At 46.8% G+C, this 576,716-nt stretch overlaps 1 protein-coding gene, 1 long non-coding RNA gene and 1 pseudogene across 2 annotated transcripts; 1 reads left to right on the top strand and 2 right to left on the bottom strand.

Moving 5' to 3' along the window:
- Positions 1-97,981: 97,981 nt before the first annotated feature.
- On the bottom strand, positions 97,982-112,497 carry LOC146863423 (uncharacterized). Its single transcript, XR_014978255.1, has 3 exons — positions 112,429-112,497; positions 103,700-103,915; positions 97,982-100,979 (listed from the first exon to the last, which is right to left on the bottom strand). It is a non-coding gene; the product is annotated as an uncharacterized LOC146863423 (long non-coding RNA).
- A 91,998-nt stretch (positions 112,498-204,495) lies between these two features.
- On the top strand, positions 204,496-511,856 carry LOC146863421 (histone H3-like centromeric protein A). The gene is made up of 5 exons (XM_085642847.1): positions 204,496-204,671; positions 302,675-302,925; positions 364,448-364,569; positions 426,279-426,356; positions 509,707-511,856. The coding sequence occupies exons 2-5, from the start codon at positions 302,718-302,720 to the stop codon at positions 509,839-509,841; spliced, it is 543 nt and encodes a 180-aa protein (XP_085498973.1). The 5' UTR covers positions 204,496-204,671; positions 302,675-302,717; the 3' UTR covers positions 509,842-511,856.
- On the bottom strand, positions 495,639-496,223 carry LOC146863422 (exosome complex component CSL4 pseudogene; annotated as a pseudogene).
- Positions 511,857-576,716: the final 64,860 nt, after the last annotated feature.

Here is a 576,716-nt window from a genome sequence, read left to right as displayed (position 1 = left end):
TAAGAGGTGCTATTCCTGCAAGTGGGAAGACCTGGATATCCCCAATTGCGAGGCAGGGAGTTTTAGATTGCTATTATCCCCGACGTTTACATTGTCCGGCGCCCTTCTGTATCGTCCGCCAGGTGCAGCCAGCGCATGGGCAGCTGCCCTTCCTGAGTTTATTGCTCCCCTATTGTTGGAATCTAATAATTTTTTGTTACTAGGTGACCTGAATATCCATTTTAACGATACCCTTTGCTCTATTAGCACTCATCTCATACAGGACTTTGCCGCCCTTAACTTAAGTCTTCTTAACTCAGGTCCAACTCATAAAGGCGGCAATTTATTAGACCCTATCTTTGCTAATTTGGCCAATATGACCTGTCCTCCTTCCAGACCCATCACCTGGTCTGATCACTTTGTTGTAGAGTTTCACATCAAGATACCGGGTGCCTCCTGCCTCTCTGCTGATTCAAATTCTTTTAGAATCAGTAGAAATTGGCAAAGACTCAATTTGGAGCATCTCAATAGTCTCCTTGAAAAGACCATGCCTTCTTTCTTGAATATTTCTACGAATGATGCTGGGACAATTAGTACTTGGCTCACCTCTGCAATTGATTCCTGCCTACCGGCACGTAAATGTAAGCACAACTTCCGGCACCCTCCTGCTCCCTGGTTTAATGAACAATTAAAAACTGAGAAATCCTGCTGCAAAAGACTAGAGCGCATTTGGAGGTCCAACTATTCTCCAGCTGATAAAGAGAATTATAAACTCGCATTACATAAATACCACGCTTCATGTAATACTGCCAGGGCCAATCACGTTAATAACGTGATACTGAAAGCTCAGAATCGTCCTAAAGCTCTCTTTAAGGCTGTTCAAGAACTATCTGGTATGTCCTGTGCTCCTAAAGCCCCCTGTTTGGATAATATCCAATGTAATTCCTTGGCGGACTTCTTCACGAAGAAAATTGATAACATCTATGCGGGTTTCGATGTTCTATCGGCTGCCTCATCCAGTCCCGCTACACTGAACCATGTCCTACCACCTCATCAGAATAACCCTGCACGGTCTTCATTTCCTCCACTAGTTAAGTGGGAACTTATTTCTATGCCCGCTTTTCAGAAATTGCTGGCAGAGATTAAATCTGGCTCCCCTTTGGATCCTATGCCTCCGCAGATCCTGCGCACCCTTGCCAACACTTCACTTGACTGTATCCTGGCTCTTCTGAATGCCTCTCTCATGGAGGCAATTGTTCCCAATGCCTGGAAACATGCTATGGTGGTTCCGCTCCTTAAGAAAGCTAACGCGGATCCCAGCAACCCAGCTAATTTTCGCCCGATCTCCCTGCTTCCCTGTCTCTCTAAGATATTGGAGAAGCACGTTAACCGCTACCTAACCACTCACATTGAATCAGCTAATGTTCTTCATTCCTCCCAATCTGGTTTTCTGGCGGGCTTTTCCACGGAGTCCACCCTCCTAGGAGTTTCCGAGACAGTCAGACGTCATGTAGACAGAGGGGAGACAGTGGCACTCATCCTTTTGGATTTGAGTGCCGCGTTTGACACCGTCTCCCATACCATCCTCCTCTCTGCTTTGAGGTCTGTCGGGATTGACGGTCCCGCACTTGCCTGGATTGCTAACTTTCTTTCTGACCGTACTTTTCAAGTCTTTTCTTCTTCTGCGGTGTCCACTGTTCATAACTCCCCTTATGGTGTCCCCCAAGGTTCGATTCTTAGCCCTTTGTTTTTTAACCTTTATGTAAGACCTCTTGCTTTTCTTGCTGAACAGTCGGGACTATCTATTTTTTCGTATGCAGATGACACCCAGATTATTTTCTCCCTTTCTTCGAATCAGCACTCCTCTTCTTCTTCTCTATGTTCTGGCCTTGCTGATATTGCCAACTGGATGCTGACTAACAAACTCAAATTGAACGGCGACAAAACGGAACTGCTCTTGTTCGGTCCGGATTCCGCTCTATGGGGCCCACAACATTGGCCCCAGCAAATGGGACCTTTACCGGTGCCAACAACTGCAGCACGTAATCTTGGGGTCCTTTTTGATAATCAGTTATCCATGAGGCAACATGTGGTTAAAGTAGCAGCCACCTGTACCACCATCATCAGGTGGCTGAGGAAGATCACATGGATGCTTCCCCCCGACACCCAGAAGTCAGTCGTCCAGGCCTTGGTGACATCGCGCCTGGACTACGGTAACGTTCTACTTCTGGGTGCCTGCAAGGAGGTTTCCCGTAAGCTTCAAGTGGTCCAGAACATGGCTGTCCGCTTACTCTGCAACTTGCCTAGAATTGCCTCTGTTTCCTCCTCCCTGCGCAGCCTGCACTGGCTGCGCATAGAATCTAGGTCTAAATTCAAAGCTTTATGCTTCATGCACCGTATTAAAGCTGGTAAAGCCCCTCACTATCTATCCACCCTAGTTCATCAATACTGTCCCTCTCGCATTCTCAGATCTTCCACTCAATGTAAATTTTCTGTTCCCCGTTTTAAACGTGTTAGAGCTGGTGGTCGCTCTTTTTCTTACCTGGCGCCCTCGCTCTGGAATTCGCTTCCCATTTCCTTACGGTCTGAAACGTGTTATCTTAAATTCCGGAAAGGAGTAAAGACCTGGCTGTTTTCTCTGTAATTGGACTCTTAACACGTCTGTCTGACCTCCTTACTCCTTACCTGTGTCTCTAGCGCCGGGAAACCCAAGGGTAGCTGCGCGCTTAATAAATTCATATATAATAATAATAATAATAATAATCTGACTTTGCCCAAGAGGAAGACAAGACAGAGAAGGGAGAAAGAAGGAAGAGATAAGTCGAGAAAGAACTTGCTAGAGTCAGAGACAAAGTCTTGGGACGTGGAAGAAAAATCAAGACTAGGCAGACTTGGTAGTACCCCAGCATTAAGCAGCAGCTGTGGACTCTTAAGCAAAACGTTTGGTTCCTGCAGATAGTAGTATTCATTTAAATTAAATACTTGGGGCCTGATTTAGATCTTGGCCGCTGGGTTACTCCGTCACAACGGGGAAGGATATCCTGTCCGCGAAATATAAATCCCGTTATATCCTATGAGATTAATATTTCGGTGGATGGGATATCCGTCCCCGTTGCGACAGAGTAACCCGACCTCCAAGATCTAAATTGAGCACTTAGTGTAAACAAACAGAAGAATGAATGAATTAGGAATTCATAAAGTGCAACTGTCACTCAAAAGAGAATGCTGGTTTTTAGGGGCGATGCTTGAACAACGGCTAAATCAAACCTCCCACAATACACATGACAATATTTTTTAACTTTTCCATATGCTTGTTTCTGCCTCAGTGGTGGGAAGATCAGGGATAAGTGAGTTTCAAATTGTATAGTTCAGTAAAGTAACAGAGTGGCCTCCTATGCAAGTATGCTTGACCTTAGCAATGCCATTCTGTTCTTGAGTGACCTGGAGAGGAGGGGACACCAAGATTTCTGGTGGAAGAGAAGAGATTGGGAAGGTCTGTCCCAAGTGAGTGGGCTACTGCTGATTGGCACGGACTGAAGAGTGCTTTCGGTAAAGCAAGATCTTTCATTTGGACGTTTCAAATGCAATTTTTGCCCATCCTGTTGGCCATCAACAACATGCAAGGATGTAAAGATGCTGTACGTGAAGGGCAATATCTCTGGAATAGCTGCGATGAGCGGAGTTTCCTCAGCATAAGTTATATTACTTGCAAAAACCTCATTCAGAGAGAGGAGCTGTAAATATCTTAAGAAGAGTGGGGCTTAAGGAAGAGGGATGCCCTGATTTATTTGAGAAGGTACTGAATTATAATGGACGAGAGATGTGCACTATGAACAGTCTGATCAGAATGAGTGAAACCATTTTAGTTTCTTATTGTAGTCATAAAAATTATTTCATCCGTGTGTTGAATGGTGCTGAAGGGTCTAACTCTATCCGGGCAGCAGACTATCCTTGGTCTAATATCACTCTTAAAATCCTACGTTATGGCTACTAAGGCAGATTCAATTTCTAAATTGGATCCAAAACCTGATTGTGTGAGTTACAGGAGGTCATTTATCTCAAGGTACTTTGCGAGTTGTGAATTTCAGGTGGTAAAGGAAGTAAGGGAGATGGATAGGTAGATCACACGAGTTGACGTTGGATTTAAAAAAAAAACAAATTATGTAAAGAACAGTAAGCACTGTGACTCGTTTTTAAGCATTAGGGACGTCGCAGAGGGCAAACTGGTTAAGCAACGATGTTGCCGTGGGACTAGTATTCTTTGCAGCTAGAACCAGGATGTGTGGGGACCTTCTGGTGAGCCTTATTTATTGGTACGGATGGACTTAAGTATGTCTGGATTTGTTAGGAGGATGAGCTCTGCTTGAGAGGTTCCTGATGGATAGAATGAGGTAGAGTTAAAAAGTAGTCAGTGGTGGGGGAAGAGATGGTGGCAGCTGCTGTTGAAACTGTGAGCAGATATATGGATACTTATACCTGCAGATTCCTAACCTGTAGAACATACTCCAGGCGTGGAGGAACATAGGAGGATCATCGAAATTTTGGGGAGGGATGGATCATTCAATTGACTGCAGTAGGATTGAGAAGTCTTTTAAAGAGTTTGAAAAAGTTCATGTGATAAACTATACAACAATTCTATCTTTTCTGCAAAGTATATGGAACGTGCAGAGCGTAAGAGTGCGTTAGTTTCTTAGGGCACATTGGTAAACTGGTTAGGAGTGGTTACCATTATCTATGTGGATCCCAGGAGTGTCGGGAGCCTAATGCTGGGTTAAACCAGGTCATGACATTATCCTAAACATTATTAATAACGAGATATCTCAAATTTTCTCCCCAAAAGTGAACTTTGGATCAGGTTCTAGTGTGGTTTCAGCATGAGCAAAAGTGGTTAGGGGTAAGTGAGAGAGAATGGCAAAAGGTATAATTATGGGATCTGACCGGACACTGGAGTGAGAGCGCCAACAAGGAGGGAGTGGAGTTAAAAACAGAAGGGTCTAGAATGTAGCCCCCGTTATTTGTACCTTTTCTTCTGGGACAAGAGCGCTCAAGGCATAAGTGAGTGCTTTAGAGGCCTCGAGGGAGAGCTGGTCGAGGTAGATATTCAATTCACCTAGGTGAGTAAAGTCCATGAGTGTAGGAGCAAAGGAAGCCATAACTTATGAAAGAGCATTTACAAAATCTCCTAGTGGGCCGAAAATATGAATACTCTTTACCAAACAACGCTTTCTTAAGCCTGCAAATAATACGAAGGAACAAACCGAAATGTATCACAAGTGCAAGTCACAGTGCCTTTGGGATCTTTTTTAAACTTGTTGGGAAAAAAAATGAATTTTCAGCAACAGGTAACTTTCATCTTTGACTATCATCTACCTCCTCAAGCACTCTGACCTTCCATCCTCCAAATCACCAGTTGGCTGACACATGCCCACACCTCAGTCACGGTAAACAACGTTTACCACAAAACTTTTTACCCGCAGGGAATCACAACGCGGTCGTTATAACAGTGTTGTGATTCCGCATACCTCCGCAAGTCGGAACAATGACTTGTTGGATTTAAAATCCAACACCTTCCCTGGTGTCCGCACAGACTGGAGTTGGAATAGTAAATTATACTATTCCAACATCCAGCGCCCCCCCCTCCGCAATGTCGTTGTTCCGACTTGCGGAGTTATGGTATGCGGGATCACAACGCGGTCGTTGTAACAACTGCGTTGTGATTCCCTGCGGGGGAAAAAGACGGCGGGATGATGACATACATTCCTCAGTCAAAAACCAGCAAGGACCTCTATCTAGACCTATATTACTTTCAATAAGACCTATTCAGGTTCTTTCCTGCCAGAAACTAAGCAATAACACTAAATACATTAGAATAAGTACAAGGAACAACTTTAAACTCATATTTATTGTTCATATCTTTAATGAGGTAGCCCCCTTTTATGAAAATATAGAGGTCTGGCATTGATTCATTGATATTTTTTTCATATGGTCAGGTGATGAACAAGATCTCTTGCAGTTCAGTGACAGCAATTTGAAGTTTACTGCAAAATATTCATCACAGAAAGTAGAGTTCCTAGACATTTGGATTATTAATGGAAATGGCAATAACGAAGTGAGCCTATATAGAAAACCTACGGCCAAAAATACAATCCTACAGCATAGCAGCTTTCATCCGATATGCCAAAAAGACTCTATCCCCTTTGGGGAATTTGTAAGAATTCGGCGTAATTGTACTAAATATGCAAGAGTTTAACACACATGCGGAACAACTCCACAAGAGACTCCTTTTGAGAGGTTACCCCAAACGGTTGGTCAGACAATCTATGAAGCGCACCAAATATGACAACAGAGATCCCTTGATTGCTGGGAGAGACAAACAACCATTGGAGAAAATAGTTTGTGTAGTAAATCATCTAGTTTGAATAATAAAATTCAACAGGAGCTTCACAAAAATTGGAAAATCCTCAATGTTAACGTGTGAATTAGAACTGTAGTGAAGTCAGCGATTTACATACATACATTGCTATGTTAGCAGAAGCGCGTTAGATGTTAGAAAAGCCATCTTGTCACTTTTGCTGCTTTTGCACACGATACTGCAGAGACATGTTATTATTTGAAAACTGCTTGCTTGCCTTTTCTTCACATGAGAACTGTCTGTTGTTCACATCCCTAGACGTGCACTGCGACCTTGGTCTGAACATTGTGTGCAAAACACTCTGAGCCGCCAGAAAATGTATGTTTTTGAGTTCAGGTTGATCGGCCCACTCTCTAGCCATAATACGCACACAGCTGCAAATACCTGGATGTCGAGAGCCTTTAATATTACTGTTTGCATGCATTAGAAACACATTCTGGAGAAGAACATTTCCAGGCGCAGAGCAAAGCTGATCCTGTGATGTGATTCACCTAAGCTGATCTTTACGGTATGGGGTTCCCCATTCAGCCCTAGAGACCTTCTCTTAGTATAATAATACCAGCCTACTAGCGAAGGGAAGGTGGCTGTATTCCACTGTCATTTGTAATATGATTTCTCCCTTCATTTTCTATGGTATTGTAACAATGCTGATGGTTTTAATTATAATCATTTGTCTGCTTATGTTAGCCAAAGTACTGCATCTTAGGACTCGTAGTTTATAAAATAAACCTTTTAAACTTTACCGTGTCTCTGATTACTCTTGTTGTGGACTGATATGAGAATAATAACGAACAGGTATTTCTGATTCCCACCATTCCTAAGAGTACTCTAAGTCGCTTGTTCTGGGTTGTCTATACATTGGGACCTCCGAGTAAATACGGATAACGAATGGGACACTGATGCTGGTCGGATAGGGGTTCTGGGTACTGAGGTGAGTTTTTGGTACATCACAATTCACTGAGGTCCTGGTTTCCTGCGCATAGTTCTGTGCATGAGCAGAATTCCTGCAACATGGCGCACCTAACGTTTGGTCTTTTGATTTGAAACGCCTTAGTAGTGCTTATATTAGTCCACAACACCCTCACTCTTGTTTCCGGATAACGGGAGTGACGAATTTCACCTACCTGTTAGTATCCTAATAGGTTCTCACAAGCTTGTTAAGTAAAAAGGTTTTTATATTTCTGAACCCTGGTGCTACTGTAAAATCCATTGTTCTGTGTCCTTATGGCGGTCGATATTGCAGCGCATAACCGTACGCCTCTGCGGAGTCATTTGACGCAGTATGGGGTACCGGACGATGGGATGGCTGTTATTTTTGTGGTGGGTGCCGATGCATCACACCCCTACGAGTTGTTTTACTCTTGGGTAACGCTGCCGGCTGTGAATGCGGATGATAAAACGTTTCACTCATATACTCACACGCGGGTCCCAGCAAATTATACACCACATAGGACGCAAGAGATTCTCCTTTCAGCCTGGCAGCATAGCATTTGGTTTAATGGCGCCCTTCCCCATGGGGTTGCACCGGCTAGAATGGGCCCTTTGTCGATTCCAGGGGCCACATGGCCGGTGCTGGCCGGATTTACGCCTCACCCCCGCTATTTGACTGTTGCGGTGGATGAATTGCGTACACTCCATACAGCCCTTATTGCAGTATATAGGGCTTTAGTGCAATACGGTTCACGCAACGTGCAGGTGGGGGCACCTACTGTTGCGGGACTTCTGGCTGGTCATCCCGCGGTTGTTATTAGCCCCGTCATTGTTAATTCGGTGATGGGCAAGCGCCCCCAGAATAAGGACTATTTGCCTTATTGGCTTGCCGAGAAATTTGACCAACTGGAAGCAGTATTTCCGCACTCTACTCCTGTTGAGAAACACAGGATCCTCACCATTAGTTTGCCGAAAGATTTGATCCCAGAAGTGTCCGATTGTGACAACTGGGGTAAGGTTTTTGCCGCGGTCTACTCGAAGTGCTTTGGCACTCCGTCTATGGCTGTGCTTCCCTCCGTCATTAAACGTGTTCAAGATAACCACGGTCCGGAGGCGGCTGTTGAGTTGGGAATGCGGCTGGTCGGGGTGTTCGATGTAGTTGCCTCTCTCGTCCTTGGTAACCTCAAGGGAGATGCGGTACAGTTCCAAGTGGCTAATGGCTTAGCCCACGTCGATGAGCTCGATAAGCCCAAAGAGTTGCCTAAAATGATTGCGGAAGCATATAGAACTATTGGCCGCAGTAGTTTAGGGGTTAAACCAACTATAGTCATTCCTGACTTAATACAACACACTAAGGTGAGTTCTTCTGTGAAGGACGATCGTCCAACTTTTCCAAAGCAAAATTGGCGAAAAAAGAAACAGGGAAAGCAGCAACAGAAACAGGGGTCTCGTCCTGTGTCTCCTGTACAGCCGACTAGTGAACGCACATACGATTTGCGCGATCGCACTAGGATTAGGTCACCTGATAGATTTCAGGTTACTGAACAACGCTCTCCTCGTTCTTCACAGGAAACATCGGCCTCACAGTCCAGTGGCGGAGAACGTGGCAAGGGTCGGGGTGCCCAACAAGGACGTGAGCAACCCCGTCAGGATGACGGTAAAGGCAAGCAAGACTAGTTTGCACGTCAACGTCCCCCGTTTCAGAAGAAGGTGGTTGCTGCGCTAACAGCAAGGTATGCCACAGATAGTGCGGTCGCAGCTTCGGAACCTGATATGGGCACTAACGCTGCTCGACAGCGCAGTGGAGATTACAGTAGTGCGGCAAGCACTGCGTCTATTTCTGGAGGAGACAGCAACTGACACGTTCATTACTGTAGAAACTGCTGACACTAGAGTGGCTCCCCCTGACAGACTATATGACATAGTACTCTTAATTGAAGATGACGTACAACGCACAATACAAGGGATTTTTTGGGATAATCTGACCTCTTCCTATGACATTCTCTTGGCAGAGGCAGACTGGCCCCCGGGTTTCATTTTAGATGTTCCTAGAGGGGAGGAGGTAATCCTCCCGTCCTTTGTGCACACAGTGCCAAGGGAGCACGCTGAAAGGTTTGCCGAATAGTGGGCTCAGGTGCTTGCACCGGCTTTGTATCGTACTCAGGTAGGCTGGGATAAATTGTCCCCCAGCCATGAGATTCCCTTGCGGTCTATGCCTCAACCACAACCCTAATATCCCATGCGTCGCGAAGCTAGATCTCACGTCGCGGACATCCTTGAGCAATTGGAATATCAGGGAGTTAGTGAAACATGTGTGTCACCAATGAATAATCCTTTATTCACTGTAACGAAACCTGATGGGTCGTATCGCCTAGTTTTGGATTACCGGCATTTAAACTCTCATTGCCGGACGTGCGCGGTACAGAATACCCACAGTTCAGCCCTCGTTGATAGTCTTGTGCGTAAAAGGTTTAAAACCACACTTGACATATCCAATGGCTTTTACAGCCATAACCTGTCCTCTATTAGTAGTCGGTGGACAGCGTTTACTTCTGGCGGCAAGCAAAAACAATTTAAAAGATTTGGCCATGGGCTATAAAAACAGCCCTGGCATCTTTGCCGCACGTGTAGTCTCTCTGTTAGAGAGCATTGACCCAGATGTGTACTCGTATGTTGATGATATCTATCTCACGGACGACGAGTTGTGGCCGCATCTGTGTCGCGTTGATCGTATTATTATGTTTGCAGACTTCGGTTACAAATTCAATTTTGCGAAGTCTCACATTGCTGAGTATACAGTGTTGTTTTTGAGCTACGAGCTCAACAATGAGGGTCGAGGATTAGCTCCTCACTTTCTGGAGAAGTGCGCATGTCTGTGTGCTCCAACTGCACTGAAAAAATTACAATCTTTGCTGGGCTTTCTGAATTTCGGTCGTACGTACATTCCCGATTATGCCCAGCGTATCAAGCTGCTATATGCCTTGGTACAACCAACTTTTTCCAAAGCGAGCTGGCTGCCAGAACATTCAGCTATTTTGCAATCTTTGCAGGCTGATCTTCTTGCTTCAAAATACTTACTGACATGTGATAACCACACTAACCTGGTGATAAGAATAGTACCAGGCGCAGTGGGTTTCACATACTTAACGTTCAATGAGGGCGACACAGTCCCCATTGCCTACAAATCACACTTGTACACTTCGGCTGAACTGCGCTTTTCCTCAGTCGAGAAAGTTTTGACTGCAGTGCAGATGGCGATTCTTAAAGAACGAGCGCTGTTGCAAGGAAAACGCATGTTGATGGTCACACCGTATCCTGCCCTAGAGGCAGTGAAGAAAGCCAGTGTACCCAATTAAAACGCTTTGCATCCAGGTTGGATACAATGGGCAACTTCTCTGACATCGCCAGATGTCACTTATATCTTTGATGCCTCATTACAGACGCAGGAGTACTTGCAATATGAATTCGTTCATCCGGCTCCTCTGTCTTTGCGCCCGCTCGAAGATTACCATTGTGTCATTTATACTGACGGTTCGGCGCAACCGGCGACGGGATCGAAGCACGCCTATTCAGCAGCTTGCGCAATTGTTGCAGGTACTTTCGAGAATGGAGAATTCAAGTCTGATGTCGTGCATACGCAGTCATTGGGTGATTGTATCGCACAATTGGCGGAGCTTCGTGCTCTGGTGCTTGCACTGGAGTTTGCTGATCCTCGGGTTACTACTCTTATAGTGAGTGACTCGTTTTACTGTGTTCAGTCTTTCCACGACAATCTATTCTTTTGGTCTCAAAATGAATATCGTGATTCCAAAGGTAGAACAATTAATCATAAAATGCTTTGAGTTCGAGTGGCAGAACTTTAAGAACATCTGCCTCTCGTGAATGTAATTCACACTCTTGGTCATCCACGAGTTGGTGTCCATGCTGTCGGCAACAGCTTGGCTGACGAGGCAGCGAAAACAGCAGTGGCGACATATCTAGTAGCAGCAGTTACAAGATCCAAAAGTAAGATCGATGATGACATTTTGGCAGCTATCGCTGCAACAGAGAGGTTTCCCACTATTATATTCCACTGTCATTTGTAATATGATTTCTCCCTTCATCTTCTATGGTATTGTAACAATGCTGATGGTTTTAATTATAATCATTTGTCTGCTTATGTTAGCCAAAGTACTGCATCTTAGGACACGTAGTTTATAAAATAAACCTTTTAAACTTTACCGTGTCTCTGATTACTCTTGTTGTGGACTGATATGAGAATAATAACGAACAGGTATTTCTGATTCCCACCATTACTGAGAGTACTCCAAGTCGCTTGTTCTGGGTTGTCTATACATAGGGACCTCCGAGTAAATACGGATAACGAATGGGGCACTGATGCTGGTCGGATAAGGGGTTCTGGGTACTGAGGTGAGTTTTTGGTACACCACAATTCACTGAGGGCCTGGGTTCCTGCGCATAGTTCTGTGCATGAGCAGAATCCCTGCAACAGGAATCCCTGCAACAGAACTACATAAGGAGGACCAAATGACAATTGACCATTGACCAAATGACAATTGATGGACTCCCTTCCCCCCCCCCCTATTTTAGGCAACCATAGATGTGGGAATTGCCATGCCTGCTCTTCAGCAGTTACTACTCAGACTGGGACCTACGGTACCAAAACAAGCAAATTGAAAAACCATACCAACTGCAGAAGTAGCAATATAGTCTATCTAATATATTGCCCTTACGGATGGGGGTATATAGGAGAGACAGGGAGAGAGTTTAAATTCAGACTGTCAGAACACAAATCAGCTATTAGGACTGGCAAAATACAGGCCCCTATGGTAAGACACTTTGTGGACATGAAACACAGTGAAAATGAGGTTAAACGGCTCATTTTAGAGAAAGTTGTTCCTAAAGCAGGACTGGACACAGATAAAGTCAGGAAAGACAGAGAAACTTTTTGGATTTTTCACTGCAAAACAGTCCGTAGATGTCTCAACGAAGAAATAGTATGGATAGTGACATAATTGCCACTATGCGGAAGAAGTATGTAAGCTCACTATACTTCTTGACAACATCATACTATCTGAGATTCTAACATTTGAGTTAAAAGTCTAAGGTGACTTGCCTGTCCTTAAATTGAGTATCTAGTACATCTCTAAGAGGAGCACTTTTGTACAATGATACGACAATAGAAGATGGGAATTGTCCTATTATGAGCTCTTATTTCATCTTCCCATACTTTGTGATCTTTAGGGTCGATTTGGATAATTAATCAATGTTTTGTTTTTGGCATGCTATTCTCTGTCTAGCATATCTTTTTGATGCAGACCTTGCGCTATCATATGCGTATATACTTCTTTTATGGATTAATATCTGCAAGAATGAAATATATTTTGGATGTCTTTTAGAACATCAGGGATCAAATAGCTGACAAGATTACTCTGATCTTTTACAAATTAATTTGATGTTTTCATCTATTTCGCGTATTAGCGGCATTAGAATAGTAATTTTAAAAGTTATTCTGGTCTTTGCGCCATATATATACATTCCAATATGGCGTCTGCACTTACCAAGCGTTGATCATGTCATTGTAATCGTACTAGGAAGCTCTTCCGTACCATCGCGATCTTTTCTGCGCCCAATTAGATCTTACTGTTTGTTTTAAAACCAGCCGAAGCTTGAGTTTCTCCGACTGTCATCCCATATTTATTTAACGCGGTGCGGAGATTTTGTTTGATTGCTAGACGCAGGTTAGCACATCTGAGGACCTTATGAGCAGCCATTCTTTAACTCTCGGTCTCTGAATATTTATTCAGAGTTATTCTTTAACATAGTAATGGCGCTGATTATTAACTTCGCTTTTTCGCTAACAGTGAGGGTTGTATTAGAATGGCACTGTTTTTTTCTTCTAGGATTGCAATATTCGTAAATTACGCCTTGTGTTTGAGAGGGCCAATTAGGGAGATAGTAACATGAGAAACATTATACACTTTTTTAAAAACTTTATTTATGCTTTTATGGCAGTATAGAGTAATACATATTCTCAATAGGCACAGTAATACATCAATCATTAATCGTAGTCTGTTCTCAACGCATGGATCATAATTAGCAGCTCTAAAACATTAATATGATTATACAGCTAGGAATAGTACACATGAACCAATAATACCAACACAATGCTCTTCTCGAGCCGTCAGACATATAATCAACAGTAAATCTTCCCCATTTTGCTAGTGAACAATGAGATCCTTTGGGCTAGTATCTATGCCGCAAACCGCAGCCAAGTGACAATAGTTAAAAAAAGAACGAAGATCCATCATCTACTCTGCTCCTCCATCAATTCTGTGCCGATGTGGTAAGGCAGCCCCATCCTCGAGGCCATGTGAAAGGAGGTATCTCGCTAACGGCCCCCATATGTCCTTGGGTTGAGAGGCCTGTGGCAGTAACTCAGCATAGATAGCGGTCTGCTCTTGACAATATACGAGGTCCGCCATCAATTCCTTACATTTTGGTGCTCGGCCTCTCCCCCATCTACAGGCCACCTTTCTCTTTGCTAATACGAGCAATATAGCTACCAACTTCCTGTATTTTTTGGGTATCTATGCTGTGTGCCCTAGAAGCGCAAGGAGTGGGTCCCTTTCCAGTTGACCACCCACCATTTCCTCCAGCGCTACAAAGACCTGCTCCCAATATTCCTGTACTCTCCTGCATTCCCAAGCCAAGTGTATGAAACCCGCCCCTGGCTTTCTACATCGTTCACATCTGTCATTGTCAGCTAATTTGAAGCGCAGCTTTTTTATCGGTGTATAGTATAGACGATGCAAATACTAATAATGTATAACCCGTAACCTATTGCTGGCCGATATTTCCGCGGTCTGAAGACAGTAATATTGCCACTGGTCATCAGTGATGTCTCGTCCCAGCTCCTCTCCCCAATGCATTCTGGACGGGCTATCAATCCCCACTCTGTGCATTCGTATTGTAGTGTATAGGCCAGATACCAGATGCTTTCCATCACTGGATCTTAACATGTGGTGCAAGGGCTTGAGGCACTCCGGCTCCTGAGGAAAAGCTGGGAGGATCGACCGCATACCTTGCCGCAGTCTCACATACAAAAAAACATCTAGAGGCGTGCGCTCCACATCCTGCATGAAGTGTTCTAATGTACGGAACATTCCCTCATGAAAGCGACCCCCCCCCCACGTATTAATTTTTGCCCGTTTACACAGGTCTTTGAACCCCTTTTCCGGCAATAGTGAGAGATTTGGGTGATAAGTAACCTAGGGGAGTAGAGATGTGATGCACCTAGAAGAGCTGCAATCTGATGCCATGCATCGACCGTGCCAGTGACAGTGGTGGGGGGTACCGCCCGCGTGCGTGTAGGCCCATAGAGCATACCATTGAGCGGTATTGGATCCGCAAGCCAGTCTTCCACCGCCACTTGGGGCATATAGTGAGGAGGATATACCCAATAATAGTCGTAGTGTGCCTGAGCGCTTAAAAAGACTGGTCTGGAAGTACAAGTTTGTCCAGCAGAAGGGACAGGCGATTAGCCAGCACCTTTGCTAATATCTTTGTGTCACAATTTATCAATGACAACGGTCGATATGAGTCGCATGATTCAGGGGGTTTCCCTGGCTTCAGCAGGGATGTGGCTATGGCTTCTCTCATTGAGGGCGGGAGTATCCCCACTTCGTGAGATTCCTCATACACTTCTTTTAGTACTGGTGCCATCACATCAATGTAGCTTTTATAAAATTCAGCAGGCAGACTGTCTGACCCAGGCGCCTTCCCGTTTTTTTAACTGCATAATTGCTTCTCTAATTTCATCTAACTCGAATGGATGACACAAGAATTCGCGCTGTGCATCTCCAAGCCACCCGAGCGCCACCTCCCCCAGGAACCCCTCCCGATCCAGCAACCCCCGTCCCTGGGACGTATATAATATGCTATAGTGTGTGCTAAACGTTTCTAATATATCGAGCGAATCCCGTTGCAATGTGTCATTAGGGCCCCGAACCTCTAATACTTGTGTAGTGAACCGTGGACGTCGCGTCACCTCCGCCAAAGCCTTCCTGGGTCTTTCCCCTTCCCCATATCTACGGGCTACCCAATAGCGTCCCCGGAATTTCAATTGTCTCTGAGCAGTTTCCTCACACTCCATCAACTTTTCTCGGAATGTACTGTGCACTGGTCCCATCTCTCCCTGCCCCATCTGCCTTTCTAGCCCTTTCAGTTCCCGCTCTAGACGTTGTAACGTATGCCGTATGTCCTGCAATACCCCAAAGCTTTTAGAGAGGCAGATTCCCCTTATAGTTACTTTAAAAGCCTCTCAGATCACCTCAACACTGTCCATCGATCCCTTATTTCTAATAAAGAACTCTCAGATCTCCTCCCCTAGTTCCGCGTGGAAAACAGCATCCAACAAGGCCGTGGGTTGCAGCCTCCAACTTGGCCTAGTGCTATCTTACCCTGGTGGGGCGAGCGATACCTTAACCGGACAATGGTCCGAGAATGTTCTAGCCAAGTGTGTCACACCACGTATGTTGGAGCCCAGTCCCCTAGACAGTAAACAATAGTCTAGTCGTGCCCAAGTCCCCCTGTGGGATGTGAAGTGCGTACCCTCTCACGCCTGTGGATGAAGGTGCCTCCAGCAGTCAATTAGCCCTCCTTCCTCTATGATGCCCTGCAGTGCCTCCTGTAACTTGGTATAGTGGTGCATGGCCACGTTAGATCTGTCCTGATGTGGTTGCAGGGCGACATTGAAATCCCCCCCCCCCATATTATGTGAGTGGAACCAACAGTTAGTATTTTACCCCACAAGTCAGTAAAGAATTCTGGGTTATCCGTGTTAGGACCATAACAATTCGCTATCGTTACCGAGTCCCTACCCAGCCTCCCCCATACAATAACATATCTGCCTTGTGTATCTTCGATCACCCCAGCCTGTTCAAATCGAACCTGCCATTTGAGGAGGATTGCCGTCCCTCGGGCATAGGAGGAATAGGAGGAGAACAGTCGATACCCCACCCACCTACACGCAAAATGATTTAGGGCCCTGGGATCTAAATGGGTTTCTTGTAATAGGGCCACCTGTATCTGTTGCCGGTCTAGATACGCCAGAATTTGTCTCCGCTTTCTCGAATTACCTAGTCCTCTGACATTCCAATACAGCACCCTAAGCATAGCCCTATCCTTCTGCGCCATCACCTCCTTTCAACTCCAGTTGCCCCATGTTTCATGAGCTCGTGCAGTTCAACATGTACAGACTCAATACGTCCCATAAACAACACATTTAAAACACTCTGTGCCTGTGATTCATTATACTTCTGAAACTCCCAGCCATTCACCTCCCCCACCCACTGAAGCATCCCAAACATGCCAGAATTAAACATTCCCTCCCCCACCCCAGCATTCAACAACTTCTCCCATCTAGATATTATGCCAACTTCTTCCCATTTCAAACTTGAGAAGTGCATATGGACAGTCGAAAACAGTGGAGAACAAGAATAGGGTATTCCCCGGTGGGGCTATACATCTAGGTGGCTCACAAATACCTCCAATCTGTCCAGATCAAGCAACTGTCTCCGGTAGTCCCTGGATAGATTCTGAGGGTGGCCGGCTGCAACATTGTGTAATACTCCTCACTCGATACGTTACCTTGGTAAGTCCTCATTCTACTGCCGCAGCGATGTTCGCCCCTTCCCACAATGTTCCGAGCGATGCCATATCCATGTGCCTGAATGCAAGCCACCATCACCCTTCGACTCCGTTTGCGGCAACAATCAGTCCATTTCTGGTGACTGTGACCGCGTCGAGTCGTCCCGCTGCGCCGACGCTCTGCTCTGCCTGCGAAGCTGCTTCAAGTAGTCTTCCACCTGTTGAGGATTGGTGAAGAATTTTTGTGTTCCTTGATGAGTCACTCAGAGACGAGCCGGGTACATCAGAGCATAATCAATTCCAGCCTGCCTGAGTTTCTGTTTCACCGCCAGGAAGCGGCGACGCTCCTCCTGCACATGTAGCGTAAAATCCGGGTACATGGTGAAAGTTATCCCCTCGTAATTCAGCTGTTTCTTCTACCTGGCTACACGTAACGCGACATCTCTTTCTCTATAATTTAGCAGACGAGCTGTGATAGGTCTAGGGGCGCTGCCAGGAGGTGGTCGAGGCCCAAGGCAACGATGCGCTCGCTCGCTCCACTATAAATTTAGAAGAGAGGGAGTCCTTTCCAACTACAGCTGCTAGAAGTTTTTTGATATAATCCTCCAGTTTGCCTATGTTTGTGCTCTCCGGTATTCCCAAAACGCGTATGTTATTTCTTCGACTACGCGCCTCTGTGTCCTCATTCTTAGCAGCTATCACTTTGAGCAATTTGTCCAGCTGTGCAGTTGTTTTTTGCACTTGATCAGTGGTGTCTTCCACCGTGGAAATACGTTGCTCCGCTTCCTTCAATCGCGCCTCATGACCCTCGATCTTCTGGGCTATCGCATCCATGCGCGTTATCGTGTCCATTTTACCTGCCATGACTGCGAATTCCTGCCGCATCTCCAACAAAATAGTTTTCAGGTCCTCCCCTGGAGCGGTCTCTTGTTCTTGTTGTGAGGGCTCCCCTCCTGACCCCATCTCCATCTGCTGCTGCCATGCAGGTTTCCGGGCGTCAAAGGTCAGTTTTTGTTGACGAGCGTCCGCCTTCCCCATCTTTGGGCTGTGCATTTGGATATGGGGTCAGTGTCCACTCCGATCTTTGAGCCCACTAGGCCGCGCTGAGGATATATTGTAGCACCGTTCTGAGGGGGGCCGCAGAGTGTGCAACTCACCCCGCCGCATGCTTTAATGATAGCAGTGACCCTTTACTCTCCTCCCGGCACTTGGCAAAATCATCCGCTATATCACTACCCCTGGCTGCAGAGACCACGATGCCCCTACGCCAGCAGCACCTACAGCCGTCATTCCGCAGTAGCAGCCTCCGATGGGTAGTCCGCGCCCTTGGCGTAGTAAGCGGCAAGCGCTTCACTCACTACCTTATGTTCTCATCATGAGCGCCTTCCAGCGCAATGCTTCCTACACCAGGCCTGTGTCTTTTCAGAGGATCCCCGCAGTCCCCTAGTCCAGCGCACAGGGGCCCCTCTCTCACATCCGTACTCCCCTCGACTGGAAGGCCCCGGAGGGTCTCGTCACAGGCCTCAAACGATCCGGGGGGGGGGGCACTCGCTGATTCAGCTGCCGTGTGCGCAGGTTATCACATCCGCGCTGCCCAGAAGGCACCGAGTTGGTGTACGCTCCCCTGCTGCACGCCGCCTGCCACCGGTCCGCCAACAACGAGCAGCGCTCCACAGCCACTCCGCTTCTCACCATATAATTAGTAGGGGTGGGCGGAATTTGCTAAATTAACTTTTCGCAAATTATCGCGAAAATGCTGAAAATCTCCGCAAACACGCCGGAAATATCGCGAAGACGCGGAAGTTTTTTTCCCGCCTGTTCGCGGTATTTTTTGCGTGATCGCGGGTCGCCAACTTACCCATGTGGTTGCTCACGGGCGCGGCCATCTTGTTTTCACTTGTCCCGCCCTCTTGCGATGCTTACTTCCTGTTCCGGGTCGCGCAATGCATGTTCGCGCCCGTTCGCGGTCGATATTTCTTGTTCGCGGCCGCTTTTACTTGATCGCGTTGCTGTTTGCTTGCTCGGGGAGAAAATATTGCGCGAACTTGCGCACGTGGTCGCAATGGGCACGGCCATCTTGTTTTTCACTCTATTGCATGGTTCTGGGGCCTGATTTTCAATCCTCCCCAAATCTTTTCAATCCTTTGTTTATAGCCACTTTTTTTGGATCTTTATTACTTATTATTTCTCTAACTATTTTCCTGCTTCTATATTTTTGGTTTTTGTCTACTTTTTTTTTGTTTTTTAGCTACTTTTTCTCTTTCTATTGCCTGCTATTTATTTCCTTAACTCCTTTATTTATTTTACCTTTTCTTTCCCGCCCCGTCCCCAGAACCATGTCCAAGGGTAGGGCTGTTCGCCGGCACAGCCAGAGCCGCGACCGCCTTCCTTGCGGAAGGCGGCGCCCACAAGGGGTGCAGGCACGGGCCTTATTTGGGGAGGAGGAGTTGGCTGCACTAATTTTCTTTGTGCAGCGCCACCTCCCCTCAACCCTGGCAGCAGGTGGCAGGCCTGGGTCCGGGTACGGCCTCCGGGAGCGTCGGCAGCGGTGGGGGAAGGTGCACCGGGCAGTGTCGCGCATCTCTGGGGTCCGGCGCACCCAGGCACAGCTGACGCACCGGTGGTCCGACATCCTGGACCGTGAGCAGGACCTGCTGGACCTGCTAGGAGTGGAGGTCCCGGGGCTTGGTGAGTACATATTTAATTACTACAACTTTGTGTCTGTTCTTCTGCTCTGTGTTATATATTGCGAATATTTTTTTTCCTTCCAACCAGCTAGAATGTTGCTGCTTACAATACATTCCAGGTTAATAACGTTTAAAAGTCTTCTGTGATTATGGTGCTCTTCTGCGCTACTACTAATCTTACTTGTTTGCAGCTTTGCGTTTGCGCTTGCTTAGCGTGATTCTATACGAGTTTATTTTAGAGAAATGAAGTTACGTAATGCTACAGTGACTTTAGTCCACTCCTTACTTTGTCCCGTGACTAATAGATAGGGGCGGTTTGATGTTTAGGTACACTACTTTGTATGAGCTTCTAATTTGTTAGTGGTATGCGTGATGCCCCCTCACTCACTTACGTGACGTGCTGCTAGTACGGCAGTCTTTAGAACCTTTTCTAGTTTGTTCAATGAGTGGTGGTAGGAATAGCAGTTACTTAGCAGTAGCAGATCAGCATCAATCAAACCAAAATTTGGTGTATACAAAAAATGTAGTCATGTTCATGTGTCCTCCATGATTTGACCATACGCATTGTTGAGGAATACAGTGGAAATGCATACTTAATGTACAATTGGCATGCCTGGAATAGGTGGGCTAGGTTGGGTGGTACGTTGTACTTAGGCTTAGTTGTAACTTAGTTTTCTGGAATCAGAATGGAAGACTGGATTACTGTTGATAAATAGTAACTTAAGTAGTCGAACTGCGAATCCCCCGATATTACATGTTGACCAGATGAGATCGGTCAATGTAGTTATTGCAATTGTTGTTTACATAAGTGTTTTTTGACCGTTGTTGAAAAATATTGTATTTGTTTGACACCATCCATCAATGTTTGTCTCTTTCTTATATCTTTCCTGTTCATCAGCACCCAGGGGCAGACCGACAGGGACTGGGCAGTCGGCGGGACAGTAAGAACACCACCAGGAGGACACCGCTGAGGGCTCCTCTGCTGGCCCCAGTAAGTCTTCTTGTTTTTAATAATATTTCTTATTCCATAACTTTTACTGCCCCATATTTTTCCCGAACTATTGTTTGTTTCCAAATGCTATTTTTTTACCACCAATTATCCTTCGATCTGTACGGTTTCAAAAATCTTATCCCTGCCTCCGCTATGATGACTCTGAGTACTACTACTACTACATACTATCAGTCTGTCTGTACTGTAGTAGCTAGTCTTGCCCAGTTGGCCAGTGCCACTCTTTGTGAAAGGTTGTAATATAAAACTCATATTCACCAGTAGCTGGAGCCATTGAGTCCAATCCGTTGGGTCGTCGTCTTGTACTACTTTTACTCTTATTGATCTTGAGGCTTTGAAAATTCACAGCAACAACAGTCCTACCAGATTTATTACTATTTTGATATGATACCCTATAGGACATACTACTGTTGTAGGGATCTTGCACATACATTTGCACCAGAAAATAGGATGTTGGTGATGGTAGGTTGGACCTTCCTTGCACACCTCAATCAGAAATTCCGCACCCACCACAATTCCACTGCTTGACTATAGTACTGTCTTGTCATAACTATTAGGTCTCGGAACCCTCCCCCAAGATACCCAACAAGTAGACAACCCAGAACATAACACACCCAACCTCTCAGTCGTGGAAGCAATTCACATGCACACCGTTACTTTAATTTGCTCACTCGTGTAAGTTAGTCCACACCAAATACCACCAAGTCTATGTAAGTTAAAAATGTTTATTTCAATTTGAGAAGGTCTGTACACTGTTTTCTTAGCAGCACCAACCGGAAAATCAATAACATTAAAACAATATACATTGTTACACTTATACAGTTGGGAATTAAATCATGATAACTGAACAGTGGTGGAAGGCAGCACCACCATCCCATAGCAATTTAGTTTATATAAATTTATAAAAGAAGATGTGAGTGAAGGGACCCCTCACCTTAGAAGAACCTAGTACTGGTAGTTGTTGCATCATTCAGAAGCTCTGGTTCGTAGAAGGGAATCTTGCGTCTGTAATGCGAAAAAAGAAATGGTGTGCGTTAGTATATTGCAACTTGCAAGCATTTCTCAGCCGTGCCAAAAAGTGTAGCATCTATGGATAAGCAATATGGACTAACAGTAACAGTAGTACACCAGTACTTCCTAAAAAAGTGGCTTGTTAATGTTTGTTGACCGCTTGTACGCAGCGCGTAGACTAGACAGTAGCAGTGTGAGGCAGGTCATGTGGGCTCAAAGGTGTCTTAAGAAGCTGCAAGGTAAAGGTAACGTCACATGTGCAAAAATAAAAGCCACAAAGGTAAAATGGTAGCATGGCTAGGGCTAATTAAGCAAAGGCTACAATGATCATATATAACTATTAGTGTCTACTCTACTACTACCTGATTTGTACTAGTGATGTATGTTAGTATTAACTCATTTTTCAACCTTGCAACTGATTAATAGCGGGGAGGTGTATATGACGCCTAATAAATGTGTAATGTTTTCTAGGCGCACTACCGACCACCAGTGCCGGGGCCAGCGAACAAGGCGACGCGGAGGGCGAGGATGCGGCAGTTGCTGCCGATACCGACGATGGAGCGGTAGGGGGAATGTCAGCACCAGTGGCAGGCGGTGGTAAGTTAGATTCATAATCCTTAACTATTGTTGAACTTGACAGCACACTCACTGCAAGGGTGTACTGTATGTATATGTATACTGTACAGTTGTGACTTAGGGCCCCTTTAGGATGGTGGGCGTATTGCCCCCGCCGGGCCAGCTGGAATTCACTGCCGACACCGCAGGGGCAAACCTCCGCCATCCCTGTAGAAATTATTCAGACCCCCCACATGTCGACCAGGTGGAAAAGGGTTCAATATGCCGGTGGTGTCTCTCTGACCACACCGCCAGCCATATAATCTGCATTTTGGAATGCCTTTGCGTGGCGGCATTGCCGTCCGCCACGGAAAGGCATGCAGACATTGCAGAGTGTGCTTGGGTGCCCCCATGGAGGGTACCTACCTATGCTATGGTACCCCCCCGCCTTTCCAAGCAAAACGTGAGAGGCTCCGTGCGGGCCCGTCATGTTGTGCTTGGAAAAGCAGCACAACATGTATTTTTAGCATTGCTTTCGGCACCGCCAACCAGAATGTAAAAAAAACAGGATGCGCCAGCCACTGTGCCGGGCGCATCATCCTAATTGATTGCCCCCACGGGACCCCCCCCTTTTTAGCGTGAGGATGGCGGGCGGACAAAGTCCGCCCGCCATACGATGTCGTAAGTAGTAAGTAGGAGTTGTGAACGTTTGAAGTGTGAACTATAAGACTAGAATCCCTTTAATTGGCATAGGAGCGGGAGTATTGAGTAACCAATGGCCTCATCTATCTAATTTCAACTCCGCTTTGAAAGTTTTATGGAGAAGAGCACCTGGTGCACTGTTCAACTAAAAAGTGAAAGACGGGTGGAAGGAAGAAGGACGGGCGCGATTTAAAATGTTATGTACTACTGTGCTTTATAGTGCTACTCTACCATGCCACTATGTGTATAAATAATTAACTTGTCTTACTGTTTTTCTAAGAGTATATTTTACAATTGTCTTGTTTTTTTCTTTTTGATACACAGCTACTCCTAAACTAAATCGAAGGGAGTTGGCCGCCAAGGCACGGCGCCGGAAGCTGGAGGCAATCCAGCGAGAATACCGGCGGCTGGTGGTCTTAGCCGAGGAGGAGGAGGAGACTGCGGCTGCAATTGTGGAAGCCTCCTCCCGTGGCCCGGGCCCCAGCCAGCACCCTCCAGCGGTACGGCACCACCGTCTGGCGGCTGCCCGCCACCACCGTGCCATCTTCAGTGCCCCCCCCACTGTGGCTGCAACTGCCGCACCCTTAGACGCCGCGTCGCCCGTTTAGAGGGCGAGATGCGCCAGATGCGTGTCCTCCTAGAGTCCCCCCCCCACCAGTTAGTCCCTGTCATCCTGTTCTGCCCCTTTTTTAATTCATGTTCTTAACTCGTTTGGGCGTTACAGACTTTTTTCTACTATGGACAGTGGTTGGGGTTAGGGAGGGGGGTGGGTCAGCTTTTGTGGGTTTAGTTTATTTTTGTTAGGGTAAATTAAATATATTTTTCTATGTTACATGCAATGTTGTTAATGTTTAGTAGGTGGGGTAACTGTTTAACATCACACTGTTTCCTTGCTGGTGCATGGCCGCCCATAGCCTGTGTTTGATTTCAATAATTGGCTGACTGTATAAGACACAAAGAGATAGATGAGAGACACACCTCACTCATTGACTGGTCCTTCTAGTACTTTCAGTCTGTCCTCTAGTCTATGCATTCTTTGTACTGGTGTGTGAAAACGAAATCATTGACATGTCCATTATTAATTCTGCCTACCCCAAACTTGTCTCTTACCGGTGCTTGATGTTTATGTCCAACTGTGTCACAGCACTGGCTGGATGGTGAAGATTGTTTCCTTTTTCATACATGCCATGATTGGGGTGGTGGTGGTGGTGGTGGTGGTAGTATAGTAGTAGTGACAGGGCGGCAGCATTTCCAAAAAAAGAAAAGGAGACAGTCAATCGCCTTTGAGAGACTGTTAGAGGAGTAGTTGAATGAAGTACAGTACAGAACTTACCGAGCACCAATAATATGCTCAAATATTTGACAAAAAAACGGAATGGTGGTTAGGAGGATAGCCTACTAGACAGAGTTACAAACTATAGTTGTGTCGAGTCACTTGACTATGCCTACAGTCTAACAGTTAGTGCTGTATATGAGGAATGACAACAAACAAATCCAATCAATGCCGGCAACTTATGCTGAGGTATATGTTCCTTTGTTAAATAAAATAACCTCTGAAATATCCTACTCATGGGTGGCCAAGCAGAAGAAGATCATCGCTCTGCCTTGAAATTGAAGTAGTGTTGCTTTCACCACATCCGCCCCAGCAAGTGTGTGATTAAGTATTAGTGAACATTTAATTTAGTTACACCTCGACAATAACTCACACAGCCCGGGGGAAGAGGGTTAGGGTTTGTTGAATGGATGGGAAGGGGGTTTTTGGGAAAGGTTTGACATAGAAAAACAGTATGCATACATAGACAAACAAACGACAATCATTGAAGACTACCATATCCATATGTTAAGGGAGAAAAAGGCAATGCATGCATGATGATGAGAGACCCGGATTACATACACTTCTAGTTCTGTTGTTCCGGCCTTAATACTTTAACACATAGCAAATAGAAATTTTAAATATTGGTAGGGAAGAAACGTAAACACAGAGCAAACCTAATGATAACAACTCCAAGAGCACACTGTTGTAAAGATCGTATACACAATATTAATCAAATTATTTAAAAGAAGATAAAAGTGGATACTGTTACTGTCTTATCCTGGTCAAAAATGTGGACTGGATTTGCATCTCGGCATTCCTCTTGCTCCTCTCGTCCATCAATCTTGGGTGTGTCGCCTCGCCACTGCCCGGCTGGAAAAAAAAGGTGATGGATTGGTAAGGTAATTAATATGCATTGTAATGTTTTACAAAGTTTAGGGCAAGGCCCGGCCTGTAATTGTAGATGGAAAACCAAAGGGGAAATTGAGAAAGAAAGTTAAAACAAATGCACAAGTGATGGTGTAGTGCAACAAGAACACTTTCCGAGGTGGCATGTATGCATCATCTCTACTCTAGTCTGTTTCCAGCATTGACCTTCAACAGTAACAGGAGAGAGCAGGCCCACAGTGCTTAGCATTAGCACATCCTACGTTAAGAATTTAGAGTCCTTTTTTTTTTCTCTCAAAGAGTTGGACAAACGCAAAGCACATTATCCATTCCAAACATAGCATTTTACAGTTTAAGTTAGTAAAATCAATGCACTGCAGTCATCCCACCGCTACACTCTATTCAACTTCTACACAGACATTTGGGTCTGCTGTGGTTGTTGTTGACGTGTTTACCTTTAGGCTTTTCCGTTTTATGCCACTCCTGAAACATCCTCCTGACTTCATCATCATCTCTGATACGTTTACTGACTGACTGTGAAGATCGGCCTGCAGTATAAGTAAAAATTTTATGACACAACAAGAGTAGAAATATAAATATTACTGACTTGAGTCATTCTTTATTGTGTACAGAAAGATAGATTACTACTAGTACACTTTGACATCACTTTGTGCACAACAAACAAACAACGCAAACACAAAGATCAATAGCTCAGAGTCAGGTGTCCAATGCATGCCATTAATTGTCATCATTCATTACCTGTTCCTTCTCATCTTAAGTTAACGGGCCATCTCTTTCGCCATCATCATGATGGACGGTGCTGTTGTGTCACAGTCATTTGCATTGCGCAGATTGAGTGAGTCCCCTTCCTGTATTGAATTAAAAGCAATGTATCACCAAGATTCAGGAGAAGTACAAATTTCTTATTTGCAAGAAGGGGAAAATTGAATTCACCTTGAGTTAAGTTTAGTGTGTTCTGTAAAGTTGATTAGTGGCAGTGCACAATTACATAAATTCATGCGCAACAAACACAACAAAATCTACATCATTCAGTCTGCGACTCTGCGGCCAATGCATGGCATCAATCATTACCTGTTCCTTCTAATCTTAAGTTAACGGGCCGTCTATTTCGCCATCATCATCATGGATGGTGCTGTTGTGTCACAGTCATACGCATTGCGCAGATTGAGTGAGTCCCCTTCCTGTATTGAATTAAAAGCAATGTATCACCAAGCTGCAGGAGAAGTACAAATTTCTTATTTGCAAGAAGGGGAAAATTAGTGTGTTCTGTAGGAAGTTGATTAGTGGCAGTGCACAATTACATAAATTCATGCACAACAAACACAACAAAATCTAAATCATTCAGTCTGCGACTCTGCGTCCAATGCATGGCATCAATCATTACCTGTTCCATCTTATTTTCAGTTAATGGCCAGTCTCTCTCGGCTCTGAAAGGAGGATAGCTATAGTAGTCATCTGATTCATGGTCCACTTGTTTTGGAAGGACGAGGAAAGTTTGAATTTGTTGTTACCATCATCCAATCATCATTCATGAGGGAAATGGAATTGAGCAGGAGATTCAGTATGATGGAGTGGAGGAGCTGGATTCTGAGGACTGTGCTGTCAAATAGCAGACACCTGAAACTTGTATATTAAATTAGAAGAGTAGAAGACGGTGATAATGGATTTGTTGCGATTCACAAGTTTATAACCGGAACGACAGACACATAAACAAAGGGGGAAAAAAGGGAGGAAGACAGTAAGTGCGAGCCTAATTGTCAGGGAAGTATAGCTCGTCCTCAAACTCTGGGGTTCTTCCAGTAGTAGGTAATCATCTGACAAAATACTTCCGTCACCTGAGCCGCTGTCCTCATCTTCCTCTGTTGATTCATGTATTGTGTAATTCGGTGGTATGAAGTGCTGATTCATTTTGATCATTGTTAACCTCTCCACGTTTTTTGGAGATAGACTGGTCCTTCTCAATGTTACAATGGAACCAGCAGCACTGAAAACACGTTCGGAAGAGACACTTGCGACAGGGCAAGCCAGATAGCTTATCGCCAGCCTGCTGAGCTGTGGCCATTCAGACCTTTTCCTATACCAATGCTGCAATGGGTTTTGATCAACGTACACCTCTGTTGGGTCGTCCAGATAGGCCTGGACCATTCGCTCAATGTTCAGGGTTGCTGCTGGTAAGCTTTTGTGCTGTTTTTTCTGTGCATCAGCACTGTGCTTACAAAGGCCCGTCTTTACATACCAATCCTGTAATGATTGTACTCGGCCTAATGATCCAGTTATTGTTTCTGTAGTCGATAGTGATGGTGAGTGTTGCGATTGTGACTCTGAGCCAACCGCACTGCCCTCAGCCGACGAAGTTGCACTTGATTCTGCATGGCCTGCTTCAGTATCAGTACTTGTTGTGGGTTGATGTGGCGGGCTTTTAATTAGCAGCCCTTCGTTTTCAAACTTAATGGCTGCTTCAGCTATACAACTTTTGTAGCGGGCAACATCATTGTCGGAAAAAGCAAGGAATGTCTTCACTAGTCCTAATTTTGCACGTGGATCCAGAATTGTGGCACAAATGTAATGTTCTTGTGACAAAATTTTATTTTGTATCCTTACATTTTCAGTTAAGTGCCTGGATAAGCTCTCCACCAAGTCATGGGCTTGCCTTCTGTCCTCTACACCTTTGTAGGATTCAGACACATTATTCAGCTCATGCTCTAGCATTTGCAACAATGGGATAGCTTGGCCCATTGTACAGTCCTCCTTGCTGACTTCACGTGTGAAGACCTCAAAAGGAGACAGCATCTCAGTCAGGCATTTAATTAGGGTCCATTGCTCCCTCTCAAGGGTCTTGCCTTTAACACTAGCATCCCTGCTTCTGTACCAGACATATTCATGGAGTGACCTGTGCTGTTCGTACAGACGATCAAGCATGTAATACGTTGAGTTCCAACGTGTTGCCACCTCCTGGATGAGTGCCTTGACTGGCATCCTAAATTCACGTTGGATAATCCTCAGCTGCTTCCGAGCTTTAAAAGAATGGCTGAAATTAGTGCATATTCTTCGGCAGATGGCCAGTAAATTGCTGACTATGGGTTCTTTTTTCAGAAAGTCTTGCACTATAATGTTTATGCAGTGTGCCAAACACGGAACCCTGAAATAGGAACCAAGTTCCATGGCCTTAAGTACATTACTGCCATTGTCTGTGGCAACAAAACCAATACCAAGCCCTCTGGGCCGCAGCCATTCCAAAACCTTGGTGCGAAACTCTTCTAAAATGTTTTCAGCCGTATGAGATTTCTCCATGGCGAACATGGCTACAGTTGCATGTTTCCGAGTACCTTCAAAAATCGCAGCTGTGTCAACAACACCTCGTGCAGATAGTTTATCTCTAACCCCCACAAAAGAGATCCAGTGTGCAGTGATGCACATGTAATCTGTGGCTTGGCAACTGATCCACATGTCTGTTGTCAGGTGGATATTGTGCACAGCACTCTGCTGCAAACCTTGACCAACCAATTCCAGCACATCATGATGTAGTGCCGGAACAGCAATTCTTGCGAAATAGGACCGGCTGGGAACTTTCCATTTCGGGCAGATGGCAGACACAAATTCAAGGAAACCCACCCCTTCCACAAATGAAAAAGGAAGAAGGTCCAGCGCTAATATTTTAGCCAGCTTCGCATTGTACAATCGTGCCGTTGGGTGGTTGCGTTGGAATTGCCCCTCCAACCTAAACATGCTCTCAATGGTAGGCTGGCTTACTTTCCTTAGTGGTGCTGTTTTCATTAACCCACTAAGGCTCAACGACACAGATTGTCTCATTGAGGTACTCGCCGGTCGCCTTGGTGTCTCACCCAGACTCTGAGTATGGCTCTTACTGCGGTGCCACTCTGATGTTACTGAGGAGGATGTGGGCGTTACCACTGCAGTGACTGCACTACTGGAGACAGGGCTAGAAATGCCTCCCTGTTCTTCACCTGCCACCACAATAATATCGCTCCCTGATTCCTGACCAACTTCAATGGGTTTAGTTTTTCTACTTTCTTTTAACTTAAGTAGGTGATCCTCCCACACGATAGTGTGGTGTATTTTTAGATGACTTGCTTGTCCTCCGGTACCATAGTTTGTACCAAGCTTACCACGCCGAACACCTTGCCGACAAATTGAGCATATCGCAACGTTCTCCTCCTTGGCGCTAACAGAAAAGAAGTCCCAAACTGGGGAGGAGCACTTTCAACACCAGATGAACTTGAGGGGGTGCTTGAAAATATGTGACCCTGTCCACCTACTCTGTGACTTTTACTACCACTACCTACTGAGATGGTTGAGCTGGATGTAGGTCCCTGCCGGGCCTTCGAAAATATGGCAGCTGGAGGTAGTGGTGGTGTAACCTGTGTTGGTGAGATCCGTGCTACATCCCGCTCAGTAGCAGCCTTTCTGGATAGGGTGAGAATGTCGGTCTCCAATCCCTTTGGGGCGGGAGTAATGTGCGTGAGGACTGGCTCATCTTCATCAACATCATCACCCCCCTCTTCAACATCTACCTCCATAACTCTAAGTTTTTCTGGGACCTTCCTTTTCAGAACCATTGTCTTGTGGCGTATATCACTCTCAGACCGAGCTGGTGGGACCCAAGTGTCATCACGATCATCAGAAGCGGGGCTTGAAGAAGAAGATGATGGACTCAGCCTCCTTTTCCTTGCTGGTGGTCTGGAAGACAATAGATCTTCTGAAACAGTGGTTTGACTTTGCTCCACTTTGTCTGCAGGAAACTTGATTTCCTGAAATGCCCCTACGTCAGGAGCAACAACTACTATGGTGGGTTGTTGCGGCGGCTGCTGCTGTTCTTGTTGAGGCGGCTGCTGCTGTTCTTGTTGCGGCGGCTGCTGCTGTTCCTGTTGCGGCGGCTGCTGCTGTTCCTGTTGCGGCGGCTGCTGCTGTTCCTCTTGCGGCGGCTGCTGCTGTTCCTCTTGCGGCGGCTGCTGCTGTTCCTCTTGCGGCGGCTGCTGCTGTTCCTGTTGCGGCGGCTGCTGCTGTTCTTGTTGCGGCGGCTGCTGCTGTTCTTGTTGCGGCGGCTGCTGCTGTTCTTGTTGCGGCGGCTTGACACTGATCTGCTGAGTTTGCGCCTGCGTTGAACTTGATTGTGTACTACTTTGCGGTAATGACATTTCTTCAACATCGCTGCTCGTTAGTAGACTGGCTACCTCTGCGACACTAAAGCCCTTGAGCCTAGGTTGGTGGGGTTGGACCGCTGTGCTGCTCCCAGCTTGGTTCCCGGACAACGCTTTGGTGCCAAAAAAAACATTGGCCGGCACACCACCAGTCGTGGTTAATGGCACTTCCTTTTTCTGTTACTTCTTCTCACCGGCAACTTTCTTGGTACTGGACCTGGTACCTTTCTTTGGGGCCATCTTCTTCAGATGTCAGGCAGGATGCAGATGCACAACAAGTTCTGGTCACACGTGGACGTGATGCGCAGCAGGACTTCTGTCTGGCTGGCAGTACAACGGGTAGCCGGGTGATGCTGATGACACCTCCTACTCTGTCTTTTGTGCACCTAAAAGCAAATAAGACAGGAGAAGAACATCAGTGAAATGTTGCATTTGTTGTTGTGGTTCAGTTACTTAGTACTGTACTAGTGCAAACAAAAGATAGTCTAGCCATTTATGACTTTTTTTTTAACTAGAGCTATGTTATACTACTAGTACTGTGTACAGCCACACACTACACTGTCAGGAAGGATAGGAAAGTTAATAATAAACAACAAAAAAATTTTTCATGGAAGTGGGGTGGACCATTTCAGCCTCCATGGAGCTGCTGCTGGCAAAGGGGGTGGATGGATGGAAGCAGTAAGCCAAAGAGCCAATAGGAAAACCATGCAGGCCTATGGCAAAAACAGGACACTAATATCTCACAGTCCAAACACCAAAAAAGGCCACCACCCACATAAATCACAAACAAGCCGGGGGCCTGGGAAACACCAGGAGCTGACAAAAGGCCTATAAAAGCCAGGTAAAGGATGCCTGCTAAAGCACACTGCTCTGCCTTTTTAATGCAACAAAATGTAAATACGAACATTCACAGGCCCCAAAAAGCTCTGCAGGGTGCATGCATTGCACACCAACACACCAGTGACCAGACACATAAAAAAAAGCATGTCTTTAAGACAACCAACATCAGAAAGGCCACCCCCAAAAAGCACACATCCCCAACTCAATCCAATGCCATCCATGCCCTAAATGAAGTCTAAATTCAACAGACCACACAGAAAACAGTAGATTAATAAAGCTGTGGCTACCTGCTCTGGTCCTAGTGGATGAAAGCAGGCCTGTTGGCGGACAAGGCCAGGCAAGCTTGCAGGCCTAGGCTTCAAAATGGCCACCAGCCACATGGCCAGGCCCAACAACATCAGAAAGGCCACCCCCAAAAAGCACACTTCCCCAACTCAATCCAATGCCATCCATGCCCTAAATGAAGTCTAAATTCAACAGACCACACAGAAAACAGTAGATTAATAAAGCTGTGGCTACCTGCTCTGGTCCTAGTGGATGAAAGCAGGCCTGTTGCCAGACAAGGCCAGGCAAGCCTGCAGGCCTAGGCTTCAAAATGGCCACCAGCCACATGGCCAGGCCCAACAACAACCGAAAAGGCCACCCCCAAAAAGCACACTTCCCCAATTCAATCCAATGCCATCCATGCCCTAAATGAAGTCTAAATTCAACAGACCACACAGAAAACAGTAGACTAATAAAGCTGTGGCTACCTGCTCTGGTCCTAGTGGATGAAAGCAGGCCTGTTGGCGGACAAGGCCAGGCAAGCTTGCAGGCCTAGGCTTCAAAATGGCCACCAGCCACATGGCCAGGCCCAACAACATCAGAAAGGCCACCCCCAAAAAGCACACTTCCCCAACTCAATCCTATGCCATCCATGCCCTAAATGTGCTTGAAATTGAAATACATTCAAAAAACTACAAAAGGAACAGTTGCTTCATCATGCACACACCCATGAGGCCATGCCCATGGCTAGCTCGGGCCTACTACTACTACCCACAAAATAAAAAAAAGGAATGATGATAATAATTATCAAAAATAAATTGTAGTTAGAACAACTGCAATGCCCACAATCAAACAGACACAACAACCACTTACTTGTAAAATATCCTATTCCAAAATCCTCAAATCCAATTGCAATGATGCAGCAGACAAAAAGAGTGATCTTTCCAGCTCCAAATCCAAAGGCAGAATGAGCAGGAGATGGACAAAGCACTGGGAGGAGCCTGCTGGACAGGAACAGGAAGTTGGAGATTCTGTGTCACTTCCTCCCTCTCTCCACCTTTTAAAAAATAGGACTCCTTGTACAAAAAAGGACAGCCAAATGTCAATGTAAGGAGTGGTTTTCATCCAAAATCAGCATTTGCAGAAGGTTTCATGCTGCTAGAGCTGATATTCCTCTCCAAATTGAAAATTTTACATGTTCGAAATCGCGAGCTTCACATTACTTCCGCCGGCGTGTCGAAAATGACATGATCGCGTTCTCTTTGTCCCTGTCGCGTTGGATATGACGTGTTCGGGGTCTCTTTCTCCTGTTCGCGTTCGATTAGACGTGCCCGCGTCCTCACCTTCTCGCTCGCGCTGTAGAATGACGTGTTCGAGATCTCAATCTTCTCATACTCGCGCGGTGCAAGATCGCGAGAAGAAAGACGTGATGACGTTAATGCGGCCGCGAACTGTCGCGAGACAGCGCAAAATGGCTACCAACAATCCAACATCTCGTGGAGAAAGCGACTGGGTCTGGAAAACTTGTTGGCGAACGCGGGGATTCAGGTAAGGCGATCGTGCGCACGCAAGAATGTATTTTTTTTACAGCGCGAGCAAGAAACAAATTATCGCTAAGCTGCGGAATGCGGAAATTTTGACATTTTCGCGCTTTCCGCGGAACGCGAAAATGCCAAAATATCGCAATTTCCGCGAACGGAACGGAATTTTGGCCCAGGCCTAATAATTAGTCACAATTGCATAGTACTCAGCGATCTCCGCAACGTCCGTTGGGGGGTCCAGCGTGCCTTCTATGGTTCTTGTTGCACTCGGGCAGCACAGTTCCACTGCAGGAGTCCCAGCAGAATCTCCCACACCGCCACAGGGCGCAGGCAAACACAGGCTCTCCACCGTCACTCCGGCCAGGTTCAGCTCCTCTCTCGGTCTCGGTCTCTGAATATTTATTCAGAGTTATTCTTTAACATAGTAATGGCGCTGATTATTAACGTCGCTTTTCCGCTATTAGTGAGGGTTGTATTAGTATGGCACTGTTTTTTTCTTCTAGGATTGCAATATTCACAAATGAGGCCTTGTGTTTGAGAGGGCCAATTAGGGAGATAGTAACATGAGAAACTTTATACACTTTTGTTCGATTGGTAAGGTAGTGTTTGCGTGGATAATTAGTTTGAATAGGTTTAGGTTTTACCATTAACATTTTAATTTGGTGCCCTCTCCTTGTGTTTTAGTCTCAGCAGTTTGGCTTTTCTATATAATTGGGTCTTGCACCCTTGTGTGCGCCCTATGCTCTGGGATGTTTAACAGTAAGACAGTAGTGTATTTAATATTAGTTTGAGTCTCAGCACCCCTGAATACTGTCCTTGCATTATCATTTGTGATACAGAGACTTTATTGCAAACTGCCATATGCAGGCGAGGTCGGTGGTAGTTCGTTTTTTTTAGTTAGAGTTTTCCCTCTTGTAATTTTGAGGGAGATCATAAGAGAGTAATAGCACTGCGTACGATGGGTGCTATGGTTTTTGCAACCTCATAGCTTGCAACATCATAAGAACTTAACAATTACAACCTGTGTTCCAGATGGTACAATCGTGAGTTATGACTGTGTTATTTTCAATAATGTAGCTTTATATCTTAAGGGACATAAACATGCGATTGCCATCAATGCAGTATCAGCTATTTGTCTTGAGATAATTAAATGATTTTCTGTGTGCGATATGAGCGACGACTAAATAAAGATACAATTTGTTTGCGCATTTTTATCCCATAGGCCTTATAATTACAATCTTAAAGCTAAACAGATATCGTGAAGGTCATCATTTTACAAATCACTAACAGCCACTTTTTTAAGAGTAGATTTACAAGGGACAATCTTTGTTTTGTAGTAGAATTATAACATGGGTTTGCGCTGAGTTACAAGCCGCTTTGTTTGCTTTTTCCTTAGCTGGCAGCTTAACTGACTTATCTTGCATAATAGAGTTTTTATCTACCCTTGGACAATAAAATCGAAATAGACTATTTACGATCTGATGTGTCGACCTTGGACTTATCTAAATTGACTCATCTTAAAAGGGTAAGCAGTATCTGCATGCTACTTGCATAAGGGATATATCATTGGTATATTATGGGGGATAATTATGCATATCTGCCTTTTCTTTTAGAGGCGTATGTGAGGTTGTCCGGTTTCTATAAAATGTCCTTTCTTTGCCATTCGAACTGCAAGGACGACTAAACTATCTGTCCATGAAGTTGGCTGTCTAAATCATGGTAGAATATCTATAGTATTAGTATGACAGCTAGTGATACTTTTGGGTTATAGACTATCACCTCTTTTTCATCAATTCTTTGTGTGGCTGCACAAATTGTTCACTATGCTCACATGAAGGTGATGGCTTTTCTGTAAATCTTTTCTATTAATTTTTTCTTCTGATAAATCACATCTGATGTGGAGGTTCCTACTGAAAAAATATTTCTTCTTAGATAAATGAACACGGGATCCACCGCTAACATTTTGAAGTCAGAAATATTTCGAAATCATCTGTTTCCTGCCTTTATAATTTATTAAAACAATGTTCCCATGTTCTCTAATTTTTAATCCGTTCTGGGCACCTATTATTAAAATTGAAATAAGGATTTCCCGGGATCAGTTTTATATCACTGTTTATCACTGGTTCTGCACCTTTATCTCACTTTTGGTTCCATTCACATTGTGTGTTGTATTGTCTTCCCCTCCCTTATTGCTCCACCTCCAGCGTTTGGGTGGCGCGGAGGTGTAGTAGCAGCCCTATGATGAAGCATGACACAGCTTGCTGTGTGTGAGGGCAGTTTTACTAAATTGATGGATTTTCCCCTCCCTTCCTTTTACACACAATTGGCTCTTCACGTAATTTCGTTTTAACCCTCTTCTTTTTGTGATATTGAGTTAACAAGCGGGAGGTCGAAGAGGGTTTTCCTCTCACCCCTCTGTTCTTCGTGTGTTTTCATCAGATACAGTCCCTTGATCTGTTCTGCCTCCAACCACCAATTTTTTGGACCCCCTAAAGGATCGAATCTTATATTGTTGTTTTTAATAAGTACCAGGATGTATGAAGAACGGTTGGAGTAGTGAATATGGTGAGAATGAACTATGGCTGGTAGTTGTGGGGTTGGTTCATTCAATTAATGATCACTTTGTCTATGATGTGTTATGTGAATTTTTGATTAATTATTAATTGTCATTTGAATGTGTATATATATTTGTATTTTCTCAATTGAATCTATCTAAATAATATAAAATGATACAATTGTGTTCTTTGATAATTTAAAAGTAAATCCCCCAAAAAATTAACAATAAATATGAGTTTAAAGTAGTTCCTTGTACTTATTCTAATGCATTTAGTGTTATTGATTAGTTGCTGGCACGAAAGAACCTGAATAGGTCTTATTGAAAGTAATATAGGTCTAGATAGAGGTCCTTGCTGGTTTTCCTCTTGTTCTTTCCCCCTTCCTCTTAGACCTTAAAGTTTTTTTAGGGGGAGCCTTTTTCTTTATAATACATTCCTCAGTCACCAGTCCATCCACCAAACCACCCGTCCACTTACTCGTGTATCCATCAAATGACAATCTGACACTCGCTTATCCATCCATGTAGGCATCTTCCCACTCATCCTTTAATTGAAACAGACACTCATTGAGTAACTGCCCATCCAAATACATGCTCATTCACTCACTCATCCATTCATTCCTTAATGGCTCATCAATCAAATTTTATTTATTCAAAAAGTTTTATATAATGCAAACATGACCCCTTGGAGTATCGGAGCACTTTACAATTTAGCAATCACAAAAGGTACAGGAAGAAGTAACAATAAACCATCAGATCAACATACAATCGTAACAGTCATACAGAAAAAAAGCGTGTCCTAGAGTGCCTGGGGAGCTGGGGTTATAGGCCAGAAATGTCTTCATCAGTTTCGCTTTAACTTCCCTATTGAAAGAAGCAGTCATGGGATTCACTCTGTTTTCAGGGGGCAGGGAATTCAATATTCTGTGAGCGATACCTGAGAATGTTTGATTGTATGTTTACTTTTTATGGAATTTTGGTGGCTTGAGCGGTAAGGTGCTGGCACCTCTAGAGGATCTATAACCACCAGAGAGCTCAAGTTTTTTTGCGAGGTATATCGGGATGTTGAAATGTAAGACTTTGGGGGTCATGCATGCAATTTTTAGTTGTATGCTTCCTTCATATGGGAGCCAATTTAGGGATTTCTTCTCAGGCGTGATATGATTGTTTCGTTTAGAACCTGTGATAAGCCTTGCAGCGGAGTTGAGAGAGGCCCTTAGTGGGTGGAGCCGTCTTAGATCTAGGAAGGTCTCAGAGGGTTGTGCTTCCATAATCCATCTTAGAAATCAATAGGGCTTGCACGCAGCCTTGAAGTGGTTGTGGGGGAAGAGGGGAAGGAACGCTTTTATTTTCCTTAAGATGCTCAATTGGATGTTTGCTCCTTCGGTGCGAGCACTGATATGCTTCTGCATGTTCAAACTCATATCCAGCATTATTCCCAATGAGCCTGTAGAATCACTGATGTGTGGCATGCAAATAGGAGCTGTTAGTTAAGTCATCCATTCTTCGATGGCTGGTGACTCTTTGAACGGGGTGATTAAGAGGAATTCTGTTTTAAGAGCTTTTAATTTCAGGTGATTAAGAGTCAGCCAACTTTGGGTTTTCTGTAACGCTTAGTTGAGGGACCTGATGTCCGTGAGGAGGAGACTTTCAGGTACAGTTTGGTGTCATCGACATACACGTGATAGTGGATGCTGGATAGTTTCAGTATTTCTGTTAAACTCTCCATGAACAAGTTGAAGAGAGTGGGTGAAAGAGTGGACCCCTGTGGTACCCCCAGAGTGAGCGGTGAGGTATTAGACAGAGACTGGTTCACCTTGAATCTTTGGGTTCTATTGTGGAGAAATGAGGAGACCCACTTTAGTACGGGCCCAGAAAGGCCCATCCTGTGTTCCAATAGGTCGATTAGGCTGTCATGTTTAACTGTATCAAAAGCTGACGATCAGTCAAGAAGGATCAAAAGGCAGGATTCATTCTGATCAAGCATTCTTAGCGCATCGTCTACAATGTGAGCTAGAACAGATTCAGTGCTTTGAGCCTGACGGAAGCTGGACTGGAATTGGTCTAGCAGGCAGGATTGTTATATGTGGTTACATAGATGGACGTGGACACATTTCTCGAGGAGCTTTGCCAGAGTGGGAATGTTGGAAATTGAATGGAAATTATGTAGGTCAGTGTGATCTGCAGTCAGTTTTTTTTAGGAAAGGGGTGACCTGCCCAGACCTGCCCAGACTTTAGGTAGTCAGGAATAGAGCCTTGAAGATGTGCAACCTTGACTGTCTTAGTCCAAAGTGGGAGTGTGGATGATCTGATCTTGCTAGAGCAGAGTTTTCAGTTTGAAAATAACTGGGTTTTGAAGCTCTGGCATGTCTATTTGTTATATTAATTTACTAATTATTAATTATTAATTATTTGTCTTGTGTAAGTGTTTATACTTACTAATCAACTCGTTTGTTTTAACAAGAGAGAATTACACGTGGGAATGCATAAGTGTGCTATTTAACAATAATGTGCATGTTTTCATGTTTAAACGTTGCTGAGTGCTGTTTATTTTTAAGCACGAAACGCTTTTCGAATTAATGCTTTTCTATGTTGCAAGAGCTAGATAATTGCATACACATAAGGGTATTAGTGGGGTTAACACTGTTCAATCACTATGCTGTGGTAACGTTGTTTTTGTCTCTTTTAATTAAGATGGTCTATTGTGGCCTATTGTGGCCTAAACAAAGATGGCCGATACGTAAAGCCTGGCCTCGAGTAGAATTTGTGACGAGAGAGAGCCTTGCTGAATATGGTCCTGAAGTCAGCTGACCACAGTCCTTGCTTTGCCTGATTGAAATTTTCCGTGAGGACAGCAGCAGTTTTGGGCGATCTCCAAATGAAATGAAGCGTCCTTGGCAGCTTTGGGAAACAAAGGAGCTTTAAAGAAAGACTCTGAACTGTGATCTCATTGCCGAGGAGACGTGGAAGTTACAAGATACAAATGTATTTTTTGGTTCCTGTTCCGTTATGTTTATTTTGTGATTTTTCCTGAGCGGAGATTTTCAAATGTAGCGATGCTACATCCTTTCCTTCTCACTTTGCTCAGAGGTTTGACGGAAGAAGTTAATACAAATTATGTTTTTCTTTGTTCAACTTGCTATAAGAATTGTTAGCCTAGAGAGGGCTTTGCCACTTGCCATTTGCCTTTTGCCGCATTCCGAATCTGCGTTGGTGAGGATCGTTGCTGAGAGGACTTCGTCTTGAGAGACTTTACCGAGAAACTTGTCCTGACCCGTTCTGACATTTAGCTAGAATAGGTAACTATGAGAAAAATGGGAGGAGCCAAGATGGCGACCGAGACGGCAGCGTAGATTCCCGGCTCCGTGAGCCTCCGCACCCCGCACGGATATCCTGCAAGAGATCCTTATTCTGCGCCACGAGATTGTGTTCGTAAGCGAAAGTGGCAACCGATCGTGTGACTCCGAGGTTTCTGACTGCCATACAACCGGAGAAATCAGCGATCGAACTTTGCGGCCCGTGCGGTCCCGAAGCCGGGACCTCGAGTGGGCACCTTGGCCGGGTGGCAGTTGAACAACAGCGGCCTGTGGTGACTGGGTGGAGCCGGTCCACCGGAGTGGAGCTCCCCTCGGCCTGCATTTTGCCGTGGCCGCTCCCCCCTACTGAGCGCTGCGGACTGAGGACATGCCCGGGTGTGCGATTTCCGGATTCTGTGGCGTTTGCCCCTGCCTTTGATGGTGAGCTGCCTGGGCGCCGTCCCTGGCCCGCCTTGATCCTTGCGGGCTGCTCCCGGCTTTTCGCGGGAGATGGTCCGTGGCGGAGACGACTGTTGCCTGTGACCGCGCAACGGCTGGATCTGTGTCTGTCCCGGGATCCCTGTCTTCAGCGACGTGGCCCTTGAGGCGTTGTTCCCTGGGTCCTGGCCCCTATACGAGTCGGGCCGTCCCAGCGGCCATTTTGTCATCATGCAGCCGGCCATCCTGTCCGCTGGGACGCAGCGGGACTGGGGATGTGTGACTTTCGGGAGTGTGGCGGAGCGATCGGAGAGAGCCGCTCTGGGGTATGGCGACCTCCTGGAGGCCCTGGGTGCCCTTCATTACTCCTTTGTTCATGGCGCCGGGGTCCTGGGGGGGAAGCTAGATGGTGTGGTAACAGCGTTGGGACAGTGGCGGCATGCTGGTCCACAGGTACGCAGTGGCTTTCCACACTGCACACGAGAGGAAGATGTTGCGGCCCCCCCCGCGATTAGTGTACAGCCGGACACTTCGGACAATATGCTACCGCGTGGTCGGCTAACTGTGAACTTAATCTGTTCCGGAGGTATTGGACCTGTGCGGAAGATGGTGGCCTTGTCCCGTGCGCGGTCTCCGGCGGCCCAGGGACACTTCCAGCAACGTATATCTCATTTGGCTGCTCCAGCCTATCTGGTCCTTGTGGGCAGTGCAGATCCTGGGGCAGCACTGGAAAAGACGCCCCTCCATGAAGCGGTCCGTGCGGCTGCTCAGAGACTTCCACCCCACCTGTGTGCGGCGTTTCCCGACTGTTTTTGGACACTCCTGTACCTTGGGACATTGGACATGGTGCTGGGTCAAGGGGCAGGTATGGGCAGAATCGCAAAAAGCGGTCAAGGCTGAGGCGGCTCCTTCGAGGGTGGTCACTTCATGGATAGGCGGACTCATGGTTGTGCGCTCCCGGGGTCATTCGAACAGTTGGTGTGTAATGCTTCCCATTCCCCCCCCCCTCCCCTATGTTTGTTGATATGATCGGCTTGGTACCGCGAATTGTTTGTTGGGGGGAGACCTCACCGTGCGGGAGGGAGAAGCCGGGGGTATGTTTTGATGGCCCTCCTCCAATTTATTACATTCTCTCCGCTCACCCGTCTGGGGGGGCCCTTTCTTACTCTCTTTTTCCCTGTCTCTTCTATATTTCGGGTCTAGTTCCAGGGCGACAGGCACACTGCTGGGGGGTGGGGCCATACTCATTCGCAGAGGTGCAGGGTGGGGGGATGGGGGAGGGGACTCTTTCGTCTTTATCTTTTTTCCATGGCCTCTTCTTTCTTCACTGTTTCCTTTTGCTTTCTTTTTCTGGGATCAGTGCGATACACCACCCTGATTGTGAATCGTTTGCTTTTCATGTGTGCCACAGTTTCTGGGGGGTTCGCTGGGCTTTAGGTACGGGGACCAGTAGGCGCAACTATCTTTGATGTTTCTCCCCATCCGTACTTTCTCGCGCCTGCGCCATCGCCTCACTGTATTGCTGCTTATTGTTTGTCTCTTATCCTGGCCCTTCTTGCTGTTGGCAAATTGTCTGGCACCTGATCCTATTCTTTCGTTTCATCATAAAATGAAAAACCCTTTCTCTCCTGGTGTCCTACCTGCGCGGCATATTGGCCGGACTATATTGGATTGCAGACTTCGCTCTCCGAGGTGCCGCCTGTATTGACATTCGCTTTTATTATCCTGATTATTTAGCGGCTGGCCCCGGGGGGTTGTAGGCCCATACGTGTAAATGATTGAAACATCAATAAAGGTTTTTCAAAAAAAAAAAAAAAAAAAAAACTATGAGAAAAATGATTTATTCTGATTGATTTTCTTTGACTAATTTTAGATAAAGCAATATAACTTTGAATATGGTGTTGGTTATTATTTCTTGTCAATTATTGAGTATCCTATTTTGATTATTATTGTATGGATTGTTTAGATTATGTTTAAGGGCAGTCTCAATAACCAGATCTTATCGACCCCGATATAGATGCAGGGTGTTTAGGAGTTTTTCTTTCCACAGGTTATTGCTGGTAGAGTATTTGAGTGTATGTTAGTGAAATGGGCCCTAGTGTATGAAGAATGTATGTGCGTGTAACTGTGAGATTACTCTATCTGTGGAAGTAGGGATATTATATACACCCTGATCTCTATCAATTTCCTGGTAGCAGAGTAGGATGGTTACTGATGATTGTCTTGATCTGATTAGATTACATATTGATTATTGATTATTGATGTTGGTATATGTACTAATACTATATGTTGGAGTTGTCATGTTGAGTTATATGTAGTGCTTCTGGAATTTGGAAGCTGGTAGCAGTTCCGTAGTAGGGCAGAGGGAAGTATATGCTGCTCTCGGGAAAGACGGGATTGTTGGTCCTGTATGTATGCAGGAAAATTCACATTGTCTGGGTTCGGAATCAGTGACATTATTATATGTTACTATTAGAATATATTTCTGGTATATAAGGAGTGTGTATGGTAGTGAAGGTTATCTGTGAAACTCTGGTCTTAAGTCCCAGGGATCCGTAAGGTTTACCGTTAAAGCTTATCGCGGGAGGAGTAATAGGTATTCTCTGAGCTTGTTTGAGGAACTGGGCAGGGTAAACTGCTTGGTTAACGTGTGTTATAATTCTGTAGTGGAGCAGATTGTTCGCTGTTCTCGGGAAGCAGGATTCTGTGTGTATGTACTATATTTTCTTGTATGAATGTGCGTGAATGCATATACATTTAGTTGATTGTAAGACTCTTTGGATAAGTCCTAGAGGAAACAGTTAATGAATGTATGTTAGAAGGGCAGAGTAGAGGGAAGTGCTACTGTGTCAACGAGAGGTTCTTGTGAAATAGATTTCTTTTACTATTCTGTGGTTAGCGAAGCAGACAATGGAGATGTTTATATGTCGTAACTAATAGATTTTGTAGAAATTTTGACACGAAGTCTACTGAAAAGATTTTGTAAAGGAGGGGTAGACGAGTGACAGGAGACAGGAGACAAGCGACTGCAGCGACTGCTGACGTCAGGAAGACCGCGCTCTGATTGGATAATAGATCAGAATAGTGTTCGCGCTGGGATTGGTGCGTTGGTGTGAGCCGCGCAAGGATTGGAAGAGCTATTCTAGTGACGTAGACGCTCCAGGATTGGTGCGTTAGTGTGAGTCGCGCTATTATTGGTTGAAAATCTGTATTGTATATTTATAATACGGAAAAGAGTAGAGAGCTTTGGTAAAAACTAAAATGTATTACCAAGAAGAGAAAAAGAAGAAAACATTCTTTGGAAAAATTAAAAAGTGGTTTAACAAGGATAAAGATGTTAAGACGAGAGAGGGTGAATTGTTACCTCCACCGAAAACACCTGCATCCTACATGGCTGCAAGATATGGGTATCATACCTGTATATGGTTGGAGAATTGGGTTAGGTATACTAAAGAGGATGGTGTTCTAGCATTTCCAGAACATGGTTCATTTAATTTGGCCGTGTTGAGAAATTTACGGGAAAAGATGTTATGTCTTGACCCGAAACCAAGACCTACACAGTTTGAGGCTTTAGTGGAATGGGAAGAGGAAGTACATGAGCGAGAAAAACAGAGATCTGGAGGACAGTACAGGTACATGTTTGGGAGGAGACATGATCGTGAGACTCATCATGATCGAATGAAAAGGTGGCGAGATGCTAGTATGTCAGAGGGATTATATCCAATGAGAACAGTTGAAGAAGGAGCAGAGAGGGTTCCTGAGTCAGAAATGAGAAGATATGGAGTTAATGAATATGAGGATGAAGTCTTGAATGACATGATTTACAAAAGACCACCTCCATATAGACCAGAACCAGAAGAGAGTACACCAGTTGTTTCTCCAATAAGAGATACAGTTTGTATCATTGAGACAGAAAATGTGACACCTGAATCAAGAAATGGTAATTCTTTCAGGGAGAAAGTAAATCGAAGTGGTGACGAAAATGCAAGAGAGTTAGCTAGAACTACAACAGAGCTGACTGAAAAGATTAGGGAGTTAACGAAAAATCTAGAAGCTGTTACGGTGCCTGTAACAATAGGTCCGGTTATGCCTGTGTTTGACAAGCAGAGAATAGGTGAAAATGGTTTGGTGATTCCATATGTTGGGAATAATTTGATAAGTTCAGTTGGTCCTTCAGGAGATTCAGGAAAAAGGGCAGAAAGTAGTGACCTGAGACAGTCCAGACATGATACATGTAGTGAAATATTAGATGCTAGTGAAGCTAGTTGTTCAGGGATGCCAATTTTAGAACCGCAAAAGAGAGTGGTTCCAGTGAGAAAAACTACTGCAATAACAGCTGAAGATTTGAATGATTGGATGAAAGTTCTTCAGAAAAAGGATAAAGATTCGCAAGCAATTGATGTGGCTAGGTTACGGGTAGAATTAGAAGAGCTTGTTACGGGGACAGTTCCAACAGAAATTCTTAAAAGTCATCATGATGGTGAACTAATGTTTATGTGTAAAAACATTACCTGGAGAGCGAGAAATACACATGACAGGTTAAGAGCAATAGCGAATGAGCAGGGAGTTGACATTGATAAGGTTAAAGCTTTGCAAAAAACCTACAGGATGGATTTTTCAGAAAAGGACATTGAAAATTTGAATGCAACTGGTAGAACAGGACAGATTAAAGAAATGGTTGCATTATTGCGAAGATGGGGAGATGTAGAAAAATGGAAGGATAGGTGGTATAAGAAAAGAGAGGAATCTGAAGATAGAACAACTTATTCAGCTTTTCCAGTGAGAGAAAAAGAGAAATCAGTGGATAATTATCCTATGAGAGAAATACCTGGAGGAGGATATGTACATGTTCCATGGACCAGACAGGATATTTTATCATTTACGAATGATTTCCCTCGATTGAGAGAAAAGCCCGTCGAGTGGTATAGGCAGGTAGATAGGTTTGTGAAATTGTCAAAAGTGCTGTGGATTGACCTGAATAGTCTGTTTGATATAATTGTTCCAGCAGATTTGTGGACTGAGTGTAAAATAGTTGTGAGTTAGCCTACTGAGGAATATCCAAGAGATCCAAGAACAGGAGCACCAGATCCAGAGGTAATGAGAAAGTATGATCAGGTGATGGTATACCTGAAGAGTAAAGTACCTGCAAAAGAGACAGATTGGGTAAAAATAGATAGAACACAACAGGAAGCAAAAGAATCAGTTCATGCTTTTTACGAGAGGCTGATACTGGTGTTTAAACAATTCAGTGGAGATGAACACCTGGGTGACAAAGATTTGAGTCATTTTGTATACAGATTTGTATATGGCCTGAGACCTGAAATTGGTGAGAGAATTCGTGAGCATACAGTGGATTGGCAGAGTAAGAAAATAGATGAGATTCTGAGACATGCTAAATACTTCAGTGATGAAATTGAAGCAAAACAAAGAAAGCTGAAAGAGAAAGCAATGTGGGCACAAGTGAAAGTTGCAGAAAGACAGGAAGCACAGTTGATGGAACAGGCGAATAATCCAGGAAATAATGCAGGGAATAGACCTAGATATGCAGGGAAAGGAAAGGGGAATCTTGAGGAAGCGAAAAAAAAGTTTCCTTGTCACAACTGTGGCCAATTGGGACATTGGAGGAATGATTGTACGAATCCACCATTAGTGAATAATGAGGGTAAAACCTTAAATCAACAGGTGCAGAACGAGGGGAATAATCAACAGCAGCAACAGCAGAAAGTTGTGAGACAGCAGAGTCAAGAGCCAAAACCTCCCTTGCCGCAGAATAGAGGAGCACAAAAGTATAATCAGGATTCGGGATTCTACAATGATGAGCAGGTAAACAAACCAAGGCGTTCTAATCAGGTACAACAGTACTTGTTAAAGAATGAAGGGAGTGAATCTGAGGGTGATTATTGACGGTGCCGAAGAGAGGAGGAAGAGTGCATACTTGGTGCAACTCTAGAAATAGACCAGGCAGGACCATTTGTGGATGGGAAAATAAATGAAGAAGGTGTTACTTTTTTAGTAGACACAGGTGCGACAAGATCAACTGTCAGGTCAACAGATATTAGAAATCTTCCTCTCTCGGATGAAGCAATCCAAGTAGTTGGTGTAGCCAATACACAAATCAGAACACGTCTTACGGAACCAGTAAGAGTACAGATAGGGAAATTTTCAGACATGCACAGATTTATTGTCTGTGACACGAGTCCAGTGAACCTGTTAGGTAGGGATCTGTTATGCAAGATGAATTGCACAATTTTCTGTACACCGGATGGAATAGCTTTTGAAACACCAGATGAGGATGTTTTGTACCGAGTGACTCTAGAAAACAGGGAAAGTGAGTTAATTGGTGCATTTGCTGTGTTTGATCCAGAGGATTTGCCTCGAGAGCTGAGGGACACAGTGAAAAGGACAGTTTGGGATTTTACTGGAGAGGATGTGGGATTGATGAATAATGTAGATCCAGTGAAAATTGCAGTGAAAGAGGGAATTACATATCCTAACATTCCTCAGTACAAAATGACACCAGAAATAATTGAGGGAATAACTCCTATAATTGAGAAAATGATTCAGCAGGGAGTCCTGAGAGAACTACTGAGTAGTCCGTGTAATTCACCGATAATGGGGCTAAAGAAGCCTAATGGGAAATTCAGGATCGTAAAGGATCTGAGAAAAGTTAATCAAATTGTGGTGGCATGTTGTCCTATTGTGCCAAATCCATCAGTGATCCTGTATCAGATTCCACATGATGCTGAGTGGTATACAGTGATTGATTTGTGTCATGCGTTCTTTTCAATTCCATTGCATCATGACAGCCAGCCGATTTTTGCATTTAGGTTTGGCCAGCGTATTTTAGCATGGTGTCGAATCCCACAGGGGTATACAGAGAGTCCTTCGATATTTAATCAGTTGTTAAAAAAATCGTTGGAGAGTTTGATCATGCCTGAAAGTTCAGTACTAGTACAATATATTGATGACATACTTGTGGCATCAAAGACACGAGAAGCTTGTGAAGTAGATACCATAGCTTTACTGAATCATTTGGCAGATGGAGGGTTAAAGGTATCTCCAGACAAATTGCAATTTTGCAAGAAAGAGGTGCATTATCTTGGACATAATATTGAAAAAGGTCTGAGAAAAGTGACTGATGACAGAATCAGAATCATCAGGGAAATGAAAGCTCCAAAGACCCAGAGAGAAGTGAGGATGTTTCTGGGGATGGTGGGTTATTGTCGTCAGTGGATAATTAATTTTTCGCTGATAGCAAAGCCACTGATTAAACTGACAAAAAGTGAGATGACAGACCCATTGGAACTAGATGGGGAACAAATGGCAGCATTTGAAGAGCTTAAAAATAAAATGTGTGAGGCTCCAGCTTTGGGTATGCCTGATTACGAAAAGGAGTTTGAATTGTACTGCAGTGAGAGACATGGATGTGCACTTTCAGTGTTAATTCAGAAGCATGGATTACTGAGAAGGCCTATTGCGTACTTCTCATCGACACTTGACCCTGTAGCTGTGGGTTTACCAGGTTGTCTAAAATCTGTGGCTGCAACATGCAGTAGTTTGGAACAGAGTGAGGGAATCATAATGGGATATCCTGTAAGGGTATTTGTACCTCATAATGTGGCAATTCTTTTGACAAGAAGCAGAACTCAGTATATGTCACATAGTCGGTTGACTAAATATGAGAAAGTGATTCTAGGAGCATCAAATGTGACTCTTGAGAGATGTGTAAATGTGAATCCAGCGACACTTTTGCCGGATATTGAAAATGTGGGTGTGAAAACAGAAGATGATCATGATTGTTTGGATGTGCTTGAGTACTGTACAAAACCGAGACCAGACATAAGGGATCTTCCCTTACATGAGAGTGATCATGTGTTGTTTGTGGATGGTTCATGCCTGAGAAATGATGATGGTGTGCTATGTGCAGCATATGCGGTGTGCAAAGTTTCAGAGGTTATGGAAGCATCACCATTGAAAGGAGTGAAATCTGCACAGGTTGCTGAATTGGTGGCATTGACAAGAGCTTGTGAAATTGGGAAAGATTTGAGGACGACTGTGATGACTGATAGTCAGTATGGATTTGGAGTGGTGCATGATTTTGGCCAGCTTTGGCTACAAAGAGGTTTCTTGACATCGAGTGGAACTCCAATAAAGAATGCTGAAGCAATTGGGAAATTACTTGAGGCGATACAGCTGCCTAAGGACTTAGCAGTTGTAAAGTGTGCTGCCCATGGACAAGGGGAGGATTTTATCACGGTTGGAAACCGGTATGCAAATGACATTGCTCAATACTGTGCAAAATCGAATCAGTCAATTAATAGGGAACGAGAGGGGGAAATGTCTTTTTGCTCTGTGATGTTTACTAATGCCTTAGAGACATGGGATGAAGTGAAGCAGTTGCAGGATGAGGCAGGAGAGGAAGAGAAAAAAGATTGGATTAAGGCAGGATGTGCCCCAAGAGAAAAAGACCATGTTTGGGTCTATAGGGATGGCAGACCAGTAATGCCCAACTCCATTTTGTAGTCAATGGCAAGGATGTATCATGGCCAGGGACATTTGGGGAGGGATGCGATGATAAGGTCGTTCAAGCAGACCTGGTACAATGCAAAGTTCAGGACAATTGCAGAGAGCATCTGTCAAAGGTGTTTGATTTGTCAGCAATTTAACACTGGAAAAAAGACAGTGGTGAGTCTGGGAACAATAGGCAGAGAAGGAGGTCCTTTTACAAGAATGCAGATTGATTTCATTGAAATGCCCCAAGTGAACAGACTGAGATATGTACTAGTTGTAGTCTGTTTGTTTTCAAGATGGGTTGAGGCCTATCCGACTAGGAGAAATGATGGAGTGACAGTGGCAAAATTACTGTTAAGGGAGTTGATTCCTAGGTACGGGTTTCCAGTGACGATTGAGTCTGATAGAGGTGGACACTTCTATAATGAACTCATGAGTTTGATTTGTGAAGCATTAAGCATACAGCAGAAGCTACATTGTGCATACAGACCAGAGGCTTCTGGTGTGGTTGAGCAGATAAACGGCACAATCAAGAACAGGATTGGTAAAATGTGCTTAGCCACTGGCATGAAATGGCCGGACGTCTTGCCTCTAGTGCTAATGACTATTAGATCTACTCCAGATAGAACTACTGGTTTAAGTCCGCACGAGATAATCATGGGACGTGCAATGCGCCATGCATTTGTACCTGTCAATAAGTTGATGACAATAACTGATGACATGATTTTGGATTACTGTAAAGGCCTGGCTGACGCAGTTCATTCTGTGTTTCACCAGGTTGGAGAAGAAGCTACCACACTTGAGAAGAAGCAAGCTCATGATCTGAGTCCAGGAGACTGGGTGAGGATTAAGGTGCACAGAAGAAGAAATTGCTTATTTCCAAGATGGGGAAGACCGAGACAAGTCATTCTAACAACGACAACTGCAGTGAAGTGTGCTGGTGTGAAAAACTGGGTGCATGCGAGTCATACTCTGAGAGTTCCAAACCCAAAAGAGGGAACTGGTAAAGAGTATTTTGAAGAATCAGATTCCAGTGATGATGAAGACCCAGAACCAGTGAGAAAAGAAGCAGAAAAAACTCCAAGAGAACCATTGGGAGTCTCAGAAAGGAGATCAGATTCTGTAAGAGAGCCTGAAATTTCAAAAAGCAGTGAAGGAAAAAGAAAAGAAAAGAGCAATTCCACAGAGATTACTCCTGAATCAGAAGAGGAGGAGACTGAAGAACCACTTGAGATTATACTTGAAGAAGTAGGGTTAGAAGAAGATAGAGAGGGACAGATTGCGGAAGACCCCCGAGGAGGTGTAGGGAACTCTTCTAATAAGCTAGGTGAAGGGACAAGTAGACAGCAAGAAGATTGCGTGTCGGAGACCCGAGGAGGGACAGGAGTAGGGAAGTCTCAAATAGTGGTGAAAGAAACTGTGGAGGAAAAGAAAACTGCTAGAAAACGAAAACAGAAGGCACTTGAAACAGAATTGGATGAGAGTGAGAATGAACAAACAGAGGGTCGAGTTCTGAGAAAGAGAACTTGGATTGGAGAAAGAAACAATAAAGAAATTAGGCCGAAGAAGGTGATAAAAGGAGATCGTTGGCCTAACAACAGAGTAAAGAGATTGAGATACAGAGTAATAAGAACAAATACATCAAATGCTGAACAAGTGAATGAAGTATCGAGTCAAAATGAAGTAAAAAGAAAGGAGCAAGAAGAATCAGGAGAACCTGAGGAAATAAAAAGAATAAGAAAACCCAACCAAAAGTACAGATCACCGGAATGGTCTTATGTGGCACTGTCTGAAGAAGGAGAAGAAGAAACAGTGACTCGAGATAATCCGGAGGGGATCTTGAGAAAAGTGGTTGAGGAAAAAGAAGGAATCTTAAAAGTTAAAAAGTTATTCTGACTGACATTGGAGAAGAGTCAGATGCACAAGATGTTGTTGATGATCTGATACAATTTGATGTTGCTGAAGAAGAAGGAGTGAAAACTGATGAATATCCAAATTGAGTGAACTGAAAAATTACTTGGAGGAAAAGTGAAAAGAGAAAGTCTGAAATTCAGTTGTCTGAAGTAATCCAAAATATAATAGTAGTGGAGTAGTAGAGGCTAAGTCAAAAGACAAGGTCAAAGTAATAAAATGGCTAACATAGAGGATAATCAAAGTAGATGTGCCTTCTTTAAAAGATGGTGTAGAATGTGCTGCTGCTGTACTGGATTATTAATGCTACTATGGGGAGTTTTAGTTTTATTAGTTACTTTTAAAGTTACATTTGAGATGCATACAGAAAATATGACAGATATAGAGAAGAATTCGCAAAAAGTAGTTTTGAATAGAATTAGTAATACTTACATACACAAAGATAGGTCAATAAATAATTTTTCTAGTAATGTTTTTTCGAAGTTGTTGTACGAATATGTGAAAACAATGGAAGTAAGGGATTGCTACGTTTGTATGCAATTACCTGCATCCGTTTCAGAGGGTGTTACTTATCATCATTTGCCAGCTACATATGGTATTTCATGTAGTATATTAAGTAGTGTTTTTTATTTGTTAGGGAAAGTAGATTATAAGATGTCTAACAGAGATAGTATTTTTGGGCATTTGCCAATGAACAAAGAGCTGAATCCAGCTAAAGAAGCTAACACTTTTGGTGAAATTTTTATTGAAGAAAAAGGATTAACATTAGATTACATTTTTAAGAATAATTTAACTTGCAGTCTGAAAGAAGAGGAGAAAGCTTTCCTGGATATGGTAGAGGAAAGGAGATTGAACATGCATGAGAAAGCAGGGAAATATGAAGTGAGTGAAACAATTTGGGACATTGAGATGGGAAAAGAATTGAGAAATGGGGCTAGTCCAACTTTAGCTCTAGATGTACCACAAAAGGGTAAACTATGCATTACAAGAAGGAAATCCCAATATGATACATATTTTGTTGGGACTAGTGAGTGCCATGATACATACTTCATTGCAACAGGTTGGGGTTTCAGAGGTGGAGAAGATACAGTTTTCCCAGGAGTGTATTATGTTTGTGGGAACAAGGCTTATTACAAGTTGCCTGACCATTGGTATGGCACGTGTTATGTGGGTTTGGTCTTTCCAAAGATTTTTCATATAGATAAAATAAGGGATGTAGAACATATTAATTTACTAATGCGTTTCAAGAGAGAAACCTGGTCTGAAATTGTGGGTGATATTTTTGGGGTTTTAATTCCAGCAGTGGGAATTTCTTTAAATGCTTATGGAATTCGGAAACTGTCAACAGTGGTGGATCGCTTATCGACAAATACCGCTGGGGGGTTTCTTTTAGTGAATACGGAATTAAGTGCCGTACGTGCCATGTCAGTGCAAAATCGACTTGCCCTTGATATTTTATTGGCCAAGGAGGGTGGAGTTTGCGGAATGCTGAAAGTTCAACATTGTTGCACTTACATTCCAGACGAAAGCAAAGACCTGAAGGTCTATATCAAAAATATTACTGATTTGCATGAAGAATTAGTACCACTTGAAGCTGAGAGTTTATGGACTAAAAAAGCTAATAAAGTGATAGCTGTTAAAGATTTTATTGCAAAAATAGGTAGTACTATTATAGGTAGAATATTGTTTCCTTTAACTTGCATAATTATTGCTTTATTGATACTGAGATTAGTGTGTGTGTGTTGTAAAAACAGGGGAGGGAAGAAATTGAATAAAGAGAAGAAAAACAAAAGGTTGAAAAGAGAACCACAAGAAATTGAATTAGAAGAATTGAGGGAGAGTGTTTATTTGGAAACAAAGAGGGATGATGAAAGAGTGACTGGTGTGTAGTGTTGTGTAATGAGGAAAAGACATTTCCGATTTCTCCTAAAGTGGGACTAAATTTTCACTAATTCTTTTTTTTTGGGTTTATTTGGTGATAAAATCACCAAAGGGGGGATTGCTAGAGCAGAGTTTTCAGTTTGAAAATAACTGGGTTTTGAAGCTCTGGCATGTCTATTTGTTATATTAATTTACTAATTATTAATTATTAATTATTTGTCTTGTGTAAGTGTTTATACTTACTAATCAACTCGTTTGTTTTAACAAGAGAGAATTACACGTGGGAATGCATAAGTGTGCTATTTAACAATAATGTGCATGTTTTCATGTTTAAACGTTGCTGAGTGCTGTTTATTTTTAAGCACGAAACGCTTTTCGAATTAATGCTTTTCTATGTTGCAAGAGCTAGATAATTGCATACACATAAGGGTATTAGTGGGGTTAACACTGTTCAATCACTATGCTGTGGTAACGTTGTTTTTGTCTCTTTTAATTAAGATGGTCTATTGTGGCCTATTGTGGCCTAAACAAAGATGGCCGATACGTAAAGCCTGGCCTCGAGTAGAATTTGTGACGAGAGAGAGCCTTGCTGAATATGGTCCTGAAGTCAGCTGACCACAGTCCTTGCTTTGCCTGATTGAAATTTTCCGTGAGGACAGCAGCAGTTTTGGGCGATCTCCCAATGAAATGAAGCGTCCTTGGCAGCTTTGGGAAACAAAGGAGCTTTAAAGAAAGACTCTGAACTGTGATCTCATTGCCGAGGAGACGTGGAAGTTACAAGATACAAATGTATTTTTTGGTTCCTGTTCCGTTATGTTTATTTTGTGATTTTTCCTGAGCGGAGATTTTCAAATGTAGCGATGCTACATCCTTTCCTTCTCGCTTTGCTCAGAGGTTTGACGGAAGAAGTTAATACAAATTATGTTTTTCTTTGTTCAACTTGCTATAAGAATTGTTAGCCTAGAGAGGGCTTTGCCACTTACCATTTGCCTTTTGCCGCGTTCCGAATCTGCGTTGGTGAGGATCGTTGCTGAGAGGACTTCGTCTTGAGAGACTTTACCGAGAGACTTGTCCTGACCCGTTCTGACATTTAGCTAGAATAGGTAACTATGAGAAAAATGATTTATTCTGATTGATTTTCTTTGACTAATTTTAGATAAAGCAATATAACTTTGAATATGGTGTTGGTTATTATTTCTTGTCAATTATTGAGTATCCTATTTTGATTATTATTGTATGGATTGTTTAGATTATGTTTAAGGGCAGTCTCAATAACCAGATCTTATCGACCCCGATATAGATGCAGGGTGTTTAGGAGTTTTTCTTTCCACAGGTGATTGCTGGTAGAGTATTTGAGTGTATGTTAGTGAAATGGGCCCTAGTGTATGAAGAATGTATGTGCGTGTAACTGTGAGATTACTCTATCTGTGGAAGTAGGGATATTATATACACCCTGATCTCTATCAATCTCACTTAAGAAGTTCGATGGCAAGGGGTCACCAAAGTGTTTGAGGGGTTTCAGTGCAGCAAGAGTTTTGAGATTAGTGTTTTCATCCAAGGTTTTGAATAGGCTCCAAGAAGCGTTGTTTTTGGGGGTGAGAACCGGAGCAGGCGGGGCGCACCAAACCGAGGAGGAGGACGGTGATAGGCGGTGTGATCGGTAGGTGCTCAAAAGTTAACCGCAAATCAGATTCGATCTTTGTTGCCTTTTCATTGAAGAAGGCGGCAAATTCCTCGCAGTCAGGCTGCGGACAGGGTCCCACTGAGGGAAGATTAGCTTGATTGAAGGTTTAGGAGTCCAAACTATTTTTTCAGTTGGTTTTTGGTTTGCTCTAGTTGCTTTCTGGAGTAACTAGCGTTAGAGCATCTAATGTGTTTGTTACAGATATTTCTCAATGATCTCAGCTGATTGAGATGAAGGAGGGAGAGGATCTCCACCATCGTTCTGCTAGTCTCAGATTTAGTTTTTCTGTGTTTGGATTACCATTGTACCAAGATTTGGAGACCTTGGAGGACATTCTTTTTAGCTGTAGAGGCACCATTGAGTCCACAATGTTTGTCGTGGGGTGGTTAAAGTGGTCTGTAAGGTCATGAACATCAGACATGCCCACTGAAGGGGGCAAGATGTTATCACTGAGGGAAGTCAGAGCATTCAAGTATGCTTTGCAGACTTCGATGCCAGTGTCTGGGTTTCTTTCGCTGAACTTTATTAGCTCTCACAGATTCTGTGATGAGGAAGGTGATGCAATGGTGGTCCGTCCAGGCACAAGGGGCGATAGATTCAAGTTGGATGGAGTTGGTCTTACCGATGACCAGATCTAAGGTAGCTCCCTTGATGTGAGTAGGGCTGTTGCATGTTTAGATTAGGTTGAGGTGTACTAAGAAGGATTTGAGGCTATTGATTGCTGAGTCAGAATATCTGGGTGCGGTGAAGCTTTGCATTAGTTGCGATGATTTTTATGATTTGTTCTATGAAGGGAAGGTTGTCTCGTAGAGGGTGGTAGAGCATGTGGAGTTTGCATACATGCCTGTTGCTACATGCAACCTTGATGCACAGGTATTCACACAACGACAGGGGGCAGATAGTGATTGTTTGACTCACAGGTTGTTAGGATGTATACAGGCGATGCCTCCACCTTCTCCACTAAATCTATCTAGCCTAATGATGTCGTAGCTAGGAGGCCTTAGTATGTTGAGGATGGGTGCAGATGAGTCTTTTAACCTGGTTTCCGTCAGCATTAAGAGGTCAGGATCACATGCAAGGAGGGCAGCAGTGTCAGCAGCATGTCTTACTGCTGATCTGCAGTTGAGAAGCATGCATTTAAGCTGTGGTTTGGAATCATCCGAGGCAGGCATAGTGGTGGGGACTTAAGTGAGCTTGTTCTTATTTAAGGATCTGGAGTTTGCCCTTAGTTCTCTGAATGGGTCAGAGTGGATTGCCTCGATTTGGCACATGTTATCTGTGTTAGCAGCGTATGTTGGATCATATGAGAGTAGGAGGGATTGAATATCCTTGTCAGACAGTGGATCCTTTAATCTGAAGGCCTGAGAGGGATTATTAGGGTGGGGTGAGGTTTTCCATCTTGCGTAGAAGCCAAAATTGGTGAGGTCCCAGTGGATGGGGGCGTGCTGAAAGCCTGGTGCAACAGTTAAAGGGATGTGTGTGGTTCTGGCACTTAGTATTCAGAGACCATCTTAACCTCCAATTATCGGACACCTGGGAGGTGAGATGTGTTAGGCTGTGAACATCCACCTTGAGTTGTTGGAGGAAAAGTGAGATCTTGTCAAGTCTGGATTTGAATGAGGTGTGGGAGCAAGTTTCCGAGACTTGGGGATAGGGGCTAGGAGGTGGGTGTGAGTTTGGGGATGAAGGGTTAGAAAAATACAGGCCTGGAAGAACCTGCAGAAGTAAGGTAGTATTGTGAAGTAATTTAGGAGATGAGAAAAAGCACCGGGGTCGTAGGAATCAAGCTGCTAGCCTAGTTAGTGAGTTCAGATTTCGGGCGTGACAACAATGTGGCTAGAGGGAGAGTCTTAAGCACACCAGTAGTATCTGCAGTAGTGTGCTTGGAGGTCAAGGGTATAGACGGGGTGATGGTGTGACTTGTGGAGGTTAGTAAATCTGAGCTAGCTGCTATAGAGGAGTGGTGAGCGTGCAGACTAGTTTGGTAATTGCAAGAGAGGGAGTCAGTCCCACCTGGTGTAGTTGAAGCGCTGCTATTATGTATGAAGGTCCCTATGCAGGAGCAAGGAATGGAAAGGGTAGGGTCAAAAGAGATGTCGAGTCTGTTAGAGGACACACCTTGAGGATTTTGAGGGGTCACCTGAGGAACTGGAGTGTCTTTAGGAGGGGAAGGATTCAGTGCTAGTCACTGTTTTCTTGAAGAGGGGGAAAATATTGTCAAAAAAGTCCAGGTTGTGTTCCGATGATTGGATAAGGATAGTCCCACTGTTGTAAAGGCAGATGGTTGCTTCTACTCTGAATGTAGGTGAGGGGGCAACCGTAAGTCTAAGTCCATGAGGAGTCTCCTGGATGTGGTGATTTGGAGCAGTGATTAAAGTGCCTTCCTCCATTGAGTACGTTTGTGTTTGAAGCTTTTGTACCATTTTTTTGTTAGGTTAGGGGGACATTTGATTATATTAGCATTATGGCCGGATGGCTCCAAATTCGTAAAGATAGGTCTTGAGGATTTTGGATCCACATCAGAGCTCATTACAACTGCTGTCCGAAAAACGGAAAGTGTAAACAGATACGGTCACAGATCCGTTTGATAATGAGAGACATTTGTATTCCATATACCTGTTAAAGGTGCGTCTCTGAGTGGTGTGGCTGTGGTGGCGTTGCAGGAGTTCAAGGGAGCAGGCTACGTTCTGGGCAGGAAGGTAGCGGCAAGGTTCCAGGAGGGGAAACTTGGTGGGCAATGTCCGCCTCTAAGCACTCAGTCCTCTTACTAACTTTCCAATTACAGCTCCATCAATCTTAAGCCATTAGGATAAGAAGATAAGCAGCCTCTGCCGACATTAGGCATTTCTTATAATCAAAGAGAGCATGGCATTTTATTGACATCAATCAATCAATCACATAATTTGTAAAGCGCACTACATACCCGTGAGGGTTTCAAGGTGCTGGGGGGTGGCGGGGGTGCTGCTGCTTTTGGTCGAAGAGCCAGGTCTTGAGTTGTCTCCTGAAGCAGTACATTTTTAAGAAAAACATTGTTTTCTAGTGTATATGATTTAGTGAAACTGACCTATCCAAGATGGCCACCACTCGGGGAAGATAAACCATTCCTCTTTCTGTTTCAATGGCACTCAGTGAGAGATGCAGGGCAAAGAGGAGCAGCAAGTACCACTTCTATTTCTGTTGATTGCCTGTAGAGGAAAATGGGGTGACTGTGCATGTGGTGTGCTCAGCACATCAGGGTGACTGTGTGAGCAGCCGCGACCCGTGCAGGTAAGAGCGTTGGGTCCCGGTGAGGATGGGGGAAATTTTTGAGGGACGATGACAAAGAAAAATTATCTATTTATTTAATTTGCTCTCGTCATTGTCCGTCGAAATCCCCCCCCCCCCCACCGGCCCCCAACGCTCTTACCTGCACTGGCTGCGGCTGCACACACAGTCACCCCTATGTGTTGAGGATGCCGCATGCACAGTCTCGCACAGTCTCACACAGTCACCCCTATGTGCTGAGAATGCCACATGCACAGCCTGACAGTCACCCCATCTTCTGAGCATGCCACATGCACAGTCTCACACAGTCACCTCTATGTGCTGAGCACGCCACATGCAGTCTCACAGCCACGCCTATGTGCTAAGGATGCCTCATGCAGTCTCACAGTCACGCCTATGATTTGAGCATGCCACATGCACAGTCACCCCTATGTGCGAAGCATGCCACATGCACGGTCTCAGTCACCCCTATGTGCTAAGCATGCCTCATGCACAGTCATACCTATATGCTGAGCATGTCACATGCACAGTCACTCGTATGTGCTGAGCATGCCACATGCACAGTCACCCCTATGTGCTGAGCATGCTACATGCACGGTCACCCCTACGTGCTAAGCATATCACATGCACGGTCTCACAGTCACACCTATGTGCTTAGCATGCCATATGCACAGTCACCCCTATGTGCGAAGCATGCCACATGCACGGTCTCAAGTCACCCCTATGTGCTGAGCATGGCACATGCACAGTAATCCGTATGTGCTAAGCATGCCTCATGCACAGTCTCAGTCATACCTATATGCTGAGCATGCCACATGCACAGTCACTCGTATGTGCTGAGCATGCCACATGCACAGTCACCCCTATGTGCTGAGCATGCTACATGCACGGTCACCCCTACGTGCTAAGCATGTCACATGCACGGTCTCAGTCACACCTATGTGCTAAGCATGCCACATGCACAGTCACCCCTATGTGCTAAGCATGCCACATGCACAGCCACCCCTATGTGCTAAGCATGCCACATGCACAGTCACCCCTATGTGCCAAGCATTCCGCATGCACGGTCTCACAGTCACTCCTATGTGCTCAGCATGCCATATGCACGGTTTCACAGTCACCCCTATGTGCTGAGCGTGCCACATGCAGTCTCCCTGGCACACCTATGTGTTGAGCATGACACATGCACAGTCACCCCATCATGCTAAGCATGCCACATGCACGGTTTCACAGTTACAGCTATGTGCTAAGCATGCCACATGCGTAGTTTCACACAGTCACCCCCACACATTCCAGCTAGCAAAATCCCATGTATTGCCTGATTTCAAGTGTGGTCGTTTCTGAGAATGGTGCGGTTTCTGGGGCAGATGCAAACTAAAAAGTAACAGCTACAATTTCCTCCCCAATATTATGCCTGTGATGGAGGAGATTTGGCTGATGTATTTTCCCACCAAACTCTAAATTGAAACCTTGAAACTTACCCAGGGACAAAGCTAGAAAGGGTGCCTCAGGCAGTGAGTCACACTTGCTGTTTAACACCATCATAGGGCCATGTGTCTCAATCAGTCTCACAAAGGCAGAAAGTCTCACAGACTAGGACATCTAGGGGAACTCGAGTACACATGGATGGTCTCATATAGGCTCCAAGGTGGTCTCATGCTCAGGTAGTAGCACACAATCTGAGATGTCATAGGGCATGGACTTGAGTCTTGTCTCACACTCAGTCTTGGATGCAGATTCTCAGAGTCTCACCCAGCACCGCTCTGGTTCTGCTGCATGCAGTCTCACCCTGCACCACTCCAGTACTGCTGCACAGAGCCTCACCCAGCGCCACTCCAGTTCTGCTGCATGCAGCCTCATCCTGCACCACTCCAATACTGCTGCACACCGCCTCACCCAGCGTCACTCCAGTTCTGCTGCACCCAGCCTCACCCTGCACCACTCCAGTACTGCTGCACGCAGCCTCACCCAGCGCCAATCCAGTTCTGCTGCACACAGCCTCACCCTGCACCACTCCAGTACTGCTGCTCGCAGCCTCACCCAGCGCCACTCCAGTTCTGCTGCATACAGCCTCACCCAGCACCACTGTGGTTCTGCTGCACGCAGCCTCATTCTGCACCGCTCCAGTTCTGCTGCTTGCAGCCTCACCCTGCGGCAATACAGTTCTGCTGTACGCCGCCTCACCGAGCGCCAGTCCGGTTCTGCTGCATGCAGCCTGACCCTGCACCACTTCAGTTCTGATGCACGCCCCCTCACACAGCGCCACTCCAGTACTGCTGCATGCAGCCTCACCCAGCTATCAATCAATCAATCACAAGATTTGTAAAGCGCACTACTTACCCGCGAGGGTCTCAAGACCCTGAGGGAGAGGAGGGGGGGGGGTTGCCGCTGCTGGTCGAATAGCCAGGTCTTGAGCCGTCTCCTGAAGGTCAGCAGATCTTGGGTCTGTCGTAGGTTAAGGGGAAGGGTGTTCCAGATCTTAGCGGCGCGGTGGGAGAAGGATCTGCCTCCGGTGGTGGTTCTCCGGATACGCGGGACGGTGGCCAGGGAGAGGTCGGCGGAGCGGAGGTGACGGTTGGGAACGTAGAAGGAGAGTCGACTGTTGAGGTAGGCTGGGCCAGTCTTGTGGAGTGCCTTGTGTGCGTGGATCAGGAGTTTGAAGGAGATTCTCTTGTCGATGGGGAGCCAGTGCAGGTTTTTCAGGTGGGGTGTGATGTGGCTGTGGCGTGGAATGTCGAGGATCAGGCGTGCAGAGGCGTTTTGGATTCTTTGCAGTCGTTTGATGAGCTTGGTCGGGGCTCCTGCGTAGAGGGCTGCAGTACTGCTGCATGCAGCCTCACCCAGCGCCACTCCAATTCTGCAGCAAGCAGTCTCACCCAGCGCCACTCCAGTTCTGCTGCAAGCAGCCTCACCCAGCGCCACTCCAGTTCTGCTTCATGCAGCCTCACTCAGCACTGCTCCAGTACTGCTGCATGCAGCCTCACCCAGCGCCACTTTGGTTCTGCTACTTGCAGTCTCACCCAGCACTGCTCCAGTTCTGCTGCAAGCAGCCTCACCCAGCGCCACTCCAGTTCTGCTGCAAGCAGCCTCACCCAGCGCCACTCCACTTCTGCTGCAAGCAGCCTCACCCAGCGCCACTCCAGTTCTGCTGCATGCAGCCTCACCCAGCGCCACTTCAGTTCTGCTGCAAGCAGCCTCACCCAGCGCCACTCTGGTTCTGCTGAATGCAGCCTCACCCAGCACCACTCCGGTTCTGCTACTTGCAGTCTCACCCAGAGCCACTCCAGTTCTGCTGCATGCAGCCTCACCCAGCACCACTCCGGTTCTGCTGCATGCAGCCTCACCCAGCGCCACTTTGGTTCTGCTACTTGCAGTCTCACCCAGCACTGCTCCAGTTCTGCTGCAAGCAGCCTCACCCAGCGCCACTCCAGTTCTGCTGCAAGCAGCCTCACCCAGCGCCACTCCACTTCTGCTGCAAGCAGCCTCACCCAGCGCCACTCTGGTTCTGCTGAATGCAGCCTCACCCAGCACCACTCCGGTTCTGCTACTTGCAGTCTCACCCAGAGCCACTCCAGTTCTGCTGCATGCAGCCTCACCCAGCACCACTCCGGTTCTGCTGCATGCAGCCTCACCCAGCACCACTCCGGTTCTGCTGCAAGCAGCCTCACCCAGCGCCACTCCAGTTCTGCTGCATGCAGCCTCACCCAGCACCACTCCGGTTCTGCTGCATGCAGCCTCACCCAGCACCACTCCGGTTCTGCTGCATGCAGTCTCACCCAGCACCACTCCAGTTCTGCTGAATGCTTTCCCACCCAGTGCCACTCCAGTTCTGCTGCATGCAGTCTCACCCAGCATCACTCCAGTTCTGCTGCATGCAGCCTCACCCAGCACCACTGCCGTTCTGGTGCTTGCAGTCTCACCCGTTGCTGCTCCAGTTCTGCTGCATGCAGTCTCACCCAGGTAGCTTTGCACAGGGGTTCTCGGTCGAACAGAGGTGGTCTCACACAAGCAGGGAGTCTCCAGGTGCAGATCCTATCACACCATAAGGCAGGGAGCTCGCACAGGTAGGGTCCCTCAAACAGCCACCTTGTCTTCAATCCATGCTTGTGACCATTTATAAGGTAGCACGTACTGCACAGGCTTCTGGGAGAGATGTGTTTTATAGGAGGTGTCAATAGTAACGTTAAGTCGAACGCTCCGGCTAAGAGACCGGATTCCATTTGTTTTAGGCGGAAACAGTTGAAATAACCATTGTCATCAAGGCCACGTGTGACCTCTAAAGTCCTACAAAGTAGAATGGATGATCATCCCAGCAAATAATGTGAGACAATATAATGCAAATCTAAAGCAGGTGCGAAAATGTGTGAGCCATTTAAGAGGGTGTAAGGTTCAAACAAAGACTGCAACTGGCCTTAGCTGATGCCCCGAATTGGACAGGGCGAGGGCTACATCTGTAATCTGAGGATCCATTACGTCCTCTCTTCACCGTAGCCGTAAATTTCATGCAATAGCAGCGCGCTGTGCATCACTCCTGGTGCTGTCCCTCCCGGCGTCCTGTTCCGTCCAGCACATGTGCAATGGGGTTAGGATATGACCGTGGTTCCTGTTACAGTATATTTTGTCCCTGATCGCTGTAATAACAGCAGGTATGCAACAGGGTACTTTAATGGAAGCAACTCATTCATGCATTGATGAAAGACAGCATGTTCCGATTCTGCAACAACAACTATTGAAAAGGGAAAATAGGTGCTCAACTCATTCACGAACGAAATAATCGAAATTATAGAATTAAGAAATTGTGAAAGCGGCTACAGCCATGTGACCCAGATGTCATTTGGGTGTGTATCTCAGTAGATGAATGATTTCAACAAAAACAAGAATCATTGAATAAAGGGTCCACTTGGATGCACTTAACGACGTTTCAACCCCACTGGATAGCAGGGTCTTCATCAGGAAAAAAGCTTCTGAAGACCTGAGAAGATGAGTGGGGGTGCGGGGGCAATTTCTTAGTGTGTTCTAGCGGAATAGCCAAGGAATAATTGAGGTGCCTTAAATCTGTCCACGAGGTGTCAATGAGCGTTCAGTTAGAATTAGCTCTGCAGAAATGAAATGAGCACCCGTGCAAAAAGCAGTCATGCCGGGTGAATTTAAACAGCTGTAAGACCCACTACACAAATACTAAATTACAGGAGACTAAAGGACGCCTAACAACTCATCAGAGACGTGTCCTTGGGTTGACCCACCCAGGACTCTGTGTGAAAGGGCAAGATGGTGAGAGCCTGTCCAAACAAACAATGAAATCATCCAGCACCATACCTGGCTGAGAGTTTTTCTGTCTGGGATCAGGTAGGCTGTTTGTGCAAGACTCCATGTAGGGTTCTGAAGGCTGACAGCAGTGCAATTTAGCATCCATGGTGCGAGGCACCAGAAATTGAGTTTAGTTAAAGATATCCAGGCACCAAAGGTGTACCATAGCAAGCATCAGTTCAAGGCAACATGTGCAATTTGTACTCATTCTGCTATCGTAAGTGTTGGAAATGTCTCTTTCTGCAGGGTTACCCCCAAACTTTTTGCTCCCCCTCTCCTTTTTGCTGAATTAGTTTTTGTTGGCTTTCGGACTCTGGGCACTTTACCACTACTTATCAGTGCTAACGTGCATATGCTCTCTGCTTAAAACGTGGTATCACTGGTATATCCACAATTGCCATATTAAATTAATTTATAAGACCCTAGTAATGTGCACTACTTGTGCCCAGGGCCTGTAAATTAAATGCTACTAGTAGGCCTGCTGCACTGAATGTGCTACCCAGTTAAGTAGCCCTGTTCAGGCCTGCTATTGCAGAGCCTGTGTGCAGTCTTAATCTGCCATGTTGACCTGGCCAGATAACCCTCTTGCCAGGCCCAAACATTCCTTTTTAATACATACAAGTCACACCAAAGGTAGGCCCTAGCCATCCCAAAGGGCAGGGTGTTATGTATTTAAAAAGCAGGACTTGTACTTTTAAGTTTGACATGTCCTGGAAGTGAAAAACCATTACATTTGTTTTTCACTGCTGCAAGGCCTAGTTTTCACATAGGATAATGTTGGGATTACCTTATTATATCTTATAAGTATAATTTCAAAATGGGAAGATATGACTAGTTCATGTATGGTGTCTCTGGAATCCTAATTTAAAATCCTAATTTATAGTGAAGCCGGATTTTAAATTACAATGCTGAAAATGCCACTTTTAGAAAGATGCAATAATGATGGGCAGAATGCTGAAAAATGTCAAACATTCACCCCCAGTACATCAATCTGGGCCTAAATCCATTGTTTATTTGCTCACCATGCCATTACAGTTTGGACTTAGCCATATGCAAATCAGTCTTTACCCTGGTCCCCATGGGAACACTCTTACCTGAACTACCAGGACCGGTTGTGCCTGAACTGGAAACACGCATCCTAGGACCGCTATCAGTGGTATCACCCCTCATCAGCCAGAGTGGCTTGAATCCAGTAGTATGGTGAGCACGGGACCCATGTATGGGCATTCCCGTCCGACTCGGGGTGACAAATGCAAAATGAACAATTGATGGACGGAATGCTGATGAATGTCAAACATTCACACCCATTACAGTGATCTGAACCTAAATCCATAGTTTTTTTGCTCATAATGGTATTCCAGTTAGAACCCAGCCATATGCAAATCAGTCTTTACTCTGCTCCCCATGGGAACAGTCCAACCCGAACTTCCAGGTTAGGTCCTCCCTGGACAGGAAACAAGCATCCTAGGACCGGTTTCGGGGTATCGCACCTCATCAGCCAGGATAGGTTGAATCCAGTGGTATAGTGAGCACGGGACACAGGTCTGGCCATACCCTTTCCACTTAGGGCAACAAATCAAATAAAAAAAATAAACACACACAAATGATGGACGGAATGCAGAACAAATCAAATATTCACCCCAGTCACACATCTGGGTTAAATGCATTGTTTTTTTGCTCACCGTGCCACCACATTTTGGACCCAGCCACGTCTGGCCATACCCATCCCACTTGGAGTGACAAATGCTCACTAAACCACTGGATTCAAGCTAGCCTGGATGATGAGGGGTGATACCACGAAACCAGTCCCAGGATGCTTGTTTTCCAGCCCAGGGAGGACCTGGCCTGGCAGTTCGGGCCTGGTTGTTCCAATGGGGAGCCTGGGTCAAGACTGATTTGAATATGGCTGGGTCCAAAATGTGGTGGTGTGATCAGCAAAAAAACGATAGCTTTAACACAGATCTGTGAAGGGTGTGAATGTTTGATTTGTTCTGCATTCTGTGCATGTGTGTTGTTTTCGCTTTTAGAAAGGAATTTTCTTGCCTTAGCCATTTGATACCTGCAGCCTGTCTCTGGTCATATGACTTGGTGTAGTTGGAGTTGGGCTTTGTGTATTCCACCTAGATAGCCACACACAATGGGAGTTTAGGTGTGACTAAGTGGTCTATCCTGACAGGATGGGAGGAAGGAGCTGGACTCAGGCTCACTTACACCTGAATAGTTTGTGTTTTGTCCCCACACAAAAGGCTGCCTAACCTCTGTGGTAAGCAGGGCTGGCAGGGCATCTGTGCGCTTCTAATGCATGTCTCTAGACGTTTCTCCCCACTTCTAAGGCACAACTCTGTATAAAAGAAGGACTTCAGACATTAACTCTTCAGTGCACTTCTGGACCAGTGGGCACTCTGCCAGGAAGAAGGACTGCTGTGCTGCTGAAAGTACTGTCTCTCTGCTGGACTGCTACTCTGCTGGACTCCTGCTTTGCTGTGCTGACTTGCTACCCTCTAGCCTGGGTGAGAAGGACAAGACCTGCATCTCTTGAACCCAGAACCCAGAGTGACTCCAAAAGCTAGTTGGCTGGCCTCCTTATCTGAAGCCTCAGGGACATAACGGGCTTCCAACAACCTTGCATCTGCACCTGGGCTCTACCATCTGTGAGTCTACCCTATCTAGTGGTGCCACCCCAGTCCAGGACCCATGGAAGTGGGTCTAAGGTGCTTACCAGTGGAACCGACACGTCTTCTCTGCTGGGCGATGCATCCTCGAGCCAACCAATGTATTACCTCAGCTGAGCAGCACATCAAGCAGAACCGTGAGGCGCTCACTGAGGCTACTGCCACGCCGGAGCGCAGGTTGCGTTTGGGAGGGGATCTCAATCTCATCCTTAACAATGAGCTAGACAGATCGGTGCAGTGCTTCGGCCAGGTGGGTGCCCTTTCTCGCGCTGGTCTTGCTAGGCTGGGAGACCTAGGCTTGATAGATTTGTGGAGGGACCTCCATCCGAGTGCTAGAGAATACTCTTATTACTCGAGCGCCCACAAGACATACGCCCGGTTAGACTACTTTATGGGCCCCATGATAATTAGGGACAACATTCCGATATTCTCATGGCCGCCCTATCGGATCATGCTCCGGTAGTAATTACTTTGGCTCTGCCCCCCGTCCGGCCCCCTACTCGACAGTGGTGCTTCCGTGACACCCTCTTACACCGTGCAGACACGGTTGCCCAGATCCAACACGCGCTCAATGATTCTCTCTCTCACAACGACAATGCTGACACCCCCATCTTCACTCGATGGGAATCCCTGAAAGCGGTGGTCAAGGGTACAATCATCACTGTCTCATCGGCAGACAATGCAGAATGGAAGCGCAAGAGAGAGGACCTCACACAGAAAGTGCACGAGTTAGAGCTGATCCATCAATGGACTGGAGCACCGCATATTTGGCTTCAGCTGAAAGCAGCTAGAATGCAGTTAGCTGCCATAGATCGTGATAAAGCAAAATATGCGGCTCTCCGCCTACGCCATTCCTTTTATGTTGTCGGTGACAAATGCGGCCGGCTCCTAGCATACAAATTACGGGAGTCACGACTGGGTACAAGAGATTGCTGACCAGACAGGCCATGTGCAGACTTACGACGCCGACATAGCCGAGACTTTCCACGACTTTTACGATCATCTGTACGATGCACAACATCTGGGGTCATCGGATATAGGCATCTGAATCAGGTTATGCTCCCCTGCCTGTCTCAGGTGCAAGCTGACGACATAGAGCAGGAGATTTGCCCGGAAGAAGTAATCTCTGCCATCTCGCGCCTAAAAGAGGGCCCAGATGGCTACACGGCACCCTTTTATAAACAGTTCTGCCCCACACTAACTCCTCTTCTCACGTGCCTTTTTAACTCATTCACATCTTTGGGGGGTCATCCTCTTTCCATGCTTCAGGCGGATATAGTGGTTATCCACAAGCTCTGTAAGGATAAGAAGCTTTGCCCTGCATATCGGCCTATCTCTCTTTTAAATATCGACCTGAAGCTCTACACTAGCATCCTTGCCTGGGTTAATCGACTCTGACCAAGCCGGGTTTATACCCCAAACACAGACCAGTGACAACACGAAGCCGGTGCTTCATCTCATCGAAAAAGCCTCCCGAATCCCAGGTGACTATATACTTCTGGCCATCGATGCTGAAAAGGCATTTGATCGCGTGCACTGTCCCTACCTGGAGCAGGTGCTGCTCCGTTTTGGTTTGGGGGAAAATATGAGGACCCGTAGCCTTAACTGTTACCGGAGTCCTGTGGCTGTGGTGTGAGAGAACCGACATTCGTCCACCCCCTTTCACATTCATAGAGGCACTAGACAGGGGGTGCCCTCTGTCGCCCCTGCTCTTTGCCTTATATATGGAACCCCTGGCGCAACGAGTCCGTGAGCACCCTGGGATTCCGGGAATAAGCTTTGGCAGTGACACCCACATCATTAGTTTGTATGCGGATGACGTTCTGGTCACCCTGACGGAACCTGCAACGGCCTTGGGCACCTTCTTGGAGGAGCTGGACTCCTTCGGGGGGCGTCCGGGTTAAAAGTTAATATCACCAAGTCCACTGCTCTAAACCTTTCCATGCCACCCCAGATGCTGGCGGACCTACAGACCCGCCATCCCCTTCAGTGGCCTGTCCATACGGTCCTTTATTTGGGGATCCAGCTAGCTCCCACACTACAGGCGACGAGAGTGGCCAACTATACCATCCTGCAGTCTCGCATTCGTGCGGACCTGCAACGCTGGACACACTACCCAATCTCTTGGCTTGGCCGTGTTGCCGCAGTCAAGATGACGATCCTCCCCACACTTCTTCATTTCAAACGCTCCATCTGCAACCCCCCACCGTCTGGCTCCAGCGAGTGCAGATGGAACTCTCTCAATTTATCTGGCAAGGTCGCAAACTGAGGATGAAGTGGCTGGTCAGTTTCCTCCCCCTGGACGACGGGGGCATAGGGATTCCCGATCTTGTGTTGTACTATAGGGCCACGCAACTCCGGCACTTGGTGGAGTGGAGCCGGGCCGAGTCCGAAAAGCACTGGCTCTTTCAGGACCGGGCTAGAGCGGGCACTTCCTTGATGAAGATCTCTTTCCTTCGGAAGGCCCAACGCCCCCCAAACCTCTACGTTTCTCATATAACCCGCACAACCCTGTTGGTCTGGGATGAACAGGCAACACGGACTGACAACCTTCCCACTCACTCCTCTTTTTGGCAACTCAAACTTCGGACCAGGGATGGGTGAGACCTCCTTCCCTCTTTGGAGAACCACTGGCTGCCGTGAGCTAGGTCTCCTTTATGACGCCGAAGGAATTGTACCCTTCGCACAGCTACGTACGGATTGCGGTCTCCCGGAATCTGAGCGCTTGCACTATTTGCAGCTATGGCATTGGGCTTTACATCCAGACATTAGATCACAGGCCCATAGACACCTCACCCAGTATGAGAGATGGCTGATCACACGTACCTCAGACAAGAAGCTCATCTTGGTCCAGTATAGGATGCTCCTACCTCGCTACTCACACCTTCCATGCAGGGCGGGCCCAATGGGAGAGGGACCTGGGTCGTGATCTCACTAGCAAAGAAAGGGAGGGGATCTGCTACAGGGCGTGACATACTGTGACTCACGTAGGCCTCACCGAAACCTTCACGAAACTTGCATACTATTGGTATTATACTCCTGAGTGCATGAACCGCATCGACAGCGCACATAGTCTGGTCTGATGGAGAGGATGCAGGAAGGTGGGGACACTCGTCCATCTCCTATGGGAATGCGAACACCTGACACACTACTAGACTCAGGTGCTCGACGACCTCGACAAGTGTTTAGATACAGAGATCCCCCGACTCCCAGCGTACGTGCTTCTGGGGGTCCCCAACCCGCTTACCTACCCGCTGAAATCCACGAGGGGGAAACAAATGGCCCTTGCGTTGGGCTCTGCCACACAAAACATTCTCACACATTGGAAACCTACATGTACTCCAACACTCACAGGGTAGCCCCACCGCTTATGGCACATATTGGGCATGGAGAAGATTTCGCTCACCGCGGCTGGCAAGGGTTCAGGCTTTAATGATCTATGGCAGCCCTTCCTGACCCTCCTGGCACAGGACTTTAGGGAGCTGACATGCCCAAGATACTTGCGCCTTCTGCGCTTGACACTACAGGACTACCCCGCGCCCGAGGCGAACCCTGCAGATTAGTTGCCACCTGTCTCTGGATGGGCAGGGTTGCCTGATGTGGGTGAGGAGGGGGGAGCGCGCTTCTTTATTCTTCTTCTCTTTTTCTATCTCTGGGTTAGGGTGGGGGGGTTATCTTTTTTGATTTTACCTTATTGTTTAATTTTCTGATAAATTTACATGTCATTTGTTTGCATTGGAGCCCTGCATGGCCCAATTGATCGCACTGCTGTTTTGCAGGTTTGCAGTACATGGCATTTACTACAATAAGAAGAATTAAACCACAAAAGGTGTCCTGAGGACCGGAAGGAGACCGAGACTTACCTGCTCGTTGATCTGTCCAATGTACATCACCGGGCAGCCTGAAAGTATGGTAACAGCAGATACAAGCCAAACATGTCCAGGGACAGTGTTGAGTAAGTGACAGGAAGCAGATTCAGCATTACATATTCTTTAAGAAATCTCAAGAAGTATTCAGTAATTGAACAGGAGTCAGCTTCATGTGTTTGGGCTATGAACAAGGTCAAACCATTACATTCTTATGTGTGGAGGCAGTGAACAGGTGCCATCACAAGTTGCCAAGATCACATCCAAGTAACATGAGTTTACTCTTTGAAGAATGTATACCACGCAAATGAATCTAGTGGCTGATAACTTGTCATATGCACCTCTGGAGAACAGAGGGGATGATGAAGTGGATAATGAAGGCACTCGTGCGGCAGCCTTGGTGATGGAGAGCTGAATAGAAAGCTATTGATAAGAGAGATTGGGCCTGTGCCATGGAAGCAATCCTAAGTACAAACAAAACATATTGATTTGTAGTAAGTTGACTTAACGAAAGGGCCCAGAGCGTTTAACTGCATTCTTGCTGGAAGATAACCTTGGAATACAGACAGGGATGTCTTTGTAGCACTGGTCATATTAAGGTGTTAATTAGTTGAGTTGGTACACGAAGCATGTACCAGCGTGGCAGACCCGAAGACAGGAGAATGAGTTGTTGGTGGACAGCCATTGATTAGGATGTGGAAACGCATTTCAAAGAATGTTGTGAGTGGTTCTATATACAGGTCTTTGAAGATTTGTTTGTTCTTTTAAGTTGTGTTGCCTCATGTGTAGTTACTAAAAGTTGCTGTTGAGTTACAGCCACCAGTACTTACTTGGAGCTGGTGGTTGAAGGTGGGGCCCACATGCACTGTAATGGGGATGGGAACTTATTTTCAATCATCAGTCTTTAACTCAGAACAAGAGAGACAGAAAAGGCGAAAGAAGGAGGAAAATAAATATGGAAAACAGTGTAAAAGGGAATAAGCAGAGATGAACAAGAACCTGCCCAAGCCAGAGAAAGGTGTGGGACTGTATGTCGGTGGATGAAAGAGGCAGGAGGAAAAATCAAAACTAGACAGGATTGATATTCCTGAACCTCAACATTTAGAAGTGGCACTGTCAGGATTCTGAAAACATTTGGGCCCTGTAATTTTTTTTTTACAAATTAAGCACTGGCTTGGACCTACACATAATCTACCCATTGAGTTATTATTTGCCAGTGTATTGATAGCTTATTATTGTAAATGGGCAGAAGTGAAGTTTTTAGCTATGGAAGTCAGGGTGAGCAATAATCACATCCCTCAAACAGGTGTTTCCTTCATCTTCTTTTTTTGTCCTCTACCTGGAGCATGGTGTCATTACTTGTGTCCTTCGACTATTTGGTTTTTAAACACTACTTTTTAGGTCAAAGTACTTTTTGCCCCTTCATTGAATGTTTCCTTTATACGGTTTGATTCACTGAGCAGACTGAAAGCCATGCTTTTTCAGAAGGGTGTGGCCTTGACCTCACCCAGAGAAACCTTTGATCTCCAGGTTACAAGATCTTCATCTGAGATACAGGTACTAGTCCCGCTCCATTTCAGGGAAATGGTTCATCGTATCTTTAACATGTCTGATACGAGGGATATCGTGCACCTATTTAAATGCATAGGCTCTTGGCTATTGAGCACCTTTCAGGCAATTTTCTGAGTTATTCTATCATTCATACACTTTGTACTGTGAAGCGTTTCTGGAGAGCTTTCGCTGGTCCTGCAACATATGTTGGGTATCCTGTTCCTGGATTTAATTTTCCTGCTACACAATGGATGCCCCTGTTCATTGAGAGATGGAAAAAACACTGCTGGTTCGACGTTGTCGTGAATGCATTGTACTCCCTCTCGGCACTCCTCAGCTTCCGGAGCTAAGCGAGCATTGGTTTCTATCATTCAGACCAGTCTTGATGGCCTGAATCTTGCCTGTCTTCGGCTGCCTGTTTAGCGGATATGAAGGCGTGTCGAACCTGTGTCTGACACTTCCATCGGGTGTGCCACCGGACATCGCCGTACTATTGTACCCTTTAAAGGCCCATGTGTATCAGTGCCCTCAGCGTATTCCCAAGTTTATGACGGCATATTTAGAGCCGCCACTGGATGCTTCAACTCCTGTCCAAACGGACCACGGCTCTGCAACAGGCTCACAGGTATCGAGTGTTTACTCAGCAGATGCTTTGGGAACTGAAGACATTCACTCTTGCTCCATTGACCCGATACATGAGGTGTTAGAGGGACCGTCATCTGCAAAGGCGAGCGACAGTGATGTGGCATCTTCCACACAGGACATATAAACATTTGGCTCTCCGTGTGATGGGAACAATGCAGCTTTTTTTCAAAACAAGCGAAATTGGAATGAAAACATCAATTTTGTATTTTTCTGCTCTCACTGAGTATCCTGCTTTCGATGTGCTCAGTTAGTCTGATCATATATTGATTTTTAGTGGACTTTTTAAAGCTTTCTTAAATTTTATCAGCATCATGACGTGTTTTTAGAGACAGATTTCAGACAATGTTTTTATGCTTTTTAAACTGGCATATTTTAGTATTTATGACCTTATCGACCTTCGGATGTGCCCCAAACTAGGTCTAAGTAGAGAATAACCTTTCACCTACATTTGTCCTACCTTGCTCTGCATAATGGTTCTACCGCTGACCTTTTACCCAGTTATGTGCGGTATAAATGCTGTGTGGTTTACTTTGAAAACTAGCCTCATTTATTATGCATGAGGATTTTTAGCATCACATATTAATGCCCTGTAAATGACGTACATAGCAGGATTAACATATTCTGTATAATAAATCTGTACAAAAGTAATCGCTATCCTCATCATTCGACGACAGGCCTACTGTGCATAATTGCAACCATATCAGATCGATCTAGGTAGAACCCTTTAGGGTACCTTTTTGGGTATAAAAGAACCACATCGTCACTGGGTAACCAGAGGAGACACTTTCCAGGATGACACCGGGTCCAGAATGCAGAAGCTTCAGCACGCAGCGATCTAACATTCCTTGCGGTGTGTCCAACTCAGGACCAAGAGGGGGTCCTTCATTCTCTCCCATCAGGTAATGGGGTTTGCTCTTTCCTAGGGGATTCTTGGCTTTACACCCACATACATGCTAGGTGCATTGAGGTACACTTAGATAGGGTCTGCATAGTAGCAGTACTCTTGATTACTGTCATGATATTATATGCCTGCATATATTCACTGTTTTAGCACCATGGTAGAATTATACCTTCTATTTATTCTGTTGGTGCTTGTAATCTCTTCTGTTAGCTTCTCTCTATTGATTGTTGAGACACAATTGTTTTACACTAGAATTATGCTGGATTAATAAATGCTTATTGAAAACGTCCCCAACGTTTATTCTGCGTATTTCTCTGAGACTAAGTGAGCATGAGTGGCTGAGCGAAAAGTACTGTACTGTTTCCAAATCCCTGACTGATCAAGGGTGGTATTTTTCGATGGTTGGCAGAGACTATTCACTCCTTGGTACGGTTAGGGGGCTTTATGGTGCCACTGTGAGCTAGCTGATCTAATAGACCGTCATATCCTTTAGGGGTGCCCGGAACCAGTCTTGGCACCAAGCCCTTAGTTTATGTTACCTATAAACGTGCAGATCGTATGCATTATTAGGGACTCCACGACATGGCGCAGTCAATGTTGGTATGGTTCTTATTTAACGGTCAAATCTGAGTAGTTCAGTCGTGCTTTCTCAGAGACCCCTACTAACATTTACCCAGAGACGTCTGGAGTGGGGAGGGAAAATCCGCCGAAGTTGAGTAGGCATATCCAATGTATTGGCTACAAGTTTGCTTAAGCTTGAAGGATTATAGTTTCCCACATTGTGCAAAACTTGATCTCTTTTCCTTGCAACTTACTTCCACATTATCTGTCCAAAACAGCGTTGTAAACGCAGGGAAGAAGACCTTGAAGGTGCTCTTAACATTATGTAAAATTGCAGCCATGCAGTTACTATGAAATTATTAGAACACTGCCTCCCAGCAATGCGTGGTAAAGTTATATTCGTGATTGAGGCACACGAGGCATTCAAAACAGAGGTATTCTATAAATGGGTTAAATTCCCACCTGCAGATGCACGCACACAGTTATTTCATACTTACACTGAAGACGAGACACCTGGAGAATACTTTCCATACATGGTCATTGAAGTCCCGTTACCCTACCAAGAACATATTAATTGGTTTAAAGGCGCCCTCCCCCACACCACAGAAAATGTGAGACTCGGTCTGCTCAGCAGAGAAGGAGCAACTTGGGGCCGGTCATAGCTGCTTACACACCGCATCCAGACATTGATACATTGTCAGCAGCAGACTTACGTACACTTTACAATGACATAGTAAAACTATACAGAAACCTTACACAGTTCCTAATGTGAACACTTGCAATCCAACCTACAAGAGTTACTCAAGCTGGTCAACCTCAAGTGACTACCACAAAGATCAGCCCATAAATACTGAACGCGATTATGGGAAGAATGCCCACTAAACATGAGCAAATGACTTTCTGGGTAGCACAGAAATTAGCACAGCTTGAAGCAGTATTTCCCCATACGGGCCAGCAGGAAAAACACAGAATACTGACAATTTGCTTGTCTTGGGGATAGCTCTCCTGTTAGAGGATTGTGCCACTTGGGGTTAAGTTTTTGCTTCTATTTATACCAAAACTCACAGTAACCCTCTCAATAGCAGTTATTCCAGATGTATTGAAACAAATACAGAATTGAGTACAGGACAGAACCTGCTTTGGACTTGGGTATGAAACTGATAGATAATTTTTCCCAGGTATCAGCAATTAGGTTTGGTAACATAAAAGGGGATGCAGCAGCGGTGGCTATACGCCAACGCCTGAGGGAAGACACTCCTGCACAATAGGAGCGAGAATTACCCAAGATTATCGGAGACACTTATGCTTCGCTGAGTAGAGATAACTTGGGAGCCTAACCTGTAAAACCACAAGTAACGGGTAATCCTGAAAAGGATAACACAAATTGTTTAAATACAAAATGGTATAACATGTAATCAAAAAATAATAAAACGAATACATCACGATCAAGGGGTGGGTCTCCTTAACAGGAGCCCTCTGAGAGAAAATATAATCCTAAGAACAGTGATAATATTAAAAAACCTGCCAGGTATCAGGATACTAATACACGTTCCTCTTGTTCCTTTCAGGGTTCATCAAAAACTCAGAGAGGGAAGGATGGCCAGAACACAGATCAGAAGAGCGAGTCAAGCCAAAAGACTCACTTCGCACTTCAGACTACATTATCAAACAAGAAGATAAATCCAAAACTAAACCACAATTTAAAAAGAAGAAGGTAGCTGGCCTAAAAATAAGAAATGCCATGCACTCCACGCATATCTCCTCAATGCACTTCCTTCGAGGTAAGCTGAACAGAAGCCACACCAGTGTACAACATGGCTAAAACACATTGACGAAACCTTGCATAAGCGAGATCTATTGGCTTTGCCATCGTTTGTTTTCCTTTTTGTTTAAGCACTGCATGAGAGTGCATGTGTTTTCCAGTTATCTCCCTTGTGCACTTGTCTCCCTCCTCTGCATGCTCCCTGTTGCTTGTGTGCTTCTACGCCACTCCCCAACACTGCTTTCTTGCCCTGCCAGTCCAAGTTGCTCTCTTCCGCCCATTTGCTTCCCCCAGCGCTCCATTGTGGTTGCTTTCTGTGTCTTTTACTTCCCTCACCTGCACACTCCTGTGTTGCTTAAAAAAAAATGCTTTCAGGCAATGTATTTTTTTTAGTTAGTTTTTCATCTCTGATTGGTAACTAAAAAGAAAAAAAAGCAGAGTATATGGTGCGCGCTCCTTCAAAATGATGCAGGCTTTTTCTTTTTAATTGCAATGCAGCTTGCCTAAAAAAACATTGGCAAAGCCAATAGGTCTGAAAGGTGAGAGCTATTGTCTTTGCCTGTGCTTATTAGTTTTCCAGCTCTCACTCTCAAGAATATGTTTACAAAGGTTGAGTATATCAGTACCTGGGCATAATGTCATAAAGTCAGGTAGGAATAATGTATTCCCGGAGCTCTGTATAAAGTAAGGTCATCCCTGCAGCATCACCCTGAATCTGCGGCAGCGCACCCTCGTTTACTAATCAGGAGGAGGTGAGATTAGGGGGTCACAATCAGTTCAGGCCATTCCATATTCTTGCCCTCCGCGGGTAGTTGTGCTGTTCGAAGAACCATCCTTGGGCGGACCCCTCTCTTCACATCAAGTGAGAGTCAGAATATTAAGTGTCAATGAAGAGCTTGGTGCCAGAATCACATCACACACATTGAAGCACGTTACTGGTTTTGCGGGTATTGACGAAAACATTTAATTTAATGCGTGTAGGAACAACTAAAGCCATCATAGTCATGAATAATTCACAGGAAATAAATGCTTGCCAATTTTATGATTCAGGAAGTGACCTGAACAATTTTAGAATCCAAAAATGGAGGCCAAGCACTTGCCTTCTTCAATTATGCAATATTTCATTTTACCACACGGTGTCACTGTTGTTATAGTTATCAGTTGGCGATACACTTTGGTTAGAAAGGTAACTACCAATGAATTATGGAAATATACTGCACAACGTCACCCTTCATAATAAAGCCAACTGACAGGAAAGACCAAAACACGAACTAAAATCTGACTTTATCAACGGCTTTAACAGAGTTCGTTGTCCTTTTCCCGACTCCAAATATCCCCTGCTGCATAACCAGCAGTCTGGCGCGTCTTGAATGGTGATGACGCCGGATTCTTATCTATCTTACCATCATCAAGAATCCCCTCAGGTCGCCAGGATCTTTCTACCTGCTAAATAGTGTAAATGGAAGAAAATCCAATTTCATCGTATACTCAAGAAAGTCAAATTTGATGCTCTAAATGACTGCTGACTCCGAAGTTCAAATCTTTAGGATTTATTACAAAGCCAAAAATACCTGCACATACAGGCACCTCATCACGAGGTTAAGGAAGTAAATGGGCACTAATACAAAAAGATCCTACGCAGCGGTCTCATTCGACTCAAAATAAGAAGAATAGTCAGCTCCAGAAGCATTAGGCAACCAATAACTGCTCCAATATCTATGTTAAAAGTCATTAACCTAAAAGAAAAAGAAATTAACCTGTCCCTACACTAACTCTAGGATGACATCCCTACTTAGCAATTTTCCCCAGGCAGGAGAATAAGGTGTCAGTAGTGAAGACTTCTCTAGAAGTCTACACTTTGTGTAGGTAAGTAGCCAAAGCTACAGAGCTCGTTCTAAGATGCGCCTTCTAGCTCCTCAACTAATCCTCGACTCTCTTACCCTCGGGGCACTATCCCTAATTCAAAACCACAAAAGCATAGAACACGCCTTTGTCACACCTCTCCAACCAGGTCTTCCTCCTGTATTTTTCCATCGAAACCGTTACTTCATCCAAAGACGGTTGGAGCAACCTTGGGTCCCAGGCACCTTCTTCGCAGAAAGTATCATATTTGCATTCCAGTGTACTCCCATGCCTGCTTCTCCTACCATCCTAACTCCTAAAACAAAGGGTTTGTCTTCCTAACAAGCTAGGTGCCCTTGCACCTGAAACAGAAAAAATGGGAACGAGAAAGTTTCCACTCACTAAGATTTTCTGACTTTTTCTGAAACATGGGCCTTTCCAAGGGAAACAATTTTCGGCCTACAATATTCAGCTAACATAAGAACGAATAGGCCTTTCTCTTAAACGTATATGCGATCAGGCATTTACACATTTAAACACACATTTCTAAAACCACAAAATAAGCATTGATTTCATTACTCTTCTTACATATATAAACAAAATTACACGGGCTGACTTTAATATGGTGCACGTTTAAACCTAATGCATCACGTTATACAAAACCAACTCATTATCTAAAATACATTTTCGATTACACACTACATTGAACATCATAAATGAAATGCTTACAGTTCTATTCACAGGATTATATGCTATTTTAATACTGCATTTCCAATTCTACACATTAATGGTTTGCAAATATGTCAGTGCGGACTATCGGTGATTATGATGTACCCCTACAAATTCAGAACAACATGGCGCTCTATCAATGGTGCACAAGGAAACTAAACTATATTTATGCAACAGAGTGGAATATTCTTGCGTGCATTAGCCACAAGGCGATTAAAGGAAACTATTGATTCTGCCTGATTCAACCCGGCATATTTGTAGGGTTCCCTAAACACATTTGTGTGAAAGTAGTGACTTTTGCAACAATTTATTTTGCTTAACAGTAACAAAATGCTCACGCCAGTGTTGGAAAGGGGTATAATAGCAGGTACCTCATAAATTGGGGTTATGACGTGTTCGTAGAAAGGGGATACAGTCACGAGGAGCGGACTCTGACATTTACATGCTCATTTGGGGCAGATTTACTAACAAACGTGATGTGAACCATCACAAAGTGTTGAATTGTTCGAGTTTATTTGTATAGTTTCTAAAAAACATTGTGATAAAACACCAGAGAATAAAACATTAATTGCATACTGAAGACCATTTTCCACACGTAAAAAACAGGGGCCAGCTAAGGTTATTAAAAGGCCATTGCAGGGACAAGTACCAGATATAAAACATTAAATGTCTGCAGGAACATATTACACAAATATGAAAATAAGTAATTCTCAAAAGCAAACTGGGGCATTAAACTTAGGGAATTATTAACCCCTTCAGTGCCCCGCCCTTTCCCCGCCCTGTGCCGGGCGTTACATTAGCGGGCGGGGTTCATGACGAGATAGTCTCGTCATGGGCACAGCGCAACCGTGCTCCATGACGAGACTATCTCGTCATGGGCATAGAAGAGTGTAGTATCTTGCATTTCTGCTTAGCCATTCTAGTTATCCTGTGGAATGTTATCATTCATGTGATGTCTTGGAATGTTGGGATACTGGACTCTAGGAGTCAGTTGAGAGCTGGGCTGAGCAAGTAACATACTGCTCCTGGTGGGGTCTCTGCATAAGCTTCCATCTTCTACTTGGAATAAACTTCTAAATATACTACCTCGTCCGATTCCTGATTCATACACCATCACTACAATTTTGGCGACGATTTGACTGAACTTCCGCCTGCTACTTCAAGGATTTCTAAGATTAATGAAACTTCAAGGTAATGGACTTCCTTTTCTTCTAACCACTAATTCAAAAGCATACTGGCACCCTGCGAGCCCCACCAGTGACCTTTCTACCGGTCTCCCACATCCCTTAAGTGCCAGTCCCTGCTGTAATTTACCTACATGCTTCTCCTAAAATCCATGGAGAATTATTCTGCCTTGCTGTAACCTCCTGCCTGCTTGCCTTATTCCAAAGCTACTAATCGTTCCTGCCTACTTGCTGTTTGACATCCTTTCTGTAAACTACATGACTACAGCACTGCTTACTTCCTTTTGTTCTGCCCTGAAACGAGCGTTTTCTAACAGATGCCTGTTCCTTCAAAAGAATTTCCACAAGGTCTTCGTCGTGATGTTGCTCGGCAGAGTTTCGGCCCTAATGTGCAGAGTTACTTCTTCTTTCATTCATGATTTCAACCATGAGTCGTATGGGAGAAGACTTTTGTTAATGACATGTTATCGTGATGAATTCAACGTTGAGGGAGAAATGATTGTCGTGTGCAAAAAGAACTTGAAGTGTTTTCTACTAAATCGGCAATTTATGCCCGGATGTCTTAAAGGTCTTAACGGAAACCTTCCATTCAAGCGACTTCCATTTCTGCTTTGAATTTTTAACCTTGTTTCCCAGACGTTTTGTAAAGGTTAAATCTCCAATGAACAGTCATGCATTATAAAGAGGCCCGTCACCTGATTCGGGACATTGGTGGTGAGTTTGAACTTATTTTTATTATTTTTCAATATGGCACAGTGCGCACCTTCCTTTGGCAGTTTAACTGCCTTGACTGACATTATAGTTTTTTTTTTTTTAAACGTCGCATGAGCCTTCGACAGCACGCTCTCACACAGCGCGAGCACTCTCACCTCTAGCTCCGATGCCGTTCTGTCTTCATGACGTCTCTTCATTAAAAAATGCTTCTGGTCATTATTGACGTTTAGAGTACGATGATGCCGGGAGCCACCCGGCGCAGCGTAAAATACGTGCCGCCATTTTATGCATAAGGCACAGTTTTCACGTTACATTGCCTTCTACTGCTTGTTGCCAACCATCCTGCCAACCACGTTTCCACTTGGCAATGTCAACTCCCTCTTCATGCAGCATGTACTGTATATTATGATTTACGATGCCTTCTCCTCACAATTCATTTTTAAGTTTTTGAGACAAACTTTAAGAGCAAGGAACTTAACTTCAAGGTCAGCATTTGATGATTTACTTATTTCATGTTTCACTCGGTATTTTCTTCCACCACTTTGACTTACTACATGAGCTGAATTAATTCAACAGCACCATCTACTGGTTTTTATTTGAATATTAAATTTGATATTAATCTTGGATTCACCATATTAGATCTTTATTTTCGCCAATGGACAACGGTGACTACCTTATTTATTTTATCTTATTATTTTGGGGACATTTACTGTGTGATACATGGTTAATTTAATTTATTCAAGTTTCCACTCCACCTTAATTTTTATGTTTTGGCATGATTTCCTTCTACATTCCCACTTATTGGTTGAGAATTCGCTCACCTGTAAGTATTATGAAGCTGTTGAAATTTTCTAATGGATATTTAATGATTCTATTGTTGTATTCCAAATTTTGTTCTACAAGCTTTCATTGTTTTTACTCATTTCTGCTTATTTCTTACAATTGTTTATTCGCAATTCCAGCTTTGTAACTTTCAATTGTTTTGCAAATTTGTGATAATTGACATTGGTTGCTATCTGCATTTTTCGTGCTTCACATTTCATTTTCTCATGATCTGTGCAATTTCTTGTGTGTAGACGTACATCACTTGAAATTGATTTTTCACATTCTTCTGATTAATGATTATTAATGATACTCATTATTTTCTTCGCAGGTTAGACCCTTCAAACTATATTAGAATTTTTTCGCAAATTCTTCTTGATGTTCGTCACCTGCATTTTCATTATTCTGTATTTATTATGTACTCATGAGTTTTCTTGGTTTTGTGCACGAAACCTCTTCCTGTGATTCTTCTTCAAAAGTTCTGTATGATTTTTCTACAAACAGTTCTGTATGATTCTTCTTCAAATGTTTTGCGAGTTTCTGTTTTACCTTGTGTAAGGGTTTCTTTCTAGAAATTTTTCTGGCAATTGTGGTTTTTCCATTTTTTAGATGGTTTGTACTCCTGTTAGGTGTAGTTTTCTCACCTTTCTTCTTTCTTTCTTTCTGGGAGATTCTTGTTGTTTTCTCCTGTTAGGAGTACTTTTCTTGTTTTTTTTGTGTTTCTCTTCTTTGCCTTCCGTTCGTCGGTTCTCGCCTTCATACCAGTCTGGCCAATTGGTGTGTTTTGCAGTACCTTGAACGTATGGTTTAATTCTCTTTTGTCTTTGAAAGAGAAGATGTTGTGTCTTCTTTCTTTCATCCTTGTTTTATTTTTCTTACCTTTGCTATGTTTTTCGTATTGTGTGTCACATCTTATTCACATTTTGTAATTATTCACCTCATGTAATTAGTGTTCTCTTCCCTTCTTATTCTTGCTGTACTCGTTTATTGCTCTTCCTATTCATTTAATTATATTCTATGTATTTAGTGTTGTCTTATCATTTTATTCTTCGTGTTCCTGCTTTGTAGTTTTTCTTAATGCTTTGTAGTTTTTCTTAATGTTCTTTCCTCATCGTCCACTCTATGTTTCTATTGTTATGGTTATACTTTGCATTTTTAATGTTTTTATAAAGGGGAAGATGTGTAGTATCTTGCATTTCTGCTTAGCCATTCTAGTTATCCTGTGGAATGTTATCATTCATGTGATGTCTTGGAATGTTGGGATACTGGACTCTAGGAGTCAGTTGAGAGCTGGGCTGAGCAAGTAACATACTGCTCCTGGTGGGGTCTCTGCATAAGCTTCCATCTTCTACTTGGAATAAACTTCTAAATATACTACCTCGTCTGATTCCTGATTCATACACCATCACTACAAAGAGGTTAAAACCAGTATCATTGTTGTTGTATCCTGCTCTTCCTGGTCTCTTCTTAGTGTCTTGTACTCTGGTGCTCAGCCAGTCTCTGTGAGGTCATCCACTATTCTATTTGTGTATGTTTAAGTGCACTGTCAGTTATTCCTGAGGCTGAGCAGCAGGGTGGCTGCTCCCGGTGGGGCCTTTACTGAAGCCTCTACTAGAACTTACCATCTATATTTACATGCTGTACCTCTCCACTTTGTAATTTCATTTAAATCAATAAGTCTACAACTTGGACACAGCAACAAAGGATTCATCTTTATTTTATTGCATGTTACAATTGTCCAACCCCTATTCCCTCTAAGGTCCAAATGCTGAACGCAAGGTTTAATCAACATCTGTGATTGAAATAGCAACACAAAACAGTAAAACCATAAATATATTTTAAAATATGTTGAACGCTTGCAATATTAGGACTGTCTCAATGGCAGATTTAGCCGCAAGCAAAATTAATGAAGCCCTGAACATTGATAAAACACCATCATGTTCCAAACCTGTGCAGGACCACGCTAGAATCAAGGTCTGATCGCCATTCAAGTTCATAGATCCTGGGTACAGATGTGTGAGAAGGTGGTTCTGACCATCTGAGCCGCCCGGATTTTTCACTTTTTGGTTATCTGATTCTTTTTTTTGTAATAAGATTTTTATTGGTAATATTACAATCGGCACTTACTTTGTGATATACAGTTCGTATTTTGAAGGAGAAAAATGCTGTACTATATGCCACAACACAATCAGGTATTACAGTCCAGTGATTCGTCTTTGTGACATTTCAAGTTCCACAGTTGACGAGATGCATAGTTCCCCTCGATAGGCATTCCAGGCTCCCCACTTTTTGTCCCACTTCTTAGGGCATCCTCTAGTTTTGTAGACTTCTTTTTTGGCTACCATACAATTGTCCATTTCCGCCACCCATCCAATTAGTAACAGCTTGTCTGCGGTCCCCCATTTCTTAGCCATTGCTCTCTTAACCAGGGTGTACCCTAGGGTGGTGAATTGTTCTATGTCTGTGAGATCAGTTGCCTCCCAAATGTTCAGGATTCCCAGTGGGGGTGTCAGCACAAGTGGTTTTCCCAGTGCTTCTTGTATCTGATCCGTAGCTCGCTCCCAAAGGTACCGTATGTAGGGGCAATCCCATAGTATAGGATAAAATGTGGCAACTTGGTTACATCCACGCAAGCAAAGCGCATCTTGCTGAGTCCCTATCTTAGCCAACGTCACCCCGGTGTGGTATGTTCTATGGAGGACCTTCAGTTGAATCAGTCGAAAGCGTTGGTTAATGGCAGCCTCTCTAGGGGACATCAAGGTGGTCTGCCAGTCCTCATCATCGAGTTGTCCTAGATCTAATTGCCATCTGTCTCTGAGAGTAAGAAAGGGGTCTGGTAGGTTACACAGCTTACGATATGTAAGGGAAATGGCCTTAGTCAGGAGGGGCTCAGACAGAAGTCGATCTTCGAGAGCGGACGTGTCCGGGATAGTCGTCAGGTCTGTTAGGGCTGTATTAAGCGCATGTCGGATTTGTAAATATCGGAAAATCTCTTTGGGTGCCAGTTCATGTTTCACTTGTAATTCTTTAAATGTGAATAATTTCCCTTTCTGCAGAAGGTCTCCAACAGTGGAGATCCCTATCGTATCCCACCTGTCAAACCCTGCTTGATAACATAATAATCCCAGTTGCCTTTGTCAACCTCCCCTGCCAACCCAAGCGTTTGTTAGCTAACTGCCAAATGGAGGTCGTGTGAGCCATTGGACCTAGGTATCTCCCTTTGCGGGGTTTGGTGTATAGGACTCCTAGGTATCCCTCACGTCCAGTCTGATATCTCGCTAGTCGGTACGCCGGGTTTGATGGGGTCTGTAAAACCAGTGGTTTGTTGCCACTAAATGTGATGCCCAATAATAAAGGCGTAGGTCTGGGAGTGCGATGCCTCCGTCGTACCAGCTCTTCATCAGTTTCCCTAGGGTGATACATGGCATCCCTCCATCCCGCAACAGTGTCCGAACCTCCGCCTCCACACTGACAAAATACGAGTCGGGGATAGGGTATGGGCAATTTTGGAGTGAATAGAGGAACCTTGGCAGTGCTAGCATTTTAAACAACCTAATAACGACAATGGCAGCGATCTCCAATGTCTGACGTCTTCTTTAAATCTTTGCAAGGGGGCGTCGAGGTTTTTGTCAAAAAAGGTTTTGGGGTCTGGGGTGATGAAGATCCCTAGGTATCTAAAGCCATCCCTGGTCACTTCTTCGTTACATCCTTTAGGTAGTCTAGGCGTGGGGCCATGAAGAACAAAAAGTATTGATTTTGCCCAATTGATGGCAGTTATCTGATTTTTGACCTTTTACTGAGGGAGATCCTCATAACCTGGGACTCACCCACTGTAAACTCATGGTAAAATGGAATGCACATGTTTTCCACCTTGTTATGTAAGGCTAGTGTGGCACAGCCAGGATAAGGGGCACTGTGCTGGTTGCAGATGAACATGTGTAAGGGCTGCACGCGGAGATTCCTGTAGAGCACAGCCCAGGAGCTGTGTACAAAAAGCCTGGCACAGTAGGGACTATGCAGAGTGAAGTTGGGACCTGGATTAGGCCTTATAATGGGGGTGGACACAGGTAGAGGATAGTCAGTGTGCTTTACCGTTTGGCTGTAGGAACACTCCCTTCTACTGCTATGGGAACGGGTGCTTCATGGCGCAGCTTCTGTTCCCTTGGTCCTACAACCTCCATACATGCACGAAAGTACACTGTATACCATGTGAAAAACCCAAATCTGCTATGCCCAAAAGCATATCTGTACTGCTTATGGGTCACCCAGAAATGTCATATTCCTCTGTCTCAGCTCATAACCCGAGTCCTGGCCTTGGGTGACCCTGCCAGGATGTATTAATTACCTTCCTCCCGAAGCTGTAGCATCAGAGGCCTATCCCTTCACAGAAAGCCTTCCACAGGGCTCATGTCAACTCTCCAGGAGGGAGGGACGGGTAAAGCTGCTCACCATCAATCAGCAGCTGTTACCCAGTGCCAGGCACTAGAACTGTGCCAGGCACTGGCTGTAATGGCCGTGATGTCAATGAATAGGGGAAGGGTGCTTTTCAGAGGCCATGTGGCATGGGATCCCTGGACCACAACATATTGAAGTATCCCAGAAGCCTGTGCAGGAAGGTGGGATAAGGGGCCGAGAGGCGATGTGGTACTCGAGGATAGGCCTGAGGTGCATTACTGCCAGCACCCTCCACCTCCCCCTTCACCCCCCTAAAAGGACTTGCACGAGAAGGAGAGCTCTCTCTGTGATGTGCTTTTGCTGAGGAACACTGGAACTGGAGGCTGACACCATAGACAGTTGGAAGGAGGAACCTCCTGACTGTCCCCCGGGCTAAAGACTTTGAGTGACCCCAGAGCCAGTGAGAGAAAGCCTGGTCTTTTGCAGCAAGTAGAGAAGCTTAGAGGGTAAACCAAATGAAAGGCTGTCTGGTGCAGGGAGCCATTAAAACCAGCCACGTGCAGAGCGAGCCCTCCTGGAGGGCGGAGAAAAGTGCTCCAGATGGCTAGGGCTGGCCACCAGGAGCAAAAGGACAAAGATCACAGAAATTGGCACAACGGGACCTGAGATATGCCCCTGGAAGGCAGGCGATCTTTGAGAGGACCGATGACTAACTGAGTGGGGCTCTGCCGCCAGTCCTTGATGCGCCTCAGGGTATGCCTGGACCAGGGGCCATGTCAAAAAGAAGCAAAGTCGGGGAGCACGACTGTGCCCAGAGGGCCCAGGACCCCATCTCTGGGCCCTGATGAGGGGGAAGCCAGGGAGCACTGTTGAGCCCCCTGCGAAGAAGTAAGAGGTACGGGGTACGGGGCCCAGGTCCCCATCCATGAGCCCCGATGCCAAGAAGTCAGGGAGTGATGTTGCACTCCCTGTGAAGGTGCCCAGGGGGCCCAGGACCCCCATCCCTGGGCCCCAAAAAACACATAGGCGGGGACGCGATGCCCTGGACTGGAAAAAAGCATCCTGGGATCTGTTCACCCTAAGTTGGCAGGGTATGCTCAGACGTGGGCCCTGTGCTTACTTTTCCACTGGATTCAAGCTAGCCTGGCTAATGAGGGGTTACCCCGAAACCGGTCTCAGGATTTTTCTGGTCCAGCGAAGACCTGGCTTGGCAGTTCGGGCTGTACTGTTCCCATGAGGGACAGGGTCAAGACTTATTTGCATATGGCTGGGTCTGAACTGTGGTGGCATGGTGAGCAAAAGAACGATGATGGATTCAACCCAGATCGGTGACGGGGGTGATTGTCTGAAAAGTGTCAGTGCTCCGGCCATCATCTCCTTGTGTTTGCTTGTTTCCCATAATTGAGTCAAGCCTGTCCTGGTCAGGGATTCCGTGAAGAAAGTTATGGTGGGTGATGTATCCCTTTGTTGGAACTCCTGCTATAAGTACCAGTTAAGAGTGCCGGGGCACCTTTCCTGATTTTACCCCATAGGATTATGAAGGCTCAATGCCTTGCCAGAGATTGCTTTTGCAAACCAAATTCCAGCCTGAGCTGTGCTAGTGAGGTATGCTTTCGTAGACTAAAGATGATTCCATATGCTTTCACTAGGTTATTTTCCAGTATTTTAGCATCACTGCCTCTCTGCCATATGTTATTGTTGGGAAACATTTGTCTTGCACTACCCGGAGGAGCGGGGATAGCAATGGCCCATTTAGTTTTGATTTTTTATTCTTTAGTCACACTGCCAGTGGTAGCCTGTTAGAAATGGAGGGCTCTAGTTGGCAGAGGTAGGTACCTTTGCCCAAGTAGGGACCTGTGGGAGGGCGGGTCGGATATACAGACGCGGAGGCTGAATATATTTTCCAAGTGAGAATGATTTATTGTCAGACAGGCCACTCTTTACTATGGGGTTTGGAAAGGTATCGGTTCTCGTTCCCGAAGAGGTACTGGGGTAACGCTGGTCGTCGTCTTCTTCTTCAGAGTTGGACCTCAAAGGTGTCTGCTTCGTTTCTTCGGCCGTGGTTGGTTCCTCCTCCACAGCCTCCTCCGGGGGACACCACCAGTCCTCGCTCCAGAACTCCTCCGGCTCCTCTGCCTCGATCTCGTCCTGGTCCGGTTCGCGGTCGGTCTGCTCCTCTTCTCTCTGCTCCACTCGCGTCGTCCTTCGGCTTCCTCCTGCTCCGCTCTGAGAGAGCACGTCCTGGTTCAGGTCTCCTATGAGTGGTGGAGCCGGACCGCTTCCGGGGTTAGCCCCTCCCTCATGCCGCGTCAGGTCTGTCTGTAGGAAGAGAGGAGAGGGGGGTGTGGTAGACGGACGTTTCGGAACTGCGTCCCTAGACCTCCGCTGTCCCTCTGGCGCTTGTATTCCCTGTAAACCAGGTGAGAAAGGGGTTGGACATCGTGGCCCCGGCCCCACCTCCTCACATCCCCTTTCCCTTGCTGTCTTACTACTAGGTCCTGAGTCTTGGGGATATCTTGACAGAAAGTCCGCATTCCCTTGTTCTGCCCCCTTACGATGTTTCGTTTGGAACCTATAGGGTTGCAAGGCAAGGAACCATCTCATGACCCTTTCGTTGTTGCCTTTGTTTCGGGATAACCATTCTAAGGGGGCGTGATCTGTATAGAGGGTGAAGTCTCTCCCTTCGAGATAATAACGTAAAGTCTCAATTGCCCATTTAATCGCCAGTGCTTCTTTCTCTACCACGGCGTATCTGCTCTCTCGTGGGAATAGTTTTCTGCTAATGTAGGTTATGGGTCTTTCTTCTCCCTGTTTAGTGACCTGGGATAACACAGCTCCTAAACCCTGGTCCGACGCATCCGTTTGTAGGACGAATGGGAGGGAATAATCTGGACTGACTAGGACTGTGTCAGAAGTAAGGGAGGTTTTTAACGTTTCGAATGCATGCACGATGTCAGGGCCGGGGTTTTTCAGGATGAGTTCTGTGTTTCGGTCTTTTTGCAGCAGGTTAGTGAGGGGGGCTGCTATGTGGGAAAAATTGGGGATAAAGCGCCGGTAATAACCGAGTAACCCTAAAAATGCCCGGAGGGCCCTTTTGTTTCGGGGTAAAGGAATCCGTGAGATGGCCGACAATTTGGAGTCCTGGGGTCTGATGACGCCCTCTCCCAATAGAAACCCCAGATACTTCACCGTCTGAGCCGCCAAATGACTTTTTGCTGGATTTATTTTGAGGCCATATGTTTCCAATGCTTGTATCACTCGTTGTAGGTGAGACAAGTGTTGGGTCCAGGAATCGCTATAGATGACTATATCATCGATGTATGCTCCGGCATACTCTTCATGGGGACGTAGGATTAAATCCATGGCTCTTTGGAAAGTGGCCGGAGCGCCATGTAACCCGAAGGGTAACACTTTAAATTGGAACAGGCCATCGGGTGTGGAAAAGGCGGTTTTCTCCCTGTCTTGGGGTCGCAGGGGTATTTGCCAGTACCCTTTACAGAGATCAAGTGTACTGATATATTGAGCGCGTCCAATCCTTTCTACCATCTCGTCTACTCGGGGAAGTGGATACGTGTCGAATTCAGATATTTTGTTCACTTCCCGGAAGTCAATACAAAATCGTACCGACCCATCGGGTTTTGGCACTAATACAATTGGGGAATTCCATTCACTTATGGACGGTTCAATTATGTCCATCTGTAACATTTTATGGATTTCCTCCTTAATTGTCTGTCGACGGGCCTCGGGTATCCGATACGGCCGGAGTCGTACCCTTTTCCCTGGAGCGGTCTTGATAGCATGTTCTACGAGGGATGTTCTCCCGGGGGATGTGGAGAAGTTATGATTAAGAGGAGAGAGGATGGAGATCAATTCTTCTCTCAATTCTGGGTTTAAGGTGGCTTCTATGCACTGGACGAATATCGGGGACGGGTCTTCTACTCGGGTCATACATACTGGTACCGGGCCTTCCCATTTCTTCAGTAAATTAATATGGAAGACTTGGGACACGCCCCTTGTCGGATCGAGGTCTATCCGATAGGTTACTGGGGTTACTTGTGCAATCACCTTGTACGGGCCTTGCCATTGGCCTAGTAGTTTGTGATCTGAGGAAGGCATTAAGAGCAGTACTGAATCCCCCATCTTAAAGGATCTCTCTTTCGCTTTTTTATCGTACTGTTTCTTTTGATTCACCTGAGATAGCTCTAGATTGTTGTGGACTATAGTTCGGATTTGGCCAAGGCGGGTTCTCAGAGCGGACACGTAGTCCACTAATGGTCTGCTATTCTCCGCTTCATTCTCCCATTTTTCTTGGGCCATCTCCAGCAAGGTTCTTGGCTGGCGTCCATAGAGAAGCTCAAACGGAGAATAACCCGTGCTTTTCTGCACTTTACATCGAATCGCGAATAAGGCTAGGGGCAGCATCTCCTCCCATTTTCGCGATTCCAAATCGAATAATTTTTTCAGGGTGGACTTGAGGGTGGCATTGTATCGCTCCACTAACCCGTCTGTTTGCGGGTGGTAGGCTGCGGTTCGAATTTGGTTAATCCCTAGTTGGACACATACTTGTTTCAGGACCTTGGACACAAAGGGGGTCCCTTGATCCGTAAGGATCTCTTTCGGGAACCCTACTTGGGAGAACACCTTAATCATGGCACTAGCGATATTGGTAGCGTTAGGGCGGCGTAGGGCAATTGCTTCTGGGAAACGGGTGGCATAGTCGACAATGACTAGCACGTATCGACACCCGCTCTTGGAGGGCAATAAGGGACCAATAATATCCATCCCTACTCTACTGAATGGTTCGTCTATGATGGGCAAAGGACGAAGGGGAACAGGGGGGGGTCTGTATCTGCTGGTTTTTTGGCATATCGGACATTCCTTACAGTATTTTCTGATTTGTTGGTATATGCCAGGCCAGTAAAAGCGTTCCATGATCTGTTTTTCTGTTTTGTCGGCCCCAAAGTGACCCCCCAACAAATGACTGTGTGCCAGGAACAGTACTTTCTCTCGGAATGGTCCTGGTATTAACAACTGTGGTTGCTGGGTAGGAGTTCCTTTTCTATACAGTAATCCTTTTTTGATGAAAAAGTAGGGACCTAGTCGTTGGGGTTCCTCGCTGTCTATAGCGGAGTTCCAGGCTTCTTGCAGTGCTGGGTCCTCTCTTTGTGCAGCATGGAAGTTCCGATCTGCTTCCCACGGGTTCTCGACCGGAACGGTGGTTAAAGCCATGGTGGGTTTCTTTTTTTCTGCTCTCTTTTGTTTCCTGGTTTTCCTTGGCTTTGAGGGTGGCCACTCCGGTTCCTCCTCCTTCGAGAACGGGGCTGTGCTCCACCAATCCTTTTCCGACTTCGTGGAGTTGTGCAACATTTGGGGTAGGTTCGGATAATCGCTTCCCAGAATGATTCGTTCCGGCAAAGTGGGTATGAGACCCACCTTCAGGGAAGTACCTACGTCGTTTTGGTGTTGTATCTGAACGTTAGCAGTGGGATACTGTTTCGTGTCTCCATGCACACAGCGGATAGCCACGATGTCCCCACTTGGTTGTATGCTGGGTTCCCAATCTTGTGGCCTAACCACACTCTGGCGACAGCCCGTATCCGCCAAGGCCATAGCAGCTTGTCCGTTTACTTTTACCTGGCAGTGATAGGGTGGCACTTCTTCTGTGGCGTACGAACAGTAATAGTTACGAGCTACTCCAATTTCCATCGGCTCTTCCTTTTGGGGGCAGAACCTCGCAATATGACCCATTCCACCACAGTGGAAACACTGGGGTCCAGGGGCGGGAGGTCGTAGAACTGGGGTACCGGGTACGAGGGTGATGTGTACGGGTTTTTTTTATAGGAGGTCGAGGGGGTCTATGGGTAGCGTGTCCTCCAGGCCTCCACGATTGGGCTTCTCTCCCCTTTTGTACTTCTTGTGCCCGGCTGTAGGCACTGGCTATTTCCACGGCGGTCTCTAATGTGAGATGGGCCTGCTGACGTACCCATTTTTGGATGGGCGGATGCAGAGAGGATAGGTACTGTTCTAAATAGATCTTTGCCATTATCCCGTCTTTATCGGTGGTGGCGGGTTTTATCCAGCGATCGGCCATATCCTTCACCCGAAAATACAGTGCCCTAGGAGTTTCCTGAGGACCTTCTTTGATGTGCCGTAATTTGATGCGATACGACTCGTCGTCTATTCCTAAACGCTCCATGATACATTGTTTGATATCCGCATAGGGCACGGTTCCTTGAACGGTGGCAGCTTGGTATGCTGCCTGGAGATCGCCGGAAAGGAGGGGGCCCAGATACTGACCCCACTTGTCCGCCGGGCAGGCCGCTGCCGTGGCTAGGCGCTCCAAATTGTTAAAAAAGAAATCAGGGTCTTCCCCGGGCACATAGCGCTGGAGAACCATAGATGGAAGAGTGGTAGGCCCTCGCTGATGTCCCAACACTTCTGTGAGTTTATCCATGGTGGCTCCATGGGACTGGCTTTGTCCGGTAAGAGCCTGTTGGATCTTTCCTCGATCTTCCTCCACCACAGTAAGGAACCTTTCCATGACTTTCCCGAGATGTTCCTGGTTCTCAGCCATCTTTGCCAAAGCCGCCTCCATGTCTCCTTTGGATCCCACTTCTGACACCACCTGTGGGAGGGCGGGTCGGATATACAGACGCGGAGGCTGAATATATTTTCCAAGTGAGAATGATTTATTGTCAGACAGGCCACTCTTTACTATGGGGTTTGGAAAGGTATCGGTTCTCGTTCCCGAAGAGGTACTGGGGTAACGTTGGTCGTCGTCTTCTTCTTCAGAGTTGGACCTCAAAGGTGTCTGCTTCGTTTCTTCAGCCGTGGTTGGTTCCTCCCGAAGGTCGGCCCCGCCGCAACTCTCCAGAGCTGCGGCCACTCCACAGCCTCCTCCGGGGGACACCACCAGTCCTCGCTCCAGAACTCCTCCGGCTCCTCTGCCTCGATCTCGTCCTGGTCCGGTTCGCGGTCGGTCTGCTCCTCTTCTCTCTGCTCCACTCGCGTCGTCCTTCGGCTTCCTCCTGCTCCGCTCCGAGAGAGCACGTCCTGGTTCAGGTCTCCTATGAGTGGTGGAGCCGAACCGCTTCCGGGGTTAGCCCCTCCCTCATGCCACGTCATGTCTGTCTGTAGGAAGAGAGGAGAGGGGGGTGTGGTAGACGGATGTTTCGGAACTGCGTCCCCAGACCTCCGCTGTCCCTCTGGCGCTTGTATTCCCCGTTAACCAGGTGAGAAAGGGGTTGGACATCGTGGCCCCGGCCCCACCTCCTCACAGGACCCTAGTAAGGGTAAGGGGGATAAACTTCTAAAATAACCCCTGCTCACTCCCTTGGGAGCTTGGCACGAGCAGTCAGGCTTATCTCAGAGGCAGTGTGTAAAGCATTTGTGAACAAATACAGTAACACAGTGAAAACACTACAATTGGACACCACACCAGTTTAGAAAAATAAGAAAAACTTTATCTAAACCAACAAGACCAAATATGACATAAAATACCAGCATACAATACTGTAAAAATACTTACTCTGCAAGATAAGCTTTCAAGTTCAAAAATAGCTGTAAAACACAATTCTTCCGAGTCAGTAGCCCCGTCTAACAGTTCCAGCCGACCACGTTGGTACGGGCTAGCTAAAGCGTCAACAGACTCGTAGACAGTACCTTTCTTGTTGTGGCCGACACATTGGTACGTACTGCTCGTGGCAACCGTAGTCGTTGCATTGCAAAGATGGTAGGGTGTGGCGCCCTCACGATGCGGTGCAGGCAGCGGCTTGGTGACGATTGTCCAGACGGCATCAGTGAGACCAATGCTTATGGTGAGGGGTGTGGCGGTGCTCGATGTGGCGCTGCCAGGCTGCGGTGCATGCGACTGAGCCGGTCGATGTTCGTGTCGGGCAACGATGGTGTCGGTGATGTCCGGCAGAATTAAGTGAGGCAGTGCGGAGTGCGGGGTGCAAGCAACGGCTCAGTGTTGGTCGCCCAGTGGCGTCGGTGAGACCAAGGATGTGGTGTGAAGGGCGGTGGTGCATTCTGCGGGCCTTCAGGACACAGAATGCTATGACAGACTCGGTGACAGAGTCGGTTGCCCTTTTCTTCTGAGGCGACTGAAACCATCGGTTCCAGAGACGGTGCCCAGAAGGATGGTGAGGAGTTTGCTGTTCCTGAGACCTCTTGAACAGGGGGTAAGCTCCACTTATAAGCCCTTGGAGAAACCTTCTCAAGCTGGATACACACATAGTCCCTCTCCTTGGCAGAAACAGCTACTGCAGGCCAACCCCAGACAGCACACAACAAAGGGGCAGTACTTCTCCAGTTTCTTCCAGCACTTCCCCTTGGCAGAGGTTCCTCTTAAAGTCCAAAAGTGATTTAAAAGTCTGGTCTGCCCCTCTTTTTATAATGCAAAATCATTTGTTCTCTGGGGCAGAGAAGCTCTTTGCCCAGCCAAAACCAGTTCTCTCCTCTCTGGTGCAGCTTCCTGGCAGGAGGTGGAGACAACATTGTCCAGGGAAGACCAGGTCCATTCAGGTGCAATAGAAATCTCCTCCCCCTACTCTGAATGCAGCCGATGTCCATTCAGCCGCGCCCTGACTCACCCTGGAAAGGCAGGACACACCTAACTCCCAATGTGGCTGTCTGAACAGAATGCACATCCTCAGCCCCTGTCACTCCAAAGCCAGACAGTCAATACACAACCCAGCAGAGGCACATTGGATGGTTAGGCAAGAAAATACTTTCCAAAAGTGGCATTTTCACACCCAGAATGTACAAAATCACCCTCACTAAAAGAGGCATCATAACATTCTGAGGTCAGGCATATCAAACTGTATTTTCCTATCTTGTTCCCCTGGGCAGTAATACTCATAGATGTCATGAGCAATCTCCCCATTCTTTCATATGGGGACAGGTAGCCTTACAATAGTGAAAAACAAACTTGGCAGTATTTCTCAATCAGGACGTGCCACACACATCAGGGCATGGCTTTCACCTACCCTGCACCCTGCCCACGGGGGTACCCAGGGCCTTCCTTAGTGGTGACTCACATGTAAGAAAAAAGGGAAGGTTGGGGCCTGGCAAGTGGGTGCACTTGCCAGGTCAAATTGGCAGTACTAAACTGCACACAGGCACTGTAATGGCAGGCCTGACACCTTAGTTCAAAGCTGCTTGTGGGGGTGGCACCATCAGTGCTGCAAGCCCACTAGCAGCATTTGGGTTACAGGCCCTGGGCACACACCGTGCACTGTACTAGGGACTTAATAGTAGACCAAATAAATCAATCATGGAAACACCAATCCATAATAACAATTTACACAGGGAGCACATGCATTTTGGCACTGAACAGCAGTGACAAAGTGCCCAAAGCATCTCGACCAGCAAAAACTAAAACTTTGCGGTCTGTTGCTGACTGAATTTGTGTCTTTCCCCAGGAACCTATGCCAATGGCTTTCTCCTGTTGTTGCTAATCGTCATAGTGCGTGTCTCATCGAAGTTGATGTTCAATCCATTTTTGTCAGAGTATTCCTGTACTGTATTAAGAAGGAGCTGTAAGCCTGCCTGAGTTTGGTTGACTAAGACTAGGTCATCTGCATACAGGAAGCTCAACAGTGCCAAACCCCCTTATTTCTGGGCGTGGGAGTTACAGGCATTGAGTGCCGGCGTCAGGTCGGCCAAGGGGAGATTGAACAAAGTGAGAGCAAGGACGCACCCCTGCTTCAACCCTTTGCTAGTTGGAATTCATCTTGAGTGATGTGTTCCTTCCCCCAACTTCACCTGCACCCATATATCCGTGTGAAGAGCGATTAGCAAGTTCAGCAAGGTTTGGGGAATCCCCCAGCATACCACTTTGTTGCAGAGCCTGGTCTTCTCCACATGGGCGAAAGCTGCCCTGAAGTCGATGAAGCATAGATACAGTGGCTGTGTTAAGGCTTTTGCCTTATCTATAAGAAGTGATATAGCCATGATATTAGTTGTCGTGCCGAAGGTTTTTGAGAACCCAGTTTGATTTAGGAGTATTATTGCTTTTTTCATTGCCCATGTCGAGAGTTCCTCCAAAAGTGCCCCTCCAAAATATTTTGCCCGGTTGTCGATGAGGCAACTAGTTTTTGGGCAGAGACCTGTTCTCGCTTTTATATATTGGAGATGTTAGCGAACCACTCTAGGAGGCCGGGATTATGCCGCAGAGCTCATTTCGGGGAAGAGTGGCTCCAGAGCTTCTGCTCAAAATTCCGCATTATGTTTAAAGATGGCTGGGGGAATGCCATTAAGACCCGGGCCCCTTCTCGGCTACCTTTGCTGATTCGGCGTCTAATTACTTCAGTTTGGGGTGAACTTGGGGAGTGCTATGGTCCGTTGATTGACAGAGGAGATGGTACTGGAGGGCTGCCGTTTATTGAAGAGGTGTTTAGATCCATGCTTGTTGGTATCATACTAACTGCCATGCCAGTAGATTCTGCAGGGCAGTGCTGGTGAAAGCGGTTCCCTAGATACGTTCACCAGATGTCTTCGGGTATGTGGAGGTGATTCCCACATGCAATGGGTGCATTAGCTTTTTGATCGTACCCCAGAATCATACGCTTTCATTATGCTTGATGTCTGCGAACAGCTTTATCCAGACCTCGTCCTCAGGTGCTCTGTTGGCCGCCCACTCCAGCTCTTCAGTGCTGTTTTTGCTGTTGAAATGGTGTTTGCAGAGCAATGCCCTCTCGGGGGCACCCGATGGACCTTAGTCTGCTATTTATTTCTCTTTTGAGTTGCCTACATTGGATTCATTGGACTCCATCTCATTAGATGTTTGAAGAGGGTTAGTGGTACAGCAAAAGATTCCCCAGACTGGTTGTGAAGGACTCCCACCCGACTATTTCACTTTCTGTGGGGACTCTATATGCCCGTAGGAGCGCCATTGTGGACTGAAATAGGTGCCCCTGAGACCCTTCGATTAAGATGTTCTGGATCATCCAGTAGGTCTATGCCAATTTTGGTCAAGCGACCCTGGTTATTTCTCCCATGCACCAGTATATCCCAGATTGCAGTTTGAGTTATCACAGCATCGTCTGATGAAGCGCCCAGCAGATATCAGTTCAAATCCCATGTAAGGACAATGTTCGCAGTTTCTCTTTTGCTTTTATATACTATGAGCGGATGTACTAGCTGTTGTGCGGCTTTTGGCTTTGCATTTCGGGTGAATACAAGTGTTGATGATTGTTATCTCAGTTGCCATATTTTGGAATGAGGAGGAGATTTTAACTGCATTTATGTTTGTCGTACTGGAGGGTAAAAGGCAAGCTGAAGCTGTACGGGCTATTGAAACGTGAGTTACAAGGCCACACTTTAATTGGCCATACTTTGCCCCCTTAAATCGCATTTTGCAATTCCCTAAATAGGAAATCGCAAATAGGGTTTTCCTCTTTGTGATTTCCAAAGCACAGATACAAAGCATTTCCTAAATGCAAAATGGTCGTTTACGAAACACTATTACCATCGACTCCAAGTCGATGTAATCATGTGCAATTTGAAACACGCATTTGCAATGCAATAAGTCTTGCATGACAGAAAGTTTGAGCTATTGGCGTTGCAAATAATTGCACCGCCAATAGCTCAAACTTTCAGTAATGTGCGACCTATTGCATTGCAAATGCTTGTTTAGCAATTGCTTGGGTAACGCGGCATCGCATTCCCACTTCTGCCATTTCTAAGCAGTGTAAATAACTTAGGGGCATATCAACAACAACCGGCGATAATTATCTCTAAGCGCACTTAGCGCTAGGATAATTAGCGCCGGCTAGCGTTGATTTTTATCGCTGAGATAGCGTGCTATTAGCAACGCTTATCTCAATAGCGATAAAAATCGTCACGCTAAGTGGCTAACGTGAGATTATCGCTGGAAACCCAGCGATAATCTCACGTTACCTTGTTGATAGGGACAGACAAACTTAGCCATGATATCCTCCTTCCATAGGATATCATGGCTAAGTCAGAAAAATACCAGACATAAAAAAGCAGCGTTAACCGAGGTTAGCGCTGCTTTTTTTGTCTCTAACAGGGTTAGCGACATTCTTGATAATAGGAGAAATGTCGCTTAACGACATTTCTCCTATTATTTTACTCTGGAACGCCCCCTTTGCATCTCATTAGAGATGCAAGGGAAAGCGTAGAGTAAAAGGGTGCTAACATGCCAATTTGCATGTTAGCACCCTGTTGTTGATAGGGCGCTAGTTTTATCTCTGCTTTTGAAAAGCAGAGATAAAACCCTTGTTGATATGCCCCTAAGTCCGAATAGGTTTGCTCTCATTCAGACTGATCACCGTATATCACACAGACGTCAGCAGAGGGCATTGGACTTTTGTGAGCTATGTGTTGGCATTATGGTCTGAATGAAGGTGCCTGATGCCTCAAAAAATGAAATCATAAATTACGGCGCAAGTGGTGGACTGTAAGATATTAAATAACTCAAGCTCCCTCCTAAAAACAGGGAACAGAACTAAAAGAAAGAAAAATTAACAACAGACTGAAAAAGCAGAACACAGACAGCGTAACAAACAAATGCACATACTTACTGTATCTTAACACTTTATTATTTTGAAATATTTACAAACGTTCTGGGATCACTTTTTAATGAACATGTACAATCAATCCTAAAGGTACAACGATATTTATAGATTTCGATGTAAAGCTCTTTCTGTTCATGCATCTGCTGAAATCACCCCCGAAAACACTGGACGCTCACACAAATGCAAATTAAAGCTCAGACTTTCACCCCGAACCAATTTAAAGCTCGGACTTTCACCCGAACCTAGTAATAGCTTTGCCTTCGTCCACACTCCTGTTTAACTGGGTCGGGGATACTCGCAGTGTGCTTGGATTCTACATGGACGAGGGAACGATGTGAGAGCGAGGATACACTGGCACTGAGGGAGGACATGAATAAGCCTCCTCTAAAGGTCAGGCAAAAGTGCGAGGCCCATCGTGATATTTGCTGCACAGACAAGCACTGTGCTGTGGCTTTAGCACCCATACACACAACCTCTAGTAATGCTGCCAGACTTTCAGTTTCATGCACAGGACTACATCAATCACCCCTGCAGTGCTTCTTAAAATAGACCAGTTAAACAGGGGCGTTGCCTGGTCAGTAAGATTGTGGGGTGGGGGTGGGGGAGGGGGCTTCAGATTTCCCAACAGTCACACTGGGACATCTTGTTAAAACACAATATATGAGAAGCAGGACAAGAGGGGTCTTAAGGGGCAGAGAGGAGGGTGGATTGATAGGGGCACTTAAGACACAACATTTCCCCAACTAATCAGCATCAGTAGGACCAGGATCCAGCAGTGCGACTGCTTAAAGAGTGGGGGTGCCCTCCTGAGACTAAACACTTTGCAGCTGCGAGGAGCGGGAGGAAAAAGGAAGCAGAGGGGAGAGGGATACGATTTCGGAGTTAGGTGAGCCAAACAGACTACACGTGTCTCTACATCACCTGAAATACTGTTGGACTTTTGTATGATGACTGCATAAAGTTGATCAATTTCATTGTACGGGATCATACTACTTATCAACGTAACAGATAACATAAGATAACCAATATGGCTATCAATGAAATTGAACTACTTATATGTTGTTTGAAAATGACTATAAAAAGTGTAGTTCATTTTACAGCACGAGATCCTCAGTGATTGCATTAGCCCACTAGGCTATGTTATCAAATGGTTAAAACAGGAGTCTCCAACATTTTCTGTAATAAAAGTTACTTATGTTTAATGAAAATCATCCTGAGTCACAAATAGTACATTTGTTATAATAACCACATCAGACAAGGTTACATTAGTGGGCATCATATGCACGATTACCTGCAGTGATCACCTCAGTGCATCAGGCACGGTTCCCAGCAGTAATGTAAAAAAAAAAAAAGTTCATAATATTAGTAGTAAGTCTCATCACATGATGTATCACTCAAATATTAGCTGTAAATATATTTTGAAAATTCAGTCATTTTTCCTCCAATCAGCAGCTTATTATTTCTAAAAAGACACATATTTGCATCTCAGCCACACTTATTTCAGTCATTTAACCCATCAAAATCCTCTAATTTAGAAAGACGGGCTGCTAATAAGAGAGCTACTTACAGGTAGCTGCAGAACTACTTGTAGCTCACAAACAACTCGCTGGAGAAGCTTGGGCTAAAACAACAGAACACATGATACATAAACCAAAAACTGACAACACTAAAAATATTCTAACAGATATAACATCAAGACACTTCTAATCAAATATCGGGAGCCTTTAACCACCAGGAAACAAACACAGAATCACAAGCAACATTCACAGGAGACTGATACCACACCAGGAGACTCAAAGCTTTAAACTTTGTACAGCTTCTGAGTACTCATAGCCTGCACACACCTACAGTGAGAAATCACTTGTTGTGTCCCGTCATCACAACGCTCACAAACTGAAGACACCTACAATTGGAGGCTACTCACAACACATTTGACATGGAGATCACTTGCAATGTTCACTGCATCTGAAGGACAGTAGAGAATACAAACCAAGTATATTTTATTTAGGTACACTCGAGCGGAGTCAGGTCTGACCAGCCTCCTAGGATTGCTGCAGAGGGACTGACTTCAGCAAGCATGGTGATACATTATGTACAATTCAGAACCAGCAAAGACACACCCTGACTGCAAATTTTCAGTTGGTAGCAGTTGAACAAAGGAGATACAGAAGGATGAGTTTCGATCCTGAGACCGGGCACATGCTATCTCAGTGCCAATGTCATTTTGCCTACGCCTGCCCCTCTAAAGGTGGGATCAGGCCTATCTAGCAGGAAAGGTATGTGTTAATAAGATGGGGCATTCATTAGTACAGTGAGGCCCAACCTTTGAGAAACAAAAACTATTGCAGCTGCTTTCAGCTGTGGCAGAGAGACAGAAGTTAGTTTCGATCATGGCACAAAATGGTGGCTGAATATAAAACGGTATCGCAAATGCTAACTTAAGACAGACAATGCATGAACAACAGAGCTAAAACATTTTTATTCGAACAGGCCCTCCTCTTAGCATTCGCTAAACCTTTATATTACTGCCTAGAAACAGATAACATATTGCAGGAATAAGAGCTACCACTACAAGTTGATGTGTGCATAGTCAATATTCAAAGATACCCTCATCAATCAGCATAATGTTGTTAATATTTTTCTGCAACATGAATCGCAGCATTAGTGTCATGGACTGTTATCTTTGGCTTAGATGTCAAAGCACTTACACAATAAGCGCAACCAGCCGGGAGGCAGTGTATGCCAAGGCAACATGTAAAGATAATACCAGCAACTGCAACCAAAAAGATAAGGATCTTCCAACCCCAAATTGTTAGCATATTCCAGAACCACCCTGATACTGTCCAAGTACCAGTCTCTTGATGTAGGTCTGATGATAGTCTGTGCAATGTTTGTATAGCCTTATACACACTGGGAGCATTGTCTGGTATGTAAACACAACAGCTACTGCCAATAACGCGACAGGCCCCTCCCCGATCGGCAAGGATGGCGTCTAACACCATCCTGTTTTGTAATGTGACGAGCCTCGTAGCCAGGAGCTCAGCAGTAATGTTTGTCAATATCCCAGCTGTTGTAATAATAACCCCTTCCACAACTCGCGTGAGCTGTCGAAGCTGGACACTATTAGCCATGGGGCCCCAGAAGGGTAGAGGACCCCTGCAGCATCATCAAACTGTTGCCAAGCATTAGCTGTCTGATCTATGTCCTCAGTGTCTACAATCCTCCGGGGCAAGTGTATGCTCCTACGTTGCAACCGATGATCTTTATGGTAATTGGATAGGGCAATATACACAGGGAGAAGAAGAAGGAAAGAAAGATAACATCTGCCAGACCATCCCCTCGGAAGCCAGAAATAAGCTTGGGATCCACAGACAAAATAGACATTCTGATGTAGGACCAAGGGCGGACTATTAAGCGTTGTCAGTTCATAAGTAAAATTGAATTTACTCCCCCCCCCCCCCACCTTTACCTCCCTGGTCCCCTGGCCATAGACACTAGATGTAGTGTTAACTATGGACACTGGCATGGGTTTGTCCTTGGTAACATTACGATCTTGGAAAGATTGGAAGTACTGGGATGTGTTGAAACTTGGAAAATCTGCAATTTCCATCCTAAGCCATGTTTTGTTCTGTATTTTATCATATATGCTCATACAAGATGTTGGGGATAGGGTACCAGACGTCCCATTTTCTTCTCGACCCAGGGGAGTAAACCTGTGATGAAACGTTATATACTGTACCACAGGCGAGAATCAACAGATGTCATAAACTGTGTAGATGATTGGAAATGATAGTGCACCATGACGAACAATTGAAACCACCCTTCACAACTCCCAATATATGACAATGGCAGAGACAACAAGTTATTGCTCTTATGAGTAACTGAGGGAAGCAATCCACAAACCCAACAATTTGTTGTGTTGGACACATCATGAACTTGATGTAACATTTGCATGAACACATTTTCTGTGTAAGTCTTTCTGTGTTCCCCTTTGTGAGGGGCCAAAGAAACAAACATATGCTCAGGGGAAGTGGGTGTTGCACCAATCAAGGAATGTACAGGGTGTTTCTCCTACAGGAACCACGCTATTCCAAGTACTGTTATCAATGCAATCGCAACTAACAGTCCGAAGACTATTTTACTCTTTGTGGATCAGTCATGCGCTAGTCGAAGTGATGCAAATGGCTGTTCTTCCTCCTCAATAGGCTGACCAAATGGATACATTATGAAAGAAGGAAAAAGAAATGCAATAAAACGGATGGCAATGGCAAGTGTTCCCAGTGTCCGTCAGAGCCTCACTGGTAGACTATTGTTCATCAACGTTGGCGCTCTTGAGCACTGGCGGTGGAGCTGCTCAGTCCTCGCTCTCGAGGAATCCCATGTCGTCCTGGTTAATGTAACCCCCCCCCCCAGCGGGAGCACATTCGATTTATCCTGTCCAATGTCAGAACAGTGCACCAATCTCGCCTCACTCTAAGCTAACACCGTTCGTACTACAGCAAAGTACACCCTGACTTGAACAGTCCATCCCTGACTAGTCTGACTTCTCCCTTGGTGTAGTGTCCTTCACCCATGGACGCACATTGTACCTGGTGATGCCAAGAACAGAGGGATCAACGAAGAGGGGCTCTTTAATGGCTCTGATTTCAGGGGGGACCTCTGCATTTAGTGCGTCGTGGTTCTCAGCATATGTTTGGGTTCATATAAGCTGAGCGTCACTGAAGGGGACAAACTGAGGTATCTTTTCTCCCTCAGCTTCCCCAATACTATCCCTCACCCATTGGTCATAGGGTAAGAGTAAGGGTACTCGGCGGCTGTGACTGGAATGTATCCAATTCTTTCGGTCAGCAACTTTCACTGCAGTCCTGGTAGTGAGGAGCACTTGCTCGGGCCCCTTCCAACGGGGCTCCAAGCACTTCTTCCGCTGAAAGTGTCACAGAAGCACCCATGCCCCTCCGGTACAGGCGTAAGCGATTCCTTTATCTGTTGGTGAAAAGAATGCACATTTTCAGTTAACTGGTACAGGTAATCTGTCAATAAAAGATACTCAATCTCTAAATACCTACGCAGGCTCGGGATGCCCCAGGCATTTGAAGGGCGTCGGAACACGACCTCGTAGGGTGACAATACTGTCCTAGAATGTGCTGTCGTTCTTGTGGACAAAAGGGCTTATGGTAAAGCATCTGGCCCCTGCAACCCTGTGATCTTTTGAATCTTAGCCAACTTCGGCTTGAGAGTACCTGCTGACTGGGGGTGATTTGCAGCATGAAACTTCTGTCTGATGGGTAGTCGTTCACAAACTAATTGGATAAGCTTGGCATTGAAATGACTTCCGTTGTCACTCCAGATCAAACGGGGCAAGCCAAAACGAGGAAAGAACTCCAGGAGTATCTTAGCAGTCGCAATGGCTGTATTTTCTTTAGTGGGGTAAGCCTCGACCCATTTACTAAACCCACAACCACCAACACATATTTCAAATTATTGGCCCTGTCCATTTCAATAAATTTCATTAGAAGGACCTCAATGGGAAAGTGGGTGGTGCAAAATTACCGGGTGGAGTAGGAATACCTTTGCCATGATTGTGCATCATGCACACCATGCAATATTTCACTAAATGTGTACCTGTCTTGGAGATGTTGTCATTTTGCCATACGGGGTTTAACAGCTTGGAAATACCCTTAGCACTGATATGGGCTGGGCCGTGGGCCATTTTCACAACAGGAAGAACATATGCATCTGGCAACATCCATCTCTGTTTCCCTGACTTGTCAAGCCAACATCCCTCATCATTCAATTTTACTGTACTTTCTTGCCATACTGCTAACTCCTCCATCATGGCCTCACTCTGTATCTCCTTCACATTTTCTAGTGTGTCCTCAAACATAGTGACCTCGGGGACCCACATTGCGGGACCTGCTACAAACATTCTTTTCATTTTAGTTTGGGCTGTCTCCTTAGCTGTCTGATCTGCAAATGCGTTCCCTTTGCCCACATTGTCAGTAATCTTTCTAGGAGTGCTGAACTTCATTATGGCCAATTTCCAAGGAAGTGTCAAAGCGGACAGAAGCCTATATATAAGAGGACCATGCTGAATGCGTGTTCCATGGGCAGTAAGGAACCCTCTCTCTGCCCAGAGCCGCCCAATTATGGCCTCCCCGAAGGCTTACTTGCTGTCAGTATAAATATTAACAACCAGTCCCTTGCTCAATTCACAAGCACAAATAAGGACGATTAACTCAGCTGCCTGGGCGGACTGATAAGGAAATCGTGATGTTTCAAGTACCGTTTGCAGTGTAGTAATTGTGTATGCTGCAGTGGTGGTGCCATCTGGTAATTAGAAACAAGAGCCATTGACATATAGATCCCCTTGGGGGTCATATAAGGAAACATTAGTCAGGTCTACCCGTCCTTTCGTCTCTTCTTCCGTTCGGAAGATACAATCATGTATGTCAATCTCCTCATTCTCAGAAGGGAGGGGTAGTAAGGTTGCTGGATGCAGATTGGCACAGCGTTTGATGCTCTTAGCCTGTCAGATGGGCACTGGTGAGGTGCTGTGTCCTTGTCTTATTCAAAAGTGTATCCACAGCATGGGGTACCATAACTGTGGGGTGAGTATCGAGTACGAGTCCCGCCAATTGTCTTATTGAGATGGCCACAGCCACGACCACTCTTAGACAGCTCGGAAGGCTCAGGTGACAGGGTCAAGTACAGCAGAGAAATAAGCACAAGGTCGTTGCTTACCCCTGAACTTTTGTGTTAAAACAAAAAGCGCACAACCACCCAGCTCATGGACGTACAACAAAAAGCATTTGGCATAATTTGTGGTACCAACTACTGGAGCCAAGCAAAGCGCAGTTTTCAATTGCTCAAAAGACTGCTGACACTCTGGCGTCCAAGGCAGAGGTTCATGCACATCTTTTAGTGATAGCGCAAGCATGGGCTTAATAAGCAACGAGTAGCCAGGTATCCACTTCCTGCAATAGGAAGTGATACCTTTGAAAGCACGCACATCTTTTTGAGTTTGCGGGACAGGCATTTTAACAATGGTACTGATGCATTCAGGTGTTAATCTCCTACCCTCCTATGACAGTAGGTGACCTAAATAGGTGATCTCCTGTCGACAATACTGAAATTTGAAAAGAGATACCTTATGAACTTGGTCAGCTAAATGGAGTAACAATTTAACCATACTATCTTGCAACCTTGTTCTGTGTCTGAGGTGATGAGCAGGTCGTCGACATATTGGAGCAAAACATTACCTGTAGGGAGTGACAAGTAATCCAGCTTACCTTTCAATGCCTGACTATAAATACTCTGACTCTCTGTATAGCCTTGGAGAGCGCAATAGAATCTAAAATTTCTACCAGCTAGGGTGAACCGGAACAGATACCTGCTGTCAGGATAAATGAGGATGCTGGAGAAGGCATTTTTCAAGTCTATGACATAAAAGAATTTAGCAGGAAAAGGAATCATTGTCAAGAGTGTTGTAATGTCAGGGAGCACTGGAAACTAGGGAATCACTATTTTGTTAACTTCACACAAGTCAATCACAAAACGATAAACATCTGAATGATAATCAGAGGAACCCGAAGGTGTCCTTTTGAGGATAGGAAGAATAGGGCTATTAAAAACATTAACATTCATCTCCTCAACCACTCCTTTCTCAATCAAATCCTATACAATTTTTACCAAAGTTCACTCACCTGTCTGTGGTATCTTATACTGAGGAATACGGGGTAAAATAGCACCTTCCTGGGCACGAAGCGAAACAGGCGATATCTGAAACAAATCCACATCTGTGTAGCACGTTGCCCACAGTATGGTTGGCACATCGTTAAATTCGGCAGGGAGCGGCGCATCTTTGGACAGACACTGCTTAGCGCATACCACACTAGGACCTGTCATCATATAGACACCTGCTGGGGATTAATAAATCGTAACATGCAATTATTTCAACAACTCCAAACCCATTACATTTTCTCCACAATTAGATGTCAACAAAAATAGCGAATCCACAGTGAAAGGCCCAATAGTCAATGCAAAAGGCTTTGAAAAGGGGCTCACAATTGGTACACCAGAAAATCCCACCAAAACATTATTATGGCTAGACAGAGCCACCCCAGGGACAAAGGAACGAGCAATAGAGCTATTTGTTGCACCGGTATCCACCAATTACTCCTTAGTTGAACCATGCACATCCACAGTAATGTATGGACCTTGTTGGTCTACAGGTATTAAAACTGGTCCCTCACCCTGCCCCTGGCTGTCCTAGCTGTAAGACATTGTGGTCATCTCATCCGTATCATAGTCATAATGATAATATTCTTTGCCCCGAGGGTCGCCAAAGTAGTTCTAAAGTTCTAATCAGTATGACCCTGAGATGCTACAGCGTTCTGAGCCCTGTCCTGGCCAACATCTTCACGACCCCGTCCCCGTGACCCTTGCCTTCTTGGGACCGCCACCTTCTGGAGAAGCACCGGACACTCACCCCACCAGTGTCCCTCCTCTTTACAGTATGCACACTGATTCGCTTCCAATGGTGCAGTATTAATGGGTCAGCTAGTGCGTGGAAGCTGCTGGGACATACCACCTCGTCCTCTACCATTCCCTCTAGAAGCCTGCTATAACAACAACTTTTTCTTCAAATCTTTGTGCTTTTTTTCCATCTTCTACTTCTCCTCATTTTCCATGTGCTCATAATACAGAGCCATATTCAAAATAACGGAAGGGGAGGAAGTGGACCAGGTGCCCTCAGACGCCTGCAATTGAGTCAAAATCTCAGGAAGCAAATTGGAAATGAAGCTATTAACAAACAGCTGCAAACCATCTTCGACTGCCATATCCTGCACACTATAGTCTAAGAACACCCCCTCAAACTGAGTGAAAAAGTCTGACACACTCTCATGCTTCTCTGGCGGCAAGCCGATAGTTTGTCTCAATCAACTATCCTGGGAGGGATGATACAATGCATATACGTGATAATGCGGCCAGGCAAAGCAAGTATCTCGGCCCTAGGCTTATCACCTGGCTTCCATTCCTGATCCCAGGCTTTAATTTGATCCCAGGTACCACCCAATTCCTCAACATGGTCCTGCGTATGTACTTGTCTCCAAATATCAACCGGAACTAATAAACCAAAGAACATTTCAATATCAGCAAACGCCATCACTGTCAAAGAGGCAGCTTCAGTCAGCTCTTTATAATAAGTGGTGGGATTTTTCCCAGGGTCAGGTAACTGAGTCTTAAGGGACAAAACTTTGCTCCTTTTCCATGGGGTATAAACCCACTATTCTTGGAAACGGGCCCCTACCCTCGGCCTAGTAACATGATCTTGTTGATCCCTTACCTCCGGTATCTCTGGATGATAGATGGGATGAACCTCTCGCATCGGAAACTGGGTTACCGGGGTGGGGCTCTTCTCGAGCAGTCTCTTCCGGTAAGCAACCAACGTCGCAACATTAGCAAAAACACGAGCAGGCTCCATATCAGTAACATACACATGGTCCCTAATATCGTACATGATCTGTGGCGCTGTACACTTGAAATGCTGCTCCCACAGACCGATCAAAGTAGCCGACATATGCTTAAGGGCATGTTGTTGTACAAAAGGCTCATAATCGTTCATGACACTCCACACATCTTTCACACCATAAATGGGGTTACGAGCCCACTGCATGGCCTGATTAGCCATCACCTCTTTCTCTGCATCTCCCACATCAGTTTGAACCAACGTCCGTCCCATACGTTTCTTAAATGTCGTTCAATCTCCATCCTCAGGGCCGCATACCAGTGTCCCACTACTCACTGATGTCGGGGAATGAAGGAACACAGTGGGAGCAACAACAGAGGAAGCGGGCACTAACGTCGTTGTCGGCTGCGTCGTGGGTGTAAGAGCCGGAGAGAGAGAAACCGAAGCAATAGGTGTAGCAGGAGCACAAACAGTCACAGTCGCCACAGACTGCAAAGGCAAAGAAAGGACAGGAGGTGCTGTAGCCAAGGCAGTCTGATCGACAATAACAGAGGCAGAAACAGCAGAGACAGAAGAACCAGGCAGCTGGGCCTGGGAGGGAAGAGGGGGATATATCCTCTGCGGGGCATATGGTGGCGGGTATCTAACAATTGCTCCACAAACAAATCATTTTCTTCTTGGGCCACACAGGATTTATCAATTTGCAGTCGCAATCTCCTAACTGCACGTTCAATCCCTTGCTTTTCTCGATCATGAGCTACAGCTTACTGAGTCAATGTTTGCATTCTCCCCTTCCAGGCCTCTTTCTCTGCTTTCATTCACCTCTGTTTAGCCTCTTTTTTCATGTCCTGAGGGATTCAAACATAGACTGCCTACTCCATTTTGTAAATAATTTCTCCCGTAAAAAGGCAATTTTCTCTTCATCAAAAGTGCCCGTCAGCAGCCACTGCAGCTCGGCATTGTCCCTTGTATATTTGTGCCATAACATATTAAACATAATAGGGCCAAGGTCATGCTTCTCATACAGATCAAAATTCCAGAGTCGCTGGCTGACTTTCTTCCAGTCGGGCATCAGCAGAACAACAACGACAACAAGAAACCGAAAAACGACTAAACACCGGCATTTTCAAAAGCAAGCAAAATGTATGTTGCCGGGCAAAGTGTTCACAAACACTTTGTATCCAAACTGATCCTCAGACCATACCCAATGCAAACCAAAATCGGTCCTCAGACCGTACCAAAGAAAAATCAAAATATTCACAAAGAACGAAAACAAACTCAGCTGGTGCAACCAAGTCAAACGATTTTATTCTCCACTGCTGACTCTTCGGACCAAACGGTCAGATCCAAGGGTTTCACCATTCAGGACCCCAGTCGGGATGACCACTGGGCGAGGCACCGACTGGTCAGACAGACGGGGCAGCTACAAGTTCAGGAAATCTGTCGTGCAGGGATCCCTGGTCCATCCGTCTGACTGAACGATGGCCCCGACCTCCTCACCCGTCCGGGGGCGAGGATGGGTCACCCGATGGGGTCCCTGTTCATGCGCCAACTGATGGAAGTGACCCAACTAGGGCCACCTGGGTTATTCGCGACCATCTCTCAGGCTTCCATACAAATGAAGAGTCGGTCAAACAGTAGAGAATACAAACCAAGTATATTTTATTCTGGTTCACTCAAGCGGAGTCCGGTCTGACCAGCCTCCTAGGATTGCTGCAGAGGGACTGACTTCAGCAAGCATGGTGATACATTATGTACAATTCAGAACCAGCAAAGACACACCCTGACTGCAAATTTCCAGTTGGTAGCAGTTGAACAAAGGGGATACAGAAGGATGAGTTTTAATCCTGAGACGGCACATGCTATCTCAGTGCCAATGTCATTCTGCCTGAGCCTGCCGCCCTAAGGGTGGGATCAGGCCTATCTAGTGGGAAAGGTATGCGTTAATAAGATGAGGCATTCATTTGTACAGCGAGGCCCAACCTTGGAGAAACTAAAATTATTGCAGCTACTTTCAGCTGGGGCAGAGAGAAAGAAGTTAGTTTTGATAATGGCACAAAATGGCGGCTGAATATAAAATGTTGCCGCGAATGCTAACTTAAGACATACAATTAATGAACAACACAGCTAAAACATTTTTATTCCAACACATCACAGCAGTCACATCCAGCAATCAATCAATCAATCAAACAATTTGTAAAGCACACTACATACCCGCAAGGGTTTCAAGTCGCTGAGGGTGGGGAGAAGGTGGTGCTGTTGCTACTGGTCGAACAGCTATGTCTTGAGTTCTCTCCTGAAGGTTAGAAGGTCTTTGGTTTGTCGTAGGATGAGGGGGAGGGTGTTCTAGGTCTTGGTGGCGCGGTGGGAAAAGGATTTGCCTCCGGCTGTGGTTCTACAGAAGCGTGGGAGAGGTCTGCAGAGCGGAGTTTCCTGTTGGGTACGTAGAAGGAGAGTCGACTGTTGAGATAGGCTGGGCCGGTCTTGTGGAGTGCCTTGTGTGCGTGGATCAGGAGCTTGAAGGAGATTCTTTTGTCGACAGGGAGCCAGTGCATGTTCCTCAGGTGGGGGGTGATGTGGTCGCGGCGCGGGATGTCGAGGATCAGGCGTGCAGAGGCATTCTGGATTCTTTGCAGTCTGTTGATGAGCTTGGTCGGGGCTCCGGCGTAGAGGGCGTTTGCGTAGTGGAGTCTGCTGCTGACTAGGGCCTGGTTGACTGTTTTCCTTGTGTCTGTTGGGATCCATCTGTAGATCTTGCGGAGCATACGGAGGGTGTTGAAGCAGGTGGAGGAGACAGCGTTGACTTGTTTGGTCATGGTGAGTTTCGAGTCGAGGATGACTCCCAGGTTGCGTGCGTGGTTGGTGGGTGCGGGGGGTGTCCCCAGCGATGCGGGCCACCAGGAGTCGTCCCATGCTGAGGGGTTGGGCCCGAGGATGAGGATCTCCGTCTTGTCTGTGTTCAGCTTAAGGCGGTTATCCTCCATCCAGTCAGCGATGGCCTTTATTCCCTGGTGGAGTTAGGATTTGGCGGTGAGGTGGTCCTTGGTGAGGGAGAGGATCAGTTGCGTGTTGTCGGCGTAGGAGATTATGTTGAGCTCGTGATGTCGGGCGATGCGTGCGAGAGGCGCCATGTAGATGTTGAACTGCGTCGGGCTGAGGGAGGATCCCTGTGGGACGCGGCAGATGATCTCGGAGGCTTCGGATCAGAACAGGGGGCGGCGGACTGTGCCGGAGAGGAAGGAAGAGGTCCAGGGCCTTGTCTTGGATCCCTGCGCCGTGGAGTCGTGTGCGTAGTGCGCGGTGGCAGACGGTGTCGAAGGCGGCGGAGAGGTCCAGAAGGATGAGGGCCGCCGTCTCGCCGTTGTCCAGTAGGATCCTGATGTCGTCTGTGGCGGCGATGAGGGCGGTCTCGGTGCTGTGGTTGCTGCGGAATCCTGACTGGGAGGGGTCCAGGATGCTGTTGTCTTCGAAGTAGCGGGTGAGCTGGATGTTGACTATCTTCTCGATGACCTTAGCTGGGAATGGAAGCAGGGAAATGGGCCGGATGTTTTTCAGTTCGCTCGGGTCCGCCTTGGGTTTCTTCAGTAGGGCGTTGATCTCGGCGTGTTTCCAGCTTTCAGTGAAGGTCGTGGTCTCGAAGGAGAGGTTGATGATGTTGCGTAGGTGGGGTGCGTTGGAGCTGCCGGCTTTGTTGAAGATGTGGTGTGGAAAAGGGTCAGACGGTGAGCCGGAGTGGATTGTGCCCATGGTCTTGATTGTGTCTTCGATGCTCACGTTGGTCCAGGTTGTCAGGGAGTCGTAGTCGGTGGGGTGTGGTGGTTCCGGCGTGTTGGGGCCTGTTAGGGTCGTCCGGGGGTTGAAGCTCTCGTGGATGTCGGCGATCTTGCGGTAGAAGAAGGTGGCAAGGGAGTCGCACAGGGCTTGCAACGGCAGGATGTCGTTGGCGTTGGAGCTGGGGTTGGAGAGTTCCTTCACGACGTTGAAGAGCTCCTTGCTGTTGTGTGCGTTGTTGTCGAGGCGGTCTTTGAAGGAGGTCCTCTTGGCGGTCCTGATGAGGTGGTGGTGGTTGCGGATGGCGTCTTTGTGGGCTGCACGGCTGCCCGGCGACTTCTCGCTGTGCCATATGTTCTCCAACTTCCGGCAGGTGCGCTTTGATGCTAGGAGTTCGGGGTGAACCAGTTGGCTCTCTTGCTGGTGTCTTTGAAGGTCTGTTTTGTCAGCGGGGCTAAGGTGTTGGCGCAGTCGTCCATCCATCGTCTGAGGGTGCGCGCACCATCGTCGGGGTTGGAGGGGTTGGTCGGTGGGTTGAGTGCGAGGTTTGTCTGTAGTTGTACTTCGGTGATTTTGCCCCAGCAGCGACGGGGGATCTGTAGGGTGCGGTGATGTGCGACGGGTTTCCGGAAGGTGAAGTGGATGCAGTGGTGGTTGGTTCAGGTGGGTTCGGAAACGTGGCTGAAGGAGACATGTGGGCTTGAGGAGAAGATGGCGTCGAGCGTGTGTCCAGCGATGTGGGTCGGCGACGTGACGAGCTGTTCCAGTCCGAGGTTGGCGAGGTTGTCTATCAGGGTGGAGGAGTTGCTGTCATTGTTGTTCTCCAGATGGAAGTTCAGGTCTCTGAGGAGGATGTAGTCGGTGGAGGTCAGTGCGTGCGTGCTGATGAAGTCGGCGATGGCGTCGCAGAATTGTGGTCAGGGTCCGGGTGGTCTGTAGACGAGGGTGCATCTTAGGGTGGTCTTGGGGTCCGTGTGGATCTGGAAGTGCATGTGTTCAGCGGTGCTGAGAGTGTCATCGGTGTTTGTTGAGACCCTGATGGTCTTCTTGTGGACGATGGCGATTCCTCCTCCGACTCCGTTGGTGCGGTCTCTGCGGGCGATCTTGTATCCGTCATGGATGGCTATGGCGATGTCTGGAGAGGAGGCTTCATTCATCCAGGTCTCGGTCAGGAAGGTGACGACTGGAGATGCGGTGTCGAGTAGGTCACAGAGCTCGACGGCGTGTTTGCGTGCGGAGCGGGTGTTGATCAGGATGCATCGGAGCTGGTTGTGTTTTGTCGTGGCCGGTGTATCTTGGTCTTCGATGCAGGAGAAGCTGCAGTTCTGGCAGGCGAAGTGACCGTGGGTGCGCTTCGGGGTGGCCCTGCAGCAGGTGGGGGTTCATCCTGGGTTGAGAGCGATGAGGGTACTGGCGTCGTATCGGAGGCGGTCTTCACAGCTGGTGTGGGGGCCAGGGGTTCTGGCACTGGGCGCGGTCCAGGCGTGGACAGGCGCAGACGGGCTTGCCTTAGGCGTGCCAGAGGCGCGGCCGCCATTTTAAGGGGAGTTGGGAGGGAGGAGCAGCTAGGTGGCAGGGGGCAGCGAATGGGCGTGGGGGTGCGGGGCTGCAAGGGATGCAGCGGCGGGAACGGGAGCGGCGCGAGCAGGCACAACAGAGGGCACAGAAGGCAAAGTGGGCAGCGGGGCACAGAGGAGCAAAGGGGCACACAAGGACGGGGCACAGAAGGCAAGTGGGCAGCGGGGCACAGAGGAGCAAAAAGGCACACAAGAATGGGGCACAGAAGGCAAGTGGGCAGCAGGGCACAGAGGCGCAAAGGGGCACACAAGAACGGGGCACAGAAGGCAAGTGGGCAGCGGGGCACAGAGGAGCAAAAAGACACACAAGAACGGGGCACAGAAGGCAAGTGGGCAGCGGGGCACAGAGGAGCAAAAAGGCACACAAGAACGGGGCACAGAAGGCAAGTGGGCAGCGGGGCACAGAGGAGCAAAAAGGCACACAAGAACGAGGCACAGAAGGCAAGTGGGCAGCAGGGCACAGAGGAGCAAAAGGGCACGGAGACACTCAGAGAGCGTAGGTGGAGCTGCAGCGGGGGGAGTGACCTACCTGGCAAGGTCAAGGGTCGCAGCAGAAACCTACTACAGCAAGGCTATCTCAGGACTCAAAGTATCACAGCATCACTACACCCTGCAGGCATTTACAAGACCATGACACCCACTTAAGCCATGCGGACACTTACAAGACTATGACACCCTCTTAAAACATGCAGACTCTTACAGAGCCAAGAAAGTCACAACATCAAAACAGTCACAACCTGCAGACATCTACAACTCCAGGATACTCACAGTATCACGGAATCCCACACCTTGGGGGCACTTAAAATCCATAACACCCTCATAAAACATGCAGACTGTGGAGTTATCTTCATGTCATGGAACTCTCAGCATGTTGCTAGGTTAGAATGTTATGCTTTGTTAGTTACTGGATTTCCTATGAGCTGTGAAGCAGAGCTGGAGGTACCTGCTGTTGCTCTTCAATAAAGATACCCTGTCTTCACCAATTGCGTGGAAAGTGGATTTTTACATTGGTGATTAGTTAATCTGAGCAGGGGGCATATAATCTGTACCTCCACCCCTGCATAAATATACTACTAAGGAACCAATACAATTACTTCAATGTGAGTACTTTACCTTCCTCTACTGCCTACTTGTTGTCACCTCTACAATTTTAATGGAACAACAATTTGAATAACTCTTTCTGGACCGGCTTCATAGCGTGTGCTGTGCCTTATTGGAGTTGTGATTACTGTGGAATATTGAACTCTGTGCCACTTTAAGCACTACAGTGTGGAGATTGCAGATTGGAAATTTCCCGAAAACTTTAGCGATGCAGCAGTTCTATTTTTGAGACTGTATCTAAGACATGGCACTCTCACAGTGCATACTACGCTAACTTGCCTTACATGAGTCATTCTTTATCAACGTTCACCCGTTGTTCTGTTTGCTGAGTGACCTTGCATGTGCCTGGCTGTTTGCTTTGAGGATTATAAGGATTCATTACTGTGACAGACGGAGTTAACAGTCTGTCAACGGTCTAATTGAAAGTAAACAGCTTCAACTCTCGAGTCCACTGCTGCGACAGACACAGTTGAAACGCACTAATTGAAGGTAAACAGTTTCAAAAAACGCTTACTGCTGTTCTTGACTCGTGGTGCCTTCACATTCCTCGCCTACGCTCCCACTGCTGTTGTTTGCTCATCATGTCTCTGTGCACGTTTTTCAGGGTCAATTTCCCTGAGAAAATCGACGTAAACTTCACATTCTGGCGGCCATTTTGAAACCTTGGGAAGATTTCCCTAATTTGACATTGAGGCACGTCGTTCTTCTTTCATTCAACGGAGCCGTAAGCAATTCAAAATAATTAAGTTTTATTTTCAAACAACACATCGCATTGACAACACGGGACTGAACTATTATAGCAACGTATTAAATTAACAATGATTTTAATAAGAACTGGATTAAACATCTCTTCAAGCAAGTCTCAAAGAATAACTTGGTTTGTTATTTTATGGTTCTTATTTTGATTTGTTATCTTAGTTTGTTATTTCATATAACATTTATATTTTACAGGTGGGACTATTCAGTTGTTTTTAATTGTACTATATTACATGTATCAATATTTGACATGGCAGGGTTATCTGCACCACCTACTTTTCTTCCGACTCCAGGTGAAATCTGCTGTTCTCTGGAAAGATTGGAAGAAGTTATTCTTAACTTACATTCTCGCCACAGGTGCAGATAAGTATGGTCCTGTGCGTAGGCAAGCGATTCTACTTCACCACTTAGGGGTTGAAGGGCGGCGCTTATACAAGGATCTTCCTGAAATTTCCTTAGGAATGAGGGATGGTCAACCTAACAATGTGTATGAAATGACTATGCAAATGCTGGATTTGAGATTCACTACTAAAGTCAATGTTGTATTGGAAAGACATTAGTTCTTTTGTCGTAAACAAAAAATTGATGAAGATATTGCAACTTATGTTGCTGCGTTACGTGGTCTTTCATTGACTTGTCGCTTTGAGGGTTTGGCGGATTCACTCATATGTGACCAAATTATGAGGTGTACTAATAATAAAAGAGTGCGAGAGAAATTGCTTATTAAAGACCCAACTTTAGAGGAGGCAATTCAAATAGCTAAGGGTCTAGAGCATACTGATTTATGGATAAAGGAGATGGAAAATTGTAGCAATCACACAATGTCTAAAGAACAGGTTGTCAAGGGTGCAGAAACTCAAGCAGGATGCGTAGATGAAACAAAAGTAACAAGTTCATCTACAAAATATACCAATAAGGTCCCTAACAAATTTAGCGATATTGCTCGCGCAAATAATGCTGCTTCCAATAAACTCCCTAGCAAGTTTAATGGTACTGCTCATGCTAACATTGCTGTTTCAGGAACTGGTTGGAGAAATATGAAATGTTATTGTTGTGGTGCTCCTTGGCACATAGCTTCTAGTCCTAGATGTATGGGCAGGAATGCGTTGTGTAGAGCTTGTGGGAAGAGAGAACACCTTGCCAAAGTGTGTAGGACGAAAAATCAAATACGAGAAGTGGATGACATATGTGAGAATGTTCAGGAGCTTATGTTATGTGTTGATGGATTAGATCTTGGATTAGATCATGATCATACCATTTTAGAATGTGATATAGTTAAAGAAAGCACATCGTTGTTAAGTAAGCCTCATTGTATCATAAATTTAGATGGACATAACGTTACTATGTTAGTAGATTCAGGTAGTCTATACACATTGTTGGCTATGGAGATGTACTCTAAGATCTGGGAACATGAGGCAGATGTCAAATGTTGGGACAAGCCTGACATTAAAGCTGTGGGATATGGTGGAAAAACGATTGATATTTTAGGATTGAAATGGATGGTGATTTCGTTTTCTGGGAAAAGAGTGTATGGACGAGTGTATTTGACTAATCAAGGATCCACCTTGCTAGGGTGGCGACACCAAAAAGATCTTAATATAATTCGAAATCCTAATGCAAAAGAGCCTATTATTTCCACAGTGAAACATGATGTCGAGACAACGTATCAGTCGAGTCTGATAGAAAAGTACCCACAAGTCTTTTCTGAGGAACTAGGAAAACTTAAAAACTTTTCTCACAAGATTATTTTTTTTTAAATGCAACTCCAGTTGTGGATAAGGTGAGGAGTTTGCCATTTTTGATGAGAGATCCCTTACAAAATGAACTTGAGAAATTGCTTGCACAAAACATCATAGAACCTATTGAGGCCTCAGAGTGGTTGGCCCCCATTGTGGTCGCACCCAAGGATGGATAAGAACATTTGTTTGTGTGTGGACTTACGCAACTTAAATGAAAATATTTGGGTAGACAGGCAACCCTTGCCCAACATCTCTGAGATGCTTACAGCAATGGGCGGGGGTACTATCTTTAGCATAATGGATATGTCTGCAGCATATCATCAGATTGATTTGGATGTAACTTCAAGACACCTCACTTAGTTTGTCACGACGCTGGGTGCATTTCGCTATTGCAGAATTCCTTTTGGTTTGGCATCTGCCTCAGCGGTGTTTCAAAGGGTGATGCAGCAAATATTTGGGGACATGTAAAACGTCTTGTGTTTTCTAGATGATGTCTTAATCGTCGAGAAAGACAATGAACATCATGATTTGATAATGGATGAAGTTCATGCAAGATTGCAAATAAATGGGCTTACTATAAAAAAAAATATTGTCAACTAAAGAAAAGTCATGTAATGTATCTAGGACACGAGATATGTAAAGATGGCATCAAACCCAAGAAAAGTATCATTTCAGCTATCAAGGATGCGCCCGCCCCACAGGTTAAAGACCAATTAAAGTCATGTTTAGCTCAGGCTGAGTACTGCTCGAAGTTTGTAAAGGGATTCAGTGAAATAGTGGAACCCTTAAGAGTGCAAATGAAAAAAGGGATCATATTTGAATGGAATGCTAATTGCGATCATGCATTTCGAATTATAAAAAACAGTGTTATGAATGCTCCTACTCTTGGACATTTTATTATTAAGGCTAAAACTATTGTTACTACTGATGCAAGTGCAATTAGGATTGGTGCAGTTTTAACGCAGATGAATGATGGTGTGGAAAAAGTTATTGGGTTTGCATCGAGGAGGTTATGTGATGCCGAACTCACTTACTTCATAATAGAGAAGGAAGCCTTAGCGTGTTGTTGGGGTATAAAGCACTTTAAATATTTTCTGTGGGGATTACCATTCAAGGTTCGTACAGATCACAAACCCTTAATTCACTTATTCACAGTGGGAAGAGGGCTTGAAGGTAGTGTCACTCCAGGAATTTTCCAGGTGGATGTTGTCAGTACTCGAATACAACTTTGTTGTTGAATATGTTAAAGGATTAAAAAATGTAGTGGCAGATTATTTATCAAGTATGCCAATTGATGGAGTTCCTTCAGATGTAGATGATGTAGTTGAGGAAGTGTTTAACACTAATTGAAATGGTGAGGAAGCTGCCTTCTCCAAGCAAGAATGGATGGACACCATGTCTAATGATGAGACTTTGCAGTGTGTAGTTAGGTGTGTCTCCATGGGATGGAGTGAAAATGACACACAGGATATTCGTTTTAGAAGTTACTGCTCCAGCGGAAAAGGTCAAATTTACATATCCTCCCTGCGTCACAGACCCGTCATCACTCTTACTCATTTACGCACGCATTCATTATTGGGGCCCATAACTCGTACGTCTCACTCGGATATGCACACAGGAGGAAGAGAAGCGCTGGACATGTGGGGGGGTACCTTATTACCTATAGGAAGAAATATTTACAGTATTTACATATTATACATCTCCACTTAGAGAATCCTAACTTCAAACATCAAGGCAGTACACCACTTGGTAGATGGACCAATTATTTGGACTGGTTGATGGTGATTTAGAACCAGCTAAAACACATATAAAGTCTCAGAATCTCTAATCAATACCTTTTAAAGAATCACAAACTCGTTTTCTGTTAATAAATGTTTAGTTTATCTAATTAAATTCACCCTCATTGGCATAATCAGCGTTATAGTCAGTCAGAATTTTAATAACATTGGCATAAATTAGTATGACAATTATATTTACCTAATTTCTGATTTTTGGCGACTATTCTTCCCCAATCTATCGTCCTGCATAAATCAAATCCCTTCCGGTGTGACCCTCCAATTTAATGCAGGCTACGACCCAAATCAGTCCGGAGAAAAGTTATTTTCGCTCGGCACGACACAGTCCCAAAGATCTCTGGGGACCCGACAATCGTGCAAGCAAATCGGTCAACGGGGATTCGGATCACACTCCTGGTACACCAAGCTCCCACTCCCTTTTATAATACATTTTTGGGTAACATGCTACATTTGCTGAATTGGGAATGACTGTGATTGGCTAAGCCATCAAAATTTGCAATATCGGACATTATTCCCATAGTTCTCTGATTCTCATGAAACCGAAGATGTCATGTCCTGGTTTGGGCAGTTCTCATGCAAAAGGGTCCAAAGAATCAATATACAGGTTTCTAAGAACAGGTGTCCTTTGTCTTCTCTGTCAGTCACACTAGTTGAGTTTTGGCAGTCCTCCATGTTCCTATCCTTGACGAGGAACACTGTGACCCGGTCGGAGGACGCCTGGAGATCTTCAGAGCCATCCGAGTCTGCGCAGTAGACATCGCGCTCACACGGCGGTGGCCTCTTCCGAACTCCATTTTGAATATTGCGGCCTAGTAGGCCCGAATGCCAACTTAAGCAAAACAAACATAAAGAGTAATTAATATACGACAATGAAGATTCTAATGTTTAAACCCACACTAATCCGTTTATATATTAGTATTTTCCTAGCTTATAGCAACATTTAAAGCAATAATACTCACCATTTCGTCCCACCAGGAACGCAAAACATTACAAAAGCAACATAAATCATGCGATTTCTATCACAACATTCTCTATAGTTAATATGCGCACCACAGTTAGTCATTAGAATTGTGCATTTAGTCCCGCGTGTAATTCGTGTTTATCAAGATGCAAAGTTGGTTAGCATTAACACTCCAATCAATTAATACAGGTTAATGTTTAGAAAGTTAGGTAATTAGTATTTTATGATGCAAAATAGAGAAGGTATACAAAATTTTGTTTTACCTGCTCCACCAATTCCCCCTTTGGTGATTTTTAATATCACCACAAATCCCACTAAATTTCAATTTAAGTTTTTATGGAAATGATTTCTCAGTTCCCTTACAACATGTTACGTTACATTATTGTTTACCCATCTCATTCTCCTTTGTTTTCGAATACATACTTTCTTTCCATTCTTCCAGTTCTATATCTCCCATTTCTCTTTCCTTTCTTTCTTTCTCTCTTTTCTTGGCAACTTCTCTTTTTATTTTATTTTGTAACTTTCTTCTTTTTATACATACACACCCTAATCTCAGAATTAATACTAATATCATCACACAAGTTACTGGAATTAGAATCTTACCTACAAATGTACTACCTCATTTAATTAAGAAGTTTTTAATAGTAGAAAACCCTTTACCAATCTTCTCCCAAACACTTTCAACCTCCAATGGAACAATCTTCTCATGGAAGTCCGTTATATTCTTAATATATTTCTTTAAATCTTGACTCTCGTCAGGAATATAAGTACAGCAATGTTGCACTTTCAGCATTCCACAGACTCCTTTCTCTTTTGCCAAAATAATATCAAAGGCAAGTCGATTTTCCATCACCATGGCTCTCATGGCTACCATTTCAGTGTTTACCAGTAAGAACCCTCCAGCAGTGCTTGTCGATAAGCGATCCACTTCTGTAGACAATTTTCTAATTTTATGTGCATTCAGAGATATTCCAACGGCTGGTATCAGTGCTCCAAAAATATCCCCTTCAATTTCTGACCAACTTTCCCTCCTTCTACGTGTTAGTTGTCTACCTATCTCATGCGCACCATCCTTTCCCCTTCCCACATGAAACATCTTTGGGAAGACCAGGCCTAGGTAACATGTACCATACCAATGGTCCTGCAACCGATAATAAGCTTTGTTCCCACAGATAAAATATAACCCAGGGAATTTCAGATCGTTTCCTCCTTTAAATCCCCATCCTCCCATGATTCTATATGTATCATGGCATTTGCTTGCACCTATAAAATAGTTATCATACACAGTTTCATTCCTCCTGATACACAATTTCCCTCTCTGATGCCAATCTAAAGCCATAGCTGGACTGGTTTCTCCCTTTAAATGTTTTTCTCTTTCTACGTCCCAAACTGTCTCCTCTCTTTTTCCCTCAGGTTTCTTTCTTTGCATCTTGATTCTGCTCTCTTTCACCATATCCAAGAAAGTATTTTCTTCCTTCTTCAGACTACAAGTAGGATTACTCTTAAACACTGCCTCTAAAATCAAATTCTCTAGTTTCTAAGAAATATTCACCTAAAACTTTACCAGGTTTTATCTTATTCAATTCTGGAACTACAGGTACTTGTGAAAAAACGTTATCTACGTCAGAGAAATAGTATTCTAATTTCCCTGTTTTGAAAAACAAACTTTCTAACACACTACATGTTATTCCATAGGTCACAGGAAGGTGGTGATATGTAACAACTTCTGACACGGAAGCAGGTAATTGCATACGAACATAACAATCTCTAACGTCCATGGTTTTTACATATTCATACAATAACTTTGAGAAAACGTTGTTAGAAAAATCTGTTATAGACCTATCCTGGTGTAAGTCAAGTCTGTCTATCAATCTAGTTCTGTGAGTATCATGAATCTTTTCTACATTAGCCTTATTCTCAGTATGACCCTCTATCGTTTTGAACGTTACTTTAAATGAAACTATTAAAGCTAATACGCTCCACAGAATCCTGTACAACACAACACACCTTGCACCATCTTCGAAGGAACACACACGTAGATTTTCTACCTTCTGCGTTTGCCATTTCGGAAATGATCAGTGTCTTTTGGTTTAGCCTCGTCTACTCACACTAGCTTTCGTCTAAACCCAAGGCTTTGAGCGCCTACTTGGTTCCTTTGATTATATGTCTTTATCCTGTAATTCAATCTCTCTGCAACCTCTTCTTGTCGCTTCAGTCTGGCATTTGATCGTCTTTCACTTTGCTTTCACAATCTTGGTTCAGAATTTCCTGAACATCCGTCTCTTCTCCGATATCGGACAATATAACTCTCAGGATTTCCGAATCTTCTTCCTCCTCAACCACTTCCAGTATAGTCACCCCTAGACTTTTTTGGCTGTCTGCTTCCTCTTGTACTTCAGGAAGTGCCACATACCCCCATTCCGGTGACTTATACTTCTGGTTGGGTTTCTTAATTCGTTTTTCCTTCGTCAAGTGTGTCTGGTCAGTGTCTTCAGGTTTTTCTTGGCTAGACGCCTCATTCACTTGTTCTGCTTTAGATGACTTCACTCGTGTTAATCGATACCTCAGTCTTTTTACTTTGTTTGGCCAAATTTCCTCCTTTGCTGGCCTTTTCAACTTATTTCCCTTTTCACCTCTCTCGGCTTTTCAAGCTCTCTTTCTCAATACTTGTCTCTCTTGTACTTCTCCTTCACTGTCCTCAGATTCGGTCTCAGTGTGACCTCTACCTTCCACAACTTCCTGTTCCCTATCTATAGTTGTCCCTCCTCGTGTTTCTTCCACGCAATCTTCCTGCTGACTGTCCCTTCTTCTACCTGGATGTGTGGTTTCCCTACAACTCCTCGGGTGTCTTCCGCAACAATCTTACCCTCTCTCTCTGTATCTAACTCCTCACCTTCTACTTCCTCGACCTCCGGTGGAATTTCCCTTGCACTTGCATGTGGAGCCTTTTTATCAAGAATTTCCTTGGCAGTCTCTTCAATATTCTCCTTTACATTTTCCTGTATTTTCTCTTGTTCAGGATCTGACTCTGAGCTAGTATCAGAAATCTCCAATCGCCTTCTTAATGGCAAATTCTCTGGTTTTGTAACATGACTTGGTTCCAACTCTTCCCTTCTCGGAGTTGGTCTTGCACTTGTTTCTTCTGAGTCCGACTCATCGGATTCTCCAAAATATTCTTCTTCAGGTCTACTCACTGGACTAGGGATTCGCAGAGTATGACTCGCATGAATCTAATTCTTTACCCTGGCACATTTCACAGCCGTCGTCGTGGTCAAAATCACTTGACGTGGTTTTCCCCAATGTGGGGACCAGACAATTCCTTCTTCTATGTACTTTGATTCTTACCCAGTCTCCTGGACTCAAATCATGAGCTGGCTTCTTTTGAAGAGTGGTTGCATCCGATCCAACCTGATGAAACACAGAATGAACTGAATCAGCCAACCCCTTGCAATAATACAACACGAAGTCATTAGATATAGGCAGTAGTTTGTTGACAGGAATGAAAACATGTCTCATTGCCCTACCCATAATAATCTCATGAGGACTCAGTCCAGTATTCCTATCAAGGATAGAGCTAACAGTCATGAGCACTAGAGGCAAGACATCAGGCCATTTCAACTCTGTGGCCAAACACATCATTCCCAATCTGTTTTTAATGGTGCCATTTACTTGTTCCACTACTCCAGAAGCCTCTGGACGCTAGACACAATGTAGTTTCTGTTGTACATTCAATGCTTCACAAATCAATGTTATGATTTTATTCTTAAAATGCTTTCCTCTATCTGACTCGATCTTAACTGGGAAACCGAATCTAGGATAAACTCTCTCAATAGGAGTTTGGCTTCTGTAACCCCATCACTCCTTCTGGTTGTGTACGCCTCAACCCACTGTGAAAACAGACAAACCACCACTAAGACATATCTTAGCCGATTACATGGGGGCATTTCAATGAAATCAATCTGCATTCTGGTGAAAGGACCTTCTTCCCGTCCTATCATTCCCAAACTCACCACTGTCTTTCTTCCTGGATTGTACTGCTGACATGTGAGACATCTCTGACAAAGGCTCTCCGCTACAAGCTGAAACTTGGCATTATACCATGTCTGTTTGAAAAGTCTGATCATAGCATCCCTGCCTTCATGTGCCTGTCCATGGTACATCCGTGCCATGGTAGAGATCATGCTATCAGGCATAACTGGTCTTCCATCCCGATAAACCCAAACTCGATCTGACTCTCGGGGTGCGCATCCTGATTTTATCCACTGTTTCTTTTCCTCATCTCCTGCCTCTTCCTGCAACTGCCTCACCTCTTCCCACATATTTACAGTGTTAGAAAAAGTAAGGGACATGAGTTCATTTCCTTTTCCCTGTTGACCGAATTTTGATTGCGCGCACAATATTACACTATGTCGTTTGCGAATTCGTTTCCCGCTGACACATAGTCAGCAGTCTTCGAATGGGCAGCACACTTTACTACTGCTAATTGCTTAGGCAGCTGTATCGCCTCAAGCAACTTCCCAACCACTTCAGCATTCCTTATAGGATTCCCACTCAACGTCAAGAACCCCCTTTGGGACCATATTTGCCCAAAGTCATGTACCACTCCGAAGCCATACTGACTATCGGTAATCACAGTAACTCTTAGATTCTTTCCCAATTTGCATGCTCTCGTTAACGCAAACAGTTCAGCAACTTGAGCTGATCTCACTCCTTTCAAACAAGATGCTTCCAATACAGCCGCTACATCACACACTGCGTATGCTGCACTCAAGATCCCTTCATCTGTTCTCAAACATGACCCATCCACAAACATCACATAGGCAATTTCTTTCAGAGGCACATCTTTTATGTCCGGACGTGGCTTGGTGCAATAGTCAAGCACTTCCAAACAATCATGATCTACGTCATCTTTTACTTCCACATTCTCAGCATCGGGCAACAACGTTGAGAGGTTTATATTGAGACACCTAACAAGGCTCACATTCGTTGCTCCCAAAAAGACTTTCTCATACTTAGTTAGACGACTATGCGTCATAAATTGGGTGTGGCTCCTTGTCAAAAGGATCGCCACATCATGTGGTACAAACACTCTCACAGGATATCCCATCACAATTCCTTCGCTCTGTTCCAAGCTCTTACATAGCAGCCACTGCTTTCAAACAACCAGGCAATGCCACAGCTACAGGATCTAATACAGCCGAAAAATATGCAATTGGTCGTCTCAATTTTCCATGTTTCTGTACTAACACAGAAAGTGCACATCCATCTCTCTCACTGCAATAGAGCTCAAACTCCTTCTCATAGTCAGGCATCCCATGAGCTGGGGCTTCACACAAACTGTCTCTTAATTGTTTAAAAGCCTTCAACTCTTCCTTGTTCAATTCAAGGGGGTCTTTTACATCACTCTTCGTCAATCGCACCAAAGGTTTTGCAATCAGTGAGAAGTTGCTGATCCACTGACGGCAATATCCAACCATTTCAAGAAACATTCTCACTTCTCTTTGAGTCATTGGTGCTCTCATTCATTTTATTATTCTGATCCTGTCCGTAGTCACTTTCCTCAAACCTTTCTCAATTTTATGGCCTAAATATTGTACTTCCTTTTTGCAAAATTGTAATTTCGATGGAGATACTTTAAGTCCTCCATCTGCCAAATGATTTAACAATGAAACTGTATCTACCACACAGGCTTCTCGGGTTCTCGATGCCACCAGTAGGTCATCGATGTACTGCACAAATACTGAGCTTTCGGGCATTTTTAGATCTTCCAGGGATTTCTTTAAAATCTGATTAAATATCAATGGACTTTCTGTATATCCCTGTGGAATTTGGCACCATGCCAAGGTACGTTCGCCGAATCGAAACGCAAAAATCTGTTGGCTATCAGGGTGCAATGGTATGGGAAAAAAAGCATGACACAGGTCGATGACCGTGTACCATTCTGCATCATGAGGAATCTGGTATAGGATCACTGAAGGATTTGGTACTATGGGATAACATGGTACAACAATTTTATACACTTTTCTCAGGTCTTTCACTATTCTGAAGGTTCCGTTCGGTTTCTTCAAACCCATGATTGGTAAATTACATGGACTGCTCATTATCTCTCTCAGAATACCCTGTTCAATTATTTTGTCTATGATGGGGGTCACTCCTGCAATTATTTCGGGTGTCAATTTATACTGGGGAATATTCGGGTAACTTATTCCTTCCTTTACAGTTACCTTTACAGGGTCTACGTTTCTCATCAACCCCATAACTTCTCCTGTAAAATCCCATACTTCGGATTTCACTGCTTTCTTCAATTCCTGGGGCAATTCTTCTGGGTCGAATACAACAAATGCCTCAGTAATCTCAGGTTCCATATTGGCCATGGTCATTTTGTACAGTACATCCACATCAGGAGTTTCAAAAGCTATGCCATCAGGAGTACAGAAAATCGTGCAATTCATTTTACACAACAAATCTCTCCCTAACAAATTTACAGGAGTGGTATCGTACACAACAAAGCGGTGCATGTCAGAAAAGTTTCCTATTTTAACTTTAACTTGTTCAGTAAGATATGTTTTTATCTGTCGGTTTGAGACTCCAACTACTTGTATTGTGTCATCCGAGAGAGGAAGATTTTTAATGTCAGCTGATCTAGCAGTTGAACGAGTAGCACTAGTATCTACTAGGAAAGTAATATTTTCATAATTTATCTTTCCGTCTACAAAAGGGCCTGTCTGGTCTACTTCTAGAGTTGCGCCAAGTACGCACTCTTCTTCCTCTCCTCGGCACTGTCAATAACTCTCTTCCAGCTCACTCTCATCGCGTTGCAGCCAATACTGCGAAACAGCATTAGCGCGGGGTAGCTTTGTTACCTGTTCCTCGGTGTAGAATCCTGTCTCATTACTGTATCTCTGAGGGTTTACACTCTGAGGAAAAGGTGGCTTTGGTACCTGACACTGTTGGGCAACAACCTGCTGCTGTCGCGGTGGTTGACAACTCACCTCATTCTCCACTTGTGGATTCAATGATGCTTTATCGCCATTAGCACTTGGGGGCAAGTTACACTCGGATTTCCAATGCCCTACCTTTCTGCAGTTATGACATGGCCACTTCTTTTTGGCTTCTTCTAAACTAATCTGTCCCTTTCCTTTTCCAATATTAGGTTTTAGTTTTACATGGCCCATGCCATTTGCTTGTTCATTCAGTTGGGCTACCTGTCTTTCCACTACCTTAACCTGAGCCCACATGGCCTTCTCTTTTAGTTTGCGTTGCTTGGCTTCAATTTTGTCACTAAAATATTTTGCATGTCTCAGTACTTCATCTATCTTTTTATTTTGCCAATCTACTGTATGTTGTTTAATCATTTCGCTTACCTCAGGTCTTAACCCATACACAAATCGATATACAAAATGACTTAAATGCTTCTCACTCAGTTTTTCATCACCACTGTATTGCTTAAACCCCAATGGTAATCTCTCATAATAGGCATGTACTGATTATTTTACTTCCTGGTGAGTTCTATCAATCTTCACCCAATCAGTTTCTATCGGAGTCACTTTGGGCCCGATTCACAGAACTAACTTAAGACAAAATCCTAAACTTACTACCATTTTGGTATTCACAGAATGCACTTACTGCTTTTGGTATTCACAGAATGCACTTACTACTTTTGGTATTCACAGAATGGATTTACGACTACTAACTTTACGTCCGCACTCGGGCCGGAAATTCTACCCTATATGGTTTCTGTAGTGTTCTTATTTTTTCAAAATCAATACCCATTTCGCTTGCTGTCTCTTCTAGTTTCTCGTGCAATCGCTTACACAGAAATATCAATTCCCCGTCCTTTTATGCTTTTAATTTTTCGGTTGGAATAGTCCCTACTATTAATTCTTCCAGTGTTATTTTTATTTTTGCCACATCTAAAGGTTGAGGTTCTGTATCTTTTCGCTGTAAACTCTTAACCAGTCACTCAATTCGTCAGACGTGGGACCTACAGGAATTGTTTAATTTCTTATTCGCTCTATACTTCTCTCTGGGGTCTCTGGTGCTGATTCTGTTGTCATCAGCGATTTACTTGCTGGACTTTGATTCATTGTCAGATTTTTAAGAGTACTTAATCCTGAGGTTCCTACTAATTTTCCCCATGGATTTTCTCCCGAATTTCTTGCTTCTGTCTCAATTGGTTTATTACTATGGTATGGAACGGTCAAACAATACTCGCTATCATTCTGTTTATCAAAGACAGGCATCACTGGTCCTATAGTTACAGGCACAGTTACAGCTTCCATATTTTTGGTTAGTTCCCTAATTTTTTCAGTTAGTATCAAAGTAGTCCTAGACAATTCTGCTGAATTTTCATTTACCATCCTAACGGGTTGTGATATGTCAGACTCTCTAAAGGGATTATTTTTCCCTAAATCAGGGGGCGTTTGCTCAAAAGTTTTATTTTGTGGTACTTCTTTTACTGGCGCACTTGGCGTTAGCAACGAGGAGTTTGGTTGATTTAGGGTAGGATTTTTATAAAACATGTCTTCCAGCACATCATCATCCGACTCATTCACACCATACTTGTAGCCTTCTGACCCTGTATTGTTTCTCTTCTCTGTACATTTTCTACCACTGGTCTCTTCAGCGTTTCTCAACGGGAACATTCCATCAGCCATGGTTGCACTCCCCCATCTCCTCATCCTGTCATCATGACTTTCCTGTCCACACGGTCTACCAAACATGTAATTATACCTTCTGCCACTCCGCTGTCGTTCTCTTTCGTACGTCTCATCTTCCCATTCCGATAAAGCTTCAAACTGAGTAGGTCTAGGTCTCGGTTCTAACCTCATCATCCTTTCTCTTAAATTCCTTAATACCGCTAAATTAAATGAACCATTTTCTGGAAACGCTAAAACTCCATCGTCTTTGGTATACTTTGCCCAATTATCTGGCCAGATGCATGTATGGTACCCATATTTGCTACCATGAAGGATGCAGGTGATTTCGGTGGAGGAAGTAACTGTCCCTCTCTAGTCACAATCGGCTTATCCTTTTTAAATAAACTCTTGAGCTTCCCAAACCATGACTTTTTCTCTTTCTCGGATGGATCATAGAACATCATTTTCTTATTCTGTAATCTCGACTTGCTAGACTTCTTGAATCGCTCTTCTACGACTATTCTGTATGCTGTCCAATCGCAGCGCGACTCACACTAACGCACCAATCAGGAGTGTCTTCTACGTTACTCCGTAATTCTCCAATCCCAGCCCGACTCACACTAGCGCACCAATCAGGAGTGTCTTCTACGTCACTCCGTAATTCTCCAATCCCAGCGCGACGCATACTAACGCACCAATCAGGAGCGTCTACGTCACACTGGAATTCTTCAATCCTAGTGCGGCATACACCAACGCACTAATCCGTGAAAGCTTCGCCTTTCTGTGCCTGACCAATCCCAGCACTGTCTTACTGACGTCATCTTTTCTCGCTACTCCAGTTTCTGCTGACCCCTCCTTTAAAACAAATTATCAGCAATCTTTCTCTTACGTTCTTTTCAATCAAACATCTGTTAGTAACAACATAAAAACACCACCATTGCCTGTTCCGCTAAACCAAAGAGATAGTTTTGTCCAATTACACAAGAATTCCGTATTTCTCGAAAGCAGCGCTTACCTCTGCCCTTCCACGGAATTATTCAGTTTCTTCGATAAAGTAGCACTTCCCTCTACCTTACCCTTTTAACAAGGAAAAAGGCTAACCGTTTCTCTGGGGATAAAACATGTGGAGACTACACTGCTCCTGAGAATTAAGGCCAGAGTTTCACGAGAGAACCTGTTGCTATTTCAATCACGCACTCTCACAGAGAAATGTCCCTAACGATAACACACAACGATGTTACCAATTCGAAACCAGACAATGCGTCGTGCGACTCCAATCGCCACACGTTTTCCCCGTGTACCTACAGGGCAACCAGACAATACACCGTGCAACTTCACTTGCCACACGTTTTCCCCATGTACCTACAAGGCATCCAACTTCCTACATCCCGGAAGTCTTCAAGACAACATAGAACACAACGTGACTCAACATAGAATGTTAGAACATAAATCATCAATCAATCAATCAATCAATAATTAATAATCAATAATCACCACACCAATGCAATAAAACCATAACTCTGCTACCAGAAAACTGCTCCAGCGGAAACGGTCAAATTGACATGTCCTCCCTGCGTCACAGACCCGTCATCACTCTTACTTATTTACGCTCGCATTCATTGGTGGGGCCCATAACACCAACACTCATACGTCTCACTCGGATCTGCACACAGAAGGAAGAGAAACGCTGGACATGTGGGGGGGTACATTATTACCTATAGGAAGAAATATTTACAGTATTTACATATTATACATCTCCACTTAGAGAATCCTAACTTCAAACATCAAGGCACTCCACCACTTGGTCGATGGACCAATTAGTTGGACTGGTTGATGGTGATTTAGAACCAGCTAAAACACATATAACGTCTCAGAATCTCTAATCAATACCTTTTAAAGAATCACAAACTCGTTTTCTGTTAATAAATGTTTAGTTTATATAATTAAATTCACCCTCATTGGCATAATCAGCGTTATAGTCAATCAGAATTTTAATAACATTGGCATAAATCAGTATGACAATTATATTTACCTAATTTCTGATTTTTGACGACTATTCTTCCCCAATCTATCGTCCTGCATAAATCAAATCCCTTCCGGTGTGACCCTCCAATTTAATGCAGGGTATGACCCAAATCAGTCCGGAGAAAAGTTATTTTCGCTCAGCACGACACAGTCCCAAGGGATCTCCGGGGACCCGACAATCGTGCAAGCAAATCGGTCAACGGGGATTCGGATCACACTCCTTGTACGGCAAGCTCCCACACCCTTCTACTAACCCCCCTTTTATAATAAATTTTTGGGTAACATGCTACATTTGCCGAATTGGGAATGACTGTGATTGGCTAAGCCATCAAAATTTGCAATATCGGACATTATTCTCATAGTTCTCTGATTCTCATTAACCGAAGATGTCATGTCTTGGTTTGGGCAGTTCTCATGCGAAAGGGTCCAAAGTATCAATATACAGGCTTCTAAGGACAGGTGTCCTTTGTCTTCTCTGTCAGTCACACTAGTTGAGTTTTGGCAGTCCTCCACGTTCCTATCCTTGACGAGGAACACTGTGACCTCGTCGGAGGACGCCTGGAGATCTTCAGAGCCATCTGAATCTGCGCAGTAGACATCGCGCTCACGCGACGGTGGCCTCTTCCAAACTCCATTTTGAATATTACGGCCTAGTAGGCCCGAATGCCAACTTAATTAATATACGAAAATGAAGATTCTAATGTTTAAACCCTCACTAATCCCTTTATATATTTGTATTGTCCTAGCTTATAGCAACGTTTAAAGCAATAATACTCACCATTTCGTCCCACCAGGAAAGCAAAACATTACAAAAGCAACATAAATCATGCGATTTCTATCACAACACTCTCTATAGTTAATATGCGCACCATAGTTAGTCATTAGAATCATTTGCCATGCAATGTGCATTTAGTCCCGCGTGTAATTCGTGTTTATCAAGATGCAAAGTTGGTTAGCATTAACACTCCTATCAATGAATACAGGTTAATGTTTAGAAAGTTACGTAATTAGTATTTTATCATGCAAAATAGAGAAGGTACACAAAATTTTGTTTTACCTGCTCCACCATTACCATCATGTAGAAAGTGAGTTGAGTGTATGTGATGGAACATTAATGAGAAGGTGTCAGTTTGTACCACCGGTTGGATTGAGGGGGAAAATTGTGAACATCGTTCACGAGGGGCACTTGGGAAGGAACATGACCAAAAGGAGAGTCCGACAAATGTATTGGTGGCCTGGCTTGGATGGTGACATTGAGGATGCTGTGAAAGAATGTCATGCATGTGCACAGGCTGACAAATCTAAAGTTGTTAGACAACCTCCATTAGCGTGTGTGTTATTTCCCAAGCGCCTGTGGGAAAGAGTTGCAATTGATTTTTTAGGACCAATATCTAAACTTGGGTCACGTGATAAATTTATGATGGTTTTAGTTGACTACCATTCCGAATGGTTTGTCGTTGAGACCACAGACTGTGTGAACACGTAGAAGGTAATTGCGTTTATGGAAAGAGTTTTCTTGAATGAAGGGATTCCGAAGGTTTTGGTGTCGGACAATGGAATTCAACTAGTATCTAAAGAAATGCAAAGTTTTTTATGCAAATTGGGAGTCAATCATGAGAGAGTTGCCATGGCCAGGCCCCAAGCAAACGGTTTAGTTGAGAGAATCAATTGTTTGATTATGGAAAATATACAGTTGTCACTTTCGAATGGTTTACCAGGCATGAGGAGCTCAAGAAACTTGTGTGGTCATACAGTGTGACACCGCATTCTACGACTGGTGTTTCACCGTTTATTTCTCTTAAAGGACGTGAACCTGGAGTTAAGGAGGTACCTGGGTGGTTGAAAGACAAAGATTGTGTGTGGGTTGATTGTAATGCTGTAGAAAGAGGAGTAGCCCAACTGTTACAAAGGACACTGGATCATTGGTTAAGTAGTAATCCTTTATTCAAGTCGAGGAGCTGAACCGGCATCTGTACAGCTTCAGCTGCAAACAGCAACTGCCTCATTTCAATCAATACATTCTAAGTGACACCAACAATTCTGACTGACATAGGATAATTCTGAAACAACATTACATCACCTGGAATGCATTAAAGGGTGAGAACACAACACATTCCCATTCATCGGAAACAATAAACAAAAAGGAAAAAGAAAACCAAATGATGAAGAAAAGAAAAAAAATAACATAGGTAGACCTTAAAATTATTTATCACAGAAAGCGTAAGTTATTTGTTACCGACAATATAATCCTTCAACCACAATGGAACCATCTTCTTCCTCAATGAATGACGAGGAGTTCCAGACTGTTGAAGGAATAGTAGCATCATTATCAGTCACCTCATTAAAGAAGGTGGTTGTTTCAAGATTGACTGAAGTACTTCCAGGAAGAACATCATTAGAAACACTACTTTCCAGATCGTCAGGCATCCAGTTATGATTAATCAGGAGTTCCAAAAGGTGTGGTTCACTTTTAGCTAATCTATTCAAATTCCAAACTCTACCATCACTAACCCTTACAGCATTAAGTAACACTTCAATCACCTGAATAGGTTCAGAATACTGGGTTTCACCTTTGGGAAAACCTGGTTTTTTAACACGTACCCAATCACCAATATTTATAACAACTTTTTTGTACCATGTTTAACATCAAAGTATTCCTTGCCTTTATCATGCATAAGTTCCATGCGTGTGCAAACTTGATTTTTGGACCAAGGTTGCGTATCACTAGAAAATAAGAATGTAGGAATGGATTTAGAACGAGGATTACTACCTCTCATGAGTACGAAAGGAGAGAATCCTGTGGAATCATTAACTGTAATAGTCCACACAGTCTTCCCTACTTGAGTGGGCCAATCAAGATTACTATTGAGAGATAACTGAATGGTGTTTTTTAAAACTCTATTGAATCTTTCCACCATTCCATTACCGCTCGGGTTATAAAGAGAAGTGGTTTTGTGTGTGATGCCCAATTTCTTGAAATACGTTTTAGCTTTAGATGATAGGAATTGTACTCCATTGTCCGTGAGGACACATGAAGGAATACCTTCAGTAACAAATGTTTCATCTAATAATTGTAGAACAGAGTCTGTATCTGCATTTTTGACAATCTTAACAACTGGCCATCTAGAGATTAAATCAATGAGATAGCAATGAGATCTATCGGATCCACTGATGGGTCCCATAATGTCAACTGCAATGGCTTCCCAAGGATTTTTAGGTAAAAATCCTTTAGACATAGGTGGGCGCAAAGTTTGTAATGACTTATCAGAAGAGGAACAAGAAATACAATCCCTTACAACTTTCTCAATTTGAGAATCCATGCCCGGCCACCAAAACAGTCTCTTAATAAGGGCTTTGGTTCTGACAATTCCAGGGTGGCCTTCGTGACAAAGATCAATGATACATTTATGTAAACTTTCAAGAGGAATTATTCTTTCACCTCTTAGAAGGGTATTGTGTGATATCGTCAACTCCGACCTAAAGGTCTGTTAGAAGGGTTCAAAAGTTCTCTTTTTTGGGAGCAGCCATTAATGACATAAGAATTAACAGATTGAAGGGTACTATCATCATTATATTCTTTATCCCATTCTTCTCTGTGAATGGCATGGACTAATGCTACCTGTAACTCATTCCATTCATTGTTTTCACATTGCTCAAGCATAACCGGCATTCTTGATAGGAAATCGGCAACCACATTGTTTTTGCCAGGAACATAAATTATTTTGTAAATAAAAATTTGCATTCTCATAGATATCCTTGCCAGTCTCGCAAACGCAGTAATAGCACCTTCTGTGGTTAAAATTTTCACTAATGGCTTGTGGTCACAACGAAGAGTGCAGGCCTTGCCCCAAATGAAAGATTTAAAATGTTCCAACGCCCACGCGCACGGTAGCGCCTCTCTCTCAATAATGGGATATTTCTCCTCACACGGAGACAAAGATCTTGATGCATAGGCAATAATGTTTTCCTGACCATGGTTGTCTGTCTGTGACAATACAGCACCAAGACCTTTATTGCTGGTGTCCGTGGTGATTGAACTGTCAAGCAAAGGGTTGAAACTGTGAAGAGCAGTGACTTGGGCTATGGCTTGTTTGATAACTGTAAAATCATTGTCACAAGCTGGTAACAAAACAAATGTCCATTTTTTTTTTAAAGTTGACGAATATTAAAAGTTTTAGCTGCAAAGTTGGGTACATATTTAGAACAAAATTCAGCCATACCTAAGAAGGATCGGGCATCATCCCTACTGGAGGGTACAGGGGCATCAGAAATGGCAGAAACTAATGTAGGTTTTGGTCTCACACCATTCTCATCTATAACGTGACCTAAATAAGTGACACTTATTTGTGCAAATTTGCACTTGGAATGTTCTACAGTGAGGCCCTTCTCTTTTAAAATACTAAAAACTTTTTCCTATCTGGATAAATGTTCCTTCTCATCAGACCCAAAGACAAGAATGTTGTCTAGGAAAAAAACGACACCTTGTTCCCCTCTGAAAAGCTGGAACATCAAACACTGAAAAACAGCGGCAGCCGAACCTAAACCGAAAGGCATGCATCTATACTGAAAACACCCAAATGGGGTGATGAAGGATGTGAATTTCATTGACTCGGGAGACAAGGAGATCTGGTGATAAGTGGACGACAGATCTATGGTGGAAAACCATTTAGCATTGCTCAAGCTTAAAACCATCTCATAAATTTTTGGTAACGGGAACTTCTCAACAACAATGTTATTATTTAAATGCCTCAAATCCACGCAGAGCCGAATCTTACCATTGCTCCGTCTTGCTACCATGATCGGAGAAACCCAATCAGAGGCTTCAATAGGCTCAATGATATCGGCAGAAACTAGCTTATCTAATTCCTTACAAACCTCATCCCTCACCAAAATGGGAATATTACGGCATTTATGTACTTTGGGAGATGAGTCTTGCTTGAGGATGATTTTATGTTCGAAACCCCTAAGATTTCCTAAGGCATTGCTTTTCAAATTTCTTTACCAACATCATTGCTTTCATCAACAACCAACACTTGTTCTTCACTGTTGGGGTCTAATATGATGTGAAATTGTTTTTGATCAAACCACCCCAAAACTGGTGGTCCCTTTTTAGCGATGTACAGTTTACCTCTTCACTCTCTCCCTTTGAACTTAAAGACAAACCAGCGATAGCCAAGAAGATCGATATTTTCACCACCATATCCTTCAGGGTGAATGTCAGGTTCTAATAACTGTCTACCAACTCTTTGTACAAAGGAAGATTGCCAAAGTTCATGATTAATAATAGTGTAAGGTGAACCCGATTCAGCATAAATTTTGACTTTTACTCCTCTTATTTCCATTAAACATACAGGTTTGGGGGGCGTGGCCAAGCAGCGATGAATGGCGGCTGCTGGCTAGACTAGCTCCGTCCTAAAGCCCCTTCACCACATCGATCCGCCACATTTATCCTGTCTCCAAGCTCTATATCTGGAATTGGAGCCCCCGCTGCCTCCGCCGCTTCTTTAATTGCGGCCGTGCACTCCTGCAATCCGGAGATCCGGCATCAGCAAATTGTGGCCTCCACACGCACTGAGACCGGGCGATGGAGTTGTGGGAGCGGCCGATGACGTGACGACGCATGGCAGCGCCGGCCGGGCGCCGTCAAGGGACTTTGACCATCGGGTCGGGCCGACATCGCAATCTGAAGCTCCACACATGGAGAGGGCGCTTGATTCCCCTCTCATAAGTGAGTGTTGCCCACTGCAGCATAGCGCCATCCTGCACCCCGAGGCGCCCACACCTCCGCCAGGCTCGCCCGGCCCATATAGACCCATCCAGGCACGTCTCCCTGACCTGACACCCGGTATAGGTGATCGATCCGGACAGCAGCCCTACTCCCACCTGAACTAACAGAATCCTGATGCACCAAAGCGTGCCAATCACTGATGGTGAACTAGCAGAATCCTGATGCACCAAAGCGTGTCAATCACTGATGGTGAACAAGCAGAATCCAGATGTACCAAAGCGTACCAATTACTGATGGTGAACTAACAGAATCCCAGATGCACATAAGCGAAGTAAACGAAAAACATGATATACACCAGGTGTGCCTATCGCTGATGATGCAAAACCAAAATACACACTTTCACCATCGAGCAATGATTCCATCACAGACCGAATGGGGGTAAAAGGTTGCTTTATTTGCAACAGTCCAAAGCATTAACAATAATTTATGCAAGGCCTAACTACTATAACTCAAATCTAACACCCCCGCTGCCCCTACTTGATTCCCCATGAACTTTTCCCCATATTGAACCTCGTCCCCAACCCCTAGTTTCGCCATCGGCCTGCCTCATTCCTCTGTCCTCTGTTTTCCCTCTGCCCTAAGCTATTCTTACTGCCCCAACCCTTCCTGCCTGCCTCAATCTTGTCCAAATCTGCCACCAGGAAAAACCCTGGACAGGCGTTTTTCCTGTATCCCCCCAAAAAAGCTTTGAATTTTGATAAAAAGCCATTTGTTGAGTAGTATTCAGCATTTCAAACCGACTCAGTAGCATAAACTCATTTAATTTGAACCACATAACATAATAATCTGTTCACACTGTCCCTTAACAGTTAAATCAAATATAACATCAGGCTAATTGACCTTAGTTTTGAAAAAGAAATCTGAGTAAAAAACTGTCGATGAAACAGCCCTTTAGCACCAAGTATTCAACCCCAGCATATCGGATAACCTCTCCTTAATATTCAATAAATATAATGTATTCGCTATAAATTAAAGATGAACCCCATCAGGGTGTAAAAATTGGAAATTGTCTTTGAAAGTATATACGTGACCCAGCCAACTTACTCCATTGATACCTGAGAGTTCTCTGTTAACTGTCCTTCTGGCTCTGTCCACTGCAGTGAATTTTTCAGCGACCCTCAAAACCATTTTCGGTACAAGAGCCGTTAAAATCAGTCTTGAGTTCGGCCAAGATGTAATTATCTGCTCTAAATTAGTTTTCATTGCAATTAGCAACCCAAGACCTGAAAACTGTACCAAATCATTTTCTCCTAAATGAATAAGTAAGATATATGGACATTTCTTCTATAAACGTAATTCATGTAAAAAAGGCATCAATTGAACCCATCTCATACAACCTTTGCCCCACCAATAGATCTTAATATCTTCAAAACTAAAGGCCAGGTTCTGTCTATAATGATTTCTTTCAGCCTATTTGTCTGCCCACTTAATAAATGAGTGTCCAAGGATCCAGACGCTTGCCATGGACGCAAGTCAAAGAATTACCTAAAAAGAAAAAATAGTTTAAAACGCCATAAAAGTTCTATAAATCATCTAAATCTCTAACATATTTCAGACAACAATTTGACGTCCAGTGGCCTAAACTTTTTAGTTGCCCCAATCCGAAACCCCCTCTTACTGCTTCTAAAGCAGTGTCTATTCTGAATGAAAGGGTACCAAACGCATTAGGATTGTAACCTAAGAGGCTTAATGCTTTTCTCAAGACTGATAAGATCTGTGAAGCTCTTAAAGCAGATCCATTCTGATGTTTAAACACAAAAGTTTCCAAAGAAGTGCTTGCTGATTTAAATTCTAACCAAGCTTTCATTGGGCAAAGCGGGCCGCTTAGCTTCCGCAATACCACTGTGACCCCTTTACCTTTCTGATCCATTTTGAGTATTCCAACAAAATATGTAGACAGTCTGGTTGTCGGAATAATTGACACTTTTAGCCCCCCTGATTCTGTTTTACCAAATAACTCCGATATTCTGAAGGCTCCAAAAAATAACTAAACCATACAAAGTTTGAATAATAAAAATTCGAAATATGAGTAGCAAATTTGAGATAAAACTTTAATGATTTTGTCCAGTAATTTAAGAGATATATGTTTTCTCAAGGCAGTATGGCGCTTTTTCATTTTAGCCCAGCCTTGCAAAATCCTCCTTCCTAGCTCCCCTGATGATGGTTTGTAGCCCCAAAAACATTTTCCATAATAAGCTATACCGGCAAGTTTGCTTGCAATTGTTGTTGGTCGGATATTTCTATCAATATTGTCCATTATAAAACGGTAAACATCACTATTACGATTTACCCAACCTATTTTGTTGTTGGTCCTGAAAGAAGCTCCTAGTTGTATAAATTCAGCCCATGTCCTTTTGTAGGCTAATCTTGTACTAGAAGCAAGAGAGTTTTCAACCAGATGTTGTATTTTTAGTCTGCTAGCTCCCATACCTCCTGTGGAATCTGAGTTTTCTCTGGCTCTGCTCTGGGCACCAAAACACGGAATCTCTGCCACTGGGAACGAGATAACGCATCTGCTATATTATTATCTTTTCCTGGCACAGGTTTTACTGTAAAAGTTATATTGAACATCAGGCAACCTAGTATGAATCTTTGCAATAGTTTAAGCAGACGTCTGTCTCTGGCCTTCTGACCCTTTACCAGGTCAACCACAGTTCTTTTGTCAACATTACAAAGAACAGTTTTGTTTAGTAATTTTTTGCCCCAAACCGCGAATTCTACAATCAGAGGAAAAAAATCAAAAAAGGCTATATTTCTTTTTTCAGCAATCCACTTCAAAGGCCAGATTTCAGCACACAATTTTCCCTCCCAAAAGAGACCAAAGCCATAGGCTCCTGACGCGTCAGAAAAAATTTGAATTGACCTTAAAAAATATGGCATCTAGGGACCAAATTGTAACTCAATTGAAAGCCTTTAAAAACATAATCCAGACTTAAAAATCAGCGCTCATGGCGACTGACACTCTAACTCTGTGATGAGGTAAGGTAATCCCTGACATTGCAAAACCCAGCTTCCTACAGAAAGATCTACCAGCTTTCACTACCCTGCAAGCAAAGATTAAATGACCCAATAAGCATTGCATTTCATGAAGGGTCAACTTCTGTGATAACCTGCCATTTATTTTCAAGCATCTCTAAAATCTCTCTCACTTTTGAAAATGGTAGTCTGGCCTCCATTTTGATTGTGCCCATTTCAATACCGCGAAAGATGAGACATTTTGCAGGGCCTTCTGTCTTCTCATGCGCAAGTGGAACACCTAAGTCTTTTGTTAATAACTTTAAAAACTGAAGAGCTCTGTTACACTGTTGAGTTTTTGCTACACCAACAAACAGAAAGTCATCCAAATAATGTGTTACTTGAACAAGACCTGATCTGAAAGTGAATACCCATTGAAGAAACGAGCTAAAATCCTCGAAAAGCTGGCAAGAGACTGCAATCCCCATGGGTAAAACTTTACCCACAAAGTTTTTTTCTTCAAAATGGATGCCTAACAAAGCAAATCCATTGGGTGTACAGGTAATAACCTGAATGCAGATTTAATGTCACATTTTGCTAATTTAGCCTGTGAGCCTGCTTTCCTAACCAGTTCGAGAGCTACATCAATGGATGTAAATTGTACAATGGTATCTCCTTATCTATGAAATCATTGACTGATAAACCTTAAGGCCATGACAAATGCTGAATCATGCAAAATTCACTTGGTGTCTTTTTAGGAACAACTCCCATGGGTGATATGATAAGATCGGGAAGTGGCCAAGTAGAAAATGGACCTTCCATTCTGCCTTCTGCAATTTCAGATCGCAGTTTATTACCAATAACTTGTGGGAATTGGTTAGCTGATTTCAAATCTTTGGCACATCTACGGCAACAGGGACCCCCATTCCAATTTAGATGCCTTGTCTCTTAAAGGCTAGAATTGAAGCCAGAAACATAGCTTATGAATGTCAATTGGGGAACCTCCCATGTAGTTAGGCTGGAATTAATTGCCCCGCCCTCTGCCTTGTCCAAAATAATTCCAGTTTGACTGTTCACCAAAACATTGCAGAATGGCGTGCTTGCTACCACATTTGGAACATTCATGCTTGCATCTACAGGGATTCTTCTGGCACTACCCCCTGTTAAAATTCCAGCATGCTCCTGCAACAACTGATTGTGGTTTAGCCCAATTACCCACCCCTCCCGAGGTGGATCTGCTAAGAAAAGGCCAGTGTAAAACTGCAAGCCCGCTCGCAGTATGCATGGTAGGAGGAGGCCTCTGGGGGTACATCCACTTGACCCATAACTCATTATCGACTTTTCCCCAGGGTTTATCGGGAATAAGGACTAACCTCGCTCTAAATTCCTCATCGTAATGGAGCCAGGCAAAACTCCCAAACTCAGTCTGAGCCTTTCTGATTGTATCCAAGTATTTAAAAAATAGATACTTCTCCCCTGGAACCCTCCTTGGACTGGATTTCCCTGTGAAGCAGTTTAAAAATATCAACGAACTTCCCTTTCCAATTTCTTTTTTGTGTACTCTTACTTAAATGGGAGCCAAGAGGCATAGATAAGCCCATGTAGGGAAGCCTTTTTAACCCTTCAACTTTTGATTTTGACTTTTTCATTACTCCCAGCTTCTTCATTAGGATTAACTTTATTTGATTCAGATAGAACGCCCTTCTTTTTACTATTACCTGATGATAATATTCTTCCCTGTAGATTTAAAGATTTTTCAAAATGAGAACAGACATCAGCACCTAAACCCTTATACTCAACAGATATCTCATCTGTTTTTCACTTCTTAAAATTTTAATTACTGCAAATATCATTAACAGGCTTCTCATCTGTCCGTAAGGGTTTGTCCAAAATGTAAGCTTTCTTTCCTCTATCACCTTCTTTGTATCCTTTGCATTTCTCACAGCCCCTCCAGTTATTTTCTGTGTCTTTCATCTGAAAAATATGAGCTTTGAACATCCTCTTAGAGATCCCCCCTTACCCTACTGGAAAACGCCAGAGATGATTTCATCATCGTCATCCCCAATTTCTCCTTCTTCTAACTCAGTTGAGTCATCATCCCCACAATCATATTTCAATTGTATGTCCTTGCTTTTTCCACTACAGCTTGGCTGGCCCCCACCTCCCACCCCACCATCATAATTCCTCCAATTTACAGCCTTTTTGACATGTTAGATTTTTTTGGTCGTCCAGAGGTGTCGGGAAAATCGTGTCAAAATTTTCCATTTCTTGAACTGAAAATGAACAGGACGTTTTAGACCTGTTCGGGAGTTTTTACTGCACTTCTTGCCCTTTTGCAGCATCGTCCCTGCGTTGGCCTGCACGTCGCCAAAACTTGCTGACGCCGGATCCTCTGCAACTAATGTTGATGACTTGTGAACTGTTCCCCTTCTTCCCATTGATAGAGATCTGGGTATCTAAAATATCCCCACTACCACGGATAGAGTAATCTCACAGTTACACGCACATACATTCATCATACGCTAGGGCCCATTTCACTAACATACATTCAAATACTCTACCAGCAATAAACCTGTGGGAAGAAAACCTCCTGATCACCCAGCATCTATATCGAGGTCGATAAGACCTGGTTTTTGTAACTATCCTAACACAATCTATACAACATATACAATAATGACCAAAAATATAAACCCAATAATTGACAAGAAAGAATATACAACACCATGTTTAAAATTATATTGCTTTATCTAAATTAGTCAAGTAAATCAATCAGAATAAATCATTTCTCATAGTTACCTATTCTAACTAAGTGTCAGAACGGGTCAGGACAAGTCTCTCGGTAAAGTCTCTCAAGACGAAGTCCCTCAGCATCGATCCTCAGCAACGCAGATTCACGCGGCAAAGGTAAAATGGCAAGTGGCAAGAAACCCTCCCTAGGCTAACATTCTTATAGTAAAAACTACAATGGAAACACACATTACAGTTTGCAGTATCCGCTGAATCACTGAGCAAAGCGAGAAGGAAGGAATGTAACATTGCTACATCTGAAAATCTTCGCTCAGGAAAAGTTCACAAAATATAAAACTACGGAACATGAACCAAAAATTATAATGTTTCTAAATAGTTCCGTCTCTCCTCGGCAATCGAGCCACAATTCATGAATTTTCTCCAAGGCTCCTTTGTTTCTCAAGATCACCAAGGACGTTCCATTTCTTTTGGAGATCCTCTAAAACTGCTGATGTCCTCATGGAAAATTTCATAAGCAAGGACTATGGTCAGTTGACTTCAGAACCATTTCCAGCAGAGGTCTCCCTCGTCTCAGTTTTCACAGAATATGCCACAGCCAGGCTTCAAAATCCAGCCATCTTATATAGGCCTCCATAGGCCGCAATAGACCATCTTAATTAAAGAGACAAAATAAACGTTACTACAGCATAATGATTAAACAGTGTTAACCCCACTAATACCCTTATGTGTATGTATTTATCTAACTTTGCGACATAAAAAGCATTAATTCGAAAAGCGTTTTGTGCTCAAAAATAAACAGCACACAGCAACGTTTAAACATGAAAACTTGCACGTTATTTTTTAGAAAACAGAAACAGCACACACATGCTAACCCTTGTGTAACTTTCTCTTTTTGTTAAGACAAACGGATTTATTAATGTAAAACACACTTGCACAAGACAAATAATTAATTGTTAATTATTAATAAATTAATAAAACACATAGACATGCTAGAGCTTCAAAAGCCCCTGAATTTTCTAAATGAAAACTCTGCTCCAGCACCATCACTAACCCACACCCATTTTCCATGTCCTTCTTGACCCTAAAAGACATATCTGTATCATTACCAACGTCAGGCATAGAAACAAAAACCTCCTCATGCTGTTTCACAGGAAAGACTTGACTCCTCTTTGCTGCTTGCACACTTGAATTCGACTTATTGAAATCCATGGAGGCTTCACCATTTGATATTATATCATTACACAAAATCATATCACCTCCCTCACCAGAAACCATAGGTGACAGTGACCTTTCACCTGGCAAAGATATTACATTTTCTGATAAATGCAACCTCTTCCCAAAAATAGGAATGTTCCTCTTTTTATTATAACCTGAGAAAACCGTCTCATGGTTAATACTAAAACTTTCCATATGAAAATCGCCACTAGATGGTGCTAACACCTCATTTTCAACAAAATTCACTTCATCTTTACTACCAAAGTCCCCTTTAAGAGAATTCCCTTTCCCTGGGAGTTTGCCTCTAACTGAGCGTGTGCGAGTTCTGCCCCTCCCTCTCTTCAATACTGAGGAAGCAGGCAGCTGAGCAGACCTAAGAGAGGATTTCTCCCTCAAACCTTTTTACCCTACGCAGTTTAATAGAAGCTTTCTCTGGGGAGCTATCAGAAGAGGAACATGCTAGGATAGCAGCAGAAACACCGTCAGAGGACGCCCGTCTCCAAGCCTGTCCAAGCTTACCTCAGCACCCCTGGAACTAATAAATCCTCTCTCCCTGCTTGACATAAAAGCCTCAAAGCCTCCCTAATATTAGCCGAAGACTTGGCCATGATTTAAATTGAAAGAGGCCAAGTCTAAATATTAGAAAAACCAATGACTGGCAGCGAAGAAAAAGCGCTCTACCTACCTTCTCAGAGACCCTCCAACTGACTGGGATAGAACGTTGTAAAGATGAGGCTTACGATTATTATCTTTTCAGAAGTTTATTTCATCAAAGGACGACACACTCAACCGGAGGCTGGATGCGTCGCTCACATATGGCCACCCAACCAACTGTCAACTGTAACCCTAGAACGTCCAGCTGTCAACATTCCAGCTGGAGAATGCCGCGCGCAGAAAGGGAGGGGCGCGTGGTGGGAGCAGGCAAGTCTGATGCAGGAGCTCTAAGTAAACAACCTAACACATCTCCTTCTCTTTGGAAGATAAGAACTGAGGAAGAGGTAAACACAAACAACAGTGGAATGCATTACAACTGTTTGCAATAAAATTCTTGTACTAGCCAGGTTAAACCCCGCTGCGCCCAACACTATTAGTGAAGGCAGACTATTACAAAATGTCTTTATCCGGCCCCAGTTCTTGGTTTATGTATTTACTATAACTAGCCTCCAAGGTACCACCTGTGGCACTGGTAACAGAATATAATTTTACTCCGCCAGGCTAAGGAGCCTACAGTTCCAACTAAAATCCTGTGTCAATACCATTACCAATGGATGCTTCAGATTCGCTTGTACTCAGTTCGGTGTTGACTCCTATGGTTTCGATAACCTTTTGTCTCAAACTTCTCCCTCCATTTTGACTCCGATTTTGTTGTTTCACGTAAACACCTTCTTCCTCCGAATCCGATGATTCAAGTTGTATCCAGTCCTGTTTGTCGTGTCCCCTGCGGACCACATCCATTTTCTCCTTTTCATGTTCAGATATGTCTCTTTGTTTTCTCATACTCCCAGTGGTTTCGATATTCTCACTATCTTCTCTATATCCATTTTTTTTTTTTTTACTCCATTAGTTTGTGCTCGGAAGCCAATGCCCACCCTCTTCCATGCCAAGTCCGGACACTTCAGGGGTAGGAGAGGAAGTCTCCTGCTTGTTAGTGATTTGTCAGATTTCTCACATTGCATGCAGTTTCTCATTCTTCTTACGATTTTTATCTCGTACCAAGGCCTCCTTTGTTTCGTTTTATTTATGTCCAAATGTCCCTCACAGTATAGTTCAATAAGATTCTCTCTTATAGTGGTTGTAGGTATACACTTCCCTTGTCTTAAAACCAGTTTTTTTTCTATGGGCAGTTCACTCCACATTTCGCCGAAGGTCCGCAACTCATCTCTCAGAGATTTCTTTTTGGACCATTCTTCCACAATACGCTCCCTCATTTCTTTTAAGCTTCCATCACTTCCGTTCTCTTTGTTCCTCACTACTTCTTTAATGCCCGGGAACTCTTCTTTGATGTTTGCCACACATAGTTCATCTTCCTCTACCTCATTTTGTGTAACCTGGACCTGTTCCACTCTGTTTGGGTTTAGAGTTATACCAAGTTTTCCCTGGTCCTTCCAACCAAGTACAGATGGACCTTTGACAGCAACGTACATCTTGCTGTAGGTTTTTCTTCCCTTAAATTCAAATTAAATTTTTTTGTAACCCACTAGTTCTATCGGTTCTCCTGTGAATGTTTTTAGTGAAATGTCAGGTTTTTCCAATTGTCTTCCTCCCTTACTCCAAAATTTCTCCTTCCAAACTACACGGTTGACAATGGTGCATGGTGAACCCGAATCAGCTGCTATATCAATAAGCACTCCTTCCATTTCCACCACGCACCTCGGTTTATTTTTCCTTCTCTTCTCGTCATTCTCTTTATCCGTTGTCTCAGTTACACACATTACACATAAGTTATACTCCGAATCGTCAGATGAGTCATTCTCTAATTCTTCTTCTTCCTCATCCTCTATATATTTTACCTTTTCTTTCATCTTCCTCTTGCATGCCTTCTGAAAATGGCCAATGATCCCACATTGGGTGCACCTGTTGTTCCTCGCTGGGCATTCCCAGTCATTTGCCAAATGCTTACTGCTGCCACACCTGTAACACTTCAATTGCTCGTATGAACTAGCATTCTCTTTGAATTTTGTTGTGTCCTTCTCTCTATACCCGGTACTTTTTTTATACCCACTTATTTTTGCCACTACATTTGCATCCTCAGTTTTACTTTTTCCCTCTTTGATGACTTCCTTTGCGCATCTACCTGTCAACTCCGCTTTCTTTACAATTTCAATGACCTGTTGTAAGGGTTTTTCCCCTTTGGCCCATAAAGCATCTTGTATGTTTGAATTTGCGGCACACATCACAATCTGGTCTCTAATTAAATCGTCATGCATATTTTCAAACTTGCACGAAAGTGCCAAGTTCTTTAATGCCGACACGTAATCGTCGATGCACTCCTCTTTTCCTTGTTTCCTTCTGTAGAACTTATACCTGTGTACTGCTACACATACTGTGGGTTTGTAGTATGCATCTAAGTCCTCTATTGCCTCATCATATACTTTTCTCTCACCTCCTGCTCTTACTTTCTTAGTTATATTATTATACACTGTCAAACCTCCTGCCCCCAAACAATGTAACAACATTTTTTTCTTTTCTTCCTGTTTGAGAGGCTCATCCTCCTTATCAAATGTCGAAATATAATTGCAAAAGTATTCTTTCCAATTTTCCCATTTTACACTTGGTACATCTGTTCCCTTCAAAAATGCTTCTGGTGGCTGTAGGTTATACATGTTGCCTGTTGCCATGCTTAAATCTATTAATGTCTCTTATTTCTGATATCTCTGTACTCTCTCTCTTAATTTCTCTATATTTTTTTTTTCCAAATTATTCTCACCTGCCGATTCGTAAGAATCACCTTCCGATTTATGCTTCATGCGCATGGGTCGCGCTGGTTGAATTCCTTGTAGTTCACAGCTCCAATAGAACTTATAAGAATTTGCGTTGTATTTTCCACTTACTTCCTCATTAAAATGGCGGCACGCTGACTTTCTGTGCGTGACTATGCGCTGGAGCTAGACTGCTAACTCACTTCCTGTCTAGTCCCCATGCACACGCCAGCAAACGCCAACGTTCTATGTTGAACGCCCGCTTCTGAGGCGATTTTCACCGTCCACTCTGATTTCCAAAATTGGTTCCACTGTGATTCGGAACGCAGCACAGCTTTGAGTGAGTACAGCAGTTAAATTTTCTAAGTCTTACCTCACTCGTTATTCACCTTTTTTTTTTCCGTTCCAGTTGTCTTATTGAATTCTGCTTCTCTTTTGCGCAAAAATGCCTTTATTTTTTTTTTTCTTTCAGCTCCCTCATATATTTTCCGATGCGCATACCTCATTCTAATGTTCTCATTCTTATATCGTTCACGTTGTGCCAGCCCTCTTCGCGTAACCTTTTGTACTCTACTCAAGTACTCTTACTCACGTTATTTCTTTTCAAAGTTCCTTGTCTTCATTAAACTTTTACTCATCTTCCGTAAAATTTTATATCAATATACTCTGCACTTGAAGGACCTCAGAGGAATTAATTTGACTGCGTAACCAGGGAGAGCCTTATAGTATTCCTTCCGATTCCTCGTAGTTCCTCACAGGTTTGTTTTACTTAAATTCTCACCAGGTTGCGAATTTTCTTTCCTGCTCTGCCTGAACGGTTGTTCTTTGCTCAGTTACTTGCTCATAAATACTGGCTTTAATGAACATACCATATCGGCATTCACTTCGTAAAATTTTCGCTTTGCACAAAGTCCTTACTAGCGTTTGTAAAATTCCTTTACAGTTTCAGGTATTTTCTTAGTCCTTCGTAAATTTATATTCAATTAAGTCTCACTTTTATTTTCATATATCCGCTACGCATCTTCAACTTCCGTTACTTCTTGTGCTTAATATATTCCTTTTAAATCACTTTCCTTCAATTCAGTTCAGTTCATCACCTTATGGGTCCGTCTGTGCGTCGTCCATCCCATCCTCGTCGCCAAATTGTAAAGATGAGGCTTACGATTATTATCTTTTCAGAAGTTTATTTCATCAAAGGACGACACACTCAACCGGAGGCTGGATGCGTCGCTCACATATGGCCACCCAACCAACTGTCAACTGTAACCCTAGAACGTCCAGCTGTCAACATTCCAGCTGGAGAATGCCGCGCGCAGAAAGGGAGGGGCGCGTGGTGGGAGCAGGCAAGTCTGATGCAGGAGCTCTAAGTAAACAACCTAACAAACGTGGCATTCAAATTTGCCGCGTTCTACAGCAGGTGCCTCACCGGCTCGAGCGATGTCACTCTGGGCCGTACCATTGGCGCAAAGCTACCCGGCGGTGGACATTCTTCGAATGCCACCCCCAGGAGCCCCCACTGTGACAAAATACCTTAAGGTGATGGAATACTGTTGTAGTCTAGGAAACAATGATAGGCAGTGTATCCATCACAGAGTACAGAATCCACATAGCATGTATATCACAGATGCTTAGCTGTCGCTTTTCGCAGCTCTCACCACTTGCCGCGATGAGATGAAACAGTGTACTCCCGGAATTTTCCCTGATCCAAACTGGAGTTGCCAAGACGCAGCAGTGTGATCATTGGAATGAAGTCATCCACTCCAACTGATCTTACGGAGCTTCCTCTTGTGATACGCCTTCACCTCACCAACCTCTTACCCAAGGTCACGCGTCAGCACTGCATCACTAGAAACAAGCATTTTCAATGCAACAGGTCTCGCATTTGCGAGAGTTTGAGCTATTGGCATTATAAATGACAATGCCTTTTATTTATGTGTTTACAAAACCTGCAAGCGGTGCATGAACACGCACTATGGGGTAGATTTATAATAACTGGCGCATCCCTGCATATCAGCAGGGATGCGCCAGTTATTGTGCGCCACAGCTCCGCCACCATGGATGCGCCACATTTACAATGCGGCGCACCATGGGGCAAAAGTGGCACATTGCTGGAGTTGTGTAGCAAGTGCGACGCAGCTCCAGCAATGCTTTGGGGGGACCTATCTTCACAATGCTGTGTCAATCCTTACGCCTGCTTCAAGCAGGCGCAGGGTTTTGACGCAGCATGGGCTCAAAAGTGACTGAGTGAAATCTTGTAGATTTCACTCAGCCACTTTTAGGAGGCGTTCCTGCGACGGACCGACCCCCTGCACAGGTATGCCTACTGCTGGCGCAGGGCTTTACAACGTGATGCATCTCCCAGATGCGTCACGTTGTAAATACCCCGCAGCATGGTGCAGCATTTGCGCCGCCGCTGCGTCACAAAAGTGACGCACCGGCGGCGTAAATGAGGCGCAAGGGCCTCATAAATCTGCCCCTTTGTACTTATGGTCTTTGCTTACAAGAAGCAAGGCAGTAAAAGAGATGCCGTTACTGCCAGCCTTGCTTCTCATAAGTAACCACTATAAGTACAATGTACAGGTTTACGCAGCACTTGCAGGTTTTCCAAACACTTACATTTACAATGCCAATAGCTCAAACTCTCGCAAATGCGAGACCTATTGCATTGCAAGTGCTTGCTTTAATGGCCACTAGGTGGCCTGAAATGCAGCAAACTGGTGTTCAAACATGGCTCTGTTTTCTTCGGTCCAATGCTATGTTTGGATCCGGAAGAATGATGAGTCTATGATGGAGAAATCAAAAAGCTCCTGCGAGCGAGTCAAACACAGAAAGGGAGGAAAGCCACAGCTAATAGCAAGACAATTGAAATTGACTTGAAAGCGATCTGATCTTGATTAAGTAAATGGCTCTACGGAGTACTGTGTGCACTCCTGGCTGCGACAGACCACTGGAGATGTCTGTACTGAGACCACAAACGAGCACTTTTCGGAGAAACCCACACTGCTGGGGTCTTCTAGTAGTGCAACAGCCCTGATGGAATCCTCATGCACTTGGCCTCATGTATGTTTGACCACACATGCAGTAATTATGTTTTGTCAATTGTCCGCTCATACGGAGTTAAACGAACATTTGTTGTATTAAAAATTTAAAGCAAACTGCATATTTTCTAAAAGATTCACTTCCCAGGCAGGTTTGTGTCCTGTACATTGCCGCGAAGAGTTGGGGGGTGGGAGTGTTCAGCAACTACTGATGTGTTTAAGTATTCAGTTTGTTACTGTTGGTGTTTGTTTTGTGCATTTATTCATTCGAGCTTGCCTTTGTGAGTTTTGTCAGCTGTCTGTACGCGTGCCTGCATGCGTGCCTGCTTACCTGTGGATTGGGCTCCCTACAACACTTGTTGTAGCAGTGAGTGGAGGTGGAGGTAATCTGGACCGGACAGGCCTCTGCCCCCAAACAGCCCACCCCCACTGCAAATGATGAATCGGCGCTGCTGATGGGATCGATGGCTGGTCAGTCCTGGCTCCACTCTCCCCCACATCACAGGGGAAATAATTGAGGCCTGTCCCCACATACGTTACTGGCACATATCGGTGCATATTACTGCTAATGGGCTGGTTATCACTTTAAACAGCCCACACCTCCACTCACCTCGGGCTAGTAAGCGGCTGGATATGTGCACATTGGCAGGAGCCGGGCTGTGAAGTGTAGTCGGTCAGTACCTCCTGTCCGGCAGCCCCGGGGAAAAGAAAGAATACTTTTTAGAATGCAGCCATTTTACACCTCCATCCAAGCAGCATTTTAATGTTTGCAGCTGCCATTCTGCAAGTGCCTCATGCAAGCATACATGGGAGGTAAGAGAAACAAGCTGAACAACGGAGGCGACATCACAGGGCACTCCCTGCCTCCGGTGCAGATGGCGGTGAAACCGGAAGTCAGGCAGCCTTCGTTGGGACGTGGCGGGGCCTGCCAAAGAAACAGGAAGGGACCGCCGGAAAGGACGTCCGGAACCCTGCAGGCTCCATGCTGACGTCCCGGCCCCATCAGAGGGACCGGGCAAAGAGCGAGGCAGGCTGCATGGCACCAGAGGCAAGATGGGGCTCCCGATTGGTGAGGAGAGCCCCGCGGCGTACCAAGAGACGGCCAGGGAACCTGCAGACCGAGCCGGTGAGTGAGAGCTTGGCTGGGTGCATTGCTGGCGCCCATTCTCTTAGCGGACCCATGTCTGTAAGGTACACGCGGAAGGACACACCATGAGCATGCACATAGGCTGTCTGAAAGAGACGCCGTGAGCGTGCACATGGCATGTCCGGGCGCAGTGGGATGTGCACGCGTATGGTGCGAGCAGGCGTTGTGATAATGACGCGAGCCGAGCCGAGCCATACGCGTGCCCATCTCCTGTCTTGCCATACGCGTGCACAGGTCCTGTCCCCCTTCCGAGCCAAGTCGGTAACAATAGATCTCGCCGAAAGCGAGCAGCGCTTTGTGCTGCATCGCTAGGCGAGACCTAAAAATGATTCCGGGCATGGGCCAAAGATAGCGGTCTTCAAAATCCAAATGACGCCGCCTCTCAGCTTTCACTTCAACACAGTCAGATAGCGAAAAAAAGAAAAAACGCATTTGACCAAAATGTGTGCACAATCCGTGGTCCCAGCTGCGCATAGAACAAGCTTCCCTCACGTAGTACTGGGTTAGCACCTCAGACAGTAAGCAGCTACAAAGAAACAAGTAAAGGAAAAATCGATAGCAAGCTCCGTATCCTCCACAGCTCCATGAATAAATCCTTAAAAACACAGCTCCACAATAACTAGAGACCCTAATTCAATAGAGATTCTGTTAAAACTTGCTGCACAGTCATCGTATCACCGACACGATGTTCCCCAAAAAATTATTTACCACGTAGCATCCTGCCCATTCTTGATGAAAGATCCCATCCTGCGTCGCCACTTTTAAGTGTACAGGATACAGTGATATATAGAAATGGTCTTCTTAATTAGGTTTCAAGGAATGTCCCCTGGTCTGTGCCTGATCTTTTTTACAGCCTACCTCCAAGGTCTCTAAATCCACACCACTGGATTCCATAAAACATGAGACCAACAGGTAAAATTAAGCAGTCATGGGCCGGTAAAACCACAGATTGTAAGCTAGAAAGCCCACAAACCAACAGGTACATTTAGGCAATCATGGGCAGAGGAAAATCACTTTCAAAGTTTGCGGAATCACAGCACAAAGTCTTTCTTCTTACCACCTTCAGGTTTGTTTAGTGGGATGGTGGGCATTGAGAAGCTGTGGTCAAGGAAGGAAAGGCAATTTCAGGCTGAAGACTGCATTTTTTGGGGTTTTAAAAAATCGTGAGTCGCCCGCCTTTATTGTGTTTATTGGCATGTATGGAGAAGGGAGGGATCATCTAAAACAGAGCGAATTTGGGGTGCAGTTCAGACAGATGGAGGGAGGAAGGTCTGTGAGTAAGACCCAGTCCTGCCAAGTACCATGCATCAGGCGTTAGACTAATGCATTTCAGTGTGGTGATCCGGATCAACGAACTGAAATGCATTATCATGCATTCACATAGTATGTCAGCCTCGCTGGCGCTGCCTAAACTATATCATGGACTGACAATGTCGCAGCTGGCAGCATGCTACCCGTGGCATGCGCCCGCTGCAGGCTTAGGCAGTTTTCCAGATTGGGCTATTTCCTGCACAAAAGGGTGAAGGTTTTCCCATTTGTGCGGGGGAAAATCTCTCCTAGCTGGGTGCTGAAACTTGGGCTTTTATATGCCCTGTGTGCTCAAAGTTTAGAATGCTGTGCTGCCGCCAATCAAATGATTGGCTCCCTAATTCAGGAGAGCAGGGCTGTCAATCATCCATACCGCAAAAGTGCTACCTAGACAGCCCTGCTGAATGCTGCTGCCCTGGCCCCAATAGAGTCTGGACCAGTGTGGTCACCAGGAACAGCGACAAGCAAAGCCAGTCCAAACGTTATAGAGTACTCACAACCAATCACGTAGGGGAAAATTAGGAACCGGTGGAGGCTAAGGGCCTGGGTTGCTCATAATTAGGGGACGTCTGGCTGGCCCTGTTTTATAGTCCGAGGAGCAAAGGATCTACAGGCTGAGCAGTGAGGTACACAGGACCTGCACCAGTATGGTGATATTTGTTTTGTGAATTGTGCAGCACATAACGAGGACTGCCACCTCCTGTTTGTATGAGGCTGCACCAGCACTTTCTGAGCGGAATCCTCATGAGTCAGCCTTTTAACCAGACCGCCCAGGAGTTGGCAGCTTTGGGTTGGGGTTGCAAATTTCACAGCCAAAAAAAGCAACATTTGCAAGTCCAAAACCCCAAAATTCGCTGTATTTTTGCGGTGGGCCACAAAAAAACTGCAGACTTATGCATTCAAATGGCCTGCAGGGCCCACAGGGGGCACACAAAGGTGTCAGGAGACCTGCAGGCTAATTGATTAGGAGGGGGCGAGTTGCATTACAAAGGCAGGTGAAAGAGGAATTTGTCACTTCTGCTGCCTGCCTGTTGCTTACCCTCCCTTTAATGGCTCAGTGGCAGCACAGAGCCAGTAAAGAGAGGGTGAACGCCAGTTTTTTCCTAAAACATATTTTGTGGGCAATGTAAAAATTGTGGCATTTTTACAAAAGTGCCGATTTTGCAATTTGTATGCAAATCGCGAAATCCTAGGGGGTCTGTTTAATCGTTCTGACACTTTTCTATCATCGAGTTCTAAAGCAAATCACAACTAGCAAAACACTCTGGAGATTATGTGAATTTAAGATAATAATTAAGATTAAGAATAATTAAATTTAAGGCAATCACTGATAATTCTGTGATTTATTTGTGTTTTTGTCTAGGACGAACATGGCCGGAGGGCGATAGAGGAAGTTACGATTGAAAAGATACTTATGGAATTAACTGCTAAACGCATGCTTCAAAATAGACCCGATGTGTGGGTGTGCGCGTGAGTGTGTGCGTGTGTGTATCCACCCTGTTTGGGTTCCAGAGTAGCGTGCAACACACCGAAGAGCTCTTCAACACCTCAACAGGGGTAACAATCACTATCTAAATGCAAACCTTTTCCCTCTTCTATCCCTCCACTATCCTTCTCAATCCAAATAACTGACTAATATTAACCACTCAAATCACTTTCATATTTCACTATGCTAATTCACCACTAATCCTTTATGGGTACCGGAGTAACATACTACTCATCGAAAAAGCACTTTGACGCTTTGTCAGGTAGTAAGAGCTATACAAATGCAATTGCAATACAATATCACGGAGCAGAGGTCTGACCTCTCATCAATACATACTCTCAGTAAGGTAAGGACTGTTTGGGGTACGATCAGTGCTTTAAATGGGCTGGTATTGCGTACTGGCACTTTTTTATTTTGAGAGGGAGAGTACCCGCACTTCTCAAGAGCGAGATAATAGCTTTAATTGGAAAGTACCAACACTTCTCTGAAACAAACAGGTACTCCGGTACAGGGTACCTGCACTTCTATTTTTCCATTTCAAGCACTGGAGTCTGTTAACTGGACGTTGATGGGGGTTCCGCTCACTGATAATCTAACTCTCACTTGTGAAAGTGGTTTTTTTGCTACAAAATCAATGAATGTCTGTCACTAAAGGTGAAGGAAGTAGAGGCACTATTAACGAAAAAGCTGGTGCTCCTGAAATTGAAGGAGTGTAACTGTGATACTCAAGGGCTGGGTTTGTCTGTGAACGAGATAGGTTATGTTGACACTGCTACATGGTGATGTTTCTGTCAGTGAAGGAGAGTGTACTTCTCATTGAATTAAGAGTGGCTCGGTTATTGAAGTGGGGTCTCTGTCACTAGAGGAGAAGGGCCTGGCTGAAACATGTGACGGGTATGTTACTAGAGATGGGTGTTTGCTTCGGTAACTGGAGAAAGTGTTTGGTCTCTGTTGGCTGGCAAGAAGTGATTCCTGCTGGTATGCAGAGAGCCCGTGTGTGGCAAAAGAAACAGTCAGATAATTCAGTTGGTTAAGAATTTGGCCAGAGAAGCTTTGTTTTAAGTTTAGAAAGCTTTATTGAAGTAATAAACATAGTAAAACATCAATACAAGTTATATGATGAGGGGTGGCATTCCCAGAATAAATATAACAATAAGATAAAAAGAAAACAAAAAATGAATCACACCTCAGATGAAAAAGAAACTATACAAAGTCAAATGCTTTTTAAGATTTTAAGTAGAAAGAGAAGGAAGGAAGAGAGGAGGAGAGAGGGAAAAGAGGAGAAGTGAGAGAAAAAAAAAGGTCTAACACGAGAAGAAAAGTAAGATATGTAACAGTAAGTAGATACTGAACAAGAAAAACCAATAAAGAGGAGAAGCTTTGTTTTTACTATTCACAGTTTCGCCTCTTTATAAAGTAGCGCAGAGGGTCAATGTGGCTGCAGTAAAGCATCACTTTCCACCTTTCCCGAGGAAAAATATTGACATATTTTCACGTCTGAAGATTCTGTAAAGGCCTGGCTATCATACTTAAATAAGGCTTTAAATAAAAACCCTCAGCATTCCTTTTGATCAGTCAGGTATCCTTAAGGCAGCTCTAGAACACATTTTAAACTGCTTTCTTGTTATAATTACTGTTTAAAGTATGTAGTGATGAAGGGTAAAATACTAGCTTTTGGCGATTTTGGTAATTTTTCTATTGACTTAGCTCTTAAACCACTGGTAATGCTGGAGCAAATCCAACAGGGCGGCAACCCTACGTGTAAGATGCCAATCCCAGATTTGTATTGTATACAGATCGCTTTTTGTCACAGGGATCCTTTAGTTACTAGCAGTTAATAAGTTGAAATCCTTCTAACGTAACAGTGAACAAAGAACGGGCATCAAGGAGCTGTATACAAACTGAAAGGCATAGCTTTAGACCTCCCCCCCTTACCGTTTGTTATTCCAACATTGCTAAAAAGGGCTCATTTAGATAATAATAAAGTCGTATCAGCACAAGCAACCACTGCATTATGTTGTAAATCCCGACTTTGTGTTTCTTCAGACCAAGTACTCTTACATCTAATGCTTACCAGTATGGATGATATGTGGCTCCTACACCTGTAGCGCTGATTGACTGAAGTAAAAATCCCAGGTACATTGTTTTACACACTTGTATGTTTCATTGTTTCTGTATCATATGTTTGCGTGTTGGAAAGCACTCTGACACCATACATTAGGGTTAATAGTGCTATAAATGAAATTGAATACAAAACTAAATTAGCAAGAGGTATTTATACATTAGTCGTATTACTCATACAGACAGACATCTGACATTCTTACAGTGTATGCATATCTCTCACATACATGTGATGAACATAGTCACAAACCTGCCTCCAAATCATAGTGTTGTTTAAGAACTTATGTAGGGATACCAGGCTGAGTTTCTTTGTTTCCCTTCATTACATAGATATCTTCGTGTTAGGCTCCAGATAGCACTCAGCCAGGATGGGACTCTGACAACAGGTGGGCTGATGGCCCTCTAACTGACGACTTTGTTTTGGGCTCAGATGGAAATGAGAATAAGAAGCAGTGGCGGCTAGTGAAGTCGTGAGGCGTAAACTTTGCGGTGGAGTGGATAGCGGCGAGCGAGCGGACTACTTAAAGGGGTTCGGCGGGGTTCTCCCCCCGAGAATTTTTTTTTTTAAAAGAGCGGGCAAATGGTGCATTTTCAAGCAAATTTGACAAAGCCAGAAGGTTAATAAAGCAATTCAACTGTTCGTCTGCATTAGGAGCCACAAAGCTTTAAAAGTTTACTTATTTTACAAAAGTATTTATTCTCTTTTTTTTCAAAAGCACTAGGTAGAATAAGGAGCACATTAACATGAACAAATACTTATACACAAAAAACTAAAACAATCAATAGAAAGTAAAGGACAAAGCAGCGTATTCTGCTTTGCATAGCCACAGCCTATGTATGGCACATGAATTGTTTATCTACCATCGCAGCATTTCGTAAAGTTTTCCCTGCTCTTTGACTCAGAGCTACTCCGCTCTGGCGCAGTATACTGCTTAGTGTCTTTGCTGCAGATCAGGGCCTGATCTGCAGCAAAGACACTAAGACAGTATGCAATTTGCGTTCAAAACTGACCCCTGATGCTCACCCAGCTTTCAACAGCACCTCCCTCCTGAGGTGTTGGTAATCTGTGTAAATGAATCACCGCCGACTCGCACAGTCAGCATCTTGCTAAACAAAAGCTCACAGCCGACAGGGGAATGTAGATGTTTGCAAAGTTACCACACGCTTGACGTTTGCTTGATCGGAAGCACCGAAGTGGGAAAACTCATGCCTACTTGATTTTTTAACCGCCGTGTATGCATGTATGTGTGTTCATACGCACATCTTGTAAGAAACTAGTACATTTGTTCTGTGACAACGTATTGGACATCAGTCAGCCATTTTCTCTGTGATGTCAAGAAATTCCTTGGTGTATTAACTCAACACATTAAAGAAATAAAACAGCAGAACAAATTTTGTTTCGCCAAGTGGCCTAACAAAACATGGTGCTCGCTCATAATATCAGAACTGCTGTATACTCCACCGGAGTGCCTGAAGCTGATTTCTTTGGGCAAAATATACTCGGCATCCACTGATGAGTATTAGAGATGCTGTGCACGGACAGACCACCGCTTACCTTCAGCTCCGGGGAAGGGACGAGGTGCAAGCACGGTGCCCCTTTCACCTTCACCTCCAGTGGAAGGGACGAGGTGCAAGCGCGGTGCCCCTTTCACCTTCACCTCCAGTGGAAGGGACGAGGTGCAAGCGTGGTGCCCCTTTCACCTTCAGCTCCGGGGGAAGGGACGAGGTGCAAGCACGGTGCCCCTTTCACCTTCACCTCCAGTGGAAGGGACGAGGTGCAAGCACGGTGCCCCTTTCACCTTCACCTCCAGTGGAAGGGACGTGGTGCAAGCGCGGTGCTCTTTTGCCCTTCAGCTCCAATCGCAGGCTTGCTGTGCTGGCAGGAAGCTAGCCTCTCTTACCATCGGCTACAGGGGTTGGCATCAGGGCCGGAGTGGCTATCGGGCATTTCTAAGTAAACAATGGAAAATCAAATGTTTTTAAAATATGCTTTAAAACCATTTGTTTTGCATTGTTTATTTAGAAGCACATGCAGGTGCCCGACTACAAAATCAGCTCCCACCGCAGTGAAATCAGCCGCAGGCTTGGCAGCACAACAAAAAGCCCAGTAGCCAGTCCGGCCCTGGTTGGCATGATGTGCAAGCAGAGTGAAACTGTCCCTTTTCTGTTGCTCGGTTGCAACTGGCCCTAGGAGGCCGCCGTCCTTTATTTCCTAGCGATGTGTACCGCTGCAGTTTACCCCCACCGGTTGCTCCTCTGAAAGTAAATAGTTCATAAGATGTACTATAATGGAGCCATATGTTGCATGTAAGTAAAACAACAGAAACCCAACATCTAGAAAAAGCAAACATTCTTGGGAATGAAGTAAATCACGTGAATCGTAAACAGGTTTGTTGACATGGATTGCCTTGGGGTTTTTACAGTCATTGCTAAAAAATCGATAAGTGCTTTTGCCTTTAAAATTAAATATATGAATATAGGTAGGCATTTCAAAGTAATTTTGAGGACCCACCCCAAGTAAAGTTAATTGTGGGTGATCGGCATAAAACAGCTGCCTAGACTCTGCAAGGCTGCCCCGGGGGTTGCGCAGCAGCCCCCTAACCGGGCAGCTGCCTTAGTGTCGCATGAAGGCACTGGGGGCAGCCGGTCTAGTCCCTGGGCTCAGCCAGGGAAGACGTCCGGCGAATGGATACTTCCGGCGGAGGGGGAGGGGGCAGGGGTATTTAGGCTGACCCCGCCCATTCCTCGCCCTCTTGTCCCGCTCGTCTCGCCTTGACGCCGTTCGCTCTTCTGGGTCTTGCGGCGGGTTGTCTCGTGATCTCGTTTCTCCCGGTGAGTGTTGGTGGTTGTTCAGAGACAGAGTCTTTGTGGAGCGGCGGATGCTGCGTTTCTTTTCGCGGCAATTACAAGGCCTCACATAAATGTCAAGATAACTCGTGTGATTCATTATCTTCCTGGAGAGAGAGCAGGATTTTGTATAGTTGAGGTTTTGACTTCGGTGAAGTTCGTGCAGAGGGTTAATATGCCTGCTGCAAAGAACGTGTGCCAAGTAGATTGCAGAGTGCCTATGATGTAAGTAGGTCAGCGGGTTACTGTTTTCAAAAGAGGCATCCTTTTGTTACTTGCAATTTATAACTTGGAGTCCTGATATTCTACAGTGAGCTACAAACGGTCATCTAGAACTGCATGCACACCGCAAAGCATACATTATTAGAACATTGATTAATGTTGCAAAAAGGGTTAATTTGGCTAGAAATCGACTCTGAGTTTGTGGTTCTTCACACCAAGCAACCTTAAACTATACTGCCTACCAGTGGGGCAGACATGAGACTCCTACACTCTGCGTCTTTTGGGCTTTGGTAGCATTTCTGATACACTGATTCACACGCATATGATTGATTTGCTCTGCGTAAGTTGTGTGCGATGCGGAGTGTTCGGACGCCCTACACTGGTAGGAGTGGCGCTGTATACTAATTCACTTTTGAAGGGGGCTAGTGAGAGAATCCGTGGTGGAGGTGAGGGGTGGGACCTTCGCCTGGCTTGGGTCAATTATTGTTGGGACCCTGGTCCAGACTTCCTGGTGTTGCGGCACCCGGGACTTGTAAGGGCAACTGAATGTTTACGGTCGGAGGGGAGAGAAAGGTACACGATGGCCGGAACTGCCTACGTTGGAGCGGGAAATCATGTTCAAGTCTCGTTGTCGGCTCGTCACCTGTGATTCTGGGCATATCACGGCCTCTGCCTTTGTGAAGGGGGGGGGGGCAGTGTGTTGGCAGCGTGGGTTGTGCCGCATTACGTAACGCAGAATTGGGGCCATGCCGCCCCGGTGGCTACAGTTGTCGGACCATTGTACCGTCCGAGGGATCTGGGTTAATTCCAGATATTGTGGCCTGACGGCAAAAGTTGCGGATTTGAGCGCTCGGGAAGCAGGGAATAGTATGTGGAATCGGATGGTGGTGTTGCCTGCGGGTCCATTGCAATGATGGTTGGGGGTATTAATGGTGGAGCACGTCGCGTGGGAACAATAACTTGGAAGTGTGACGCGGTGGCATAATCAGAGCAGCACAGGCTTATTTGGGTTTGGGATTAGGCAACGCAAATATTTCCCCGCGCTGACGGTGGTGTGGCATATTGCAGAGGATGTCCTCAACCTCGCTGAGTGAGTGTGGGTGTTTTTCAGCGTGAACGTGGGGAGCCTGCGTGGTGCGCAAGTTTGTGGTTCGTCGGGCTTCCGATTGAAGTCCAGCCAATCCGGTATCGAGATACGCAGATAGTTATAGAGTGGGATCTTGGGTTCAGTACTGAAACATGAACACATTTTCGCCATGGGTGAGCCAAAACAAAGTAGGTTCTGAGCCAGTGCCTTGCTAGTCACTCAGCTGTGTTTCTGCACATTGTGCCTACTCGGGAGGCATGAGAAGGACCTGCATACATGCAGTGTGCGCCACAGCAGCCTGCTAGGTACGAGCCTAGAAGACTCCTTATCCTCTTCAGCTGTGAATCCCTGGCTTCAAGAGTGATTACTTTCGCAGTTTGTATTTATGAAAGATATGGAAATTGATGGTGGGTTTTTAATGGAATTTTAGGGGCGTGCTGAATTACATTAATCCTAACCAGCATAGCGCAGGATACAAATCAAATTATTTCCGGCAACTAATAATAATTTTCTAGGGATACCCAATGAAACTTGTTTATCGGGCGGAAAATAACAGAGTTCAATCATTTACCTACTGAAACTTATGCTTTCCATGCACAACTAGCTAGTGCATGGCCCATTACGATATGCTGGAGAGAACCAGGCCCGAAGTCTCAGCGCCTTCTCAATATGCAGGGATTCTGGGCAAATCACTTAATCTCCCCGTGCCTAAAAAGAAATGAGTGTGTCCTTGGTGTAGCGTTATTTGGTGCGCAGGTAAAGCGCGCAAACACTCGATACCTTTCTGGTCGTGCAGCACTACCATAAACTGAAAAATATAAATGGTACCAAATAGTCTAGCATGAAGGTGTGTTGCAGACATATTAGGGTAATCGCCAGCTCACTAGTTACTTTTTAACAAGATAAGCTGTTTACATAGTGTGGACGTCAGTGATCTGGCATTGTCATTCGAAATCTGCAGCATGCGCTTTACCTATTTTCTGATATTTGGGGTCCGTAACAAGAAATTACTCACACATATTTTCAGTATGAGCATCCCCCCTGTGCCAGCCAGTTAGTTGAAAGCCCTAGCCTGGACTGACACAGCTAGATCTCTACAGCAGCCGCCTGTGTCTCCAAAATATCGTAAAATAAGTTCTGTTTGACACCATAGGTGTTTGGCGGCAGTATTGTATTTTCGGTGACTTTCTGTGCTGGCAGAAATGTGCGGGGGTAGCGAGCCTGGTTCTTACTATATCAAAGTTGGAGACGGGTGTGTCAGGGAGGGCCTTCCGTCTCGCCGCAGCTGTTGTCGGAAACTGTATATTAATCCATGAGGGCTTTCTCTCATCAGGCGCTTACGGTCTTCACTTAAGATTTGCCTTTGCTTAACGCTGGGTGTCCTTTTATGGCCTGGCGGTGCCGTGGCTATGTCCCAACATGGGAGCTGTTCCTTTATCATCCCCTGTTACATATACAGCATTGAGAACTATCTGCTTTGGGGAGGGTATACGCGCAGGATGTGTTGGTCATCGCCGCAATGGGGACCAGAGGGGTATATCGCCCGATGGAAGCTGGTTCGCGGCTCCCTCGGTGCTGTCTTAGGGTGTGGTCCGGCGTTTCCACAGGCCCCCGCCCTCCCCTCCTTTTTTCCTGGGTAGGCAAGTTGTGGTTTGGCACTTCCCACTCCGGTACTTTGGTGTCCTTGGGTTACGTTCTCCTCTCCATTCGGTACGGGGTGTGCTTGAGCTGGCACTTACCTCTCTGCTTACGGGTGGGACCCTGGGCCTGGACCTGCCCTTTCTTGAACACGGATCGTGTGACAATGTGTATCTGGGGGCGTTGAGGCGGGGTCGTAGGCATGTAGCAGGAGAGGAGGATGTCTAGGGTATATGGAATCTTTCCGAGCTTCCCAGGGGGGATGGGGGACACAGCTCTGGGAATGGTGAATGGGGCATAAGATCCTCGTGGTGCACTCCGGGGGTGCGTGCAACTCACTGCACCTATGCATCAGTTAATTGTCAGGCTCAGTCCCTATTGCCTGCATTGGGCAGGCAGGCTGACCTTTGTGTGAGTTCTGTGTGTGGCCACGGGAAACCTCTTTCAGTGTTCACTGCTTTACCAGCCTTTTGTGTAAGTCGTTCATCGCCACTGGCCCAACATACGTATTCTGGGGGCTATGCATTGCGGATGTCCTTAACGCACGATGTATCTCAGCAAATGTTTTAAATAGTCCTGGGGAAGCAATGATCTGCCTGACTTTGCCTGGGCTCACCAGTAATGACCGCGGCTCTCACTGTTGGTAATGCACATCCTTCTTCGGGATGGGCACGGGGCCCTGAGGTAGCCCATGTGCATTTTGACTCACGAATATTTGACTCTGAAAAGGCTTTGGAGTGTAAAATGTTAGTAAGTTTGGCTAGTAGTGTTTGGTGACCCGGCCTCACCGTGCCTGAACCGAGGCATTTTCCAAATGATATGCCTGCTTGCCACAATTATAACTCATTTATCTTATGCAACAAAGAGGCATGGTCAAGCCAGCACTATTAGAACAATTGCCTAAAATTAAATGGAGACAAAAGTGAAGTTATGCTGTTGGGCACCGGTACTGACACCTGGTCCCATGAATGGTGGCCGTCCAACCTAGGCCACCCCCCACAACCAGTAAATAAAGTGAAAAATCTAGGTTTTATTTTAGACAATAAACTAACACTTGAAGCTCAATCCAATAAATTGGCATCAACTATGTGGTACATCTTGAAAATGATTAGGAAGCTCGTGCCTTACATTCCATTTGACTCTCGTAAAACAGTAGTGACGGCCCTTGCCTTATCCAGACTGGACTACGGAAATGCTCTGTATGCAGGGATACAGGCTCAACATTTAGCCAAATTACGCAGCAGCAAGATTGGTTCTGGATATCCCAAGATTTGAGCCAATCACACATAAGTTAAGATCATTACACTGGCTTCCAATAGACAAAAGAATAAAGTTCAAATCTGTCTGTCTGGCTTTTAAGGCACTTCACGGGATGGGACCTCAGTTTCTTAAAACTCATCTAAAATTGTATGTGCCTTCCCGGAACCTCCGCTCTAGCCAAGCAACACTGATCCAGATCCCAAGATTCAAACAGGTTAGATGGGGAGGAAGAAGTTTTCTGCTCCACGCAGCACAGACCTGGAATCTTCTCCCAACCTCAATCAAAAATATCCCCTCTATTCTGGCCTTCAGGAAAGAGGTAAAAACGTGGATGTTTTCTACCATTTAGACCTAGCCTGACACTCTCCGGTAGTATCTGTTTATGTTACAGCGCCATGACGCCTATGGGCATGCGTGCGCTCTATACATTTTTATCAAATCAAATCAAATCAAAAAACAAAATAGCTTTGTGGTATGTGCAGCGTCGAGGGAGTACAGATCGGGCTGCCAAGATGGAGAGCTGGGGAGAGGAGTTAGCCTGTCGGCTAGGGCGCTTGGCCTCAGACATGGGGAACTGGGTTGGAATCTCGGTAATGACGCTAAAACACCCTGTGATTCTGGGCAAATCACTTAATCTCCCTTGTGTGTGGGCACAGCTGGGATCTGCATAGGTCAACCATAGTGGGGTATGTTGCAGGTCCTCTCCTGCCCAGGTCTCATAACAAGGGCAAGTTACTTGGGCATGCTCCTTGCTGTATTTCAGCTCACAAATCTAATGCATGTGTAGGTAAGGGCAGGGTATCCCAAGGAGGGCAAATTACATACATCCTCCAGTACCTCCTAGATACAGGCAGGCCCATTTCCACACTCTTCCGGTGGGAGGCTAGCAACTCCAGGGGATACTAAGCAAACCAGGGCATAGTTTGTTCAGCACCAAGAGTCACTGTGGGTCAGCAGGTAAGGTTACCTGGGATAGGACTCAGCAAGTAAGCAGGATGGGCGGGGTATGGGTCAACCCACATGGGGTGCAGGGACTGCAATATTGGCCACATCACGATCCTTCCATCAATACATCTTGTCTACATGCATGAGTTTTTCATGTTACAGGATGCTTCGAGTAAACAACTTTCCCTGCCATGCGGGATGGTGGTTTTGGGCACAGCCACCTGGTGGGTCTTTCTGTGTCTGACTGGGGTTAGCCTTCCTTTAATCTCCCTGTTTGTCTCACACGGTTGTAAGACGGGGGGGGGGCAACTAGCCCTGTGCTGATTGAGTTGTTACTACAGTTATTAGTATTAAACACATCAGGTACTCGTGGTACTGATATTTTCACCCAAACAATAGGTACTCTAGGACGCATGTCCTCCATTACACACATCTCCAGACAGGACTGCCCCTCCTCCCCCCTCCAATTCTTGGAGCAATAGGGGTCCAAATACTTGTGGGGTTGGCAGGCTTGGACAGAGGTTGGTGGCGAGCTCCCACATCATTCGGTAGGAGGATTTCGTAAAGTCTTGGGGCAGGGCACAGGCCGCTTCCTCTCGCGTGTTTGTTCTTCTAGGTGTGGTCGGGTCAAGTGACGGAGGAGAGCAATCATCGCATGGTATATCTGGGCAGGAAGGAACGCCAGGCTAGATTGTAGCGTTAGCAGATAGTCGTACTTATCGAGGACTGGATGTTGGTCTCAATGGCAGGCCGCCATGCAAGGGGACCATGTACCTAGGTCACGTACATCAGGCAGTGACAGGTGAACTGGGACCATTTGTACTAGAATATACAGGAGTGGTTCCCACCACGGTTGGTCAGATGGGAAGCTGTCATCTTTATTCTCACTGGATACCCTTACTCCATCACTCTTATTGTAAGCTGAGGATGCCGGTTGACGCTGTTAGACCTGCTATTAGTTATTACACTGACCTGTGTGCCTTGGCATGGTTTGTCTCGCATCAGGGCCAGTTTGGGGTTGCTGGCGAATTGTTTGCTCTAGGGCTGAAGCGGGCGCTTCTAGAACAGGGCAAGATTGATTAGGCCAGGCAGCATGACAAAGGTCTTTTCGGCACTGGCAGAATGGTGCAGGCTGCGAAGTAGTGCCATTGCAGAACATAGATTTGTCAACATTCTGCTAGGAAATGATTAGCAGCAGGAAGGTATTGAACCATGGTGAGCAATTGGTTGTGGGTTCGTGCTCAACAGGAGCAAGGGAATTGCATTCTGTTCCATCAGGCTACGGGTACCGTCTATAGCACCAGAAACTGTAAAGCTGCTATTTCCGCCTGGGACTGGGCTGCCAATGTCATCCAACTTTGCAGCCAGACACTGAGTAGGCAAAGACATACTTGCAATGGTGCAACGGGCACTCCGCATTAGAGTTAGATGAGTGTCATCATACCACGATATAACGTCAGTGATAAAACGTAAGGTTGTGGCTACACACGACCAGGCACTCTAGGGCAGCTGGGGCGGGAGTGTACCAGTGCCAAGAGGGTGCGGGTTGCCTGGTTAGGGCTGCTGGTTTGGAGGGAGCACTAATACGGATCGCCACAAGCGCACAATTTGCATTCATAGAAGGCTGAATTGATACTTTTATGGCATGGTGCTAGTTGCTTTAGTTATGCGCATGTTTCTTGGCAGTGTCAGGAACATTCAGAATGCAATGCTGGTGGTTTGCCTGTTGTCATGCTGTTCAGAGGTGTTTTAGCTCAGGAATGGCCAAGCATGGGTTATAGGCCGGTGGTCTGCCCAGGGATTCGTGTTAACAGGCAGGTGAAGCAGCAGAACTTAGAGGGGCTTGGTTTGACCTCTGGATATTAGGGCGGAGCCTGGTTGCTCACTTAGTAGCCCGTCCTTGAGTTCGACGAAACAGGTACCATTGATGTGAGTATCGGTACCGGGTAACTTCTCCCGCCCTCCAGCACTGGCTGGCAGCTATGCAGGTTGTGGAAGTGGCCTTCCAACAGGGGCGATTTCGTCCATATGATTGGGGGAAACTCCTGGGAAACATATTTGGGCAACAAAGTAACAGGAGAACTATTGGCATTCCCAGTATTCAACATAGAGAGGTATTTATGCTTTGGTTTCCCCCTGGGTCACGCTGTCCTGTCTGCTCCCTGGTATGCGGGCAGAAGTTTGGGAGGGCAAGGCTTCACATAGGGTGGTGACTGTCGGAAGGTGATGGTCATACTCCGACTAGTGCTAGACTCAGATAACTGAGGAAAGAGGAAGTAGAGCGGGCTTGTCAACTCTTAACTACACTCGCATTGGCACTTCCTAGCAGGAGTGGCTTGGCATAGGTTTTGTTCTTCAGCCAGGCAAAGGTATCATTGGACCATCACCTATTTTTAGGCAGGTCAATTCAGTCATAAATCCATGGGGAGTTTAGAATGGATGGGGGCACCTGTCCTGAGGGGGCATGCTGGCCTCCGGTCCTGTATTGGTTAAGACTTATTTTGGCTGGACCTGGGAGAAGCCCGGCAATAAGAGGTTTTGGCTTCATCAGGCATGGTCTTATACACGCCGAGTCCACAGGGTGCCTGGAGGGAGATGGGGTGCACCTCTCTAGTTTAGGCATGGATCTTTTCCTACTGGACCTAGGGAAGCTTTGGCTGCAGCAGGTTGTAAGTAAGGTCTATCTTGGTGGGGGGCCCTGGTAGTGACGGTGGCCACTCCCAAGGCTGTGGAGGAGTTACAGGGCGATCCAGAGTCTGCAGATACCAAGGGGTACTTCATGTAGCAGCACTGCGTGGTGCTAAGCCAGGATATCCAGGGATGTCTTAGCGTTGTCCCCTGGAAGAACGACGGCGCCCTGTTAGTCCTACGGGCGGTTGTGGGTCTGAGCAACCGGGGGCTGCCAGCATACGCTCCGCCCACCTCTTTCGGGGGGGGGGCGTGAGTAAGCACGTGGACTGGTGGTCCACGGATGGAAGGGGTGGCCCCTCCCAAGATTTGGTATGCACCAACCGGCGACTGCCATGGTGTAATTTAGGCTTATCAGACGGGCAGGCTGCTAGGGGTTGGCCTGCCCTGGGATCGGATCGCCTGTAAGATAACCCACCATGTTTGCATATTGGTTATGCTAATAAACCTGCAGCAATATTTCTCCACTTACAAAAAGTGTTGTGTGGTTTATTTATGTATTTACTATGTGTTATGTGACAACAGTTGCCGATATTGGCACTATGCAAGGCTGCCCCGGGGGTTGCGCAGCAGCCCCCTAACAGGGCGGCCGCCTTAGTGCCGCATGAAGGCACTGGGGGCAGCCGGTCTAGTCCCTGGGCTCAGCCAGGGAAGACATCCGGCGAATGGATACTTCTGGCGGAGGGGGAGGGGGCAGGGGTATTTAGGCTGACCCCACCCCTTCCTCGCCCTCTTGTCCCGCTCGTCTCGCCTTGCCCGCCCCTCCGCTTACCCAGCAGACAGAGGTACAAGGAGGGGGGGTTAGGCTTTCTAACATGTTATTTTGTGTTGCAGGAGGAGTTACAGGGCGATCCAGAGTCTGCAGATACCAAGGGGTACTTCATGTAGCAGCACAGCGTGGTGCTAAGCCAGGATATCCAGGGATGTCTTATCGTTGTCCCCTGGAAGAACGACGGCGCCCTGTTAGTCCTACGGGCGGTTGTGGGTCTGAGCAACCGGGGGCTGCCAGCATACGCTCCGCCCACCTCTTTCGGGAGGGGGCGTGAGTAAGCACGTGGACTGGTGGTCCACGGATGGGAGGGGTGGCCCCTCCCAAGATTTGGTATGCACCAACCGGCGACTGCCATGGTGTAATTTAGGCTTATCAGACGGGCAGGCTGCTAGGGGTTGGCCTGCCCTGGGATCGGATCGCCTGTAAGATAACCCACCATATTTGCATATTGGTTATGCTAATAAACCTGCAGCAATATTTCTCCACTTACAAAAAGTGTTGTGTGGTTTATTTATGTATTTACTATGTGTTATGTGACAACAGTTGCCGATATTGGCACTATGCAAGGCTGCCCCGGGGGTTGCGCAGCAGCCCCCTAACAGGGCGGCCGCCTTAGTGCCGCATGAAGGCACTGGGGGCAGCCGGTCTAGTCCCTGGGCTCAGCCAGGGAAGACATCCGGCGAATGGATACTTCTGGCGGAGGGGGAGGGGGCAGGGGTATTTAGGCTGACCCCACCCCTTCCTCGCCCTCTTGTCCCGCTCGTCTCGCCTTGCCCGCCCCTCCGCTTACCCAGCAGACAGAGGTACAAGGAGGGGGGGTTAGGCTTTCTAACATGTTATTTTGTGTTGCAGGAGGAGTTACAGGGCGATCCAGAGTCTGCAGATACCAAGGGGTACTTCATGTAGCAGCACAGCGTGGTGCTAAGCCAGGATATCCAGGGATGTCTTAGCGTTGTCCCCTGGAAGAACGACGGCGCCCTGTTAGTCCTACGGGCGGTTGTGGGTCTGAGCAACCGGGGGCTGCCAGCATACGCTCCGCCCACCTCTTTCGGGAGGGGGCGTGAGTAAGCACGTGGACTGGTGGTCCACGGATGGGAGGGGTGGCCCCTCCCAAGATTTGGTATGCACCAACCGGCGACTGCCATGGTGTAATTTAGGCTTATCAGACGGGCAGGCTGCTAGGGGTTGGCCTGCTCTGGGATCGGATCGCCCGTAAGATAACCCACCATGTTTGCATATTGGTTATGCTAATAAACCTGCAGCAATATTTCTCCACTTACAAAAAGTGTTGTGTGGTTTATTTATGTATTTACTATGTGACCTGAGAGAGCATCAGTGTTCAAATGTCAAGGGAAAGGTGTGGCCAAACTTTCTGGGAAAAGGGATCTTTTGGACCAGAAATTAACACATCAGCTTCATGCCAAGACCAGGAGCTTTTGTCTAGTTTGTGCTACAACATGTAGGCAACAGCACAGGTACAGTACACTGAGGAGGACAAGCCACAACCCTCCTCAAAGATTCTGCAACAAGCGGACAACGTTTGAAACAAAGCTCAGCACAACCTCAATCTCCAAAACTCAGAAAAAGAGTGGTGGACCAGAAAAGGACGAGTCGGTCCAGGCTTACGGCAAGAGAGGCTTCCATTCAGATTGGAATGACGAAGAGGGAAAGGCTTGGTGTTTGATTTAGTTGACAAAACCATGCATGCTGAATCAGGCAATATAAGGAAGAAGGGGGCACTCACTAGGCAGCAGTGGGCACGGCAAAGGGCAAGCTTCTACCAACCATACTGCGGCTGGCCCACCCGTAGAGAGCCAACCGCGCTCTCCCATACATTGTTTCATGCATGCACTCCTCAGGGCGAACTCGACCCGAGGAGATAAAATAAACGGCCAGCCAGTAATTACAGTGTGGACGAGTATTATTTCAAGCACTGCATAGGCCTTACCCCCATGGCCCCATGTGAGAAGTTGGCCTGGTATATGATGCTCACTAGTTAAAGTGACCACCTTGTACCATGCCAAGCAACCCTTAAGGTGTGGTTGTAAGTCAACCTTTTCGGACCAGCTGCCCTAGTGGTAGCATAGGCTAAGCAGTCTTTCAGGCTAAACTCGTTTAGGCATGTAAAGGAAGCTGTTTTACCATATGTAACCCCCCTTTATACCAATGAAAGGACACCACACAGATATATATTCAAAATATATATGTATTTATTACTCAAAGTATCCCCTAGACTCTTTATGAGCACAAATCGTTAAACAAGAAAGTATCACAATATACAGAAGTTGCACTTTATATGGATAGGCCCTGGTGGCCGCTCAAACCATATACTAAAATAGTGGTATAAGTACCACGACTAGGAAAGGTAGAAGGCCTAGGGCCTCTAGAATCGCTGGGCCTACAAGGAGCTAACTTCAGTTAGCGACCAGGAGGTCCACGGGTCGCGTGTGCAGTGAGGAAAGCCACACGCGGGCCCCCATAGGTTTTCAATGGGTGCGTAAAAGTTCAAAAGTTACTGCTAGAAGGGTCTTCTGGTTGGACTACGAAATCAAGACTTCAAACCTAGACATTAGAGATGTTACTCTACACTTGTGCACCGGAGTGCCAGCTTTACCTCACCCACAGGAAGCGGGTGCATAGGGCTCGAAGTGCATCGGGTTTCGTCTATCTGTTCAATGGAGCCTGACGACAAAGATGCTGCAGGCGGTCGGTCCAGAAGAGATGCGGTGGATCCAAGGGTGGATCGGAAGTGTAGAAGACCTGTAAGCAGAGGGGACAGTGTTCACAGTCACTAGCCAGTGACCGGCGTGGCACCAGGTAGGTACCAGGCGATGTCGGGTGCAAACAGGTGAAGAGGTGTAGCTTGTCTCTGCAGCCACGTGGTCGCAGAAGGTCGACGACGTCCAGGAGTCTGTTCACGAGCTGTCCCACGCAGGCTCTCGCTGTCGGCGGTGTCGGCGACTCAGAAGAAGCAAACAAGCCTTGACAAAAGCAGGAGTCGCAGGAATCGAAGAAAGCTTGTAGTTCTGACCAGCAAGGTCAGAGGGGCTGCTCCTTTGGAGGGCAGCAGGGGCCAGTCTGGAGCAACCAGACCAGCATCGTAGTTTTTCAAGATGGTCGCCAAGATGGCCACTAGCCAATGGGCCAGGGACCGGGCAGGCGCGTCGAGTTGCAAAGTGCAGAGGGGCCCCACGCAGATCGTGGAGATGCTGGAGGGCTCACCTTTGGTGCAGATGCTGCTCGGATGTTGGGCTTCTCAGGAGCCAAAGCACAACTTGGAGGGAGCCTCTGTTGTCGCGCTTGCAGCTTGTCGAGTGTCTTCCAAGATGGCTGGCTCCACGTGTCTCGGTGCCTCCACGGGTTCCTTCTTTGCAGGGACTGTGGATCGGGCTGTGAGAGGTCTGGAGGTCCAGTTCTTGTCGGTCTCTGGGCTCGGGCTCCGGCGGGAGGCGGCGGCAAAGCAGACGTCGATTCGCTCGTTGGTGCTTGCGTTAGCAAGATGGTCACTCCCTGACCATAGGGGAGAATTCCTTCAGTCTTCTGTGCAGCAGAACGTCGAAGTTCCCGTCTTCTTCTTAGTTTCAAGTTGATTCCAGGATGTCTGAAGTCTTAGGACACAGCTCCTACCTTTAAGCGGATTCTAGAGGCCGGACTACCTGCTAGGTCCCTCCCTAAGGGTGGGACCAGGAAGGGGGGTGGTTACACCCCCAATCCTTTGTCCAGCTCGCCCCAGGTCCGGGGCTGGTGTGCCCCAGGACCGGTTTGAACTGGCATATGCACCGAGGCTCCTTGTGAGCCTCAGGCATGTCTGATTCTATTCAAGCCCTATCTGACCAATACACAAAATCCTGTCTGGGGTGGTGCTTGCACCTCCCCTGGCAGGAAACCCTGTCCACGTCTCCCAAGCTGGAAGGACTCCCAGCAGCAGGAGGGCAGACTTGTGTCTGTGGTGGCAGCGTTCATTTTGTGGAGCTGAGGCTATGTCTGATTTTACCCGGGTTTCATGTTCTGTACATGTCGTGTCCCTCTAGAAGGGTGGAATGCTAACCCCGTCGCCAGAACTGGCGAGGGGTTAGTATTCCAATTCGTATGACACCTTACTCGACATGTTTTGATAAAGCCAAACCAAAGATAGCATTTAACCGCGAGGTTCATAATGCACTGCAGAGTATATGGTATGGCGATATCTGGAAACGGTAGAAGGAAGTTGTTCCGACCACTGCAGACAGGCTCAGCTCATGCCAGAGCACCATCTCACATGAAACCAAGCACTCTGCCTTCAGGATTGTTTAAGGCCTGCCATAGGAGTGACTTATAGGTTAACATGTGTCCCATTTAAGGTTAGGTATAGGTATACTACACCTAAGTAAGAGGTGGTTACACCAACTTACCCCAGCTGAGTGATCAGCCAGTTGTGTCAAATTGTTAGGCCAGGCCAGGGGTGGCACAATACATGCTTCAGCCCCTGGTAGGCCTTAGATACACCAATGCCCTGGGTACCTAGTGTACACTGGTACAGGGGCTCACGGGGTGATCCAGTTCCAATTGGTTATGCACCTAAAGTGCATAGTGTCAATTTAGTAGAGAGAACAGCAGGCTGGGGGTCCGATTAGCTGGCCCACAGCCTCAATATGTCCAAAACCAGTGAAGCAAAAAGCAAAAATTTGGGGTGACCATAGGATAGCAGACCCTACTCTCCTACACAACCCCCCCCCCCCAAACGCAGGGACATTAAACTAGCCTTGACCAGTCTCGTCTTCATGTCCTAATTGGAAGTACCTGGAGAGACCATCTGCATTCCTATGGTCTGTACCTGGCCAGTGCTCCACTGTAAAGTCCATCCCCTGTAGGGAAATGGACCACCTAAGCAGTTTGGGGTTTTCACCCTTCATCTGATTTAGCCATAAGAGGGGCTTATGGTCAGTCTGAATCTTGAAGTGAGTGCCAAACAAGTATGGCCTCAGCTTCTTCAGGGCCCACACCACAGCAAAGGCCTCCCTCTCAATAGCTGACCAATTCTTCTCTCTGGGGGTCAACCTTCTGCTAATCAAAGCAATGGGTTGGTCTTGACCATCTACATTGAGTTGTGACAGCACAGCTCCCACACCCAACGCAGAAGCATCTGTTTGGACAATAAACTCTTTGGAGTAGTCAGGACTTTTCAGGATAGGTGCAGAGCACATGGCCTTCTTCAGGTCATCAAATGCCTTTTGACAGCTTACTGTCCACTGAACCTTTTTGGGCATCTTTTTGGATGTCAGATCATTAAGGGGAGTCACAATGGACCCATAGTTCTTAACAAACTTCCTGTAGTACCCAGTCAAGCCCAAGAAAGCTCAGACTTGAGTCTGGGTGGTTGGAGGAGACCAGTCCTTGATGGATTGTATCTTACTCTCCAGTGGTTGAACTTGACCCCCACCTACAAGGTGGCCCAAGTACACAACCTTACTCTGCCCTATCTGGCACTTAGTAGCCTTGATAGTGAGGCCTGCCTTTTGCAGAGCCTCAAGTACCTTCTTCAGGTGGATCAGGTGATCCTCCCAGGTGGAGCTAAAGACAGCAATGTCATCAAGATATGCTGCGCAAAAGTCATCCAACCCAGTAAGGACTTGATTCACCAACCTTTGGAAGATGCATTCCTCAGACCAAAGGGCATCACCAAAAATTGGTAGTGTCCTCCTGGGGTTGAAAATGCTGTTTTGGACTTAGACTCCTCAGCTAACCTGATTTGCCAATAGCCAGCTGTCAAATCAAATGTGCTCAAAAACTTAGCAGAAGCCAGTTTATCTATGAGCTCATCTGCCCTTGGAATAGGATGTGCGTCTGTCCTAGTGACAGCATTGAGTCCTCTGTAATCCACACAGAACCTCATCTCTCTCTTGCCATCTTTGGTGTGAGGTTTGGGGACCAGAACCACTGGGCTAGCCCAGGGGCTCTCTGAGGGCTCAATGACACCCAGTTCCAGCATTTTGTGTATCTCAGCCTTTATACAGTCCCTGACATGGTCAGGTTGCCTGTAAAGTTTGTTCTTCACAGGAAGACTGTCACCAGTGTCCACCACATGGGTACACCAATCAGTTTGACTAGGTATCAGTGAGAACATATGCTGAAATGATTGTAGAACTTGTCTACATTCAATCTGCTGATGCTCAGTGAGGTTGCCTCCAAGGGTCACTCCTTCAACTGAACCATCTTCAGGGTTCTGAGACAACAGGTCTGGGAGAGGGTCAATCTCTTCCTCCTGTCCCTCATCTGTAGCCATGAGCAAGCCCATGTCTGCCCTGTCAACATATGCTTTTAACCTGTTAACATGGAGTACCCTGTGGGGACTCCTGGGAGTGCCTAGGTCCACCAAGTAGGTAACCTCTCCCTTCTTTTCCAGGATTGTATGGGGTCCAGACCATTTGTCTTGGAGTGCTGCTGGGGCCACTGGCTCCAACACCCATACCTTCTGTCCTGGCTGAAACTCAACCAAGACAGCCTTTTGGTCATGCCAAGCTTTCTGTAAGGCCTGGCTTGCCTCAAGGTTTTTGGATGCCTTCTCCATGTACTCAGCCATCCTGGAGCGGAGACCAAGTACATAGTCCACTATGTCTTGCTTAGGCTTTTTGAGAGGTAACTCCCATCCTTCCCTCACCAGACATAGGGGGCCTCTTACAGGGTGCCCAAACAACAATTCAAAGGGGCTGTAGCCAACTCCTTTTTGTGGGACCTCTCTGTAAGCAAACAGAAGGCAGGGTAGAAGGATGTCCCATCTTCGCCTGAGCTTTTCAGGTAATCCTTTGATCATACCCTTTAGGGTCTTGTTGAATCTCTCAACAAGCCCATTGCATTGTGGGTGATAAGGGGTGGTGAACTTGTAGTTGACACCACATTCCTTCCACATAGCTGTCAAGTATCCTGACATGAAGTTGGTACCTCTGTCAGAAACTACCTCCTTAGGAAACCCCACTCTGGAGAATACTCCCAGTAGGGCCCTGGCCACAACAGGAGCTGCTGTGGTCCTAAGGGGAATTGCCTCTGGATACCTGGTGGCATGATCCACTACCACCAGTATAAATCTGTGCCCAGATGCAGTGGGGGGATCCATGGGACCCACTATATCTATTCCCACTCTTTCAAAGGGGACCCCCACCACAGGTAGTGGTATTAGGGGGGCCTTTGTTGTGCCACCTGATTTGCCACTGGCTTGGCAGGTCACACAGGAGCGACAAAACTCATTGGTATCTTCATTCATGTGAGGCCAGTGAAAGTGAGGGACAAGCCTGTCCCAAGTCTTGTTCTGGCCTAAGTGTCCTGCTAGAGGAATATCATGGGCCAAGGTAAGAAGGAAGCCCCTAAATTGCAGAGGTATAACCAACCTCCTGGTTGCACCAGGTTTCGGGTCTCTAGCCTCTGAATAAAGGAGCCCATCATCCCAATACACTTTATGGGTACCTTGAGCATTCCCAGCAGCCTCAGCAGCAGCCAGCTGTCTGAGGGGTTCAAGAGATGGACAGGATAACTGAGCCTGCCCCAAGTCAGCCCTGGAAGGTCCCCCTGTCCCCAGAAACTCAACCTGGTCAGGTTCAAGCTCTTCAGGGACAGTTCCTTCAGGGTTCTCGAGATCATCCTCCTGGGAAGACTGATCATCACTTGGAGGCAGGGGGGAAGGCACAGCCTTAACCCTCCTGTTCTTCTTCTTGGTAGGTGCTTGGTCCATTGTTCCAGGATCCAAGACCTGAGGTTCAGTAAGGCACTTTTTGGCCTGTGACCTGGTCACAGCAAGGACATGTGGTGATATACCTAACATCTCTGCATGTTGTGGTAAATAAAAATATACCGGACTGAATTTCATACGGGATCTTAAATAAAGTAAAATAGCTCAAAATAACAAGAGGCAGAATCCGTGGTATAAGAGGTTTTCTAATGGGCTTTATTCCATTCAAAATGGCCGACTCGAGTCGCGGCCTTCAGGTTCCGTCACCACGAGGGTTCAGGAAGTGAAGTACAATAATTCTTTGACAGACATGTATTTTTATAATAAGTGCATTACAATGAAACGAATGTAGAAGGCGTAACATTTGATAAGAAAAAATGACGTGACAGTGACATAATCGAAACTAGGCGTAATAAGGAATAAAAGAAACATGATTGGTTAGGATTATCAGACATAGGTGGATCTATAAGATAATACTTGGCATAGATGCGCGCGCGGCAGCATGACGTGTGATTGACGTGCAACTAAGGGGTGAAGGGGACTTGACATTTAGCTCTACATGTGGAGACGAGAAGTCTGGGGGGTCAAGTCAACCTAATCCCAAATCATATCTACCATCCTATGTTTGGAGAACTATGTTATCCACAAGGAAGGACTCTCGGACAGAATCTATTCTATACTAACTGTGTGTGCGTGTACAAGCGTCTAAGTGTCTATATGAGATGCGAGGGGCAGAAAACTTTCCATGGCAGCAGGGCTATGAATCACTTGCAGGAGGACGGAAAGGCTGAGTCCTTGCTTGTGAGCTAAAGGAAATGTTTACCTAAATCACTGGACAGGAATGCATCGGCTGAAGAGCAAAATAGATAATTCGAAGGTGAAATACAACTTCTTGGCAGACAGGCGAAAACTGGCCGAGGCAGGCACCGTTAGCTGCACAGGGAGTAGGACAAAGTTCATGGATACAGATGCGAGCTCAAGCTGAAGCTGTCAAAGACAGAGAGCAGGGAAAGGCTTTGAGGACAGAATCGGGCCTACTTGCCTGAACTGTAAAAATGGAGTAACTTAGCCATATAAAGTCGGTGGCCTTTCATGCTTAGGAATCGAATATCCAGCCCATTGATGGCGGATCTGACAGAGAACATATCGACGGTAGACACACATATGTTTGCGTCTTAGAAACTGGAACTGGAGGGAACATACATGTACTTGTAACATGCATATAGAACCGTTGGGGTCCAAGATAGGGGACATAACTGATCAGGAAAATCCACATTTCCACATTCCCTCCTTGTCCCCTTCTTGCCCTTCAAGAGACATCAATCTTCATCATTCCATCGATTTGCTCATGGAGCATCATTTCTTCTTCCTTCTTCTTCCGGTATTTTGAACGAGACCTTGGTGGTGGAATACACGATGTGGCCCACAGACCACAAATCGCTGGTCCACATTGTAGACATAGACAGCAACTGAATAGTATGAGAAGGCCAATACCTAGGAAGGATAGAACTCTCCATCCCCAGGCTGATATCACACTCCAAAACCACCCGGACCACGTCCAAGTGCCTGGATTCTCGTGTATCTGGCTTACAATCTTATGAAGGCGTGTTATAGCTTTATATACAGATGGCGAATTTTCTGGTATGAATATGCAGCAGCTGGATCCGATGACCCTGCAAGCTCCGCCCCTATCGGCCAGGATGACGTCAAGGACAAGACGATTCTGGAGAACAACAATTCTCATCACTGATTGTTCCTCTGTCAGATTGCCTAGGGCGGCTATAGTCTCGTTTACTACAGCTTCAAGAGTCTTGGTGAGTCTGCGTATCAGCTTACTATTTGATATAGTACCTATATAGGGAAAGATACCTTTATTGAAATCTACATACTTGTCCCATGCCGTCTCAGTATAATCGACAACTGGGAGATCTCTTCGCTCTCTATTGTGTACTAAATGAACATTTCGATAATAATCAGGGGGAGCTAGGAAAACAGGTGGCAGAAGGAATGCTATGTAACAGGTACCATCCCAATCTAGAGGCAGGCGCATATATGCCGTCTGACCACATATAAAGTAAGAATGGCGAGAAGCTCTAAATGAAGATTTACCTTGATCACGATATTCTACTATAGTAACGCATTGGCTATGGCCCATATGTATGGAACCAACTTTTCTTACACATAATTCACCCTTAACTGGAAATACTGACATAGTGGGCAGAATTAGTTCAACTTCGGATTTGACATTCAAAATCATAAGATTAGGCGTAAAATTACCTAATTTATACACTTCATTTTCTAAATCAGTTCCTGTTCTACTGGGGTGACCCTCCTTATTAGGGTGACAGACTTTGAATAAAACTATATTCAGATTTCCCCATATCCAGTGTTGTTGATAAACTGCTGTGTCTGGGTCTATGGAATTTAATAAACTAAACCATGCTCCACAGGAGCCATTGTGTGTGAACGGATGTGGAAAGAAAGGCAGAACTCCTTTGGTATTCTGATAGGGAGGGAGTCGGCCACACACCCAACAATTGGTGGCATTACTAGTCTGATGGGAATGATGTAACATACTAATGAATGTGTTATTACGCAGCGCAAGTCTATAGGACAACTCATGTGGGGGTAATTCACTAAAAGAATGTTCATCAGTTATATTGAAAGCACGTTTAGAAACAGGATAATACATATGCAACAATATACTTGCAGTAACTATTAAAAAACTCAAGAAAAACAAAATTAATAAAGTCACAATACAGTGGCTACGCAGTGATTTACAATAAGCATGTCGTTTCATTATGATTCTGGACTCTACATGATTCAGACCTAAGGGACACATGTCGGGACAGATTCAACCGCTTCACCTTGGAGAGGACTTAAACAATCAAATCGTCCAACAGTTTAGATCTGGACCTGAGTTTCTGTTTATAGAGTTCAGTGCTACTGGCCTCAGCCAAAGGTAGCTTTGAGTCAATGGGGGAAGACACACGGGAAGTACTGTCTGTGTCAGGAGGAAGTCCATGAAATTTTTTGAGATGGCTGGAATGCACCCATCCTTTCCTCCCTTCGATCTTCACAGCTGTTCTGGTCGTCAGCAGGACCAACTTAGGAAGCCTCCACCTTGGCTCCAGTTGGGTTTTCCGATCAAAGTTTCTGATGAGAACATAATCACCGGGAATTACGTCATGGGGTTTCACCTCGGTGTTGTCAGGAAAAGCTGCGACTACCTGTGAACGACAAGATTGTAGTGCAGACATCAAGGAAGCCAGGTAATCTGTCAGCATATTACAGTCAACATCAGTTATTTTACGGGGTATAGGCGTCCCCCACATATTCGGTGGTCTACCAAAGATCACTTCATAAGGGGATAGCCCTGTTCGAGAGTGTGCTACCATTCTCATGTAGAATAGCGCAACTGGTAAGGCTACTATCCAGTCCACACCTTTTTCCCGACATATTTTAGACAATCTGATTTTTAAAAGTTGATTATGTCGTTCCACGAGACCTGCTGCCTCGGGGTGTCGGACACAGTGGAATTTCCACTGATATCCCAACAAAAGTGAGACATGTTTCATTAATTCGGATGAGAAAGGCTGACCGTTATCTGAATATACAACACGTGGTAAACCGTACCGTGGGAAGAATTCTCGAACTAGCTGCTTGGCAGTAGTCGGGGCAGTGTAATCTGATACGGGATACGCCTCTGTCCAACGGGAGAGAGCGCAGACAACTACGAGAACATATTTGAATCCTCGACAACGTTCCATCTGAATATAATCCATCTGGAGGACTTCAAAAGGATGGTCAGGAGGCTGAAATCCACCCTGCTCTACGGGAACACTCTTTCCTGGATTAAACTGACAACATATCATACAGGTACGAACTTGTTGTTTAGCTGCTGCTCGTAAATGTTTGTTGAACCAAATGTGCTGAATGCTGTCTAGCATAGCCTTCTCTCCTAAATGTGCTGGACTGTGAACTGTAGCTATAATGGCTTGAACCATGGAATCAGGGAGAAACCATACAGATTTCTCCTTCGTCATCCATCCTTGATCTGTCTGGATCCCTCCTAGTTCAGTCCACTTCTTTATTTCTTCTGCTGTGGCATGTGTCTGTATGTCAATTACGTCAAGTGCGGGATCCTTAATTGTCATACACTGTGTTGGTGTCTGAACTATTGGCTTTGTCATGTCTAATGTGCGATTCTGAGCAGTCTGTTTAGCTGTTCTGTCAGCTAAATCATTGCCTTGAGAAATGGTATCAGTAACCTTCGTGTGTGCTTTACATTTCATAATCGATATAGCAGTGGGTAAATGTATTGCGTCTAACAAAGCATGAATGAGGGGTCCGTGCTGAATGTGGGCACCATGGGACGTTAAATAACCTCTCTCTCGCCACAGCACGCCGAAGTCGTGTACAACTCCGAATGCATAACGTGAGTCAGTGTATACATTAACTTTCTTATTTGTGGCTTGAATACAGGCTTGTGTTAGAGCAATAAGTTCTGCTGCTTGGGCTGACAAAATATCTATACAATTTGTTTCAATAACTTCAGTGTCTGTTGTGACTGCATACGCGGCCACTAAATCTCCTGTACTTGTTCTCATGCACGATCCGTCTACATACAACGTCAGGTCCGGATCTAACAATGGAACGTCTGTCAAGTCTTGTCTAGGTTTCGTCTTTATTTCAATGATTTCAACACAATCATGAGCTAGTGGGTCTGTTCCAATTACAGGTAATAGTGTAGCAGGATTCAATGTATTACACCGTCGGATCTCTATGTGTGGTTGAAACAATGTTAGTTCATAACCGGTAAGTCTTGCTATGGTCAAGTGTTGTGTTTGTGTTCGGTTCACAAGAACCTCTACTGCATGTGGTACTTGTACTGTCAATGGATGTCCTAACACTATGGCATCGCTTTGTCTGATTGCTAAAGCTGTCGCTGCCACTGATTTCAGGCATGCAGGCAAAGCCTGAGCTACGGGATCTAATGTACTGGAAAAATAAGCACATGGCTTGCGTGATCCTGCTTGATCCTGAGTGAGTACTGACAAGGCAGTACCTTCGCGTTCTGTAACAAAGAGTGTAAAATGTTTGCTATAACATGGTGTTGCTAAAACAGGTGCTTGACATAAAGCTTCCTTTAGGCTTTCAAAAGCTTGTGTATGTTCCTGAGTCCAAGGGAGAACAGTCGATGTGGCTGCCTCCTGTGTGGTTAACTGAATGAGTGGTTTTGCTAGAAAGGCGTACTGAGGGATCCATTGCCTACAATATGAAGTGAGGCCTATGAAAGCCCGCACCTCCTTCTGTGTCTGGGGTATTGACATGTTAGCAATTAACTGGATGCGATCTGGTGTAAGCTGCCTTCCCTCCTTGGACAGCGAGTGACCAAGATAAATAACTCGCTGAACACAGAATTGCAGCTTAGAAGGAGACACCTTGTGCCCCTTGTCGGCTAGGAAATGTAAAACTGTCAGAGAAGCTTTTTCACATTCTGGCTCGCTTCTTGCGGTGATCAGCAGATCATCGACATATTGAAGCAGTGCAGTATTGACTGGCATGTGGATACTGTCAAGTTCTCGTTTCAGTGCTTGGCTGTAGATGCTGGGGCTTTCTGTAAATCCTTGGGGAGCGCGTGAGAATTTAAAGCTGCGCCCATTTAAACTGAATCCGAACAAGTATTGGCTTTCCGGATCTATTGGGACGCTGAAAAAAGCATTCTTGAGATCGATTACAGTAAAGAATGTTGCTTCGGAATCAATTGCTGTCAACAATGATGATATATCAGGGACCACAGGGAATTGTGGTACAATACACTTGTTTAGTTCACGCAAATCAATAACCAATCGGTATACTGGTGCGGCAGTAGGGTCAGTTCGTTTAAGAATCGGAATTATCGGTGAATTACATATATTGGAGTCTGTTTCTATAACTACTCCCTGGGCAATCAGCTCATCAATGATTTTCAGCAAAGCCACTACAGCATCATGCGGTAACTTGTATTGTCGCATTCGTGGTAGTACCACTCCTGCTTTCAATGTAACTCGATAGGGTGTAATGTTCATGCAGCCAACATCCGTAGGGCCTTGTGCCCATAGATGTACTGGTAAAGTCTGTAGTCGGGGATCCATGTCTCTAGACACATAGTGACCTTTAAAATCACGTAAAAACAACCTTACTCCTTCTGGAGAACAACATATTATGGCTCCTAGTGCTTTCAGAGTTTTAATTCCTAACAGATTTTCTGGGCATGATTTAGTAAGCAATAAATCTGTAGTTCGTGTCAAAGGTCCTATCGTAAGTGGTAGAGGTTGTGATACTTCATTGACAATAGGTTTTCCCGAAAAACCAAGGGAAACATTTTGAGAGCCTGAGAGGGGTGCCCCTGGAACTTCACTACGTTTTATGGTTGTTCGACTTGCCCCTGTATCGAGTAAGAATTTTCTATCTTGACCTAATAATTCACTATGTACATAAGGTCCTTCTTGATCTACAGGAATCTCGATAAGCGGTAAGTCAACTTCCCTCTCTAGGCTGGTTCATGCGTAATGCTGATATTCAGGGTATTCGTACTGTGCAGTCTGATACATTTGTCGTGTTGTTGTTTGTGTGGCAGTAGCAGGCAACGGTGGTGCAGCTGGCACAAACTGTATGGGTTGCTGTGAGGCTGGCATGGACTGTTGCTGAACTGGCATGGACTGTCCATGCTGCATAGTTCCTTGTTCATTCTGATCTTGTCTAACTAATCGTGGTCTCTCCTTTGCAATACCTGTCGCTATATTACGTTTCAGGACTGGACAATCGTGTACATAATGGCCTAGTTGTTTACAGTAATTGCAGGTTCCTTTTACAGGAACTGCAGAATCACCAGAATGTGTCACACCCTTTTTGTGACCATCTGCTGGTACTGTCTGAGAAACTAGCATTTTCATTTTTGTATCCTTCATGCGTCTATGCTCGTGTTCTTGTTCATCCCTAATTCTATTGTGATGATACTGTAACATTTGTAGCATTTGCGACGGAGTGTTACTTTGCCAGGTACTCTCGAATTTCAATATTCTATTCTTTACTGGAGGCAATGCATTTTCCACTAATTTTGTCACAAATAGATGTGGATATGAGTCACTACTTGCTTTTATACCACTATTTATACCAAAACATTTTTCAAATCGAGCATAATAATCGCTTGTGTCTTCATCTTGCTTTTGTTTGCAGGCTGTGATTGCACCCCAATCTTCCTTTTTTGTAGTTAATAAACGTGGCAGTACCTGTACTAGTAAACCTGGTAATAGTTTAACTTTATCCCCGAGCCCCGAACCTGCAGTTCGGCCCCTTTCTTCCTCTGCTAATGCTGTCCAGTCTATCTTTTGGTCACCCACTTCCCACTCTTTTTCTTTCAGTTTTTCATAAATGCCAGCAGGCAAAAGCACCTTTAATATCGTCATAATATCAGGAAAGGTGTACTCTCCCATCAGTAACATGTCTTTAATTTCTCGGTGGAAACCCGCTGGGTCTTTGTCATGACTAGGTACTACTTTCTTCATTTCTAATAATTCCATTTTTGATATGGGTGTGTAAACAAATACACGGTGAAACTCATTGTCTTCGCCTTTTATTGGGTGCACTTCTCGTAAAGGATTTTGTCTATCCATATAGTACGGTGCTCTTTCTCTGTGGGGCAGCGAGAGAGAATCCGGACTTACAAAAAGGACATACTGCTTACGTGACACTAATATCTCTTTAATTAGCTTGTTACTAGAACCTCTCCATCTGTTCGTGAGTAGTTCCGTTAATATATCAGGTAAAGGACCAGGGTCAGCATGTTGGCTCTTATATAATATGAGGAGTTGCTGAATCATATAGATTCCAGCTAAACGTTGTTCATCTGTACTGAGGTTGAGAAACGTGTGTGCTACGGTCTCATCACCGTATTTTTCAGGACTAACAATCCAGTGAACGGCTGATCTAGCTAATTCTTGCTCATCCATGGAATCGAGGAGGTGGTAACCCCTTCGTTCTCGTAGTATCTTATCTGCGGCTTGAAACGAATGTTCAGGAGACTTCAGATTTATTATAGGCGTCGGATACGTTCTGCTATTATTTGGGCATACAGAATGTATTGGATCAGGAAAACATCTAGTATTTTCACAGGATCTTCCTCTGCCTACATAGGCTATGGTCTCTGACTGTCTTGCGGAATTCCCTGATTCGGACACTTCATCTTGCTCAAACTCGTCTGTTCCCAATCTTTCTTCATGAATACGCTCTATTTCTTTACGTATTTTTCGGCACATGGCTATTATACAATTTTGCTTATCGTGTCTCCCTTCTGATATATTCTGACTCCATCTTGTAAGAATAAGCATTGTATTCGGGTCTACCCCCGGACGATCTTGATTTCTGATCACACAGTTTATGAGGAAACGTAACAGTTCCCCCTGTATCTCTACCTTCTGGAATTCCATAGCTCTGTTAATACATCCTGGATCTCGTCCTGTTTGAACAAAATGATATATGTTGTCTAGATGCGTAGTCATCCCTGGTAACCTTGCTAAATACTCTGCGGCTCGCCTGATACGTAATGATGCCAGGACCATTTCGTCCTCTTTACCAACCACCGGGTCATATCTACAATTTACAAGGAGTTCTTTAAGCGTACGTTCACTTACGAATTTAGGTGTACGTGAATGTGCTGACTCTTGAAAGACAAGTTTATTTATTCTAGGTGGTGTAAAAGTACTGCTAGCACCTCCCGTGGCCCTATCTGGGGCGTCGGGTGTGAATGGGTTCGTTGAACGTGACACAGCAACTATGGGTGTCGATACCTCTATAGAATCGACTGCGGAGACAGATGCGGAACCAGATGTGCTTGCCGACGCTTGTGTCGGAACTTGCTGTTGCACGGGGACAGATACCTGATCCTGACGTTGAACCCCTCCGCCAGACGGTCTATGTGGTGCGGCGTTAGCATACTCGGGAGCTGCGTCATCTAGATATGAGGAAAGAAAAACATCTTCTGCGGTTCTGGGAAGCCCTTTTGGATGTACCTTAATTGGAAATAATGGGGGTGGCAAATCTTTTGGCATCTCTGGAGCAGCCTTAGGTAGTCCTTCGGCTAGAAGGGGATACATACCATTCATAAGAGCATTTCTTTGTCTATTTACTTGTTCTGATCTCACTCGGATACCTTCCTCAATTAATAGATTTTCTTGAACTTTATTTGAACTTTCTTTACTCCTCTCTTCTTGTCTACGTGCTTTTTCTGTTCGTCTATGAGATTCTTTACGCCATAACTCAACAGCGTCTTTCTGTGACTGTCTGACCTTTCTTTTCCATAACTCTTCCTCCACTTTCATGATGCACTCTGCATCCCAGGTTCCCGCTGCGGGCCACCTTTGACTTTCCGGTAATCCCTTGGTATAATCTACCCATAGATCAAGAAACAATATGGCATCTAAGCCATGTTTATGGTACATAAAATGCCCTGGAGTGTCCCTAGGAGGAATAGGAACTGCTTCTTCAAGCACCCCTTTTCTGGTAGTAATCTGTCTTAACTTCGAGAAGAGCGGCATATTTACAACTGATCTGATACTTACTCTTGAATTTTCTTAATACGAAAAACACAATAAATGAACAGTGAACAATGAACAGTCATTCATACTACAATACTTGAACGCTTTAAACATTAAACATTAAACATTTTAACAATGATCGACAATGATGACAGTCTGCCTAACTAATCACCACGCTGAATTCTTGACAATAACTGAATTCTTCGGAATACTTGCTATACTGCTAAACAGTACATATACACTGCTAAACAGTGCAGACCGGATTTGTGTACCCAAATCCGTCTTGACCGGCACAACCTATGTGCGCGTCAACACGCCTCCCCGGCGATGGTACTCACCGAGTAGCTCCTTGAAACGGAAGGCCTCAGAGAATAGACAGGACTCGATGACTGCGGACAGCGGACCCTCGGGACATCGGGATTTCGGAAAACCTGGTGGGCCTCTGTATACCTCGGATCTTGCTCTCTCAGCTAGGCTCTGGTCGGGATACTTCGCACTTCTCACCGCCTCGTCTGGGTTGATCGCAGCCTCAGTCGCCCCCGCTTGACCGGAGGGAGCTTACAGGAAATCCTGCTGGTACGCGTTTATGGTCCGTCCAGCTGTGGCAGGAGACCGGGCCTGCAACGCACCGCCGGCGCGTGAGATGAGAAAGTGTCCCTGTTCGGGCGCCATTCTGTGGTAAATAAAAATATACCGGACTGAATTTCATACGGGATCTTAAATAAAGTAAAATAGCTCAAAATAACAAGAGGCAGAATCCGTGGTATAAGAGGTTTTCTAATGGGCTTTATTCCATTCAAAATGGCCGACTCGAGTCGCGGCCTTCAGGTTCCGTCACCACGAGGGTTCAGGAAGTGAAGTACAATAATTCTTTGACAGACATGTATTTTTATAATAAGTGCATTACAATGAAACGAATGTAGAAGGCGTAACATTTGATAAGAAAAAATGACGTGACAGTGACATAATCGAAACTAGGCGTAATAAGGAATAAAAGAAACATGATTGGTTAGGATTATCAGACATAGGTGGATCTATAAGATAATACTTGGCATAGATGCGCGCGCGGCAGCATGACGTGTGATTGACGTGCAACTAAGGGGTGAAGGGGACTTGACATTTAGCTCTACATGTGGAGACGAGAAGTCTGGGGGGTCAAGTCAACCTAATCCCAAATCATATCTACCATCCTATGTTTGGAGAACTATGTTATCCACAAGGAAGGACTCTCGGACAGAATCTATTCTATACTAACTGTGTGTGCGTGTACAAGCGTCTAAGTGTCTATATGAGATGCGAGGGGCAGAAAACTTTCCATGGCAGCAGGGCTATGAATCACTTGCAGGAGGACGGAAAGGCTGAGTCCTTGCTTGTGAGCTAAAGGAAATGTTTACCTAAATCACTGGACAGGAATGCATCGGCTGAAGAGCAAAATAGATAATTCGAAGGTGAAATACAACTTCTTGGCAGACAGGCGAAAACTGGCCGAGGCAGGCACCGTTAGCTGCACAGGGAGTAGGACAAAGTTCATGGATACAGATGCGAGCTCAAGCTGAAGCTGTCAAAGACAGAGAGCAGGGAAAGGCTTTGAGGACAGAATCGGGCCTACTTGCCTGAACTGTAAAAATGGAGTAACTTAGCCATATAAAGTCGGTGGCCTTTCATGCTTAGGAATCGAATATCCAGCCCATTGATGGCGGATCTGACAGAGAACATATCGACGGTAGACACACATATGTTTGCGTCTTAGAAACTGGAACTGGAGGGAACATACATGTACTTGTAACATGCATATAGAACCGTTGGGGTCCAAGATAGGGGACATAACTGATCAGGAAAATCCACATTTCCACAATGTGTCCTGTACTCCACTTCTGACCATAGAGAACTCTCTAGGTCATTGCCCAACAAACATTCTACTGGGAGGTCTGCACTAACCACAACCCTTTTGAGGCCAGTTACCCCTCCCCATGAGAAGTTAACAATAGCCACACTATGGGAAGTAGTGGTATTGCTGGCATTGGTCACCGGGTAATTCTCACCTGGTATGTACTGTCCAGGATCCACAAAGCCTGGTGTCACCATAGTGACACTGGCACATGTGTCCCTGTAGGCTTGAGCCACTTTTGTATTTATCAATGGAGTCTGTCTGTACTTGCCCAGATTACTGGGGCTCACAGTCAGGGACAAATCCATGTCCCCATCACAGATCAAGACTGCCTGTGTAAGGGTTCTGTCTAAGTCAGAATCTCCTTCAGTTCCCATAGTGATTCCCACTACACCCTTTGTCTGGGGACCAACACTGCTAACAGTACTACTGGGAGCAGGTGCCTTAGAGGCAACAGTGTTGGGGGCTCCACCCTTCTTACAATCACTAGTCCAGTGAGTTGTATTCTTGCAAGATTTGCACCAGGGTTTCTTTGGACCTTCTTTCTTCTTTCCTTTAGATTGTTGGGACCCACCCTCATTAGTACTAGTTTGGGGCCCTGTTGAAGACTTCTGGTCTTTGGATTTCTGATCACCACCCTTTTGGTCTGTTTTCTTCTGATCACCCCCTTGGCCCTGGTTCTGGTTCTTTTGCTTAACCCTGGTTCTGACCCATTTGTCTGCCTTCTTTCCCAATTCTTGGGGAGAGGTCAGATCCGAGTCAACCAAGTGTTGATGCAGTTGCTGGTTTTGACAATTATTTAAAATTTGTTCTCTCATCATCAAATTGTACAATCCTGTATAATCTGAAACCTTACTTCCCAGCAACCAACCCTCCAAAGCCTTAGTGGCACATTCAATGTATTCAGACCAGTCCTGAGTCTGTGTCTTCTGGGTATCTCTGAACATTAACCTGTACTGTTCAGTGGTTAAGCCTAACCCATCAACCAGGACACTCTTCAGGGCTCTGTAGTTTCTGACATCCTCCTCTCTAACAGTGAGGAGTCTATCTCTTCCTCTACCTTCAAAGGAGAGCCATAAGATTGCTGCCCACTGGTCTTCAGGAACCTGCTGCACTTTGCAGGCTCTCTCAAGAGCAGTCATCCACTTGTGGATATCATCCCCACTTTTGTAGGGGGGCACAACCTTGGACAGGCTCCTATTATCAAAGACCCTATCTTTGTCCCTCGGGACAATGCTGCCACCAGTGGGTATAGACCCACGCTCTCTAGGTTGCCTAGCCTTGTTCAGTTTCTCTTCCATCAGGGCTACTTCTAGCTCCTGTTTCCTGATCCTCAGCTGAGCTTCCTGCATTCTGGCCTCATGCTCCCTCCTCTGAGGGCTGGTCATCCTTCTTCTGGAGTGACCCTGAGAGCCTCTAGAGGCATGAGAGGCATTAGAGTCACCTGAGTGATTCCTCTGTCTCCCAAACCCCTGGTTAAGTCCACTAGGGAGATTCAATGGGGGGAACCCATTGTCATTCCCAAATAGTCTTAAGTTAGCTGAGCGAAGTATAGCACCTGGCACTGGGCTATTTCTCCCATCTGAACCACTACTACTATCAGACTCATCCCCCTTATCATTCTTGTCCCTATGCTGATCCTCATCATCTGTAGTCTGATTCTCACCTAAGGGGCGACTGTTAGGAAGGGGTGCTTCAGTAGCATCTTCAGAAGGAGGGCCTCCTGTTCCAGTCCCTAAGGGGCCTAACTGGGAGGCTTTCTTGAGAGCTCTCTGATCTTCATCAGTTTGCAAGAGTTCTCTGAGTTCAGCAGAGGTAGGGTTCCTGGGCTGTTTAAGGCCCCTGGAATTAGCCAACTGCCTGAGCTCATTCTGGTTTAGGGTAGCAAAGGTGGATGGTGCCCTCTGGGGGTCACTCTCGACAGAGATGGGTACGTTGGACCCCTCTGCCCCAGCCATTGCTCTTAAGTGTGGGTGGATGTGTTGCAACTACCTACACTTGGGTTTTCCTACTAAACCTATCTAGTAGTTGTAGTCAGGGTGTGCTACTCCCTTTGCTCTACAACAACTAAGTTCAGTAGAACTTAAGTATATAACTAACTTGTTTTATATGTACCTAAAGGTACCTGTATGATCTTTCAATTGGTAACAAAGAGATTACAGAGGTAAAACAACAGCAAGCTCAAATCCCAACCGCTGCTCACCAATGTGAGAAGTTAGCCTGGTATATGATGTTCACTAGTTAAAGTGACCACCCTGTACCATTTTTTTTGTGGGTGTATCTGGGCTAGAGTATAAATTTCCGTTGATTGGAATAAAAATCCAATTGATGCAAATAGATCAGATGATGAGAATCAGATATTTGTATTTTTTATTAGTAGCTACAAAAGAAGAAAGGATGGCACAGCCAACACGTGTTTCGCCCCCTAATTGGCCATCAGGCCTGGGGCTTCCTCAGGGCAGGTATTCAGGTAAAGTGGTATTTTTGAACGAGGGTTTGTGAACCCGAAGATTTCTCTGGTCTCGGCTAATGCCAGGTGCTGCTGGTGTCCGTGTTTTTGTTTTGTACCATGTCAAGCAACCCTTATGGTGTGGTTGTAAGTCAACCTTTTCGGACCAGCTGCCCTAGTGGTAGCGTAGGCTAAGCAGTCTTTCAGGCTAAACTCGTTTAGGCATGTAAAGCAAGCTGTTTTACCATATGTAACCCCCCTTTATACCAATGAAAGGACACCACACAGATATATATTCAAAATATATATGTATTTATTACTCAAAGTATCCCCTAGACTCTTTATGAGCACAGAAGCACAAATCGTTAAACAAGAAAGTATCACAATATACAGAAGTTGCACTTTATATGGATAGGCCCTGGTGGCCGCTCAAACCATATACTAAAATAGTGGTATAAGTACCACGACTAGGAAAGGTAGAAGGCCTAGGGCCTCTAGAATCACTGGGCCTACAAGAAGCTAACTTCAGTTAGTGACCAGGAGGTCCACGGGTCGCGTGTGCAGTGAGGAAAGTTACACGCGGGCCCCCATAGGTTTTCAATGGGTGCGTAAAAGTTCAAAAGTTACTGCTAGAAGGGTCTTCTGGTTGGACTACGAAATCAAGACTTCAAACCTAGACATTAGAGATGTTACTCTACACTTGTGCACCGGAGTGCCAGCTTTACCTCACCCACAGGAAGCGGGTGCATAGGGCTCGAAGTGCGTCGGGTTTCGTCTATCTGTTCAATGGAGCCTGACGACAAAGATGCTGCAGGCGGTCGGTCCAGAAGAGATGCGGTGGATCCAAGGGTGGATCGGAAGTGTAGAAGACTTGTAAGCAGAGGGGACAGTCTTTACAGGCACTAGCCAGTGACCGGCGTGGCACCAGGTAGGTACCAGGTGATGTCGGGTGCAAACAGGTGAAGAGGTGTAGCTTGTCTCTGCAGCCACGTGGTCGCAGAAGGGCGACGACGTCCAGGAGTTTGTTCACGAGCTGTCCCACGCAGGCTCTCGCTGTTTGCCACTGGATTCAAGCAAGCCTGGCTGAAGACGGCTGAAATGCCAGAAACCGGTCCTAGGAAGCTTGTTTCCGGTCCAGGGAAGGCATGGCTTGGCAGTTCGGGCTGGACTGTTCCCATGAGGCACAGGGCCAGACTGATTTGCATATGGCCATGTCTGAACTGGGGTGGCAGAGTGGGCTAAAGAACCGTGATGGATCAAACCCAGATCTGTTGACTGGGTGTGAGTGTTTGATTGGTTCTGATGCTCCGTCCATTACCACCCCCTTTTGTACCGCTGGGTCAGAGAAGGCATCTGCACTGTCATCCATCAGGCAGCAGGTGTCTGTGCGTGGCCGTCGCCACCGCGCATTAGCTGCAGCCCGCTGGGAGCCCACCCCTGCACGGGCACCACATTCCCGCAGTGAAGACCTGTGCGTGGCCGTCGTCACCGTGCGAGTGCTGCGGCCCGCAGGATGCCCAACCCTGCACAAGCACTGCGGCCTAGCCTACTGAGAGGCCTCGACTGCCTGTATCTGCCGCTGGCCAGCACGCCCCGGTGCTTCCTGAAGAGACACGCGCTGAGGAAAACAGCATGCGCCGTAGCGGTTGGAACCCGAGTGCTCCCATCAAAGACTGCCTGCGGGTGAATGCCTGTATCCCCCGGGGGCCGTTTCATTAACGCACTGCCACGTGCGCACGACCTGCTGCTCGGCCAGCCAGCACACACCCACTGAGGGGAACATAAGGTTGTACAAGCACCACACAGCTTGGACAGAGAAAAAAGAAAAGAACAAAGACAGGCAAGACCACTTTGGCACGCCAGGCACCAAGCTGCCTTCCCCACCTGCAAGGGATCACAGCATACCTGCAAATAGCCTGCAGGCCAATGCTGCGAGTAATATCTCCATGCCCGACATGGACACATTTTGCCTAGACTGCGTCAGGCCCCCAACGTTGCGCACAAGTCACTGCAAGCTACGACCACGCAAGCCGGCCAGTCACGTGCCGCACCGCCCACCCGCAAATAGGTGACACCCCCAAGAGGAAGAGGTGGGAGAAAACAAGTAGGGGACCGGTACGCCGCACCTGTGCACATACACGCCACCAACATGAGCACGCAGCCGCACGCAGGTGCCGTTGGTCCGCCGGCCGATGCTGGCGATCAACAAAGGGGCGCCAACGTCCCGCCCCCAAGCTACGGCCACGCGGTTGTGGTCCCGCTGCAGCCCTTCAGCTAAATTGCTGACCCAGCCACAGCAGCCCCACGGTAGAAAGCGTGGATTGGGTGATTAAACCACTACTTCAGGGGTACCAGAGAGACAGACGGCGCAGTGAGAAGATCGCTGCTCATATACTATGGCGGCGCAGAGATCCACCATCTTTTCGAAACACTGCCCAACACAGGAAACAATGACGACTATGAGGCAGCGGTCGCTGCGCTCGATAGACATTTTGACCCTCAGCTGAACCCGGACTTCGATCGTTTCAAGTTCAGACAAGCGTCACAGTCCGACACGGAATCTGTGGACATGTTCTATGCGCGGCTGCGCAGGTTGGCAAGCTCGTGCGCTTTCGCAAACCAAAGGAAAGAAATACGCGGCCAGGTCATCCAAGGGTGCCGCTCGGCGCTGCTGCGCAAACTAATCCTTCGGCAACCAGGGATCTCCCTGGACGAGATTCTCATCCTCGCCAGGTCTCACGAACTTTCAGATGCCCGGGCGGGCAAAATGGAAGCTGCCCTGCAGAGGACAGCCGCTGCGCCAGCACCACTGAAATATACGACCATCAAGGAAAAGAGAGTCGAGGCCATACAATACCCGCCCTGCACCGCAGCCGCCTACAAGTGGGGCGTGCGGTAACTGCGGAGTAGAACACCCGTCAACGGCAGTGTGCGCAGCTATGGGGAAAACGTGCTCCCACTGCGGGAAGCTAAACCACTTTGCCAAAGTGTGTAGAAGTGGGCGGTCTAGGCAGACCTTCCCCAGGCCTCGAGGAATGATGCAACGTCTACGCCAGGTATCCCTTGACGATGTGCAGTCACAGGATGACGGAGCGACGCGTGGGCGCTGCCTCGCGCTCGAAGAAGATGACGATGAGGTGTTTGTCATATCCTTCGTCAGCAGGTCAGACAAACACCGAAGGCTGCCACCGATGTGCTCTGTCCTGGTCGGAGGGTCCCCTGTTCAGGTGCTCATCGATACGTGTGCATCAGTCAATGTTATGGACTCCGAGTAATACAAATGGTTGTCACCACGACCCCCTCTCGCACCGACCAAGGCCAGGATCTACACCTATGGAGGTACACACCCTCTACCCCTCAGAGTGGTCATCGAGGCTGAAGTCACGAGTGATGAACACGTCAGGAGGGCCTGCTTCCACATCACAGAAGGGAGGAAAGGCACACTTCTCAGTTGCCACACTGCAGAAGACCTTGGGCTGGTTTTATTTGCTCGTCAAGTCAACGACTCTCACACTGATGCCATCTTGCACGACTTCCCGGCACTTTTCACAGGGCTCGGAAAACTGAAAGGGAAGCAGTTCAAGCTCCACATTGACCCCACCGTGAGGCCTATGGCCCTAAGAAACCGGAGGGTGCCATTTAACCTCCGCCCGCAGGTAGAGGCGGAACTAAAGAAACTCAAGCCCCTCGACGTCATCAAAACTTTATCTGGCCCCACCCCATGGGTATCTCCGTTGGTCGTGGCCCCCAAACCGAAACAGGGTGCCATACGGCTGTGCGTGGACATGAGGCTCCAAACTGTGGCAGTCAAAAAGGAACGTCATCTCACCCCCACCATGGATGACATTGTGGTGGACATGAACGGGGCTAAGTGGTTCTCCAATCTGGACCTGAATGCGGGGTACCATCAACTGGAACTTGAGCCTGAGATCAGGTACATCACCACGTTCTCAACCCATGTCAGCCTTCGGAGAAACAAAAGACTGAGTTTCGGGGTGTCGTCGGCAGCCGAGGTCTTCCTGAATGCCATCCAGGAAGCACTGTCCGGTCTGCAGGGAGTCATAAATCGGAGTGACGACATCCTGGTGTTCTCGAACACCCTGGAAGAACATCACACCCACCTCTGTGCCACCCTCCAGCGGCTAGAAGACTGCAGACTGACCCTCCACAGTGCCCAGTGCTCCTTTTACCAATAGTAAGTCGAATTATTTGGCTACATCTTCACCAGAGTAGGGCTGAGAGTGGACCCCAAGAAGGCGATGGCCATCCGGGCGGCAAGCACCCCGAAATCCCCCCACAGAGGTCCAGAGCTTCCTCGGTATAGCCACCTACTGTGGCAGGTTCATTACAAAACTGGCCTCTTTGTCTGAGCCACTCTGCGTCCTCACCTGCAGTGACCGCCAGTGGCAGTGGAACACGGCTGCCAACACGGCGTTCAATACCATCAAGACAGCCCTCATGGACAAGACGGTCATGGCCTACTTCCATCCAGATCGACGCACGGAATTGGTGGTGGACGCAAGCCCAGTAGGTCTAGGAGCTGTCCTATAGCATGACCAAGAGACTTGGAGGCCAGTCGCATATGCTAGCCGGGCGCTGTCTGACACCGAAACCAGATACGCCCAGATCGAGAGGGAAGCCCTGACTATAAAGTGGGCGTGTCAGCATTTTGACCTCTATCTGTACAGCCAGGAATTCCAGGTAGTGACGGACCACAAGCCACCCGGGCTGGAAATTCAGAACGCCGTATATTTTTTTTTACACCCTCCCCCAACCTCCGCCCCCCTTTTTTAGGTCTCGCATAGCGTTGCAGCGCAACGCGCTGTTCGCTTTGCGAGACATGCAGTATACACTATAGTGGGGGGAAGCTCCGCCTACTTTCCGGCCTTATTTTTGATTGGCTTCAATCAGAAATTCAGCATTATGATTGGTTTTTGGCCTGTTAGTCCCGCCTCCTGACGGCCATGTCTTCATTTTTGTTCTTCCGAGGCTATCAGCCCCTTTACTTTAAAAACCCTTTTGTTACCCTGCCTCTCCCTGTACCCTGCCACAGTCTGTAACTTTTTGGAGCACAATTACCTCCCCTCCCCCTCGTGCCTTCTCTGATGCCCGCACTTCCGTTGAAAATGCAATTGGACTCCCGTAAATACGAGTCCTATTGCATTTTCAATGCTTGTTTGTCCTGTCATTGGTGGGTGACTTTGCACTATATTTTGCCTGACCTGTCCTAATCACATGCGCAATAGAAACGGTTCTCTTACGCATGCGTGGGGATGTCTTTCTGTGTGCACTGCTCACAAAGCGTTAAAGCCCTAACGCTTCGTGAACACACAGGAAGACATCCCCACGCATGCGTAAGAAAGCCGTTTCTATTGCGCATTTGATTAGGACAGGGTTAGAGACACTGGTTTCAGGCTGGCGTCATCGAGTGTGTGTCCAATGACTGTCTGCCACTGGACGGCCCCGCCTGAGCGTGTGCGCACGTGACCACAAACAGCACCGAACAGCTCACAGCCTCTGGACACCTGAGCGGGTGCAGCAGAGTTGTTTGTGGAAGATTGTGCCCTGCTGACAGCAGCGGTGCAGGCTCCGGATAGCGTAGGAGAGCAACTTCACTTCCTGCTTTCAAGCAGTGTCAAAGCCAATGAGTCTAACTTCGTAACCCTGTGCTAAGTGCTTTTTAAGGCACACTGGACTGCATCGCTGCATGTATCCACAGGGCATTTATGAGCTTTGATGAGGGGCATCATGCGAGTGTATAAAGATTAATGCATCCACCATCTGCAAGAGAGAAACTGGTGCAGTGGCTTACTGCATTGTTTTTTATCTCCATGCCTACCTAGTTCTGGATGTGAGCAGAGAGGCCGTATATTGTATGGGTAACAAGCTGAGGCGTCCTTTCGTTGCTCCTGAGATCGGAATGGCTAGATCGCAGTGCTATTTTTACTGTGTATTTTTTAACTTTACATTTTGTAAGCACAAAGTTTGGCGTTTCAAATATTCTTGAGCATACCAGACCCTGCCCCGCCCACCCCCACACACAAACACAGTGTGTCACGGCTCCTACAAGTACCCAGTAGATTCCACACTGCCTGGTCCGGGCAGCGAGTTCCAACCAGTGAGTAGGGCTTTGATACCATCTCTGCCAATCACTTGGGAAAGGACGAGTGATGGCTCGATTTACCTTCTCCAGCTGCAAATAAGGTATACACCAAGGGAACACGTCTTAACGCAGCCTCATTTAGATGGTGTTATGCCCCATGAACTCATTCATCTCCGCCCTCTTAACAAGCTAGCCGAGCCATTAGACTTCAAAGGGGTCCCCTGCTCTGAGAGCCTCCGGGGTGGATCTGGGACAGAGAGTAGACCCGAGAACCACAATAAGTGTCCCGCATTAGTGAATTAGATAGGTAAAAAAAATGTCCCATGTTCGCAAACTGGGCTATCATGAACCTGTAAAAACCTGCTGTATACGTGTTTTAAAGGGTATGGAAGATTGATTTGAGCTTCCTGCAGTCAATGTATATTTTATAGTGAGGAAAATCAACGGTAAAACCAGACACAGCAGACCACAAAACAGGCACACAAATAACCCCCAAAACGAGCTCATACACTGACCTGTGACGCCAGACAGACAGTTCTTCGGGCACTGCTCGACTACTTTCCTCACACTACAAACATGTTTTCCACTCCCTTGATTTCAGTGGGCGCCCCACAATCTCACCCTCCTTTGGGAATCAGACCCCAAAGGTCAGGCAGAGCCTGTGCGATGAGACGGGACCTCTCTGAGCTCTTGCTGGGCTAGCCTTGCCTCTTTGGTCATGTCTGTCATATCTGCTTTGCCTCATTAACAGTGGTGAGGTGAAAGTTTGCATTGCGTGCATTGCCTCCTTGTTGTTAGCACGTGAAGGGCGAGGGACCTCTTCACCCCGGGGCAGGTTTACCACGGCATTAATGCCAGTTAACTTCAGCCTGCATTTCTCCTCAGGGGCTTGTTTGTAACCGTGTCAGGGCAGCTTATGCCCCGGGCCTTCTTTGAGGTCTCCCCTGACCGGCACCCACAGCAGGAGCCTGACAGAGGTGCACTGTGCATGGGCTGAGCAGAGTCCAGGCTCCTGGGCAGACCCCCCTATTCTCTGCCTCTCATCTCTGACCGTCTCTTCTGTCCTCTGCCTCTCTCCTGCCCTCTGCCTCTCACGCCAGCCTCTCACAGGCTCCCTCTTCAGCCCTCTTTGGACCACTCTTTCCCAGTCAGGGTAACCTTCTGTCTCTAGTCCTCAATCTCGTTCTCTCTCAAGCTGCCACTCCATTCTTCTGCCTCCTCTGCTAGCGGTCCGACCCCTCTCTATTTTGTCACCCATCCTGACTCTTTATCTGTCCCAGTCCCTCCCTCGGTGTCTCTTCTCTTCTTACCGCCCAACTCTTCTCTCTTCATCTCACTTAATGTCTGTTTCGTTTCTCTCTCTCAATTTTTGCTCTCTTTGAGGTTAGCCATATGATCAATAGTTCTGGTTGTCTGGAGAGCATGAATGAAGTTTTGTGGGACCCTAATGAGTTTCTTAATCTCATTTTTTTCCTCGTCGGTGAAGGAGTTAACAGCACAGAAATTGGTGCTTTGTATATTTTTAACTCTGGCAGCAAAAATGGCTCTGCTGGGTGTGTTTAAGTAGATTAACCTGGGCATATTGCAATGCCAAAAGGTACTACTATTACCTTCTGTTTTTTCACTGTATGCTGCTTCATTGTTCCTGGATGTTAGAAGGGCGATCTCCGGGGGGGGGGGACAGATAGTGTCGGACTGACCACCCCGAGAGCCACCGTTCCGTAGGAAAGTAGCCGAGCGCCGCTGAGAAGCCTCCTAGGCGAGGTCCTTCTCCTATTATCGTACCAGCCAAGCAACCCCACCACCTCAAAGGGACACAACCAGAGTATCAATTCTCACAAGGCTTTATCGGTATGAAAGGCAGGTTTCCGTGGCAATATTTACAGGCGGATCGAGGGATCCAAAAGAGTCTCAGGGTCTTAGGGACGGGGTAGCGGGACAGTCTCAGTACCAGCTTGGTACGGGAACACCCTGCACCCAGCTCTCAATCCTCGAGCTGGGGGAGGTTCCAGGAGCCGGGACGTCGTCCTCAGGGCTCGGAGGGTTGCTTCGATGAGGTCTAGCCGCGACGAGGTCAGCAGGGCTCCGGTGGTTACTTCAGCGAGGTCGAGCCACGATGAGGTCAGCAGGGCTCCGGTGGTCGCTTCAGCGAGGGCGAGCCGCGACGGTGTCAGCAGGGCTCCGATGTTCCGTGAGGGTCTTCTTCTCAGCAAGGGGGAGCCGCGACGCAGTCAGCAGGGCTCGCGTTCCCAGTTCCAGGCGATGAGTCTCTCTCCGTAGGGTCAGCCGCTATCCGATCAGCAGGGCTCTTGACTCCAGGATACAACTGCTGTCCTGGTTTTGGGCTGCCCCAGATATATGGCTGGAGCCCTTTGATGTCCGGACCCTCGCGCCTGGGGGAGTCGGAGGGGCCAGGATGAGAGAACCCAGACACCCAGCGGGGGGGGGGGAGCCAGCGCCCAGGGAGGCCGGAGGTTGATCGGAGCCAGGCGTCGGGGGACGGCAGGAGGCCCCATCGGGACTCTCCTCCTCCGGGATCTGTGGAGTGGCCACTCGACCCCCCTTGGTCGGATCTGGCGCCTCGATGTCGGGGCTTCGCGGGGAACGAGGCCGGGGCAGGCCGCGTCGCGAAGGCTGGTGCGGGTAGCGGGGTACAATCCAGGGGGACCCCGAAGGGTTGGGGCTGCCCCCGTCGGGTAGGAGGGTTCGGGACCACGCCACGAGGCCGGGTCCAACAGGCCTCCCCCCCAGCTGAAGGCAGGGAGAGTCACCCATCGTCTTGGGGGTTCTCCTCGCCGAGGCGGAAGAAGCGGGACAGGCCGTCGGCGTTGGCGTGGTCGTTGCCGGGCCGATGGTCTACAGTGAAGTCCATCCCCTGCAGAGAGATGGACCATCGCAACAACTTCGGGTTCTCGCCTCTCATCTGCATTAACCACCGCAAGGGCCGGTGGTCGGTTTGGACCCGGAAGTGGGTGCCGAAAAGGTAGGGCCGGAGCTTCTTGAGGGCCCACACCACGGCGAAGGCCTCCCGTTCAATGGTGCTCCATCTCTGCTCTCGGGGCAGTAGGCGCCGGCCGATGAAGGCCACCGGCTGGTCAACCCCCTCAGAGTTCACTTGGGACAAGACAGCCCCGATTCCGTACTCCGAGGAATCAGTCTGTACCACGAACTCTTTGCTGTAGTCGGGGGCTTGTAGCACGGGGGCGGTACACATCGCTGTTTTGAGGGTCTCGAAGGCCGCCTGACAGAGGGGCGTCCAGTGCACCTTCTTGGGTTGCTTCTTTGACGTGAGCTCCGTGAGGGGGCCCACAATGCTTCCATAGTTCTGAATGAACCGCCGGTAATAGCCCGTGAGACCCAGGAAGGCCCTCACAGCGGTTTGGGTGGTTGGGGGCTCCCAGGCCACGATGGCGTCGATCTTTGGCTGGAGGGGAGCTACATGGCCGCTCCCCACTTGATGTCCCAGATAGGTTACGGATCCTTGGCCTATCTGACAATTGCTGGCTTTTACTGTGAGTCCGGCCCTTTGGAGGGCGGTCAGGACCTCCCAGAGGTGCCTCAGGTGCTCAGCCCAGTGGCTGCTGAACACCGCAATATCGTCCAGGTAGGCGGCGCTGAACGCTTCTAGACCGGCCAGTACCTTATTCACCAGTCTTTGGAAGGTCGCCGGGGCATTTTTCATGCTGAAGGGCATCACTCGGAAGTGGTAGTGGCCATCGGGGGTGGAAAAAGCAGAACGCTCTTGGGCGCCTGGGGTGAGCCCGATCTGCCAGTATCCGGCGGTGAGGTCAAAGGTGCTAAGGTAGCGGGCTGCTCCTAGGCAGTCGATCAGTTCATCTGCCCGAGGAATGGGATGGGCATCGGTTTTGGTGACGGCATTCAATCCCCAATAGTCCACGCAAAACCGGAGCTCCAGGGTGGTGCCCGGGGTGGCAGCTTTCGGCACCAGGACCACAGGGCTGGCCCAGGGACTGTCGGAGGGTTCGACGACCCCCAGGGCACAACATCTTGGAGACCTCGGCGTGGATGCAGGCCCGCACCCGGTCGGGGACCCGGTAGGCTCGGTGTCGCACGGGGGGGCTGTCCCCGGTGTCGACGTCGTGGACGCACCATCGGGTGACTCCGGGAGTGAGGGAGAAGAGAGCAGCGAAGTGATGCAGCAGTCCATGACAATCTTGGCGCTGCTCTGGAGTCAGGGTGGCGGAGAGGATGACTCCCTCTACGGAGCCGTCCTTTTCGGAGGTTTTCAGGAGGTCGGGTAGGGGCTCGGAGTCGTCTTCGGCCCCATCGTCCGTAGCCATCAGCAGGCTAAGTTCCGTTCGGGCAAAGTGGGGTTTGAGCCTGTTGGCGTGGAGAACCCGGAGGGGGTTCCTGGGGGACTCCATGTCGACCAGGTAGGTGACAGGGCTCTTCTTCTCTACCACCTTGAAGGGCCCGGTCCATTTGTCCTGGAGAGCACAGGGGTCAACGGGCGACATGACCCAGACCTGCTGGCCTGGCTCGAACTCGATTGAGGAGGCGTTCTGGTCATACCAGCGTTTCATTTCCTCCTGGCTGGCCTCGAGGTTGGTTTCGGCCAGTTCCCTGAATTTCCGGGTTTGATTCCGCAGGGTCAGGAGGTACCGGTAGACATCGGGAGGAGCATTTTGGACGGTAGTCTCCCAGCCTTCTTTGACCAGGCTGAGGGGGCCTCGGACAGGGTGTCCGTACAACCGTTCGAAGGGGCTGAACCCCAGAGACTTTTGCGGGACCTCCCGATAGGCAAACAGGAGGCAGGGCAGCAGGACGTCCCATTTGCGTCTCAGGGGCTCCTCCAGGCCTTTGATCATTCCTTTCAATGTCCGGTTAAATCGTTCGACTAGTCCGTTCCCCTGGGGTGGTGAACTTGTAGGGGACCGCATTGTTGCCACAGGGACCGCATATACTTTGAGATAAAGTTCGTGCCTCGGTCGCTCACCACCTCCCGGGGGAAACCCACTCTGGAGAAGATTCCCATCAAGGCCCGGCCCACCACGGGGGCAGTCACTGTTCGGAGAGGGATGGCCTCAGGGTATCGGGCGGCGTGGTCGACCAGGACGAGAATGAAGCGATGTCCTTGGGAGGTTCGGGGGTCCAGGGGCCCCACGATGTCGATCCCCACTCGCTCGAACGGGGTGTTTACTATTGGAAAGGGCTGGAGAGGGGCTTTGACCCTTCCCCCACTCTTCCCGCTGGCTTGGCATGTCGGGCAGGTTCGGCAATGATTGTCCACGTCCTTCCGCATTCGGGGCCAGTAGAAGTGGGTCACCAGGCGGCTGTAGGTTTTGTCTTGCCCCAGGTGCCCGGCGAGGGGCACAGCATGCGCCAGATTGAAGAGGAAGTCCCGGAATCGGAGGGGGACCACCAGCACTCGGCTGGCCCCAGTTCTGCGGTCTTCTGCTCGCTGTAGAGGAGGTCATTGTCCCAATAGACCCAGTGGTTCCCCGTTTGATCTCCGGTGGCCTGGGCGGCTGCTTGCTGTCGGGTCCTTTCGAGGGAGGGGCAGGTCTTCTGTTCTTGGCGGAACTGCTCCCTTGTGGGGCCACCTTCTTGGCGCCATTGGGCGAGTTCAGGGAGGTCGCCGAGCGCGGCGACCTCGTCCGGGGTGAGTCCTGGCGGCCCGGACTCAGCGTCGGCTTCTTCTTCGACGGAGGGAGGTGGTGGTTCAGGCCACTCTGGCTCTTCGGGGGGAGCAGCTACGCTCGGCCGGATGGCCCGGGCGGTCGTGGACCGGGTGGTTGCGCAGACCCACTCGGGCAGTCCCAGCATTCCCAGATGCTCTCGGCGCTCGACGTGGGCCCAGGGGGAACTTTCCAGGTCGTTCCCAAGGAGGCAGTCTACGGGGGCGTCGTCGCGGACGGTCACCTTCAGCATGCCCTACACTCCCCCCTACTCGAAGGGAATCCGGGCCATCTGGCACAAGCTCTCGGTGTTGTCTGCCGACCGGACGGGGCACAGTACATTAGGCATGATCTGTTCGGGGGTCACCAAGTGGCAGCGGACGGCTGTCACGCTGGCTGCGGTGTCACGGAGGGCTTCGGCCCGGCGTCCATTAATGGTGACCCACTGTTGGTACTTCTGGGTGTTGCTCGGGATGGGAGCCCGGGGCACCATTTCCCGGCTGCCCAGGCATACCAAGGTCATGGCGGCGGGTTCCCACTCGGTTGGCCCGGCGTCGTCGTTCTTTTCCTCTTCTTTCCCTTCCCCCAGGGCAGCGGCCGCCAACTGGCGGGGGGGTGGCCCGGTGGTCCCGGCTCGTCGGTTCATGGGGCAGGTCGGGTCACTGGCGTAGTGCCCGGGCTGTTGGCAGTTGTAGCACGTTACCGTCGGCCGGGGCCCTGGTCGGGCTAGGGGGACCCCTCTTCGGGCAAGGGACGGGGACGTGCGGGTCGGGGGCGGTCCCCAGGGCGGACTCCGGGGCGGCTGGAAAGTCTCTGTCCTGTTTGATCCCCCTCCTCCGCCACGCTGGCGGGGGGGCCCCGGGGTGTTCCGTTGATATTCCCCCATCGAGTTCCGAGGGACCCGGGTGTTCACCTATCGATCGGCCTCGGCGGCGAGTTTCGGCGGCTCAGTCAGCTTGCTGTCGAGGAGGTGCTGTCTCAGCTCGATGAAGCAGTTGTTGGAGAGGTGCTCCCATACAATGAGGTCAAACAGCTGTTCGTAGGAGGTGACTTTGCTGCCCTTGATCCACCCTTCCAGGGCTCTGCTGAAAAAGTCTACGTATTCCACCGAGGTGGTACCTGGGAGCTTCTTGCAGTCTCGGAAGCGCTGGCGGTTCATTTCCGAGGTGAGACCATAGCGGGTGAGCAGGGCCTCCTTCATATGGTCATAAGAGGTCATCACCTCGTCTGGGATCTGTAGCAGGGTGTCTCTGCCTTCGCTGAGGAACCGTCCCCATAGGCCGGCACCCCAATCTTTTCGCGGTACCCGATGGGCGGTCATGGCTACCTCGTAGGCCTTGAACCATTGTTGGATGTCGTCGTTCTTGTAGTACTCTTTGACGGCATCCTTGGGGATATGTACCTTCGCCTCGGCCGGCGGAGGGGTGTCCCTGTTTCCGGGGGTGCCGGTCTCTCCATTTTTGGACTTAAGTTCAAGTTCTTTGAGGCCCCGCTCATGCTCGAGGGTTAGCCTCCTCTCTTCCAGTTCTCGGTGCCGCTTTTTCTCCTCTATTTCTTCTTGTAACCGCAGTTGCTCTAGGGCCAATTTCTTCTCGGCTAGTAGGAGTTCGCCGTCCAGGCAGAGTCGGGCGAGCTCTAACTCGTGGGTCCGGACCCTCTCCCGTTCTCGTATCTCTTCCGGGGAGAGGCCGGTCTCCATGCTGGTACTTCTCCCATCCGCTGGAGCTGCGGTTGGTTGCCGGTGCACGTTTGACACCGGGTTTTCTTCGATTTGGAGGGACGCCGCTTCGGACTCTCCCCAGGCCCTTAGGGCTTTTTGCAGGTCCTCTTTTGTGTTTAATCCAGTGGTCGTGATGCCTTTGTCTTTACAAAACTTTTTCAGTTCCTTATGGGTATATTCCTCCAACCGTTCTTGTTGGAACTCCGCGGTTGGGGTGGTCTCTTGGTTGCTCATGGTTACTCTGTGTCTGGGTAGGTAGTGGGTGAGTTACTCGCTGTACGATTTGCGTCGGGCTCGGATCGCACCGCTGGCCACCAATGTTAGAAGGGCGATCTCCGGGGGGGGGGGGACAGATAGTGTCGGACTGACCACCCCGAGAGCCACCGTTCCGTAGGAAAGTAGCCGAGCGCCGCTGAGAAACCTCCTAGGCGAGGTCCTTCTCCTATTATCGTACCAGCCAAGCAACCCCACCACCACAAAGGGACACAACCAGAGTATCAATTCTCACAAGGCTTTATCGGTATGAAAGGCAGGTTTCCGTGGCAATATTTACAGGCGGATCGAGGGATCCGAAAGAGTCTCAGGGTCTTTTAGGGACGGGGTAGCGGGACAGTCTCAGTACCAGCTTGGTATGGGAACACCCTGCGCCCAGCTCTCAATCCTCGAGCTGGGGGAGGTTCCGGGAGCCGGGACGTCGTCCTCAGGGCTCGGAGGGTTGCTTCGATGAGGTTGAACCGCGACGAGGTCAGCAGGGCTCCGGTGGTTACTTCAGCGAGGTCGAGCCGCGACGAGGTCAGCAGGGCTCCGGTGGTTACTTCAGCGAGGGCGAGCCGCGACGGTGTCAGCAGGGCTCCGATGTTCCGTGAGGGTCTTCTTCTCAGCAAGGAGGAGCCGCGACGCAGTCAGCAGGGCTCGCGTTCCCAGTTCCAGGCGATGAGTCTCTCTCCGTAGGGTCAGCCGCGATCTGATCAGCAGGGCTCTTGACTCCAGGATACAACTGCTGTCCTGGTTTTGGGCTGCCCCAGATATATGGCTGGAGCCCTTTGATGTCCGGACCCTCGCGCCTGGGGGAGTCGGAGGGGCCGGGATGAGAGAGTCCAGACACCCAGCGGGGGGGGGGGGAGCCAGCGCCCAGGGAGGCCGGAGGGTGATCGGAGCCAGGCATCGGGGGACGGCGGGAGGCCCCATCGGGACTCTCCTCCTCCGGGATCTGTGGAGTGGCCACTCGACCCCCCTTGGTCGGATCTGCGCCTCGATGTCGGGGCTTCGCGGGGACCGAGGCCGGGGCGGGCCGCGACGCGAAGGTTGGTGCGGGTAGCGGGGTACAATCCAGGGGGACCCCGAAGGGTTGGGGCTGCCCCCGTCGGGTCGGGTAGGAGGGTTCGGGACCACGCCACGAGGCCGGGTCCAACACTGGATATCTTTGCATTGTAGCGTAAGCAACAGAAGTATTCTTATCACTCACACTACCTGAGGGTTTCTCTCCACTAGTGATATCACAAATGCTGTCTCCCACTTGCCTGCCTTGAGATCTCAGTCAGGGAAGCATTAACATGTTGGAATACAAAGTCTATAATTGATAGTGTTGCTTCAAGGCACCGGTTTTTATGTTGTTGTTCACGAACATCTGTCTTGTACACAAGAACAATAGCCTTGGATTGTGACAGCCATTTTGTGGTAGGTATACATTGTACTGAGTCTATGTTAGAGCCTGAAGGGGTGGGGTGGAGGGAGGCACAACAGATGTTTTCCTGCTCAAATATTGTGTTGTTATTAACCTTGTCAGTATTGGTGCTGTGCTTATGAAAATACCAATAAAAACTTACACTTAAGAAAAAATCTTGTGAACGAACCCCAATGCAATGTTTGTGTTATTAGATTTCATTTTTCTTTAAAGAGAATGTGCCTATGCTTCCTTTATCTTGTGCCGATGTATTTTGTCACGGTACGTTATGTACATGTATACAATATCCCTGGACTCGTCCCTTCCCCGTGGCGCCCTGTCAATCACACGCCTGCAGGCTGGTCTCGAGCCACAAGGCAGTCGGTTCATAGTTTCTCATTAGCATGTTCCTGTTTCACATGTTGGTTTAGCATTGTAAAACACTTCACTGGCCGCGGATTGTCTCACGGATTTATTTTGTCGATCGTGAGGCCGAGAGCTATTTCAGTGTCTAGTTTACAGGTGGATTTATTTTCAGTTTGCTGTTTTATGGATGCATGCAGTCAGTGCTGCAACTGGAACACAATGACTGTGGGAAACCTAAAATAGGGACACTGCGGAGGTGGAGTTAAAGGAGGCGGACCAGGCAAGGAAGAGTCAGAAGAGATGCATTCTGGGGTGGGCAACCAAACGTCTAATGTCTGCAAGTAGATATGAATTATTTTTATGAACTCTGCTCCAAAGGAAACTGACAATTAGAAAAGTAATATTAAACTGTACTGGCATATTTGACTCTCTCATATAGACCACATTTTACAAAACCCATCACTTTGCTTAACATAAATACTCATACCGGATATAAATAAACTTAAATACAGATGTGCACAACCAAAAGTATATACAAGAAACACTACACTAATACATGAACGTATACCTCAGCAGATTGACTGACCAACTGCCTCATAGTACCTTTTATCCGCTGCGCCATCTGGGGATGAGATGTGAAATTCCTTACCTGTGCCAAGCCCAAAAACAACCTATTGAAAATGAATTAAGTACCTGTCAACTATGCAAATATACAGAGCCCGGCGCAGTCCATATTGAAAGGAAAGTAATCATGTGTCAATGTGCAGCACACCACACAAAGAGAAGGAAATGGCACCATCAACCCCCTGCTTCCAGCCAGCTGCCCAGTAAAATGCACACAATGCATGTGAGGTACTGCAGCGCTTGCCGAGGGCAGCCTGTGTCTGTCTGTCTCGGGGACAGTTGCGGGGGAAGCTGCTGGCACCAGCCAAGAACGTGGGGTCCAGAACGGGCGATAACATTATCGCTGCTTTAGCGGCAGGAAACGGCTGCTAAAGCAACGATAAGGCGCTAGATAATATTCCCTATAGAATTCCAATAGAAGCCCAGGTTCTGGTGTGCAGGGCATCAAACCTGGGCTTCTTTGGGAATTCTCTGTGGCATATTATCAAGCCCCTTATCGCCGCTTTAGCGTCAGTTTTCTGCCGCTAAACCGGCGATAATGTATCGCTCGTACTTGTTAATATGGCCCGTGATTCCCAAGCAATAATACCTACCGGAACGGGAAGCCGGCGCGTTCCCACAGCATTCTAGCGCTGGATTTGTGTCCGTTTAAGTCTGATTCACACACGGTCAGCGAGTTTAGGAAAAGGAGATGTTATCATTTTATTGTGAATTTTCCAAGTGACAGGTGCACTCTAGAGGAAATTACGACTTTCATAGTGAGGAGGGACTATGCACCACCCCCTGTGTGAGACTGACAGCCTTAACTCTCAGATATCAGACTGTCTCTGAGGAGAACTTTCTTTTTCTACATGTCTGCAAACATTGCAGTGTTTAAGACGGCTTTTCATTGACATTTCACTCTGTACATTTATCTGAGGAAGGTTTAACTGTACACGGGCAATTCTTATGAGAAATGACTTGCCATAGTTTATGAGTATTCAGGAAGTCACACCTTATTTTCCTTCCTTCCACCCACCCCTACGCCTGTTGAAAAGCCACTCAGTCGACACCATCTCCACCCTTAACTCGCATAATAAAATAAATCTGGATTCTGTAATTTGCACCCTTTGATGATGACACTTTTTGCCTACCAACGTTTCACTTTTGTGGGGAAACAGTTTCAATAAGCGTGATAGATTTTTAAGGTCGTAATTTTTTTTACGTCGAGCCTAGACAGTGCAAGCGCTGTCTGGATGATCTGTTGTAGGTACTTTGTGGGATCTGGAGATCAGCCCTAGGACTTGCCTCCTTCTGACTTTGCTTGGGGACTTTTTTCTGTTCAACTGCTTCTATTTAACTGTCTTGATAGAAAGCGCACAGTAGAGGTCAGTAAAATACCAGAATTGCTTTCTCCTTATTCAACTGCCTCTAATTAACTGTCTTAATGGAAAACGACCAGTAGAGGTCAGTAAAATACCAGCATTGCTTTCTACTTAGGGACTTTCTTTTTGTATTTTTCTGGCAACTGCCTCTATTTAACTTTCTTGATAGAAAACCACCAGCAGAGGTCAGTAAAATACCAGAATCACTTTAGCATTCCCTCTATTCCAGGCAATAGAAACTTGTATTCAAAGAGCACCCATAGACGATAATATTTTTTTCAAATCTTGTACTTTCAGTGATATGACCACGGAAGGGGCTGATTCTCTATTAAAAACAGAGCTTTGGACAATACAATTTTCCACTGATAGGCAGTTTTTCTCTCCATGTGTTCCCATACCTCGCATATTCTACAGTTTGGTGCTTACTTTCCCTCCATGGTAAATAACAGTAGATGTTTCAGCACCCCGGCTAATGTGCTGCACAGCTAAATGCATATGAGGTCCCAAAGGCGAGACGGGACCGATTGCATTGCAAATGCTTGTTAATATAATTTCGCCGAAGTAGTGTTTTGCGGAAAGACTATATGCAAATATGGGCCACTTTTTTTTGCGTGCCCGGGCCGATTTTTAATCCCAATCCAACCCTGACAGCCGCATTGTAGAATGCACACTGCTGTCTAAAACCTGCATTTACATAAATCATGAGCAACCAATCGGTTGGCAGTCCATCGGAGGAGGCACGGGTAAAGTCCAAATAAGGACGAAGGGGGCGCGTCCTTAGGTCAGTCGAAACATAACATCCGTTTTCACACTGTTGTTTAGGCTCAAGCTTCATGACGTATTGTAATGGGAGGGCCCAACTCGTGTATGGGCGTCACCCCGCAGTCCATTTGAAGGGTTTAACCCTTCGAGTCCCACTCCCCGGGCATTGGGCAAACGTGACAGCGCCTGCTGCCCCTCACCGCGCCGCCGCGGCTGTGACCCTCGGCATGCAAGCGCCTACCTCCAGCTCGGGCTGTACGTGTGCGTAGCCCGGCTCCTCACCTCTCGCTCGTCCGACATCGGTAAGTGTACGGGGGGTGGGAGCCGGGGTCCCAGCATTATCTGTGGGCTGCGGGGTGAAGACTCACTTTAGACAGAGTTACAAGTGCAGTAGGAGAAGGAGTTTGGAGTGGAGACATTATCAGATCTCGTATCCTGTTCCTGCACCGCTGTTTCTGCCACCCCTCAACTTCTTCTGCTTACCACTTGTGGTTAGTGCCCTATTTTCCGAAACATTCACAATAACAGGAACATTATTCACTCCTTGTGTACATAAATGTGTTTTCATTCAGCCCTCTTCATTGATGTGTGCTGGAAGGCTTCACTCCCCTCCAACAACTACACATTGTATGGCGCCTGCAAAAACTACAATCCCCATCGGCCCCTTTCTGGGCTAGGAGGCGGCCCGTGTGGGTGCTCCCCTCGCTGAGTGACGTCCCTACCCAGCCTGCCTCGGGTGTGAGTGACGCCCCACAGCCTGCACGAATTCTGCTGAAGCCCAACTGCTCGAGTCACTGCTGGGGGTGCACACCGGAGTAGGGGCGAGGACACATCTGGGGGCTGTGCAATCATGGTCGCGAGGGTGGAGGGGGCTCGGCAACGGACGGCTCTGTATCCCTCGCTCATTATGGAGTGCACTTCTTTAGGTCTTGACTGCGCATGTAGCTGCATAGGAAACACGCATTTGCAATGCAATAGGTCTCGCATTATTAAAAGTTGGTTTCACTCCAAAATTGCGGTGCAGCATCTGTGACTTCTAGGTACCTGGGCTCTGCAGTACGGAAGGTCACAGAACAGGGCCTGCAACAGGAGCATCCAGAGAGGGGGAGAGGACGGGCGTCCCAGCTGTACAGCAGTAGAAATTGGCCTGGAAATGCCTCCTGTCGCTTGAAAACAAGCTACGGAGGAGGCATTCAGCCATGCTAGGAAAGCAGTGAATTCAAACCAGGGCCCACTTCTGCAAGAACACATAGGGGCAGATTATGTTGCACTTGCGGCACTTTTGCGCTGCCGTTGCGTCACTTTTGTGACGCAGCAGCGGCGCAAATCCTGCGCCATGGTGCGGGGCATTTACAAACGTGACGCATCTCCCAGATGCGTCACGTTGTAAAGCCCTGCGCCACATGTAGGCGTTCCAGGGCAGGTGGGGGCGTTCCGGCGCAGGAACGCCTCCTAAAAGTGGCTGAGTGAAATCTACAAGATTTCACTCAGTCACTTTTAGGCCCATGCTGCGTCAAAACCCTGCGCCTGCTTGAAGCAGGCGTAAGGATTGACGCAGCATTGTACAGATAGGGCCCCCCAGATCATTGCTGGAGCTGCGTCGCGCTTGCGACGCAACTCCAGCAATGCGCCACTTTTCGGCACAGATGCGTCACGCATCTGTGCCGTTTTTGCCCCATGGTGCGCCGCATTATAAATGCGGCGCATCCATGGTGGCGCAGCTGTGGCGCATAATAACTGGCGCATCCCTGCTGATATGCAGGGATGCGCCAGTCGTCATAAATCTGCCCCATAGGGTTGAAGGCTCTGAAAATACAGCACCTCCAACCTACCAATAGAACTCGCGTTGCCCTCACGTTTTTTGTGTGCATATTTTTATAGCGCAAACTCGACCCGAAGGTATTGGGGCGCTTTACATAGCACCGTATTTACATGACGCATTCAGGCACGGGGAGATTAAGTGATTTGCCCGGAATCACAGGATGTGGACGCGACCTCGAGGCTCGAACCCTTGATTCCTGCACCAGGGGCGGCAGCGCAGCCGATGGACCACATCCTCTCCCCGTTCGCAGGCTACTTGCGTTCTCTTCCTGCTCCCTTATGTACAACGGCTGCGCTGAAACGCTCTTCTTGCTGTTAGGATCTTCAACTCGACTGGCAAATCTAGCATTTCTCTCACTGTGTGCCCCCACAGGTCATTGCCCTTAGGTAAACCCTCTCATTCCCCAATCTGCACTCATCTGAAGAAGCTCTGCTCACCTATTAAGAGTAGTTTCTGCTTTACCAGCTCTGACATTGTGGGTGGCTGGTCCATGGGGACGGGGGAAATTGGAAATGGCAGGCACATTCAAATTTCTTGATCCTTTGCACGTGGACATTTTTAAGCACTTCTTCTGTGTGCTGGGGCCTGCAAATAGGTGTCTTGAACTGCAGTGGCAGCAGCTGACTCCATTTAGTCCTGTGTCAGTTATCAGTAAGGGAACGTGTACACGATAAAATGTTGTCAGATTCTCGGTACCATTTTTTTCGGGCAGTTTTATCTGCACGGACTCGACCTGAATAGTATTGGAGTGCTTTACATGAGCACCAATTACATTACACAAGGTCATATTATCAGCGCAGGGAAGTTAAATGATGTGCCCAGAATCACAGGATGCTGGGAGATGGCCGGGATTCGAACCTGGATCCCCAGTGCCAAAATGAGCAGCTCTTTTTATGAATGACCTGCTGCTGCAATGTGGTGCCTTTTTAAATTTTGTGCATTGGAAGTTTTAACAAAAGATGAAGAGCATGGAGTTCCCCCACCGCCTCTCGGGTCCTAATAAGAATGAAAGCTACACCGCCTCCTCTTCCCTCCACTTTGTGCACAATCCTGAGTCACCCCGCTCCTCTACGGTATACACTACAATAATCCCTTGTTTACCACCTTGGTTTAGGGTATACAATACATGCACATATAGAATGTTGCATTAGGCGCTTGCATGCAGGATGACAGTGGTGTCCTATCTGCATCAGTGGAATAGGCAGGATGCAAAAATTAATTACGAAGAGAAAACGGAAAAGAAAAAACGCTTAAGGCACATATTGCACTGTTCAGCTAGGTCACCTATTAGCAGTAGTGATGCTGTTTAATACTCGAACAACAACAACTGCATCTATTCTAAAATTACCTGGCCGACTCCAGGACTGGGGCTGCAGGGCACTGCAGGATATTGAGCGAAGTTAGCTTGTTCATTCAGACCAACACACATGCAACCTGCAGTGGGCAACGTCGTTGCACAAGTCTTAAGGCAGTGGAACTGGAACACAGGAGCAGAATGGCATCTCACTGTAGATATCTCACAGTCAAATACAGGAAGATGATATAAGGAATAACAGCGTCCCACAAACACATGTAAATGCAAACCGTTATAAAATGCAAAATGTATAGTGCGTCCGTAAGTAAAACTACAAAGGCTATGTGGTGTGTGGATGCCCATAAAACACACCTGTCCACTCCTGAAAAGCCCACATTTGTGCAAGTCCAGTGACTCCCAAAAGATGGTCGCACAATTAGGAATGCCACCGGGCTCCTTCCTAGAAATGTAAAGACCCTCTGATGGCAAACATTGACCTGCTGTCCAAACTCTTTTCTGCAGCGCTGTCTAGATGTGCACAGACGCAGCGTGTGCGTGTCCATCTCTACATGTGCACGTGCCAATCTACGTTCTGCATAACAGAATTTTTACCCATTTGCACACAGTCGTGCATGGAATATAGATTCTATGGTCCTTTCTGAATTTGCAAAGGGTCGGGAGTGCGGTGCATATTCTTGGGATGCACCAGGGATGAGGCGCAGGTAAAACCTGCGGGTGGAGGAGGGCTTCAAACACCAATACTCGAGAGTGCAGGGGCTCAGAGGAAGGCCTCACTTAATGGTGGAGCTGCGAGGGGGGAGAGCAATTTCACTGACGATGAGTCAGTGGTCTTGCTCCTGGAGAAGGAAAGAGACAAATAAAATAGACTGGACAGTGGGTGCAAGCACGCGCCCAGCAGGTGCAGAGCTTAAAAGGAATAAAAAGAATAAAACCGGCTGTATGTGGGCAGTACTAAGAGGGGGATTCTAAAAGCTGAATACCTGGTGTAACGCTAGGCCATACCGAGTGAGAGAAAAGGACATGCTGTGCAGCCCGTGTCCCTCATGTGGCAGTACTAAGTGAGGGATTCTCAAAGCCGAGTATGTAATGTGATGATAGGCCAAACCGAGTAAGAGAGAAACGGACGTGCTGTGCATCCCGTGTCCCTCCTGGAGTCAAGAGTCAAACGATACGGTAGTAAGTAGAAAGTGCGCTGTCGGCGCTGCAAGTGACCCTCTCCGGGTGTCAATGAATTTCCCAAAAAGAACTAAAATGAAAATCAGAGCATGGTATCAAAGGTAGGGCCAGATAATGAGAAGCAGGAGGATGTGCTCAAACGCAGCGTGCGTCCCTCGCCGGTGACCGAGAAAGAGTCAGCAGAGAGGTCACTCGGTTAGGGAGAGATCAACAGATGAGTTATAGTGGTTAGAAACAGAAAAGTAAAAACGGGAGGCTAAACGTGATTCGTCCCTAATTAAAAGTTACCTTGTGCTTCGCTTGGCGCTGGCGTTCCTGTTATGACTGACGACCTGGCTGGGTGCTCCGGGCGCCTCCTAAATAGTCACCGAAGTTGCAGGAAAGATTGGGAAGGGAGACGGGTGGCAGGCAGAAATCGGGGTGAATCCATTACTCTACCAAGGCAGGTCTGCCGGTTGGAAGTGTCCCTCTCGGACTCGTGCATGCATGGATGGCCGCTTTTCTCACCTGCTGCTGCAGTGGGCGGTGCTGCTGTCCTCGGAACTGCTGCTGCAGAGACAGCATCTCCTCGCTCTCAGCACTGTACCGCAGAGAGTAAATCTTGCTGAGTTAAAGGGGAGCAGGAAGGTACAGAACAAGAAGGAAGGCGGTTCTCTATCAATTAAAACAAGCAGCCCACCTCTCTTAGTTGCTTCGCTGTAAAATGGATAAAAAAAAATGCAGAAGCCCGCGAGTGGTGCGCGTGCCACAGCGAGCCGTGGTTTCGGTTCCAATTATCGCCAATGGGGTAGCTGAAAAGGAAACGCACACGCACAAGCGTGTGCAATTTCTAGGTCAGCTTAGATTCCCCGTTTTTCACCTACAAAATGTCTCGCGCTGTGCGAGCACTGTTGTGCAGTCCACCGCTAGACCTAAAAAGACCTTTTGAAATCGATTGAGTTTGTGTTCCAAAAACGTGCACGCGTTGCATTGCTTTGAATGGCAACGCGTGCACGTTTGGCGATTCCCTTGCGGGAGAGAGCTTTCAAACCATATGTTTGTAATTAACATATGGTTTCTGCTCGCTCCCGCAATGTAAACAGGCGCAGGCCCCCTCCTCTCTCCCCTCCCCCTGCTGCCAGCGCGACGCTCTCGCGCTTGTTTTTTTCTTCTAGTCAGTGACCAGTACCGACGCTGCACATGTGATTTTAAATTGTGCCCTTCTAGATGACCAGATCCGCACAGGCGGCTTTCCCTCGCGTGCTTCAGTTCCCATAACTGAGAGTGTCTAGAAACAGGCTTAACACTATCCAACGCTTTATTTAATGCGTGAAGATTCACATTTAATCTACCCTCTTCATGCCAAGCAGCCGCTAGGATGCAACACATTATGATACAACCTTTCCTACTCTTCTAAAAGCATTCGCAAACAAATGCTAAAACCAGATAGTAGTTTGAATTCATTCATTCATTATTTATTTCCTTCTTTTACTCTTCCTTTTTCCTTTTCCATCCTTATTTCCTTCTTTTCTTTCTTCGTTTGTACCTGCTTTCTCTTAAATTTCCATATTTGCACTTTTCTTTTCTTCTTGTAAGCATTTATCTCTAACTTATATTGTCTTTGTCATTAAAAACATATTTTTCTCTCTGCTACAGTTTTAAGCTTCTTTAGCACCTTGCCCCCCCCATCCTACTCTTCCAGTGTTTTTCCTTCTCTCTTGCAATGACCAGTGAGGCAAGGATGAAAGTTAAGTAGGCCCATAAAACAGCTTAATCTATTGCAGGTGATGCAGCGCAAGGGGCAAATTTACATATTCTCCCTATGTCACAGATTCGTTATCACAACAACTCATCCATACACTCATTCATTGGTGGGGCCCATAACGCCAACACGCACTTGTCTCAATCAAATCCGTACACAGGAGAAAAAGCGCTGGACATGTGGGTGCCTGATTACATTTCTTTACATTATATACACGTGCACCTATCGAATCCTGACCTTAACATCAAGGCACTCCACCACTTGGTCAATGAACCATTTAGTTGAACTGGTTGATGGTGAATTAGAACCAGCTAAAAGACAATTCAAGCCTAGGAAACATTTGATTATTTTCTGTAATCTATTAAAGAATCACAAACTCATTTCTTATTAATTCAAATTTGGTTTATCTAATAATCATTTTCTCTGCATTCGCATTTATGCACTACAGGTCATAATATAAATTCAGGTTATTTCAAGGAGAAATCGAACATCTGGTAAATAAGCATAGATTTAGAAAGCACATTTAATAATTACCAAATATCAAACGTTGGCGACCCTCTGAGCAAATCAGAGAATTATCCGCATTCTCTGGTACAATCTCCGGGATAAATGTCCGACCCACAGCAAAGATGAAACCATCAGACGAAATAACTTCCCGAAAATCAAAGAAACCCAAGGCAAACCATGGAAATATTCACCAGCTCAATGCCGGCCCAACGCCATGAAAGATCAGCCCGAGAACAACCCCCCTTTGGCGGATCAGGGCATTTTATACCCTTTTTCCCTCTTACTTCATTCTAACACGCAACATTTTAGGGGTAGAAAAATGTTCTGATTGGACAGTCCGGGGTTATCTGTAATTTTATAAAAGTTTCCCAGGGTAAACTGGTTCTCCATGGGACTTGGCATAGAAAAGCTCACATTTTATACTATTCATTCGCGGCTCCCAGGCGAAAATTTCGAAAGTAACGTTTGGAGGAAGAGAAGACATTTCAGTACAGGTTCTGTATTGTCCCCTTTGCTGTTCACACCGTCCGTCAGTTGGCAGGCAACCACGCTTAGATCCTTGAAAAGGAACATGGTGTCACAGAGCTGAGGTCACTTGGAGATCTCCAGAGCCATCCAATTCTGCGCAAAAGTCATCGCGATCACATGGCGGCGGCTTTGTAGGGACTCCATCTTGGGTACTGCGGCCTAGTAGGCCTGAATGCCAACTTAAGCAAAAGCAGACATTACAGTAATTAAAATATAGAAATGGAGATTTGTTAGACCTGGCATCATTGGCGTAGGTCTCCCTTCTATTTTTTTGTCTTCTTCGTGGTTGCTGGCATTAGACGCTCTGGGCACTGTGCCATTGCCATTCAGTGACACCGCGCAAACGCTCCTTATTATAAATTAACTGTATGAACTAGGATAGTCTTAGCAGTGCCAAGGAACATGTTAGGAGAGTCGAACTTGGTATGCTTGAGCTTCAAATATTAACGTGCATCTGGTAGTGGTGATTGTCTTTATATTCTGAGTGTGCAACTACCGCTTTTGGAAAGCAGGTATCTTTTTGTCTAAACCTTCCCGTGTGTTTTCTTGGTATGTGGATTGGCCGTCTGGTTTAGAGGGCCAGGGCAGGCTGAGACCGACCTGGGTCGAATGGAGGAATCTGCCGTTGAAGTGTGGGGAGGGGTGACCCCTTTGATCTGAGCAGGGCTGTACCTGGCAAGGTGAATGATGGGTCCACCTCCCACTGGGCGTCGGATGGTGGGCCGCCTCTCCCTGAAAGGGAGGATGCCGCCTCGTAAATAAAGTGACCCAAGTCGACACCAAACTGGTTCTGGCCGGGTCGAGTGATTTGTGACTTTCTCAAGAACAAAGACTTTTGGAGAATAAAGATCTGGGCTGAAACCCCTTCGTGGTGTGTAACTTTGGGATGCGAAGACGAACCTCTGTCCGCGTAACAAGAGGAAAAGGAGTTTGAAACTATCATCCATGTACTGAAGCAACTACCCAAGGGCCTGATGTGAGCTTGCCTCCTGCCGAAGTCTCAGGGTCATTAGACTTCATTCGTCAGCAGCCCGGATTCCTCTTGAGGGGAATCCTACTTGCAGGTGAGGCCTGTGTCGAGAAATCCAGGGTCTCTAGTTCTACTGTGGGGAACGCCGCAATTGACTTGCCACGGAAACTGTTGCTATCGCCATTGTGGGCCGCTGCAGCTGAGGAGCTGTGCCGCTGAGTGCCCGCATTCGACTTGCTGCGGAAACTGTTGCTATCCCCATTGTGGGCCGCTGCAGCTGAGGAGCTGTGCCGCTGAGTGCCCGCCTTGGCCTTACTAGGAAAACCATTGATATCGCTATTGTGGGCCGCTGCAGCTGAGGAGCTGTGCCGCTGAGTGCCCGCATCTGACTTGCTACGCAAACTATTGCTATCGCCATTGTGGGCCACTGCAGCTGAGGAGCTGTGCCGCTGAGTGCCCACCCTTGTTTTGCTACAGAAACCATCGCTATCGTGGGCCACTGCAGCTGAAGAGCTGCACCGCTGAGTGCCCACGCTAGCCCCTACGTCACAAACCTTGCCATCTTCTGCGTGTGCCGCTGGGCGCCGCCTTCCAACCCCGTCCTAGGATTAGTATGAGTGCACGCCGCGGTCTGCTGCAGCCGAGGAGCTGTGGCCGCCGTTAGTCCGCCTGTTATCCCACACCCTCCCTGCGGAGCTGTGCGCTGTGCCCCCTTTATATCCACGGTCCATTGTGCATCATCGAGCCGCCTAGGCCCCAATCTCGAACTAAGCTCTTTCCACCCGCACGCACAAGTGCTTACATCGCCCTGAATGAATCTGTAATTATGTACATTGTGGTTCTTTGAGCATTTCTCCATTTCATGCCTAACGTATATAAAGATAACTATTTTTCTATACTTGTTTGCGGTGTCCGTTTTGTAGCGTCTTTCCAGTGTTATTGTGTATGATCATAAATGTTTCACACACTGCCTCTGAGATAGGCCTGTCTGCTCGTGCTACGTTACCACAGGGTTGAGCAGGGGTTATCAAAGTGTGTAGCCCCCTTACTCTGACTTAGGAAGAAGGGTCACTATTTGACACCGGCGCCAGCCGCTACCACCTGGAGGCCCCCATTTCTAACAAGATTCGAATGTTTAAACCCACACTAATCCCAATGTCTATTAGTATTTACCTAGCTTGTAGCAACATTTAAAGCAATAATACTCACCATTTTGTAGTACTGGAAGCAAAAACCATCACAAAAGCAACCTAAATCATGCAATTTTCTATTTCACCACAATCTAAAGTTAGTTTGCGTACCATAGTTAATTAATTGTTCTGCCATACAACTAGCATTTTAGTTCCACGTGTATCTCGTGTTTATCAAGGTGTAAATGTTGATTAGTAATATTTCACTTCAAAACAATTAGTACGAGTTAAATTTAGAATGATTACGTAATTAATTTCATGCAAATTAGAGGAGATATACAAAATTTTGTTTTACCTGCTCCATCACAGGCATCGCTGCTTTTACTAGTGTAGGGAGCGCTTCACTATCCCCACGTGTCTGAGCACAAGTTCTAAGAAATCAGTGGGGGGCGGAGGTAATTAATATTTGCAGTGACGCCACATGCAGTGACGTCACAAGAAGTGAGGCCTCACTCCTGTAATAGCCCTCATGTAAACGGGATTGCCCTACTTTACATACAGAGCTGAGAGTGTACATATAACAATGTAAATAAATGTCTTTAATCTTTGTGTTCATGTCTGGTCGCAACGGAGACGTAAATTAGATTGTCTGAACGTAAAGCCGTGGTTGTGTTAGACAATAAGTGAGTCCACATTTAACGCATGATTTGTGCATTTCTAAACATTTCATCCTTTCCTTGGGATGAAATGATGGACTCCTGGATGATAAAATACAAATATCACCGACGAGTTCAGACATTGACAAGGCGCGCGCACCTTTACTGGTCACGTGACTTGGAGCCAATGACGTTTGTAACGGGGTGACGTATGAGGTAAAAGCCAGTTATTTGGGACACACCTTCAATGTGACGGTGGGTGACGCTTGTGACCGGAGGTGGCACCCTGAGAGCGTGTGCACTTTACACAAACACCTTAACACAGGGGCACAAGGACGTCTTTGAAGTCCCTTTTTTAACTTTTTTAAATCACTTATACGATTCCCATATATAAATGTATAATCCACCTTAGAAATGGCTGAAACGGTCCAAATTTTTAGATAGGTGTGTGGGACTTTGTAATTACATGTGCTCACATTTTACACACTAAAATGGGCTGGGTGTATTTTTTTTGAACGGCTTGCCCCTTGCAGGTTCTGCCCTTCATTGGCCCCTCTTTACGCCTTGGAAGTGGGGCTTTAAGTGGGCCGGGTCCCTCTGGGCCTCAGAACTGGAGGCATTGAAATGGGTGACAATTGTCAACTGGAGAGTGTAAGAGATAAAGCTGCTGAGGGAGGCACCCAAGCTACCTTTTTTTTTTGGTGGGGGGCGTTCTACTCTTTGACTGTTAAGGGGTGCCTGCGTTGGAGGGATGAGCTGCAGCACCAGAGGGGTCGTGCACAGCCCACTTCAGGACACATTCACCGTAGTGATGCCAGGAGGGATAGTGGACAGCCACAGTTAAACAGCCCTGAATGTGTGAATGAAGCCCCCTCCCGCCCCCCCCAGTGCGCCTGTCCTAGGAGTGAGCCCTTGAAGTTTATTTCTTCCATTCATCATGAGTGAAAGTGCTCACTTGTCGTCAGATAAGGGCACAAGAGACTAGGATGTGTCCAAGATCAAACATTGTGGTCAAATACAAGAACCAAGACTGCAACGCAGTTCCGCCTGCTCGAAAGCGCACACCATTACCACCATGTTACATTTGGTAAATTCATTTTAGTGAAAGGCCCCCACCCCCAGGTAGCATCCAGGTCATTCCTTTGTGTAACCAGACACTTTTGTTGAAGCTTTTAAACAAATTCTCAGAACTCCCTGTTGCCGAACACACCCACCTCTGTTGAGTGTGAGCTTCTGATCCACAGGAGCGACGAGAATATCCCCACACTACCTACACCTATCTACAGAAGAGCGAGTTAACAACACCCTTTCTGCAAAAAGGTGAGGGGAGATGTGGGGACCCAAAACGGAGAAGGATAAGTTTCAGATCCCCCAGCTGACTTCCTTCGAATGGGTAGGAGAGAGGAATGACCTATAGAGGAGACAAAGTAGACACCATTAAAGATCAACCTCCCCTCCCTCTCCTTCGCCTACTCTCACACTATCTCACAGTGGAACGTTACTCTAGCACTCTTCTTGTCTTACCAGCTGGACATCTCAGGGGAGTTCCAAAGGAATGACTCGGATGCAGCAGGGTATGGGTTCCGTACAAGAGGTGGCATACAATCTGGTACAGCTCAATCACAACCTCCTCGAGGATTGAAGGTGACTTGACTCCTATATAAGGGGATGTGGCCCAATTAAGTGTGTGGTGAAAGGGATAGGGGAACCATTCCACTAGGAAGGCAAGAAACTAAAACGTAGCCAACACCCTTCAGTAAAGAACAGATGACACTTGGGAAATACCCAAAAAGGTCAGCCTGAAAGTATAAACAAACATAGAAATAGGAAGTCTCAGAACCTCCAACGCGCACCGCGCGTGTCAAGACGAACTCCAGAAAGCAAACGGCTATAAATTAATCTCTGACTCACCAACGCGTACTGCGCGTGGCAAGACCATTTCCAAAAAGCAAACTATTACAAAATAATCTCAAACGATAACGCGCACCGCGCATAGCCGGACAGTTCTATAATGCGAACTGTTACAAAGTACTCTTTCACAACAACTCAGACAATTGCTCCACGTAGCAATACCAGTCAGGCAACAAAGAATCCGCTGGGTAAGACCCTGGAGGCGGGAGGGGACTAATGAGACGGTAGCAGCCTCGACAATTTCTAAAGAGCACAGAAAGGAGGGAGTAGAGGTCTTATAACCACTTGAGGAGGAGGAGAATGGCGGGAAACTACCAGCACTGCAGCGGCATAATTATTTCTTACCGTGCGGCTGAGAGGATGATAGCAGTGCGTTGGAGAGCGGAGCAATCCTCTCGCTAAGCGTAGCGAACAAACACCACCAGGGACTCTCAACAACGTCAAAACCAGCAATCATAAGAGGGGGTTATCAGGAACAGGGAAGGACTCGAGAAGCAAGGGAACAGGATCCGAGGAACCGAAAGCCAAGAACTGGCTTCTCGGCGACGCCCACTATTTAAAGGAGGGAGCGTATACAAACTCCACCTCCATAGTCCTCGAGCAGGGAGCGTCCCCAAAGAGCATGCCATCTCGTTTCCAACTTTATTGTTCCCACGAAGCCCATTTGAGCAGACAAGAGGGCCGATGTGTAACAGTTCTCCCTCCCAAAGGCCTATTTACCAGGCGGGGTTTGTTGGGGTTTAGCGCATGAAACCTGCGCACTAGAACAGGAGCATGTACATTTTCAGCGGGTTCCCATGAACGATCTTTGGGTGCGAACCCTAGCCAATCAATTAAATATTGCAATTTACCCCTATATCTACGAGAATCAAGAATTCTCTTCACTGTATATTCCATGTCCTCACCTACTAAAACAGTGGGTGGAGGTACTTCAGGGTCTTGTGAGGGTTGGGATTCTTTCAATAAAGACACATGGAAAACTGGGTGTATTTGCATTTCTGCAGGTAATTCTAACTTCATGGACACAGGTGAGACTATCTTGGTTATTTGGTATGGTCCTATGTACCTAGGATGCAATTTACGAGGACCTTCTAATCGTAAATGTCTGGTAGATAACCACACCTTATCCCCTATCTTATAATCAGGGGCAAGCCGACGGTGTTTATCCACTTGTTTCTTCATAGTTTCTTGTGTTTTTTGTAACTCTCTAGAGGCCTCTTCCCATATCTGTACCAGGTAATCATGATGTTGGTGGACTGCAGGTATCTGATCTAATAGACCGGGTACTGGGAGAGGAAGGAATCTAGGATGGTGAGCCTGTGCAAAAAAGAAAGGAGATACACCTGTGGATGAATGAGTAGCATTATTATACGCAAATTCAGCCAACGGTAATGCCTGTACCCAATTGGAGGTGACGGTGGAGAGTAAACATCTCAAGAATTGTTCCAAAGTCTGATTTGTTCTCTCAGTTTGCCCGTCTGTCTGTGGATGATAGGCTGTGGACAACCTATGATCTATCCTTAAGGCGGTACACAGCCCCTGCCAGAACCGTGAGACGAACTGAGCGCCTCTGTCCGTTATAATCACTGAAGGAACGCCGTGTAATCGAATGACTTGCTCTATGAACACCTGAGCTAGTTCCTTGGAGGTGGGCAATTTGTTCAAAGGGATGAAATGTGCCATCTTGGTAAATAAATCAACCACCACTAGGATAGTATTGTAGCCCTGCACTGGAGGTAGGTCTGTAATGAAGTCCATGCTGACAGTGTGCCAAGGAATGGAAGGTATGTTGATAGGACGCAATAACCCTGCAGGAGTAGTATGTTGAGATTTTTATCTAGCACACACACCACATCTTGAGACATAAAACAAAACATCCTTACTAAGTCCTTTCCACCAAAACCATCGTTTGCACAACTGCACTGTCTTTTCTCCCCCTGGGTGTCCGGTTAAGGAAGTGTCATGACACCATTTTATTATCTGTTGTTGGAGGTTTACCAGAGGAATATAGATTTTACCATCGTGTAGATATAACCCATCTTTAATGGTGCATAAAGCAGTATTTACCCATTCAAGAGGAGAGATATCACCATATGCTTTCATTAATTGAAATAGAAAAGACTCTGTTGTTTGTCCTTTTTCACTACCCCCAACAATCTTATGACCCGGAATGAGGGGAGGAGGTTCTGGTATTAGGGCTTTATGTTCAGATCCCAATCTGGACAGGGCGTCAGCTTTCCCCTGTTGGGCTCCAGGACGATAGGTAATGATGTAATCATACTCACTAAAAAACAGTACCCATCTCATCTGTCTAGGGGTCAAAGCCTTAGCTGACTTAAACTGTAAATTGTGATGATCAGTGTAAATGGTAATATTATGTGGAGACCCTAATAAATAGTGTTTCCATTCTTGGAAAGCAAGCTTAATAGCCAATAACTCTCTTTCACCGATGGTATAATTCTGTTCTGCTGGAAGTAGGGTTTTCGAGAAATATGCAACAGGATGCAAACACGCCGTAGTAGGATTACGTTGCGATAACACCCCACCAACCGCATATTGGGAGGCATCCGCTTCCACATAATACGCTTGTGTGTTCTCCGCGTGACGCACAATGGGTGCCGTAGTGAACTTGTCCTTGAGCAAAGAGAAGGCTTTTTCAGCATCCTCCGACCAAACAAAAGCGTTCCCTTTCCGTAAAAGCCTAGTAATGGGAGTAATCTGATCAGAAAAATGATGTATAAAACGTCGATAAAAATTGGCGAATCCTAAAAAAGATTGCACCTCCTTCACAGAAGTTGGACTAGGCCAGTTGACTAACGCATCTATTTTCTTAGGATCCATGAGTATACCATCAGGTGATATTACAAATCCCAAAAAATCCACCTTATTCGTGTGGAAGCAACTTTTATCAAGTTTAGCAAAAAGGTGATTTTCCCTTAATCTCTTTAGGATCTTCTTGACGTGCTCTATATGTTCTGATTCTGTCTTGGAGAAAATTAATATGTCATCAATGTATACCATCACAAAATGATCTAAATATTCCCGTAAAATGTCATTGATAAAATATTGAAATGCCGCAGGGGCGTTGCATAGTCCGAAGGGCATAACCCAATATTCGAATAAACCGAATTTCGTGCGAAAGGCGGTTTTCCACTCATCGCCTTCCTTGACTCTTATTAGATGATATGCTCCTCTAAGGTCTAATTTGGTGAAGATTGAGGCTCCACGCACTTGATCCAGTAACACAGGTATGAGAGGCAAGGGATATTTGTTTTTGATGGCTGCCTTATTTAAGGCGCGATAATCAAGACATGCTCTTAGACCCCCTTCACGTTTAGGAATGAAGAGGGGAGAGGATACAGGTTACGTAGAGTGACATATGAACCCTTTGTCTAACATGTCCGTAAGGTATTGTTGGAGGTATGTTGTTTCCGGTTCTGTCAATGCATATACTCGACTCACAGGCAATTCAGCCCCAGGAATCAGGTCTATTCTGCAATCATAACTCCTGTGAGGGGGCAAGGCAGAGGCTTTTTCTTCATCAAACACTTCCTTAAACTCAGTATACATAGAAGGGAGAGTCGGCTCTGGTTGATCCATGGCACAACAAACTGGAGATTCCCATTCATGCGCCTCCTTATAGCAATGCAACATACAATGAGCAGCTTTTAAAGTGACTGTGCGACCAATCCAGTCAATAAGAGGGTTGTGTACCTGCAACCACGGCACTCCAAGAATAGCCCCAAAACTAGGGGTGTCAATGGGATCGAACACTATTTATTCGGAATGGCCATTGCTACACACCATGGTCAATGCAGGGGTATGATAAGTTATCAAACCGGAAGATAATTCTGTTCCATCCACTGCTCTAATGGGTTCCGGTTTCGCCTTAGGCAAAAACGGAATATTCAGGGTACGTGCCAAATGAATATCTAAAAAATTCCCTGTCGCACCTGAATCCAACAGGATGGATACATTCTTGCGACATTGAAGGGATAAGATGAGAACTACCGCTATTGTGAATTGACGGGCCACAGGAGTAGGCATACTAGCCACATCTATGGAGACCTTACCAACCGAGAAACTTGAAGAAACGGTCTCTTCTTTCCTCAAGTTCTCTCGTTTCCCGCTGAGAAAGTAGTCTCCTGACACACCGCCGCTGTCTTGGGAATGTCCCCTGTTTTGGCAGGACAACTTCGAGCATAATGTCCTCCTTTGCCGCAATACAGACAAAGGTTCTGTTTTCTACATCTGTCTTTCTCTTCTATCGTTAATGGATTTCTCATACCTCCAATCTGCATGGGTTCGCTGGTGTCTTTATGATCCTTACTGTCTCTTTTGTCGCTTTTAACTACCATGAATCGGGTGAGATTTCCCCAAGACTTTTCTCCTCTTCTTTCAGTTAACTGGTGACTGAGTTTTACTGCTAAGTCTATGAAGGCATGACAATCATCGGGGGGGTCCACTATGTGAGAGAACAGATCTTTCAATTCATCATTTAATCCCCTGTAAAACAATGAGGTTTGTTTTTTCCTCAGGCCACTGAGTCTCGACTATTAATCGATTGAACTCTGTCACATTGTTGAGAATGTCTTCATTTCCTTGTTTCAAACTCAACAACTCACTATCACTGGCTTGTATATAAGTGTGACGTGAAAACAAACTCTTCAGTTTCTCTTTAAAGAGAACAAAGGTGTACAGAAGGGGATCATTGCTTTCCACTAAAGGTACGGCCCAATTTGCCGCATTACCTCCTAAATATGAAATAACAAAGGCCACCTTTGCAGCGTCGTCTGGAAAGGCGGCAGCCTTACACAGGAAATGTAATTGGCATTGGTTGAGAAAAACACTAAATTTAGTACTATCTCCGTAAAACCTTTCAGGAACTGCCAACGGGACAGGGGCGGGGGTATGCACTGAGACCTGTAGAGGCTGAGGAGTTGAAGGACTAGCAGTAGCAGATTTCCCCGACGGCGAAGGTGCCATAAAACGGGCAGGCTGAATATAAGTCGTCAACTGTGGGAGTGGTGAGCGGGCTCTCTATTACAGCGCTTGCTCCTTCGAGATTCATCGTCTCTCGGGTGGATCTAACTCGTGAGCTTGGCTTTCTGTTGCCGAACACACCCTCCTCTGTTGAGTGTGAGCTTCTGATCCACAGGAGCGACGAGAATATCCCCATACTACCTACACCTATCCACAGAAGAGCGAGTTAACAACATCCTTTCTGCAAAAAGATATGGGGAGATGTGGGGACCCAAAACGTAGAAGGATAAGTTTCAGATCCCCCAGCTGACTTCCTTCGAATGGGTAGCGGAGAGGTATGACCTATAGAGGAGACAAAGTAGACACCATTAAAGATCAACCTCCCCTCCCTCTCCTTCGCCTACTCTCACACTATCTCACAGTGGAACGTTACTCTAGCACTCTTCTTGTCTTACCAGCTGGACATCTCAGGGGAGTTCCAAAGGAATGACGCGGATGCAGCAGGGTATGGGTTCCGTACAAGAGGTGGCATACAATCTGGTACAGCTCAATCACAACCTCCTCGAGGATTGAAGGTGACTTGACTCCTATATAAGGGGATGTGGCCCAATTAAGTGTGTGGTGAAAGGGATAGGGGAACCATTCCACTAGGAGGGCAAGAAACTAAAACGTAGCCAACACCCTTCAGTACAGAACAGATGACACTTGGGAAATACCCAAAAAGGTCAGCCTGAAAGTATACACAAACGTAGAAATAGGAAGTCTCAGAACCTCCAACGCGCACCGCGCGTGTCAAGACGAACTCCAGAAGGCAAACTGCTATAAATTAATCTCTGACTCACCAACGCGTACTGCGCGTGGCAAGACCATTTCCAAAAAGCAAACTATTACAAAATCATCTCAAACGATAACGCGCACCGCGCATAGCCGGACAGTTCTATAATGCGAACTGTTACAAAGTACTCTTTCACAACAACTCAGACAATTGCTCCACGTAGCAATACCAGTCAGGCAACAAAGAATCCGCTGGGTAAGACCCTGGAGGCGGGAGGGGACTAATGAGACGGTAGCAGCCTCGACAATTTCTAAAGAGCACAGAAAGGAGGGAGTAGAGGTCTTATAACCACTTGAGGAGGAGGAGAATGGCGGGAAACTACCAGCGCTGCAGCGGCATAATTATTTCTTACCGCGCGGCTGAGAGGAAGATAGCAGTGCGTTCGAGAGCGGAGCAATCCTCTTGCTAAGCGTAGCGAACAAACACCACCAGGGACTCTCAACAACGTCAAAACCAGCAATCATAAGAGGGGGTTATCAGGAAGAGGGAAGGAGTCGAGAAGCAAGGGAACAGGATCCGAGGAACCGAAAGCCAAGCACTGGCTTCTCGGCGACGCCCACTATTTAAAGGAGGGAGCGTATACAAACTCCACCTCCATAGTCCTCGAGCAGGGAGTGTCCCCAAAGAGCATGCCATCTCGTTTCCAACTATATTGTTCCCACGAAGCCCATTTGAGCAGACGAGGCCCGATGTGTAACACTCCCATGCTTAGCATAAAACGAGAGCCGCGGAATACATCCAAAGAGTGATTGCCAAAGTGCACACAGTTTGGTGAAATTGGAAGCCGCGATTAAAAACCATGTGCTCTCGTCCACAGTTTCCGAGGAGGCGCTGGGCCACTAATTGGGTGGCAGTGATCCTGCTTAAACATTTCTTTATTGGCATTTAGTGAGTCTATAAACCTTTCTAATGACACTCAGATGGCATGAAGACGAGAGAACAGGTTATCATGATGTACACCCGGGCCCCCACAGGCCACGCCCACAGTGAGGGCGGGGTGTCATCCCTGGATATGTACAGTCCATCTCTGGATAGAAGAAGTAACAGGTGATGTAAGGATAGTCACTGCAGGCCACATTGACCAGAGGGTGGGAAAAGATAGGCATCCTGTGGTCACTTTTCCATCGAATCGTGGGTGTGACCGTGGTGTCCCAGTCCCACAGCCCCGGGTGACTCGAGTGTACTGCAAAGTGCTAGGCGCCGGATTAATTAATACCCATTTTTCAGATTAGAAAAAAAACAAAAAAACTCTCCAAGCCTCTTTAAATTGATTAATTCGATCATCCAGTTGGTGAATCGACCTCTCATGTGCTACTGTATGACATGTGACTTGCAGCCATGTCGTACTGGGTGGTGTTTTTGTTCGTCTACCATTGTGTTAGGGTGGAAATCTTAGCTACTGTTAATATGTGGTCGACTGTCTTTGAGATGAGTGTGTAATCTCGACAGGTGGTGCCGTAAAGCTGTTTGGCCCAATAATGGACCCTTATTTCTAGTGTTTCTTTTAAAATGTTCCAAATATTGCACATGTAGTGCCTCAGGGTGTGGTATTTCATACAATAGGCGCTATATCACTCTCAGAAGGCAGACAAGTCCAGCAGATGTCTGACTTACTCAGTCCTTCTGCTGTCAAGCGTTTAAGGACCCGTGCCCCTATGAAGAGTTTTATCACAGCTGGCCTTCAGCCTGGCTTCCCCTAGCGTTTGTTGTGTGATCCTTGGAGCTCAGTCCAGTCATAGTCTGAGTTTTCTACTTGTAGTCTATGGTCCACCAGGTCTGCAAGTCCCGTCTACTGGTATCGAGAATATATATGGGCGACAGCGGACCTACACAGCCCGATGCCCCTCCTTTGTGCGTGCCCAATGTCTTCAGTTGTTTAGGGGGCTGGGTCCGGCAGTGCACTGTTTTATTCAGTGTTTTACTTGATGTCAATTTCCAAATTGGGAATGTGTTGATCTAAATTCTTGCTGCATTTCTGCAAAGGTGTTTTTCTTGAAGGTGGCCCATTGATTATTAATTCTTCTACAAAGAAACACCCTTATTCTCAGAATCGGGGGCTGAGAGTACAATCGCTCCAATGCGTACCCTATGGTTAAACCATAGTTGGCCTGATTGCGATGTCGGTCAGAAAGCATTTCGATTGACTCGGTGTCGGAATGGTTTCAGACCGACTCGGGTTCCGGGAGTCCAACCGACCAATTACGATGGTTCTGAACACAATTCAGTCGGACTTCCATTGACTTCAATAAGAGCCTGTGTTCCGACCGACAACACTGGCTACCATTGAAACAAGCATTGGCATAGCCAATAGGTCTCGCCTTTGAAACCTTATAAGTATTTAGTTATGCAGTACAATATCCTTGGTGCAACAACATCAACTGTTGCATGGCTCAACACTTATAAGGTCCCAAAGGCAAGACCTATTGGCTATGCCAATGCTTGTTTTATTAAGTCTTGCATAGGAGAGACCTTTAGTAATCGGTTCGGTTTTTCGCCCCAAAACATGCACGCATTGCTTTGCTTTAAATGGCAACGCGTGCACGTTTGTCGATTACCTTGCGGGAGCGAGCTTTGGCGACATATGTTTGTAGTTATCTGGTGCCCCTGCTCGCTCCCGCAAGGGAAACGCTGTGTGTGTGTGTGTGTGTGCGCACGCGCACCACTCGCAGGACGCTGCAGCTTGCATTGTCAGCCGCGCTTGTTTTTCTTCTTCTGCATGTTTCACTTTCTGTTCTTTGAAACAAAAAGTGATTTGCCTTTGAAACACCGTCGCTTTAATAGACAGCAAGCTGTGGGGTCAGGGCAGAGGCACAGCAAATGACTTTACAGGCACCTCTCTGGAGGGCTTGAAATCGTTTCATAGAGCAGTAACAGGACTTCTGAATTGTGCTGCTATACCTTTAATGAATCGACCCCAACATTCTCAGCAGTGCTGGTGTGCGTTATGTGCACCCGTACTGATCTTTTCAGCAAGCCTGTTATCATTCGAAGGGACAGTACTTCGGCACGTGACGTTGTCCGGTGCCGCCCACTGTGACTGCCAGCCCCGGGAAGGGAGGGGGGGGAAGCGCAGGGTCGGAAGCCGCCATTTGCGCTAGTACAACTGTAGCCTCGTTCCCGCCATCACCTTAGCAGGATGTATGTCGTTACAACGCACACTTTTACAACGCATGCACTTACAACGCGTTTTTTACAACGCAAAATCCACTACAACGCATTCCATTACATCGCATGACACTACAACGCATTTTTAAAAACTACCTTTACAACGCATTCCATTACATCGCATACTACCTTTACAACGCATACCATTACAACGCATAATATTAAATTGCATTTAAGGTAAGTATTAGATAGTATAGGGTTAAAAATTACTATTCTAACTCCAGGGGGTGCAACAGTAGGGTAAGTGTTGGATAGTATAGGGGTAAAAATTACTACTCTAACTTCAGGGGGTGCAACAGTAGGGTAAGTGTTAGATAGTATAGGGGTAAAAATTACTATTCTAACTCCAGGGGGTGCAACAGTAGGGTAAGTGTTGGATAGTGTAGTGTAATATTATGCGTTGTAATGGTATGCGTTGTAAAGGTAGTATGCGATGTAATGGAATGCGCTGTAAAGGTAGTTTTTAAAAATGCGTTGTAGTGTCATGCGATGTAATGGAATGCGTTGTAGTGGATGTTGCGTTGTAAAAAATGCGTTGTAAGTGTAGTGCGTTGTAAAAGTTGCGTTGTAAAGGTTGTTCCCCCCCCCTTAGCAACCGGCAGCGTCAGCATTGGTCCGCGTCGTAGTGAGACTGTTCGGAAACAGTGTCCTTAGACTTCTGGCACTTAAGGAGTTTTTTAAGGAGATTATTTTTCTTCTTTTACTTGCAGCACGCCATTGAATGCATGTCTTTGCAGCCGCACACTTTTCTGCCCATCATAACTGCCAATATTTCTGATTGCTACGTATTAGCGTGACCAGATTCTCAAAACAACAAGCATTGGCATAGCCAATAGGTCTCTCCTTTGGGACCTTATAAGTGTTTAGCCAAAGGCGAGACCTATTGGCTATGCCAATGCATTTTTTTTTTAAATCGATAAAGTAACATATATTCCAGGGTCAGGTTTACCAACTTTCAGGACTCAGAATGGGGCTCTTGATCGGCTTACTGATGTTTGAGTATGCTTGAGAGAGCCATCTAGTTCCTGGACTAAACTGTGTAGCCCAACATTGCAGTGTGAATGTGTGCATGTGTCCTGAGTGCTTCAGAGGAGGTGTTTCAGGAGGAGAGGGGGGGTGTCAGTGTGCCTTACTAACTTTTGAGATATGTCCAAGCTACTGTCAAATATACGGCAAATCAAAGACAGAGTATTTTGTTAGCTGTAGACATCGAAATACTTTAGGTAATTGACCAAATGAGTGTTCGAGTTGTGTAGTTTATGACTTTAAGAACACACAAATCCCTTTTGTTGGTATAACTGTCATTTAAAGTCATCTCTTTAAAAAAAATGCCACCAGTCTCGTGTGGAAGTTGCTCCTCGCCAACCTCCCTTACTTTTTGAACTACAATTCCCTATGTAGCTGGTAACAACAGTTTCATGTGTCACTGGGACACATCCTCCAGGTCACACCCAATAGATGTGTCCCCAGTAAAAGCAATAGAATAAGGATTTTGCATGCGGATATCAGTGTGTTTGCACGGATGCATGCTATTCACCACTGTACAGAGGATCAGCGTGTAATCCTGCTGGTAATACGGGGAGCCTCTATTCCAGAGAGCCCTGGCATCTGTAATACCAAGTGAGGTACAATCAGGGCCACCAGAATTATGCAATTCTGCGTCTTTGGCTTTTTTTTTTTTTGCATAATTATGGATTTGCTACTGTTGCCACAATCGGTCATCTGCTGCATAATCTTTAGATGTTAACAAAAAAAATGCTTCTAGCTCAGACGTATCAAAAGTGACTAACAAGCACTTGCAGTGCCATAGGTCTCGCATTTGCCAAAGTTAGATCTATTGGCGTTGTAAATGATAATACCTTTTATTTATGTGTTTACAAAACCTGTAAGCGGTGCTTAAACACCGCCTGCAGGTTTTATAAACACATAAATAAAAGGCATTATCATTAACAATGCTCACACTCTCGCAAACGCGAGACCTATGGCACTGCAAGTGCTTATTTTTAGGGCTTCTGCCCTGACCCACACACTCTCGCTCTTTTAGTTCGGCTCAGTGGGGCCCACATTGAAAGGTAAACAGAGGGGCGTGCTCTCAGTGTGAGAGAGCGTGAGAGAGCATTCAGAGCATGCAGAGACCGCCCTGTTTCTGCAGCTGCAGCCTCTAGGAGCAGTGATAATCTGTGACAGCTGGAACTTTGTTGCTGCTGCGATTATAACGCAAAATCCTCCCTCCCGGAAAACCCCTCAGAAGCAGTCTGCTAGTGTTAGTGTGTCCCTGTAATCCACGCCTTGGGCCAGGCAAAGCACAGGGCGCTGGGCCTCACCTCCGATGGGATGCGGTTGCCTGACCTCAAAAGGGCCGTGCCTCAGGACGTAGGTCATCAGCTGTCGTCTGGCCAACATTCCAGAACGCTCAGCTGATGGCAGGGGAGAAGGGCGAACGGGAGGTGAGTAGGGATAAAAGGGTTACAAAGAAAACACAAGTCGCGTGACCAGATTTTGCCACGTGACCAAATTTTGCCAGTGTTCAGAGGCAGCTTGGCCAGTGCATGCACTGCAGGATGAGGCGCTGCTCCTGCTTCCGGGTCTGCTGAGGCCGCCTGCTAGCCCTGGCTGCCTCTCGGGGCGCCATGTGTAGTGTCACTCCCTCGAGGGCTGGACACACTTGCACCCCCACACCCATCCATCACGGGCGTCACGAGTGACGTGGCCCGCCAATAAAAGGGCCAGGGTGCACATGCTCATGGCCAGTTACTGCACCATAACACCTAGTGTCTGTGTCCATCATTTCAGGTCATGCGGGCTTGAGGCCCGACACCACACTGGCGACGAGGCGGGTAACTGACCCCCGCATGCCTACTGGTCTACGCGTCGTCATTCCTCGTGGGGGAGGAAGGGAGCCCGACAGGCGGCACCCCTGGCACGCTGTCTACGGCCACCCATGTCCGCAGGGTGGACCGTGCCCCTCGCCTCCTCAGCTCCGGAGGGTCTCGACAACCTGCCAGGAAGCTCACTAGTGCCAATTGCTGGCACGATGGCCGAGGCCGTGCTGAAGGGAAAGGGGGCCACCCAGCATGGGGACTGGTGTCCCGAGAAACGTCCAGGCAGACACCCACACACAGCCGTTGCTGCAACCCTGATGCCGACCAGCCTGACAATGGAAGGTCAGTGGTCCAGAAGCAAGCAGCCAAGAAAAGGATTGCTGCTACCGGCGCTGCGCAAGAAACGCCTGTGCCTCCAACCCGAGGCGTCCACAGGCTGCCCCACACGCCGGTTCTGCACCCGAGGCACGAAGAAAAAGGGAACACAGCGCGATATAATTGCCCCAGCAAACACCCAAGTCCAGGGAGGGCGCCTATCCCCCCTGCAATGCCGGACATGTGCCAGCAGCTGCGCCCAGGTGGCCGCCTCCGCAGCCAATCATCCCTGTGACCCACAACGCAGCAGCAAGCTTCACCGTCAACCGGAATTAGCAAGAGAGCCGCGGCGCACTCCACAAATCAAGCTGCGCCCCTACCTGCCGGTGAATGAGTCTTCCGCCAACGCTGCCGGCGGCCACCAGTTCCCCACAAAGGTCCCGGGCCTCCCACCTTCACTCGCAAGGCAAGCTCCTGCCCACATCGTCAACCCAGTGTGGCCTGCCTTCGGAGGGGAAGCTGCTGCACTGCACATTGCAGGCAGCGACACCTAGCACCTGCTGGTCGAACCACATCCAGACTCCATTAAGGCCCGCGTGAATGAGTAACAAACCTCGGCGGAACCACACCGGCATCTTCAACCCGTTGTACTGATAGTCTCTTCGGCGCCTGCAGCGCCACCTGTCCGCCAGGAGCAGCAGCCTGTCTGCTCCAGGAAGAAGTACAGAGCAAGAGTTGCCCCCCATGCACCCTCATCCCTGGATGCCTGCCACTTATTGGGGTACAGGCGTAACTGCAACAACACCACAGGCACACCAAGCGACAGAAGAAAGCGCCCAAGAAGACAATGGAGTGCAACAAGTCAGAGGCGCGCAGAAGGCCGTGCCAGTGAACCTGACCGCACAAGCAGGCGCCCGGGAGATAGAGATATCTCCGTAAAGAATCTGCTGAACGCAGCACAGAGAGCATCTACGTCTCTACTGCACCAGCAAAGTGGGCTGAAGATAAGTGTCCTCCCTCGCACTGCCTCAAGATGGAGTCGGTGGTGACCCAAGCCAGGCAAGGGAGGAGTCGCACACTCCACGTGGCAGGGCACCACAGCAACAGGTGTTCGGGCGACACGTGACCGGACGCCACGTCGCACAGCAAGCAAGGAGCACGTCACACAAAGTGACCAGTCCGGACAAGCACGCTGGAGCGAAGGCAGAAGCCGGCGCAACAACCGCGCCGCCTTGAGGTCCAAACGCAACGCCATCAAAGAAAGAAGAGAATGACAGCCCTGTCACCCCGAAAACAAAATGAACACAGATGTGCTGAACAGACCGACAAGGGGAGAAGACCGAGGACTCTCACAGCAAGCCAAGAGCACTCCCTGACATACCAGACAGCCACCAAGGCGGACCGACGTCCCTGGATACAGCCACCCAGGAGAACCGAACATAAGCTGTAGCAAGCGCAAACCGCGTCTCATCCCAACGCTCCCCCAGGCGACCACCAACCGGCGTCCCTGGATACAGCCTCACGGGAGAACCGAACATAAGCCGCAACAAGCGCAAACCGCGTCTCATCCCAACGCTTCCCCAGATGACCGTCCATCCCAGAGTGTCGGCTGTCTACATCAAAACAGCATCTCTGCTCCTGACCGCAGATGCCATGGGTGAAGATCAGCACAGAGCGTCTTTTCTCACACCGCCTCAACATGGAGTGAGTCAGCAGTGGCCCTAAGCCAGGCAAGGGAGGAGTTGCGCACACTATGTGTCAAGCCGCCACCGAAGATCAACCTCAGCAAGGTGGAGACACATGGCTGCTAAGTCCCTCCGGACATCCAACTCTCCCAGCAAGTCACCACCACCTGTCATTCCGACTCACCACATGGCTGGCGACCGCCATCGTGCCAGCCCTCAACACCTGCGTCAAACAACACCACTCTCAGAGTAGCGATGGACTGGAGTCCTACACTGTTGGCGCACCAGCCGACAAAAGAAACCAGAGGCTACCTGTGAACCTGGCCTACACCTGAACCGCGGCAGCGAGTACAAGTCTTGGCCAAGACTCGTCCACCCTCGAGGGTTGTGTGTGCAACTAAGTAACTGCTCCTCGGTGGTCCTGCAGCTGCCTCCAGTAGGCACACAAGCGGCCCCAGCGCAGCCCTCCTGCAGTCTCGCAGCAACCCCGACAACGGGTCTCCCCAGGCGGGAGAGTGAGAAGAGACATTGCCCCACCGACAGGTTATCGGTTACAGCCAAGCGGTTCATGAGAGACATTTGATCAGGCAACACTTCCGTGAACTCTCACCCGGGACTCCATCCATGTTCATGATGCAACCCACTATAAGGAACTGTTAGAACTCACCACAGACCATCACCGACGTCGGCAAAGTGGAAGCCATGCAAGACATGTCATCATCCGTGAACTGACGGTATGTAGCGGACGTCTCCAAGCCAGCGGTCGTGTCCTGAACCCCTCGGGTTAAACTACGGGTGCGAGCCGAGATGGGCCTGCTGTAAGCAAAGTTACCAGCTCATGTCGGATGTCTTCCTGCCACCTGACTCAGTAGACTGATGGACCCTGTGGTATTTAGTTAACTTTGTTTTGTCCCCACAGGGTGGACTAATGTTTTGTTTGTTATTCAATAAAGTTGGGGAGGATTGCAGTGTCCTGCCGGACACGTTCTAGTGTTTGGCAGGAAGTTGTCCTCCCAGCCACTCCCTTGAGGGCTGGCCACACTTGCACCCATCCATCACGGGCGTCATGAGTGACGTGGCCCAGCCAATAAAAGGGCCCGGGTGCACGTGCTTGTGGCCAGTTACTGCACCATAACACCTAGTGTCTGTGTCCATCATTTCAGGTCATGCGGGCCTGAGGCCCGACACCACACCATGCATCCAGGAGCCTGCCTCCTGCTACTCCTGTGCGTACCCCGGATCCTCGCTTCTCCTGCAGCCGTCAGCAGTGAGTGTGCAGCGGCCGGGTCCAGCAGACTATTGCTGGGGCGATGGCTCGTTCTGTTCATAGACCGATATAATTTAATTTTTTTTTGTTGTTGTTTTATATAGCGCGAACTCGGCCCGCAGGTATTGTAGCTCTTCATATAAGCACCAGTAACGTCACACAAAGGGGCAGACAGTTTTATAGGAACGGGGGAGAGTAGGCGATTCGCCCAGAATCGCAGGATGTTGAGTTCACGCCGGGATTCGAACCTGGGCCCGAAGTGGGCAGCATTGGCTGTCACGTCTCATACTCTCCTTAACCGGGATCACAGGAGGCGTGAGTAGGAGCCGGGAGTGTAGTGTCTGCCTCGCCTCTCAGCCACTCTACAGTTGTTGTGTAATACCTGGCATCCCCTGCTCTTCAGAGAGTAAACTCCGCCCAGCCAGGGTCGGGCAGAAGCTATAGAGCTCTCCTGACCCTCAGAAGGAGATGCATCGGCCTTGGTGCCAAAGTCGGCTCGGGCTGTACATTTCAGAAACTTATCTAATACTGTACTGCAGGCAGGAAAGCGTCCATTACATTAATGCAAGGAAAATTTTAATGGAGGCAATAGAATCAGCCCTTTATTAAACAGTCAATTTTGTGAGCAATCGACACCCCCCCCCCAATGGCAGCTTCACGACCACCGTGGGTAAGCACCACAGCAATATACCATCATTTTATTTTGGTCTTTTTATTCAACATCAGTCAATTGCAGGATAGAGTGTCACATCCACAAGTGCATTTGTGTTACATTGCATGTTTTACATTTCACTTATGCATTCTTCTATTACATATTTTACTCTGGGCCCTAAATTAAGCAACCGTTTGATGACAGATAACGTTAATATTCCACCGATATCATTCTAGTTATACTTTTTTTTTTTTTTAAACTTTATTTATATATTTTGTTCCGTACAACATGTACAAGTTTTGCATAGGTTGATGTCACATGGTACAGTAGCATCATTCATCATATCACAAGTTGACAGTGCATCAGAGTCACAATCTTTAACCCATAATTGCCGAAGAAGGGGTGAGAGAGAATTCACAATCCTACAGTTTGCTAGCAATATCTGAGGAGGGCCTCAACAACAGCTGGGCGAACCCACCCCACACGGTTCCAGGACTCACGGACGGCCACAGAGATCCCCAGTGGGGACAACCTTGTAAATCATGTCAAACAGTAACTTAGGCGTGTTAGAAGGAGTGTGATGGTATAACAACTCCCACCCAGTCCAGACATGACGTCCGCCAAATCACGCAGCAGCACCCATGGCGCCCCCAACGGGAGCAGTGTTGTGGATACTGAACAAACATCTACAGGAAAGGCATGCTACGATGTGGGATGTGACAACAGATAAGTCTTTAGAGGACCCCAGATATCCACCGGTCTGGAAGCGGTGGGCAGAAGCTCAGCGTATTGAAGCAGCGTGTCTTGACAATGTACCATGTCTCGGATCCATTCCTTGAACTTAGGGGCCCTGCCCCTCCCCCATCTGCATGCCACTAGTCTCTTCGCTATGAGAAAGGCAACTGTGGCAAATCTACGGTAGGGTCTCCTAATGGTTTTCGTGTATCCCAAAAGTGCCTGTGTTGGAGACGGTGTCAATGGGATGTCTATCATCTCTGAAAGGCCAGAATATACTTGTCGCCAGTAGTTGGCAATCTCCTGGCATCCCCAGGCTATATGCAAAAAGTCCGTCGTCGGCGTGCGGCAGCGCCAACAGAGGTCATTTCCTCGAAGACCTATCTTGCACATTTGGGCTGGAGTACAGTAAAGTCTGTGTAGGAACTTATAGTGAATTACCCTAAATCTACTACTGGAGGAGATTTGCTCAGTATGTAGACAGCAAAAGCTCCAGAGCTCATCTTCAATGGGTGTACCCAACTCCACCTCCCATCTGGTGCGCCCTTTACAGAGTTCTGGACCTAGTGTGGTGCGCAGTGAGTGATATAGTTTAGAGACCGCATGTGCAGGGGTGTCAGCTTTGAGCAACTGATGTAGTTGGTCCAAAGTAGGTGGTTCGTCAGGGAACCCCTCCGTCAACGCCCGAACCCCACTACGAAGCCGAATGTACAGAAACGTGTCCATGGGAGTAGGTGTCAGGTCAGCGAACATGTGTGTCTGTGAGCGAAAGCTTCCTCCCTGATAAAGATCTCCCCACGTCTTAATGTTAAGTTTGGCCATTAAGTTTTTAAATAATTGTTCCTGCAGAATGGGTAGTAGTGGGTGATACGCCAAGGGAAGCAATGGAGAATTTACCAAGGTCGTTTGGGCCTTTTTTGCAATATGTCGCCACGCTAGGACTGAGCTGGAGACAGTGGTTTGATATGCAACACGTGTCTCCGGTACACTAAATAAGGCCCCTTCCAGCGGAATGGGATCTGCCAACCAATGTTCTACCGCTATCTGAGGCATGAAAGGAGTGGGACGGATCCAATAATGAACATAGTGGTCCTGAGCGCTGTAATAGTAAAGTTCAAACTCCGGTAACCCAAAGCCACCCTGGGCGAATGGACGAGTCAAGATGTCCCAGCTCAGACGTGGTTGCTTCCCCCCCCAAACCAGTCGAATAAGCTCAGAGCGCAAGAGTTTAAAAAAGGACTTGCCCGGGTAATACGGGATATTTAAGAAAAGGTAAAGGAGCTTTGGAAGAACGACCATCTTAATGAGGGACGCTCGGCCTGCCAGGGAGAGAGGTAGTGTAATCCATCTGGTCATGCAGGTTTGAATATGGTCAAATGCACAGCCATAATTCAGCCGCATTAATTCTTCGCGATCCCGAGAAAGAATTATACCCAAATATCTAACCTCATCTGCGCACCATCGCAGAGGGTAATCAGGGGGAAGGGTTGAGCCGCTGCAGTAAGCGGAAAAATAGTGGATTTTCCCAGTTGATGTGAATACCGGACATACCGGCAGAGCGGATGAATTCCCTCAAGATAGGATTAAGGTTAACGGAGGGATCGCGAATATAAAGTGTAATGTCATCCGCGTACAGGGATATAAGAACTTTCCGCTGGAGGCAGCGCAGAGCTTTGTCTCGGTGGTGCTGCCGGAGCCTGGCTGCCAACGGTTCCATAGCTATGGCAAATAACGGAGATAGGGGGCACCCCTGGCGAGTGCCCCTCGATATACCAAAGGCCTCAGATATCTGACCATTCACCCCAACTCTAGCTACAGGATGATAATAAAGGAGATCAATCCATTGCGTAAAGCCTATTGGCATCCCCATGTTTCGTAGGATGCAAAGGAGATAGTCCCATTCCAAAGAGTCAAAGGCTTTAGTGGCGTCTAAAAAAACTGCCACCATCGGCAAGTCCGGGTCTACATTTTGCAATATGGAAAAAAGGGTACGAAGGTTGTGTGAGGTAGCCCTGCCGGGAATGAATCCCGCCTGATCTGACAACACCAGTCCTTCCAGCAACAACTGCAAACGATTAGCCAGTATCTTAGCATCGCAGTTGATTAGTGAGAGGGGACGATAGGAATCGCAATATTGAGGCGGTTTTCCGGGTTTCAGTAGGGAGGTGATTAGAGCCTCCTGCATTGACGGAGGGAGCGTCCCGGACTCATGTGCCTCCAGATAAACCTCTCGAAGCACCGGCGCCAGTATGTCTACATAAGCCTTATAAAAATCCATGGGCAGACCATCTAACCCAGGAGCTTTTCCGGGTGCCATCTGACTAATTGCGTCCCTAATCTCATCCAGTCCTATGGGCTCCGCCAGGAATTCTCTTTGATAGTCTGGAAGCCATCCCAAGGTGAGCTCCCTCAGGTAGTCATCCATGTCCAATGCACCCACTCTAGTAGTGGTGTAGAGTGTGTAATAGTGTGTAGTGAAGGCAGCCAAGATCGAGTGTGTGTCTCTCAGGAGTACTCCTCTGTCTCCTTCCAGTTCCAAAACGAAGTTTGAGCGGCGAGGGGGTCGAACTACTCCCGCCAAGAACCTCCCGGGTCGCTCTCCCTCCCCATATGCCCTAGCCCTGAAGTATTTACCTCGGAAGTTAACCTCCCTTTCAGCAGTGGAAGTATAATCAGACAGAGCCGCCCGGTATTGTGCCTGTGCATCCAAGTTAGTAGCATAGTCTGGCCGAGTTTCTAGTGTGTGCAGTGTGCATTCCAGTGTGTGTAATGTGTTGCGCAATGCCCGCAGCACGCCAGAGCTCTTAGAGATACAAATGCCTCGCACTGTGACCTTCAACGCCTCCCACAGGGTAGCCACCCGCTCCACCAAACCTTTATTTTGTAAAAGAAAATCTTCAATGTCATGACTCAGTTCGTTACGAAAGAGTTCGTCGAGTTAGATGTTGGGTTGCAGTCGCCAGGAGGGTGGTTTCCCTATTATGTCTGGTAAGCAGAACTTGGCCACCACCGGGGAGTGATCAGAGAACGTGCGACCCACATGTTGTACCGCAGCCAGGGAGGGGGCCAGCCCCCGAGATATTAAAATGTAGTCCAATCTAGCCCATGAGGCGTGTGCTGTATTCCAATGTGTGCCCTCTGTCAGAGTCGGGTGTAAGTGTCGCCATGCATCTACGACATCCTGAGTGTCGCATATGTCCCGCAGATATCTGTGCGTGTTTGTGTAGTGTTGTGCAGAGGGGTTGGACCTATCCAAGACTGGGTTGAGCACAGCGTTGAAATCTCCTCCCCCATATTAGGTATGTCGATCCTATGTCCCTGATCTTGATCCAGAGGGCAATGAAGCTGCTCGGATCATCACAATTAGGGCCATAAGAGCAGGCCAATGTGATTGTTTCAATGCCAATTCTTTGCCAAGTTATACAATACCGGCCCTCCCGGTCGGCTGCATCGCCCAAAGGGGTATAGGGGCCATTTCTTTTTATCAGGATAGCAGTACCTCTCGCATATGACGAGTATGGCACAAAGACCGAGTGAGCCGCCCATCTGGCGGCAAAGCTGCCTCTGCGTTGGGGGTCCATATGGGTCTCCTGCAAGAATACTATATGTACATTCAGTCTATCCAACGAACCCAAAATCTGTCTGCGCTTCCTCGGGTCACCCAGTCCTCTAACGTTCCAAGTGATAGCGGAGATCAATCCCCCCATGTTAGTATCGAAGTTTCCGGCATGACTCATAGCTCCAGACAGGAGAATAAGTGGTCAAGGTGTGCCCTGTCTGATACCTTGCCTGGAGTTACTGTGTACCAAAAGGTGTCAAAAGGTATGTCAGCACTATGCATTTTGACGGTATCCATACTAAATTCAAACAAAACATAAACAACCCTTTGAGAGCCTCCCCACCCACCCACTCCGACATCCCAATCATGCCGGGCATCTCCCCCACCCCGTACAAACCCACAATACCAACTCATTACCCTGTTGGTGAACACCCAATTGGGGGGCACACGGGGTCCAGACCCGCCGTCCAACTCCCCCGATATTACACCCGCTGTCCGCTTGGGTCTGTAGCCAGCGGAAGGCGCGGGAAGGGGAGGGAGGTGCCAGGCCGAAATTGTGTTAAACATCATCAAGGAAACCCTGAAAGCAATAGAGCCCATCGATTAGTAGGTCAGCAAACCAAGACCAGGGCGCAGATCAGCATATGTTACGAACATTAAGGCATATCGTAAGGTGAGATTAAGGAAAGGCTAAACAGGAAGAGCATAATAAGGAACAAGAATAGCAGCAATGAAGTCCCCCATCAGTCCAGAGCAGAGGTGGGCGAGCGGGAGCCGGCTCTCCCCGAAGGGGACCGAGCGGCCTCATGAGGTCGTTTGTTGTCCTTTAGAAAGTGTTCCACCTGAGATGGGTGTTGGAATATGTGCGGCTTACCACAGTGGACCACTCGTAGCCTAGCCGGATACAGCATAGAGTATTGAATGCCATTCTGGAGTAGTCTTTTCTTAACTGACCTAAATTTACGGCGCGCATCTTGCACCGACTGCGTGAAGTCAGGAAAGAAGGAGAGCGTGGTGTTCTCAAAGTGGACAGGTTGTTTCTCCCGGGCAAGGCGCAGCAGGGTATCCCGGTCTCTGTAATTCAGGATGCGGATGATGACAGGTCTTGGGGGGGGCTCCGGGTATGGGGCGAGGGCCCAGGGCGCGATGGGCTCGCTCCACCACCAGCTGGGGAGAGAAGGCATCCGCGCCAAAAAGGTCAGACAGTAGCTTTTCGATGAAAAGTTCCATTTTGCCCATGGTGGTGGATTCCGCAAGACCAATAAGGCGCACGTTGTTGCGGCGCGACCGCGCTTCTAAATCTTCGTTTTTGTCGGCGATCACCTTCAACAGTCTCTCCATTTGTGATACTTTGGCTGCAGCGGCCGTGGCCTATCATCTAGCCCAGAAATCCTCTGCTCCGATTCCTTAACTCTTTCCTCCTGTTAATCAAGGCGATGTACCACAGAGTTCAGGCGTTTAGACATGTTATCGATCTTAGAGTCCATGGAGGTAAGGCTAGTTTGCATATTAAGCAGGAGTGCCTTCCAGTCCACCTCCTCGACCTCACCACCATCCGAGTCGCCATCCCCCGGCGGCGGAGCACGGGTTTTTTTCTTTTGGGTTTTAAAGGGGAGCCGGGATTGCTTAGCATCTGTCTTCCCCATTATGGCAGGGTATGCGAGTCGGACTGTAGCGCAGGAACACCAGTACGGAGCACCCCTGCAGCCCAAGCTCCCTGCTGGATCGGCAAGAGCCTTAACGTGAGGTATGATAAGGGACTAGTCCTGCACCTCTGTCCACTCCCCACGGACGCTGTTCCTCGTTATTGGCGAGACGGAAGGCCTCGGCAATCGGAGGGGGGCGACTCCAGGGAAAGTATAGAGACAATGTCCTCTCCCCAAGCGAGACCGTCACTTACGGCCGCGGCCCCTGCGGCGCCCAAGCCCAGAGACCAGACGGAGTTCAATGACAATGGCCCATCCAGCGCAGAGGGGGGGATCACCCCTTGCTCGCTCTGTGTGTCTCACACCCCCTCGTATGCAGCGCTGTGTATTGGCAGCGCGGGGGCCCTCCTACTATCTCCGAGGATGCCCCAGGTATGAGCCAGCAACGCTCTTCACGCAGGCCTCCCAGTCACAAGCAGCGGGCTGGCAGCTGCCGGTGAGCTCCGGGCGCAGTACTCAGCAATGCGGGCCTCTATCTAACTAAGTCGTCTCCTCCCGGCAGATCCCCAGCAGGCCAAGCGTGCCGTATCCCAAGGGTGGGCACCGCACTGCCACGAACCAGAGGAGGAGCGGGACCCAGCGACCACCGCCTGCGTCTATGGGGAATCACCACTTCTCGTCCCCCCCCCAGAGGCCGTGTACGGCGATGAAGTGTGCGGGGACCTTCCTTTCCGCCCACGTGGGTTTTTGGTGTCCGTTTACTGTCTTCTCTGCGATCTGGACCCGCCGATGCCTCTCACGCCCGCCTCCACCTCACCTGCACTCAGGGTGAATCCCAGCAGCCTCGCCATGTCCGGATAGACTTGCATCCGCTACCAGTCCGCGCCGCCATCGGCTTTATCCCGCGGCCTGCCGACCGCGACAAGTCCTCGGTGTCGCGTGCACACGCACGCCGGCTGCGTCGCACTGGAGGGGCTGCGGCTCCGTCCGCGGGAGGAAACAGTGCCTCTATCTCCCGAGCCACCGGGCAGAACGGCCCAAAAGTTGCAGCGAGTGTGCTCTGGCCCCAACCGAACAACAGGTACGGGTCAGGTGCGAGTTTCCATGAATACGGATGGGCTGAAGGAGCAATGAATCGCCCGGCTGGCGAGAGCCTCACGGGTGTGCGGCCATGTTGGTCTGGCGCCCTCTAGTGCCCCGCATCATTCTAGTTCTACTTCTCATTCCCATGTCCTTTAAATCCCCTGAATTCCACCCAATAGCTCCATTTTTGAGGGCAACCTCTACTCTCATAAACCACCTTTTCGGCTGCGCTGCACCAGTCTAAGTCGGACTTCCATTGCTCAACCCTCTGGGGTGGGAGGCGTGTTCCCCGAGCCCTGGCGATATTTCTCTGCGCTACCATTGCCGCCACCATTAGCCACAACTTCTGATACTTTTGCCATATTTGTTTACCCGTTGTACACAGGATGTGTCATATGGCCTCCAGGGTTATTTCTTCCCCTAGTACCTCCGACATAATTTGTGTCACTTTTTCCTAGTATTTCTGTATGAGCAGGCATCCCCATATGATATGGAAGAAAGTACTTTTTACTTTGCAACCCCTTGTACACAGGTTTGAGGGGCAACGTCCTAGCTTGTGCATCAGTACTGTCGTTGTGTAAGACCTATGTAGGATCTGAAGATGAACCAGTCGAATTCTCGCTCTGATCGCTTCTTCTTTTGCACTTTGTATTGCTTCCGTCCAGTCGTACTCCTCGAACAGCCCGATGTTTGCTTTCCGTAGGGCCTTCATCGGATCAGGGAACTTGTTAATTATTTTCTAATATATACAAAGTATGTGGCTTTGTCACAGATCAGGTCCATTAATAGCCTATCTTCTAAGGGGGTATAGTCTGGTAGTTGCTTCCCTTCTCGGTTATACCTATGTAGTGCATGCCCTAGTTGCATATATCTATATCCTTCTGTGTCCGCCAGCTGCTATTCCTTCTGCAGATCTTCAAATTAGATTATTGCCAAAACTCTCCATGCATCCCTTAGGTGAGTTATGTCCAGTAGTTTCTATCTGCTAAACGCCTGTAGTTCGCCTACTTCCTGCACCATGTCACTGTCCCAAAGTGGGGCTCGGTCTGTTAACCTATTGTCCCAGCCTAGGAATTTAGTGGCTCCCTTCCATGCTCGAACTACTGCTTGTGTATGCGGGGCATTTGTTTTTTGTAGCTTTCCTATATAACACTCCTGGGTATCCCCTCAGTCCCATCACTAAGTGATCCACCCTACATGCTGTCTCGTCTCTGTCCGCAAAGAGCCAATTGTTAATTGTTACCATCTGTGAGGCCCAATAATATTTTTTGAATGTCTGGAACTGCCAGGCCTCCTTCATAAACACTTCTTAAGAGTTTAGTTGAGTCTATCCTTGAGCCTCCCCCATTCCAGAGGAGCCTCCTCAGCTCACTAGCCACTTCTCTAAAGAACCTGTCTGGCATCTTGTATGGGGTATTTTGTAGGACATATAACATACGTGGCAGTGTCATCATTTTAAAGAGGACAGCTCTTCCCATCAAGGAGATCGGTAGGCTCCTCCAATGCGCCACATTTCTTTTCAGGCGCTCCAGTTGAGTCATCACGTTTTCCACTGGAAATTCCGATTTCGTTCGCGTGATAGTAATGCCTAAATATTTTAATTTATCTTAAGCTTGGAATTTGACCTTCCTAGTTGGCAATGGTAGAACCACGGCCGTGAGTCCTAAAAAGGAGAGATTTATCCCAATTAATTTGATAGCCTAAATAGATGCAGAATAGTTGGAATATCTGCAGCAGTCTATCGTGAAGCGGGGCTAGTGGCGTAAAGTGGGACGTCATTGCGTATTAGGATATTCGTTCCTCCCAGTTTCCTTCGCCCACTATATCAGTCACCAAAGAATCTCCTCATACTCAGGGCGCTAGCGGCTCCGGGGCCAACTCAAATAGCATAGGGGACAGTGGACATCTGTGAGAAGTTGGCCTGGTATATGCTGTCCACTAATTAAAGTGGGCACTTTGTACCAGTCCAAACAACCCTTATTGATGATTAGGTTAAAGACAACATGTATTGAAAGCTATCCTAGTGGTAGCTATGGGGAGCAGCCTTCAGGCTAAGTCTTGAAGGAATGTAATGCAGCTTGTTTTACCAGATTATAACCTTTTGAATGACCAAATGAAAGGAGAACCACACAAGAGATATATAAAATATATGTATTTATTACTAAACACTCTCTACTTACCTCTTTATGAGATTAGAGCACAAAGCACACAATATTAAATCACTAGAACGACAGTAAATGGCACAATACACAGCGGGCTCCAGGGGGAGACCGGACCATGTACCAAGAAAGTGGTATAACAACCACGACTTAACTAGACACAGTGCCTAGAGCACTTAGAATCGCTGGGACCCCATAGAACCACCCATAGTAGTGACACCGGGGACCCACGGAGGACGGGTGCAGTGTGAGAACACAGGCGCGAGCTCCGTGCAACCCTATGGGAAAGTTGCAGTTGGAAAATTACAGTTTAAGGACACTTTGGAGAGGACTTCAAGCAAACCCTTTGGAACATAGAAGGTTCTAAGCCCAGCACCCTTGTGAGTACTGAGGTACCCGTGTTACCTATCCCAGGGGTGCCAGGTGCATAGGGGTCAAGTGGTGTCAGAAACCTTCGTCGTTTTCAATGGCGTGATGCGCGAAAGTGCTGCTGCCGGTGTAGGAGAGTAGGGTCTGCTTTCTATGTTCACCCCCACTTTTTGCTTTTGCTTTACTGGTTTTCGACTTAGATGTGGCTGTGGGCCTGCTAATCAGACCCACAGCCCTGCTGTTCTCTCTCTAAATTAATACTATGTACTTTAGGTGCATAACCCAATTGGATAGGATCACCTTATTGGCCCCTGTACAGTGTACCTTAGGTACCCAGGGCATAGGTGTACCCTAGGCCTACCAGGGGCTGCAGCATGTATTATGCCACCCCTGGCCTGGCCTTCCATTATGACACAACTGGCTGATCACTCAGCTGGGGCAAGGTCGTGTAATCACCTCTTGCTTAGGTGTAGTAGTCCTATACCTGACTTACATATAGACACATGTGTACCTATCAGCCACTCCTATGGCAGGCCTTAACAATCCTGGAGGCAGAGTGCTTGGTAACATGTGGGATGGTGCTCTAGCATGAGCTGAGCCTGTCTGCAGCTTTCGGAACCATGTCCTTATAGCTGTTCTATGATATAGCCTACCATATACTCCTAAAGTGCCTTATAATCTTAAACGGTTATGGTAACTATGGTTTGGCTTTATCAAAACATGTCGTGTAAGGTGTCTAACACTTTGGAATAATACCCCCATCCCATTTCTGGGGATGAGGATATTATCCCTCCCTTCTAGAGGGAGAAGACATGTTGTAACCTACTTACCCGGTTAAAGTTAACCAGAGCCCCAGCATCACAAAATGGATGCTGCTGCCACAGACACGAGTCTGACCTCCTGCTGCTGGGAGTGATCCCGGCAAGGGAGGCTTGGACAATAGGTTTCCTGCCTTGGGAGGTGCTAGCACCACCCCAGACAGGCCTTAGTGTATTGGGGCAGGGAGGGATGAATAGAATGAGACATGCCTGGGGCACACAAGGTGTCCCGTGCATAGTCCAGTTCAAACCGGTGCTGGGGCACTCCAGCCCCAGTCCTGGCGCGAAACTGGACAAAGGGAAGGGGGTGTAACCACCCCCCTCCCAGGTCCCACCCACAAGGCGTGACCTAGCAGGTATCCCAGCCCCCCAGATTAGTATAAGAGTGGGAGTTGGGCCTCAAGACTTTAGATTATCCTGAACCTGCAACTTGAACAGAAACTCTGGACATTCGACGAAAGAAGAAGACTGAAGAATCTCCCTTGTGGCCAAGGAGTGGCTACCCTGTGCAAACAGGCACCATCAAGAGACTACCCTTTGCTTTGCTCCAGTTCTACGAGGGACCGACTGCAGAGCCCGACCAGAGCCTTGACTTCCAGACTTCTCCTACCCTGATCCACATCCACAGCCGTGCTGAGATCCGTGGAGGCGACGAGAGACGTGGGACCGGCTACCTGGGAAAAGTGGCTAGTATCTTCAAGTGCAGCTTCTGAGGCACCCTCGAAGTTGTGCACCGGGGATTGAGAAGCCCCAACCCCAAGCACCATCTGCACCGAAGATCAGCCCCCCACACTCCACGAGTCCTGCGTGGGGCCCTTCTGCATTTTCCTGCTTGCCGCGTCTGTCCGGTTGCTTGCCCGCTGGCTAGTGGCCTTTGAGACGACGCACCCTGAAATCTTCAGCGCTGGTTTGGCTCCTCCAGACTGGCTCCCGCTTCTCTGCAAAGAAGAAGCACCCCAGACCTTCCTGGTCTGCACCAGAAGCAAGTCCTCCATTCTTCGTGGGTTCCGCTTGCCAAGGCTTGGTGAGTCCTAGTCCAACTTCGACGCCGCCGACAGCAAGAGCCTTCGTGGGACAGCTCGCCTCCTGGTCCTGGTCGTCCTCGACGTTCCCTGGTCCTCGTGGCTGCAGCGACAAGCTTCACCTTCACCTGCAATCTTCACGACATCGCCTGGTTCCTTCCTGGTTCCACGTGGTCACTGGCTAGTGACCTTGACTCTGTCCCCTCTGCTTGCAGGTATCCTTTCTTCCTGATCCCAGCCTTGGGATCCACCGGACACTCTTCACTGACTGCCTGTCAGCATCTTTCTTCAGGCATCCATAGGAGTCGACGACGAAACCCGACGCAACTTCACCCCTATTCCCCCTCAGCCTGTGGGCTAGGTAACTTGGGTGCTCCGGTGCTCATCAGGGTAGTGACTATCCTAGTGTCTAGTTTTCCAGTCTCGACTTCCTAGCTACTCCGGAAGTGTCCTAAATCTATTTAATTCAAAACTGTACTATTTCTATCGATTATACGCATTACGCGTGAGTGTTTCCACTCTGCACCTGAATCCCGTGGGCCTCCCACTTCCTAACCTTTGGTAGTATAGTGTAGCCCCAGCGATTCCCTAGGCCTAGGCCTATCCTATTTCCGTGACAGTGGTCCTTATACCACTTACTTAGTATATGGTTTGCGTGGCCCCTAGGGCCTAACTGTATTACTTACCTGTGTGACTTAATGTATGCATAAATAAGACTGTGTTGTACTTACCTCTAATCTCATAAAGAGTGCTGAGGGTTTGTCTAGAATAAATACACTTTATTTTATATATATATCTGTTGTGGTGTCCTTTCATTTGGTATTCAAGGGATTATATATGGTATCACAGCTGGCTTCACATGCCATTCAGAGTTTAGCCTAAGACTGCTCTTGTCCATGCTACCACTAGGATAGCTGGTCTATAAGGTTGACTTTACAACCAATCACCATAAGGGTATTTGGACTGATATAAGGTGTACACTAGAACTAGTGACATCATACATCAGGCCAACTTCTCACAGCCAGGAAGAAGAAAAGTGTCCGGTGGAATCCAAGCCTGCATCCGAGGTGAGAAGAACCTGAAAGCAGAGGGGAGAGAGTCTGGGTCACTTCAGGGTGACCAGGGGCTCAGTAGACGAATACCCATCGATGTCGGGATGCTTCAGGTGAGATCGGATGCTTGACTCTGCAGCCACGGGGACCAGGAGACGTCAACGACGACCAAAGTCCAGAGGTGAGCTGTCCCACGAAGGATGTTGAGTGCTGGGGAGGGGGGGTCAGTGTCTGGATCGAACACCAACAAGCCTTGGCAACTGCAACCCATGCGGGCAGTGGAAACAAGCTACGGTGAGGACCAGCAAGGTCCTGCGGACTCTCCAAGCAATGGAGAGTCAGGACATCTGGAGCAACCAGGAAAGCCCAAGGAAAGTCAAAGTTACCTTCACAGGGACCCACAGGCTTACGGACCAGGGATCGTGAAGGGACCTCGAGCTGAATCACGAAATACCAGCCCACTGAACACTCGTGGAGTGTAGGCCGGAAATCTTAAGTGGAAATACTGCTAGGGGTCAGGACTACACGTAGCCCAAAGCACAACCTCAGGGATCGCCAAAAAGCATATGCTGCTGCAAAAGTACACGGTGCTCAGGGGTTCGGGTTGCACGATCCCCATGAGGTATACTGGTCTCAGAATCGCTGAGAGGTCAGATCAACCTCAGGGACGCTCGAGAACCCACCTCCTGTGTTGCAGAAATCTTCGGAGTCCTCAGGAGCTCGGGAGATACAAACCAGTCAGATGCGTTTTAGGTGCCTGCTGCTGCAGGGGAGTAACTCCTTTACTCCAAGGGAGATTCTTCAGTCTTCCAGCGGAGTGTAAATCGTCGAAGTACTTGGTTTCTGTAGCAGACTTTAGTCCAGGGAAAATCTAAAGTCCTGTAGTCAGGGTTCCTACTTTATACCCAAGGAAGGGGTGGGACAAACTCTGGGGACCCACCTATTGGAGGGTCAGGACAGAAGGGTGGCTACACCCATGTCCTTTGTCCAGTTTCGTGCCAGAATAGGAGCAAATGGCTCCTGCAAACCGGTTTGAACTGGACTATGCACAGGGACACCAAATGTGTCCCCGGTGCAGACTTTCAAACACTCTCAAGGTGCACCCACCCAGCCCCAATACACTAAATCCTGTCTGGGAGGTGGTCACAACTCCCTGTGACAGGAAACCTATTGTTAAGCCTTCCCCCTGCCCGAACTTGGCTCAGCAGCAGGAGGGCAGACTCGTGTCTGTGGCTGGCAGCATCCATTTTGTGATGCCCAGGTCGAGAAAGCTGGTACCGGGTGTACCGGTGTTTCAGATAAGTCCCTCTAAAAGGGTGGAATCGTACGCCCCCTCTGCCAGTTACTGGTGGGGAGGTATGATTCCTAGGTGTTTCACACCAAACACGACATGTTTCTAAGCAGCCGTTTTAAAGTTAGCATTTACAGCGAGGTTATAATGCACTTAAATATATATGGTTGGCTGCATCACAAACAACCCTGGAAAATAGGTTCCGAAGGCTGCAGAGGGGCTCTGCTCATGCAGGGGCACCATCTCACATAAAACCCAGCACCCTGCCTTCAGGATTGATGAGGCCTGCCATAGGGGCGACTGATCTGTTTATATGTGCAGTGATTTATAATAGATATAGTGAACCTATATCTAAGTAAGGGGTGCATGCACCACCTTACACGGGCAGCAGTAGCAGACCTGTGGTGTCAGTTTGAATGGTCTCTCAGGGGTGACATAAACAGGCTGCAGCCCAAGGGGGACCTATGCCCTGTTTGTAAATGAGTGATGGGGTCCCCATTTGAGCCGCTACATAGCTGTCCTTTGAGGTTGTTGTACTTTAAGGTGGTCTTTCTTGTAGCCATAACCTCAGCAAGGAGGGTGAGTGAGCTCCAAGCTCTTAGTTCTAAACCCCCTTTTCTTACATTACATGCTGAAAGGATGGTTCTGAGGACCAGGGCTGGATTCCTGCCAAAAGTTGTTACTCCGTTCCATTTGGGGCAGTCTGTTACTCTCCCTGTTTTTTATCCTCCTCCACATCCTTCCAAAGAGGAGGAAAGACTCCATCGCCTGGACCCGAAGAGGGCTGTGAGTTTCTATCTGGACAGGACTAAAGACTTTCATCTTGATGGTCAACTCTTCATTGGCTACGTTGGTCATTCAAAGGGTAAAACGGTGCACAAGCGCACGCTATCGAGATGGATCATCCTTGCCATCAAGATCTGCTATGCCCTGGCTGGTAAGACTCCTCCTGAGGGCATTAGAGCTCATTCGACTAGAGCTAAGTCATCTACATCTGCTTTGGCCCGGGGTGTTCCTGTGGCAGATATTTGTAAGGCCGCGACTTGGGCCTCCCTCCATACTTTCGCAAAGCATTATTGCTTGGACTCGGAGATGAGGAGGGAGGGCCACTTCGCGCGCTCTGTCTTGCAAGACTTTCTGGTATAGGAAGGTGGACACCCTCCTCCGGGAGTGGGGACTGCTGTGGGAATCTATTCACAAGGTGAGGAATCCACTGGCAGATGTATCCATCAGAAGAACAAGTTACTTACCTTCGGTAACGCTTTTTCTGGTGGATACAGTATCTGCCTGTGGATTGCTCACTGACCCACCGCCTCCCCGTTGTCCACCTTTGTATACCATGAAAGAGGTCTTGTTGGAATGTTTTTTAACTTTCTTGTACATTTGTAGGAAATACTTGTTTATTTAGCATTCCTTTTCTTTGTATGCTATGTATGTGTGTTGGTATACTGTGTGTTCGAGGCATGTGGGCTGCTGAATTCACATCTGTGCATAGATCGCCGCCTAGTGTTGGGTCCGGATGTTTGCACGTTGTTGTCCTGGAAGAGTCTTCGAAGTATCCTGGGATAGGTGACTCCTCCCCTGGACTACAGTGCGCATGGGCATCCTCTCCATCCTCAGATTGTTTTTTTCCGCCATTGGGTTCGGATGTGCTTATCTTGACTCAAGTTAGGAAAAACTTTTTCCAGGCCAAAAGGCCTTTAGTTCGCGTCGGTACTGTTCCCGATCGGTATCGATAGTATCTTTGTTAGTTTACTAACTTCAAGAACGACTTTTTCGCATCTTACCCGACCATCGACCCGACATCGACGATGGAATCGAGGACACCATTCAAGCGGTGCCCTGTATGCAATGCGAAATATCCCCATGTCGATGTCCACCCGGTGTGCAACAAATTCCTTTCACCGGATCACGACGAGTCCACATGTATGGCCTGTGCCCGATTCCGATCCAAGAAGACTCTCCGGAATCGACGAGCAGCGAGACTCGAAGCGCAGCAAGCGGCACCGGCCCCAACCAACATCTTCAGCGCCGAGGACGAAGATGTCGAGGACGTGGAGAACCTACCCTCCAGCCCCGCTTCCGAACACCACTCCGGATCGGAAGACATCGAACTCTTTCACAGAGATGAAGCCGACACCGAGGTAGGAGACTACGATGAGGCCTTAGGGGCCGAAGAGAGTAGCTCCGGTGACGAGCACGGCCTACCCGTACAGACTGAGGATATCCCATTGCGCCAGTCTATGGCTCCGGTCGAGGGATCGCCTTCGGGCCTTACCCAAGACCTATCCCGCAGTTCTTCGGCCCCGCCCTCTGGCCCGGCCTCGGACATTCAGCGGCAGCCATTACTACCCAAAACGGCTGGTTTCCCTTCTTCGAAACCGAAACCGAAAGCTCTATTGGTTCATCAAAAACCGAAACCGAAAGTGACGCTGGTCGAATCGAAGCCCACCACACCTTCGACGCCAGCCAAACCAGTCTGCACCGACCGCACCAAACGAGACTTCGGTGCCGAGCTTGCAGCAGCCAACGTCGGCGCCGACACACGGAAAAAGACCTTCGGTGCCGCCAAACCTACTCGGCTCCCGGCACCGAAACAATCGGCTCCGGCCACAAAGGTCAAACTGGCTGCTGCGTCTCACACCGCTTCGACAGCACCACCGAAGGCACAATCATCGACCACGTCGACTGCTACTACCGCTCCTCGACTCGATGACCCAGTGGCGCCGAAGAAGTCCACGCCCGCCTCTACAGAACCGGTCGGTGCCAAAGAACCTATGGCGCTCCAGGTGCGGCCAGTTGCTGCGTCCTTGCAACGCGTCAAACACAAGGCAGTCCTCCAGGACACGTCAGGCTCCGAGCCGATAAAAGCTCCAACAGCCTCTCCAGCACCGGCCAACATCACTTTTGGCCTGCCGCCATCCACGGCCCCAAAACTGTTCCAAATCAGAACACGTGTCACCCACACCACGATCACGCCTGCCGAACGCTCTCCTGCAGAGACGTCACCATCACACATCATCGACGCCGACACCGGCAGAATGATGCTCCACAAGAGGAGAATAACCTCCGAGCCAGCTTTGGACTCCTACCGGATCCCGCTTAAGAAAAAGCTGCCAGTGGCTTCGGAACCAGTTCTTTACGAACCTCTCCATTCCTCTTACCAGGATCCACAGTCCTTCTCTCCCACACACTCCGAAACAGACGTTTTGGAGGACTACATAAGTGACCACGTCCCCTACCCCGGAGAGATGGACCGTGAAGGCCAACAGGACCCTGACCAAGCTTGGGATGACCCTGTGGACCCGGGTGCACCTATGGATACACAGGACCCGCAACTATATGGAGCGAAAACGTCTCCCACAGAGGACACTGCCGCATTCAACGCCCTCATTGAACTTGCTGCGGCCAATCATGGTGTGCAACTCCACTCTGACACCGTCGAGGACGACTTTCTCATGGACACTTTCGCATCCTCAGAAAGGAATATAAAAACTCTACCCATGTTGAAAGGTGTCCTCAAACCAGCAAAGGACATCTTCAAAGAACCCACCAGGGCAAGAGTAATAAACCCAAGGATCGACAAGAAATACAGGTCGGCGCCTGGGGACCCTACCTACATTAGAGGCCAGTTACCTCTGGATTCCATAGTAGTTGCGAATGCTCGCAAACGGGCACACTCGCAAACGACAGGTGATGCTCCTCCCCCGGACAAAGAGTCCAAGGTGCTAGAGACCTCCGGCAAACGGGTTGCGGCCCAAGCAGCTAACATATGGCGTATTGCCAATACTCAGGCGCTCCTCGCTCGCTACGATCGAGCACACTACGACACATTAGAAACATTACTCCAACATCTCCCCGAACAATTCAAAGAGGGAGCAGAGATCCTCATCAGGGAGGGACAACTCCTCACAAACGCATCCATTAAGTGTGCACTGGATGCCGCAGATACAGCTGCCAGAGCCATAAACACTAGCGTCATGTTGCGACGACACGCCTGGTTACGAATCTCCGGATTCAAACCTGAGGTACAAAATAACATCCTCAACCAGCCTGTCAACCCTGACTACTTATTCGGGCCAGAGGTTGACACCACCCTAGAGAAAATAAAAAAGGACACAGACACTGCAAGGTCCATGGGGGCTCTCCAAACGCAGTCCTTTCGGAGCGGCTCCTTTCGTCGCCCCGGAAATAGAGGAGCAGGTAGAGGACAGGGGTCACAGCAAACCTACAACAAGGGAAACACACAAGGTTCCTACGATAAAAACACCCGGGGTGGATATCGTGGCTCAAGCACAAAGGGCAGAGGACGCGGATACGGCAACACCAGGTCCTCCCCCAAGAGCAAACAGTGACGGCCTCTCCCTTCCTCCCGACCACATAACACCTGTCGGGGGAAGGCTACAAAGGTTCCTGTCCACGTGGAACTCCATCACCACGGACAGGTGGGTCAAAGATATTGTCAAACACGGTTACTGCCTAGAATTAACCTCAACTCCACCCACAATACCTCCAAAACACCGTCCTATGTCCTCAGAGCACTTAACGCTCTTACAGCAGGAAGTGCTAAGTATGCTACTAAAAGGCGCAATAGAGGTCGTACCCGTCCACGAGCAAGGTACGGGGGTGTACTCCCTGTACTTTTTAATACCGAAAAAGGACGGGTCACTCAGACCTATACTAGACCTGAGACCCCTCAACCGCTACATTCTCTCCGAGCATTTCCACATGGTCACCCTACAGCAAGTCCTCCCGCTGCTCAAGCAGGGAGACTTCCTGGCCACACTGGACCTCAAAGATGCGTATTTCCACATACCCATTCACCCCTCACACAGAAAATACCTCAGGTTCACTGTTCAGGGGCAGCACTACCAATTCAAAGTCCTTCCCTTCGGCGTGACAACAGCACCCAGAGTTTTCACAAAGTGCCTAGCTACTGTGGCTGCACATCTACGGAGGCAGCACATACACGTCTACCCTTACCTGGACGACTGGCTTGTTCAAACAATGTCAGCCCAGCAATGTGCCAGCTACATGTCCCGCACCATTCACCTCCTGCACAGTCTGGGGTTCTCACTAAATTACCCAAAATCACATCTCCAACCCGCACACGTACAACAGTACCTAGGTGCGACCATAGACACACTGGCGGCCACAGCTCAGCCAAATTTAGTGAGAATCAACAGCATGCAAATGCTGATTTCCAAGTTCAAACCACAACACTCCCTTCCCGCGCGAGTGTTCATGCAGTTGATAAGCATGATGGCCTCCTGCATTTTCATAGTCCCACACGCGAGACTACATATGCGCCCGCTTCAGGAGTGCTTAGCACGTCAATGGAATCAGGCTCACGGACAACTAAAAGACCTAGTGTTGGTGAGCGGTCGGGCATACAACTCTCTGCATTGGTGGAATCCACAAAACCTTTGCAAAGGCCGACCGTTCCAAGAGCCTGTTCCACAGATAATACTGACAGCGGACGCGTCTCTCCAGGGATGGGGAGCTCATGTACTCAACTACACAGTGCAGGGACTATGGACAACACAACAAAAGAAGATGCACATCAACCTGCTAGAACTGATGGCAATCTTCCTGGCTATAAAAGCATTCAAAGTACACTTGTGCAACAAAGTCGTGTTGATCCTGACGGACAACATGACCGCCATGTACTACATACAGAAGCAGGGAGGAACACACTCTCCACAGTTGTCTCATCTGGCTCAGAGCATGTGGAAGTGGGCCATTCAGAGGAACATGTTCCTCATGGCGGAACACCTCCACGGCAAGGACAACCAGATGGCGGATCTGCTCAGCAGACACAGCCACCAGATGCACGAGTGGGAGTTACACTCATCAGTACTCCAACCGTACTTCCAGCAATGGGGTCATCCAGAGATAGACCTATTCGCCACAAGCGAAAACGCAAAATGCCAAAGCTTTGCCGCCAGGTTCCCACATCCACAGTCGCAGGGCAATGCGATATGGATGAACTGGTCCGGCAGATTTGCGTACGCTTTTCCCCCAGCACCGTTGATACCGCTGGTGGCTCGCAAACTCAGACAACACTCTCTGACACTCGTCCTGGTTGCTCCAACGTGGGCACGCCAGCCATGGTACACCACTTTTCTAGAACTTTCCGTGGTGCCGCATCAAAGGCTGCGGATCAAACCCGCGCATTTGACGCAGAACCATGGAGAGATTCAGCACCCAGATCCGCAACAGCTGAACCTGGCAATCTGGCTCCTGAAGTCCTAGAGTTTGGCTACCTAAACCTGCCACCTGACTGTATGGACATCATTAAGGAGGCCAGGAGACCCACTACCAGAGCTTGCTATGCAGCCAAATGGAAAAGGTTCGTCATTTATTGCAATAATAATGACATTAACCCGCTAGACGCATCCATCCAAAACATAATTTGTTACCTCTTACACCTATACCGATGCAATCTGGCGTACACCTCTATACGTGTCCATTTGACCGCAATATCAGCCTATCTCCAGAACAGGCAGCACCTCTCTTTATTCAGAGTGCCTGCCATCAAAGCATTCTTGGAAGGACTCAAACGAGTAATTCCTCCAAACCACCCACCGGCTCCAATGTGGAACCTCAACTTGGTCCTCACACGCCTGATGGGTCCACCCTTTGAACCTCTACACTCATGCGAGATTCAATTCCTTACTTGGAAGTAGCTTTCTTAGTAGCGATCACTTCTTTAAGAAGAGTTAGTGAACTCCAGGCACTAACCGTTCAAGAGCCATTTATACAGGTTCACGCCAACAGGGTCGTACTACGTACCAACCCCAAATTCATGCCCAAGGTCATATCGCAGTTCCACATTAATCAAACTATTGAACTGCCTGTTTGCTTTCAAAACCCATAAACTGTCGCAGAAAGAGCACTCCATACACTAGATGTGAAGAGAGCCCTCATGTACTATATCGACAGGACTAAGATCTTTAGGAAGACTAAACAACTTTTCATTGCCTTTGCCCCACACCACAAAGGTAACGCTATCTCCAAAGCAGGTATAGCCAGATGGATCGTTAAATGTATTCAAATTTGCTATCAAAAGGCTTAACGCACATTAACGATTCCCCCACGAGCCCACTCAACACGTAAGTTAGGGGCCTCCATGGCTTTCCTGGAAAACATCCCTTTGCATGATATATGTAGAGCAGCCACCTGGTCCACTACACACACATTTACCAAACACTATTGTGTAGATGTGCAATCAAAACAGCAGGCAGCTGTAGGACAGGCTGTTCTCAAAACTCTTTTTCAGACCGCTGCAGCTGGCACTGGTAGCCGCCGCTAATAGGAGGTACTGCTATGTATTCTATGCACAGATGTGAATTCAGCAGCCCACATGCCTCGAACTGAATATGCTACTTACCAGTATGCATCTGTTCTTGGCATGTAGGGCTGCTGACATTCATATCGCCCTCCCTCCTCCCCGGCGCCTGTAGCAGCTGCAGCTCTCAGAATTACTGTAAGCATGGTCATCACTTTCTGTATCTACTCTATCACTGCCACAATGGCGAAAAACAATCTGAGGATGGAGAGGATGCCCATGCGCACTGTAGTCCAGGGGAGGAGTCACCTATCCCAGGATACTTCGAAGACTCTTCCAGGACAACAACGTGCAAACATCCGGACCCAACACTAGGCGGCGATCTATGCACAGATATGAATGTCAGCAGCCCTACATGCCAAGAACAGATGCATACTGGTAAGTAGCATATTCAATACTTGGAGTTGTCATTGGTTCGCCTGTTCGCCTCGAAGGCTCGGAAAAAATGGGTGGAACTGACGTCATCACGCCGACGTGGGCTTCTTATGGCTCCGGTGACGTCGTACGGAGTCGCGAGCGGAGCCGATGCATTATGACGTCGCCCACGTCGACGTGGAGTGCTGTGAAAGAAAAGTTCCGTGGAATGCTGGCGCAGGGGGAAGGTGAGGAATCCACAGGCAGATACTGTATCCACCAGAAAAAGCATTACCGAAGGTAAGTAACTTGTTCTTTAGGACTATCGTGTGTTCCAGACAGAACATCCAAAGTTTTTTGGCTAAGTTTGATAGGTCTGAAGATTTCGTGCCACCTAAGTGATTTATGTATGCAAGAGCAGATATGTTGCCCATTTTTAGAATGACCGATCTGCCTTGAAGGGATTGTTTAAAGCTCATCAGAGCGTAAAGCCCAGCGGTTAATTCAAGGTAGTTTGTAGTGTGAGCTCTCTGTATAGGACCATAGACCTCCCGTTTTCTGATTCTGTAAGCACACACCCCAGCCAGATGAATTCTGGGGAGTTTCCAAAAATTGCTTTGCCGTTCCAGGTATCTAGATTTTTTTTAGCCACCAGCTCAGGTCTGATTTGGCTTCGTGGTCTAGGGATACTTGGTCTCTGTACCACAGACCGGTATGGAGAGCTTTTACCATTATCCTTTGGAGGGCTCGATAATGTAAAGGACCCGGAAAGATAGCTTGGATAGAGGAAAATAGGAGGTCGAGGACTCTCGCTAGTTCTCTTGGGGATAAGAGTTCTCGCTTTAATACCAGTCTAATTTATTTTTGTGATCTTCTTGTTGGGTAGAATAAAAGTGATTTTACTGTGTCTACTGTGAATCCCACGGATTCCAGGGATTTCGAGGGAGTCATAATAGAATTTTCACGGTTTATTATGAAGCCAAGGTTCTCTGAGATTTACTGCTGTATTCAGGTCTTGAAGGATCTGTGAGTGGTGTTGTGACATAATGAGAATGTCGTTGAGATAGACAATACGTCGTATCCCCTCTTTCTCTTAAGAAGGATGCTATAGCTCTCATTACCTTGGTGAAGCACCAGGGAGCAGAGGAGACCCCGAAGGGGAGGGCCTGGAATTCGAATAGACAATGGTTCCATGTGAATTGGAGGTAAGGTTGAGATTCTAAGGCCATAGGGATTGTGAAGTAGGCATCTTTTAAGTCTAGCTTCACTAGCCAGTCCTTCTCTACAAGCATGTCCCTGAGGAGGTGGATACCCTCCATTTTGAAGTGTCTGTAGATGAGATACTTGTTCAGTTCTCTCAGATTTATGACCGGTCTCCAACCCATGTCTTTTTTTTTTTTCTCAACCGGAAACAAATGGCTTACAAAGTTCATACATTCCCAAGTTACTTCTACAATTGCTCCATTCTCTATCAGGGAAATTACCTCTTCCTTTACTATTTTCTGTTGTTCTATTGTCAGTGTTGGGTTTCTCGGGGGTGAGGGTTGTGTCAGTGTTTTTGTAAATTTTATTTTGAAGCCTTGAATGGTTTTTAAAACCCAGGGGTCTTGAGTAACTGTTTTCCATGTGTGTAAAAGAATTTGAGTCGACCTCCCACTTTTCCCTGCAAAAAAGGAGAAGGAGGGGTGTTGAAACTCACTTTGGAAGTTAATGTAGTCAAGTCCTCGTGCTTTAAATTCTTTACAGTGGTAGGTTCTTCCTCTTTGGGGGTAGAATGGTGGGGGGGATATTCCATTCCTCGTTGTCTGTATTAGGGTCTTTGGTAAGCATGGCCGGTAGGGCGACCCCCTTCTGCTGGCCCTGGCAAAAACACTAGGGTTAAATACTTGATGCATGCTGTTTTGAGCCTTGTCTAGGGCTGTGAAGGTTGCAACATATTTGCCTAGGCTCTTAATCATGTCCTCACTGAATAGGAGTCCTTTGGGGTTAGCTGAGGGTTCTTTGTCAGCCATGTCTCAGTTTGGGGGTTAATTTTGGTCTTGACTACTCTACGCCTCTCTGCATTTATCCCTGCGTTCGCATTCCCTAGTACGATCAAGGTTCTTTTACTCCATCTTCTTAGTAGTTCTAGGTTTAGTGGAGTACAGTTAGTGTGGCTCTCCTTAGCCACATCGATTATTCTGCTCAGAGGTCCTAAAATATCAAGCATGCGATCTTGGCAGGCCTTCAGAGGCCTTTGCATGCCATTTCTCGAGACCCTACCCAGTTTAAATAGGAACTTGATTGGCTCTGGATCCAGATTGGGTGGGAGGTATACTTTTTCTTGGACCACTGGTCTAGGACATTCTGCCCTTAGGATGTTTCGTGTTTCCGTTTCTAGAGGGTTCCTAATATGTCTTTTGTTTAATTTAGCTACGTGATTTTGGGGCCACCATTCTGAACTCCTAGGGTGTCTGATGTTGTATGGAGAAAACATCTCCTTACCCAATGGGTTGGTTACAATTTGTTTAGAGCAAGAAGGTAGTTCTTCCTCTGATCGGGGGAACTCGAGGTTCGTTTTGTCCTGGTCTACGTCAAGGATGTATTCATCATGTGTAGTTCCCCTTGTGGTTCAGATTCAAATTCTTGTGTATCAGGATGAGCACTTAGATATTTTGTGTCGCTTGGGACACCTTCTTAGAATGTGTGGCTTAGGACACCTGATACCTTTGAGGTGCTTAGACCTCCCTTATATGATGAGGTGCGTATATCTCCCAATGTGCTCTTGGGGCTTGTTCTTTCAATGTTGTTGTTTTTCTTTGATCTTTTGCCCTTTTTTTAGGTCTTGCCTGGCGAAAGCGGCGCATGCGCTGCTCTCGCCATTGCGAGTACCTTTTGGAATCAATTCTGATGAGGGCTTTCATGCACGCGTTTGCATGGACAAAGATGGCTGCTCTCGCCGTTTGTCCAAAGCAAATAGCATGTGCGTGTCCGTGGGACTGTGGACAGTGACGCCATCTTGCGATGCTTTTGTTGTCATGGCAACGGAAATGCCGCTTCGTTTAAGCAGCTTGCCGTGGAGAGTCCGCGGCCATCTTGCGAAGCTTTTTCTATTTTGCTTTTCCCGACGCGCTTGTTTTATCCAACTGCTGCGATATGGGACTGTTTTGGACATTAAAGTAAATGTAACCAGCAAAAATTGTGAAATGTTACTAGCCAAATAAAAATATTTATTGAAACCAGGAGACATAATAAGACCCCAATTAAGAACACCTAATGGCATTTTGAAAACTAGCTCCAAGATGCAAAAGGAATACTGCATGGAGACTGAAAGAATACGTATGCTTTTCAATGGTCTTGAATCGTGAGGAGTGTTTGTCCTTTCCTTGTCCAGGAGAACGTACAGGGCAAATCGCTTTTACTGGAAAACAGCGTGACAGCAGCTGGTTGCTAACCCCTTGATCGCCCCAAATGGAATGGGTTGTGCTTGGAGGATATTTAGGGATTGGACATTTTTCAAAAATAATAAGTTCGGTAATGGATCAGTTTTACCCTTTCACTGCGCATTTGCCAAGTCAATCTTATGTCCTTCTTTAGGACTCTATGCTGCCCCCTCGCTCCCACTTGACGGTGGTTACCGCTCATTTTACCCTCATGCTGGTCTACTGTATACCTCTGACCTTTGATGCTTGTTTTATTTTTCTGCTCTTGTTTACTGTGTGCTGCGCATAGAACCTGGACCCCAGTTGCTGGTTCCGCATTACAAGCCCTAAACAATCATGTGAATTATTGAAGACTGCCGGGACGCCACAGGTGCCCTGTCCACACGGCGCAGCAGAAGGTGTCCGTGCTCTTGCACAGGAAACAGAACCTGTGCGCTCGGCCAACCGAGAAGCGTCACAACTAGAAATTGTAGTGCACGTCGCCGTTACGGTTTCTGTCAACACCGCCAGCGACGCTCGGGTCTGCAGTGTCTCCCAATACATCAACTCGCTACTGCCTTCGAGGCGCTTAAAAATAGGTAACCAGGAGTTCAACAATATGCCGGCGCTGCTAGAGTTCTACAAGATCCACTACCTGGAAACCACCACATTAACCAAGCCGGCCCCCAGGTAATGCCCGGGCTGGGAGAGGGAGTGGGCAGGTAGAGTTTGGGTGCTAGGAAGGGCTGACATGGGTCCGCAGCAGGGGCAGCCGGCGGTAATTGTAATGGTAATGCTCAGGACATTCGTTGCTGTCAATGTGCGCATTCGCAACACCGGTGGCTGTGTCTGCAGCACCAACACACTCCCTCCCCCCTTCCTCCCAGAGCATCACCAGCAGCTCCAAAAGATGGAATCTCCATGCTGTTTTCTTCAGCGCATGGAGGACTGCCCCAGAGCTATGTGCAATGTCCTGCTCAAGTGCTGGGCCCATCAACCCAAAAAACGGCCATCCTTCGGCACCCTGAAATCACTGCTGTCGGAGGTGAGGCTCACTGCGAGGCAAGCTTCTACTGTCTGCCATCCTTCCCAATCCCATACAGGACTTCACAGCCAGCGCTCCGGCCCTACTCACTACTGACCCTCCCAGAGCCAGCGCTTCTGCACTACTCACTACTGACCCTCCGAGAGCCAGCGCTCTTGCACTACTGATCCTCCCCTGGCCAGCGCATCTTTACTATTCACTTCTCACCTTCCCAAAGTCAGCGAATGTTTACTATTAACTACTGTCCCTCCCAGTGTCGGCGCTTCTGCATTATTCACCACTTACCCTCCCATCGTTGGCACTCCTACACTGTGCACTACCAGTTCTCGCATGGCCAGCACTTTTGCACCACAGCCTGTTTACCGAGGTGCTCCAGCCAATGTGTGTGCACCACTCAGTACACAGTTTGTACAGCCGGCTCCTCGCACCCTTTACCACCATCAGCACTCCCGCACCATCTCTACGGACTTTCTCTACTCTCTGCAGCCTTGGACACTTTTAATACCCTTCTCTGCTCTTCTTTACCACAGGCCCGGCCCCAAGAGGTGAAATCCACTGATAGTAGCCAGGCATGTTGTAGGAATAATAAACAAATACTTTCTTCCTTTGATTTTCTCTGCACCCGTCTCCCATTGGCAAAACGTGAATGTCTCACCTGTGACGCTGTTTGGCATATTAATGTATATTACAGGTTTTAATGCTTGTATTTCCCAAAGTCGAGGGTAATATGCTGCATGGGCTAACCACTTATAAGGTCCCAAAGGCGAGACCTATTGGCTATGCCAATGCTTGTTTGAATTATATTCCCCGTTATGACCTTTATGGGGTTTGGTAGTGCCATCTTATTTCTCAATTAGAGGTCTTTTGCTTCTAAGTGGCTGCTTGGAGTTAGCCTTAAAAGAAATAAGCAAAATGGCAGCCTCCAGTCTTGTAATGATATCCACCAGCTAACTATCCTGCCTTGCTTAGAGTTTGATTAATGTGATTGACCTTTGACACCCATCATGGCCAATCATGGAGTTTATATAGGCTCTAAGTACCAGTGCGCAAGCTGGCCAGTAATTTATGGATTACTATTATTTCACAAATGGCAAAGAGGGGAAACATGGAAGGCTACAACGCATTCCCTTAGAATTACCAAAAACTATGTACTGAGATCCAATGATGGACTCAAGCATTTTGTGTTAGCAGGTGTAAAGTGTGTGCAAGGATCTGCTCAGCAGTGCATGGACAGGGCATGAGTATATAGGCACAGGGTGGCTAAGTGTAAAGTCAGTGGCTGCAGAGCAGCTAATCAGGATTTGCTAAAAGACAAAGATGGTGAATTTGTTTAAACTGAAGTAAATGGCCAATAAGGAAATCATTCACACTGAATGAAATTTACAAGAATTAATCAGAAATCTGATATTATGGATTCATGTAACAAACATTAAATGAAGGAGCGGAATACAAAGACAATCGGATGGTATGTATTTGAACAAGAGGTTTCAAGGGGTTCTTTTAACAACAAAGTATAGACCTCTATCTAGCGTATTGGTTGTACAAATTTGCATATGGCGTTTTGCTGAGATAGAAGTGTGCGATCCACTCTTGATGCAAGGAACATTCCTGAAAAGCCATATCTCTGTGGTGTAGGAAATGTCCTAGTAATGATAAATCGATGTGAAAGTAGTGGAATGTACTTCAAAGTTTCAGTGTCCTATTGTACAAATACGCAAGACCATCCTCCGGACTAAAAGTATTAGGTAGGTAATGTAGTGGACCCCGGAAAAAAGTTCTTCCAGTAGGATGAAAGGAATACACTTAATTGCACTGGCACACAAAGGTGGGCCAGCTCCTTCCTCACAACGCATTGCAGCGGTGGGACCAGAGATTAGGCCACTGCAGTGAATACATGCAATGTAGAGGGGCAACAATATGGCAAACCCAAGAAAGAGAGAGAACACAACTGCTTGTTTACAGAAAATAAGTAAATCACCATTTGACAGCGAGACACCTAAATAACAGTATACCCCACCCAAAAACACTAGGATTTTAATCAAGTAGAAAATGCAGAAAACTGGAAAACCTACTATGGCTGTGTACTGTTGGTGTCTTGCGAGTTAGAAATGAGGGAACCCTTTTGGCTTCTGATGGACTCGGTGAAGGTATGACCTAGGGGTTAAAGCGGAATGCAATGAAGGCTGATTTAGAATATTGAGTTCGCAATTACACGCAGAAGAATAAAGACGTGCAGTACTAAATTTCCATGTGTGGCGTAATCAATATCACATTTTTATTTGGAATTGACAAAATCCTTAAAAGAATAACTGTGTAAAATACAGTTCATTTGTTACAAAAACCTTATCTCTCAATATTAAAATCCGCATCTTATTAAACATTCATAAAAACCTTTCAGTGCAACATATCTTGTGTGTAAGCAGTCGCAGAGAATGAAAATTAATTTCATGTCATGAATTGAAGATAACACACGATCTTATAATATAGACTATCTGATATACAAACAGTCACCACCGGGTTAATGAGGCAGGACGCATAGTGAAAAAGTGGGTAATTGTACAAACCTTATGTGCAGACAATCACAAAAGGTAAGTATTGGATCCATATCTAAAAATAACACTCCATCTTCTAGTATTTACAATCACAGCCAGTTGGCCTGGAGCGGAACCCATATTTACTTTGGTTATGGAGTACTATCGGATACCTTTTTTCTTATTCTTAGGATAATCTCTCTAAATGAGTAATAGAGTTCCGTCTCTTAATCTCGGATTTGATACATGACAGAATTACATAGCATATATAGACATCATCCAATTTACATAAAAATGTAAAAGCTTCTTGGTAATTTCTTTAATTAAAAACAGTGGGTGCAAATCACATGTTCTAATGTCCTTATACAACTTGCAAAATAACATGGAATGAATTGTATATTGTCTAGTTTTCCCATCATGTGCATTTAGGTAGCTTTTCTGCTCATTCCTCCCTTTTGGGAAATTAAACTTGATAATGGGGCATATCTAAACGCAATCTAGTTAAATGAAATCTATCCTGGGTATTTATTACAGTATTCTGATACCATTTGTATTCCCTGTTGCATGAATCCTGAACAGTATCTGCCTACAGCAGATTTTACACTCTCTTGATGCTTTTTCAATCTCACTTTTTCCCATAAAAATTGTTTTCAATTCTCTTTTACTGTGTTGCAAGACACTGATGGGAACTTTGTTTCTAATGGTGTCATCTATTTCTTGTAATAACTTATTCACGTGTGCCAACCATGGGATTTGTCACAGTGCTCTAGGTTCAGACAATTATTTATCATGTCCTTGGTGAAATGTGTACCCGTCTTGCTCCTGATACTGTGCCAGTTAACTACTGAGTTTAACTGAATTGGGTCTTCAAGATGGGGAACATCGAATTCTGTTAATAATAAATGCTGATTTGGAGTTTAGGACTGCCAAAAGCTTACATAAAAAGGCATTTTCCTTGGTCTGCAAGGTCATGCTGTTACTCATACCCCAAAGTGTTGCCCCGTAGGTGACAGCTGGTAGGCATTTGTTATTATAAAATTGCAAGATTTCTTTAATGGGTTTAGTGCCTAACTTTTTTGCACATCTGAGCACCGCTCCAAGACTTCTTATAAATTTGAATTTTGTAGTTTTCATGTTGGGTGGGCCATTGACCTCCCTGTGAAAATAATATACCCAAGTAACTAAAGGTTTATGCTTGTGCTAATTTGTGACCCCCCACATGATGTATTTTTTTCCCCTTGTTTTCTCCCTTCCACATACCATTGTGTAGGTTTTCGTTTAGTTTTAAAGCTTTCTTCTCCATGTATGCCACAAAATTGTCAATCGGATGTTGCAGGACATTGGTGCTCCTGGACAGCAACATCGCATCATCTGCATGGAGGAAAATGGTGGTGGGTGGGTACCAATTCTTGGTGCATCGGCCTTTAACTTTTGCAAGAGACTGTCCACCCCATTTATGTATAGTGAGAATAAAAAGGGGGCAAGAACGCCGTGCTGCCTAATTCCTCATCACTCTAAATCTCGCTGTACATTCCCTGTTTGTGCCATGACATGTTCTTGCTGTAAGAACGTACTCTAGCTGTAAGAGTTTCATACATCTTTGACAGGTATGAGACTATGTCAACAGGGGCTCCCATTTAAACTGAGGTCTGCCACAATTTTGCGTAATTTACACAATCACACTACTCAAATCAGCAAAGCAGAGGTGAATATGCTCTTGTCTTGATATAGTGTATTTACTAATTAAAAGATTGAGATTAATACATTGCTCCACTGTGCAATGTATTAATTAAACCCATATTGTGCATCAGTGAGCACCAGTTTTCATAAGGCCCACATTTCTAGCCTCTCTAGTGTTCTGTTTATTAATTTGGCAGATAAATCCAATAAGGATATTGGACCTTAACATTTTGCATCCCCTCTGTCCACCTTTTTTAGGTTTCGCCTGCAACGCGCTTGCACTGTGCTTGTGAAATCTATTGTTTTTAATATAGATCTTAAAAGGGGCTTACATTCATTGGTTCCTGTGCTTTTCACTTAATTTTCCTCCATTTCGATTGGCAGTGGCATATTATCAAACTGACCTAGTTCAACGATCTATCAGACTCTTTTCTTTATCAGCGCCAAGATGCCAGCTGGGTGATAGCTGCGCTCTATAAAGGATTAATGATATTTTCCTGCATTTACCAATGCTTGTTCCTCATTTGCTTCTCTTATCAGTTTCCTGTAGCTGAAATACTGTTAATATCCGCTTTGGTAGAACAATGGTTTCATAAAATGTTGCCTCTTTCTGCTTTTGTCTTGCCCGATGCTTTAAATTAAATTAGCAGATTTATATAGTGCAATTTAGCATCCGGCGAGATTAAGTGATTTGCCCAGAATTGCAGGATATTACGGCGCTTGAACTCGAACCGGGATCCCCAGCTCCCAAGTCAGCAGCTCTGGCTGCTACGCCACATTCTCTCCTCTTCCGTGATTCTTGTCCCGGAGCTCTTTTCTTCGTCCTAACATATGTTTTGTAAAGTTTTGCCTCCTTCTATATTTTCAGCTTGCGTTATACTTTTAATTAAATTAGCAGATTACACAGGTGAAACCAATGAATTATCAATGCTTGTTAAATATTGCCACTATTATGCTGTCATGAAATACCCTTGCACTGCTGCATTACAAACTTGAGTCAAGATTGGCACCCATAATGTGGTTTGAGATTTAAAAGCATCTATCGGGACCCCATCTTGGCCTGGCGCTTTCCCATTTGTGCAATTTTCAATGGCAGAGGTTACTTCTAAAACTATTGGGTTTAATGGTATGGGTACAGGTCGTCCAGGTGGGTTACTGTAATCACATTATTTGGATTAAAACTCCCTTCTAAGTGGGCAATCCGATAAGCTGGGTTGACGAGCGCCTCCACCTTTGGTGAAAGATTGTCCTTGAGGAACAGAGTGTTTTAATGATTTTGAAAAACAAGGAAGAACCACCAGTTTCCGCTACCTATTCCAGGATAGCACATGCCTGATTTTTAAGTTATTTTTTTCCTTGAGGCTACCACTTGCTTGTAGATCATTCTTAACGTTTTGACTTGCTCTCTGTTTCTAGGTGTTGTCCTGTAATGCTTTCCTTAAATTTTGGTTTGCCCTCGAGTAATGATGATCATATCAATCTAAAATCTTTTTATTTTTATTTGGGTCCTTATTTGGGGCTCTTAATTTGTTGGCTATTATAGCTGCTATATTGCCAAAAGCTGCCAGCAGCCTACCGGGAGTAACTTCCCATTCAGTCCAAATAATAAAAGCTTCAACATATTTTCTTTTAGTATAGTTTCCATCAGGATGATTTTGTTTCTCTGCCCACTTCAGGCTAAGACCATTTTTACCTACTGTTTCAATGTGTGCTGCTAATTTACACCCCTCCCTTTGGTTAGTAATAATCGCATCTGAAAAAAACACGTTATTGATAACTTCCTTACCTTAGAATAATCCCCAGGCATCAGACTGGATCCGGAAAATTTTGCTAGCAGTACCCCTGCGTGTCAGTAGGTGGCGTCGTGCGGCTCCGTATCTGTCACTGGCGTCGTAAGCGCGGAGATGACGACACGGAGACTACTTAAGCGCCACCCATGCGCGCTGACGTCAGTTCTTTCTTTTTCCGCGCCAGACAAGCGCAGATCCGGTTATAGCGCGCACCTTAGTCACTTTTTGACTACACTTTTGAGACTTTTGTCTCCCCTTTTTCTCCTTGGTGCATGTAGGGATGCCTGGATTTAAGTCTTGTGGGGCCTGCTGTCGCAATATGTCGGTGGCGGACCCCCACGATGTTTGCTTTTACTGCCTGGAGACCGACCACGACTCCCGGTCTTGCCGGGACTGTCGGGCCATGGCCCGAAGGCCTTGCGGGAGCGGCGCCGGAAGCTGCTGGAGGTCCGGCACTCGTCCCAATGCTGTTCCAGGTCCAGGGACCGTTCCCGGTAACGCTCGCGGGGCCGCAGTCGTCGCTCCTCTGGCTCCAAGTCTTCGCCCTCGGATTCCGGTAAGCGACGACATAAAAAAAAGTCGAAGAAGTGTGTTCGCTCTCTGATGTCCCCCCGTTGGTCCTCGGATGCAGACGAGGGAGATAGGGGTTCTGCCTCTGCGGCTCCTTTGGAGCCTGGGAGTCCCGTGGTCTACCCGCCTTACCCGGGTCAGTCGGCGACTCCCGAACAGGTGCAAGAATTTCTTGCCACCATGGACCGCCTTTTTAGTCCTCGGGCTCCTGCTGGCGTGCCTTCGGGCCCCGTGTCCAGATCCTGTTGGTCCGTCGGCGGATCCAGCTTCAGCGCCACAGGATCCTGCACTGTTGGCTCTGGCCCCGGCGCCACGAGGTCCAGCGCTGCCGGCCCCAGCGCCACCCTCTGCTCCGCCTCCGACGCCGCAGTGGGTGCCGTTTGTCCCGCCCTTACCCCGGTTCCAGGACCATTTAGTTCCTACCTGGGATCCGCATTGGGACGCGGCGCAGGCTCGGCCCCGGCCAGTGCAGTTCACGGCGCTGTTTTCGACGCCCTATGTCCCTTCTCCGGCTCCAGCTCTGCTGCCGCGGTCTGTTCCCCCTGCAACAGAGGTGGAGGATGACTGGGAGGGGTCCGAGGACCTTCTTGCCCGTCAGTGTGACTCCGAGCAGGACTGGGTGGACGACTCGGAGAACGCCGGCGACCTCGATGTCTCTTCTGACGCGGGGTTTGCCTCTCCCCACCTACTATGGAGGAGGGTGCCTCCTACACGATGGTGCTCCGTCGGGCCACTGAGGTCCTTAACGTCTATCTTCCTACAGTGGCCCTCAAGACTAATCTCCTCACTGAGGTGCTCCAGACGGTGTTCCTTTTAACGACGCCCTCACTGATGTCTTGTTGGGCACTTGGTTGAGGCCGGCCACAGGGGCCCCTGTGGATAAGAATGTCGCCAGGCGTCACCGCCCGGCACCTAGTGATCCTGCGTTTCTGACCACTCATCCTACGCCTGAGAGCCTGGTCATCCAGGCCTTGACGTCGCAGAGTGCCTTTCCCACGGCTCCGCAGGATAAGGACTTGTAAGAAGCTGGAACAGTTCAGAAAGCGGTTGTTCTCTTCGGCCCGCTTGGGGCTGCGGTCGGTGAACACTGCCTGCTTATTAGGCCGCTATTCCCACACGGTGTGGGATATGGTTGCTCAGGTGTTGCCTCAGTGTTCTGAGAAGGTCCATGCTGTGCTTTCCCATGCAGTTGCTGAGGGTAAGGATGCGGCTAAGTTCGCCATTCGGTGTGGTTTGGACACCGCTGACTCACTGGGCAGGGTGATTTCTACGACTGTGGCGCTGCGTCGCCACGCCTGATTGCAATCTACTGGGTTCTCGCCCGAAGTCCAGAGTTTGCTCATGGACATGCCCTTTGATGGCAGTCGCCTGTTTGGCGATGAGGCCGGCAGTGCACTGGAGCGTTTTAAGGACTCGTGAGCCATGGCCAAGCCCTTGGGTCTTTCTGCAAAGAGCCCGGCCACTCCTGGTTTTCGTTCCTTTCGTGGCCACGGCAGAGGCGCCCAGGCACGTTCCTTCAGCAAGCCTGTGCAAAACCAGCCTCAGCGTGGCCGCGGACGCAGCTTCCGCAGGGGCGGGTCTGGGAATCAGCGTGAGGGTCAGTCCACCTCCGCCCCTGCTGCTTCTACCTCCAAACCTTCCTAATCCGAGCTTTGTGGAGCACCCCACGCCGATGGGTGGCAGGATCCGCCACCACCTTCCCCACTGGCACGATATCACATCGGACAAGTGGGTGTTGCAGATCATCCACAGTGGTTACTCCCTTCCCTTTCAGTCCTCCCCTCCAGCCATGCCACCTCGGTGCCACCGCATGTCGGGGGATCACTTTGTACTTCTCCAGCAGGAAGTCACTGCCCTCTTGGCCAAGGGGGCCATAGAGTGTGTTCCTGGGCCGGAAGTAGGGAGTGGTTGTTATTCCCACTACTTTCTGGTACCTAAGAAGGACAAGGGGGGCCTGCGCCCCATCTTGTACCTCCGGAACGTCAGTCGCTTCCTCCGGAAGGAGAAATTCAAAATGCTGACTCTGGCTCAGGTCCTGGCTGCCCTCGACCCTGGAGACTGGATGGTAGCGTTGGACTTGCAGGACGCATATTTTCACATCCCCGTCCTGCCGGCCCAACGGCGTTACCTGCGGTTCACGGTAGGCCAGGAGCATTTTCAGTTTGCCGTGCTCCCCTTCGGCCTTACCAGCACCCCTTGAGTGTTCACAAAGGTGATGGCGGTGGTCGCAGCTCACCTGCGCTGGTCGGGGGTGTCAGTCATCCCTTACCTCGACGACTGGTTGTTGAAGGCGGGCTCGCCCCAGCAGTCGTCAACCACCTTCAGACTACGACCGGCCGACCTGCATTTGCTGGGGTTCTCCATCAACATGCCGAAGTCGCACCTGAGTCCCTCTCAGAAGCTCCCCTTCATCGGAGCAGTTTAGGATTCAACGCTGTTTCGGGTTTATTCTCCTGAGCAGCGAGTCCGGGATATTCTGGCTATGATTCCGATCTTTCAGCCTCTGTCCCAGGTTTGTCAGGATGACCCTCTGGCTTCTGGGCCTGATGGCTGTAGGAGAGTAGGGTCTGCTTTCTATGTTCACCCCCACTTTTTGCTTTTGCTTTACTGGTTTTCGACTTAGATGTGGCTGTGGGCCTGCTAATCAGACCCACAGCCCTGCTGTTCTCTCTCTAAATTAATACTATGTACTTTAGGTACCTTATTGGCCCCTGTACAGTGTACCCTAGGTACCCAGGGCATAGGTGTACCCTAGGCCTACCAGGGGCTGCAGCATGTATTATGCCACCCCTGGCCTGGCCTTCCATTTTGACACAACTGGCTGATCACTCAGCTGGGGCAAGGTCGTGTAATCACCCCTTGCTTAGGTGTAGTATTCCTATACCTAACTTACATATAGACACATGTGTACCTATCAGTCACTCCTATGGCAGGCCTTGACAATCCTGGAGGCAGAGTGCTTGGTAACATGTGAGCTGGTGCTCTAGCATGAGCTGAGCCTGTCTGCAGCTTTCGGAACCTTGTCCTTATTGCTGTTCTATGATATAGCCTACCATATACTCTTAAAGTGCCTTATAATCTTAAACGGTTATGGTAACTATGGTTTGGCTTTATCAAAACATGTCGTGTAAGGTGTCTAACACTAGGGAATAATACCCCCATGCCATTTCTGGACATGAGAATATTATTCCCCCCTTCTAGAGGGAAAGACATGTTAAAATCATACTTCAACTGTTAGCCTCTGACCAAAGCCTCAGCATCACAAAATGGATGCTGCTGCCACGACACAAGTCTGACCTCCTGCAGCTGGGAGTGATCCCAGCCAGGGAGGCCTGGACAATAGGTTTCCTGCTTGGGGAGGTGCTAGCACCTCCCCAGACAGCCTTTAGTGTATTGGGGCAGGGTGGGCTGAAAGGAATGAGACATGCCTGGGGCACACAAGGTGTTCCTTGCATAGTCCAGTTCAAACCGGCGCTGGGGCACTCCAGCCCCAGCTCTGGCGCGAAAATGGACAAAGGGAAGTGGGTGTAACCACCCCCTCCCAGGTCCCACCCATAAGGCGTGACCTAGCAGGTATCCCAGCCCCCCAGATTAGTATAAGAGTGGGAGTTGGGCCTCAAGACTTTAGATTATCCTGAACCTGCAAAACTGAACAGAAACTCTGGACCTTCGACATTCGACGAAAGAAGAAGACTGAAGAATCTCCCTTGTGGCCAAGGAGTGGCTACCCTGTGCAAACAGGCACCATCAAGAGACTACCCTTTGCTTTGCGACCGTTCTACGAGGAACCGACTGCAGAGCCCGACCAGAGCCTTGACTTCCAGACTTCTCCGACCCTCATCCACATCTGCAGCAGAGCTGAGATCCGTGGAGGCGACGAGCGACGTGGGACCGGCTACCTGGGAAAAGTGGCTAGTAACTTACAGCGCAGCTTCTGAGGTACCCTCGAAGTTGTGCACCGGGGATTGAGAAGCCCCAACCCCAAGCACCATCTGCACCGAAGATCAGCCCCCCACACTCCACGAGTCCTGCGTGGGGCCCTTCAGCATTTTCCTGCTTGCCGCGTCTGTCCGGTTGCTTGCCCGCTGGCTAGTGGCCTCTGTGACGACGCACCCTGAAATCTTCTGCGCTGGTTTGGCTCCTCCAGACTGGCTCCCGCTTCTCTGCAAAGAAGAAGCACCCCAGACCTTCCTGGTCTGCACCAGAAGCAAGTCCTTTGTTCTTCGTGGGTTCCGCTTGCCAAGGCTTGGTGAGTCCTAGTCCAACTTCGACGCCGCCGACAGCAAGAGCCTTCGTGGGACAGCTCGCCTCCTGGTCCTGGTCGTCCTCGACGCTTCCTGGTCCTCCTGGCTGCAGCGACAAGCTTCACCTTCACCTGCAACTCTTCACGACATCGCCTGGTTCCTTCCTGGTTCCACGTGGTCACTGGCTAGTGACCTTGACTCTGTCCCTTCTGCTTGCAGGTTTCTTCTCTTCTTGATCCCAGCCTTGGGATCCACCGGACACTCTCCCCTGACTGCCTGTCAGCATTTTCTTCAGGCATCCATAGGAGTCGACGACGAAAACGACGCATCTTCACCCCTATGCACCCGCAGCCTGTGGGCTAGGTAACTTGGGTACTCCGGTGCTCATCAGGATAGTGACTGTCCTAGTGTCTAGTTTTCAAGTCTCAACTTCCTAGCTACTCCGGAAGTGTCCTAAATCTACCGTTTTCTAAACTGTACTATTGCTATTGACTTTTACGCATTACGCGTGAGTGTTTCCACTCTGCACACGAATCCCGTGGGCCTCCCACGTCCTAACTAACGCTAGTGTAGTGTAGCCCCAGCGATTCCCTAGGCCTAGGCCTATTCTATTTCCGTGACAGTGGTTCTTATACCACTTACTTAGTATATGGTTTGCGTGGCCCCTAGGGCCTAACTGTATTACTTACCTGTGTGACTTACTGTATGCATTAATAAGACTGTGTTGTACTTACCTCTAATCTCATAAAGAGTGCTGAGGGTTTGCTTAGAATAAATACACTTTATTTTATATATATATCTGTTGTGGTGTCCTTTCATTTGGTATTCAAGGGATTATATATGGTATCACAGCTGGCTTCACATGCCATTCAGAGTTTAGCCTAAGACTGCTCTTGTCCATGCTACCACTAGGATAGCTGGTCTATAAGGTTGACATTACAACCAATCACCATAAGGGTATTTGGACTGATATAAGGTGTACACTATAACTAGTGACATCATACATCAGGCCAACTTCTCACAATGGCCTCCTGCATTCTGCTGGTAACACATGCCAGATGGCATATGCGGACTCTGCAGTGGGACCTGCAGTTCCAGTGGGCTCAGCATCAGGACAACCTGTCCGATCATATCCACATCTCGGAGGGCACTGCACAACAATTGCAGTGGTGGCTCACGAATCGCGATTGGGTCAATGGCAGATTCCTCTCCCTTCCCCAACTGGAGCACACAGTGGTGACTGATGCATCCCTCCTGGGATGGGGAGGCCACTTGGGAGAGGCGGAGATCAGAGGACTCTGGTCTCCGGCGGAGTCCCGGCTCCATATCAACCGTTTTTAGCTTCGGGCGATCCGATTTGCACTGAAGGCATTCCTTCCCTCTGTTCGGGGGAAGTGTGGTGCAGGTGTTCATGGACAACACCACCGCCATGTGGTATTGCAACAAACAGGGCGGGGTGGGGTCCTGGACCCTATGTCAGGAGGCTCTGCGCCTCTGGACATGGCTGGAACATCAAGGCATTACCTTGGTGGTTCAACACCTGGTGGGTTCTTTGAACGCTAGGGCGTACGAATTCAGCCGCCGGTGCTTGATGGATCACAAATGGCGTCTGACCTCGGACGTGGTGCGAGGTCTCTTTCAGCAGTGGGGATCTATTCGCCACTGAAGAAAACACGCAATGTCATCAGTTCTGCGCGTTGGAAATTCCAATGCGGCACTCGCTAGGCGACGCTTTTCATCGCGAGTGGAGTTGCGGTCTATTGTACGCCTTTCCGCCTATACCACTTCTGCCTAGAGTACTGAAGAAGATTCGGCGCGATAGGGCCCAAGTCATCCTTGTGGCTCCGGATTGGTCACGAAGTTTCTGGTATCCCGAGTTTCTCAGCATGACGATCGATCCCCCGATCCGACTGCCTCTTCGAGCACCAGGGGACGGTCCTCCACCCGAACCTGTCCAGCCTCCACCTCCATGTGTGGAGATTGAGCGGCGACAGTTGACAGCTTTCAATCTTCGTCCCGAAGTCTGTGATGTCATTCTGGCAGCCAGGCGTCCCTCCACTAAGCCGGTATACGCCTGCCGGTGGAACAGGTTTGTGGCATGGTGCACAGCAAAGTCTGTGGATCCCCTTTCTGCCCCTTCTTTCTGATGTCCTTCTGTTCCTGCTATCCTTGGCCCAGCATGGCTCTGCTCTGGGCAGTCTCAAAGGTTATCTTTCGGCCATCTCCGCCTTTCTCAGCCTTCCAGATCAGCCTTCTCTCTGTAAGTCCCCAGTTGTTAACCGTTTCCTGAAAGGCATTACACACACGTTTCCTCCCGTGCCATTCATAATGCCTCAGTGGGACTTAAATCTTGTCTTGACCTATCTGGTGTGCGCTCCTTTTGAGCCCGTTCATAACTGTCCTTTACGTCTTCTCACTCTCAAGACTGGTTTCCTGGTAGCTATCACCTCTGCCAGAAGGGTGAGTGAGCTCGATGCTCTTTCTTCCAAACCTCATTTCCTTTCTGTTCATCTGGACAAGATTGTGTTAAGGACCCGTCCTTCTTTTTTGCCAAAGGTTGTCACGCCCTTCCTCATTGGGCAGACAATCACTTTGCCCACCTTCTTTCCGCCTCCGCATCCTTCAAGAGAGGAGGTGAGGCTCCACCGTCTGGACCCAAAACGTGCGCTCGCATTCTATCTGAAGTGTACACAGCAGTTCCGGGTGGATGACCAGCTCTTTGTTGGCTACGTGGGCGCCAAAAAACGTCGGGCCGTGCACAAACGAACCATCTCGTGGTGGGTCGTTCTGTGCATCAAAGCATGTTACTCCTTGGCTAAGGAAGAGCCTCCTGTGGGGCTGCGTGCCCATTCTACCAGGGCAACTGCAGCCACTACTGCCTTGGGACGCGGCGTTCCCTTGCAGGACATTTGTCAGGCAGCTACGTGGGCCTCGCTGCACACGTTTACCAAGCATTACTGCCTTGACAGTAAAGTCCGGAGAGGCGGCTTCTTTGGCCGTTCTGTTCTGTGTGACTTTCTGGTGTAATCTGTTCTCAGACCCACCACCGGGGTTGGTATTGCTGGGGTATCTATTCTAAGGTAAGGAACCTATCACTAACGTGTCTCTTTCAGATGCACAAGTTACTACTTGTGTAACGATATATCTGTAATAGACATTAGTTAGTGATAGATTCCTTACCGCCCCACCCATCCTCCCCGTTCTGCGAACTGATTTCTAGGGTTAAGGTCATCCCTTTCAGGGCCCTAGTTTTTTGGCACCAGTGGTCAGTTTCTTGCATGGCTCTGCGTTCCTGGCGCAGAAAGTCGTGTACAGAACTGACGTCCGCGCACATGGGTGGCGCCTAAGTAGTCTCCGTGACGTCATCTCGGCGCTTACGACGCCAGCGACGGACGCGGAGCCACACGACGTCACCTACTGACGCGCTGGGGTACTGCTAGCAAAACTTTCCTGATCCAGTCTGACGCCTGAGGATTATTCTAAGGTAAGGAATCTATCACTAACTAATGTCTCTTACAGATATATCGTTACACAAGTAGTAACTTGTGCTTTAGCAGAGAATGGTCATTGAAAAAGGAGGATTCTACAACAAGTGATTTGAACATCTCCATCCCATAAGCTGAAATTAATATGTGGTCAATAGCCGAGCAATTACTGTTTTCTTGGAAGGTAGGCAATTGGGGTGTGTTGTCCTCCATACACTGCTCCAGCAGTTGTAGGCTAAGTTTGAATATAACTTATTTTAAAGACTCGCCATATATGTCATGAAGAAAATGTGTCTGCCCTCTCCCCAGGCAACCAGTATAACCACAAACCACACTGGATATAGGTTGACACTTACAGATGTTAAAATCCTCCTCCCAAATATAGACAGTGTGTTTCTTTACTCCTAACTAATTTTTCCAGCATATTTTCAAGATCCACAAGTACTGTTTATTGTATTAAACATTATTATAAAAGTTGATCAGAATAACATGGTTCAACTTTTTGTAAAAATATGAACTGGAAATAAGGAAAATTGGTGTATTTTTTCTTCATAATGACAGATGTTAAGGTTGATCTAAACAGCGCCAAACCTCCCTTCCGAAACCCTCCAGTCGAGGGGATGGCAGGGGTGATTATGGAAACATAGCCTTCAATGTTGAAACTTTCCATTTGCCAGGTGTCCTGTAGGCATATCAGCTGTGCAGTGTTTATAAGACTCAGCCTTTCCAAATTTTCTAATTTGTTTTTTTTTCAGGCCACATTCCAGGTTTTAATGTCCAAACTATTCACAGCATTGTCAATTTTTTATTTCTTGCCCCTTTCATGTTGTTGATAATTCTTGGCCACCATATCCCTGTGTACCTCTTCCATTTCTATGGGCTCATTCAGTTACTCCTGTTCATTAAGGTTAGACAGCGGAGCAAATCTAGTGGCAGTTTTCAGAGGAGTAATGTGACAATAGTATGGCGTAGTCATAGGTGGTTACCCAGGCTGGGGAAGAAGCTACAAATGGCGATGAGATGGGGGATAAGTAACCTGAAGGTCGACAGTGCTCTCCCAGAGAGTTTATTGTGGTCCAAGCAAACTGCTTGTGCGTGCCACGTGTGCTGTTGTCGAAGTACGAAATCAATGCTTTATACATGTGGAGTCCAAGCGCAGCTCCAGCCGATGTAAAGCAGTTGAAGATGAGGAAAGTATTGCAGAGAATCTAAGTCGTTGGTCGAGAACCTGCTGGTCAGGCCATAAATAAAGGTACCACGCTGGCACATAAAATAAAGTCATACATTATATGGCGTGCCTTCGCTGGAAGCGGATATGGCCAGGTTTTCAAAAAGCACTCATTGATAATTGGAAATTGCAAAACAACGCAGTGAACAGATGCAGCTCATGGGGACGTGCCAAGGGTTGTGCTTACCAAGCAGTCAGTATCCGAAGTGGGCAGCCACCAAAACTGCTGATGGTTCTCGGAACAATTGCACAGGTCTTCGAAGAATAACAACTTCATAGGTCTTCGAAGAATAAAGAGATGAGAGAGACTCTTGGATTGGTGCTGTTTTTCAGATGGCAGCAAAAAGTCACGTTGCCAGCTATCATTAAAGATTATCCTGAGGCCAGCAAGTCGCAGGGGCCAGGGCAGCTGACTCCGGAGCACGTGGCTCACGGTTCGATCCCTGGCGGCAGCTCAGCTCAGCACCATGTGACTTCGGGCAATAGCTTGCTTAATCTCTAAGACTGCTTCCCCCAGGGCCTTGAGATCCTTAGGGGTGATCAGTTTGTGATTTACACATACAAGTTATTATAGAAGGTTCCTTATATCTGAGGTCACTGCACGTAAAACCTAAGGCAGACCTTTCAACCCTGAAGGCAGGGTGATAGGTTATTAGTGTAAGGGTGCCCTGCATGAGCAGGACACCCCCTACAGATCCCGGAGTTGATTCTCCAGGCTTTCTAAGTGCTGTTAGCCTTTTAATACATATAGTGGACATCGTCAATTATTAGATGTCTATCTATTGGTTGCACCAAAGCCGGTCATGTTGGATATCAAACATGTTGGAATCCTACCCCAACACAGATTCCAGTGTTGGACGTAGGATCCCATGTACTGGGGGGCTCCCCTAAGGATCCCCACTGTATTCCAGGTACCATCCTTTCTGGGTCTAATAGCAAGCTAGTGCAGCTGCTGACCACAAACACTATTCTGCTCTCCTCCTCCTGCAGCAGAGCTGAGCTGCGTTCGAGCAGGAAAAGGTAGAACAATAGATTTCCTGTCACAGGGAGGTTTAACCACCTCCCAGACAGGACTTGGTGTACTGGGCTAGGGGTGGGGGCGCTTGCCAGCGCCACCAGACTGCTTTGAAGGGCACATTTGGTGCCCTACTTGCCTACTCCATTTGGAACCAGTTTAATGAGTAGTTGACTCCCGTGCTGGTGCGTAACTGGACAAAGGACATGGGAATATCTTCCCCTCTGTCTAGCTCCTTCTTTGGTCTCATCGTCCTGTCAGTCTTCTATGTTGTCTGTTCCTGTGCTTTGTCCAGATTCTTCTCTAGGCTTTTGGGCATCAAAGACACCCAGCGGAATCTCCCTTGTAGTGAAGGAGTCCCTCCCCTGCATCTGCAGGCACAGCAACTAGGCTGACCGGTCTGCTGCCCCTGATGTCCCACGGACTCTGAAAGGCTCAGCAACACAGGTGGTAGTTCTGCAACCACCTGAAGGCCTGCACTGTCTTCTGAGCAGGTTTGAGGCCAGTATCCCTTGTCGGAACTGCTGGAACAGCACCCCTATGCACTGCGTTGACTTGCTGTTGCCAATGCTTGTTGACTCTGTCCTCCAGAGATCTTCTGGCTACAAGAAGCTCCAGCCTCCATCTCCTCCAACCAAGGTCTTTGTCCTCAGTGCATGCTCTGTACCGTGGGCCTGCATCCTTGGTGAGCTGCTCAAGGTCCTCTTGCGACGCCTGTTCCTTCGGCCTATGGGTCCTCTTTGGCTTCATTGGGCTTACCTGTTCGCTCGGGCCTGCTCTGACTTTTCTGCACTTAGTGAGTCCCTTGGACCTTGCTGGACCCAACGTTGCAACTTTTTATTATCTGCCACGTCTGTTGCTGCTGCCAATGACTGTAACCGACCCCCAGATTCTCGACTTCCGACATGGGACAGCTTGTGAACAGCTCCTGGTCTTCCCCAGCGTTGCCTGGTCCTCACAGCTGCAGCGACAAGGTCCCCATCCACTCCTGCATCTTCAGTCATCTGTGGTGATTGGTCTTCCATGCCTTCTGGTCACTCCCGAGTGGCATAGACTCTGTCCCCTCTGCTTGCAGGTACTCCTCTTCAAGAATCCTTCTTTGGATTCCACCAGACTCCTTCCTCTTTGCTAGCGGCATCTTTGCTGAAGTCCTCCATTTTGGTCTACAGCGGTTCCTGACGCCACTTCGCACTTATGCACCCAGTTTCCCTGATGTAGGCATCCTGGTTCCTGGAATAACCATGGGTGCAGTGACTCTCCAACCTTCCTTCTTCCACAGGGTTTCTTCCGGACCCCCTGGGAAGGGTCCTTCTTGAAAACTGCAACCACAACTTTCCCATTGCCTTGCATGGAGTACGTGGCTGTGTTTCCAGTATTTTGTGTATTGTGGTTATATGTCTGGGTAGGAGATATACCGATTTGTTAACGAGTGTGTTTAATGAATATACTTAATTTTATAGTTACACTGTGGTTCTTTTTCGTTTAATCTACACTATATGATTTAGTTCTGGTAAAACAAGCTGCTTGACACTCCTTCTGGACTAAGCCTGAAGGCTTCTATCAACAGCTACCACTTAGAGAACTTTCTATGGTTGAGTTAAGACCACTAAAAGCACCAAAAGGGATGTCTGGATTAGCGCAAGGTGCTTCACTTAAATAAGTGTGCATCATATAATAATCCAGCCTCCTACATTGGTGTGCAGCGGTTGGAATTTAAGCCTGCACTGTTTTACCTGCTAATCCAGATGTGGATTAAATGAAAACCATCACTAGCATTAGGCACATATAAACCTATTTCTGTAAACCAGTAAGTTCTACTGAACATTTAGATTGCTTGTTAAGGTGCCCAGCACAACCCTTTCTCCAATCTTTGGAAGTTTCGTTTTCACCAGGGTAGGTAAGTTCAACACCACGCTACACCCAGTCATAATGTCTTTAGTTATGGAACCCAGTGGGTCCCAACCATCTAGGTACAGTAGTCTTAAGTTCCAAGAACAAAGGGCAATGAGTACCTCTGGAAAGTTAAAGATGGGTAGTAACCCGAACACTAAGCAACTCCTAGAGCTGCTTATACTAGATGACCTTCAGAATCCTGATAGTTCAGAAGGGCAGGACAAAGTGGGTGGGGATGCTCCAGAAGATGGGTCAGGAGGGGTTGCCCCTAGTGACCTTAATTCTGAGTATGACCTGGAGGAGTCTGATCACTCTCCCCTGGTGAACTCTGATTCCCCCCACATCCCCCCCCCTCCGACACCACTCCCCAGGTAATAATACTGATAGTACAGAAGGTGTCCTTAGAGGTAGATCCACCTTTGTTCCTCCTGGGAGGGTGCATAGACTGCAGGGGAGGTCGAGGTTCACCTCAGTCAATTCCAATGCTTCTATCTCCATAGGGCCCTCCATCTCTAGCAAAAGGTAGGACTCCTTAGATAGGGAATACCACCGGTTCAAACTTGTGAAGAGTTGGACTGAAGTTCAAGCAAGAGCAGTTGGCCCCTGATAAGGAGACCCTGGAAGTCCAGAGGGCTAGGAAGACTTTAGGTACACTAGTGCTGCCACCATGGGACTCTAGTCCTAAAGTCAGGGAACCATCCTTTGATATTAGGAACCTGAGCATGATAGTCCCTCCTTACAAGCGGGGGGATGCTATCCATAAATGGATCACTGCTTTGGAGAGGGCCTGCAAAGTTCAGAAGGTCACTCAAGGGCAGATGTCCGCTATACTGTGGCTCTCCTTTGGTAACAAAGGTAGAGACAAGCTCCTCACTGTTAGAGAAGAGGATGCTGATAATTACTCAGTCTTGAAGCATGCTCTCATAGATGAGTTTGGTTTAACTACTGAACAGTACAGAGTTAAGTTCAGAGACACACAGAAGGGACACACCCAAGACTGGGTAGATTTCGTAGACAATGCTATAAAGACTCTAGAAGGCTGGCTTCATGGAAACATGGTACGGGACTATGAGGGATTATGCAGTTTGTTGATGAAGGAGCACATCCTTAATAATTTTCAGACTCAACAACTGCACCAGTACCTGGTGGACTCTGATCTGACCTCTCCACAAGAATTGGGAAATAAGGCAGACAAATGGGTCTGTACCAGGGTTAAGCAGAAAAATAATGGCGGTGGAGGTGACCAGAACGAGCAATATTTTTCTAAGTCCCAAGAGAAGGGTGGGGAGAAGGGTAAAGACAAAAAGGAGTGTTCACAAGGTCTCCAAAAATCTGCCTCTGGGAGTGAGTCCCCAAACTCTCAAAATAATCCTTATTGCTACCTGTGTATGGAAAAATCCATAGCCCAAGGGATGCTAATTGTCCTGAGGCAAGCACCAAGGAAGCTACGACTACTGCCCCTAACGCAACTAGACCCTTCTAACACCAGTACAAGTGGTAGTACAGCTCCTAACGGATTAGTAGAGTTAACCTTGGGTTTTGAAGTGGGTTTTGGCCTAGTCAGAACATTCACCAAGACTGTCCTTGTCTGTGACCGTGGCATGGATCTTGCCACTTTAATTTTAAAGTGCCGCTAACTTGGGCAAGTACAGACAACAGCCTTTGATTAATGGTCAGGAAGCTATGGCTTAGAGGGACACGGGGGCCAATGTCACCATGGTGACAGACACTTGTGTCCCCTGAAGAGATCATACTTGGTCAACTGTACCAAGTGACCAGCGCCAGCAATGTCGGGACTGATCACTCCTTGGCAGTTGTTAATCTCATTTGGGGAGGCCCTAAAAAAGTTGGGGTTTCTCCTGATCTAACTGTAGATTGTCTGTTGGGCAGTGATTTAGAAACTTGAGCCTGGTTTGAAGTGGAGTTCATGACACACACACAGATTATGGGAATCTCTGCCAGTGCATTTGCTGTCACCAAGGCTTGGGCCAAACAGCTAGGTGCTGAGGGAGCACTAGATCCTGGAAAAAAATGAACCAGCTGTCTCCCTAAAACAAGGAGGAGGAAGTTGAGGAATTATCCTACTCCCAGTGAGAATCAGTCTCCTGAGAGAGATGACCTCCGCCCCTGTGAAGGAACTGTCCCAGAGGAACTTGGGCCTCACCAGGCAGAGAGTTCTTGGGGGGTCCTTCCAGGGCAGACTTGAGTTTGGGGCAGAAATCCTGCCCTTCTCTTGAACAGCTCAGACAGCAAGCTCCTGCTGAGGAGGCAGGGAGTGTCAGTGGGTCCCATAGGATCTATTGGGAACATGCACTTCTGTTCTTTGAGTGCAGAGACCCCAAGCCTGGTGCCACCAGGAGGTTGGTAATACCTCAGAAGTTCAGAGGTTTTCTTCTGTCCGTGGCACTTGACATTCCCCTTGCAGGGCATCTTGGGCAAAGCAAGACTTTGACAGGCGTGTCCCTCATTTTCATTGGACCCACATGTCTGAAGACACCAAGGAGTTGAGTCACTCCTGTGTTACTTGCCAAGCCAGTGGTAAGTCAGATGACTCTACAAAGGACCCCTTAATTCCACTCCCAGTGGTTTGGGCTTCCTTTGAGAGGGCAGGGATAGACAATGTTGGTCACTTAAAGCCTCCAACAGTATCTGGACACAGTTCTATCCTAGTGGTAGTGGACCATGCCACTGGGTATCCAGCGGCTATTCCCCTTAGGACCACTACAGCTCCTGTGGTGGCTAGGGCCCTTCTGGGAGTCTTTTTCAGGGTGGGGTTTCCTAAAGAGGTATTAACAGACAGAGGTACAAACTTCATGTTGAGTTACATTACTGCCAGGTGGAAAGAATGTGGAGTAAACTACAAGTTCACCACACCCTACCATCCACAGTGCATTGGACTTGTTGAAAGGTTCATCAAGATCCTCAAGGATATGATCATGGGGCTCCCAGAAAAGCTCAGGCACAAATCGGATGTCTTACTACCCTGCCTTCTCTTTGCCTACAGAGAGGTTCCTCAGAAGGGGTGGGCTACAGCTCATTTGAACTTGTGTTTGGACATCCTGTTTGGGGTTCATGGTTTCTGGTTAAGGAGGGCTGAGAGTAGCCTCTCCAACCTCCCTAACAGGATATTGTGGATTATGTCCTCGGCCTGCGTTCCCGTGTGACTGAGCACATTAAAAAGGCCAGCAAAAACCTTAAGGCCAGCCAGGAGCTTGAGAAAGCTTGGCATGACCAAAAGGCTATACTGACTGTTTACTAGCCAGAACAGAAAGTGTGTGTGTTGGAGCCTGTAGCTCTAGCAGTCCTCCAGGGCAAATGGAGTGGCCCTCCACACCTTACTTGAAAATAAAGGTGAGGCCCCCTATTTGGTGGACCTAGGTACTCCTAGAGGTTCCCACAGGGTACTTCATGTGAACCGCCTAAAGCCTTTTATGGACCGGGCTGACGAGCTTGCTCATGGCTACTGATGGGGGACAGGAGGAAGAGAGCGACCCTCTCCCTGATCTCCTCTTTTAGTACCCTGTTGATGGGTCAGTTGGAGTAGCCTTGGCAGGCAGCCTCACTGACCAGCAGCAAGCTGATTGCTGTAAAGTCCTAATTTCTCTTACTCCCAGTCAACCCACCTGGTGTACCCATGAAGTGGACACAGGTGACCGTCTACCTGTAAAGAATACACATTATAGACAGCCTGACCATGTCAGAGACTGCATCAGGACTGAGGTCCAAAAGATGGAGTTGGGGGTCATCAAGCCTTCAGCTAGCACTTGGGCTAGTCCAGTTGTCCTTGTGCCAAAACCTCACACTTAAGATGGTCAGAGAGAGATAAGGTTGTGTGTGTGGACCACAGAGGCGAGAGAATGTGGCCTAATGGCTAGGGCGGTCGACCTCGGAGCTGGGAAACCGGGTTCAAATCCCTGCAGGGACACTCAACATCCTGTGAAACTGGGCAAATCACTTAATCTCCTCTTGCTTAACAAAAAAATGAATGTGTCCGTCTGTAACGTAACAGGTGCTAATGTAAAGCGCTCTGATACCTTTGGGTCTAGTTTGTGCTATATAAAACTCTACAGAAAAAAAAGTCCTCCATGCAGTCACCAGGACTGATGTCCATCCAATCCCAAGGGCAGATGAGCAGATTGATATTTCGGTCAAATGTACTAAGATACTTGGCTGAGGCCAGACTGCTGGCTACTGGCAAATCAGACTCTGGGGATGCCAAGCAAAAAACTGCATTTTCAACCCCTAGTGGGCATTATCAATATATTGTAATGCCCTATGGCTTGAAGAATGCACTCGACACATTTTAGACTGTAGTGCAGCATATCTAGATAGTATTGCTGTCTTTAGTTCCACCTGGGAGGATCACTTGGTCCCCCTCTTGAATGTTCTAGGGGCCCTGCAAAAGGCAAGCCTCGCCTCTCTATCAAGGCCACAAAATGCCAGATAGGACAGAGCACGGTTGTGTACTTGGGTCATCTGGTAGGTGGAGGCCAAGTTCAACCATTGGGAGCAAAATACAGACCATAATGGATTGGGTTGCTCCCACTACCCAGACTCTGATCTGAGCTTTCTTGGGCCTGACTGGGTACTACAGGAGGTTTGTTAAGGGATATGGGTCCATTGTGACTCCCCTTAATGATCTTACATCCAAGAAAATTCCAAAGAAAGTTCAGTGGACAGTTAGCTGCCAAAAGGCATTTGATGAACTGAAGAAGGCCATGTGCTATGCTCCCGTTCGGCAAAGTCCTGATTACTCCAAAACCTTCACTGTTCAGACAGATGCTACTGAGATGGAGGTAGGAGCTGTTTTGTCACAACATAATGCAGAGAGCCAGGACCAACCAGTAACGTTTATAAGCAGGTTGACACCCAGGGAGAAACGTTGGTCACCTATTGAGAGGGAGGCCTTTGCTGTGGTCTGGGCCTTGAAGAAGTTGAGGCCATACCTGTTCGGTACTCACTTCATTGTTTAGACAGATCATAAGCCCTCTTATGGCTTAAACAGATGAAGGGTGAAAATCTCAAACTTTTGAGGTGGTCCATTTCCCTACAGGGGATGGACTTGTATGTGCAACATAGACCTGGGAGTAACCATGCCAGCACAGATGGACTCTCCAGTTATTTTTACTTTGAAAATGAAGACTCACCTGGGCAAGGTTAGTCTCATCTCCTTCGTTTGGGGGAGGAAGGGTGGGTTGTGTAGGAAAGTAGGATCTGCTTTCATGGTTACCCCCACTTTTTGCTGCTGTTCTGTTTTCTGAATAGTCTTACTGGGATCCTTCTAATCAGGATCCCAGTCACTGTGCTTCCTCCCTAGATTTGTTATGGTAAGTACTTTGGTACCTTCCCAATTGGTCACTGGTGTACCCTTCGAAGTCCCTATTATATGGTACTAAGGTACCTAGGGCATAGGTACTCCAGGGGCCTTCCATGGGCTGCAGCATGTATTATGCCACTCATGAGAGACCACTCCAGCTGTGACTGTAGGCCTGCCTTTGGAGCCTGTGAACAGATGTTTCCTTATATCTGAGGTCACTGCACTTAAAACCTATAAGTCACCCCCGAGGCAGGCCTTTCAATCCTGAAAGCAGGGTGCTCGGTTCCAAGTGTGAGGGTGCCCTGCATGAGCCAGACACCCCCTACAAACCTTGGCGTTGATTCTCCAGGCTTTGTAAGTGTTGTCAGCCATTTAATACATATAGTGGACTTCAAGTCAATTAGGAGATGTCCAACTATATATTGGCAGCACCGAAACTGGTTATGTTTGCTATCAAACATGTTGCAATCCTACACCGATTTGTTTGTTAATGTAGGATCTCATGTACTAGGTGCTCCCCTAGGGTGCCCCCAGTATTCCTGGTACCAGCTGGGAGCCCCCCAGTATTCCTGGTACCAGCTTATCAGGGTCTAACAGCAAGCTAGTGCTGCTGACCACAGACCCGATTCAACCCTCCTGCTGCTGAGCTAGAGCAGGGGAAGGTAGAACAATACTTTTCCTGTCACAGAGTGGTGTATCCACCTCCCAGACAAGACTTGGTGTATTGGGCCGGGGTGCCTGCCAGCACCACCAGACTGCTTTGAAGGGCACATTGGGTGCCTTCCTTGTATACTCCAGTTGGAACCAGTTCAGCAAGTCGTTGGCTCCCCCTCTGGCACGGAACTGGACAAAGGACATGGGAGTATTCTTCCCTCTGTCCAGCCCCTCCATTGGGAGGGAAACCTGAATCGTCCCAACCCTTTCCCTAGGGTCCTTAAGGGCTTACCTCTGAGTGGCTCTTCAGATTCGTCATGGGACAAAATCCAGATCTGAAACCACTTCAACTTCTACCGTCTAGGCACTTTAGACTTTGCTCTAGAAATCGAGACTGCATCAAGGAAGACCCCGACTGCTCCTGGTCTCCTCGCTCTGCCAGTCTACTGTGTCGTCAGTGCCTGTGCTTCCTCCAGGTTCTTCTCCAAGCTTGTGGGCATCAAAGACACGCAAAGGAATCTCCCTTGGAGTGAAAGAGTCACTCCCCTGCATCTGCAGGCGCCGCAACTAAGCTGACCGGTCTGCTGCTCCTGATGTCCCACCGACTCTGAAATCCTCTGCAACACAGGTGGTGGTTCTGCAACCCCCTAGCAGCCTGCACTGTCTTTTCAGTAAGTTTGAGGCCAGTATCCCTCGTCTGAACTGCTGGAAATCACACCTGTGCAACGCTTCGACTTGCAGTTGCCAGGGCTTGGTGACTCTGTCCTCCAGAGATCTTCAGGCTACAAGAAGTTCCAGGATCTCCTCCTACCAATGGCTTTGTTCTCACCACATCCTCTGCACCGTGGGCCTGCATCATTGGTCAGCTGCTAGAGGTCCTCTTGTGACTCCTGTGCCTTAGGCCTCCGGGTCCTCTTGAGGGTCTTCTTTGGCTTTAGTGGGCTCCCCTATTTGCTCGTGGCTCTCCTGTGCTTGGTGAATCCCTTGGATCTTGCTGGTCCCAACTTTGCACCTTTTTCGCCTGCCATGTCTGTTGCTGCTGCCAAGGCTTGTTGCTGCTTCCGCTGGACACTGACCCCCTGGTTCTCGACGTCCAACGTGGGACAGCTCGTGAATAGTCCTGGTCTTCCACAGCGTTGCCAGGTCCTCACAGCTGCAGCGACAAAGTCACCATCCACTCTTCTGCATCTTCTGTCATTTGTGGTCATTGGTATTCCATGCCTCCTGGTCACTCCCGAGTGGCATAGACTCTGTCCCCTCTGCTTGCAGCTACTCCTCTTCAAGAATACACCTTTGGATTCCACCGGACTCATTCCCCCTCGTCTTCTTAGCCAGCGGCATCTTTGCTGAAGTCCTCCATTGTGGTCTACAGCATTTTCCGACGTCACTTCGCACCTATGCACCCAGCTTCCCTGGTGTAGGTGTCCTGGTTCCTGGGGTATCCACGAGTGCGGTGACTCTACAACCTTCCATTGTGCACAGGGTTTCTTCAGGGCCAACTGGGAAGGGTCCGTCTTGAAACCTGTAACCGTGACTTTCCCATTGACTTGCATTGAGTACACGGCTGTGTTTCCAGTATTGTGTGTATTGTGTTTATAAGTCTGGGTAGGAGATATACCGATGTGTTAGTGACTGTGTACAATGAATATACTTATTTTTATAACTACACTGGGTGGTTCTTCTTTTGTTTAACCTACACTATATAATTAGTTCTGGTAAAACAAGCTGCTTGAAACTCCTTCTGGACTAAGCCTGAAGGCTGCTATCAACAGCTACCATTTAGAGAGCTTTCTATGTTTGTCTAAGACCACTAAATCACCATAAGGGTTGTCTTGATTAGTGCAAAGTGTTTCACTTAAATAAGTGTGCACCATATACTAAGCCAGATTCCTACAAATGATCACTATGAAATAGTAAGTCAGTTCCCTTCATTGTTTCATGGTTTAGGAAAGCTTATGACTATGAAAGTAAAGCTGCATATCAACAAGGTCTTTGTTACTCAAAGACCTAGACAAATTACTTTTCAATTACAAGATGCTGTTGAGAAAGAAATTGAATAGTCACTTCAGCATGATATATTTTATTTTATTGACAGCAAGTAAAATAGGATCATCGTACATACTATGACTCAAAACACCAGTAGCTGGGATCTCCCTGTTGGGGGACCACTTATACAATTCTTCTAGTACAAAGTGACTATTTGCAGACTTATTGCATATACAGAACTTTTTTACTACCTTGGAGTCAAACAGTACTCCAAGGTTCTTAACCTTGTCAGCCAGTGTTTGGGTGGGGGGGGAGGGGATGCCCATGTGACTGGGCTAACAGCTGTCAGACCAGACAATAGAAGTATTAACAAAGTATGACTTCGGTTTTCGAGGTGTTCAATGTGAGGCAGCTTGTCTGCATCTAATTCCCTTTGTGACTCATACAGTTTTTGAACCGGGACGCCGTATCTGAGGAAGGACTGTTGACAGACACCATAATTTGAGTGTCGTCTGCATAAGACACCAGGGAGAACCCAAACGTTCTAATCAGTTTGGCCAGTAGGGTAGCATACACGTTAAAAAGAGTGGGGCTCGCGCTCCCTGCCGGCACTTTGTCCGCGGCGGCCACCGGTGCTGGTCAGTGACTGCCCCCATTCACGTCCCTGCTTTCCCATTGGACAGTGCCTGCCACTACTTCTAAAGTGGCGACGTCATCTCCATTAGTTTTACGGTCTTTGTGGTGCCTTTTCCGTGCTGCACAGACTTAGGCTTGTATATGATTGTATTATCATTCTGGCTATGATGTTTTGTTAATGACCTGCTGTGTACGATGTTTTGATCTGATACTGAAGTGCGAATTGTATATGTGGAAATTGTCAATAATGGTTTTTTATTTATTTATTTATTTTTTAAAGTGGGGCTCAATGAAGAGCCCTGAGGCACTCCACAAGGGAGTGTGAAATCAGGGGAGTCAAAAGGGTCAAGTGCTACTGATGTTGTCCTATTAGATAGGAAAGATCTAAGTAGCAAAAGTGCTTTATCTCCGATTCCCAGCGACACAAGAAGTTCGACCAGCACATCATGGTTGACCGTGTCGAATGCCGCCAAGAGATCCAGAAGGATAAGAGCAGCACTTCCACCTTTTATCCAGGGTCTGTCCCAATTCCTCCGTGGCTGTGATTAAGGCCAACTTGGTACTGTGATTGGCCCAGAAACCAAATTGCGAGTAATCGAGAATGTCGCCTTCTGCAAGGAAGGCAGATAATTCCTCATTTAAATATCTTTCAATAATTTTGGCTGGAAATGGTAGGCTGGAGATCGGTCTGTAACTAGAGGGATCCCCAGGGTCCAGGTTAGGCTTTTTGAGAAGAGGTAGTATAGAGGCTTTTTTCCAATCAATGGGAAAAGTCCCCGATGAAGTCATCAGGTTAAAAATGGGCCAAAGAGCAGACGCTGCGATTTCAGGGACCATATGTAAGATTCTGGGAGGGCAAGGATCTGAGGGGGATCCGGACTTGACCAAAGAAATTAGCTCGATCGTCCGGCCGAGTGAGATTGAAGAGAAAATGGGCAGTGTGACAGTGGGACGACAGTCCCTGTTTACTGAGGAAGTTGGACTAACACTAGGGTTTATATCTGTGTGACCAGATGTGTTGGTTTGGGAAACAAACGTGTCAAAAACTTGGTTAACTTTTAATTGGAAAGCATTAGCCAGTTTATTGCAAAATTGCTGGCTGATATCCTGATTTGGAATATCCGGAAGCTTGGAAAGTTTTTTTACTGTTGCAAACAGTTTTTTAGTACAGCCATTGGACGCTTCAATTTTTCCCTTAATGTTGTCCGATTTGGCTTTCAAAATAAGCTGTTTATAGGTTTTCATGGCTTATCTATATTCTAATTTAGTTAGGTCATCATTAGCTAACCTCCAGCGTCACTCCCTCTAGTTTGGCCTGTCCCATGTGTACTCTCCAGCATTATTCCCCAAGTCTCTAGGTCTCTGTCGGCGTTCTCGTCTGTGCAGACAGCGTGTAGATAGCATTCTTCCGCCACCTTCCATTTGCTCAGGTCTGCCCTCCACTTCTCCGGAATGGGGGCTGTGGCTTGCTTCCAGTGGATAGCTATGCGGAAGCATGATATCTTTCAGCAATCTACTGGTCCCACACCATGGGTTTCTCCCATAGTGATAATACCCAAAAAGGACAGTGAAGGAGCTGTATGCATATGCGTTGACATGCATCAGACAAACGAGGTAATTGAATGAGAGCGACATCCCAGTCCACACGTTGCTGACATAACACAATTAAACGGTGCAAATGTTTTCTCTCGCCTTGGTTCAAATAAAGGTTATCATCAGTTGGAAAATTGCAGGTCCATTACAACCTTTTCTACACATTAGTCTTTTGTATCGAGACACCAAAACGTAAGTCTGTTATCGGCTGCAGAACTTTTTTCAAGACTTCATTTGACGTTTCAAATAGCCTGTCATGAATGCATTCAACTATAGTGATGACCTATTAGTTTTCAGAGCTGTGCAAAAAGAGCATGATAAGGCTCTCACACAAGTATGTTGTTTACTTGCAGATGTAGGTTTGAATTTAGATGTGGATAAATGTGAGTTCCACAAGACCAAGTTAAAATTCTTTGTGCATATCTTTTCTATTGGTTGTATGACCCCTGATCCTGCTACGGTACAAGCGCTGTCAAATGCTGGTCCTCCACAAGATGTTTCCATGTGTTCATTTTTGGCATGGCCAGCCACTGTTCCAGATATATATGAGACTTTGCTATTGTAAGTACTCCATTGAGAGAGCTGACGAAGAATTTTTCATTTCATTGGTCACATGAATATGAGAACCATTTTAAGAAAATCAAGCCATTGAGAATGCTACTGAAATGGCATTTTAGCTTCCATACCTTGGTGGATGAGAAAAGAAAATATGCAAGTCGGAATTCCTTTTCATCAATCTCCGCCTGCTCAGACGCTGATCACAGACGCCTCACTACAGGGTTGGAGGGCCCACATGGGTCCTCCCCAGACTCAAGGTCTATGGTCTCCAAAAGACCGATCCAATCACATCAACATGCTAGAGCTGAGAGCAGTTCACCTAGCCCTCAAAGCTTTCCTTCCCTCGATTCAGGCAAGCTCAGTATTAGTACAGACGGACAATACAACCACAATGTACTACCTGAACAAACAGGGGGGTGTGGGGGGCGGGGTGGGTGGACTCGCTCACGCATATTTTCACTGGAGGCTCAAACACTCTGGCATTGGCTCCTGGCACGGAATCTGTCAGTCACAGCAGTCCACCTGCCAGGAGAACAGAACGTGAGAGCGGATGCTCTCAGTCGTCATTTCGAAGACAGAGAAGACTAGGTTCTTAACGACTAGGTCGTCGAAGACATCTTCCAGTCATGGGGTCCTCCCACCATCGACCTCTTCGCGGACGACTTAAATTCGAAATGCCGAGACTTCGCCTCAAGGTTCTACCGACCAGGATCGAAAGGGAATGCCCTTTTGATAAACTAGTCAGAGGCATTTGCGTACGCCTTTCCACCTCTTCCGCTAATTCCGGAGGTGGTGACCAAGCTGTCTCATTCGTGCACGAGGATGATACTGATTGCCCCGGACTGACCGAGGCAATGGTGGCACCCGGACCTTCTGCACCTATCAGAATGCCCTCACAGGAAGCTGCCGTGCAGACCGGACCTGCTGTCCCAAGTTGAACGGGAGGATTCATCACCCCAACCTCCCCTCACTGAACTTGGCAGCATGGCTCCTGAGGTCCTCCAGTATGGCCACCTAGGACTAACTCAGGACTGCATGTCCATTTTGAAGAAAGCAAGAAGACCGTCTACGAGGCATTCGTATGCATGCAAGTGGAAGCGGTTTTATATGTGGTGTGTGCAAAACAATTGTAATCCAACCAAGGGTCAGGAAGAGGTCATCCTTCCTTACCTACTTTATCTGGCGAAAGCAGGGTTAAAGTTTTCTTCCATTAAGGTGCACTTAGCAGCGATAACTGCATATAGATGCTCACCTTCTCAACCTTCTTTATTTCAGTTGCAGGCTGTTAAGGATTTCTTACAGGGTTTAAAGAAGGTCTATCCTCTGGTCAGGCCTCCTTCACCACCCTGGGAGCTAAACCTGGTGCTATCAAAATTGATGGGTCCGCCTTTCGAACCCATACACAAAGCAACCTTGCAACATCTTTCTTGGAAGGGGGCTTTCTTGGTAACGATCACATCGGCTCACAGAGTGAGCGAAATACAGGCTCTCTGCTCTAAAGAACCTTATACAGTTTTCCATCTTAATAGGGTCATGTTGAGAACGCACCCCTCTTTCCTTCCTAAAGTGGTGTCAGATTTTCATGTGAATCAGACCATATCTCTACCCACCTTTTTTTCCAATCCCTCCACTCCAGCTGAGAGGGCCTTACACTCTCTGGACCCGAAAAGGGTTTAAAATTCTATCTGGATAGGTCCAGATCTATGAGAAAATCTGATCAACGTTTTGTTAACTATGGGTCGATCAGAACTGGTTTGGCAGCTTCAAAGCGGTCCATCTCCAGATGGATGATTTCATGTATCAAACTTGCTTATCAATTAGCACAGAAGCCCCTTGGGTTTACTCCCAAAGAACACTCTACCAGAGGAAAAGCAGCTACTACTGCTTTTCTTCATAACGTGCCCATGTCTGAAATTTGTAAGGCGGCAACTTGGAGGTCCCGTCCATACATTTACGAGGCACTGCTGTCTGGATTCAGACACCAGAACAGACACTCAAGTAGGCCATGCCTCCTTGAGGAATTTGTTCAACAGCTGATTTCGGCTGTTATTATATGTTGGGTCATTTTTACTCTAATTTGCCTGCAGGTGGTTGATGGGCTTGCTATTCTATTCAGTGCTTAGGACTATTGATGAGGATCCCCTGGAAGAGAAGGATAAGTTACTTACCTGTAATCCTAGTTCTCTTCCAGGGGTATCCTCATCAAAGTCATACGCAACCCAGCCGCCTCCCCAGGTAAATGAGATGTTTTCTAAAGTGTTAAAGGATCTCTTTGTGCCCTGACCTTCAGGGTTATGCAAAGAACTGACCTAACTGTCACCCCTGAGGCATGATGGGAAGCTAGGGGTCATGGCTGCCTTAAAGGCACGGTGCCAGTTGTTGGTGAAAATGCTTTCATTTTATATGCTATTGGTTTACAATGCAACCTGTAGGCGAACAATGTCTACTTTATTTGCAGTTTGCTATTTATGAGTACTTTGCTCATTAAAAAACAGAGTTCAAGTGCTACTTGCCCTCTTGTGGTTTTATGTATATTGGCAAATACAGTCTTTATGTGTGTAATTACACTGTTTAGCCTCCTAGATGGGAGCTGCATTGATATGAGAGAAAAAAGTATATTTGTTTTTCATATATAATTTTTAATATTTCTGGGGTCCTCGCACATGGGCGGGAATAGTCAGTGCTTATGACTATTGATGAGGATCCCCTGGAAGAGAAAACATGTTACACAGCATTCCCCATTCAGTCCTGTGGGCAAGATAGCCTTTCAATAGTGAAAAACGAAATTGGCAGTAGTTCACTATCAGGACATGGTACACACACCAGTACATGTCTTACCTTTTACATACACTGCACCCTGCTCAGGGGGGTACCTTGGGCCTACCATAGGGGCGTCCTATGTGTAAGGGAAGGGTAAAGCCTGGTGTTGAAATGTACAGTCTTCAGAAATTAAGGCAGGAAAAGTAGTAAGGATTGCTGTGTTTATTAGAAGTAAGTCAGGTTGAACAGCTCCGCCACCCAAGGGAGTCCAACTCTTCGCCCGTTTGAAAGCATACATTCTAATACAACATCATCAGAATCATTGTCACAACCGAACCTCCTTCTCGTGTACACAACAACTCTGCCAAGATTCCAAACTCTGTGGTCCGAAGTCTTGACAGCATTGCGAAACCATTTAATAACCTTTAAGGGTTTTGTACACTTGAAACCAGTGGTACACCAACCAGGTTTTTTTATTACCACATAATCACCCACAGCAACCTTTGTGTTCTTGACAGCATGCCTTAAATCATAATGTATCTTGCTTTTCAAACATTTCTCGTCTTCCCTTACCTTCCACTCCTGAAAATGCGAGTCTGCACTCCTGCAGGAAAGAAACTTATTCACCCATGGAGGTTCTAGGAAGGTATCGGGTTGCCTTCCACGAAAAAGAAGAAAAGGAGTTTTACTTGTGGTCGTGTGGGGAGTAAATCTGTAAGTTCCAACCTTTTTTTAACACCTCATCTTTCCAATTGAGACAATTATTCTTTGCCAACGAAATTGTCTCTTTCAAGACACGATTAAACCTTTCAACAGTTCCATTTGATTCGGGATGGTAAAGAGCACATTTCTTATGGGTAACCCCACACCCCAAAAGAAATTCCTCCATTTCTTTCGAAAGAAGCTGTACACCATTATCGGTAAGCAGAGACTCGGGTAAGCCTTTCATGCTGAATAAATCTCTAAGGAAATAATTACAGCTTTGGTGTCTACCACTCTAGAGAAACAAATCTCAGGCCACCTGGAGTAAAGATCCATGTCAACTATGACATAAGTAGCAAGACCACCACCTTGAATGGGGCCTAGAATGTCTAATGCAATGTCCTTCCATGGACCACTTGGGTGAGTGCGAGCTACCATGGGTTGTGTTCTAGTTTTCATGCTTTTCTCACTGAGAGAACATTGTACACACACTCTCACAAGTTGTTTAATCTGTAAATCCATACCAGGCCACCAATAATTAGATCGCAACCTTTCCTTGGTTTTCGAAATACCCAAATGAGATTTGTGCATCAGTTCCATTAATTCTCCACGTAATGTGACTGGAGGTACAAGCCAATGACCTCAACAATAGCCCTTCAGTAGAGAAAAGTTGATCTTTTACGCACCAAAACTCATTACAGGATAGTCCACCATGATCCCTATTGGACCAACCAGAGCAAATGAAATTCATTACATTCTGAAGAACTTCATCCTCGCAACAAGCTTTTTGCCAACGCTCACGAGAGATGGTTTCATACACAATTTCACAAACAAAATCAGATGACCCATTAAGAGAAAAATCATTCTGTTCAGCAACAGTAAGAGGAACACCATTAGTAATGGGAACTAGTCTAGATAGTGTATCTGTGACCACATTTTCAGAACCAGGAATGTGATTCACACAAAAGTCATAAGCTTGTAGACTTGCCACCCATTTTGAAATCCTAGGTGAAATGATATCAATTCCCTTGCTCGAAAAAAAAAAACCTCACATAGGGGCTTGTGTTCAGTTTTAATCAAAGTGGTTCCCCACAAAATCGTTCTCAACTTTGTAATCGCCCAATGAACAGCGAGGGCTTCTCTCTCGATGACTGAATAGTGTGTTTCCGTCCCTCTCAGACTCCTAAAAATAAACATTATGGTGTTCTCTGGACCAAAATCCCTTTGGTACAATACACCACCCAATCCTTTCAGACTGACATCAGTGGCAATGATCGAAGGTTTGGGTGGAGTCCAACTCCTCGCCCGTTTGAAAGCATACATTCTAATCCCAACACAGGCTGATAAACATTCTGGAACTAGCACAAATGATGTCATTAAAAGGAGAAGTGGAGGCACATTACCACACCTGGCAAGTGGGTACACTGGCCAGGTCAGTATGGCAGTTAGCAAACTGCGCGCAGGGACTGCGGTGGCAGGCCTGAGACATCTCTTTGGGGCTACTCATGTGGGTTGCACAATCAGTGCTGCAGGCCCACTAGTAGCATTTGATTTACCAGCCCTGGCACATGTAGTGCTTTGCTAGGGACCTACTGGTAAACAAATATGCCAACCATGGATAACCAATCACAATCTACACAGAGAGCATATGCACTTTAGCACTGATCAGCAGTGGTAAAGTGCCCAGAGTCCTAAAGCCAACAACCACCGGTCAGGAAAACATAGGAGGAAGAAGCAAAAAGTTTGGGGCTAACCCTGCAAAAAGGGCCATTTCCAACAGTTGGGATGTAGGCAGTAAATATAGTCTTTATGAGAGTCATCTGTATAAAGCCTTTTCTTCTAGCAGGTAGCACAGGCTCTAAAAAGACCCTTTATTTCCTTTTCTGACATATTTATGCTAGTATGTTGTCAAACCAGCACTGAAGATGGATCCTGTAGATGTAGAATGTTGAAATGAAGCCAAGAACTCTTTCTAAATTCACTAAGAATAAGAGAAAACTGAGCAGAGCTCAGAGGGGACTCCCTAGCACAACGAGCTGTAGAAAATCGGAGGGTCTAAGCAGGAGTGTTCTAGAGGGTGAAGGGTCCTGATTGGTTCAAGAATTTCTTTTGGTCTCTTTTACAAAACGAGAGACATGGGTTACAAAACTGAAATAGACCTGGGCCGGGTTTCTGCTTTGTATTTGTTTAGTATTGCTATTTTGCTGTACCAGGGACTCCCATCTCAACAACGGGGAATGATTCCAGCATGTGAATCTATGAAAGTTACATTACTGGAGTAATACTGGAGCAATCCTGATTCCAGAGAGTCTGAGACAGAAGATGATTGAAGTGGCCACGAAGGACATTATGGAATCGTTGCTAAAAAACAAGCTCTCAGACAGAATTTGGTTTCCGTATCTCGATGAGCGGGTTGAGAAGGAACTAGCGGCATGTCATCTGTGCAACTTGCTTTCTGCTAAAGCGGCTGAACACCCTTTAAACATGGTTTTTGAATTGGATGCATAAGGTTTCAGGCGCCCGTATAGAAATCACAGATCAGTATCTAGCAATCAAAAATTATTATTAGTGTTGCATTCTGAATGGGAAGATACACCCTACTTCCCCATTATCAATAAGGGATTGAACAAGACCATTTACAAAGTTTGAAGCACACTTCACTCAAATCAGTTACAGTGTAGTACACTCAGAGAATATAATAACACAATAGAGTTCCGTATCTTCTTGTATGTTACTTTTATTCCATCCACTACTTTTAGCCTTAGCCAACAAGTCGCTTGGAAGGATTACTCCTATGACTTTGTCAGAGCTAAAAGCAATACAAATGCCAATGTTGTTATACCAGAATAAGATGCACAATACAATTAAGAAGTATAAAGCATGCTGTCATTATTTGAATACCCTGTGCGGTCTCCAACATTTGGTGGGTTGTGAAATAAAATGTGGTGCTGAAATATATCCCAAACCTTTGAGTTTCATTTGATCTGATCAACAAAAGGTTGTAATGCCCTTATTGCAGAGTGGTCCTTAACTCGAACCAAATCTCGTGATCAAGAAATTCTAGAATCCAAAACAGTTAAAACTGATTTGAGTGGTGTGTGCTTCAAACTTTATAAATCACCCTTTAAACATGGTTGAACATCCGAAGAACGGCTGGGAGATGGTAGTTGTCTTTTTCGGTCCACTTGACAATGGACATCACATGCTTGTGACTGGAGGAATACTCAAGATTTCCCTTAATTGAGGATCTTTTGTCTACCACCCAAGACCAAGTAATTGAGAGACTGGATGGCATCTTTGTGACACGGGGTTTTCCAGCCATGTTGAAATCTGACAAAGGCACGCTATTTATTAGTCGTGAGTTCAAAGATTTCTTAGAGCATCTGAGTATAAAACATCAGAAGAGTACACCTCTGTGGCTATAGGCCAACGGACTACTTAAGCGTTTTAGGAGTACGGTAATAAAAGCAGTGCAGCGTGCTATTCTTGAAAAGCTCATTTTACAGACTGTTAAATTCTACCTTGAGAGCTTATTGTTAAACCCCTCACTCAACCACAGGTGAAAGTCCTGCAGCATTAATGTTCGGGAGAGCAATGACCCCCAAGATACCTCAGTGGATCAACCCTATAGAGAAAAACAAGAATGCAACTCTTAACAAGGACTTGGTTCTGAAACAAAAGATGAAAGAGTATGCTGACAAAAGACCACATGCAAAGACCATAGTCTTTAGGAGAGGAGATCGAGCGCTCGCACGCTAGATGTGGAAAAGAAAATCTGATGCTCCATTTGATGAAGAACCTTTTCAAGTGGGTTCTAGAAAGGGACACATAGTGACTGCCCAGCACCCTGGGAAGTCTTATTACCAGAAACTTTACTCATTTTTTGTCATTTTGCCCATCATTCATCAGATCTACATGTTGATGATGATACTGGATCTGATGCACCAGTGACTAGTATTGCCTTTCCATCATCAACGCAGGTCTTGGACAGTGATGGTGACAGTTCCCAGTTGCAAGATTGGGTCGAACAATTAAAGCACCGAACAGATTGACTGAAGAGATTTAATTGCATATATGTTTTGAAATTTTTCATTTAACAGAGGGGGAGATGTATTGTCTTGTGCCTTAGAACTGACAAAACCCTTTTTGACTCCTGATGGACTCCGTGGAGTTATGATGTAGGGGTCAGAGCGGAATGCAATGAAAGCTGATTTAGAATGCTGAGTTCGCAGTTACACGCTGAAGAATGAAGACATGTAATACGAAGCTCCATGTATGGCGTTGTCATTTGCGGGTACCCAGGCTGGGGAAGACGCTACAGGTACCACACTGGTATTGAAGATATTACTTTTAAAAAGGATCCATCTTGTGGATGGGGGTGCCAAAAAGGTGTGCAAGAGAGGGTTTGGATTTTATTTCAAATATACCTGTCTGAGTATGGGAGAAAGCGCTTGGGCCTGGGCTGATATAAGGCAAGTTGAGACCACGCACAGCCTGATGACGTCAGTCATTTGCAAATGATTTCTTCTGTGAAAGATGCTGTGTTGGATGGTTGTCATGGTTGGATTCTTTTTTGGGGAATAGGGGACCGGGAGTCTGAGCCCCACCCCCCTTTTCTCTTCTGGCACCAAAGACTTAACAGTAGAGCTCCTCAGGGCTTGACTCTTAGCCCCACATTGTTTAACATTTTAACATCTACCTCACTCTGCTGATATACCTGGCGGAATCCTTTGGTTCCAAAATAATCTCCTATGCGGACGACACGCAGATTTTCTTCTTCTTCAATATTGCACCAGTCTCCATCAAACCTTGCCTAGCTGCTGTCTTCTGCTGAATGCGCCTTAACCAACTGAAGTGCAATGTAGATAAGACCAAAGTTCTCTTCTTCGGCCGCAATTCACCTTCAGGTTGGCAGGCTTTTTGGCCTGATGACGCTCCCCTTAAGACCTACAATCTGATGTGGTTATAAACTTTAGTGCCAAGTTTGATAAATCAGAACCGTGGTCGGGACCCGTTGTGTAGTTCCTATAAAAAATATACAGGATCTGCGTGTTTAGACAACATACACTGTAGGATTGGTGTCAGACGAACTCCTATCACTCCCACCGGGTATGTTGGCCTTCTTGTACCAACTAGCTCACAGTGCCACTAGAATCTCTTCTTACCAAGGAGAGAATAGTTCCTGGCAACCTTTAAACATGACAACCCTGATCCCTCAGGACCGCGGAAACAATATACTACTTTGCGCTCAGCCTCTCGTGCTTACTTAGTCTGTCTCAGAAGACTACACAGAATAAACAAGCTGGGCAATTTCAATAAGAATGTATTGAACAGTTGTTATTCTGGTGTAGAATAGATGAGCTACAATAACTGTTATGCAGTATAAGATATAAATGATTAGCAGTACGATAAAGGGAAATGGATGGTATAGCTCTACCATCATACTACAGACATGAATACATATGAATATATAAAAGACATGATAAAAGATGCATACTCCTACGATGCCTCCCTATCTAGATGTACCTAAGTGTACCTAGCATGTATGTAGGTGTTAAGCCAAGAATCCCTCTAGGATTTAGTCAACCCCACTACATGACGTGAGAGACTGTCGGACCCCGTCCTAGTCTCAACTTGGACACCCCGCTGCGAGCTGGAGTGTCTGCATGCAGGAACCTCAGCGTGTCTGGTCAGTGTGTCAGCCAGGAAGTCTTGGTCTCCTCTGTCTTATCTTATCAAGATGTGATGTATATATACCCATAGGTCTCCCCAGGGGTCCTATATGCGCGTACAACAAGGACCCCCTGTTAGTTCCCCAGGGGTCCTACTTTCCTGTATTACTGTGTCGGTCTAAGGATGAAGTTGGGCATGAACTTTGTACATAGATTTTATACAGGAGATGGTAGTCCTGCTATGCTTCCAAGAATCCTCATGCATAATGTATGAGATTTTGAACTAGGGAAAATCCGCGTTCTGACTGCAGTGTAGCATCTAGGTAAAAGGTCAGTCCCTGTAAACCGTGACCAGTGTAATGTAGGGAGAGAATATAGGTGGCGGTAATGAGATTACTTTGGCCTATGTTATGATACATATATGGTATATAACAGACCTGTTTTGGTTTGCTTTACACATTGAAAAAGTTTCTTCTTTTCCTGTCCCTTCCTGCCCGGAAAATTGCTATTCAAGCTCTCATCACGGCAAAGCTGGATTACGCAAACGCATTATACCTAGGTCTTATCGATTATTTAGTCAATAGGCTACAAGTGGTACAGAAGGCAGCAGCTCGTTTGCACCTCAAACTTCCTTTTAGAAGTAAGATCTCATCTCCGTTCTTTGCACTGGTTGGGAAACCGGTTTTGCTTAAAGCACTTTTACTCACCCATATAGTCCTACACATTACAGGTCACATATCTTATGTCCAGAATTTTTGTTTATTTCTCGGCTAGGTTGCATTCTACTAACGCAGTGTTTGCCCAGCATACGAGGCCGAGAACCGAGAGGAGACACGCCACTTCAGTCACTGAGACTATGTCCGGTCCCTACAAAAGCACATTAACCAGACCACTCTCACGGTTCCGGTGAGAGGCAAAGAGACATCAACAAGGAGAGCAGACCGACTAGCCTGTATAAGTTTCTGACCCAATGTATGTGAAATGTGATGCCGTACGATATGCTCCTGTACTACAACCTAAACTTAATAAAAATAGATTTGCAAAAAAAAACCAAGGAGAGCAGACCGACTGCGCTACACTTTCCCTACAGGCCTTTGTGAAAGTGGCTGCGATATCGGTAGAGAAGAGGCAGTGACATAAATAAAGTTAGATATTAACTTTGGGCTATGCACTAAAGTAAAACGAGCTTCCAGGACACTGCAGGAAGGGATGTTACTTAAACTTTGCCAGTTACTTTATAGGTGGCATCATGAAATCAACATGAAAACCAATGAAGTAACGGGTGACTGGACGGAGGCAATTTGGTGAGAAAGCAAAACGAAAACACAGAAGCAACAAGTGTGGGATGAACTTGAAATCATTACTGGGGATTAGAGCTGGGGTGGGCATGAGTGCAACACGGGGTGGCAGGAGGGACAGATGAGAAATACAGACTGCGCAGGTGGGGGAAGGCAATGGGAAGAGGTACAGGGACAACCGAGCAACAAGGGGAAAGAGAGCTAAAATCATTCAACAAGGAGACTGATCAAAAACTCACACACTCATGAAGTGCTTCACAAAAAGAAGAAAATATTGCTTGAAAGGCAAGCAATGGAAGCAGCGATGCCTGTCACAGCAATGGTAAAGAGGCAATGTTCTATGGGAGGGAAAAACACAAGATTGATAAGCTAGGGTACCAATAGGAAGCGGCAAATGAGTGGCAATGAAAGTTAATCCATTGGTGGGCTCCAAGCTTCTCTGTGTTGTTGCTAAGCAGGTTTGAAAAATCTACTCGCCCACTTGCTATTGTATAGTAAGTTAGATTTTATCCGGGCAAGCTATTTTTAGGGCCTTCTCGTCCCTTCTGGCAAAGAACAGGTGTACTGTTCCTGCAGAAAGCGAATGATCAGTAAAGGTGCATTTAAATCCATGCCTTCATCTTGTCACATTTGTTGTGCATGCAAAGACAGAGGTCCAATGTAGGTTTGTCTTCTCACAAACTGCTGCTGGAGATTGGTGTTTACCTCTCTTTTCTCGGACTGCAAAGTTAGAGGGTTTTGTAAAGTGAACTGTTTGAAAAGTGAGTGTGAAATGAAAGGCTATGGAATGTCAGGTTTTTTTTCTAGCATACAACATTTAAATAGTTTGTAAATGAACTGTACAAATATTTTTTTAAAGATAGGAGACCAGTTTTTGGTAACTCAACACAATGATGGAAACAATGATTTTAATAAGATTAAAAGATATCAGAACGCTTTATGATACATATTTGCTGAAGCCCGATTTCCACACACTATCGTCTGTACACTATAACGTTTTACCAGTAAAACTGCAAGTCATTGGGAAAGTTTATGGCCATTGCAATGGAAAATGTGTTGTCTGTAAATGACCGTGCACTACCACAGCATGTTTAAGTAAATATATTGATTGAAAGTGAGGGTTTTTAGAAATTAACTGACAAACATTCCTGCCCCGCCCTGATGGCAATGCTGTTGGTGAACTAAGAGGTAATTTAGGGGTCATAGGTACTCTGTGTACTAGGCTCTCATTCTACATGGAGCAAACGTTTAGTCTATAAAATGAAAATGGTGTAATTTTTTGTACAGCAGACCTGCTGAGCTCGAGTATTTGAAGGTGCTCTCGTGATAATGAAGGAAAAGACGATTGTAAAATAAAATGTTTACCTAGGATGACACAGTTTATGGGTCTAGCGCATTATAGCTAGGTCGAGTAGATTATTCAAGTCACTAGACCTGCAAGCCTGGTAAAAAAATTATGATTTTTCAAGTCCTCCTAAGCCAAAATACATTTCACAACAGTCAGCGCATGCGCTATCTAGAGACTCGATCTGAAAATCAGAATTCTCAACCTGTCCAAATCACAAATGCCCGATGTTAAGCCAATCTTGCTTACCAGCTTAAGCCACTGTGCATAGTGGTTCATGTAGTTCTTTACAGAACCTGATGTGGACTTTAAAAGATCTTACCTTTTGCACCTAAAAAGTGTGGGTTCCTGCCTCAAAGGAAAGTCTCAAACACTTTGCTTTTTTCCTAGACTCTTTACTACGTGTTTTTGTTTTCATTTCTCTACTTCCAATTTCTTAGTGGCTAAGTCGATGAACAAGCACTTTATAAATCCCTACAATTTCTACTGTGGTAGTAAAATATATATATTTTTTAGACCGATTTTATTGGGTTTTTACAACAGTCATCGCATACAAAAGGCATCTGATTCCAATTATAATAAATATAAATTATTTGACTGTGGTAGTAAAATAATGTACAAAATGACAACCTGTGTATGACATTTATTAGAAGACCATTAGTATAGCCCATGGGCTGTAGCATTGCTGTTTGCTATTTACTTTGAGCTTTTCCAACATTTGAGTTCTTTTTCTGGGTGATGTATGCATGTTGTATTTGATTAGCCCAAACATAGCTGAAAAGCAGTGAAGTATCAAAGCCAAAGATGCTGTCAACATGCGATTGGAGAGAGATTCATTGATCTCTAATGAGGTGTATTTTTAGGTCTTTCAATCAATGGTTTACTTTGACCAGCTACTTTCAATCATTAGCCTGACTCTCTATTGCATCTTAGCTATGCCAGTGGAGCTTCCATATCTCACCTACTGCTTACTGGCTATATTTTTTCACATCCACTCGACACACTGAACTGCATGGCAGATCTGTAGCCATCCTTGTCTGCTCCTCCGAGGTCCTTTCCTTGTTTCTCCACCCTGCCTGCCACCCCCTCCAACTCATATCTTCCTTCCTTCCCCTCTTCATCTTTGGTACCTCACCCAAACGAGTGAGGTACCATTTTTATCAGGAGACCTGGGGGGACGTTGGGTAGTAGGAAATTTGTGTCAGCCTGAGGTTTGCAGGGGATTCTGGGTAGGAAAACTTTGGGGGATCCACGCAAGCCATACCTCACTGGACTCTCCCGGGTGTATAGTTTTCAGAAATGTGTGGGTTTGATAGGTTTACCTAGATGGCCGCCGATCCTGGGGCCACAAACCTCGGTGACCCCCCCCTTGCAAAACCAAGTCCTTTTTTGATGGGTAATGTTGATGTCTCCACAGTATATTTTGGGGCTTTGCCTGTCGCGGGTACTTGGTCCACCCACACGAGTGAGGTACCATTGTTATCGGAAGACTTTTGGAACTGCAGGGTGGGTGGAATTTTGTGGATCCATGCAGATTCCAGAACTTTCCATCACAGAAATATGAGAATGTTTTTCTAACTAAGCTTGAGGTTTGCAAGGGATTCTGGGTAACAGAACATGGTGAGAGGCCCCTCAGTCACCCCATCCTGTATTTCCCTTGGTGTCTAGTTTTCAAAAATGTGCAGGTTTGCGAGGTTTCCCTAGGTGCTGGCTGCACTAGGGCCCAAAATCCACTGGTAGGCACATAGCGAAAAAAAAGTCAGTGCCTAGTGGGCTTTTTACAGTCCGGGGGAGGGGTTGGGGGGGGGTGGGGGTTGTTGCCCTGATATGCCCCGACAGCATCCAACGGGGGCAGAGAGACTTTTTTGCCCATTCTAGGCAACCCCTACGTAAACATTTTTTTTTAAAAAGCCAGCGTAATCGCTGGCGCCTAGTGGGCTCTCTGCCGCCCCGGGGGGGGGGGGGAGGGGGGCAGATCAGGGGCTACTGCCCCCATTTGCTCCCTGGGGGGGCAGAAAGACAGGCAAATTTTGAGGGGTGTTGAGGCATTGGCATGCCCATCTTGGGCAGCCCCCAACCCCTAAATCAAATTTAAAAACATTCCTGGCTTCTAGTAGACTTCCTGCCCCGGGCAGATTAGGGGATACTGCCTCATCTGCCCCCCAGGGAGGGCAGAAAGACTGGAGTTTTGCTTAAGGGGGGCATTGGCATGCCCATCTTGGGCAGCCCCCACCCCTAAATCAAACTTAAAACAAAAACCCTGGCTTCCTTTGGGCTTTCTGCCTGCCCGGGAGTCAGATTGGGGGCTACTGCCCCCATATGCCTCCTCCCCAAGGGGGCAGAAGGAGTGGAATTTTGCTAGGGGCATTAACATGCCCATCTTGGACAGACCCTCCCCTGTAGCAATACAAACAAAAATCCCTGGATCTAGTGGACTTTCTGCCACACCCCCCTCCCCCCCTGGGGGGCAGATTAGGGCCTACTGCCCTTATCTTCTCCCCAGGGAGGGCAGAAAGACTGGTATTTTGCTGAGGGGGGGGGGGGGAGGTGGGGGCATTGGCAGCCCCAACCCCTATTGCAATATGATTAAAAATATTCCTGGATCTAGTGGGCTCTCTGCCCCCACCCGGGGGGGGCAGATTGGGGGCTTCTGAACTGCTCCCAAAAGAAAATTGGGGTGCAAAGACCCTTGCCCAAAGAGCCGTGCCCCCTCCCTGGTAGTCTAGTGGGTGGATACCTGCTTGGGGATCGCCCTCCTGGGTACCATTCTCCCCTTTCCAATGATACATATACTGACTTTCTACGTGCTCGGTGGGGCTGAGATAGCCCTACCGGCTCATTTCAGTTTTGGTTTCTGTGCAATGAAGTCAGCCCGACGTGCGCGCTGATCATCCTTGCACAGAAACAAGACAGACCGCCTCAGGAGCTGGGGAACCTCTTCCCCAGCTGCCGGGGCTGTGTGAAAACTGGGGGTGCCAGCGATGCTGTTCACAGTATTTTCAAGTGTCTATACCACTCCCAGAGCACAGATTTATCCCAGAGCTTGCAAGTCCAACATCTCAACATGGAGCCAATCACAAAACTGGTAAGGAGCACACTGCTTGGCTGTCCCACCAATGGTAAAAACTAAAGACTTTTACTGAAGTGTTACCATGCACTGAATTTACAATAATGCATCTGAGCGAACTGAGTCCTGGGGTGTGAGGCAGTGCACTCCCTTCTTCCTTTCGATAGGGCTCTCTTGAGCTTATGAGCTGGCTAGTTCTTGTTGATTACAGTGAGTGGGACAGAGACTTGAGAAGACGGAGAGCAGCATTTCAAGCACCTTTTAATAACTTATTACTCTCTACTGAAGGACAACAATCCTAAAACACTTGTCTAGGGATATGCAGTACTGGAGTGTTACCGTACACCAAATTACCATAATGCATGTGAACGAACTGAAAGCTGTGGTGTGAAGCAGTGTGCCCCTTTGTGTGATATGGCTTCTGCTGTTATGCCATTAACTCTGCAGGTTTCCCATCCGCTCTGATTGATTTATCTGTGCAGACTCAATCAGCAGCCAATGATAAAAACTATCCCACCAGGAGCCACCTATGGTACAAACTATCGCTGGGCTAAGTGAAGATGTGGACTAGTGACTGCCAGTTGTTTTTTTCTGAGTATGGATTCCCCTTTCCTGTTTATTTCCATTTTGGGTAGTTATGTGCTCTCTCTTTGGGCCACAAAAGTTAAACTGTTTCCCATAAAACACTGACTGGTTCCAGTGACCTGCCTAGACTTCGGTCTTCTTTTATTTCCATTTTCAGTAATTTGGGGGATACACTACACAGGTTTGTGTGTTCCAAACGTAGGGTTAGATCATTGACAAAAATATGGCCTCTCGAAATCTCGGCAAGATCGAACGTTTTCTGACACCTTGTAGGTGATTGAAAAGGGGGTCATGGCTCTGATCCTGATGATAGTCTGTTTTTCCTCTTCAGGTGCTTGCTGCTCGCTGGGAAGGCCTGCAAACCCTGAAAAGCTATGCGGCACACTGCAACTCCTCCTAGCACATCTGGCTCGAAGCGCAAGGCTAAGACGCCAAAGAAGGTGGTAGACCCCAGACGACCTCCTTCACCACAGCCCGGGCCTTCCCCACAGCGCCGGGCTCCGCCTTCCCCACAGCGCCGGGCTCAGCCTTCCCCACAGCGCCAGGTTCAGACTCCCCCGCGAAGACGTCCATCTCAAGCAGGTAAGAATTTAGGAGGCAATGGATGTCAGTGAGATGGTAGATTGAAGGCTGAGTTGTGATATTCATATGAAGTACAATTGTGACCTATATATTCACAAGTCCAACAAAGAGGTATGCAGTTCATAAGGAAGGGGATGGGTGGGTCTAAGGACACTCCGCTATTTTTAACACACTCACTACATCCACACTACTCACCACTCGTCTGCCCCACCACCTCATCACATAGGGCCTCCCGGGGTACAACACAGAAGACCTCTGGCAAAGAGCCCTCTGCGGGGATGTTGGGCATTGCAGGGTCGGCCCAACAAGGAGCTGCCCTGTGATGAAGCATGACACCTCGGTGTCATCTCTGGGTATGTGTGGGCTCTTGCTCCTTATTGCTTATTGGAGCACTCCTCCCCCCCACCCCTCCTTCATGATCCTTCTCTAGCCTGGTCTTCTGGCCACCTGCCCCCCCCCCCCCCCCCCCCTCCGACCCACCCATCCCCTTCCTTAGGAACTGCATACCTCTTTGTTTGACTTGTATAGTTTAGGGCATGAATGCCGGACATAGATCTTAAAAGCCCATGTCCCTCCGATTATGTGTACTATATATTCACAAGCCTGCAGTTGCTTCACCAGTGCGCAAAAACACTGAGTTCAAGGAGTCTCAAGCAAGACAATGGGTTCAATATTTAAAATATTGCATAAAATATGCTACTTACATATTTGGTTGGGTTGACCGTATCAAGAGACTACACGGAGGCACCTTAGCCTGCTCTAAGAAAGGGAACATTGTCACATGCCCCATGAAGAAGTCATTGTTCATCTAAGAGGGCTTAGTGGGCTCCTCATTCATCTCTTGTGGATGTGTGAGCCATCTGAACTGATAAACATGAGATTAATAGGTGTAAAGCACTGAGATTCTAGTTGTCGGAGGAGATTCCCCATAAGTATGTGCGCTGTGCAGTTGCGCAGTGGGCACATGGCTGGCGTGCCTTAGGCAAGCCCGTCTGCACCCGGATGCGGCCAGCGCCAGCCACGCTGCCCGATCCTGCTCCACCTTGAGTATCCTCGGACATACAGTTGCAACAAACTGGTTATGCTTCGCCCATGCTCTTGCTTTCCTTCATACAGGTGGGAGGTTTTATTTCAATCTTCCACGGTCTGCCAGAAATGCGATTACTGCCTTGGGTCAGGCTTGGATGGCTTTCCCTGGCTCAGTACCGCGTTTAATGATAGTAAGAAGGGGCCCATCATTTGTGCAGCAATGATTAATACCGGCTCATTAGGGAAACCTCATCAGGACATCTTTGACCTTCTCTCTGTTAAACCGGTTGATCTCTTTCATTACCGAGACCTGGCTGAATGAATTTTCCAACCCTATAGTGGAGATGGCCATCCCAGAGGGATATAAGATCTCCTGTGCTGACTGTAAAAGCGGTAGAGGTGGTGGTGCAGCAGTTATCTATTGGGTGTAATTGGGCTTTTCATTGCGGCGAGGCCTTGCTGTTGGGACTTCAGTATTAGCATGTCTCCTCAATCCTCGCTGGGTGGAACCCTGGTCTACTGGCCCCCTGGGCCGGCAGGGGCTTTCCTCAAAGCCTTGGAGGACGTTATCGTCCCCCGCGCTCTACGGTTCAACCACTATCTCCTTCTTGGGGACCTTAATATTCATCTAGACCAGACTGATGTAGGGGCTACCCTGGAATTTTGGGATTCATTAAGCCTTGCTCAGCTTACCCAGTGGGATAGATTACCGACTCATTGTGGTGGTCACATTCAGGACCCCATTTGCTCCAACTTCTCCATTATGGTCGAACATCCTCTTCCGATGCCCTGGTTTTGACCATCTCCTGTCTTATTTGTCCTGGGCCTCAAAGGACAATAATCCACCGGGACAGGTTGGACATGGCCCTGCCTCCACCAAAATCGACCCTCTGACTTTCAGCCATGCTCTGGCAGAGTCAAGTCCAATTCTTTCCACTGACCTAGTGGGAGTGCTGGCTAGATTCTCTGGTTGGATCACGTGGGTGGTAGATCTTCTCTCTCCTCCTTCCCTTCATAGGCGGGCCAGGGAGTCCCCCTCAAAACCTTGGTTCTCATCTGAACTTAAAGCTTTGAAGCAGCAATGCAAACAATTGGAACATTGCAGGTGGAAAGATTACTGCACGGTAGCGAAGCTGACACTTAGGAAAGCCCAGAAAATTCATTACACTACCATAACGCATGCTAAAAGCCTTTACTATGCGGGTCGCATTGATTCAGCCAGAAATAACTCTAAGAAAATGTTCTCCATCGTCCAGAGCTTTCTGGCTCCAAGAGTTGAGTCTCTTAGGCTCCCTGCTTCGGACGCCTGGGGCGAGAAACTTTCAGACTCCTTCATTAACAAGATTCGCTCTATCCAGACGTCGTTTACTATTCGGAATCAGGCTATGGCTGTATCCTCACCTCAGGAGGCTCCACCTGTTTTATTTCCTTCCCTGGTGGCTTTTAAACCCATTGATTTGCCGGACTCACTTAGGATTCTCATGGCCTTGAAATCAGGTTCTCCATCTGACCCCTGGCAGCTAGGCTTCTGGCTTCAGTAGCAGAGACCGTCAACCCTGAAGTCAATAGGCTCATTAATTTGTCCCTCCAGGAGGCTCTTGGTCCGGTGGCATGGAAACAGGCTAAGATTCTGCCACTCTTTAAAAAAACGTTGCTGGACCCTGTGAGCTATCGTCCAATCTCCCTTCTGCCTAGTGTGGCTAAAATATGTGAGAAGGTCGTCAATAAGCAACTTACAGAATACATCGAAAGCTCTGGCTTACTTCATCCAGCCCAATCCGGGGTCAGAGCCTCGTATAGTACAGAGTCTGCTTTAGTTGAAGTCTCTGAAGCAATTCGGGATTGCTTGGCTGCTAGCGAGAAGGCAACCCTGATTTTGCTGGACCTTTCGGCACCATTTGATACTGTTCCCATTCTTTGCTACTGGCTCGTCTGGTGGACATAGGTATTTCGGGTACTGCCTAGTGCTGGTTGAAATCTTTTCTGGAAGGTCGTACGCAACAGGTTTCGCTCGCCCCCCCCCCCCCTGTTCGCATCCCCACCACAGTAGGTGACCACTGGAGTGCCGCAGGGGTCTTCTTTGAGCCCCCTTCTATTTAACATTTACGTCACTCCCTTGGTTTGGCTGGCAGAGGATCTTGGAGCCAAAATTATTGCATACGCTGCTGATACTCTGTTTTTGTTCACTTGGGGCAAATCTGAGTACTCTACCTTAGAGGCGAAAAACTGTCAGTTTTTCATTCACTTTACTTAGCGCGGCTGAAGTACAATGAAGACAAATTGGAAATCCTCCTTTATGGGAATTTCCTTCCCCAGTTTAGAGAAACACTCTGGCCACCCGACTATCCCTTGCCTTCTTCTACAGGACAACTCGCTAAGAACCTGTGAGTCTGGTTTGAAGAGAACTTGTCCTTTTCGATCCAGATCAAGAAGCTTGCTGGGAACTGCTTTGGGATACTTAAATCTCGTAGGAAATTTCTCCCGCTTCTTTACAGGACTGCCAAGGTAATGGTCACTCGGGCTCTGATACTGTCGCGTATCGACTATGCCAATGCTTTGTACATTGGCTTACCGGGCTACATTCTCAGCAGATTGCAGGTAGTCCAGAATGCTGAGGCCAGGATTCTTTTTAATATCCCAATTAGAAGCAGCATTAAACCACATCTGCACATACTTCACTGGCAGCCTGTTGCCGAACGCGTTCAGTTTAAAGCCCTGGTCTTGGCGCACCGCGCCCTACACGCTTCCGGCCCAATTTAATTAAGGAAACGTTTTATGTTTTATATTCCAGCTAGACAGCTTCGATCAGCTACTCACCCAGATACCTCGCTTTTGCCTCCAAAAAATGGGTGGCAGCTTTCTTGCTTTTAGGGCTGCCACTGCCTGGAACTCTCTTCCATTTGCTCTTCGCAAAATCCAGGACCATACTCCTTTTAAAAAAAATCGCTCAAAACGTTTCTCTTTAACTAAACCGGTCCGTCTTCACTTCTCAAGGCTCACACCGGGACAGTCTTGGAGTATCTGTGCGCGCTACAATCAATCAATCAAAACATTTGTAAAGTGCACTACATACCCGAAAGGGTCTCTAGGCGCTGGGGGGGGGCTGCTACTGATCGAAAAGCCAGGTCTTGAGTGTTCTCCTGAAGGTCAGCAGCTCTTGGGTCTGTCGTAGGCTCAGTGGTTGGGTGTTTCATGTTTTGGCGGCGAGGTGGGAGAAGGATCTCTGTGAAAAAGTGCCATCTTTCTTGCATGGTATGCCCCCACTTTTTGCTGAATGTACTTTGACTGAGTGTGCCCTGGACTCCTGCCAATCAGGTGCCCAGGGCCTATGTTCCTTCCCTAAAACACAAAACACAAATTGGCAAACCCTGGCCACATGTCAGCCCCTGGTAAATGGTACCCTAGGTACCCAGGGCCTTGTGACCAGGGAAGGCCTCTAAGGGCTGCAGCACTCATTGTGCCACCCTTAGAGGCCCTGTGCCCTTACACACACACACTGCCCATGCAGGCTGGGTGTCTGGGTACAAGACAAAGAGTCGACATGGCACACATCCCTGTGTGCCATGCCCACCACCTACACTGCCATGTCTTACATCAGCCACCCCTCTAGCTGGGTGCCCTATGCCAGTGAGGTGGGCACAGGAGCAGGAGCCCTGTGCCCCTACAGTACGCAGGTCCATTCCTGGGCACTGTACGTGCAGTGCTGCCATTTAAGAGCACATGGTGCTGAGAGCTCATCAAACACGAACTCCACAGCACCATAATGGCAACACTGAAGACTGAGAAGTTTGGTATCAAACTTCTCAGCACATTAAACCCGCACTGATGCCAGTGTGGGATTTAATGTACCAAGCACCCCAGAGGGCATCTTAAGAGATGCCCCCTAAAACCTAACCTTCAATCCACGTCTTTTCTGAGGCTGCCTAGGCTGCCACACAGCAGACATGTTGCTGGACCCCTGGGTAGGAGAGCCCCTGCTCTCCTGGGCCTGCAACAATGCACATCCTGGGCGAGGTGCTAAATCTCCTCCCCCAGGATGGGCAGGGGGAAGCTTCAAAGGCATGCCGCCTCTGTGAGCTTCCCCAGGCCACTGCAACCCCCCACTCTGGCGGGAAGCTTGGCCGGAAACCCCAAATAAGGACAGGGGATGTGCCAGCCTGCCAACCCTCCCACTCAGGTGGGGGAGGTGAGGTGAAGCACATCTCCGGGCTCTCGCCATCTTGAAGATGGGAAGCCCTGCCCAATCAGGATTAGGCTACTGCCCCCCCTCCCACAGGAGAGAGGCAGGATAGGGGGTGTGCCCACCCCAGGACAGGGAACCATTGGTCCCTGCCCTTCACCTACCTGTAACGCCCCTAAATCTAGTATTTAGGGGCACCCTGAACCTTCCTTCCCCAGATTCCAGATCCCGAAATCCGAAGAAGAGCTAGAAGAAAGAAGACCTGCCCTGCAGCTGCTGAGAAGAGGAAGACACCAACTGCTTTGACCCCAGCCCTACCGGCCGGTCGACCCTCGAACCTGCTCCTGCTCCAACCCGGCATCTCTTGTGGCCAGCAACCTCACAAACCCCGGAGGACCTGGCTACCTTTTGACTCTAAGCCCCTGGGACTCCCATGAGTAGAGGCTCTACTCAAAATCTACTTCTAATCCCTGGCATCAGCCCGGAACCGCGAACCCTTCACACTCTGCACCCGCCAAGCCTGGCCTGTGCCGGAGTGAACAAAGACCACGAGGACGACCCCACGGCGACTGTGACCCCCGAGTCCGGCACCCAAGGACTTCCCTCAACGCACCTGAAGAAGCCTGCAGCTTCAGAACCAGGTGCGCCCCCCCCCAACCGCGATCAACTGAGGGTAAGCTTTCCTGACACCAAAAGGCTCCCCTGCACCCGGTGCCCCGCGGTCCCCTGTGCCCAATCCCGCGATACCTACCTATCCTCCAACTACCCAATTTACCTCTCGAAGTGGTGGTGGCACCTGAAGAATCTTCGTCCCCGAGCTTGCAGTCTTTTTCTAAACCGGAGCTTTCCTATTGAAACCAATTGAGCGCCCGAAGGCTCAAAAGCACCCTGCACCCAGCCGCCCGAGTGACCCTGGCAGTGCAACCTCTACACCTATCTACTTCCCTACTTGCCCTGAGTAAGTGACCAGGAGCCCAGCTCCCACAGCCGCGTGGCCTGCTAGTCAGCAGCCACCAACCAAGGCCCCCCTACCTCTCATAGGATAACATTGGGCCTAACTCTCTCTGCACCCGGCCGCCCTTGTGCCGCTGAGGGTGAACCAACTGTACCTACCTGACCCTTGGAGACCCCGGAGTCTATGCCCAGAACCTTAACTCTGCCAGTAGAGTACTTACCTTTAAACCGATAACTCAATTTTCTCCATAGGGTAACATTGACTGACTTTTCCTGAAATTTCTTCTAAGTGTGGACTTTTCAAATCTTAAACTATTCACCAAAAATCAGCCGAGTAACGAAAACAAAATTACTCACCTGCTATTAGGTTAGCTCCCAGTGCTGGATCTTGGTGCCCAGCACTGACTCTAAAAAATACTTACAACTGTACTTACCAGTAACCCAATTTTCTCCCATAGGAAATCATTGACTGTTTTTCTGTGAAATTTCTTCTGTCAATTTCTGAAAACTTTAAATATTCTTTAAAAATCTTATAACTTCTGAAAACGTAATTACTTACCTGTTTTGGATAAAGGTCCCAGTACTGAGTCTAGGCACCCAGTACTGGATTACAAAAGTAACGAGAACATACTATACCTGCAACGTGAAATTACTGCCATAGGGAATCATTGACTATTTTCTATTAAATATTTTCTAACTGTCAACTTTTAAAATAGCTAAATATTATCTAAAAATCACCACAGTAATTAAGTCGACTTTTATCACTTGTTTCGAAGTACTGTCCCAGGACTGAATCTAGGATCCAGTCCTGGAATTCCAAAAGTAATCTAAAAGTAATCTATTGCAAATAACTTGAAACTTCTGTAGTAGGGGATCTCTGTGTATAGTCATAATCTAGTGAATAGTCCCGCCCATTTGCGGGGACCCCGGAGCAATAAAAATAATCTCTTAAGTTGTCAAGCCATGCAGACCTGCATCTACACTTAAGAGAGAATTTCAAAGACAAATAATGCAGCCTATATCCACAGGCTACACTGTCCAGTACTTCATCTAGAAAATTCCACCAACATCCACAAACAGCACTGCCTGCTCAGCTTTTTCTACAGAGAAAAACCTGCCTCTACCAGCAAAAACCTCTGGAATGATAGAGAGGGAGGAATGGACAGACAAGCCCCATAGGCTGCCATTATGTGGCTCAGAACAGGATACTGTGCCTTTAAGAAAACTTTCCAGAACTTTTCCAGTATCCCAGAATGCACAGCAGGTCCCTTTTACTTTCAGTTCTTTTTTCCGGTCCTGCTAGCAGGACCCTGGAGCATTGAGCTCTCCCTTTTCAAGGGTTTATTTGGATTTGTTCACTTTTCAAGTGATATATTTAGTACCTTGTTGCCTTCCTTCTTGTGTGTGCTCTGTGTGGTCAACATGCCTGGCTTGATTGACAGGTGCCCAGAGTGCGAGAGAAAGAAGGCCAAGTCGGACCCACACAGGGTGTGCATCGTCTGCCTTCCCCAGTCCCATGTCCCAGAAGAGTGTGACATTTGCCAATCTTTCTCAGCCAGGACCCTGAAGGAAAGGATGAAGATCAGGCTCCTTGGACTGGAGGACAGAGGGCTGAGGGCACAAGGCGGGTCAGGACAGGCTGATTCTGCCCATGCTGAGGCCCCTGGGGGGCTCCCCAGGGGTAGGAAGCCCAGCAAACGTCCCCATTCTCCGTCGACGTCGACTACGGCGTCGAGGGGGATGGCTGCAGTCTGCTCACCGTCTCCCCAGGGCTCTGGGGAGAAACGGCGTCGACGCTCACCGAGGGAGCTGAGCAGCCCGACGTCGACGACATCAGCATCTTCGCCGACGCCGTCGACTTCTCCGTCGAGTCATCGGCGTCGAACAGCTCCGGCGTAGGCGCTCGCCGTCGAGGCGAGGTCGCCGTTCGCCGTCGGCGAAGAGGAGACGGTCGCCGTCGAGGGGATCCCCGACGTCGAGGACCGGTCCCAGGCGTTCACCGTCGAGGAGGCGTTCGCCGTCGAGGAGGCAGGAGGCGGTCGCCGTGGAAGAGGCGGTCGCCGTCGAAGAGGCGGTCGCCATCGAAGAGGCGTTCATCGACACCGAGGCAGCGCAGGAGGAGTCCTGACGCCGGAAGTTCCTTGGGGTCACGAGGGGAGAGAACGGAGTCACCGGGCTCGGTGTACTCAGTGGTGTATACCCCTCCTAAGCCGAGGTCGCCACCATTTCCTCCTTTGCCAAGGGAGCCCTCACCCCCGCCTCCGCCACCACCACCACCACCACCACCACCACCACCACCTCCTCCTCCTCCTCCACTGCATAACATTCCGCCTCGCGCCCCGCCGGGCCCACCTGTGGCCCCGCCACGGTCGGTGTCGTTGCCTCGGTATCCGACGTGCCGAAGAGGACTCAGAAGCGGCCGCAGCCAAGCAGATCGCGCTCCCGCTCCGGACGGAGAGGAAGGTCACGGAGCCGTGGACGGGCATCGTCGACATCTGGGCGACGCCGCAGGAGACGCAGCACCAGATCCTGCACCCAATCGTCTCGGGGACTACTCGCCGACGCTGTCGGACTCACCAAGGACGGGAGTATCGCCTGTCGACGATATAGTCTCCTTCCAGGAGGTGTTGCTGAGGGGTGCGGCCAAACTAGGGATCACGGTGACGGTGCCAACACCTACGACGTCCGTGATTTTCGAGACGCTGCACCAGAAGCACCTGTCTCGCCCCCTACTGCCACTAGTGCCGGGATTGGTGGAGCCCGCTACGGAGTTGTTCCTCACTCCGGCGGTAACGAAACCAGCCCCCTCTAGGCTCCTGAAGAAGTATCGGGCGCCAGAATCGGACCCGTCCTTTCTGAGGATGGACCCGAAACCGGACTCGGTCATTGTGACGGCGGCAAGGAAGCAGCATGCGACCACTCCTTCCTCGACAGTGCCGCCTGATAAAGATAGCCGTTGGCTAGATTCGGCGGGCAGAAAGGTCTGTGGGACGGCTTCTACCACCATGAAGGCGGCAAGTGCCGGGGCTCTGTTGGGGCGCTACGACCGTGCCCTGTGGGAGTCTCTCCAGCATTACGCGGAGCTGCTGCCTCGCGACAAAGAGGACTTTCTGGAGACTTTGCGTGAGGGGATGCTGGTGTCGAATCAGATTATCAGCGCGTCGGCCGATGTGTCCCTGTTAGCGGCACATGGCTATTGTCATGGCATCAACCAACGGCGTCACGCTTGGCTTCGCCTTACCTCACTCAAACCGGAGGCACAGCAAAGAGTGGCCAACCTGCCTTTCTCGGGGGAGACCCTGTTCGGCAAGCATGCGGACGACGAAATGGCCCGCATGAAGACGGAGGCAGAGACCCTGACGGCTGTCGGGTTTGAGAGGCCTGAGAGGAAAAAGCGCCCGTTCCAGAGATGGTTCGGGGCGGCAGGAAGAGGGCGTGGGCAGGCCTCGGGACAGCAGCAGCAGCAGCAGTTCCGGAAACCCTTCCAGAAGCGCCCGAAGGGTAGAGGAGGCCAGCAGTCCGCTACAGCGACCAAGGGCCCGGCTGGGTCTCGGCCCTGAGCGATTACTTCCCCTGCAACCGTTACCCACTCCAGTGGGGGGAAGCGTTCAATTTTTTCTGGCAGAGTGGAGAAAAATTACTCCAGACAAGTGGGTGCTGAATATTGTTTGCAATAGATACAGTCTTCGGTTCATCAGCCCGCCTCCAGTGATTCCGCCGGTAAGCTCACAGTATCAACTGCGAGAGCTCCAGGCGGAGGCAGATATCCTGTTGAGGAAAAAGGCGGTGTAAGACGTACCTCTGTCTCAAAGGGGAAGAGGTCTGTACTCTCGGTTCTTCCTGGTTCGCAAGAAGGACAAGAACGAGTTCAGGCCCATTCTGGATTTGCGGCAAGCAAACAAATGGATTCGCAGAGAGAAATTCCGCATGCTATCGTTGCATCAGATTTACCCTCAGCTGCAACGGGGAGACTGGCTCTGTGCCATAGACCTACAGGATGCGTACTTCCATGTGCCCATTGCTCGGAAGCACAGGAAGTTCCTGCGGTTCCAAGTCGGCGCCAATCATTATCAATACACAGTACTGCCATTCGGGCTAAAGTCTGCGCCCAGGACCTTCTCGAAGTGCATGGCGGTGGTAGCTGCACACCTGCGGAGGAACAAGGTGTTTGTCTACCCGTACCTGGACGATTGGTTGATCAAGGCCTCCTCCTTCTCGGAAGCACAAGCGCACTTCCAGAAGACGTGCGTTCTCTTGAACAAGCTGGGGTTGCACGTCAACATGTCCAAGTCTGTCCCGACTCCGGTCCAGTGCATACAGTACTTGGGGGGCCTCCATCAATACGCTGTCAGCAAGCGTGTCTCCTTCGGAGGAGAGACGGTTATCACTCCTTCGGAAGGCTCAGGCTCTTATGACCGCCCCATCGACGACAGTGAGGAAGGTGTCTTCGCTGCTGGGATCGATGGCCTCATGTATCTTCCTCACTCCTCACGCACGGCTGCACATGAGACTACTGCAGGAGTGCTTGGAGGATCAGTGGGATCAGAGGACAGGTTCTTGGGACCACAAGATACGGCTGTCTCTGCATGCTCTTCAGTCGCTGAAGTGGTGGTGTTCGGCAGAAAATCGCCTCAGGGGGGTTCCCTTCCACAAGGACATTCCCACGAAGAGGATCGTGACGGATGCGTCTCTCCAAGGCTGGGGAGTGCATTCCGGAGACTTACAGATACAAGGAAAGTGGTCCCCGTTGGAGTCGACGTACCACATCAATTTCTTGGAACTCAGAGCCGTTTACTTGGCATTGAAGGCCTTCCATCCGTCCTTCCAGACCAACTCGCTGTTGGTACAGACGGACAATACAACCACGATGTATTACCTCAACAAGCAGGGGGGGGTCGAGATCACGCACCCTGTCGCAGGAGGCGCAGTCGATCTGGCACTGGCTTCTGGCCCGAGGACTGACGATTACGGCCACGCATCTGCCAGGTGTGCAGAATGTTCAGGCGGACACACTGAGCAGACTGATTCAGGAAAACCACGAATGGGTCATAAACGACGAAGTACTAGGGGACGTCTTCGCAAGGTGGGGGACTCCAGACATAGATCTGTTCGCCACCGCCGAAAACAGCAAATGCCAAGACTTCGCATCCAGGTACTACCAGCGGGGGACGCTGGGGAATGCACTATGGATCGAATGGTGGAACAGCTTTCTGTACGCTTTTCCACCCATTCCCCTGATTCCGGCGGTGCTCATCAAGCTGTCCCAGTCCGGGGCACGGATGATCTTGATTGCCCCGGAATGGCCCAGACAGTGGTGGTTCACGGACCTGCTTCACCGGTCTCTCCTTCCTCACATACGGCTGCCGTGCAGGCCGGACCTTCTCACGAAGTTCGGGGGGCTGTTGGTGCACCCCAACCTCTCGTCTTTGAGTTTGGCGGCATGGCTCCTGAGATAGTGCAATATGGCCATTTGAATCTACCAGCAGATTGTATGGATATACTGAAGGAGGCTAAGCGACCTTCCACTAGGACGTCCTATGCTTACAAGTGGAAGAGATTCTGCATCTGGTGCAAGTCCAAGAACTTTGACCCGACGACATGTAAGGAAGATGTCATCCTTCCGTACCTTTTGCTTCTGATGGATACATCTGCCAGTGGATTCCGCACCTTGTGAATATCCCCTGCGCCAGCATTCCACTGAACTTTTCTTTCCCAGCACTCCACGTCGACGTGGGCGACGTCATAGTGTATCGGCTCCGCTGGCGACTCCGTACGACGTCACCGGAGCCATAACAAGCCCACGTCGGCGTGATGACGTCGGTTCCCTTTTTTTCACGGCGTCGACGCGGAACGGCTTTTTCCAGTGCTCTCTAGCTACTTTGTAGTTTGGCTGTGTTAATGTTGAAAATTTGGTATGTCTTCGACGAGGAAGTCGGGCTTTAAGCCCTGTAGGGAATGTGGAGGTCTAATGTCCATGACTGATCCGCATCAAGACTGCTTGTGGTGCCTTTCTTCGGACCACGATGAGGAAGATTGTGCGTGCTGTAGAAGGATGAATCCTAAAGCGCTGAAGGAGAGGAAGACTAAACTCTTTATGAAGAAGATCGGTGAGGAGAAGAGAGGGAGGAAGAAGAAGTGGAGGCGGCAGTCGCCGACTTCGAGGTCGTCGAAGAAGCATCCTAAAAAGAGAAAGCATTCTTCTCGACGTCGGTCCTCGAAGAGCAGGAAGTAGAGGTCGGCTTCACCCCGTCCGCGTCGAAGCAAGGACTTGTCACCTTCTCCTTTGAAGTCTCCGAGAGGATCTCCTTCGCCGAAGCGGGCTCCAGCGCGTTCTTCGGCGCAGTCACCGGCTCCGTCAAAGGCGTTGACTCCGGTTCGAGTGGAGTCGGAGGTTTCTATGGATGAGCAGGAACAGGAGGAGCCTGCTCTGGTGCCTGATTAATCTGCGTCTCCGGTAGAAGACACTGCGGAGCCGACGCCGGAGACTCCACAAAGGGATACAGGGTCTGTTCCTTATCCTCAATTCCCGGCTCCAGGTACCGACTCAACGCAATTTCTGAATGCCATGTATGGTATGTTTAATAGGGCGGCCTTCCCATCCGGAGCACCAACTGGCCCCGTGGGTCCAATGGCATATACGCTAGGGGTGCCGCAGCATTATGCTGAGCCGACGCCGGAGACTCCACAAAGGGATACAGGGTCTGTTCCTTATCCTCAATTCCCGGCTCCAGGTACCGACTCAACGCAATTTCTGAATGCCATGTATGGTATGTTTAATAGGGCGGCCTTCCCATCCGGAGCACCAACTGGCCCCGTGGGTCCAATGGCATATACGCTAGGGGTGCCGCAGCATTATGCTCAGGCCCCCTTTTTGCCCTTTATGCCGATGGCGCCTTCGGTGCAGTTTCCGGTGCTGATTGGTGATCCGTCGAGGCTTCGGATGGATCATCCTGGTTCGGAGCCTTCTTCGACGCCGTTGCCGATGCCGCCGACTCCTGTGGCTCCGCCGACTCTGGTACCTCTGGCTACACAGACGCCGCGTACAACGTCGACGACGCCAGCTCCCCGGATTCGATCAAGAAGGGAGGCCCAGAGGGTATTGGAGGAAGGAAGGTATAGAGCAGAGGTGGAAGAAGGTGAAGTTGACACTTCTTTGGATGAGTTTGAGGGAATAGAAGAAGCAAGTGGTTTGGATACGACCCCAGAGTGGGAGCATACTTCTGCAAGATCTTCTCCACTACAGGAATTGGCACCCTACCATGTGGTAATTAAGAAGGCCGCAGATCTGTTAGATTTGCAGCTGCCCTCTGTGGAGTACAAGTCTAACTTGCTTACGGAGGTGTTGCACTCTCCGACATATACTTCGGAGCCTTTGTTGCCTTTCAATGAGGCCATCTTGGAGCCGGTTTTGGAGGTATGGAGGAAACCTCTTTCTTCTCTGGCGGTTTCCAGACAGGTGGCAAGAAGGTACAGGGTTGCACCTGGGGATCCTGATTTTTTTTTTTTGTCAATGCACCCATCTCCGGAGAGCCTAGTTGTGCAGGCTTCTTGTTCGAAACATGCTTCGGGTGCTTTCCCTCAGTCTCCAGCAGATAGGGAGTCCAAGAAAATTGATCAGGCGGCTAAAAAGTCTTTCTCATCAGGAAGTATGGCAATGAAGTCATCTAATGCCACATGTCTGCTGGGGCGTTATGTTCATGCCTTGATGGACTCTATAAAATCATTAGCCCCTAAATTGCCTGAGGGTGATAAGTCGTCCTTCTTGGAGGTAGTTGCGGACACTCAGGCAGCTGCCAGACAGGTGATCCAGTCAGGGCTGGATACGGCGGACTCGGTGGCAAGAATTATTGGGTCCTCTATAGCCACGAGAAGACAGGTGTGGCTCCGTTCCTCTGGATTCTCTGCGGATGTTCAGGCCACTTTGGTGGATCTGCCATTCGACGGACAGAAGCTGTTTGGGGAGAAGGAAGACTCTGCCCTTCAACGATTTAAGGACAGCAGACTGACGGCAAAATCCTTGGGTCTGCAGGCACCTTCTAGGGGTTCAGCCTTTCGGAAGTTTAGGGGTTTCGGAAGATCATCCTTTCGCTCCTTCTGACAGCCTCAAGCAACAGCAGCAGCAGCAGCAACAACAACAGAATCCCCTCTATAGGTCCTATAGAGGGAAGCAAAGGGGTCGGAGGGGTTCTGGTCGCAACCCCTCTTCTTCGTCCTCCTCCTCTGCTCCCAATGAGGCTTCAGGAAAGCAGCCCTAGATCCCCCATCCCGGATCATGTAAGTCCTGTGGGGGGTCGGGTGTCCTACTTTCTACGGGGTTGGAAATCTGTTACAACAGATCTTTGGGTTTTGAACCTCGTAGAGACTGGGTACGCCCTTCCCTTTCGGGAGTTTCCTCCCCCTTACCCTCCTTGCCAAGGTTATTGCTAGGAAGACCATCTGATTCTCCTGCAGAAAGAGGTTCTAGCCTTGCTCCAGAAGGGTGCAATAGAGGTGGTTCCGGAGCAGGAAATGGGTCAGGGGTGCTACTCCCGGTATTTTCTGATTCCCAAGAAGGACGGCAGATTGCGTCTGATTTTGGACCTCAGAATCTCGAAGTTTTACCTGAAACAGGAGAAATTCAAGATGCTGACCCTTGTGCAGGTTCTTCAAGCGTTGCAGCAAGGAGACTGGATGGTGTCACTCGACTTTCATGTCCCAATCCTGAAGTCGCACAGGAAGTATCTCCGTTTTACGGTTGGGTCGCAACACTACCAGTTTGCGGTCCTCCCGTTTGGTCTTACTACCGCACCTAGAGTCTTCACAAAGGTGATGGCAGTGGTGGCTGCTCATCTCAGGAGGTCAGGGATTCCGGTTTTCCCCTACCTGGACGACTGGCTTCTGAAGGCAGAGTCCCCAGAGATGGTGCAACATCATCTGCAGGTAACATCTCAGCTGTTATTCGACTTGGGTTTCTCGATCAATGTGCCCAAATCTCACCTGGTGCCCTCTCAACGCAGCCTGTTCATAGGGGCGGTACTGGACACTACTGTGTGTCGGGCATTCCCTTCTCCTCAAAGGATTCTCGACATTCAGGAAATCGTCCCTTTATTCCACAATGGAGCGGTTGTTCCAGTTCTGAAGGTCCTTCGCCTGCTCGGTCTGTTCGCCTCCTGCATTCTGTTGGTCAACCATGCACGCTGGCACATGAGGGCGCTCCAGTGGTGCCTCCGCAGGCAGTGGTATCAGCACAATGGAGATCTCAGGGAGTCGATCAGGATCTCCGGAGAAGCTGCAGCGGATCTATCTTGGTGGAGCGTGGAGGGCAATTTGTCCCAAGGAAAGCCCTTCCATCTTCCTCCATCGGTGGCCACAGTGATAACTGATGCATCCACCCTAGGGTGGGGTGCTCATCTGGGGGATCTGGAGATCAAGGGTCTTTGGTCTCCAGAGGAGAGGTTGCTTCACATCAACCTTCTGGAATTGCGGGCGATTCGTTTGGCACTCAAGGCCTTCCTCCCTTCCCTTCGCGGTCAGTCTGTTCAAGTCCTGACGGACAACACTACCGCGATGTGGTATGTCAACAAGCAGGGAGGAGTGGGGTCTCTTTGTCTCTGCAGAGAGGCCCTGCCTATGGTCCTGGGCTCAGGACCATCAGATTTGTCTGATGGCAAATCATCTGGCCGGTGTGTTGAACGTACGTGCAGCCAGTCTCAGTCGGCAGTTCTCTGCCGACCACGAGTGGAGGCTCCATCCGGAGGTGGTTCGTCCCGTCTTTCGAACGTGGGGAACCCCTTGGGTGGACCTGTTCGCCACTTGCGAGAACGCGCACTGCCCGTCATTTTGCAGTCTCCAGTATCCGATGCAGGGGGCGTTGGGGGACGCGTTTCAGTTGAGTTGGGGCTCACAACTCCTTTACGCGTTTCCTCCCATACCCTTGATTCCTCGGGTTCTGAGGAAGATTCGCCAAGACCGGGCCCAAGTTATATTGGTCGCCCCGGATTGGCCAAGAAGGGTGTTGTATACAGATCTTCTCCACCTCTCCTCGTGCCCTCCGCTCTGAGGGCAGACCTCCTCTCTCAGTCGGAGGGGCAGGTTTTACACCCCCACCTCCAGAGCTTACACCTTCATGCCTGGAGATTGAACGGGGCAACCTGAATTCCTTCTCTCTCCCGCCTGATGTGGTGGATGTTATTTTATCGGCCAGGCGACACTCCACCAAGTCCATTTACTCGTATAGGTGGTCTAAGTTTGTTAAATGGTGTGGAGAGAGATCCATTGACCCTTTAAAAGCCCATCTTTCTGAGGTGCTCCAGTCTGCCCTTTCCTTGGCTCAGCAGGGCTGTGCTGTGGCCACGGTCAAGGGCTATCTTTCGGCCTTATCGGCTTTTCTATGTCTACCTGATCAACCGTCCTTATTTAAATCTCCGGTTGTTCTGAGGTTTATCAAGGGCCTTACAAACATGTTTCCTCCCACTTCTTTTGTAATGCCACAGTGGGACCTTGATCTTGTTTTAAGCTTTCTGATGGGGTCCCATTTGAGCCGCTACATAGCTGTCCTTTGAGGTTGTTGTACTTTAAGGTGGTCTTTCTTGTAGCCATAACCTCAGCAAGGAGGGTGAGTGAGCTCCAAGCTCTTAGTTCTAAACCCCCTTTTCTTACATTACATGCTGAAAGGATGGTTCTGAGGACCAGGGCTGGATTCCTGCCAAAAGTTGTTACTCCGTTCCATTTGGGGCAGTCTATTACTCTCCCTGTTTTTTATCCTCCTCCACATCCTTCCAAAGAGGAGGAAAGACTCCATCGCCTGGACCCGAAGAGGGCTGTGAGTTTCTATCTGGACAGGACTAAAGACTTTCGTCTTGATGATCAACTCTTCATTGGCTACGTTGGTCATTCAAAGGGTAAAGCGGTGCACAAGCGCACACTATCGAGATGGATCATCCTTGCCATCAAGATCTGCTACGCCCTGGCTGGTAAGACTCCTCCTGAGGGCATTAGAGCTCATTCGACTAGAGCTAAGTCATCTACATCTGCTTTGGCCCGGGGTGTTCCTGTGGCAGATATTTGTAAGGCCGCGACTTGGGCCTCCCTCCATACTTTCGCAAAGCATTATTGCTTGGACTCCGAGATGAGGAGGGAGGGCCACTTCGCGCGCTCTGTCTTGCAAGACTTTCTGGTATAGGAAGGTGGACACCCTCCTCCGGGAGTGGGGACTGCTGTGGGAATCTATTCACAAGGTGAGGAATCCACTGGCAGATGTATCCATCAGAAGAACAAGTTACTTACCTTCGGTAACGCTTTTTCTGGTGGATACAGTATCTGCCTGTGGATTCCTCACTGACCCACCGCCTCCCCGTTGTCCACCTTTGTATACCATGAAAGAGGTCTTGTTGGAATGTTTTTTAACTTTCTTGTACATTTGTAGGAAATGCTTGTTTATTTAGCATTCCTCTTCTTTGTATGCTATGTATATGTGTTGGTATACTGTGTATACTTGGAGTTGTCATTGGTTCGCCTGTTCGCCTCGAAGGCTCGGAAAAAATGGGTGGAACTGACGTCATCACGCCGACGTGGGCTTCTTATGGCTCCGGTGACGTCGTACGGAGTCGCGAGCGGAGCCGATGCATTATGACATCGCCCACGTCGACGTGGAGTGCTGGGAAAGAAAAGTTCTGTGGAATGCTGGCGCAGGGGATATTCACAAGGTGAGGAATCCACAGGCAGATACTGTATCCACCAGAAAAAGCGTTACCGAAGGTAAGTAACTTGGTCATTTGGCGCAGTCTGGCCTTAATTTCCATTCCATTAAGGTTCATCTCGCTGCTCTGACTGCTTACAGGAAATGCCCTTCACAGACTTCCTATTTTCAGATCCCTGTGATCAAGGATTTTTTGGAAGGCTTGAAGAAAGTGTTCCCTCCTGTCAGACTTCCCGCGCCTTCCTGGGAATTGAATGTGGTGCTGTCCAGATTGATGAGGGAGCCTTTTGAACCTATTCACAAGTCTTTGTTGCAGCACCTGTCTTGGAAGGCGGCGTTCCTAGTGGCCATTACATCAGCCCGCAGGGTGAGTGAACTTCAGGCGTTGTGTTGCCAAGAACCTTATACGGTATTTCATGCTGCTAATGTTGTTATGCGTACTCACCCTAAATTTCTTCCTAAGGTTATATCTGATTTTCATGTCAACCAGACCATAACTTTACCTACGTTTTTTCAGAATCCCTCTTCTCCAGCGGAAAGGTCTCTACATTCCCTGGACGTTAGGAGGGTGTTGAAGTTTTATCTTGATAAGACCAAAGATATTCGTAGGTCAGACCAATTGTTTATCAATTATGGATCAGTCAAGACTGGTCTTGCTACCTCCAAACAGTCCATCTCTCGGTGGATTGTGTCCTGTATACAATTATGTTACCAAAAGGCTAATGAGACCTTAGGGGTTAATCCTAAGGCTCATTCCACCAGGGGCAAAGCGGCCACGACTGCTTTGCTGCGTAATGTTCTGATTGCAGAAATCTGCAAGGCGGCCACTTGGAAGTCGGTCCATACCTTTGCTGAGCATTACTGTCTGGACACGGATGCCAGGGCAGATGCTCAGGTTGGGCAGGCTTCGCTGCGAAATTTGTTCGCACAGTAGTGGTATTATTTTGTAGTCTTCTCCACCGCCGTTTTGGTGTGGGGATGGGCTTGCCATTCTATTCACTAGATTATGACTATACACAGAGATCCCCTACTACAGAAGGAGTAGTTTCTTTTCTGTAACTCCAGTTCTGTAGTAGGGGTATCTCTGTTATAGACCAAAGCGCCCGCCCTCCGCCCCGGTGGAGAGATAAATGTTAATGTAAGGAATGCTACAGGTCTGGCGTGCTACGCCTTCAAAATGAACTGAAAGTAAAAGGGACCTGCTGTGCATTCTGGGATACTGGAAAGGTTCTGGAAAGTTTTCTTAAAGGCACAGTATCCTGTTCTGAGCCACATAATGGCAGCCTATGGGGCTTGTCTGTCCATTCCTCCCTCTCTATCTTTCCAGAGGCTTTTGCTGGTAGAAGCAGGTTTTTCTCTGTGGAAAAAGCTGGGCAGGCAGTGCTGTTTGTGGATGTTGGTGGAATTTTCTAGTTGAAGTACTGGACAGTGTAGCCTGTGGATATAGGCTGCATTATCTGTCTTTGAAATTCTCTCTTAAGTGTAGATGCAGGTCTGCATGGCTTGACAATTTAAGAGATTATTTTTATTGCTCCGGGGTCCCCGCACATGGGCGGGACTATTCACTAGATTGACTATACACAGAGATCCCTACTACAGAACTGGAGTTACAGAAAAGAAACTACTCCTTCCATTGAACTCAATGCATCATTGTGTTTAGAATTGTGTTGCCTACTGCAAAAGTATTTACCTACAGCATCTCATTCTGAGAAAGTATATTTTAATATCTATTGTTGGTTCTAAAATAAAACAAGCATATTTTTTTTATATATAAACCATTGGCCTAGAGTTCAGTTATTGAGTGCGTAAAACCATTTGCTGGCTATGTACATCAAAATGCTTTACACTGTCCTCTGAGACTGCCTTTCTGCTCGACCAAGCTACCTCTTTTGAGAGTAAGGTTGTATCTAACTTTAGCCTCTGCCAAACCTCTGGGGACTGTGGACTCTGTACACACTGTACCTATTTGGGAACAGTATATACAGAGCCACTTTCTCACAATCTCCCGCCGGTGGTAGTTCTTCGTATGTGCGGAATGGTGGCAAGTGCGAGGTCGGCGGATCGTAGCTGGCGGTTGGGGATGTAGAAACCGAGTCGACTGTTGAGGTAGGCAGGGCCGGTCTTGTGGAGTGCCTTGTGTGCGTGGATGAGGAGCTTGAAGGATATCCTCTTGTTGATGGGGAGCCAGTGCAGGTTTCTCAGGTGGGGGGTGATGTGGCTGTGGCGTGGTATGTCGAGGATCAGTCGTGCTGAGGCGTTTTGGATGCGTTGTAGTAGTTTGATCTTGGTCGGGGCTCCCGAGTAGAGGGCGTTTCCGTAGTAGTCTGCTGCTGACGAGGGCCTGGGTGACTGTCTTTCTTGTGTCTGTTGGGATCCATTTGTAGATTTTCCGGAGCATGCGGAGGGTGTTGAAGCAGGAGGAGGAGACGGCGTTGTCTTGCTTGGTCATTGAGAGCGTTGAGTCTAGGATGATTTCCAGGTTACGTGCGTGGTCTGTGGGTGTCGGGGCTGTCCCCAGTGCTGCTACAAACTTCAATAACATAACATTCCACACTGTGACATGTAGAGCACGGGACCCATGTCTGGGCATACCCGTCCCACTCGGGGTGCCCTAAGTGTGCCGGGTATGCCCAGACGTGGGTCCTGGGCTCACTGTGCCACTGGAATCAAGCTATCCTGACTGAAGAGGGGTGTAACACCGAAACCTGTCCTAGGATGCTTGTTTCCTGTCCAGAGAGGACCTGGCTTGGCAGTTCGGGCTGGACTGTTCCCATGAGGCACAGGGTCAAGACTGATTTGCATATGGCCAGGTCTAAACTGGGGTGGCAGAGTGGGCAAAAGAATTATGGATTTAACCCAGATCTCTTGACTGGGGGTGAATGTTTTGATTTGTTCTGCATTCCGTCCATCAATTGTGTCTTTTGCTTGTTTGAGTTTCAGCATTAGTCATTCACAGTCATTAAACACAGCACGGCCGCATATTTCTTTTTCTTTCATTTCCCCCCCCTCACTCACTCTCTCTTTCGCTCGCACTCTGTCTCTCGCGCTCTCTCTCTTTCTTGTCGCAGGTCACACAGAGACAGCAAGTCTTCTTACAATTTTCTTTGTAACGACTGTGAGAAGTTGGCCTGATGTATGATGTCACTAGTTCTAGTGTACACCTTATATCAGTCCAAATACCCTTATGGTGATTGGTTGTAAAGTCAACCTTATAGACCAGCTATCCTAGTGGTAGCATGGACAAGAGCAGTCTTAGGCTAAACTCTGAATGGCATGTGAAGCCAGCTGTGATACCATATATAATCCCTTGAATACCAAATGAAAGGACACCACAACAGATATATATATATAAAATAAAGTGTATTTATTCTAGTCAAACCCTCAGCAATCTTTATGAGATTAGAGGTAAGTACAACAGTCTTATTTAAGCATACATTAAGTCACACAGGTAAGTAATACAGTTAAGCCCTAGGGGCCACGCAAACCATATACTAAAGAAGTGGTATAAGGACCACTGTCGCGGAAATAGGATAGGCCTAGGCCTAGGGAATCGCTGGGGCTACACTACACTAGCAACAGTTAGGAAGTGGGAGGCCCACGGGATTCAGGGGCAGAGTGGAAACACTCACGCGTAATGCGTAAAAGTCGATAGAATTACTAGCAGTTAGAAATTAACAGTTTAAGGACACTTCTGAAGCAGCTAGAGAGTCGAGACTCGGAAACTAGACCCTAGGATAGTCACTACCCTTGTGAGCACCGAAGTACCCAAGTTACCTAGCCCACGGGCTGCGGGTGCATAGGTGTGAACTTGCGTCGGGTTTCGTCGTGGACTTCTATGGATGCCTGAAGGAAAGTTGCTGACAGGCAGTCAGTGTAGAGTGTCCGGTGGATCCCAAGGCTGGGATCAAGAAGAGAGGATACCTGCAAGCAGAAGGGACAGAGTCAAGGTCACTAGCCAGTGACCACGTGGAACCAGGAAGGAACCAGGCGATGTCGTGAAGATTGCAGGTGAAAGGTGAAGCTTGTCGCTGCAGCCACGGGTACCAGGAGACGTCTAGGACGAGCAGGACCAGGAGGCGAGCTGTCCCACGAAGGCTCTTGCTGTCGGCGGCGTCGAAGTCGAACTAGGACTCACCAAGCCTTGGCAAGCGGAACCCACGGAGGACTTGCTTTTGGTGCAGACCAGGAAGGTCTGGGGTGCTTCTCTTTTGCAGGGAAGCGGGAGCCAGTCTGGAGGAGCCAAACCAGCAGTGAAGATTTCAGGGTGCGTCGTCACAAAGGCCACTAGCCAACGGGCAAGCAACCGGACAGACGCGGCAAGCAGACAAACGCAGAAGGGCCCCACGCAGGACTCGTGGAGTGTGGGGGGCTGATCTTCGGTGCAGATGGTGCTTGGGGTTGGGGCTTCTCAATCCCCGGTGCACAACTTCGAGGGTGACTCAGATGCTGCGCTGGAAGATACTCGCCACTTTTCCCAGGTAGCCGGTCCCACGTCTCTCGTCGCCTCCACGGATCTCAGCTCGGCTGTGGATGTGGATCAGGGTCGGAGAAGTCTGGAAGTCAAGGCTCTGGTCAGGCTCTGCAGTCGGTCCCTCGTAGAACTTCAGCAAAGCAAATGGTAGTCTCTTGATGGTGCCTGTTTGCACAGGGTAGCCACTCCTTGGCCACAAGGGAGATTCTTCAGTCTTCTTCTTTCGTCGAATGTCGAAGGTCCAGAGTTTCTGTTCAAGTTGCAGGTTCAGGATAATCAATCTCCTGGGGCCCAGCTACCACTCTTATACTAATCTGGGGGGCTGAGTTACCTGCTAGGTCACGCCTTATGGGTGTGACCTGGGAGGGGGGTGGTTACACCCCCTTCCCTTTGTCCAGTTTCGCGCCAGGACTGGGGCTGGAGTGCCCTAGCACCGGTTTGAACTGGACTATGCATGGGACACCTTGTGTGCCCCAGGCATGTCTCATTCCTTTCAGCCCTCCCTGCCCCAATACACTAAAGTCTGTCTGGGGAGGTGCTAGCACCTCCCCAAGCAGGAAACCTATTGTCCAAGCCTCCCTTGCCGGGATCACTCCCAGCAGCAGGAGGTCTGACTCGTGTCTGTGGCAGCAGCATCCATTTTGTGATGCTGAGGCTTTGGTCAGAGGCTAACAGTTGAAGTATGATTTTAACATGTCTTTCCCTCTAGAAGGGGGGAATAATATTCTCATGTCCAGAAATGGCATGGGGGTATTATTCCCTAGTGTTAGACACCTTACACGACATGTTTTGATAAAGCCAAACCATAGTTACCATAACTGTTTAAGATTATAAGGCACTTTAAGAGTATATGGTAGGCTATATCATAGAACAGCTATAAGGACATGGTTCCGAAAGCTGCAGACAGGCTCCGCTCATGCTAGAGCACCATCTCACATGTTACCAAGCACTCTGCCTCCAGGATTGTTAAGGCCTGCCATAGGAGTGGCCGAAAGGTACACATGTGTCTATTTTAAGGGTAGATATAGGTATACTATATCTAAGCAAGGGGTGATTACACGACCTTGCCCCAGCTGAGTGATCAGCCAGTTGTGTTTGATTGGAAGGCCAGACCAGGGGTGGCATAATACATGCTGCAGCCCCTGGGAGGCCTAGGGTACACCTATGCCCTGGGTACCTAGGGTACACTGTACAGGGTCCAATAAGGTGATCCTTACCAATTGGGAATGTACCTAGGGTACATGGAGTCCTTTTTAAAGAGAGAGCAGACAGCCTGAGACCCTGAATGGCAGGATCTCAGGCCAACTAAGTCGAAAAACCAGCTAGACACTAGGCAAAAAGTTGGGGGTAACCATAGTCGGATATTCACCTTCCTACAGTCCTCACTACTGATGCTTCCATGGAAGGATGGGGAGGTCATCTCCAAGATTTACAGATACAGGGGAAGTGGTCTCCAGAGTACAAGAACAAACACATCAACAGTCTGGAATTGCGAGCAATTTTCCTGTCTCTACAAGCTTTCCTTCCGAGGATTGCAGGATCTTCGGTTCTGGTTCGAACCGACAATACCACCAGCATGTTTTACGTGAACAAACAAGGAGGAACAAGATCAGCAACTCTGTCCACGGAAGCTCAGGAGTTGTGGGAATGGGTCACACTCCACAACATAACCCTCAGAGCAAAACATGTCAGAGGTCTCTGCAATACATTAGCGGACACACTCAGCAGATCCCAATCAGATTGCCACGAATGGGAGCTAGAGCAGGCTCAAGTGCTCAGAGTATTCAGAGCTTGGGGAATACCACCGCTGGATTTGTTCGCCACAAAGGAGAACAAGAAATGCCGCTTCTATGCCAGCAGATACCCTCAACAGGGCTCAAGGGGGAATGCCATGTCCATGCGATGGTCAGGGATTTGTGCTTACGCTTTTCCCCCGATACCCCTAATACCGAGGGTCATACGCAAGATGAAGTTGGAGGGCTTTCGTCTCATCTTGATTGCACCCAGATGGCCACGCCAATACTGGTTTCAGGAGCTCCTATTGCTATCACAGGACGAGCCGATCCGTCTTCTCCCGACGCCCACGATGCTGTCAAGGAACAGAGGTCAGGTTCTCCACCCGGACCCTCAGTCCCTACATTTACACGCATGGCTCCTGACTTCTTAGAGTTTAAGGACTTGGATATCCCTCAAGACTGTAGGGATATATTAACGAAATCACGAGCCCACAGCACGATAAAAACTTACCGTCTAAAATGGAAACGGTTTTGCTGCTGGTGTGAAGCAAACCAAGTGCATCCGGTGGACGCTCCTGCAGAACAGATCCTCCCTTATTTGTTGCACCTGGCAAGATCTGGACTTTCTTTCCCTTCAGTCAAAGTCCACTTAGCTGCACTTTCCAGATTCAGAAGGGGTGCTCATGGCCCTTCTCTTTGTTCATCCTCTTCAATTAAGCAGTTTATGAAAGGACTATTCCAAGAGTTTCCTCCGGTCAGACTTCCGCTACCGGAATGGGAACTCAACACAGTCTTAATGCAATTAATGAAGCATCCATTCGAACCCATTCACAAGGCTGACCTCAAATTCCTTACCTGGAAGGTTGCTTTACTTCTGGCTTTAACATCAGCTCGACGAGTGAGTGAAATTCAGGCGTTTACTGTAAAGAAACCTTTTCTACACTTCACTCAAGACTACGTGCACCTCCGAACTAATCCAACATTTATCCCTAAGGTGCCTTCACAGTTTCATCTTAATGAACCAGTGACGTTAAAAACTTTCTTTTCTAATCCATCTACTCCAGTGGAACGAGCCTTACATTCTCTCGATATCAAGAGATGTCTTAAATTCTATCTTCTAAAAACAAAGAACCTTAGAAAGTCCGATCAATTGTTCGTGGCTTATGGCCAGACTACCCTGGGAAAGGCGGTTACAAATTCCACCATTGCCAGATGGATAGCATCTACAATACTTTTCTGCCATGACAAGGCTCGCAGGCCTTTGTTGAGGAAACCCAAGGCCCATTCCACGAGAACAGTAGCAGCGTCTACAGCATTGTTTGCTGGTGTGACTCTAGAAAATATCTGCCGTGCTGCGACATTGAAGAATGTCCACACTTTTACAAGACATTACTGCCTCCAATCTACGCATCGTGATGATGCAGCAGTTGGGCAAGCTGTACTACGACATCTGTTTCTTTGAGATCTTCAGGTACCCTTTTCATATTTTAAGATGTAAGATGTGGATATCTTTGGTATAACAATGCAATGTGTTACAATAATGATTTGCTTTCATTTTCAATGTTATTGCATTACATGCTGTTTCCTCTTTATGGCTTGCATGTTTAGAATTTGAAGATTCTTTTTTATACCTCTTATTAATAAGCTGTGGATGCAACTTGGGAGTATCAGCACTAGTCTCCCACCATCCGCAAACGACTGTATACTTGGTATACTGCTCGCTATTCTGATTCAGGCATGTGAATCTATGAAAGATACCCCAATACTGGATAAGAAAACAAGTTACTCACCTGTAACTACAGTTATCCAGTATTGGTATCTTTCATAGATTCACATGCACCCACCCTCCTCCCCGTAGCGTCAGTTCTATATTTTGGGACGTTCACTTCCCACTTGTGCTACGAAAATCTGAGGAGAACTGGCTCTGCTGAGAGGGTTCTAGAAGGGTGCTGGTGTCGGATTGGTTGTTACCAAATTCTTGGTTCCTTTTGCATAAGGAGGTAGATAGGCTGCTAAGATATAGGCTTTTTGGCCTTTTCTGTGGGCCTACTACTACTACTAACATTTTGGCACTACTTTTTTATTTACCGGGGACTCCCGCCTCGGCGACGGGGAATGATTCAGGCATGTGAATCTATGAAAGATACCAATACTGGATAACTGTAGTTACAGGTAAGTAACTTGTTTTCTTATCCCAAAAAGATTTATTTATGGAAAAAAGGCACTTGTTAAAAACAATGTGGCGGATGTATAAGACTAGTTTAATTGACCAGTTACATCCTAGTGTGAAGTGGGTATGGTCAACATGTTTCTGCCTCTGATCGCCCTTAGCGAGGCATTCCTCAGGACCCGATACCATGGTGGTATGCGCATGCTAAGGCACATCCTAATCTGTGGTAGTAAGACGTACTGATTCAACTTACGGTTATGGTGGTGCCTTCAGAATTGCCAAAAGCCAGGCCCCAAGGTCTTCAGGACAGGAGTCTCCAGGTGCCAAATGGACGCTTGGCTTTGACGGCTGTGTGACTACAAGCCACAGCCCCCCACTAAGACCCATGGTGTAAGGTTCTCCTACACTCTGTAGTTGTTTAACAATGGACCATGAAAGAAGAGTCACAATTGTACCTTGAGCTGTAACCGGGGTTGAAAAATAGAAGCATCACTATTTTACGGTGACAAAATGTGCTAGTAGCTCAAGAGGATTGTCACAGTCAGCCTTACTCGGCCAATCACGAGTGGCGGCTTCATCTGGAGGTGATCCATCACATCTTCGAGATGTGGGGATCCCTTCGGTTGGACCTGTTTGCCACTCACGAGAACGTGCACTGCCAGTTGTTCTACAGTCTCCAGTATTCGATGCAGGGAGCACTGGGGGACGTGTTTCAATTGGATTGGAGCTCGCAACTCCTTTACGCGTTTCCTCCCATACACTTGATTCCTCGGGTTCTGAGGAAGATTCGCCAAGACCGTGCCCAAGATATATTGATCGCTCCGGATTGGCCAAGAATCGTGTGGTACACAGATCTTCTTTACCTCTCATCGCACCCACCGCTCTGTCTGTCTTTCAGGGCAGACCTCCTCTCGCAATCGCAGGGGTAGGTTCTACACCTCCACCTCCAGAGCCTGCACCTTCATGCCTGGAGATTGAATGGGGCAACCTGAGTGCCTTCTCTCTCCCACCGGATGTCATTTTATCACCCAGGAGGCACTCCACCAAATCTTTGTATTCCTCCAGGTGGTCCAACTTTGTAAAGTGGTGTGGAGAGAGGACCATTGATCCGTTAAAGGCTCGTTTGTCTGACGTACTGAGTTTCTCTCTTTCCTTGGCCCAGCCGGGTTGTGCTGTGGCGACAGTTAAAGGTTATTTGTCGGCTTGTCAGCTTTTGTTTGCCAGGTCAGCCGTCTTTATTCAAATCTCCTGTAGTTATGAGGTTCATTAAGGGCCTTACAAATACATTTCCTCCCACTCCTTTCATTATGCCTCAGTGGGATTTAAATCTGGTTCTTACCTTTTTAATGGGTTCTCCATTTGAGCATCTTCATAGTTGTCCTTTGAGGCTTCTCTCTTTTAAAACGGTTTTCTTGATTGCCCTTACCTCGGTCAGGAGGGTAAGTGAGCTTCAGGCTCTTAGTTCTGAACCTCCGTTCTTGACCATTCATGCAGATAAGTTGGTTTATAGGACCAGGGCTGCTTTCCTTCCTAAGGTGAGTACTCCTTTCCATTTGGGGCAGTCAATTACCTTTTCTACCTTCTATCCTCCCCCTCACCCTTCCAAGGAGGAGGAGAGACTTCATCGTTTGGATCCTAAAAGAGCTGTCAGCTTTTATTTGGACAGAACAAAGGATCTGAGACTGGACGATCAGCTGTTTGTGGACTACGTTGGGTGAATGAAAGGCACAAGTGGACTCTTTCCAGGTGGATCATCTTGTGCATCAAAGATCTGCTACGCCTTGGCCAAGAAGGACCCGCCTGAAGGTATCGGAGCTCATTCTACCAGAGCCAAGTCATCTTCATCTGCTTTGGCTAGAGGTGTTCCTGTTATTGATATTTGTAAAGCAGCAACTTGGGCCTCTCCATACCTTTGCATACTTTTGCAAAGCAAGGATTGAGAGGTTAGGAGGGACGGCCATTTTGCTTGTTCTGTTCTGCTAGATTTTTTGGTCTAGTCAGGTGGACACTCCTCCGGGAGAGGTACGTCTGTGGGATTTTATTCAAAAGCTGAGGAATCCAGAGACAGATGTATCCATCAGAAGAACAAGTCACTTAACTTCGGTAACGCTTTTTCTGGTGCATACAGTATTTGTCTGTGGATTCCTCACTGTCCCACCCGCCTCCCCGTTGTCCACCTGTTCCTACCAACAATGCTTTGATTGTTTGACATGAATGTTTTTAATATTTCTTTTTCATGCTTCTACTTTAACAGTGGAAAGTGCTTGGTCTGTTGCCCTTTTTCCATGCTTTTATTGATTATGCATTTGTATATATATTTGGTATACTGTGTATACTTGTGAAAATGTGTCGGTCCACCCGTTTGCCTCGAAAGCACAGAAAAAATGGGTGGAACTGACTTCAGCACACCGAGGAGGTCTTCTTATGGCTCCGAGGACGTCATACGGAGTTGCGAGCGGAGCCGTGCTTTTATGACATCCTCGTCGACGCGGGAGAGCTAGGAAAGAATTTCCGCGGAATGCTGGCGCAGGGGGTATTCAAAAGGGTGAGGAATCCACAGGCAGAAACTGTATCCACCAGAAAAAGCGTTACCGAAGGTAAGTAACTTGTTTGTTTGCAGCATGGAAGAACTGTCGCAACTTTGCAAGCCCAGGTTGAAGAGGAAACGCAGTTGCAACAGACTGGACTGGGAAGTTCATTGATGCATTCCCTCAATACATTTGATAGAGTTCTTTGCAAGGTGAGAAGGGAACAATGCAAGATGATCCTAATAGCATCTGCATGGGCTCATCATCATTGGCACGTAGAGCTATCGAAAAAGTCTGTATAAACACTGATCCAGTTGAAATCAGATCCCCACCTGCTGACAAGAAAGAGAAAAATATTGCATCACAATAGTCTGTCTCTAAAATTAACAGCATGGCTCATCAGGGCATGAAATTTGGTCATTTGCTTATCCCAAAAAATTGTAGACAAGTACTGATGCTGAAAAAGCATGATTTACGGTCAAAACGTATAATTGAAACATTTTGTGATTTGGGCCAACAAGCAAAAGCTGGACCTTTTACGGATAAACTCTCTCAAATTCTTGCTGTACTTTTTAAGCCTGGCTAAGAACTGGCTGCCTCATTAATCTATTAAAGTGCATCTGGCTTCAATATCTAGATTATTTAAGAAAGCCAAATAAATTATCCTTTTACTCCCGGACCATAAATAGTTTATGAAATGTGTCTTCCGGATGTTTTCGCCATCGCCAAGGTTGGCTCTGGAAAAATAGTTAAATATGGTTTTGGAAGTTCTAATGTGTCCGCCATTTGAGCAGATTCTTAAAGCTACTATCCAACATAACTCTTAGAAAACCACTTTTATACTATCCATCTCCTCAACTAGAAGAGAACTACAAGCTCTCTCATACAAAACACGTTCTTATATTTTGCAAAACGTAAGGTCATTTTATCAGCCAATCCTAAATCCCTTATGCTTATTGTTTAAAGCAAGGAATCATTCTGCCAACAATAAGATCTCTACATTCTTTGGATTTGACTAGATGCCTTACATTTTATTTAAATTCTACTGAAGATTCCTGCAAATCAGACCAGTTATTTGTTGTCTTCAGACCACCAAACAAAGGAAGCCTGACAACGAAACCGACTCTAGCAAGATGGATTGTTTTTGCATTACACAATACAAGCACATTGGAATGTTGAGCGCTCCATTGAAAACAATGGAGTGCTCCGGGCGTATAATGGCCAGTAGAAGCCCAAAGCATCAACACTCCTATGAGCCCAAGGGGATTTCAACCCCCTTGGGCTCCGTGAGGCCTTTGTTTTACAAATTAGAACATTCGGCCCTCTAGGGGCAGAATGTTCTAATAGCCTCCTAGCGGCTCTACTGGCCATTAAAGGCCCGCTCTCTTGTTATGCTGGAGCGGACCTTTAAAGGATGGTTGAGCCTGCCATGGCGAGCTTTATGGCTACAGTACAAGCTTGTGAATAAGATGCTAACAAGATGAGTAAGAGCACACTCTACAAGAGCGATGGCAGCTACAAAAGCTCTTTGTGCTAGACTATTTTTGAAAGAAGCTATTTCCAAAGCCACGACATGGAAGACAAAGCATGCATTCTCCAAGCATTACTCAATTAATGTTGATGTCACCAGTGATGCAGCAGAGGGAAGGGCAGTGCTCAAAAGCCTTTTTACATAAGGTAATCCTCAGGCCCTCTGTATTGTGAACTGCTATGATAATCTTAATCTAAGCATGTGAATCAATTAAAGATCCAAGTCTGAAGAAATAAAGTTACCTACCTGTAAATCTGGTTCTCCAGCATTGCATTCACATGCAACCCACCATACTACTCTGGTCTTGAGGGTTGGGGTAATTGTCATAAAGACATGTTAGGAGCTAGAGAGTCTGACAGTTGGAAGCCTGTAGCAAGGGAACAGCTGGGGGTGCTGGTCTCTGATTGGCTGTAGTTTGATCATCTATAAGGATGTGGCTAGGTTACTCCAGTTATTGGAAAGGTTATTGAGTGTAAGGCCTAAACTGCTATACTATCATTGTTAACAGGGCGTCCCAGTGATAATTGAATCTATGAAAGATGGCAGTGCTGGAGAACCGGAGTTGCAGGTAAGTAACTTTTTTACTTCTTATCCAAACTTTATCTCCTAATAGCCCAATGAAGTATACAGGCATTGGTCTGTTGGAAGGTGAGTGGCGAAACACAGATGCAGAGTAATGTAGAAACATTGAACTTTTGATCCAACTTAACATGTGTGCGTGAAATGTGGTATTTAGGGGACTTGGAAATAAAGATATATGGTGTATTTGAAGAAACAAAGCTGTTTAAGTGAAGACAGATTCAAGGGTGACAGCCTTCTTGATCTCCACTGATGATAAATTGACTGCCCCAGCTCTGTCGCTGAGTGGAACTACGATATAGGTTGTGTTGACCAGTAGTGAGGAAAAAGGACAACAGAATACAGTTCCTGTTATCCGTACTACTTGCTACCAATACAATCAAAGATGGGCATTTTTTTTCCTTTGTCTTCTTTGCAATGGTCCTCAACAAACATGTCCTTGAGTTCAAATTGTAATGGCAAAGATTTTAAACTATAATGTATTGTACCAAGAATAGTATGAAGCCTCCTTTTGATACATGTTACCTGACTCTGTCTAGGACCTTTCAGAAGCAATATTAATCAAACAAACTACAAATGCTAGAGGCAAGTTTCTGTGCGAAAATCTTAGCTATACATTTTGAGCAATTAAATGACTGGTGTCCTTCAGGTTCCCCAGCTTATCTTACACTTCTCAGGAAATGACACTAACAACGTGGTAGGCTACATCCTAGTACAAGGGCAACACTTTGAACTTTGCATCAACTTTGCTGTGTTGGAACCTTTTGTGAATGATCACTTACGACCATTTTGTAACCTACAAGGCTTTGACATACTGATGGAGACAAAAAGATTAATTAGAAACTTTAAAGTTGCAGTCTCAAAGGTTTAAGGCATTAATATATCTAATGGTCCGAATACCTGTTCCAGACACTGCATCTGTTCCCCATGGAAACTGAGAGGTAATTGGCTTTGATTAGCCTGTTCTGACCTTTGAAAGGCATTCTGGGAAACAAAAAAAACCAAGCTGCAATCCAGGCAGTCAATACCTTAGTGAATTCTCTTTAATCTTCAGAAATGCCAGGGTTTGGTAGGAGTTTCTAGGTGTCTGATGACTCCAGCTTCAAATAATGCAGCAATCCCTGCCCACACACTTGTTCAGTCCACATTGACTTCCCCAGTCCTGCCAAGTACCGCAAGTCGTGGTTTACACTAATACATTTTAGTGCTGGTGCCTGCATCACTGCACTAAATAGATATGTCACACAAGGAAGTAAATTCTTGATAATGTGCAAGGAGATGCTACAGTTGATTGAATTATAGTGGTCGATGGTAGTTTTTAGAATCTGAGTTTGCCAGACCTAGGTTGAAGAGAGGTGGGTTGTCATGGGATGCTATGGAGAGCTCAGCCTTGGCCTGGCTAAGAAATCCAACGGGCCATTGACAGGCTCCTCATAAAAGACAATGACAACCAGAAGGCATCTGTTCTCCTGCCAGACCACTAGAAGGCATCGGTTCTCTCTGCCAGTGAGAGGACACATTCAAACATTTCTAACATGGTGGGATGTAGCGACTAACAAAAGGTTTCTGGACATTGTGCATTAGGGTCACACACTGGAATTCATCAAACTCCGGGCACATCTTCAAAAAGTTGAACATAAACAACTACAGCAGCTCAGAAAACCAATTGCAATTCTTCTATCCAAAAAGTGATAGAAAAGGTGCTGAAGCCTCACAAAAACAAAGGGTGCTATTCCAGATTCTTCCTCATCCTGAAGAATTGAAAATGGAGACCAATCCAGGACCTACAGAGAATTCAACAAGTATCTTAAGAAAAAACAGTGTGTTCGAGGCATATGAGCTGCAGATTACACACTTTTGCATAGATCGGCATCTGGTGTTGGGCCCGGATGTTTGCAGTTTGTTTTTCCTCTTGGAAAGTGTTTGGAAGTCACGAGGTCGGTGACTCCTACTTTGGATCGTATTGCGCATGGGCTTCGGCTCCATCCTCAGATTGTTTTTTTCCGCCATCGGGCTCGGATGTGATCTTCGCGCTCCGGTTCCGAACAGCTTCCATTTCGACGATCGACGCGCAATCCTCACCCCAATCGCTGGATTGTTTCGATCACGATCTCTTCAATCAACGAGCTTTCTCATCGACGCAAACCTTCGGTTCCAGTCGACGGCGGCCTTCGGGCCTACCCAGGCTCCGGTCCCGGCTCATGGAAAGATCTCCATTCAAAAATGTGGGTCCAAATTTCCCCACACCGATCTTCATGAGGTATGCAACCTTTGCCTCTCCCCGGAACACGAGGCTCGAGACTGTCCGGCCTGTAAGTCTTTCCGATCCAAAAAGACTATTCGGGACCGAAGAGCCAGAAGGAACATGGCACACTCCTCGACGTCAATTCCAGTCGACATCTTCGGAGAAGACATCGACGATCCGGAACATCATCGTACCGAAGAGGACCTCGTCAGCGCTTCCGAGGCCGACGAGTCAGATGTGGAGGACATCATCCCGGCGCAGAGGGTCGTGAGTACCAATCTACCCCCTCCCACACCCGTGCCGACACCCAAAAAGGCTTCGGTCACGCCTTCGCCTCCGGGCCTAGGCAAGACCAGAGACACTGCTTCACACACCCCACCTTTGGGCCCTGTGAAGAAGCCAAGTAAGCCTTCCGGCGGCTCGGGCTCGAGCCAGCCTGCCAGCGGTGCCGAGAAACACACTTCGGCACCAAAAAAGAAGACGGCCTCCACCTTGACACAGAGCTCCGCATCGAAGCCCTCTGGGTCGAAACCCAGCTCTTCGGGACCGACGCCATTTTCGGTGCCGACCAAACCACACAAGGCCACCGACACTTCCAAGCTGAAGCACATCTCGGCGCCGACCAAGAGACCGGAGGGTCCCAAGCCGGGTTCTAAACAAACCGGCACGGAAAAACCTAAAAAATCATCGGCCCCGACGCCTTCGACGCCGACGGACCAAATTACTTCACCAGAGTTATTTACACCGGATCTCTTGCAAAAAACTCTTACCAAGGATCCAAAAACTGGACATTTGACACTCTCTACTAAGAAGAGACATTTAGAGAAGCCTGCTCCACCTCCAAAGAGGAAGGACTCTGCTACCTCTCCATTCAGAATACCTTCCCCTCCTCCACCACCTCCTCCTCCTTCCCCACCTCCTCCACCCTCTCCACCCCCACCTCATCGTTCTCCTACTCCATCTTCAGACGATGATGATCATGGGGACCCATATTATGATACAGGGGATGTGCCACAAGACCCCACCCCTACAGGATCTCCAGATCCATGGGACGATTACCATATACCAGATATCCCCAATGTCCCACAAGACGATATTTACCCCTCTAGACCATCTCCACGTGAAGATTCACTAGGGTTTAACCATCTTCTGCAAAGAGCAGCACATTATCATGGGGTGGACATGCATAATGACCCTGTGGAGGAAGATTTCCTCCTAGACACATTCGATACTACACAGAGGTCCACCTCCATACTGCCCATGCTCAAAAGGGTGGTAAAGCATGCGTCCGAAGTTTTTAAAGACCCAGTGAGAGCCAGGGTCCTTAACCCATGTGTCGAAAATAATTACAAACCTGCTCCCTCAGATCCCTCTTACATCAGAGGACCAGCGCCACTAGATTCCTTAGTGGTCTCTACGGCACGTAAAAGGGCAAACTCACAAGCGTCAGGTGATGCACCACCACCTGACAAGGAATCAAAATTGCTAGATGCTTCAGGCAAACGCACAGCATCCCAGGCCGCCAACATATGGCGTATAGCAAACACTCAGGCACTGCTGGCCAGATATGACAGGGCTCATTAGGACGAATTAGAGAGCATAATGCAACATCTCCCTGAAAAATATAAAAGTAAAGCCAACGAGTTGATTCAAGAGGGTAAAACAATCACAAACACCTCTATACGTTGTGCCCTAGATGCAGCAGACACAGCCTCCAGGGCCATTAACGCCAGCGTCCTTCTCCTTCGTCATGCTTAGTTAAGAGTATCTGGGTTTAAACCAGAAGTACAAGCCTCTATCCTTAACCATCCCTTTGACCAGGAACATCTATTCGGGCCAAAGGTGGATGAGGCCTTAGAAAAGATGAAAAAGGACACGGATACAGCAAAATCCATGGGGGCCTTACAGTCTCACCCGCCCAGACGCTCCTTTCGCCGCTCATCCTTTCGGAGTGCATCCAGAGGCTACTCCTCAGACACAGCGTCCACATTGTACAAGCCCCAAACTCAGACCACCTTTACAAAAGGTTACCAAAGAGGCGGCTACAGGGGTAACAACAACAAGGGCAGAGGCAAAACAAACCGCCCGTTCTGCCACACCTACTACCCAATGACTTCCCCCAGACCATTCCACTCCAGTCGGGGACAGACTCACAAATTTCCTTCATGTCTGAGAGACCATCACCTCAGACAAATGGGTGACCCAAATAATTCAGTCAGGATACTGCCTGGAATTAACATCTACCCCCCCAAACATTCCACCCAAGCAACGCCCAATGTCACAAGAACATTCCACATTAAGGTAATCTCCCTCCTACAAAAACACGCAATAGAACACGTTCCTGTCGATCAACAACATTTGGAGGTTTACTCCCTATATTTTCTAATACCAAAAAGGGACGAGACTCTACGACCTATTCTAGATCTCCGGCCCCTAAACACATACATACACTCAGACCATTTTCACATGGTAACGCTTCAGCAGGTACTTCCGCTTCTCTCCCAGAACGACTTTCTCACCACACTGGACTTAAAAGACGCATACTTCCACATTCCAATACATCATGCTCACAGAAAGTACCTCAGATTTGTAGTGGACGGACAACACTACCAATTCAAAGTGCTCCCGTTCGGAGACACAACAGCACCACGGGTATTCACCAAGTGCCTAGCAGTGGTGGTGGCACACCTCAGAAGACAGCACATTTACGTCTTTCCATACTTGGACGATTGGCTGATAAAAGCCACTTCATACAACCAATGTGTACACCACACCGCCACCACAATCCAACTACTTCACCAACTAGGCTTCACGGTGAACCACAAAGTCCCAGCTAACACCATCCCACATAAAACAATACCTCGGTGCCACCATAGACACCTCAAAAGCCATAGCCTACCCCAATCCGGCCAGGATTGCAAGCATTCAGGCTTTACGACAAAAATTGGTACTTCAACACTCCCTTCCAGCACGAGTGTTTATGCAACTGATAGGGATGATGGACTCTTGCATTTTCATAGTGCTTCACGCAAGACTCCAGATGCGTCCACTCCAAGAGTGCTTTGCGCGCCAATGGAACCAGGCCCAGGGGCAACTGACAGATCTGGTGTTGGTAGACGGTCGCACCCATCGCTCTGTGCAGTGGTGGAACACCACAAACCTTTCCAAAGGTCGACCGTTCCTGGACCCGGTTCCCCAAATAATACTAACAATGGACGCATCGCTCTCCGGCTGGGGAGCTCATCTATTACACCTCACAGTGCAGGGCACATAGACGCCGCAACAAAAGTTACTCCATATCAACCATCTGGAGTTACTAGCTATCTTTCTAGCCCTGAAATCCTTTCAACCACGGATTTCAGGCAAGGCAGTCCTCATTCGCTCAGACAACATGACGGCCATGTATTGTATTCAAAAATAAAGCGGCACACACTCTCCACAGCTCTCTCAATTAGCACAGAGCATATGGAGATGGGCAATTCCCCACAAAATCTTTCTCCTAGCTCAACATGTCCCAGGAGTCCAAAACACCGTGGCAGATCTGCTCAGCAGACAGACACAACAGATCCACGAGTGGGAACTTCACCCACAGGTTCTTCATCCGTTCTTTCAAATGTGGGGGCATCCACAGATAGACCTCTTCGCCACCCACGAAAACACAAAATGCCCAATCTTCGCCGCCAGATACCCACACCCATTGTCCAATGGAAATGCGATATGGATGAACTGGTCAGGCAAATTTGCGTACGCTTTTCCGCCTCTCCCACTCATTCCATTAGTGGTACAAAAGCTACAACAGCACTCCCTCACACTGATCCTAGTAGCTCCAACGTGGGCCAGACAACCGTGGTACACCACGCTGCTGGAACTCTCGGTAGTACCACACCAAAAGCTACACCTCTCACCATGCCTCCTAACCCAGAACCATGGAGAGATCAGGCACCCGGACCCAGCGCAGCTCAACCTTGCGATCTGGCTCCTGAAATCCTAGAATTCCGGTACCTAAACCTTCCCCCTGACTGTATGAACGTCATCAAAGAAGCTAGACGCCCTACCACTAAAGCCTGCTACGCTGCCAAGTTGAAAAGATTTGTTGTTTATTGCCATAACAACACAATCAATCCTCTAGACGTGTCTATACAACACGTCATATGCTACTTACTCCACCTACAAAGGTGTAATCTAGCCTATCCCTCCATTCGGCTACACCTCGCAAAAATTGCAGCTTACTTACAAAACAGGCAGCACCTATCACTTTTCAGAGTACCTGCCAGTAAAGCCTTCATGGAAGGCCTCAAAAGAATAATTCCCCCCAGAGTACCACCGTCACCTGTGTGGAACTTAAATATCATGCTCACAAGGCTGATGGGGCCTCCCTTCGAACCTTTGCATAAATGCGAACTGCAATTCCTCACATGGAAAACAGCTTTCCTTGTAGTCATCACTTCCCGTAGAAGGGTCAGTGAGATACAAGCACTTACCATACAAAAACCTTTTCTTCAAATGCACCAGAACAAGGTTGTTCTCCGTACCAACCCAAAATTCCTACCTAAAGTCATTTCCCCTTTTCACCTAAACCAATCTGTAGAATTACCAGTATTTTTCTCGCAACCTCAGACCGTTGCAGAAAGGGCTCTGCACACGCTAGATGTCAAACAAGCCTTACTTTACTATATCCAAAGAACACAACCTTTCAGAAAGACCAAACAACTGTTTGTCTCTTTCTCTCCACCACACAAGGGCAACCCCATCTCAAAATCAGGGATAGCTAGGTGGATTGTAAAATGCATCCAGATTTGCTACCACAAAGCAAAACTAACGCTTTCCGTTCCCCCTAAAGCCCATTCTACACGGAAGATAGGGGCTTCCATGGCTTTTCTAGGAACATCCCACGAGATGATATCTGCAAAGCAGCTACATGGTCAACACCGCACACTTTCACTAAACACTATTGTGTAGATGTGCAAACCAAGCAACAAGCTAGTGTGGGCCAGGCTGTACTAAAAACACTATTTCAAACCACTGCAACAGATACCGGTGGTCGCCGCTAAGGTTGGGAACTGCTATATAGTCTATGCAAAAGTGTGTAATCTGCAGCTCATATGCCTCGAACGGAATATGCTACTTACCAGTATGCATCTGTTCTTCGCATGTAGAGCTGCAGATCTACACACGCCCACCCGCCTACCTGTATCTGTTCCAGTCTTATTTAGGTACAACACACATGGGTTTCTTCACAGTTATTACTACGCTCCATCTTTCACTGCTGGTGAAAAACAATCTGAGGATGGAGCCGAAGCCCATGCGCAATACGATCCAAAGGAGGAGTCACTGACCTCGTGACTTCCAAAGAATTTCCAAGAGGAAAAACAAACTGCAAACATCCGGGCCCAACACCAGATGGCGATCTATGCAAAAGTGTGTAGATCTACAGCTCTACATGCCAAGAACAGATGCATACTGGTAAGTAGCATATTCCTACCGATTGGTAACTCCTTCCTTTAATTCAAAAACATGATTTGCTTGCCTCAACAGATCTAGACGATGCATATTTTATATAACCATACTTTGTGCCCATTGCCAGTTTCTAAGATTTGAAGACTGCCAACACTATCAATTCAGAGCATTTCTATTTGGCCTCTTTTCGGCCCCATCAGTGTTCATAAAATGTATGGTACTGGTTGTTGTCGATCTATGGCAAAAGAAATGCATAGCCTATTCGTATCTGTTACTGGATGATTAATAGCACCGTCATACAATCACACACAAAAGGAGATACAGTTCACATTGTCCACCTTCACAAAGCTAGGTTTAGCAGTAAACATCAGAAAATCCAAGCTAGAGGGTGAAAAAGAGATAACCTGGAAGGTACGTACATCTCAGAATATGGGAAGAAAATTAAGACTGGGCATTCCTTACACAATACCGAAAAATAGTACCAGTAAGGTTCATGAAGACACTTGTCTCATGTCTTCATACACCTAGCTCCTTCCACATTGTCGCCTATGCATGAAGCCAGTGCAGGAGGAATTCAGCGAGCAATGGATTCAGGCAGAAGGCAAATGGGAGGACACAATCCATATAACGCAGCATAACGAAAGTAGCTTCACATGGTGGATGATAGAATTTTTTTTACAGGCTTGCCATAATGCGATCAGATCCCCAAGTTAAAATAATTACAGATGCCTCCTTTACAGGATGGGTAGCAAATCTTTAGGGACAGCTTATGAGCGGTCAGTAGAACAAATCGAAAAAATCAATGCACATCAATCTTCTGTAGTTAAAAGCAATGAGACTTGCTCTAAAAGCAGTCTATAATAAGAAGTGTTAATATGCATGTACAGTACAACTATGTACTATATAACAAAGAAAGGGGGCACAAAATATTTTTCACTGTCCCAAAGAGACAACATCTGTTGATGTGGGCACTCGAAAATGAAGTGGTCATTTCAGTGGCGCATGTACGATGGCGAACAACGTATGCAGAAAAACTCAGCAGGCTTCGATCAGTAAACCATGATTGGGAGATCAACCAACATCTTCTGGAACTATTGTTCAGGTCATGGGGATAGTCACAGATAGACTTCTATGTGATAAACACCAACCAAATGTAGTGTAGTTCCTATATCCCTGATAGGCTCTGCACATTGGAATAACATACACTATAGATTTGACGTAGGATTAAGGTCAGTATGTCTCTATTGAGTATATTAAACTTAATTACTTGTGTATGCCAGCTAACTTAGAGGTCACTAGAAACTTCTTGATTATACAAGAAGGGATTAGTCTCTGACAACCGAATAAACATGACAACTTTGTTTCCCTTTAGAATCGGAACAGTCTCAGAATCGTGGAAACAATAGGTACAGTTTCACTCAGTCAATCGTGCATGCTTCGTTTCTGCAGAGTTGCACAGAAATAGAGAGACTGGCGTTTCAATAAAAGGGTTTATTGAACAGTCTTATTCCTCATGCAAGAGATATGAATTGCTACAATCGTAAGACAGACTGCGAGGTACAATATGTACGAGGTTAGTAGTAAGATAAAATACTGCAATAGCATGGTTTGTAGCTATGACATATTAATCAAAATACATACATAAATAACATAAGCTAAAATGTGATACTCATCTGATGCTTCTTAATTGTTCTACCCCAGTGTACCCAACCTAAGTGCAGTACGAGGTTTGAAGTAGGTATTCCCAGACGTGGGACCCGTGCTCACTACGCCACTGGAGTCAAGCTATCCTGGCTGATGACGGCTGATAGCCAGAAACCGGTCCTAGGATGCTTGATTCCGGTCCAGGGAAGACATGGCTTGGCAGTTCGGGCTGGACTGTTCCCATGAGGCACAGGGTCAAGACTGAATTGCATATGGCCATGTCTAAACTGGGGTGGTGTAGTGGGCAAAAGAACGATGGATTTAACTCAGATCTCTTGACTGGGGGAGAATGTCTGCATTGTCAGCATTCCGTCCATCATTTGTTTGTTGTAACGCTTTTCGCCCTAAGTGGGATGGGTATTCCCAGACGTGGGAACCGTGCTCACTACGCCACTGGAGTCAAGCTATCCTGGCTGATGACGGCTGATAGCCAGAAACCGGTCCTAGGATGCTTGATTCCGGTCCAGGGAAGACATGGCTTGGCAGTTCGGGCTGGACTGTTCCCATGAGGCACAGGGTCAAGACTGAATTGCATATGGCCATGTCTAAACTGGGGTGGTGTAGTGGGCAAAAGAACGATGGATTTAACTCAGATCTCTTGACTGGGGGAGAATGTCTGCATTGTCAGCATTCCGTCCATCATTTGTTTGTTGTAATGGTTTGTAGCTATGACATATTAATCAAAATACATACATAAATAACATAAGCTAAAATGTGATGCTCATCTGATGCTTCTTAATTGTTCGACCCCAGTGTACCTAACCTAAGTGCAGTACGAGGTTTGAAGTAGGTGCTGTTTCCAAAGTATAGCGAGCTATATTTTAGTTTAGCCAAGAGTTGCCAAAAGTTTCTGTAAGTTCTAGTCCGCTCCATACCTGAGAATGAGAGCGGTTGGAATCTCTTTTCTGGACTAGATAGTCTAACCCCCGCAAGGGAAGTCAGAGAGCACTGGAGCTGGATTCTCTGCGAGGAGGATGGCAGCGTCAGGTCTGTGCATCAGGCTGGAACTCGATCTCCTTCTGAACTTGCCGTGGCAAACCGCGTAGTCTGGGTTAGATCGAATCCTCCGGGAACCGCAATTTGCCAAGGCAAGTGCTGGTATATTTATACCTTGAAGGTGTCTAGGAATGCCAGTATTGATGTAAAAGTCGGGCAGAGGAACGTCATGAATGAACTTCTAAGGAATAGATGTTCATGCATACTTAATGAGTTCTTGGAGAAATCAATATTCAAGCAGAGGGAAATTCCTAAAGGCTTAAGGGTCTGGTTTTCTATGAAGTCGTTGTGACGTGGATGGACGGATGTAGGTGGCCATGCCTGTATTTGGTTTGTACGGACAATGTCTAAATAAGGGCTGGATTTCTATGTCCAAATAAGGGCAATGTAAATTGTACCTATATAAGGGCATAAATCGGGAAACCTATATACGGAATCTAAATCTGCACACAACACCCACTCCAGTTTCGTATGAACGACGTTACTAAGTCCTAAACTATCTTAAAACAGAGCATCGCATGGGTTTGCTAATATAAGCTAATAACGTATCTAAAACATATGTTCTAAAAATACATTACAAAACCATTGCTATGCATAAAGTGTTGTACATATTAAAGGCAATGTTTCATTCTAAGCATAGGATTACATTGGAATGCTAAATGAATGAACCAAAATATATACATGTGATGAAATGGCTTGTAAATACAGAAGAAAAAGGGCCAAAACCATTTCATATCAGGTTACATAAGTCAAATTGTTATTCATGACAAGGTGGCATACTGTCCTTGGTAGTGTTATCAAAGAATTCTGTTCTCTATGAATAGTTCTACTATAAGCAGATTAATGTGCCCAAAAATGCAAAAAAATACAAATTTGGAAAAAAAATGAATCATAGGAAAAAAAGTTCCAAAGTCAGTAGCATGTTTGAAAAGGAATAAAGGCCAAATTCAGAGTCTCTACAGAACACTGTGTGCTTGATTCAAAAGTCAGTGTGTGGAGATTGAGAAAACATAACATTTTGTAAACTTGTAGACAACAAGTCGTCTGCCGTTGTGGGAGAGAGTAGAAATACCTCGTGTAGAAGATCAACAGCACAGAGATGCGAACTATCGTCTTCAGCATGGGAAGCAATGTCCAGATTGGATGTTACCTGCGCGCCGGGTGTCTCCTCTTGTACCTCAGCAGTAGCATGTTGCGTCTGTGAGATCTCATTGAATGCCGGCATCAGGATTGGTAGCCGCTGGGGACAACTCATAGCATGGGCTGTTATCGGGTCCAGCAGAGTATCGATATCCGTAGGCATGACTGATGGGAGTGTCAGACAAATGTCCAGCACGCATTCTTCACTGCATAGCAGGCAGCGTAGAACAGGTAAGATGCAATCTTGCCAAATTGGTCTGAATGACAGGAACCAAGTGGTGTTTAATTCTCGTAGACGAGGTAAACCCAGAATTTGGACGATGCGCTCACGACACTTCATCTCCAATAGAGTTTTTTCCATGGTGAACTGGGTGTCGCTGGTGATTTGGCTTGCCATATCGTAGCAGTAGGAGCAAAAATAGTATCCCTGCAACGAGTGCAAAAAGGAGCGGCAGTCCGCCAAACACAGAGTGCACAAAGTTTGAAAAAATTTCGAGGACTGCTTGAAAAGGTGCTGACAGTCCTGCACACACGTTCTTAAATACATTTACAATACCGCTCGTATCAGACATGTTTAAGATACGACCTAACATTTCTGAGAAATGCACAGGGCAGTTTGTATACAAAAGGGTATGTATCTCCGCCGAAGTCCTTGCGACTTGGAGATCATAAGTTTCCTTGCCAGAAGTCAAAGGCACAGTTTTTATAAAAGAATGGCTTTCGTTCTGCTTAGAGTATCAATTCGTATAGAAGAGATATTCAGTGAAGGCCATAAAGGCGACTCCCTGACTGTCTATTTGTGGAAACAAGACTTGCATATAGCAAGTGCCCCTGGATGTAACCGTTACTAGATATGGGATACCTGGCCGCATGCCACAGCAGCTGTGATCATTCAACCTAATGTAACTCCCATTTGAAAGTTGACCAAAGATTGGATTAATCACTGCTGCCGGTGAACCGTGCAGGTGGCAGGATAAGTTTGTAGTGGAACCGTCGCAGGCCCCCGTGTAAGTTAATACCCTGACAAAGGAGAGAACCGCTTAGTGTGTGTTCACAGTTTTCACCGCTAAGAAACACTTCACGTCCCCCACTCCAACATCTGTGTGTGTGTAAGGTAAATCCCAGGATGTCTTGATGTATTCTTTACCCAACCTTTCATATTTGCCTGGTGGTATATTTTTTTAGGCAATACTGAAAATGGAATGTCGGGGGGGGGCACGGCATTTGACCGGCAAAGATGGCCGCAGCCTAAGAGAGCTCCGGCTACCGCCTAGCGTACCCAGACAATCCTGACACTTATCCGGCATCTGCACCATTAAGAACAGACGGCGGGGGCACAGCAGAACTTTCAGCGGCAGCTGCCGAAGTTTTGGCCGGAAAACCGCTCCCGGAGCCACCGGAGACCTGTGGGTGGAGCTGAGGCCTAGACCTAGAAGCGAAGCCAGGGCCTCAAGTGATTGAGGTAGCTGCCCACGGAGGAGGCGTGATCGACGGATTGCGCGAGGGCCTTGGGCGAAGTCTGGAGGCGTGGTGCAGGGGCAGCAGGAATGACATTGCAGCCGCCCGGAACACCAACAGTGCTGAGGCGGAGAGTGAATAATTGCCCGCATCACTGCGGGACTAGAACAAGTGCAGGGAGACGGCGGAACTGCGCAAGTGCCCAGGGGGGGCCAAATACACCGGCACAAAGCAGCGCGCATGAAGTAGCACACTGTAGCAGAAGGCATACACATACTACCCACAGCAATCCAGTAGAGGCGGCCCGCGAGGAATAGTATCGGCCGCAAAGTTGGTAAAGCAACGCACAGCTGCAGCGCCTGGCAGTCGTGAAAGCGGAGTGGCCATAGAGATGCTGAAAGGCGGAGATGCAGCGAGGGCGCCCCGGCAGCACTGTATCTCCTTAAGACGAAGTGGCATGACGATCAGTGGCTACACAAGACCTTCACCGGCGGTGAGGGAAAACCGGCTGGCTAGACGAAGAATTGACGGTGAGGCCATAGGGACATTTCGCTGACATAAACTGACCGGGCCAGCCCACTAAGAATTATTAACCCCCTCCAACCTTTGCAGGCTGCATCCCAGCAAAAGGGAAGTAAACTCTGGACCGAGCAATACTAAAGCATATGAATACAGCGCCACATCTTATTTGTTTAGGAGCATAGATAGATGCCAACTATCAGAAGTAGAAGACCATCACCCCCAATATTAGTCCAACACAGACAGAAAGCCACAGGCGCTGCCCCCCTCCCTGGACTAGGAGCACCATGAGCGGCAGAGGACAGAGATCGGTGCAGAGTAACCGAATAGACAAGTATGCTATTACCAAAGAGCAACAGGACACACCTGGCGCGACCCCGAGCGTTGCCAACAGCCAGTGCAACAAAAAGAGATCACCTTACACGATGTGATGGCCACTCTTCAACAAATGCAAACCTCCATTGGCACTATATCTTGCGACATAACGCTGCTCAGAGCGGAAATTTCCAAAATGAACACAAGAATGGCAGAGGTTGAAACGACCACGACAGCCCTTTCGACGGAGACGGCAACCCTGCAACGACAGGTCGCCACCTAGAGCTTATGACCAAGCTGATGGCGGAGAAACCGTACGATCAAGAAGGGCGCTCGCGACGCAACAACGTTCGCTTGGTAGGAGTGCCGGAAAGCGTCAAGGGGCCAGCACTTGATCTCTTCGTGGACGTACTGATCCAAACACAACTACAACCTCGCGGACTCTCAAAATTGTTTTCGGTGGAAAGAGCCCACTGTGTACCGGGCGGGCGAACCAAGCCTGGAGCTCCCCCACGACCTATTCTGGCGCGGGTATTCAACTTCAGAGATCGGGATGCGATCCTGCAGGCGGCCCGAGTCGCACCCCCCCTGCGGATCGATAACAGCGACGTGACCTTATACCCGGACTACACAGCGGCAGTCACTAAGCAACGACGGAATTTTATGGATGTCAAACGAGAGCTACGTAATAGAGAACTCAAATACGCAATGCTCTTTCCGACAAAGCTGAGAGTCGAAGCAGAAGGTAAGAGCTGGTTCTTCACGTCGCCGGAAGAGGCGCAAGACTGGCTGGAGGGATGGCGCCCAGCCAAGGGAAGCAACAGACTAGGGGCAAGACGAAGACAACAACCCTCACAAACTGCTCGGCCCGAGGAGATGGAGATCTCGACAGGAATAAACACTGGTGCAGGGAACGGGAGTGATGTTGAATGACCTTCTGGACGACGCGCTTTGAGCCACGAGACATAACCCGAGTAATGCTACCGCGCTTGGGTACACCTTTGCATCATGCCGAGGCAACAACGACCTACGGACAGGCTGCCAGGTCGACAGAAGGGTCTATGAACCTACAGACTGAAAGACAAACACTCTAAAGACCATGAGGAGATGCATGAACACTGCACCCCAGAATGGAAAGAAGTAAGGTGCAGATCGCACACCGCAGACTGCAAGGACGCTCTCGGGGGTCACGGAGCGACTCTCCCCCTTACGCAAGTACACAGTTATGGGATTGAAGCGCTCTGCTGAGTTGGGGTGGCGGGTAGTTTTAAATCCGTGATGCAGGGAGGGGGGTGGAGGGTTGGGATCAGTTAATTGAAGGTTTCTTAGTTAAAAATGCAGCTTTTGTGTGTGTAGGAGAGTAGGGTCTGCTATCCTATGGTCACCCCAAATTTTTGCTTTTTGCTTCACTGGTTTTTGACATATTGAGGCTGTGGGCCTGCTAATCAGACCCCCAGCCTGCTGTTCTCTCTACTAAATTTACACTATGCACCCTAGGTGCATAACCAATTGGAAGTGGATCACCCTGTGAGCCCCTGTACCAGTGTACACTAGGTACCCAGGGCATTGGTGTATCTAAGGCCTACCAGGGGCTGAAGCATGTATTGTGCCACCTCTGGCCTGGCCTAACAAATTTGACACAACTGGCTGATCACTCAGCTGGGGTAAGTTGGTGTAACCACCTCTTACTTAGGTGTAGTATACCTATACCTAACCTTAAATGGGACACATGTTAACCTATAAGTCACTCCTATGGCAGGCCTTGACAATCCTGAAGGCAGAGTGCTTGGTTCCATGTGAGATGGTGCTCTGGCATGAGCTGAGCCTGTCTGCAGTGGTTGGAACAACTTCCTTCTACTGTTTCCAGATATCGTCATACCATATACTCTTAAGTGCATTATGAACCTCGCGGTTAAATGCTATCTTTGGTTTGGCTTTATCAAAACATGTCGAGTAAGGTGTCATACGAATTGGAATACTAACCCCTCGCCAATTCTGGCGACGGGGTTAGCATTCCACCCTTCTAGAGGGACACGACATGTACAGTACCTGAAACCCGGGTAAAATCCGACATAGCCTCAGCTCCACAAAATGGATGCTGCCACCACAGACACAAGTCTGCCCTCCTGCTGCTGGGAGTCCTTCCAGCTTGGGAGGTGTGGACAAAGGGTTTCCTGCCAGGGGAGGTGCGAGCACCACCCCAGACAGGATTTTGTGTATTGGTCAGGTAGGGCTTGAAAGAAACCAGACATGCCTGAGGCTCACAAGGAGCCTCGGTGCATATGCCAGTTCAAACCGGTCCTGGGGCACACCAGCCCCGGACCTGGGGCGAGCTGGACAAAGGATTGGGGGTGTAACCACCCCCCTTCCTGGTCCCACCCTTAGGGAGGGACCTAGCAGGTAGTCCGGCCCCTAGAATCCGCTTAAAGGTAGGAGCTGTGTCCTAAGACTTCAGACATCTTGGAATCAACTTAACAACAAGAAGAAGATGGGAGTGACCATCTTGCTAACGCAAGCACCAACCAGCTATTGAACGTCTGCTTTGCCGCCGCCTCCTGCCGGAGCCCGAGCCCAGAGCCCGACAAGACCTGGACCTCCAGACCTCTCACCGCCCGATCCACAGTCCCTGCAAAGAAGGAACCCGTGGAGGCACCGAGACACGTGGAGCCAGCCATCTTGGAAGACCGACGACAAGCTGCAAGCGCAACGACAGAGGCTCCCTCCAAGTTGTGCTTTGGGTCCTGAGAAGCCCAACCATCGAGCAGCATCTGCACCAAAGGTGAGCCCTCCAGCATCTCCACGATCTGCGTGGGGCCCCTCTGCACTTTGCATCTCGACGCGCCTGCCCATCCCTGGCCCGTTAGCTAGTGGCAATTTTTGGTGACGAAACTTGAAATCAACGACGCTGGTCTGGTTGCTCCAGACTGGCCCTAGCTGCTCTCCAAAAAAACAGCCCCTCTGACCTTGCTGGTCAGAACAATCAGCTTTCCTCTCTTTCCACGACTCCTGCCTTTGCCAAGGCTTGTTTGCTTCTTTCGAGTCGCCGACACCGCTGACAGCGAGAGCCTGCGTGGGACAGCTCGTGACTCGACTCCTGGACATCGTCGACCTTCAGGGACCACGTGGCTGCGGAGACAAGCTACACCTCTTTGCCTGTTTGCACCCGACATCGCCTGGTACCTACCTGGTGCCATGCCGGTCACTGGCTAGTGACTGTGAACACTGTCCCCTCTGCTTTCAGGTCTATTACAACTCCGATCCACCCTTGGATCCAACGCAGCTCTTCTGGACCGACTGCCTGCAGCATCTTTGTCATCAGGCTCCATTGAATCGATAGAAGAAACCCGACGCACTTCGAGACCTATGCACCCGCTTCCTGTGGGTGAGGTAAAGCTGGCACTCTGGTGCCCAAGTGTAGAGAATCATCTCTAGTGTCTGTGTTTCGAATCTTGAGATCGCAGTCCATCCAGAAGACCCTTTCTGCAGTAACTGTTTAACTTTTACGCACCCATTGAAAACCTATGGGTGCACGCGTGTGACTTTCCGCACTGCACACGCGACCCGTGGACCTCCTGGTCACTAACTGAAGTTAGCTCCTTGTAGGCCCAGCGATTCTAGAGGCCCTAGGCCTTCTCCCTTTCCTGTTCGTGGTACTTATACCACTATTTTAGTATATGGTTTGAGTGGCCACCAGGGCCCATCTATATAAAGTGCAACTTCTGTATATTATAACATTGTCTTGTTTAACGATTTGTGCTCCTGTGCTCATAAAGAGTCTAGGGGATACTTTGAGAAATAAATACATATATATTTTGAATATATATCTGTGTGGTGTCCTTTCATTGGTATAAAGGGGGGGTTACATTTGGTAAAACAGCCTGCTTAACACGCTTTAACGAGTTTAGCCTCAAAGACTGCTTAGCCTACGCTACCACTAGGGCAGCTAGTCCGAAAAGTTTGACTTACAACCACACCATAAGGGTTGCTTGGCATGGTACAGGGTGGTCACTTTAACTAGTGAACATCATATACCAGGCCAACTTCTCACAGTGTGGTGTTACAGCAAGGATCAATATAGGCGACCACATAGGAGACAAGTTCCAAACGGTCCAAGATAGACTGACTATAAAGGATAGTTATGACACACATGAACCAAGATGATGATGAAACTGTTTTACAGACACAGACCGGCCAGAGACACGGCCCTACACTGACTGTGATCTCGTGGAATGTGAACGGATTGGGGGACAAAATTAAACGTGGGTTAGTGTTGCACTACCTTAGACGGAAAAATCCGGCGGTAGCACTCCTCCAGGAGTCTCACCTGCAGGGAATGACGATTAAGGCCTTGGACCGATAGGAATGATAGTCCACTCTGATTTCACCTCCGGTTCCAGAGGGGTGGGGATCCTCATAAACGGGCGTTTCCCTTTGATAGTAACTGGGTCACACAAAGACGATCCGGGGAGATTTGCGGCAGTAACATGCCAATGGGACGGTAGGCTGTACAACATCGTGTCAGTATACATACCGCCGACACTACACCAGACTGCCTTTTCAGACCTAGGGAAATTCCTACTCTCACTTCCCTATGGAGAATTATTTATAGGAGGTGACTTCAGTGCTACCATGAATGCATCTGTGGACCGGCAGCCCCCTAGAGACCCAAGCGGGTCCACCCACAGGTTACTAGAATTTGTGGACGCTCTCGGATTTTTGGATGTGTGGAGGACCAGGTACCCGGAGGAACGACAATACACATTTCATTCTGGAGTACAGAATAGCCTTTCCAGACTCGACTATATCTTCACTCTGGCCACAGGGATGCTAGGCATGACAGAGATCAGGCATCTGCCCAGAGGTATATCGGACCACTCCCCAGTGCTCATCGCATATGCACCATTTGCCCCACCAAACCGAAGATTGTTTCCAATTCGCCCAGGGTATCTCAACAATCGTAAAATAAGTAAAGGTCTCATTAAGGCGACAAGGTGTTATTTCGATGAAAATCAACACTCAGGCCCCTCTCCAACAACCTTTTGGGAGGCATATAAGACAGTACTTAGTGGGCACGCAATCTCCTTAATTGTGGGACAGAAGAGGGAACGACAAAAACACATTGATAAGCTTGAATTGGAGGTCTCTTTGGCGGAGGCGGCCCAGGTGGCGGACACTACTGAAGAGACGACGCACAGACTGCACCCGACACAGCAGGAGTATAGAGCATTCACGCGTGAAGAGGTCACTAGCAGGCTTACCAAAACACAGCACACGGTTTACGAACAGGGAGATAAAGCAGGCCGCCTGTTAGCCTGGTTGGGAAAGAAGGAAAGAGCAAATAACTGGGTAACTCCGATTAGATTAAATGACGGACGTTTAGTAACTGCACCACAGCAAATCACTGAAGCGCTGGTGCTACATTACAAGACAGTGTACACACCAATAGCCACCGCAACGGTGGAAGAGAACCTTGCATTTCTCCACGATGTACACATGCCTGCCTTAGGTGCAGATGCAACAGCAGCTCTAGATGAGCATATCACACCGGCGGAGCTTACACAGGCAATTAGAGCGTTGCACATGGGAAAGGCGTTGGGACCCAACGGGATCCCAGTTGAATTCTATAAACGAGCAGCACCTCAACTGGTACCACACCTATTGGTCATGTACGCAGATAGCTTAGACAAAGGGATCCTGCCTAGGGACCAGCGCCTAGCCACCATAGTTGCGATACATAAACCTGGCAAGCCGGCTCATGAGTCTACATCCTACAGACCGATCTCCCTCCTTAACGCGGAGGCAAAAATACTTGCCAAGACGCTAGCAACTAGGCTGCACCACACTTATCAGCGGTGATCCATCCTGATCAATCCGGATTTATGCCCCACTGCAACACCGCGCTTAATCTCAGAAGGCTACATGGCGTGATGGAGCGTAGATCGACTATAGCAGAAGACGCAGCCATACTCTCGCTGGATGCACAAATGGCATTCGACTTAGTGAAATGGCCCTTCCTTTTCGCAGTCCTTAAACATCTGGGATTCGGGCCAAAATTCTGTGCATGGATTCAATTATTATACACTCGGCCAATTGCGCAGGTAGTAGCGGCCATCTATCAACTGAATTCCCACTGGGTAGGGGGACAAGGCAAGGCTGTCCGTTATCACCACTCTTATTCACAATAGTACTTGAACCTCTGGCGGCTTGGATTAGGCAGGACCCGGTGATACGGGGGTTGCGATGGGCACGTGACTCGGAAGACCGTATTTCGCTCTATGCGGATGATATATTATTATACTTAACATCCCCAGCACGATCCATTAACTGCCTCTTGGACATATGTGCGGCCTATGGACGAGTATCAGGGTACACCATAAACTGGGAAAAGTCTCTTCTTTATGTCCTACACGGCTCCCTACCCTGACTCCCGCGTGGCTCTGCACTTCAGATAGTAACGGATGGCTTTAAGTACCTTGGGATATTCGTAACGCATGACCATGCGCTGTTCACTGTAAAAAACTTGACACAGCCCCTGACAAGATTAAAAAAATACGTCAAGTATTGGCGCACACTACCATTGACACTACTGGGAAAAGCTGCCCTCTTTAAAATGATGGCACTTCCCAGGTTTCTTTATGCGCTGCAGAATACACCGTTCCCTGTGCCCTCTACATACTTCCAAAGCAATGCCGTCACTTCCGCATTTATCGCTTTGGACGGGAAGACTCCCCGTATAGCAATGCATAAACTCACTAGAAGCTGGTACGACAGCGGGATTGCTCTTCCTGATATCAGAGTATACTATTGGGCTTCCCAGCTAGTGGCTATTAACCAATGGTTCCATGTCACCCGGGAGGATCCAGCATTTCGGATGGATAGGCACCTCCTAGCCCCGTCTGGGATCATGGGGGCACTCTACAACAAAAAGAGACAACACAATCTCACAGGTCCAATGGCGCACACGATACGCATATGGTTTGAGGCGCAACAAACATTAGGCTGGGAAGGGGTGGTCACACAAGCAATGCCTTTATAGGATACAAAGCGACTCGGGATGCTGTGCAACACCAAGGGCTTTCATAGCTGGGATTTGATCGGAATATCGAAAGTTGGAGATATGTGGCAGAAGGGGGGGGGGGTGGTCACATTTGCACATCTGCAGGCCACCTATGGCTTGGCGCAGACAGAACTATTTCGGTACATGCAGATCAGACATGCACTTCAGCCCCTGCTACCACCGGGTACGCGACCCGAAGAATCCTCCCCGCTAGAGGATAGGCATTTAACAGACCATCTCCACAAAAAGGCAATTTCACTGACCTACCGTAAAATAGTCAATAACCGCTCAGATCCCACGGTAACATTGAAGACCACATGGGAACTAGAAGTGGGGGACATTGATGAGGCGGACTGGCAGGAGGCACTTGCGTCCCCTAGAGAGGCTGCAATACCGTCGACTTAGATTAGTGCAATTAAAAATCTTACACCGCACGTACTACACTAGGGCACTCTTACATAAAATACACCACGTAGATACGCCGCTTTGTCTCAGGCTATGCGGAGAAACCGGTACAATACTATATGGCTCTGCCCGGAGATGGTGTCCTACTGGATAGCGGTGATGCGCACACTCTCCCAGGTCGCACGTGTCACAATTCTGCCAGACCCGAGGCGCTGTCTCCTCAACATCTGGGAACCCACAGATTTAAGCACGATTGCTCTGGATTGGGTAACTCTAGGAATGACGGTAGCAAAACTAAACAACATTGGGGATCCAGACTTAGCCCTACTCTTAATCAATGGTGCAAAGATATGGACATGGCGATGATGGCAGAAAAGTCAGTGTATATCCACCGAGGGTGCCCCAAAAAATGGACAAAGGTCTGGGGAGGTTGGAACGCCTATCAGGGCAATATATGCAACCCCTCCCCCCATTAGAGGAGTCCGAGTCTGATACCAGTGAATGAGCTCACTCTACTAAATGATATTTCTTGACCGTACTCTGGAGGATCACTTGGGCACATGAGATTGGACTGATAAGTCGCTACTTTGGAAAACAGAAGAATTAATATCTGTACACCAGGTGAACTATACTGTCAATGTAACGCTACGCGAAATGTTAATAAAAATTGTTTTAACGAAAATGGAAAGTCGTAACAGGCAGAGTAATTTTACCATGTATGATCCACTCAGTAGCTGTTTTTTCTGCCACTGTGAATGGTAATTTCTCCAGTTTCTCAATGCTCAGCACCGTATAGTCTGCTCCCCTTTGTGCCAATTTGATCAGTTTATCAGTGAGATTGAATTCTGCAAACAGTGACGTAGTATTGATTAAACACTAAGGCACATAGCCAGAACGCAGGTTTTGAAGCGTCCAGCTTAATAGCATGATAGAACGTAGCTATGACTATTCCATGATGTCTATGACAGAGGATACAATGCTGTCCAAAGAATATATCCTGGACGACAGAGTCGTTAACCCATTGTCTACTACAAAGAGAGATTTCTCTAAATTAACACGATCAATTTCTCGTATTCGTTCTGCAGTCTCTGCTTGGGTGACCTTCCATGCTTCATTATAAGCAGCGTAGATACCGGCATATATGAAACGTTTTTGACGCGGTTTTCTTGGTCCTCACAAGAATTCCCTAAGGTCTGTGTCGTCTTGAAGTAAAGTTAAGTGTTTTACATCCTCTAGTGTAGCTCTCTGTAGCCAATCAAGGCAAAGTTTCCCTTCACTGTAAGTTGTTACTAACCCCGGATGCTGTATTTGGACATAACGTGGGTCTGGCCTATGAAAGATAAAACTGTGTGTTTTGTTCAGGAATCTATCTTGACATTTGTTTGTGTCTAAGGGCCTGAGCAACCATTTTTCCCATTCAGGATCTGTTCTGTTGTGATGCCAAATATTATGTACGTCGACCTCCCCCTGTGTAGTGCTTTCACTTGTAGGTGCAGGTATAGATGGAGTGTTCATGTCTTTTATCTTGGTTATACCAAGGCATGATGTTTGTTGGACAGTGTCGTTCAAAAACATAATTTGCTCAGGGATGATACAGGCTCTAAACAAAGCTTCTATTCCCTGTACTTGCCAATCTTTAGTACCCCAGACAGTTTTTGTCTCAATGTTGTCTTTCCAAAAGTCGTAACCCTGTTTAGACAGTTGGGCAATAAAGGCTGCAGAATAAATCTGTTTGGTATTCGTTAACATAGTTTTAATTCCTGTCTTATTGACATTCTTAAAGTAAAATGTCTCTGCATTCGAGATATTAAACCCTGAAAATTATGGAAATTTCATTGCAAATGTTTTTGAGCTACCCTTTGATGGCGTAGGACAATGTTCCCATTGATTATACATAAGTACATTTCTAGGAGTGGCAGATGTATGCAATAAATGATGACCATAGTGGTTATAACAATACAGTTGTTCATAGTCTGATGAACCTTGTAAATATTCATTATTAATAAATGCAGTTAACATCTCTAGATCAGACATCATATTATTAACAGTCTCGAAGTCCCAATTATCAGAAAAGGTACTGGAGATAATAAAGTCACCTAATGAAATTTTAAATAAATGTGGAATCTTCAAAAGCTCCGACGGACCAAAAATGTCATATTTTGTTTTGTCCCAAACTATACCATCAGGTATAGGAATCGCAGTGATGTTCACTGCTGACAAGTCTCTTGCTTCACGATGGGATGATTTGTGTGGCTGGAGAAGTAAGTTCACTGTTTTACTTGCTGTGTCCATTTGAATATATCTTCCATTAATCAGTATACCCAGAGTGAATACCAGAGCTAACCAAAGTAGAAAGAATAATATTCCCAAAACAATCCATAGTTCAATCCAAGGTGAACCCAGATAAGTCTTTTTCAGGAGTTGAAAAAAGTCTTTTGCTTGTTCATTTAAAATTCTTAGCACAGGCGTCGTTTCAGGCTCGCTGGGATCCTCAGAAAACGTATCAGTTCTGTCAATGGTTGGAATTGCATCAGGATTTGTTGAACTCACTGGAACCAGTTGATCACTTGTTACTTCGTTGTAGACATGTGTATCAGGATGAACTGTTATTTGGGTCTCAAGAGGTACAAGGTCCATAGCATTGTTGCTTAGTCCTCTATTTCTTACTGTCGAATCTTCAAAGGTGATGAGTCTCTCAGTTTGAACCTCTTGGATTGTAGCTAGAGGAGTGCGTCTGCTACATTGGCGGAGTCCACTTGGCCTACTGTTCAGTATCGGCCACATGGCGTGGTTTGATCAGGTCGATGGACACAAATCTTTTCTCCTTTTTACCAGCAAGGGGCCGCCGTACTACTGTTCTCGATCCGTGGATTGTTAGGACAGGTAGTGGTTGTCTGTAAGAAGGCCCAAATTTCTTCTTGTCCGCAATCTTTTCTCTGACTAGATCCCCAAGCTTTGGGATCCAGACAGGCCTTGCTGGGACGGCCAGATTTTCTTAAGTGGTGGTTGGCTTCAGGATCACGTTGCTTTGTTACTTTCTTAAATCATTTAAGTCCTGTAAAACAGCCAAACGATCTTTGATATCAAACTGTTTGTTTTCCACTACTGTGCCTTTCATATCTAAGTCCGGAACCAACATTCTAGTCCCAAACAGGACCTCATATGGAGTGACACCCCCTAGAGAACCTCTTGGCAAGTTAAGTGCGCGCTGGACCCCATATAAATGTTTGACCCCCCCCTTCACCCAATACCCTAGCTGTAATAGACTGCTTTATGTCCCAGTTTTTTCTTTCCACAACAGAATTTCCCTCAGGATGAAACGGAAAAGAATACCACAATGCTACGCCCAGACTGGCCATGGCTTCTTTGTAAGCCCTAGAGCTAAATGCAGGACCCTGGTCAGAATGTAGTGTGCCTATTGCTTATGTGCCGATAAAGACTCGCAAATCTGTTTTAACAGTTGGAGCGTCAGCAGAGCGCTGAGGCCACATCCTTAGGAACCTAGAGCATGAATCCACTGCGACCATGATATATTTATAGTTCCCATCCCTTTGTAAGGGACCGCAGTGGTCCAGGTAAACACAAGCTAATGGTTGATCTGAAATTGACAGGGGCGTCTGCGCAGGACGTTTCACAGTAGAGACTTTCATCTTCTGGCATATCTCACAGTCCAAAACATAATTTCTAGTCTGTTTCCTAATGCCGGGCCACCAGTATCTTTGTTTTAATAATGCTACTGTGGCTGAAACACCTGCATGGGCAGAGGCAAGCCCTTTATGTGCTGCTAGGATTAGCCCTAGTCTATGTTCTATGTTTGGAATTACTCTGTCCCCCACTCCAGGGATTTGAGCAAACTGAATTTTTCGCATCAATTATATATGAGTATTTGAGTGGAAACTTTTTAGGTAATGCCGCACCACTGCCTTTCCTTGATGCATTGACAGCCAGCATTATTTCGCTGTCTATTTTCGTTTTTGAACGAGTGATTGCAGCTACGGGAGCCGTTTGCTTTATCAGCCAATTAACTCCCTTCAACGTGAACGCCATCACGTTGGTGACTCGGCGTGTGTATCACGTGAGTGTTCTGTAGTCCGTTTCACAACTGAACTACTTGTTCCCAGAGCAACTTGTGCTTGATTGTGCCACCTTTTGCATCTTTGAAACCATTTTGAATCCAATTCTGTAAATATTCATTGTAAGCTTGAACACAGTAAAAAGAATCGCACACTATGAGTGTGGGGAATTCGCGATCCGTGTTTTCAAGTGCCTTCTTAAATGCTTGTAGTTAAGCTCGATGAGCTGTACAATCCCCTAGAGATTGGTTTTTGTGACCATTGTTCTGAATTTGCCATCTCGCATACGACCTTTAACGATAGCACACGCTGCACTGTAAGCTTGTTTACTCTCCGTAGCGGGCTGTGCAGATCCGTCAGTATAAATTATAAATTCGTACTGGTCAAGAGGGAGAATTTCAGTAGGCAGAGGACATTCGTGTTCATATTGCAGGGATGCTTGTGTTTTTAGATATGGATCAAAAACGTATTCAACATCAGTTTCAGCAAGAGAATTAACCCATTGTATCCATCTCGGATGTAAAGCTTTTGCATTTGGAATGCTAACCTTTGTAACTGCCTCTAGGGCTGGTACAGGAGTCACAACCATAATGTTTCCCCTGTGCTAGGGCTCTTTCTTTTGCTACAGCGGGTTGAACTGCTGTCAGAATTTTTTCTGTAGAAGTTCTTCCAAAATTCAGGAAACCTAAAATCAACTGTAAATTTTTCAGCGTTTTTGGCGTTTGGAGCAGCGCACACTTTTCTAAAAAGTTGGCTGCCAGGCTTTTGCCTTCACTTGATAGTTCATATTCTAGGAAAAGGACGTTGAGGTGGGCAATTCTTGACTTTTTTAAGTTGAATTTGTAACCCTCTGAGGCGAAGCCCAATATTATGGTGCTCACCCTGTTCAAGTGCCTATCCAGGTCATCGTCTGTCAGATAGATATCATCGAAATATGACAATGCCTCGTCATCATAAGTTTGTAGTAACTCTGTTACCCTTGCTGAGAATAACCCCAGGCTGTTCTTGAATCACTGGGGCAGTCGACAAAATTGACGCTGGGTCCCCATTATTGAGAAAGCGGTCCAATATCTGCTTTCTGGTGCATCATTTTGACAAAAGAAACCATTTGAAATGTCTAATGTGGTTTTATATTTTTTACGCACAATGTTATTCATTAATGCTGTACTATGTGCATTTTGCACTGCAAATGTTTTGCAACAAGAATTTAAGTGTCTGTAATCTAAAACTAGACGATATGTATTGTCTGGTTTGGAGACAGGAAACAAAGGATTGTTCCTTGATGAGGTGCATGTTTCAATCACCCCCTGATATTCAAGTTGATCTAAAATCTCCCTGACCTGTTTTTTAGCTTCTTGCTTAACTGGGTACTGCCTTTGTGCAGTCGGTTGATTTTTTTTTTTTTTTTACCTGGATTTTATGGTGAGGTGAGTCCTCATCCCATCCTACATGATTTTTATACAGTGCTGGGGCTTGGGCTACTGCCCATTTCCTGGCTAATGTATATTTTAAATGAATTGGAGCATGGTTGGAGAAGGCAGGCATAATGATGTCCTCGCCATGTAGGCACTCCCTGACAAACTCTGGTGGCTAGCCCTGTTCTGCTAGAAGTATATCATAACCCTTTGAAAGATGCTCCTAAAAGAGTGCTTTCACTTTTCTTGGTATGTCTCCCTCCATCCGTAGTGTTATTTCATATAACCTATGTGGAGAACTAACCCTGGTGTCTACAGTCTCAACTTGTATGTCTTCATTCAGGTCCACTGTCTCCAGAAGTCCCTTCAGGTTCTGGCGAGCTATTGTAACTTCTGCTGCACTGTCCACATGGTCTGGTCCCACTCTCAGTTCCCGAGTTGGGTTCTCAGTATTCTCGGCATGTCTGATCTTTAGACCTGCTACCTTTTTCTTGGAGAATTGAGGTTTTGCCTTATTCTTCTGAACGTGTTGATCGTCTTTGGACTTCACACGTTCTTCTTTGTTTTCTGACCGCCCTCTTCTTTTGGATGTCTGTGACGATATCTGAAAGGTACGAGAGGAACTTGTATCATTATCTTTATCTGTCAGGTTTTCTCAAACTATCCCTACTCCTGAGGTTGTACCTCCTTTCAGAGGGCTCCTTCTGTGGAGGAGACCTGGCTCGGGAATGAGAACGCTTCTCTTTGAAATCCTGTTTGCTATATTCCCACTTCTTTTTAGAAGAGGTAGGAGTGTTTTTTGTAAAGACCTTATCAGGACTTTCAGACAATTTTGGTTTAACTGGTTTCCCTCCCAAACAGTCTCTGCCTAATTCATATGATTTTTCAATTATTCTGGCTAGTTCTTGAGGTTGTTCTGTTACATCAAATTCCCTTCGTTTCTGGTGGATCGCCACTGATGCTGCTTCTCCTTTAATATTAGATAATATTATTGTTGAGACCTGGTCGAAATTTTTAAGTAATTTCATACTTCAATTCAGAGCAGGCTCTGCCCCGTATTCGTTTTGAATCTGTTTCAGGACATCTGGTATTACCGCCATGGACGGAACACCATGTGTTTTTGTGTAGATTGCAGCAAAGACGGTGCCCCAAGTGGTGCAGTCTTCCAGATGTGGTGTGATCCCCATTGGTAAACAGATTGTTAGAATTCTATGTTTCTCATAAGGGCTAGTATTAGGAAATACTGCTTCGATTTGAGTAAGTTTTTGAGCTATCCAGAATGGAATTTGTTCACGTTTTGTGGACATTTTTCCCATGACTGCGTGTAAAGTCTGTGGAGTGATTTTTAGTGTATTCCCCTGATGAGGGGCTGGATTTTGAATGGTTAATGGTGGTTGGACTGTAAAAGTCCGCATGACATATTGAACCAATTGTCTATAAATTTTGATTAGCTCCTTGAGTTGAGCTAGTAGATTCACATCTGACATTTCTTCAATGTCAGGATGAAGTGTATAGCCGGCTAAAATCTGCCATGTTGCTCCTGGTCTACCTAGTGGACCGAGCCTGGTAATGTGATTGTAAGGTTTTAGGGCGCCTTTAAACCAGAGCTCATGCTCCTGGTATGTGAGTGGAACTTCAATATCCTCGAAAGGAATATATTCCTTAGGTGGTTCTTCTTTGTAGAAGTGAAACAAGTGTATTACTGGATTTGATTCTGGGAATACTATCCATGAGTAGAATACCTCTGTCTGGTGAGATTCATGTGCCTCTATCATAAAAACTACTCTACCACCTCTTGGTGTTAGGCCATGTTTTATAAGTCTTAGAGCGATGGCTCTCCTTAAATTTTGATGGATGTTTATAGCATCCTCGTCGGTTTCTTGAAAACCAGTACGATTAAAAGCTGCTGCGACTTGGTCAGCCGCAGCTCCACCAGTATCGGTGTTTGTGCCGTTTTCGGACATGTTGAAATGAAAAATGCAGAGCAAGTTTCAAGGGAACAAAGATAAGGTGCACAACATTTTGGAACACTATCGTTTCAACGTTGAACAAATCAAACAGCTAATACATAGGACTTTCGTCCTACTCAGCTATGGCGGATATTATCCCTACCCACTCCAGACGTCTTATGGAGTTTTAGGAGTAGAGGGTCTCTGAGAAAAGCACGACTGAGTTACTTCAGTATCTAGCGTTAAATTAGTGCCTTACCAAACCGTTGGGCGCCATGTAGTGTAGTTCCTATATCCCTGATAGGCTCTGCGCATTGGAATAACATACACTTAAGATTTGACATAGGACTAAGGTCAGTATGTCTCTATCGAGTATATTAAACTTAATTACTTGTGTATGCCAGCTAACTCCGAGGTCACTAGAAACTTCTCGATTATACAAAAAGGGATTGGTCTCTGACAACCGAATTAACATGACAACTTTGTTTCCCTTTAGAATCGGAACAGTCTCAGAATCGTGGAAACAATAGGTAACAGTTTCACTCAGTCAATCGTGCATGCTTCGTTTCTGCAGTTGCACAGAAATAGAGAGACTGGCGTTTCAATAAAAGGGTTTATTGAACAGTCTTATTCTTCATGCAAGAGATATGAATTGCTACAATCGTAAGACAGACTGCGAGGTACAATATGTACGAGGTTAGCAGTAAGATAAAATAATATTGCAATAGCATGGTTTGTAGCTATGACATATTAATCAAAATACATACATAAATAACATAAGCTAAAATGTGATACTCATCTGATGCTTCTTAATTGTTCTACCCCAGTGTACCCAACCTAAGTGCAGTACGAGGTTTGAAGTAGGTGCTGTTTCTAAAGTATAGCAAGCTATATTTCAGTTTAGCCAAGAGTTGCCAAAAGTTTCTCTAAGTTCTAGTCAGCTCCATACCAGAGAATGAGAGCGGTTGGAATCTTTTCTGGACTCGGTAGTCTAACCCCCCGCAAGGGAAGTCGGAGTGCACTGGAGCTGGATTCTCTGCGAGGAGGATGGCAGCGTCAGGTCAGTGCATCAGGCTGGAACTCGATCTCCTTCTGAACTTGCCGTGGCAATCCGTATAGTCTGGGTTAGATCGAATCCTCCGGGAACCGCAATTTGCCAAGGCAAGTGCTGGTATATTTATACCTTGAAGGTGTCTAGGAATGCCAGTATTGACGTAAAAGTCGGGCAGCGGAATGTCATGAATGAACCCCTAAGGAATAGATGTTCATGCATACTTAATGAGTTCTTAGAGAAATCCATATTCAAGCAGAGGGAAATTCCTAAAGACTTAAGGGTCTGGTTTTGGGATAAATCGGGAAACCTATATACGGAATCTAAATCTGCACACAACACAAAAAGGTTGAAATTCTCAAGTTGATGGCCTTGGCTGGGGTCCCAAGGGCTAGCATTCAGCACAAGTTAGAGTGCTTTATGCCTTCCCTCCACTTCCTTTAAACCCAGTACCACCATGGAAGATGAGCAGATAATTCTCATGATGCGGATAGCTCAGGCTTGCCCCAGGCAGCATTGGTTTCCTGAACTGTGGACAGACCCATTTAGTACAGTGCAGCTGCTGTATATATAATTACTCTCCAGGGTTCAAACACAAATTTTCTACACAAACCCATAGTTTTTGCACTTGACAGGTTGGCTGCTGAAGAGCTGCAGTTCCGAGGTATAGGAATTTCAGCAGGCTGCATAGCAGCATTTAAAGAGCTTCAAGTCCTGATCTTGCGTTTATCTACGTAACCTAGCACGCAATAAAATGTTACAGACATTGCTGTGGTACAGGTACTAAATGCTGGTGTTGTGCTGTCACCTAGTGTAAATGGAGCGGATTGCTGTAATAGAATGATATACTAATGAAAGACCATCCTGTATTCTTTCCCTGTAGGTGCTGAACAAGGGTCTCCTCTGAGAAGAAGATATCGGCCAGGCACGCGGGCATTGATGGAGATCCGACAATACCAGAAGAGCACACAGCTGCTCATTCACAAGCTTCCCTTCTCCAGGCTGGTACTTGAGCCTCTTTTTTTCACCTGTGGTCGAGAGTTCAGGATTCATAGTAGTTCACATGTTATAGCTAGATTGAAGTTCTAGATGCCAAACTAAACAACTACTTTGTGCCGCTGTGTTGAACCTGTTGCAGTACCTCTCGTCCCTTCAGATTTCTCCTCGTTTACTGAGCCATAATGGGTACTATAGGGATGTGTTTTCTTTTCGCCGCTTTAATGGAAGAGTCTGGTCTGGTCCTTGATTTTGGTGAACACCACAATGCCTAGCATCAGCACATTGCAAGCACATAGGTTGTGCAGTAACGTGAACTGCTTGTGCCAGATTCAAGTTTCTGGTTGTGTCTTGATAGTTCTGCTTTGAGCTTCCCCTACAATGGATGAGGAAGTGCTGCAGGTGGAGTGGGTGCTGAACAGGAACACATAGGGTTTCGGAGTATTTGTGATGCTGCTTGTTGCAAGCAGCTCACTACATGCAGCTCACTAGGATTGCTTTCTTCAAGCTTTACGAAAACTGCCTAAATCCCTAGATGTGAGTTAACCTCTATTATGGTTCTGCTGGTTTGGTTCTCTTATTGTTGGTTCACTAGTTGACAGGTTAAGGTCTGACAGGGACCCTTTTGGATCTCTGACTTGAAATCCAGAACAAGCAGCACCGGGGAATGCTGCTTTAACCTTTTATAATGGGCTTCACCCCCAGCTACCCACCACGTCTCACAGGACTGGATTTCTTGTGCATCGTCCTGCGAGAGGCTCTGTGCTAATACTCCAGCCCTGTGTTCACACCCTGGGCAGGCAACTTGTGAAAATAAGCAGACTACACACAATGAAGCTATATGCACCGTTTAGAGAATTCCTTTTTTGGTAGATGTCCCTTACAGCCATCCTAATGGGATATAGGTGCTTAATAAGATTTTCCACACAAGTGCCCTATGGAACTGACCACAAGGGGTAGGAGGACAAGTGCCGGGGGTGCCGCCCTCTCCTTTCAATCCTCCACAGCCGTCTTCCTTGCATGACTAATCTAAAGGTCCGCACATAGGTTTGGAATTTACATTGAGTATACAGAAGACTTCAAGGTCCACCTTCTTTTAATCAGAATTGGTTAGGGCGAGTAAGCCTTCTGGATTTGCTGGGACAGTCGGTAACAGCAAACTTTGATTCATTCAGTACATGCTTGGGCTTTCAGAAAGGGCTGAGTGAGCACACACCATTGCAAACTTCCAGGTGTTTCAATGTACAAGTTAACAGCCCCTAGCACAGACATCCTATGGCTCTGAAGCAACATGCTGCTCACTATACCCGCAAACGTTGCTCCTCAGATGATCTAACCCTTTTGATATTTATGTTTATCAGTCCTATAATGCACACTTATTATTTTTCTTTTGAAAGGGAGGACGAGGAGGCTTTTCTGATTTGGTGACCACTTCTCAAACACTTGTACCTCAGAGGCGCTGACAAAAGCACAAAGGTTTGATGATCCTTAGATAGATCGGAGGCAGTGAATGGTGTGGTATCTCAGAAAGAGTGCGACAAAGAGTCAAGAGCAGGAGGCATCAAGTACCTTTCAATGAATAGAGCATCTTTAAAAAACAGAGGCAGAATGCGTCTGCCACTTCTGCCCTCCTGCTCGTCGGCCTGGGATACTATCTCTGCTCTGCCCTCGCTAATGCATTCTCATTTTGAGACAACCCAGACAGTGTAATGTATAGGCCGAAAAAGGATCCATCAACACCAGGGAGAGTCTCACCTCTGCACACTCTGAAGAAAATGGACTCATGCCGTACTACCCAGAGTGTGTGTGGAACTTGCGTTGCGCTAACCAGAGTATTATAAATGTGTGAAGTGTGTGATCTAGGACATTATGGAAACTTGGTGAGAGAGTTTGGTAGGTATTTATGGTACATTAAAAAGGGAAAACTAGGTGTATGGAATTGGCCAATAAACTGCACTGTTAGCCTTGTAGAAGCTTTCAAAGTAATCTATTGCACAATATATGTATATATAGATATACGTAAATATTCACTGAAAAAACAAAGGTTAAAGTGATGTCATAGTTAGTAGGTATTGAAATAAGATAAAATAAGGGGAAAAAAGGCAGATTGAAATCATTTGCGGTGCATGAATTCCTAGGAGCGAATTTGGCAGCCTGCAGCGTGGGGGAGCAAGGAGCCTGTCGACGTCTCAATGATGCCCGAGCTCCTTGCGTGGTTGAAGGGTTGGGTGTCTGGCCAGGGAGACAATACACTGTGATAGCAGTGTGGACTGACCCGGAGTGCTTACACATGTGCCTTCTCTTTGGCTCTACACAGAGGGGGCCCTTTTTAGAGCACTTGTGGCTTCCTGATCGGGCATCTCTGAGGGGCCTGGGGCCAGAGATGCTCTACAAGATACATCATGGGGGAAGGTGTGTCCTAATAGCTGAAGCGGTCGCCCTCGAAGCTGGGGAACCGGTTCGCAGGAAGCAGACTTGTATTCTGTTTCTCTACCCTCACTTATGTGGCAGGGAAAGGCAACAAGATATTGCTCCCACACAGAGAGCAGCATAAATAGCTGCTCCATCCGAACGGGAGCAATGCCGGCTCCTGCACCATGCGGGGAGTCAGCTGGGGCTGCAGGGGCCCTAGGGCTCACCCCATGGCCGGCAATGTGTTGGCTGTGGGTGCCCCGGATGGGCACTCACTTAAGTTGAAGACCGGCCCTGCGGGATGGGATCCCTTGGGGGTTATAATAGGCTTGGAGAGGGTGGCTGCGCGCCCCCTCCCCTTTAAAATTAAAAAAAGCCCTGGGGCTGGAGTCCCCAGGGCGTAATGAGGCCAGGGGAGAGGGGGAGGATCCGGCCTCCCTCCCCTTTTATTTAAATTTCAGCACCAGGGAATGGGCGTCTTTGCGGCCTAATTAGGCTCAGAGAGAGGGCCCACATGTCCCTCCTCCCTTTATTCGGGGAGGATGCCCCCTCTACTTTTAAAACAGCGGACGGCCCTGGGGCCACCATCCCCTTCGGGGGCGTGGCCTGTGCACAATGTGGGGTTAGCAGCCTGCTGGGGGCTTGGCCACAGGCCCTGGAGGCAGGCCAGGCCTTGGGGACAACACCCTGCTGCGCATGGCCAAAGGCTGTGTGCAGCCTGGGGTTGGCTGCCTGCGGGGAGTTGGAAGCAGAACCTGACCAATACAGGGCCTGTGGCTAACCCGACTCCACGCACGACCAAGGTTGTATGCAGGGTGGGGTTGGCTACCTCAGAGTCTCCCTGTGGGGAGCTGGACGCAGGGCCGGGATGCAAGCAAGGCCCTGTGGCCAGCCACACTCCATGCACAAAGAAAGGCCGTGAGCTGCTTGGGGTACAATGCCTCCGGGTGGGTTGCCACAGGCCAGGCCCAGTTGTTAATGCTTTGCTGTGCTCGGTCAAATGCCGTGCATTGAATGGGGTTGGCTGTCTGTAGGGGGTTTGCTTCAGGGCCCACCCCCCCGCTGCGTACGACCAAAGGCTGTGCACGGCAACGGGTTGATTTCACGTAGTGTAATAAAATTTTACATTGTTAAAAAAAAAAAAGCCCTAGAAATTCACATAAAAAACACAAAGGTTAAAGTAAGGTTATAGTTGGGTTTCATAAAAGGATCTGTTTTTGTTTATAAAAAAAAAAAAAAAAAAAAACACCACCTCAACAATTCAGTGAAAGGTTACAGTTAGTTGAATGTCAGTGACAACATTAATGTTTTGAACTAAAAAAAAACACAAATTCACCAGTTATAGTTAGCAGAGCAACTTGCGCCCACCATGCACTGCTTATGACCTCACATATTACATCATTCATTACAAGTTCTATGACATAATTTATGACATCACTGATGACACCTCATATGACATCATCCAATGAGTGTGTTAGTTTGTTTTATAGTTGGCATAGTGGCAGGTAGCTACCATATTACTTTCTGCCTAATTTTGTACAGCGTGTGTCCAGCTAATGGGTGTAAGCTTTTACAAAACACGTGCTGCAAATGCTTCATAAGTGAGTGGAAGTATTGAACATGTTATAAATCTTTGTATTGAAAAGTGGCTCTGTCTGCAGGTGAAAGTTGACGACTTGTGTCCATTATGTTCCACACAAGTTTTTTTGGCTCTGCAGAAAACGGTTCTGGCAGGGCAAAGATTCTACATAGTAGATACTAAGTAGTGTAAGCAGCCTTGAGTTATTAGACAGAATCAACTCAGTGTGACAATTGTTACATAATATAAAAGCCTGTGTACACCAGGTACTAACATATATACATGCGCTTCTTTTGCTTCAGAAGATGGGTCTGTCTAAAACACGGGTACTCGTACTACGGCCTGCGGGCCTCCAGCGGCCTGGCAAGCCTTTATTGGCGGCCCGCGGACCTTGCCTTACATTTTGCATTTCCTAACCTGCAAGTAAACATACAAGATGACCGCAGGAGCATATGTAGTGAATACGTGCTCAAACGTATTCACTACGTATGCTCATGCGGCCAGCTTCTCTGTTTACTGCTGGCCTCTGATTGTGCCTGCTTCTGTGATGTCACGCACGGCACCAGCGGGAAGCACAGGCCCTTTAAAAGTCAGCTGTAAGCGCAGCGCTTTTACAGCTGACTTTTAAAGGGCCTTTTGGGAAGCTTCCTATGTCCGTGGTGCAGACGACGTTCTTTCTGCCCGCAGCCTCTTCTCTTCGGTCTGCAGCCTCTTCACTTCGGCCCGCATCCTCTTCTCGCCCCTCCACTGCCTCAGGGCGACCTCTCCTCTCCGCCGGGACGCAGCAGCCTCTTCTCGCCCAGGTCAGGGTGTGTGTCCCCAGAGTTGATTTTGCTTTTGTTTGACAATGTTATCTAGGACTCTGGCAGTGACCGATATCATTTGAAATATATAAATATGTTAAATCTTTAATGTATTTACACACTAAATTGTTAAATACATTAACAAGATGTCGTAATCCTTTTGTGTGTGCACAATGGGGTTATAAAATGATTAACTAAAATATACATATTTATTATAAATGTAATTCCTAAAAGTATTAGTGTTTTCTTTGAAGATGTGCTGCTGTTACTACACGTTGCCCTCTATGCACCATTTTCTGCCCCACGCGTGCAACTAAACTAAAATTGCTTTATGATTTGATCTTCTTATTTTGATTAGTGTTTCTTTATTTTTAATTTTCAGTAAACAATTCTTCATTGCAGCATACAAGACCGAACAAGCAGTCTGGTGCCAAGAAGTCACATGGCCCCAGAGTGCTGCCAGATTATGGCCAGTCTGTGCTGTTGTCTCTTTCAGCTACCAGTGAATCTGTTATCATCCCATTTGTGTGTTGCAGAATGCAGATACTAGGAGTAGGACGCTCACGTTCTTTGGGGACGCCTGCCTCTGGAGAGGCGACTCTACGTTTCCCTTTTTATTAATATATAATTTGCAAGTAATCTGTAGTGCATCTCTGTAACGAGTCTTTTAGAAAGTCTGATATTTTGTAGGTGACAGGAGACGTCAACGAGCATAGGTTCTCAACCGTAGGCCACCATATGGCTCAAGGTTAAATGATGTGCCATAGTTGTGTGAACCCTTATTTTGCCATTTTTTTCTCCTTGACAGAGGTGTGATGGTGTTGAGTGTTCTGTCCACCGATTATTTTGTCCTCTGCCTTTTCCTGCTATCACGTGGCTGTGTATTGCAGGAGGGGAAGGATCCGAAGGATCCGTATCTTGGGAAATCAGAGTCCCTCTCTTCATTCTAAATAGGATCGCTGCCTGCGATTTCCCTGTGGGTGCACTGAGATGTGCCAACATACCCTCCCATTTTGTGGCAAAGTAAATTAGAATAGTTTGCATGTTAATTTGGCAACCTGCATGAGTTTCTTCAACATGTGCTTGTAGTGTCCCATTGTACTGCAGATGTTATCAAATGTTTGAAAAATAGGTTTAGAACTGGCATTGCAAAATGATCTGAGATGCTACATTAAGGCATACCTCGAAGGAAATGTATATTAGTCCTTAACATAGATAAGATATAGTTTTGTCCCAGGGGACTCAAAAAGTCTATATTTACTACTTTTGAATGACTTTGGGTGTGTCTCTTGTTGTAGTGGCTTGCCCTCATTTCACACCTGGCTCTTCTATTCCTGCATCTTGGTTCTCCACTCCAACTCGCCTTGCGGTTTTCCAAAGCTCTTAGGGCTGATTTTGGGTTTTGTAACTCATTTGGTCTTACTATTTTTTCATGGATGATGGGTTATATTCCTGCTTAGCTGTTTTTTCCTTTTAATTTTTATGTGCTTGCATGCATGTGTTCCATTGCCATCCTCACATAATAAACTGTAAACATTTTATAACCCAAGTCTAGCTTTTCTCCAGGCCATTTATTAGGGTTTAATAAACTGAAGTGGAAAGGTATATAATTCCCATATATATCAAACACTCTAATTTTCCTAGAAACAATATGGACTATGCTGTCAGTAATGAATTTCCTAAGAAACCCTCCTCAAACAAATAACTCCTTTAAAAAAATCAATGATTCTATATATTTTGACTTGCATCTCAAACTTTATCTGGCCGACAGGAATAATAAAGTGCAACAACATCGCACTAGGGACCACCCTACAGTGCCATATTTTCCAGAAATGTCTAAAGCGATATTCTTCCATGGTAGTTGGATCCCCTTGACATTATTGATGGAATACACTATTATCTTTCGTGCTTCATCACTGTAAGATGTTGAAATGAAGGTTCTCACATTGTTTTTTCCATGCTACAATCTAGTCCAGGTTCCAAAAATAAAATCTTATTTAATTCTCCTTCTTGTCACACTCATTTCTGGTTGACCTACATGTGCAAGCACTAATATTCTCTCCATTGGCCCATCTGCCACCACCACTACTTATTTTCTGTAGAACAGGCCACTGTGGACAGATAAATCATTGGCTATCCCATAAAATTAAAGAAAGATGCACACAGTTCTTTCCTGTTTCTCATAAATGTTGCCACAATTCCCTGCATTTTATCCTCTTGGCTGGCCTTAGCCATCTCCTCTTTGGAAATACTAGCCCTGTGCATTCATTTACACTTGCCACCACAATTCCATACTCTTCGGAAATACTAGGCCTGCGCCATCGTTTACACTTTTCACCACCCTTCCATACTCTTCCTAGTCATAAGCAGGCACTTACATTGACAGCCTGGATAAAACAATCAGCAGTTCCTCACATCCAAAACTCCCACTTAAGATTGCTATTGTCTGATAGTAAAAAGTTTTCTGATGGATACATCTGCCAGTGGATTCCTCACCTTGTAAATATCCCCTGCGCCAGCAACATTCGGAAACTTTTGTAGCAGTCCACGCCGATGAGGTCGAAGACGACGTCACAGACACGGCTGCGCTCGCGACTCTGCTGACGTCACCGGCTCCATAAGAAGACCTCGTCGGCGTGATAACGTCAGTTCCCTTTTTTCCGCGCCGTCGACGCCAACGGATTTCAGGAATCTCTATCTGTAGCTTCACTGTTACTTTGTTTGTGAAAATGTCGACAAAGAAGTCAGGATTCAAACCCTGTCGTGAATGTGGGAAGCATATGTCCATTACGGATCCACATGACGACTGCGTATGGTGCCTGTCATCGGCCCATGATGTAGAGGGATGTTCTTGCTGCCGCAAGATGAATTCCAAGGCTCTCAAGAAGAGGGAAGCAAAGCTCTTCATCGCGAGGATGAAGAAAGTGGAGAGAGGCCGGAGAAAGTAGAGGACGAGGTCGAAATCGAGGTCGGCGTCGAAATCGACTTCGGGGCATGCTTCACAATCCAGGAAGCACAAGAAGAGGAGGAGGCATTCCTCTCGGCGTCACTCGGATAAGAGTACGGCTCCGAGATCACAAGGCCCTGGACTGGACCACCTCCTTCCTCTCCGGCAGAACGCAGAGAGTCCGCCTCCCCCCGTTCCGATCTGAGGCCTCCAAGATCTGTGGCGTCCCTCAAGGATCCTCCCTCAGCCCGACACTGTTCAACGTCTACATGGCACCACTAGCACGCAACGCCCGACAGCACAACCTCAACATAATCTCATACGCCGACTACACTCAGCTGATCCTCTCCCTCACAAAGGACCCCCTCACCGCCAAATCCAACCTTCACCAGGGAATGAAGGCCGTCGCCGACTGGATGGAGGACAGCCGCCTCAAACTGAACACAGACAAGACGGAAATCCTCATCCTCGGATCCAACCCCTCCGCATGGAACGACTCCTGGTGGCCCACTTCACTGGGGTCCCCCCCCCCTCTGACCACGCACGCAACCTGGGAGTCATCCTCGACTCGAAACTCTCCATGACCAAACAAGTCAACGCAGTTTCCTTCACCTGTTTCAACACCCTCCGCATGCTCCGCAAGATCTACAGATGGATCCCGAACAACACGAGGAAAACAGTCACCCAGGCCCTAGTCAGCAGCAGACTAGACTACGGAAATGCCCTCTATGCCGGAGCCCCGTCCAAGCTCATCAGCAGACTACAGAGAATCCAGAATGCCTCTGCACGCCTGATCCTCGACGTCCCGCGCCGCGACCACATCACCCCCCACCTGAGGAACCTGCACTGGCTCCCCGTCGACAAAAGAATCTCCTTCAAACTCCTGATCCACGCACACAAAGCACTCCACAAAACCGGCCCAGCCTATCTCAACAGTCGACTCTCCTTCTACGTACCCAACAGGAACCTCCGCTCCGCTGACCACGCCCTGGCCACGACCCCACGCATCCGGAGAACCACTTCCAGAGGCAAGTCCTTCTCCCATCGCGCCGCCAAGACCTGGAGCACCCTCCCCCTCGCCTGCGACAAACCGAAGACTTGCTATCTTTCAGGAGACAACTCAATACCTGGCTCTTCGACCAGTAACAGCACATCCCCTCCCCCCACCCAGCGCGTTGAAACCCTACCGGGTACGCAGTGCGCTTTACAAATTATGTGATTGATTGATTGATTGATCGAAGTCGCCCACTCGACGCCGTAAGGACTTTGTATTTCCCTCTCCCGTTCCGGATTCACCTGTTGGCCTGTCTTCACCTGTGGCTTCACCAGAAAAAGCGCCGGCTCCATCTCCGGCTTCGTCCCCGGCTCCGGTTGAGGAGCTTCCAGTTCCGGGTGAACCTTCGGCCCCGCAGATTCCACCGTCGGCGCCGGTTGGCCCGAGTCCGGTGATACCTGAACAGTATCCTGCTTTCCCTGGACCAGGTCAGGACCCCACGCATTATTTTAATGCAATGTACGGGGTATTCTCCAGAGCCATGTACACCTCTGGTGCACCTTTGGGTCCTATGGCCTTCAGTTTGGGGGTTCCTCAAGCCTATCCTCAGGCCCCCTTCATGCCATTTTTTCCGGCGACGCCGTCTTGGCATCTACCGGCGCCGAGGACGTCGACGCCGCTCCCTTCTTCACAGGCGCAATCTCTACCTCGCTCGACGCTGGCTGCTCCTGTGGATCCTCGTTCGCCGCCGGCGCCGTCTGATTAGATCAAGGCGCCACCGACGCCGGTTGTAAGAATCAGGTCTAGGAGGGAGGCTCAGAGAGTGTTGGATGAGCAAAGATATCTAATGGAGGCGGTAGAAGAAGGGGAGCTCATGGAGTCAGATGATGTTTTTGAGAAATTGAAGGAGGCTAGTGGCCTGGACTTGTCTCCTGAATGGGAGATTACTCCTCCTTCTGATGCACCTTCAAAGGATGTGGCACCATACCATGCGGTCATAAGAAAAGCAGCTGAACTTTTAGATCTGCAGTTGCCTTCAGCTGAATTCAAGCCGAACATTTTAACGGAGGTGCTGCACTCTCCCACTACTGTTTCTGAGCCTTTACTTCCCTTAAACGAAGCCATCATAGAGACAATGATGGAGGTGTGGCGTAAGCCCTTTTCTGCTCCGGCAGTTTCGAAAACCATTGCCAGGAGGTATAGGGCAGCAACGGGGGACCCAGAATTTTTAACTTCTCACCCGTCTCCTGAGAGTCTGGTGGTTCAGCCTGCATGTTCAAGGAAATCTACAGGTTCGTTTCCCCAGGTCCCGAGTGACAGGGAGGCTAAAAAACTGGATCAGTCGGCCAAGAAGGTCTTTTCTTCGGCCAGCATGGCCCTTAAATCTACGACTGCCACTTGCCTCTTGGGACGCTATATTCATGCGCTCATGGATTCAGCGAAGCACCTAGCCCCAAAACTATCAGAGGAGGATAGGGTTGGTTTTAATGAGGTCCTTTCGGATGCCCAAGCGGCAGCGCGTCAGGTGATACAGAGTGGATTGGACACAGCTGACTCGGTAGCAAGAGTCATGGGATCTTCTGTTGCCACTAGGAGGAGCGCGTGGCTTAAGTCATCGGAGTTTTCCCCTGATGTTCAATCAACGCTGTTGGACTTGCCTTTTGATGGCTCCGGACTCTTTGGCAAGAAGGCGGATGCTGCACTTGAACGTTTTAAAGAAAGTAAGGCTACGGCTAAATCTTTGGGCCTTCAATACCAGTCAAGGGGTTCGTTCAAGAGGTACAGGGGCTTTGGGAGGTCTACCTTTCGTACTTGCAGGCAGCCCCAGCAGCCGCAGCAGCAGCAACAGCAACAAGGCACTCTGTATAAGGGCTACAGAGGCAGACTCAGGGGTCGCTCTCTAGGTAGTCAGCTCTCCTCCTCCTCTTCCTCCTCTTCCTCCTCAGCCCCTCCCACCACCGCAAAGCAGCCCCAGATCCACCATTCTGGATCGTGTTGGTCCTGTGGGGGGCCGGCTTACCCATTTTCTACAAGATTGGGAATTGGTTACTACAGACCTTTTGGGTTCTGGATCTTGTAGAAAATGGGTATGCCCTTCCCTTTCGGGAATTTCCTCCAAATTACCCTCCTTGTCAAGGTGCTTGCTCGGAGGACCACCGTCTTCTCCTGCAGGAGGAAGTCCTGACGTTACAAAAAAAAAAAGGCGCGATAGAGGTGGTTCCAGAGCAGGCGAGGGGTCAGGTGTGCTACTCCCGGTATTTCCTGATTCCGAAAAAGGACGGCAGGTTGCGTCCGATATTGGACCTCAGGATCTTGAATCTTTATCTGAAGCAAGAGAAGTTCAAGATGCTCACCCTTGCGCAGGTTCTTCAGGTGCTGAATCAGGAGGACTGAATGGTGTCGATCGACTTACAGGATGCGTATTTCCACATCCCCATCCTGAAGTGTCACAGGAAGTATCTCCGGTTTACAGTAGGGTCGCAACATTATCAGTTTGCGGTCCTTCCATTTGGTCTTACTACTGCACCTCGAGTCTTCACCAAGGTGATGGCAGTGGTGGCAGCCCATCTCAGAAGGTCGGGGATTTCAGTCTTCCCCTATCTGGATGACTGGCTGATCAAAGCGGAGTCGCCAGAGAAGGTGCTTCATCATCTGCAGGTTACAACTCAGCTGTTATACAAATTGGGTTTTTCAATATACGTGCCCAAATCTCACCTTGTGCCCTCTCAGCGCAACCTGTTCATAGGGGCAATACTGGACACTACTGTGTGTCGCGCATTCCCACCTCCACAAAGGATTCTCGACATACAGGAAATGATTCCTTTGTTTTACAATGGGGCGGTCGTTCCAGTCCTGAAGGTCCTTCGCCTGCTCGGTCTGTTTGCTTCCTGCATTCTGTTGGTCAACCATGCACGCTGGCACATGAGGGCGCTCCAGTGGTGCCTCCGCAGGCAGTGTTATCAGCACAAAGGAGATCTCAGGGAGTCTGTGAGAATCTCCAGAGAAGCTGCGGCGGATCTGTCTTGGTGGAGTGTGGGGGCAATCTGTCTCAAGGAAAGCCCTTCCATCTACCTCCATCGGTGGCCACAGTAATAACGGATGCATCCACTTTAGGGTGGGGTGCTCATCTGGGGGATCTGGAGATCAAGGGTCTTTGGTCTCCAGAGGAAAGGTTGCTTCACATCCACCTTCTTGAATTGCGGGCGATACGTTTGGCACTCAAGGCCTTCCTCCCTTCCCTTCGCGGTCAGTCGGTTCAAGTCCTGACGGACAACACTACCGCGATGTGGTATGTCAACAAGCAGGGAGGAGTGGGGTCTCTTTGTCTCTGCAGAGAGGCCCTGCCTATGGTCCTGGGCTCAGGACCATCAGATTTGTCTGATGGCAAACCTGGCCGGAGTTCTGAACGTGCAGACAGTCTCAGTCGGCAGTTCTCCGCCGACTACGAGTGGAGGCTTCATCCAGAGGTGGTTCGTCACGTTTTCCGGATGTGGGGAACTCCTCGGGTGGACCTGTTTGCCACTCACGAGAACGCTCACTGCCCGTCTTTCTGCAGTCTCCAGTATCCGATGCAGGGAGCAGTGGGGGACGCGTTTCAGTTGAGTTGGGACTCGCAACTCCTTTACGCGTTTTGTCCCATACCCTTGATTCCTCTGGTTATGAGGAAGATTCGCCAAGACCGGGCCCAAGTCTTATTGATCGCCCCGGATTGGCCAAGGAGGGTGTGGAATGCGGATCTTCTCCACCTCTCCTCGTGCCCTCCGCTCCGTCTCCCTCTCAGGGCAGACCTCCTCTCTTTCAGATGGAGGGGCAGGTTCTACACCCCCACCTCCAGAGCTTACACCTTCATGCCTAGAGATTGAACGGGGCAACCTGAATTCTTTTTCTCTCCCACCTGACGTAGTAGACGTAATTTTGCCTGCCAGACGTCATTCCACCAAATCTATCTATTCCTATAGGTGGTCTAAATTTGTGCTCTGGTGCGGGGAGAAATCTATTGATCCATTGAGGGCTTGTTTATCTGACATTCTTAAGTTTGCCCTTTCTCTTGCTCAGCAAGGTTTTGCTGTAGCCACTGTAAAGGGGTATCTTTCAGCCTTGTCAGCATTCCTTTGTTTGCCGGATCATCCATCACTGTTCAAATCGCCTATTGTTTTACGATTTCTAAAGGGCCTTACAAATAAGTTTCCTCCTACTCCTTTTATTGTGCATCAATGGGACTTAAATATGGTCTTAACTTATCTGATGGGTTCTCCCTTCGAGCCCTTACACAAGTGTCCCTTGAGACTGTTGTCTTTCAAGACGGTTTTTCTTATTGCAATTACCTCGGCAAGGAGGGTAAGTGAGCTTCAAGCTCTTAGTTCAAAACCCCCGTTCTTGACCGTTCATGCTGAAAGGATGGTACTCAGGACCAGGGCTGCTTTTCTGCCTAAGGTGGTAACTCCCTTCCATCTGGGGCAGTCCATTACCCTCCCTACCTTCTATCCTCCCCCCTCACCCTTCCAGGGAGGAGGAGCGGCTGCACCATCTGGATCCTAAGAGGGCGGTGAGCTTCTACCTTGACAGGACAAAAGACTTTCAAGTTGATGACCAGCTCTTCGTGATCTTTGCTGGCTGCAGGAAAGGCAGAGCGGTGCACAAGCGCACCCTTTCCAGAAGGATTGTCTTGTGCATCAAGATATGCTACTCTTTGGCTGGTAAGGAACCGAACCCCCAGAGGGTTTAAGGGCTTATTCTACTAGAGCTAAGTCTTCCACTTCCGCTTTGTCTAGAGGTGTTCCTGTGGAGGACATTTGTAGGGCGGCAACTTGGGCCTCCCTTCACACTTTCGCAAAGCATTACTGCTTAGACACCAAGGTAAGGAGGGACGGACATTTTGCTCGTTCCGTCCTTCAGTGGAACGAGCCTTACATTCTCTCGATATCAAGAGATGTCTTAAATTCTATCTTCTGAAAACAAAGAACCTTAGAAAGTCCGATCAATTATTTGTGGCTTATGGCCAGACTACCCTGGGAAAGGCGGTTACAAAGTCCACCATTGCCAGATGGATAGCATCTACAATACTTTTCTGCCATGACAAGGCTCGCAGGCCTTTGTTGAGGAAACCCAAGGCCCATTCCACGAGAACAGTAGCAGCGTCTACAGCATTGTTTGCTGGTGTGACTCTAGAAAATATCTGCCGTGCTGCGACATGGAAAAATGTCCACACTTTTACAAGACATTACTGCCTCCAATCTACGCATCGTGATGATGCAGCAGTTGGGCAAGCTGTACTACGACATCTGTTTCTTTGAGATATCTTCAGGTACCCTTTTCATATTTTAAGATGTAAGATGTGGATATCTTTGGTATAACAATGCAATGTGTTACAATAAGGATTTGCTTTCATTTTCAATGTTATTGCATTACATGCTGTTTCCTCTTTATGGCTTGCATGTTTAGAATTTGAAGATTCTTTCTTATACCTCTTATTAATAAGCTGTGGATGCAACTTGGGAGTATCAGCACTAGTCTCCCACCATCCGCAAACGACTGTATACTTGGTATACTGCTCGCTATTCTGATTCAGGCATGTGAATCTATGAAAGATACCCCAATACTGGATAAGAAAACAAGTTACTTACCTGTAACTACAGTTATCCAGTATTGGTATCTTTCATAGATTCACATGCACCCACCCTCCTCCCCGTAGAGTCAGTTCTATATTTTGGGACGTTCACTTCCCACTTGTGCTACGAAAATCTGAGGAGAACTGGCTCTGCTGAGAGGGTTCTAGAAGGGTGCTGGTGTCTGATTGGTTGTTACCAAATTCTTGGTTCCTTTTGCATAAGGCGGTAGATAGACTGCTAAGATATAGGCTTTTTGGCCTTTTCTTTGGGCCTACTACTACTACTAACATTTTGGCACTACTTTTTTATTTACCGGGGACTCCCGCCTCGGCTACGGGGAATGATTCAGGCATGTGAATCTATGAAAGATACCAATACTGGATAACTGTAGTTACAGGTAAGTAACTTGTTTTCTTATCCTATGGGAGGAAATTCACTTTGCAGGAAAGTCACTGTTTAGTTACTTTTCTTACTCAGTGCTGGACACCTGGGTTCAGCACTGGGACCTTTCCTTCAAACAGTTGAGAAAATTCAGTTAGGTTATTTGTGCGATTTTTATGGAATATTCTTAGTTTTCAAAAGTCGACACTTGTTGGGAGAAAAAGTGTCCATGTTATCCTATGCGGAAAAACAGGTTATCGGCTTCGAGGTAAGTATTCAGTCTTTGAAGTTAGGGTTCTGGGGCAAGACTCGGGGGTCTCCCAGGGTCAGTGATGCACTGTTGTTGCACCCCCAGTGGCACTGGGGTGGCCGGGTGCAGAGTGTTGAGGCCCATTGTTATCCTATGGATGATAGGGGGACTCCGGTTGGTGGCTGCTGGCAAGCAGGCCACGGGGTTGTGGGAGCAGAGCTCCTAGGCTTAAGCTCATGGGAAGGTGAGGACCAAGTTAGCACCAAAGGGTCACCCTCAGCTGCACTAGGGCGGCCTGGTGCAGGGTGCTGTTTTGAGGTCGGGTGCCCTGTTGATTTCAATGGGGATTCTCCGGGGCAAAGAAACACTGCAGGCTCGGGACGAGGATCTTCCAGGAGTGACCACCACTTCGAGGGGTAAGTAGAGATGTAGAGGGTTGGTTAGGCACCGCTGGGTTGGGCACACAAGGCCGAGGGGCGTCCGGTGCAGGGGTCCCCTGGGACGTAAGATTTTCTTACCCGCTCTGGTCGCGGTAGGGGGGGTCCTCTGGATTGAGGCTGCAGGCGTCGTCAGGAGGCTGGAGGCAGGTATGGGGTCGCCGGATCTCGGGTCAGGATCGCCGGGGGGACCTCCTCGTGGTATTTGTCCACTTGAGCTCGGGCCGGATTCGGCGGGTGCAGAGTGTGTGGGATTCACGGTTCCTGGCTGGCACCAGAAGCTGCAGTTCGAACACGTCCGGTGTTCACGGGAGAAACAGCTTGGAAAGTGAAGGCAGGCAGGTCCTCTGTGGTTTTTGAGGTTGCTGGCTGCTGGACACGCCAGGATTTCGCAGGAGCAGGTTCGAGGGGAGACAGGCCTGTAGGGCTGTAGCCAAGTCAGTGGGCGTTGTCCTCTTGTTAGCTCTGCACAGCTTTTCGTCCTTATTCTCTTCTTTTCTTGTTGTTGCTGGATATGAGGAAGGAAGGTTCAGGGTGCAAATAAATACTAAATTTAGGGACATTACAGGTAGGTAAAGGGCAGGGACCAATGGGTCCATTCCCTGTGGTGGGTACACCCCCTATTCTGCCACTCTCCAGTGGGAGGGGGCAGGACGATGTCCCTGGTTGGCTGGGTCCCCCATCCTCAAGATGGTAGGGACTCGAGGTTGTGCTTCACCTCGCCTCCTCCACCTTAGGGATGGAGTTGGCAGAGTTGGGCACACCTCTCTTCCTCACTTGTTTTTCCCGCCGGTTCTCCCGCTCTAAGTGGGGAGTAGATCCAGTGGGGACCAGTTGCTGAGTACAGCAAGTGGTCTGGAGAAGTCCACAAAGGCGGCAGGCCTTTGAAGCTTCTCCTGCCCATCCTGGGGGAGGGGACCTAGAACTTCGTCCCAGGATGTCGATTGTTGCCGGCCCAGGGGTCCAGCAAAATGTCTGGTGGGTGGCAGCCTAAGCAGCCACTCAGTCGGGACACTGGTTGTGGGTCGGGTTCAGGGGGCATTTCTAAAATGCCCTCTGTCGTGTGTTTTACATTGAAACCCACACTGGCATCAGTATGGGTACAATGTGCTGAGAAGTTTGATACCAAACTTCCCAGACTTCAGTGTATCCATCATGGTACTGTGGAGTTCGTAATGACAACCTCCCAGCACCATATACTCTTTAATGGTGCACTGCACTTACAATGTCTGAGAATGGACTCAGACACTGTAGGGGCACAGGGCTCATGCATCTGTGCCCTCACCACTGTCATAGTGCACCCAGCTAGAGGGGTGACTGACCTAGGCCATGGCAGTGGTTTGTAGGCATGGCACACAGGGAAGTGTGCCATATCGACTTTTCACTTTTGATCTGCACCAAGACACGCTGCCTGCAAGGCAGTGTGCTTGTGAAAAGGTACAGGTTTGTGAAAAGGTACAGGGCTCCTAAGGGTGGCACAATTGGTGCTGCAGCCTCAGGAGCCTTCTCTGGTCACAGTGCCCGGGGTACATGGGGTACCATTTACCAGGGACCTTCCTGTGGCCAGAGTTGCCAATTGAGTTTTGTTTTGGGGAAAGAACACAGGCCCTGGGGCACATCAAGTAAAAGAGCATCAGTAGTCTGGCAACAAAAAAAAAGGGGGGGAGGGGGTTTACTGCAACAGAAACCCACTTTCTCACACAGAGTAGGATAAAATATAAATCACTCTGCATCGCCCGTAAGGCATTTCTTGATAAAGGGCCATTAATCTCTGTCTCTACTCTTCCCTTACAGAACAGGCAGATCCCTACGGTCCTTTAATGCCCATTTAGCTACAGCACCAATCATCAGGGGAGAAAAGTGTGGAGGGAGTCGTTTCCTTTAATGCTGCGAAACTGTGGAATAGCCCCCCCTCACTTCGTTCAGTTTCCGCAAATCACAAAAAACCTGTCTCTTCCAGAATATAAGTAAGAGAGAGACAGAGAAGGGCGAACCACACCATGCAGGGGCAGGGGCCACCTCCTTTGCTCCGAGACTTGGGCCTCTCCAGTGGCGAGGAAGACAACATCGCAGAGGGACCAGAAGACTGCACGGTCGTCGAGGTCCAGAAAAAGACATCGAAGGAGGTAAGGGAGTCATCGACCCCCAGACTCGCGAGCGACACTCGAAAGGGTGAAGCTAAAGCCCCGAGCGACACTCGTAGGAGTGAAGCAAAGCCCTCGAAGGGAGCATTGCCACTGAAACACTCGGCAAAAGCAACAGCACCCATGGACAAACAGCCCAGCGGATTCTTCAAAAAGGACTCCCAGACGGTGAAGCCCACGAAATATCTAGGTCGTCGAAGGATGCCCTTGAAAAGGACACCTCGGTGCTGAGAAAAAAAGGGCCAACAACTACTTTGACGTTGACGACCTCAAAGCAAATCGCTCCAAACCTCAACGCCGAACAGGCTGCCGAGATGGGAAGGAAGAAGAGGAGACTCAAGGCCGAAATGGTGAGCATCCTGCAGAGGAAAAGGGACTTTGGCGAAAGGATGAGCCAATACACCATCCCGCCGAAACCCACGCTCGAAGTTGAAGGAGACGACTAAGACACCGAACCTCTGAAAACACCTGAACCGGTCGAGGAACAGGAGGAAGAAGCCCTGTACTATTTCGAGGGCGAGGACAATGAGGATCAGCAGACCTACCAGGACTCTACGTCCTCGGAGGCACAAGACTTGGAGTGGCAGGACCTCGACGCCGCATTGCCAGAAGAAGGGGTAGACACATACCCTTCGAGGCCTTCACCGCCAGACGACATAGGGATCTACAATATGGTCGTCCAAAAGGCTGCACATGCATATGGGGTAAAATTGGAGGAGGAGAAGCCTAAGGCATGGTTTCTCCTGGAAACACTACTGCCTCAGCAAACTAAGAGCCAGTTCCTGCTCATGCTTCCTAGTGTGCAGGACCAAGGAAGGGATGCCTTCAAAGAACCAGCAGTAGGCAAAGCAGTGACTCCAAGAACGGAGAAAAAGTATAAGCATTCCTCAAAGAACCCTGCATACATTCAGGGGTCCGTGACCGCTAATTCTATAATTACAGCAACAGCTAGGAAAAGGGCCAATGTACCCACAAACGTCGGACCACCTCCAGACAAGGAGAGTAAAAGGATGGACCTCACGGGGAGGAAGGTGGAGCGGAGTGCGGCAATCCAATGGAGCATCGCAAACTCAAACGCCCTGATCAACAGGCACGCATACCAGCACTGGGAGGAAGTGGGGCAACTCCTAAAGCATCTACCAGACCAGTACTAACAAAGAGCGGCTCACCTGGTAGAGGAGGGCAAAAGCATGGCGAATACATGTTTGAAATCGGCCTTGGATGCTGAGGAGATGTCCAGCAGACAAATGATAATCGGAGTGACCGAGAGAAGGCATGCATGGCTTAGAATTTCGGGATTTTAGCCAGAGGTACAAAACAACATCCTGAACACGCCTTTTAACGGAGAGCAACTGTTTGGCACACCAGTTGACGACAAGTTAACCCAGCTCAAAAAGGACACAAGACAGCGAGGTCAATGGGAGCACTGTAGTTCAGAGGGATGAGAAGGGGTACACCCGCAAGAAGGCCAGGTGGTAGGGGAGACAACGTGCCTACCACATTGCACCAAACGTTCCAACAAGGCTATTAAGGGAACAACCAAGGCCAGCAGCAGCAGGGACAGCAGCAGCAGAGCTGGCAGTACCAGCCCCGGGGCCAGTCCTTTTGAGGGCGCGCAAACGGACGAGGACAGACACGAAGAGGAGGCCAACAGCCTTCCTCCTAGTGACTTCACCATGAAACAAACACCCACCCTAGCAACACCTCGGGGTGGGCACAACGACATAGAGAAAACAGAAACCTGACGTTCCATAAAAAACAATACCTCGAACATACAACACCAGTAGGAGGCAGGATGAAGGACTTCCTCAAGGAGTGGAGGAAGGTCACTACAGCCAAATGGATACTAAACCTCATACAATACGGATACTCCATAGAGCTAGAAAAACAACCTCCAAACAGAAAACCAAGAAGCAAGGCACACTCAGCAAGGGAACTTTCGCTCTTGCAACTAGAAGCGCAGGAACTGCTCAGCAAGGAGGCGATAGAGGTAGTACCGTTCAACCAAAGGAACAAGGGGGTTTACTCTACTTATTTCCTTGTGCCAAAGTTGGACGAAATACTAAGACCTATCCTAGATCTAAGATTCTTGAACAAATTCATAAGAACTCAAAGATTCAAAATGACTTCCCTGCAAGAGGTTATACCACAAATATAACAAGGAGATTACATGGCAACTATAGATCTAAAGAAAGCGTACTAACACATCCCCATCAACCACAAGCACAAACGTCTAAGGTTTGTGATCAACCAAACTCACTACCAGTTCACAGTACTGGCATTCGGATTCAAATCTGCACCAAGGGTGTTTACAAAATGCCTAACAGCAGTAACAGCGCACCTACGAAGGCAAGGAATACACATATATCCCTACCTCGACGACTGGCTCGTAAAGGAAAGTTCATACAGCCGCTGCAAAGAACACATCCAGCAGGTCGTACAAACACTGAGCCAACTGGGTTTCTCAATTCATTGTAAGAAATAGTCAACCGAGCCGGAACAGATCAAAATATTCTTGGGGGCCAAGATCAACACCATACAGGCAAAAGTGTTCCCTAGCAGGAAGAGAACATTGGGGATACTAAAGGAAACACGTCGTTACCGCAAGGGGCAAGTTCTGACAGTGAGGACGGTGAGCAAGCTAATGGGAATGATGGCGTCATGCATCCACCTGGTCCCAAATATTCGACTACACATGAGACCATTCTAGGAATGGATACAGCAGCAATGGTCATAGGGAGTTGGTAAGATCTAGTGGTTGTCACACACGCAGTGCATCAGGAAATGGCATGGTGGAACAAGGAAAACATATCACAGGGGAATCCATTCACACAACCAACTCCAACAGGGACCATCACAACGGACGCCTCCCAGCTGGGGTGGGACGCACACATGAACAAACTCAAGGTGAGGGGTCTCTGGTCGCAGCAAGATGCGGTCAGACACATCAACTACCTAGAACTAAAGACTGTGTTCCTAGCCTTAAAATCTTTTCAGAAGCAGCTGTACGGAAACAGGGTGTTGATCCAAACAGACAACACAACCACCATGTTCTACATCAACAAGCAGGGTGGAACACAATCAGTAGCACTGCCAGGGCAAGCACAGGTAATATGGACATGGGCCATCCCACTAAGGATAGACCTACTAGCAATACATCTCCCAGGGAAGGACAATGTGGAAGCAGACCGACTCAGCAGGCAGACGTCAGCATCCCACGAATGGGAGATCAACCAGCAGGAAATAGTAAAGATATTCCAAAGGTGGGGAAAACCGCAAATAGACCTATTTGCAACACACCAAAATGCAAAATGCCAACACTTCGCATCCAGACAACCAGACCATCGGTCACAAGGGAATGAGTGATGGATAAGTTGGTCAAAGACATTTGCATACGCTTTTCCCCGATACCACTGATACACATTATACTCCACAAATGCAGGATCAGCAACATGACCCTAATACTGATAGCACCTCAGTGGGCCAGACAGTCCTGGTTCTCACCGATAGTGGAAATGGCACAACAACCAGCACACAGGTTCCCAAGAAGAAGGGATCTGTTAACGATGCAGAATGGAAAGGTGCTACACCCAGAGCCAGAGCGCCTCAGCCTAGCAGCACTGCTCCTGAAGACCTAGAATTTGCACACCTCAAACTACCAGTAAGTACTATAGCAGTACTCAGGGAGGCAAGGAGGCCTACCACAAGAAAGTGTTACAAAGCAAAATGGAAGAGGTTTTCCAATGGTGCATCAAGGAGAAACTACAACGGAAAATCACAAGGGAATCAACAGTACTAAAATACTTAACAAACCTGCTAGAAAGCAAACTAAGCTGCACACCCCTAAGGGTGCACTTAGCTGCGATAGTGGCCTACACGAGAGGAGAAACAGGGAAAAGCTTCTTCGCCTCCCAAGTTGTGAAAAGTTTTCTGGAAGGAGCGAAAAGAATCGCACCCCCAAAGAGGATGCCAGCACCAGCATGGAACCTCAAAGTAGTGCTAACACAATTGATGAAGGCACCCTCTGAACCTATTCACAAGGCTACACTGCACATGCTCGCACTAAAGACAGCCTTCTTAGTGGCTATCACGTTGCTACGAAGAGTAAGTGAGTTGCAAGCGCTAACACTCCAAGAGCCCTATTTACAAATACACAAGGACAGGATTGTAATGAGAATGGACCCACACTTCATGCCAAAGGTGGTGTCTCGGTTCCACATTACCCAAACAATCCAAAATACCAAGTTTTTTCCAAAAACCTACCTCAAGAACAGAAAGGGCGCTACACACACTAGACGCCAGAAGGGATGTAATGCACTATATAGAGAGGACAAAGGAGTGCAGAAAGACAAAACAGTTCTTTTGTCTCCTTTGCCAGCAGTTTTCTTGGACGACCAGTCACCAAAAATACGATTGCACGGTGGATTGCACAAGCAATTCAACTCTGCCACAAGCAAGCACAGCAACAGTTACAAGGAGCAGCTCAAGCTCACTCAACAAGGAAGAAAGGAGCAACAATTGCGTTTCTTGCAAACACACCTATTCAAGACATTTGCCAAGCTGCAAGATGTTCTTCAGTGACTACATTCACTAAGCACTACTGTGTGGATATCCAAATGAACAAGGAAGCGCAAGTGGGACAGAAGGTCTTACAACACATTTTCAGTAACCAGTGCTCATCTTCCACCCAACCACCACAATAAGGACAAACCGCTACCAAGTCTGTGCACAGCATAGTGAATCCAGAAAGATTCACGCTGCAAAACATATAGTTTCTTACCTGTCGGTGTAGTTTGGCAGCTTGAAGACTTTCTGGATTCACTAGCGATCCCACCCTCCTCCGCCAGAAAGACGAGACAGGAGGACGGGGCGGCTAAACTACACACATAGCTAAATGGATCAGCAAAGAAGATAACACAAAGCAAGAAAAAAGAATCTGAAAATGGCGACCAAAGTCACGAAGGACACCAAGTGGTGGGATGTCGACGCCCACATGGGCCACGAAAAAAAAAAAGGGAGAGAAGATACTACTATTCCAGACCCAACCACTAGATGGCAGAATAATGCACAGCATAGTGAATCCAGAAAGTCTTCAAGCTGCAAAACTACACCGACAGGTAAACTATACGTTCTTCTCCAAGCCTTACAGGTTTTGTCCGTATCTTGGCATTGGTGGCCTACGCGGCCGACCCTTTCCCTTTTATGCCTCTGCATGACCTGTTTTAATATGCCTCTCCCCTGCCCGAAGCTGCTGTTGCTTTTCCCTTTCGGATTGTGGACATTTCCTGGACTCTGCTAGTACTAACCCCACCCTTTCGTTACTGGCTTGGCTGTCCTTCAGAAGTGCCTAATGCGCCTTTGGGGGTTTATGGCTATTTTTCATCATCAATTTCTTCTCAGACATGGGTTCCTTGACCACTCTCTCTGGGTTGATTCGTGTGGAGGTTGGTGTTCTCTTGGGATTCTTTCTGGGGAGTTTCCTTCATTTCTTTCAACACAGATACAGTTCTGCCCCTGGAGGGGGTTCCCTATCCTTTTACTAATGAGCATACCAATAACTATCTTTGGTAATATCAGGATCCTCACTCATAATGTTGGCTGGGCATGGGTTGTTCCGTACCAAGGAGAGCTATTTTTGCTTTGGACTGCACTCTTGTTAGGCTACAGGCACTTCCTCTCCATCTGTTACTTCGGATTTTACACTGGTTCTTTGATGGGGCCTTCGTTTGTGGCTTTGGTCTTCCCATACTATGTTCTCTGTTTTTTGTCCATTGCTTCAACTGGGTCCCTTCTCCTTCTGCTATTATTTCTTTTAAGATGGGGATTGGCTATCTGACTAGGCTTTCCCTGTGTTGGCCTCGTTCAACTGGACACTTTTTGCAGCCCTCCATGGTGGTCTTATTCTATATTCTAGAGGGATTGTTTCTCCCCTGCTGTTTTCTTTCAAATGTCTCTCGACTGCCTGATTGTAACCATTCAGTTGATGTGTGATTTCCACCCCGTCCCTTTATATGGGGCCATGAGGCTGATTGCCAGGTCGTAATTGTCGCATCTTTGGACCACAGCCGATGTTGTGGCCGTTCATATGTACCCTTCTTAGGCACATTTTAATATACAGTACAAGTTTCCGTATAGGTTATGTATATGTGTGTATATGTATATATATATATATATATATATATATATATATATATATATATATATATATATCTATATATAGATAGATATATATACATATACACACACATATAGATAGATATATAGGTTGATCTAGATATATATTTTCATACCTATCTATTATATATTTATACCTTCTTTTATTAGGTATATCTAGTTTATTATGTTCTCCTGCCTCTTCTCCACGGTGGTGTTTTTTTGCTGGCATTCTTGTGCTTTTCCTAGTGTCATGGAGGGACCTTTGCATGTTAATTGCCTTGCTCTCTCTCCCCTCCCCCCTGAGGATTCTGCATTGCATAGTCCCAGAAAGTATCCTTCCTTCTCGAGGTGTTTCCTCTGACCACTTGTGCTCTATGGCCAGGATTGTTGTTCTTGATTGCAATGCAATTTCTTCAACTATTGGTTGGTGCTCCCTGCATTGCTTACTTCTATGGCTCAGAGGTCTGGCTCAGTAATTTTAGCTATTGTCCCTGGCCTTCTGCTCTGTTCTCTTGGCCTGTTTCACATTACGGGGCTGTTGTGGTATTATGTTTATGTAGAGGGCTCTTTCCAGCTCGTTTTATTCTTCTGCCATGGTATCTTTTCCCGTGTTTTTGCATAGTTGCAGATTTGGTTCCGTGTGGGATTCTCCACAATGCTTCTGGTGGGATTCTTTTTCCTCATCTCCCTTCCTGGAAGCTGGTCTCCCCTTTCCTTTCTTATGCAGACCGGATAACCTGGTCAGGGATCTTTCTTGGGATCGGTTAGCAGACCAACTTCCGGAATGTTATTGCTTGGGTATCTCATTCAAAGGTAATGACTCTGCGGCTAGACGTCTCAATCAGATGAATAGGAGAGACAAGATCTATCTGCAGATTCCTTACCGACCCACCCATCCTCCCCGCTCTGCAAACTGATTCTCCTTTTCTTGCAGAAGAAACTGACATCAGCGCATCAGGGGAGGGCTTATATGGACTCTGACGTTCCATTCGGTGGACGACGTCATTGCAGAGTCACACGATGCCCTCTGCTGATGCGCAGAGGTACTGCTGAAGAAATGTTTCTGGATCCAATCTGGCGCCTGGGGTTAATTCAAAGGTAAGGAATCTGCGGCTAGATCTTGTCTCTACCAGATAAGGCAATACCGAAGGTTACAAGTAACTTATTAAACAGCACCCACTTTTATTCATAGCCACTTCATTTCTCAATGTAGGTTCAGTGTCTGTGAGGGTCTTGATACAGATCAAAGCTGTCCGTAGTAGGGCAATAATTTTGGAACAGACATTGAGTATCCAGAGGAACTTGGCTTTCTCTGAATGTGTGTGTTGAACACTGTGTAATGAGGATTTCCCATATATCTGTAGTTGATTGTTAATGTGATCTAGCCTACCCGTGAAGCATATAGTATAGAGTCAATGTTGCACATAACACATGCTTCCTTCACCTAAGGGAGTTGTACCTGTGATGGCATTAATGATGCTTCATGTTATTCTGAGCTATTTTGTACTCACTTGCACACCTTTAATGCAATACTAGTTTATAGAGTAATGCATACAAAAGAAGCTTGGGTGATGTCATTTGAGATTTCATAGACGTTACTTTAACCTTTTTTTCGGTGAATATATATATATATATCTATAGATATCTATTGTGGTAAATAATTTAATTACCGGGACTTAATTTGATACAGAAACATAATAAAAATAGCTCAGTAAATAAGAGGCAGAATCCGTGGTATTAGAGGTTCGGAATGGGCTTTATTCCAATGGACGATTCGAATCGGTTGCTCCAAGTTCCATCACCACGAAGGTTCAGGAAGTGAAGTACATACTTTATTGATAAATAATCACTTTTATACAATAGGCATTACAGTGAAGCAAATGCAAGAGGCGTAACAATTGATAGTGTAGATAAAATGTACATACGTAGCAAAAGTGGGCGTAACTGGGTGTGACTAAAGAACGTCATCAGGTGTGATGTCATAATAGGGTGGTTCCATGAAAGAATTTCGCAATGTCAGCAGAAATACTTGGCAGAAATGCGCGCGCAGCAGTATGACGTGTGATTGACGTGCAACTAGGGGGTGAAGGGGACTTGACATTTAGCTCTACATGTGGCGACAGAAGTCTGGAGGGTCAAGTCAACCTAATCCCAAATCATATCTAACATCCTATGTTTAAAGAACTATGTTATCCAAAAGAGAGGTCTCTTAGAGTAGAATCTTATCCTATACTGACTATACTGACTGTTAGTGCGTGTACAAGCGTCTAAGTGTCTACACTAGATGCGAGGGTAGAAATCTTCCATAATAATAGGGCTATGAATTACTTGCATAAAGACAGAGAAGCCGGGCCTTTGCTCGGTAGCTGGAAGAATGTTTACTTAAACTACTAGACAGGAATGCATTGGGCAGGGAGCGGAGCAGATAATTTCGAAGGTGAAATACAGTTTTTGGCAGGCAACAGGCTGATGTCAGGCTTCGTGAGCCGCGCAGGGAATGAGACAAAGTTCATGGTCACAGATGCAGGCTCAGACTGGAGCTTTCAGAGGCAGAAGGCAAGAGAAGCTTGATGACAGAATCAGGGCCTACTTGCCTGGACTGTAAAATGGCATAAGTGAACCATATAAAACCGGTGGCCTTTCGTACTTAGGAATGGAATATCCGGCCTATTCATGGCGGATCTGAAAGAGGACATGTTGACGGTGGACGCACATGTGTTTGCGTCTTCATAACTGGAACTGGAGGGAACATACATGTACTTGTGATTTATACATGAAACCGTTGGGGTCCAAGATAGGGGACATAACTGATCAGAAAAATCCATATTTCCACATTCCCTCCTTGTCCCCTACTTGCCCGTTAAGAGATATCAATCTTCATCAATCCGTTGATCTGTTCATATAGCATCATTTGTTCTTCTTTCTTCTTCCGGGATGAATGAAATCTGGATGGTGGAATACACGATGTGGCACACAGACCACAGATCGCTGGTCCACATTGTAGACATAGACAGCAACTGAATAGTATGAGAAGGCCAATACCTAGGAAGGATAGGACCTTCCATCCAAAGGTAGATAATACACTCCAAAACCAACCGGACCAAGTCCAGGTGCCTGGATTCTGGTGTATCTGGCTTACAATCTTATGAAGGCGAGTTATGGCTTTATATACAGATGGCGAATTTTCTGGTATGAAAATGCAACAACTTGATCCGATGACCCTACAAGCTCCGCCCCTATCGGCCAGGATGACGTCAAGGACAAGACGATTTTGAAGCACAACAATCCGCATAGCAGACTGCTCTTCTGTTAAATTGCCTAAGGCGGAAATAGTTTCGTTCACTACTGCTTCAAGGGTTCTAGTTAATCTACGTATCAGCTTACTATTAGTAACTGTACCTATATAGGGAAAGAGACCTTTATTGAAATCTGTGTATTTTTCCCATGCTGTTTCAGTGTAATCGACTATTGGGAGATCTCTCCTTTCTCTATTGTGTACTAAATGAGTATTTCTGTGATAGTCAGGAGGAGCTAGGAAAACAGGTGGCAAAAGGAATCCAATGTAGCAGGTACCATCCCAGTCTAGAGGCAAACGTACATATGCCGTCTGACCACATATGAAATAGGAATGGCGGGAAGCTCTAAATGTAGACTTGCCTTGATCACTAAATTCTACTACAGTGGTGAATCTACTATGGCCCATATGTATGGAACCATTCTTTCTTACACATAATTCACCTTTTACTGGAAATATTGACATAGCGGGCAAAATTGGAGTAGCTTCGGATTCGACATTTAGGATCATAAGATTAAGCGTAAAATTACCTAATCCATACACTTCATTTTCTAGGTCAGTTCCTGTTCTTTTGGGAAGTCCCTTCTTGTTAGGGTAGCAGACTTTAAGTAAAACTAAGTTCAAATTTCCCCATACCCAGTTGTCTTGATAAACTGCAGAATTCGAATCTAGGGAATTAATTAAACTAAACCATGCTCCACAGGAGCCGTTGTGTGTGAACGGGTATGGAAAGAGAGGTAGAATTCCTTTATAATTCTGATAGGGAGGGAGTCGGCCACATATCCAACAATTTGTAGCATTGCTAACCTGATGAGAATGATGTAACATACTAATAAACGTGTTATTGCGCAGCGCAAATCTATAAGACAACTCAAGCGGAGGTAATTCACTAAAAGAATGTTCAGCAGTAACATTATAAACATGTCTAGAAATAGGATAATATATGTGCAACAATATACTTGCAGTAATTATTAAAAGACTTAAGAAAAACAAAATTAATAATGTCACTATACAATGACTACGCAGTGATTTACAGTACGCATGTCGTTTCAACATTTTTCGGGTGTTTTCTCTATTCAGGTCTAAGGGATACATGTCAGAGACAAATTCAACCGCTTCACCTTGGAGAGGACTTAAACAATCAAATTGCCTGACTGGTTAGATCTGAGTTTTAGTTTATATTGTTCGTGATTGCTCATTTCAACCAAAGGAAGTTTTGAGTCAATGGGTGAAGACACACGAGGTGTGGTATTTACATCCGATGGTAGTCCATGAAATTTCTTGATATGACTTGAATGTATCCAGCCTTTTCTGCCCTCGATCTTCACGGCTGTCCTTGTGGTGAGCAAGACCAGTTGCGGCGACTTCCACCTAGGATCCAGCTGAGTCTTCCGATCAAAGTTCCTCACTAGGACCAGGTCCCCCGGAACTACGTCATGGGGTTTCACCTCAGTGTTGTCAGGAAAGGCTGCAGCTACCTGTGAACGACAAGATTGTGGTGCAGACATCAAGGAAGCCAAGTAATCTGTCAGCATATTACAGTCAATATCAGTTATTTTGCGTGGTATAGGCGTCCCCCACATATTTGGTGGTCTGCCAAAGATCACCTCATACGGGGATAGCCCTGTTCGAGAGTGTGCTACCATTCTCATGTAAAAGAGTGCAACTGGTAACGCTACTACCCAGTCGACACCTTTCTCTCTGCATATTTTGGACAATCTGATTTTCAGGATCTGATTATGTCTTTCTACGAGACCTGCTGCCTCGGGGTGTCGGACACAGTGGAATTTCCACTGATAGCCTAACAAAAGTGAAACGTGTTTCATTAATTCGGATGAGAACGGCTGGCCGTTATCTGAGTAGACAACACGTGGTAAACCGTACCGTGGGAAGAATTCTCGAACCAACTGTTTGGCAGTAGTCGGGGCAGTGTAATCTGAAACCGGGTATGCCTCTGTCCAATGGGAAAGAGCACAGACAACTACGAGAACATATTTGAATCCTCGACATCGTTCCATCTGGATATAATCCATCTGGAGGACTTCAAAAGGGTGATCAGGAGGCTGAAATCCACCCTGTTCTACAGGAACGCTTTTTCCTGGGTTGAACTGACAACAGATCATACAGGTACGAACTTTTTGTTTAGCTGCTGCTCGTAAATGTTTATTGAACCAAATGTGTTGAATGCTGTCTAGCATAGCTTTTTCTCCTAGATGCGCTGGACTGTGTACAGTGTTAATAACGACTTGGACCATTGAATCAGGAAGGAACCACACAGATTTTTCCTTCATCATCCATCCTTGATCCGTTTGGATCCCTCCTAATTCAGTCCATTTCTTTATTTCGTCTGGTGTAGCATGTGTCTGTATATCAATTACGTCAAGAGTGGGATCTTTAACCGTCATACAATGTGTTGGCGTCGGGACTATTGTCTTTGTCATGTCGGATGTTTGAGTTTGAGCAGTCTGTTTAGCTGTTCTGTCAGCTAGATCATTGCCTTGAGAAATGATATCAGTAACTTTCGTATGAGCTTTACATTTCATAATTGATATTGCAGTGGGTAGATGTATTGCATCTAATAAGGCATGAATGAGGGGTCCGTGCTGAATGTGGGCACCGTGAGAAGTTAAATAACCTCTCTCTCGCCACAGCACGCCGAAGTCATGTACAACTCCGAATGCATAACGTGAATCAGTGTATATGTTGACTTTTTTATTTGTGGCTTGAATACAGGCTTGTGTCAGAGCGATGAGCTCCGCGGCTTGAGCTGACAAGGTATTTATGCAATTTGTTTCAATGATTTCAGTATCTGTTGTGACTGCGTAAGCGGCCACTAACTCTCCTGTACTTTGTTCTCATACATGAGCCATCTACATACAACGTCAGGTCTGGGTCTGACAATGGGACATCTGTCAAGTCTTGTCTGGGTTTCGTCGTGATTGTAATAACTTCAACACAATCATGAGCTAGTGGGTCTGTTCCGATTACAGGTAAAAGTGTGGCAGGATTCAATGTGTTACAACGTCTGATTTCTATATGTGGCTGAAACAATGTTAATTCATACCCTGTAAGTCGCGCTATAGTCAAGTGTTGTGTTTGCGTTCTATTCACAAGAACCTCTACTGCATGTGGTACTTGAACTGTCAATGGATGTCCTAACACTATGGCATCGCTTTGTCTGATTGCTAAAGCTGTTGCTGCCACTGATTTTAGGCATGCAGGCAAAGCCTGAGCTACGGGATCTAATGTACTAGAAAAATAAGCACATGGTTTGTGTGATCCTGCTTGTTCCTGTGTGAGTACTGACAAGGCAGTACCTTCGCGCTCTGTAACAAAGAGTGTAAACTGTTTATTGTAACATGGTGTTGCTAAAACAGGTGCTTGGCATAAAGCTTTCTTTAAGCTTTCAAAAGCTTGTGTATGTTCCTGAGTCCAAGGGAGAACAGTCGATGTGGCTGCCTCCTGTGTTGTCAATTGAATGAGTGGTTTTGCTAGAAATGCATACTGAGGGATCCACTGCCTACAATATGAAGTGAGGCCTATGAAAGCCCGCACCTCCTTTTGTGTCTTGGGTATTGGCATGTTAGCTATTAACTGAATGCGGTCGGGTGTAAGCTGCCTTCCCTCCTTGGACAGCGAGTGTCCAAGATAAACAACTCGCTGGACACAGAATTGCAGCTTAGAAGGGGACACCTTGTGCCCCTTTTCGGCTAGAAATTGTAAAACTGTCAGTGATGCTTTCTCACATTCTGGTTCGCTTCTCGCGGTGATCAGCAGATCATCGACATATTGAAGCAAGGCAGTGTTAACTGGCATGTGGATACTGTCGAGTTCTCGTTTCAGTGCTTGGCTATAGATGCTGGGGCTTTCTGTAAATCCTTGAGGTGCGCGTGTGAATTTGAAGCTACGTCCATTTAAACTAAATCCGAACAAGTATTGGCTTTCCGGATCTATTGGGACGCTGAAAAAGGCATTCTTGAGATCAATTACAGTAAAGAATGTTGCTTCGGAATCAATAGCTGTCAGTAATGACGAGATATCTGGGACCACAGGGAATTGTGGCACAATGCATTTGTTCAATTCGCGCAGATCAATAACCAATCGATATACTGGCGGGGCCTTCGGATCTGTTCGTTTAAGAATCGGAATTATCGGTAAATTACATACATTGGAGTCTGTTTCCATAACTACTCCTTGGGTAATGAGCTCGTCAATGATTTGCAGTAAAGCCACTACAGCATCTGGTGGTAACTTGTATTGTCGCATTCGTGGTAGTACCACTCCTGCCTTTAGTGTAACTCGATATGGTGTAATATTCATGCAACCAACATCAGTAGGGCCTTGTGCCCATAGATGTGTAGGTAAAGTCTGCAGTCGGGGATCCATGTCTCGAGACACATAGTGACCTTTGAAATCACGTAAAAACAATCTTACTCCTTCCGGAGAACAACATATTATAGCTCCTAGAGCTTTCAGTGTTTTTATACCTAAGAAGTTTTCTGGACATGATTTAGTAAGCAATAAATCTGTAGTTCGGGTCAAAGGTCCTATCGTAAGTGGGAGAGGCTGTGATACTTCATTAACAATAGGTTTTCCTGAAAAACCAAGGGAAATATTCTGTGAGCCTGAGAGGGGTGCCCCTGGAACTTCACTACGTTTTATGGTTGTTCGACTTGCCCCTGTATCAAGTAAAAATTTTCTATCTTGGCCTAATAATTCACTATGTACATAAGGTCCTTCTTGTTCTACAGGGACCTCGATAAGGGGTAAGTCAACTTCCCTCTCTAGGCTGGTTCATGCGTATCGCTGATAATCAGGATAGTCGTACTGTGCGGTCTGGTACAGTTGTCGTGTCGTGGTTTGTGTGGCGGCAACAGGCAGCGCTGGTGCAGCTGGCACAAACTGTATAGACTGTGGTGGAGCTGGCATGGACTGTGCATGCTGCGAGGCTCCTTGTTCATTCTGATCCTGTCTAGGTGGCCGTGGTCTTTCTTTTGTAATACCTGTGGCGATATTACGCTTCAGGACTGGGCAATCGTGTATGTAATGTCCTGGCTGTTTACAATAGTTGCATGTCCCTTTTACAGGTCCTGCTGAATCACCGGAATGTGTCGTACCCTTTTTATGTCCTTCAGCTGGAACTGTCTGGGAGACTAGCATTTTCATTTTCGTGTCTTTCATGCGTCTTTGTTCATGTTCTTGTTCCTCTCTAATTCTATTGTGATGATACTGTAACATTTGTAACATTTGTGATGGGGTGTTACCTTGCCAGGTACTCTCGAATTTTAATACTCTATTCTTCACTTGGGGCAAGGAATTTTCAACTAATTTTGTCACAAACAGATGTGGGTATGATTCGCTACTTGCTTTTATGCCACTATTTATACCAAAACATTTTTCAAATCGGGCATAGAAATCACTAGTGTCTTCATCTTGCTTCTGTTTACAGGCTGAAATTGTACCCCAGTCTTCCTTTTTCGTAGTTAATAAACGTGGCAGTACCTGTACTAGTAAACCTGGTAGTGCTTTAGTTTTATCCCCAAGCCCTGCTCCTGCAGTTCGGGCCTTTTCTTCTGCTTCTAATGCTGTCCAGTCTATCTTTTGATCTCCCACTTCCCACTCTTTTTCCTTGAGTTTTTCATAAATGCCAGCAGGCATTAATACCTTTAATATTGTCATAATGTCGGGATAGGTATACTCTCCCATGAGTAACATGTCTTTAATTTCTCGGTGGAAACCCGCTGGGTCTTTGTCATGACTGGGTACCACTTTCTTCATTTGTAACAATTCTATTTTCGATATGGGCGTATATACAAATACACGTTTAAACTCATTGTCCTCGCCTTTTATTGGGTGTACTTCTCGTAAGGGATTCTGTCTGTCCATGTAATACGTCGTTCTTTCCTTGATGGGCAGTGGGACATGTTCTGGGCATACAAAAAGAATGTACTGCTTTCTTGATTCTAGTATTTCTCTAATTAACTTAGTACCTGAACCTCTCCATCTATTCGTGAGTAATTCAGTCAATATATCAGGTAAGGGACCAGGATCTGAATGTTGGCTTTTATATAATATAAGGAGTTGTTGAATCATATAAATCCCAGCTAAACGCTGTTCATCTGGGGTGAGATTCAAAAATGTGTGTGCTACTGTATCATCACCATACTTTCCGGGACTGTCAACCCAATGAACGGCTGACCTGGCTAATTCTTGTTCATCCATAGAATCGAGAAAATGATAACCCCTTCGTTCTTGGAGTAATTTGTCAGCGGCTTGGAACGAATGCTCGGGGGACCTTATATTTATTATAGGTGTTTGGAAATTCCTGTTATTATCTGGACATATCGGACGTATCGGGTCAATAAAACATCTAGTACTATTACAAGATCTTCCTCTACCTACATAGGCTATGGTGTCTGACTGTCCTGTGGGCAGTCCTGATCCTTCCTCCTCGCTTTGTTCGAACTGGTCTACCGCTAATCTCTCTTCGTGTAGGCGTTCTATTTCTTTACAGATCTTTCGGCACATGGCTATTATACAATTTTGCTTATCATGTCTCCCTTCTGATATATTCTGGCTCCATCTGGTAAGAGTTTGCATTGCTTCCGGGTCTACCCCCGGTCGGTCTTGATTTCTGATCACACAATTTATGAGGAAACGTAACAGTTCCCCTTGTATCTCCACTTTCTGGTATTCCATAGCTCTGTTAATACATTCAGAATCTCGCCCTGTTTGGACAAAATGGTATATATTATCTAGATGCACAGTCATTCCTGGTATCTTCCCTAGATACACCGCGGCTCGTCTGATACGTAATGATGCCATGATCATTTCGTCCTCTTTGCCGGGCACAGGGTCATATCTACAATCTATAAGAAGTTCCTTAAGCGTGCGGGCATTTATGAGTTTGGGGGTACGTGGATGTGCTGACTCTTGAAAGGTAAGTTTATTTACTCTGGGTGGCGTAGAAAAAATGTTGGTAGCACCTCCGGTAGCCCCGTCTGGGGTATCGGGCGTGAAAGGATTCGTTGAACGCGATACAGCAACTATAGGTGTGGACACAGCTATAGAAGTAGCTGTAGGAACAGATGTGGAAACAGATGTGCTTGCCGGAACTTGTGTCAGGATTTGTTGCTGTAGAGATACAGGTACGGGATCTTGGCGTTGAACCGCCCCGCCAGACGGTCTATGTGGGGCGGGGTTAGCATACTCGGGAGCTGCGTCATCTAAGTATGAGGAAAGAAAAACATCTTCTGCTGTTCTAGGATGCCCCTTAGGATGCATTTTTATTGGAAACAATGGGGGTGGCAAGTCTTTTGGTATCTCCGGAGTGGCCTTAGGTAATCCCTCGGCCAGGAGGGGATACATACCATTCATAAGGGCATTTCTTTGTCTGTCTACTTGTTCTGATTTCACTCGTGTACCTTCTTCAATTAATAGATTTTCTCGGACTTTATTTGAACTCTCCTTATTTTTCTCCTCCTGTCGGAGTGCTTTTTCTGTACGTCCATGAGATTCTTTACGCCACAACTCAACGGCGTCTTTCTGTGACTGTCTGACTTTCCTTTTCCATAACTCTTCCTCTACTTTCATGATGCACTCTGCATCCCAGGTCCCAGCTGCGGGCCACCTCTGACTTTCTGGTAATTCCTTGGTGTAGTCTACCCATAAATCAAGAAATAATATAGCGTCTAAGCCGTGTTTATGATACATGAAGTACCCTGGAGTGTCCCTAGGAGGAATGGGAACAGCTTCTTCGAGTACCCCTTTTCTAGTTGTGATCTGTCTTAATTTCGAAAAGAGCGGCATATTGAGAACTGATCTGATACTTGATCTTGAACAAACTTAATACAATAAACACAATAATGAACAGTCATTCACACCACAATATGCAGAACGTATTTAAAACATTTAACATGTAACATTTAACTGAGCAACAATGATGATGACGATCTAAGGAAAACTTAATCACTAAACATAATACTCGGCACTAACTGAATTATTCTGAATTTATACACTTGATATACTAGATATACTGCTAAACAGTACAGATACACTGCTGAAACAGTGCAGACCGGATTTGTGTACCCAAACCCGTCTTGACCGGCACAACCTATGTGCACGTCAGAACGCCTCCCCAGTAATGGTACTCACCGGGTAGCTCGGAACGGAAGGCCTCGGAACGGAACTGAACTGGACCGGACTGGACTCGACTCGAAAACTTCGGACACTTCGGAACTTCGGGACCCTGGTGGGCCTCTGTATACCTCGGATCTTGCTCTCTCAGCTAGGCTCTGGTCGGGATACTTCGCACTTCTCACCGCCTCGTCTGGGTGTTGATCGCAGCCTCAGTCGCCCCCGCTTGACCGGAGGGAGATACAGGAAATCCTGCTGGTACGCGTTGTTGTCCGTCCAGCTGTGGCAGGAGACCGGGCCTGCAACGCACCGCCGGCGCGTGAGATGAGAAAGTGTCCCTGTTCGGGCGCCATTCATGTGGTAAATAATTTAATTACCGGGACTTAATTTGATACAGAAACATAATAAAAATAGCTCAGTAAATAAGAGGCAGAATCCGTGGTATTAGAGGTTCGGAATGGGCTTTATTCCAATGGACGATTCGAATCGGTTGCTCCAAGTTCCATCACCACGAAGGTTCAGGAAGTGAAGTACATACTTTATTGATAAATAATCACTTTTATACAATAGGCATTACAGTGAAGCAAATGCAAGAGGCGTAACAATTGATAGTGTAGATAAAATGTACATACGTAGCAAAAGTGGGCGTAACTGGGTGTGACTAAAGAACGTCATCAGGTGTGATGTCATAATAGGGTGGTTCCATGAAAGAATTTCGCAATGTCAGCAGAAATACTTGGCAGAAATGCGCGCGCAGCAGTATGACGTGTGATTGACGTGCAACTAGGGGGTGAAGGGGACTTGACATTTAGCTCTACATGTGGCGACAGAAGTCTGGAGGGTCAAGTCAACCTAATCCCAAATCATATCTAACATCCTATGTTTAAAGAACTATGTTATCCAAAAGAGAGGTCTCTTAGAGTAGAATCTTATTCTATACTGACTATACTGACTGTTAGTGCGTGTACAAGCGTCTAAGTGTCTACACTAGATGCGAGGGTAGAAATCTTCCATAATAATAGGGCTATGAATTACTTGCATAAAGACAGAGAAGCCGGGCCTTTGCTCGGTAGCTGGAAGAATGTTTACTTAAACTACTAGACAGGAATGCATTGGGCAGGGAGCGGAGCAGATAATTTCGAAGGTGAAATACAGTTTTTGGCAGGCAACAGGCTGATGTCAGGCTTCGTGAGCCGCGCAGGGAATGAGACAAAGTTCATGGTCACAGATGCAGGCTCAGACTGGAGCTTTCAGAGGCAGAAGGCAAGAGAAGCTTGATGACAGAATCAGGGCCTACTTGCCTGGACTGTAAAATGGCATAAGTGAACCATATAAAACCGGTGGCCTTTCGTACTTAGGAATGGAATATCCGGCCTATTCATGGCGGATCTGAAAGAGGACATGTTGACGGTGGACGCACATGTGTTTGCGTCTTCATAACTGGAACTGGAGGGAACATACATGTACTTGTGATTTATACATGAAACCGTTGGGGTCCAAGATAGGGGACATAACTGATCAGAAAAATCCATATTTCCACACTATAGATATAGATAAATGTAGCAAAGTCATCCTGCAGAAGGCAGACCTGACTATTAAGGCAAGTAAGTGCCAAATAGGGCAGAGTTATGTAGTGTACCTGGGCCATCTGGTAGGTGGAGGCCATGTACAGCCTCTCCAGCCCAAGTTTCAACCTATTTTGGTTTGGACAGCTCATGTTATTCAGGTCAGGGTATTCCTTGGACTGACTGGGTACTATGGAAGGTTTGTTTAAAATTATGGGACCATTGTGGTGCCCATAACGGAACTGACTTCTAAGAAGAGACTCAAAAAGGTGGATTGGCCCCAGAGTGTCAGGAGGCTTTTGACACTCTGAAATCTGCTTTGTGTTCAGCACTAGTGCTACTGGCCCCTGACCACACAAAGGAATTTGTGGTTCAGAAAGATGCTTCAGAACAAGGGATTGGGGCAGTGTTGTCACAGTTAAATGAAGATGGCCATGATCACAGTTGCCTTTTTTAGCAGTCGACTTTTTCCGAGAGAGCAGAGGTGGAGTACCACAGAGAGAGGCATTTGCTTTGGTGTGGTTCCTGAAAAAGCTGAGACCATATTTGTTTGGCACTCACTTTTCGTGTTCAAACTGACCACAGGTCTCTCGGATGACTCATGCAGAGGAGAGGGGAGAATCTCAAGCTGTTAAGGTGGTCCATTTCCCTACAGGGAATGGACGTTACAGTGGAACAAATGCTGATGGACTTTCTAGGTTTTTCCACTTAGCTCATGAGGACTACGAGGGTGTAGGTTAGTAACATATCACCTTTCGTTTGGGGGTGGGGGTTGCATAGTCATCCTTGTGCCTTGGGCACCCCCATTTGTTTGCTGACTGGTACTGGTGGTAACTGGTGGGCTGTGCCTAACCAGGCCCAAGGCCAATGCCATGCTGAAAAGACACGTAGAATACAGTGAAAACACCTACATACACTTGGGTACACTATGGATTAGGGTACTCGTGTGATTGACATGACCTCCCCTATAAGACCCTAGTACATCATAGGGCAGGGGGGTCAAAACTACCTTTAACCCCTTGCATGCCCGCCCCTTTCCCCGCCCAGTGCCGCGCTTTTTATTAGCGGGCGGAGTTCATGACGAGCTGGACTCGTCATGGGCACAGCGCCACCGCAGCCCATGACGAGTCCAGCTCGTCATGGGCACTGAAGGGGTTAAGTCCCTCGTATATAATAAGGTATGGCAGTTTAGAGGCCAGCAGCCCTTTCTGCACTTGCATGTGTGCACTGCTGAGGCCTGAGGTCAGTTTAAAAGAAGCCATGTGTTGCAGGACTGCTTTTAAAATGCAAATTGTGCCCAAACTCGACTTTGGTGTTTGGGGCACTTAAAAATGAATTAACTATAATTTTCTGGCTTATTAAGTACTCCCATGGTTTATAAGGAGGACCCTTCTAAAATAAGTTTTATATGCCTTGGGTTTAGTGAAATTGCACATTTCACGCACCACATTGTAGTTAAGTAAGTAAAAGTTTATAAAGCGCTTGATTGCCGAGGCGTCTTGGCACTAAGCTAGCAGAGATATAGGAAAGCCCAGGAAGAGAAGTTTGTTACGTTGCAGGGAAGAGCCAAGTTTTCAGACAGGCTCGAAAGTGTGTGTGGACCGATCGGGATCTGATATTAAGTGGCAACTCATTCCATAGTTTGGGAGCTAAATGAGAGACTTCTGCCACCCTATTTTGTCTTCTTGACTCTTGGGACCTTAACCAATGCTTGGTTTGCTGACCTCAGGGAGCGACTCTGCGTGTACCATTCGAATAATTTAAGATATTTTGTGGGTCCTCCACCATGTAAGGTTTTATGAACCAAACAAAGCGCCTTGAATTCAGTTCGCTGCTTGACAGGGAGCCAGTGAAGTTTTCTAATGGCCTCAGATATATTGCTATATTTAGGAAGGTTCAGTATAGTCTGGGCAACTGCGTTCTGTAAGGGTTGCAATTTGTACCGTTGTTTCTTGTCCGCCCCAAGATCAAGAGCATTGCAATAATCAATTCGAGACCGAACGAGTGCTATCACCACCGTTTTCCTCAACTCCATCAGGAGAAATGGTCCAATCTTCCGAAAAATTCTTAGTGAAGTAGCACGCGGAGGTAGCCTGATTTATCTGTCCCATAAAGCTGAGCTGGGTGTCAAACACCACACCCAGGTTTCTCATTTTGGTCACAGGGAGTGGACATGCTCCTGCCTCTGCCGGCCACCAGTCAGGGTTCCAGATGGGAGGACCGGAGCCGAACTCCATCACCTCCATCTTCTGAGTATTCAATTTAAGATATTGAGTTTCATCCATTGAATAATGTGGGCCAGACAGTTGTGAAACCTGGCTAAGGGCACATTTCCTGAAGAGGATATGGAAATTATGATTTGTGTGTCATCGGCGTATGACACAAGCGAAAAGCCATGGTGCTTAACCAGTTTTGCCAGTGGAGTCACATATATATTAAACAGTGTGGATGAACGCGCTGAGCCCTGAGGGGACTCCACACGCAAGGTGGGAATTGTCTGACTTAAGGTTATCCCAGCAGATCTTCTGTTCTCTCCCTGTCAGGAAGGAGGCAAGTAAGGCCAGAGCGGAATCCCGAATACCGATTGCCCCCAGCCGTCACGTGAGAACGGAATGGTTCACCATATCGAACGCGGCAGATAGATCCAACAGGATCAGGACCACCCTGCCACCTCTGTCAATTTGCCATTGAAGTTCCGCTGTGACTAGTGCGGACTCAGTAGAGTGGTTGGACCGAAAGCCATGTTGAGTGCTGTCTAGTATGTTATTAGAGTCAAGATAGTCCTTTTAATTCTTTGTTTAAGGCTTTCTCCAGAACCTTAGCCGCCAAAGGCAGGAAGAAAATAGGGCGGTAGTTGGTGACGTCATGGGGGTGCAGGGAGGGTCTCTTCATGATAGGCCTAATGCAAGCCTTCTTCCACGCTGACGGAAAGTCACCGGACTTTGAGATGGTGTTTAGTAGAGGGGCAAGAGTCAGACTAATTAGGTTCGAGACCCCATGAATAATGTCTGGGGGACATGGATCATCCGGAGAGCCAGACTTTATGGTCAGCAAAAGATTATTCGCAGAATCAACCGTATTAGGTGAGAAACTGACCAAATTATTTTAGATTGCTGGCCCTTGCTCCGGTTCGTCAAGGGGTAAGGTTTGAGGAGCAGAACCTTTCCCCTCTAGTACGGTGTAAATAGATAAAATTTTGGTTTGGAATAAAGATGCCACATTGTCACATAGGGTTTGATCAGGACTGAACTGATTTTCCTGTTGGAGTTTATTGTTGGTGTAGAATTCCTTCTTTGTCTTAATAATGGCAGCTTTGTATTCCGTTAGAGCCTGGTCATAGTGATTTTTACCTTCTACGCTGTAGTCTATCCTCCAAACGCGTTCTAGACATCTGCACTTAGATTTCAGCGTATTTAACTCTGCAGAAGACCAGGGGGCAGTGGCTCTGTGCCTTCTTTGGTTGACCAATCTCATGGGGGCCACTTGATCTATAGTGGATCTAATCCAATAGTCATAGCTGGCTGCATCCCGGTTTGGATCACATGTTAGCAGTGGTACATTGTTGCCTAACAGATTAGCTAGGGTGTCAGAGTTGATATTCCGCCAAGATTGAGCGGAAATTGGTGGTGGGCGCTTCACCGGCGAGGATGGAGTCTGTGTAGCGGGAAAAGCGAAGAATATTGCCCTATTGTCTGTCCATGTAAGTGCTGCCAAAAAACGCCGAAACTTTCACGGGTGAGTAGCGCACTTAAAACTCCCTGATTGATTGATTTTTGTGCTAGGGGCACTGTGGAGTTAGGATCTGCAATATGTTTTCATATTCAGAACCCCTAAGGTCTACTTAGCTGTTCTAGAGATATGGGGTCCTGTAGATATAGGCAGGGTCCCTATAAAAGATGTTTATAAGCACTGGAGTTGGAAAAATGGACCAAGTCATTTTCCCCATTGCAAATCCCCAGCCACATAGGTTAACATGGCAAGACGTTATTCTATAATAATTCCCGCCTGGAGAATCCTAAAAATATAATTCCAGGACTCACTAGAATGGTATAAATAAATCCAAAAAGTATCCTATTGTTGAATTAGCCTTAAAATGTACAGACAAAAAGTTATGACTTTCTTGCCTGAAAGCCAAAATTCAGCCTTCCAGTGCTCTGTCCCGATTGGCCAGAGTTAAGTGGATTAGCCAGGCTGCTTTGAAGATGTGATAAGTAGCCCCTGGGGTTAAGGAGCCAATCTGAGAGGAGAGAGTTCGGCTACAGAGGAATGCCAGGGGGTCATAAACAATAATCTTTAATAGAAAGAAGAGATAGGCGGGAGAAACCAGTTTCATTTACACCCCAACTCTTTGAACCCAGCCGGATGGCAGACTAAGGAAGAAATGTGCAGCTGTCGGGGAAAATAAGGAAATTAGCCTTCCTGAAGGTTGGTGTAGTTTGCTCTTATCTCTCTGTTGTGACATAAGCCATATTGAATTTTGGAGAAATAGTGCTTTATGGGAGACCATTGTGCCACACTTTGGAGGAAATGGTCATGCTCTGGGATGTCTTTCCTGCACCTCATTGGACAGAGGAGCCCTCCTGTGTGACCCAAGAGAACATTGAATAAGTATCTGAGAGAGGCAGTGCCTATCAGCTCTGCTGCTTGAAACTGAGAGGAAGGAGGATTGCCAAGCCGGAAACTTGATTTGCACCATCAGGCCCTGCACTCTTAAGACTGTGCCTGCTGCATTATCTGGAACTACAGCCCATTGGATGTACCTTGCTTCAAGAGGAATAAAGAGTGGACCCCAAGCTGGAAACTTGATTTGCACCATCAGGCCCTGCACTCTTAAGACTGTGCCTGCTGCATTATCTGGAACTACAGCCCATTGGATGTACCTTGCTTCAAGAGGAATAAAGAGTGGACCCCAAGCTTGAAACTTGATTTGCACCATCAGGCCCTACACTCTGCAAAGACTGCGCCTGCTATTATAATCTTAACTGGGGTCTCCAACTTAGTGTATCCGACCAGGGCTCCATCGCAGTCTGCCTCAATCTTTGACTTTGTCCCGGTCCGAGGTGACCAAATGTCCAGAAGTGACACTATTGGTTTCTAAGCACTAGAAAGTGAAAAAAATCATCTCTGGTTCTCTGCATTGTAATTCTTTTCTTTTTGGTGTCATTTAAAAGATACAAATATATATTTTTTTTTTTTATAAATTGGTGTTGAATTTTTATTTTGTGCTGTGCCTTAATTATTTACAGAATTGGTGTTTTTAAATGCTTTACATACCTGTCTCTGAAGTTTAACCTGCCCGCTCGCAGCCAAGCCACCAAGAGTTGAGCATGGGAATAATTTTCTACGACCTAATCTGAGCCCTGTTAGTGCACTTATTGCCAGTGGCAGATGCATATTTGCCACTACTAATAACCCACTTTACAACTGTGTGTGTTTTACTTACCTTTAAATATAATTACCATGCATGGAAAAGGTATTCGTTCAAATGTCATTAACTCTGCCCATTAATGACATGAGGTCATTAATGACGTGACGCAGAAACTCAGGGCTATGAAATGGGCAGAGTATATGCTGCTGCTGCTCTTCCTGCCAAGTTGTGTGTTATTCATGAGGGGAGGTTTCACTTCTGCACCTTCCCATAAAGAGGTCTGGGACTGCCTGGAGGTGGGGAATAGAGCTTGATCTTCACGTATGGCTGCTGTGGTCAGCAAATCACGTGGCTATTCCGGAGGAAGGATGAGCTCCAGGGGTAGAAGCGTGAGCTGCTTGAGGAGCATAAGGCATTCTGGGAGGCTAATGATGGAGGAAGATGGCATGATTGAAATACGCTAGGTTTTCCGTCACAGGCGGGGACGAGAGCCAAAGCAGACATATAGACTGAGGCTTGGATGAGCTATAATATGGCAATATGGAATAACAGTCTGAGTTTGGGTTCAGGTAATTGGAACGGTGTCCTGTATAAGAAAATATGATTGTTGCTGGTGGCTACTTTAAACTTTCTCATTCAGCGACGGCCACCGAGATAGTCTGGTAAGGGCAGTCGTGTGATGGAGGGATGCCAACTGAAGAGTATTGGGGCCTGCTGCCTCTTGTACACATTGAGTTGTTACATATGAACTACACACAGATATGTAGGAAGACTTTTTCCTTTTTGTTGTGATTTGTAAGGACACAGTCATACTTTTCCATGTGACCAGAGATGATGGGCACGTACGTTCTTATTGTGTTACAAGGTGTTTACCCAGGGTGGGATGGTTGAATTGTTGTAAAATCTTGGATTTGGTAGAACGATTGTTTCTTAGTTATGGATTGTCACAGTTGCTGTTGTTGCAATCACCTTCTACATACTAGATTTGTTGTTTCAGCAAAGGTTATCTCAAGACTTCTTACCCATATGGCATTATTCTCTACAGAAGTTGTTGTGGGGCGGTTTATCTCTAGTGAGAACTACGCAATATAAAAGACTCACTTGCAAAATCTTTAACTTGAAAGGTTTCCAAATATACTATAAGGTTTTTATCATTCCTTAGATGCCATCAGGTGACCAAAGCTTTACACCAGGAGACCCACCTCACAGACATGGAAGATGTGAAAGTCCCAAAAAAATGGAGGAGTTAGTTTTTCTCATCTATTATTCTTTACATTTGCTAGGGGGTATACATCTGGGTGAACACCGGGCTTCCTTTAGGACTTCATTACAAGGGCTGATATAGAGGGTAGCTGTACTCTGATACATGGCGATCGAGATATTAGACATACGTTCCCAACAATACGTTTTTCTTTCACAAAATACAGAATTTGTTGGCCACATATTTAGACTGGCCAAAAATATGGGTGGGCGACTTTGTGTTGTGGATGGTGACATGGATAGACCACCCCCTCACCCTAATCAAAGAATGATGCTAAACCGGCCATGATTACTACCCTGATGGAGAAGATTAACACTTTGGAATGTGTGGACATTTTGGAGGATGTTACACCCTACCGCAGAATATTATTTTTGTCCATCGACGCACAATACACTCAATAGGTTGGACCTCATATTAGTCTCCGGTATGGCCTCCATTTGAATAGCCACTGCTGGACACACTGTGCCACCACTGTGGCATCATTCTCTTGAAGGGTGCTTCTAGTGGTACTTTCTGATGCTATATGCCTTGATGCTATACATACCACACTCACTCCTTACTTATGGGAGTTTGAAAGGAAAATTATAGTGGCGGAACTTCAAGAATCCTTGCACTCTAAGAAAGGGATGACCCCGGGAAGCGAATTTTATCAGGCAGTTGTGCCCCAGTTGACTGACAGTAACTACATTGATTTGGAGAGGCTAAACAATCAGGGGTTCTCCCTCTAACCGTGTGGGAAGCCTGATCTGTATTATGTTAAAACCAGGTAGACACACCCATGGCCCATAGTCCTACAGGCCCTTAACCGTGATTAACTTGGACACTAAGGTGCTATGCATAATTCTAGCTAATAAGCATCGTCATTGGGTGGGCAGTTTTGTGTAAGACGATCAGTGCAGCTTCATATCAGGTAGCAATAAAAAAGCTATGAACACCTGCAAACTGACACATGGATAACTGTGAAAAGAGGTTACTGATTGGGACACCTCATTGCTGGAATTACTGTCCGGGAATCTTTCCTATGTCGTACGTCAAACTGGATGGGTTTGGGAATGAATAGTTACAAGATTACTTAGGAGACCGCCCTTTGCACAGGAATTGGATATTTGGGTCCCACAACCAGTTTGTTGTGTCACTGCGGACATGTCAGTAGTACGTTGGAGGAAGGTTGTCACACATTGGGACATCTATACTATCAGGAGGTATTCATTACCTTCTATTTATTCTATTTATTACCAAGAAGCACAAACCACGTTTGGGGTTCTTGGCCAGTTCCTTAGGTTTGCTAAATTTGCCGCTACTGCCAGAGATATATGAACTGGTTCCCTCAGTGCTCTTCCTTACCAGCATTGTTGGATTTGTATTACATTTGGGAACTGGGCGACATCTTGTGATCTTGATATACCGAGCTCTGAAAATGGACCGGGATAGGCCCTATTTGAAGAGTAGGCAGGCATGGAAAGTGGACATGGGAGAGTAACTTACAGACAAAGATTTGGTGTCAGTATGTGCCCTAGTAGAAAGGGTATCATGCAACACAGTATTTAAGCTATGCCATTTTAATTATGTTCATCCAGTATACTTAACCTCAATTAAACTGAGTAGAATATACCCAAGAAGACAAGTGTAGGAAGGTGGAATCTGACTGCATGGTTGCCCCCACTTTTTTTCTGGTGTTTTGATGGTTTTTGACTAGTCTGGCTGGGATCCTGCTATTCAGGACCCCAGCCTATCTGCTTACTCCCTTAAAAGACATGGTGTGCACATTAGATGCACTAGTGATTGGATACTGTGGTGCTTTGAGTCCCTAGTATATGGTACCTTAGGTACCAAGGGCATAGGTACTTCACAGGCCTACCAGGGGCTGAAGCATGTATTATGCCACCCCTGGGAAGCAGACTAAATCTGACACCACAGGCGTGCTACTGCAGCCTCGGTGAGGTAGTGTTAGCATTCCTCACTGAGATATAGGTTCACTATATCTCTACCTACGCACACATCTAAACCTATCAGTCACCCCTAAGGCAGGCCCTATCAATCCCGAGGGCATGTGAGGGGTGCCTCTGCCTGAGCAGGGCCCCTCTGCAGCTCTCAGAGTCCATTCTCTGTGGCTGTTTGTGGATGGGGTTAAACCATATACTCTTAAGTGCATTATAACCTAGCGGTAAATGTTAACTTTGGATGGCTGCATCAAAACATGTCGTGGTTGGTGTCCAACGCTTTGGAATCGTAACTGGTGAGGGAGTATGATCCCACCCTTCTAGAGGGATAGACATGTACCCACTGTGGAAACATGGTAGAATTCTGAAGAGCCCCTGCATCCCAAAATGGATGCCACCAGTCACAGACACTGGGCTGCCCTCCTGCTGCTGACCGAAACTCGCAGTGGAGGAGGCCCAACAATAGGCATCCTGTCACAGGGAGGTGTGTTCACCTCCCAGACAGGATTTAGTGTATTGGTGCTGGGTGGGTGCACTCCTAGAGGACTTTGAAGTCCTGCACTGAGGTAGCAGTAGGCTCCTCTGTGCATATGCCCGCTCAAACCCGTTCAGGGGCTACCAGCCCCTGCTCTGGCACGAAACTGGACAAAGGGAAGTGGGTGTAGCCACCCACACCGCCGACCCTCCCATAGGTGGGGTCATAGAGCTAGTCCCTCCCTTCCTTGTAGTATAAGTTAGGGAACCCTTGCCATTGCAAACTAGATATCCCTGGACGACGCTCTGAAGAAGAATCCTGGACCTTCGACGTTCCACTACCTCTGGAAGACTGAAGAATCTCCCTTGGAGTCAAGGAGTGACTCCCCTGCTTGGTAGGCACCCAATCTTGCAATCAACGGTCGCAAACTTTCCCGGAAGAGGATTTCCTGACTTCTCCAAGGCCATCGGGAGACCCCAGCGACGCTGAGGCAAGTGGACCCCACGAGTGACGAGGAACCACAAATCCCTGGGTACCGTGCACTATTTTCGAGTACAACCCCTTCACGACGTTCTATGAACCTGTGCTCTGGACCACGTGTGGCCAAGCCTCCTAGAGGATTTCCACCAAAGATCAGAGGTCTACTCCGTCCCGAGTGACCGTGGGCCCCTGTTGAGTGAATCCTCCCGAGGCGTCTTCGCAATCTCTTGCGAGTTGGTTTGTGGGTCCCCAGAAGACTTTTCTACAAAACCAAAGGGCTCCCCTGGTTGCTCCAGGCCTGCCCTGACTTACCCTCACTGGGTGAGTCCCTCAGACCTTGCTGGTCTGCACCGCTGACTTTTTACACTTTCCACAAGACTTGCTGTTGCCAAGGCTTGTTGGCTCCAATCTGGTTGCCGACACCTCAGTAGGCTGCAGACTTCGTGGGACACGCCGAATCCAGCTCCTGGTCGTCGTCGACGCCTCCTGGATCTCGTGGCTGAAGAGTCAAGACACCCGTGATCACCTGAAATCACCAGACGACTGTGGGCATCCATCTTCCTTGCCCCGGGTCACTGCCACGTGACTTTGAACTCTGTCCCCTCTGCTTTCAGGTCTTCCTTCTTCTGAATCCAGCCTTGGATTCCACCGGACACTTCTCCTGTCTTCACAAGCAGCAAGTCTTCTTTGGCTCCCATTGAAATCGACGCCGCGACCCGACACCAAAAGACACCTATGCACCCGGTTTCCCTGGGTGAGGTAACTCCAGCACTACGGTGCTCCTGTGTGTGTTGGCTCTAGAACTACTTACCCTGTAAGTGACTTGCTTGTAGACTCTCCCGAAGTATCCTAAAACTTTAAAATTCCAACCGTGACTTGCTCCATTGAAGTCAATTGGGATCCGCGCTTGTGTTCTCACACTGCATGCGTCTCCCGTGTGTCCTTTACTTACCTACCTTGGGTGGATTAGTGAGGCCCCAGCGCTTCTGAAGGCCCTAGGCCTTGTCCCCTCACAAGTCGATATTCCTAAGTCTCTTTTTTAGTATATGGTCTGGTACGCCCCTAGGGCCCCAGCCATATTTGTGCTTAACTTGTTGTGAAATGTTGATTTGTGCATATGTCCTTGACTTCTAATCTCATAAAGAGATTAGTAGAGTGTGTCTAGTAATAAATACATATATATTTTATATATATACCTGTGTGGTGTCCTTTCATTTAGTGATTCAAGAGATTATACGGTAAAACAAGCTGCTTTACATTCCTCTAAAGACTTAGCCTGAAGGCTGCTCTCCACAGCTACCACTAGGATAGCTTTCTTAAAAAGATTGTCTTAAACCTATCTACCATAAGAGTCGAATTGTACTGGTGCAAGGTGGCCACTTTAACTAGTGACCAGCATATACCAGGCCAACTTATCACAACAAGCCACTTGTTCCAGATGCAGAATGGATTGTGCCACATTTCTGCACCTTACATGGACTTGTTCAAAGGTAGCAGGTTCCTGGAGGGAGGTAATGGTGCAATTGAGTAAGGCAACAGGGATTTGTCTGCTGCTCCTACCAAGGGAGATGTGAAAGTCCGAAAGAAATGGAGGAGTCAGTTGTTCTCATTTATTATTCTTCACATTTGCAAGGGGGTATCCATCTGGGTGACCACCGGGCTGCCTTTCGGACAAAACCCCCAATACGAGGAACAAGTTCACAGATTGCACGACCGAAGTGTATGGTATTTCCACTGATCCTGATAATGTAGTTTAAAATGAGCCAAAAAAGAGGTTAAGTATGCTGGTGGCCACAAATACATTGTGACCACTAAATGGTGGTCCATTAATCCAACTTCAAAGAACTATTGAATTAACAATTGTGAGAAGTTCCATAACTTTTGACATCAACATGAGATTAAACTTCCAATATCCTCAAAGGTATGTCTACATATTTGTGTGAAATAAAATTAAATATGTCCTCCAAATTGTAGACTTCATTTGCATGATAATCCCAACATAAGGTAGCTCCCTATCCTGGATGTAAAGGCGCCCCCAAAAAGAAATAACTTAAAGCAATGTTTAAACATTATCTCACTTCTGGATGTTCTGCAGTCCGTTAAAAAAATGAGATTTCTTGGCATCTCTCACTTACAGGACACTTAATTCTTTATCCCTATTTATTCTCTGTACTGCACATTCCTACAGATCATGGTCAATGGCCAAAATTATCACCTTGGAACACTTCCTTTTTGTAGCCTCAAATCGGTGCACAGACTTTACATGAAACTTCTTGCCCTATTGGTGGCTCATTCTCAGTGGTTGGGAGTAAGGAATTTTCTTTAGCTTAATGCTTGGCTGATCAGAGGTCGTCCTCGCATCACAGTTCAAGCAGTCCTAATCATCTTGAACTTCTTACAAAAGTTGGATTTTGCACAAAAGAAGAAGAAATCAACATGTTAATTCAATCAGTAGCATAGTAGTGACTGCTGCCCTCTTCAAAAGACGGTGTTGTACAGATATCTTCAAGGCAGCTACAATGGTATCCTTCACAAAGCATAACTGTGTCGATGCCCAGATGACATCAGAAATAGCAGTTGGACAAATTGTATAGCGTAAACTTTTTAACTAGGATGAGCTTCATTATTCCTTCTCACATATACATTTCAAAATGTACACTGTTTTGGGAATCCTAATTCAAGAGTGTATATGTACCAAAAATCCAGTGGTGCTATGTTTGATATATTCAAATGTAACCCACCTTTCTCCTTGGTGATGAGGAATCAAGTGGTTTTGTAACTGGTTGACTAGCAGCAAAAATCTTAGCAGCATCACCTGTGAGAAGAGTTAGAGCTCTGTAGCTGTACACATAATTGGCCAGAGTTCAGGTCATATAAAGAGGGGGGGGGGGGGGGAGACTGCATCCAGTCCATGGCCGTTTCAATCTTATCTGAGTGTGTTTTAACACTGCTGTACTAACATTGATTACAGAGGATTTCCGGCTTGACAACTTAGTCAAGTATATGAATCTATGAAAACTATCTGAGTTGGAGAACTGTTACAGGTAATTAACTTGTTCTTCTTTCTGTTAGAAAGGAGGCCAACAATTGTACCTCCGTACCCCCAGTACCAACCTTTCTGAGCTGATCAATAAGTTAATTATGGTCAACAGTATCAAAGGCTGCTGATGACTCTAAGGATCAGCAACTTGCAATTGGCAACATTAGTTGCAAGGCACAGATCATCAAGCACTGGACAAATTGTCATCTCAGTACCACATCCAGAACTGATGCCTGCCCGCTTGTGCACTGTCAGAGCAGCAGCCCAGCAGAATGGCAATTCTTTCAGCAGCACATCAGTCCTTCCTGGTAGAGTATCCACAGCTCCAGAAGCGTGTTGCAGTGGTGGTGGCTGTGGTCCAGTATGTATACCCAGTTGTGCCTTTGAAATGTGGAGAAGCTTCCCACTCCCTCCCATCTTGTCAGTGATCCAGACACGCCTAAGTTCCCTATTGTGTGTGACTTTCTAGGAGGAATTCACAAAGCCTAACTGTCAACTACACCCAGTCATGTGACCCAGAGACAGGCTGCAGGCACCAAATGGCTAAGGCAAGAAAATGGCAACTTTCTATAAGTAACCAATTAAACCTAGAGAACTATCTGAGACTTACTAAGTGCACTACATTCGAGTCACTTAACGATAAGTGTACATCAATTTATATACACCAAAGTGAAATAAACTTAAACATGAAACCATATTAAACTTGGTGAGCCACAACATAATCTCTGAATCCAATATAACAAAAGTTCATCAGACGTGGAGAGTAGTTCATGCTGCTTTAGTTCAGTAAATAGAAGATGACATCAAATTCATGAAGGGAACTCAGAAGTGCTTGAATCAGCATACAAATCAATATAGTGATTACTCCCAATGCATTTTGGGCTATTATTGGCCCTTTGTCAGGGGAATCTGAAACATTAGTAATCAAATCAATGTATGGGCACTATTCCTGAATCATACAATATAGCTTAGAAGAGAAAAGGCTGAAAGGCTCTGAGGAGGGCAAGGTCAGAGTGTTCTAAGTGAACGAGCTTGAAAAAATAGAGAGCCAAAGTGATTGTCTTTAGGTGGCCATGAAAAGTGCTGCAATTAAAGTGCAAATGTGAATGAAGTGACCAAAAGACAACCATGCGAACCCTGTGTACCAAAGAAACACCAAGCCGCGAAGTGAAACCATGCCGAATCTAAACAAGATACCAAACCATGTGATAGTGTATCACGAAATGAAAACTGCATACCTGCAACGACGGGCATAAAAGCTAAAGTGCAGAAAAATCAAAGGCTGTAAGAAATAAAAGAAATCATGCATGATGTACGGGCCAGACTAGCTGGAACGATGAATTACTAAACGCCCACACCAGAAACCAACAGTGAAAGAAGACGTGCATACCTCTAAGGGTCCTACAACTCGAATAGAGGATCCCGCAGCTGAAATGCGAAACAGAATCATAAATATCGAACATGTTAACAAGTTAATCTGCCAAAGACAAGATCCGCAGTAACAAGCTTGAATCTTACCAGGTAAAGCACGCTTGTTCCCGGTGTTGCCACAACAAAAGATTTCGAGCACGGTGAGCCCAACAAGCGGATGTAACTGTGTACGTGCTCAACGTCATTTAAAAATGAGTGTTTGTCAACGTACCCAACGGGAAAAATGAACTGCGAAATAGGACTAGACGTGACCAGTGTAAATAATAGCAAAGTGAATGAAATGCCTGCCATAAAAAACGCAGGTAAAATGTCAGCCATGGTGAAGGATGTAAATAAATAAAGTTACCCACCATAAAGAAAACAAAAAAATGACAAAGTGTCGGCCATTGTGAAAAGGGTCAAAATCAGAGGGGGACTGTATAACAGTAGTATGAAGAAGAATGACAAGGAATTGAATAACTAGCAGGATTATACAACGTAAACAGCAGGATTATAAAGCGTAAAAAAAGCATGATTATAAAGCGTAAAAAAACACAATTGAATAATTACAAACAAAATTTCAAGTGCCTGAACTAATACAATACAATATCTGACTAATGTTAGCAATGGAACAGGTTGACAAATTCTTGTGCTAATACAGTGCAATAGCTGACTAATGGAGAAAATCAAGCCCATGCAGCAACAGAAGAAAGACTAACGAGCAAATGAAAAGAAACTTGTATATTAGGTCATTTAGTACACGTGGCAAGTGATTACAAAAACTAGTCCGAAATTAAACAAAATCAATAGCAATAATGGAGTAAAAACAATGAACTACTATACATAACATAACATCCATAGCAATAAAGACCGTGCTGCGAGGTAGTATAATACAATAATTTATCACAAAAAACAGAACAGTTCGAACTTGTCATTCAACCCCTTCAGTGAAAGAGTATCCATCAACCATATCCAATGGGTCTCGCGTTGAGATAGAGATCTTAACATATCTTTCTCAGGTTTAGGATCTAACATTTCTAGAACACTAAATCTGAGTTGTGCTATTGTGTGATTATGTGCCAACCAATGTTTACACTTTATAATCCTGCTGTTTACGTTGTATAATCCTGCTGGTTCTTCAATTTCTTGCCATTCTTCTACATACTACTGTTTTACAGTCCCCCTCTGATTTTTACCCTTTTCACTATGGCGACACTTCATTTCATTTTTTCGTTTTCTTTATGTTGGGTAACTTTATTTATTTCCATATTTCACCATGGCCGACATTTTCCCTGCGTTTTTTTATGTCGGGCATTTCATTCACTTTGCTATTATTTACACTGGTCACGTCTAGTCCTATTTCGCTGTTCACCTTTCACGTTGGGTATGTCGACAAACACAAATTTTTTAAATGACGTTGAGCACGTACACAGTTACATCCGCTTGTTGCGCTCATCACGCCCAAAATCTTTTGTTACGGGAACACGCGTTCTTTAACCGGTAAGATTCGAGCTTGTTACTGCGGATCTTGTCTTTGGTAGAATAACTTGTTAACATGTTCGATATTTATGATTCCGTTTCGCATTTCAGCTGCGGGATCCTCTATTTGAGTTGCACGACTGACGGTTACCGTTAGAGGTATGCACGTCTTCTTTCACTGTTGGTTTCTGGTGTGGGCGTTTGGTAATTCATTGTTCCAGGTAGTCTGGCCCGTACATCATGCATGATTTCCTTTATTTCTTACAGCCTTTGATTTTTCTGCACTTTGGCTTTTATGCTCATCATTGCAGGTATGCAGTTTTAATTTCGTGATACACTACGGTTTAGAAGCTTGTTTGGATTCAGCGTGGTTTCACTTCGTGGCTTGGTGTTTCTTTGGTACACAGGGTTCACATGGTTGGCTTTTGGTCACTTCATTCACATTTGCACTTTAATTGCAGCACTTTTCATGACCACCTAAAGACGATCACTTTAGCTCTCTATTTTTACTTAGAGCTTAGACCATGCCCTCCTCAGAGCCTTTCAGCCTTTTCTCTTCTAAGGTCTATTGTATGATTCAGCAATAGTGCCCATCCATTGATTTGATTATGAATGTTTCAGATTCCCCTGACGAAGGGCCAATAATAGCCCAAAATGCATTGGGAGTAATCACTATATTGATCAGTATGATGATTCGATCATTTCTGAGTTCCCTTCATGAATTTGATGTAATCTGCGATTTACTGAATTAAAGTAGAATGAACTACTTTCCACGTCTGATGAACTTTTGTTATATTGGATTCAGAGATTGTTGGGGTTCACCAAGTTTAATATTGTTTCATGTGTTAAGTTTAATTCACTTTTGTGTATATACATTGATGTACACTTATTGTTAAGTGACTCGAATGTAGTGCACTTAGTAAGTCTCAGAAAGTTCTCTGGGTTTCATTGGTTACAATTGTGTATGAGGTGGCTGACAGAACCCCTCACTAGGTGCACACTCTATTTGAAAAATTTAGATGCAAAGATTACTTTTGTTTGAACGAGTTTAAATTGAGTGTATTCCAGCTGTCCATCTCTTTTAATTTTCTTTGTGGCATTTTGTAATTTTAAATCTAACTGCACGATAAGTCAGGATTTTTCATTACAATTCCAGAGACACCAAATATGATCTGCTTACCTTTTGCCACTTGGAAATTACGCGTATAGCATGTAATACAGTAACTCCGATTTTATCCTATGGGAGAGGTAGGCCTTGCAGTAGTGAAAAAAATTTTGGGGAGTTTCTCACTATCAGGACATGTAGAACTTAAAAGTACATGTCAAACTTTTTATATTACACTGCACCCTGCCCTCTGGACTGTCCAGGATCTATTTAAGGGTAACTTAAATGTATTAAAAAGGAAGGTTTGGGCCTTCAAAAAGGTTCATTTTGGCAGGTAGAAATGGTAGTTTAAAACTGCAAACACACAGGCTCTAATGGCAGGCCTAAGACCCGTTTAAAGTGCTACTTGAGTAGGTGGCACAATCAGTGCTGCAGGCCCACTAGTAGCATTTAAATTATTGGCACAGGTAGTGCCACTTTACTAGGAACTTACAAGTAAATTAAATATGCCAATTGGGTATAAGCCAATCTTACCAACTTCCCCAACTGCATGAAGAACATAGCGACATGGATGAAAGACCGTAAACTCTCCATGAGATGCCAACTCAACTGCGTAGCACTCTCCTCCTTCAACACCATTCGGATGCTCTGAAAAATCTTCAGATGGCTCCCCCAGCATCAAGAAAATTGTGACACAGGCCCTCATCACCAGCTGACTCGACTACGGCAACACACTATACCGTCACAAACTCCGAACTCTTGCAAAGAATCCAAACAATACAGAACTCAGCAGCCAGACTGATTGTCAACCTGCCCAAGAGAACACACATCACCCAACACCTCCCAGACCTCTACTGGTTCCCCATCCAAAAGAGATGCCAGTTCAGGCTTCTGACCCACACATACAAAGCCCTCCACAACATTGGACCACAGTACATGAACCACAGCCTGACTTTCCACAAACCCCTCAGAAACCTGTGCTCCACATACCTCTCCTTAACACAGATGATACGCATCCACCACAGCCGCACTGGAGGATGCTCAACTGCTTCAGGAAGGGACTCAAGACCTGGCTCTTCTATTGAGACACGCAGCACAGTGCCTGGATACCCCCCCTGCCCTCCCCGGGTGATAACTAGCGCTTTACAAATACTACTTGATTGATTGACCATGGTATAAGGAGAGAGTACTTTAGCACTGATTAGCAGTGGTAAAGTGTGCAGAGTCCTAAAACCAGCAAAAACAAAGTCAGCAAACAGGAGGGTTGAAGCAGAAAGTTAGTGGGTAAACCACACCAAGGATGCCAGGTCTAACAGTTGTCTGCGGGCTGGAGTCTGGTACGCTATAACATGGCTTTCACGCTTGGATGTGTCACCTCTAATACCAATGCTGTGTCAGCAAGACTTCAATATATAAGGAAAAGGGCTCCTGATATTGGAACCATCTCCTGAGCTGTATGAGCTTCTGCCCAGTTTGCTGTTTTATGAGATCCTATTTTATTTACACAATGGATTTGAAAGCCAACAATTAATTGAATCAAGAATCCTGTTTCAGGAGACCAGCTGCAGATCATCTGACTGTTATGAAAGTGTCTGCCTTGTAACTGACTGGTTGTTCTCGGTATCTATATCTGTGTGTATAGTATTTTTGTAGCGCAAACCTAGCCAAAAGGTAGTGGAACGCTGTACATGGGTCTAAGTATGATAAATGTAAACATGCCAAAATCAAACCACAATAGTTGCCTGAGTGGTAACATCCGTGCAGAGTTTACACATTCATTTTTTATGGCCTGTTTTGAGTTCACCTCAGGTAAAGCTCAGAAGGCTTTATTATCCAGAGGTGTACTTGTGTGGTCATATTTTATATGAAAAAGCAAGAATTGGTGGCAAATTAATTGTTGCGTCAAGAGATAGTGAAGTTGTAGTCCCATGCTACTGAGAAGAGATGTTTTTTTTCTTCATCAAACATCAGGTGTATTATTTAAAGTGCCTCTATGCACAGGATAGTGCAAGGCAGACAGTTATGTAGCAGTGGGTTGGAATCTGACGGTCTAGACAAAACTGGGTGCAGGCTGCGGAAAGTGTCCAAATGCATTTGACAAAGTCCTCAGTTTCGTGGGGGATTTGGTCTAGTGTTTAATTGTTACACCTCCAATCTGGAGACCCAAATTTCACACTCTAATTATGGTAAATTACTTTATCTCCCGGTACCTCAATTTATAAATGTGTTAAATTGTGTATATATTTGTGGTAGGGAAATTAAAATAGTTTACTGTCCATGTAAATTATTTTCCATTTCCTGGTTACTGTAATCTGACTTTAGCTATAGCTCCTTCAACAAATACTGTTCAGAATTGAAAACCTTGATTTTAAGATCAATCAATCAGTCGGTATTTGTAGAGTGCATCTAATCACCTCTGAGGGTGTCTAGGTGCTTAGTTGTCGGGCTTAGATGAAGAACCAGGTCTTTTCCTAAAGTCCGTCAGTGAGGGTGCTGTTTGAACGGGAACTTAGAGGCGAGGTGTGAGAAGGAGCGTACTCTGCTGTAGCTATGGCGTATGCACGGTGTCTGAGCCAGTGAAAAGAGGCGGAGCAAAAGTTTCTGGATGGTTGGTGGAAGTTCAGGCGGTGGTTCATGTATGCTGGTCCTTTTTCGTGGAGGGCTTGGTAGGCGTGTCAGTAGTTTGAATTGGCATAGTTTATGGATGGGATGCCACTGGGGGTTCCTCAGGTGCTGGGTCTGTTTGGACAGGTGAGGATCAGTCTGGCCGGCGAATTCTGTACTGTCTGGAGCCTTCTCATGAGTTTGGTGGTGGTTCCTGTGTACAGTGCATTGCTGTAGTCCAGACGGCTAGTGATTAAGGCTTACATGACTGTTTTCTGGTGCTTGTGGGGTGCCATTTGAAGATTCTTCAGAGCATGCAGATGGTGGGGGAGCAGGCCGAGGAGACTGTGTTGATCTGTCGTTTCATGATGAGTTTGCTGTCCAGGATGATGTCAAGATTCTGGGTGTTATCTTTTGGTGTGGGGGTGGGTCAGAGTTCAGCGGGGCACCAGATGTCGTTCTAGAGGGAGGTATGGTTGTCAAAGATCAGCACTTTGGTCTTGTCCTGCTTCAGGCAGTTTTCCTTCATCGAGGCTGTGATGTTCTTCATGCAGTTGTGGAAGTTGGGCTTCTTTGTGGGGGGGGTCAGATGAGAGGATGGGCTGTCTGTTGTCTGCATAGGATATAATGTTGATATTGTGGGTTCGGATTATGTCAGAGGCGTCACGTAGATCTTGAAGAGTGTAGGGCGGATGGATGGGGACATCGCAGATGGTGCTCTTGGGTTCAGAGGTTGGGGGGGGGGGAACAGATTCTCTGCGTGCATCCCGTGAGAAATGATGCAATCCATCTGAGTGAGTCTCCTCTGATTCCGATCTGGTGCAGTCTCTTGATGAGTGGTGGGAAAAAGTGTTGAAGGCTGCAGAGTGTTCGAGGAGGATCAGAGCAGCTGATTCTCCTCAGTCGAGTAGGGTGCGGATGTTGTCCGTGGTGGTAATCAGGGCGGTCTCTGTTGTGTGGTTGGCTCAGAAACCAGATTGGGATGGGTCTAGCAGGTTGTTTCCCTCCAGGTGTTTGGTGACCTAGCAGGTGACTGATTTCTTCAGGACTTTGGCAGGAAACTTGAGCTGTGAGATGGAGCGGTAGTTCTGGAGATCGCTGACATCTGCAGAGGATTTGTTGAGGAGAGGTCTGACCTCTGTGTTTCCTTGCCTAGGGAAAGGTGGCAGTGACAATGGATGCGTTGAGGATGGTGATGAGTTGGTGGCTGATCTCATTGCTTCCTGGGTTGAGGAGGTGGTGGGAGCAGGGGGCAGTGAGTGCTCCTGAGTGGATGGAGTTCATTATGGCTGTTGTGTCCTGTGTGAATAGCTGTTCTCGTGCAGTGAGATGTTGGTCGGGAGAGGCTTCTGTATGAGTGGGGAGTCAGAGGAGGTCCGTGGTTCAGGGCTTAAAGTTCCTGTAGATGGTGGTTATCTTGTTCTGGAAGTGATTTGCAAGTATCGCAGAGTTCCTGTGAGGGAGGGGATCATGTTCTTGGTGGCTGTTGGGCAGGAAAACTCTCTAACAATGGTAAAGAGTTCCTTGGTGTGGTTGGCGCTAGCCTCAATGTGGTCTGCAGGGGTGTCCTTTTTTACGTCTTTTGAGTTGTTGGTGAGCGGACTTGAAGATGGCTCGTCTGTATCGTCTTTGCTGGCATGCCATCTTCTCTCTAGTTGTTTGCAGCTTTGTTTCATTATGCTGAGTTCTGGAGTTTACCAGCTGGCTTGTTTGGTGGCTGTGCGAGTTTTGGTTGATTTGATAGGGGCCACTCTGTTGGCGGCGTTGGTGATCCAGGTGTTGAAGTTTTCGACTACCTGTATCATCTTGGTTGCGGCGTTGAGCTGGGTGGTGTTGAGGGCAACCGTCCATTGGTTGTCTCACTTTTCTCCAGCTGTGTAGGGAGGTGCTTGGAGGGTTGGGAGTGGTGCAAGGTGGTCCTGAAATGGTGTAGTAAAGGATGGAGGGGTTGGTACAGGTGAGGTCTGTGGTATGGCTGTATTTGACTGTTGGTGGGTGTGGAGGGAGGGTACCCTGTGTGACCTGCTCTGTCTGTGGATTCTGCAACCAACTAGGTGAGGCCGATGTTGTCCATTCATTCCAGGAGGTTGACAGAGTTTGTGTATGTTGGGTCGTCCAGGTCGAAGTTGAGGTCTCCGAGGAAAATGTAGTGCTTAGAATCTATGGCAAGTGGGGTGATGAAGTCTGTGAGGGTGTCGCAGAGGCCGGTCTGTGGTCCTGGGGGTCTGTAGGCGATTTTGATGGTTGTGCCTTTGATGGATGCTCCTGATACATTAACATTTGAGCGTTTGATTGTTACAATGGCTCAAATCTTGCAAACGTGCAGCATCCAGTGACCTTGACCTGGTGACGTAGAAGGTGGCCTTTTCTGAGAGTGTCCTACAGGGGATGGCTATTTTAGATTAGTCGTACTGAAAAAGCTCTTTGGCTAGACAGTAACTGGTAGTTGGAACTCTATCCCTCGTTTAAAATCTGCTCTGCAATCTTTCCTTGTGTGGAACAGAAAGGCATGTGGCATAATTTAATGGCAGCTGGGGTGCGGAGCAGTGGACGCGTGCTCCACTGGTGCATCAACTCCAAACCTGACTGTCAGTCTGTGGCTAACCACGTTCACAGCCAAGAACCAAGGTTCTGCCCTTACCCACCGCTACCCTTCTGTGCTCCTCCGCGCTCTCAACCCCGGCCGCTATTGGCTGTACAGTTGCCTCACCGCTCCACACAAAACGAAAGCAGCGTTCACATGCACTTCCTGTAAGTTCTCATGCACTCTCTCACACACTACACCGCCCACTCCTGCACCAACATCACCCAGCAACCAACTTGCGCAAAAACCAGCCACCCACTCATATAGAGCAAACACCACCCACACATCACACCACACTTGCATGCATGCATGCTTCTCAACATCTGCTCACTCACCAAACATGCAATGGAGATATGGGACCTACTGCATGACCATGCTTAGGACCTGCTCTTCCTCAGAAAAACATGGCTAAACCAAACCTCTGCTCCGGACATTGCTACAGCCATCCCTGATGGCTATAAGATCATTAGACAAGACTGTCAGCACAAGCCTGGAGGTGGATTTGCCATCATTTTCAAAGATACCATCAGCTGCACCACCTACACAGACATCCCCACCACCTACATGGAACACCTCATGTTTAAGATACATATCCGAGCTAACTTCTTCCCGGGCCGAACCGTCATGTACAGGCCACCAGGATCCTGCACAAATTTCACCAGCTACCCCACCCCTCATCTTTTAACCTAGAAGACCACACCGACCCAAACTATGCAGCCCTTCTAGAAAAACCTGGCTTCACCCAGCAACTTACCAAACCCACCCACACCGCCAGACACCTGTTGGACCCGATCTTCTCCTCAATCGGCAACCTCACAGTGAACAAGCCGGCAACTATGACCTGGTCAGATCACGCTCTCGTCAGTTTTAGCATACCCAGCCCGCAGGGCCACAGACTTCCCACCATAGGAACCGCCTGCTGCAGCTGGAAAAGCATCATAGAAGAGGAGTGGACTCCCGCATTCTCCATATACAGGCCTGATCACACCAGCAACTTGCCAAAAGTCATCATGAACCTCAACAGCTGGATCACCACCTGCTCTGATACCTTAGATCCTCTCAATTGCAATCCATTGGCATGAGCCCAACCACAAGCCAGCTGGTACACAGAGTAACTGTGGATGACAAAATGCCACTGCAATAAACTAGAGCTCAAATGGAGAAAAAGTCAAGACACCACAGATAAACACATCTTCAAATATGCACTCAGACAATACCACCCTATTTTAACGCATACATGATTCCTCTGGCTAATGTGATCTGTGTACATGACCTCAAAATATATTCTTCTACACTGATGACACATCTCCTATTCTCCCTCTCGGACAAAACCCCCAATACGAGAAACAAGTTCACCGTCTGCATGACCATAGTGGATGAAAGTCACCATTCTGAAGCTCAACGCAGACAAGTGAGAAGTAGCAATCTTCAGCAAAAACACCTCACCATGGGACTCCAACTAGTGGCAGGCCAGACCCACATCCAGCACTGACGCTAGGAACCTTGAAATAATCAGAAAGTAAACTGGACATGACTGCACAAGTCTACAACTGTTACTGCATCCTTCTTCCAGACCCCGAAGATACTGAGGAAGATCTTTAAATGGGTTCCAAGCAACACTAGAAAAACTGACAAATCTTCAACCTCGTGCACAATACTCACATCACACCACATCTCTGGGAACTCCACTGCCTCCAGACAACCAAATACACTTCTTTCAAACTCCTCACACACGTATTCAAGGCACTACCCAACTTAGGCCCCACCTACCTGAACAGTTGCATCTCCTTCCACTGTAGAATCTAAATAAGACGCAGTCAATCTCCTAGGCAGCTTTATACATGAATTCATGGAGGCCCACGCTAAAATGGCAAGATGCCCAAAGTACAGACTTCTACCGGGTCTTTTATGTCAGTCAACCTCAAAAGGCAAGTTAAACACACATCCAATCAGAATACAATAGCAAAGTGATTACTTCACTGTCATGAACTAATACATCATACGTAGTTGTCCAGACAGAAGAGAATTACACAATCTGTAAGCATATAACCAGTCAAAGAAGGAAGATGGTTTATGCCACGGGCGTGGCGGATTGAGTGATGTTTACATGCCCAAAGATGGGGAAGTGGGGGATTTTCCAATACTTGACAACAACACAGTTTGAGCAAATACTTGGTCCAATCGGGATCAGACGCTTTGTCCTATCTATACTTGGTATGCTAAGGATGGCTGCTGCTGAGCCAGTAAGCTAATGCATGTTACAAGTAGTGTCCTTGAGCAAGCCTTGCATTACAAGCTGTCTAGTTTAGCAGGGTATATTGGTTTATGTGAGATCATTCAATTTCTGTACATAATATTCAGGCCTTGTCATCATTGAATTTCACAAAACGTGACGGAGACTAGATTGATTCCACATAAAATAAAACACGTGTCCACATCACAAACCACCCAGACAACCCTGCTTTGCAGGACTCCTACTTGCACACATGCCAAGCATAAATAAAACCAGATCAGGAGAACGTGAGTTCTTACATCGCTCCTGAAGCGTGGAACAGCCTCCCACTCCACATAAGAGCCCCCTCCTCTCTTTTAGAATTCCCCAAGAAGTTGAAGACATGGCTTTTCGAGTAACCAACCTACCACATGCGGAACTAGGTACACACCTGCTCAACACCAGGATACTCTTGCGGGTGATAGTGCGCTTTAAAAATGCACATACCATTACCTAGCTGTACGTAGAAGCCACTTACTGCAGGAACTATGGAATGCTGCATCATTTAACCCACTCTGTCTTAAATTCTCTCCCCCTTGTGCTGACGCTGTCATCCCTACTATGAACTCTTCTTCTTGTATGTGGAGAAAACAAACTGTGTGGGGACAGTGGTCCATCTGGAGTATCCCATTCGTACAGGTTTAATTGCACCTTTTCAAGCACTGCTCGTTGTCTCGGAATATCCTATGTGCCTGACTGATGGACTAACCATTCTACAGCTATTTTTTGTCATGCAGTACTAGATGTGGGAAAATTTAAAGACTACTTTAAAGGTGTTTCAAAAGAGTTGTAACATTCTCCCAATATATGGAGAAAGGTCATCACTGAGTGGGTGATTTGTACCATTTCGGGCGGAAAATTGTTATTGACAAGTAACTTCCCTTGATCATTCCAACTCAACTCTGTTAGAACGACTTGTCTTTGTAAGGAATACTTCAAGAATTCCAAATGTTAACATCTGTGCAATGCATTCTTCCCCTTCCACTTTGTAGGTCCGCGAGATCACTTCAATGTTCACGAGGGGGGTAGATTTCCGATGGCAGTCATTAGCCCTGCTTGCACTGCAAGAGGTAAGAGAAGGGTTGGTTTGGGCAGAAGAGTGAATGTGCAGTCATGTTAATTCATATGTATGGACTTTCTCTCTGGTTTGCTTTATTTCTTCAAAACACGTGTACATTGTTATCTTAACAACTTATAATATGGATCAAACGTTTTGTCTGTCTTCACTTTAGTTGTGTTTTTTCCTCTTGTTTGAATCTTGGTCTTGCTTCCATGCCCCGCGATTGTGATATTCTTTTTCTCTCTCCCTTCAATGCTATTTGTCTTCCTTGTTTTTCATATGTATTGTTCTTTTTACTCTTTTGATACACCAGGTCTGTTTATTGCCACGTGACTGACTTGACTCGCCTGATTTGCTGCCTTCTTGCTCTTGTTTTGTTCTTGTTGTCTTCAATTAAATAACTCTTTTTACAATATGTTATCCTTGCTACATCTTTAATCTGTGCATTGTAGGAACTTCAGTGATGGTCAAGTAGTGATTGCTGCCTGCCCACTTTAAAATTGAGCCATGTGGTCAACAGAGGATCAGTTGCTGGATTTGGGGTGGTAAAGCTTGCCTGGGTCAAATATGAGCTCACCATTTAAATCCAAAAAGGAAGAGTTCTCTTAAGCGAGGAAACTCCGATGGGAGTTGTTGCTGACATGGGATGTAGCAATAAATCATTAGCAAGCTCACAATTGGAGATGTGGTCCTGGTACATACCCGCCTCCTCGCTGGTCACGAGGGGAGAAGAAGCTAGGTCCTTGTCATCACTTGTATTACTCTAACTCTGCCCTTGAGAGCAGAGAGCTCGATAGGATTTGAGGGTACAGCTGAGCATAAGCCAAGATTGGTAGAGCCCTTGATAGGAAGATTGGGGGAGGCTGTACTGTTGATTTTGGATGGCCTTCTTGAATACACCAAAAGTGTTTCCAGTGTTTGGCCTACTGGCAGACATTTCATACCCAACGTTCAAGGGTAAAAAAAGATGGATCGGTTGTGAGGAAGAAAAATTAAGGGCAAGGGGGTCTTGAAGAGCCTGGCAGACTGATAAAAGGCGCTCTATGGAAAAGTCTGGGGAAGTCTGTCATCCTGAGGTGAAATTGACTAAGAGCTTCATAACATGCCTTTCGAGATGGGAGGAGAGGATGGGCCCGCCTTGCAAAATTATCTGAATAATTTATAGTAAGGAGTTCTCGGGCAGTAAACCTCTGAACATTTAGCCTTGGAGCTGTGAATTCCCCTTGAGGTTGTCTTCTTTAAATTGGCTATGACCTGAAAATATGTCACAAGGTCTCCATTTCTTTGGGTAGATTGGCAGGACTTCCTTCTTTCTTCCCTTCTTTATCGGTCTTGCCTGACCACGTGCATGCACTGTTGCTGCGAGGGGTATTGTTTACAGTGAAGGGTTTGCAGCCCCCATTACTTACTATTTGGTGGCTTCATTTTCAATCTTTAGGCTGCCTCCTAATTGCCCACCATATTGCTCACGTCACTTCCTATTATCTCCCCGGCACACAGACCAAGTGGATATTGATTTAGTTTGATTGGTGTCCTTGCGCTGCCTTGTCTTGCTTGCCCGTCCCCGATCTCCTCCCTTTTTGCAGCTGCTTGCTTCCCCCGTTCCTGCGTGTTTAGCATGTTGCCAAGTTTTGACTGAAAATTGTTCCTCAACCCTTTCGCTTTTAGGCCTTTCCACCCCTGTGCTAAGCCTTTTTTTTGGGCTATTTGGGATAGTTTGCGATTAGGCCCCTGTAACATTTTGTCCACATAAGATATCCACGCCAAATTTGCGTCCTTTTCTTCCAACATAATGGGGATTTCCAAGGTGCCTAGGGTTTGTGGATTCCCCTGGAGGGGGACCCAGAAATTAGTCAAAATACAGCAATTTATTTTTTATTTTGGAAAAATGGGGAAAAGTGCTGCAAAAGAAAACCTCTGTTTTTTTCCCTGCAAATGATATCAACAGAGTTTTTTGTGTTGCTGAAATCACCATCTTCCCAGCTTTCATGGACAGACAGATGTTTGTCAGAAAACCAACATTTTCTACACAGTTTTGGCATTTTACTGGGACATAGCCTATTTCCCCTATTTTTTGTGCTTTCAACCTCCTTCCAGTTAGTGGTAGAAATGGGTGTAAAAGGAATAATGGAACCCGGAAAGCTATACATTTTTGAAAAGTAGACAAAATTCTGAACTTAGTAAGGGGACATTTGTGTAGATCCTTCTAGGTTTAATAGAAACTAACAGTTGAAAGTAAGAAATAATAATAATGTTTTGAAAAAAACAGCCATTTGTGCCAACGTTTTCACCTGTAACTTCTTTTAAGTATGACAGATTTTTCAAAGCAATATACCGTTTCATCCGCTGGACTCTTCTGGTTGTGGTGATATAGAGGACTTGTAGGTTCACCAAAAACCTGAGGAACCCAGAGCCAATAACTGAGCTGCATCTTGCAATGATTTTTCATTGTGTACCGGGTATATAGCAATTCATTTGGTAAAATAGTGTAAAATGGGTATCAAGGACCCCTATGTATTTCTGAAATGGGAACAAAATATAGAGCTTAGAAGCAGTAGTTTTCTGATGGATACATCTGCCAGTGGATTCCTCACCTTGTGAATATCCCCTACGCCAGCAACATTCGGAAACTTTTGTAGCAGTCCACGCTGATGAGGTCGAAGACGACGTCACAGAGACACGGCTCCACTCGCGACTCTGCTGACGTCACCGGCTCCATAAGAAGACCTCGTCAGCGTGATGACGTCAGTTCCCTTTTTTCCGCGCCGTCGACGCCAACGGATTTCGGGAATCGCTGTTGGTAGCTTCACTGTTACTTTGTGTTTCTTCTAGATTTCTCTGTTTCTCTTTCGAAAAAGATGTCGAAAAAGATGTCGACAAAGAAATCGGGCTTCAAGCCCTGTCGTGAATGTGGCAAACACATGTCGATCACGGATCCACATGACGACTGTGTATGGTGTTTGTCATCTGACCATGATGTGGATGGTTGTTCTTGCTGTCGCAAGACGAGCTCCAAGGCTCTAAAAGAAAGGGAGGCGAAACTCTTCATCGCTAGGATGAAAAAGGAGAAGAGAGGAGGAAGGAAGTCGAGGTCACGATTGAGGTCGAAGTCGACTTCGGGGCATGCTTCACGATCCAAGGAGCACAAGAAGAGGAGGCATTCTTCTCGACATCACTCTGACAAGAGTTCGGCTCCGAAGTCGAAGTCACCAACTCGACGCCGAAAGCACTCTGTGTCTCCTTCACCCGTTCCGGATTCGCCTCCTGGTCCTTCTTCTCCAGTGGCTTCACCGGCTCCGGTTCCATCTCCAACGCTGGTTCCATCTCCGGCTCCGGTTTCATCTCCGGCCCCGGTTGAGGAACTTCAAGTACCGGGTGAGCCTGCGACGCCGTTTATTCCACCGTCGGTGCCGGTTGGCCCGAGTCCGGTGATGCCTGACCAGTACCCTGCGTTCCATGGACCAGGTCAGGACTCCTCGCATTATTTAAATGCTATGTACGGGGTATTTTCGAGAGCCATGTACACCACTGGTGCACCTGCTGGTCTGATGGGTCCAATGGCCTTCAATTTGGGAGTGCCGCAAGTCTATCCGCAGGCCCCTTTCATGCAATTTTTTCCAGCGACGCCGTCTTGGCATCTACCGGCGGCGAGGACGTCGACGCCGCTTCCTTGTTCACCAGCGCCGGCTCGACCGCGTTAAACGCCGGCAGCTCCTGCGGATCCACGTTCGACGCCGGCGCCGTCGGATTCGAACACGGCGGCGCCGCCGACGCCGCTTGTACGGATTCGGTCCAGAAGGGAAGCTCAGAGTGATTGATGAGCGAAGGTACCTTCTGAAAGAAGCAGAAGAAGAAGAGCTGGTGGAGTCTGACGAGTTGTTTTAGGAGCTTAAAGAGGCTAGTGGATTGGATTTGTCTCCTGAGTGGGAAATTACTCCACCTTCCGATGAACCCTCGAAGGATGTGGCTCCATATCATGCAGTCATCAGGAAGGCTGCAGAACTGTTAGATCTTCAGTTGCCAACTACTGAGTTCAAATCAAATATTCTGACTGAAGTATTGCATTCTCCCACTGCAGTTTCGGAGCCGTTGTTGCCTTTTAATGAGGCCATTAATGACCCTGTGTTGGAGGTGTGGCGTAAGCCTTTTTCTGCTCCCGCAGTCTCTAAGATGGTTGCTAGGAGGTATAGGGCGGCTCCAGGGGACCCTGAGTTCTTAATATCGCATCCATCGCCTGAGAGCCTGGTGGTTCAGGCGGCTTGTTCAGGAAAATCCAAGGGTGCTTTTTCTCAGGTTCCAGGTGACAGAGAGGCTAAAAAGTTAGATCAGTCGGCCAAAAAGGTATTTTTATCAGCCAGCATGGCACTTAAATCAACAAATGCCACTTGCCTCTTGGGACACTATATTCATGCGCTCATGGACTCTGCGAAGAAATTGGCACCAAATCTATCTGAGGAGGATAGGGTTGGCTTTAATGAGGTCTTGACTGATGCCCAGGCAGCAGCACGTCCGGTGATTCAGAGTGGGCGGGACACAGCGGATTCAGTGGCGAGAGTCATGGGGTCTTCTGTTGCCACCAGGAGTGGTGCGTGGCTGAAGTCTTCTGAGTTTTCCCCGGATGTACAGTCGACTCTGTTGGACTTGCCATTTGATGGATCTGGTTTATTTGGCAAAAAGGCAGATGCTGCTCTTGAACGTTTTAAGGAGAGCAAGGCTACGGCTAAGTCTTTGGGCCTTCAATCCCAGTCAAGGGGGTCGTTTAAAAGATAGAGGTTTCGGAAGGGCAACTTTTCGTTCCTACAGGCAGACCCAACAGCAGCAGCAGCAAGGCTCTTTGTCTAAAGGATACAGAGGTAGAATCGGGGGTCGCTCACGTGGCCGTCAACTCTCCTCCTCTTCAGCCCCTCCTTCCACCGCAAAGCAGCCCTAGATCCGCCATTCTGGATCATGTTGGTCCTGTGGGGGGCCGGCTTACCCATTTTCTACAAGATTGGGAATCTGTAACTACAGATCTTTGGGTTCTAGATCTTGTAGAAAATGGGTATGCCCTTCCCTTTCGGGAATTCCCTCCAAATTACCCTGCTTGTCAAGGGGCTTGCTCAGAGAACCACAGTCTTCTCCTACAGGAGGAAGTCCTGAAGTTGTTTCAGAAAGGTGAGATAGAGGTGGTTCCAGAGCAGGAGAGGGGTCAGGGATGCTACTCCCGGTATTTCCTGATTCCGAAGAAGGACAGCAGATTGCGTCCGATATTGGACCTCAGAATCTTGAATCTTTTTCTAAAGCAAGAGAAGTTCAAGATGCTCACCCTTACTCAGGTTCTTCAAGCGCTGAATCAGGAGGACTGGATGGTGTTGATCGACTTGCAGGATGCGTATTTCCACATCCCCATCCTGATGTCGCACAGGAAGTATCTCCAGTTTACGGTAGGGTCTCAACATTATCAGTTTGCGGTCCTTCCGTTTGTCTTACTACTGCACCCCGAGTCTTCACGAAGGTGATGGCAGTGGTGGCAGCCCATCTCTGAAGGGCGGGGATCTCAGTTTTTCCCTATCTGGACGACTGGCTGATCAAAGCGGAGTCGCCAGAGAAGGTGCTGCGTCATCTCCAGGATACAACTCCGCTGTTGTTCAAAAATTGGGTTTCGCGATAAACATGCCCAAATCTCACCTGTTCATAGGTGCGGTACTGGACACTACTGTGTGTCGAGCATTCCCTCCTCCTCAAAGGATTCTCGACATACAGGAAATTATTCCTTTGTTTTACAATGGGGCGGTCGTTCCAGTTCTAAAGGTCCTTCGCCTGCTCGGTCTGTTTGCTTCCTGCATTTTGTTGGTCAACCATGCACGCTGGCACATGTGGGCGCTCTAGTGGTGCCTCCGCAGGCAGTGGTATCGGCACAAAGGAGATCTCAGGGAGTCTGTGAGGATCTCCAGAGAAGCTGCGGCGGATCTGTCTTGGTGGAGCGTGGAGGGCAATCTGTCTCAAGGAAAGCCCTTTCATCTACCTCCATCGGTGGCCACAGTGATTACGGATGCATCCACTTTAGGGTAGGGTGCTCATCTGGGGGATCTGGAGATCAAGGGTCTTTGGTCCCCAGAGGAAAGGTTTCTTCACATCAACCTTCTGGAATTGCGGGCGATTCGTTTAGCACTCCAGGCCTTCCTCCCTTCACTTCGCGGTCAGTCTGTTCAAGTCCTGACGGACAACACTACCGCGATGTGGAATGTCAACAAACAGGGAGGAGTGGGGTCTCTTTGTCTTTGCAGAGAGGCCCTGCGTCTATGGTCCTGTGCTCATGATCATCAGATTTGTCTGATGGCAAATCATCTGGCCGGGGTGCTGAACGTGCGTGCAGACAGTCTCAGTCGGCAGTTCTCCGCCGACCACGAGTGGAGGCTTCATCCGGAGGTGGTTCGTCACGTCTTTCGAATGTGGGGAACTCCTCGGGTGGACCTGTTCGCCACTCACGAGAATGCTCACTGCCCGTCATTCTGCAGTCTCCAGTATCCGATGCAGGGAGCGTTGGGGGACGCGTTTCAGTTGAGTTGGAGCTCACGACTCCTTTACGCGTTTCCTCCCATACCCTTGATTCCTCGGGTTCTGAGGAAGATTCACCAAGACCGGGCCCAAGTCATATTGATTGCCCCGGATTGGCCAAGAAGGGTGTGGTACACAGATCTTCACCACCTTTCCTCGTGCCCTCCGCTCCGTCTCCCTCTGAGGGCAGACCTCCTCTCGCAGTCGGAGGGGCAGGTTCTACACCCCCACCTCCAGAGCTTACACCTTCATGCCTGGAGATTGAACGGGGCAACCTGAACTCTTTTTCTCTCCCACCTGATGTGGTAGATGTAATTTTGTCTGCCAGACGTCATTCCACCAAATCTATCTATTCCTATAGGTGGTCTAAATTTCTTCTCTGGTGTGGAGAGAAGTCAATTGATCCTTTGAAGGCTCGTTTATCTGACATTCTGCAGTTTGCCCTTTCTCTTGCTCAGCAAGGCTTTGCTGTGGTCACTGTAAAGGGATACTTATCGGCTTTGTCGGCTTTCCTTTGCTTGCCGGATCAGCCGTCATTATTCAAATCACCTATTGTTCTTCGTTTTTTTAAGGGCCTCACAAACAGGTTTCCTCCTACTCCCTTTATTGTGCCTCAATGGTTCTTAAACCTTGTCTTGACTTATCTTATGGGTTCTCCCTTCGAGCCCTTACACAAGTGTCCCTTGAGATTGTTGTCTTTTAAGACGGTTTTTCTCATTGCAATCACCTCGGCAAGGAGGGTAAGTGAGCTTCAAGCTCTAAGTTCAAAACCCCCGTTTTTGACCATTCATGCTGAAAGAATGGTACTCCGGACCAGGGCTGCATTTCTGCCTAAGGTGGTACCTCCCTTCCATCTGGGGCAGTCCATTACCCTTCCTACCTCTATCCTCCCCCTCACCCTTCCAAGGAGGAGGAGAGACTTCACCGCTTGGACCCTAAGAGGGCGGTGAGCTTCTATCTGGACAGGACTAAAGACTTCAGAGTTGATGACCAGCTCTTCGTGGGCTTTGTTGGTTGCAGGAAAGGTCGAGCGGTGCACAAGCGCACCCTTTCCAGATGGATTGTCTTGTGTATCAAGATATGCTACTCTTTGGCTGGTAAGGAACCTCCAGAGGGTTTAAGGGCTCATTCCACTAGAGCAAAGTCTTCCACTTCTGCTTTGTCTAGGGGCGTTCCTGTGGAGGACATTTGTAGGGCGGCAACTTGGGCCTCCCTCCACACTTTCTCAAAACATTATTGCTTAGTCACCGAGGTGAGGAGGGACGATCACTTTGCTCGTTCCGTCCTTCAGGACTTTCTGGTATAGAAGGGTGGACACCCTCCTCCGGGAGTGGGGACTGCTGTGGTATTCTATTCACAAGGTGAGAAATCCACTGGCAGATGTATCCATCAGAAGAACAAGTTACTTACCTTCGGTAACGCTTTTTCTGGTGGCTACAGTATCTGCCTGTGGATTCCTCACTGACCCACCCGCCTCCCCGTTGTCCATCCTTCTATACCTGCAATTCTATTAATGGTGTTTCAAAATGTGTTTTGTTACTGTCAAAGGCATTGTGTTATTTCTTTTGCCTTTCTACTTATTCTCCACACTGTGTGTGTTGCTTTGTATATTATGTACTGTGTATACTGTGTATATATTGCTGTCAGTCCGTCCGTGTGCCTCGAAGGTACGGAAAAAAGGGCGGAACTGACGTCATCACGCCGACGAGGTCTTCTTATGGAGCCAGTGACGTCAGCGGAGTCGCAAGCGGAGCCGTGTCTCTGTGACGTCGTCTTCGACCTCATCGGCGTGGACTGCTACAAAAGTTTCCGAATGTTGCTGGCGCAGGGGATATTCACAAGGTGAGGAATCCAGAGGCAGATACTGTATCCACCAGAAAAAGCGTTACCGAAGGTAAGTAACTTGTTCATTTGCACATCTCCGAAATTGTGTGTACCCATATTAGAATGTGAATTATAGGACATTTTTCACAGTGACTTCTTTTTTACACTTGTTTTACATTTGGAAGGCAGAAATGCATAGAAAGTCAATAGGTAATAACAGTTGCTCTACAGTTCTGTGTTCCCCCTATGTCTCCTGATAAAAAATGGTACCTCACTTGTGTGGGTAGGCCTAGTGCCCACAACATGAAACGGGCCAAAACACAACGTGCACACACCACATTTTTACAGTGAAAACTGCCCCTTTTTTGCAAAGTGTCTAGCTGTGAATTTTGAACCCTAGGTCTGGCGGCACCCAGGGAAACCTAGCAAACCTATACATTTTTGAAAAGTAGACACCCAGGGGAATCCAGGATGGGGTAACTTGTGTGGCTCTCACCAGGTTCTGTTACCCAGAATCCCTTGCAAAATTCAAAATTTGAGTTTGCAGGGGATTCTGGGTAGGAAAACGTTGGGGGATCCACGCAAGCCGTACCTCCCTGGACCCCCCAGGCTGTCTACTTTAAAAAAATGTGTGGGTTTGGTAGGTTTCCCTAGATGGCTGCCGAGCCCGGGGTCAAAAACCCAGGTGCCCCCCTTGCAAAACCAGGTTGTTTTGTGATGGGTAATTTTGATGTCTCCACAATACATTTTGGGTCCTTGCCTGTCGCGGGTACTTGGCCCACCCACACGATTGATGTACCATTTTTATTAGGAGACCTGGGGGAACGTTGGGTGGTGGTAATTTGTCAGCTGGGTGATCCCACAACTTTCCCACACAGAAATGTTAGAAATGTTTTATTTTTTTCCAGCTAAATTTGAAGTTTGCAGGGGATTCTGGGTAGGAACACTTTGCGGCATCCACACAAACTCATAGCTCCCTGCACTCCCCTGAGTGTATAGTGTTCAGAAATGTGTGGGTTTGGTAGGGTTCCCTAGATGGCCGTCGAGCCTGGGGCCTAACACCCAGGTGACCCCCTTGCAAAACCAGGTCGTTTTATGATGGGTAATTTCGAAGTCTCCACAGTACGATTTGGGCCATTTCCTGTTGCGGCCACTATGCATATCCACACAAGTGAGGTACCATTTTTGAGAGACCTAGGGGAACGCTGGGTGGTAGGAAATATGTGGCGGCTTGGTGATCCCACAACTTTCCCGTACAGAAAAGTGAGGAAAATTTGATTTTTGTTTTTTAGCTAAATTTAAGGTTTGCGGGGGATTCTGGGTAGGAAAATGTTGGGAGATCCACGCAAGCCACACCTCCCTGGACTCGCCTGGGTGTCTAGTTTTCAGAAATGTCTGGATTTGATAGGTTGCTCTAGATGGCCACTGAGCCTGGGACCAAAAAGGCAGGTGACCCCCTTGAAAAACCAGGTCATTTTGTGATAGATAGGTGGGTACCTGTGTTTTTGGTCACAAGTTTGCACACATCTAGGGGAACCTAAAAAACCCAGACATTTCTGAAAACTAGACACCCGTAGGAGTCCAGGGAGGTGTGGCTTGAGTTGATCACACAACATTTTCCTTCCAAGAATCTGCTGCAAACCTCAAATTTAGCTAAAAAGTCACATGTTTCTATAGTATCTGTGTGGGAAAGTTGTGAGATCACGGCACAGCACAAATTTCCTACCACTCAGCGTTCCTCTCAGTCTCCCGATAACAAGGATACCTTACTTGTGTGGATGGGCCAAGTGCCTATGACATGGAAGGGCCAAAAACGTGCAGAGATTGAGCGGGGCCCAAAGCGGGTCCAAAGGGCAGTTTGTTTATACAATTTTAGGCTTACGCTACTTTGGGCACCTACACAAGTGAGGTATCATTTTTCTTGGGAGACCAAGGGGAATGCTGGGTAGTAGGAAATGTGTGCCTGCGCAGTGATCCTACAACTTACCCACACAGAAATGTGAGGAAAATTTTACTAAGTAAATTTGAGGTTTGCGGGGGATTCTGGGTAAGAAAACTCTGGGGATCCATGCAAGCCACACCGCCAGCCAAGAGTCAGTACACGCACACAACCACCTCCGCACACCACCATCCATGCACACAGCCAGCCACGCACACTGCCAGCCAAGCACCATCCACACACACCGCCATCTAAGCGCCATCCTCACACACTGCCAGCCAAGCGCCATCCACGCACACTGCCAGCCAAGCGCCATCCACGCACACTGCCAGCCAAGCGCCATCCACGCACACTGCCAGCCAAGCGCCATCCACGCACACTGCCAGCCAAGCGCCATCCACGCACACTGCCAGCCAAGCGCCATCCATGCACACTACCAGCCAAACGCCATCCACACACACCACCAGCCAAATGCTATCAATGCACACAGTCAACCAAGCAGTATCCACGCACACCTCCAGGCAAGCACCACCCACGGACTCTGCCAGCCAAGTAGGGCAGGACTGGGAACAGCAACCCTTACCTATGGTGCTTCTTACAGGCATGCCCAAAAACATATCCCTAGTGAGCTTTATGCCCCCTGCCCCTGTGGGGGGGCAGATAAGGGAATATTGCCCGGATCTGCCTTCTGGAGGTGGGGGGGGGGCAGAAAGCCTTTTTTGGTGGTGCGGACATTAGCATCCCCATTCTCGGCAGCACCCACCCCTAAGTATAAAAAAAAAATAATAATAATCCCTGGTGCCTAGTGGGCTTTCTGCTCCCCCAGGGGGGAGGAGGAGCAGATCGGGGGCTATTGTCTCCATCTGCCTCACAGGGGTGGGCAGAAAGACAGTGGAATTTTGCGGGGTGGGTCATTGGCATGCCCATCTCAGGCATCCCCCACCCCTAAATAAAATAATAAAAAGAATCCCTGGCATCTATTGGGCTATCTACCCCCCCCCCCCCCCCCCAGGAGGGGCAGATCGGGGGCTATTGTCTCCATCTGCCTCACAGGGGTGGGCAGAAAGACAGTGGAATTTTGCGGGGTGGGTCATTGGCATGCCCATCTCAGGCATCCCCCACCCCTAAATAAAATAATAAAAAGAATCCCTGGCATCTATTGGGCTATCTACCCCCCCCCCCCCCCCCCCCCAGGAGGGGCAGATCGGGGGCTATTGCCCCATCTGTCTCCCAGGGGCGGCAGAACGACTGTAGAATTTTGCGGGGTGGGGGCATTGGCAAGGCAGATCGGGGGCCAATGGCGGCTGGTGACACTTGAAAGTGGTGTGGCATAACATGATTGTCGCACTGCACTGTGTTAAATAAAGCAATTGTATGGGAGGTGTCACACCTCAGACACCCGCGCCCACCTCTGTATGCAGCAGACACACCGTATATTTCATGTAATTTGCAACCTGACACACTCTACAGACTGTCCACGTGGCATCCTTCCAATCAGAGATGCTGATGCGTGGGCAAGCCCAGAGCTCCCTCCTTCCAGGGGCCCCTAGTAAAGGGACTGGAGCTGTCAGGCGTTGTGCTATAATAAAGCTGTTGACCTCGGTCTACCTCATCTTCTCCTCTCTCGACCTAACCTCTTTCTTCATACCACAGCTACCTCTACCTCACATCACCTCTGTGGATCTGTCACACTTCTAGCTCTACTGCCTCATTCACTGGCTCCCTCACCTCTTTTCATCTCATCTCTCTACACCTCTCATTTGTTATATCTCAGTCTCACCCCTCTCTTTACCTAGATCTATACCCCAAGTCACTCTCTATTGCACGTCTCTCTATGCGTACCATGTTTGCCTCACTGAGGCGTAATTCTGTCATTATAAAAGTCAAATACATGCCGTGTTCTGTAGTCTGGGTATATTTACCGCAGAGAGATGTAAAGGATGGAGGGTGCAGACTCCGGACATCTCCCTCAGCGCCAGGTTACAGGGGCGGCTGCTCCCTTTGGGCTGAGGGGCTGCGCCCCACTAATTTTCCCTGCTTTATGTGCCATCCGCATTGCTAAAATAATAATCACACTATGTATTGTGATTATTTAAATATTAGTGTGGATGTCATATAAAACAGGAAAACTTACCTTGCAGACGCCCGACGCGCCGATGTCATATTGCCAGTGACTGCAGAGTGCTCACAATGCTGGCTGCCATCATAACGTTAGGATCAGGCAGGCACTTTCACTGACATGCCAGTGCGCATGTGCCATCGTGACGGTCCAAGGGCTTAAACCAGTACCGCCCGGGCCTGCCATTATCTAGGACCTTGATTTTCCTCCCCTAGATGACGCGCAGTAGCGTCACTTTTTGCAGCAGCCCCGGGCGGCATGAGCATCAGCTCAGGGCGTGGCTGCATGTCAATCATAATTGCCTCCCCACCTCACCCATCCCAAAGTCGTCATAGAGGAGGGGTGGGCTCCGTACGCATCACGGACTCCACCCCATGACGCTGTGGGAAACGGTTTTGGTTAACTTGCCCTCTCAACCTCCACAAGTTGTTACAGCCAGCCCAGGCAGCTATTCTAAAATCTGGAACTTTCCGAAAGCCCTGTTTCCTGCCACCGTCATCGATCAAAGCCGCTGGCCTAATTTTATTATTCTGTCCAACGGAGCTGTGTCACACTCACCCCTGTAGCCAGTATGAGGTGCTTTGCAAGCCTGCCATCCTGAGGCATCAGCTCCTGGTTGGCAAGGAGGGACAACAGGTGAGTTAAATCACAACTCTTGTTTTCTCTCGACAATGTCCAATCAGTTTATTTTCAAGTTATAGAATTTTGGCTTGAAATAGCACACTCCGATCCGGCCGGTGGAGTATTTTCCCGCCAACCTATTTTCAACACGGGAGCCGATTGTGGGCATTAAATCTGCACGTGGTCACTGCCTCGTATTGATGGTGCTATCCCGCTGTTCGCGCTGGGTATCCACTATCCTGCTTCCTCGCGCGACCCGTACACAATCCATATGGAATTATTAAGCTGTTCCAAGGGTTGTTTTATATCAAAGAAGCGCGTCTATACTATAGCCCACTATGCACGTAGTTGTATTCATGTTCGATTACTTAAAACCATTCCCTGTAAATAATCAGAGATCGCAATGTATGATCTAAAACACGTTAATAAAAGAACATCAAAGAATGACTTTCGATAGATAACCAGGCAAGAGTGATGTAGCGCTTTGACAGGACGTTGTGGGAGCTGCTTCTGAGGGATTGTTTTCGAGCTGCGTCATCGGCTCAGTCGGGTGACAGGGACTGGGCCAGCAGGTTGCGGTGTTTGATGTTCTTGGGATTTCAGCCCTTGGCAACTTGCGGTTTTGACGCAGCAAGTCGGACTCGGGAACAAAGACTTTCTGTGTACCTTTCTGGGAGGTGGCTAGAGGTGATATTACATAACTTATTGCAGTCTGTAAGCTTCGTACTGTCTTATATAAGCATTATTGTGATGTCTGTGTGGCTTCCTATGTTAATCCAGTTGTGGCCTCTGATTTTGCTGACGTGGGCCCCTGTAGCTCTTATCTTCATGTAGCGCTTAACAGGAGGCATGCTGGTGGCAATGCGCAGCACCAATGAATAATGCATCCCTCGAGGCGCTAGAGAGGTGTTCCTCAAGTAGTTTTCAGGTGTGTGGGCAGGGCTGGTGTACATTGCACCTGCTTGCTACTTCTACTATGGGGTGTGCGGCTGTTGCCATGCCTTTGTTATTAGTAGTGGTTGAACTAAGTTCTGGAAAAAATACTAGTGCCTTGAAGTAGAGCGTGCACTGCACTTGCCGCTGTTAGGACGCATGCTAGAGTTGCTGTGCAGTAAAACCCTGCACTTCTTGGTTGTAATACTGCATTTATGTGTAAAGCGGTCTTGTGTCTTATTGTTTTTTGTTCAAATTTGCATCTCAAAAAGCCAGCTACACATCTCTGTATAACTGTAAGGAAGCAGGCAGGATAGATGACAGAAAGCAGGCGACCCGAGGATGTGGTCTTATGGGTATCAACAGGGTGAAAGCGAGGGAGAGGATCAAAGCAGAGAGACTAGGAGATGGGGAATCAAAGGGAACAGTCTTGTGTCAGTGTCTCTAGCTCAGGCCGCAGCGTTCATCGCTAGTACTTCACTCATTGATTTGAAAAGAGCTTCCTGCTCGGCTGTTCCCACACAGAAGTTTCATCATTCCTGAGTTTGGAGACTGTGGAAAACACAAGTTAGCATTTATTATTGTCCGTTAGGGCGTTTCACAGTCAGTCACGCCTGCCATTCAAGAGTAGGGAAAGTCATTTGAACACCGGAATGTGCATACTAAATACAAAATGTATTGTTGTTGCTGCATGTATTATTGCATGTATTTCCTGGTTTTGACGGAATTCTGCCTCTAAATCCATTCAAGAGAAGCACACCTTCCCTGCTTGAAGACAAGAGGTTGATAGCAGTGGCAGGAAGCGAACCGTTTAACGGCAGGATCCTTCCTGAGACAGTATGTCACGAGACGCAGAGTGGGGGGTCCCTTGAAGTGTTGGGGCACCACAAGGCCTGCAAGGATCTGCGTTACACTCCTCTCCATGCAGCTTCACTGCTTACAGTAATGCTTTGAAAGAGGCTGCGCAGGCAGTGCGCTCTAAGGTGTCAAGGGCCTCTTGGCGCTGCGCAGGTTTTGCACCCCCTTAGCAGACGATGAGTCTTACTTACTCCAATGGGAGATGGCTTACTCGGTGGGCTACATTAGCAGCCAACAACAAGCTCCAGAGCCTGGCTGTGGGCCCCCCACTTACTTTGATTGCAGCTGGCCCTGCATACTTCCCTCTCATAAGTCAGAATCAGAGGTTAATAAAATAACGAGGTACACTAACCTCACAGTGGTTTTTCATGAAGATTTTCAGCTTTAGCAACCTGATGCTGTGCAGAGACTACCCTATGTGCAGGTAAGATGATTGAAAACCTTGCTTGTTGCACTGTACAATTTACACACTATAGTAACTATTGAACAATTTTAATTCTAACATATGTATCATTTTTTTGTGTTTAAATATTTCAAGTCTGCACCTTCACAATTGCTTTATAAATCTTCTTATATTCTCAAATACGCATTAAATTACACCATTTGCCCCCTCTTTTTAAAAATCTTCCTGTAGTGAGAACCCCTTTGAACTCTCATGATGACGGTCAGGCTCGCTCGCTCGCTTACCTCTAACTTTTACGCCCTACCACTTTCATAAGTCACCAGCCGCCACTGCCAGGTTATATATTATTTGAAAGATGAAAGCACGCCTGACTGGCACCCCCCGACCTTCACCCCCCGGGGACCCTGCTCTCCGGAACCCACTTGAAAGGTCGCAATTTCATAACAGTAAATCCGGGGGCAGGCGATTTCATGAATATTACTTCTCCGGCACCTCGGAAAAGAGGCAGAGACAAATGAGACGATTATTAATGTTTAAGTGGCCTGCCGGCAGCTGTCAGTGGGAGGTGGCAGAGATGGGGGCAGGATGCTTATATCTACCTACAGTGAGTAATAAACTCAGGCCTGCACCAGAAGTGCCCGCCTGCAGGAGGATCTGCCCCACGGGCAGGTGACCGCTCTACCCAGCTCGGGCAAGGCAGCTCTGCCCTGAAAATCACACTACCAGCGCACCGCGGACTACCAGTTTTTTCCTCCTTTGCCTTGAACCAGGCGCCCCAGCTCACTTTAAAATAATGCGGCGACGCGGGGACACCTCAAACTCGAGTTAAAGCTGACAACAGATTCTTGCTCGTGGGAGGGTGGGGGGCGGTCTGGGTGCGGATGGGGAATAAAATAATGAAAAGTTACTTACCACGCCGCCTCTGCTCCTGACCAGTGTAACTAACGGTGCAGCCGGAATGGGATCCCACGTGTTCCTGCAGGAACAGGAAGCAGCCAGCAGGCAGCTTCCCTCTCCTACCCAAGCCAATCACAACACTGCAATGGCAGCGTTGTGATTGGTGAGGCGCAGCAGAGAGCGCCCCAGCCAGGCCATTTTCTCTATGTAGGCTGCAAGCAGCAGCCTACATAGAGAACAAGGGGGAGTGTGCATGACTGCTTTGTTCGGCCCTCGGGCCGACCAAGCAGTCAGTACCCACAACAGTTGGCAAGGCACCCTTCCCCCCCCCCCCCCCCTGCCCTCGAACAGGACCGCCCGCCCACAACCAGGCTCTCCAGGCACTTCTGCTTTCTCACAATGCAACGGTTAGTTTCTATGAAGAAACCATGAAGGATCTACACAAATGACCCCTTGCTGAATTCACTCTACTTCTAAATCTGTAGCTTTCCAGGATCCATTATTGCTTTCATACCCATTTCTACCATTAACTGGAAAGAGGGTGAAAGCACAAAAAATAGCAAAAATAGGCTCTGTCCCAGAAAAATGCCAAAACTGTGTAAAAAATGTTGGTTTTCCGACAAAAGTCTGCTTGTCCCTGAAAGCTGGGAAGATGGTGATTTTCAGCACCACAACCACTTTTTTGATACCATTTGCAGGAAAAAGACCAGACACTTTCATCTGTAGCCCTTTTTCGCATTTTTCCAAAACAAATTTCTGGGTCCCCTCCAGGGGAATCCCCAAACCCTGGGTACCATTAGAATCCCCATGATGTTGGAAAAAAGGTACACAAATTTGGCATGGATACCTTATATGGTCAAAAAATTACAAGGGCCTAAGCGCGAACTACCCCAAATAGCCAAAAAACAGGCTTAGCACAGGGGGTGAAAAGGCCTAGCGGGGAAGGGGTTAAACAAAGTATGTGCATACAAAATCAAGTAACACTTAACTTGGCTGTGAGCAGCAAAGAAAGAGGAAGTGCTCGTGTTTGGGACTCCATATATAAGGCTATAGTCCAGTCGGGGCCGGCATAACTCGCGGGGGTATTTGGAGCGTGGAGGGGGTTGCACGGGGAGGAGGGGGGTTAATTTAATATAAAACCTTTTTTTTTTAAACTTACCTTCGCCTCCGGTCCTGAACTCCTGCATCGCGTCTCCTGCTCTCTCTCTCTCTCTCTCTCTCTCTCTCTCTCTCTCTCTCTCTCTCTCTCTCTCTCTCTCTCTCTCTCTCACAGGAAGCAGAAGCAGGCAGTCTCCCTCTCCTCCCCTAAGCCAATCACAAAGCTGCAATGGCAGCGTTGTGATTGGCTAGGTCACTGTCCGTACAGGCGTCTATGCGGAGGCCGTTTTCTCCATGCAGGCTGCATGCAGCCTACATGGAGAAAACGGGAGAGTGCTCATGACTGATTTGGTTGACCCTGGGGCCAACCAAACAGTCAGTGCTCATAACATTGGGCTAGCCACTCCTCCCCGACCCTTCCACCCACCCGCCCCCCACCAGGCGTACCCTTCTGCTTTCTCGCATTCATACCATTGTATGTTGCTGCTTCTTGCACTGCGAGAAAGCAGTGGGGCGATGCTCCGACGCCCACGTGGAGGAGCCACCCCTTCTATAGTCTCTATGGTTATGGGGGGTTGTTACTTGGCATTGTGGGAAATGAGGTTTATTGGATGTGTTAAAAACGTTTTCATTGGATGCTGTTTTTTTCAGTAAAGAAAAAGAAAGCATAATCTGAATCCTCCGGTCCTGTAAAAAATGCGAAGAACAGCTGGAGTATTAGAAGATAACCTTGTTGGGCGAGAATGTCATGAGACAGGCAGTGAAAAAAGTTGTAAAAGATGCCATAGCTAGTAGCGGGGAGTCCGCATTATATGAAGGAAGATGAAATCTATACAACATGGGGGAAATGTAGAAAGAGCACATATTATAGAAATATTAATTGTGAAGAACGCCAATGTGGATAAGGCGAGGCGAATGGGGCTAGAAGAGGAAAAAACGTGGTCAAGACAAGAGTTATCGGAGCGTGAATAGGATACTCATCCTGCTGCAAGCAATTAAAAAAGGGAGATGGGACTTACCTGTTCTAAACATTGACATCACAGTGGTTTTCTGCTGATGTACAATAGCTGCCAGGAATAAGCAATGCATGAACATAGCTGTACAGAGATGTTTGCTTTTCCTTGATGCGAAATCCGGTTCAGCAGGGTAATTGCTATATTACAGTAATCCTACATTTGCATTTGAATGATATCCACAGTCTAAGTGGGAGATGTAATTGAACGGATGAACATCTTCACGTTTAGCTGAACGTCATCAGTGTAATCTGACAGTGGTTCAGATAATAAAAATGTTTGAATCCTGCTGTCGGGGTGAGGTTCACTAGCTTCACCACCAGGTGGCAGGGTACCCACATACTCCGAACAGGCGAGCCTACCAAGTAGTACTTTCACCCCTCGCCATCACATCGCCTTCAATATATTCTTGACCTTAGGATACTGCTGGGCGTTAGCGGATACCACCTCATCATTAACTCGGAAGGATCCTCAGCAGTTTTACTGACCACGGTATTAAATATCCTGCCTTGACACGTTTTTTCTTCAGTGAAGAGCGTTTTTTGGATTATGTACTGAACCCATTTCGTGCCTTAACAGCCAGATCTATCGACTAAACGATGATTAAACTGAAAATATAATCGAAATTAAAGGCTAACTATGGGTGGTGTGGAAAGATAAAGACCTCTTGTTTGTGGATCCTGCGACCTCTGCGTCTCCGGATTCCACGCGGGGCCCTGCAGGAAAGCCTTTATTGACTAAGGCTAGAGTGACCAACTCGCATGAGTGCAAATTCAGGGCAGTGAGTGTAAAAATTCAGGACAGAAGGTCCGAATTCAGGACAAAAATTCGGGACTTAAAGGTAAGATTTACAGACACATCAGAGGTCGCACAATATTACATAAGCAAATAGACAACCAACACAAGTGCAAGTCAAAATAAATGTATATTAGGTTGAGACAACCTTGCACTGCATCTGTTGTGTGTGCGAGCTAAACTTAAACACCTGTGTTTGCATATTCCCAAGAAAAGGATCAAAGCTGAAGGCTTCTCAGATCTTGCATGCCCCTCTCAGCTATTGAAAAAAATAAAATGAGTTACTTACCTGTAACTACGGTTCTCTAGTATTTGTATCTTTCATAGATTCATATGCTTGAATCATCCCCGTCGTTGTAGTGGGAGTCCCATGGTATACATAGAAAAGCAGTAGATAAAATCACCATAGGCTACCGTGCAATGAAAAGTCAGAGCCATAGCCTATCCACCTTCTTTTGTAAAAAAGAACCAAGAACCAAATCCAGCCAACAGCCAATCAGTCGACAATCCCAAGAGGCTAGGATGCTCAGATTTTCCAGCACAAGAGTGCAAGTATAAACCTTAGAGAATAAAGTGAGCCTCTCCTGGGAGAAGGGTGGGTCGCATGTGAATCTATGAAAGATACCAATACTGGAGAACCGTTGTTACAGGTAAGTAACTCATTTTCTTCTTCAATATTGGATCTTTCGTAGATTCACATGCTTGAATCATAATAGCTAGCAGTTTCCTAAACATGCATGTTTATTAATATTTTATTATCACCTTTGTACCTTAGAGGATGGTGGGCTATAACGTACATGCTCGAATAGGAACTTTCATAATGAGAGAACATTTAACAACATATCAATTGATAAGTATATAAAAGCTGTATAAAAGTATATACATATAACAGATAAGCAAGAATACCTCTAAAAATAGAGGCCTACCTTATTGAAATAGATGGCGCCAGACTGCCTGCCCCACTGCTGCTTCGCTGTAAGAGGCCACGTCCAGGAAATGGTGCCGCGTGAAGGTATGAGCATTCTTCCAGGTAGCGGCATGGCAAATCTTGTCCAGAGGGACACCAGCCAAGAGAGCAACAGAAGAAGATACTACTCTTGTGGCATGCGCCTTGGTTTTGGTGGTAAGCGGTTTACCCGCCTTCTTCAAATGACACAGTTAAATAGTAGCAGCAATTTCAACGTGCAACAGTTCTTTTAGTAACACAGATTGTAGCTTAACCGGTCCATAGTGTAGGAGAGTAGGGTCTGCAATCCTATGATCACCCAGATTTTTTGCTTTTGCTTCATTGGTTTACGACTTTCTCCGGCTGTGGGCCTGCCAATCAGACCCACAGCCTAGCTGTTCTCTCTCGAAATTAACACACATGTACGTTAGGTGCATCCACTAATTGGAACTGGGCCGCCTTGTCAGTCCCTGTCTCAGCATACCACAGGTATCCAGGGCATCGGTGTACCCAGGGCCTACCAGGGGCTGCAGCATGTATTATGCCACTCCTGGAATGGCCGCCCAAATCTGACACAACTGGCTGCACGACAGCTGGGGCCACGTGGTGTAATCACCCGTTGCTGTAGGTGTAGTATTCCTACACCTCACCCTAAAATGGACACATGGATTCCTATCAGTCACTCCTATGGCAGGCCTTATCAATCCTGAAGGCAGAGTGCGGGGAGTCATGTGGGATGGTGCTCTGGCGCGAGCCGAGCCCGTCGACGGCTTGCGGAACCAAGTCCTAATAGCCGTTCCATGGTGACGCGGGCCAACTATTTGCTAACTTTGGCATCGCATCACCTACACATGTCGCGTAAGGTGTCATACGAATTGGAATACGAACCCCTCGCTAGTTCTGGCGACGGGGTTAGCATTCCCCCCTTCTAGAGGGGCACGACATGGAAGTAACCCTGAACCCCGGTTAAAGTTGACTCAAGCCTCCGCATCACAAAATGGATGCTGCCACCAGACACAAGTCTGATCTCCTGCTGCTGGGGGACCTTCCAGCGAAGGGAGTTTGGACAAAGGGTTTCCTGTCAAGGGCGGTGTTAGCACCGTCCCAGACAGGGTTGTGTATCCCAGGTAGGCAGGGCTGAAAGGAAGGTGATTGCCAGTGGCACCCCGGTGCTCACTGTGCATAGCCCGGCTCAAACCAGTTTCGGGGGCACACCAGCCCCTGAGCTGGCGCGAAGCCGGACAAAGGATAGGGGTGTAACCACCCCCCTCCTGGCTCCACCCATAGGTAGAACCTAGTCACGGGCCAACCCCTTTTTCTTAGAATAAAGGTAGGAGCGAGTCCCCTTCCCAAATTGGATAATCAGATAATCGGATACCTCCGAATCACGAACCACTTTCCACGAAAGGAACTCTTGACTATTCCTGAAGACTCTCCCTTGTGGCTAAGGAGTAGCCACCCTGCTCCAGCAGGCACCAACTAAGCGCTTGCGGTTTGCTGTAAGTCTCTCCTACGGATCAAGACTGCCCAGCTCGACGAGACCCGAGTTCCCTGCCATCTCTGACCTTTTACCTCCCTCATCAGCCCAGCTGAGAGCCGTAGGTGTGACGAGACCTGCGGGACCGGCTATCTTCAGAACCTGCACGACGCTTATCTAGCACGCCCACCGAGGGACCCTCGAGTGAGTGCACCTAGGGTTTGAGAAGCCCTAAACCCTGAGCAGCTCCAGCATCGAAGTCTGTCTCCCCAGCATCCGCGAGATCTGCGTGGGGGGCCCTTCCGCTCCTTGCTGTTCACCGCGTTGTCCGACCACTTGCCGTCCGGCTTGTGGCCCTCTTCACGACGCTCCAAGATTATTTTTCATCACTAGTCTGGTTGCTCCAGACTGGCACTTGCTCCCCTTCAACAGAGGAGTACCCCGGACCCTCCTGGTCCACTCCCGACGCCATCTTGACTCCCCCGCTTGGGTGGCCACTGCCAAGATCCGCTGCCCCTTCCTGGGCCCAGCATCATCGACAGCAGACACCTTCGTGGGACAGCTCGCCCTCCATCCTGGTCGCCGCCGCGCCTCCTGGTCCGAGGAACAGCCGAGTCCGACGTCACCCACTCACCTGGTCGAGGTGACTTCAGCCGGTACCCTCCTGGTACCCACACGATCGCTGGCTAGCGGTTGAGAACTGAGTCCCCTCTGCTTTCAGGTTTTCCTTCATCACCGATCCAGGCTTGGATCGCTCTGAACATCGTCACTGGTCGCCTGCCAGCAACTTCTTCTTTCAGGCTCCTGAGACTACACGAGGACTCCCGACATCTTGACGAACTTCACGCAGCCGCAGCCTCCGGGCTAGGTAAATCGAGCATCTCGGTGCTCCATCGCAGGTTCGCTCTACAAGTGTCCAGTTCCTTTTTCGTTTAGTCCCACTGATCGGAACCCTCCGGAATCAGTACCTCCAACCATTCGCATTTCACTGTTAGTGTAGATGGTTTCTCGTGCCCCTCGGGCATTTGTGTAAATTGTGCAACTGAAGTATTTTCCTAAGAGTTTTGTAGTGTGCGTAGCTCCCTGACTCATAAAGAGCCAGGGTAGTCTTGTTATAAATAAATACCCTTTTATTTTCATAACAACTTGTGTGGTGTCCTTTCACTTGGTGTTCAAGGGGTATATGTGATGGTAAACAGCTGGCTTAACACGCCCTCTAGAGTTTAGCCTAAGACTGCTCGTATCCACGCTACTAGGATAGCTGGTCTAAAAGGTTGACTTACAACCAATCATCAATAAGGGTCGTTTGGAATGATACACAGTGATCACTAGAATAGTGAGCACTACATATCAGGCCAACTTCTCACATTGGTGAGCAGCGGTTGGGATTTGAGCTTGCTGTTGTTTTACCACACACGTATCCTAAGAATATCGCAGTGAAAGATCACATAAGTACCCAGGTACATATAACTTAACTTAGAATACTCCGAGTTCTACTGAACCGGCTGTTGTAGTGTAACAGGGCTTAGCACACCCTGACTACAACTCCTAGCAAGGGATCAGTAGGTAAACACATAGTGTAGGTAGGTGCAACACTTACACCGCACTAGACAAGCATGTCGGTCCACGGAGAGTCCTCGCAGACTCCCTTAGTGGTCAGTGACCCTCCACAGGTCGTGTCACGATATGCAACCCTTAGCTTCAAGGAGATGCGACAACTATGTGCCTCCAGGAAGCTAAACCAGGGTTCTAACCCTACCATCGCAATTCTGATAGGTCTCTTAGAGGCGTACGATGCTAGGAGGTCCTCTAACACAGGTCCCCCCAGTGCAGATGGGAACATGCCTCCCTTAGAGGGAACCCTCGGTGACCCCGACCTCGACCTCCACACAGAGGAGGAGGACGAGGACGAGTTATCGGGAGACGAGGCAGACAAAGGTCCAGCGGTAGTCGGCAGGCTTACAAGGACCAACTTAAGCAGGCATGAGAATGGAACTGGGGGAGCCCCGGGCCCACGCTCAAGCAGGCTTAACCTTGGGAACGGACGAGCTAGGTCTCTCTCCAGAGGCTCCGGCAGATCGGTTCATACACATGTCTCTCAGGCATCCTCTCAGAGAGGAATGACTTCCCCTCAGAGGAGGGAGCATGAAGCGAAGATGCGGGAAGTCAATCTGAGGATCGAGCGGGAAGAACTTGCCCTCGCCAAAGAAAGACTTGCCCTGGCCCGAGAGCAGAAATTAAGTGGGTTAGATCCCACTGGTGGCAGCATTCTCAATAGAGAGAAAGACAGGGGTGTAGACACTAGACACCTGAGTAAAATAGTGCCCCCCCTTTAAACAAGGGGACGACATCCACAAGTGGATAACTGCTTTGGAGAGGGCCTGCACTGTCCAGTGCGTCCCCCCAAGTCAGTGGGCAGCTATACTGTGGCTTTCCTTTGAAGGTAAAGGAAGGGACAAGCTCCTCACTACTAGAGCTGAGGATGCTAACAACTACCAAGTCCTGAAGAACACACTGATTGATGGGTTCGGCTTAACCACGGAACAGTACCGGGTGCTGTTCCGGGACACCCAGAAAATTCAGTCTCAGGATTGGACTGACTTTGTTGATTGTGCCACTAAGGCTTTGGAAGGCTGGTTGCTGGGTAGCAAGGTTACTGATTACACAGGATTGTACAATCTTATCATGCGAGAACAGATTTTAAACAACTGTCAGAACCAATTGTTGCATCAGCACCTTGTCGACTCGGATCCGACCTCTCCCCAAGAATTGGGAAAGAAGGCAGACAGATGGGTCAGAACAAGGGTCAAGCAGAACCAGAATCAGAACCAGGGTGGTCAGAAGAAAGCAGACCAAAAGGGTAACAAGAACGAACAAAATGACCAGAAGTCTTCGACAGGTCCCCAACAAACCAAAGAGGGTGGGGGTCAGGCTTCACAGAAGAAGAAGACTCAAGAAGGCCAGTCAAAAAGGTGGTGCCAGTACTGTAAAAGTAAGACTCACTGGTTTAGTGAGTGCACCAAGAAAGGAGGGCAAACTCCTACCACTGCAGCCCCTAAGGCACCTGCGCCCCCTAGTACAGTCAGCAGTGGTAGTGCGCCTCCCAAGGCATTAGTTGGGTTAACCTTGGGAACCGAGGGGAGTGACGACTTAGTCGGCACGCTCACTCAGGCCGTCCTTGTCTGTACAGGGGATATGGATATGTCCCCTGATGCCAGTCCCAATACTTTGGGCAAATACAGACAGACACCTTTGATCAATGGAAAAGTGGCTCAGGCCTACAGGGACACGTGTGCCAGTGTCACCATGGTGACGCCTAACTTCGTGGACCCTGGACAGATCATGCTAGGTACCAGTTACCTAGTGACCAATGCCAGCAACGTCACTACCAATCACAGTATGGCAGTTGTTGATTTCTCCTGGGGAGGGGTAAGTGGCCCGAAAAAGGTTGTGGTTAGTTCAGACCTCCCCGTAGAATGTCTGTTGGGCAATGATTTGGAAACGTCACAATGGTCAGAAGTGGAGCAGAGGACTCACATGGAGATGTTAGGCTTGCCAGCACATGTCCTTGCTGTGACCAGGTCACAGGCCAAAAGATGCCCCACTGAACAGGTGCTGGATCCTGGAAGAACGGACCAGACACCTTCCAAGAAAAGGAGCAGTAAGGGTAAGGCTTCGCCTTCCCCCTTGCCCCAGGTCGTGGATCAAGTCTCCGAGGAGGCTGACCTTAAGGAACTGAGGGAAACTGAGCCGCAAGAGCTTGAACCTGGTCAGGTTGAGTTTCTGGGCTCAGGGGGACCCTCCAGGGAAGACCTGGGGAAGGCACAGTTAGACTGCCCCTCACTTGAACCCCTCAGACAGCAGGCTGCTGCTGAGGCTGCAGGGAACGCCACAGGTACCCACAAAGTGTACTGGGACGATGGACTCCTGTACTCTGAGGCAAGAGACCCCAAACCTGGTGCGACCAGGAGGCTGGTCATCCCCTTGTCTCTGAGAGGTTTCCTTCTCACCTTGGCCCACGAGATTCCCCTTGCAGGTCACTTAGGCCAGAATAAGACTTGGGACAGAATTGTCCCACACTTTCACTGGCCCCACATGTCCGAGGATACGAAGGAGTTTTGCCGCTCCTGTGTCACTTGCCAAGCCAGTGGTAAGTCAGGTGGCACGACAAAGGCCCCCCTGATACCACTACCAGTGGTGGGGGTACCCTTCGAGCGAGTGGGGATCGACATTGTCGGACCAATGGAACCCCAGACAGCATCAGGGCACAAGTTTATACTGGTGGTGGTGGACCACGCCACCAGGTATCCTGAAGCTATTCCCCTTAGGACCACTACAGCACCTGTGGTGGCACGGGCCCTACTTGGAGTGTTCTCCAGAGTGGGCTTCCCTAAGGAGGTCGTCTCAGACAGAGGTGCAAACTTCATGTCGGGATATCTGACTGCTATGTGGAAGGAATGTGGTGTCAACTACAAGTTCACCACACCCTATCACCCACAATGCAATGGGCTGGTTGAGAGATTCAACCGGACCCTAAAAGGGATGATTCACGGACTACCTGAAAAGCTTCGGCGGAGATGGGATGTCCTGATACCCTGCCTCTTGTTCGCCTACAGAGAGGTCCCGCAGAAGGGGGTTGGCTACAGCCCTTTCGAGCTTCTGTTCGGACATCCTGTAAGGGGACCCCTTTGTTTGGTAAAGGAAGGATGGGAGAGACCTCTCAGAAAGCCGGCATCAAACATTGTGGACTATGTGCTCGGTCTCCGCTCGCGGATGGCGGAGTACATGGAAAAGGCGTCTAAAAACCTTGAGGCGAGCCAAGAATTACAGAAAGCTTGGCACGACCAAAAGGCTGTCCTGACTGTGTACCAGCCTGGACAGAAGGTGTGGGTGCTGGAGCCAGTGGCCCCAGCAGCACTCAAAGACAAATGGTCTGGGCCCCACACGATCATTGAGCAAAAGGGAGAGGTCACCTACCTGGTAGACCTGGGAACTCCCCGGAGCCCCCACAGGGTGCTCCATGTAAACCGGCTCAAGGCATATGTCGACAGGGAGGGCATGGGCTTGCTCATGGCCACAGATGAGGGACAGGAGGAGGAGAGTGACCCTCTCCCGGACCTGCTCTCTCAGAACCCTGACGATGGATCAGTAGATGGTGTTGTCTTTTGTGGCAGCCTCTCTGGACATCAACAAAAGGATTGCAAACAGGTTCTTCAATCCTTTCGACATATGTTCTCTCTGACACCCAGTCAGACCAATTGGTGTACCCACGAGGTCGACACTGGGGACAGTCTACCCGTAAAGAGTAAAATCTATCGGCAACCTGATCACGTCAGAGACTGCATCAAGACAGAGGTGCAGAAAATGTTGGAGCTGGGAGTCATTGAACCCTCGGACAGCCCCTGGGCTAGTCCCGTAGTGCTCGTGCCGAAACCTCACACCCAGGGCGGTAAGAAAGAGATGAGGTTCTGCGTGGACTACAGAGGTCTCAATGCAGTCACTAAGACTGACGCCCACCCGATACCAAGAGCAGACGAACTTATCGACCGGTTGGCCTCGGCCAACTACTTAAGTACGTTTGACCTGACAGCTGGGTATTGGCAAATCAGGTTAGCTGAGGAGGCCAAGCCCAAAACAGCATTTTCTACCCCGGGTGGGCATTATCAGTTCGTGGTAATGCCCTTTGGTTTGAAAAATGCACCTGCCACCTTCCAAAGGCTGGTGAATCAAGTTCTCACTGGGTTGGACGACTTCTGTGCGGCGTATCTGGACGATATCGCTGTCTTTAGCTCCACCTGGGAGGATCACCTGGTCCACCTGAGGAAAGTGTTAGAGGCCCTGCAGAAGGCAGGCCTCACTATCAAGGCCACCAAGTGCCAGATAGGGCAGACACAGGTTGTATACCTGGGCCACCTTGTAGGAGGGGGTCAGGTTCAACCGTTGGAGAGCAAAATACAGGCCATACAGGACTGGGCTCCTCCAACCACCCAGACTCAGGTTCGAGCTTTCTTGGGCCTGACTGGTTATTACCGGAAATTTGTCAGAAATTATGGATCCATTGTGACCCCGCTAAACGACCTGACAAGTAAAAAGATGCCAAAAAAAGTTCAGTGGACAGCAAGCTGTCAGAAGGCATTCGATGACCTAAAGCAGGCCATGTGCACAGCACCTATCCTAAAGAGTCCAGACTACTCCAAACCATTCATTGTCCAAACAGACGCTTCGGAGCTGGGTGTGGGAGCTGTTCTATCGCAACTGAATTTTGATGGTCATGACCAGCCCATAGCTTTTATTAGCAGGAGGCTGACCCCCAGAGAGAAGAATTGGTCAGCTATTGAGAGGGAGGCCTTTGCTGTGGTTTGGGCCCTGAAGAAGTTGAGGCCATACTTGTTTGGCACTCACTTCAAGATTCAGACCGACCATAAGCCCCTCTTGTGGCTAAATCAAATGAAGGGTGAAAACCCCAAACTACTTAGGTGGTCCATTTCCCTACAGGGGATGGACTTCACAGTGGAGCATAGACCTGGCACTGATCATGGCAATGCAGATGGGCTCTCCAGGTATTTCCACTTAGAGCAAGAAGACTCACCTGGTCAAGGTTAGCTTATTGTCCCAAAGTTTGGGGGGGGGGTCATGTAGGAGAGTAGGGTCTGCAATCCTATGATCACCCAGATTTTTTGCTTTTGCTTCATTGGTTTACGACTTTCTCCGGCTGTGGGCCTGCCAATCAGACCCACAGCCTAGCTGTTCTCTCTCGAAATTAACACACATGTACGTTAGGTGCATCCACTAATTGGAACTGGGCCGCCTTGTCAGTCCCTGTCTCAGCATACCACAGGTATCCAGGGCATCGGTGTACCCAGGGCCTACCAGGGGCTGCAGCATGTATTATGCCACTCCTGGAATGGCCGCCCAAATCTGACACAACTGGCTGCACGACAGCTGGGGCCACGTGGTGTAATCACCCGTTGCTGTAGGTGTAGTATTCCTACACCTCACCCTAAAATGGACACATGGATTCCTATCAGTCACTCCTATGGCAGGCCTTATCAATCCTGAAGGCAGAGTGCGGGGAGTCATGTGGGATGGTGCTCTGGCGCGAGCCGAGCCCGTCGACGGCTTGCGGAACCAAGTCCTAATAGCCGTTCCATGGTGACGCGGGCCAACTATTTGCTAACTTTGGCATCGCATCACCTACACATGTCGCGTAAGGTGTCATACGAATTGGAATACGAACCCCTCGCTAGTTCTGGCGACGGGGTTAGCATTCCCCCCTTCTAGAGGGGCACGACATGGAAGTAACCCTGAACCCCGGTTAAAGTTGACTCAAGCCTCCGCATCACAAAATGGATGCTGCCACCAGACACAAGTCTGACCTCCTGCTGCTGGGGGACCTTCCAGCGAAGGGAGTTTGGACAAAGGGTTTCCTGTCAAGGGCGGTGTTAGCACCGTCCCAGACAGGGTTGTGTATCCCAGGTAGGCAGGGCTGAAAGGAAGGTGATTGCCAGTGGCACCCCGGTGCTCACTGTGCATAGCCCGGCTCAAACCAGTTTCGGGGGCACACCAGCCCCTGAGCTGGCGCGAAGCCGGACAAAGGATAGGGGTGTAACCACCCCCCTCCTGGCTCCACCCATAGGTAGAACCTAGTCACGGGCCAACCCCTTTTTCTTAGAATAAAGGTAGGAGCGAGTCCCCTTCCCAAATTGGATAATCAGATAATCGGATACCTCCGAATCACGAACCACTTTCCACGAAAGGAACTCTTGACTATTCCTGAAGACTCTCCCTTGTGGCTAAGGAGTAGCCACCCTGCTCCAGCAGGCACCAACTAAGCGCTTGCGGTTTGCTGTAAGTCTCTCCTACGGATCAAGACTGCCCAGCTCGACGAGACCCGAGTTCCCTGCCATCTCTGACCTTTTACCTCCCTCATCAGCCCAGCTGAGAGCCGTAGGTGTGACGAGACCTGCGGGACCGGCTATCTTCAGAACCTGCACGACGCTTATCTAGCACGCCCACCGAGGGACCCTCGAGTGAGTGCACCTAGGGTTTGAGAAGCCCTAAACCCTGAGCAGCTCCAGCATCGAAGTCTGTCTCCCCAGCATCCGCGAGATCTGCGTGGGGGGCCCTTCCGCTCCTTGCTGTTCACCGCGTTGTCCGACCACTTGCCGTCCGGCTTGTGGCCCTCTTCACGACGCTCCAAGATTATTTTTCATCACTAGTCTGGTTGCTCCAGACTGGCACTTGCTCCCCTTCAACAGAGGAGTACCCCGGACCCTCCTGGTCCACTCCCGACGCCATCTTGACTCCCCCGCTTGGGTGGCCACTGCCAAGATCCGCTGCCCCTTCCTGGGCCCAGCATCATCGACAGCAGACACCTTCGTGGGACAGCTCGCCCTCCATCCTGGTCGCCGCCGCGCCTCCTGGTCCGAGGAACAGCCGAGTCCGACGTCACCCACTCACCTGGTCGAGGTGACTTCAGCCGGTACCCTCCTGGTACCCACACGATCGCTGGCTAGCGGTTGAGAACTGAGTCCCCTCTGCTTTCAGGTTTTCCTTCATCACCGATCCAGGCTTGGATCGCTCTGAACATCGTCACTGGTCGCCTGCCAGCAACTTCTTCTTTCAGGCTCCTGAGACTACACGAGGACTCCCGACATCTTGACGAACTTCACGCAGCCGCAGCCTCCGGGCTAGGTAAATCGAGCATCTCGGTGCTCCATCGCAGGTTCGCTCTACAAGTGTCCAGTTCCTTTTTCGTTTAGTCCCACTGATCGGAACCCTCCGGAATCAGTACCTCCAACCATTCGCATTTCACTGTTAGTGTAGATGGTTTCTCGTGCCCCTCGGGCATTTGTGTAAATTGTGCAACTGAAGTATTTTCCTAAGAGTTTTGTAGTGTGCGTAGCTCCCTGACTCATAAAGAGCCAGGGTAGTCTTGTTATAAATAAATACCCTTTTATTTTCATAACAACTTGTGTGGTGTCCTTTCACTTGGTGTTCAAGGGGTATATGTGATGGTAAACAGCTGGCTTAACACGCCCTCTAGAGTTTAGCCTAAGACTGCTCGTATCCACGCTACTAGGATAGCTGGTCTAAAAGGTTGACTTACAACCAATCATCAATAAGGGTCGTTTGGAATGATACACAGTGATCACTAGAATAGTGAGCACTACATATCAGGCCAACTTCTCACACATAGGATACTAGGAGTTGATCTGTTCTGCGCAGGTGTTTTGTTCTTTGCAAATAGAATTTAAGGCATCTTTTTACATCTAAAGAGTGAAGAGATTTCTCCTCTGGAGACGAAGGATGCAGGAAAAAAGTGAGCAGAATTACAGGTTCATTAAGGTGAAACTGGGATGGCACCTTTGGAATAAATTTAGGATTTGTTCGTAACATCACATAATCCTGTGTGAAACGTAAGAAAGGCTCTTTGATGGTAAAGGCTTGGATTTCACTTACTCTTCTAGCTGATGTAAGCGTGAGAAGCAAATTCACATTCCAAAAGAGAAATTTGAGCTCTATCTTGTGGATCGGCTCAAAAGGTGGCTTCATTAATTGTGACAAGACTATATTAAGACGCCATTCAGGAGGAGGAGGCCCGATAGGAGGAAAAGTTCTGAAAAGACCTTTCATGAACTGTTTGATGATGTGAGCAGAGCAAAGAGAAAAAGTGTCTGATGTGCGTCTATATCGAGAGATGGCAGTAAGATGGACTCTTACTGAAGCATAAGCCAGACCTGATCTTGCCAGTAATAAAAGATAAGGCAGGATTTTTTCTGGGGAAGAGTCAAAAGGGTGAGTACCATTACAATGGCACCAAGAACAAAATTGTTTCCATTTCAGTCTGTTTTTGACGTAGACTCAACTGTTGCCCTGGACAACATAAATTTACAATCCTGAGGGATAACTAAATCCTTGTACTCATTGTGCTCCGGTTCCAGGCATGCAATTGCAGAGAAGCTGTATGAGGATGCAGGATCTGTTCCTTGTTCATCGTCAGCAGAGTGGCTGACAAAGGAAGGCAATAAGGACTGGACTGCGACTGCAGGAGAAGCTCCGTGAACCAGGGTTGACGAGGCCAACCTGGAGCAATGAGGATGAGTTGGCACAGTTCCCTATTCATTTTCATCAACACTCTGGAGATCAAAGGATATGCGGGGAAAAGCGTACGCAAAGATTCCTGACCATCTGATTGAAAGCGAATTCCCCCATGACCCTGTCTGAGGCACCCTGCTTGCAAAGAACCAGCATTTCTGGTTCTCCTGAGACGCAAATAGGTCCAAGTTGGGTGTTCCCCATTTTTGAAAGATGCGGTTGAGAACGTTTGGTTTAGTTCCCACTCGTGATTCGATTGATTTAACCTGCTCAATGTGTGTCTGCTAGGTTGTTTTTTATTCCTGGGAGATGCTCCCCTTTGATGGTTATCTGATGCTGTAATGCCCATTCCCATATCTTTTGAGCTTCCCAAGATAGAATCGGGGATGTTGTACCTCCCTGCTTGTTCAGATAATGCATGCAGGTAGTATTGTCCGTGCGTATGAGGACTGAGGATGCTTTTATCTTTGGGAGGAATGATTGAAGAGCTAGAGAAATCGCCCGCGGTTCCAGAAAATTGATATGCACTTTGGAGAGTGAGAGACTCTATTTGCCGCTTACTTGCAGGTCTTGCAGATGTGCTCCTCAGCCTTCCAAAGATGCATCTGTTGTCAGAACAAACGCTGGAAGAGGAGAAAGGAATGACAGTCCCAGAGAGAGATTGCGAGGAAATTGCCACCTAAGAAGTGCCTCCTTCATGATCGGAGTTATCCGAACTATGTCGTCGAATTGACGACATATGATCCTGATATTTGAAGCCATTGGGCATCTAACTGCTCTTGAAATTGTCTCATCCTTAGCCGAGCATGAGGAACCATGAGAATGGCAGAAGACAACAACCCGAGAGAGGATTTGAGGAGACGTACAGAAGCGCACTTTCTTCTGTGAAGGTCATAAGCCAGAGACAAGATAGCGTTCAGTCTTTCTGTTGACAAGTATACCTTGTTTTGCAGAGTGACTATTAGTGCTCCTAGAAACATTAACCTCTGCGAAGGAGCTAGAATGGATTTTCGAAGATTGACTGCCAAACCCAGAGAACAAGACAGTTGCAGGCAGAAAGAGATGGCTTTTGAAGCCTGATGAAGAGAAGAAGCTTTTACCAGTCAATCGTCGAGGTATGAGAAAATCCGTAAGCCTTTCAGCCGTAGGAACGCTGAGACCGGGCCAAGGCACTTGGTAAAAACCCATGGAGCTGAGCCAAGGCCAAATGGAAGGACCTTGAACTGATAATGCGCGCCTGCCACAGAGAACCGTAGAAATTTGCGATGCTTGGGGTGAATAGGGATATGGAAGTAGGCATCTTGGGATGCTAATCCCCCAGCCTCTTCTTTTTTTATGAGGAAAAAGCGAGAGCAAAAACTCTTCCCCTTCTGAGATCGTGGAACACGCTCTATTGCTCCTTTTTGCACGCTTATTAAAGCTTCCTTCTTTATTAACTGAAGATGAGTTGTTGATCTTTGAGGTGGGTGATGAGATGGCGTTGTGGTGAACTCTAAGGTATGGGCATACCTTAATATATCTAGGACCCATTTGTCTGAGGTTATATTTTTCCATTGATTCAGGAAATGAGGGATTTTCTCCCGGGAATCCAGAGGAGCGACAGGCGGCGAAGCATCGTCATGGTTTACGGCCCGTATCCTGGGCTGAGCCGGTTGTTATCGTCTAGGCTGTCTAGAGTAGTCCGCATGCGGTGGTGCGCGATATTGCTGTTGCTGCTGGTAGGATGGCCTGTAGGAGATGTATGATTGAGGTTGGTACCTTTGATAACCTCCTCGAAAAGAATAATTTCCTCTGCCCTGCACTCCACGTAGGGGGTTTTCCTGAATTGGATCGCTTCTAGGGCCTTAACTGTGTCTGTATCTGTTTTGATGGTTTGCAAAGCATCATCAACATGCTTGCCAAAGTGTGACTCACCATCAAACGGCATACCCAAAAATTTGCCTTGTACTTCAGAGTGGAACATAGTTGCTTTCAGCCAACCCTGGCGTCTCAGAACAGCGGCTCCAGCAAGCTGCCGGAAATCCAAAGAAGCAATATCCATGGACGCATCAATAATTTTGGATGCTGACCTCTCTCCTTCAAGCAGGATTTTCCTCATTTCCATCTTTTTGTCTTCTGGAAGTAGATCTAAAAATTGGGCAATATCCGACCACATCTGTTGATCGTACCGGGCTAGAATCGGAAGAGCGTTGGCAGCTCGAACAGTTGCTCCTGATGTGGTTGTGAACCTCTTTCCAATTTTATCCAAACGCCTCCCTTCCTGGTCAGGTGGAGCAGTGATGGGCTTTAGAGGATTCCTCGATCTTCGTTGTGCAGCCTGCGAGATGACAGAATCAGGCTTTAGGATGACTTATAAGGCACGCTGGAGCATCGTCTGGAGGCTTGTATTTTTTGTCAATTCTAGGTAAAACCTGTCCTAACATCCCTTCCTCATCAGATTCCTCCAAGAATGTTGAAGGAGGTAAAGGAGAAATTATCGCAGGATTTTGCAAAAATTGTGTAGTCGACTGTCGTTGACGAGAACGTCGTCGATGGATACATTGGTGTAAGTTGCAGCGCAGATGGACGCTTATGACCAGGCGTGGAGTAGAACAACTTCGTCGACGGTAACGGTGTCTGCATCGTCGACGAGGACATAATCGGACCGGATATGGCCTTAGTCGGTATCCTCGACGAAATTGTAGTCGACGTAGCCGTCGACGGAACCACCATCGTCGACAGAACCACAGTCATCGACTGGACCACCCTCGTCGACCAGGACGACGACGAAAAAGTTAGTCGTCGGCGTCACTGTTGTCGACGATGAGATAGACGGCAGTATAGCACTCGTCGTCACCTGAAACATCTTATATGGGACCGTCGTTGGCGTTGGAGATTTCTTCGACTATGAGGAAGGAGAAACTTGTTTTGAAGATGGTTTTCTCACGACGAAGACACAGAAATTAACGCCGTCGGTGGTACAAGCTTCTTTGAGACGGCTATCTTAATGGAATGGATAGAAGAATATATTTGTCTTTGTCTTTTTTAAGGCTTTTTTCCTCAGTAGGAAATGGAAGCTTTCCTTTTTGCGAGGTACTTTCTTCTTCATGACGAGATTTCTTTGATGCCTTCTTTTTAGAAACCTCAGCAGATTCAAGAGATCTTTCTCTCCTTTTAGGTCTTTCTTTAGATGTCAATGAGGTAGAGCTCTCCTCATCCTCCGAGAGAACATCAGATTTTGCCTTAAGTTTTTGAAGCCAAATTAGTAGTCGACCCTCCCTGTTCTTGGGGGTCTTAGAAAAGGTTCTACATATCTTGCAGTCTTGTACCTTGTGTTGAGGTTAAAGGCAGTAGATGCAGCTCTTATGTGGGTCTTCAGAATGCAGCCTCTTTTTTCCACACGACCTGAAGAGACCCTTCTTAGAAGATTCAGACATGTTTGAAGAAAATACTAGTAGAAAACAGAGAAAAACTGAGCAGAGCTCAGGGAGACTCCATTTCACACGACGTGCGGTAGAAAATCTAAGGTACCTAGCCTCTCTTGGGATTGTTCTTGAGGGTGCTGTCGCCTGGTTGGCTGTTGGTTGGATTTGGTTCTTTTTACAAAAGGTGGATAGGCTCTGGCACTGACTTTTAATTGCATGGTAGCCTATGGAAATTTTATCTGCTGCTTTTATATGTATACCGTGGGACTCCCACTAAGACGATGGGGATGATTCAAGCATGTGAATCTATGAAAGATCCAATACTGGAGAAACCCCAGACCCACAGCACAAATGCAGAAACTTTGCACTATTGGAGCAAAAGAAATAAACAATAAAGGACAATTGTATTTTTGTATTTGTACCATTATCACTGCTTGTGTAACAGTTTGAGTGGCTAACAGTGGATACTCCTGAGTAACATGCTCCAAAATGAAACCGCCACCTCCCAAGAGCTTGGCCCCTGGTGAGGTGACAGGAGCCCATAAACAAAAGCAGTTTGCCATGCCCTCTGCTTTGGCAGGAGGAGACCCAGCAAAGGCTGTCCCTGTGCAGAGAGGCCCATTATCCTTCTGTATGTGATAAATAGGCTGACATACAGAATGATAATGGGCAGATAGCACTGTGTGCCAGGTCGGGGAGGGGCTGCTGCAGGCTACTGATCACCACAGGAGCGCAAACTGGCCCCTACAGTGAGAGTTGCATGCTGCTTGCAGGGGGCAGCTCGCTCCAATGTCTGAAATTATGGACAAAATGCATCCGTGAAAGAATTCCTCACGGACGACGGACAAGAGGCCTAAATAACGGGCAGTCGGTGAAATTTACGGACGGTTGGTCACCCTAACTAAGGTTGAAAGCTCAAGTCCTTCTGTGAGAGTGAGGTCACTAGGGAAGTACTTCCAAGTCAGACGGCTGTCCTGAAGACTCCGGTCTGATTGCTTCCACCCTCCATTCACTTGGTATTCATGGCTATTTTATCCGAAAAGGGCATGAAATAAAATGAATGCCCCATGGCGGAGAAAGTAACACTTAACGGCCATTCTCTGTATTGGATATCTTCTCTAAATTCATGAAGAGCCTCCTGAGCTGGAGAAATCAATGGTATCTCATATGGGACTTCTGACGTTTTTGTGGCTGGTGTTAGTGTGGTGCCCCTCCAGCACTTAATTTACCTTTCTAACTTTTTGTGTAAATATGCTCCTTGTTTTGGAAAAAGGGAACATTTTTCTTTACTTTTTTTTAAAGCATTTTAAGTAGTCCAAGATCGTATTAAAGTGCCAGGAACATTCTTGCAGCCATACATTTAGGGACAATCATGATGGAAAGCTAAAATCTCATGTAACAAGTTTACCACTCTCACATGAGTGGCCCTGCTAAGGGAGTCCTAAATGCCCCATCCCTCTTTGTGTTTTTTCCCTAAAGAAGCCTGGCTTGTTCGCCGAGTGATCTGACTTCTTCGATGGACACTTATCACGAAACACATAGGGTATTCACCAAAGCCATTCTCGAGGCTTTAATTATGCTCAGACTGGTTCTGCCAAGCACATTCTTGTTGTGTCTTCCACAGTACTGATACCACAGAGCCTGTACTTACCCACACCCTATGGCAGTGTAAAAGTGACCAAGGCAAACACAAGGAGATGATGGACAGAGCGCTGAAACTTTTCCGACACTCACCCCCAGTCACAGATCTGGATTGAATCCATCATCATCCTTGTGTTTGCCCTAAGTTGGCAGGGTATGCCCAGATGTGGGTCCCTTGCTCACTTTGCTACTGGATTCAAGCTAGCCTGGCTGAGGGGTGTTACTCCGAAACCAGTCCCAGGAAGCTTGTTTCCGGTCCAGGAAAGACCTGGCTTGGCAGTTCGGGCTGGAGTGTGTCCATGAGGCACAGGGTCAAGACTGATTTGCATATAGCTGGGTCTGAACTGGGGTGGCGAATTGAGCTAAAGAACGATGATGGGTTCTACCCCGATCTGTAACTGGGGGTGAGTGTCAGTGCTCCGTCCATCTCCTTTTCTTGCAGTGTAAAGTGACCAATTATATGCTAGTATCAGATAAACGCAGATTACCCCACCTGGCAATTTAGCATTTTGTGTTATTAGCTGGAAAAGGAAAAGATGAAGGAGGAACGGACAGTATAGCCCTATAGGCTGCTGCTATGTAGATATGAAAAAAGCGTCTGAGTCGTTAAGGGCTCCTAGCCCACCAGTATCCCATCATGCCCAGCAGGTGACAGTTGCCTCAGTTCTTTTTACTGAGACTGGGGCAGTATTAGGAGTGAAAATTGTGCAATAAGTCTGTTACTTCCACCGGGGAGAAGGGCAGGCTGCTTATGACTTAAATGGATGTTCCCCTGAGAAAGAACTAGGATTACAGGTAAGAAACAATTCCTTCTCTCTCAGGGGACCTCCATTGATACTCAGGGGACCTCTATTGATACTCCTAAGCACTGAATAGAGTAACAAGCCCATCGACACAAACAGCGGTGAAAAGCAAAAGAGTCAACCCATAGATCAGATTAAGCAGATGGATTTATCAGGGAGGTCTGTCCTACTTGAGCATCTGCTCTAGCATCTGAGTCCAAACAATAGTGTTTGGTAAAAGTGTGAAAGGATCATCACATAGTGGGTATATTTCTCTTTAAAGCACCTGCAGCCTCTTTTCCTCTAGTGAAATTAGCGTTAAGTTTACTGGACGGAACGTTATTCTCTTTCTGGTAGCATAACAGGATGCAAGACACTATCCGTCTGGATATAGATTGTTTAGAGGTGGCTAAACCTGTAGAAATTGCACCATAGTTTACAAACAATTGGTCAGAATTTTGGATGTCTTTTGTTTCTGTCTGCATCAAATTTTATAACTCGCCCAACATCTAGAGTATGGAGAGTCCTTTCAGCTGGAATGGTAGGGTGCTGAAAAAACATAGGTAGAGAAATGGTCTCATTAATGTGGAAATCCAAAATAACTTTCGGTATGAATTTTGGATGAGTCCTTAAAACCACCTTATTACTATGGAACACTGTACATGGGACTGTCTGAAGCTCACTAACCCTACGTGCTAATGTGATAGCTATGAGGAAATCAGCTTTACATGAAAGGTGTGGTAATGAGGATTTATGAATGGGCTCATAAGGGGCCTGCATGAGATGTGAAAGTACTCTGTTCAATTCCCAGGGAGGAGATGGACAGGGTATTGGAGGGAAACTTTCTTCAAACACTCTAAAAAGTCCTTAAGAACCGGAATTTTGAAAAAAAGGTTTGTGAAGGACATTTTCAGTAGGCAGTAATTGCCGCCAAATTAACTTCAATAGAAGAGAACTGTAAGCCTGATTTGGCCAAGTAAAGCTAATATGGAAGAATATTTTCTTCTTGGAATTTCGTAGGATCGAAGTTCTTGCCAGAACACCTGATACAGAATCTCTTCCATTTAAAAAAAAATAAGCAGAATGTGTTGATGGACATTTAGGCTCTTTGAGAATGATCATGCAGTCTTGTGAAAGATTGAAATGCCCATATTTTACTAGCTGAGGAGCCATGCAGCCAAACTCAAAGGAGAGTTTGGGGTGAACCACCTGGCCCTCGAATTTCGTGAGAAGGTCTGGTCTGCACAGCAGGTTCATGTGTGAATGCTCAGACATGTGGAGAAGGTCTGTGAACCACCATTGTCAGGGCCATCAGGATAGAAGCTATCCGGATCATTCTGGCCCTAGAGTAAGACAGCTTGATGAGTATTGAAGGAATCGGAGGGCTCAGCGGAAAACCGTATAGAGATTTGCTGGTCCAGTCGATCCATAGGGCATTCCCCAGTGTCCCTCGTTGGTAATACCCCGAGGCGAAAAGTGGGTTTTTTGTTTTTTCTGCCATTGCAAATAAATCTATGGGAGGGAAACGCCACATGCAGAATGCTTAGCACGACATCATTGTGAAGAACACAGTTGTGGTTTTCCTGAAGAATCCTGCTCGGGAGTCTGCTTGAACATTTCGAACCCCTGGAAGATGGCTTGCTGTGATGCTCAGGTCCCTGGCTATCTACCATTTCCAAATTCTTCGATCTTCGTGAGACAAGGCTCTGGATCTTTTTCCCCTTGTTTATTTACATAGTACATTGTTGTTGTGTTGTCCATCTGAACAAGATTTCGGTTTGAAGGACAGAAGAAAAGCCTTTAGTGCTAGATGAACTGCCGAGAAGATTAACGTAAAACGTAATTTCCCTGGGAGGCCAGGATTTGAAGGTGATTCAAAGGTGCACTCCTTTACCTACTAGAGAGGCATCTGTTATTACTGTCTGAGGAGGAATCTCTTCATGAAAGGGCATCCCTTGAAGATTTTTTGGTTTGTACCACCATTTGAGGGACTACTTCGCTTTGGGGGAAGTTGTGATCTTGTCCTCCCAGTTGATCCCACGGATCCTCCAGACATTCTGGAAGGGATTGCATGTGGAAACAGGCGTTTGGTGCCATCGAGCCCAGGAGAAATGACACACTTGCCACTGAGGGATGAGAAGCTTTCATGAGAGAGGGGACATTTCAGATGGATAGATAAGTCTCTCCTCCAAAGGATACACTTTTGCTTGCATGGTGTCGATGGTGGCACCTAGATAATACAGCGACTGGACTGGAGAGGTTGTTGATTTGTTGTGATAGACCTGCAAGCCTAGTTTTTGGAGAGTAATGCTTGTCATCTGATAATGAAGTTGTGCCTCTTTTCTTGTTGAAGTCTTGATAAACCAGTCGTCTAGGTATGGATAAACAAATATGCAGAGCTTCCTGAGATGTGCGGTGACCAATGCCATGCACTTTGGGAACGTTCTATCGTATGGCTCAAACTATCTCAGTAAAACTGTTATTATGTTGGACAACAGAAATGTCAAAACTGTGCGGGACACTATTAGAATATGGTGGCCTTAGTTCTGGCTAGCTCACACTATACCTCCTGTACTCCTCAGCTAGCAAGCCACAGGTGGTATGTGCAATCTCAGATTATACAAATAGATTCAATCACACACAATGTTTGCTGAAGTTAATTTATTTGCTTTCAATGTTTTGATTCGAAATTATCTTCATTTCTTCATTTATTTAACATAATTTCTGTACAAGCCTCCTATTGGCCCCAATTCATTTCGGGCAACCCACCCTTCCTCAGGGAGCATTACTGAAAAGAAATAATAGCATACATACTAATCAGAGACTTCATTTTATAACAAGATTTAACACTAGTGTTATAATACCTTAGTGGTTGACTATGTTTTCTATGCGATATGTAAAGTGCTCGTGGGTTTTTAAAAAAAGGAAAGAAACATGCAGTATTGTTTAAAAGGTAGTGGCTATTCGGTTTTTCAATAACGCGTGATGATGTTGTGTGTCACTTTTTTACTGGCACGTGATGGTGTCACGAGATTCAAAACAGTGTCAGTCATCGTAAGTTTAGTGTTACTCGCGATCCTTCCATGGCAGTTGCTCGTATACCTTTGGTATATGGGAAAAAGAATGGCGTTTTGAGTAAAAGGCGTTTTAAATGAAAAGCATTTCAAATGAAAGCTAGCACAGTCAGATTTATACTAATACCAGCATTGGTTTATGTGGCTTACTTACAGTTGATGTTGTGTTAAGACACTCAGTGTCCCGCTTGCGGCGTGCGTTTTCGACGTCTCAATTTTCTAAAAAGCTGATTGTGTGGTCGGTGTTTGTGTCAGGCTATGTAACTAGAGTTCTCGTGATTACGTATTGCGTAGGCAACATAAACCTAGGACTAACCGGTTAACCTACTGTGGTGGCCATTTTGAAAGGTTGAAATGTCTGTTACCTGTATATAAGTGTATGCACTTTACAATGTGTAGATGTACAACAGTTACAATTTTACGATCGATCAGAACACAAGATTCATCAGATTCAGGTTACGTATCTCGTAGTCAACATACATCTGGTATGTTGGAAGGTTAAAATATGATTACAGTTTTTTTTTTTTTGATTTCAAAAGAATTTTATTATTTTAAAAGCGCAAATATGAAGCATAAGATACAAGCCAAAGTGATACAATTGATATCGGACAATAAGGTAATAGATACATTAATGTAGAATTAATAAATAGGAGAGCAACTCATTGTCATACATTAATTTACAGACATCCGATAAATAAATTACTTAAGAAGGGAAGACCCAAAATGATAACTGGCAAAGATATATATCAAAAGTATCACCCACAGATGGCAAATTAGGGAGAAGAGGAAAGAGAAGAAAGGAAAAAAGAAAAGACGGAAAGAATAAGAAAGAGAGGAGGAAAGAAAAAGAGAGACAGAGAGAAGAAAAGAAAGAGGAGAGGATTTCCAGAGGAATCACCCAACACACAGGACAACACTAACCAGACAAATCAAAGGGATATTGCTCCACCAACCCTTCAGATGCCAACTCCATGTACGAGTCTAAGGCTTTCCAAACACCAGAGGAAATAGAAGGAGAGAGATGAGCATGGTCCACTGACGTATGAGCACTTCGTAGAAAGGAAACCCAAGCCCACCACGTATGGTAAGAGACGGACGAAAAAGATTTCCACTCCATGAGAATTACTTTGACTGCAATAGTTAATAAGAGGTCCAACAACTGTAACTCCATGGGATCTAAGGGCAAAGGGACTGGGGCCGCCAACGGACCCAAAAGAACTAATGGAAAAGACAGGTGGAATTTGATGTTAAAGATGAGCATGAGGTGTTTGTGAACTAAATCCCAGAAGGGGTGGAGAAGGGAACAATCAAGGAACATATGTTGAAAATCGCCTGGTAGAAGCCCACAGCTCCAGCACAAGTTGTCTTCTTTGAGATTGAGTGAATATAGACGAATGGGAGTCCAATGAAGAAGATTAATAGAGAAAAATTTAGACTGTGTTAGAGAAGGGGCAATTTTGTTACGAAGAGACAATTTACCAATATCTTGCCAGGTATCAGAAGAGATATGAGCAGTAACACTATGATCAAAATGATGTATCCATTTTTGTTGTGTGACAGTTTGAGAAGGGAGTGTAGAGGACGATAAAAATTTGTAAATCCGCGACGCAACATGACCAGATCTGATCCAAAGCTGAAAGAGCGTAATCATAGGGGAAGAAGGATGAAGGTGGACTTTAGCAAGTGCAACCTTAATCTTAAGAAAAGTATAAAAATCCAAATTAGATAGAGAGAATTGTTGAGCAAGGGATGAGAAAGGGGAAGGAGCATTGTTGGAATCATAGAGATGCTTAACAAGTGAGACACCTTTCCCAGCCCAGTAAGACATCAACTCAGAGTCAATATTAATTTTGATTTTAGAATTACGCCAAATAGACGACCACCTAGTTTTATGTAATGGAATCGCTACTCTCTTATCCACCTTACGAACCGCAGCAATAGTGTCTAAAATAATAGAGCGAGAGAATGGAATAGAAAGGGTGTTTGTAGTTAAAAACTATGCAGTCGGCAGTGGGGAGGCCAATTCCTGTTCTATTGTCAACCAAGCTGGAACATGAATACCTGGAGAAGAAAACCAAAGGGCACCCTGGGACGCAAGAAAAGCAGTTTGATACTTCCCCCAATCAGGAAAATTACAGCCTCCCATATCATAAGAATTCCGTAAAAATTTATAAGCCATCCTAGCCCTTCTATCATTCCATAAAAATTTAGAAGTAAGCAAATCAAGATCATGAAAGAAGGAATCAGAAAGCCTTACTGGAAGCATAGAGGAAACAAAATTAATAATAGGAGTGATCATCATTTTAAGAGTCTGCATACGGCCCCACCAAGAAATATGTTTCGGAGACCAATTTTCTAAGAGACGTCTCACCTTAAGAATAGTTTGGGCTTCGTTATAAGTAGCCGTAGCATATAGGGTGGAACAAAAGAAGATGCCCAGATATTTTAGCTGTTTAGATTGCCATTTAAAGCCAACCGAACCCATATGAGAGGAGAAGCAGTAAGCATTTAAAGGAAACATCTCCGTCTTATCTTTGTTCAGAGTATAACCTGAAACTTTTGAAAAACGAGCAATCGTATCCGAAATAGCAGGGATGGCCAGTTCAATATCATCAGAAAAAATGAGAACATCATCTGCATATGCAGCTGTTTTTAACTGATGAGACCCAAAAGAGAAACCCTTAATATCTGGATGCGAGTCAATCATTCTAAGGAGAGGATCAATGGACAACAAAAATAAGAGAGGGGACAAAGGACACCCTTGTCTAGTGCCCTGACAAAGGTTAAAAAAAGAAGACGTAGCTCCATTCACCCGTATATTAGCCCTAGGTCGGGAATAAAGAGACATAACCATACGAATAAAGGAATCCCCAAGATTATGTGCACATAGAACAGCTCTTAGAAAAGGCCAAGATACCTTATCAAAGGCCTTTTCAGCGTCAAGGGCCAAGGCCGCCGCCGGAAGATTAGATCGCTTAGCGGCCCCAAGAATATGACAAAAAGTACGAATATTATCCCGTGCAAGTCGTCCTTTTACGAAACCTGTTTGGGAGGGATGAACCAATTGAGGAATAAAGGACTCTAAGCGTTTAGCTAAAATTTTAGCAAAGATCTTGGCTTCCATGTTAAGAAGGGAAATGGGACGGAAATTTTTGGGATCTGCGTGATCCTTCCCTTCTTTGGGGATAACTACAATAGTAGCATCAGCCGCGGATCCAGACACAGAACCATCCTTAATAAAAGCATCAAAAACGGATTGGAGTTTCGGGACAAGCACGGGAATAAAGGTTTTATAAAACGCAATAGGATATCCATCAGGACCAGGAGCTTTACCAGACCGAGTAGCTTTAATCGCGGAAATGATTTCATCAGAAGTAATCGGGCAATTTAATGATTGATTATCTTCCTCCGAAACGACTTTCAAAGGAACCGACTTCAAGAACTCCTGACATTGTTCAAAAGAAGCTTGGGCCGAAGGGGTATATAAATTATTATAGAAATCACGGAAAACCTCAAGGATTTCTGCAGTTTGAAATTTTTTCATACCAGACTGGTCCGTAATAGAAGAAATTTGGAAGGTATTACAAGAAGATTCCTGGAACTTTAAAGTGGCTGCAAGAATCTTGCCCGCACGATTTTTTAACAGCAATCTCTTAGATTTCTGAGCCTGCAGGCCAATATGAGCTCTCTTAGTGACTATAGTATTGTATGAATACTTTAAGTTCTTAATAGACTGGAGGCAGGTCTTGTCCTGAGAGTGACGAAAAAGGGATTCCTGCCGTTTGATCTCATCTGCTAGGTCCGTGAGTTCCTTCTTAATGGCTGCATTCCTCCCTGACATACACTTAATGACCTGACCCCGGAAAGTACACTTAAAAGAGTCCCAGAGAACAACAGGGGAACTGACTGACCCAACATTCTCAGTAAAAAAAGTCTCAATGTCATTGGAAAACTCTCGCACCAAGGACTCATCATGTAAAATTTCTGTGTTGAGTCTCCACGAACGAGCTCGTGCCCTAGGGACAAAGGACGTAAGAGTAAATGTCACTGCGGCGTGATCGGAAACTAAAATGGGGTGAATAAGCGGGGAGGAAGAAAATTGAACCAGAGAAGAGTGAACCAAAAGATAATCAATGCGTGAAAAGGACGAATGAGGGGAAGAAAAAAAGGAAAAGTCACTACCAGTGGGATTATGAAGACGCCAAACATCCTGAAGATGGGTAAGAGAGCACATATTAGTCATTTGTTTGTGGGCTTTAGGGGGACGAAAGTTAAAGGCAGAATGCCTATCCAGGATGAGGTCCATTGGCAAGTTAAAATCACCACCTACAATAAGATTGCCAGAGTGAGGGGTATCTTCGAGCTTTTTGGCGATCGCAATCCAAAAGGACGGGTCATCCTTGTTGGGGGCATAAATATTCATGACAAATAAGACCGCATTACCATTGGACACCTTAGATAGTAACCAACGTCCCTCTGTATCCTGTTCAGAGGAAACGATAGATAACCCAGAGTGTTTAGAAACTAAGGTAATTACCCCATTCCTTTTACCACAAGCATCCGAACAAGCAACATCAGAGACCCACTCTTTCTTCAGAAACAACGCCTCCTTGGCAGAGAGCTTTGTTTCCTGAAAAAGGACGAGATCCGAAGAAAGAGATTTACAATAGTCCAAAATCTTTGACCTTTTGACTGGATGATTTAACCCTTTAACATTAAGGGAGAGTATATTCATTCCAGACATAGAACCATTATCAGGAAAAAAAGATATTCCCTATGTGACAAATGGAGCGTAACAACCAGGAGAGCTAAGCAGCAGACCTCAACAGCCAACACAAAACAGGGTGAGACCAAAGAGGAAATCCGAAAAGAAAAAAGGAAAGAGGAGGAAAAAGAAAGCAAAGGAAAACAGAAAAAGAGAGAGAGAAGGGCCAATCCGGCAGGTCTGAAAAAGACCAAATTCATACAAGGGGGGACATGGGAAAAAGAGCGAGGGGCCAACAGGAGAAATAACAACAACAGCATAAAAAGCCCCAGAACAGTGCATAGTTGATTATACATTTTAAAGGAAAAACTATCTAAAAACTAAGAGCTGGAATCAATTATAGCTTAGAAAATAAGCGAAATGAGAGACTATAAAGGCAACATGTTTGACCAAATTAATATATGTATAACAATTAAAATGAATCATAGAGAGCGGTAAAAGCCGCAGAGAGAGAAAAAGGAAGCACGTTCAGGCAATAAGAGCTGATGGAAAGTGAACTAAAAGATAACATTACTATTAGGTAGAACCAGCCCAAAACGGACTCCATCAGGAGAAAGAGGACCATAATGCAGAGAAAAGAAGAAATACAATCTAAAGCATACTATATGATACAATATGAAACAATAGGTGAAACATACTAAAAACGGTATATAACCTCCTGTCAATATAGAAGTCCGTAAATCCCTATGGCAGCTAAATAAGAGAACTAATACTACATATAAATATGTAAAATCTATATACAAATTTATAGACAACTGGCCATGAGTAAATAAAGCCATATACACCAAAACTGGCAAAATAAGTAGGCTTGCCTAAGTAGGTGGACATGTAGGCAAGAGAGGCATAGATCTATCAATCTACAAAGCATCTATAAAAAACAAGCCTACTCAAAAAAGACAATTAATAACACAATGTACTAAAATCACTCAATGAAAAAATCAATAAAGAAGGTATAACTAACAACTATATGAATGACCTATATTAACTCTAAATATAGTCATAAATAAGTACCTAGTAAACAGATATAATTAGAACACCTAGACAAACCATACAGCAACACGTTAATAACGCAAATAAAAAGACAATGACCAACTCCAAAAAATACGAGATAACAGAAAACAACCATGAAGCAAAAAGACCGACCACAAAAGGATAGGATAACCAAAATTCACCACAAAAGTCGACGCACATACCAAAGACAAACAACGGGAAAGGAAAAGGACCAAGACCTAATACGTCGAGAAACAAACTGGGGAGGCAAGGATTAACAGGACGACACGCGACCAGGAGTGAAGGCAAGCCAACATGAGATGCTACGACAAAAAATTAAGGGGTTTATACAATAAAACTAACAACACTAAAGACCAAAACACCATAACGATAATAGGGGAGCACCAAGAGGCGACAGAAATACGTCAAAACCAATGGACAAAAAGACCACCACGCAGATCTAAAAGCAGCTAGACTAATAGATCTGACAAAGACAAAAAAACAATGGATTATGTATAGCCGCATCAGGTGCCAGAAGAACCAGGAACATGTGAAGCCCCCTTTTGAAGCTCCATCTGCAACTCCATTTGATTATCCAAAAACGAGGCCAAGTCCGCAGGTTCGTCGAAAATTCTGACACGACCTTTGAAAGTAATGCGGAATTTTGAGGGACCAGCAAAGGAGAAGGGGATATTCATCTCAGACAAACGCTTCCGAAGATTAAGGAAGCCCTTCCTCCTTATCACCGTGTCCCTGGCAAAGTCTTGAGAAATTGAGATACGATGACCATTCCAAGAGACAGCTCTAACCTTCCGCATATGGGCCAAAATCTGCTCTGTATGTTGATGACGCAGCGGTTTAAAAATTATCGCTCTTGGTTGCGTAGCAGACTTGGGGCGAAAGGAGGGGACACGGTGTGCCCGTTCCAGTTCAAAATCTTTATGAAAAGAAATTTGTAGTGTAGATGGAATCCATTGATAAAGAAACTCAATCATGGAAGATGCCTCTTTCTCAACATCCTCTGGAAGACCAAAAATTCGCAGATTAGATCTACGATTACGATCCTCTTGTTCAGTGAGGTCTTTCCTCAATGCTGCCATGGAACGCTCTATCTGCGTGAGAGATCTAGAATGCTTTTGCATGGTATCCTCTGCGCCACTAATCCGTGCTTCTGTACCTGAAACACGAAGGGAAAGGGCCTTGAAATCATTCCTGATAGCTAGCACCTCCACCTGCAATAAATCTGTATTAGTCTTGGTAGACTGCGCAATTTCATAGACCTCATTAAGGCGCGTCAGGATGGACTCAAGAGTCGAATTAGTGTCTTTAGAAGCAGGCTCAGGTGTTGGGGAAACCTGTTTGGACCTCTTAAGAGATGCTTTAGATTCCTTAACGTCCTTAGCATTCGGTGAAGGGGCCATGTTCTCAGCCATAGGGCAAGCCACCTCAATAGGAACAAAATACCCCTCCTCAGCTTAGTGATAGCAAGAAATGCCAGGGGCTGCAAAACACTCAATGTGCAAGATGAAAAATGGACAGGAAGAGATAATGTACTTGCATCAAAAAACGCCGAACAGAGAATATGGCAGGCGAACCCAGTCAGAAAAACCACCTCACAAAAAAAAAACCATGTGCTGCAGGCGAAAGTAGGCCCTCACCGACTACGAAAATAGCCAAAATAAAGCTCAGAGCAAAAAAGCCTCACATAAGGAAGTGGCAGTGCGTCTGACGGATAATATGGTAGCAAAAACCTCAACAAGTTCACACAAGGGGCAGCACTGCAATAGGCGGCAGGAAAAAACAAAATAAACTCAATAAAGGTGAAAAAAAAAAAACGTCACCAGCTCCTGTATGCCTCCACTCCTGACAGGATAATCCAGCAGCGTCGTCGTGTAGAAGCGCAAATAGAACTCCCTCACAGAAGAAACAAAATGGCGGCCGCTCGTGAAACATGAAGCGCAACCTTAGAATGCCAAAAAGTGAACTCTGGCCACTTTCCACCTCTAGAAAACTCCCTCGTAGGATACACGGCAGTTTCCCATGTAATATTCCATCTTCGGCGCTGAGCGGGGCAATCCTCAGCGTCGGCAAAGTCTCCGTCAGCCCTCGCTCTTCTCGGAGCTCAAGCGCGAACCGCCATCTCGCCGCGGCGCGCAAGCCACGCCCCATGATTACAGTTTTTTTTAACACCAATTAATGTACCAACAAACAGAACAAGTATTTAAGAAATTAATCAGTCAGGTTATAGATAACAAGCCTATTCCATGCGTTCGTTCATTCCAATGCGGCTTCAAAGATTCGAGTTTCATAATCCAAAAGTTCTCTCTTTGTAGTAAATATTTATTATTGTCTCTTCCTTCAATTTTGTTGATCACCTCAAGTACCAGAAATTTTAATTGAGATATACTGTTGTTCCAAGAAATGTGGTGTTACAGTAGATTTCATGTTTTTTGTCCGAATATTCGATTAGTGTTCATTGATGCGTGTTTTTATCTTGTGTTCTGTTTTGCCCACATATACTTTTCCACATGGCCATTTTAACATGTATACGACATTTGATGTGTCACATGTAGCTGTGACTCGTAGTTTATTGTTGTAGCCTTTCCTCGGATGTGATGTGTTGGTTCCTTGTATCACATTGTTGCAATTATTGCAGTTCAAACATGGTTGTGTTCCTTTGAATATTGGGATATCACAATGTTGATGCTTCAGAATCTCTCCCAGATTTTTGCTTCTAGTGTGAGCAAATAAAGGTGGTTGTGAGAACACTTTGTTGAAGTCTGGTTCTACTTTCAACATTGGCCAATGTCGTTTGATGATTCTTTTAAATGTGTTGCTCAGTGTTGAAAACCTAGATACTACCACCATGCAGGTGTTTTTTGGTTTGGTGGTCTACTTTAATAAATCTGCCCGAGAAGTTGAGTGGTAACGTTGTTTTGCTAGATCCAAGATCGATGATGGATAGCCTCTCTCGGCGAATCTTTGTGACATTTCTTCTATACATTCAGTAGCTTTCTCGGGGTTGGATGCGATTCTTTTTACCCTTAGCATTTGAGATACCGGTAAATGTTGTTTTAATGATGCCTGATGAAAACTGCAATAGTGTAAGGTGTTGTTACGGTCGGTCTTTTTGCGGTATGTGTCAAATCCATATGTAGTTTTAGTTATTTCCACATACAGAAATGTTATCCGAGTTTCTTGTATTTCAAAGGTGAATTGTATACATTCATCAATGGTATTCAAATTGGATAATGCCGTGGTCAGTTAATGTTGGGTGCCATTCCATAAGACGAATGTCATCAATGTATCGCAGAAACAATTTTGTTTTGTTTATCCATGGTGGATGTGATAAGATGTTATCTTCCTCGAATTTCTGCATGAAGAGATTAGCGTATGCCGATGCTGTACAATTGCCCATAGATGTACCCGTAAGTTGAAGGTGCCACTAATTTTTCCATTGAAAGTAGCTTTGGTACAAAGTGAAGTGGACTAATTCCATTAGGAATACTTGCATCTGATGTTCTAGGTCTGTGTGTAGCAATGCATGTTCTATGGCTTCAATGCCCAGTTGATGCGGGATTGAGGTGTACAATGATAATATCCGCTGTACAGAGTAGGATATTATCTTCTGCACTAATTGTGACATTCTGTAGTTTTAGTAGGAAATCGGTTGTGTCTCTTGCATACGTCTTCATCTGTCTTACACTGGGTTGTAAGTATCTATCCAAAAATGTCCAATTGGCTCATGTAGGCTTCCACGTGTTGATACTATCGGTCTAAATGCTGGTACGCGATCTTAAACAAGTGTTTGCTTGACCTAATTCTTCTAATTATAGAGGAACTCTCCAATATCCTTGAAGACCTATCAAAGAAGATAGTACTTGTGACTACAGAATTGACCAATACAATATCAGCTGACGAATGGAAAAAAATACTGGAAGATATAAATGAACAACTAACAAGACACTCCCAAGAAATAAATGAAAGAAAGATAAGAAAATTCCCCAGGGATACTGTGGACTATAAACTAGGAGAGGTGTATACATGGGCAGAAGTCTATGCTCAACGTCGTCGAAACCGACCATATTCCCAACAAACAGACACATCATCATCAGGAGGTGACACAATGGATAGAATACATCAACAACCCCCACAAAAGAAAACACAAACACGTGCTCTAAATGAGCAACCATCGACATCGGGTACTTTTTTAGAACAAAGCCACCCAGACAAAGACGACCCAGGAGGGGAAAAAGTAAAAGAGCATCCGAACACAAGGAGTACCACCACGACAAAAAAAGACAGAACAAAGAGGACAACTCCCAAGGAAGTTTAGTAATTAACATCTCTGATTACAAATTGGAAGCTCATGAACTGAGGATACTACAAAGAGGTACATCATTCGTTCCCACTACACAAACTGACCAATTAGAATTGGAAGTAAGCCTCTTTAAACTCATGAGAACTCCGTCTCAGAAATTTCTTTGAAAATGTTCTCCAAGACCAAACACCCAAAGAATCTGACCAATTACTTGGACTCGTTACAACAAACAAATGATGGACGGAATGCTGACGATGCAGACATTCTCCCCCAGTCAAGAGATCTGGGTTAAACCCATCGTTCTTTTGCCCACTACGCCACCCCAGTTCAGACATGGCCATATGCAAATCAGTCTTGACCCTGTGCCTCATGGGAACAGTCCAGCCCGAACTGCCAAGCCATGTCTTCCCTGGACCGGAATCAATCATCCTAGGACCGGTTTCTGGCTATCAGCCGTCATCAGCCAGGATAGCTTGACTCCAGTGGCGTAGTGAGCACGGGTCCCACGTCTGGGAATACCCATCCCACTTAGGGCGAAAAGCGTTACAACAAACAAATGATGGACGGAATGCTGACAATGCAGACATTCTCCCCCAGTCAAGAGATCTGGGTTAAATCCATCGTTCTTTTGCCCACTACGCCACCCCAGTTCAGACATGGCCATATGCAAATCAGTCTTGACCCTGTGCCTCATGGGAACAGTCCAGCCCGAACTGCCAAGCCATGTCTTCCCTGGACCGGAATCAAGCATCCTAGGACCGGTTTCTGGCTATCAGCCGTCATCAGCCAGGATAGCTTGACTCCAGTGGCGTAGTGAGCACGGGTCCCACGTCTGGGAATACCCATCCCACTTAGGGCAAAATTACTTGGACTCACCACTCAACGTAGTACCAAGCACCAGTTAGCCATAAAACCCTTGACCTGTTTGAAAACTTAGTCAAACAAGACTTAGCCAAACTAAACGACAATAAGAAAACAACAAAGAACCTGACACAGAAGGATATGAATACACTGAAGAAAATAGCTAACAATGAAAGAATCACGTGCCAAAAAGCGGACAAAGGCGGAACCTTAGTGTGAGAAGTTGGCCTGGCATATGCTGGTCACTGGTTATAGTGGCCACCTTGCACCAGTCCAATTCGACTCTTATGGTAGATAGGTTTAAGACAACCTTTTAAAGAAAGCTATCCTAGTGGTAGCTGTGGAGAGCAGCCTTCAGGATAAGTCTCAGAGGAATGTAAAGCAGCTTGTTTTACCTTATAATCTCTTGAATTACCAAATGAAAAGACACCACACAGGTGTATATATATAAAATATATATGTATTTATTTCTAGTCACACTCTACTAATCTCTCTATGAGATTAGAAGTCAGGAACATATGCACAAATCAATGTTTCACAACAAATTAAGCACTTATATGGCTGGGGCCCTAGGGGCGTACCAGACCATATACTAAAAAAAAGGTATAAGAAGGACGACTTGAGAAGGGAGTAGGCCTATGGTCTTCAGAACCGCTGGGGCCTCACTAATCCACCCAAGGCAGGTAACTAAAGGACCCACGGGAGACACATGCAGTGTGAGAACACAGCCGCGGATCCCAATAGACTTCAATGGAGCAAGTTGCGGTTGGAATTTTAAAGTTTTACGGTACTTCGGGAGAGTCTACAAGCAAGTCACTTACAGGGTAAGTAGTTCAAGGGCCAACACACACAGGAGCACCGGAGTGCACAACTTACCTCACCCAGAGAAGCCGGGTGCATAGGTGTCTTTTGGTGTCGAGTCGCGGCGTCGTTTTCAATGGGAGCCAAAGAAGACTTGCTGCTTGTGAAGACAGGAGAAGTGTCCGGTGGAATCCAAGGCTGAATCTAGAAGAAGGAAGACCTGAAAGCAGAAGGGACAGTGTTCAAAGTCACTTGCCAGTGACCCAGGGCCAGGAAGATGGATGCCCACGGTAGTCGGGTGTTTTCAGGTGATTCACTGGTGTCTTGACTCTTCAGCCACGAGGTCCAGGAGGCGTCGATGACGACCAGGAGCTGGATTCGGAGTGTCCCAAGAAGTCTGCAGCTTACTGATGTGTCGGCAACTGGATTGGAGCCAACAAGCCTTGGCAACAGCAAGTCTTGTGGAATGTGAAGAAAGTCAGCGGTGCAGACCAGCAAGGTCTGAGGGACTCACCCAGCAAGGGTAAGTCAGGGCAGGCCTGGAGCAACCAGGGGAGCCCTTTGGTTCGATGAAAAAGTCTTCAGGGGACCCACAAGCCAACCGGCAAGGGATCACGAAGACGCCTCGTGAGGATTCCCTTCACAGGAGCCCACGGTCACTCGGGACGAGGTAGGGCTCTGAACGTCGTGAAGGGGTTGCAGTCGACAATAGTGCACGGTACCCGGGTATTGCTGTTCCTCGTCACTCGTGGGGTCCACTCACCTCAGCTTTGCTGGGGACTCATAATGGCCGTCGAAGTCAGGAAATCCACTTCCAGGGCTGCAGGGACTTCGGACTCCGGCGGGAGCGGGAACGTTTGCGACCGTTGATTCAAAGTTTTGGTGCCTGCCAGCAGGGGAGTCACTCCTTGACTCCAAGGGAGATTCTTCAGTCTTCCAAAGGTAGTGGAACGTCAAAGGTCCAGGATTCTTCTTGTAGAGCGTCGTCCATGGATATCTAGTTTGCAATGGCAAGGTTTCTCTATCTTATACTAAAGGAAAGGGAGGGACTAGCTCTATGACCACTCCTCTGGGAGAGTGGGTGGTTACACCCACTTCCCTTTGTCCAGTTTCGCGCCAGAGCAGGGGCAGGTAGCCCCTGAACCGGTTTGAGCTGGCATATGCACAGAGGAGCCTACTGCTCCCCCAGTGCAGGACTTCAAAGCACTCTAAGAGTGCACCCACCCAGCCCCAATACACTAAATCCTGTCTGGAAGGTGGTTACACCTCCCTGTGACAGGATGCCTATTGTTGGGCCTCCTCCACTGCGAGTTTCAGTCAGCAGCAGGAGGGCAACCCAGTGTCTGTGCTGGTGGCATCCATTTTGTGATGCCAGGGCTCTTCAGGATTCTACCGTGTTTCCACAGTGGATACATGTCTATCCCTCTAGAAGTGTGGGATCATACTCCCACACCAGTTACTGGTGTGGGGGTATGATTTCAAGGCGTTTGACACCAAACACGACATGTTTTGATGCAGCCATCCCAAAGTTAGCATTTACCGCCCGGTTATAATGCAGTTAAGAGTATATGATTTAACCGCATCCACAAACAGCCACAGAGAATAGACTCTGAGAGCTGCAGAGGGGCCCTGCTCGGGCAGAGGCACCCCCTCACATGGAAACCAAGCGCCCTTCCCTCAGGATTGATAGGGCCTGCCTTAGGGGTGACTGATAGGTTTGTGTGTGTAAGGTGAGATATAGGAACCTATACCTCAGTGAGGAGTGCTAACACTACCTCACCCAGGCTGCAGTAGCAGGTCTGTGGTGTCAGATTTAGTCTGCTTCCCAGGGGTGGCATAATACATGCATTAGCCCCTGGTAGGCCTGTGAAGTACCTATGCCCTCGGTACCTAAGGTACCATATACTAGGGGCTCATAAGGTAACACAGTATCCAATCACTAGTGCATCTAATATGCACTTCAAGTTGTTTAGAGAGAACAGAGAGACTGGGGCCCTGATTAGCAGGGACCCAGCCAGACTATAGCCAGAAACCAGTGTAAACATCAGAAAAAAAGTGGGGGCAACATAAGTGCAGATCCTACTCTCCTACACTTAGTAATTATGAACACCACTTTCTATGAAGCACAAGTAACAGAACACATTTTGGATAACACAACATATATGAAACTTGACTCCAACCCAACAACTCACTTTGCCAACCTGTTGAAAGATATAGTTAAAAAAGCATATGAAGAAGGAATTATCAAAGAAAGAATCAAAACGTTTCTAATAAAACAGAATCCAAAAAGTCCTGTCCTTTACATGGTACCAAAGATGCATAAAGATTGAAAAACTCCACCATTTAGACCGATAGTATCAACACGTGGAAGCCTACATGAGCCAATTGGACTATTTTTGGATAGATACTCACAACCCAGTGTGAGACAGATGAAGACGTACGTAAGACACAACCGATTTCCTACTAAAACTACAGAATGTCACAATTAGTGCAGATGATAATATCCTACTCTGTACAGCGGATATTAAATCATTGTACACCTCAATCCCGCATCAACTGGGCATTGAAGCCATAGAACATGCATTGCTACACACGGACCTAGAACATCAGATGCAAGTATTCCTAATGGAATTAGTCCACTTCACTTTGTACCAAAGCTACTTTCAATTGAAAAATGAGTGGTACCTTCAACTTACGGGTACATCTATGGGCAATTGTACTGCACCGGCATACGCTAATCTCTTCATGCAGAAATTAGAGGAAGATAACATCTTATCACAACCACCATGGATAAACAAAACAAAATTGTTTCTGCGATACATTGATGACATTCATCTTATGGAATGGCACCCAACATGAACTGACCAAGGCATTATCCAATTTGAATACCATTGATGAACGTATACAATTCACCTTTGAAATACAAGAAACTCGGATAACATTTCTGTATGTGGAAATAACTAAAACTACATATGGATTTGATACATACCGCAAAAAGACCGACCGTAACAACACCTTACACTATTGCAGTTTTCATCAGGCATCATTAAAACAACATTTACCGGTATCTCAAATGCTAAGGGTAAAAAGAATCGCATCCAACCCCGAGAAAGCTACTGAATGTATAGAAGAAATGTCACAAAGATTCGCCGAGAGAGGCTATCCATCATCGATCTTGGATCTAGCAAAACAACGTTGCCACTCTACTTCTCGGGCAGATTTTGTAAAGTAGACCACCAAACCAAAAAACACCCGCATGGTGGTAGTATCTAGGTTTTCAACACTGAGCAACACATTTAAAAGAATCATCAAACAACATTGGCCAATGTTGAAAGTAGAACCAGACTTCAACAAAGTGTTCTCACAACCACCTTTATTTGCTCACACTACAAGCAAAAATCTGGGAGAGATTCTGAAGCATCAACATTGAGATAGCCCAATATTCAAAGGAACACAACCATGTTTGAACTGCACTAATTGCAACAATGTGATACAAGGAACCAACACATCACATCCGAGGAAAGGCTACAACATTAAACTACGAGTCACAGCTACATGTGACACATCAAATATCGTATACATGTTAAAATGCCTATGTGGAAAAGTATATGTGGGCAAAACAGAACGCAAGATAAAACACGCATCAATGAACACAAATTGAATATTCGGACAAAAAACATGAAATCTACCTTAACACATTTCTTGGAACAACAACACAGTATATCTCAATTAAAATTTCTGGTACTTGAGGTGATCAACAAAATTGAAGGAAGAGACAATAATAAATATTTACTACAAAGAGAGAACGTTTCGATTATGAAACTCGAATCTTTGAAGCTGCATGGAATGAACGAACGCATGGAATATGCTTGTTATCTATAACCTGACTGATTAATTTCTTAAATACTTGTTCTGTTCGTTGGTACATGAATTGGTGTTAAAAAAAACAAACTATAATCATATTTTAACCTTCCAACATGGTTACCATCTGTATGTTGACTACGTGATACGTAACCTGAATCTGATGAATCTTGTGTTCTGATCGATCGTAAAATTGTAACTGTTGTACATCTACACCTTGTAAAGTGCATACACCTATATACGGGTAACAGGCATTTCAACCTTTCAAATGGCCACCACAGTAGGTTCACCGGTTAGTCCTATGTTTGTTTCCTACGCGATACGTAATCACGAGAACTCCAGCTACATAGCCTGACACAAACACCGACCTCACGATCAACTTTTTAGAAAATTGAGATGTCGAACGCACGCCGTAAACGGGACACCGAGCGTCTTAACACAACATCAACTGTAAGTAAGCCACATAAACTAATGCTGGTATTAGTATAAATCTGACTGTGCTAGCTTTCATTTGAAACGCTTTTCATTTAAAACGCCTTTCACTTAAAACGCCATTCTTTTTCCCATATACCAAAGGTATACAAGCAACTGCCATGGAAGTATCGCGAGTAACACTAAACTTGCGCTAGGGTATGACTGGCACTGTTTTGAATCTCGTGACACCAACGCGCGTTAATAAAAGTGACGCATAATGTCACCACACGTTATTGAAATACCGACCGGCACTGTTTTGAATCTTGTGACACCATCACGTGCCAATAAAAGTGACACACAACATCATCACACGTTATTGAAACAACGAATAGCCACTACCCTTTAAACAATACTGCATGTCTCTTTCCTTTTTTTAAAAAACCCACGAGCCCTTTACATATCGCATATACCTATACATATACCACTAAGGAATTATAGCACTGGGGATAGCGTTAAATCTTGTTGTAAAATGAAGTCTCTGATTAGTATGTATGCTATGATTAATTTTCAGTAATGCTCCCTGAAGAAGGACAGGTTGCCCGAAATGCATTGGGGCCAATAGGAGGCTTGTATAGAAATGATAAATGAAGAAATGACAATTTCGAATCAAAACTTTGAAATCAAATAAATTAACTCCAGCAACCATTGCGTGAGATTGAATCTATTTGTATAACCAAGCAATTAAAAATCAATAAATCCTATTCCAGGATCCAAGTAGTGCCCAGGGGGACGCAACCAATTGAGTTTAAAAGCGCTGCAAGGTATTCACGACATTGACGTTCTTGAACGGAACACGCCACCCCAGGAGCACACAACATTCTTGAACATCGATAAAATTCTCATTGAAACAGGTTGTGCGCAGGCAAACAAATAGTTAGCAATCTCAGATTATAACAACCCTGACTCCTCTAGGAAATCGTGGGAACAGATCTAAAGCCCTTTCGTTTGTTAACTCATTCATACCCAAAGAGAGACACAAGAAATACTTTAAATTGCCATTTCAAATATTTATTGAATCAATAAGATCCTTCTGTAAAATACATGCACTGCAATTATAAATAGAAACAAAACAGAGTAATCAACATTACAAGAATTGTAAAGAAAATGATCAATTCAACCATTGTGCCTTTACTCAGAATATATGTCTGCATAGGAGTATAGTTAGTTATGCTCCTACTGAGCGCTCCCTATTCTAGTGTGCCTAGGGTGGGTGAATCTGCCAGAATCGCTTAGGGTGATCTAACTCCCCAGGTACCAATGGGTATGTTTCATCTGGGAGTCCGTCATGATGTAGAGCTGGGCAACTATCCTTCTCGGGAGTAAACCGGAATCAGCTGGGCTTAATTTCTGGCATGGGAGGACCTCAACCGTGTCAGAGTGTCGTTTATTAAACAAACTTCACCCATGTTGCCTTACCGACGCCCCAGTCAGGCCGCTATTCTTAATTCTATCCTTGCAGAGCTGTCGCCCAGCAGACAACAACAAACATCAACATTTTGCGCAGGGAAATTAGTCCTTGTAGGAAGATAGCTCTGTAAACACTATACCAAAGTGAGGTATAGTGTGCACGGAGTCCAGGGAGTCCCCAGAGGTATAGCAGGGCCTAAATTAGGTAAGTACTGGCAGCTGTCTTTGTGGTAGTGTGGGCGAACAGTTACTTTTACCCAGAGGGTTTGTTAAGCATTTATCGTATTCACTCACTCAAGAACTGGTTACACACACTCAGAGACAGAATCCAGAACAATTGGATAAGTATAAAAAAGGTATACTTGTATGTTATTTCTAGAACCAAGCATGACTTGGTACAGGTAGGTAAAATATACTTTCGATTGCAAAACTTTCTACAGAAATACAATTGGGAATGATTTGTAGATGTTACAGGTTGGTATGGTTTCAAAAAGCAGTTTAAATTACACAGTAATTATTTTTAGGATGCGTTTTGATTACTGTCAAATTACATCGACTACTTGTGGTGTTATGCCTAGATACCACACAGAGGGATCTCACAGTACACAGTAAGTAAGACTTTTAAAGCTTAGCAGTTTAGTTACTCATTCTCCATCCAAACATCAGTTCAACACTTAGAATATTTTTGGCACAAAAACTCATAACATGGGTTCCTATGGGAGAAAAATGGTTATTTGTTTCACAGGTAAGTAAACGTCTTACAAGTGGGTTTTGAGGGTTAGGACCAAGGTTCCCCAAGGTCTACGTAGGCACTCAAGTTGCACCACCAGCAGTATTGGGGCGGCCGGGTGCAGAGTGCAGGGGCCCAATGTTAGCCAATTAGGCAAAGGGGGCCTCTGGTTGGGGACTGCTTACGATCAGGCTACTCGGGTGTGGGAGCAAAGCTCCTGGGGCACTGCAGGGGCCAACAATCAGCATAGGAGCTGCACCACCAGCGGCACTGGGGTGGCCGGCTGCAGGGTGCCAAGAGTCCGTCGGGGACCCTGTGGTTTTCAATTGAGAACTTCGGCTCGGCAAAGTTTCTGCAGGCTCAGGCAGGGAGACTTTCTGAAGACGACCACCAGCTGGAGAGGCAAGTTGGGTTCTTGGGGGATGCCTGGACACCATCGGTTGGGCCACCTATGGCCGTGGTGCGTCGGTTGCAGGGGTGTCTTCTGGCGTCAGGTCTTCTTACCAGCTCCGATCGCAGTTGGGGGAACTCTCCAGGTTGAGGCTGCAGAGTAGTAAGCTGGCTCTGTATATACTATACCAAAGTGAGGTATAGTGTGCACAGAGTCCAGTGGAACCCCAAAGGTAGGCAGAGGTAATGTTAGATCGCACCTTTCTCTCTATTTGTGGTAGTGTGTTCGCGCAGTAAGGCTTTATCAGAGGACCGTGTTAAGCATTTGTTGTACACACTCAGTCAGCAAATGATTTCACACTCAAACTGAACTTCAGACCAATTGTTTTTGTAAAAAATATTCTTTTAGTTATTTTATTTTCTAGAACCAAGCAAACCTGGCACAAGTAAGCAAAATATACTTTACAGTAGTAATGCAGTTTGTAAACAGTTTGAATTGCAATTGTATATGCACTTGGTTTTGATTACAGTACTGTTAGTGAAAATGCAATGCTTTGGATATACAGTACACATACTTTGTATAGGCTTTTTAGTAAAATTACAGGTGAGTTACTTTTGAGATTACTTTTCTTACACAGTGCAGTATACCTGCACTGGACATTTCCTGAAAACAGGTAAGTAAAAGCGTTTTTGTTATTCGATACAATTTTAAAAGAATTTCTTAGGTTTTCCAACTCCACACTTAGAAACTTTACTTTTCATTGAAAGACAGTTAATGTTATCCTATGGAATAAAATAGTGTTAACGGTTCAGAGGCAAGTACTTTGTTGTGGGACTTGGTATTCTGGGGTTAGACTCAGGGGTCCCACAGGGTCAAGGATGCACTCTTGTTACATGCTCAGCGACACTAGGGCGGCCGGGTGCAGAGTGCTGAGGCCCAATGTTATCCAATGGGGGATTGGGGGCCTCCGGTTGGTGGCTGCTGATGAGCAGGCCCTTAGGTTGTGGGAGCAAAGCTCCTGGACTTAAGCTCAGGACAAATGGGGGTTTAGGCCAGCAAATGGGGGTTTAGGCCAGCTCAAAAGATGCACCCTCAGAGGCACTGGGGCGGGCAAGTACAGAGTGCTGTTTTGGCGTCGGAAGCCCTGTAGCTTTCAATGGGGGAGTCTCCGGTTTGCAAAAGCACTGCAGGCTCGCGAACGAAGGTCTTCTGGGTGCGACCACCACTTGGAGACGTAAGTTGCGATGTTGGGGGTTGGTTAGGCACCATCGGCGGGCCACCCAAGGCTGTGTGGCATCGGGTGCAGGGGAGCCTTTTAGGGTCAGATCTTCTAACCAGCTACTGGTCGCTGTTGGGAGGACCTTCCCGGTTTAGGCTGCAGGCTGCAGGCGTCAGCTGGAGGCTTGAGGCAGGTGAGAGGGTCACCGGATCTCTGGTCAGGATCACCGTGGAGAACTCCTCGTGGTGTTTGCCCAATCGAGCTCGTGCCGTGGACGGCGGGTGCAGAGTGGTGCTGATTCGCGGTTTCCAGCCAGGGCCAGAGGTTGTTGATGAACAAATCCGGTGTTCACAGGAGACGCAGTCTTTGTGGTTGAAGGCAGGAAGGTCCTCTGGGGTTTTTGTCCGGGGTATTCGAGGTTGCTGGCTGCAGTACACACCTGGATTATGCAGGAGCAGGTTCGAGGTGGAAACAGGCTGGCTGTTCGGTACTTCTTCTTTTCTTGTAGTTGGTTCTTGTCTGAGGAAGCAAGGTTCAGGGGTGACCCTAAATACTAGATTTAGGGGCGTTACAGGTAGGTAAAAGGTTGGGACCAATGGGTCCCTTCCCTGGGGTGGGTACACCCCCTATTATGCCGCCATCCTGTGGGAGGGGGGCATATGCTTTTCCATGTTTGGCTGGGTCCCCCCATCTGCAAGATGGCGGGGACTGGGAGTTGTGCTTCACCTCGCCTCCCCCACCTGAGGGGTGCAGTTGGCAGAGGTGGGTACACCTTTCATCCTCACTTGTTTTTCCTGCCGGTTCTCCTGCCCAAAGAGGGGATCAGAACCCGTAGGGACTAGTTGCTGAAAGCAGCAAGTGGCCTGGGGAAGCTCGCAAAGGCGGCAAGCCTTTTGAAGCTTCCCCTTCTTGGACCCTGCCCATCCTGGGGGAGGAAGCTTAGCACCTCGTCCCAGGATGTGCATTGTTTCAGGCCCTCGAGAGCAGCAGGCTCTCGGGGGGGGGGGGGGGCATGCTGCTCTCGAGGATGGACCACCTCAACAGTTTAGGATTTTCACCTTTCATCTGCATTAGCCATCTGAGAGGTCTGTGATCAGTTTGAACCAGGAAGAGAGTACCAAAAAGTATGGTTTCAGCTTCAGGGACCAAACCACAGCAAAGGCCTCCTTCTCAATGGCACTCCAACGCTACTCCCTTGGAAGAAGCCTTCTGATTATAAAAGCAACAGGTTGCTCTTGGCCTTCATCATTGGTCTGGGATAGGACCGCTCCTATCCCTAGCTCAGAGGCATCAGTCTGCAAAGTGAACTGCTTGGCATAGTCTGGAACTTTGAGAATTGGTGCTGAGCACATTGCCTCTTTCAGGGTGTCAAAAGCCTTTTGACAGCCAACTGTCCAGTTTACCTTTTCAGGCATCTTCTTGGAGGTGAGTTCTGTGAGGGGAGCCACAATGGACCCATATCCCTTCACAAACCTCCTGTAGTACCAAGTCAAGCCAAGGAATGCCCTGGCTTGATTCTGGGTTGTTGGAGCTGCCCAGTCCAGGATGGCCTGGATCTTGGGCTGTAAGGGTTGTACCTGGCCTCCACCAACAAGGTGGCCCAAGTGCACCACAGTTCCTTGTCCTATCTGGCACTTGGATGCCTTGATAGCTAGGTCTGCAGTTTGCAGGGCTTCCCAAGGTGGATCAGGTGATCCTGCCAAGTGGAGCTAAATACAGCAATATCATCTAGATAAGCTGCACTAAAAGACTCCAACCCAGCAAGGACTTGATTCACCAACCTCTGGAAGGTGGCAGGGGCATTCTTTAAACCAAAGGGCATAACAGTAAACTGATAGTGCCCATCAGGTGTGAAGAATGCTGTTCTTTTCTTTTGCTGCGGGTGCCAGTACCCTGCAGTTAAGCCAGAGGTGCTAAGAAATTTGGCTGCACCTAGTTTGTCTATCAGTTCATCTGCTCTTGGAATCGGGTGAGAATCTGTCTTGGTGACAGAGTTGAGCCCACTATAGTCCATACAGAACATCATTCCTCTCTTTCCTTCCTGTGGATGAGGTTTGATGACTAGAACCACTGGGCTGGCTCAGGGGTTCTCAGAGGTGTTAATAACCCCTAACTCCAGCATCTTGCGGACTTCAGCTCTGATGCTTTCCTTGACTTGATCAGACTAGCGATAGATCTTGTTTTTGACAGGTGAACTGTCACCTGTGTCCACATCATGGGTACACAGTTTTGTCTGACCAGGGGTCAAGGAAAAGAGCTTTGCATACTGCTGCAAGACTCCATCCACTGACCCATCTTTGGGGCTGTATGAGAGGAGGTCAGGGAGAGGTTCACTCTCTGTCTCCTGATCCTCATCAGTCACCATCAGCATGGTGATGTCAGCCCTGTCATGAGACAGCTTCAGGCGGTTCACATGGATAACCTTTTTGGGTGTCCTGCTTGTGCCCAGGTCAACCAAAGGTGACCTCACTCTTTTTTTCTAGGATAGGGTAAGGGCCACTCCATCTGTCCTGGAGAGCCCTTGGTGCCACTGGCTCCAAAACCCACACCTGTTGCCCTGATTGAAGTTCTACCAATGCAGCTTTTTGATCATACCAGTGCTTCTGAAGCTCCTGGATACTGCACTGGGACATTTCCTGCAAACAGATAAGTAAAAGCGTCTTTGTTATTCGGTACAATTTTAAAAGGATTTCTTAGGTTTTCCAACTCCACACTTAGAACCTTTTCATAGAAAAACAGTTAATGATATCCTATGGAAGAAAATAGTGTTAACGGTTCAGAGGTAAGTATTTTGTTGTGGGAGTTGGTTTTCTGGGATTAGACTCAGGGGTCCCCCAGGGTCAAGGATGCACTCTTGTTACACCTTCAGCGGCACTAGGGCGGCCGAGTGCAGAGTACTGAGGCCCAATGTTATCCAATGAGGGATAGGGGGCCTCCGGTTGGTGGCTGCTGACGAGCAGGCCACTGGGTTGTGGGAGCAAAGCTCCTGGACCTAAGCTCAGGGCAAATGGGGGTTTAGGCCAGCACAAAAGATGCTTCCTCAGCGGCACTGGGGCGGCCGGGTGCACACTGCTGTTTTGGCGTCGGAAGCCCTGTAGCTTTCAATGGTGAGTCTCCAGTTTGCAAAAGCACTGCAGGCTCGGGGACGAAGGTCTTCTTGGTGCGACCACCACTTGAAGAGGTAAGTTGGGATGTTGGGGGTTGGTTAGGCACCATTGGTTGGGCCACCCAAGGCCGTGGGGCGTCGGGTGGAGGGGTGCCTTTTAGGGTCAGATCTTACCAGCTCCTGGTCACGGGTGTGGGGGACTGTCCGGGTTTAGACTGCAGGCGCCGGCTGGAGGCAGGTCAGGGATTGCCGGATCTCAGGTCAGGATCGCGTTGGAGACCTCCTCGTGGTGTTTGCCCACTCGAACTCGGGCCGTGGACGGCAGGTGCAGAGTGGTGTGGATTCGCGGTTTCCAGCCAGGGCCAGAGGTGGTTGAGGAACAAATCTGGTGTTCACAGGAGACAGTCTTTGTGGTTGAAGGCAGGCAGGTCCTCTGGGGGTTTCTGGGTTGCTGGCTGCAGGACACACCTGGTTTATGCAGGAGCAGGCTCGAGGTGGAGACCAGCGGTAGGGCTGGGGCCAAGTCAGTGGGCGTCTTCCTCTTGTTAGCTTTGGCACGGCTGTTCCGTCCTTCTTTTTTTCTTGTAGTTGGTTCGTGTCTGAAGAAGCGAGGTTCAGGGGATTCCCTAACTACTAGAGTTAGGGGCGTTACTGGTAGGTAAAAGGTTGGGACCAAGAGGTCCCTTCCCTGGGGTGGGCACATCCCCTATTATACCACCCTCCTGTGGGAGGGGGGCATATGCCTTTACCTGTTTGGCTGGGTCCCCCATCTTCAAGGTGGCGGGAACTGGGAGGTGTGCTTCACTTCGCCTCTCCCACCTGAGGGGTGGAGTTGACAAAGGTGGAAAAGGTGTGGCGCAGCGGCCAGGGTGCCTGACTCCGGACCACGGGGTTCACGGATTGATCCCCGGTGCCGTCAGCAGGTTAGCCCAGCACCATGTGACTCTCGGCAATAGCTAGCTTAATCTTCCCGAGGGCCCTCGGCGCCGGGACACCTCTCCAGTGGTAGCTGTGCACTTTACAAATACTGGTATTTCAATTAATTTTCTCTTCCTCACTTGTTTTCCCGCCGCTTCTCCCGCCCAGAGTGGGGGTCAGAACCAGTAGGGACTAGTTGCTGAAAGCAGCAAGTGGCCTGGGGAAGCTCACAAAGGCAGCAAGCCTTTGAAGCTTCCCCTTTGTGGACCCTGCCCATCCTGGGGGAGGAGGTTTAGCACCTCGTCCCAGGATGTGCATTGTTTCAAGCCCCCGAGAGCAGCAGGCTCTCGACCAAGGGGTCCAAAAACTTGTCTGGTGGTGGCAGCTAAAAGCAACCACTCGACCAGGATACTAGTGGTAGGTTAGTTTTCAGGGGGCATCTCTAATATGCCTTCTATGTGCATTTTTAATTAAATCCCACACTGGCATCAGTGTGGGTTTAATGTGCTGAGAAGTTTGATACCAAACTTCTCAGTTTTCAGTGTAGCCATCATGGTGCTGTGGAGTTCGTAATGACAATCTCCCAGCACCATATACTCTTAATGGCAGCACTGCACTTACAATGTCTAAGAATGGCCTCAGACACTGTAGGGGTACAGGGCTCATGCACCTGTACCCTCACCACTGGTATAGTGCACCCAGCCAGAGGGGTGACTGATCTATGCCAGGGTAGTGGGTTTTAGACCAGGCACACAGGGATGTGTGCCATGTCTACCCTTCACTTTGTTCTGCACCAAGACACGCAGCCTGCAAAGGCAGTGTGTGTGTGTGTAAAGGTACAGGCCTCTAAGGGTGGCACAATAAGTACTGCAACCCTTAGAGACCTTCCATGGTCACAGTGCACTGGGTACCTGTGGTACCTTTTACAAGGAGCTTACCTGTGGCCAGAGATGTGCCAATACTGAGTACAAAGGTACAGGTTTGGCAAAGAATACTGGCCCTGGGACCCGGATTGGCCCTGCACTTTTCAATCCTGCCATTGCAGGCTGTGTGTTTTGGTGCACGGTAAAGTGAAGAGTTAATATGGCACACGTCCCTGTGTTCCATGCCTGAACCCACTGCCTGGGGCCTAGGTAAATCACCCCTCTAGCAGGGTGTACTAGCCCCCAGGTGAGGGTATAGTTGCATGAGCTCGGTACCCCTACAGTGTCTAAGTCCATTCTTAGACATTGTAAGTGCAGCAAAACCACAGCTCCATAATGGCTTTACTGAAACCTGGGAAGTTTGGTAGCAAACTTCTCAGCACTTTAAACCCACACTGATGCAAGTGTGGGATTTAATGTAAAATACACTCAGAAGGCATGTTAGAGATGTCCCCTGAAAAACGACCAGCCCTTTTGTGGTTCCTGAATAGTTGCTGCCATTTGCCACCACCAGACAGGTTTCTGGAACCTTGGATTTGAGGGCCTCTGCTCTCTGGGTCCAAAAACAAAGGCCCTCCTGGGCAGAGGTGTCATGCCTTCTTCCCCAGGATGGGCTGGGTCCATGATGGGTAAGCTTCAAATGCCTGCTACTTTTGTAAACTGTCCCTGCCTTTTGTTGTCCCCAGCAACTGGCTCCCACCGGTTCTGACCCCCCACTTAGGGTGGGAGAATCGGTGGGAAAACCAAATTTGGAGATGAGGTGTGCTCACCTTTGCCAACCCCACCCATCAGGTTGGGGAGGCGAGGTGAAGAACACATCTCAGTCCCCTCCATCTTGAAGATGATGGGGACCCATCCAATTGATGAGAGGCGTATGCCCCACTCCTATTGGAGGATGGCAAAATAGGGGGTATACTCACTCCAAGGAAGGGACCTATTGGTCTCGACCTGCACACCTCAGTAACGCTCCTAAATGTAGTATTTAGAGGGACCCTGAACCTTGCCTCCCTAGATTCCTGCAATCTACAAAGAAGGATGGAAGAAGTCCCACAGCAGAGGGGACTATAGAGAAGAACTGACTTGGCACTGGGCCTTCCAGCCCAACAGCAGTTTCCAGAGATCCTGCGCCAAAACTCCACTTGTCTTGCAGCCAGCGACTTCCAGAACCCCTGGGACAACTGACTACCTTCAACAGAGACTGGATCTCCTGCGAACAGCAGTCCTGTTTAAAGAAATTCGTAAGACAGACTTCGAGCCTGCTGACGACGAAGAGACTCTGGAACCACCATTGCACCCGTAGCCTACGGCCCAAGTCCAAGTGGCCCACCGGTCCCAGTGCACTTCCCCAGCGCTTCAGAGTACGAATCCACCGTGGGTTGACCCCGCCAGGACTCCCCGACGTTGCCAGCAGCCTCTGCACGGAGACCCCCCCCCCCAACCGCGAGTGGCCTGGTAAGGATAAATCCGACCTCAAAAGACACCCCTGCATCCGACTGCCTGCGCCCTGGAGAAGAGTACCTGAGGTGCATCTACATCCCTGAGCTCTCCAACTTACCTACCCTGCTGTTGGTTCAACCTGGAAGACTTCCTGGACCGAGCCTGCAGCCAAAATCCTAAACCGACAACCTCCATAGGATTGCATTGGGCTGCCGACCCCTTCTAAGCACCCTGCTTCCGGCCGCCCCTTTGCCGCTGGTAGAGTAGACTAGGTGCTGACTAGGAACCCCTTTGCCCTGACGTTCACCCTAAAACTATGGCTCCCAGAACAGAGTGGCCTGCCCATGAGCAACCCCTAACCAAGGTGCCCCTTAACCCCATTGGCTAATATTGGGCCTCTGTACCAGTCCGCCCTAGTGCCGCTGGTGTTGCGATTTGAGTGTTTAACTGGACCTTAGAGAACCTTGGTCATAACCAATGTTCCCTCTAATTTTTTTCCACTGTGTGCGGCAGTGTAAGGTCTCAGTGCGCTGCAGCCAAGGTTATGTGCGCCAGAAACCAGACCACGCATGTGGGTGCAGCGTCTAAAGAAAGGGGCGTGGTCAACATTAAAGTGAAAGTGCGTATGGGGCACTTTTACACAAAGTGTATTAAAAATAAAGAAAGAAAGCTTTTGTAGCATGGCCGCTAAATGGAAAGTGGTCATGCTGTGAATTAAATAAATAAAGCCCTCAGGGCACTGTATCTAATGTGACCCCCAGGGACGGTTCCTTTTAAAGGCCAGAGGAGCGTAGCCCCGCCTGCGGCGACTCTCCCCCACCCTTTAGACCATACCATTGTTACTACTTTATAATTATCACAGGCTGCTGGTGATGTTGTTGCTGCCCCTCATTTTGGAGTGTGAGTTTGCCTCTGAACTGAACTGGACCAGCCGGAAAGAAACAATCCAACAATAGAGCTGGTGCCCATGTGCCCTGCCAAATAAGAGAAGTCACTATACCGCATGGTTCGAACTGCTTCTTCGAAGAAAAGATTGTTGCAATTGTCTGAGCTGAACACTAGATAGCAGGAGTATGCAGTGCATGTGTATTTACAGCCACACATACTACAAACGAACCTCTCCTAACAGTCACAATTCTTTTTCAATTGTTTTTACCTCACCGCATAAATGTAATTTCTTTTATATGTTATGTACATAGGGGGCAGTGTCAAATACAATGGATGTTGCGGTGGAACGCCCACCACAACACCCACTGCACGCCCCTGCGTGAAAGGGTGCTTTATGTACAAGGCAGCGTTAAGCCACGTTAAGTGGCTTAACGCTGCCTTGTACATAAGGCAAGGCCTCTATCGCCTTGGGAATGTCACAAAAAGTGACATTCCCGTGGCGATAGGGGCTTCTACATATTCTCCCATATGTGACAAGCGAAGAGGGAAAAAATGGTATCAAAACTATAAACAGGGCCACTGGATTAATGCAGCAGGGAGGGCGAAATTATGCTGCAAAATAGCAAATTATGCAGCGCAATTAACCACTCCTTCTGGCAGCATTCTTTCATAATTTTATAATTTTTACACCTGGTAACAGCGCCTGGACAAATATTTCACCTCACTGGTATCAATGTAACACCTAAATGCATCCATCCATAACTGAAAGTCGACCTGCCACTTTACAGTAAAAACCTGCCTCTTGCTGGCAGCATTTGTCGTATAGTATGATCCACAATATTTTTTTTTAACTGACAATTATTCAGGAGTAATGGATTAAGTGGCAGGTGTAGCAAATCCATAATTAAGTGGAAAACCCCACAGTTGCACAATATCTCAAGCCCAGTGCCCTGCCTGCAGTATCTATCTAGCTATCTATGACTCTGTCTGTCTGTGTCTCTAAACTATCTGTGTAATATATCTGTCTCTGTTTTGTATTTACAATACTGAAGCAGATTCAGCAATGCAACATTATGCTGATTTGCACTATTATCATCATCATGACCAGGTAAAATTATCCGTCTCACAATCACTCTTTTTTTGGTTGGGAATCGCAAGATTCATAGAAGAATCAAGGTAGTGGTCAAGGAGAGAATAACACACGAACTATAATGACTTGTAAATCAAATTATGTGGAGGTGAAAGATCCAGTCGTAACGTTTGTCCAAAAAGCAATTTGGTTTTTTCTGCGTCGGTTACCAAGGAGTTTTAGTCCATCAGTCTGAGGACTTAAGTTGCAATGCTTATTGACTAAATGTGGACAGAAATAATTGAAGTCACGTGTCAAATGTATTAAACATTACACTTTAGTTGCATTAAGAAAGCCTGCAAAAATAAACTGCATTGCTCATTTTGTGCCGAATCGGACCCGATCAAACCATTTTCCGAGCAGTATAACCACTATAGGCACTGAGGAGCGAAGAATTATGAGAAACCATTTTTTGTTGGACATGAATCTGCTGATATGCACGATCTGCCGTCAACAAATGTACCTTTTGCCATGGACACCACATTGAGCAGTAAGACTGTACATGTCATAGAACAACAGATTTTATTTACGCCAGGAGAGCTGCCAACAGTGCGGAGTGTGCAGCACAGCTCCAAGAGGTGCGGGAAACACGCTTCTGAGAATTCAAGTTGACTACGTCTGTAGAAACTCTGGCTGCACCCGGGCCGCTTTCCTGAACTCCTTCATGTGCGTCTGCAGGCACTGTATCTCACACCAGCTGAATGGCACCATCTACACTCCTGCTTCACTGTGGGCAACCACCACGCCCAGCTTGTTCTCAGCGGTTGTCAACAGATTGTTGGACTGTGCGTCACCAAGAGAAATACATTTTGACCGGAAGATGTCACCAGGTCGGAAACTCTTGTACGCTTCAACCTTGTCTTTTTCAGTGGCTCGAATTTCTTCCTTTCACATTGTTCCTCTGAATGTATTCTTCAATGGAGTGGATGCAATGTAGAGGGTATGAACTTTGGCAAAGCGGGAATTAATGCTGCACACCTTACAAGTGACAATTGCACCCACATCAGGTAGGAGCTGGGACTGCGCATGTCTCACCACAGAAACCGTAGGTAACATTCCATTATCACTTTTCTTCATCACATACCCTGAGAGGGAGGCATAAATATACCCATGCCTGCTGTATGTCCCACCGCCAGGGTAAAAGTCTTCAAGACTGCACAACCGTTCTCCAGGTATACAGTACCATGCAGGAGCCATGACCACAAACCGCTCTGCTGGTCCCAAACACTCTAGCACAGCGACGCATGCTCTAACGAGCGTGAAACAACGGGATTGGCTCTGTCACACAACCATTTGTCATGCGCTGCAATTAAGAGGAATATTTTCACAAAAGCTCAAAATCAGCCCGCAGCGGTACTCCACTAACAAAAAAACATGCATCAAGTCCAAAAGCACGATGTGTAAAGCACACGTCGTGGTTTTGGACTTGCTACATTTAATTTCTTAATGGAGAGCGGCTGCGGGCTGTTTGTGGGCCTTTGTGAAAGTATTCCTGTTAATCGCAGCACTATCATGCGCTGCAATTAACAGAAATAATTTCACAATGGCCCACAATCAGCCTCCAGCCGTGCCCCATTAAGAAATGAAATGCAGCAAGTGCACGAGCTTCTTACTGCTGAATGCGTGCACAGGCTGCCAGTAAAACAAGCATTTACAATGCAATGGTCTCGGCATTGGTAAAGTTAGAGCTATTGGCATTGCTCATGACATTATTTTTGTTTATGTTTTTGTTTTTAAAACATTTAAAGACACGGCATTGTCATGAGCAATGCCAATAGCTCTAACTTTAACAATGCCGAGACCGTTGCATTGTAAATGCTTGTTAAGCTTAATATTGGGTCGGAGGCATTGGTGATGAAGCTGTGGGCAGCCACCAAGCCCTTGTTGTGTGGCCATCTTAAGGGGTACGTCCGCCAAGTCGAGGCCCAACGCCTACTGGGGGTGACTGAGCTCGAAGACCAAATACAACACCTGGAGGCTGTCTCGTGTCGTAATGTTACTGACGACGCTCAGCGCTCCTTGACCATAACCCACACGGAAGGGCAACAGGTATCCCGTGGCAATGCCCCCACCTCTGCCGACGACGACCGGCAACCTGGATGCTACAGGCGTAGCTGGGGGGGGGGGGCGGTCCGCCCCAGGCGGCACTATTTTCGGGGCGGCACGGCGGCTGTAGTGCAGGCGCAATGCTTGCGAATGCTGCTGCACGCACGTGTCCAGGCCGGCCTGGAGTCTCCTGGAGAGTTGAGGCACGCTGCTTCCAGCAGACTTGGGGTATTTCGTACTTCTGATTGCGGCCACAAGCGCCCGTTAAATTGCAGCAAAAAGTAAGCGCGAGCAGGGTATTCTCCGCTTTTGTTTTCTAAGTCATAATTTAAATAGGCAGCCGCCGGCCCGGTAACTGTTAGGCTATAAATAATTCTCGTTTATTGTCAGGGCAGGCTCTCGCGGCGTGGATCCGATCACAGGGGGCGAGGCAGTGGAAGTTGTGAGAGGGTGGATGTCCTGTTGTGTGTGGTTCCTCCTCGCCAATGCCCCGCCCACCGGCGGCAGAAGCACACTCAGCATTCCCTCGTTAATCTACCGCGCCCAGCAGTAAGTTTCGTTTCTACGCTGCTCCCCGTCTGTTTCGTTTCACTGGTGCGTTGGAGGCTCGTTTACTTCTGTTCCTTTCTGAAGAAAGAAAAATCATCAAGTCACCTCAGCGGCCAAGCACAGAGCTCCTGCCGTACAGTAGGAGATCAGGTGAGGGAGCAACGCCGGGACACCACCGCCTTTCTCCGAGGCACAGCAGAAAATGCCTCGGAGAAAGGGAGTGTCCTTTTCGGATTGGGGGGCGTGTTTTGCTGTTGTCTCCTCCCTGAGACTTCTCGCAAAAAACACGCCCCCCGATCCGAAAAGGACGGGGCAGGATTAGAGTGACGGGACCTCTTCTCCAATGGCTGGCCAGCATTTACTAGGCCAGCCAATGGAGAACAGGGAAGAAGAGGGGCGGGTTCAAGCCCCTCTTCTCCCAAGTCATTATGTCTCGCGAGCGAGACTGCGCACTTACCTCCTGCCAGTCCCGGTGACGCGAACGCTTCGAGGGATCTACTGTGTGCGCGCTTCAAACAGGAGACTGCGCGCTCGGAGTGAAAGATGTGCAGCTTCCTGGGAACACTGGTCATAACCCCCAAAAGCCATACTTGCAGGGCGTTTACTTACCTGTAAATCATTAACACTCTTTTTCCCATAGGGACCAATGTTGTGATTTTTGTTACCAAAATGTTTTGTCGAGCTGAACTTTTGTATTGAAAACAAAGTTACTTTTCTTTAAACTCAAAATTGCAGTACTTGCCTGTCAGTGGTAGACTCCTGTGTGTGATATCTCAGCATATCACCTCTGATACTCAAAGTAGCTGAAAGTAATTGAAAAGTAATCAAAAGTAATTTCTATGTAGTTTTAGAATGAATCATGTTTATTATGTGGTCACAAAGAAGCAAATACACAACTATACAACATCTGAGCGCCGGCAGAGCGAGAACTGTAGAGAAAGACACCTCGTATAGGTCTACATCCCTGAGGACGACCTCGCAGTGAGAGTAAGCCTTAGTGAGCCAGTTGGGCGCAAAATGAAAGTGCCAATTTTATATTTAAAAAAAAAAGGAAGAAAGAAACAAACTCCCCACCTGCAACCTCCCCCCACCCACCCTCCGCATCAGTTCAAATCAGATCAGGCCGTCGTTCATGTCTCCACACATGGTTTGCAGAACTAGTTAGTCAATTCACTGATGCGCCCGGAGGCTCTAGAGGTACGAGGCGCAAGATTTGCAAATATTTCGGGCACGTGACTTCTCTCATATCTTTGGTGAGGATCTGCAAAAAGGGAGCCCACAGCTTTGGAAAGTCCTTGCCTTTCCCCTCCACACTTAGGGACAGCCTCTCCATAGCTAAAAGTTGCCAAAGCCTCTGAATCCAGTCTCGAGGATCTGGAATCGTCAGCGATCCCCAGTGCGCTAAGACCACCTGTCGCGCTGCCAGCAATGCCATGACTATTTGTTTACCTCTCAGCGACTTCAGCAGAAAAAACTTAGGATGGGGAAGACCTAGCAAGGTGTGCTCGGGCGTACGTGGCAAAGCGATCTGGAAAGCTGCATCGATATCATCAATTATTGCAGTCCAAAAGTGCACTAGTCTGGGGCAGCGCCAAAGCAGATGCACCAGAGTGCCAACAGAACCACACCCCCGCCAGCAGAGGTCCGACTTGGAATTGTCCCACCTCTTAATGCGCACTGGTGTATAATACCAGTGAGTAACCACTATATAGGCAGATTCGGCCCCTGCTGTGTTAGAAGCAGTATGGTGTGCACTGTAAAAAATGTGGTCCCACTCTTTGTGCGACAAGGGCCTCCCCAGGTCAGTTTCCCATCGTACGTGCGCTTTGGTGCGGCGCCTCTGCGTTTGGGAGGTGCTTAGGGCATAGAGTTCAGAGATGAGTTTTCGATCGTCCGTTTTACACCCCAGCCATCTTTCGAAGGACGTCAGGGGGCGGGACATTAGCGCAAAATTCTCCCAGTCGCGTAACCCAGTGTACAACTTGCGCGTAGTGAAAGGCATCGGCCTCCAGCAACTCATGATCCCTATGCAACTGAGGAAAGGAAATCACATCCCCGTGATCAAACAGGGCACCTACCCACTTGCAACCCTCCTCCCGCCATCGTTGGAAGATATGGGATGCGCAACCTGGCGGAAAGTCGGGGTTATCTACTATGGGGGACAAAGGAGAAGGAAACGTCGTCCACACCTTCGGACCCGCAAATCGATCCCTAACTTTAAGAGTCTGGGAAGTAATCGGAGAAGAGTATAGCCCCCACGCTCTGTGCCGACGTGGAAGCCACAACTCCCACCATATGTTCCGACCAGCCATAAAATTCCAGTGCTTACTGGAAAGAGGCCTGTTCCACTCCACGATGAAGCGAAGACATGTTGCCTGGTAGTTGGCGCGCATGATCGGGAAGCCAAGCCCTCCATGCGCTTTCGGGGAAGTCACATGCGCAAGGCGTGGTTTCTTATTGTCCCACAGGAACCTATTAAGCAGCCCTGAGTTTGCGGAGGGCGCCTGGCGGCGGGCTCAAAGAGAGCATTTGGAAGATATAGAGGATGCGCGGTAGAACCGTCATCTTCACTGCCGCCAGCCTGCCAAACCATGCCAACTTGAGACGAGATCAGGCCACCAGTTCTATGTAGTTTTAAAAGCAAATACAAACCTGTAATTATAGCAATTGCATTCACAACTGCATTGCCTTGTAAAGTTTTGCATTTGAAAGCATATTCTATTTACCTGTTCCAAGTCCTGCTTGGTTCTAGAAATACAACCCAAGTATACCTTTTTTTTTTTTTTTTTTACTTACCCAATTGGTCTGGATTCTGTCTGAGTGTGTGTGATCAGTCTTTAATTGAGTGAATACAATAAATGCTTAACACACCCTCCTGATAAGCCTAACTACTCACCCACACTACCACAAAGAGCTTTTAGTGATTATCTAATTTAGCCTCTGCGATACCTCTGGGGACTTCCTGGACTCTGTGCACACTATACCTTACTTTGGGATAATGTATACAGAGCCAGCTTCTTACATACATCAATGGACTTCTCAACGTTGGTTTTTGTTTCCTACGCTTCAACATCAACAGACTTCTCAGCATCGAAATTCTCCTGCCCTTCAACATCGTGGTATCTTTTGACGTCAAACTCCTATGTCTCGATGTTGAATGTTGCCTCCTCTTCGATGTTGAACCTGCTCTCGACAGCAAGCATGTTGACACTGTACCTTGTCCCAAATGTCAACCTGGAACAGCGCAGTTTGTGATGGTGGTGTCTCTTTTTGGATCTCCCTTGCCTGGAGTAGATGATGGAAGAGCCCTGTTGGAGGATTGACCCTCTCCTCGCAATCTTAAACATTCAGACTGTGCCTGTTGCTTCCCACACCGCTCTTCTGTCCCATGAAGGCGAATCTTCTCCCTGTCCCTCTAGGTATTTCTGGAAAAGGTCCTGCAGTGTCGACATCTGTCTGGAACATGACTCTCCGGAAGGCAGATGATACAAACGTCATGAGGGTCTGACTTGGCCTTCTTTCTTCCACAGGCAGGAGTCTTGTCAAATAAGGATGGCATTTTATTTGACAAAGGAAATGAAACTTTTTTTTATATATTTATTACCTTTTTTATATGGCAAGCTGAAGCAATTGGCCAATATAGTCTTCCTTCTAGATTGCACAACATTAATGTCTTGTGTTTCTCCAGACCTTACTACTATTCACTGCTTATGACTATCAATGGAGATTTTCCTTGGAGAGAACGAATGTTACAAATAGTATGGTTGTGGTGACGGTGTCCCCTGCACAATCTATAGTTGTGTTCCCCTTGCCTAAGTGTCCATCTGGTATCATGGTTTTTGATTGTGCCCATGCCCTCATTCTAATCTAGCATGTATAGAGGCCTAGGCCTGTCCCTTGAAATGAGTAAGGCCCTAGTCCAGGACTGGAGGGTTGGATCGCCTTGACCGACATCGGATTACTATCCCTGTTGTGGGTGTTGCACAGAGCAGTGGTGGCAGTATACCATGTTTTGTGACTTCATAGTTGAGACCAGACTTTTTTTCTGTCAGTAGAGACCTACTGTCCCACTCGTTTAAAGTTCTGCTTCTATGTGCTTACCCCGATCCTAGCGTTGACATCCCAAGTGAAAGGTGCATGCATGTATGTCGCCTGCGCGGTAAAGGCATTGTTTGTGGGAGTAAGCAAGAGTAATGGAGGCCTCTGTGGCATTTATTTTGGATAACCCAAGCCTGCCCCGCTGCACAAGGTAGAGGTGAGAATTGTGCACCTAGACAGCGGGTGTGTATTGCTCACATTCCTGAAGCTGGAGGGAGGAGACGAGGCTCCTTTAGAATTTCATTCATAGCTTTTGCTGAGGCAGGGGCTTCTGATTAATCATCCTGAACACTGCCATTTAGTAAATGGCAGGGGGTGAAGGGTGGCACTTTAGACCCGGTTATGCAAGGTGAACGAGACCCCATTTGGTGAGGCCCAGCTTTAGTCTTTCTCTGATCACTCTTTCACTTTGGAAGATAACCGCCAGATGCTAGCACCTCTTTGTGTCTCTGTTGTGGGTGTCTCCAGGTTGGAGACACCATTGCTGTAAGAAGCATCACTTCATAAACACTGTGTCTGGAGAGCAGCATGGTAAGGGCACTTTTAAAAAAAATGTATAAATCTTTTTTATTGAAAACAAGGCATGATCAATAATATCACAGTACATATACAATTGCAATATTGTTATTCTACAAATGCTATTGAAGACATAGCGGTCACAAACAATACTTTCAGTCCCCATTAAGACATATTCAGGTCCCATTTATAACCTAGTCTCTCGATCTTGGAGGTTCACATATCTCCCCTCTGTGGGTGTTCCATTGTCCCCAGATCTGCGTCCATTTATTCGGGCACCACCTAGCTTCATATATGGACTTTTCCGTTACCATGCACCAGTCCATATCCTTACCCCAGTCTTCGATACACGGTGTGCTCTGAGCCCTCTATAGTCTCGCAATAATGCGTTTTGCCACCATCAGTCCCAAGGTGACCCAAGTACGCTCCCTGGAGTTTAGGTCCCTAGGGCTCCAAATGTTAAGGAGGGCCAATTTAATGTTAGTCTATCTGCTGCCCCAACACTTCCTCCATAAGGTCCGCTACCGCCCCCAATATCTCTGGATGGTCGTGCATTCCCACATTGTGTGGACAAAGGTTCCCTCCTGCCCACACCGCCTTACACAGTAGCCATCAGAGCCATATCCCATACGAAGCAACAATGACCCAGACAGATAGGTTCTGTGGAGAATTTTCAGCTGCACCAGGCGCAGCCTGGAAGATATAGCCACCTCCCGGGGGGATGCCACCGCCGCCAACCCTTCGTCATCTTCTGACCCCGCTACATCGTGGTCCCATTTAGCCCTCAGGTGAGTCAGGGGATCTGCCATGTTGTTGACCAGTTTTTTGTAGATGAGTGCTCTGGCCTTCTCCGGCAGATCGCCATCTAGTACTCTATCCTCAAACGGGGAGGAGTCGGGGAGTTCACTACCTTTAGGGAGAACCACCAGTAGGGCATGCCTAATTTGGAGATACTGGAAATTTTCCGAATGTGCTAACTCCTATTCCTGCTGCAGTCAAGCGAAAGGGACCACCTCACCGGATTTCCACAAATTGCCCACCTTGGATATACCAATAAGGTCCCAGCGATCAAAACCCCTTGAGCAAATCAACCTGCCCAATTACTCGCTATACCAGAGTGGTGTAGCCTGCGTCATTTTCCCATGCCATACCTTTGGTAGCCGCCTTCCACACCTGCACCTCATGTCCCGTTGGGCCAGTCAGAGTGGGTTTCAATGACCGTACATAAAGGGCCCATTCAAAGCTGCCTTCCAGGAGGAGCCATCTGTCGATCTGGAAGGCTGGGTCACCCTGTGGTCTATACGTACATTGGTTAATCGCCGCGAGGTGTGATGCCCAGTAGTACTTCCGTTTGTCTGGGAGTCCGATGCCACCATCGAACCAACCCAGCGTAAGCTTGTGTGTCGCGGTACGGGGCGGCTTACCCTCCCACAACAGGTCCCGTATGATATTGGCGATTTCTTTAAAGTACAAGGGTGCAACGGAGTATTATGGAGAGCATATACGAACCTGGGAAGGCACATCATTTTGAACATGGCAGCACGCCCCAAAAGAGAGAGCGGAAGCGATTTCCAATGTAAGACGTCCGCTTTAAGACGCATGAGAGGTGGCAGGAGATTGTCATAAAATCTGGACGGATCTTTAGAGACTCAGATTCCCAAGTATTTGAAGCCGTCAACAGCATCTGCCAGTTGACATCCCTGGGGGAGCACAGATTTGGACCCGTGTATAGAATAGCCAGCATATTTACCAAACACCTTGAGTATGTCCAGGACCACGTTGAGGGATGCAGCCGGGGACGCCATATAGAGCAAGATGTCGTCCGCTTACAGCAATATACGGTCTACCCAGCCGGACGTTCATTTAAGGTCCCTTATGGCGGGGTCATTACGGACCCACGTTGCCAGAGGCTCGAGGGCCAGGGCAAAGAGAAGCGGGGACAAGGGGCATCCCTGTTTGGTGGCCCTACCAAGAGTGAAAACTGAAGATTTCCTGTTATTAACCACTATTTGAGCGAGTGGCTGTTGGTAGAGGAGCCGAACCCACCTCGTAAACTCTGGCCCAAAGCCCAGCTTATGAAGGACAGCAAACAAATAAGGCCACTCGATGGTATTGAATGCTGAAGCAGCGTCAAGAGAGACCACACCAGCGTCCTCTAATTGTGTCAGCACGGCACAGCACTCCATGGAGCCTGCGCAGGTTGAGGGAGGTGTTTCTAGCGGGCATAAATCCCGACTGGTCTGGGTGGACCAGCCGGGTGATGACCCCAAGCAGCCGGGAGGCAAGAACTTTCGCAATGATTTTCACTTCGCAGTTGAGCAGCGAGATGGGTCTGTAAGAGGAACACTTGTTACTCGGCTGGCCCTCTTTATGAATGACTACGATATTAGCAAGCCGCTGATCCTCGGGCAGCATCCCACCCTTCTTGCTATCACGAAACATTGCGGTGAGATAGGGCGCCATCTTGCCCGCAGTGAGCATAACTCAATGGGCAAGCCATTAGGGCCTTATGCCTTCCCACCGCGTAAGTTGTGGATGGCTTTTTCAACCTCTATGACGGTGATATCTAGGTCAAGATCGGAGCGCTCCTTGTCCGTTAGCGAGGGCAAAGAAATCTCGCAGAAGTGAGGAAGCCTCTTCCTCTGTATGTGGAGTGCGAGACGTATAGAATGACTGATAGTATTGGCTGAATGCATCCGCTGGGGGGCAGTGAGGCGGGAGAGAGAATCTGTCTCTATTTCAGCCACAACTCTACGGGCCTGATCTCTACGATCTAGCCAGGCTAACAGTTTGCCAGCCTTGTTTCAGATGACATAGATCTTACTGAGTGTGGCCCTGTGGCGAGTCCTAGCAGCCTCAGTCGCCAAGTCTGTGTATTCCTTGACTTTAATACTCACTCTCTGCTGCACCTCCGCCGAGTCGTCAAGCCGGAGAGATTCCTCCAAAGATTTCTCTCTCTAAGCGAGTCATATCTGCATACTTCTCCTTTCGCTGTCCCGAGATCTGAGCCAGAGCCACTCCCCGTATGACAGTCTTATAGGCTTCAAAGTGCCGAGTTTACAGTCCCGTCACCAGACCATGGCTGTCGATCCGTCCCCCGGCGATCCCTGTTATTCCACTTCTCGACTGTGCGCCATCCCTCCAGCCAGTCCCTCTGGGCTGGAAAAGAACCAGGATTTCCCCTCCGTTTCGACACGTAGCTTTGTGGGGAACAGCATCGCGTATTTGATCTCTTGCCTATGCATTTTACCTCCAAAAAGCTGCGGCGTTGCTTCTGCACGCGTAGTGTAAAGTCAGGAAAGAAAGTTATTGTGCGGTTGTCGATTGTGCCTGGCGGGCTTACTCTTGCTGGATGTAGTATGACATCTCGATCTCTAAAGTTGAACACCCGCTCCAGGAGGGGACGGGGCGGAGTTCCTGGCTTCGGCCTGGCAACCTGTGTGCTCTTTCAATTGAAAAGTAGTTGGATAGTCCCTTAGGTTGGAGGTGTTGTAGCACAAGGTTCTCAACATAGAGATCAGCCGCCTGTCCCTCCACCCGTTCAGGCACACCCAAAATGCGCACGTTGCTGCGGCTCATTCGCCCCTCATAGTCATCGAGCTGGTGCGTTATCAGTTCCTGGTTGGCCTGCAGATCCGCAACCTGGCACTTGAGCAGATCCGAGTCAGTCACTAGGTCTTTGGTAATAGATTCCACCTCAGAGAGACGCTCGTTCGTCCTGTGCATATCTGCCCTGATCAGGGAGACCTTAGTCGCGACGGTGTCAATGCGGCCCTCCAGGGATGTACGCACGTGGTGATGGCCGCCAGAATATCCTGCAACGTTGGTTCTGATGGGTTTTTGGCTTCTGTGGAGGAGGTTTGTCCGTCTCTCTGCCCCTTCTGCCAAGCGTATTTTTCCAGCTTCGTCTGGAGCGCGTTGCGGCCGCCCCGTCCGCTCGCCATGGTGTTTTCGGCACGTCAGTCGCAGCCGGGCTAACAGGAGAGGTCCAGCCAGAGACTCACCAACGCCTGGTAAGGAATCCGCTTCAAACCGGCCTGTCGGGTTTCGCCAGGGGCAGCGTTGGCTGATGTGTGCCCTTCAGAGAGGGGTTGCGGGGCTGCAGCACAGCCCGGGCATTCCAGGTGGTCAGAACAGGTATACCCTGAGTGTGCTCAGCGATACAAGGAGCAATGTGAGCCCCTGGCGGTGGCGCCGGCACTATTGTGCACTGCGGCCAGGAGGCGAGCAAGAGGCGCAAGCAGTCTTCCATGAAGGCAGGGGGTCAACAATGTGTGCGGCGTGCACCAGGCGGAGTGTTAACAGGGCTCTCCACTCCAACGCTCCATAGAGTGTACCTGGCTGATGATCCTGGGGGAGTGAGAATAGGGGTCACCTGAATAGGGGATTCTGAATGAAATTCCTTAGGAGAAAGCACCCCCAGAGGTCTACCGAGGACAGCCTTTTGCTTTTGGTGCCTTGCTAGCATCGTATGGAGAGCCAGCTGTTGAGCTGGAGTCCCTGAAGGCAAGTGGAGGGGATCCTCATGAGCTAAGAGCCCTGTGTGGTTGTTGTAAGCCCCCTCAGACGGCAGCTGCTGAAGGTAGGTGCGGTGCCACTATCAGTAGTTCCCCTCTGTTCTGCGGATTGCACTGAGCTTGTTTCTCCCACGCCCCAGGGGGTCCCAGCCGCGGCTGCGCCAAGGGGCACCAACCGTGTGTCCCCGCTCCGTGGGAACCCGGCTACGCAACACAGGACAATCAGCAGCCGGGAAGTAGAGTCTACTCTCTGCTCCCAGGCGCCCACAGCGATCGTGGCAGCCGCAGCCCTCAGCACAGTTAACGCAGGGAAGGCGTGGCAGGGAGCCGCACTCAGCTGCTCGTTATTTTATTTGGGTGCCAGCGCCGGTCAGTGAGTGTGCAGTGCAGCGGATAGGCCTCTGCGCATCTCCCTCTAGGCCCTGACATGCCGGTGACGTAGCACACAAGCCAGCTGCCGACGGTCTTGCACATGCACCGCCCGTCCGGCACTCAAGTTACTGGGGACTTCTCCGTCCCACCACCGGCGGAAGCAGGACCAGCCCGAGGTGCGTCAAGCAGCCCCCCAGGAGACAGCAGACTGGGGCCACATCGTAGTCGCAGATCAGCAGAGTCGGGCGGCATGCGCTCTCCAGGCCACACCTCGATCCTCCGCAGCACAGCTCGGGTCCAGCTCCGGATCGGCGGCTCACTTTATCGGATCTGGTCCCAACTCCTCCTTCCTCCCGGGAACCATCGACGGCCGTCTCAGGTATGTCTTTAGTGGGGCAACTCTGGAATGCATGGATATTTAGGGAGTAGCTTGAGGGAGCCCTGCTACTGAGCGCCATTTCTCCTGGCAGTTGGCCACGCCCCCCATGGTAAGGACACTTGATGGAAGAACCATTCCAAACCAGTTGCCAAATTTCAGAAAGTGGATATACATTCCATGCTTGCATTTGCTGTATAAAAGTGGACCCCATTTCTTGTTCCAGTTCCTCTTCATCTATGAAAAAGGAAGGGAGTGCGCTGTAGATTACTTAAAAAACTACTATGCAAACAGAGTTGGTGTCTGCCTGAGGTGAGGAGACATCACCTAAATCTATTTTTTAGTAGAAGAGCTGTTACATGACCTGAAGCGCCCAGAAGTCAGCCTGCCTGCTGAGAGAGGGAAGGGACCTACCAACCCTGCAGGAGGAGTGACTGTCCAGGAGGAGTGAGGTGCAGCATGATACAGGGGGTTTGTAGGGTGTCCAAAAGAGGAGGACTATGGATAACAAACGTTATACCCTGTGTCTGGGACGTTAGTCTCTCCACCAGAGGTTCCTAGCAGGAACTGTGACGCCTCAAGATCAACAAAGCCTGGTCAGATCTGTGATCCGTGTCAGCATGGCCTGCACAGCCGTTGTGCCCAGATGACTCGTTGCTTGCACTCCGTCTTCGCGTCCAGAAGAAGCGTGACCAGAAGCTGCATAGCTTAGAAGTGGTAAAGCCAAAGTGCAGAATTGTTGCCCAGAAGGAGATCAGTATGTGCGTGGCTGCATCGCTAGAACTAGGGTCGTCCAAGTGGGAGAAAAGTACAGAGCACCTGCCCCCTTGTTCAGTGTGCAATCCTGACTTCTATAAGTACTGCTGTCCCTGCCACCAAGACCGCCACCTGCAGCCATTAGAGATGTGAAGCAGCAACCTCCCCAAAGACCTGTCTGCTGGGTGAGGGCCCACACCCATAGACAATGGCCTGACAGAGCTGCTGGTTAAGCCCTTTCCCAGAAATGCGAGAATTTAGAGGGATGGAGACTGAATGGGGTGGCTGTCTGACTGGACTGAATGCACCACTGGTTGTAAACACTGGACAGCCAAACCTCAATCAGTGAGAACTGTACATGAGGAGGTGGTGATCTGAGTCACAATTGCTCCACTGCATTGGCCCTGGGGGGAACTGGGTAAACCGGGGGGAACCGTGTAGACCAGAGGAGGAACCAGGGAGACGGCGAGTAGAGATGCAGCCTGATCTGTGTACTAATATTGCATCTTCCCTTTATCTTGTTTCTAGTATTTAGCTCTAGTGTATTTAAAAGTACTTTTATTCATGAAGGTTAAGCAATAGATTGGACAATCAGTTATTGAACTCCTGTGTGATTCTCGATTTCGGAACTCTAGCACCGCCACACAACTTTTCTGAAAAGCCTATTGACTGCTTGCCATCGTGGTCACTGAGATTCCAGTTCTGAAGCGGTTGGACATGGCCCAGTTTGCAGAGCCATAGTAGAACAGAAGCCAGATGTAAGAGGCAAATTAGCTCAACTGCAGCAGTTGAGGCCCCGTAGCCCCTGCTTGACCCTTGCCCCCCTCCCCAACAGCGTCTAATATTTACCAAGACTGCAAGTAGTTCTCTCCAAAGAGTACAAGTCAAAACATGTTCCATTAATTATTGACTCCACCGTTGCCAACCTAGGAGTGTGGAGCATAGGTGCACCAATACAGCAGAGTAAGATTCTGCTGGGGAGCACCATGCCGCTGACCCTCCAGGATTCTGGCCACAGTACGGTAAGAACAAATGGAAATTGAAAGAGCTGCAAAAATATAGGCATGAATGCTTAAGTCATCCTTATGTGCTTTTGTAGTGTCCTGCTATTCTCGCTCTTTCGATGGTCTAGGTCTGTTGCCTTCATTACTCTCTTGTCTGCTTCTCTTCATTCATTGGTCATTTTAAGTTCTCCCTAATGCACTGTTTCTGTCTAGGTATGCAGCTCTGCTCCTTCATTTTAACAACTGTCCTCTTTGTTCTCAATATTGACATCGGTTTGGTTTTGTTTATAGACCTTGTCCGTTCTTGCTCAGCCATTCCTTTTTACTATGCAGATCTCCAACTCTTTTGACAGCCCTTTTCGCCTGTTGGTTTATTCTGGTCTAATTTTATCTTTAATGATCAGTCACATAGCCTCACACTTTGTTGACTTTTTTTCTCCTTTCAGGCCACAGAGGCATTCTTGGTGCTTCTGATCCAGGACTCCTACTTCTGCACTCTCCATGCGAAACGGATCACATTATATGTTCAAGACATCCAGCTGGCGAGGCGTCTACGTGGTTACGATGGCATGCTTACATGACCCATCACCATGATAGGCTCCAACCAAGCATTATGAGCATCACTTTTAAAGTTGAGTCTGTGGTAAAGCAAAGAGTGGGACTTTGGCAGAGGCCAGGTACTCTACCAGCATTTGAAGCGCCCATAGAACTGTTAAAAACCCACAGACTGGCCTTTTGAGAATCCAGGAAGCACACCGTACTGAAGAGAAGACTTCAGCCCAGAATTGTGGAAACCACAGTCAAAGTTTATGGCCTGTTGCTGTTAATATGAGTGATGGAGAAGCCTTCTTTTAAGAACTCCATGATTATATTTGGTTATCCTGATATTTGTCCTTACCCAGGGTGATCGAAGAGGAGTCGCTGAATAGCAACCCCTTGCTCTTCCTTACATCTCCTAATAAGCTTTCATAGTGAAAAGGTTGTGAAGACTAAGCCCTGTCCCACAGTCACGCCGCAGACTGTTGTGCCATTCAATTTGACATTTTTCCACCTATTTTGATTTTTATATTGCATACTGTGGTGGACCAATGCAATTTATTTGGTTGGCCCACCGTTTCGAATCTTGCCTCCATTAAGGAAACCTAAAGATTGACTTTTTATATATGTTGACATTTTAATGAAAAGGGTTTTATGTATTTTATATTCTGCATTCTATGATTTTATATTTATAGGAAAGGAAAACCTATTGTAGTCTTCTAGATTATTTACTGTAGCAGTTGATGATGGCTTTGGATCTGCATTGCTTTTAATGTTCAATGTTCCCATACGTTCTAACTTGACTTATTCCAGAAAATACTAATGATTTTTAGTTTAAAATGTTATATCTCGATAATTTATGTACTTATGTTTAACATTCTGCCTAACACCTGCAATAAGCAGGCAAGTCCTGAAGCAAACAATGCGACCCCTGGTGCTCCGAATTTCCATTTGAGCTCTTACAAAATGCTAGCTTGTAGGAGTTCCAATTCTGTCCATTTCCCTCACCTACCCTTAGCTTCATTATCTCTCTTACTGGCTGTTTCCTATTCTTTTCTCAGTTATTCCTGCTTTCCGGCATGTGCTAATTTTCTCTCTCCTTGTAAACTGTCTCAATTATTACTGACGCAGAGGCCCTTTTTTCCAACTCTTTCCTTCTGAGGAGTTTCTCATTTTTAACTCCATTGTTTCCTTCAGTCTCGTCTTCTCTGGCTTGTTTCTGCTGTCCCTTAACATTTCCTAGGGTTTGCTTTTTATGTCTCCAATCAGTTGTCCCTATTCCGTGCTCCATCGCTTTCTACCCTCACGAATGAGCCTTTCCTGCTTTCCCCTGCACGACTAGCTGTTGTTTTTTCCCTCTCAGATATCCCACCTGCATTTCTCCATTTTCCTGTCTCTTCAGCAGTTACTGCTTTCCACAGCCAGCACTGCAGTTACTACTGCCCCTCATCCTTGTGGTAGTTTCAGTGCTTCCCCTTCCTGTGCCTTTCTCCAACTGTTCATGCTTATCTGAGCTCTGTCCTCCACAGCAGTTTCTCCTTGTAACTACCAACTCTTAGCATTTCTTGATTTCTCCTTCTTTGTCTGTCCCCTCTCCGTTCCTGCTTCCCTCACAGCACCCTGTCTGCAGCCTCCGTCTGTCCCCTTCCTTATACTCACAAGGCCCTGTTACCTCTGCTTCATGTCTGATGTTCCTAAAGCTTTCAGCGGCCCTGCCTTTCCAGCTGCTGTCTCTTCACGTTCTGAACCTTGAAGTTACTGCTGAGTGCTTTGTATCAGCACAGTTTTTGACGTTACAAAGGAGCCAAAAGTACTATAGACAGTTGTTGTATCCTGCTTATGCTGATGCAATGCCAATCTACCACCAGTGGAATGTTCATTGTCATGATGCTGTCAGAATGTTGGGAATCTGAGTGTGTTTTGACAGTTGTCTGGGCTGAGCTGCCTGCTGGCTGCTCCTGGTGGGGTCTCCCTCTGGACCTGAACAGATCCTCATCTGGTCCTATCCTTTTCTACTTGTGATCTTGTACCATCTCCAATAAACCTACTTAAATCATCACAACTGAGTGGACCTGATTACTACAATTGTGTACAGCATTAATGCAGCCTTTGCCAGTTGCGGCTGGTGACACAAAAATACGGTGAGGCGCTATCTCTACATACGTTAAAACATACACACATTAAAGAACTAGACTCAAACACATTAAAATAAAAGTTCAAGAAACAAAAAATAAGTTACCTTATCCTGCAGAATGTCCTTGATCCTCTCCAGTCCCTGGCTCCAGACTCCTCCAAGCTCAAGGTGATGTCACGCAGCCAACTGCCTTATCCAATCCATACGCTGCTCTCATGCTGTGAAGCAGCATAATTGAAGCATCTGGATTGATTGAAGCAGGCTGCTTCAGCGCTCCGAAAGTCAATGGAGATTTGTGCTTGCTCTCCAACCCAGCTGTCTTAAGAAAAGCTGGGTTGGAGAGTTTGAATTGCGCATGTTTGTTTTGCCATAGCAAGGTAGCCGGCCAAACCGACATGCACAGTTCATACTGAAGGAGCCACTCGTCATTGCAGCCAATCAGCAGAACTGGCCCCACCCTTCCTTCTCCATTCGGCAGATAGCCGGAAAAATAAAATGACCATTTAATCTTTCTGCACAGTAGTGTGGGAGGCGGCGCTCCTCCGCTGCTATGGAGGAACCGTTGCAGGCCTTTGCCCATAGCTTGTTTTCAGTTTTCATAGCCATCATGTAATTTGACTGGATACCCAACACATTTGAAAAAAGGTTTCCATAATTCCTCATCTTATTGGCGGGGGTGGTATCTGATATGGTGGAATGTATAAAGTAATAAAATGTTTAGTTTTGTATTTTATTTAAAACAATGCTTCCTCTGAGTGTGCAGACACCCAGTTTCCAAGTTAGGGTTTGCTACTGAGAACGTGGCCGTGAAAGAACTGAATGCCTTGAGGCATGGAGAAACGGAAATATTACCCACTGTCAATTAAAAATCTATTGCAGGGCATCCATAATTATTGTGGTCATTTTACAATACGGGATATTCCTGTCGCCGTCCAACGTCCTCAGGGTCGCACGATGCTGTAAGGGGTCCACCTCCCGATAACCCCTTGGTCTGGTATGTATATGACAGACACAGAAGGGTGATCGGACGAGGGAAGGAAAGGAAGGGGACTGCAGGGAGGGAGACCTGAAAGAGAAATAACAAGGCGCTATGATTAGGACAACCCCTATACTCCTGTACACAATGTTTTCCCCTACTTCCCCTGCTGTACCTGTAAAAGAAAGAAAGCACTCCTGAACTGGGAGACCTGGAGAGCCGGGGATCAGGGCAGTTCGAGAACCTACAGAAATGACACTGTTTAGCCGATGAATACCCTTATCGGTAATTCCCCTCTATCCTGGTCCACTCCCTGAACAAACGGACCTACCACAAATCCTGGATCTCGGGTATAACAGGGGGACGGGAAGGACGTATGCCAGAAGTCACCTCTCCGCCCCTGTTAGAATATAAATAAACAAATGAGGTGCAGCGAAGCTTGTGAACCTGTTAGTTGCCTGCAACTCCTTTCACAGATTCTGCACAAACCCCTTGCGCTACTCCCATGCTTCCGGGGTAGAGCTTAATAGGATATGAGATGAAGTCACAAAGGTCGCGGAGGAAAGTCCAAACCACAACAGCAGGTGTGCCCACCACCGCAGCACTTGAAGACTTCCCAATGTCTGAGAGGAACTAGGTACGGCTCAGCACTTTAGAGTTGCCAGCTCGCGCTAATGAATAAACTCTAGAGAAATGTCTCACAGTACGGGTGATTCCGCAATGCCTAGGGGAGGCTTCCAACGGAACCACAGCGGTACCGTTACTAAACTCAGTTCTTAGAAAGGACATGTGCTACAAAACGGCAGTGCGATACAAAGTCAGCGAGGAATCAAGGTTGGTGCTGAGCACCCCTACCAGAACGCCACACTTGTCCGCACTCGAACCTGGAAACCAAAATAACCGGCACCCGCTTGATGCCGGATGTTCCTTTTTCTTCGTCTTCGTGCTGTGCGTGATGACGTCAGAGCGTCACCCCGCTATGCGCGCCGGGACAGGTAGTTCCTACACTCCCGTCTACTACGGGTATGTCGTCCACGGGCTGTCGGTGCTCTACGGTGCGCCACAACAATTCCCTGTTAAATGTTGTCTCCTAATTTGGAAACTGCAGTAAAAGCGCAAGTCTTGTATACCAAAAAATGGAGTTTCAGATAATTTTTGCAAAAAGTGTATTTTATCAATTAGTTGTTCATTGTGGAAACCAAAGGTTAGTTATTAAACACATTTATTTAGGAAAACCAGTTCTTCTACTGGTGCACTGATTGGAGTAAAATGTATCACTCCAAGATGGCCACGATTTTTATCTAGTGTGTACCAGTTCCATTTGAATCTTTTCACTATTTGTACAATACCTTGTTTTTTTTTCTATCTTGGTTTGGAGACACATGCACAGTTAAACTATTAAGTATAGTTTTATTTACCCTCCATAATCATTTTCTGCTTTTGACATCAGTAGCGTTAGGTTTTCTATCCAATAAGCGTGTTTTCCTCAGACTCATACAGAGGGTAAAGTTGATTCTAATAACTGTTTTAATCCTGTTTTCCCCTTCCTATTAATTTTATTTGTAAATTTTTGTGCCAAAGTCAATAAACATGTAAGAGTATTTCACATTATTGTACTGTGTTGTCTTTTACTAACAATCATTTGTTTTTACAAGGTTGAGTGATCTGAACTGTTAGGAGGATAGATCATTATCTCTAAATGGCTGCAAGGCCACTTCAGTTTGAGTGCCCAGCTGAAGACACTTCCAGTCTGTGCACACCCCAGCCGACTGTGAATACCTTTGCCAGTTTCAGACAGGTAGACTCTGCTGGCAACCAGCCATTCCTAACCAGCCATTCCTTTACTTACCTTATGAGTGGGTGGCATCTGCTCCGTGTTCATCTTGTATTCTCATCTCCTTCCTTCACAGTTCACAATAACACTATAAAGAATTCCAGCGATTAGCATAGTATGCTTCTGCCTTCATGATACTTGCTGTCAACATTGCCTTCATCTATAATTGTAGTTCTCCAGGATTGGATCTTTCATAGATTCACATGCTTAAATCATCTGTCGTCAAGGTGGGAGTCCCACAATAACTTCTATAAAAGCAATAAATGCCATACATAGGCTACCATGCAATGAGAAATCACTGCCATAGTCTATCCACATTCCTTTGAAAAAAGAACAAAAGTTGAAACTAACCAATCAAATGCCAGCACCCTTTAGAACACTCTAGAGAGAGGCTGAGTCCCTTAGATTTTCTCCCACACATCGTGTGAGAGGGAGTCCTCCTGAGCTCTGCTAATTTTTCTTCACAATTTTGCCATTTCTTCAAACACTGTTACCAGAATGTCGCAATCCTCTTGAAAAGTACTCTTCAGATCATGTGGATCTTGTGGTAAGAAGCGGTTGCATGATGAAGACCCACATAAAGACTGCATTTATTGCTTGCATCATCATCACAAAGTTAAGGATTGTAAGATTTGCAGAACCTTCTCCACTAAACCTGTGAAGGATAGAGAAGGAAGATTATTAATCTGGCAACAGACTTTTAACATAAATCTGAAGTGCCTTCTGATGAAGAAGGCAGTGTGTGATCTCAGATTTCCCCTCCATCCAAGGGAAGAGAAAGGTTTCAAGTGTCTCCTGAGGGACACAAAAAATCTTTAAAAAAACATCATGCTTCTACAGGTTCCTCAATAAAGGTAAAACATGTAGTTCCTACTGCGGCACATTCTGATCCCTCTACTTCCACCTCTATGGTGGTGTCAAAACCAAAGAAATCTTCCTCAGACTCTTCATCATCAAAGCACAAATCAGCCGGTAAATCCTCCTCCTCGTCGACGGACACATCGTCGATGTTCGTCAACAAGTAAATCACTGATGAGAGCAGCTTCATCAACGCCTGTGCCCGCTTTGTCGGCGACACCAGTGCGGCCGGTAAATTCAGCACTGCCGACAACTATTCTGCAGACGACAGTCAAGCCAGTAACACCGTCTACGTTACAGGTTCCGTCGACGATACCTTCATTGGTGTCTGTACCTCCATCAACCTCCTTGTCGACAATGACGACGATGACCAATGTCTTTGATATTTCTACCACTTCAGCATCTACACTACATCATGGACGGTTACTTCACCGGCGCCAGTGTCGTCGAAGAGCTCGATGATGACTCTGTTGAAAAAAGGCCTTCATCTTTACTGCTCACACCAGTCGGCGAGATGATTTTTACAAAATACTTCCCTGGTTTCACCATTGCCACCAAACCGCATACTGGATGCGCAGGAATCAGAGCATGATGAACTTTTTGGCCAAGCTCATAGCCCATCAGAGCTTAATGTTAAATTTCAGGAGGATGAAAATGATGATGAGAGAATGTATTATGCCCAGGATTACCATCGTCGGCACTGCGTGCAGCAACCATACATGGACACTTACCATTAACCCATGGTTCACCTTAAAGTTGCATTGATTCAGGACCTACAGGCAATGATTCAAGATTATTGCACACGCTTTCCTTCATCTAAAGACGTAGTTTTACCTCCTCCTTCAGTCATACCAGCCTCAATGCCTCATATACCACCTCCTATGCCTTTGATGTCACTGGTTCCAAATGTAGACATTCCACCAGAACAGGATGAGGAGGATAAGAACCATAAGTTACTTACCTGTTAACTGTGGTTCTCCAGTATTGGTGTCTTTCATAGATTCACATGCTTGAATCATCCCCCGTCGCCGAAGTGGGAGTTCCATGGTACATAAAATAGCTATATATATATATATATATATTCACTGAAGAAACCATAGGTTTCCCACACGTTATAGTTAGGAATTAGCATTTAAAAAACCTTGCAAATTCACTTAAAAAACCATAAGTTTCACACATGTTATAGTTAATTGGATATTTCACCAATGAAATTCCCCCATTATAGTTAGTTCAGATAACTATAACTCGCGCGCCCGCAATCCTCTGCTCATGACATCAAATATTACATCACTCATGACATGGTCAGTGGCATCACTCTTGACATCATCCTTGTGATAGAGTGGCGGTCGCGCGAGTTATAGTTATCTGAACTAACTATAACGGGGGAATTTCATTGGTTTTTTTATGAGTGAAATATCCACCTAACTATAACATGTGTGAAACTTATGATTTTTTTAAGTGAATTTGCAAGGTTTTTTAAATGCTAATTCCTAACTATAACGTGTGTGAAACCTATGGTTTTTTCAGTGAATTTGTACGTTTTTTTAAATGCTAAGTTATGTATTTTTTTTATATTTTTATTTTACAATAAACTACGTATTAAAATTTGTATTTTATTTTTTTATGGTTTTTCACCGTGCGCGCACCCCCGCGATTTAAAAAAAAAAAAATTAAATGTTTTTTTTGGCCTTCAGGGACCCCCTGACAAAGGCTAGGGGGTCAGGAACTCTCTACCCTCTCCCCTTTTCACGTTCGCCACCTTCCGTTTCCACTCTCGCACTGAAAACAAACAAAATGGCGGCCGACACTTCCTGATTTCGACCGATTCGAACGTTGACTGACATGTAACAACCAATCAGAATTACGCTCGCGCACGTAAGGGTGCGCGCACGGTGCGCGGCTATAGAAATGTATGTGCTTTTAACTGCAATTTTCTCAGGAACTACTAGACAGATTGACTCCATATATGCAAAAGGCACATCCCTGACCTGAGGACTACCTCTCTGCCAAATTTCAAGTAATTCTGTTCAGCCGTTCGGGCTGTACCTTCGACTAAAGGTCCTATGGGAAAATGCATGGCGGAAACACGTTTTGGGACCCCCCTTTTTTCTCGGCCCCCGCTTGACGAATCCCCCCCGAGACTTTCAGGGTAGGAGCTGAGTGGAGCGCCCCATTAGTTTAGAAAATTTCACGAAGATTCGTCAACCGGCGCCAAAGTTATTCAAAATAGAATTTTGAGATTTCCTATGGAAACACGGTCCTAACTATAACTATCTACTGGCGACCGCCAGTAGATTATTTATATATATATATATATATATATATATATATATATAATATAACAATAGCATAGCTAAAACATTTCCATAGGAAGTATTGTAACATAGCAATCAATAGGAAAAAACTTGTAACTTTATTAGCTCGTCCAAGTCCTTAGATATAGTCCAAACTCCAGCCAATTAGGCTTCAGCACCCTCTAGAACCATCTCCCCAGAGGATCAGAACCCTCAGATTTTCTAGCACGAGAGTGGCCTAAGAGTCAAGGAAATGAGGGGAGCCTCTGAGGGGAGTTGGGTGGGTTGCATGTGAATCTATGAAAGACACCAATACTGGAGAACCACAGGTTACAGGTAAGTAACTTATGTTCTGTAGTAGGGGATCTCTGTGTATAGTCATAATCTAGTGAATAGTCCCGCCCATGTGCGGGGACCCCGGAGCAATAAAAATAATCTCTTAAGTTGTCAAGCCATGCAGACCTGCATCTACACTTAAGAGAGAATTTCAAAGACAGATAATGCAGCCTATATCCACAGGCTACACTGTCCAGTACTTCAACTAGAAAATTCCACCAACATCCACAAACAGCACTGCCTGCCCAGCATTTTCCACAGAGAAAAACCTGCCTCTACCAGCAAAAGCCTCTGGAATGATAGAGAGGGAGGATTGGACAGACAAGCCCCATAGGCTGCCATCATGTGGCTCAGAACAGGATACTGTGCCTTTAAGAAAACTTTCCAGAACTTTTCCAGTATCCCAGAATGCACAGCAGGTCTCTCTTACTTTCAGTTCTTTTTTCCGGCTCCTGCTAGCAGGACCTTGGAGCATTGAGCTCTCCCTTTTCAAGGGTTTATTTGGATTTGTGCACTTTTCTAGTGCTATATTTAGTACCTTGTTGCCTTCCTTCTTGTGTGTGCTCTGTGTGGTCAACATGCCTGGCTTGTTTGACAGGTGCCCAGAGTGCGAGAGAAAGAAGGCCAAGTCGGACCCACACAGGGTGTGCATCGTCTGGGACGGGCTGATTCTGCCCATGCTGAGGCCCCTGGGGGGCTCCCCAGGGGCAGGCAACCCAGCAAACGTCCCCATTCTCCGTCGACGTCGACTACGGCGTCGAGGGGGATGGCAGCAGTCTGCTCACCGTCTCCCCAGGGCTCTGGGGAGAAACGGCGTCGACGCTCGACGTCGAGTGAGCTGAGCAGCCCGCCGTCGACGACATCCGCGTTCACCGTCGAGGAGGTGTTCGCCGTCGAAGAGGCGTTCGCCGTCGAAGAGGCGTTCGCCGTCGAAGAGGCGTTCATCGACACCGAGGCAGCGCAGGAGGAGTCCTGACGCCGGGAGTTCCTCGGGGTCACGAAGGGAGAGAACGGAGTCACCGGGCTCGGTGTACTCAGTGGTGTATACACCTCCTAAGCCGAGGTCGCCACCCTTTCCTCCTTTGCCAAGGTAGCCCTCACCGCGGACTCCTACGCCACTGCCTCCACCACCACCACCGCCTCCTCCTCCTCCTCCTCCTCCTCATAACATTCCGCCTCACACACCGTCGGGCGCACCTGTGGCCCCACCACGGTCGGTGTCGTTGCCTAGGTATCCGACGCCGCCGAAGAGCTCCGAAGCGGCCGCAGCCAAGCAGATCGCGCTCCCGCTCCGGACGGAGAGGAAGGTCATGGAGCCGTGGACGGGCATCGTCGACATCTGGGCGACGCCGCAGGAGGCGCAGCGCCAGATCCCGCACCCAATCGTCTGCCAGGGACTACTCGCCGATGCTGTCGGACTCGCCAAGGACGGGAGTATCACCTGTCAACGATATAGTCTCCTTCCAGGAGGTGCTACTGAGGGGTGCGGCCAAACTAGGGATCACGGTGACGGTGCCAACACCTACGACGTCCGTGATCTTCGAGACGCTGCACCAGAAGCACCTGTCTCGCCCCCTGCTGCCACTAGTGCCGGGATTGGTGGAGCCCGCTACGGAGTTGTTCCTCACTCCGGCGGTGACGAAACCAGCCCCCTCTAGGCTCCTGAAGAAGTATCGGGCGCCGGAATCGGACCCGACCTTTCTGAGGATGGACCCGAAACCGGACTCTGTCATTGTGACGGCGGCAAGGAAGCAGCATGCGACCACTCCTTCCTCGACAGCGCCGCCTGATAAGGATAGCCGTTGGCTAGATTCGGCGGGCAGAAAGGTCTGTGGGACGGCTTCTACCACCATGAAGGCGGCAAGTGCCGGAGCTCTGTTGGGGCGCTACGACCGTGCCCTGTGGGAGTCTCTCCAGCAGTACGCGGAGCTGCTGCCTCGCGACAAGGAGGACTTTCTAGAGACTTTGCGTGAGGGATGCTGGTGTCGAATCAGATTATCAGCGCGGCGGCGGATGTGTCTCTGTTAGCGGAACATGGATATTGTCATGGCATCAACCAACGGCGTCACGCTTGGCTTCGCCTTACCTCACTCAAACCGGGGGCACAGCAAAGAGTGGCCAACCTGCCTTTCTCGGGGGAGACCCTGTTCGGCAAGCATGCGGACGACGAAATGGCCCGCATGAAGACGGAGGCAGAGACCCTGACGGCTGTCGGGTTTGAGAAGCCTGAGAGGAAAAAGCGCCCGTTCCAGAGACGGTTCGGGGCTGCAGGAAGAGGGCGTGGGCAGGCCTCGGGACAGCAGCAACAGCACCAGCAGTTCCGGAAACCCTTCCAGAAGCGCCAGAAGGGTAGAGGAGGCCAGCAGTCCGCTACAGCGACCAAGGGCCCGGCTGGGTCTCGGCTCTGAGCGATTACTTCCCCTGCAACAGTTACCCACTCCAGTGGGGGGGGGAAGCGTTCAATTTTTTCTGGCAGAGTGGAGAAAAATTACTCGGGACAAGTGGGTGCTGAATATTGTTTGCAATGGATACAGTCTTCGGTTCATCAGCCCGCCTCCAGCGATTCCGCCGGTAAGCTCACAGTATCAACTGCGAGAGCTCCAGGCGGAGGCAGACATCCTGTTGAGGAAAAAGGCGGTGGAACACGTACCTCTGTCTCAAAGGGGAAGAGGTCTGTACTCTCGGTTCTTCCTGGTTCGCAAGATGGACAAGAACGAGTTCAGGCCCATTCTGGATTTGCGGAAAGCAAACAAATGGATTCGCAGAGAGAAATTCTGCATGCTATCGTTGCATCAGATTTACCCTCAGCTGCAACGGGGAGACTGGCTCTGTGCCATAGACCTACAGGATGCGTACTTCCATGTGCCCATTGCACGGAAGCACAGGAAGTTCCTGCGATTCCAAGTCGGCGCCAATCATTATCAATACACAGTACTGCCATTTGGACTAAAGTCTGCGCCCAGGACCTTCTCGAAGTGCATGGCGGTGGTAGCTGCACACCTGCGGAGGAACAAGGTGTTTGTCTACCCGTACCTGGACGATTGGTTGATCAAGGCCGCCTCCTTCTCGGAAGCACAAGCGCACTTCCAGAAGACGTGCGTTCTCTTGAACAAGCTGGGGTTGCACGTCAACATGTCCAGTCTGTCCCGACTCCGGTCCAGTGCATACAGTACTTGGGGGCCTCCATCAATACGCTGTCAGCAAGCGTGTCTCCTTCGGAGGAGAGACGGTTATCACTCCTTCGGAAGGCTCAGGCTCTTATGACCGCCCCATCGACGACAGTGAGGAAGGTGTCTTCGCTGCTGGGATCGATGGCCTCATGTATCTGCCTCACTCCTCACGCACGGCTGCACATGAGACAACTGCAGGAGTGCTTGGAGGATCAGTGGGATCAGAGGACAGGTTCTTGGGACGACAAGATACGGCTGTCTCTGCATGCTCTTCAGTCGCTGAAGTGGTGGTGTTCGGCGGAAAATCTCCCCAGGGGGGTTCCCTTCCACAAGGACATTCCCACGAAGAGGATCGTGACGGATGCGTCTCGCCAAGGCTGGGGAGCGCATTCCGGAGACTTACAGATACAAGGAAAGTGGTCCCCGTTGGAGTCGACGTACCACATCAATTTCTTGGAACTCAGAGCCGTTTACTTGGCATTGAAGGCCTTCCTTCCATCCGTCCTTCCAGACCAACTCGCTGCTGGTACAGACGGACAATACAACCACGATGTTTTACCTCAACAAGCAGGGGGGGTCGAGATCACGCACCCTGTCGCAGGAGGCGCAGTCTATCTGGCACTGGCTTCTGGCCCGAGGACTGACGATTACAGCCACGCATCTGCCAGGTGTGCAGAATGTTCAGGCGGACGAACTGAGCAGACTGATTCAGGAAAACCACGAATGGGTCATAAACGACGAAGTACTAGGGGACGTCTTCGCAAGGTGGGAGACTCCAGACGTAGATCTGTTCGCCACCGCCGAAAACAGCAAATGCCGAGACTTCGCATCCAGGTACTACCAGCGGGGGACGCTGGGGAATGCACTATGGATCGACTGGTCGAACATCTTTCTGTACGCTTTTCCACCCATTCCCCTGATTCCGGCGGGGCTCATCAAGCTGTCCCAGTCCGGGGCGCGGATGATCCTGATTGCCCCGGAATGGCCCAGACAGTGGTGGTTCATGGACCTGCTTCACTGGTCTCTCCTTCCTCACATACGGCTGCCGTGCAGGCCGGACCTTCTCACGAAGTTCGGGGGGCAGTTGGTGCACCCCAACCTCTCGTCTTTGAGTTTGGCGGCATGGCTCCTGAGATAGTGCAATATGGCCATTTGAATCTACCAGCAGATTGTATGGATATACTGAAGGAGGCTAAGCGACCTTCCACTAGGACGTCCTATGCTTACAAGTGGAAGAGATTCTGCATCTGGTGAAAGTCCAAGAACTTTGACCCGACCACATGTAAGGAAGATGTCATCCTTCCGTACATTTTGCATTTGGCGCAGTCTGGCCTTAATTTCCATTCCATTAAGGTTCATCTCGCTGCTTTGACTGCTTACAAGAAATGCCCTTCACAGACTTCCTTTTTTCAGATCCCTGTGATCAAGGATTTTTTGGAGGGCTTGAAGAAAGTGTTCCCTCCTGTCAGACTTCCCTCGCCTTCATGGGAATTGAATGTGGTGCTGTCCAGATTGATGAGGGAGCCTTTTGAACCTATTCACAAGGCTTCGTTGCAGCACCGGTCTTGGAAGGCGGCGTTCCTAGTGGCCATTACATCGGCCCGCAGGGTGAGTGAACTTCAGGCGTTGTGTTGCCAAGAACCTTATACGGTTTTTCATGCTGCTAAGGTTGTTATGCGTGCTCACCCTAAATTTCTTCCTAAGGTTATATCTGATTTTCATGTCAACCAGATCATAACTTTACCTACGTTTTTTCAGAATCCCTCTTCTCCAGCGGAAAGGTCTCTACATTCCCTGGACGTTAGGAGGGTGTTTTATCTTGATAAGACCAAAGATATTCGTAGGTCAGACCAATTGTTTATCAATTAAGAATCAGTCAGGACCGATCTTGCTACCTCCAAAGAGTCCATCTCTCGGTGGATTGTGTCCTGTATACAATTGTGTTACCAAAAGGCTAATAAGACCTTAGGGGGTAAACCTAAGGCTCATTCCACCAGGGGCAAAGCTGCCACGACTGCTTTGCTGCGTAATGTTCCGATTGCAGAAATCTGCAAGGCGGCCACTTGGAGGTCGGTCCATACCTTTGCTGAGCATTTCTGTCTGGACACGGATGCCAGGGCAGATGCTCAGGTTGGGCAGGCTTCGCTGCGAAATGTGTTCGCACAGTAGTGGTATTATTTTGTAGTCTTCTCCACCGCCGTTTTGGTGTGGGGATGGGCTTGCCATTCTATTCACTAGATTATGACTATACACAGAGATCCCCTACTACAGAAGGAGTAGTTTCTTTTCTGTAACTCCAGTTCTGTAGTAGGGGTATCTCTGTTATAGTCATAAGCGCCCGCCCTCCTCCCCGGTGGAGAGATAAATGTTAATGTAAGGAATGCTACAGGTCTGGCGTGCTACGCCTTCAAAAAGAACTGAAAGTAAAAGGGACCTGCTGTGCAGTCTGGGATACTGGAAAAGTTCTGGAAAGTTTTCTTAAAGGCACAGTATCCTGTTCTGAGCCACATAATGGCAGCCTATGGGGCTTGTCTGTCCATTCCTTCCTCTCTATCATTCCAGAGGCTTTTGCTGGTAGAGGCAGGTTTTTCTCTGTGGAAAAAGCTGGGCAGGCAGTAGTGTTTGTGGATGTTGGTGGAATTTTCTAGTTGAAGTACTGGACAGTGTAGCCTGTGGATATAGGCTGCATTATCTGTCTTTGAAATTCTCTCTTAAGTGTAGATGCAGGTCTGCATGGCTTGACAATTTAAGAGATTATTTTTATTGCTCCGGGATCCCCGCACTTGGGCAGGACTATTCACTAGATTATGATAATAACAGAGATACCCCTACTACAGAACTGGAGTTACAGAAAAGAAACTACTCCTTCTCCAGTATTGAGGTGTCTTTCATAGATTCACATGCTTGAATCAGAGTAGAAAGCAGTTAATTCCAAAACTGTACATATTCAGTTATATATATATATCCACACAAGCAGGTAAGTCCCAAGGAGTTCAACCACAAGAAGATGCGTGGTTCACGACGTTTATTGAAAAACTTGCAAGCAGGCAGCCGACAAATTAATGAATCAGTAAATCCATATGCCAAACGCGTTTCAGGAGTCCCATTTTTCCCTTCATCAGTGGCAAATCATGGCGGATAAGAGCATGGTTTCTTGCGCGCATTTTATTTTCCAAATCACCTGCCCCTGTGGGCGTGGCCTTCCTCAAAGCCTTCTGGTGAATGTAGTGCGCTAAGGTAATCCCCTGTGGGTGCGCTCGTATCAGTCATGCGGTTAAAAACAAAGGTATTACCCAGGTGGGTTCGTGCACTGACTCGACGGTATGCCTGCCCTGCTTTGCAGAAATCCAAGTGAACATCAGCTGGAACCCGTCCTGCACAGGCGTCAACTCCTGAACGAAGATCCAGGATGGGGCGCCAATCCCCTGATTTTTTTTCTTGATGAGGAAGAATCTCGAATAGAAACCTGCACCCCTTTGTAATTTTGGAACCACTTTGATCGCTCCTTTTTGTGACATGACCTTGATTTGGCATAAGAGTTCCTTCAGGTGTGCCTTTGGAAGGCGAATTTGGGGCAAATTTCACAAATTCCAGGGTGTGTCCTTTGGATGCTATGTCCAATACCCATCGATCTGTAGTGATAGCAGACCAGTTTGAGAAGAAATGGGAGATTTGCCCTCCAACCTTGGCTGGGTTGTTGGACAGAGTGGTAGGCAGGTGGTGGTTGTCACTGCTTTTTTGAAGAATCCCTGCCTCTGTAGGAAGATTTTCTTCTGTACTGCTTATAGGAGGCAGCTGGTGGTTGACAATATGATTGCTGTTGTGAAGAAGGGAAACGTTGTTGCCCATGATATTGTCTCTTCTGATTGTAACCTCCTCGAAAGGAATAGGAGGATCCCCGACCCCGCGCTCCACGAAAAGGTTGCTTTTTAAATTGTAATGTGCCCAGAGCACATGCAGTATCCTTTTTGTTTGGAGGGCATCTTCTATGTGCTGTCTAAAAAGTGATTCTCCATCAAAAGTCATGTCAATAATCTTTGTTTGCACTTCTTGGTGGAAAGAGGTAGCCTTTAACCAACCCTGCCTTTGGAGAACTGCTGCACCTGCCAATTGACGAAACCCTGTGGAAGAGATATCCACTGCACAATCGATGATCTCGGCAGAGATCTTCTCCCCCTCCTGCGGAATCTTTAAAGCTTCGGTCTTTGAATCTTCAGGCAACAGATCGATAAAGGAAGAAATGTCCGACCATATTTGCCTATCATAGCGGCCGAGAATGGCAAGGGAATTAGCCGCACGGACTGTAGTTGCTGCCATGGTTGAAATTTTTTTGCCAATAGCATCAAGGCGTCTGCCTTCCCGGTCAGAAGAAGCCGACAATGGAGAAGAGGGATTCCTGGCACGACGCTGAGCTGCCTGCGAGATAACCGAATCCGTCTTTGGTTGACCAATTAAACAGGCCGGCGAATTGTCTGGTGCTTTGTATTTTTTATCCAAGTGCGGCAGAACCGCAGGAATGGAGGCAGTGGTTTTCATAGCTTTCAAACCCTCCTGCCGGATGAAATCTATTATGGGAATCGCCTGCACCTGTTTTTGAAGTTGAATCTTGAAATCCTATAAAAAACAATCCTGTTCCTGTGAAACCATAGTGAGCTGAAATCTTTTGGCTGCTCTGTCCATGAGAACATGAAAACCACCTATATCCACAGGCGGAGATTCCACAGGAGTAGTAGAGGTAGGCAGCGGTGTGTCAAACTGATAATTGTCCCATTCAGTAAGTAGGGATCAATCATCCAACTCCCCTTCTTCTCTGTCCTCATCAGTTGAATGAGTGTCCTCTATAACGTGAGCAGTAGATGCCACTGGAGAAATAGGAGGAGGCGGCGCAATGATTGAAGAAGTTGGAGGAACAGGTGTTTGAGGAACCAAAGAAGCTGGTTCTGAAGGAGGGAAACGGCGGTAATAGTAATCCAGCATGTGCTGCAAATTTGTAATAAGTACTAAAGGCATTTGCGCAGTCGAATTTTCAGACTGCGGTTAGAATTGCGGTTCTGAATAATAGTCATATTCATGTTCTTCATCAAGGTCCTGGCACTTAATGAGGAGCTCTGATGGACTGCGAGCTGCTCGAAACCTCTCCTCCTCTTCTGAATCTTCTTCGTCTGCCCCATAATCCAAGAGTTGTGCTGGAAGATTTGGAGAGGCTTGAATAGGCAATAAAAGGTCCATTGAAGATTGCCTTCTTTGAAGCAACAAGCTTTTCCTAGATTCAGATGACGGCAGAAGAGCTGCTGAAGGCTTCAAAGGCACTAAAGGCATCAAACCTGTAGGTGAAACCAAGGATTCAGTCGACGAAGCAGCCGCTGTTGACGAAAAGCATACTTGACCCTCCATATGTAAAGTCTTCAATGTCGTCGACGAAGCCACCGTCGACGAAGCAGGTGTCGACGAAGCAGGCATCGACGAAGCAGGCGTCGACGAGAGAACCATCGATGGGGCAGGCGTCGACGAGGAGCGCGTCGACGGGACCACTCGAATCTTGGAAGTTCCCGTCGACGGCGAAGCGTCCGTCGACGAAAGAGTCTTCTTGATCTTTGTCGATGAAGAGACAGCAGCTAACTTAGTCTTCACCATCACAGAAACCAGCGTCGACAGAGAAGACATCGTTGACAGCAACATAGCAGGCTTAGGTGACGAGAAAGTAGTAGTCGATGTCGTAGTAGTGACGACGGAGGACTTCGACGATGGCGGAATCGACGACGAGCCTGTAGACGATAAGCCAATTTTTTTAGGCAGACTACTCTGACAGGGTTTTTGACGCCTAAGATATAGATCTCGGGGGCGTAGATGATGTATAGTGACCCTTGAGGGAGGCAGAAGTCCCTTTTGACGTTGAAGGCTGTCCCTCACGTTTGGAAGAGTGATGTTTCTTCGATACCTTGGCCTTAGGAGAAGTCGACTCTGCCTCACTAACCCTTTTCTTAGAGGCAACAGTCTTAAGAGAGGAATCACTCTCCACATCAGAAACAGGGTCATCCTTATATTTAAGCTTCTGTAGCCACAGAAGTAGTCGACCTTCTCAATCCCTTAAGATCTTCTGAGGAAAAGTCCTGCACATTTTACAGTCTCTCACCTGGTGATCAGGGTGAAGGCAGTATATACATTTCTTGTGAGGATCCTCAGAATGAAGACGTAATTTTCCACAAGACTCAGTGTCTGAAGCGTCATCTCTTGGTGGTAGACATTGTTGAGAAGTTGTAGGTTGAAGTCTGAAGAGAAGAGTTGAAGTACTGAGCAGAGCTCAGGGAGACTCCATTCACACGAAGTGTGGTAGAAAATCTGAGGGTTCTGAGCCTCTGGGGAGATGGTTCTAGAGGGTGCTGACGCCTGATTGGCTGGAGTTTGGACTATATCTAAGGACTTGGACTCCTATTGAGTGCTATGTTACAATACTACCTATGGACATTTTTAGCTATGCTATTGTTATAATATGTATATATATATATTGCTATTTTATGTACCGTGGGACTCCCACTTCAGCGACGGGAAATGATTCAAGCATGTGAATCTATGAAAGACACCCCAATACTGGAGAATCAGGATGGCGGTTGTGAGGAAAGTGAACTTCCGGACACCCATATGCCAGTCAATGAATGGGATGATTATTTAATTCCCACACCTTCCCGTCCCATTCCTCAACCAACAGATTCACCACTGGAGGACATGGGTGGTTTTCATGCCTTGATGGAGAGAGTAGCCTCCAGGTTCAAACTTCCCATGCAAGTTAAACAGTCTGACTGTTTTCTTTATGATTTTAAGGACCAGTCCAGGAAGTCTGATTAATTTCTTTAGTTGATTATATATGGGAGTAAGGTGTGAAGATTATGAAAACACCGGCTTCAGGGCTTGCAGTCCTTCCCAGGATGGACAAAAATTACAAAGCTCCAGATGACTCTCCAGCTTGTCTGGTAGGACAACCAAAACCAGATTCAGTCATTTCCCAGGCTGCGCAGTGCGGATCCAAAATTCTTTCTACGCCAGTCACGGCTCCATCTGACAAGGAAGGTAGGCATCTTAAATTTATTGGGAAAAGGTTTACCACAACTTCTGGCACAACAGTTAGAGTTGCCAATTGTTTAGCGATTCTAGGGAGACACGATCGCCAGATGTGGTCTTGTATCTCACCATATTAAGATCTTCTTCCGGAAGAAAAAGCAGGAGGCACGAAAGATACTAATGGAGGGAAAAAAATCGGCGTCCAAAATGTGCGATTCCGTGATGGATGTGGCATCCCTCGTCTTATGACAACTAGAAGGAGCAGCGCTTCTTAGATGCCAGGGCTGGCTTAAGGCTACCACCTTTTGGCCGGAGATACAAAGCTAAATTCTAGATATGCCTTTCGATGGCGATGCGCTTTTTGGTAAGCACATTGACGATGCCCTACAGTCCATCAAATCAGATATGGATAGGGCCAGATCCCTTGGTCCTCTACAGTTTAAAAAAACAACCCTTTAGAGGTGCCTGAGGTTGAGCTACCAACTCCTTCCGAGAAGGTTACCATAAATTTCTTTCATTTCAACCGTACCAGTCATTTCGCCCAGCCTACCAACAGCACCAGGTCTACCGTGCTCAAGCAGCGGCTGCATATTCGAGACAACAATCCTAACATTGACAGCCATCACAGTCAAAGGTCGCTGTACAAAAACCATGGCCGCTCAGTACCACTATCTAGACGTCTCTTTCCCCCCCCCCCCCCTCTTTTCATGGAGGCATTCATTGCTAAACATTACCACCAATGGCAACAGATTTCTACGAACTTGTGGGTCCTGGATCTTCTCAAGTATGGCCATACATTAGAGTTCACAGAATCACCTCCTCCTCATCCACCTCTTCCAGCACCTCTGACACACTTACATATGCTGAAGCAGGAAGCATTCATTATGCTATAGAAGGGGGCGATAGAAAGCGTTCCATCTTCTCACAAGGGAATGGCGTTTTATTCCCCCTTTTTCTATTAAGGAAAAAGTCTGGAGAATGGCGTCCCATTCTGGACCTCAGGCGACTAACCAAATGTTTTTTGGTTAGTCGCCTGAGAAATGTTTTTCCGCATGGTCACGCTACAGGAGATAGTGCAAATGCTCAATTACGCATTTTCATTCCCAGTCTCAATTTGCAGGATGAGTATTTCCATGTCCTTATACATCCCTATACACCCCAAGCAAAGAAAGTTCCTCCGTTTCACTATCAGTTCAAAGTCCTGCAATTCGGCCTATGCTCAGCCCCTCGAGTTTTTACAAAGTGCCTTGCCCCAACTACTTTGGTTTAAGGGTCTTCAACTTTTTCCATATTTAGATGACTGGCAGGAGAAAGCTCCATCACGTCAACAAACCTTGGAAGCCATGTTTACATGACTGTGCTGTTTCCATTCTCTGTGGCTCGTTGTCAATTATCAAAAATCCCAACTTTCTCCAAAGCAAAGGATAACTTTCCTGGGAGCAACTCTAGGCATCTTACAAGACAAAGGATTGTTTTCAATAGAAAGACAGAAGACTATAATAAGACTGGGGAACACGACCTCTTCAAAAGAGTTCATTTCTGTCTGTCTCCTCAAATCTTTACTGGGCATGATGTCCTCCACCGTCGTTTTAATTCCTTGTGCCCGTCTCCAAAGGAGACCGATACAGAAGCAACTTGACAGCCAATGGCTTCAGGTCACCCGATTGTTTGAAGATCTGGTTTGGGTCATGCCTACAATGAAAAAAGTACTTCTTTGGTGGCAGTCCTCCAAAAATGTCTCCGAAGGGCTAACTTTCCTATCTCCAGTTCCTCACTTCATTATCACCATGGAAGCTTCTCTGAAGGGTTGGGGAGCGCATCTACAGGAGCTCCAAATCAAAGGCAGATGGAGTGTCCCTCTATCCCAAATGCACATCAACTTTCTGGAATTAAGAGCCATCGCTCTAGCACTTTAGTCTTTCCTTGCAAGAATACGAGACTCTTCCATCCTCATTTGGACAGAAAATACCACCTGCATGCATTACCTTAACAAGCAGGGAGGTACTCGATCCCACATACTGTCCATGGAAGTGCAAAAAATATATAATTGGCCACTTTTGCACCGCATCAAAGCGGAACATCTGCCAGGAGTGCGGAACAGATTTGCTGACACTGAGCAGAACCAGCCAAACTTGCCACGCGTGGGAGCTTAAGCAACCAATTCTCAATTACATCTTTCATCAATGGGGCGAGCCCATTCTAGATCACTTCTCAAGAAAATCGGAAATGCTGGTTCTTCACCAGCAGGGAACCTCAGAGAAGGGTCATGGGGGAATGTGTTTTCAATAAGATGGTCCGGGACCTTTGCTTATGCTTTTCCCCCATGCCCTCTCATGCCCAGGATTCTCATGAAAATGAAACCATGCTGTCTGATTCTAATTGCTCCTCACTCACTGTCTTGCTTTGCAATTCCAGAATATCACTCTCCCACATGGTGGCTCAAACACGACGAAGCAATTGGCACAACACAAAATCCCCTGGAAAGGGATTTCACTTTATAAAATGAAGCACATCAAAGACTCTATTTTCAGATAAGGCTTGAGGTTTTATTTGTGCAATGCTCTCTAACAGAAAGCCTTTCCCAGATGTCAAATGAACACCAGTCAAATGTGTGTGTGTGTGTGTGTGTGGGTGTGTGTGTGTGTGTGTGTATATATGTATATATATATATATATATATATATATGTATATATATATATATATTCCACGTTCTCCGTCGATTTCCTGCTCTCAACACAGCGGGAGCTCCAGCCGCGAGGACGAAACTCGCGAATCCATACCAGCCACAGTTCAAAGATTGCTGCGCACTCAGGCCAATATTCAAATTCAATGATTTATTTAGATTCGTTGCAAAACACGATCTGTACACGATCTGCTGACAAACGCGTTTCAGCCTCTTGGCCTTCGTCAATGTCAATGATACTTTACTTCCACTTTCTATTTAAGCATTCGATTGGTTAACAGTGATAAAAAGGAGTGGAAATGAAAAGCGGACTGAACATATCCAAATACTCAATGGGAAAAAGGTGTCGGCCATTTTAACACTATGTTATACCACAGTAGACAATGCTAAGTTAATGTACTAAGCCTATGGGTTCAACGTTACAGTCCAACAAATAAACCAAAATATTTAATTTGATATTTTTAAATGTTTTTTAGCATGATAATAGCTGATCAACCATAAACGCTTTCCTCCATTCCCCAGGCTATTTTAGATATGCCCATGTGTTAATTTAGTTTGGATCATAGTTACCTCATACTGGAGTGGGCATTCCTCTCTTACTATTTGTCTTTTTTCCGTTTTTTCACAAAATGAAGCCCTGTATGGGCAAATGAAAGTTTATTTGGTAATTTAATTGTGGTTGTCTACATGGTTGCCTACCATCATTTCCCATTGTGTTTGTGTTTCTAAGGGACAGCGTTTAGATTATCGGGGTATTATCCAATAAAGGACCACAGTTCCTCTTCCTGATTCAGCCCCCTAGGGGTCCTGGTGCGTAATTCCACTATGAGTTTGGCCTCAAGCTGCCTGAGTGACTTGACTCTATCCCCTCCTCTTTCTCCTGTTGGAATTTGGTCTATACAGTAGTATGTCAACTTGTCACTCTTGGCCTCATGTAACCCAGCAAAGTGCCTTTCCACCGGATATGTTTTGTCCCTGTTGGTTATGGCTCTTTTGTGTTCTAAGATGCGTTTCTTTGCTGGGTGTATGGTACTTCCAATGTACTGCAATCCGCACGGGCAGATTAAGCAGTATATCACAAAGCTGGAATTGCAGTTAAGAAGTTTATCAATAGGCCTTTTTAGCTTCTTGCCTGGTACTGCGTAATCTTTTACTTTCTTACAGTTTTTACAAGCCTTGCAATTCATGCAAGGGAAAAAGCCCGTAATAGTTGGTTTAATCCGGGGTTTATCCTCAAAGTGGCTTCGCACCAGGATATCTTTCAGTGAGGCACTTTTCCTGAAAGTGATGTCCGGATTAGATGGAATCAATTTCCCAAGGACCCCATCAGTTTGGAGAATACACCAATTTTTCTGAATGAGGCCCCTGATTCTCTGAGCCTCTGCCGAGAAGGTCATAATCAATCTGACCTTCGATTGTTCTCCTTCTGCTTCGCTATTCTCCACCTGTTTCTTAGTTAGTAGCTCCTGTCTGCTTCTACTGCCGGCCTTTTCCACCGCTTCCTGCAGCACTTTATTTCTGTAGCCCCTGTCTTTAAATCTCACTAGGGACTCATTAGCAGCCTCTTGGAAATCATCGGGTCGGGAACAATTCCTCTTGAGCCTTAAAAGCTCCCCGTACGGTATACTGTTAATCAAGTTACGGGGATGTTGGCTCCAAGAGTGCAAGACAGTGTTACCTGCCGTCGGCTTACGGTACAGTTTTGTGCACAGCTTATTGTCTGCCACAAAGACCAGGAGATCTAAAAAGGCTACCTCCTTTTCACTGATGTTACTTGTGAATTTGAGGTTGTAGTCATTCTCATTTAGTGCCCTCACATATTCCTCTGCCTCTGTGCGTGTGCCCCTCCATACTATGAAGAGGTCGTCAATGTACCTAGTCCATAGGGCTATTTTGTCGAGCCAAATCTCATTGTCACCCGCCCAGGCCACGTGCTTCTCCCACCAGCCCACGAAGAGGTTCGCGTAGCTGGGGGCGAAGCACGTGCCCATCGCGGTGCCTTGTACCTGTAAGTATAGTTCCCCTGCAAATAAGAAAATGTTGTTGTGCAGACAGAATGAAACAATTTGTGATAGCATTTTGTTGTGTTCCTGGAATTTCAGGGCTCGTGTTTTCAGGAAAAAATCAAGGGCTTCAAGTCCTTGTGAGTGTCTAATGCTGGTATATAAACTCGTAATATCTAGCGTTATTAACAGCAATTCATCATCCCAGGAGATATCTTGAATCTGGCGAATGAAGTCTGTTGTGTCCAAAATGAATGAGCTAAGGTCCTTAACCATGGGAAATAGAAAGGAGTCTACATAAATAGAGGCCTTTTCTAGTAGACTTCCCAGTGAGGAGACTATCGGACGTCCTGGAGGTTCTTTAATGTCTTTGTGCACCTTCGGGAGATGGTAAAATGTAGGTAACACAGGACACTCAACTTTCATGTAGTGGAGTTCATTGATTTCTAAGATTCCCTTGTGGTTCCACTCTTGAAGAAGGCTATAGAAGGCCAACACGCTGCTGTTATAATCTTCTCTTTTGATTTTCACATAACTCTGTGAATCACCAAGTAGACGTAAGGCCTCCCGTTTATATTGCTCCTTTGTCATTATGACGACATTTCCCCCTTTGTCCGACTGTTTGATCACCAGTCCGGGGTCGTCTCTGAGGGATTTCATAGCCTCCCACTGTGCTTTCGTGAGGTTATATTTTCTTTTTTTTTTTTTTTTTTTTTTTTTTGGGGGGGGGGAAAGAAAATATAACCTCACGAAAGCACAGTGGGAGGCTGTGAAATCCCTCAGAGACGACCCCGGACTGGTGATCAAACAGTCGGACAAAGGGGGAAATGTCGTCATAATGACAAAGGAGCAATATAAACGGGAGGCCTTACGTCTACTTGGTGATTCACAGAGTTATGTGAAAATCAAAAGAGAAGATTATAACAGCTGCGTGTTGGCCTTCTATAGCCTTCTTCAAGAGTGGAACGACAAGGGAATCTTAGAAATCAATGAACTCCACTACATGAAAGTTGAGTGTCCTGTGTTACCTACATTTTACCATCTCCCGAAGGTGCACAAAGACATTAAAGAACCTCCAGGACGTCCGATAGTCTCCTCACTGGGAAGTCTACTAGAAAAGGCCTCTATTTATGTAGACTCCTTTCTATTTCCCATGGTTAAGGACCTTAGCTCGTTCATTTTGGACACAACAGACTTCATTCGCCAGATTCAAGATATCTCCTGGGATGATGAATTGCTGTTAATAACTCTAGATATTACGAGTTTATATACCAGCATTAGACACTCACAAGGACTTGAAGCCCTTGATTTTTTCCTGAAAACACGAGCCCTGAAATTCCAGGAACACAACAAAATGCTATCACAAATTGTTTCATTCTGTCTGCACAACAACATTTTCTTATTTGCAGGGGAACTATACTTACAGGTACAAGGCACCGCGATGGGCACGTGCTTCGCCCCCAGCTACGCGAACCTCTTCGTTGGCTGGTGGGAGAAGCACGTGGCCTGGGCGGGTGACAATGAGATTTGGCTCGACAAAATAGCCCTATGGACTAGGTACATTGACGACCTCTTCATAGTATGGAGGGGCACACGCACAGAGGCAGAGGAATATGTGAGGGCACTAAATGAGAATGACTACAACCTCAAATTCACAAGTAACATCAGTGAAAAGGAGGTAGCCTTTTTAGATCTCCTGGTCTTTGTGGCAGACAATAAGCTGTGCACAAAACTGTACCGTAAGCCGACGGCAGGTAACACTGTCTTGCACTCTTGGAGCCAACATCCCCGTAACTTGATTAACAGTATACCGTACGGGGAGCTTTTAAGGCTCAAGAGGAATTGTTCCCGACCCGATGATTTCCAAGAGGCTGCTAATGAGTCCCTAGTGAGATTTAAAGACAGGGGCTACAGAAATAAAGTGCTGCAGGAAGCGGTGGAAAAGGCCGGCAGTAGAAGCAGACAGGAGATACTAACTAAGAAACAGGTGGAGAATAGCGAAGCAGAAGGAGAACAATCGAAGGTCAGATTGATTATGACCTTCTCGGCAGAGGCTTAGAGAATCAGGGGCCTCATTCAGAAAAATTGGTGTATTCTCCAAACTGATGGGGTCCTTGGGAAATTGATTCCATCTAATCCGGACATCACTTTCAGGAAAAGTGCCTCACTGAAAGATATCCTGGTGCGAAGCCACTTTGAGGATAAACCCCGGATTAAACCAACTATTACGGGCTTTTTCCCTTGCATGAATTGCAAGGCTTGTAAAAACTGTAAGAAAGTAAAAGATTACGCAGTACCAGGCAAGAAGCTAAAAAGGCCTATTGATAAACTTCTTAACTGCAATTCCAGCTTTGTGATATACTGCTTAATCTGCCCCTGCGGATTGCAGTACATTGGAAGTACCATACACCCAGCAAAGAAACGCATCTTAGAACACAAAAGAGCCATAACCAACAGGGACAAAACATATCCGGTGGCAAGGCACTTTGCTGGGTTACATGAGGCCAAGAGTGACAAGTTGACATACTACTGTATAGACCAAATTCCAACAGGAGAAAGAGGAGGGGATAGAGTCAAGTCACTCAGGCAGCTTGAGGCCAAACTCATAGTGGAATTACGCACCAGGACCCCTAGGGGGATGAATCAGGAAGAGGAACTGTGGTCCTTTATTGGATAATACCCCGATAATCTAAACGCTGTCCCTTAGAAACACAAACACAATGGGAAATGATGGTAGGCAACCATGTAGACAACCACAATTAAATTACCAAATAAACTTTCATTTGCCCATACAGGGCTTCATTTTGTGAAAAAACGGAAAAAAGACAAATAGTAAGAGAGAGGTATGCCCACTCCAGTTGGAGGTAACTATGATCCAAACTAAATGAACACATGGGCATATCTAAAATAGCCTGGGGAATGGAGGAAAGCGTTTATGGTTGATCAACTATTATCATGCTAAAAAACATTTAAAAATATCAAATTAAATATTTTGGTTTATTTGTTGGACTGTAACGTTGAACCCATAGGCTTAGTACATTAACTTAGCATTGTCTACTGTGGTATAACATAGTGTTAAAATGGCCGACACCTTTTTCCCATTGAGTATTTGGATATGTTCAGTCCGCTTTTCATTTCCACTCCTTTTTATCACTGTTAACCAATCGAATGCTTAAATAGAAAGTGGAAGTAAAGTATCATTGACATTGACGAAGGCCAAGAGGCTGAAACGCGTTTGTCAGCAGATCGTGTACAGATAGTGTTTTGCAACGAATCTAAATAAATCATTGAATTTGAATATTGGCCTGAGTGCGCAGCAATCTTTGAACTGTGGCTGGTATGTATATATATACAAGCAATAACACACTTGGCAAATGCAACTGTTAAATGCATTGATAATAATAAACACAAGCAGCTAATAATACTGGACGTACTGCAAGAAATCAGAAAGATATATACACTAAATACATCAGATGTAACTTGGATGTGCACTCAGACTCGTTCACACATCACAAAGTCAATATTCAAAGAAAACACCTCAGATGATTATAGCCACTGGAAACTGAATATGCATGCAAACAGCCAATCATCACAATGGCAACAATCAAAAATCAAACGCTTCACCTGGTGGAATCTTGATCCTGGCCCACTACAGACTGGGGGGTTAACATCCAAAGTCAGGAGACTCAGCAACCAGATGCCTGCACTGATGATGCGTCCACCATTCAGGCTTGAACATTCCCGGTCTCTAAGTCAATAAGCCTCAGCTTTATAATCTCAAAACACACTAGAAAGTTCAGAGAAGCCTTTTCTCTGCGCCAAGGAAATTTACTGAAATTGGCCACTTTCCATGCAAGCATTCCGAAGACAAAAGGAGTTGCCACGTTCTTTCTGCATTCTCACATGTTCCAGCCTTTATCTTAATGAATCTTACGAAAGTCTCCGGCGGTACATTCAACAATCTCCTCTCCAAAAACAAAGCAACCTTGAACGTGAATAACCCAAAACACTTGAGCAATCTGGGGGCCTTCCTTTGCACACAAAAAGCTCAAGCAAGACAGTCAGAATTCAAGATGACATGAGGGCATGTCAAAGCCAATGGTAAGAACTTCACGTGGTTTCAAACCATAGGTGTGCCTCTAGCACTACACTCACATCGGCATTGTTTCACGGAGCTTTTGTTGCTGTCAAAAGCCCAGCCTTATCGGCTCCCGGCAATACTGAACCTGTTGACTATGAACAAGGGCCAGGTCCTTCATCCACATCCTGTGTCTCTCCAATTGCATGCGTGGCTCCTCAATTCATCGAGTTTAAAGATATAGATCTCCCTGTAGACTGCAGGGAAATTATTTCCAGGGCAAGGGCTGATTCCACAAACAAAACCTATAAGTTAAAATGGAAAGTTTCTGTGTTTGGTGCTCCAAAAATAAAAAATTAATCTGCTTGACTCTCTTCCTGAACAAATTTTACCCTACTTTCTCTCTTTGGCGAAATCAGGATTGATATATGCATCTATCAAAGTTCACTTAGCTCCCATATCTCCTTTCAGACGTACTTCTAGCTCCTCTTCACTCTGTTCTGCAAGGATTATGAAGCAATTCATGAAGGGTTTGTTCAGGGTATTTCCTCCAATCCAAGCGCCTGCTCCGAATAGAGTCTCAACAATGTTCTTTCGCAACTCATGAAGTATCCCTCTGAACCCATTCATAATGCAGAACTCAAATTTATCACATGGAAACTCTCATTACTGCCAGCCCTCACCTCTGCTAGAAGGGTTAGCGAGATACAGGCCCTGACAATTAAAGAACCTTTTCTTCACTTTACAGAAAATTATGTCCTCCTTAGAATCAATCCATGTTTTATTCCAAGGGTTCCATCCAAGTTTCACCTCAACAAACCTTTGATTCTAAGAACCTTTTTTCTGAATCCATCTATGCCTGCTGAAAAAGCGCTGCACACTTTGGAAATCAAAGGATGCCTAAAATGTTATTTACAAAGAACTAAAACAATTCGAAAGACTGACCAATTGCTAGTGGCCTATGGTACTTCTAATTGTGAATATGAAAAATCTCTAGGCAACATATTGGTTATAAAATTATTGGACCATTGATTAACAATAGTAATGTTAAAACCAATGCACCAATATCGAATGTAAAATTGTATTAATACAAAATATTAAAACAAAGGTTCATTTTTTTCGATCAATTTATCAAGGAAATATACATTAGGTGACAAAACAATATAATATAGACAAAGATAATGATGAAAAACAATGTTACAGTGAGATTCATGTAACCGTGAAAACTTCGATATTGCTTTCACACAGTGAAGTACGAAAAATCACAGAAATGGATGTAATAGCAGACTATACATCAAACTATACACAAACAATACATATGATTATACATAAAACAAGCCAAGTGCAATTATACAGCACAAGAAAACCAGTTTATTGTTAACATAATACAATGTTGGTTCTTCAGAAAATCGATGCGTGTTTCAGCGAACATGGCGCCTTCATCAAGAAACACATATTGCAGGAAAAAAACTAAAAATTAAAGGTACATTGGGTAACGATATCTCTCAAGTGTAGAATGTTGTATACCGTGCCCATCACACCGTCTGTGAATAAAGACCTTGCATGCAAAAGTGTGTATGAAGGGGAGAATAATGGTGCTCAAAGTAAGAAAATGGTGAAATAAAATCTTGAAACTGGGAGGTCAATTTTAAGAATAAGCTCTACATGGGCTTGTACATAGTGAGGTAGATGGAATAATCCGTGCAAAACAGATATTGTTGATTAGAAAAGCAGGGGGAAATTAAGAAGTTTATAATACTCACCGGAACCAAATTAGATCAAGTTTCTTTACGTTTGAGTGCTTCAGAAGAAGGCCACTTGGGGGCATCAAGGAATTCGAAAGGGATAGATTCTTCAAATAATATAAACACATTGTCTTTAAGAATAATGCATTATGTTGAATTTACTACTAGCAGATGACTCAAATCATATAGGAAAACAGGGCAATACATTGTGTAAGGACGATAAATCATTAAGTATGATATAAATGATGGATCTGATGTGAAAGTAAAGCTACAGTGGTTCTGTCGGGGAGAAAACAATTACATTGCAAATGACGATGAATCTTGTTACTAATATTTTATGACTCTCTGCTTAACCAATATGCCAGAGAGTAAAAGTGGGCTAAATCACAGCGCGCAACAAAGTGAATATTGTAACACAACAGTACAACAAAAAACTCCAAATCATTTGCAAAAATTGCTATTATTATTTGCTATTTTTGAGTTTTTCACAAAACATATTGTCGATGGTGCAGTGCATATATACAAGAGTGAAGCTATATACAAATGTGTACAAGTTGAAGAATGGTCAGAACAACGAAGCCAATATCTCTGGTTGTGGCGGGGCAGCATTTTAGTGTGCACCAAGAGATTTGTTAAGACTGAGCCATGTGTTATTGTCTAACGATGACAAATGGCAATGCACCCTCAGCACTGGGCACCCATTGTCACTTTGATACACTTGTCACTTTACAGTTATGCCTCACCTTGACAGCCCTTGAAAAATTTATTTTCAATATGTTTTGTGAAAAACTCAAAAATAGCAAATAATAGTAATTTTTGCAAACAATTTGGAGTTTTTTGTTGTACTGTTGTATTCCAATATTCACTTTGTTGCGCACTGTGTTTTAGCCCACTTTTACTCTCTGCCATATTGGTTAAGTAGAGAGTCATATAAAATATTGGTAACAAGATTCGTCGTCATTTGCATTGTAACTATACAGCATCTGATGTGAAGTCGAGGGCGTTGACAATGAATGCAGCAATGTCTACAAAACAAATTATGTGATGATGGTCAAAGCGGAATTAACAAAGTGTACTCAGACAATAGTATGAGTCTTACGGGCAAGACAATGCAAGGTGCAATATATATATACCTTAAATCGTTAGCTGCTGCTGCTCAAATAATGTAATGCTTGAAAGGAGGTACACATAGGATAAGGGTGCAACCTCGATATGTAATCTTAAAGGGCACAAAGTCTTCAACAAGGCATCTTTGTTTGGGAATGTCTCAGGGCTCAAGGCCTCCATTAAACAAAGGTCAGAACGAAATGACTAACTCATATGCTTTAATAGTACCGCAAGTTTAGTATAGGAAAGTAACACGGCACAATCACAAAGACAATTCAGTGATGGTCAACATTAAAGTATTAACGCTGAAGCAGAAATAGGTACCCAGGCTGCATCTAAAATCTTTAGAAACCTACAGCCTAGTACATGGTCTCGGACATTTGCTGGCACTTACCTCACGTTATGGTCTGCGGTGGATATTTCGTAAGACTTGAACGCCATAAAGACCGCAGTTTTTTACATAGTGCGTCGCAAACGTGTGGACGTCAGATTCTCGCAAATTTGGTAGGGAATGCCAGAATGATGGCTTACATGAAGGGTATGGACATAGAAAATAGACTAGAGGTCCCCGCAATGGAACCAGACATATAGACATTGGTTGAAGCTCTGTTAAAATTAACCAATTTGAAAAAGGTGGAAAAACGTGCAGTGCGAGCGTTCCTTGCTAAAATGTAACAAATCTGAAAGAGACACGATAGTGATAGATTCCTTACCTTAGAATTACCCCCAGGCCTCAGACTGGATCCGGAAAGGTTTTGTCAGCAGTACCCCTGCGCGTCGGTAGGCGTTGTCGTGCGGCTCCGCGTACGTCGATGGCATCGCAGTCGCCGAGATTACGTCGCTGGAGCTACTTAGACGCGCCCATGTGCACTGACGTCAGTTCTTTCTTTTTCTGCGCCAGCAAGTGCAGATCCGGAGAGAGCGGTACCCCCAGTCAATTTTCAACTGTGCTTTTTGAGACTTTTGTCACTGTTCTTTTGAGTCTCTGACTCCTGGTGAATAGGGATGCATGGTTTTAAGTCTTGCAATGCTTGTCCCCGCATGATGTCGGTGACGGACCCGCACCGTGAGTGTCTCTACTGCCTGGGGCGCGTCCACGACTCCTTGTTGTGCCCCGACTGCCGGGCCATAGCTCCAAAAACTTTGCAGGAGCGGTCCCGAAAGTTGCTTGAGGCCCGGGAGTCGGCTCCGCACCGTTCACAGTCCCGGTCCCATAGGAGGTCGAGGGACCGGTCGCGGAGCGCCACCATCGTTCGATGAAGTCTTCGCACTCTGGGTCAGGTAAGACGAAGCACAAGAAGTGGCGTCGCTCTTTGCCTGCCCCGCGACACAGCTGAGGGTGTGGGTGGTGCCACCCCCGCGGCTCAGGAGGAGCCTAAGGAAGTAACAGGGGAACCCTACTCACGACGGAACCAGGGTAATATTTATATATAAGAAAACAATGGTTCCTGTGGATAAATAGAACTAATATTTGAAATACTTGTGCACATTCGCAATAAAAGGACCATCTAATGTCAGAGGGCAAGAAAAACTTTCTACACAGTTTGCTCGGTATAACATATTTTATGAAAAAATAAATAAATAAATAAACAATAGGTACACTTCTTTCAGTCAAAAGTAGTACTGTTTGTGCATTGTGTCCCCAAGTGAAGAAATGGAACCAATAAGTGAATATACAAAGTGAATTATTATGTACACGGTTTCCATCAGTTGTGAAAAACGACCATTTTTATACAGTATTTTTTACAGCTTCAGTACACAATGATACGGGCTGGGTAATGGTCTGTTCTTTTTTACTTGTCGACGGCGTTTCGACCCTTCTATCAATGGGGGTCTCCTCAGGACTAACGATGTAGGGACATCTAAAACAAAATAAGGAAAGCATAAGGCCCATATACCGACACAGATGCAGGAAAAACTAATGAGAAGGCATCTATAGGGAATTACCTGGATGAAGAGTGCTGCCTCTGTGACAGTGAAGTGAAAGGTGAAGGTAAAAACACATGAGGACCCGGCCGGGTTCTTCAGTGAAAGGACAAGAGAATGCATGTCAGTTACTGCATTATAGTAAGGACATAGAGATAGCTGGTTATAACATGTCGTGGTGGAAGAAATGATATTTACCTCAAAGTGAAGTCAGGACGGCACTTCAGGATGTTAGATGGCCGGTAAGCTCTTCTTTAAGTTCGCTACAGCCGTAGCGTTCTGTTTGACAGCGTGGTGCTGATTACAGTGACGGTGCACTGTAGGGTACTGTGAAATAAGGCATACGGAGAGTTAAGCTTTAGGGATGGGTTCTGAGTGGAAAAGGTGGGGAGCTGAGAAACCGGGGCTCGGGACTTACTTGTTGTTCTTGTCTGGATAAATCAATTTCTTAGGCAGCAGCGTGTGTCAGCTGCAGTGAGGCCTCTCAAGTAGGCTCCGGGTGCAATGACACCGAGCGCCTGCGGGACGCTCTGTTTTATCTCGGGTTTCCCGCCTTTCTGATCTGGGAACCGGCAGGCTTCCCAATGGCAGTTGCCAATGGCCTACCCACTTTTCCCGGGTCCGTCTGCGACTCTGGCCCAGCTGCAGGAATTCCTGTCTGCTATGGCCCGCCTATTTGGCCTGCCGGTTTTGACTGGGGGTCCTCTCCTTCCTTCGTCGCCGGCCTCGCACTGCGAGACCCCTGTGGATCCATGCCTGGATCACAGCGGATGGCGGTTGGCCTGATATGAACTCCACCGGCATCGACGCCGTCCCCGGCTTCCATCCCGACGTGGACACAGTGCCAGAAGGGTGTCGACCGATGCAGATTCAGACACTGATGGGGAATTTCTATCCCTTTCTCCACCCACCTCCTTTCCCACCTGGTCCGCAGGTTACGGAGGACGGGGAGGACTGGATGGGGTCTGAGGACCCTCTCGCAGCCCAATGCGAGTTGCAGCTGGACTGGGAAGAGGATTTGGAGGACGCAGGTGGTCTGTATTTTTCTCCAGAACCTGGCGCACTGTCGTCTTCTACCGTGGCTACGGAGGAGAGTTGTACTTATTCAGAGGTGTTGCGTAGGGCGGCCGAGGCTCTCCACCTCGAGCTCCCTACACTGGCCGTCAGGACTAACCTCCTGACAGAAGTGCTTGGGCCAGGGTCTTCCTCTGCGGAGACACTGCTGCCCTTCAATGGCGCACTTTCAGACGTTCTTTTGGGCACCTGGTCCAGGCCCAACACAGGGGCTCCTGTGGATAGGAACGTGGCCCAACGCCATCGCCCCTCCCTGGGCAACCTCATTTTCCTCTCCCAACACCCTACCCCTGAGAGCTTCGTTGTCCAAGCCTCTGCTTCCCCCAGCGCATTCCCTTCCGCACCTCCGGCCATTGAATCCAAGAAACTGGAGAACTTTGGGAAGAAGATATTCTCTTCCGCCTGTTCAGTGTTGCGGTCTGTTAACACTGCATGCCTCTTGGGCTGTTATTCCCACTCTGTGTGGGATACGGTGGCGCAGGTGCTGCCTCAGTGTCCAGAGGAGACCCGGACGGTGCTCTCTCAAGCTATTGCAGAAGGAAGAGATGCAGCCAAGTTCACTATTTGTTGTGGCCTTGACACCGCCGATTCGCTGGGCAGAGCGATTTCCACGACAGTGGCGCTACGCCGTCACACCTTGCTGAGGACGACTGACTTTTGAGGGGATGTCCAGAACACTCTGATGGACATGCCCTTTGATGGCAATCGCCTTTTTGGTGACAAGGCGGATAGTGCATTGGAGCGTTTTAAGGACTTGTGGGCTACGGCCAAGTCCTTGGGCCTTTCGGCCACACACACTCCTTCGACTTCTGCTTTTCGTTCCTTTCGTGGCCAAGGAAGGGGCGCCCAAACACGTTTGTTTACAAGCCACAGGCCTGCGCAGCAACAGTCTCAGCACAGCCGCGGACGTGGGACTCGCTGAGGTGGGTCACGGGGCCAGCGGGCGGGTCAGTCCACCACCACCCCTGCCGCCACTGCCTCCAAACCTTCCTAGTCCGGTGTTTCAGGCCCACCAAACGCCAGTGGGTGGCATGATTCGCCATCACCTCCCCCACTGGCGCACCATCACTTCGGAAAGGTGGGTTTTACAGATAGTCCGAAGGGGCTACTCCCTCTCCTTCGAGACTACCCCTTCAGCTATGCCACCTCAGTACCACCGCATGTCGGGGAATCACTTGGCACTTCTCCAGCAGGAAGTTGCGGCCCTCTTGGTCAAGGGGGCCATCGAGCGCATTCTGACACCAGAAGTAGGCCGTGGTTGTTACTCCCACTACTTCTTGGTCCCAAAGAAGGACAAGGGCCTGCGTCCTATCTTAGACCTTCGGAACGTCAATCGCTTCCTCTGGAAGGAGAAGTTCAAGATGCTCACACTTGCTCAAGTCTTGTCTGCCCTAGACCCGCAAGACTGGATGGTAACATTGGACTTTCAGGAAGCTAATTTTCATATCCCCTTCCTGCCGGCCCACCGGCGTTACCTGTGGTTCACGGTAGGCCACGAGCACTTTCAGTTCACCATGCTCCCTTTTGGCCTTACCAGCGCCCCTTGGGTGTTCACGAAAGTGATGGCGGTGGTCGCAGCTCATCTGCGCGGATCAGGGGGTTTCAGTCTTCCCCTATCTCGACGACTGGCTGTTGAAGGCGGGCTCGCCCCAGGCAGTCGTCTCCCACCTCCAGACGACAGCCGACCTCCTGCACTTGCTGGGGTTCTCCATCAATGTGCCGAAGTCGCACCTGATTCCCTCTCAGAAGCTCCTCTTTATCGGAGCGGTTCTGAACACGGCGCAGTTTTGGGTTTATCCTCCCGAACAGCGAGTTCCGGACATTCAGGCTATGATTCCGATCTTTCGGCCCTTGTCTTGGGTTTCGGTCAGGATGACCTTGAGGCTGCTGGGCCTCCTGCATCCTGCTGACTAATCATGCCAGGTGGCATATGCGGGCTCTGCAGTGGGACCTGAAGTTCCAGTGGGCGCAGCATCAATGGGACCTGTCCGAATACGTCCAGATCTCGGAGGGCACTGCACAGCAGTTGCAGTGGTGGCTGACGAACCAGCATTGGGTCGGGGGCAGATCACTCTTCCTTCCCCAAACGGAGCACACAGTGGTGATGGATGCGTCCCCCCTGGGATGGGGCGGCCACATGTCGGAGGCGGAGATCAGAGGCCTCTGGTCTCCGGCGGAGTCCAGGCTCCATATCAACCTTCTGAAGCTCCGGGCGATCCTACTTGCACTGAAGGCATTTCTTCCCTCTGTCAAGGGGAGAGTAGTGCAGGTGTTCACTGACAAAACACCACCGCCATGTGGTACTGCAACAAGCAAGGCGGGGTGGGGTCGTGGACCCTATGTCAGGAGGTTCTGCGTCTCTGGACATGGCTGGAACATCAAGGCATTTCCTTGGTGGTTCAACACTTGGCAGGTTCTTTGAATGCCAGGGTGGACTAACTCAGCTGCAGGTGCATGATGGATCACGAATGGCGTCTTTCACACCAAAGAGAACGCGCAATGTCAGCAGTTGTGCACGTTGTAATTTCCAAGGCGGCCCTCGCTCGGCGGCGCTTTTCATCACGAGTGGAGTTGCGGTCTATTGTACGCCTTTCTGCCTATACCACTTTATACCCAGAGTGCTGAAGAAGATCAGGTGCGACCAGGCCCAAGTCATTCTTGTGGCCCCGGACTGGGCTTGAAGAGTTTGGTATTCCGAGCTACTCAGTATGAGCGTGGATCCCCCGGTCCGACCGCCTCTTCGAGAGGATCTTCTGTTGCAGCAGCAGGGGACGGTCCTCCACCCGAACCTGTCCAGCCTCCACCTCCATGCGTGGAGATTGAGTAGCGACAGTTGATTCCTTTTGACTTGCCTCCTGAAGTCTGTGATATCATTCTGGCAGCCAGGCGTCCCTCCGCTAAATTGGTATACGCCGCAGGTGGAACAAATTTGTGGCATGGTGCACAGCAAAGGCTGTGAATCCCATTTCTGCCCCTCTTTCAGAAGTCCTTTTGTTCCTTCTTCCTTTGGCCCGGCAGGGCTCTGCTCTGGGCACTATTAAGGGCTATCTTTCTGCAATTTCGGCCTGTCTCAGGCTCCCTTATAAGCCCTCTCTTTTCAAGTCCCCTGTCGTAAATAGATTTCTCAAAGGCATTACTCACCTTTTCCCTCTTATTCCGTTTGTAATGCCACAGTGGGACTTGAATCTGGTTCTTACTTATTTGATGTGCGCTCCTTTTGAGCCACTTCACAACTGTCCTCTTCGTTTACTGACATTGAAGACTGCTTTCCTGGATGCTATCACCTCCGCTAGGCGCGTGAGTGAGCTCCAGGCTCTTTCCTGTAAAGCTCCTTTTCTGTCGGTTTATCCGGACAAGGTTGTGCTCCGCACTCGTCCTTCCTTCTTGCCAAAGGTCATTACTCCCTTCCACATAGGGCAAACTATCACCTTGCCCACTTTCTTTCCGCCTCCTTCCAGAGAGGAAGAGAGGCTCCACGTGTGCACTCCTTCTACCTCAAGATTGCCATTATTATGGTGAATCAAAATATCTAAGAACTCAACTTGGGAGTGACTAGTATGTGCCGTAAATTTCAAATAGATATCACAAAGATTCAGCCACCTCAAGAACTCAGTTAGTGACTCTGTGGTATCAATCCAGATAAAGAATATATCATCTATATAACGGGGCTAGTATGACACGGATTCATAGAATGGTGCAATGTCGTTGTAGATGAATTTCTTTTCAAACAGCGCCATGTAGATATTGGCTACCGAGGGTGCAACAGATGCCCCCATACCTACGCCCTTGATTTGTTCATATAGAGTATTCCCAAATTCAAAGGTGTTTTCACATAAAACAGTCTCAAGACATCCCAATAGAATTTTTTTAGGACAGCTGATGTTGTAAGTGTCGATGAACCATCCAACTGCCTCATGTGCTTCTAGCTGAGGTATATTACTATACAAGGACTCTATGTCCAACGTCACAAGAGTATGCAGATAGAATGGTACATTTTCCACTTTATTAATGATCTCTCTAGTAGCCTTGATATGAGATGGAATGAGAGATCTGATGGGTCGCAAAAAATTGTCTACATATTTTGACAACGGTTCAGTTACTGATCCAATAGTCGTCAGAATGAGAAGATATGGTAGATCTGTTGTTTTAATGGATTTTTGGTATTCTATATATGCTTTATATTTTAGGCTTTTTGATACTGACGAATTCAAACTCTTTTTCATATATACCACCTGCTATTAAAGCCTCATTAGTTAACCGTTGGATTTTAGACCACATTTTCGTAGTCAGGTCAATAGTGATTTTTTCATAGAAACTAACCACTTCATAAAGTGATTATTTTTTATTCATAACAACAATTCCACCTCCTTTGTCACAATTTTTGACAGTAAGCAATCTGTCACATGACAATTGTTGTAGAGACACATATTCATCTTTATGAAGATTAGTATGAGGTTTCGGAATATACTTAGTCGCTCTGTCAAGGCGATGGAGGGCCGCATATTCAAACACAGCCACCTACAGGCCAACTTGGTCTGGAGTTGGGGTAAAAGTGAATGGTTTAGAGAGTCCATATGCATTCATAGATATGGATCAAAATGTATTATTGTTTGCAAAGAATTTTCTTAAATGTACTTTGTGAAAAAAATGTTAAAATGTCCTGGTAGAGCTCGAACACGCTTGCTGCTGTATGAGGAACAAACGAGAGTCCTTTTGACAATAGGGTCATACATGAAGTATCAAGCAACGTGGAAGATAAATTGAAGATAGGCATTAAGTTCCCAGTCTCCAGTACTGACCGTTTCGTGTTTGCAAAAGATGTTGGTGGTTGGGAGAGTAATACTGATTCTTAAAATTGCAGGCAAGCCTCTACAACGCAGCACTAAAGCACATTCCACAAGAGCAGTCTCCACCTCGGCTGCTCCCTTCACTGGTCTTGCTTTGGACAAAACCTGCTGTGCTGCTACGTGGAAGAATCCGAACTCTTTCACCCGGCACTACACTACGGTTTGGATTTGGCAAACTACAGTGATGCAGCCGTAGCACAGGTAGTCTTGCGTCTCCTTTTTCAATAAGGTAAGCCTCTATTCATGGAGGTATTTCCTTTCTAGTTCATGGCTATATATGTTAGTTGTACATAATGTTTTCTGTACCATTTTGCTTCTTATTTATATTCATTAACTAGTGTATGTATGTGTGTGTGTGTGTATATATACACACACTGTTTTGAGAAGTATTTATATGCATCTACCACTTCTGTTTCCTTTGTTGCGCTGAATCTATCAGATTATAATGCTGCTCAGATATTTTGCCATTTACCCACCATCCTCTAAGGATATATGTATATCTGTTTTATTCCAAACAATACTGCTCGCTATTCTGATTCAAGCATATGAATCTATGAAAGATCCAATACTAGAGAAGAAAATGAGTTACTTACCTGTAACTACGGCTCTCCAGTATTGGTATCTTTCATAGAATCACATGTGACCCACCCTCCTCCCGAGAGGCTTCCCTTATTAATCAAGATGAACTCTTATCACACTTGTGCTTGAAAATCTAATGGACTCAGCCTCTATCTGGAGTGCTCTAAAAGGTGCTGCCATTTGATTGGTTATAGTTTCAACTTTGGTTATTTTTACAAAACAATGTGGATACGCTATGGCAATGATTTCTCATTGCATGGTAGTCTATGTATAGCAATTATTGCTTTAATGGAAGTTACTGTGAAACTCCCACCTTGACTATGGTGATGATTCAAGAATGCAAATCTATGAAAGATACCAATACTGGAGAACCATAGTTACTGGTAAGTAACTAATTTTCTTCTCCTTAACTATAATAGGTTTCTTTATTTTCCATATCTGGCATGCATAATTCAGGTGCAGTTCCTACTAATAGTAGGAATGTATATTACCTGTTTCATCACAACAATTTATTTTCAATAAAAATATTTTAAAGGCAATCCCTACAAAGGTCTCTGTTGGTTCTAATTTTTGCTCGTATCACTTGTTCCACGAAAGTCTTTAAACAAAAGTTATCTACATCCTGTCACCTATTCCTCCAGACTGAGAGGTTGTATTTTCTTGAGGCACAAGAAACTACAGTGGATTTTTGTTCAGTTTTAAATGAGTCAGTGTAAACCATAGTCTTTGTTGTAGAATATTCATGGATACTTTACACTAGAATTGTTACACTAAGATGTGCTATCTGGGAACACATTAAGTTAAATGTATTTATATATTGAAATACAATTGTTATTAATTAAAAAGAGCTGGGCATCTTTAAAATGCAGATAAATATCGCAAACTATCAAAGGCTACATTTTTATTTACTGTACGAAATTACCAAAATGTACCAAAAATCCTTTAATCTGTAGAGTAGCATAAAAACATTTTTTTTTTAATTACGTTGTTTATTCCTATTCAAAGACCATAGGTATGTAGGGATTGAGCGTGAGTCAGATTACCTCATGAAAAACATTGCTGGGCAACAATGATATGGTACAAGTCAAGCAATTTTATGTGAAGGAATTGGGGTCGTCCAAAGATATGGGCTCCAACAGAGTTGCTGAATCAGTGCTGCAAAAGATCCCTTGGACACCGCAAAGGTATAGGCCTACAATGTCACAGAAACATAGCTCATTGAAGCAAACTACTCCAAATTCACTAATGACACATAATTTATCTGCAGTCAAGAGAAAAAACAAGTTAGTTACCTGTACATTGTGGTTCTCCAGTATTGATAACTTTTATAGATTCACATGCTAGAATCTTCCCCGTCGTCATGGTGGGAGTCCCACAGTAACAGTAAAAATAGAAGTACTGAATACATTACCATAGACCTCCATAGAAAGAAAAGTCAGTTTAGCAGTCTTTGAACCTTCTTTTATAACATCCAAAGCCCAGCCAATCACAGCAGAGACCTCAGAGTAACCCTCCCCACTGAGCCACCACACCTCAGATTTCAAGCACATATATATATATATATATATAGTACTCAGAGGTAAAATGGTGAGCCTAATTGAGGAGGAGGGAGGGTCGCATGTGAATCTACAAAAGATATCAATACTCGAGAACCACAGTGTACAGGTATCTTGTTTTTTCTCCAGTATTGTATCTTTTATAGATTTACATGCTTGAATCCGACTAGCAGTATACCAACAATTATCAAACAACATTTGCGGTGGGTATGCAAACAATCCCACCATGACATCAAAAGAAAATTAACCACAATGCAGGAAGAAAAACCATGACAAAATATGCATACATAACAGTTCACATAATGCAAGTAATAAATAACAAATAGGCATAAAAATCAAATAAGGAGGCTGACAGCCGCATACCTTAGGCAAAGAGGTTACGAAATGCAGCCTGTCCAACTGCTATATCTGCCTTCCTCCAACCATCAAGGCAGTAATGCTTCGTGAACGTGTTCTGCCCTGCATATGTCAGGTAGAGATGCTCCCACAAACAGGTCTGATGAAGTTGCCACCTTCCTCGTTGAATGAGCCTGCACCTTTGCAGGCAACAGATGGCCAGCCTCTTTGTGACAGAAGACAATCGCTTATGTAACCCAACAAGCAATACTGGCCCTAGTTAAGGCCTGTCTCTTCCTGGATGCAGAGAAGGATATCAGCAATTGAGAGGATTTATAAAAAAAGTCCTTGTTCTTTGCAATTAAAACTTCAATCAACGTTTGATGTCCAAAATATGAAGAGCCCTCTCTGCCACCGAGGATGGATTTGTAAAAAACGTAGGCAGGATTATAGGTTCATTGATATGATAAGTGGAGGGCACTTTAGGTATGAAGGAAGGATTAGAACGTAGTATAATCCTGTCTGCCAGAAACTGGAGATATGGTTCTTTTATGGTGAATGCTTGGATTTCGCTGATAAGCCTAGCTGACGCAATGGCCAAGAGAAAAGTCACCTTCCAAGAAAGAAATTTTAATTCGCATTTGTGCACAGGTTCAAATGAAGGTTGCATCATCTGTGACAGAACTGTATTTAGTTGCCACAGAACTGATGGAGTTTTAACTGGTGGATAGGCCCTGAAGAGACCCTTCATAAATTATTTGTCTATGAGACCACAAGGAAGATTGATCCAAACATCGTCTATATCTGGATATTGATGAAAGGTGGACTTTTATGGAAGAATGCGAGAGCCCTGGTTTGGCTAGGTGCAAGAGATAGGGCAGTACGTGCTCCAGGGGAGCCGAAAGTGGATGTAATGAATGAGCGATACACCATGCACAAAGTCTTTTCCATTTTGCGGAGTAGCACTTGAGCATGGAAGGAGCTTGAGAGTTTTGCAATATTGCTCTGCAGTCTTTGGGTATGTTTAAATTCCCAAATTCAGCGAAGTGAGGAGCCAAGCTGACAAATGAAGAGAGAGAATTTGAGGATGGATCACTTGGCCCTTGTCCATGTTGCACAGAAAAGCGTCTCCCCACGACCCCGGCTGAGGAGGTCTGCTTGCATAAAAGGTGCACTTTTTGTTGAGGTACATAGCAAAACAGATCTAATGTTGGACTGCCCCAGGTTTGGAAGACCACCTGCAACTGCTGGTCGTTGAGTTCAGATTCGTGGCATTGCTTGGACAACCTGCTGAGAGAGTCGGCCCACTGGTTGTGGACTCCTGGCATGTGTTCCACTCGTAAGGAGATGTGGTTGACAAGAAGGCACTCCCAAATCTGTTGAGCTTGGAGGGAAAGTGTCTGCCATCTCACGCCGCCTGGCTTTTGGAGATAGAACATGGTGGTAGTGTTGTCCATCTGGACAAGAACTGAAGTTCCCCGGATCCGAGGCAAGAAAGCTTTCAGGCCTAAGAACACCGCCCTGAGCTCTCGAAGATGTATGTGGCATTTTGACTCCTGCTTGGACCATTTGCCATGAACTTGCAATTCCTGGAGGTGGGCCCCCAATCCCTCCATTGATGCGTCCTCCAACAATACATCGCAGTCTTCATGACAGTCAAGATATGAATCATGTCCCTTTGGATTGAAACCCTTGCGCATCCAACTACTACTGCAGCGGTCACATACGGAGACGGCAATTGGGAACCAGTTGGATGCACAAGGACATCATCCCAAGCATGGATTTGTATTTTCTCACAGAAACTGATCTTTTTTACGAGAGCAGCCATGTTATCTCTTGCAGATGTAATACTCTTTTGTGAGTGGGAAAAGCTTTGCCGAGATTCGTGTCGAGGCATGTGCTGAGGAAAGTCACAGAATTGGAAGGAATGAGAGGCGATTTTGTTATATTGAGGCAAAGGCCTAGATATTGGAGGAGATCCCGGCAGGCTTGAGTGGAAGTTCTGGCCACCTGAAACGTGGGCGCCTTTATCAGCCAGTCGTCCAGGTAGGAAAACACCTGGTGACCTGAACGTCTTGGAAAGGCCGCTATCAGGGACATGCATTTAGTGAAAACCCTAGGAGCTGATTGTAAACTAAAGGAAAGCCCCCTGAATTGGTAATGGCACCCTGCCTCCTTGAACCTGAGAAACCTTCGATGTAGGGGTGAATGGAAATACTAAAATAAGCACAGAGAAGGTCGAGGGAAGACAGATAATCCCCTTTTTCCATGTGAAGAAGTATTTCCTATAGAGAGAGAATCCTGAACGACTGATTTTTGATGAACTTGTTCAGCAATCAGAGGTCCATGACCTGCCTCAGTTTTTCTGTTTTCTTCTTGATAAGGAAGAAATCAGAATAAAACCCCAAATTGCGCTGTTTGAAGAGTACCTTCGCTACGGCATGTTTGAAAAGGAGCGATTTTATTTCCTTCTAGAAATCTGGCAGATGACAAAGCTGTACCTTCCAAGGTAGGGTATTTGGAGGATGCTGAACGAATTCCAGGGTGTGACCATGTTGAAAGATATTTAACACCCATTTGTCTGATGAAATGTTCAATTTTTACAAGACTTTTGAGAAGGTTTGACAAAATTGTTGTGAGACTGCAGTGGCAGGGGCCTGGTGAAACTCATTGTCTTCTGTTGGAGTCTTGCGATCTTCCGGCAGATTGCTGCCTCTTACATCCTGCAGGCAGCGAATAGGACTGCGCAGCATTGGATCTGAAGAATTGACTGTACGGTTGGTAGGTGTTTTGTGAATAATGATGGAACCGTTGTTGGAATTGCAGTCGAGATGTATATTGCCCTCAAACTCTGCCTCGAAAGGACTGAAATTGGCGTTGCTAAAGCGTGACTAGGGATTTAGCCGTGTCCGTATCAGCTTTTATCGATTGCAGAGCTTCATCTATGTGCTTGCCGAACAAACACTCTCCATCGAAAAGGCATATATCCAAAACCGTGGCCTGTACCTTGGGACGGAAGTTGAATGCTTTTAGCCAAGCTTGAGGCCGCAGCACCACTCCTCCTGCCATCTGACAAAAGGCAGTAGAAGAAACATCTATCATATCTCTATAAGTTCAGCAGATGCTCTTTCCCCTTCGGACAAAAGATCTTTCACCTCCTTCCTCTTATCCTCTGGAAGATATTCCAACAATGAGGAAATGTCCGACCACATCTGCCAGTCAAACTGTAGTGATAACACCAGACAGGTAAGTGTAAGAGCACATACTTTATTGACTGTTCGACTCCACAGCTTCCAGGAACTGACAAGCTCATCCTGGGATTCAAATCATAGTGTTCTATTATCATGACAATGGCATCATAACCAATGCAAGCCATAGACATAAACAGAGAACCTAAGGAGAAACTACTACAAAATCAGCTCTCGTGTTTCTTCCACCTGGGATGTGAGCAACCACAAAGTTGTACTGGAGCAATTTTGAACTTAACCTAGCAATTCTGGGAGTGTGATCTTTTACAATCCTACCCTCTAGAATGGGAATGAGGGGCTTATGATCAGTAAGAAGAGTAAATGTCTTCCCCCACAAAAAACATTTGAACCGCTCAACCGCCCAGCAACACGCAAGTAATTCTCTCTCAATAACCGAGTAGTTTTTTTTCACTCGGCCGCAGAGCACGAGATGCAAATCCTACAGTGTACTCCTTACCCTGCTTGACTTGAGAAATCATTCCCCCAAGACCATCTAAACTGGCATCAACAGACACAGTACATTGAAAAGAAGGGTAATAAGGAGTAAGAATTTAACAAGAACCTAACTCTTTCTTGATCTGCAAAAATTCCTCTTGACAAATATCACTCCAAATAAAAGCTGCTTTCCTTTAAAGCAGATCTCTCATGTGAACTGTCTTGGCAGCAAAATTAGGAATGAATTTAGTGTAAAATTCACACAAACCCAAAAATGAAGAAACCTGTTCTTTTGAGGTAGGACATGGAGCATTAGATATAGCTTCAATGAGACCCTCTCTTGGCACAATTCCATCACCAGAAATTCGGTGACCCAAATACTCTATGGACTCAACACCAAAGACACACTTGAGTTTGTTAGCCACAATACCTCTACTTTCCAAACTCTCCAAAACTTCAGCAACATTCCTGTCATGCTTGTCCTTATTCTTTCCAGCAACCAAGATATCGTCTTGAAATACAACCGTATCCGAAACACCCTTCAACACCATTTCCATAATATGCTGGAAAACCTAAGCTGTCGACGCCAACCCAAACGGCATCCTTCGGAACTGGAAAGTAGCGACCGGTGACACAGTAAGGTGCTTGGAGACTGGGTCTAACTCGACTTGGTGATACGCTGAAGCTAAATCAATCTTAGAAAAGTACTTTGCACCAGCAAATGTGGACAGAATATCATCAATACGGGGAAGAGGGTGTGAGTCAATCCAAATCTCCCTATTGAGACTGCGCAAGTCAATACATACCCTGAGATTTCCATTTTTTTTCCTTGCAACCACCAAGGGACTTACCCAAAGAGATGACTCTATAGGTTCAATGACCCCACTTTCACACATTTTCTTAAGTTCAGAAGCAAGATCATCTCTGATGCTGAAAGGTACATTACGTAATGTGTGTTTAATTGGTGAAGCCTCATCCTTTACTTTAATGAAATGTTTGAAACCTGTAATACATCCTAAATTGTCTCCAAAAGCTCTGGGACATTATTTTGACCAATAGGCCAAACTTTCTTCTACAGATTGATCACCCACTACAGAAACTTGTTCTGAGGTGCCAGGCCTGAGAGTCATACCAAATAACCCCTGGTGATATCAACCAAGAATTTTGAGCCCCTTTTTGACTACATAAATCTTCCCTTGAATGTGCCTCTCCTTAAAAACTAAAGAAGTTTCAAAATATCCTGTTAAGTCAATTCTTCTCCCTTCATAGGAAACAGGACTTCTATCTGGAGGATTGAGAGGTCTATTTCCCCAAGAACATTAAAACAATTCCACAGTAATCGTCATCCTTGCCCCAGAATCGACCAACAGTTTCAGACATCTTCCATCCACCAAGATATCAACTATGGGATCAACACTCTTCAGAATCATCCTTTACCAACACAACAAAGTCAGTAAGTGTACTAACAACTTCACACACAGGATCATGCTTTGGTTCCTCAGAGTACACAACATTGACACTCCCTCGAAAACCACACATTTTTGCAAAAAGTCTTGGTGTGTGTTAAGACAGCAGCACACAATTGCTTCTCCAACAGCCAGAAATTTTGATTCCCACACGAAATACAGCCACGCATGAAGACAAGAAGATCCCACAACACCGCAGACCAGTATTTTCACCACAACTTGCAGACTGCTTCCACAGCAAATAAAATATGGTGAAAAAGGTAGAAAAGTCTCACCAGCAACGTACGTGAAAAAAAAAAAAACGGGATGCTCCCAATGTGGTAAAGACGCAGGTGAGGGGTTTTCTAGGCTGTAGTTCTCTTTGAAGTCGAATTCCCTGCGGATGAAGAAGAATGTCTTGAAACACAGAAAGCCTTCACTGCACACGTGGGTGGAGAGAACAGTCAAACTTGTCGCCAAATTTGTAGTGATTACACCAGACAGGTAAGTGTAAGGGCACATACTTTATTGAATGTTCGTCTCCACAGCTTCCAGGAACTGACAAGATCATCCTGGGATTCAAATCATAGTGTTCTATTACCATGACAATGACATCATAACCAATGCAAGCCATAGACATAAACATAGAACCTAAGGAGAAACTACTACACAAACCTTCCCAAGGTGGCCATGGCATTGAAAGCTCTAATAGATGTAGCTGCCTTTTTCCAATGTTGTCGAGCGGGCGACCTTCCTTATCAGGGGGAGCAGAACACTGGGATGGAGGTTTTTTGGCCCTTCTTTGTGCAGCCTGCACAATTACAGAGTCTGGCTTAGGATGACCAATGAGCATGTGGGTGAGTTGTCTGGGGCCTTTTATTTTTTGTCCAGCTTTGGTATCACCAATGGAATGGAAGCTGGTGTCTTCATCAGTTTGAGGCCTTCCTGCCATAAATAATCCACTATGGGAATAGATCTGATGGAACGCTGAGTGCCTGGCATGAAGTCATACAAAAACATTCAGTCTGTTTAGGCGGCATAGGCAGATCAAAACTCTTTGGACGAATGCTCCAATAGGTCATGAAAGCCACCTATGTCCGCGGGTGGAGAATCCACTGAAGGTGGGATAGGAGATGGTGGCATGGGAGCTATATAATCATCCCATTCATCCGGAGTATCCACGGCAGTATGGATTTCTCCTTCCTCTACCTGTTGCTGATCCATGTTCTGAATATCCTCTGTGATGACAATAGCTGGAGGTAAAACTTTTCCACTGGTGTATTTAGGTGTGCTTTGTCCTGGTAGATCAACAGGAGTCTGCTGAGGAGGCAGAGGAGCATTCGCCTCTGGAAAATGTCTGTAATAACCATTGATCATATGACCCAAGTCCGTCACCAACAAAACAGGAACATTTACAGATGGTTCCCTAAAGTGACAGTGTTCTTCTTCTCTGTCATCATAGGGGTAACATTCCTGAAAGGATTCAGGCTGCTGCGCAGAAGAAGTATCTTCAAACTAATATTCTCCTGCCAAATAAGAGGAAGGGTCATTATCCTCAATGTCCTCATCATCAGAGTCCTGACATTTGACTCTTAACTGAGAAGGACTATAGGCAGGGCCAAACATGCTCTCATTCTCAGACTCGTGAAAGTCCAATAGACGCACTGGAGGTAAAGGAGAAATTTTTGAAAAATCCTGCATTTGATTGGAATGAAGAAGGCAAATGTTTCCTTCCGTCGACGGACCCGTCGGCGATGCTGTCGCAAATACCACCGCCTTCATCGGCGGAATCGTAGTCCGAGCCGTCGACAGGGCGGTGGTCGATGGAGAGATCCTCACTGGCGCTGTCGATGGTGAAGGTCTCGTCAATGTTGAAGGTCTCATCGACAGTACTATCTGAGATACTGTGTAGAGAAATTAAGGTAAGACTTATTTTGGTGATTTTTAGCATCATTGAGGCTAATGGGTCGAATGTTAAACTTCCTAAGAGACAAAGACTACTTTTATCCACATTAGTCCTGTTGGCGAGAAGAAAGATGTGCATGAAATGGGATTATAGAGTGCGTTCCATCAGCACTATGGGTTGACAAGCTCGACAGTAAGTGTCAATCTCCAGGGAAGGTGGGGATGTGGTTCCCATTAGAGAACTGGAGGAAGAGATTGAGCAAGGGGAAGCCACTAAATGAGTTTAAAGATGTCCGATGATTAAGACCTTCTGACCAACACATTGAAGGTATTTAGACAAATACAACTAAGCAATTACTGTTGGAAAAGGTCTTGCTCACATTGAAGTACACCTGTGGTTTCATATTAGCAACGATCCATCAGGGGGACTAGTGCTACCTGCGGCAGAATGAGGACAAAAATAACAGTATTAAGTTACCTCTATCATCTCTGCAGGTCTTTAAATGTGTCTCTTAGTTCTAGACTGACACAGACTTCTCCAGTTGAAACACTAGTCGCAGTCCAGTTTAAACAAAAAAAAATAACCCATGATTACCTTCTCTGATGTGGTGTATAAACTGTTATTGGACTTCAAATCCCATAATCGTAAGAAGCCCTTTATATTCAAGGGCGCTTTCTGCATGTGTTCCACAAATGTCCTCAAAGTGCGCTTCGCTTCTAAATCAGTGGCTGAAATCGGGGGAGTTCCCTGGCTTCAATGGCCTTGGGCGACAGCCAGTCTTTGAATTCCGAGCACAGAATAAACCAACTGCAGAATTACTTTTTGTTCTAATTCTATTAAATCATTAATATTTTAGTCATACAGTAACATATTAGTAAAATAAACATACCTTACGTGGTGAACCCACAATGCATCTCAATTCAGCGCCCAGAGTATTGCCAAATGTGTCTCGCTCCAAAAGCTGTGCATTTCCAATGTCAAGGGGCGAGGATCTTCAGATATCTCGAAGACTGACTTATCAAAGCTGCATCACACATCAGAAGCGCCACATCAGGCAATGTTGCTGTTATTGAAGGTTTATCCATCCAGTGAAGATGAATGAAACTGGTATAGGTCATAAACACAAGAACTCAAGGCACAGTTGTTACAGTCAGGAAACACAAAGTTATATTGGGAGAGGAGTTGGCCTAAGGGCTAGGACGGTCGACCTCGAATCTGGGGAACTGGGTTCGAGTCTCCCAATGACGCTGAACATCCTGTGATACTTAATCTTGCAGTGAATAATAAAAATGTAATGCAACTGGTGCTATGTAAAGCGCTCTGCTACCCGATTCGGGTCAAGTTCGCGCTATATAAAACTCTGTAAGATAAAAGAATGAGGTCCTCCTGCATCACTTTGATTGTGCAATGTCGGGGGCGAATGAGAACCCTGCAAGAACAACTAGCCAGGCAGTGGAAGTAGGTCTCATGCCAATGGGACAGGTCCCTTAAAAAAAACACAGAGATGAAACAAGCCGTAACTTGGTGGACAAAGAAAATGTTTATACGAGGCAGGAACTTTACAAAGTACAACCGCAGTTTCATCCAACGGATGTCTCACGGAAAGGCTGTGAAGCACTTGTAAGGAACCTGCCCAGAAGTAGCCTCTGGACACCTCAAGAGCAACAAGCATTGGCATAGCCAATAGGTCTCACCTTTGGGAACTTCTAAGTGTTTAGCCATGCAACCGTTAATGTTGTTGCACCAAGGATTTTGTACTGTATAACTAAACACTTATAAGGTCCCAAAAGCGAGACCTATTGGCTATGCCAATGCTTGTTTGTTTAAACTGCTGCTGAATAACGCTCAATGGTGTGCCTTTCACCTCGACTGCTGGAAGCAAGTATAGAGAGGTCAGAACTTAACTGCTATAACTTCGTTAAGCAGCTACAGAGTTTATTACAGGTGACTGGGAAAATCACAACTCCACTGCAATATAAGGAAGTATCCCCTGCCGTACATTATATGGCTATTTATTGCAAGTCACCAAGGAGTTCCTTGACCATATAAAGCAACATAGCCGAAGGTCATTCCTTTATAAGGTCATGAGACTCAGAGGTGACTTTCAATATCCTTCTAATGTACATCAGAGAATACTTTACTACTTCTATTATGGCGGCACAATCCAGCTTCCTTCAACATGCCTAAATCCTTTGTGTTGCTCTTTCATGTGAAAAACAATGTCTGTAAATGTAAATTTGAATATCTAGTGCAAAAGTAAGCTCCAAATTACAGCTCGATCTGTTGCTTAAAAAAAAATTAGAATTAGTACAAGTTAAATATTTAAAAAGCTCTAACTCAGAATGTACAAACGTGTAGAGATCTTATTTTTCCTACAGTTACAAAAACCATGAAAGACATTGCCATAAATATTCCTGCTCATGATTGAGCATCTACAAAAAACATTCCAAGTGTAAGCTGCGTTTCGTTTTTGAAACTGCAGCTTTAATTATGCTCCGTTTCCTACTTCTCTGGGCTGGTGGCTCTGGCAGCCACCGACAATAGAACCAAACTGTAATTCGCCATTACAGTTTAGCAGCTACTTCAGGTCTATTACAGGACATTAGGTGCGTCACAATTTGCCTGTAATAAGGAAATTGAAGATGGGCTTTCATACAAGGATTGCATTATTCGTTGTGTTCCAAACGTATAAAAGCTAACTGAGACTAGAACAGTCCACTGCAGCTAAGAATGGATGGCAAACGTTTCTGCAAAAAAATCCCTCAACAGGATGCTGTTCTACATCCTAGGTTCACTTCTTGGTAAGTGTAGGCGGAGTTTTCCTTAAGCTTACCATTTCAAGAAGGCAGCACGTGCTCAGGCAGATGTGCTGGCCACCCCAGACGGCTAGCTTCTGGGAAAGGTAGTGAGAATATAAAGTTTCCCTCGTCCACACGAGTTTAAAGGGGCATGAATTGAGAGCCAATTCAGAGACCATGAATTGATAGAGGTGGTCAAACTGATGAATACAGGCCCCAGCTAGGCCCGCAAGGCACAAGGGTTCGCTCTCCTGTAACGGAATCTATAAGGAAGTTGGCACGGAAACTGCAAAGTACAAAAACAGCATTCATTAACCCTTAAGGGTGGTCCTACAATCCACACAACACCCTTCAGTATTGCATGGAGTAGCACACAGAACTTGCGTACACAGTCCCCTTTTATACACAACAGAGGGGCTCATAAGTGGGTGGATACAACATGAGGCCGAAGAACATTACCATTTATGGTCATTCTCGATACTGAATCAATACATGGGCGGAGCCAACACACTCCTTGAGCCCGCGAAACACGTGGTCAAGCAAGGCTAATTATAACAGATGTGGTCAAGTCTGGACATGCGCCAGATGGACAAGAGAGAGCTATTTATAAACTGTTACTAGGCAGATTACAAGAGCAACTAACACAAAGGTCGGACTCTCCTCGTGGCGAACACGTGGCACATGATAATACAAAATGGATTCCGAACTTCGGTCAACATAACGGAGAAAACATGATCTAAAGGGAAAGCATTATTGTCTTTAGTAAATGCTTAATCACATTGCTGTTTCAATTTACAACAGACGACCCTTTCAGCATTTACTGAAGACATCCGGTTTCCAAAAATCATCATATATGTCAATTATCATCATTCCTTTAACCTCTTTGGCTAGACGCTTCTGATGAGCAACATCGGCAATAGCTTTCTTATCCGGGATGCAGAACGAAATGCATACGGAACAGAACAATGGTCCACATTGAACACACATACAGAAAGAGAACAGAATTGCTATAATAATACAGAGACCAGTTAAGACCTTCCATCCCCAGGCAGTAACCAATGCCCAAAACCATCCAGAAAAGGACCAAGTGCCGTTTTCTGTGTGGATTTCAGCTGCTATTTTATGCAGCTTGTTAATGGCATTATAAACGGATGGCGTATGATCAGGGATGAACACACAGCAACTACTTCCAATAATTTTACAGGCTCCACCTCGATCAGCTAGCATTACATCTAATACCATACGATTCTGCAATGCAACAATCCTAGTTATTTGTAACTCTTCCGTAAGATTCCCAAGAGCAGCAGCAGTCTGATTTGTCACAGCTTCTACCACTCTTGTTAATCTTCGGATCTTCCTACTATTCAAAGCGGCTCCAACAAAGAAAAACAGTCCTAAGTTAAAATCAATATACTGCTGCAAGCTGGTATCAGTCTGATCCACATCATCAATCGATAAAGTACGTTTATACCTATTTACAGTCACATTATTCAACAATTTCAAATCCTTATGGTAAGATGCTGGTGCTAGGAATACAGGAGGTAATAGGAAGGATACATAACATACCCCAGACCACCCAGCCGGCAAACGGTAATAACCTTTATTTCCGCACACAAAATAGGTATTATGGGACGCTAGGAAGGTACTGTTATTCAATCCATCAATGTTCAAGACAGTTAGGCAATCACTGACACCAACAGGGATAAAACCCACACTCTGGACACACAGGTCCGCTTGAGCCTGTGCCACTTGGATCACGAATTTGTCCTTCCCCACAGTGTCTCTGGTGTTCGTGAAGATATAGGGAATGGATTCATTGTCTGGTCGGTACTCTTCCCATTCCCAAATTGTCCCATTCGCTTGCGGATATCCATTTTTATCCTGATGACATTCTTTATTAAGTCTGAAAAGCAATCGTCCCACTGTCGGTTTCCGAGTGGCAAACAGTAAGGTGTACCATGCTCTACAAGAGCCATTATGAGAGAAAGGAAGTGGTATGAATGGCGTACCTCCTTTCTTCTGATGGGCCGGCATCATCCCACATATCCAACAGTTCGTAGCGTTCGTAGCAACGTGGGTATGATGCAGCATCTGAATAAAAGTGTTATTCAAATAAGACTGTCGATGCTTCAACTCTTGATACGGCAATGTATAGAAGTAGTGCTCCGCAGGCACCGGAGTCGTCAACACAAGTGTTTTCCGAGCAGGAGTTACCTCTTCTACAAACCATGTTGTTATTCCAACAATAGCTACTGTTAGCATGAACCCCAACGCACAAAGGATTTTCTTCTTCTCCATGTCAAAGGAAACAATACCCTGATATCTTCCTGAAACTAAAAAGTCTGTCAGAACTCTTCCCCTTGGGCAGCGGTTGATTTCTTCACCAGCGGGCCAAGACGGGTGTCACTACACTAATGCAGGGCTGATCCCCCCCCCTTGCCTCATCGGCTCTCCGTTTCACTAACCCAAGGGCCGTTCTGACAGTATGTCCCGGTACTGGAAACCTCACTTCCTCGGTCGAAGATGATATCGCCTTCCTCCAGAAGTCGCGTGGTCCGGAAAGAGCTCCTCAGTGTCACCCGGCTCCGCAGCACGGCCTGTCTCTGCTGTCAGGATTTCTCGTTGATCGGTCAGCACGGCAGACTCCACCAATCCGGGCGGTATCTTTCGACAGTGCAAGGAATGGATCCAATTCTTCCTGTTCGAGACTCGCACAGCCGTCCTCGTTGCAAGGAGGACTTGCTCAGGGCCCACCCATCTCGGCTCCAAACTGTTCGTTCTGTCGAAGACTTTCACCATGACATGGTCACCAGGCCGGAGACCATGTCCTTCACCGGTAGACCGATCAGGGAGCGCCTCTCGGACCTGTTGATGAATAGAAACCAAGTTATCCGTTAACTGTGCCAGATAATCGCTCATCATTACACAAGGTACATCATACACAGCCTTAGGCCTTGGTGGACCCCAAATGTTCATTGGGCGTCCAAATACTATTTCATACGGCGTAAGGCCGGTTCGAGAGTGTGGCACTGATCTAATTGACAATAACGCCAGTGGCAGGGCGTCTGGCCAAGTCAAAGACGTTGAAGCTTGGATTTTGGCTATCTTAAGCTTCAGTGTACCATTATACTTCTCGACTAGTCCTGCAGACTGAGGGTGGAACACGGCGTGGAACTTCTGAGTGATGCCTAGGCCCTTCAAGACATACTTTATAACATCCGCTACAAAGTGAGGCCCATTATCACTCCACAGAAGTCTACAGACGCCGTATCGAGGGAAAAACTCTTTTAGCAGTAGCTTCGCCGTGGTCATTGCAGTATTGTCTTTCGTAGGGTACGCCTCAACCCATTTACTGAAGGCGCAAGCCACTACTAGAACATACTTCAAATTGTTACAGCGCTCAAGCTGGATATAGTCCATCTGCAGAACCTCAAAGGGTGCAGTGGGCGTCGCAAATCCTCCTGCTGGAGTTCGAGTACCCTTTCCTGGGTTATACTTCAGACAGATCATACAGGTCTGCACCACCCTCTTTGCCGTGCTAGCAATCTCTGGATGCTCCCAGACTTGGGTAAGCAATTTCACAATTGCGGAAGCTCCAACATGTGCTAGCCCATGTGCCATCTGAACCATAGGTTGTACAAAGGCCGTGGGTAATTTCCATCTATCCATCTGCTTATTTCTCCAGCAACCCTCGTCATCCAGTTCTCCTTCGCTAGCCCATTGTTCCCGCTCTTTGTCAGAAGCGGTCCTTTGCATTTCTCGCACTTCCTCCTTCGCATCACGCCATCTCTCCACCTGTGACTTTACTACATACATGGCAGTAGCACCGGGCTGCATCGCAGTCTCCCGCGCTACTCGGTCTGCTAACGCATTCCCTTCTCCAACTTTATCAACTACTTTCCTATGGGCGCTACACTTAACAATGGCAATTTTCTTTGGGTATGTCAATGCGGTTAAAAGATTGTGAACTAACTCTCCATGCATTATCTGCACCCCATGTGACGTTAGAAACCCTCTCTCCTTCCAGAGTAGGCCGAAGTCGTGCGCTACTCCGAAGGCATAGCGGCTATCTGTGTAAACATTCACACACAATCCTGTACTGAGCTCACATGCTCGTGTTAATGCTATCAGTTCCGCTGCCTGAGCTGATTTCTGCGGTATGCGTGCTGTCTCCACTATCGTTTGCAACGTGGTAATTGCATACGCTGCTGAAGTCGTACCATCTGGTAGCTTCAGACAGGATCCATCCACCCACAGTTCTCCATCTACATCTGGAAAGGGCGTATCCTGGAGATCAATACGACCCTTTGTTTGTTCCTCAGTCACAAGAATACAATCATGCGCTTTCCGCGCCTCAGGCTGAGTTTCGGGGTATGGCAACAATGTTGCCGGGTTTAGTGTTACGCACCTTTTCAACGTAATATGAGGAGCCAAAAGCGTCAACTCATATCCCGTCAAACGGGCACTGGTCAAATGCTGCGTCTTTGTTTGATTAAGCAGGGCATCAACAGCATGGGGGACTAATACCAACAGCTTATGAGATAACACAATTCCCTCGCTTTGGCGTATTGACACAGCTGTCGCCGCAACCGAGCGAAAACACCCTGGTAATGCTCGGGCGACAGGATCAAGTACAGCCAAAAAATATGCACAGGGGCGCTGCTTGTCGCCGTGCATCTGCACTAAAACTGACAATGCACATCCATCTTTCTCATGCACATACAACGAAAAGGGTTTTGCATAATCAGGGGTCCCTAACACTGGTGCTGAACAAAGGGCCTGTCGCAGTTGCTGAAAAGCAGCATCACACTCATCTGACCAAGGGATTGGGATAGGCGTATCCTTTGTCAAAAGGGCTAACAATGGCTTAGCTATGTGTGAAAACCCCAATATCCACTGTCTACAAAAAGAAACAAGGCCCAAAAATGCACGCACATCCTTCTGCGTGGATGGTCTCGGTGTGTCCAAAATTACTTTGATACGATCTGGTGTGAGTGCACGTCCCTCCTTAGACAAAAGGTGACCCAAATAAGTCACCTTTGGTCTACAGAATTGCAATTTCTTCCTAGATACCTTATGATTGTGGGATGCTAAAAAGGAAAGTAAGGATAACGTGCTTTTCTCACACAACTCCAGGGTGTCAGCCGCCAACAAGATGTCATTGACATATTGAATGAGGGCGACCCCCTCGAGTAAAACAAAGGAATCCAACTGTCGTTTCAAAGCCTGACTGTAAATACTAGGGCTTTCTGTGTAGCCCTGGGGAATTCTACAAAAACGATAAGATCTATTGTTTAATGTGAACCCAAAAAGAAATCGGCTATCGGGGTGAATGGGAATAGAGAAGAAGGCATTTTTCAAATCAATCACTGAGAACATGGTCGCCGTAGGCGGGACCAAGGTAAGCAACGTCGTGATATCGGAAACCACCGGGTACTGAGGTATCACGATCTTGTTTACCTCCCTCAAATCAATTATGAACCGATAGACCTTTGCATCCGTGTCCTTTTTCAGAATAGGGAGAATCGGACTGTTACAGATATTATAGGGAACTTCTTCCACTACTCCCACTGCAATCAAATCTTGCACAATCTGTATGAGAGCCTCCTCGCCCTCCTGGGAAATACGATACTGCGGGAGGCGCGGTAACACCGCCCCCTCCTGGACACTAATGTGGACCGGAGGAATCACCATTTGTCCCACATCTGTGTCCGAAGTCGCCCATAAAGCTCGAGGGAGGGTGGCCAACAACGCATCCTCTGATATCGTACACATCCGCCCTGACCGGGGGTAGTTGTCATTTAAGATCACCCTCACACCCTCAGGGGAGCAGCGGATCGTAGCCCTAAAGTGCTTTAACATATCAAGGCCCATAATGTTATCCGGTGTATACGGAGCAAGCAGAAACGGACAGGGCGCAGACAAAGAATCAACCTTAAATGTAAGGGGCTGTGAAAGAGGGCTTCGGGAGAGTGTACCGTCAAACCCTACCGATGTAACCACTGAGCCGGATGGGGGAGCCCCCGGAACCAAGTACCTAGACAATGCACTACGTGTCGCTCCTGTATCTACTAGGAACTGATCAGTAGAACCTAAAACCTCAGCCGATACATAAGGACCCGTCTGATCGACCGGCACCTCAACTGATTCAGACCCCCATCCAACGCATTCCTATGCATGCTGAGAATCATGATATCCTGATCGATCAATCTCCGATACGTGATACTGATGCTGGCGATCGAAAACATTTGAGCTATCTCGGTGCTGCCCAGCGGTATCGAAACGAACATGATCGTTAGAATTCCCTCTAAAGTTCGAGGAACCCCCTCTACCTCTCGGGCCACCCGGAGTATGCCCCTGACGCGAAGCACGCAACACTGGGCAATCCCTGGCCCAATGGCCCAATTGCTTACAATACGCACACTGGTTCCTATTCAAATCAGATCGGCCCGAAGGGGGACCATAAGATCCCCCCCTTCCTCTATTATTACCCCGTCGGGGCGGGCCATATACTTGTGCCAACATTACCTTAGTCTTAAGATCTTTCGATTTCTTTTCCTCCTGGCCCTTCGCCTCGTGCTCCTGACGCTCATAATACTGAGCGATAGTCAGAAGGGCCGTCGGCGTCGCGGAGGACCAGGAACTCTCGCTCGCTTTTAAACGGGCCGCAACTGCCGGTAGCAGATTAGCCACATATTTGTCCGCGAAAAGGTGGCGGCCCGTGTCGTCAGTAAGCGACTGGCCACTAAAATCATGAAACGTTTCCTCAAAGCGCGTGAAGAAATCTGCAACTGACTCGTCAACTTTCTGTTTACATGCAGCTAACATATTCCAGTCAATCTTTTTAGGGGGAATAATTGTTTTCAACTTGGCCACAATAGCAGCAGGGAGATCTAAAATATTCTGGGGTGGTTTCTGTGCGGGCTTCCTCTCCCTGTCTTCATCCTCAAGCTCAGACCACCGGGCCTTGAAGGCAACCGCATCATCTACCTTTCGGACAGACCGCCACGTGTCCGGTGGTAGAATAAGACCAAAGAACAGGTCTATATCCGCTAAGGTCATAATGCAAGAATTCAAGGCCCCCTCGACTTCTTCATAGAAGGCCGGTGGATTCTTGCGGGGGTCAGGCAATGCATTCTTTAACGCCATAACATCGGCCCTATGCCATGGAGTATAAACCCAATTATACACAAAATATCCCCTAGCATCGGCGGAGTTAATGTCCGAGCTAGTCCCCGCTCCTTTAGGAGGAACATACAAAGGCGCCGCCTCTCGCATTGGTTTAGCATGCACTACGTCATCCTTATCTGACTGGGAGGTGGATGGGTGGCCCCCTGCTGCAAACGAATCCGACTGCTTCTCCTCCTCCGTTTGTTGGCGTGCTTTCTCTCTAAGGGCCAGCACCTCGTCCCGCAAAGCGAACAACCGCCGAGCCGCCTCAGGAGCCTTAGGGGGAGAAAAAACACCATTACGTAATGCTCCGGCATCCGAAGACACTTCGTCAGGCTCAAGGACACTAGAATATTTTCGGAAAGCAGCAATTACTTCATCCGCGAAATGAGACAGAAAATACACCCTCTCTCTATCTTGCCACGACCCCCAAGTATGGAACAACTCCTCCTTAGACATCTTGCCCTTGAGTGCACGGAGGGAAAGTTTCCGAAGCTCAGCCATATGCTCGGCCGATAACATGGACCGTGTGTCTACCTTACCCGAAGCCGGGCCAGAATCTTGCGGCCGCGGAGCAGATGCGCCAACATAAGGGGGCGGAGAGCGATCTAGTAAATAAAAATCATCATCAGGATTATTAAGGACAGGATAAAGTGGCTGGCGAACAACATATTGACCCGAAACTTGTAGCCTACGCTCTTTCTCTTGTCTGTCCGCCTGCTCTTTGTCCTCCCGACGCTTCGCTTCCTGTGCTCGCACATGATCATTCTTCCGTTGGTCTTTATCATACAGCGCTTTCTCACGCTTCTCTCGCTCACGCACTTCCTTCACCCATAATCGCACACACTCAAACATATCCTGACGAGCACGTCGCTTACACATACACTGTTCCACATACTCAATCTTACGTATATCAAACGATCCATACAAAGGCCATCGCAACTCAGGATCCTTCTTCGTGTATTTCCTCCATACCGTGCTGTACATTATGGAAGAAAGACCATGCTTCACATACATATCCCTATTAGGCGTCCCCTCTGGGGGAGCTGGAGCAGATTCCTCGAGGTTCAACCGGTTTCCAAAACAGCAGCACCACTTACGGAGTGCGCTGAAAGCAGGCATGCTCAGAAATAATGCAAAATATGCAATATTATAAAAAATGGCGCTTAATCGTCGCGCCGTTCAAAGTTACACAGCTCTGGAGAAATCTCTCCACATTACCTGCCTATATGTGTTGCAACGCATATATTTTCACAAAGACAAATACAAAATATGACTAGTCATCATCAATCAAACTCAAATAGCCAACCCAGGCTTCAAAAACTCGGAGCAAGTACCGTACAACGGTTCTTACCAATCAAGAGTCCAGGTTCCAACTGCCAAGCTCCACAATCGCCCAAACGGCTCTCACGGCAGGACCGACAGAAGAGGTCTCAGTCGATGACCGGCGCCACCCAGACGGTCAGCTCGGAAGGGAAGGAAGAAAAACCTCGGGATGCCAGGGCTAAGACGCCGCTGGCAGTGATCACGTCCCCGGCCAAACTCCTCACCTTCGTCGCGACCAGTCCTTCGAGCATCCGAGTCGCCGATGAGCCCAACGTGACGGGCGCCAATTGATGAATACAGGCCCCAGCTAGGCCCGCAAGGCACAAGGGTTCGCTCTCCTGTAACGGAATCTATAAGGAAGTTGGCACGGAAACTGCAAAGTACAAAAACAGCATTCATTAACCCTTAAGGGTGGTCCTACAATCCACACAACACCCTTCAGTATTGCATGGAGTAGCACACAGAACTTGCGTACACAGTCCCCTTTTATACACAACAGAGGGGCTCATAAGTGGGTGGATACAACATGAGGCCGAAGAACATTACCATTTATGGTCATTCTCGATACTGAATCAATACATGGGCGGAGCCAACACACTCCTTGAGCCCGCGAAACACGTGGTCAAGCAAGGCTAATTATAACAGATGTGGTCAAGTCTGGACATGCGCCAGATGGACAAGAGAGAGCTATTTATAAACTGTTACTAGGCAGATTACAAGAGCAACTAACACAAAGGTCGGACTCTCCTCGTGGCGAACACGTGGCACATGATAATACAAAATGGATTCCGAACTTCGGTCAACATAACGGAGAAAACATGATCTAAAGGGAAAGCATTAATGTCTTTAGTAAATGCTTAATCACATTGCTGTTTCAATTTACAACAAAACTATTTGCTGTAAACCTTGCAGCTAAATAGGCGACTGCTTTGAGAGAAGCACAAAGCAATGGGGAATTCGAATATGTAGTTTCCTCGACTCAAGTGTCGACAAAAAGAATGCTTAACTGAAAATCTGAGAGAGACTCAAAACTAGTCTGGAAGGGGGTCCCTTTTGCCATTGTAGGTTTTAGAACTCGTAGAAGCGAAGAGCTTGCCAGGCTTCATGACTGAAGGTGGACAGTTGGACACCGCAAGCAAGTTGAAGACCGCTTCAAACAATCAGGCAGATGGACACAAAATCTGCTTAAGCAGGTTCCGTTTTACGTATTTAGTTAAGGACTTACCAAGGAATCGGGCCACGAGGTAAATATTAGGGAAGGAAAGTCGGAGCGGAGTTGTTTATGTGCAAACATGGTATGCCATATTATGGCATCAGATGAGAAAGGCGACAGACTTTCTAAAGGCCGAAAAGGGTAAAGACACAACCACTGCGCTTTACAGTCATGGAACTCAAAACCAAGGTCAGATTCCTAAACAGGGTTTTTCGGAAAATCCAAGAATGACTACAGCTCCACAATGTATACACTACCCAATCAGGATAAATATGTTATGGCAGAAAGGACACATCTGCAAGCATCTCATGGCTTCACTGACCCAGGAGAGCAGGCAAGAGTGACTTCCAACATCACTGTCACAAACTAGGTCTACAATCTGCTGCAGTGGCGGGTGGATGGGGTTAGGAAAGATTGTGTTTCACACAAAGCACCAACATGGATATCACCTTAGTGACCTAGTAAGGTAGAAGGGTGGGCCTGGCTAAGTTGAAGAATACTGAAGCTATCATTACTGATGATGCTTTAACATGCACACTGGAAAGGTACTTTACATACCCGAGCTTTTTGAATACGGACCTTGCTGAGGGCAGCGATTCATATCCTGTGTCACTAAGGAATAAGAAGACACAATGGGTCAGTTCTGTCTTAACTGGTAAAGATATTTGAGCCAAAAAGAATTTTGAAAAGCAAAGCTGTATACAGCGATGCCGTGCTGTTCCGTTATAAGCCGTTTGGGTGATAAAAATCTGCTGAACTAATGCAGGACAAATGATTCAAGTACAAATCCAAACAAACATTAGTCATGAATACTTATTAAAATAATGGAGGGATAAAGTCAAGTGGGATTAGGGTTAAAAAAGAATGTGAGCCTACACACGGTTAGTGGTTCTGAACAGATTTGGGCCTTTAGCAGGTAAACAAGGAGACTTTACAAGGACAATGAAGACAGCCGATTGGTGCACAGTCCAGCATCCGAGTCCAGGAGTCCGGGTTGATGGGAGTTTCCAAGCTCTAAGCAGCATTTTGCAAACAAAGTTAGCCAGTGTACTAAAGTGTAAAGAAATGTGGTCCAACCAGTCTGCTATAGGAGACACGTGTTCAGAAGATGAACAAATGACTAGGGCGTGCCGCGCCAACTCAAATTATTAATGAAACTTTGTTTTACAGAAGTCCTCTACAAAATTCAAAGTATTCTCATCAGAAATGAGACCAACTTGCATCTGACTTGTAACCCTTCAATAAACTACTGTTTGCTGATATCGTGGAGGAGTGTGGCTCAATGGTTAGAGCGGCAGACCCTGAAGCAGAGTTCTGGCCAGGGACCAGGGTTCGATTCCCGCCTTGGCGGGGCTCGGGCTCAATTTCCTCGGACCTGTCTATTCTCGCCTCGGTGCCTATTCTAATCACGGGCCCCACGCTGCAACTCTGGGCAATAGCTTCCTTAGCCTCCACACCGGCCCCAACAGCGCTAAGGATGCCTGGCTTCACCCTGGGGGTACCCAGGAGTGGACACTTCACAGGGAAAGCCAGGAGGGGTTCCACAGCGGTATGAGTATCAGCGCCAGGAAACCGCAAAAGGCGACACCGCAAGGTGTCTGTCTGGTGACAGTGCGCTCTATAAGTACCTTGACATATCTGGATTCTAACATCATTAAGTAGAGGTTAGGCAGCACCACACAAATAAGCAGTTTTGCAACACTGATGTTTACTAGACTCCTGATGCATGTGTGTTTATTGGAGTGGAATACCACCAGACTCTGTACTTTTGACAAAGCTTCGAGCTTAGTCCATTTAGAATACTGAATTGCTCATGTTTGAGAAAACAGGCATTTGGTCCAACCAGAGCACATCTTGACTGCAGTAGTGCCCGAGATATTTCCTATAAGAGCTCACAGCACTTGGTTGAAGAACTAAATTCCATGGGTCTGATCAAAGTGGCAATGTCTTTCAATCCATCTTCCTTGCACAAATGTATGTTTCAGAAAATATATATATTTTTTAACACTGCACTTGCACTAATAGTGCATAGTTCTGTAACCAGTGATGCTACAACCCAACTCAGTCAATCATTTACACCAGTAAGTGGTCAGTCTGCACCCGACAAATTAACACTCGTCAATAGGCCTCATACGAGTCTAGTTAGGTGGCAGGAAACGCTACATGGCCGAGATTCGTTCTTTTCAGGCATACCTATACTAACATGCCTCCTTGCACTAGCCATCCCAATGCGCCGCGCCACAAGAGGCCCTTGCAAGCACCCAGACTTAATATTCCCTCTGACTGCGAGGGGTGGGGCTGTCTCGAGCGCAGGGATTACTTCAATGCGCTAATCCTGGCTGGCTGATTTCAGTTACACAAAACACTTTGCAAACCGTAAGCTCTGGCTGAAGCTTGAGATTTGATGGCTGGGAAGGCACGCACGAAAGTCAAGTCGCATATTTCAAGTCTGTCAACACAACTTCACTGGCAGTCGCAGCAGGCCACCGTTGGCACTACTTCATCGGCACGCACCCAGCACTCCTTGATATCACCCCTGCTACACACCCAGTCAGCACCTGTCGGACAGTTAAAACCTTTTTTTACCCAGGAAAGTAAGTAGCACCTATTCAGAAACCTTAAAACGAGCACAGGCCACTTAACATGTGCGATGTGAATAATCCTCATTTATAACACCCAGAATATTAAGCTTCACAGCAAGAGACCTAGGGTCCTCGCAAGAGGTACCATCTTTGGGTGGAAGGCGCAAGCGGGTTCCAAGAGCATGGTCCCACAGCTGTGGTAACGCAGAGTCAGCAGGGTACATGTTTCTGTAGCAGTAGACATTTTCCACGGTCAAAATTTTAAATCAGAGGGCCACCATAAACGTGCTGGGGAAGCTCGCTGGCCAGCACTCGAGGTCTTGAATCCTCAAAGAATGGACCCGTCGCCGAGCTTAGCCAAAAGCCCCACATAAAATGGAATCCACTCAATAGGAAACAGGCCACGAACAAAGCCCTCAATCTTTCCTATGCCATGTTCACCCCGCGCATATATAGATTTGTTTAATGTACACACTTTTTAAAAAGTGCGAAGAGCCCAAAACAGTGTCAGGGCGCTATACCGCAGGAGATAATTTGTAGCCATCAAGGCAGTAGCGTAACTAAACTGGGGGCGACTCACTCCGAACCCAGGCCGAAGCTTTCAGCTCTGGGGTCTGAGAATGCCAGAAGGGACCACCTGGAGCACCCCCGCGGGACTTTCATGCCACTGCGTTTAGGAAAATTACTACTTCAAGAACAGCATGACATTGTGAAAACACATGCAGAGGCTAATAAACTAGTCTGCGATATGAGAACAAGCGTGGAAGACAAAAAAAAAAAAACACAAACAAAAACACAAGCAGCGGTCCGCTTTCACTTTCGTCCGTAGTGAAAGCCTTCTTGTCTTTATGGGGCCATGTGTTTGAAACACATGGCCCCATAAAGATAAGAAAGCTTTCATGACACTCGGAAGGTAGACGAGCCCGTCCAAATTGGACGGCTCAAAAAGCCAGGCAAAAACGTCACCAACAGCTCTTTTCCAATGGCTGGCCACCGTTTAGCATAAACGGTGACGCCAGCCAATGGAAAAGAGGGGCGGGGCTTAATGCCCTTTACAGAAATACCCTAAATCATTAAGTCTCGCCAGCGAGACTGCGCATGTGCGCAGTCTACGGTGAGACCTAAAAACTGCACTTAAACACACTGCAGCTAAGAGTAGTCAGGCTGGCGATGAAGGCCTTCTTGCCGCTGATGTCAAGATATGAACAAACAATAGGATAACTATAGTATATACATAAACCAGGAGAAAACTACATGAAAAAGCTGTCACAAAAAGCACAACTACTTTGCCACTGGGTGTTGCCTCATAAAATCAATTTAACAGCGAAACATATGCCAGGATTATAGAACACCATGGCAGGCACCTTAAGCAGAAAACATGTAGACTTCCACAAATGGCGTCAGTGTTCACAACAACTGGAGTTGGTATTTCAGACTACACCAGTGAGCTCCAAATGCAACAGCTATCCCGAGGTTTAAATTCCTTGGTTAGGGATATTTGCATATGCATAGCCCCATCGGCCCCCGACACCAATTCCACCGGTTTGCATAGTTCTGCAGAGGTTGAAAAAGACCCATGCGTACCAAAACTAATAAGCGCTTCAGTGTGGGTCGGGCAATTTTAGTTCAAAGAGCTGTGGTATTTGTCAATACACATGCCAATCCGATTCAGACCACCACTCCAAGAATCAAGGTCACGTGTTACACCCGAACCCAGCTGCTCTGCACCCGATTACCTCACTGCTACAGACCTAGAATATGGTTCTCCAATCCTTCCCGCAAACTGTAAAACACAGGCCACAGTCATCTATAGTGGCTTCCACTAGAAAATGTATTCTTTGAAACAGGAAAGATTGAGCCTTTGGACACAAAATATTGGTCCTTTATGATGCATCCACATAAGCTACTGCCTTACCTCCTACATCTGCTAGAGTGCAGCTTGAGATATTTCTTGATTAGAGTACATCTGGAGGCTATATCCAAATATCTTGGAACTCCTGCCACATTATCCTTTTTCTCAGTTAGGGTGGTTAAAGAATTCATGACAGGTCTGTTTCACACCTTCCCTCCTCTAGGAAATAACCCGCTAGCTAAGGCTCTTACAACAGAACCTTTTGGCCTGTATATAAGGCATCTCTTCAGTGATAATATGACCGGTTTCACAGGCGAAATACAAGCATTTTCTACATACCTTATCTAAAATGTGACAACAACAAAGTCACTCAGCCTACAAACCCTAAATCCACAACCAGGTAACCACTTCATTTCATCTGAATTAGAAAGGTCTTTACCATCATTTTTTCCACAACCTCAAATTATGTTTAAAGTTCTACACTGATAGAGTGAAGGATTTTCACAAGACTATTTAACTATTTGTTTCATATGAAATCTCTAACAAAGGATGCTTTTGTTGAAACAGGGCATAGCACGTTGGATTACAAAACAAATCTCCTTCTGCAATGCCAAAGCTGAGGGCCCTCTCAGACACAGTATGGATGCATTCGACAAAAGGCATGTATGCCCTTCTGGATGTATGCAAAGCTCCACCTTTGCTTTAAACCCACACCTTTGCCAATCATTAATGTATGGATATCCATTTGATAGCCAAATAGCCAGTAGTGCTGCCCAATCTTTTTAATTGAGGTAAGCCTCATTTCCACCTATGTCTAATGTAATATGGTGCTTTGGTAATCATTCAAAAATCTATGAAAAATCCAATGTTGGCAAAGAAAAAGTAACTTACCAGTAACTGCAGTTACCCAGCATTGGCATTATACATAGATTCACGTTGGCCCATTCGCCATCATGTTCAAGAGACTACCAATAATTTGATGAGCTACTAAAATCTTACAGTTGGTGCCTCTAATGACAGTTGGAACTCTGGATCCCTCCATCAGAAATGGAGTGGCTGGGCTATTTGTAGTGTCTGGTACTCCGCTTAACTACCAGGCCTTGTCAGCCTGATGATGGAGAATAATGCGAGCCAGTGAATCTATAACAAATCCCTGTGCGGGAGAGCTGCTGATCCAGGTAAGTGAGTATGTCTTATACCACATATTTCAAGATAATCTTGCATTTTTCCACTCACAACTTCTGGTTTATTGTCAGATTAAGTTTCTTCCAGTATTCCCTGTCTGCAAAACAGGTCATCCAGAAATTCAAATGTGGCTTCTGATACAACTTTTCCCTCCATCCTAATAAATCACGGTCACAGTCCCAAAAGCTTCTAGTATCAGAACCACCAAAATAGTTACAATTACATCAGTACTCCTCTTCCACCAGGGTCCCTCACTTTTAACTATGCAAGCCGTCACAGTTTTAGCTTCAGTCTGTTTTCATAACACATTCCCAGACCCACGTGTACAACATGTTTCTTGTCCAATTTGTTTTCTATCGGGCCACCAACAAATTTTCAAGCACATTTCTTATTACCCAATATTCCCAAATGATCATCATAAATGAAACTGAATACCTTCTACAAACCAAACCGACCTCTATAAGCTACACACTATTCTTTAAAACTTGGTCCCCCTGCACTTTAATTTTACCCTTCAGTTCCCCTTCTACTCTGCCATCTTCAGACTACCTATGCTTGATATAATTAATCACCACGCTGATGGGGAGATCATTCTCCCTCTCTGTGAACCATTCAGATTCTGGTATACAAACATTTACAGGCTCTACCCAGCAAATTTCTCATCATTCATTTTGAATGCTACGCGTCCCTCTTTCTTATGTTCATTACGAACTACATTGCCTGCCATAGGCAATCTTGATATCCAGTCAGCATGAACATTATTCTTCCCGAGAATGTACTCAATACTGTATTGAAAAGCTTGTAATTCCATTGCATGCATGATCAACATTGCTGTCTACATGAGCCCTCCTCAGAAGACAACATATATACTGGGGTCTGTGATATGTCTGCTAATTTTGTTCCCCTTATAAAATTGTCCTAAAATGTTCAGCTCCGCAAACACAAGCAAGGTACTCTTTCTCCATAACAGAATAATTATGCTATGCTGACCTCAGTGTTCTGCAGCATATCATGCAATCCACTCTTTTCTCATATCGCATTGCATAAGAACTGCACCAGTGACGCAGCTACTCACTTCAACTCCTACAACATGTTCTTTCCAATGACAAACAGTCTGAAATAAGGAGCTTGTGCAAACACCCTCTTAAGTACAGCGAAAATCTCATT

The sequence above is a fragment of the Triturus cristatus genome, chromosome 2_2 (assembly GCF_964204655.1).
Source record: "Triturus cristatus chromosome 2_2, aTriCri1.1, whole genome shotgun sequence".
In the NCBI taxonomy this organism is placed as follows: Eukaryota; Metazoa; Chordata; class Amphibia; order Caudata; family Salamandridae; genus Triturus; species Triturus cristatus.
The sequence above is the reverse complement of the archived record's forward strand: the minus strand, read 5'-3'. Positions and strand labels throughout refer to the sequence as shown.

Bases quoted from the DNA above. Each gene is read 5' to 3' on its own strand.
- LOC146863421 (XM_085642847.1), top strand. From the start codon at position 302,718: ATGCGGCACACTGCAACTCCTCCTAGCACATCTGGCTCGAAGCGCAAG. The intron at 302,926-364,447 runs GTAAGAATTTAG...CTTTCCCTGTAG, and splicing joins AAGACGTCCATCTCAAGCAG to GTGCTGAACAAGGGTCTCCT. The intron at 426,357-509,706 runs GTAAGAGAAGGG...TTCTCCTTTCAG, and splicing joins CCCTGCTTGCACTGCAAGAG to GCCACAGAGGCATTCTTGGT.